The sequence below is a fragment of the Microtus oregoni genome, unplaced genomic scaffold (assembly GCF_018167655.1).
Source record: "Microtus oregoni isolate MIOR12 unplaced genomic scaffold, Mior012 000037F_ref0000500, whole genome shotgun sequence".
Lineage (NCBI taxonomy): Eukaryota > Metazoa > Chordata > Mammalia > Rodentia > Cricetidae > Microtus > Microtus oregoni.
The window spans coordinates 14,346,227-14,922,942 of NW_024543096.1; the positions used below are offsets into that span (position 1 = coordinate 14,346,227).

Genomic DNA, 576,716 nt, shown 5'->3' on the forward strand with positions numbered 1-576,716 from the left:
AAAGAAGCTGGGAAAAGCCCACATTAGTGAATTAACAGAACATTTGGAAAACATTTAGAACAAAAAGAAGCAAACTCACCCAAGAGAACTAGACAGCAGGAAATAATCAAATTGAGAGCTGAAATCAACAAAATAGAAACAAAGAAAACAATATAAAGAATCAATGAGACAAAGAGTTGTTTCTTCAAGAAAATCAACAAAATAGACAAACCTTTATCTAAATTAACCAAAAGGCAGACAGAGAATATCCAAATAAACAAAATCAGAAATGAAAAAAGGGACATGCCCACAGACACGGAGGAAATTCAGAGAATCATCAGGTCATATTTCGAAAACCTGTACTACACAAAATTGGAAAACTTAAAGGAAATGGACAACTTTCTGGATAAATATCACTTACCAAAATTAAATCAAGACCAGATAAGCAAATTAAATAGACCTATAGCTGCTAAAGAAATAGAAACAATCATCAAAAGTCTCCCAACCAAAAAAAGCCCAGGTCCAGATGGTTTCAGATCAGAATTCTACAAGATTTTCAAAGAACTAATACCAATACTCCTCAAATTGCTTCACACAATAGATACAGAAGGAACACTGTCAAATTCTTTTTATGAGGCTACAATTATCCTGATACCCAAACCACACAAAGACTTTACTAAGAAAGAGAATTACAGACCAATCTCACTCATGAACATTGATGCAAAAATACTAAATAAAATACTGGCAAATCAAATCCAAGAACAAACAGAACCATCATCCACCATAATCAAGTTGCCTTCATTCCAGAGATGCAGGGATGGTTCAACATACAAAAATCTGTCAACATAATCCACCATATAAACAAACTGAAAAATTAAAACCACATGATCACCTCATTAGATGATGAAAAAGCTTTCGACAAAATACAACATCCCTTCATAATGAAGGTCTTAGAGAGAGCAAAGCTACAAGGAACATACCTAAACATAATTAAGGCAATATACAGCAAGCCAACAGCCAACATCAAACTAAATGGAGAGAAGCTCCCAGCGATTCCACTGAAATCAGGAACAAGACAAGGTTGTCCACTCTCTCCATACTATTCAATACAGTTCTTGAGGTCCTAGCTAGAACAATAAGACACCAAAGGAGATCAAGGGGATACAAATTGGAAAAAAAGTTAGACTCTCACTATTTGCTGATGATATGATAGTTTACATGAGTGACCCCAAAAATTCTACCAAAAATCTTCTACAGCTCATAAACATGTTCAGTAAAGTAGCAGGAAACAAGATTAATTGAAAAAAAAAAATAGTAGCCTTCCTTTACACAATGATAAATGGCCTGAGAAAGAAATCAGAGAAACATCACCCGTCACAATAGCCACAAAGACATAAAATATCTCAAAGTAACACTAACCAAACTAGTGGAAGACTTGTATGACAAGAACTTTGAATCTTTGAAGAAAGAAATTGAAGAAGACACCAGAAAGTGGAAAGATCTCCCATGCTCTTGGATAGGTAGAATTAACATAGTAAAAATGGAAGAGGGTTGAAGGGGAGGGTAAAAGGAGGGAAGGGAGCAGAGAAAACTGTATAACTCAATAAAAAAAACAATAAAAAATAAATATATATGAAGTGAGTCTCCCTACTTTGAATGATTTAATTAAGAAAAAAAATCTTTTACAGGTATGCCTAGTTATATGGGCTTTAGTTAATTCCAGATGTAGTCAAGTTGGCAACCAAGAATATCCCTCACAGCCCTCAGAACAAAGTCAGTCTTCTTCAACCCTGTGAACTCATGGAGGGCTCCTAGTCTTTGATGTTTTCCAGAATGGAAATTCTGATAACCTAAAGCAGGTAAAGCCTGGGTCCCAACCAGATAACCTAGCTTGAAATGATTGCTTCTGTCAGGCAGTGGTGGCACACACCTTTAATCCCAGCACTTAGAAGGCAGAGGAAGGCAGATCTCTGTGAGTTTGAGGTCAACCTGGTCTACAGAGTTAGTTCTAGGACAGCCACGTCTACACAAAGAATTCCTGTCTCAAAAAGCCAAAGAAAGAAAGAAAGAGAGAGAGAGAGAGAGAGAGAGATAAAAAAATGTTGTTTCCCCAGTTGTCAGGTCTGTTTGATCTGGGACAGGTTATATCTTGTGCCTCTGTTTCCTTCTTACTGAGATGGAGAAGATACTATGTCTTCATAGAGTTGGGATCTTGAACTATAAGTCATATGTAATTTTTTTATAACGTTGATTCTTTGGGAATTTTACATCATGTACCCTAATCCCACTCACCTCCCCATCCCTCAATATCTGCTCCTCACCACTATAGTGTCCCTCACCCAAGAGGGCACCCCAAAAAATAATTAAAAATAAAACAAAGCAAACAAAGAAACAAACAATAAAACCACTTTGCTTCTCAGTCTTTCCCATCTCTCCAACACCTCTCCATTCATCCTAGAGCATTGGGTGCCACGGTGTGTCACACAGTACACCCTTTTGTCCCATCAGCCCCACCCACAGATGGTCATTGCAATGAGTCACTGTCCGGTTCAAGGCCTCTGGCACACTATAATCACTGGACCCTTACCGAAACAACTCTCTGATATCCTGCTGTCGCCCCATGTCATGGAGATCCCACGGCTGTCCCTTCATGCGCTCTAGCAGGTCATAGATGGGTCAGATGTTAGGGTGGGCCAACTCAAGGTCCAGGATATGAGTCTGGATGGTAGCTGAACTGGTCAGTCTGGGCCTCTGGGACCATCCTCCTCAGACAAGGTGTGGAACCATTTGTCCTAGGCCCATGCCATCAGGGCCAGCTCCCTTACACCCATGGTGAGGGATGGGACCATTGTTCCTGAGTCTTGCAGGGCGGTACAACTCTCCTGTTGCAATGTCCAGTCCAGTTTAGAGCAGGCTGATTTCAACATACATGGTTTCTAAGACCCCCTTTGATTAAACAAGTCATAGACATTAACACCGACCCCAGCTATAGCATGACCATGGACCCAAACATGGCCCTTGGCAGCAGTTCAGACCTAGATATCACCATGACCCTAATGGCATCACAGGCCACCCAGATCAGTACTGCCCAGCAGTAGCATAGCCCTTGGAGAGCGACATGGTATCAGGTGGCTGGTCAGACCCTGGGCATTGGTACAACCCTCAGTGGTAACGGGGGCTATGGACATCAGCTCGGACCCTGGATGCTACAAGGCCATAGAGCCAGACATGCCCCTAGGCAGCAGCCCAGACAGGACGTCACCATGGCCCCAGGTAGCAGCACAGGCCTCTCAGATTGACATGCTCCAGTTGGCAGCACAGACACCAGTATGGTCACAGGTTGTAGCCTAGACCCCAGGCATCCATGTGGCCTTTGGTGGCAACTTGGGCCATGAACATCAACACAGACCCTGGCTGTGGTAGGACAATGAACCCAGACATGGTCTTTGGCAGCAGCCTGGGCTAGGATGTCACTATGGTCCCAGGAGGCAGGCCATATGTAATTATTACATTCTACTCTCAGTGTAAAAGTTCTAGTATATATTTCTTCCTATGAATTCTTCTTGATCTTCACCATTATATGTAGGGTTGGTATGTGTGTATTTATTTATTTAGGTTTTTTGAGACAAGGTTTCTGTGTAGCCTGTAGGCTGGCCTCGAACTCACAGAGACTCTGCCTCCCGAGTGCCGGGATTAAAGGCATGCACCACCACCACCACCTGATTGGTTTTTATTTTATTTTTTTTATTTTGGTCCTCTTTTCCTATGTATTTATTGTTCATTAAATATACTGCATGGTAACCATTTGCAAGCAAATATTGAATGGTACCAAGTCAACTGAGTGGTGTCCTGGTGACCATGTCTTAGGACCTGTGACAATTCAAGTCAACTGAGTGGTGTCCTGGTGACAATGTCTTAGGACCTGTGACAATTCAAGTCAACTGAGTGGTGTCCTGGTGACAATGTCTTAGGACCTGTGACAATTCAAGTCAACTGAGTGGTGTCCTGGTGACAATGTCTTAGGACCTGTGACAATTCAAGTCATTCAGCCCTAAACCTAGCACCACTCCAAGGCTGCTTTCTGAAAAGTTCACGAAAAGCTAATCGTGCCCCCTGCTGTACTAATTAGCAAACAAACGCGAGAATCAAGCCAATCAACCTTGTAAGCTCTCGTAAGCTTGTAGACTCTGACCAGACCCTCACATGAAATATTCACTCAACCTAGACACCATGGTATCCTAAAACAGGACCCAGCAAATCAGGGAGCTGCCTCCTGCACAGAGAGGCATGTAACGGACCAAGCAAACACTGAACCCTAGAGTGTGATCCTGGGCTCTCCCCAAAGGGACTCCGCTCCTGGAGAAGCCTATTCAGTAAACAGACCTCAGCACCAAGCATGTCAGTAAACAGCCTCAGCCAACGCCCCTTCTGCTAAATTGTAAATTCTCCAATTACACTCAGACAGGAATAGCTAAAGGAGCGGGAACAGCCGTAGATTCTGGGTTCAAGGTCCCCATTAGAGAGATGAAATGCTAACCGCTCCCTAGTGTGTATATTTCCGTTAGAACACTTCAGATGTTAATTACGAATTCCTGGGGTGAATATCAAAACTGACTTTCCAAGCAGATGCATATATTTTACTGCTCAAGATGAGATATTTAAATTGAGATAATAATTTCTTGATGTTGGTGAAACTCTTCGGTCACAACCTCATATTTTTTTAAAAATATTTTTAGATGGTAGCTTTTCTGTTGACGTTGTTGAAATGGGGACCTCATTAGCCCAAGTTAGCCACAAACCCTGTGTGTAACTGTAGTAGCTTGAATGAGAATGGCCCCCACAGGCTCATATGTCTGAGCACTTGGCCTCCAGTAGGTGAAGATGTTTGGGAAGGATTAGGAGACCACGTCTTGATAAAGGAGGTGTGCCACTGGGGGCAGGCTTGAGGTTTCGTGATACCTCTGCCATTCCCAGCGTGGACTCTGCCTCATCCTTGAGGAATGGGAGGTGAGCTTTCAATTTTCCTGCCACCAGGCCTTAGCCACACCATCATGGATTCTAACCCTCCGAAGCGCTAAGCTAAATGGAACGCTAAAAATAATACAGAAACAGAGGATGACCTTGATGTATCGAGTTCGGGAAATACAGGCAGGCACCGCCACGCCTCGTGCATACAGAGCTTCCCAACTGAGTTACATCTCCAGTCCTTGATGCTAGTTTTTTTTTTTAAGAGACTTATAGGGACTTCATTAAGCATGAATAATTAAAACATCAGCTGATAAATGCTGTTTGCAAGGAGCCTTCACAGCTCTCGATTTTATAATCACTGAAAAAAAAATGTGCTTCCCGATGTGTGGGTGTGTTGGAAGTAATTCCACGTGTGATTCAGGCATGACTAGAGCCCATGAATGTCAGGGGTATCTGCAGGAAGTCGGCCTCCCAGGAGTAGATTTTTGATGAAACAAATGGAATTTCAGAATTGAAATATCAAGGCAGTGACGGGAGCCACTGTCTCCTTTTTTGCTGGTTCTAGAACACACATCTCTGGTTTTGGGGTAGCAAACCCGTGTCGCCAACACGAAAACTGAGATCACAGGCCTGTTTATTGAGGACACACCTCAGTCCTTTGCTTTTGAAATCAACTAAAAGTGGGTCACAGCAGGCACAAAATCAGAAGAAAATATAGATATTTATTTTTAGTGTCCTTGATGGTGCATTGGTTTGGCTCTAGTTAAGTCAGCAGGAGGAGGGGGGCAGGAGGGAGGGAACAGAGGAAGGAGGGCATTTGTTAAAGGGAGCCTGTGTCTAGTTTGAACTACGTGATGCGTCGTTGAAAGTGTGAACCAGAGAATTTTGCCTTTACTTTTTCTTGTGCCATTAAGGAAAAAAAAAAAGACATCTTGTGATTATTAAGGAATAGCAAGTATTGGGATGGTATAACCATGAAATTTCCTGTTCCCTTCTTCCTGTGAAAGTCCTACCTTGCTGAATACTCTTGGTTTTTATTTTAGCTAGTTCTTTATTTAATTTTTGAGGGAACACCTTGCTATTTAGCTCAGAATGGTCTGAAACTGAAGACTACCTCCCTGTTCCTGGGGAGAAAAGGGTTTGTGCCACTAATCTGGGTTATTACAGCCAGTTTTAAACTTCAATTATAAAAACAAAATATCAACGTTAGAAGAGTCAACACGCTCTGCCGCCTCCGTTCCCGTACACTGCGTGTGGGGCACATACCTACTCTTGGATGTCATCTTTCTTCTTTTTCACAGAGGGACGCCCTACTTTGGAGGATGGACTAGGAGAAATGGTTTCTCTACTGGAATCCTCTAGACCAGGAACAGGGCTCGGGCCTGAGCTGATAACCAAGTAACTTCCTTCCGGTCAGTGCCTGCCGATGTGGTTCCTAGCATTGCACACCCTGGCGCAAAGACCCTGGATGTGGCGTCTGCTTGGGCTCTGCTGCTTCCTCCTGTTAGCCCAGGCTGTGATGCACTCGCTCAGTCTGCTGTCTGTCGCCCTTTGGGAGTTGGTTCTAACAGGATAACTTGGGCTCTGCCACCTTGCCTGCTCCCCGTATGGGAAACTCTGTTCTTAGCATGCGCAGGAGCTTCGTTAGGAACGGATCCGAGCACTTTGCAGCGGCAGAGGGGAACAGCGGAGAACAATCTACTGTCATTCATTCAGAGGACGCACTGTTCACGTTCCCAGCATCACCGCAAGCTCATGCTCCAGCCGGAGGGGCTAGAGAAGTGGTTCACAACCGTCCTAATGCTGCGACCTCTTAACACAGTGACCCCCCACCATAAAACTATCTCATTACTACATTATGACTGTAATTTTGCTACTGTTACGAATTATAATATAAATATTCAGGATATCTGATATGCGATGCTGGGCTACAGCAAGGTCTCAATTTCAAATATCAACGGCAATGCCTTATACATAGAGAGTACAGTAGGGGCTTTAACCAATAAGCATCAAGAGGAAACTTGTTTTTGTCCTATAGCCAAAGAACTCCTCACTTGGGGTGGCGCCAGCACCTCCCAGTCCCCTCCACCTCCGTGACTGAGCTGACCTGCTCTGATGCTCCTGTGGAAGCGTCCTTCTCACAGGAAGTAATCAGTTTTCTGAACCTTGAACCGGAAACCTCTTTTGGTTCTTCACACTCGCTAACGGGTGCAGTTCCATCCCCAAACTCTCGTATTTTCCTTGTTCCCTTTGAAAATTAAAGAGCAAGTCTTAGTCCAAGCCAACCATTTTGTAACTTATTATGAAAGCATCCACATATCACCTAAGGCAGAAGATTGATAAACGGGCGCATACCCACCACCCAGCTCTACAGCGGACACTTCGTAGACAGTCTTCTTCCATCTGTGTTCCCACCTAGTCCCCTTCTCCCTGAAGCATGTATTCAAACTATAAAAACGTTATGGTTCCTGCAACATTATCAATATATTAAAAACAAACAAACAAACAAACAAAACTTGAAATTTGAGTTAATAGCAGAGTGCTTGCCTAGCATGCACCAAGGCCCCAGGTTCAGTTCCTAGAACCACACATAGGAAAAAAGTCAAATTAAATGTACAAAACATGCCTAAAAACCAAGAGCGATTTCAATCACCGTCAGTTAGAGTTGGCTTTATCTGTCAGCTTGACGCACCTGAGGAATGGGAACCTCAACTCAAGATTTGCTGCCATCAGATTGACCTGGTCGCATGTCTGTGAGGTATTTTCTTAATTTCTAATTGATGAGGAGAGCCCAGCCTACCGTGGGTGGTGCCATCCCTAGGCAGGTGGGCCTGGGCTGTGTAAGAAAGGTAGTTGAGCAAGCCAAGGGAAGCAAGTCAGTGAGCAGCCTTCCTTCCGCGGTCTCTGCTTCATTTCCTGCCTCACGTTTCGGCCCCGGCTTCCCTAGATGATGGACTATAGCCTATAAGCTAAAATAAACCCTTTCCTCCTCTTAAGTTGCTCTTGGTCAGCGTTTTATCCACAGCAGCAGAGAAGCACGCTAGGACACGACCTAATATCCAGTTCCTCCAATTGTCCCCTAAGCCGGGAGCCTAGTCAGGGTCACGTGTCGAATTTGCAGCATCACTTGTGTGCCTCAGGGTACATTGTGTTATGCTGTGGTGGCAGAAAACCGCGAAAACAGGCCTCCAACAGCCTGGGTTGACTTCCTGCTCACGTGAATTTCCACGGTGAGTCACCTCCGCATCCTCTTCACGCTTGGCCACCACCTAAAGAATCGCTCCCTATTTGGGAGGACCCAGTTCCTGGCAGATGGACGCGAGGAGCGGTTGAAGCACACAATGACTTGGAAAGTTTCTGCTTGGAAGCAACTACCCTCACACCGGCTCTCGTCTTACAGCTCAAAGCAAACCTCATGGCAGAAGCAGAGGCGGGGAAGGGACTGTCCTACAGGAGAGGGTGCGCAATACTTGGGGGAAAGGCGGCTCTATTATACCTAGTAAGTGTCTCTTTATAGTTCCCCCTCTTAGCTTTTCCCCTTCAGTTAATCAGTTGGAGAAACTGGGCCGTTTGAGCTTTAGCGCCTCCTCCAGTCTAGGTTTCATTGATTGCGATTCTATGGTATCTACTTATCTGTGTTCCACGTCTTCCAAGCCTGTAGTTAGGTCTGGAGCCCCAGAATGGATCTACCGGGGCTTTACTATACAGTGCTATTCCACCATTCAGATATCCAGGGAGGAAGGTTTTCTAGGTGAGCATTGTGTTGTTTTGATTGTCAACCCTTGTATAACAAGCCACCCCAAAACGCAGTGACTTAAAACAATATAAACATGCACTCTGGTTTCTATGAGTCAGGAATGGGGTGAAAGGGGGGTAGCTTGTCTCTGTGATTTCCGGGGTTTCTTAGCTGGAAATCTCAAAGACTGGAGAACTGAAGGCTTCCAAATATTTAACTGAGACAAAGATTTGGTACCCAAAGTGGCCTGCTTACTGCTTTCTTTTCCGTGTAGGATGTTCATTAGGATCTGTGAGCATAGTAGCCTACTTTCCTCAGAGGGACTGGGTCAAAAGAGCAATACTGATTCAGGAGTATCTTTATGACCTAGTGTTAGAATTCAGATATTGACACTACTGTAAGTCACAACCCCAGCTTTATCCAATAAAGGAAAACTCTATACAAATACACAAATGCCAGGACGGGGTTCAGAGCCAGATGTGGTAGCACATTCCTGTAATGCTATGGGCCAGCAGGATTCTGCTGCTGGACTCTGTTACCTACATTCCTATACCTCTAACACCGGGAGGAAGAATCAGGGGGGAGAATCCAGCTATATAGCAAGTCTGAGGCCAGCCTGGTGAAGTCTGAGGCTAACAGACCCTGGTGAAAGAAGAGGAAAAAGAGAAAAGAGGAGAAAGGGAGGGAGGGAAGGAGGGAGATTGATTCCTTCGGGGCTAGCCTGGATTAGAGACCAGCTCTTCCAGACACTATATTTTGTCTTTACATAAAAACAGGAGAGAAGGGGCAATCCACAGCACATTCTGTGGATGGCAATTTTCAGCATTTGAGATGTTGTGGTCGGGGACACTTCAGGGGAAAATCAGAAGTTTCTAAATGGAACAACCAGATATTATTTTGCCATATGACAACATACAAAAAGAACAGTTTATCCCTCCCTCCCTCCCTCCCTCACTGCCTCCTCCCCTCTTCTCCTTTCCATCATTTAAGACACAGTCTTGCTATGTAGCTCAGGCTGGCCATAAACTTAGGGCAAATCCTGCTACTTCTGTCTCTCACCTGGGATTACAGATATGTGCCGTCATGCCCAGATTTTTCCATTTTGTTTTTAAAGTGCCTTTTTCAGATAAAAGCATTTTAATCTTAGAATGAAGACTCCACTTTTTATTTGTTTATGTATTGAGTCAGGGTTTTCTCTGCGTAGTTCTGGCTGTCCTGGAACTCAATCTACAGACCAGGCTGGTCTTGAGCTCCAAGTTCCATCTGCTTCTGCCTCCTGCAGGCTAGGTTTAAAGATATGTGCCACCACTGTCTGCCTCATTTATTCTTAAGAGATGGAATCTCACTGTTTTCCCAGGCTGGCCTCAAATTCTTGACCCAAGGAATCCTCCTGCCTTATCTTTCCCAGTAGCTGGGACTATACATTCATACTACCATACCCAGCCATAATATCTTGTCTTAGATATAAAGCAGGAAATCCCCTTGATTTCTCATGGCAATGTATATGTGGAATCCACTTGGAAAACACTCTCTAGACAACTTTTAGATTCTGATACCCAACATCTCCAATCCTGTACCCTAAAAATGTACACACACACACACACACACCATGTGTAAGAATCATGTGCAAGAATGCTAATGATGGCCTTGAACTGAAAACAAAGCCAATGTCCAGCAGCAGCAGCAGCAGCAATAGCAGCAGCCTCTCAGATAAGCTAATGTATATTTGTATTGGGTGCTCCCATTTGTAGAGAGTATTAAAACAAGCAGGAGTATAGTAGTTTAGGATGTATATTTCAGATGAGAAATGCTAAAATAACAAGGTCAAGCAATGGCTACCATTGGAATGAATGATGTTTCTGATCAAAAAGGGACCCAGGTAGAGATTCCCCAGAAAGACAGCCATTTTTTTCCTTATTGACTGTAGTACTAACTACATAGATAGTGGCTTTATAACTAACTCATTAAGTTACATATTTTTAAATGTCTATGTGCTAATATTTTATAATCAAATGTACTTTTTAAAAAGAAAAAAATCATCTTCAGAACAAAAAATGTTAACTTTAGAGAACATCTGAAATTTTTTGTAAAGCCCATCTGTTCCCTCTCAGCTTCATCATCGCTCTCCTACCCCTTGCTGCATACAGAGTGCCAGGCGACCAGCAGGGTCCCTGCTACTTCCCTTGCTGGCAACCTTCACGTTGGAGCCCGTCACATGGCTCCGAATCTGTAGAACAAGATTGATGCACACAGGCCCGGATGGCTCATGAAGAGGTCTGCCTTCATTTCTCTCATAGGTTGAGGAGGAGGAGGAGGAGGAGAAGAAGAAGAAGAAGAAGAAACAGCCCCTGCTTGTGAAAACCGTCACAAGCCCTTGTGTGTGGTGGACAAGAACTCTGCCATAGAGTTCTTGGAGTTTAGGGCACTGGGTTGAAACGCAAGGCCCCAACAAAGTTAAATGCTTACTCTCCCATTGAGTCCCAGCCTGTGATAACTTAAAAATATGTCCACAAGGACTTCAGGACTCCTTTGGGTGTGGCCTAATGTTCCTCTCACTTGAGAGGTCTGTGCAGAGAGTGTGAGCATGACTCCCAGGGTAAGGTGGTTAGATTGTTGGCTTCCTCCTGGTTCTGTCTTTGGGTCACTTCCTCTAGGGGAGCCAGCTTCCATGTCCCCTTGTCAACAATGGCAATCACTTACTAGACATATAGGTCATTTCAGCAGTGGGTCTCCCATCCCTGGTGTCTTAGTTAGAGTTACTATTGCTAGGAAGAGACACGGTGACCATGGCAACTCTTGTAAAGAAAACATTTAATTGGGGAGGCTCACTTTCAGTTTCAGTGGTTCAGTCCATTATCATCATGATAGGGGAGCATGGCAAGAGCAGGCAGATGTGGTGCTAGAGAAGAGTAGTGGCTGAGAGTCCTACATCTTCTAGGCAGCAGGAAGTCAACTGAGACATTTCCTATCCTGAGCATAGGAAACCTCAAAGCCCGTCCACACAGTGACACACTTCCTCCAACACGTTCATACCCTCTCCAACAAAGCCACACCTCCTAACAGCGCCACTCCCTGTGAAGTTATGGGATCCGATTAAGTTTAAACTACCACACTTTTCAAGATGTAGTGACTGTAGGTGACTGCCCCCTGTGAGATACCATCAAGAACCACCAAGAAATCCACAGCAACCATGGGAAATGCATGGGTTTCAGCCACTAAATTTTGGGGTTAATATTTAAGTACAATAATAGATATCTAAAATCAATATAAATGGGAGAAAGATAGCGAAAGAATATTTTATTTTTAAAGTGTGTGTGTGTGTGTGTGTGTGTGTGTGTGTGTGTACAGGAACATGAGCATGCTCACCCAAGGCCTCACATATGCTGAACAAATACTCTACCACTGAGCTATGTTCCCAGTCCAGCATTTGTAATTTTTAAATTAAAAAAAAAAGGTGACATATGCCTTTAATCCCAGCACTTGAGAGGCAGAGACAGGCAGATCTCTCTGTATTGGAGGCCAGCCTGCTCTATAGAGGACATTCTCCAGGACATTCAGGGCTGCACTGAGACTCCCTGTTTTGGAAAACACAAACAAACAAACAAAAACAAACAAGCAGTTAGGTTAAAAGACAGAGTCAGGGGAGACGGCTCAGAGGGTAAAATATTTCCAGTGAAAGCATGAGGGCACAAAGTTTATGTCATTTTCATCCATAAAAACCTGGACATGGTGGTCAGTCTGGAGTCCCTATCTTCTGGAGGCATTGAGTCAGGAATCCCAGTGATCTAGACTAGCTATACCAACCAAGTCTGCACACTTCAAGTTTAGGAAGAGAAAACAATAGAGGAAGATACTGGCCATCAACCTCTGACCTCTCCAAACATGCACTCACACACATTCAAACATGTGCACACACACACACCACACACACATACACATGCTGATAATTAATCTTTGAAAGATAGATAGGCAAACTTTAAGAAAAAGTATCAGTTGATCATTTGCTGAACCCCGAGGAACAACATACAGTTCTTAAAAATTTGTGAGGCCCTCTTGAGCCAGGTGTGGGAGTGCATGCCTGTAACCCCAGTATTCAGAGGTTAGAGGCCGGAGGCCACAAGCCCAGCCTTGGTTGCACAGTGAAATTCAGTCTCAAAAGGATAAAATAAAGCACAGCAGAGTGAGAGGAAGGGAAAGAGGAGTGGAGGGAGTGAGGGAGGAGAAAAAAAGCCACTAGTGTGGAGACTGCTTATGTAGAGAAATAAGCCAAAATTCTATGTCTGTTTCTACCGAAATAAAATGTGATATATTGCCCGTCATCAATCACTATTATGTTTTCCTTGCTGGATATTACTCAGTCAGCCCTGACTCCAGAGGGGGAAACCACAGAAGGGCATTTCTCTCTGCTGCACAAACGTTTGTGTTTATTCACAAAGGACGAAGAACCCCTCTTGGCTGTTTTTCCCCCTTAGAGAAACAGTCATTCAACTTGTGTTTCTGCTCGGCGGTAATGGCACTAGTCACAAGGCTAATTGAAACGTCTTCCTCACGGCTTCCGTAGCCTTCCTCGGGGTTGTACCCCTTAGGACTTTGGTATTTGTCCTCCCTCGCATCCTTTCTTCTATTTAACCAATTGTTTTCTCTCCTCTGTACTCCTTGGGCAAACCCAACAAATAGGGTGTATCGTAAGGATTTCCTAGAAAAATACCATTAGCTTAATGACTTCCCCTACTCCCTGTTACATTTAATTCCTGCTGAACTCATGGTACCAGGGGACCGATGTCTGCATCCTGAAACAAAAATTCCCATCATTTTCCCTGCCCCCACTTCAAAACATTCTTTAGCTCTTACTAAGGCTAAAAGCCCCCAGACTTCTGTGAGTATTGTGTGCACTGTTAGATGGGTTTTATGCACCAGCCAGATTGTGTTTAAAGTAAATATTAATCTTGTCTGGTATATAAATGAAACATCTGCAATTTTCTGTATGTAATGATACCATCAAGGGAGGAAGGAGCATGGTGGGGCTGGGGAGCAGGGAGAAATCGTTAAAGACAGAATATTAGGCTAAGACAAAGGAATCTAGACAGAGACCAGCTGTCTGAAAAGTTGAAGTAATTGTTCTCCTTGAATTACATCACCAGCCCAAGCTGGGGTGCTGGAAGCCATTCCAGTCACGGGCATTCTAGCTAACCACCCAAGTAGTGAACTCATTCGCAGTATTCAGACTTAATTGTGGTCAGACAGGAACCCGACGCCTATTTGATACTTATACAACCTGTTAGTCTAACAGTTCTCCCAATACCATTCTCCCCGCTCCCCTTTGCTATCATAAAAAAGGCACTAGAGTTTTCCCAGAAACCAGCCAAGACCTATTCTGTTTTGACTGCGAAAACCAGGCGTTCAGCTGTGGTCTGCTTCATGGTCCCGTTTGGATTATAGGGGGCAAATGGGGTGAGATAAATCTGGAATAAACTGGTTGGGACAGCGCCGTGCTTGCGTGGATTGATTTGGCCCTTTGACGTCTTTTTTGTTGTTTCTCTGCTGGAATATTTCAAATACGCATTTAAGTCTCCTATAGAAAAAGCTGCTAATGTAAATAAACGGATGCGTGTTTAGAATGGACAGTCACTTTAACCTTCCCAGAGATGCAAAAGCAGGAGAACAAAAAGGGTCAATTGGAATTACTTGTTCAGTTTCTTCTTCTTTTTTTTTTTTTTGTTTTTGTTTTTGTTTGTTTTTTTCGAGACAGGGTTTCTCTGTGGATTTGGAGCCTGTCCTGGAACTAGCTCTTGTAGACTAGGCTGGTCTCGAACTCACAGAGATTCGCCTGCCTCTGCCTACCGAGTGCTGGGATTAAAGGTGTGCGCCACCACCGCCCGGCAGTTACTTCTGTTCAGTACTCAAGGTTGCAGGGTTCAGATCGCCCCTTCCTTCTTCTATTTATTCAGGTGACTTAAATTTTAGTTGTTAAAAGAAGGGGCTGACCCTCAACTCTAGGACATTCCTCTTAAAACTGAGTTTTGGCTTCTGTGTACAAGTGGTTCTTTTAAGTGCATTATTGGAGTCTTTGGTAATCATCTTCAACAGTGATTTTCGTCTTTAAAAATCTATAGGAAGGGCTAGAGAGGTGGCCCAGAGGTTAAGAGCACTAGCTGTTCTTCCAGAGGTCCTGAGTTCAATTCCCAGCAACCATATGGTGGCTCACAACCATTTATGAGACCTGGTACCTTCTTCTGGCCTATAGGCATACATACAGACAGAATCCTGTATACATAATATATAAATCTTTTAAAAAAATCTATAGGAATACAAACGTATATAAACAAATACCTGAACTCATTTAATACGCTCTTCTCAGTACTCAGAGACTCTGAAGGTAGTATGCATGTTCAGGGGAAGAATGCATATCTAGCATGCTTGAGGCTTTCAGTTCAATTTATGCACATGCTTGCACACACACGCACACAAAGTATTATAAAAGAAATAATTGAGAAGCAGTGGAAAAATAATAGTTTATAGCTCACACAGATTTGCTATATCAGACTTAATTGGAGGTGAGCATCGATTGATACAGTCAAATATAATGTTACTGGCATGTAGATGCTCTGACATGTGTGTGTGGTGTAATGATTTCAGTCTCATAAGGCTGATATATACTTCTGGGTTCTAGAGCCATGCACTTGTAGACAAGCCTTCGGGCAGAAGTGCCTGAATGTTAAAGCCCCCCAACCCTGTGACCCACACGCGCTCATGCATGGTTACATCCACTATGACTCAGCTGAGCCCTCGCACACATGCGTAGTTACTTCCACTGTGATTTAGCTAAACCCTTGCACGCACGCATGAGCCCGTCATCTGTGTCATCTCCGTATGACGTAGTCACGCCAACCCCCTGTGCGCATGCGCTAGGCAGCTTTTAAAAAGCTGGACGAGCCATCTTTCTCTCTCTCTCTCTTTCTCTGCATACCAATTCCCCAGGCCTGTACCTGCCCCCTCTAATAAACTCCTAAGTGGGTTTGTTGGTGTCCCGTGTTTCCTTCTCGCTCACCCCAGGTCATTTAATGTGGCACCAATAGTTCTGTAGAAGTCTGTAAGGTGCCCTTTGCATGGAACACTACATTGTATCTTTAGGTATAATTTCCTTTAAAAAATAGCATTTTATTTCCTCAGATTTCTAATTTGTCTTGGAATATGCTTAGAGTTATATCGACATTAGTTATATCAAATCTAGTTAGATCAACATTTCCAGCGTTTGCTGAATACTTACTCTAGCTGCTTGGGCTATGTGGAATAATTGTAGTAAGTCATGGCGGGAAAACCCATTTTATAGACTTAAGGGGTCGTTCTTAAACTGCATCCCTGGCAGGAGCAGGCCAGCGATTCTCAACCATGCTCTGCCAGAGTCTTCTAAAGCGAGCCAGTCTCTGGTGCTTCAAAACACTAGTTCCTTCAGAATCTCCATGCTCAGAGCCCATAGTTAGAAACACACGCACCCCACTTGAACCCCTCAAAACTGCCAACCCTGCAAGGGATGGAAGGTAAAAATCGCATCGCAGCCAAGAGAGCTCTTTCACGCAACTGGCCGCCCTCCTGGCTAATGGGAGACTTCGAAAGTGATCCCTCGAAGGCTTTTGAGGGACAGAAATAGAACAGTGTTGCCTCTCAAACTCATGGCACTGTCTGCCTGACCCACTTGGCACCTCTAGTAGCCCTTTCTCCCAAATCCTGCTTTAGTCATTTTCTTTTCCTTCTGTTCTTGTGATTAGTTTTGGATGCTCGGCCAGAGTAGTTTATTTGATCGCTTCATTGTACTAATGAGGCCATGAAAGAGGGGCCCCTTTGGCCCTAAGAAGAGAAGAATTTATTTATTTTTCTTGTGATACAGGGTCTTGCATAACCCAGGATGGCCTGGAACTCTGTAGTTTGAGGCTTGCCTTGACCTCAGGACCCTCCTGTCTCTCTCTCCCTCCCATATGCTGGGATTACAAACGTGTGTGTGTGTGTGTGTGTGTGTGTGTGCGCGCGCTCTTGGATTTCTTATTTAATAAGCCCTTTCTCCACTTCCCATTCCTTGACTCCCAAGGTTTTGAGGCTGTGGAAGATTGAACAAATTACACTAGGCAACCAGGGGAATCATGGGGAAACGTAAGTATTTTGGAAATCTCAAGAAATTGAAAACAATGTTCATATTAGAGAGAATTCCTTTCAAATTGTTTGGTCTCCTCACCTGGGAAGTGAAAGTAAACGGTGCTAGAATTGGATGAGTGACTGAGGGAATATGGATACTAGAGCCTACGATGGCTCATGATCGTCATTAGGGTCAGTCACCCACTCTCTCTGGCACCCCTCTTCGGCCAAGGGGGAGGATTTCACTTCATGGCTCAGTTGTGGTTGCTGGCACCATGCAGTTGGGTACCGCTAAATATGAAAACAACAGAAGCAACATATACTTAAAGTGCCAAAGCCCTTAAGACCCCGTTTCCCCTTGGTCCTGAGGACAGTCAACACTCCAGATGGAGACGACTCCCTTGGCTTGGGTTTGGTAGTTACCATGAGGCGTGTGTGCCACCTGTCCATCGAGGCACCCGTGGAATGAACAGGAAACAGTGTCATCTCCAACCGCTGCGATGCAGGTGCTGTTCCTCCGTCCACATGACTACCGCCTTTTTGTGTCCTGCTGAAAAGCCAAGTGTAAATAGAGTGAGAAGCAGTTAGCAGCTGTAGGGTGTCTGGTAAGGCCCTCACTCGGGTCTGATGGAGAAGTCACATTTCCCCACTGAAGCTAGACGATGCTTCTCTGGTGAGGGACTGCTTCTAGGGTCATAGACTAACCCTCAGGAAAGCAGAGAGAAACCTCCGATTCCTTGCACTTATGTATGTATGTATGTATGTATGTATGTATTGGTTGATTGTATTTTGGTTTTCTCTTGGGAGAAGTGAGGACATATTCTCCCCCTCCCCATTTCCACTGCCAGGCTTACTTTTTAATGTATTAAAATGTTCCTGAATACCAGAGAAACTAGTTCAGTATGTTTGTAGATAAAGTAAAAAAGCATCTTTTGGAAATGATCATTTCCTGCAAATAAAGTTTCATTTGTGAAATAAAGATCACGTTAGCTAAAATGTTTAAGTGTCTTATTCCCTTCCCCCTTGTAATATCAGCTCTATTTTCTTCCTTGTGTGTGTGGGGGGGAGCAGATAGAAGTAGGGGCTTGTGATGGAATCTCAAGGCTGGTTTTGAACTCACTACGTAGCTGAGGGTAGCCTTGAACTCTTCACCCTCCCATCTCCGATTCCCAAGTGATAGGGTTACAGTAAGTGCCACCACTCATGGCTTTTGCCCAGTTTCTTTTCAATAAATGTTTACAACCCATGTCTGAGAATAAAGAGAATTAACCAGTCCCAGTTTTTAGGAACTTTTTGCAAACTTTACCATAACTAAATTTCAGAACAGTGACTAGGAACCTCTTCTTTGCTTGCTGTAGCAACATATGATGTCAGTACATCATGAAGTCACGAGACTTTCTGGAAAAATAAAATGGCATCTTTTCCAGGTGTTCTTACTGCAGGGACATGCTAAGTATTCGGATCAGGACTGCATTTGGTTGTGAGTGACAGAACCGGAGCTTAGGGTGACAAAGAAAGAAGCCTGTGAGCCGGTGTGGTAGCCATGCCTGTCATCTCAGGACCTAGGAGGGTGAGGCAGAGTGGAGAGTTCTAGGCCACCCTTGGGCTACAGTTAGAGACCTGGCCTTAAAAGCTAACAGATGTCTGGAGGTTGTCAGTTAACTGTGAAGGAGAACAAGGGGCAAGATACATGCTGGCTAAGTGGCCCCTTCTGCTAGTGTCTACTGCTGCCCTGTAAGCCCCTGGCTGTGGAAAGGAAGCCTAGAGGACAAGAAGGAGGACATTTTGTTGTTGTTGTTGCTACTGCTGGTGCTGCTTTTGGGTTTTTGTTTGTTTGTTTTGAGATAAGATTTTATTTTGTAGCCCTAGTGGCCCTGAACTCCTCCAGCCTCTGCCTCCTGAGTGCTGGGATCAAAGCTTTTTGCTGTTGTTAGGCATTAGGGGGCAGTGTTTTTGAGCTGGGCCTTTGACCACTACAAACAAAAGCAAAATGCTATTTCTGTACTGATAAGGAAGGGTAGGCCAGGTAGACAGCAAGCAATGTCTTCCAAGGGATTTTAAGTACCTACTCTTGGATTTTTTTCTCTCTCTTTTTTTTTGGCTATAAAACTGGCAAGTATTTACTGCTATCTTCCCATTGTGTGTTTTAAAAACGGAGGTGCCAAGGGCTTACCTAGGCCAGGGCCACATAAGTGCTAGGTTGTGAAACTGGAATTGGAAGTTGGACCCCCTTTGGACAATAGTCTCAAAAGTCAAAGACAGAAAGCGGGTCAGGTTTGGAGACCGTGTTCCTTTAAGCCTCTGGCTGTCTAATCCATTACACAGAGAGCCAGCCCAAGGTATGGCCAACGTCTCTTGGGCAATCTGCCAGCCGGCCCCCATGGGAGGCGGTTATGCGGTCATTCCTTCCCTGCTGTAACCACACACTCCAGTCGCTCTTAGGCAGCTGTGACATGCATCTGGATTAGCTTGCCAGTGAGGCAGAGTTCATGAGTCCAGGAAGCTGGGCACATCAAAGATCTGGGAATCGTCTTAGCTGGGGCAGGGGTGGGCAGCAGGTAGGTCCCTCCCGGCCTCCTCAGGGTGTGTTGCAGATAGGGTAGGAGGCACTCAAGGCTCCTGAAGAGAGCCAACAGGTGCTGAAGCAATGAGCAAATATCACCAGGCAGGGGAGTCTGTGGTCACCCTGTTATCTTCATTCACTGTTCTGGTTGACTTTAACAGCTCCCCGGCCTGTAGTAAAATACATGAAGTAGAGCATCAAGAAGAAAGGCTTGGCTCAGGGCAGGGAAGCAGAGGCGCTGGGAGCCAGCCATGGTTCTCAGGTTGTAAAGGAAAATCTCTAGACCAATGGGACACAGGCCTGAGGCCATGGCAGTGATTAACGCCAGAGTGGTAAGAAGTGCTATGCAGGAATGGGCAACCAGGTTGACAGTGTGCGTGTTGTGTGTGTGTGTGTGTGTGTGTGTGTGCTTACGCACACATGTTTTCTTTCTCTCTTCAAAGCGGCTTAATAGGAAACGCGCAATTTTCAGTTGTTTTGGCACCAAGAATAAAATTAAAAACTCATTTACTTTTCTCTTCTAATTAAGAACTTAAGCAACTTTCCAGAAGAAAAACACAAGCAACATGACACTCCCAGCTGGTGACATCACTCCGTCGCCCCAACTCTCTCTTAATATACAGTGGTACATTTCACACAGGTGTAATTAGTGTCGCAGACAAACAGTCCTGGCTCCCACCCTCTTCACTTAACCTTATTTTATGTGGACATTTTCAGACTTATTGGAAACATGTGTTGGGGGTTTTTCTTTCAGCTGGATTCTGTTACATTGATCCGCCATGGTCTGCGTCACCGTCTCTTGTTTGTGGGGCATGTGGGTTGCTTTCATGGCTTTGTTGTTATGAACGATGTCACTTCCAGCATTTTTGTTGTTTAAATGCTTTCTCTTTTGCCTCTGGGTTATTTTCTTAAGGATTATGTTCTCGGAAGGGCTACGTCTGTGTCAATATTATAAAGTTACTGACTTCTTACCGTTGGCTTGTTTGGACGTGGTGTCAACAGCACCGGAGAAATAGACTCGCTTTTCAGGATGGCCGGATGTGTCGGGGCCCAGCCTCGCCTCACACAGCTGTGCCGGTTATTTATCCGTCTCTTAGCTCCCTACCGACTGTATGCTACTTCATAATGCTGGTGCTTGCGGCCTGCGAACCATATCCCCCAGGACTCACTTCTGGCAGGCTCGGCATTGAGGGCTGTCAGTAGAAAGTGCCAACAGAAAATTAGAAAGGGAAGGAGGGGTGCCACACTTCCCTTCCTTTTGGCAGTGTCTCCAGAAGTGACATCATTCCTGGATACCCTCTCTCTGGTATTCCCAGCGTCCTTTTAGGCATGCCCAGAGACAAGAGAGAAGTGCTGTTCTATGCTACTGTAGTATTTCCTCCTCCTTCCCAGCCTGCCTCCTGCTTCCTGGCCACCTGCTTCCTGGCTCTCTTCCGTTACTAATGTCAAGGGCAGCTCCCTTTCTCCGTCTGATTTCAGCTGATGTAACACTGTGGTTTTCCATAGCGAATGCTTTCTCTTTGGAAATCCTAGCCTGATACTCTGTCCTTCTTTCCTTCCTTCCTTCATCCCTTTATTTCTTCATCTCCTGCTTTTGTTTGTTTGTTTGTTTGTTTTAAGAGATTCTCACCGTGGCACCCTGGCTGGCCTAGAACTCACTACATAGACAAGCAAGGCTGGTCTCAAACTCACAATCCTCAGGCTTCTGCCTCTTGAGTTCTGAGATTGTAAGCATGTACCACATGCCTGGCTTCCTGCTTACCTTCTGATAATAAAGGAGTTTATTATCAGTTGTTCTGTTCTACTCTGTTCTGTTTGCTGATGGCTCAAAAAATGTTTTAGTTTGACCAACAACAGAATTCCATTGACTTCTTATTGAGCCAAGAGCCTGACAATTATCCTTGTTGATCCCTTTGGTCCCTTTTTATTTTACATCTACCTGTTATCCTTTCTTTTTTCCTTTCTCTTATTTCCTCTTATACAAGTGATTACCAACCTGTTTTTTTGAGAATTGTGATTTAAAAAAAATAATTGTTGGGACTGGAGAGATTGTTCAGTGACTGAGAGCACTGGATGCTCTTCCCAAAGACTGGGGTTCAGTTTCTGGCACTCTGGTGGTGGCACACAATCATGTGTAACTCCAGTTCCCGAGGATCCAACACCCTATTCTTCTCTGCTAAAGCATGCCCATGGAGCACAGACATATGTGCAGTCAAAACACTGTACACATAACATGAAAATAAATAAAACCCTTCTAAAAAGCCTGTCAAAGTTTTGCTTGTATGTTTGGTTAGTTGGCTGTTTTTAGATAGGATCTGTCCATACAGCCCTGACTGTCCTGGAACTTACTATGTAGACCAGGCTGGCCTCAGACTCACAGAGATCCTCCTGCCTCTGCCTCCTAAGTACTGGGATTAAAGGCATATGCTACCATTCCCCACCTGTCTAAGACTTCTTAATTTCCTCTATAGTTTGAAAAACTACTATCTGTAACCCACTTTCCCCAACTATAGATGTTTGTTGGTTTACTCTATCTAATCAGCTATTTCTTGAAGAATTTTCCTTTTTCTGCTGTAGCCAACTTGCCTTAGTGCCAATTAACTAAACCCTACACACCAGGAATAGGCTAGGACTGAACCAGGGCAACCAACATGCTCCACACATACCCCCACTTTGTCCTACACCATTACTGCCTTAGAATTAGACAGGGATGACAGATTGTCCGGGTGAAGTGATTTCAGAGCTTAGATTTGGGGACAGATGTGGTGTTTCCCTATTCTGGTTATACTGGCAGTACCGTCAAATTCACAAGTAAACCAGTGTCAGGATGAAGGACAAAGTTAATGTAATACATAGTTACAGAGGATAAAAGATGACCTTTATCAGATGGATCTAGATGACCTTGCTGAATTGCAGGATCATCTTGTTTGTCTTTTTAAATTGATTTATTTTTATTTTATGTGCATTGGTGTTTTCTTCCTTCCTTTATTTTCTTTTCTTCTTCTTCTTTTTTTGGCACACATGTATATCTGTATGAGTCCCCAGGAACTGGAGCTACAGTTGTGAGTTGCCATGTCGGTGCTGGGAGTTGAACCCGGGTTCTCTGGAAGAGTAGTTGGAGCTCTCAACCACTGAGTTATCTCTTCAGCTCCATGGATTATCTTTTTAAGCTTGCCCTACTTATAGCATTGCCACTTAAGTGAACTAGCACTATTCCGTTACTAGTTAAGCTCAGTAGAACTGAGTTTTCTCAGGTTGTCTTGGGAGACTGGTATATCAAGCAATAAGCAGTCATTTTTATTAAGGTGCATAAAGTTAAACATTCCTTCATAACTGTAATACTTGTCACCATTTATTATCTACTACATTTTAAAATAGTTAAAAATAATTGTCATTCAAAATATTGCAGAGGTTGGAAAAAGGCACTGGGCGGCACTGAAGCAACATGTTACTAGAAGCAAGCTTACTCTAAGCAGTAGGTGCTTTCATTTATAAAATGTCCTTTAGTTCCATCACTGCAGGGAAAGCCTTGGAGTGAAAGATCTTTCTTTTTTAGTCACAGCCTCCTACCATACAGAGCCTTTCCATAGAAGCAAACACAAACCCATCTGTTGGGGACTATTACTTTAATTACGTAAAGGTGTGTTATGTTTGTTTAAGTTGCAGACTTACTTTCGATCTAAAGGTGTGCTACATTTGTTCATCTGCAGACTAACTATGTAGAGATGTGTTACATTTGTTTATGATGCAGACTATTACTTTAACTATGTAGAGGTGTGTTACATTTGTTTATGATGCAGACTATTACTTTAACTATGTAGAGGTGTGTTACATTTGTTTATGATGCAGACTAACTATGTAAAGGTGTGTTACATTTGTTTATAATGCAGACTATTACTTTAACTATGTAGAGGTGTGTTACATTTGTTTATGATGCAGACTATTACTTTAACTATGTAGAGGTGTGTTACATTTGTTTATAATGCAGACTATTACTTTAACTATGTAGAGGTGTGCTACATTTGTTTATCTGCAGACTATTTAACTATGTAGAGGTGTGTTACATTTGTTTATCTGCAGACTAACTATGTAGAGGTGTGTTACATTTGTTTATGCTACAGACTAACTATGTAAAGGTGTGCTACATTTGTTTATGTTGCAAATTTACTTTCTATGCAAAAGTGGGCTACATTTGTTTATGCTGCATTTGTTCAACAACTTGTTTAAAAAAATGTGTTTCTTTGCCTGCCTAAAGCTCCTGATTGGTCTAATAAAAAGCTTAATGGCCAATAGCTAGGTAGAGGAGGGATAGGTGGGGCTGACAGGCTGTGAGACTAAGTAGGAGAAGGATCCTAGGCTGGAAAGAGAAGAGAATGAGAAAGAGAGGGAGGTGCCTGGAGCCAGCCAGGCAGCTGCCAGCCAGCCAAGGAGTAGGACATACAGAATGAAAGAAAGATATAAAGCCCTGAGGCAAAACATAGAAAAAGAGAAACAGGTTAAATTAAGCCGTAAGAGCTAATGGGGCAAGCATAAGATAAGGTCAAGCATTCATAACTAATTATAAGTCTCCGTGTTGTGTCATGATTTGGGAGCTGGGTAGTGTGGTCCAAAAGAAAGCCTGCTACACCTCTCTCCAAAGACTTGGAGAGTTTGGTGTTTGTCTCTAATACTTTGTCACTTAGCTCATACTCATGCCCTACCCTGATAAATGCTTCTCCAGTAAAGACACTTACCTTCCAGAATATCATAATTCACCTCAGGATGCAGGGGGAAAAAGTCACCTTGCCAAAGATTTCGGGTAGGAAAGAGAGAGCTAGACTGTTGCTCAAGCATGTCTGCAAAGTCTCAGGTCTTTTGACACCAGCTCCCAACAACAGCACTGAAGGATGCTGAGTGGTGTCTGAGTTAGATTTGAAAGGGATGTAGCTCTTGCTGTTGTCCTGGGAACGCATTCCAGGAGCCTCCTGCTACCATGTGAGAGGTTTCTTTCTTTTTTTTTTTTTTTAAATATTTATTTATTATGTATACAATATTCTGTCTGTGTGTATGCCTGCTGGCCAGAAGAGGGCACCAGACCTCATTACAGATGGTTGTGAGCCACCATGTGGTTGCTGGGAATTGAACTCAGGACCTTTGGAAGAGCAGGCACTGCTCTTAACCTCTGAGCCATCTCTCCAGCCCTGTGAGAGGTTTCTTATGCTGGGACCACCATGTGGAGAAAGTACAGGACAGCTAGAGATGTCCAGAAGTCCCAGCCCTCTTGCTCCCAGTTGCTTGACTTTTCCCAGCCCCTTCCCCAGCTATGTTCTAAGTACAACCATAGGAAGAAGCCTCAGTGAATACTGCTTGACTGATCCAGTCAAACTCGGCTTTGTGAGCAAAACATTCACTATCCTATGACAATACTGAGTTTGAAGTGGTCATTCGCTGATGATAATTGCCGCTGGCACACAATTTATTAATGTTCCAGTAGAAACGTGTTTACTGAACTTGTAGAACTTTTAGTTTAGTGGGGAAAGTTATCAGACCTCCCCTACAGCTAGTCCTTAAATCTGCCATTTGGTTATTAACACTATATTATGCATAAGCTAGTCTTCTCTTGGACATTGAGATATTACATTTTAATTAGTTAGTTTATTAACTAGTTTATTAATGGTATTTTGAGACTGGGTTTCACTGTGTAGTCCTGGATGACCCGAAATTTGCTGTGCAGATCAGGCTAGTCCCAAACTTGTAGCAATCTCCTACCATTGCCTCATAAGTGCTGGTATTATAAAAATGTACTACCATGGCAGGTTTAGATGTATTTTAATTATCATTTGGATACAGTCTTGGCTTCTTATTAATATATTTGTCATTCTAAATGATGGTGCATAGAACTTAAAAAAAAACTACTGCATTCGTGTGTATGTGTCTAGCTACATTCTTAGTTCAGCCTTTCTTGAAAAATTAAACTTTTTATTTTAAGATTCTTATCAGGCTGATGAGATGGCTCATTGGGTAAAGACACTTGCCTTGCCAGCCTGAGGACCTGGGTTCAATCCCTGGGACCTTGTAAAGGTAGAAGTGGAGAATTGACTCCACAAAGTTATCTTCTGCCCTCCACACAAGAACTGTGGCATCTGTGCAACTCTACCCCCTCCCCCATTTGTCACACACAGAAACTAATAAACCCAAAGAACTTTGAAAAGATAGCAATATACATATAGTTATATAAAAGAGTCATCTACACCATTGATTTACAAATCTTACAAATATATAGTAAACTATTATAAGGATATCGACAGTTCTACAATCCAGATACATTTCTGCCACTGTGAGAACTCTTCTTGTCACATATCAGAATAGTGGTTCTTGTGAGTTGCGACCCCTTTGGGGGGTTGAATGACCCTTTCACAAGGATCACCTAAGACCATTGGAAAACACAGATGTTTACACTATGATTCATAACAGTAGCAAAATTATGAAGTAGTAATGAAAATAATTTTATGGTTGCAGGTCACCACAACACAAGGAACTACATAAAAGGGTCCCAGCCTTAGGAAGGTTGAGAACCACTGTGTTAGAAACGCCCATCCTTCAGCTGTCCTTAGACAGTTCTCGACCACTGATCTGCTGTTCCTTTCTATGAGTCTGCCAGTTCCAGGAGGCTATTTGAATGGATCCTGTAATGTTTTGGATTCACCTGCCTTCCTACCTCCCTCTTCTCTCCCCTTCTGTCTTTGTTGTTTTTCGAGACAAGGTCTCACTAAATAACCCACGCTGATCTCAAGCTCCACTCACCATGGAGCCCATGACACCATGAACACTTCGCCTTCCTGCTTCTACTTCCTAGTCCTAGGAACGAGCCACCACACCCAGCTGGGTTTTTTGTTTTTGTTTTTGTTTTTCATTCAGTGTAATTCTCCAGAGAAAAATACAAGTTGTATGTAACAATAATTCATTCCTTTTTACTGCTGAGTAGTAGTAGTTACGTATTAATTTATTTGCTCATTCATCCTTCAACAGGCACGGATTGTTTCCAGTTGTCATCTATTATGAATAAAGCTGTTGTGTGCATTTTGTGTTTAGGTTTTCCTATGAACGTCAGTCTTCATTTCTCTGGGATAAATGCCCACGAGTTTAATTGCTGGGTTATATGGCAGCTGCATATTTAGTTCGTTTATTTATTTTTAAGGAACTCTCATACTGTGTTTTCAGAGAAGTGATATCATTTCATAGCCCCAGGAGTGATAGATGAGTATTCTAATTTCTATGCATGCCCCCCCCACCCCGATTTAGAACAATATTTTAAACATAGCTTTCCAGATTAGATTTCCCTCAATGGATTCTTTGGTCAACAAGATCTAGGCCTCTAATATCTGGGTACATTCCCAGGGCTAAGATTGGGCATGGAAAATTGAGAAGGAGATGAAGAGGCAGAGGGCATACCATCTAATTCTAACGCTCAGCGATGGCTGTCTTCTTTTGGGTCACTGACATCTTGTTTTAACTGGTTTCAACTGTAACTGTAGCAGTCATCTCTTTCCCTTCAGGTAGTCTTTTCAAAGCCATTGAAAAGCTAGAAGAGGAACAAGCAACAGACTAGCTGTGAACGCAGATGTTGGCATTGGAAGACCTTGAAAATCATTGACAGGAAACAGGATTTTAGCGAAAGCTAAGTAGTCAAACCCACTTTCACCAAGCAGCTGGTTTTCAGGGCACCTAGGGGTGAGGGTGACTCCTTTAATGAAGCCTGGTAGTTTAATCTTTTCTGATATTTATAGAGAATCACATGTACTCGTGTTACGTGTGACATGACACAGACACATGACACCCAGGAAGACAGAAGCAAGGGTTTCAACCGCCTCTGTCTCAGTTCTAAGATGTTTACATCTATTGTTTGTTTTTTTCAAGACAGGGTTTCTCTCTGTTACAGTTCTGGCTGTCCTGGAACTCACTTTGTAGACCAGGCTGGCCTTGAACTCACAGAGATCCACTGGCCTCTGCCTTGGGAGTAGATTAAAGGTTTGTGCCACCACCATCTGACAGATGTTTAGGTCTTTAATAGAACTTCTAAGAGTTAAATTATAAGTGCTAAAATTATCTTATTTCTGATACTATTTCATGTTAATAATTACTAAAATGTGGATACTAGCTCAAAATGGTTTTCTAAGTGTACGAATCCTGTTTTATATACTTTCCTTTCAGCATGAGAGTTACGATTGCCTTTACTACATTGTCTTTTTATAGTCAAAATTTCTTAGTTCTATCAAACTGAATATCTTCACCAATAATACCAGCAGCCTTCATCCGTTTCAAGGTTGGGTTGTGTGACTGTAAAGGTAGAAACAGCAGACTGATCACTGGAGTTTCCAGTTTGGCAGAACACTCTGTATTTACAGCCCCCCACACACCCTCCTTTCCTGCATTTTCCTTTCTTTCCTCCCTTTTGGAGCAATATCTTCCAATCTCAGTTCTCTTGGCTTAACCTCCAGAGTGCTGGCGTAACATGTGCTACTATGCCCAGTTTTGCAAGGCAGTTGAAGTCCCAGACTGGCCTCAAACACGATCACTCTCCTGCCTTAGCCTTTCGAGTGCTGGTATAATGAGTGCCCGGCACCATGTTCAGATGCAAAGTCATTTTCCTTAACAACTGCTCTTAGGAAACTCTTTGTAGAGGTTCAAGTTCATAATCTCACTAGCATTTAGGCTTCCTATTTTGTAGGACCAAAGAGACAGCCATTGATAAGTGGTATAAATAAGACAGTAAAGGCTCTTGCAAAAATTTCTAGCTAGGATTTCTTAAAGGAATAAATCCTTTACATTACTACATTATTTAGTTAAGAATTTCCAAACCAAAGGCCATGTGCCTTTAATCCCAGCAAAGACAGGTCGGTTTCTGAGTTCAAGGCCATCTTGGTCTACATAGTAAGTTCTAGGACAGCCAGAACCACACAGTGAGAGCCTGCCTCAAAAAGAAAATGAACAAACAAAAAGAACGAATTTCCAGACTGGTTGTGATGAAGCTTTTAATCCAACACTTGGGGAGGCGGAGACATTTGTCTCTTTGTGAAGTGGAGGCCAGTCTGTTCTGCATAGGGGGTTCGAGGCCAGCCAGGGCTATAAGATGAGACCCTGTCGCAAAACCAACAACTTGTATGTTGATGTGCATATAGCGAGGTATGTCAGTATAGGGTGTGCTCTATAATTTTTCCTCTTTAACACTAATATGGGAGAAAATCAAATCTTTGTAAATTGTTCCTGTGTGCTACTGTTTGAGACAAGAACTGTCAATTTACCCCCAGATGAGACCCTGAGGACTTAATTGGTGTTATTATCTCCTCCTGATTCATCAGTAAGTCACCCTTTCTCGGTGTGCAGATGTGGGTATTCTGGATTGTTCTGGTTATTCCAAGCATACTGGCCCCTGGTAACAAGAGGTGAAAAACATCTTGTCTGTTAACTCAACATGAACCTTCACTGACTACTTTCCAACTTACTAAGTTTTTACAAATCTCATCTTGTTTATTCTTCTAACAGACCTGTGAGGCAGAGATGCTATAGTCTTCTAATTTTGTAGACGAGGACCACAGGTCAAAAAGATTAGATGGATTGCCCATAATCACAAATAGGACAAAAGCAGAGCAGCAACCTGGATGTTACTACTTTGATTTTAGTGTTTCTTCTTACAAAGCTTGGTGGAAAAAGGGAAGTCATACTTCTAAGAAGGAAACTGTAAAATATACCTTTGATTCTCCAAATCAGCAGGCTACTTTCATGTGATCATCAGTGGATTCAGCAGGTGATGGTTGGATTAGTACCCAATAGCATTACCTCACCTTTTCTGAAAAAAAAAAATTCTGTTTCTGTCTTCAGATCATTTCACAATCAGAAGAGTTGAATAAATCTAGTTTTATATTGGCAGATAATGTGTACTCCCATGACCCCAGCACTGGGTGGCTGAGGCAGGAGGATCTGAAGATGAAGGCCAGTTTAGATACACAGCAGCTGCAGCAACGACAGTAACAACCCAATTATTCACACTGCATGTTACTCTAAGCTAGACTTTTCTAGGACTTCAGCTATTCCCACAGTCTTTAAAAAGTTTTATTACCGGGATAGTCGGTTGCACTGTGATGCTCTGAGACTACTGATAAAGTTAAACTTGAATAAAAAAAAAATTATTTATTTATTTATTTATTTATTTATTTATGCATTTTCAGAGACCAGCCTTGAGGAAGTGGCTCTCTCCTTTACTCTGTTGGTCCCAGGGACCCAGCTCAGGTTACTATGCTTGGTGGCAGATGTCTTTACCAGCCGAGCCATCTTTCCAGCTCTAGTCCCACATCTTATAACGCAATGTGAACCCCTCAATCTATTTCTCCTACTCTAGTCCCTCACTGGGTTTCTTATCCATTTAAATGACTCCCTGTGTTGGATGAGTTCCTACACTACTGGCAGGCCATGCATTTGACCATGACTCCTTTAACCGCCTGGCCAACTGAGGGGAGCAGTAGATTTCTGAACCCCTGGACGAATGTCCGCCATCAGCCTGTATGACCACGGTGTTAGCAAACCCGTGAGACTATGCATCATTGCACATACAGGGACTGTGTGGGGCAGTGAATTTCATTGCTTTTCTCAAATGATGTACAACTATACCCAGTTTATTTTATTATTCCCCAGGTCTTTATTTTTTTTTTTCTTTCTCAAAATTGTTAAAAAGCAGAGGAGGAATGAACAAACCGAAAGAAAAGAATGAATTCTGCAACTCTTGAAAGACCCTCCAAGGAAGGAGAAGTGTGTGCTTAAGTTTGGATTGCTTACCTTATGTTATTAATTTTTAAAGTTTCATCTGGCGTTGAAGTTTAAACTTAAAAACTCTTTACAGTGTGGCCTATACTACACATCCCATAATAAACACTGGCTAGGAACCTAAATTAGACTTGATTTAAAATAGAGCTACTCAGGAATCTGACCAAGGGGGAGAAATACAGCAACACTCACGAGGCACATTCTTTTCTCATGCCTTCCTCAGTCTATTGCCCTGGGCAGTAAACTGTGCGGTAAAATAACCAGTTTCATAGTTGCTCTTTTCTTTCCGTCTGCTGAGAAAAAGCTACATTGTTGGCAGAGTGCCAGAAAAATTTCCACATGCAACCCAGGAGATCACATGTATATATGAGGAATGTGGGAATGTGTGTGGCTCAGAGTATCTGTGCAATCTAGGGTTCCCGCTTCCTCCTTCAGTTGTTAGAAACACACAAGGAATTAGGGAACTTTTATTTGTTTATTTATTTAGTTTTTTTCTTTTTCAAGACAGGGTTTCTCTGTAGCTTTGAAGCCTGTCCTGGAACTAACTCTTGTAGACCAGGCTGGCCTCTAACTCACAGAGGTCTGCCTGGCTCTGCCTCCTGAGTGCTGGGATTAAAGGCAAGTACCACCACCACCTGGCCTAGACAAGGAATTAGGGAACTTTTAAAACTGGCTTAGTGGAGAGCCCCAAGAAAAGCAAGTGGTGATTCGCGAGCCTCTGTTGCCCCAGAAAATACAAAGTTGCCTAATAACCAGCTGAAAGCACCTTTTATTATTATTTAAGGGAAAAGCAGGTAGTTTTCAAAGCATGAAAATTCATTGTTTGAACTTGTGTTCAGCTAATACTTTACATATTAAGAAGACACTTTTAAAAATTTAACTTTTTTATTGAGTCTTTGGAAGTTTCACATCATGCACCCCAATTCTGCTCATCTCCCAGTCTCTCCATATCCCCCCATCTCTGCTGTGCCCCCTTACAAAAGAAAACAAAACAAAGCGAGCAAGAAAACAAAATAAAAAACAACCCCCCTCCAAACAAACCAAAACAACAGAAAAATCTCTTTGCTTCCCCTTCTTTCCTGCCTCTCCAACACCTCTCCATTCATCCTGGTGGCATTGTATATCTCTTTGTCCCGTCAGCTTTATCGGCACATTAGGCACATTCGTAGCAATGATTCACTCACTGGTCTGGTTCAAGGCCTCTGATTCCTGGTGTACCATTCTCACTAGATCCTCACCAGAGCTCCTCTGGGATATCTTGTGGCTGTCCCAAGTCTTGGAGATCTTGTCTATCATTGCTTCAGGAGCTCCAGCGGGTCCTAGACAGGGTAAATGCTAGGGTGGGTTAACCCAAGACCAGGCTGTGGGCCTGTGTGGTAGCCAAGCTGGTCAGTCCCGACCACTGGGACCACACACCTCCGGCAGGAGGAGTCAGCTCCCCCTTATGCATGCCCTCAGGGTTGGTTCACCTTCAAGTGGTGAGGGATGAGAGGGGGGGCATCTCTCCTGAGTGCAGGGGCCAGCTCAAGAAGAGACTTCTTAAGAAGTCTTAGAAGAGATTCTAACATGTATCATTTTCACTCACAGGTTAAGACAGCTTTGATGTTCTCAGTACAACGTTCTGTATATAAGGAAATCGTTTAGAGCAAGAGATCGGGTTGTGCTTAATAACATGTAGTTCGGATTATGTAAACACTACCGGAAGAAGGGGAAACGGGGCCCTTCTGTGTACAAATATCACATTGCTAGCTCCCTGCCTGTGTAGAATGTTAAGCACCCCTAACCAGGCAGTGGTGAGATTTCTTCATGAGTGCCCTTGACTTCTGAAACTATAAAACCAAGCCCTTTTCAACCCGAAATAAAGGTGATGCAAGAAACTAGCATATTTACTTTCTGTGATTGCTCTCCTTGCTACTTGGTCAAGTCTGAGGGGAGTGGGAAAGAAACTTTATCGTCTCCAAGGCTCTTTAAGCAAGTTCATTAAAGTTTGGGAAGAGTCAAGGATAGCCCAAGAGGAAGGCGCAAAACATTATGAATTGTACCCGTCACCTACCCATTTTGTCCACTGCGGACAAGCCCGAGGCAGGAAGCTGTACCTGTTTTTTTCTTCAGGAGTTTCTCATCCATCTTAGGATTTCAGACTGGACTGACTGCTGAGTTGATGTCGTTCTTATTGTTGCCGGCTGCCTTTGTGATCTGTGGTTGAAAGTGGCTACTCTTACTGTATTCCAAGAGAAGTTCATCAAACATCACCCTGGTTTTTATCAACCAGGCACGCCAGCGCGGAGGAAGGCTGTCCAAACTTCTCCTGCTTCCCGAGCTATGCTCTTGCTTGCTTTGAATATTCATGTCCTGCTTTGCTTGAGGAAAGGCTGGGATAGTGTTGCTGCTTAAATATAAATATCGTGATAATCAGGCCTTTGAATGTACAAGTAAAAAATATCCAGCCCATTTTGGTCATCTTTTATTTATTACAGAGAGATGGCGTGGCCTTTTGCTTCCTGCCGCTTTTCACAGGAACTTTAAATATGAACACCATTCCTGCTGTTATCTTTATACTGGGAAGCTCTACGTGAGGTTGAAGTTTTTATAGGGAAAATTGTTTAAAACACAGTTGTCTTTAAAGGCGGGTTTGCTACAGCAAAGGTTAGGGGTTGTCCATAAAGTCATTTATAGCGCCTTCTGTATTCTTCCCTCTGCACACAGATGGGCGGCCTGTGCTCAGTTCCTTTTGGAATTTCGACTTGATCCTTCTGCAAAGAGAGGGGGTCCAAAGGGCTTTGGGAATAGAGTGGGTTGAGACTCCTTCCATGTAAACTGGGTTCCTAGGAGGTTCTGGAGAACCCATCTATCCTATGCCATTCTTGGCCTTCTGTTTGTTGGGAATAACAAAACATTTTGGGAACTAGGGAGTTCAATTTACTGCCACCAGCCTACATAATAATAGCATCTTTGTCTGTTCCCCCTCCAGGACTCGTCCTCCTGACAAGGAAGCTATGCGCTGGCCAGTGGACTTAGCCCAGACCCGCATCGCCAGTCAGATTTGGAGGAGGCGGTGGACTCCCCGACCCTGGGCAATCACTGACCCTGCGAGCACCCCCAATTCACTTTTGCACAGAAAAAGGTGCAGTGGATGAGATTTACTGTCCATCTCTCTTAGCTCATTTTGGAACCAGAAAGTGTGTTTGTTTGCGTATAGTTAAGCGAGGGGGAAGAAAAGCCAACAAAGCCACCCTAAGACATCCGCGGAAACTTCAGCTTGGCTAATTGCTCCCATATGTGTCCTCCTCCGATGCTTTTAAAGAGCAGTGTAGACCGAAGGCCGGGTTACTTTACGGATTTTAAAACGGTTGAAAAAAAAAAAGAGAGAGGGGGGCGACTAATCGCACTTCTGGTCCTGTCCCACAGGCAGACGCCTAGGCGGAGCCCCCAGGGGAGCAAACCTTCCCCAGGGAAGCCAAGCTTCCCGCAAGGAACAGGCTGGGAGAGGAAGAGCGGAGGCGCCCGGCAGAAAGTTCGCGTGCCGCGCCCCAGCGGGTCGCAGAGCCCTGGCAGCTTCAGGCGGGAGGGGCGCGGGAGGAGCAGCCCCAGCGGGCGCGCACAAGGAAGGTGCCTTCCGGAACACGCGCAAGGGCGGGGACTCGCGCTGCCAATGAGGTCCCGGTGTGGGCCGAGCCAGGCGGGGGGACGGGCCCGAGCGCTGCCTCCGCGGTGGCAGCTGCGGGAGCCGGGCTCGGGAGCCGCCGCAGGAGCCGCCGCCGCCACCGCCGAGCGCTCAGCCCGCCGCGCCCTGAGGCCCGGCCCCCCGGGGTGGGAACCGCGTCGGAAGCTGGAAACTTTCCTGGCAGGTAAACTCCAGTCTGCCCGGGCGTCGCTGCGGGCCTCCGGGCGTCCGCAGCCCGGGTCAGTGGCCGGAGCTGGCGGGGAGGAAGGGTCCCGGGGAGGCAGCCCGGGAAATGAGAGCGAGGCTGGTGGGAAAGTTTCGGGACGCCCCTGCCCTCCCCCCCGTCCCTCCGCCGCGCACAACGGGAGCTTTCCGGGAATAGGCGCGGGCAAGCCGGGCGCTCCCGGCCTCGGGCTAAGCGCTGCCGGGGAGTCGGTGCAGGCCGTTTCCTGCGCGCCGGGAGGAACGGGTTGCAGCAGAGCCGGGCCGGGGGGGGACACCGGGATCACGCTGCGCGCAGACTTTCCCAGCGGTCCCTCCTCCGCCTCCTCTGTCCCTTGGCTAGACAGGGCCTGGGCTGCGCAGGGCACCTGGGGTGGGGGTGGGGGTCGTGCGGGCGGGGCGCTTGGCACCTCAGGGTCTCGAGTGCCGGGGTGCGCGGGTCGCGAAGTTGCGGAGCGAACTTCAGCGGGGGGCGAACCGTGTCGTCCTCCGTGGTCTTGAAAGTGAGTGCTTCGCTCCTGCAGGCTGCGACTCGCATATGCACGCGAATTTCTTTCCGTGCTGGTGGCGGTGGTGGGGTGATGATTTGGGATCAGTCCTTGAGGATTTTTCTTTTAGTGCCAGCTAAGTGGAGGGCAGGGTCAAGATTTCGAGTCTTCTTGTCCTTGGGTGATGAATGATTACTTTGGAGGCATTATGAGGATTCAGGTTCTTCCTGGAGGACTTTTGGGTGTGTGTTGGGGGGGCCCCCCGGGCTCGGCTCTGTTCTTTCCGGAACGGCTGGCGGGGAAGGAAGCCCTGGGCATTGTGTAGCGTGTTTGCTGACAGCAAGATCTCTGGACTGGCGTTCCCAAAACTTACTTGACTAATTGTGTAGAGGCTCCGGGAGGAAATGCGGCCGTGGCCAGGTAGAAACGCGGCGCCGCGGCCGAGGGCGGTGGACGCCGGGCTGTGGCTGTGACAGTCTTCTTCAGGCTGCTTGGGAGCCCCAGACCCTTGTGCCTGGAGTAGTGTGGGACTCGTCTCAGTGTTACATTTCTTGCGGAGTGAACTCAGGGAGACGAGGAGGGTACCTTCATCTTGAACTTGACCCCAGAAGTAGCGTCTCAGCGGGTTAAAAGGTAAAGGCAAGCTGAGCCTTAACCTGGAAAGGAGCTCGGACGCCGCTGGCTCCTGGTTCAAAATCTTTTAGGAAGGGCTCAGGGCGGCCGAGGTCGCGAACTCTGGAAATGCCAGACTCATCAGACTGCCTAAGTTAGTGTGCTGGGGGAGGGAAGGAGAAACCTGGTTGGCTGGCACAGGGGGTTGGTTTTTCTTTGTGGTGAAAAAGAAGGGAGCTTGCGTCTCTACTTTCACCAGATCCGCTACTCCCCTTCACCCCACTCCCCCCTTCCTGGGTCATCTTTATCCTGCCAGGCTGGCACTCCTGGGGTGGGGGAGGGAGGAAGAGAAGAAAGCAGTTGTGAAGCTTCTGTGGGCAGCCCGGAGGTATTTCAGATCTGCTACTAGGAAGATTCCTGGATTTTAACAGCTGCTTCTTGATTGCTGGGAATGAAAGAATTTATGAGCGCCTGTGAGGTGCTCATTATGGTGGCAGTTCTGAGTGTTGTGCTCATCTGGGTACTTAAAAGAGCTCACAGGGACTTCCCTACAATCTGCAAAGTTTGTGTCAGCCAGAATGCTTGTGGGTGTCAGTCAGAGAGCATCATAAATAGATCTTGGTGCTTTTACAATGAAAAGTATGCCTCGTAAAGAGTAAAGAGAAGTTTCGTATCTGACTTTACTCGAGACCCTTAACTGGAGATTTCTTCTTACCTGCCAAGTCGATGTGTCCAGGCCTCCCAGCTGCTGTGATTCGACAGCAAGGGATGGGAAATGGTCTCATTGATTTTGATGGAGCCAGGGAAGTCCAGAAATAAGTGTAAGGTCACTTGCATGTTCCTGGTGCCACAAACTTGACTTTTGCTGGAACTCAAAGTATTGGTTTTCCTGCTCTTTTGGTTTAACCACCAGAATGCCTCAATTATCATAATTCATGTTCGTCGTGGAGCTGAAACATCACCGATTCATAGTCAGCCCTTTTCTGCTTTCCATAACAGCCAGAAGGACATTCTGTCTCTTTAACCACATACAGTTTGTTTGTTGCCATAGTAGGGTTTTGATGCTGGGTGATTGAGGGCACAATTTTAGAGACAATGGAATTACTTTGACTACATCATCCATTTTTAGACAACTTCTTTTCTGGGTTGCTGATTAATTCTTTATCTCCCAGAGAACATTAAAAGCCCCGTCCCTCGGCTAGTAGAGCTGTAATCCATATTATAATGAGGCTTGCCAGCATAGCTGGGAGGGAGGGAGGTCTGTTTCCACCAGGCACTTAAAACTCAATAGTAAAGATTTTGTTTCTGTTCGGCCGAGAATTTCCTAGTTAGAAAAACGCGTTTATGTTCTTGTCCAACACACATGAGGCCTTGTTGGGGGAGGGGTGTGGAGCACAAACTTTTATTTTTATTATGGAACTGTTAGTTTACTTACACACATACTCAGACACATATGCTGCGGAATTGTGTTAGTCTCCAGAATGGTCTCTTTCTTAACTTGTTTGTTGTTTATTATTATGTAGTCCTGGCTGTCCTGGAACTCACTATATAGACTAGGCTGCCCTTGGACTCAGCGGAGATCTGCCTGCCTCTGCCTCCCAAGTGCTGAAATGAAAGGTGCGCACCACCAAGCTTGACTCTGAACTGTCTTCTAAACACTTCTAGTTGTAAAACTCCCTCTCCCCAGCTTACAGAAGCGTTTGCTCCCCACGGCTAGTAAGCCTTTCTGGGCTTTGGTTTCCTTAAGGATCGTCCCCCAAAGGGAATCCTGTTACAACTTTGTGACTGCGAGAGTTGGGACAGTCTAGGAATCTTGGAGCCTGTGTTGTAAACCAGGACAGTGTAGCCGCAAGTATAAAGAGCTCCAATCCACATTCTGTCCCTGAACCTCCCAGTTGAGTCACCCAGGGCCCAGGAAGTTAGATTAGGTTGCCGGATATCACCTGTGGTAGCTTTGAACTTGAGCCCCACAGGTCCCTGTTGTGTTGTTCCTCTCCCTGTATCTCACTTCATTCACGTGAATTCACTAGCGCCTGACAAGCAGAGCATGTGGCAGCTTCTCACAGAGTTTCCTTGTGGTTGTTTTGGTTTGAGAACCCCAGGGCCTCTGTCTCTGCTTTGATATGAAGGCTTAAACACCATTCTCTAGTAATGATAACTGATCATTTTCCCTAGGAGAGTTCCAGAAAGTCACGTACCTCTAATCAATCATTTGTTTACTTTCAATTTCTTTTCTTTTTCTTTATCAAGTAGGCTTCAGGGTCTACCGTGATTTATATTCCAGATATGTCTCGGTGATAGCTTTCCTTGCGGAAATCCCTTCTCACATCAATGACCTTTTAAAAACAAGGATGAGCACACCCTTTGCCTTTCATCTGGCTTCTGTCAGACTAAGTCTAAAACCTGGCTGAACATCCCTTTCTTGGAGCTGTGCGTGCTTCCTACTGAGTACATAGATCGATTCTGTAGCATTTTCTATGCTATGTAAGTCTCTTTTCATGGTTAAATGGTGAAGCAGTCGGAGGGTACAGTGACCCATTTTCGCTATTGGCCTACTGGTTCCTGCCTGCCCCTTTAAGGAGTATGAAGTACACCCGGACGGTCAGTCGGGAAGCTGGTCACTGCCCAGCAGAGACCAGATTTTTACTTTACAGCTTTTGATTTATTATTTGATCTGTGTGTGTGCACACATGAGTGTGCATACCATGTTGTGTGTGTGTGTAGGTCAGAAGACAACTTCTGGAGGTAGTTTTCTCCTGCTGTTCTGGGAATTGAACTCAGGTTGTTGGTCTCACCCAGAAGCCCTTTGGCCCACTGAGGCATCTCGGTGGCTCCATGTAAGGAAGGTCTTTTATGATTGAGCAACTTGGCCGTAGAAAGCATTTATTTATGCGTTGCTTTTGACAGAAGGTCTTACTGTGTAGCCCAGTCTGGCTTCAAACTGTGCTCTCCCTGCCCCAGGCTTCTGTGTGCTGAGATTACAGGTATGCGACACAACTTGTGGCTTCATAGTCTGCTTTAAAAACTTACCTTTGGAGGACTGTCTTTGCAGAATATTAAGAAATGGGGTTTAAGCTCAAAGGAAGATATGTCAGCATCTGTTCACTGACTGGTAAATCTGACATTGTTGCCCTGTCCCTGGGGAGTGAAAGCAGAAACACCATGAAGCAGTGTTTCCCAGTAAAGTTGGAAGGCGGTCAGTAAAGGGGACATGAAGAAGGCTCTTAGAAGCATTATCTTGTGGTTAGTGAAAGGCGTTCTGGTCTCGTTTGCTGTGTTGCTGGTCAGTTGTCTCTGTAGAGTGAGTATTGTCTTTAAGGGCTTCTGTGAGTGGGGGTGATCAAGGAGAATGTCCTGGAAAGAGGCCTCCCATAGACAGAAATGTCAAGGGCAAGAAAAAGGTTGCAGTGACAGGACATAGACCATGGATTTCGGCATGGATTTTGCTTTAACATGAGAGAACTTATTAGTCCTGAAGCTTCCCAGCCACTATTCATTGTAGATAGGTGTGAACCCCGACTGTTCAGCCTCTTCACATAGAACCACAGTGACTCAGCGCCTTCCTTGCCTTACTCGGCGTACCTAGGGTCACACACCTGTGGTGGATTTGCTTATTATTATTATTTGCTTATCTGAGGGTTGGAGAGGGTGGCTCCAAAACCTCATAGCATCAAGAAGCCACCTCTTTGCCTTTAGTGCCAACCTGAGAAAAGTGTGAAAGAACCCAGATTGGCCAAAGAAGAGTTCCAGTTGGCCGACCCCATTAAACCCACAAGATGGAACCGTGGGCGACAGTGTCCCACAGAGGAGGTTATTGTGGATGCAAGAGGCGGGGAATAGGAAAACAAAGAGCAGCACAGCATAGATGATTTCTAGAGGTGGTATTGGCTGGGCTTAAAAACATACCCAAATGGCAAAAGCATGTCAACATTCTTAGTGTTTTATGACGTATGCGCCTGTAGTCTGGAAAGTAGAGACTTGTCCACATTCTCCAGGGATTAAGTCTCTGTGCGTACAGCCATTTGTGTAAGGGAGTATTGAATTACTTCTAAGAACTTTGGGCTGGTCATGGCTCCCACACAGTCTCTTATGATCCCCTCTCAACTGCCAGGCTTTGCTCTAAATTCCTTGAGATTCATACCATCAATTATTGATGTTTATTGAGTACTTGATGATGTGGAACTAGATGTGTGAATTTTTAAAAATATCCATGGAAACGAAAGAGTAGTTCTTCTCTCGTTGTCCTGCACACACAGTGACGGTTCTGCATGCAGCAACATTCTGTGTCCCGGCCTCGCTTGCTTCTTGTGAACTAGACCAACCACCACCGTTTATTTATTCGGAATGAGAACTGGCCTCAGTTGGACAGTTATTCTGACGAGGCTTAGGCTCATTCATGATTCGCTGGCTTGGGTGAGGGGCGTGGGGTGGTGGTGGTGGGGTCACTGCATTATTCCCTACCACAATTCTGCCTTTTTGTTTGTTGGTTTTTTTGAGACAGGGTTTCTCTGTGTAGCCCTGGCTGTCCTGGAACTCACTCTGTGAGTTCTAGGCTGGCCTTGAACGCAGAGACCCACCTACCTCTGCCTCCAGAGTGTTGGGATTAAAAACCTGTGCCATCCCTGCCCCACCAATGGTCACAGTTCTGCTTTTGATTACTTTTCAATTGACCACATCTTCATGGGTAAACTGGGTGTGTCTTCTGCCCCATGGAGAGAAGCTTGCTTTTGCATCAAGATAATTTACTATGGCTACACGAGCTGTCAGTGACTGATTAATGCAGGTTTGTGACACCAGGATGACTTGTTTATCTGCAGCCTTGCATGAGGCTTGGAGTGGTCTAGCACCATACAAAGGTTGAAGGGACCGAAAACCACAGTGGCTTTTCAGCTGCCCTAGAGATCCCATGATTTCTAATCTCTCTGAGGAAAATAGTTTTTATTATTGTATAAGACAGTGATTACCAAAGCAGAATGTGCCATACAATCTAGTATGGGAGAGAAGGAAATAGCAGAGCTTTTCCAAGGAGAGAAAAAAAAAACCCAAACCAAAACAGCTTTACTAATATTCATATATGGGTACGCCCTGCGTGTCGATCTGCTCAGCACCTGTCACTTGGCTCGTGTGAGGAGCGTTTTACTCCGAGTGGAGCTGACTGGGGCCCTCATTGCTCTGCTTGCCTCAGATCATTGGTTCTCAACCTTCCTAATGCTGTAACCCTTTAACACAATTCCTCATGTTGTGGTGACCCCCAACCATAACATTATTTCGTTGCTACTTCAAACTGTAATTTTGCTACTGTTATGAATCATAATGTAAATATCGGATATCCGAGATGCAACTCCTGCGAAAGGGTCATTTGACCCCAAAGGGATTGCAGCCCACGGGCTGAGAACCACCGCCTTAGATGAACTCTATCCATTTACATAGATTTATGGTTTATATTATCTATTTTTAATTAAACTGGCTCCCACAGAACAGGAAGCAACTTTAAAAGGTTCTTGCAAAAAAAATAAAATAAAATAAAAAAAGAAAAAGAAAAGAAAAGAAAATGCCAATGGCACACAGAGTATGAAGGATAAGAACTTACTACAGAGTGGTTGGGAAGCTGGCTTTGATAGGTTGGCATGAGATTTGCATATCTCTATTAATAAAATAGATTGATTCTAAGCCTTATTAGATTCTTGGGAGCAGCCATATGTTATACTTTTCTTCATACATGGAATCTAGTAGTCACTCTTACGTGCACGTACATAAACAAATGCACACGTGGATACGGTGTAACGTGTAGAACAGAACACGAAAGGCTAAATACTGGGCGAGGAGGGACAGAACGCAGGTAATAGGCACAGGTTAGGGAAGAGGGTTTAAAGTTAATTGTTTTTCCAGTTCTAACTCTGTCATAGATTGTTTGTTGGTGGTGGTTTAAGTACATAAAAATATTTCCGATAATATAAAGTATACAATTCAGGGTGAGCCCCGAAGCTTCCGTTCTGAATGGCCACTCAAACTGTATGGAAGATCATTCCTCCATGTGTGGTAGGGCACGCTTTTAATCCCAGCATTTGGGAAGCAGAGACAGGTGGATCTCTGTGAGTTTGAGGCCAATCTGGTGTGCAGACTGAGTTCCAGGATAGCCAGAGCTGTGTAGAGAGACCCTGTCTCAAAGACCTGCCCCCTCCTCCCCCCCCAAAAAAAAATTCATTGAGATGTATAGACTTTGGGTCTGGTTAATTCTGGTGTGCGGTGATTTTTTTTTTTTTATTTGCAACTGTTTTTGTTTGTTAAGACAGGGTTTTTCTGTGTTGCCCTGGCTGTCCTGGAACTCTGTAGACCAGGCTGGCCTTGATCTCAGATCCACCTACCTCTGCCTTTAGTAAGACTCTTCCTTTCTCCTCCCCAAACTGAAAATTGCATCACCCTTAAGACACAGCTCAAAGAAAGTGATTCCTCATGAAGATCCCCCTCTCTGTTTTCCACAGAATCTTCCTGTGCATTTCTTAAGATGGTTTTCTCCTTTTGGCTTTTAGGATTAAGTTGTTCACCTGTTTGCCCTGCCCTGATAGGTTGTAAGCTTTTTGACGGAAGGGGTCTTGCCTTGCATGAATCTCTTAAAAAAAATTATTTGCTTCTGCTTTGGAATAAAGAGACAGGTAGAGAATCTATTTTTAATTTTTTTTATATAAAATGTTTGAATAGTTATCTTTAAACTATAGAGTATATATGATTTGGAAAGGAGACTGTTCCAAACAATGATCAAGGAAGAACCATCGATTCTATGCCTTTTCTTTTGTCTGGTCACTCAGGGTCATCAGCTGTGATTGCTGCTGCTCGCCGCCTCACGGTATTTATCCATGTATTCTCCACAGTCCACTTTCCCTTCCACAGATATGTGAGCCCCCTTTTCACACAGTGATAGGCCACATCTCTGAGGCCTGGTCGGAACATTGATATTCTGTGCCTTGTTGTCTGTTGACTGACGTCACCCGTTTGGAATACTTCTGTCCCCTGATCACTGCATTTCAGTTGTTGCCAGAGAAAATATCGTGACTGGGGTTTTTCCTCCACCTGTCTCACGACAGGGTCCTGTCCTACTCGCCCACGTAGCTGAACACGAGTCAGATCATTCAAGAACCAGACTGCTGGCTGCATCAGACTCGTCTTACGAACTGATGAACGACCTGTAACAAAGGTCTTCAAAACACGGCTGCGGTTTTTCTTACAATCTAATCTTTAGACATTTTCTGACGTGCAGCATACCCTGCTCCATCTTTAAGTTAAAAAAAAAATGCATTTATTTTTTCTATTTATGGGTGTTTCACCTGCAAGTATGTATGTATGTGTATCCCTTTCATGTCTGGTGCCTGTGGAGGTCAGAAGAGGGTTTTGGATCCCCTGGAATTGGAGTTACAGATGGTTGTGAGCTACCTTGTGGGAGTGCTGGGAATCGAACTTGGGTCCTCTGCAAGAATAAGAGCTCCTTACTTGTTGGGGCGTCTTCCCAGTTCCATAACCCACAGTTTTTAAATGTCACTGTGCACCAAGTGCTCTGTTCTCCCACTTCCAGAGCTTAGAAACCTCCGGAGACCAGAGAGCTGTGCAGACTCTGCGACAGAGCTGGGAAGGAGCCAGGACGCAAACCGAAATCACTTATGTTCCAAAGCCGTGCGTGCGTGCGTGCGTGCGCGTGTGTGTGTCTGTGTGTGTCTGTGTCTGTGTGTATCTTCTTGGAGCATGCTATTGGTTGTCATATGTATACACCATGTAATTTCCACAGTAAGATGAACACACTCAGTGCCCATACTACCTTGCCTCTGTGAATCTGACATTCTTTGTTTTCCGTGATGCATACAACGCTAGTAAACACTTTTTTTAAAAAATAAAAATAGCCATTCTAATATATATATATATGAAGTGTTTGTCCTATTATGGTATGATTGCTCAAAGGTCTTTAGTCTGCTCTTAAAAGTCCTTAGTTACAACATGTGCTGCCTTCCTGTGGGAATATTGACATGAGCAACAGTGGAAGGCTCCTTGGGATGGTGGAATATAAACATCATTGGGCAATCCTAGGTAGGTACCTAGTGGATTAGAGATGAAGATCTTTTGGTAGTTTTGAAAAATTAAAAATATATTTGGGTGTGTGCGTGTGTGTGTTGCCCACGCCGCTGTACTTGTGTGGAGATCAGAGCACAGTCTATGGGAGTTCGTTCTTTCCTTCCCGTGGGGAAACCAGAATCATGCTCCAGTTGTCAGACTGTGGCAAGCCCCTTTTCACCTTTATCTGCTGAGTGGTCCCATTATTAGCCCGAGTTTTCTTTTTCTTAAATCAAGGTCTCATGCACCCCAAACTGGCCTCAGACTCGATAAATAGCTGCAGCTAGACTTGAACCCCTGATCTCTTCGTCTCCAACTTTTAAGTGACGGGATTACAGGCATGTGCCACCGTGTATAACTGATGCACAGGAAGACCTAACTGCCTGTGACTGGTTAGAAGGCATCTGTAATTACTACCGAGCAGAGTCCTGGGAGACTGTCGTGTGTGCTACTGTGATACTGGCCAGAGCATTCCTGTTGGGACTGACGGCCTCCACACTCCTCAGCTGACATTCCTTGCATAGGAAGGCTAATTGAGGGTTGACAGGCTGTCTGCTTTCAAGCTGAGCTCTACTCGATACTTTGTGCTTCTGTGATGAAAAACAGATTCCTCCAGAGTTTTGAGGGTCAAATGACAGAGTATATACAAAAGTGTTTGGAACATTATAAATGGCCTCCTCGAGGCAGGGGAAGCATAAAATCTGATTCTTGTGGTGTTGACTTGTGTCTCATATTTCTTTGTTAGACATTTCTGTTTTTTCTTTTGAGTATGTTTCCGTACATTTTAAAGGATAGCATATCCTAAGTAGTACGGGGTGTAGCTTCTCTTGAAGAATTATAGATAGTAGTTGATAGTGGCTGTAAAACATTTAGCTGTGGAGTGGGTGGGGATGATGTGTGATCAGGTGATGCTCTGGAAGTTTAGTTAGTCAAGTATTGGAAGGACCTGCTTATAAGTAGGATGCTGCAGCATAAAGGTACGAGTCAGGGCCTTAGGTAAGTGATGGCAAACTCTAAGTGGTACCCGGGAGATGTTTGATTTTACGGGTATCTTAATCTCCTCCCTGGAGAGGTGTTGGAATTCCTTTGAAATATCTCAACATAGATTAAAACTGAAAAGTTAAGTGCAGTTTGATGGTCTGGATGAGTTTGAAATTGTTCCTCTGTGGATTAAAAGGAAATGGATGAGAATAAGTAAAATTTAACTTCATGGAGGGCAAGCTTGCAGTGGATTGTAGTATTGTAGAGATTTACAAATCAAAACATGTCAGGGGGCCGGGCGGTGGTGGTGCACGCCTTTAATCCCAGCACTTGGGAGGCAGAGGCAGGCAAATCTCTGTGAGTTCGAGACCAGCCTGGTCTACAAGAGCTAGTTCCAGGACAGCAACCAAAAAAAAAAAACAAAAAAAACAAAAAAAAACCCCAAAAACCACAGAGAAACCCTGTCTCGAAAAAAACCAAAAAAAAAAAAAAAAAAAACATGTCAGGAATGCAGGAGACACAGAAGCCATAAATAGCCCTCAGATTGTCGACATGCACGCTCGATTGATTTGTGTTGCAGGGGCCAGTTTTGCAGTCCAGGCTAGCCCGAGACTCATTGTCCACTTGTTTCAGGTCCCTCACTGCCCTCATCGCAGCTGGGGCTATTTCTAGCTGCTGTGTCTGATGTTCTTAACTTGAATGTGACTTAAGACAACCTTCCCACAAGGTGATTTGTCTAAACACACAGCAGTTCCCAAAGTGGGTTCCATGAAAAATTAATTTTCAGGGAACCGCAGGGCACCACAGAGGGAAAAGGGTTCTGTAGTTAAGTAAACACAAAAATCTGAATTAAGCAAAGCATACTAAGTTGTGTGTGTGTGTGTGTGTGTGTGTGTGCGCGCGCGCGCGCGCGCCTGTGGTATGTACACACGTGTGTGCGCGTGTGTTCACATGTGTATGGATGTACATGTAAATATGTATAGAGGCCTGAAGCTGATGTCGAGTGTGGAATTAGTTACGTCCTATTGCTATGATGAAGCATGTCCAAGGTGACTTGAAACAGGAAGGCTTTAATTGGGCTCACAGCTCCAGAGTTAGACGCTACGGTGATGAAGCCAAAGCGTGGTGGCAGGAACAGCCGAGCGCTCTCACATCTCAAGCAAGAGAATGCGCTGGAGATCGCGGAGGCTTTTGAAGCCTTTAAGTCTGCCCTTCTGACATGTTCTTCCACCAAGACCACACACACCTCCCAGTTCTTCACCAACAGGTCCACCAGCTTGGGCCCAAGCTGTGAAACACATGAACCTATGGGGGCTGTTCTCACTCCAACCACAGCTGTCTTCTTCCATCACTCTGTTTTAGTTACTTGGGGTCTCTCGCTGAACCTAGAGAGCTTGCCGGTTCAGAGGAGTCCAGCTAGCAAGCTTGCCCCCAGGATCCCCTGTATCTGTCTCCCGAGTAATGGGATTGTAGGAGGCCACCGTGCCTACCAGGTTTCTCGGAACTCCAGTATTCAAGCTCGTGTGTCAAGTTTTGAGCAGTCTTCTCAGCTCCAAACCAGGTCTTTTTAAAAAATGTCACAACTTTTGAACACTCAGGTCTTATTCTCTTTCTAGATCTCTAGAGGGAAAATAGAGAATTCGTTGTTTTGTAAATGCATGGAGCAATAGACAGTTTTTGTAAAGCGTATTTTATCTACAGAACACTGCTGGTTGAGTAGTTTGTTAATATTTTAAAGCAAATACAGCATGCCTTTAATCCCAGCACTTGGGAGGGAGAGGCAGGTAGATCTCTGTGAATTCAAGGCCAGCCTGGTCTACAGAGTGAGTTCCAGGACAGCCAGAGTTGCTACACAGAGAAACCCTCTCTCAAAAAACAAAAAAACCAAAATCAGATATGTAATTTTGCTTCACAAACTTTGGTATACATTTCTAACTAAGGACTAAAAATCACTACTTCATTGTCACATAAAATTAACAATAATCTCTCAGTATTATCTTATTGCCCCCAGATGTCACTTATTAACATTTTTCTTTGTACCAAGAGTGAATCAAGTATTTGCATTTTACACTGTGTTGATCATTTGCTCCTTCAATCTTTTTTAGTACAGGAAAATACTGTTTTCTGCTCCCCTATACCTCTTGATGTGTAGCAGAGAACTTGTAGATTATTCTATATTCTGAAATCATTTTCATGGGGTGGTGTTGATGCTGTTGCTTTGTCCCTATTTCCTGTAAACTGGAAGCTAGTTTTGAAGGTATAATCAGGGTTTGGTGAGATGGCTTACGGGTAAATATATCTGCTGTCAAGTCCAATGACCCATGCGGTGGACAGAGAACTGACTTCTGCAACTGACTGTACTCTTAAGCCACGGCAGTCGCGTGTACACATGCACACAAAATCAATACAAATCTAAGAAAGCCACAGCTAAAATCAGGATAAAAGTTTTTGGGCAAAAAAGAAAAAATAGGTAATAGACTGTGTATTCTTTTCACCCCCATAATTTGGGAACATTTGGGTTTAGTAACTCATAAGCAGTAGCTTCTTAAAAAAAATAGATAATGACAGCATCTGTTTGGAAGTTGATTTTATTATTATTATGTCAAGGAGGTGCAAGTTGAATTGGTCCAAGTGTGATAAAAAGGCGTTCTGTAGAGTCAGCCTGGTTTCCTGGGTGTCATAGTGTGCTGTATCTATGGCTTGTGTCTTTTGAGTAGGGTGTTTTGGGTGTTGAGCATTTTTGGTTTAATTAAAAATGACAAAGTACTTGGGTATTAATGATAAACTTCTGTTGTATGGTGGCTAATTTTCATTTGCACAATAGTTTAGAAATAATGCATGAATTTTAATTTATTATTCTTATTATTCTTATTATTATTACTTTTTGTTTAGTTTGGTTTTTTGAGACAGGGTTTCTCTGTGTAACAGTCCTGGCTGTCCTGGAACTTGCTTTGTAGCCCACACTGGCCTTGAACTCATAGAAATCCACCTACTTCTGCTTTTCAAGTACTGGGATTGAAGGCGTGCACCACAACTTCCCAGCTTCAATTCTGTTTTTACTAGATACAGTTTTTAATAATTACACTTAAGAGCAAAAGTTTAAGGAAATCCCCATGGTAGTTAGTAAATTTATCTGCATGTTATCTTGTAAATGCAGATGTATAAATCAAAGTTTTCATCGTTGCTGACTTTGCTAATTTAATTTGTCATGTAAGTTTTTTCCCCCCCTCTGTAGCCTTTTGAGTGCTTTTATGTCTGGAAAAAAATTAAAGGAATGTGTGTGTTAATGAGGAATAACTTTAACCACATATAAAGTAGCTCTATATGATGAATGGCAACCTTCATAAGCCTTTGCCCGCACATTCTTGTATTTAATCCCTTAGCTGGCAGGAACTCTGCTTTATACATTAAAATCTGCCTTTTGGGAAGGAAAGTGCCTTGGCCACAGTAGGTATTTTTTAAGTATTACACTGCACTGCAAACATACATATATACTCTCCTTTCTCTCTCTTTCCCCCTTCAAGATTATTATCCTGAGTGCAGTGGGTGTGTGCCATTGTGCCCAGCTCCTCTTTTTTCTTTTTTGCCAGTGTGGGGCATCAAACCACAGACCATACGCTTACTACTACTGGGCTCTGCTCCCAACTGTAAGCTTATGACTTTGAAGTCATGTGAACCTTGATTTTGTGTGTAGCGGTAATAGGAGACTTGATCTATTTCCATATTTGTAAAAATGAGGATAGTAACGCCTGTTCCTTGGAGGTTGTGCCAGGATCAAGGGTAAGACCCTATAAACTGCTTACTGCCAGACTTGGCTCATAGGTACCCAGGCATGCAGCTTCTGTCTTCTTATTCCGTATTTTAAATTCAACTTGATGGGTAACTTGTTGGATAAAAAAATTAAATGTTTAGTTATTTTACATCTTACTTAGTGTGAGCGTGTTTGTATATGTGGGGACGCCTGTGTTAGGGTGAGAGTCGGGGTCTGAGGACCACTTGGTTCTCTCTCTCTCTACCGTATGGGCCCCAGGGATTGAACTCAGGTCGTCAGGCTTGGCGGCACCTCTACTAACTGAGCCGTGTGTTTGGAGTGTCTAAGAACTGTTCACTTTAGGGGTTGAGGATGAAGCTCAGCCATAGATGATTCACTATATGGGGTTCAGCCCTCAGCTCAGGGGTGGGAGAGGAAGTATTAATTTTATGTTGTGTGTGTGTGTGTGTGTGTGTGTGTGTTTGTTTTTAATAGAAGTCCACATAAGAACTTGGTTTCGTGCTCCTCTCTAAGGTGTTATCTTTACACAATTAGCTGTCCATACAGAAACTTTTGAACAGACCTGCAGGGTAGTTTTAGGTGGCGATTTATGGGAGGGAAGGTACTATTAGGAATATCCACCGCTAAGTAGCCGTCTGGTTTTTATGAAAACCCATTTCCCTACTGAGGCTGTGAGAACACCAGAGGCTGGTGTTTTGCCCTGTGGTTCAGAACAGTAAATTGTATTTCATTTAGATGGATCATTTCTACATACCACACCCCAGTCGTGCGGATGTGTTTATGGGGCAGTTGTGAGCCAGGAGGGCAGGTTTCCCCGGAGAGCTGCCGTAGGCGGCCGTGGTGGGTGAACAAGCCGCCTTGCAGACAAGGTGTCCGAAAGACCATGTCTAGTGGGATTGGTTCTTCTGCGATTTGTCTCCAGATCCTTCTTTCTTTAAAAAAAAAAATTAATTTCATTTTAATGTGCACTGGTGTGAGGGTGTCAACAGGTCTGAGCCACCATGCTGAGAATTGAACTCAGGTCCTCTGGAAGAACAGCCAGTGTTATTGACCACTGAGCCATCTCTCCAGCCCCTCCAGGTCTTTCTTATGTCACTGACACTGGATCTAGCTCATATAAGGAGAATATGCAGAAAGACAAGGGGCAGCATTGCTTTCTGCCCAGGCGCTCTCCCTTCTCTGAGAGTGAACTCAGATTGCCAGTGGCACCCAAGACCAGCTGCACTTGAGGTCTTTGCCCCTTTTTCCCATTAACAGGTTTGTTAATTTTTTCCCCTTTTAAATATTTCCTTGAAGCCTGAGGGACCTCTTCACAGTCTGGAAGTCAGGCCAGGAGGAGTGAGGCAGCATACTTGCTGTCTCCAACACGGAAAAAGAGATGCCGTTTCTGTAAGGATGGAGACTGAGTTCTGAGCCAGTGGAACTTAGGAAGAGAGTTCACCTTCATAAACGTCATTTGCTTCCTTCATTAACAGCAGCTTCAGGCAGTCTCAAGTACGATGTTGATGCACTTTCAAAGGTCAGAGTCCTTAGGAAGGTGTCATCATGCCATGCCGGTCATTGGTGTGGTTTGTCCTATTTAGGGTTCCCCTTGCTATAACGGAAGATCATGACCCAAAGCAGGCTGTGTTTTGGGGGTGTTATCTGTCTTACACTTCCACATCGTAGTCCATGACTGAAGGAAGTCAGGGCAGGGACCCGGAAGGCAGGAGCTAATGTAGAGGCTGTGGAGGAGTGCTGCTTACTGGCTTGCTCCTCATGGCTTACTCGGCCTGTTTTCATATAGTACCCAAGACCACCAGCCCGGGAGAGGCCTTACCCACAGAGCTTACTCCCAGGGACCACTAATTAAGAAAATGCCCTGCAGTCTTGTCTGCTTACAGCTAGAGGCATTTTCTCAATCCCGGTGACTATAACTTGTGTAAAGTTGTCATAGCCAGTACATGGTTCATATGTGTCATAGCTGGATAAGACTGTTGGTTGCTCCCCTCCTTTGTAAGCTTGCATGATGCCTTCTGGTACCATGAAAGCTGGTCCTCAGGGAGGGGGCATTCAGGTCAGTTCCATCTCAGGGGCCTCTGGGCGCTATGTCTGAAGTGCGTGGTATCATCAGTGATAGGGACTTACTTTTCCACCTCCGGGGGCGGGGCAACCAATGGCAATAGCAATAAAAATAATAGCAATAGCCTATACTATTTTGGTAGTCTCTGGGATAACCCTGACCAACAACTCAATAAAGGGCTTCTCATGCCTGATCTTGGGGTTCCCTGTTAAATGGTCATTGGCTCTTGCAGCCCATGACTAGCTTTTGTGCGCTGTCTTGTCTTTTGAGGACCAGACTTGTGTCTTTGTCTGAGACAGTAGCACACACGGCCCTAGGGGAAGGTGCCGAGGAGCTAGTGCAGCAGGAGAAAGGGAGGAGGAGGTGGAAGAGGAGTGGTTGGTTCTGGACTGGCTTTGGGGAACAGAGGGAGGAGGTGAGGCCTGTGTGGGATTTTGCCAGGTGGGAGGGAGTGCTTTCTGGATGCAGGGAGCACAATGAGCAGAGGCTGGGAGGCATGAAAACAAGTCATGCTCAGGGGGTTTGTTCTAGAACAGACGGTGCCTGGCATTTGGATAGAGGGGCTGGGAGGAGAGAACCAGATTGCAGAGGCCTTGCATGCCAGGCTAAGAAGTGTGGACTTGCTCCCACGTGCAAGCGATAGCTGTCAAAGGCCTTTCAGCTGGGAGGTGATGTAATCAGATCTGCTTTGGAGCAAAGCCTTGGCAGCGGTGGTGTTGGAGGAAAGGAGGCTGGCGTGGAGACAGGTGGGTGGCAGGGCACTCTGTTAGGCTTTTGAAGTAGGTCAGGTGAGAGATGATATTTAAGGCTGGAGGACGAGAACGGTTGGCAGCTGAGTACCTATCAGCTTGTGGAGTGTTCATCAAGGGGCTGGTGGTCACCTGGGCCAGTCAGGATTTAAACAGAGGTTGCTGTCCCATGCTCCTGTCCTCTTAGAACAGGGTGTCCAAGAACACTATTCTGCAAACCGGGTTTCAGGATGCAGCTTGTTTATTTCAGGAGCCCATGGACTGGGCAGTGTGGAGTCCGCAAACAGGAACTCAGCAGAGGAGTCAGCTGGGACATCAACAGGGAAGCAGCTCAGTGCCACAAGAGGACTGGGTAGGGCCAGGCGGAGCCTTTCTTTTGTGTGTCCATGTTTGCTCTAGATGATATGGCTGGCTTTCATTGGTTGCTGTGAGTCTGGATTTTTTTTTTTTAGAAAACTGTCCATTTGGGAATTTGATGAAATACCCCTTTTCTTCTGATTTCTAGGAAGGTCGGACTTGAGGGGAGCACAGTTTATGCTTCTTTCTTGGTTACTTTTCCTTACGCACCACTACCTGGTAAGGAACCTTGAGACAGGGTCCCTCACTGAAATTGGAGCTTCTGGATTTGGCTAGTCTGGGAGCCAGTAAGCTCCCCAGAACTACCTTGGTCTCCTTATTTCCTGACTGACTGAACCATCTCCCCAACTTCTATTTCAGGAACTTTTTGTAGCCCCATATGGTGTTGGTTTTGGTTTTAAGAAAATAATCACCTAGGAAAATGGTTTATTTTTATGATCTTGTGTGCATTTATGTGGAATTTTGCCAAGGTTGCTCTTTCAAAAAAGTTATTTGGATTAACTGTCAAGAGCAGCAAGCCCTCAAAATCAGAATTTGCGTTGCCCTTTCAGGGGACATTCAGCAAGAGATTTCTAGGAAATGAGATTCCTGTTTTTCTTGCTTACAGAAGAGAGGTTGAAGCTGAGTGTTGGTGGCACAGGCCTTGAATTCTAGAACTTGGGAGACAGAGAAGTAGGTAGATCTCTGTGAGTTGGAGGCCAGCCTGGTCTACAGAGTACGTTCCAGGCTGTCCACGGCTACATAGTGAGCCAGTATCTTAGGGGGAAAAGGAGAAAAAGCTGGAGGTTTGGAATCATGGAAAGGAGAGTGAGAATGAGGAGTGTTATATATTCCGGATTATTCGTTTGCCCAGGAATGGCCTAGGTTGTTCCGGACTAAACAGGTAAGACTAAAGAATGCTTGTAGCATGACACAAGGCCCTGAATCTGGTTCCCCCTGACAACAAAAGTCACTGATTTCAGTCTCTTCTTCCCCCAGAGTAACAAACACTCAACTCTTTGAAATCTGAGTTTTAAAGTCAAGCCATCTCTTATTATACATTGGCTTTATAACTAGGGACATCCAGTCCCTGCCCTGCTTGTCATGTGTGACTCTGCCAGACTGAGGCTTTGAAGCCAGGCGACTGTGTAAGGTCCCAACCCAGTGCCTTGGTCCCAGTGACCTGAGCAGATTGCACAGCTTCCTGGAGCTTGCTCTCTGGGGATCTGGGGTGTGACTGCTTCTGAAGTTTGTTTTGGGAATGGAGTGTGGTGGGGGAGGCAGCGGAGGCTAGCTGGGTATCTGTCTCCCTTACTCTGAGAGCCTGCTTGTTCTGCCGGTGGTGAGTATGGGCTGACTGTGTGCTGCTACCTTCTGTGCCTCCTCCACATGCGGGAAGAAGTCTCTGATTTGGGTGCAGCTCTGCTTGCTTGAAGTTGATAGTAGGTCTGTATGTTTTGTTTTTGTCTTTCGCTGGAACCTGGCTGCCCACAGTGATGGTTGCTTCTTTGGTCCTCCTAGGCAGCAAGTTTTCCATTAACTCTTGCAGGTCAGACCAGTTTCTTGTACATTTTTCTCGTGCTGGGGAGGGAGATGAGCCTTCTAACTTTCTGTCTCGATGACAAGGCTTCTCAGCTCCCAGCTCCTTAGTTCCCATTCTAACTGGTAGAGGACAGGTAGAAGCTTTGTGTGGTTGCTCATTCAGTTAGAAGATACTAGTTGAAAATCTACATGGGGCCAAGTGTTTATTCATTTTTGTTGTTGTTGTATTTCAAGACAGTTGTAGCTTTTTTTTTTTTAATTTTATTTTTTGGTAGCTTTGGAGCCTTGTCCTGGAGCTCACTCTATAGACCAGGCTGGCCTTGAACTCAGAGATCTGCCCATCTCTGCCCCCCAAGTGCTGGGATTAAAGACGTGCGCCACCACCACTCGGCTCCAAGTGCTTATTCTTAAAACGTTTAATTTGGCCCTCCCAGGACCTTAGCATTCTCACCCACGGTGCCTGTTTTGTAGGTGACCATGAACCCTGACCCTACCCCCGCCCCTCGTGGCACCAACTTTCCGTTCTTGCTCTGCCCATTTCTGCCGTGTACTCTCCAATAGGTGTTTGCAGGGATTGCCGTGTCTGCTCCAAAGGGGTCCACTTTTAAATCCTTACGGGTTCTGGTTCTGAGGTCCTTCACAGTGAGTGCTATGGGCCTACAGATGCTGTGGAGTTGGGGTGTGGGGAGGAGGAGTTGGAAATGAAGGCCTGTTCACGGGGAGAGCTGACTGGTGGGTTAAGCTGAGCTAACTGCAGCTGCTGAAGATGGCGTGCCCTTTGGGTTTTGAACTGCCCTCTCCACAGCCCTTGTCTGGATATGCTAAAAGCAGGGGTGGGGGCTGGTTACCAAATTTGTTCACAATATGCTTTCTGTTTCCACTGTCGTTTCTAGATGGCTTCAGACTGACATTTGGGGGGGCTTATACTTAGATTTCCTATAATGTGAACTCATCCGTATTTTCAGGACTTTACATTTCAAGCTCCCAAATACACAAGGGAGCGATAAAATGTAAGGAGTGATGATTGTGGCGTTACATAGACTTGGACTCGAGTTTAGCATCGCTTAATGCCCTCGCAGATGTCTCTTAGTATTGGAGCCTCAGTCTTCATCCATAATAGGCCATCACTGTCCTGATGGGAACTATTCATCCGGGACACCTGGAATAGGTTTTGGCACATAGTAGGTAGTGGGAAGTGCCGCACGGCTGAAGACATGGTCTCTTGCTTGGAAGAACCTAACACCTGTGGGCGAGGCAGCACACACGCACATTGGAGGTTAAGTGCCAAGACCCAGGCCGAGTTGGAGCAGAGCACAGGGCCGCTCCTCTAACCAGGGCTTGGCAGATTGTTTGAAACTTACCAAGACAAGTTTGTACTGAAGCCATCTTTGGCTGGACTAAGAGCTGAGTCTGCTTCCCCGCTCCTGTGGTACATAGCATGACCAGAAGCAGCTTGAGGAAGGAAGGGTTTATTTCGTTTTACAGGTTACAGCCACCATGGAGGAAAGCCAGAGCAGGAGCCCAAGGCAGGAGCTTGATGCTGAAGCCCCAGAGGAAGGGTGCTTCTGGTCTGTCCGCAGACTCACGTTCAGCTGCTGTTAAAAACATCTTTTAATGGTGGCAGCATCTTTTATTCATAATAGAGGACACCTTTTCACTCAGAGCCGCAGCCTCACGTTAACACACCTAGTGTGGGAGAGTCTCCGTGGGTGTCAGAGGACAGGGATGAGCCAAACTGGTGATGGTGCTGGCTCAAAGTGCAGGTCATAGTTGCCAGACATCACCATTTTGCTTTCTTTGTCCAGGTTTATGTACACCTTTGGGTGGCCCAGGGCACTACTTCCCCCCCCCCCCCCCAATCACAGGCTACAACTGCCCAGTTGTCTACTTCACTAATAGGCTGCCCTGCTCTCAAATCAATGGCAAACTCTTACTCAGTTCTGTCTGGTGACCTATCAACTTAACTTACCTGCCTAGCAGTGGTACCCTAATGATAGCTTGACCCTTCTACGTCAATCAGCAACCAAAAAAAAAAAAAACCCTGAAGACGTGCTTTCGCAGGCCAATCTGATGAAAGCAAGTCCTAAATGAAGGGTCATTCTTTCCAGGTGTGTTGAATTAAGATTAGCCCTTCCAGGTGGGTTGTCGTAAAACAGCAGCGTGAGCAATGGGCGGGACTATTGAGAGCTCTACTCAGTTTGAGAGGGGTGGGTAGGTTGTTGGAGGAAGGCAGTCTTGGGGCAGGAGCCCTGAGAGCATGGTGTGTGATGTTAACTGGTGGGCCTCATGGACCTTGCCGAAGAACTGAAACATGGCTCTGTAGGTGATGTACTCTCTGAAGGGCTTAAGGGATGGGACTTGTTTAAATTTGTGTTCGTGTAGATTGAAGGTAGGAAGGGGCAAAGATTTAGGAAGCCCAGAAGGGAGGTCTGGAAGCCAGTGAGACTCTTGGTATAATTAAGATAGTAACTTGGTCTTGGCTAGGAGTGGGGCCTGGGGAGTGAAATCGGCTTGATTGATAGGTATACAGGGGGAGGAAGCAGGAGCCGTTTAGAGTACTGTTCAAGGTTTCAGTATAAATAATGGTGAAGGGGAGCGCCACAGTGTGAGAGAAGGATGCAGGCGTAGGATAGACTGCTGGGAGCGTGAGTTTGGGGCATTTAACACTAAGGTACCCGTGGGGGTCTAGGTGGAGTTCATGAGACGCTGGATGTTGGCCATAGGCTTTAGAAGCACAGTGGAAAAAAAGAAGTCAGGACTAGAGATGAGAAACAGCTTAGGGGTTCGGATGCAGTACCACGATGAAATGTTAATAATACCCACGTGTAAACTTCTGGTTAAAACGTAAACGTAGAAGTTTACTATTTAATAAGACAACCCAAAAGTCAAGAGTCTGGGCAGGAGAAAGCCTTGCCTTTACAGGGCCCTTTGTACTATACAGCTGTATTATTTTTGTTTTTTAGACGTTTAGAGAAAATACTGTAAAGAAATGATTAATGGTGTACATTATCAGGTGAGCCGGAAACCAAGAGCAGAACACAAAAATAACCCGCGCTGCAGTCTGTGATGCTATTATGCATAATTCTAGGTTACTTCATGCTCTGACAATAATACCATTCATGGGTTTAGAGTTCCTACCTTTCACATACATTATTTCAGTCAGAACTAATCACGCCTCCATCTGTGCTCGCAGCAATTAAAATATTTTAAGAATTATAAATGTTAAATGATGCTCCGTGAAGTTTGGGAAAGGGGAGAAAAGAATACCATTATGTGTTTAAGGCAGCGGCCATGACTGCCTTCCCTTCTAGCCACCGTGTGTCTTTAGGAACACAGTTGCGGCCAGCTTGCGTGACTTAGGGGTTTTTGTCTCACAGGGCTTCATGGATTTTTCCAGGTGTTTTCAGTGTCTGGGTCCTCACTTGCACCCTACTCCCCCCCCCCCCCCCCGCTTCTATTGTATCCCAGTTGGTTTTGGCTGTGTTGTTCTCTCTCTCTAGGTGCTTGGGGCTGGCATGGCCTCTTTGCCTTCAGAATCAGGGCACAGAGAAAGATCTCAGCAGGCACTCTTGAAAGAATAAATGCTCGTTTTAGGCTTTATAGACACTGTAAGGTGGGAATGGTGGATATTTTGGGCCGTTTCAGCCAAGAGGAGATTCGGAAAAACAGTTACCTGCAAGATGTTGGACTCAAGCATTCTGCTGACCTCTAGCCCAGCAGCCTCCATTGTCCTCGAAACCAGAGGTTTTACTGTGGTTCAGCATGATTCAGCATGGAGGATCATTTTGAGATGCATAAGAGCTGTCTTGTGTTCTGCTGCTGCTGAACTGGGCTCACGCTCCAGCAGTGAGGTTGACCAGCTGTGTTGTGTGACCTTGAGCCTTACTGTCCCAGAGTGGTGTGACAGGTTGCACAGGGGTAATGTATTTGGGGCACCTGTTTGCACAGGACTTTTGTAAGTTTGGATGCTAAGGACCATGGTAGTCACTTTTCTGTTGCTGTGGTCAGGTGCCACAGCCTTGACCAATGCAACCTAAGGAAGAACGATGATATTTTTGCTTGTGATTGCAGAGAGTAAGGGTTGGTGATGGCAGAGAGGAGGCATGGTGGCAGGAGCAGGATTCTGCGAGCCTGCGTCTGTGAGCTGCTAGCTCAGGGCAGAGGGAACAACTGCAAAGGGCTTTAGACTCTCAGAGTCCCCCTCCAGTGACATACTTCCAATAAGGCCATTCTTCCCAAGCCTCCCCAAATAGCATCTCCCAGTAGGGACCAAGTGTTCAGTTACTTGAGCCTATAGCGAATGTCCTTGTTCGAGCCAGTCCTGGAACTGGAGAGGTGGGACCTGGCATCTGAATGGTGCTCACTGAATACTAATGAAAAGAAATCGTTGATTAAAAAGAATCCCCATGTTAGTAGGGGTCCTGGGAACATGAGAGCTGTCTTCCAGTGTTGGGAGGACCAGTGGGGACAGTTCTGCAGGCAGTCTGTCGATACATATTCATGCAAATTGTTGAAACGGAAATCCTGGTTCTGGAATGACATAATTGTACGAGTGCACACAGTTGAATCACGTAGATGGTTACTGCATGATTTAGCACCAAAAAGTTGGGGGAAATGTTCATTTCCAGAGCAGAGTTGGAGGAGAAACATGTCACCCATATGGTTGCAATGCTTGACCGTCATGGTAACTAAAATATTTTACTAGTAGAATTGTTTGTATCAGATCGGTTTGTGGGACGTTTTCTTGATTGCTGGCTGATGTAGGAGCACCTAGCTCTCCCTGGGCAGAAGGGCCGAGCTCTCTAAGAAGGGTAGCTGAAGATGAGCTCGAAGGCTTGTGAGTAAGCTTCGTTCCTCCACCATCCCTGCTCTAGTTCCTGCCTCGAGCTCCCTGCCCAGCATCCCTCAACAATGGACTATGTGCTGGAAGTGGAAGTGAAGTAAAACCCTTTCCCCCTCAAGTTGCTTTTGGTAAGCATTTTATCACCCTGACCGAAAAGCAAGCTAGAACAAGAAGGCGGCTCTGTCCAGGGGGAGAGAATGAGAACAGGGACATAACCTCACCTAGGGATGGTTGAGGGGAAGGTTTTTATTGTAGTCGTGAGGGGAAGGGTCCAGACAAAACTGGGCCATGAGAGTAGGTGGAGTTTGGGGCAGAGTGAGCGTGGAGAAGAGAGGAAGACTTAAGACCCACAGGGCGAAGGGAGCAGGGAGAGGGAGGGAGGGAGGGAACCAAGAGGACAAAAAGAACCAAGAGAATGCACCACCAAAATGGCCGATTTTTATAGGAATAAGAAGCTGGGGGAAAGGGAAGCCAAGGCCTTGGGCTGGAGAGGTTTAGGGTTGGGGCGGGAGAGAGGGCTGAGTGAGAGGAGCCGCCGCAGGTACTGTGTGAGCCTGGTGGCCAGCATGTTTGTTAAATAGGCACCACAGTTGGTCATTTGTCCTGAGTGACAGAGAGGAAGCCCAATGGCTGACAGGGCAGGTGTCTTCTGTGTACTGTTGAGGTAAAAAGCCGCAGCTCCCAGCTTGATCCATGTGGGCGTCCCTCCCATCCGCCATTCTACTTTCTGTGGTTCAGAAGTGCACCATCAAAATGCCTGATATTTACCTTGATTTGTTCAAGAGGGGCAGACACATTTACAAACTTTTATTGTAGTGTTGTAATTGTTTTATTGTTAGTTATGGTTGTTAATCATTTACTGTGACTAATTTATAATAGGGGACTGTGTGTGTGTGTGTGTGTATGTGTATGTGTGTTAGGGGAAACAAAATGGGTAGACTTTGGTGCTGAGGTTGTTTTGTATCTGTTGGGGCTCTTTGGAAGTATCCATTGGAGGAGGGGGGTTATTAAATGACAGCATCACATTTATTTTTTTAAAAGTATGCATTACATATCTTTTTTAAATTGTATTTATTTTTTTGTGCGGGTGAGTGCATGCGTGTGAGCGCCACAGCAGGTGTGTGGAGGCCAAAGGGTGACCTGGCCTGTATCAGAGCCTCTCCTTCTACCATGTGGGTCTTGGGGATCAAACCGGTTGTCAGGCTTAGCAGTAGGTGACTTCACCTGTTGAGTCATCTTACTAGGTCTTGCATTGTGTATCTGTTACACATTTACACTGTGCCAAGATAGTGCCCATTTGAGCACGCCCGCACACACGCAGGTAGAGACAGAGAAAGAATCCGGATGACATTTGGTTGGTATGGTTGAATAGTTTTTCTTTTAAAAAAGCATTTTGTACTGTTCATCATCACTTATACATTCCATAATTCTATATTTTATTTTAATAAGCACAAAACATTTTTTTCCCTCAGTCTTAAAAAGGAATGAACCTAGCCAGGAATAGTGGTGCACACCTTTAGTCCCAGTACCCAGGAGGCCAAGGCAGGTGGTTTTCTGAATTTGAGGCTAGTCTGGGCTACAGAGTGAGACTCTGTTTCAACCAACCAACATTTTTCCTTCCCAAGTTTCACCAGAAAATTGCTTATTTAATTTTAATATTAATTTTCAATGCCCTTTTTAGGATCGTCTTGTTGTCCTGAGTGTGGATAGGACTCGGCTGTGACAGATGGTGTTGCGGTATCTTTGAGTGCCTGAAAATTCAGGGAAGGGAACTTGTCATCTCTTCACCCACCTAGATTCTTGGGCTGGGCTACACATCAAGCTAACACAGGAACAAGTTAGTAGGGGACAGTCACGTTATGTGTATGAGCGTAAGAGTGTCTCACAGCAAGAGAGGAGTGAGGTCATTGATGCTCATGTAGCATAGTTGGCATGGAGGCTTCTAATGGGTGGCGGAAGCTGCCTCAGGGTGGATGGAGACTACCTTCTAACACAGGGAAAGCCTCTGGTGTAAAGATAGCTGTGGGGAGCAGCTTTCTTACTAACGGACCTGTCCTCTTTTGTCCACTCCCTTTCTGAAGGACAGCTTGGGACATGTGAAGAGGTGTCTTATGGTAGTCTTCTGATGCTGTGTTTTGGGGAGGCACCTTCTGAGCCCCACAGCAATATCCTTCTCTGTCATGTAACGAATGTGTAAAAGATGAAGTCATTTTAATGTCAGAAACCTTCCCATTGGCACAGGCAGAGCCTGTACTACACAGATCTAATTTTAGCCAGAGAGATTCTGTCTCAGAACATCAGCAATTATAAACTGGCAGAAGCTGGCCTAACCTTTTTTTATTTTATGGTTTGTAGATCAGGAAAGTTATTTTAATTATTTCTGCAATTAGGTGAGGAGCAGAGTCTTTAGTAGGGTATGGTAGAGGTGGACAGGAAGGCAAGGGAAGGGAGTGGTGTTTGGAGTACAGACTTGGTTAATCCTCCCCGGAGAGGAAGCAAGAGCTCAGTGTCTGCTTCAAGTTGAGATTTTTTTTCTTTGATACAGGGTCTTGTATAGTTCAGTCTGGCCTGGAGCTTGCGCTCCCCCTACCCTTGTCTTTAGTGCTTTGGGAATGGAGAATATTATTTTTGGCTATTTCTTGATATTTTTTTTTGAGATAGGATACATCCATTCTTGAACTCTTCCGTGTAACTCCTGATCCTCCTGTTTCTACCTCTGGAGTGCTGGGATTACAGGTATGTACCGCCGTGCTTAGCTATGCTTCAGATTTTAACCTTGAGATCTTGGTGTTGTGTATAAGTTATTTTTGGGGAAAAAAAAGAATACTTCTGGAGGAAGGAATAGATCTGCTTTCTTTTTAAGCTTTATTTATTTCTACCTGTGTATGTGCCTGCAGGGTTGTTATACATGTACTAAGAGCATTTGAGAACCCTTGGGAGACAGAAGAGGGTGTCTTATCCCTTGGAACTAGAGTTCCTGGCAGTTGTGAGCTGTCATCTGGGTGCTGGGGGGCATTGCACTCAAGGCTTTGTGCATTCTAGGTAAAGACTCTGCCATTGAGCCGTGAGTGGGTGTGTGCTGACTGGGCCTTTCTTTGCTGGTTGTGAGGAGAAAGAGATGTCACGTGTAACACGCACTGCCTCGTCTCACTCAGCGTAAGTGTTTGGCACATACAACTTCTTCCCAAGCCCTCACAACTCCATAGTTTCCCTGTGTTGGTAGCACAGCATGTCTGTATGAGGTTGGCCTGTATTTCTGTCCAGCCTCATGTGATCTGGGACTAGAGGTAGCTGTCTACTGGGCTCAGTGCTGTGCACTGAAAGCGATTGAAAGTGTTAGGCTTGGCTCCCCTTAAGCCTTCGGCAGAATGGAAGGTTCCTGTGTACCGCGGCAGTTTCTGGCACAAAGCACGTTTTGTAGAGGTGGGGTGTAAATTCCGGTGTAAAAAATTTTAATCCCAGTATCAGCCACTTGAGCTTTATTAATTAGCTCCGCTGGGGGGCAGATATCCACAGGTAATCTTTTTCCTCCCAGGGCATGGCCAGGAGACAGGTGAAGGACCCATTGTTGATGTTCCCGCCCAGGAACCTCTTGGGTTCTCATGGAGTGGATAATGAGACATCTTCTACGCCCAGGAATACTTCCCTTCCCTGCCTTCATCTCGATCTTTCCTGTCCTTTAAACTTCGCTTGTCTTTGGATACTCTCCAGATAGCCCCCAGTTCTGCCCTTGCTTTCTCTAGGAAGCAATATTGCACCCCTGCCCTGTTCCTCCTGGTGACAGCGGACCTGAGGGTATGCCCCTTGGACCTTTGCTCTTTGTCCCATGCCTCTGTGTAGCTTTGCTCTGGAGACTGGAGTTCAGGGCACAGCTGCTGATTCTACTTGTCCCCCCCCTCCCTTTTTTTTTTTTTTTTTTTTGAGGCAGGGTCTTTTTATGTAGCCAGACTGGCATGGAACTTGCTGTGTAAACCAGGCTGGTGTCAAAACTCACAGAGATCCACCTGCCTCTGCCTCCTGGGTGCTGGGATTAAAGGTGTGCAACACTGAGCTGGTTTTACTCTTTGTAGAGATCAATACTCCATATCTTAGAAGAATCTCCTGTATGATTTTCCACATAGCAAACAGGCTCCTTAATTTTAATTTAAAGAGAGGGAAAATAAGGAGCATAAAAATAGCTCAGTATGTGTCCAATGTTTTTCTTTCCATAGACATATGCTAAGTGGTATGCCATTCTTTTTTTGTTATTTGGCTATGTATTTTTTTTAATACACAAGTGTGGTATATTTTTATCACATACCAATATATATTCAAATGGTTCCCAACAGTTGTGTGTAATTTGCTTTTTAGTCTGTTAGGAATAGCCTTTAATTTATAACTATTATTCCTGAATTTTAGGTAACATAGTGATGAAAACTGCCCTTCAAATTTTATTGGATATCTTCCAACCATTAAACTGCTCTAAATGAACATAAAATGACTATTTCTTTATATCTTGTTCATCTTTTTAATATCTGCGCAGTCTCTGCGTTCCCGAACTGAGCTAGGTGCCGGGTGATCCGCCCAGGTCTAAGAGTCATAGCATTGAGGGTGTAAAGCTCAACATGTGTGCCCCCAGGAGTGTTTCATGGGCTGTACATAAGCACTTTAGTTAGGTTAGGCACGAGAGAATGTCAGTGTGTTCAGCTCAGACCCTCGACAGTAGCTCTCTGTGAAGGTGGGCTGTGTGTGTTGATGAGCAGACTATGATGGGAGAGTCTGGCTGTGACCCTGAAGATTGGGACACCAGGCATAGGGACCTAGTTCACTTTGAAGAATGGTGTTTTGAGTATAAATCTAAAGGAAAGCACATTGTACTATAGTTGGTGAAGTTATGTGGGGTATGGATTAGCCATTCTGGGGTTCGGTTACACATGCATGGATTATGGGATGTTACAGTAAGCAAGGAAGCAGGCTGGGATGTTCATTGCCTGGTGGGATGAGAGTTGGAGACCTAGGTATGGACTTGGGTTTAGCTCAATACTGATCATTGGGCTGGTACTCACACAGGAATGATGAAGGCCTAGCAGCCATGATATATGATAGCATCAAGCACACCCTACGGGTACCGTTCTCCAGTGACCCGGACTCCTTGGATGTGTAATTATAGACCTGGAGCATGAAACTAAGGAAGTGCTCACAAAACAAAGGATGTGGGCATGTCGAAGGGAGGAAGGAGCCAACCTCAAGGAGCTCTTAGTATCCAGAGCTAACTTTAGCAACAGAATAAATAGTGTGCTTCTGCATAATAAATCCAGAGCATAATATGTGTATTCACATGGCATGAAATTTATGCTAAGGCAGGAAACATCTTTCTTATAGAAGAATTTCAAATAGTTTTGTAGACTTTTCTTTAGGAGCCTAAGGCTGAAGTCCGCACTCCCTGCAGCTCACTGAGGGTACACTGAGGTTGAGTTGGTGACTCTTCTCAGGGGTAGAATATGGGAAGGGAGAAGTGAGCTTACAGCAGCTGTCTCTTAGCCGAGCAGTCAAAGCTAACCTGGTGGTTAGCCATCCTGTGACAGTGTGGGCATACAATGGTTGTGGGACCTTAGCCTGATGTCTCCCCAAATCCACAGCCCAATATAGCCATTAAAAAAAAAAAAAGACAGGCTTGCGTCTTTGCCACCTGCTGAGGAGTTGCCATGAGCTAGGCCCACCCTCCTGAGCTGGAGAAATCATGGACAAGAAGTTAACATTGAAATTAAGTGGTGGCGACATGTACGAGGGATGCTGCAGACCGATGATCCCTCTGTGCATCTCGTGATGGATGCATGTGTGGAGACGGCAGCCAGTGGGCGACAGAACAACACTGGCGTGGTGCTCACACAAGGAAACAGCATCACATTAAAGGCCTTGGAAAGAGTCTATAAACAGTGGCTCTTCAACAGAGGAATCCACATCCCTCCCCAAAGGGCATTGTTGACTCTGGTATAGCATTGGGTCGTCTATATTTTTACATGAAACTTTTTTTTTCCTAAATAACTTTTGTGATTAAAAAAAAAAAAGACAGACAAAACCTACTGAGAAACATTATATAAAATACTTGACCAGAGGCCAGGTGGTGGTGGTCCATGCCTTTAATCCCAGCACTTGGAAAGCAGAGGCGGGAGGTTTTCTGTGAGTTCGAGGCCAGCCTGGTCTAGAGAATGAGTTCTAGGATGGGCTCCAAAGCTACGCAGAGAAACCCTGTCTTGAGAAACCAAATAAATAAATAAATAAATAAATGCCCCAACAACAATAACAAAACAGTTGACCAGGACTCCTCAACACCATTTAGGATGTGGAAAAAACAAACAAACAGGGAAATAAGGAAAACTATAAGATACCAGAGGAAGTCAGGGAGACAGAGGACAAGTAGCTACAAAGTGGGACCCTGGACCAAGAGCCTAGAGCAGAGGGATGTTAGTGGGATGCTGGAGTCACCCAGATGATGTTTTGTTATGAGGACATTCAAATGAGGGAAGCATGAAATGAATAGACAATGATTCCCCATTCCCTACACTCTACATCTGTGATTTTATTCTCTTGACTCGTTATATACCTGCCCATTAATCCATCTTACTTTAGAAAGTACTTTAAGGCTGCAAACATCAGTGCATATGCCTCTCCTCATATAAGTTCATCTTTTAAATGTTTTTATTAGCACATTAATTGTACACAGTAATGGGTTTCATTATGACAGTTCCATGTATGCGATGCAATGTATTCTATCTCATTGAACCCCCATGCTGTCCCCACCCCAATCTGACTAATCCCCTTCACCTCCCCTAGCCTCCCAAGGTGGTTGTCTAGCAGGTACCGGACCCTTCATAGTTGACACCCGTCTGCGGTTGCACACTGTAGAGTGTGGGGGAAGAGGAAAAGTTACAGGGGATGCAGGTGTTGTGGTTGTGTCCTAGAGTGATGACCGGTGTGATTACCTGAGTGTGTTTGCCTGTCATGTACGTGTGCCTGTGGGTACTGGGATGCTCTGGTATCTGTGAGTGTCCGGGAGATAATAGTTATCCTGGTGTCAGAGCAGCTGGAGGCATTGTGTGGGGTGAGAGTCCGGGCTGGGGCAGTAACATACCCCTGAGTTTGGGATGTGTGGAGCTAGAACATTTATCTGGGGAGAGCCTAAAACCTCCCAACATCCTTTTTCCCTTTCCAGGGGTCGCCTGAGGAAAGAGGGTGCCAAGGAGAGCAGCTTTAGCTCTGGAAGGGTAGGAGGATGAGTTGCAGTTATGCAGAAAGGACCGCAGTCACTCCCAAAGCCTACAGAGCTGGGGCTGTGCCCAGCGGATGGCCTTCCAGCTGCGAACAGTAGCCCTATTCAGTTTGGATGCACAATGATTTAAAAACTAATCAGGAGCCAAAGCCCGAGGCTGGAGACAAACACAAATATCTTGTTGACCGCGCAGACATCTCGATTCTGTCAGATAGGAAGTTACTGAGGAAGGTCAGAGTGATGTAATGGCGTGTGCTGAGCTTTCATCCTTAAACAGATGGGCCCCCGAGGTACCATCTGCAGCTCTCTGGGCCCTTTGGAAATCATCTCCTATAAATGAAATTGTCGTAACTTACTATTGAGAAATTGGTGTGGTAACCATACCAGAAGTAGAACTAGAAAAATGAAGGAAATTTCCACTGTAGATAACTGCTTCCTTTTCCTCCCTTTGATTATAAACAGCCCTGAGATTTATTATTTTGCTCAGCTTTCTTGTAGAGCATGGGAAGATTGCTGGCGTCCACCCTGCCCTGTGTCCTCTCAGGCTCGCAGAACTGCCTCCTACCCTACCTAAGCCAGTGTCAGCTGGGCACTCTTTATAAGCTGTTTTGCTATTTTCAGTTTTTGTTGAGGAGGAAGTAATGCTTTTGTTTCTGGTCTTCTCCCCCCGCCCCCCCACGCTCCACCCCAATCAAAGGAATATGTTTGTTCTGGGAAGGCAAGGGCAGGGGATGTTTCCTAATGAATTTAGAGAAAGACAATATACAACATCGTATGTAAAGTGGTGGACTTGTGAGTCTTAATTGAATTTTTAATGAAACATGTCAATAAAGCATATCGGAGCAGAAAGCAGGGTCTGCAGCACTCCTTGGTTTATATATCTGATGGTTATTGGCACACTGTTCCAGGAGTGCCCTGGTAGAGAGACACCATCAGGAGGAATAGTGAAGTGTTCTCGGAGGAGTACAGATGGTTTGATGCAGGAGTCAGGCCAGGCTTCTTAGAGGAGGTAGTTTTTGTATGGTCTCCCAAGGGAGTGTCTAGGTGAGGGTTGGGGCTTTGGCAGAGGGAGACACCCACAGGGAGCTGAGTGGGCCCAGAGGGAGCCCAGGCAGGCATGGGTTGTAAGTGGCTGGTGCACTTGTCTGTGTGGGGATAGGACAGAGTGTGCAGTGGGTGAGACCCAGAAAAGGGGACCCAGGAGAGGTTGGTCTGGAAGCAGAGTGGAGGGCTGGGGCAGGTGCCTGTGGCTGAGTCCTGGTGAGGAACAGAGTGCTAGGGAGGTGGAGGATAGCATATCAAGCCTGCCTGCTTGGTTGCTGGGTGGCGTGGGAGGGAATGATCAAAGTGTGGAGCAGTTGTCGAGGGGCCGCTGAAGGGGCCTTTTTTTAGTCTTGAGGACCTTTCTGAGTCTGAGAATTCCAGGGCTCTGGCACTCTGAGCTACAGCAGGACCTCAGAGAGGTCGTTTTGACTTGGAATGTAGTGGAGAAGCTGAGGCCCACCTTGTGCCCAGCGAAGAGATCACAGAATCAGAGTGATGGCTAAGGCAGAGGTGGATGGTTAGTGATCAACTCTGAGAGGCTGAGTGTGAAGGACAGGACACACTCAAGTTCCACCAAAGGGCCAGGATCTTGGGAGATGGATTCTGTGCTGGCTGCAAGGACTGGAACTGTACAAGCATGGCGTAACACGGGCCACAATGAAGTGTTCCTGGTGAAGCCTAGGTTGGGGACCGGAGGTGGGTGTGATGAATGACAGTTGCTGTCACTGCATGTGCTGGGCACAACTCTAAGGACACCAGCACCATGAATGACTTATCCTCGTCTATAGAGGTAGCATTGAGGTCCCAGAGAGGGGAAGAAATTGCTCCAGGTCACATGGTGAGTCAAAAAATGGAGTTGGGGTCCTAATCCAGATCGTCCCCTGTGCTCTTTTCCCCTTAGGAGAGTGACTGTCGGGCACAAACGTACAGGAAAAGGACGGGAGAGAGAACTGTGACCTAAGGACCACCGTACTACATTCCCTCCGTGAACGAGAAGTTTCCGGAAGTAGGTGGGTGTCTGCTGAGAATTGGGGTAGAGGGTGGTAGGGCCATGCAAGGGGGGCACCAAGGGAGGAGCAGTTTTCACAAGCGACAGAGAGGGGAAACGGGCTGGAGTAGTTCCTTTTGTCCAGAACTGTGTTTGAGCCGGTGTTTCCTTAGCTGAGCAGGCGAGTTCACGTGCAGAGAACAGAGTTCTAATCGGCAGGGGGAAGGCCATGGTGACTAAGAGCCACGTGAGTGTGCGTTCGTGCCTCCGAACTAACTGTAGCCTTGCACACAGGAAAATGTTTCTGTTCTTACCACCGTCTTAGATCCTAACGAGTAAGATAGCGGAGGGAGAAAACAATAGCCGCCGCCAGCTACAAAACTTTCTCCTTTGCAAAGTGGGCGCTTAGCGGGTATGTGAATGAATGCTTGGGGTTTTGCTTTGTGCACTGTTGTCATTTTGTCCCTATTTGGAGGGATGAGGTCAGCTCTGCTGCACAGAGTAGGGTCCCAAGTTTAAACGGATCAGACATCTTGCCCAGGGTTGCACTTTTAGAAAGTGGGGAAGCCGGTGCTTGCTGTCCGCTCCTCCTGCCTCTACTCAGGGGCCTGGAAAGCAGAAAGAAGGTTCTGGAAACTGTGTGAGGAGTGGGAGTTGTTAATAGAAGTAAGAAGAATGCTTGATGAGAGGAGGAAGGTGGGAGGAGGCCTAGTCATGAGACCACACGGATCACGGTGTGATGGGAGAGCCTGGCCTCCAATACTGGGGCTGGGTATAGCAGTGCTAGAACTGTCAGAGGGTACGGGAGGGGACTCCAGATTGTCATGAGTGTGTGTGGCCATCTGTGCTACCTACAGATACCCACTTGCTAGCAGCTTCTTCCCAGGCTGGGACCCGTAGTTGGATGGGATGGATCCGAGGGCAGTGCTAAAAAGCAGCTTAGCCCGCCCCACTTTTCTCATGCTCCTCCCGGGTGTGTCTCCTTCCTGTCCCTTTCTCTGGGGGCAGCTGCTGGACCCACTGAGTCTCCAGTCAGGAATCTGGTACTGCATGGAGATGCTTGGATACAAGGAGGGGAAGGAAGCCACTAACAAAGTCCACATGGGAGGTCAGATCATGGCCAACCTCATTTTGCAGACAGCTGACAAACTGAGCCCTCTGCCCACTCTTTGTTTTTGGCAGAATAGTATGAAGTGAATGTATTAGGAATTGGATGGGACCAGCTCCTTAAGGTTACATTTGTGGGACTGTAACCTAAAATGCCTAAGGCATGTCCAGTTTTCAGTGGCGGCTCAAGCTGTTTGGGATCCCCGTGATATAGGTGCAAGGATGTCTCAGGCCCTTGGATTGGGTGAGGTGTTTATGAGGGAAATTCTCCCCCAGAGTCGCTGTTATCATTTTCCTTCACGTGTTTTCTTTGGACCCAGCAGGAGTCATTTATCCTCCTGGTTGGTGGCTTTTAAATTCTGTGCTGAGAGGTGGGCTGTCTGGGAAGCGCTTTCCTGCAAAAGGATGGTGTCCGTAGCAAACGAGGTCTGTGATTATGTAATCATTTAGAATAAATAAAAGGCTGGTGCATGGCAAGGGCAGCCTGGAAATGAGCGGCGGCGGCGGTGGCATCGTGAGGGATTAAGTTGCACTGCGGCTGAATTTTGCAGCTGTCAGTCTCCACAGTACAGTCAGGTGTAAACAGACCTTCATCAGCATCACTGGAAAGGGCTTTGAGGATCCAGACAGAGCTCTGTGGGATGCTGTCCATCAAGAAGTCATTTACCAGCCTTGTTTCCGACTGTGATGGTTTACCCCCAGCGGCTGGCAGAATCCGCGGAGCTTTTTGCAAGGAGAGGCAGAGGGTATCTGGGCTCACCTGGATCCTGCTTTCAGCAGAAATGCTCTTCCTTTTCGCCAGCGAAGGCACATTTAGAGGCCAGGGGAAACGTGCCTTTAAAATAGGACTAAAGTAACAGTTGCTCAAGTAGTTCTTCCGTAAAATAATTATGACTAATTTGGGGACTAGGATTATAACTCGGTGGTAAAATACTTACCTTGCATGGGGTGAGGCTCTGGGTTTGATTCCAGCCCCTGGGGGTGTGTGTGTGTGTGTGGGGAGACTAATGTTATAATAACTTAATCTTCTGTGCCTTCTTAGAATTACTGAATGAGCTTTTGCAATAAGTTTTTTTTTTTGTTGTTTGTTTTCACCCCTGTATCTCTCGGCCAGGAACACTCCTGGCACGAAGAATGAATTTAATATAGATGAATTACATGGCTCAAGGAAGTTCCATTGCCTGACCTGTTCAAAGCCACAGGGTTAGTAACTGGATGCCTTGAGAATTGATAAACAAAGTACCGGTAGATAATGACTTACTTTAGAACCTCTTCACTAAACACAGTTGGGGGCTGGAGAAATGGCTCTGAGGTTCAGAGCCCCTGCTGACCTTAAAGACCTGTCTTAGGTTCCCCGTGTCTACATGTGACTTAGACACCTGCCTGTAGTTCTAGCCACTGGGGATCTGACACTGTTTTCTGGACTCTGCAGGGTCCTGCACTCATGTGCAAATACCCTCCTCACACCACATACACACATAATCAAAAAAAATAATAAAAATAAATTTAAGAAAGGAAAAGATTCTAAAATGATCAGTGTTGAGTATAGAAGAGTTCTGAGGTTTATAACGTCTAAAAGTTTGATAGAAGTTTTTTTTTTCTGGGGTTGGAGAGACATCTCAGTGGTTAAGAACACTTGCTGGTCTTGCAGAGAGAATGTGTGTAGTAATAGGAGCGCCGGGGCTGCGTCCCCAGCACCCCGGCCGCCTGGCTAGCTTATGCCCCGAAATAACAACACACAAATTGTATTCATTTAAACACTGCTTGGCCCATTAGCTCTAGCCCTTACTGGCTAATTCTGATATCCCGATCAACCCATCTCTAATAAACTTGTGTAGCACCGGTCTTACCGGGAAAGATTCAGCATGTCTGACCTGGCGGCTTGCTTCATCGCGTGCATCTGCCCAGGAGAGGGGAGCATGTCGTCTCTGAGTTCACTTCCTCTTCCTCCCAGTGTTCTGTTCTGTTTACTCCTCCCACCTATGTTTTAACCTATCAGGGCCAAGCAGTTTCTTTATTGCTTAACCAATGAAATCAACAGATTGATATATGACACTCCCACATCAAATGTGCATTTGGGTTCCAGTCCCTATGTCAGGCAGTTCATAACTGCTTGTCACAGTTCTAGAGGGGAAATGCTGTCTCTCCAGCGTCCCAGGTTTACCTGCATGCACATGCTACACACAGGAGAGCGCACATACCTGTAAAATAAGTAAATCTCTAAAGTTTAGTTTTTCTCAGGTACTAAAAGTTCCAATCTTTTATAGAATAAATGAATGCAGCTTTCTGTATTTTAAGTGTCAAAAGCATTAAATGAGAAACAACTTAGAACAAGTCGTATATTTTATAAGTACTACATTAGGACTTTGACAATTTGTCCTTGATTTCACTTATTTTTAAGAGCTGTTTCACTGGTTATTTTAATATATATGCATATATATTATATGTATCTAAAATATTTGTGTATGCCTGTGGCCTGTGTGTTTCCCTGAGTGTATGTGTGTGTATGTGTATATATATATATATATATATATGTATGTATATATATGGTTGCTGTATATGTATATATATACATATATACATATATATGTGTATATATATGTATATATATATGTATATATATATATAATGCAGCAACCATTGGAGGTCAGAGGGGCTTTGGATCCCCTAGACCTAGGGTTAACAGATGGTTGTTAGCCTCTGTGGGTGCTGAGAACAGAACCTGGGTCCTGTGTAAGAGCAATAACTGCTCCTCACTGCTGAGCCTTTTCTCTAGCCATCCCCCGTGTGTGTGTGTGTGTAGATGTCTCTAAGAGCAGACCTGAATAAAAGTAATTTTAACTATATAGTAGGAAAGCCAGGGGTGAAATATGATTTTGGGAATAAGAATGTTACTTTACTATCTAAACTGTATGCATACAAAACATCTTATGACCCCCACCTGTAATACATTGGTTTATTTGGAATTTTCTATAGAGTACTATGGTAATTTGAATAAGAAATGTCCATCATAGGTGCAGGAATTGGAACACTTGGTCCCTGGTAGATGGCCCTGTTTGGGGAGGTAGTGTAGCTTTCCTGTAAGGGGATGTCACTGGGGGTGGTCCTCACTCCATTTCCCCCTCTTTTTACCTCATGTCTGGGGTTATAGATGCCATCTCTTCACTTCCTGCTCTGGTTGCCGTGCCTGCGGCTTGCTGCCGTGCCTCTCCTTATTCCTCTGAAACCGTAAGCCAGAGTAAACTTTCTTCTGTAAGTTGCTGTTGGTCATGGTGTTTTATCTGAGCAACAGAAAAGTAGCTGAGATAGTCACCAAGTAAATTTAGGGACAAAGTGTTACTGTTTGTCCTGTAGCATGTTTTATTTTACTTTATTTATTATTATTGTTGTTGTTTTTTCTTTTCAAGACAGTGTTTCTCTGTGTAGCCCTGACTGTTGTGGAACTCGCTCTATAGTCCAAGCCTCAAACTCAGAGATCCTCCCGCCTCAGCCTCCTGAGTGCTGGGATTCAAGGCGTTCCATCACTGCCCAGCTTTATTTTAGTTTTAAAGAGGCAAGATCTTGCTATTTTGTTTGTCCATGGTAACCTCCAACTCCTGGGTTCAAGTAATTTCTCCTGCATCAGCTTTCCGCATAGCTGTGTCACTTGGTATTTCCATGGTGACTGGCTAGGCTGGTAGTCTTGAAACATTCTCAACATCAGTAAAATCCTTTCTCATATCTGTAGCATTTATATAGGTATGCGTTATAGCCATATGGTAATTTTCTTAGTGATAAGCGGTTTGTATTTAAGATAATATATATAAGTAGAATGATAGATAGAAACAAAAGATATGAGGCAAGTCAACCCAATTAGAAGTTACACTGTTTCCTTTAGGTTCCCCTGGAGATCACCTCATACCCTCTCTCTCTCTCTCTGGAGACATCTGGTTGAGAATGACAGTGGTCCAGCAGAGGAAGCACACAGTACTTCTTGAGGGAGGGTTTGCCAGTTTCTGGAGTGGTGTGGATGAGAAGTTGACAGAGAGCTACACTGTCAAGCAGATTGAGAGTAGGCTGGGTAGAGAGTAAACCAGAAAGCTGGGGGTACAACTCCCTCACCATCTGTCTAAGAACGTTGCTGAGGTATCATGAACCAAACTCCCAAGGATTAATGCAATCCTGTTAGAGTTGTCAGATCCCTTTCTGAGAGCTGGTAATGCTGGAGACTGGACCGCAGACTGTAGTTCATACACAAGGCATGCAGAAGTTATGGGAGGTCTGTCAAGTCTTTGAAAAGAAGAGGTTTGAAGGGAGTGGTAAGGAAACCAAGCCAACCATCGGGAAGTGGAGATAAGATGGAATTAACTGGACTCAGGTCTGGTGAGTTTGGAGTGGACAGAGCTGTGATCTGGGGAGGTAGGCTGCAGGGGTGCTTTCTTAATTCTTGTGGAATATTTGCTGGTCAGCTAGTCCTCGTATTCCCAAGCAAACATTTTTGAGATTGTGTTCCTTAGTTCCTTTTCTACCATGGTGATAAAATACAATGACCAAGACAACTTATAGAAGGAAGGGCTTATTTGGGCTTCCAGTTCCAGTCATTTAGAGTCCACCAGGACAAAGCAAACACATGGTGGCGGACTAGGAAGCTGAGGACTCACATCTTGAACTGCAATCAGGAAGCAGAAAAAACACACTGAGAATGGAGCTTAATGCCAGGACTGTTACCCAGTGAAACCCTGTCTCCAAACAAACAGACAGACAGACAGACAGACAAAAAACCAGAAACCAGACCAAACTAAACCAAAACAAAAACCAAAACCCTCAAAGCCTGCACCCCCAGGAATGCATTTTTTGGCCAGAAAGGCCACACCTCCTAAGTTTATCCAAACAGTGCCACCACCTGGGGACCAAGCATTCAAACACTTGAACCCACCTCAGACCACCATGTGTGTGGTCAGCGTGTGGCCTGATTCACGTCTGCTGATTACCTGTAGTGTGCTGTTAGGGACTGGGTGTAAGTTGCAATAAGGTTGGTGATTTCAGGCAGATTGGGAATCCCGAGTGTTCTTAAAGGGATAAAAGCAGGCAGGGATGATAAATGACAGATTGCCTGAAGCTCTACCTTCATTTGAAAATATTTAGAACAGAGAAATCAGATCTGAAAAAGAGGTGGAATCTGACAGCGTTTCGGTAGCTGTGGGGTGTATAAACTATCTGCAAATAAAATAGTTAAGCAGTATTTCACAGCAATTGAGAAAAGAGCATCTTGAGGAAATGGGGGGGGGGGGTACAGATAACCAGAGGTATTTGTAAATAGACACCTTCCATCCCTTTGGAAACTTCCTGGAGAAATCTTAAATGATGCCTACAGCATCCAGAGGCTCTTCCTGTTCCTATCCTTAATTCTGAATAAGAAAGCTAGCCAGCTTTAATTAAGTATTTGGTGTGTTGGTGGCTTAGATGGGTGAGACCATGTAGTTGAGAAATCATAGAGGTGACCGAGGTAGAAACTGATAAAACTAGGGCTTGGGATTGCTGGGTGTCCTTGAGTGAGGAGACCTGACTGAAAGGTTGAGAGGTTGAGACAGTTTAAGTTGATTTCCCAGTGGGGCAGTGCCAGCTTGCAGCCTCATCCTTTGAAGGGGGAGGCCCTGAGAGCCCAGCAGGGGCCGGACCGCGCCATTGTCTGCACAGGAAAGAAGAACTTCAATTTACAGATTATAATCTGCCAAATCTTATTTCAAGGAAGGGGACGGCATTAAAATTTGTGTGCTTGTAGTAATGAAGGGCTTCAGAAAAGATCTGTGAGCCATGTCTGGCAGGTCGCCTGTTCATACTAGATCTCGGTTCTTTCACCCCCAATGGAAGAAAGGCTTACTGGGTTAATCTCCCAACCCCCTGCTGGTTCTGAATGGCTGTGTGTTCCAGCTGGTGTATGTGTGCCCCTGGCTCTCTGTGATACCAGTGAGGTAGGGATAACCCTGTTCCCATTTTACAAGTACAGACAAGTTCACTAGTAAGTGACTGAATGGGACATATTGAGACGCGTTTGTAAGGTCATAATGAGGGTACCAGTGGTTCCTTGTCAGTATTGATTTAAAAGTCAGTGTTTCAGGGACTAAATTATTCTGTTTAGTTTTTTCCTGCTTTCTCACAGATAGCTTAGAAGTAAAATAAATGTAAAGCCATTTATTTTTATTTATGCTTGCGGTGTTGGTGGTGAAACCTGAGTCCTTCTCATGCTGAGCAAGCATCCTATAGCTGAGATACATTCCCAGACTAAAGTCAAATTTCTGAAGATTTCAAGATCTTGAATTCTATTTTATACTCGTTTTGGTGTGTGTGTGTGTTTGTGTGTGAGTGAGTGAGTGAGTGATATAGGACTAATAAATGCCTCTCTAGTTTTCCCTCTTGAAATTCAGAACCAGTTCTGAGATAAAGGGTGGGGGAGGGGGAAGCATACGGAATTCACATTGTACTTTTAAATTTTTTAAATGGCTAGAAATATGATGATGAAGACTGTGCCTTTTAGTTTAATTATTATTATTATTATTATTATTATTATTATTATTATTATTATTTTAATTGTGTTGCATTGGTTGGTTCTCTTACAATAACAAAATACTCAAGACTGGACAGTTAAGTTCATTTGGCTCATGGTTCAGTCAGGAGCGTGGCTTTAAGCATCTACCTGGCATCAGGCCAGGGGCCCTTTGCAGCAATAGAACACAGTGACAGCTGGGGCTGGGGTGTGGCACGTGGTTGAGAGCCCTTCCTGCTCTTGCAGAGAACCTGGGTTTGGTTCCCAGCACCCACAGTAGGCAGCTCATAACAACCTAGAGCTCACTTCCAGGAGTTCTAATGCTCTCTTCTGGCCTCTGCAGGCCGTGCACACATGTGGTGCACATAAAAACAAGCAGGCTCATGTACGTACATACATACATGTAAATCAGAATAAAAATTTAAAACATCTTTTTTTTAAAAAAAAAAAACGTAGCAAAGAGTATCTCATGCAGGCCTGCCAGTTTGGGTCTCTCTTCTTTTTATGAAGATCTCTCAAATGCGGTCATAAAATCTCTACCATGATAACCTCACCTAATCCTGATTTGGTTTCCAGAAGCTCCTCCTCCAAATGGCATTCATTAGCATAAGGATTTTGGGATTGGGTTTCCAATGCAACATTTGGAGGACACGTGTAAGGTCTGTGTATACCAGCAGTGGGCTTCCCCAGCCAGGTGAATTCCACTATAGGCAGATTTGCCTGGCTGCTCACTGGCCATGTTGGACCATCAGTATACCTCCCTGTGGAGGCCCTTCTCCCATAACCACAAGCTGTACCAGGACATCCAGTGTGTGCTTTAGGAGAGAGCTTGGCAGCCAGGGAGGGACAGGCTTCCTCCTACCTCTCACTGCTTGTTCCCACGCTTCATGAATTAGTAAGTTACTGCGGCTTCTCGAAGTGGGGGCCCCAGAAAGAGACCCAGATGGTGAGCTAGTGGGGCGCTCTCTCTATGAAAGAAACAGGAACCAGACTCACTCAGTTCCCAGTAACAAATCCTCTTCTGTTTCCCAAAGCCAACAGCATTCTGGTTAACTGTTATCTTATACCAGAGACACAAGCTTTGGTAAAAGCGACGATGGATTAAAACAACATAAAACCTTCACCTTATAGCTACTGTCAAGGCTGATGCTGCTTTGGTTTCTATTTAGTATAAGTCAAAGTAGATATTCTGATGTATCTTAGTATTTTTGGAAAGTCCCGGCACTGAGGATGCAGCTGTTAGTGTCATGCTTGTCTAGCATGTGTGAGGCCCTAGATTTGATCTCAAACACGGGGAGAAAGTCATCGTATGTGGTTGTGCTGCTAACAATGTCTCTCTGTACCTGCATGCAGACACATGCTTTGAGGACTTTAACTTACCTTGGTATTTCCCGATGTCATGGTTGTTGATGTCTCCACCATGTCGGACCCAGTTTTCAAGTACCTCCGTCCTTCTTTTTTTTTTTTTCCCTAGTTTGACTGGAAAATATCCAGACTGAAATATATTATGGACAACTGGTTTGTCAATTTTTGAAGCAACATTTTTATTCGACAGCAAGTAAAGCAAGTTTGCCCGACTAAATTATTCATAAGGATTACAAAACTTGTCATTTAGAATGGATGTTGGGATATTCAGGTCATTTAGGAGACTGTGGTTAAAAATAAAATGACCCAAATATATAGCTCTAGTTTTTTTTTTTGAAGGCAAGTTTAAACTTTTAATTTTTATTTGACATTGGTCCTAATTCTGTTTCTTGAGGAATGTCAGTGGCTATTTTACTCTGACGGTGTTTAAATAAAAAATCAATTCTTCTATTGTTGATGGTTCCTCTGTAGCCAGGTTACATGCATGCTGTAGCCACAGTCCACGCATGAGGGTTATGTGAGTGAGTAACAGAAGGTCATGAGCAAAGAAAAACTGGAAATGATGTATTATTTGTTCTGATCTTTAAAGGAAGACGCAGTTGAAACATGAACTTGTCCCAGTCTGCTTTGGGGTGGTAACTGGAGCATAAAAATGATGAAAATCAATTATGTATTTAGGGAGAGGAAACAGGCTGATGTATTGAAGGCATACTTTGTTGTTTGGTGAACACAAAGGCATTACATCATTCTCATGCAGTAAAATGGGTCTCCTGAGAGGGAGAGACAGGATGACCCATCCCAATGGGTCTGGACTCCACAAACTTGCCGTTGATCTGGGAAAATCCTGTCCTAAAAGTGAGCTTAGTTGTTGTTGTTGTTGACTGATAAGCACAGTATTTCGTACTTTTGTTTTAACCCAGAATTTGTCATGGTTTGTAGCAGTGTGTTGAATTGCCAAGCCCTGTTTGTTGCCCATGCTGCTGAGGTGGTAAGATCTTTGCAGCAAAGGGCAGAGAGTTTGAGATGCCTCCTGTGGTTCCACCGTGACTGAACCTGTGCCTACAACCACCCTGAGTGTGTTGATGGATCTGGGATCCCTTGTGGACACTCTCTTAACCTTCCTGTGATAGGGAGGCACTGAGGACTGGGCTGCCTGGGCTCCGTATTAATGCGGTCAGATACTCTTGCCAGCTGCAGCTAAAACCCAGAGCCCACAAGCCTGCAGCTACAGCTAAGTGCACAAACTGTGTGTCCTCACAATAGAAAGTTACTGTCTTAGTTGTGGGAGGCTGAACTCCAAGATCAAGGTGTGGGCAGGGCTGTTTCTCCCTGAGGGCTGCAGGAAAGGAAGGATCCAACCTTTAATCCCAGAGGAAGGAGGATTTCTGTGAGTTTGAGGCCAGCCTGGTCTACAGAGCTAATTCCAGGACAGCAAGGCGGTTATACAGAGAAACCCTGTCTTGAAAACCAAACAACCAAAGAGAAGGATCCATTCCAAGCCTCTGGTTTCTAAGTGTCCACATTGCTTCCTTGCTGTCTGTACTTGTATCCTAATTCCCACTCTTATGAAGATACCAGTCACGTGGGATTAGAACCCACTCTAATGTCCTCCTTGATCACCTCTATATCAGTTCTCTCTAATAAGTTCCTGTGTCTTAGAACTCGGCTTTCATGGTAGGAAGGACCTTTGGCTGTAGTGGGAGGGCTTGAGCTCTCGCCTTCGATCTGTTCTGTGCTTCTCCCTATTGTTTAGTAAACATTTGATAATATTTGCAGTTTGGGCAAGAAGGCCTTTCTTTATTTTCTTCCATGCTGACTTGTAGATGGATGCCAAGTCTTAGGTGGCACTAATTTTGCTTGAGGCTATATTTCAATCAATTTTAACCATTTGCCTTTTTCCCTTTTTTTTGCGGTAGAGTATAAAAAATGTTTGTTTGATGCACACATTGGTTCTAGAGGATGATTTGGGCACTTTGTCTGTGATCATTATCCTTCTATTTTGTTTGCGACTTTTAAATCTTATTTATTCGTGTTCTCTCATTCACAGGGGAAAGCGATTACTGTTTTGGGATTATTTTTCTATAGCATATATATCCCCCGGGATCTCGGTGTCTTCAAACAAGGCAGCCATGGAATGGGGATGCCAGGGACCCTCTCCAAGATGGAGCGGCCTTCACTGTGTATATTTAGGAGGATGATGTGCCTAGTATTTAAAAGATTGTTTATACCCCCAAGACACTGATTTATTTAAGAAATTCCTGTGGGCAGAGAAACTTTTCCTTGGAGTCAGCCCGATTCAAGATTATAAAATCATAGGCAATGATTCTCTTTGTCAATGTTAAGAAATAAATGTTTCACACCAGGCATGGTGGGACCCCCCTTTAATGCCAGCACTCAGGAGGCAGAAGCAGGTAGATCTCTTGAGTTCGATCGAGGTCAGCTTAGTCTACAGACTACAGGACAGCCAGAGAAACAGTAGCTTGAAAAACTAAAAAACAAAAAAACAAAACCAAATGAATGTTTTGAGCCATGTATGGTGGCAAATCACATCAGCATTGAGAGGCAGAGGTATGTAGTCCCTGTCAGTTTAAGACTAGCCTATTCTACCTAGCCAGTTTCAGGCCAGCCAAGACTACATAGTGAGATCTGCTCCCCTCCCCCCCAAAAAAAGATATATACCATGTATACAGGATCTAACTAGTTTATGTGTACTAGTTTTCAAAGTAATTTTAAGTTTGCCTTTTTTTTTTTTAATAGACACCTTAGAAAATGGTGGCATGCAAAGACCTTGGCAATCTGAGCATGGTAGTGTACCCCTGTGCGCTGGCTGGTGGTGTTGTAAAGACCATGGCAGTCTGAGTATGGTAGTGTACCCCTGTGCGCTGGCTGGTGGTGTTGTAAAGACCATGGCAGTCTGAGTATGGTAGTGTACCCCTGTGCGCTGGCTGGTGGTGTTGTAAAGACCATGGCAGTCTGAGCATGGTAGTGTACCCCTGTGTGCTGGCTGGTGTTTTGTGTCCATGTGATACAAGCTAGATTGGTCAGAGAGGAAGGAGCCTCAGTTGAGGAAATGCCTTGATGAGATCCACCTGTGCATTTTCTCAATTAGCGTGAACAGTGGTGGGTGGTGCCATCCCTGGGCTGGGTTGTTGGTCCTGGGTTCTATACAGTGGGCTGAGCAAGCCAGTAAGTAGAACCCTTCCATGGCCTCTTCATCAACTAGGATTTTGCCCTGTTAGAGTTCCTGTCCTAAGTTGATGCCAAATCAACCCTTTCCTCCCCAGCTTGGTCCTGGTGTTTTGTTGCAGCAATCGAAACCCTAACTAAGACCTTTTGTAACCCCAGAATACCCATTTAGGTGATTTGGGACTCTCCTTGCATTTGTTTATAGCTGCCTTTTATTGGATATGTGCCTTTGGAATATTATTCTAGAACAGGCCTGGACCAAAACCGTGTGTCTGGTTTACTCATGTGGTACCTGGCTGGAGGCTATTTTGTGTGTTTGTTGAGAGGACGAGGAATGGGGAATCCCTGACACCTGATGGTGAAGGAGCAGGCAGCCCCGCTGTTGAGGCAGAAACTAAAAGCTGGTCTTGCCTCATCCTGTGTTTGCTGCAGACATTTCTTCCCCATGACAACCCCAGATCCAAAGGAAAGGCTTTTGTTGTGAAACAGCTACTAAAGTACTTAATTCCCCCCGAACATATTATGGGATATGTGGTGTGTGGTTTTTGAGAACATAAATTTATAGTGCACTCAAGTATCTTAGGAATCGGGAATACCTTAATTTCAGCGAATTGCTGCAGATCAAATTATGTAGGCTGGGATAATTTTTTTTAAATTATGCGATATGGTGGCACTCGTCTTTAATCCTAGCACTCAAGAGGCAGAGGCAGGAAAATCTCTGAGTCGAAAGCCAACCTAGTCTACATAGTAAGACTCCCAGGTCAGCCAAGGCTACATAGTAAGACCCACCTCAAAAAAGAAAAAAAAAGAAAAGAAAAACAACAAAAAGCAAACCAAGCTGGGGTGGTAGCGTGTTCCTTTAATCCCAGCACTCTGGAAGCAGGGGCAGGCAGATCCCTATGAGTTCGAGATCAGTCTGGTCTACAGAGTGAGTTCCATGACAGCCAGGGCTACATGGAGAAATCCTGTCTCGAAAAACAAAACAATTACGATAAAATATGTAAGAAATAAGGTTCATTTTCATCATTTCTAAGTTTGTTATTTGGTACCATTAACTGAATTTGTGTTTTTATAAACACCATCATCCATCTCTAGAATTTTCTCATAAGCTCAAAGACAACCTCTGTATCCTTTAAACACTAACTCCTCATTGCTCAGCCCCCCACCCCCCACCCCAACCGCGTCTGTAACTCCCTCTGCTTTCTGGCTGTGTGGATTTGCTGAGTCTAGGTACCTTATAGAGTGGAGTCATGCGTTTGTCCCTTTGTGTCTGGAGCCTCTAGTTATCTTTAAGTTATATCTGTACAACTTTCACCAAAGGCCATTTCTTTTTAAATCATAAACTAATTTGGCAGCTCACTGTGGAATATTAAAGTTCTGAGACAGAAATTTGAAACCGTCGTGCCTCCAGGGGCCAGAAGGTAGTAGCATCTAATATTGATGGAAGAGTTACTGTGTGTCAGACTCTGCTCCAAGCGCTTTGCAGGTAATAACCATTTACCCTCACCCCAGTCCAGTGAGACAGATATAGTCACGAATATCCCAGTTTTGCATGCAGGAAGCTGAAGTTGGAAGGATGAACCATGTCCTTAAGATAATGACCTGGCTTGTATGTGAAAGGTGCGGCTTCTAGCTCCAAAGTCTATGGTGCTAGAAGTTCGCTGTGCTTGAGTGCAGCAGACTAGGCCATGGGAAGCTAGGGAAGCCGGCCCTGGTTGTCTGATCCCATGTCCCGGTACAGGGGTGAAGGGAGCCGTGCAAATAAATACCCTCGATGTTACTAAGAGGAGGTGCAGGGGTGGTACTGCTGGCCCTTGCACATTTTCACCAGAAGCTAGAAACTCTTTCCCACTCTGGCCTCCTAATTGCTAAGCACAGACAGTCTAATTCAACCCAAGACAAAACAAAGCGTGCCGCCAGACAGCGTATCTGGGACCCACTAGTTTGAGGCTTTTGCTCTGGAAGTTTCAGATAACCTTCTCCTTATCCAGCACCCAGGACAGTTGGCACGCCCCGCTGTTGTTCCCTGGAGGGAGAGGCCTGCTACTCTTCCCAGCAGCCCACTGCTCTTTGCTCCCTCAGCTGCAACTTAGATGCAGCGATTTTCAGTAAGTGTGTTGAAGGATGATTCTCCAGAGCAGTCTTGATTTCTTCCCAAGTGCTGCCAAGAGTTCACTGGAAGTCTAATTTAAAACCAAACAAAGCTAGTCCGTTTTGAGAGACCCATATCCTTTCATGTCGGGCTTCATAATTTATTGTTTCACTTTGGGCTTCTTTGATTTAACAGCGCTGATTAAAATAGGGCTTTAAAGTGTTTCCACCCCCGCTTAGAAAAAAGCCTCACCAAAGAAGCTGAAATGTATACAGTGTGCAACACATCCAAGCCTTCCTGTCCTTGTTTCAATGCCAGCTGCTAGCTTTCGTGACATGCTTACTGCATGCCAGCCTCTGTGGTAAGGGTTTTGCATGCCTTCTTTCTTCCATTGTGGAGTACATCAGTTAATAGTGTGTGAATTTATGTTGGATTCTGGAAGGGGGAGGATTTGAGCATGTGTAATTCCATGTATTGATTTTGCATAGGAAACTGTTCAGGTCCAACTGATTTAAGCGACCAGTCGAAGGTCATTGAGATCGTCTAGCGGTCAGAACCTCTTGAATACATACATTGTGTATATAGCCAGGTAGACTCTGTTCAGGTATAGCAATATGTTGTCACTCTACAACTCCTGAGCCTCCGTCATGTTGAGATATTTTAAATGGGTTTTATCTAATCCATTCATGTTACTATACAAAATAATGAAGACTGGGTAATTGTTAAGAATAATTTTTTTTGTTTTGTTTTTTGTTTTTCGAGATAGGATTTCTCTGTAGCTTTGTAGCTTGTCTTGAAACTAGCTCTTATAGACCAGGCTGGTCTCGAACTCACAGAGCTCTGCCTGCCTCTGCCTCCTGAGTGCTGGAATTAAAAGCATGCACCACCACCACATGGCCTTCAGAATAAATTTTAAGAATTTATAGCTTATAGTTCTGAGGCTTAGTTAACCCACGCCCCAGTGCCTGTAGTGGGGGTAATATGGCAGCTTCTTGCTGCATTTTCAGATGTTAGAACATGGAAAGGCCAGGGGTCTTGGGGTACCCTCTTCAGCTCTTTAAAAAGGCCCTAAATTGGAGCCCTTGTGGCTTCATCATTTCTTGCCTTTTACTGTAGTAGCCTCCCTCATCTTCAGGGGGTTCCCAGGTTTTCCAGAGAAACTTATTCCTGTGTAACCTCTCAGTACACTGTGAGGCTCTCGATGGACGTCTGAAGCACTGGAGAATGCTGAGCCCTGTATACTGTGCTTTCTCCTGTGTATGCGTACCGATAATAACACAGTAAGCACAGAAGAGATTAACAGTGACTAGTAAGATAGACAAGTAAATGCTATCCTAGTGGTGTGACAGTTGCTCTGATTATGCAGGCAGCTACCAGAAGACTGGCAGGTAGACCGCGCCTGTAGCCTGGATGTGCTGGACGGACATCATTTACATTATGGAAGGGCGGTAGATGGTTTTACCACACCACTCAGTACCGCAGGCGGCCACGTAGCTCAGTGGGTAGAATGCTCACCTTGTCTGCACAACACCCTAGGTTCAATCTCCAACCCTGTTTTAACTGTCCGTGGTTCCTACCTGTAATCCTAGCTCTCGGCAGGCTGAGGCAGGAAGTTCAAGGTCATCCTTATTTACATAATGAATTTGAGGCCAGCCTAGGCAATAAGAGACCCTGACTCAAAATAATTTTTTTTTAAAAAAAAATATAAAAGCCTATGAAGTAGGATTTTCTATTTAATCCTTTTGGATCATGGTTGACAAAGGATAAATGAAATTGTGGACTAGCGGGGATGCTGGTACTGTTGTATGGTGTATTCCTCCTGTACCGCCATCTTTATCTGAGATGTTTAAACCACTGTACTCTCCCCGTGCTCAACTGAGCTGCTGCTCCGCCTTTCGGCTAAGATCAAGTGGAGTCTTGATGTGGGTTCCAGTTTCACATGGTTCCCTTGCAAGGTGCTTGGGATTTGGGGTTTGGGGTCATTAAGAAGAGCGGTCCAAGCCCTTTCCTTGTTAACACAGGCCCCCAACGATCTTATCGTCTTGCAGGGAATATTTAAAATGAGAACATAAAGATAATGTCTAACTGAAAACAAGCAGCTTTCACAGGAATGGAGTAGTAATTACCACATCCTTCTCAAACTGCGCTTTTGGCCCATCTTTCGGTAGACGTGAGTGGGGTTCAGAGCTCGGCCGAGGAGGGGTGGAGGCAAGGCTTGTACCCTTTCCGTTCAACAGAAAATTATCCACGCTTTTCTTTTTTTAAGATGTCATCTTCCTACAGTTGATTGTGGTAGCCCCTGCCTTTAATCTCAGCTCTTAGGAGCTAGAAACAGGAGAATCAGGGATGTAAGGCCGGCTGCAGCTACATAGTGAGTTCACGGGCAACCTGGATGATGAGCTCCTGTCTCAGAAAACAAAAAGTAGGTGGCGTGAGGACGGGAAGGGTAGCTTAGTGGGAAAAAGTGCTCGCCGCCAAACCCAGTGACCTAAGTTGAATCCCTGGGTCCCACACGGCAGCAGGAGAGAACCGATGATCCCTGCATGTTGTCCTCTGGCTTTCGTACACGGGGTAACATGGACACACACACATTTCTCTCTCTCTCAATAAACAGAAGTTTAAAAAGGTAATTTTCTTGATGACAGGAGCAACCTACCTTTTGTAGATATCTTTAAAAATCATAGAAACGTAGCTTAATTCACCAATTGAACGCAGGCATTTAAAACAAGATCATTTTAAATGAAAAGTTATTGTTATTGTGTGTGTGCATGTGCACAATGCATGTGTGGCTGTGCCTACCATGGTATGCATGGCGGTCAGAAGACAACTTAGTAGCAATTGGTTCTTCCTTTTTTTTTTTTAATGTGGGTTTTCCAGGCTTGCATGGCAAGCACCTCTACCCACTGAGCCTTCCCAATGGCCTAAGATAGTATATCCTATTTAATTTAATTTTGACAGAGTACAACTGAATTTAACGTGGAAGGAATGGCTGAACTTGAGAAAGGGGTTTTTTTTTTTCTTTCACAGATTGCTATGAAGGTTGAGAAAATTTCAAATGCTCGTTAGTTTTTTATGGATCATAACCTGATAAACCTAGGAAGTAGTGAAATATTCTAATTGTATTCATTAGTACACTCGACCCACCAAGCATCTTAGCTTAGTCTTGACTGCCTTTGCAGTGTTGTTTTTGAGACAGCATCTTCACTAGCCTGCTGTACCCTCCCAGGAGTTGGATAGAGACAGCATTTCACTAGCCTGCTGTACCCTCCCAGGAACTGGATAGAGACAGCATCTTCACTAGCCTGCTGTACCCTCCCAGGAGTTGGATAGAGACAGCATTTCACTAGCCTGCTGTACCCTCCCAGGAGTTGGATAGAGACAGCATCTTCACTAGCCTGCTGTACCCTCCCAGGAACTGGATAGAGACAGCGTCTTCACTAGCCTGCTGTACCCTCCCAGGAGCTGGATATCCTGGGATTACTGCCCCGTTACGCTGGCTCCCTCTGCTCCTAACACACTCAGAATACCGCGGATTGGTGGGCTGCATCATCTAACACAAGCCTGTTCTGTAATGAAGTATTGAGTGTCTTTTGAATACACGTAGGTGAGTGTTCAGTAGACACAATGGGATGCAAAAATCTGAAACACAATACCCCGAGACACTGGCACCAGGGTGTGCTCTAGAATGCTTGCTGATCTCAGGAGCATGTGACTGGGAGCTGTGGATCTACGCAGCCCAGCATGGAGAGACCACAGGCTGTGAGCCTGGGAAAAAGTCCAGATTTACTTCCAAGTATGGCTTCTGCTGAACTTGTAGCAAGTTCACAGCATTGTAAAGTGGGAAAATTCCCAAGTCGGATCATCAGAAGCCGGTGACCATGTATATGAGAAAAATTGAAGCACCCCCTCAGGATGCTTTTTGTACAGCCTGAAAGGCCTTACCCACTGGCAGGACAACACTTGTGGTTTGTCATAACTCCAGCTAGCTAGGCCTTGTTTGTGTTTCCAACATTTATCAGGTGACATACTACGTACCACATCCTGGGCAAACGACGCTCCCTTCCTTGTCACAGCCTAGGAAGATAGTTGACTTTATACGCAAACTCAAGATAATGTCACAGACGATTCAGAGTCAGAGGAGTGGGATTTAAGGACACGTGAGGAGTTTGAAGCAAGCCCCATCTTTGTAGCAATCAATCTTTGCAGGGTAGCATTGGCTGTTAGGGAGTGAACAGGAGCTGTCAGGAATGAGTATATTCCAGGTACACTACCAGGATCTGTGAAGTTTAGTGAAGTGGCTAGCATTTGGGTAGCAAACTTAGGTCAAATGGGGTGTTACCACCCAGAGGCTTAAAAGGTCATCGTAGGCATCATCACGAGCCTGGAAGTCGGGAAGCATGTAAGTAAGTCATGTAAACAGTCACTGGGCAGCTTTAGGCACCAGCGTTTTGCTGAGCTTATACGCGGTGTGTGTGTTAATGTTTTGAGTGATTTATTTTTTCTCTGTCAAACATGAGCAGCGTGAGGTTTGAGCTATAGTCACTTTCTTTGTAGCCATGTTTGGTTTATAACCAATTGGCATATATCACGGTGGACCTGCAAGATTATAATGGTACTGAAAAGACGTCCTTTTGCTTAGCGATGCATCGTAGCTAATAAGTCGAACAACACAGCTCATGCCTGTGGTGATGTTAGTGTGGGAATGTAAAAGTTCACGGGGGCCCTGTGCATGTACCGCATGCCATTTTATAGGAGAACCTGGATGTGAAAATGTCTCTTAGTGATCGTGATTTCATTCCTTTTGGGACAATCAGACCTGAAATCCCGAGCCCATTTCTATTTTTTTTTTTTAAATCATAGCAAAACAAACAACAAAAACAAAACCCCAAACAGAAACAAGCTCACCATAAAACTGAAACAAAAACTTATAGCAGAGCCACGGGGTAGCAGATCTCTACTAAAGATCTAAAAGCGAGGGAGCTTTTACGCCCACAGGAAGGCTCTTCGTCCCCTCTCCAGAGCTTCTAGGAGGTTTCTGACTCCATTTGCTTTCTTTCACAGGCTTTATGTTGCACTTGCCCTTTCTCTAACTAGCTTATTGCATTTAGCACAGTGTACTCAGGATTTATTCATGATGTACATGCTTTGCTATATCAGGGTCTCATTTATCCCAGGCTGGCCTCAAACTTCTACTTTTACCTCTTAGTGTGGGGATGTGTTACTGGAGATGGAGCCTAGGGCCTCTTGCATACTAAGCACACAATATTCCAACTGAGCTACTATCCCCAGCCCAGAATTTTCATGCTTTGAAAGGAGGAACAGAACTATGCTGTATAGACACGCTACATTTTTTTTTTTTTTGATCCGTTCTTTGTCAGTGTGGCTTCTTAGCTTGCTTCTGTAGCACGTTTATTGTGAATGCTGCAGCAGTGAGCATGGGCATACAGACATTTCTTTGACATCCTGATTTTGGTTCTTCTGAACTGATACTCAGGAAGAGGATTGCTGAACATTCTGCCTGTCTTCCCCCTCCCTCCCTCTCCCTCCTTCTCTCCCCAGGTTTGAAGTGGCTTCATTGTATCTTTACTCATGGCTTTCCCTTGTGTGTGTGGGGGGGGTCCTCTTCTGCCTAGAGTCACTGAGCAGCCTCGTGGCCAGTAGGCATCCATGTAGTTCGTGTGTGCTGACGTTGCTTTATCCTACGTTGGTTGTTTGTCTTGCTGAGCTCAGGCCTTATTGTTTTTGACCAATAACCTCGGGAGTTATTGGAGAGAGAATCTGACAGTCAAGAAAGCCCTTCTCTTGGCTGGTCTCGGCAGCAGCCGCGTCATTGAGGAAGCGTTGACGTTGCTTTTAAATGACTCTGTAAACTTTCTTCCCAGGAGTGGAAAAATTGCAAGGATGGGTTGTCTGTGCTTTTAACAATGTCAAAGTTATAGAACCAAGCACGGGAAGGTTCAGGTGGAAAGCCAGAAAACCTGAGACTGCACTGGAAATAGAGATCACAAACTCAGCTCTGTCCATTAGTTCTCAAGTGTGAGACAGTGCAGCAGGCTAGTTTTGAATGTCGTAACTTCTGGAATATTGATAAGCATGTACATATGCTTAGCTCTGCACATAGGGTTTGGGTGACAGCTTTATTGCCTAGGAAAGAATCGTCTACTTAGCTTCTTTCCCTTCCTTCCTTCCTTCCTTCCTTTCTTTCTTTCTTTCTTTCTTTCTTTCTTTCTTTCTTTCTTTCTAGAGGGGACACATGGGGAAAGGCACAGTTTGTAACTCAAACATGGCCTCAAAGTTATGGCAATCCTCCTGCTTTAGCTGCCCCAGTGCTGCAATTATAGGTGTATATAATTATGTGGAATGTGTATAAGTTTGATATTGTACCCTAAGTAACATTTGCCTTTTTGTTTGTTTCTTTTTCTTTTTAATAAACAGGTTGTTAATCTCTAGACTGGCCTGAAGCTTGTAGGAATTCTGCTGCCTCAGCCACTTGTGGCCAGTAACTGGTAGCTTTGAAACTGCACATAGGAAGCCCCCTCTGGCCTCCTTAGCCCACACAGCTATAGTTACATCTATGTGTTTACCATAGAGCTAGTGAGCTGGGGTGCAATGGCTTCTGTTCACCCAAGGCCAGCGGGGGCGGGGGGGGGGGGAGGTGTTCTCAGTATTAGGAAGTGGTTTTCTTTCATTTTCTTGCTGGGATTTTATTTTTCAGCTTTTCCTTTCTTCTTTCTTTTCTTTTATTTTCTTTCCTTTTTTTTGAATAGATAGATCCAGATCTCATGACTTACTTGTACCATAGCCCGAGGCCCCCTCAGTACTTTCTGATGAGTCATTTCCTAATCAGTGCCAAGCACTGAGGCTAGAGTGCCCTGCCCAGGGGTGGGGACAGCATCGGGCCTGTCTGCAGCTGGGAGGAAGTCCTCTTTCAAGAAGAGAAGGACAGGGGTCTTCAGGATGAAAGGCCTGGATGGGGTCCCGAGGTCCTGTCTGTGGGAGTGGGTTGACACACCCCGTGTCCCCTGACCTACTCTGTCCGTGTGAATTCAGAGTGACTACCTGTGTCCTACTTAGACAAAAGCTAAGAGCAAGATAGTGCCCCAGCCCCTGGAGGACTCAACAGGTTATCTGGGGAGAGTCCCAGGCTCCTTATCAGTACTGAGGTAAAGGGTGGGTTAGGCCTTTGCGCCTCAGGAAAAGAAGCTTGTTGTCAGGCTAGTGACTGGCCAGGGGCCATTTAAATCTCTAGCGTAGAAATTCCCACTGGGCTGAGCCAGGAAGGGATGGGTGGGATTGTGCGTTAAAGAGGCTTGGCTGTGGAGAGGAAGAGCTGTAGACACTGAAAACAGCAGACCAACCCTGGAAGTCCTGGCTGCCTAGACTTCAGCTGAGGGGTTCTCAGTGTCCTGGGCTGTCATTGTGGCTTGTCTTATATGCAACTGACTGGGGTTTAGAGTGTAAGCATCATAGTTAATAAGTTTGAAGCAATACTAAGAATTATTTTTTCTTTTTTTTTAACTAAACTTTTTTAAAAAAGATTTTATTTATTTATTATGTATACAACATTCTTCCATGTATGCCTGCAGGCCAGAAGAGGGCGCCAGATCTCAATACAGATAGTTGTGAGCCACCATATGGTTGCTGGGAATTGAACTCAGGTCCTCTGAAGAACAGTCAATGCTCTTAACCACTGAGTCATCTTTCAAGCCCTTATTTTTTCAAATGTAGAAGCAGATGAGGATTTTATTTCTCATTTTGAGATAGGATCTTAGTAGCCCAGGCTGACTCAGAGCTCACAATCCTTCTACCTCGGCTTTCCAAGACCCAGGGCTATATGTAGTGTGTACAGTAGTGCCCGACTTGTAAGTATATAGCCTCATCTTACACAACTGCCTGGTTAAGCATATTGCTGTAGTTTCTTCGTTAAATCTAAACAACTCAGTGCTTTTGAGTGCTGATACTCAGTAGCTCTGCTCTGAAGAGATAATGGCCAAGGCTATTCCTTTAGAGCAAGGGTAAGCCCAGCCTTTGGCTTATGCAAAACCGATGAGTTGATTGCTTGACTCTGTATTCTACAATAGGTTCCATACAGGTAGCTGCCACTTCCCTAACCATAGAACCCTAATGTGCCAACCCATTTTATTAACTTCAAAGCAGGGGAACCAGTATCTTTACAGTCTATGGAAGGCTGTCTTAAAGCACACTCATTTAAATGTCGTCTTCCCCAGGGTCCTGAGGCCCTAGGACTTTAGGCTTTAGTGCAATCCAGAAGGCAGAAGGGCATGGCTTCCACCCCAAACTGTGGCCCTGTGCTTAGAGACATCTGTAATCTGGTGAGGAGCTTTTCTTACAAACGCCATGAAAAAGGTGAGGGAGTGATGGATGTGGGTGTCGCCAGAGGGAACCCCACATCCAAATGGCAGTGTTGAGTGGTGTGCCCTGACTTTGAGAAGGGCTGTCAGGGCCTTAGGCGGTCCTGGAGGCTTCAGGAGACAGAACCCTGTAGTTGGCTGCAGACTGTTGTAGACCCCATTTTATTGTTCAGACTACTTGGGCCAAAAAGGACAGAGTTCGGCCAGACCTTTGTTGGTGCCCAGTCCCTGTGTATTTTGTGATGTGTTGTCTTGGTGTCCCTGGGTACTGTGGGGAATTGAAAGGCTGAACTGTAAATTTTTTTCTGTCACTCTTAACTCCTCAGCGCTGTCATTGTGCCATGGTCTGTCCACCCTTTCCATTGCCAGCGGCTTGGGAACCCAAATGCCCCCTCCTGTGAGAGTTGTATCCCAGGGGAGGTGAATTGACTGGAAGATGGGGGTCTGGAAAGAGGTGTAGGGGGGAGGTTGGGGACGCCTCTGCTGGACTCTAGTGAGTTTAGTCCCAGACTGTGGCGAGTCTGAAAACTGTGCTGCCAGGCTCCTGGTGTCTCCTGGATTGGACGGCTTTTCAGCTGTCAGGCTTCCCTCGTGTTTTTTTCTCGCCAACATCCTCTCTCCCATGCTTAATTCAGTTTTATCACAAAAAGGAAAGAAAAATGAACATTCTATTATAGGATGATGAGGCCGGCAGATAGAGAACAACTCAGACCCCAGGCAAAGAAAGGCCTTTTCTCATCTTGTATTCTTGAAATCCGTGGGACTTTTCTGCATGATGACCTGAAGCTTGTCATCCAAAGGAGGTAGAATTCGGAGACCTCAAGCCTGCAGCTAGAAACAGCAGCGTTGTATCCAGGATGCCCGATGGGTAATGGGAGTCAGGAATTTGGAATCGAGAAGACAGGGATCCAAGTGATGTTTGAGTTGGGAGGGCCATGCAGTCTACAGGGAAGACCCAGCAGGGATACCGGAAGACCTGGGAGGGGGAGAAGGAGTTCCTGAAACCGTCACTGGGAACTTGTAGGTATTCTAGCGAGGGGAGATCGCACAAAGGAGGAATGATAAGGGTTTGTGATTGAAATTCAGACCCTGGGATTCAAGCTCTGAGGGCTGGCTGGGTGGTGCCTGAGAATGGCCAGATCTCTGGGTACAAGTGAAAGAAACTAATAAAAGATGGGTAAGGTAGAGGTTTCCCCGGGGAGGAACAGAAATTGGGAAAGAGGCATCCAAGGAGAACAGGAATAGGTTGAGGGGTGGGCAGCTGAAGGAATCCTGCTTGCAAGCTGTTGGCGGTGGCTGGAGCTGGGCTGCAGACCTTCAGTATAATCAATTGTCACCTCTTAAACAGCTTGGGGGAGGGTGTTCTTTCCAGACAGCTTTGAATTGTTACCACTCACCCTTATCTCTCACCTGCCAGAGCAACCAAATTTAGTGACAGTTTTTGCAGGACTTAAGCAATGGCCCCTTCCGTCTTTACTCTGATCTTCCCCTTCAGGCTACACCTCGCACCTACCCTAGTGACCTCCCCCGAAGTCACTCACTCTGCCTTTCTCCACTTCTTTCTCAGGTCTCTTTGTTTCCTCAACTTTTCCGCCTCACCCTCCGAAGGATAAAGTTAGCATTCCAGCCCCGTTGGTCGCACTCCTGACTACTTATGAGAATCAATAGGCCAAGCTAAAGAAGTACATTAGTGTTAAATCTCTAACTAAAGATTCTCTCTTAATTCTTCTGAACATTGGAATCGTGAAAACTTCCCAGGAAATTCGAATAGGTGTTTGGGATGTAACCCTGTAGGGCTAACAGAGAGGTCTAAAATGGAAAATAATGCTCTTTGCAGCTGGGCTTGGTGACGCCTGCCTGTCGTCCTGGGTTCATGGTAGGCTGAGGCAGGAGGATCTGTGCCCAGGAGTTTGAGACCAGTATGGGCAAAACAGTAAGCCTCGTTAAAAAAAAAAAAAAAAAAAGTCTTTTGCCACTTAAGCTCCAAATGCCAGAGGAATTCCCACAAAAGGTCTCCTCCCCATCTTGCTGTTTACTGGGGCTGCTTTCTGTTAAGTGCCATCACTTACAGCACAGCAGGTCTGGGGTACATTTTCCTCTGGTTGGAGTTGAGTGTGATTTGAACCTCTTCGTGAACTCTGGCCTCTGGCCTGTTGTTGAACCTCTCTGCGTCAGTGGCTTTCTAGTCATTGTTATTCAGAGCTGCAGAACCCCCACGTAGCCCTGGGACTACCCCATGGCCCAGTGCTGACGTGCTTTGGTTCGTGAACATATACAGTACCCTTTGTGTTACGTTCGAGGAGGCCAGTTTTAGGATAGTACTTGAGTGAAAAAGAAAAGTAGGTTTTTTTTTTTTTTTTGGATGACTCCTTCTATCGGATAAACAACTTTGAAGTCTATTCAGATTTGAAAGAGAGTGGCGAGCAATAGCTAAGCCCCAGTAATTCTTCTCAAAAGCACTGAGTCTTGCGTACCAGAGCTTGAACCTCACACATGCTAGGCAGGCGCTCTGCCATTGAGTTGTATCCCCAGCCTGTTTTATACTTTTAAAAAGAATAAGTAAATATATCTACTCTTGTGTGGAGGGTTGCGGGTATGCTGCTGTGTGAGCGTGGAGGTCAGAGAAAGCTTATTGGAGTCTGTTCTTCCCATGTGTGGCTTGCAGGAATCAAACTCAGGTTTCTGGATTGTGCAGCAAGCCCCTTTAACCATGGAGCCATCTTTCCAGCCCGCTTTGTACTGATTCTTTGGAGATAGGGTCTTGACATCTTTCCCAGGCAAGCCTTGCGCATACTTTGCACGGTCCAGGCAGGCCTTGAATACATGGTCTTCCTTTCCTCAGCCTCCTCAGTGCTGGGTTCTAAGCATGCACCCCCAGGCCGTCCTTAAGTTAGTTGGAAATCTGGGTGTGGTGGATTGTGGTTGCGATCCAAGCACTTGAGAGACAAAGGGAGGAGACTCGCCCTTTGAGGCTGGTGTGATGGCCTGCTTGCTGCATCGCCAGCCAGCCAGGGAAATAGAGGGACACGGGCCTGAGAAACCTAAGTCAAAACAAACAAAACAAGCAAAAATGGAAACCGTTTGAAATTCAATCTGAAAATGAAGTGTTAGTGAAAGATGGCTGAAGTCCCCAGTCCCTACAGCAGCGGTTCTCAGCCTTCCTAATGCTGCGGCTCTTCAATACAGTTATTTTCATTCCTACTTCGGAACTGTAATTTTGCTACTGTTATGAATCATAATGTGTATATCTCATATGCAAATCCCCATAGGGGTTGTGACTCATAGGTTGAGAACCATGCTCTGTAGACTTGAGTTTCAACTTTCATAAAAATCCCATTAACCCTGATGCATTTTATCAAGCTCTTTACTTTATATAGGAATATTGTATAACTTAATGCTTATTTCTTAAAAACCTTATCAGGTATAAATATTGTTCTGTATACTGAAAATATTTTTGAATGGAGGGGATTTGAGAGAGATTAGCAAAAAGTTTCATGCTTTTTTTTTTTTTGCGAATCTAAAGTTGGTTTTGAGGGACAAAAGTCTCAAGGCGTAGTTTTTGCTTGAGTACAGCAGGCAGTCTGACTATAGTAATAAGTAACTTCTTAAGTACCACTCAGAGTTCCTTCCATCTCGGCGGCCTCTCTTTTTCCTTCCCGTAATTACAGCGGAGATCCTTAAAACCCTTGTCGGACCAGATACAGAATCTGCCCTCTGTGATCGCATCACCGCAAAAACAGGCTGTCAGGGTGGCCCTTCTCCTCGAAGGAAGCTCTTTCCCCTCTGGCCTCTGTAATTTCTCCTGCTGCCTTTGCTGTAGTCTCAAATTCAGAAAGGATGTGTTCCCTGGTCTTGCCGGAAGCAGTGATACGGGCGGGTTGCTCTTGGTGGGGCAGAGGCCAGGGAACAAGTATGCTGTGTACATAACCTGCTGGGGGTCTAATTGGAAGGGCGCACACGTCTGAGGTGAGGTCTCTCCGGCAGAGGGCCTGGTGTGGACCCGAGTGGACATCTTTTGATCCTTGTCTGACCATAGAGGAGGGCATGCACGACATGTGTGCCTTGTCTGAGGAGGTGTGTTATGCAGGACTGACGCAGGGCCTGCGGTGGCTGGGAGACTCAGGTCTGTCTGCTCCTAGGACAGACAGGTGGTAGGGAGGAGCACACACTGGGACACCTAGCTGTAACAAGCTGTTGTTCACCAGGTGGTGCTGTCCTGCAGTGGATGAGACCCTTGTCTGGTGGAGGAGCATCCGGGGTGCCCTGAAGCCCTGACATTTGCTTAGCAAGAGCATGGATGGAGGTGTGCCTTTTGAGGCAGTGTTAAATATTTGGTATGGGAGCGACCACTTGTCCCCTGGGGGGCTTCTCTTCCTGTGTCTGCACCAGTGAGGTCCCAGTTGATACTGAAGTGGGTGGAGGAGACTGGACCTTCCCCAGATCAGTGCCTGGTTTGCTCCCAGAGAAAGGCTGTGGTGCTCTGTTCTCATCTTTGAAGTCCTGGTGGGTATGGGGGCGGGGCATGACTTCTAGCTCCTCATTAAACCAATTTAAAGGGGAGGAAAGGCCTCCACTCAGCCTCTGCATGTACGAACTATTAGTGCTCTGGGCCCTCCCAAGGAGATTTTGTTGGCCCGGTTGTGACGACACACGATCCTGCCCTCATTGGTAGTGAAGCCTGGCATTGCGGCTATGAGGGTACTGACTCGGGCCAGAGCCTGGGTTGTCGCTGTTTGTGAGTATGGAAAGTACCCTTGGGAATAACGCTTTTCCTGGACAGGTGTAGCAACGAGGAAATAGGCTCAGAGCCAGTCACTGGAGCCCTCTAGAATCCAGTGGGGACGCCTGCATTGAGTCTCTGTCTGACAGTTCTTTTCAGAGAAGCAGGAGAGTGGTGGCAGGTCACACTAGCCCCCCAGAAACCAACGGTCCAGGCCGAGTGGCACCCATGCTAACCCAAGACTGATTGGGGATGTGTGTGTGTGGGTGCCTTTGGTACAGAGGAAGCATTGTGGGGGTGGGGCAGGCATGCAGGATGACTAATACACCTAGTGGGGAGAAAGGCCTCTCAGAGCAAGGAAGGGCAGGAGAGCTAAGGTGCCAAGCTGAGCCGTGCGTGCAGGAACGGGAGACTTGGAGAAAGCTGGGATTTATGACTGAGGTAAGAAATGTGGAGAGGAGAAGTCAGAGGGACTCAACCTGAAATGTTTCACTGTGGCCTGGGCCTCCAACCTCTCTGAAGAGAACTTGGTTAGCGGAGGTGAACTGGACACTTCTAGTACCTTGCTGGGGTCTGGAGATCAGGGGCCTTAGTCGTGTCAAAACTGAGGCCTCTTGCTGTTCCCAGGCGGCTCTGGAGTTCCTTAGTGCTGGGTCTCCTCCTCTACCTCCACTGCTTGTGGGTTCTCAGCCAGCCCAGGGCTGTTGTAGGGCGTGTGGGTTGCTTGTCCCTTAGGGTAAGTGTTCTGACAAGCTGGCATTTTTTGGTTCTTTCTTTGCTTAGCCTCTGTGGAGGAACTTTCCAGGTGCCCTCAAGTGAGTGAGACAGTCATTCTCTGTTGCAGGCTAGTGGAGCCTGGGGTGAGGTGGGGAGAGAGAGAGCGGGATGACACACTGATGCAGACACATCCTGAAACTCTTGATGACTTGGGAAATAAAGCGTGTTTTAATGAAAACAAACTTAGTAATTAAAAAAAATCAGTTTCCTACTATTAAAACACTCGGATTAATTTTTTAGAGATTTGGTATATTCTTTCAGCATTTTCTAATTTAATTCATTTATGCTTATTTCGGAGTTCTTTGGGGGGGGGTGTTAGTATATATCTACTGCCTGGTTTTTTTGGTGGTGTTTTTGTTTTGTTTTTCCGAGACAGGGTTTCTTAGTAGCTATGGAGCCAGTCCTGGGACTCGCTCTGTACACCAGGCTGGCCTTGAGCTCAATGGAGATCTATCTGCGTGCTGAGGTCAAAGGTGTGTGCCTCCACCACCCGGCTTTGTGTATATCTAGGACACTACTTTTCTACTGAAAAATTTTAATATATGCTGTATTGGCTTTTGCAGTTTGCACACAGAATATAACCAATTAAAATGTCTCAGATTGCTTATTTATATAGGCTAGGCCTCTCACAGCCCAGGATGACCTTGAACTCCTGATGCTCCTGTCTCTACTTCTGGTGTGATGAGATTCTAGTCACTACACCTGTTTGTGTGGCGCTGGGGATCAAACCTAGGGCTCTGTGCCTAGGCAGGCACTCTACTGAGTTACACCCGGGCCCCTTTGATACGTTTTGAAGAAGTGTCCCCCTTTGTTGTTTCAGCTAGCCTTAGATTCCTGAGCTCAGGTGACCCTGCCCCCAGCTTCCAGAGTAAGAGTAGCAGGGATTACAGGCACACACTCCTGTGTCTGACTTCAATTTTTTTTTTTTAATAAAGTTAGATTGACTGTCTCTTTTTGTCTTGTTGGTCTCCTGCCCCTAGTTCTGCAAGAAAACTGTCAGATTTAATTACAAGCTGCCTTCTGCCTCCCAGGAGATGAATAAGGGAATCTTTACAGCTGTCCTTACCTCCTTAAACACCACTCCTAGGTTGGCTCTTTGGGGTTATCAGTTGGAGCCGGCATGTCTCTTGCCCCATTCTGCAGCCTGCCCATTCACTTCTGGTGGGCACACTGGGTTCCATGGAGGATTTTCTAGGTGTGCGGTTTTAGGAACTTTGAAGAGGGATGCTTAAAAGGAATCCCACACTAGCTCAGAATTGAGACTAATAGAGGGTTATTTATTTTGGGGTAGACTCACAGATCACAATGCTGGAACGGAGAACAATCAAATCCGCAGCCAGAAGAGGCCGGATGCACGCTTTTCATGGGCATAAATAGCGTAAGAGGCCACGCCCAAGTGGGCGGGTAACTTAAGGGCGACTGGCTGTAGGAATTCCTACTGCTGAACTTTAGGGGAAAAAAATTTAAACGTATACTGTGATTTTCCTGTCCAAATACCTACTACATGGCTGAGGACATGGGTCAGTTTGTCGAATGCTTGCCTGCCATGGACAGAGCTCTAGGTTTGGTCCCCAGATCCTGAAATAAACAGACATGCTAGCAAATGCCTTTAATCCCAGCTCTTAGGAGGCAGAGGCAGAGGCAGAGGCAGAGGCAGAGGCAGAGGCAGGTGGATCACTGAGTCAAAGGCCAGCGTAGTTTACATAATGAGTTCCAGGACTATACATAGGAAGACCCTATTTAAACAAAATAAAACAAGCAAAAAACAAAACAAGTCACAGTCATTGTCCACATAGTAGGCAAAATATATTTTTTATTCATTTATTGTATGTGTGCATGTGTGCGTGTGCGTGTGTGTGTGTGGTGTGTGTGCATGCGCGCGCACGCGTGCCCTCACACACTTTACAGCTATCCTTATGTCCTTAAACACTACTCCTAGGTTGGCTCTTTGGGTTTATCAGTTGGAGCCGGCATGTCTCTTGCCCATTCTGGACAGTTTGCAGGAGTTGTCTTTCTTCCATCATGTGGATTCTGGGGTGGGGCTCAGGTCGAAGTCTTGAGCCATCTCACCAGCCCCTCTGCTTTTCTTTCTACTTGTGTTCCTTATCTCTACCGCAAAGCCTGCAGAAGGCCTGGAGCATCCCTGCTGTCCCCTCAAGGAGAGCGGTCTGATTGGTAATAGGTCCCGAGGCTGACGTTGGGTGAGTACAGCTTGGAGGATTCCAGTTAGGCTCAGATGCCCACACAGGCATGGGCAGGCCCCACAGGACGTCCACCAAAGACTGATCTAGATCTCTCTGTGGGGACTGGAGATACTTCTTCAGAGGGGGAGAGACTCAAAGTGAAGGCTTCTTCAAGGCCTGTTCTTCACATGTCCCTGTGATGCTCATTCTGCTGCCTTCCCTGTGGCTCGCCAGGGGATTTCTTTTCCTGCACCTCCCGTTCTGTCACACCCTGTTCATCCATCAAGAACAGTGGCCATGCTGCTCCCCTGATTTCGGGAGTTTTGCCAAAAGGTGGTGGCATGACAGGGGGTACATGTTAGAGTCTCCCATGAAGGTAAAACAGGAGAATCCTGGACTCAGCCCAGGTACGCTGAGGTAGGGTTTGGGTGAGGATGAGACCCTGCTACATTTTGGTTTTTAACGACAGGTGATTGGTGTGTGATTGTCCTAGAGGAGACTGGTGGTCACATTGTCTCAGCTCCTGCTTAGATTCAGCAGTGTCTACAAAGAATACATGGTGTGTTTTAGGGAACATATCTGGGGACTTCCCTCCTCCCTCCCTCCCTTTCTCCCTCCCTTTCTCCCTCCCTCCCTCCCTCCCTCCCTCCCTCCCTCTCTCTCTCCCTCTTCCTTTTTTTGTTTTTCGAGACAGGGTTTCTCTCTGTGTAGACCAGGCTGGCCTCGAACTCACAGCCTCTGCTTCCACAGTGCTGGGATTAAAGGCAGAGGCACCACAACCGCCAGCAACATCTCAGAATTTTCAAATAGTCAAACCCTCCCTTTGCTATATTAATATTTAACATTTTGAAAAATGCTTATATGTATTCACTTGAAAACAGAAAAATGCCTTCTCGCCCTGAGCAGATGTTTGAGGGTATTATTTTGAACCTCACTAACTAGTTTAACCACTTTGTACTGCCAAACCAACATTCCCTTCTGCCATCTATGACTGAACCATTTCACAACCTTAGCCTAAAATTGCACGGGAACAGCGTTTTCTACAATTTTAACCACACATAGTATGAGAAAGTAATGCTGAAGAGTAGCTTGCTAAATTCAGCAAAAGTTTGCCTGGTTTAGAACATCCAGGTGGGAATCTGCTTGGGTGGAATTGAGATTTGCATGTTGAAATGGAGTCTCTCATTGCAATCACACCCTCCTCAGGGTCACATAAATAGTGATGAGGAGCATTGCTCTTAAGAGATTGACTGGGCTGGAGATGTATTTAGTGAATTATCAGGTTTTTTTCTTTTCAGATTTAGTGTGCCAGAGAATTCTGTTTTGTTTTGTTTTTTCTTCTCTGGGATGAGCTTCAGGATGTAGGAACTTGCTAACAGAGAACATGTGTCATTATTTTATTCGTTTGTTTTTAGTTACATTGTGTGTGTGTATGTATGTATGTATGTATGTATGTGTGTCTTGGAGTGCACGCGAGCATACTCATGCTGCAGTACCTGTGGAGATCAGAGGACTATTTGTAAGATTTGGTTCTTTCCTATCATGTGACCAAACCCAGGTTGTCAGGGATGGTGGCCCATGCCTTTTCCTGCTCATATAGCTCCTTGGCCCTATCTTGTATTTTTAACTATGTCTCTCTTTTGCAAATTCCTTTTATATGGAAAAAAAAAGTCTTTGCAACCCATTCATAGTTCAGGTCTTGTTAATGTTTTGGTTTTGGGGAATGGCGAGCTCCAGTTTTGAAGTTAGAGAATTCCATGGCTCAGGAGGGACCTCACAGATGGCCTGTCATCTGCTTGCCATTGCCTCGACAGAAGCTGCTCTTGTTGAGGTCACGTGAGGCTCCTGATAGGAGGCCGCTGTGGTCACTCTGTAGCCCTTGACAGGACTTCTGTGTAGCGCCAGTACCCCTGGAACCTTCTCTGGCTCCGTTTGCACATTCATGACTGCTGTTCTTCCTCCTCTGCCAGCCCTCTGTGTGCCTGTCCCCTAGGTCACTTTCATCCGTGGTGGTTTTCATTTATTCTGCTCAGCCCTTTTTGGGCATCTCAATCATTCCAGGTTTGCCACCACCCACAAGTTCCTCCCTTCACCCCTCTGAGTTCATCCTCATCTCGGTCTCTTGGACCTTTCTTTTCAGATGACTCATGGGTACTTTTAACTGGGGATATCTAAACTTAACTCATTTCCTCCCTAATTATCTCTTGCTTCCTGTCCCACTCCAAAGCCCTCACCCCAGTGCTTCTATCTCTTTTTCCATTTTTGATGCTTGGCTCTACAGTGAGTGTCATGAAAGCCAGAAATTAGTGGTTCTTCCTCCTCCCTTAGCCCCTTGATCTAGTTAGGAATTAATTACTGTCATTTTTAATATTGTAAATAATGAAAAGGGTGATTTTATGTATGTATTTGGGAGGGCAGCATCTTGACCTCTAGCTCTGGGTGGCCTGCTGGTCATTATGGAACTTAGGCTGGCCTCGAACGCTAAAGACTTCTCATGTACCGAGATGACAAGTGTGTACACCACACCACACACCACTGGAAAAGATTTAACCACACTTAGATGCTCCAGACTTTAGAGCATGTACTTAGGTCTGAAGTCTTTTAAGTCGAGAACGTTTCTAGTTGTATTTCATTCTGGACACAATTGACCTAGGCACTTGTCAAACAGTATGCTAGTTTTCATGACTTTGTTGGGGGATTATAAGAGTAATTTCGGGTTCAGAGAGACTCCGTATAGACACAGCATTACAGGGCATGGAAAGTTAGAATTCAAATCTGTGGGTCACCCTCCCTCAAACTCCAAAGCCTAAATCTTTGGCTCTACCCATGATGGCATGCTTTGTTCTCGTAATGCCGGTCGTGTTTTAGACCTCTGTCAGGTAAGTTGAATTTGAGTTGGCCACTAGATCTCACTCAGGTTCTCCTCTGCCAAGTTACATTTTCGTTCCTTTCAGAGTTGGTGTGACTCGGGTGTAGTTTGTCCTCTCCCAAATGGGTGTTGAAACTTGGTTCCCATGTAACAGTGTTGACAGGTGAGAGGAAGTTCAATGACCAGATTGTAAAAAAATGGTCAGTGCAGGGCCTAGAAATGGGCTCTGCTTCTCAAGAATGTGTTATAGATGGAACATGTGTCAGCTTGTCCTTCTGCTGTCTCCCTGGATGCTGCCCCACAATGGCCTCCTTCTGGCTTTCTGAACTTTGGACTCATTTTGTTACAGCAACTCAAACCAGATGGAGATGTGACCTCTGTTGTCTGTGCCTCTTCTGGAGTCCATCCCTGGACTTCTCATAGCTGTGTGGTAACCAGGTGGCCTGAGACAAGGATAGTGGGGCCAGGCTTTCTTTCCTAACAGGGTATTCATGGGAATTGAATGTCTTGAGGAACAGTACCTTGAAGCCCTGGGGCAGTTCGTGGGAGTTGAGAGTTGGCCAACAGGCATGCTTTCTCCTTTATAATGGCTGTGTGGAGATAGGAACCCTCCCAGATTTCTGGTGTTGACGATGATGATTGGAGCAGTCACGTGTGGGCGATAAAGGCAGGAAAGACTTACGTAAAGACCTTATTAATAAAGACAATATACATAGAGCTAGTTTCTGTTATTAGTACTTAGAGTAACCGTCCTTAGAGCAGAATAAGGTATGATCTACAAACCCCGGTTAGTCAAGTCTAGGCAAGTGCGTTTGAGTAAAATGCTCTCACGTTTTCTGTTCTGTTGATCTTGGGACATGTTTTGCAGTGTGCCAGCGTGAACCCTACCTACTTTGTGTACTGTTAGCTTCCACTCCCCCATTATTCTGAGGACATAATCTATTTCCCGCCCCCATCATGTTTTCCCATTACATTTTGGTAAAAATGTTTGGCTCAGAAAAGGGCCCAGGTTGTTACTGTGGTATTTTGACATTACCTTTTAAAGTTCGTGCCTACAAAATTTGTCCTATAAATTTTGGTGTGTGGCTGTTTGGCCGGTAATTTTGCCAGAACGTGCACCTGATGTTCTTGGTAGGCCTGGTAAGAGACAACTTAGTTATTAGAAAGTTAAAATTTCAGGTTTAATAAGAGCCACCCTGCCCCATGATGAAGGGATTGGGGAAGGGAGAGGGAGTGTCTGTGGTAGTGGTCCTCAGAGGACCTGCAAACTCTCAGCATCATTTTCAGATTGGGATCATTAGAATCGGAAACTCAGCTGCTCCCCAGACACAGGAAGCAGACGCTGCCCGGCTGGGTCCCAGCAGTCTGCCTCAGCAATACCTCTAGGTGATTCTGATGCACTCCGGAGCTTAAAGCTAGCAGAATCAGCCTGGGAGCTTTGGGGGGAAAGGGAGGACCTCTAGAGAGAAGTGGGATGAGTGAGGAGAAACTAGGAGCGGTGGTCCTGATTGCTTAGCAGACGCTCGAGGCCATAAAGACATGGAAGATTTGAGTCTGGGGGGACAAAATAGTGTGGAACTCAGAGCGGGAACCTGGGTCTCAGGCATGCTTCTGGAGGTCTGGGAGAGGAAGGGGAGGGCCTAGTGTGAGAGGTGCAGTGTTGGCATCGTCATGGACTGGGGTCGTAGCGCTGGTGGAACAATGGAGTAATAGGTCTGTGCGCTGTCTATACAGAAGTGGCAGTCAGAGTGACTATAGTCAAGATACACAAGGCGAGCATCCAGGGCTGGACGGCTGGAGGCTGTTTGTGGGGTCTGGTGTTCGTGTACACAGGTAAACGTGTTTCAGAGCACGTGGGATGTAGGTTTGCACTGACAGGGTATAGAAACAGCGCCAGGGTTTCCCAAGGATGCTGTCTTTAGCCTTCATGGTAATGCCAGCTATCTTTCAATCTAAGGCCTAGGGGTGCAGGAGTAGTGTTCTAGGAGGTGACTGATCCCCAGAGGGAGAGGAGGGAGCGGGGAAGAGCAAAGGTGTGACCTGGAGCAGGCGGCTGAGCTTGTCTCCACTTCCCTGCTGGTCTCTGGTGAGAACTGATGCTCTGGCTGCAGATGTCTTCACAGCTGCTGTGGACGGCTTTACAGTCCAGCGGGGAGATGGCTACAGGAAGGTCCGTTAGGGTCTAAGTGAGAGATGAGTGTGATTTTACGCTTTTGGGAGAGCTACCAAAACCTCAAAGTGGGAGCTTCCTGATGTCTGTGAGCAGGCAGAAAGGATTTGGTTTGGGAAGTTTTAGTGCACCAAGGGTGGGCTGTTTTTTCCCCGGCTTTGTTGCAGACGCATTTTGCTGTACCAGAGAGATGTTTCGTTGAGACTGAAAACCAAGTTCATCTGTGCAGTGTCTTCCTTATACTTAGAACCACCTCAGATTGGATGTCCCTCATTCAGAGTCACTCAAGAAGCATTGCGTCCTGCTTTCCCCTGGGCTCTAGTTGGGTTTCCTTAAAGGAAGGCATGTGGACCACACACTGGTATTTAGGAAGTCACTTTGGCCTGGTATGTAATGTTCTAATTTTGGAAATTGGCTTCTGGATATCAGGACCTCCACATCCAAAGTGATCTCGTGTGTGTGTGTGTGTGTGTGTGTGTGTGTGTGTGTGTGTGTGCGTGCATGCATGTGCATGCATGCGCATGCATGTGTGTGCTCACTCACAATGCCCGTCTTGTTCCTGAGGGATGGGCTATGTCTCATATATGTTCAAAGAGGTGATGATGGTTTCAGTGCAGACTTACTAATGGCTTGTTGAACCTTCCACTGAGTTTCAAGAAAAGAAAAACAAAACAAAACAAAAAAAACCAAAACCCCAAAACATATGTATGTGGACTAGGACATACCTTTAAATTTAAAGCATGAACTGCACAGATTTATTTTTCTTTTTTATTTTGAGATAGAGTCTCATGTAGCCCAGGCTGGTCTCAAACTCCCTAGATAGCCAACGATAACCTCCAACTTCTGATTCACCCTGTGTCCCTAGTGCTGGGGTCAGGCTCGGGCCACTCCACAGTGTTTGCCCAGCACAGGGGACTGAACCCGGGGCTTTGTGCATGCTTGGCAAGCACTGTACCAGCTCAGCTACAGCCCTGGCCTCTGCACACATAGAAATGATTCTGTGATGGAGATGTTGGGGTGGTTTTCACTCTTGGCTTGAATTTGCTGCCTAGCTCATTCAGTGTCACCACCCAGCATTTTTTGCATAGCTCAAGGCTTGTATCTTTTCTGGAGAGTTTGGCCGCTGCCACAGCAGACATTGGGACCCAGACTTAGGTAATTTTATCAATCTAGGAGAAGCGTGGTGCTCCAGCAGCTGCTACTGTAGTTCAAGTTGCGCAAACAAAAGCCTTCTCAGTTACTGGAGCGCATGAGAAATTGGTGATGCCCAGTGTGAGTCCACGAATTTTAGACTCTGAGTCATGGTTATCTTTCTCCGGGGATCTCCTGATTTAGGGTGTGCAGCTGGGGCACGGCCTGACTGTAGACTAGGCAATAGTGGGCAGGAGAGGCAAGCCTTGGGTTCACACCCTTCCTCCTCAGTGTAGTTGGCTGAAAGACTGTGGTTGCCAGGCCATAAATGCTGTGTCGAATCAGTAAGACAAAGCCCAGGGTGATGGTGTGCTCCTGTAATCTCTGGACTCAGGAGGCTGAGGCAGGAGAATTGCTGCAAAGTCAAGGCCAGTCTGGTCTACAGAGTTCAGACCAGCCACAGTTCTCGCAAGATATCCTTGTCTCCCCAAACAGTACACACAGAAGACAGTAAAGCCAACAGTGCATGTAAAATAACACCCGAGGAAGTACATTTGACCCACATATGAACCTTGGTTTCTAGTTTTGTATGTTGTCTTGCTCTGTGAAGGATGGGTGGTCTTCCTCCTGCATTCCATGCTGGACGAGTACAGATGAGTTAATGATTCGCCAGCGATGGGCATTTTGGTACATTGACGTTTTATAGACGACTGGAAAACTAGCCGTGGGATGTGGCATTTGATTGCTAGCTCTGGTGCAGATAGGCAGCATCCAGCCATTGTGTCTGCCCGTGGCAGAGTACTGTTCTAGTTTCTGGATCTCACTGACTCCGTGAGTGCGGTAAAGCTGAGTTTACTGTTTGTTTTTAAGTACCTGAGCTACTAGCAAAGCCCTTTGGGTCTGCAAACTTTAGAGTCATTATATAGCGAGGGGAAATTGGTTTGAGTGAATGGATCAATGGACATGATTTCACTAATCTTTTGTCATTGCTTCAGTCATAGAAGCCAGCAACACAACTCTGAAGATTTGATCATGTAGAAGTCATAGATCCTTGTACTAGGCTTCAGATATAGAATGTTGTTTTTAATCATCATTGCCTGAAAAGCTGCCATATCAGATTTTCTGCTTTTATCTCAGTATTAAGGGCTACGTCATTGCTTCTGTTGCTTTTTAAATATTTTTGGCAATTGGGTTTCAGTAGGATTAGTTTTCTTTGTAATTGTATTTTCCACTTAAAACCATTTCCATTCAAAACCGTTATTCCAGTAGAAGGTCCAGATTGCTAGAATTCAGCCCATGATCTCCAAAGTCAAAATATCCCCATTGTGGATGACAACTTTGCATCTTTCTCATCTGACTTTGAGACTAGATTTGCTAAATTATTGAATAACTAGATTCCTTGGCATTAAAAAAATAAGTCAACTGGGCGGTGGCAGTTCCTGACTTTAATCCTATCAACATTGGGGAGTTCAAGGCCAGCCTGGTGTACAGAGTGAGTTCTGAGACAGCCAGGGCTACACAGAGGAACCCCGTCTTTAAAAAAACAAAACAAAACAAAACAAAACAGCAAAAACAACAAAAAAGTCAAAAACACAAAAATCAACAAACCAAAAAAAAAACCCAAAAACAAAATGAAAAAAAAAAAAAAACCAAAACAACAACCAAAAACCTAAAATCTAAATCAAACCAAAACCAAGAGACCTTTAGTATGTTTGGCTCCCTCCTCTCCAATCCCCCGGACAGGGTTTCTCTGTGTAGCCCTGGCTGTCTTGGAACTCACTCTGTAGACCAGGCTGACTTTGAACTCACAGAGATCCTCCTACCTCTGTCTCCCAAGTGGAATTAAAGGTGTGTGCCACTATGTCCAGCCCTTGACCTTGTTTCTTGCCATGACTTGGCTTTGACTTTTAATCTTCTGGAGCTCTGTTGTTCCCCATTTGGGGACTAGTGGGGCCACTTAGGAAATGCAGTCATCTTGCATGTCTGTGATCTCTCTGTATGGCTCTAGTGCTGGTGGTCCCCCTTAAAACAGATTTTTTTTTTTGCCTGCATATATGTCTATGCCCCACGAGCATGCCCAGGGTCTTTTGGAGGCCAGAAGAGGAGGTCATATCCCATGGGACTGGCGTTAGAGATAGTGGTGGTGTTGGGAATTGAACCTGGATCCTCTGGAAGAGCAGCCAGGTTCTTAACCATTAAGTCGTCTGTCCAGCACAGGACTACTTTGTATAACCAGATGTTTATGGACATTCTAAGAGACCGCCTTGTCCTCAAGCCAAACTGCCATCACCTTCCTGAGAGAGAGAGCAGTTCTACCCACTTAAAAAAGTCTGTCACAATCTAGCTGAGGGCTGCTGACTTCCCTCCTAGGAGGCCCGGGAGGGCAGGGTCTCTGGGAAGTCACCTAGTATTCAGCTACTCCTCCCAGCCGTCCGTGTGCAGTTCTGCCTCCATTGCTCCAGGTCTCTTCTAGTGGACTGGAGGAGGGGCAGGAGTAGATGGGTTGGGGAAGACTGTGAAGGGGGTTCCATCTCTTTGGCTCGGAAGAAGTCAGATCCATGCAGGGTGGAGATTTTCTAGTCTGCCTTCAGGTCAGCCATACTCTGTAAGTCCAGGACACTCCTTGGTTGGGTCCCCAGGGTGAACTTGGGCTGGATTTGTACTTTGGTTTGTGGTTGGAACCTTAGAGGAAGCGGGAGCATCAGGAGATGTGAACAATACTCAGAGATGGACTTTTAGCAACAGTGGCCAAGAATAGCTCCCCCTATAAATGTGATGAGAGGGGGCAATGCAATATTTTCATTTTATATGCCTTGGTGTTTTGCTTTATATGCTTGCGTGTTCGTGTGAGGGTGTATGCTACCCTGGAACTGAATTTACAGAGAGTTGTGAGCTGCCTTGTGGTGCTGGGAATTCAGCTTCTGAAAGACCAGCCAGTGCTCTTAACTGCTAAGCCTCTCTATAGCTCCTGGATCTTGCTCAAATGTGCCCTGGGGCAGAATTTGATTCAGCTCCACTGTACTTTCCCTCCCTCCCTCCCCCCCTCCCTCCCTCCCCCCTCCCTCCCTCCCTCCCTCCCTCCCCCCTCCCTCCCTCCCTCCCTCCCTCCCTCCCTCTTCCCTCCCCTTTCTCCCCTCTCTCTTTCTTTTCCCTCCCTCCCCTCTTTGGTATCTCAAGACAGGGCTTTTCTGTGTAAGAGCCCCAGTGTCCTGGAACTCGATTTGTAGACCAGGTTGACTGGGAACTCAGAGATCTGCCTCTACCTCCCAAGTGCTGGGACTGAAGTTGTGCGTCACTACTGCTCGGCTTCCCCACTGCGTTTTCAGTGCAGGCACACTCAGACATTAGAGCGGACGTCCAGTGGTGACACCCCGCAATATCATTAGATTGTGTGAACTGCGTAGAGAACATCAGACAGTATCAGGCCATCCCTTGCCACAGGTCCTACGTTTAACACGTGTTAAATGAGAGATATGAATCGCTGCCCATGTGACACAGGTGTCTCTGTCCCCCATGTCCTTCTCCACTGGCAATCTGGCCTGCCTCTCAGTGTTTTCCCTGTGTGTGAGTGACCTCCCAGGCTTCCCACCTTTAGTGCACCTTCTGTTGCACAGTGCCTGTAGCCATAACACTAGTCAGAAGTAACTCTGGGGGGCTGTTGGATGTCTAGAGAATCTGGGGGACAGGACAGTAGGTACCTCAGCGGAGGCAGCTTCTTTTTCAGGATAGACTGAGGTATAGAACGCTGCTTCCTCTCCTTCTCTCACAACCTCCTTGAAAAAATGAAAGTTTTCTTTCATTTTGTCCAACTTTGCCTGGGTTTGACTTGTTCATCAAGGCCTAGAAGAAAGGCATAGAGACTTGCATGGCCAAGGCCTGGAGCTGTGCGAGACAGTCTGTTGCCTGGATGGGCAACAAACGAGGCTGTCACTTGTCCGCTCTGTGACAGGCCTGTTTCCCCAAAGGAGAGTTTCAAGGTGAAATGACTCCATACATGCGAAGTGCCCAGAGCGGAGCCCAGCATGTGTGGTAAGCGTTGCTGTCCGCATATTAGAATCTCCTAGGGAGAGACTGAGGAAAAGAAGATGGGTCTGGGTGTGGTGGCGCACACCTCTACTAAACTGGCACTCATCTTGGTCTACATAGCAAGTTCCAGGATAGCCAGGACTGTGGTAGAGAGACCCTGACTCAGAACGCTGAAAAGCCAAAACAGAAAGAAAGAAAGAGAAACTCAAATACTAAGTGGGCATTAAGAATTGCAGTCCCCAGGATTGGAGAGATGGTTCGCTGGTGAAGAGGACCGACCGCTCTTCCAGAGGACCATGTTCTGTTTCTAGCCCAGGCATGGCAGCTCACAGCCAACTAGACCTTCCTCTGGTCTCCATGGGCACTAGACACACATGCAGGGGAAGCACCCTCAATCATAAACATAAAATAAAATTAAATGAAAACAACGAGACCCCCAGATCTCTCATCCTAATGAAAATTAGGGCATGCGGAGGTTATAACCTCGTTAGTAGTCGTTGCCAGTTTCTAACGAAGGGGAAAAGGGATTTTTGAGGTCTTTTATTCTGGGGCATTAAGTGAAAGACTCATCTGTCAGCTCCATAAGCAAGAGATGTTTCTGTAATGAATGGCCGCCTTTCACGGGCATCTTTGAAGTTGTCTGACCCTTTTCACTTTGAGGCCAGATGCAGTGCAATTTATAAAATTTAATTTCTTTAGATTTCTAATACCAGACTTCATCCAGCTGGCGTTGATTGACTGAGTGCCTTTTAACACTTTTTGGAGAATGTCTTTAAGGTCTCTTCCCTTTTCATACTAAAAGCTTATCACCTGCACCTCAGCCTCCCTCTGAGGCCTTCCTTTTGTGTGGTGAGCGTTTGTCAACCACTGTGATTTATGGTGGGAAAGGGAACAAGAAATAATTTCTTCTTAAAAATTGCAGCATCCACTGGTGGAAGGGACCTGAACTTAACCAGTCCAGGGGCAGGGGCGGGGGCGGGTGGGGTCAGGAACCAGTGATCCCTTTGGCTGAGTGAAAGGGGGAATGACTTTCTCTTACATTGCATATGGGACCTCTTCTTTATTTTAGGGAGTTGATGGCCACATGTCAGCGAGGCAGCTGAGGTTAGTTGGAGATTGTAGCCCTTTTGAATCAAAACCTAACGGGAAGGAAAAAGGCTTTCAGAGATGGTTTCTATGGAGCTAACCCAAGGCGGGTTGGAGCTCCAGGAAAGACTCCTGATCTGGGTGCCATCCTCCACAAAGCTCTGGGAGAGGTGTTGAGACCTCTTCGAGACTGTGGTTCTTAGCCAAGCCCCAGGAGTCTCCATGCTTATCTCCCGCCTCCACAGGGCTAACCTGAGCCTTCATGGACCTTTCTCACTTTCTTTCTTTATGAAGAAAGTAGAGGAGACTTGTTAAGCTTCCAGATATGGCTGTCAACATTGCTGCCTTTCTTTCATAGTGGTTAGTATGCTTGACTTTGTCCCTTATGGTTGGCACAGAGAAGATACTTAGGGATATGTGTAGAGTGAAAACATCACAATTGCTAGTACAAGAGAGAAGCAGAAGTTCTGTGTCGTAAGGTCCTTCAGATTTGTAAGCCCCCAAACCCAGTGAGAACTGTCCATTGTATGCTTAAATGTGAAGATGATCTGTAGAGCTGGGATTGGACAATAGGATCTGATTTACTGGAAGCAGACTTAGGAAGGGCCCCAAGGAGGCCTTTATGTTCGCATCCTCCCTGGGTTCTGTGTGTAGAACTCTTCCTTCCCGGCTTCAGACAGGCGGGACTCTGGGAACATGTATTTTACAGACTTTGAGACTAAGTAGGTTGTAGACTTTGTCTTTGGCCAGCTCCTTCATAGGAAGGTAGGGAGGGTTGTTAGGGGACTATGTCAGACTTTATGGCTCCATTTAAGAAGGAGGGTTTCTAGTTTCTATGACCCACTTTGGGAAGGAGTTCTGACATCATGACTGACTGTGGGGAAGAATGAAAATGGGGGAAGGAAGGCAGGAGGTCAGAGCTTTGCCGTTAGGCTTTTCATTGCCAAATCTAGGCTGTCTGAGCCCCAACACTAGCTCATGTTCCTTCTTCTGTTGGAAAAATCTAGTTGTAACCCCATTTCTGCAACTCACTGACCCCAGAGCCCAGGGCCAGTTCCTTCATTGCTCAGGACTTGCATTTTAATTGAGCATATTCAGTTCGTTAAAGACTTCATAAAAATGATAGTCTTTAAATTTTATTTTATTACTTGTATCTGTGTGTGCATGTGGCTACCTACTAAGACCAAAAGAGGCTGCTGTGTCCCCTGGAACTCAAGTGTAGACAGTTGTGAGATGCCTGATGTATGTGCTAGGTGCCAAACCCAGGTCCTCTACAAGAACACCAAGTGCTCTTAACAGCTGAACTCTCTCTCTAGCCCCTCAAAATGAGTCTTGTCTGTTTGTTTGAGGTGTAAAAATTACAGATGATAGCATGATGCTTCTTCAGAAATGTCTGTTGATGTGGAAATGAGAAAGCGTACTTGGTTGGGGGAGGGAGTCTGATAATGCAGGCTATCCCAGGCTGCTGGGCAAAGCAGGAGTGTCAATAACATAAGGTTAAGGAAAGTGTCTAAGAGAGGGAGATCCTGGGATGGAGTTCGCATTGGCTCACTTTCTCTAACCATCCTCTCTGGTCCTCATTGTCTGCGCAGTAGGAGGAGTGATGGTACCGCTGTTCTAGTCAGGAGTGTCCTGCTGCCTGGGTGAAGGTGACCTTTGCTTAGAGAGGAACCCTTGGGAGCGAGCAGGGTTTTCTGCAGGACAGGGGTTACGCCTTGCAGGAATGCAGCACTTGGTTATTTCTGGAGCTGAACTTGTCCCGGTTTGAGGAAGAATGCATTGGTTTCAGACTTGGGCTTTTCTGTCATTGCCCTGATCTGTTTTGTGTGCATATTTGAAATACCAAAACAAAGTCTCCTTGTAGCCAGTGGAGAACAGATCTGTTTTTCATGTATGAACCAGAGCGCTCTGACCATAAATTTGGCAATTAGTAGCTGGTACCAGAGGAATTTTAAAATAACTAATCAGAACTTTGTGGAAAGACTTACCATCCACTGTGTTTTCCTTCCCCTGATAACCCTCTTAATTATTTGCATGAAAACATTTGCTCTGTGTAAAGAACGTTGAGGTGCTGTGGGGAATTTGTAGAGTTGAGTATTTTTCACCTACAAAAATACGGCAGTAGAAATGGACTGTGCAAACCATTGCTGCCTGGAGACCCCGAGGAGAAGGCATTGTTAAAAGTTGACTAAACTCAGTCAATAGGAAAAGGCTGTTGTACACAGAAGGAAGTAGAAAAGTCACTTTCCCCCCACAAAAAGTGAAGTTTCCTTTTGGCCCAGTAATATCAAGATGAGAGCTCCTCTTTACAAACTGAACAGTCATGTTTAGCAGCCTGAGATATACTTAATATTTAGGCTGACAGTGATGTCATAATAAGGAGTTTCTATTCAATTTGTTAAACATTGGATGCGTGTGAATGCATGTGTGTGCAGGTGTGCATGCTAGAGAAAAATGTTGGGTGTCCTGTGCTGTCACTTTCTGTCCTGTTCCTTTGAAGACAGGATCTCTCATCGAACCCAGAGGTAGGCTCGCAGCTGGCAAGTTCCGGTGATCATCTGTCTCTGTCTGAGTGCTAGCATTAAAGACGTGTAGGACCACACTGTTTTTTTAAATGTAGGTGCAGAGGATTTGAACTCAGGTCCTCAAGTGCACTTGGTCATTGATCCTTCTCTCCAGCCCTCATTTGTTAAACACTTGAGTTTAAATTCATGCCCTGAAACTTTAAGAAACATTTATTGTCTTACATTTATTTTTACCTGTTATGTGAATGAATGTTTGGTCTGCGTGTATTCCTGTGCACTGCATGCATACACCTGCTGTTCAGAGTCCAGAAGAGGTGTTGGATCTTCCTAAAGTGGACTTGCAGCTAGCTATATGACCTGCTGCATAGGTGCTCACAGCCAAGCCCAGGTGCTCTGCAGGAGCAGGGAGTGCTCTCAGCTACTGAGCCGTCCCTCCAGCTCTACTTTATTTGGACCAGAGAGATGAAGTATCTTCAGAGAGTTTTGCTTTGAGCAGATGTGGGTGGAGAGGAGATGCTCCTTGAGCTGAAATGTGTAGAGCATGGGCTGGAGAGATGGCTCAGAGGTTAAGAGTGTTGCCTGCTCTTCCAAAGGTCCTGAGTTCAATTCCCAGGAACCACATGGTGGCTCACAACCATCTGTAATGAGGTCTGGTGCCCTCTTCTGGCCTGCAGGTATGCACACAGACAGAATATTGTATACATAATAAATAAATAAATATTAAAAAAAGAAATGTGTAGAGCATAAGATTTTAGGCGTTTGGGATAACTGGACCACACATGCAGGCTTGTTTAGGTGCTGACATGAGGGGGTCCTAAGAAATGCAGCCTATTCTTAGCAGACTCTCATCCCCTCATGTCCTATGAATTTGACTGAGTTTTGGTGTATTCCTTGCAAGCGAGACTATATAGGAATGTTCTCTTTCCATTTTAAACTGCTATAAATGTTGGTTAATTGCTTTATCTGGGGGAAGTTGCTCATCTATGTTCATGTGAGCCTGGTTAAATCTGTCAACAAATACTGAGAACAGAGTGGGTGCGGAGCCTGTGTTCTGGCTTCTGTTTGTGTCTGTTAGAGAATAAACACAGTCCCTACCCTCTGCTAGGAAATTGTCTCAACCCTGCATAGACGGGCAGCATGCATGCCGCTGCAGAAGCTATTTATTTATTTATTTATTTATTTATTTATTTATTATTTATTAAAGATTTCTGCCTCCTCCCCGTAGAAGCAAGCTCTTTATAGCTAGTATGGCTCCAAGACTTGGAGTGATTGACAGCTGTGAAGGATTTTATCTTCTTTTGAATTTTTCTTGTTGATTTCCTAGGGTGTTCTGTTCTATGTCAGAGTACATGCGGTGCAGAGTTTCTGCTGTCTGACACACGGGTGTTGTGTCTTTCCCCAGAGACTTGTTGAACTAAAGGAGAAATACCGAAAGTGAAACTTTTGATGATTAGTTTAACTTCTAGAGAATTTTGGTGCGTTTTTTCTTTTTGTGTGAGCATATACGTGTATGCGTATATGATGTGCGTGTGTGTGAGTGTGTGTGGTGTCAATTGTCATCTGCCTTGAGATAGGTCTCCTATTTATTACTACAGACAACAGACTAGCTGGCTATGACCTTCCAGAGATCCTCCTCTCCCTGTTCCAGTATAGGAACACGGGGGCTGCAAATGTACTCTGTCTCGTATGACTTTTCTGGCTTTCCGTGGGTTCTAGGGACTGGAGCTCAAGTTTTCATGCTTATATGACAAGTACATTATCCACTGAGCTGAAGTCAGTGTTAGCCTGGTTTGTGATTATGACTTCTTTTTTAATTTTGGGCCAGACAAATTTTGCATGACTCAGCTGGATCTTTGTTGATTTCAGAATTTAATTCCTGGGAAGTCTTTATTTTCCCACCTTTACTGTGGTGTGTGTTTGTGTGCATGCCTGCGCGTGGTGTGTGTGTGTGTGTGTGTGTATGTGTATATACATATGCACATACGCTATGATAGTGAGTAATATAGTTATTTTGTACTCACATATGATTCATTTTTCCATGTCATTGTTTGGACAGCTTTTAGAATACAATTTAAACTTTCCTCCAAGTCAGCTCTTTGTGGAAGAGTGGGGACCCAGGAGAGAAATCTACAGTTGATACCTGATAGCCTGTTACACCTAAGACTGCTGACATAGGTCTGACTATCCTAAAAACAGCTGAGCTCCCGACACAGGCCAGCGGGATGTCTGGAATGGGGTGCCAAAAATCGATGTCACCTAGACCTTACTCTGTAGCATGGTGGGTAGCACGGTAGTTCTGCCGCAGATTAGGAATGACCTGATGGCCAATTAAGGGCAGCTCTGTGGACATACTGTGATCTTTACCTGAGATGGCCAGAGGGTCAGGCACAGGCCCCTCTGAGAGAGCCACCATGGCACGCGTGAGGGGTCTAGGCCAAGCTTATGGAATGGTTCTGCTGGTGTTCGCCTTTCTTAGGTGTGCAGTAGTTTTCACTGAGTTACAAACCCAGACAGTTGATTTGAAGATGAAATGTGTGTGTCTATCAAGCTTCTATTTTTTTTTTTGAAAAAAAAATATTTGCTCTCGCCTCCTTTAAATTGAAAACAAGCAATCAAATCCAAAAACTCTTTAGAGAAAATCTTGCTAACCAGCCCAGGCTGATCTGAAACTGGTGATCCTCCTGCCTCAGCCTCCTGACTACTGGGATTACAGACGTGTGCCACCATGTCTGGCTTTCATGGCCTTTTAAAAGGACCACATCACTTTGCCCTGTCTTGAGCATGACTATCAGGAGAAATTTGTGTTTTCTATGGGGCTCCATATGGGGAGATAGTATGTGACTCAAGAAGCACTTCAGAGGCAGAATTGGGCCTGAGCCATGTTCCTTTTGTGTGTAAAGCCTTGTTTGTAGGAAGGTTCAACCCCAAGAACCGCTCTGGCTTCCTAGATATCCTCCTCCTCAGATAGTTCAGTTTGGTTTGTTTGCCCAAAGCGCTCCCTGATCTGAGCAGAGAGGCCAGCCAGCCACTGGCAGCCTGCTGAGGAGGATGAGCCAGCTAAGGGGAGCAGAGCCCAGCTGCAACTCTGCATATTTGGGGTCAGGCCTTGCTGTTAATTAGCTGAGTGACCCCCCGGTGGACTCAGTCTCCCAGGGTCTGTTTCTTCGTTGGTAAAACAAAGGCTTGGAAAAATAAATACAGGCTCAGACCACGTGATAAGAAAGGTCACTCTGCTTGCTTATGTGGTGGCTCTGGGGATGGTGGTATGTTGAGACCCCTGATCCTTCTCAGTGAGGGCCACAAAACTGCTCTACTCTGAGCATTGAGATGTAGCTTGTTGAGGCCACCTGAAGCTCTCAAGTTAGGCAGGTTTGGGATTCCTTCTCTAGTGGAAGTTGCCTCATGCTCCCCCCACCCCCCTCGCGCCCCATCCTTTTGGGCTTGGCACTGCTTGCGTGCCTTCTGCCTTCTTTTTGGTGCATGGGCTTCATGAGGAAATAATAGCCCCATTGTTTCTTGTTGTAGAGATGGTTTCCAGTTTCATCTTAATCCTGGGCCATTGTGTTGTTTTTACAAACTCAGTTCAATACCCCCACCCCCACCCCCCACCCCACCCCCCATGCAAAATGCAATTCATTCTTTTAAAGGACTCAGCAGCCATCCACAGGCGGATTCTCCTCATCTCCTTCCCAAAGTCATAACTATATATAGTAAAAATGCACGGGAGTGTGCACTGTTTAATTGGGCCACCTGGCATCAGGGTTAAAATGGGTTCCATCTGTATTTGGTTTGCAAATGCTTCCGAGGTATGTTCCTATCCAGTAACCTTCCAGAGTGGTGTCTGTGGTTTAGTGGCACCTGTATAAAAGCATTTCTTTTAACTGTGTAGCTTCTCTCTTATTAATCATATCTTTGTGATTTCGTGTTTCCTTCTTGTTTCCATGAGCTAGGGCCGGCAGGTCTATATCACCTTGCCAAGTACCTTACTACTAGTAATGGGCCCAGTTTAGCCTCATAACCCTGATCAGACGCGGAATGCGGAGAATGCACTGCCTGTGCTGCTTGTCACTTTTCTAACCTGGCTGTGAACTCCTGATGTCTTCATTGAAAGCTCTGTCACATTCCTGGTGTCTCTGCCCCGTAGTTTCCCACCGCATGTTTATTCATAGGGAATTCATATAAATCTCAAGGTGCTGCTTCTAGGTTATCCTAAGGAATCTTTCTCTGAACATGAATTACACATGAGGTAATTTTGCAAACGATAGTCCCAGTGTCTCCTACATTTAACTCCTCCCCTTTTCTCTTCAGAGACAGAAGAGTGTTGACAATGTTGAAGGCTGTGCTGAAGAAGAGCCGAGAGGGAGGAAAGGGAAGCAAAAAGGAAACAGGTATGTGCACCAAGTTGAGTTGAGCTCTTTTGGGGTTATGGCGGGCAGCCCTGGGCAGCCAGATCCCACCACTACAGGCTAGGTAGGTGCATGGCTGTGGAACCAACCCGGAGACACTCAGAACCAAACAGTGTTCTGGAGTGCCTTCTACGCATTCTGCGTCTGATCAGGGTTATGAGGGCTCTGTAGTTCTTAAGTTTCTTGTTTTTTAAATGAGACACAATGTTGGAAATGAGCTTCAATTTTGAACCAGATCCTTTCCTGAAAGATGTTAAAGGTTCATAATTTTAAAAGTGGTTCAGATTCAGAAGCACAGTTAAAGACGTTGAAGGGTAGCAGTTGTGTTTAGGAGTTTGATTTCTAGGAAGCCCTTTTCCTTGTCCCACACGGAGTTGGACTTTATGTCTCACCAACTGTTGCCTGACTGGTTCTTGTGTTTTTGGGTATCAAATTTTATTCCTAACAGGTGTAGCCCTACTTCATGCCAGACTGCTCACTCAGTGGGAGGAGAGTGGTTTAACTTGGCTTGGGTTTCCCTCCTGTCTGTAGTGTTTTGGTGCCTACTTGGCCATTGTGACCCGAGTGGCATCACATTCCATGTGGTCACCTCCTCTAAGGTTGTTCTGGCCACAGTCAGTCTCTTCTTCGTTCCAGTTTCTCTTGATAGAAAGTCTATGCTTTGCGTGTTTGTATTCACAGTTCAAAGGAGCTTCTGGAGCTACCCTGCAATCCTCTCTTTTAGCTCATGTGAAATCTACTCTTGTTGGCAAATGGCTCCTTTGAAAATGACTTAATGTCAAGTAATATTTCAGTTTTCGTTTCTGTGACAGTATCATAGATAAATAAACTTAGCATCATCAATTATAATTAACTTGTAATTCAAAAGGCCTTATATATTGTTGATTTGTCTTCATGCTTTTATAAGGGGCTCTGTAGACCTCTGGATATTTTGGCTATGTGGACCTAGATAAAGTTTCTGCTTATTACTAATTATCCCTTAAACAGAGCCTGCAAAGTGGCAAACTCACCTCAACAGTGGAGCCTTTATTACAAGGTTGCTGTTAGGATTCTATTACACACTTCTCATTACTGCCTGGGTAAACAGATACAGAGAATAGAAGGAAGCAGATTTTAATGATATAAACAGAAGACTGCATAGTTATCTCATAGCCTTAGAAAAATCAACCCCTAGCTTTGAATAATTAATTAGAATTGTTACTGTGGAGAAATTTTAGTTCACATAATTTCTTTCCCAGGGCACATTCATCTTCTGCTGGGTCAGGGCCAAAATGTCTTTCTCATTATTTTTCTGAAAGCAGTTAATTTTTTTTTTCAAAGTTTTGGCTCATCTGATACTAATTCTGGAGACTTTATTTGTTGCCTTCGAGACCTTTGTAATTTTTTAGCATAAATGTAGACAGCTTAGGTCTTGGGATGGCGCTGCCAAGCAAACAGGTACCCACCCCCACTCCCTTCCAGGACCAGGGTCTGCACGCCAAACTCCCTATAGAGTAACAGCATCTCTCAACAAAGACTGTCCTCTTCCACCGTGCCAGGGCCATGGGAAGTAAGTTGAAATGATGTTCGGCACCTGCCCTTTCAGGCAGGCCAGACAGCAAGCATAGTTTGCCTTTGAAAGGTTTCCAGTTTCAAAACATGGGACTTGGGGCTTAGGTCTCCCTTTGGCCTTTTAAGAGGAACTACTGCTTCTTCTGTGAGTCCTGTCTTTATCACAGTTCCCACACTCTGGGTTTTTTACTCAAGCACACCAGCTTGAAAACATAATGGGAACATTTTGTATAAAGCATCTGTATGGTCTGTGTTCCTTGCTGTTAACTGGAACCTGGTTTGTGTCATGTTGGGAACAAAGCAGTTGGGGTTTTACGTCCAGATGAAGTCATGTGAAAAGATTTGGGTAAATACTTGGGTTTTGACAACTTCTATGTTGAGTTCTGTGCCAGCTCATCATCTCAGTGAATCCCAGTTGAGTCTCTGAGTTAAAGCTAGCGGCCTGAGACAGCTGTGAGACTTGGTAACCAACCACTCCTCCTCCAGCATGGGCAGGCTTTGCAGCGCTGTTTCCAATTAAAAGCATTCTTTGCTTATTTTTGTTTTTGTTTTTTCGAGGCAGGGTTTCTCTTTGTAGCCTGGGCTGTCCTGGAACTCATAGACCACGCTGGCCTTAAGCTCACAGAGATCCACCTGCCTCTGTCTCCCAAGTGCTGGGACTAAAGGCGTGTGCCCCCTCTGCCTGATTGTTTTATTTTCGGTGCTGTTTTTGAGGCAAGGTTTCTGGTGAGCAGCCCAGCCTGGCCTTGACGTTATGCTCTTTCTGCCTCTGCCTCCCAGTTGCCGGGATCACAGCTCTGTGCTTGCCACACCAGGTTAAATGTTACTAGTTCTCACTCACAGCCACAGCTAAGAATTCAGCCCAAGGCTGTCAACCCCCTAGTGCATTCTGCAGATGAGCTGTATCCCCAGTATTGAAAAGGCTTTCTTCCAGCTTCTGTCCCTAAAAGAATATATCCGATATATCTACCTTAAGCTGTGTGGAAAAAAATTAGCAAGTGTTGACACTCAAATTATATTTATATATCTCATAAAATGTGAGATTGAATCCCATTGACAGAACTCTAAAATTAGCAAAATTCTTTTTAAAAATGATTATGCATTTCCATCTATGCTGGTAGATGGGCAAAATCTTAGTTTCTGGAAACTGGAGAGGCATGTTGGGGAATGAAATCTCAAAAATTCTGAAGTGTTTTGGGGATGCATGTTCTCTTTGCCCTTGTTGAAGTTCTATCAGTAAAAAATGAGCCACATCTGTCTCTTGGCCTTGAACTAGGCCTGTGGGAGCAAAAATGAATATTAAAGGCTATCAAGATAGCTCACCTGGTAAAGTGCTTGCTTTCTAAGCCTGCAGGATGACTTGCATTTGATCCCCATTTCCACATTCTGGAAAGAGAATTAACTTCTGAAGCTTGTCCTTTAATGTGACTGTGCATATTATATGTAAACACACACACATACATATATATATATATGGTGCACACATAATATATAAATATATATATATTTTAAAAACCAGTATTTAGCCACAGTAGAAGGGTGTGTTAGACAAAGATATCTCCTTTTTTCTTCCCATTTTCATGGCAAAGTCTTGTTTTAAAACCAGCACATGAGGCTCCGTCTTTAATCCAAAGCCCTTCAGAGAGGTTCGCCACCTACTACTGAATTTCTTGATTTCATCTGACCTATCTTACCAGATGGTTTTCATGCAACTCTTATTAAACTGTTATTAAATGGGTTAACTGCTGTTTTCTACGGTCAGGAGTATCTGATGTGAGAGCTGAACCTAACAAGAGTGTCAAGCACATTAAACTAGCAGAGGAAGCCAGCCTCTCTTCTCTAGAGAAAATGAATAACGTTCCATGTTGAAACAGCAGAAGTCTTTAATAATAAATCTGCAAGCTTTATGTGGAAATAAATGATAAAACTTTATTGATGACTCAAGACTGAATAAAAATAAATATTAAATTCTTAGGTGTATACACACACACACACACACACTTATTATTTCAAGCCAAGTAGTTCCCCTAAAATTATCTGTATAGTTCTGTTATTCCCTGATGAAATCCTTCCTTTGTTTGTTGATTCTTGTAGTCCTGGGGATCAAATCCTGGACCTCGAAATATGCTTCGTCACTGATAGAAGCCTGCCCTCAACACAATGGTTTGGTTTCGAGTGTAGCACAAATTCTAATTGGTATTGATGATAAAAACCCAGAGTCAGATACTAGGAGGTGAAAGCTGAGAGACCAGAGAAGCAGTGCAGCCAGCCACTAGAGACCTTGTACTTTTACCGAATCCTCAGACCAAAAGGGCAATCCTGTCCTCAGACTGCGGGGGCAATCCTCAGACTACATCTGTCTCCACCAAACCTCAGACTGCACTGAACTCCTGTCTCCTCCCATCTTATATTCCTCTCTCTACCCAGCCAATATTGCTCCTGTCTCCACCTCCCTCTGGCTGGAATTCAAAGCGCTGGGATCACCTTTAAAAGAGTCCCATTTCTCTTTTAGACAGATTCACTCTTGGGTAGCCCAGGGTGGCCTTGAACTAACAGAGCTCCCTCTGCCTGTGTCCCACAAGTTCTGGGATTAAAGGTGTGTGCCACCACTCCCTGGCCTCTAGTGGCTTAGCTATGTATTCTGATCTTTAGGCAAGTTTTATTTGTTAAAATATAAAATACCAATACATTTGAGGACTTTTTTTTAAAGGTTTTCCAAAGGGATAGTTTTAGGTTCACATAAAAATCCACTAAATGATATGGCAGCTTCCCCCACGTGTATACGGTTTCTCCTATTGAAAACAGCCACACCAGAGTGCTCTGTTTGGTGTATTTGTCACACTGGCAATGATGGTGATACAAAGCTGGTTTACAGTAGGGCCATGGGTAGATGTCTATATCCTGTGGTCTAGAGAGAATATCGTCGTACCATATAGAACATTTCGACCTCATCCTGTGTGTTTCTTTTTTTCTAACACAGCATAAAATTGATATAAAAATTCATCTGGAAGAGAGGGGGCTTGGGACTAGGCAAGGAGAACTGGAAATCATGGCAAGTACTTGTAGAACGGCTAAGGCCAGGTTTACATGCCTGGGTTCTCTCTGCAAAGAAGCTGGAAGAGTGCGTGTAAGTTTTTCGTGTCTGTGGGGCAGGTGCATTTTGCCTCCCATCAGGGAGGGTTCTTAAGTCAGACAATGGGAAGGTGTCTTTCCCCTCCAAACTGACTTGGTGTAGCTCATGATAATAGCCAGCACTTCACAATGAGCAGCCGGCTCCGCTAGAGTTTTGTTGTTTTTGTTCTTGCTGTCAAGAAATGAAACATACTTTTCTCTGATATCTAATACATTTAAAGTTCACAGTGGATAATGGTTTTTTTTTTTTTTTTTTTTTTTTTTGGCCTTCTTTAAGAGGGGACTGAGCATTCTCCCTGTTTGTATCCCTTCTCTAGTCAACTTTACTTGATTATTCTCTCTCTCTCTCTCTCTCTCTCTCTCTCTCTCTCTCTCTCGTGTGTGTGTGTAGGAAATGGTCTTAGTTTGGAGCAATTTATTAAGCTTTGGCCTTTACCTTTTCCATCACTGAAACCCAGGTTGGCTAAACACACTTGTAATGTGTTGATTAAGGCAGTGGATAGTCTCTCAGCCTCTGTGTGTACCCAATTAATTGGTTTGTTTTGCATTTGTTTCTTCACTTTGTATTCGTAGCAAAAGGAAGCCGTTGTCGTCTGCAGAGTTTAAAAGCCATTGATGTGATTGTTAAACTTGGTATTTTAAGCTGTTCCAGGCTGCCTTCTGGCTCTCGGTGGTACCTTCTAAAAATGCCCCAGTATAAACGGCGCTTTGTTTCATCCAGAAAATATGAAGCTGCTTTTGATTATTCTGTGCTCCGTTGCTCGCTTTCTGCGGCTGTGGACCATTATTTAGGAATTTGGTGGAGCGACCGTAGTGCTGAGATGTGGCCATTTGGTATCTCCTGTTAAGAGTACAAACTATTTCTCCAGCAACACAGTAACCATAACAATTCCCTCTCAAGGTAATGCGTTTCTCTTTAGCACAGCATTTGAATAACCGAATAAAGTGTCAGTCTCTGATTTAAGCACAGCGTAGAGCTGTGGTGCAACTTTCCCCAGGGTCTGCTAGGTTTCTGCATCGTGTGTTTGCTTTGTTCTTTTAACAAAGTCTACAAACCAAAAACACGAGAATTTGGAATTAGCAGACGCAAATTCAAATCTCAGCCTGATTACCTCTGGGCTGGTTGAAACTTGCGCAAAACTTTCTTATAGAGATATTGTCGAGGTTTAATTAGAAATTCCTTCATCCGGGCTGCTGGTGGTGGTGACGCACACCTTTGATCCTAGCACTCAGGAGGCAGAGACAGGGAGATCTCTGTGAGTTCAAGGCCAACCTGGTTTTCAGAGTGAGTTCCAGGACAGCCAGAGCTGCTTTACAGAGAAATTCTGTCTCGAAAAACAAACAAAAAACAAAACAAAGAGAAAAGAAATTCTTTCTACCTGGGTTGATACTTAGATTCTGGTAGATATTCATTGCACCTTTTCTTTCTTGAGAAAACTGTGGCAGTTTAAAGAACAGAGGAAATACAGACCCAGGCCACCCTTAAACTTGCTAGATAGGTCAGTTTGCAGCCCTCCTGTCTCTGCCTCTCAGACAGTGGGATACTAAGTGTGCACCTTTACCCTGGCTAGTTCAGCTGACATGGGCTGGAGCCATTTGGAAAGAGGGAACCTCAATTGAGAGAATGCCTTGACCAGACTGGCCTCTGGGCAAGTCCATGGGTGCATTTTCTTGATTGATGATTGGTGTAGGAGAGCCCAAGCTCTGTGGTTGGTATCACCCCTGGGCTGCTGGTCCTGGGTTCTGTAAGAAAGCAGGCTGAACAAGCCATGCAGAACAAGCCTGTAAGAAGCATTCCTCTATGGCTTCTACTTTGGTTCCTGCCTTGAGTTCCTGCCCAGGACCTCCTCTGGGAAGGACTGTTATCTAGAAGTGTAAGGTGAAGATAAACCCTTTCATCCTTGCATCTTTTGGCTGTTTTCATAACGACAAGAAAGAGTCTAAGTAAGATAACCATTAATTATACTGGATGTCAAACAAAAGTCTTGTTTCTCCCCTGGAAGCTAAAGAGAAGTCAGGACTGATCTCAAATAAGAATGATATTCTAGAAGCTTCTTTTGATGACTTCCTATCCCTAAATATGGAGTCTTCTATCTATTTGGGGTGATAAAGGTGCTTCTCCCATCTTTATTCGTTCCTCCATAATCTAACTAGTAAGCTCTGAGTTGTTTATTAGATGGTAGTTATTATTTCGGAAATTCTTTTTCTGTATTTTTCCACCGTTAGCCTTCTTTGTGCAATTAAACTGGAAGGCAACTTCCCTTGCAAAAGTGATTTCAGGAGATGCCAAGCAGATCTGAGGATAGATCTCTAAATACAGTCTATAGACTGTTCTAACACATCCTCATTCACGAAGGTCTTTAGTTTTGAAATACAGACCTTTATTGTCTTCATCCACTGGTTGTTTTCCCATGCTTTACGGAAGCATAAAGAATGAACGCGTTAGAGGAAGGGAACACGCGTGGGGCATTTGTCATGTGCTGGACACCTGCACATGCGGGCCATGATGGCTTCCTCATGAACTTCCTGTTTGCTATGTGGCGCAGACTTGAAGCAAGCTCTGTGCTATAGGGAAAAGGGAAGGCGATCGCCCAGAACCCCCCACTCCATGTGGCCAGTGAGACCCCCAGGAAGATGCTTCCTGCCAGAATCATAAAAGCTGATGCAAAGCTCCGTATGCTTTTCCTTGAGCCCCTGCTGGATGTGTATGCATGCAAAAGTGTAGTAATTAAGGGCGGCGGGGCTGCGTCCCTGGCACCCCAGCCGCCTGGCTAGCTTATGCCCCGAAATAACAACACACAAACTGTATTCATTTAAACACTGCTTGGCCCTTTAGCTCTAGCCCTTACTGGCTAATTCTGATATCCCGATCAACCCATCTCTAATAATCTGTGAGAACCGGTCTTACCGGGAAGATTCTAGCCTAGTCCATCCTGGGTCGGAGCTTCATGGCGTGTGTCTGCCCGGGAGTGGGGCATGACATCTCTCTCTGAGGGGTCTGCTCCCGAGAGGAGAGCTGTGGAGTCTGACCTCACTTCCTCTTCCTCCCAGCGTTCCGCTCTGTCCACTCCTCCCACCTAAATTCTAACCAATAAAATGGGCCAAGGCAGTTCTTTTATTAGCCAATGACCTTCCTCCATCACAAAAGGAAGCTTAACTTCAATAGGGAAATGATAAGTCAGAGACCTAGTTAAGAATATTTTTGTTTATCAAACTGGATTTTATTTCAGTTTTTTCACTCTATGAAAGGTTTTCTGTTTTTTTTTTTTTAAACAAAACCTGCAAAGAGCCTCATCAGTATGTTTCATGTTTCTATAAAATCTCCATATTTTAGTATCTATGTGAGCTGTTTGCATTTTGGGGAGAGAATTTCAAGGTTTTATTTCTATTCTACAAAATTATGGACAGCTGGGCTCACCTCTCTCTACTGGCCGATAGTGTCTGCAGAGGAGACTGTGGTGGCTTAAAACTTTTAGCGGGCTATGATCTGAACTTAGCATTTTTGGCTAAAGTCTTAGGAATAAAAATCAAACAATTATCTCAACAGCTGATCTAATTCTTCACTATTAAGTTTTCAGCCAGGAGTTGCCCATATTTAAGGTGGTATGGGAGTATCCAGGTGATTAGATTTGACCCTGATGCTGTCCCAGTGCAAAGAGGACACAGGGACTGTTTTCTGTCCGAGGAGAATGTACACTGGGTAGCTGTAGTGTAGTGGTTTGGATTCTCGGTTGGGGCCCTTTAAAAAAAGATTTACTTGTATTTGTGGGTGTGTGTGTTTCTGCCTCTCTGCCTGTCTGTGTGCCTGTGGATCCCAGGAGAAGGCGGCACATCCCTTGGAGCTAAAGTTATAGGCAGATATGAGCGTCCTGTCACAGGCTCTGGGGTTATCTGGAGTTATCCTGGGTCGTGGAACTGGCTGATTAGCAAGGCTAGGAGCCTGGCTGTGAACTCTAGGTTAAGGATAGAAGGGGGAGTCTCCTGGGTGGCTTCAGCTTTACTTTCCCGCCCTGAGTAGTTAGATGTCATTGCATCTTCTAGGAGGGCTCTCCAGAAGGACGGGTTTTAGATTGGTGTAGTTTATTTTAGAGAATATTGTTCCAAGTACCAGATGTGAACATTATTTTGATTTTTGATAGTGCATTTCCTTATCTGCTCAAGCTGCCATAACAAAACATCTTTGGTGGGGTGGCTAAAACAACAGGAATTTATGTGTTTCCAGTTCTGGAGGCTGAAAATTTGAGATCAGCGAGCCAGCGTGTCAGGTTATGGTGAGGGTTTTTCCTGGTTGGTGGAAGATGGCCTCCTAGCTGTGCCTGCATGTGGTGGAGAGAGACAGCATGCTCTTGGGGTCCCTTCTTACACGTGTGTTGTGCACTAACAAGGACTATGCACTTACATCACCAACCTGTTGAGCCTGCCTTGTCTGCCTAACGCCTGGAGTCTCATCCGCAAACACCGCCACACCACAGGGTGTTACAGTATCAGCATAAGAGGACACAGTGTGCCATAGTATTTCCTGTCAAAGTGTGATGCTGTAATTCACTGATGAAAAACACACCATTATTTCGTGTACTAGTAAAGAAAAAAAGCGGCTGTCGATTAAATTTTTATAGTACTTTTATTAAGGTTTTGTGTAATCTATCTTGGAGATAGTTTTTTAACACATGTTACTTTAAAGAGTTCTTTTATGTTTGTTTATGTATGACATGCGCCATGGCATGCCAGAGGGCAATTTCTGGAGTTTGTTCTGTCACTGGGATTGAACTCAGGTCCTCAGGCCTCATGCCCACCCTTGCTTTTTTGTTTTTGTAATTATAAAAATAAGACATTGGTTGTGATTAAAAATTCTATTCAGAGTGCAGTGACTGTTTATTTTATTAGCATTTCTTGTCAGGTGTGGAGGCACAGGCTTTCATCCCAGCACTCTGGAGCCTGGAGCAGGAGGCTGGTGGTAGTGCAAGGCCCACCTGGGCTCCGTAGTGAACGCTTTATGGTCTTAACAGCAGACAGCATTTTAAAAAAATGACTTTCTACTAATAAAATTGAGAATAACTATGGATCTTTGAAGCAATGTCCAATTGGGAAAATCAGGTAGGGATGAAGAAAAGAAGACAGGATGCTTTTGCTTTAAACACACACACACACACACACACACACACACACACACACACACCCTCCATCTTCAAAAGCTGCCCAATATTCTACTGTGCCACCATACTATGGTTTGTTTTTTTTCTCCCTCTGGAAGATAAACACCTTTGTATGGGTTGGTTCCAATAGGAGAAGGAAGATTCCCAGACTGCAGTCAAGGGTTAGAAGAGATGTATTTGGTTTGAGCTCGTGGTGCCCTTCGCAAGTTATTTTCCCGAAATTGTGTACTGGTCGTCACGGATGTTAAGTGGCAGGTGTGAGCATGCTCTTGGCTCGATTCTTCTTAGTATTAAGTATGTTGTGAATGTTAATAGTGCCAGTGTTGTAGGTAAACTGTATATCTAATTAAAGCTAGTATTTGAGGCTTCTGTGTATTTTTTGCCCAAGTACGTTACCTTTTCAGTGACCTTTTGTTCTGGCTCACTCTGTTCTGTTGGCCTTGGCGAGGGCCTGATCAGTCCCTCTTCTGCTTTCCTAGCGTGGCCCTGGTTTGTACGTGTGGCATTTCCTTTTCTCCTTTTACATTTTGTTTGTTTTTGTTTCAAGAGATAGGATACTTGCTTTGGTGCCCAGAATGATCCTGAACTTGTGTGATTAGCAGGTCCTCTGGCCTTGGCCTCAGAGTGCTGGGATTTAAAGGCCTGTGCTACCGCATCTGGCGGATATGTTACGATTCGTTTTGATAGTTGAGAGGCTGAAGCCTAGTCCCGGCGCACTTGCCTGTAAATCCAGCACTCAAGTGAGTTTAGAGCCTGGGCTAGCCTACATGATGATTTCCTGCTATCCTGGGCGACGCAAGGAGACTCTGTCTTAAAAGGAAAGTTTTATTGTCCTTCTGGTCATGATTAAGAATTAATTTTGAAATGAATCTCCCTGTATGTACCTGTCTGTGTTTCCATGAGAGGAGGTGTAGTTTTTTTTTTGTTTTTGTTTTTTGTTTTTTGTTTTTTTAGTGGCGCACGCCTTTAATCCCAGCACTCGGGAGGCAGAGGCAGGCAGATCTCTGTGAGTTCGAGACCAGCCTGGTCTACAAGAGCTAGTTCCAGGACAGGCTCCAAAACCACAGAGAAACCCTGTCTCGAAAAAAAAAAACAAAAAAAAATAAAATAAAAAAGGTATGAACTTAGCATCTTGTGTGCTCATTGAAGCCACTCTGTCTGGAACTATACTGTGGCTGTATAGCTTACCAGTTCCATGAACCTGGACTTAACGTGCTCTATGCTCATTGCTCGCTTATGAGGATTGAATTAATATTATAGAAGTGTTTCAGCTGATGTTTGACACTGTATGTGTTGTCTAGCTTTTTGTCAATAATAAAATTTATTTCTTTATCCTGCTTGTTTGCCTCTTTTCTCATTGGGTTTATTAGCTATTTCAATATTTTAATGAGTGTTTAATCATTGAGAGCTTATCAGCTGAAAGTTTTAAGCAAGACAAACATGTCTTATGTTTAATTTTTAATTACAATGCCTAGAAAGCTTTATCTAAGTCATTCTTTATATTTGGTTGGATTAAGTGACGGATTCTGTACTGATACTGTAAGTTCAGTGTTAAGTCACTTTTTGAGGCGATGAACTCTGTGTCCCTCCTTTGTTCCCAAGAGTGATGCTGATGGGATTTTACCTCTTGGACCCACATCCGCAGTGCCAGGTATGGTTCTGAAGATGAGATCCTTTGTAGGGCTTGCTCCTTCATAAGCATTCAGCTCTTAACATGGCTGGCTGGGCTCTCTAAACACGAGACCAGGTACTGTTTGATGTAGGAAGGTTTTGTACTGAAGTGAGTTAAGAGTGCTTTTGTAATGCCTTCAGCCAGGCACTCAGGAGGCTGAAGTAGGATTGCAAGCTGGAGGTCAGTCTGGGCTGTATAGTGAAACTCTGTCTTGGAACACAAACCCAGATAAGGAAACAAAACAAAACAGAACAGTCGTATGAAGTGGCCTCTCAGTTTCAAGTTTGAAGGCCTAATAGCTTTCTTAGAAAAGCTTACTGTATTTCTTTGAACCTTTACCTTTCTTGCCTATGAAATAAAGGTAATTTGTATCAGATAGCAATTATGAGAGTCAAATGCAGTAAATTTTGTTTTAAAATTTCAATATCAGGTGAGATTAGAAGGAACCCCATGTGGCACCTTTGACTGTGAAGAAATGCTCATCAGGCATGAAAATAAAGTGTACACATGCAGATATTTAAATATATCATGGGCTTTGATATGCAGATGGGATTTGTTTTTCTTCAGATATTAAAGAAATGAGGAAGTGAACCACAGTTGACCAGGAAGCAGATTCTCTAGAGAAGACATGATGGTCTGTATGAAAAAGTTATTCTTTACCGCACACTGTTATACAGTGTGCTGAATGCTTATATTTCCCTGTTGTAATGGATAGTTTATAAATGTAGGGTAAGGGCTGGGTTATAACTGAGCATGCCCAAGGCCCTGGTTAGATTCCTAGATCCACAGAAGGAAAAGGAAGGACAGCCACTCTGAATTATGTAAAGATGGCATGGTTAAGTCACAAAGGCAAATAGCCCAGTTTCTCTGTCCCGGAAGTGAGTGATCTGGGTGCTTGGGTTCAGTTCCCAGCATAAGCTGCTGAACCTCACTGTCTTCCCAGTTTTGCTTCTGTGAAATGGGGGAGAATAACCCTGCAGAGTCGATCTGTTGAATATTTAAAGTCAGAACTAAAAACAAATTATCAGGGGAAAAATAAGTATATGAATATTGACCACAAACAGACTTGTATTCCCTAAATAATACAGCACGACACCCAATTTACATAGCATTTCCATTGTATTAGGTATTGTCCAACATCTGGCAATGATTTTAAAGAATATAAGAAGATCTATGTAGGTTTTATGCAAATACTTTGTCATTTTCCATAAGGGATTTGATCCTCCTAAGATTTTAGTATCCATTGGGGATATTGGAACCAATCCCCTGCCAATACCTAGGGGCAAGTATTGATTCTTTGAAGAGAAAATGAGTTAAAATCCATATAACACTGCCTGGACCATAGTGAGCATGTTAGAAACGTTGGCTCTTGTATTTGATGGGAAACCCTTTGCTTTTTTGTCTCTTTCCAGTCTCCGTTAGATGTTAGTAACTGGTGGCATCTTGGATGTGTTGTTTCATTAGCTCACTTATTTGTGTGGCCAGCCCGACCCTGGCCACTCCATGTGGTGCAGATCGGGGAAAGAGCTACTTAATAGGCAGTGCCCTTAGCAGAACGCTGCAGGGTCAATTGCTGTAAACAGTCTGGGAAGACATGTGTTCGCTATGAGATGGAGGAGGGCAGGGGTCCTGGGGCCTAGATGCAAGGATTTGAAACAAGAAGCTTCTGTGTCAGCAAAGATGTGTGCGCATTTGAAGGGCTGTGCCCGAGATTCACCGCTTATTTTGTATAGGAACAGACTCTAGTGTAACTGATGGGCAATCCTACACCTGGCCGTCTCCTCCGCCAGACCTACTCGGTTGTCCCCTTGGAAACGACTGGATGGGGACCACACCTCTGTGCCTTGGTGGGAGTTGTTGAGTGATTGGAGCTGCCCGTGTGCTGCCATTTCTTTCTGTGTCCCCAACTAGTTACGCAACATTTGTGTGTGTGTGTGTGTGACTTTGAAAACTCTTTGGCAAAATATATTCCCCCATTCTACAGCAAAACTGTGTTCTTGGCAGTCCTATAAAGATGAACTTTAAATACAGATACACAAGTACAGAAGTTAAAGGATTCTGTTACAAAAGAACGCGGCACACGGTTTGATCAAAGCAATTTGTTAGTGTATTTCATTTGATCGTGTTTGTGCTGATTCTGTGTCAACATTTGCTCACTCACATACTCACACTTACAAGTTAGATGCACAGGAAGGAGTAGCTAGGGAATAGGATTTTCCTGTGCAGCTTGCATGATGTTAGAGAGCTCCTTTCCCAGAGACATGCTCGAAGAGTGGATGAAGCAAATAACTTGGAATCCATTTCATGTTTTAGAAGTCGTAGTTAGGGTAGAATGTTAATATGGTTAGCTGCCGTGAGACAATGTTGACATTGTTGCTAAGATATGTTATCAGACCTGTCACTGAGGATGCTGTTTTGGAAACTGAGCAGTGATTTGTGTGTGTGTGTGTGTGTGTGTGTGTGTGTGTGTGTGAAAGAGAGAGAGAGAGAGACAGAGAGAGAGAAACAGAGAGAGAGAGACAGAGAGAGAGACAGAGAGATGACAGAGCAGACATGGTATATAGACTACAAAGGACAAAAAAAAAAAAAAACAGTGGTGGCACATACCTTTAATCCCAGCCCTTTGGAAGCAGATGCAGGTAGATTTCTGTGAGTTTGAGGTTAGCCTCATCTACAGAGCAAGTTCTAGGACAGCCAGGGCTACACAATGAAACCCTGTCCCAAGAAACAAAAATCCAAAACCCAGTAAATGCAAAGCCATTTCATTCTCTCCTCTAGTTCCACACCTCAATATGGGCCTAAAAAGGACCTGGTTAAATAAATTAACATGTACATAGTCAATTTATATGGTCTCTGTCTGGAATAGGAACAGAGTTGGTTATGCTGTGCAGTTTTGAGTATGTGTATTTTAGGGTGTGTGTGTGTGTGTGTGTGTGTGCAGAGGCCAAACTCAGGTATTATTTTGTGGGTACCACACAGCTTGGATTCTCTCACAGACTTGGATTCTACTCACTAGGTAGGCCAGGCCAACCAGGTCATGAGCTCAGGGAGCCTCCTGCCTCTGCCTCTCCAGTGTTGGCTGGGATGGCAAGTGTATCACTATACCCATGCAGCAATTTTTTTTTTAATGTGGATTCTGTGGAGGAATCCTCACAATTGAAAAAAACTTTTTGTTATTTTTGAGAATTTCACATTCTACCTAGAAACTGTGAGCTATCCTCTCTCCCCAAATGTTTGTAGATCTCCTTTTCCCTGTGATAAAAATTTCCTTTTAACTGAAACAGGAGAGATCGCAGCTCCCTATATCCTCGCTCTTTGTCTTTAGTGAGGCCTGCTGGCACATGGCTTTGCCGTTGGTACTGGTAGAGTTTGGGACTGAGTAGTGAGTTGAGGGGGTGGCGTACAGGTTATGGTATTGTTCCAGAAGCCTCTCCCTCCACTTATTTTTTTCCACCCCCAAAATGTCACCATGTCCAATGTGACAGAATGTTCCCGATGATTACCATCCAGAGAAACACGACTTGCTAAATGATCTGTGGGTGACAGCATTTCTTAGGCACTGAGCGGTGAGTTCTCCTTGCTCGGTACACACTTGGCTTAGGGCATCTGCCGCTTGGGCCAGCGTGCTAGTGTACCGCCGTGGTAGAGTCATGACTGGAGTCAGGAGCCTGGGTTCTCAGCCGTGGGCAACTCTGTGTGCCCTCATCTGGAACACGTGAGATTTTAAGTGTCTCTTTTAAATGGACTACGATGAATAAATTAATGTATGTAAAATGTTAATGAGGTGTCTGGCACATTGAGTAAGGACTTAATAATGACTACTCGCTTAATCATCCTTACTAGGGGGCTGGCAAGATGGCTTAGCGGTAAAGGTACTTGCTGCCAAGCCTGGTAACCTGAGCTCCATTCCCAGAATCTGCATGACAGAAGGGAGAGAACCGGTACCTGCAAGCTGTCCTCCAGCTGTCCCCCTCCACCCACACACATGCAGTCAGCAAAGGCGGTCATCTTCATTAGTCCAGATACACTCAGTAGACAGAATAGCGTTTATAATTAAGACATAACTGCACATTTCAGCATGTTACTGTGATGCCCCCTTGACGTGAATGTCAGTGAGCTTGGGCTGTATGTAATCTTGGGACTAAGGAATATTAGTGAGATAGAGGGGAGGGTTTAAGATGGATACCCTGTAGGCACTGGCCGTTCCTGGCTATTCTGTTGCTTGGTTTGAGAATACTAATGACATGTGTATGATGTCTGTGACACGGTGAATGAAGAGGGTGAACTTGGGTTTGTGTTTAAGGATATTTGGCATTATGAAAAGAAATCAGTAATTGGTTGAGCTTGGAAGTTGAAGGCAAAGAAATTGAATGAGACAACTGGGCTGTGGTTAATACACGTTAATCCTAGTTGCGGGGGTTGGGGCCAGCCTGGGCTTCATGGGGAGACCCTGTGTCCACATGGGGAAGAAGCCAGTTTAGACCATCACTGTAGAACAATCAGTAGGGAATTGGCCATCCTACGTCAGTAAGTCCTCGATATATGGGTGGGGTGTGTTAGCTTAAGGTTGAACCTGTGGATTGAATTTCATAGTGGTTATGATTGGAAGCTTTTGGATGTAGAAAAAGGAGGCTTCTTGGTAAGTATCCAGTGGGATCGCTTTACTGAGCAACCCCAGAAGTAAAAAGAGAAGTTTCCGTGTGCTAGACAATCAGGTCTACTTTATAAAATATTCGTGTCCTAAACATTGCCAGAATCCATGCCAAACTAGACACAGCCAAGGAAGAGGGAACCCATCCTTGCCTCTAAGCCTGAGGAACAGCCATCATCAATGTGTTACCGTGCTTCTTCTAAGGCTTTGCCTGTGTTACATTTCACTCTTGTCATACAGCATAGCATGTTACATATACATGCTTAGATGCTTATTCCATGTGGTTTTAAAAAAATGGCAAACTGTTTTTCTTTCGTGTAACTTGTTCACTGGCACCAAAACCAGTCTTTGTGCCACTCTGTTGGTGGGGGGCAGCTTTGCCCCTTGTCCTAATCATGTAGCTGCTAGCTGCTGTTAGCAAGTTCTAGCAGGACAGCTAAAGTTATTAAGAGGCCACCCAGATAGGGTAAGAGGTTCCTTTTCCATTATGGAGTGAAGTAAATGGTTCAAAGCTACATTTCCTGAAAGTGAAGGAGGTGGGAAGGGGCAGTTGACCAAAGTGCTGGAAGGCATGGGTCGTGTAGTGCGAACATTATAAAGCCATGGTGTCTCCACTGTCCTGGCTAATTTAGATGCGTCTCTTAAGTAATGTTTTCTTTTTGTCTCCAAAATAACAAATGTACTGTGTGTTTTGAATCTGCGAATATCCCAGAACGCTTTTGATTGCTATGATGTACCATTGAAAACTTTGCTTCAACGCTACGAGACTTGGTCATCCTAGCCCTTCCCTCTCTATATAGCTATTGTTTCAATTTCTGACGTTTGATGATATATCGAGAGGGCTAAGTGTTGTGAATGGAATCGTGGTTCCTGCAAAGATGTGTCGAAGCCCCTCCCCCCCTTTAATATAGCACCTGTGAAAATGACCTCGTTTGGAAATACAGTGTTGACAGATGTGATCAGTTTAAAGGTCTTGATTGGATTACGTAGGTTGGTTGTAATTTCTGATGCCCAGGGTTCCTAAGAGAGACTGTGACATCATTGAGTGTGATGTCCATGCCTGCATTCTCAGGACTTGGGAGGATGAGTCAAGCCTGAGCTACATAGTGAGTTCTAGGCTAGCCTGAACTATGAAGTCAGACCCTGTCTCAAGCAGACTGCCATGGAGAGAGAACACTGTGGATGGATGAAGGCAGGGGTGGGAATGATGAATCTTCAAGCCAAGAAACATCAGAGATGGCTAACGAGAAACAAAGGAAGAAGCATGGACTAGCTTGTCCTGGTGAGAGCGTGACCCTTCCCCCATGCTTTGATGGTGGACTGTTAGGTCCGGGAATGCAAGAAATTAACTATGGGTTGTTTGAACCGCCCCTTTTGTGGTACCTTCTTTCACAGTGTTCTAGGACAGCTCAGCGAACCCAGATGACGCATGGCTGGGTTCCGGTTCTTTGTTGCACCCTCTGTTTCACACACAGACCTTGGTCTGTGACAGTCCTTTCTTAAGCTTGCAGAACAAAGTTTTTACCAGATGACACTAGGGCTGGGTCTTCCCCCTCAGGATGCAGCTTAGGGCCTGATGGGTCCTTTTGTTTGCATTCCTCCTGACAGAACAGGGTTTGGTTTTAATGACTTAGTCGTGTCTAGGTTTCTCCTGAGCAGCAGCTTTTGTTTTCCACATTTGTAATCGTTTCTCACATAATTAATTTTTTTTTTTTTTTGGCCTTGTCTTTCCGTGCCCGGGGAACCCGTCCTGAGCCTTTGCTCTTTGTCAGTGGTTACTATGAAGGGCTGGTGGATCCTAGTCAGTGTTGCAGGTGAAGTCATCGGAAAGCAAGCAGTGTGAAAGGTGGAGCCCAGCCTAGCTGGTCCGTATCCCACCAGGGTGCCTAGCTGTCCTTGACTGTTGTTCTCAGTTTTCTTTTTCCAAGTCTTCAAGGTGGTCACTTTCCTTTCATTGACTAACCGTCTGTTCAGCCCCTCAGCACCGATGGTTTTAGGGGAGGCCTGTTGTATAGGGGGAACCGGTTTAATCAAGGTCCAGGAAGTGTTTGTTCTTGGAGGCTTGGGGTGGAGCAGCCTCGGTAACTAGAGTGCGGTTAAGCTGCTGGTTGTTGCAATGACAAAGTATCCTCCATGGTCTCCGTTGTTGTCTTTTAGATTGCTGGTCTCTCTTGTCTTTTCTAGCCATCTCCTATTTGGGGATACAGTTTCTGCACATGTGAGTTTTTGCCTCTTAGTTTATAGATACTTCACTGGGGTTCTCGGGAGGCTTTGCCTGGTGCAGTTTTACCCCCTTCCATTGCACCTCAACCTGCTCCATCCCCTGGCTTCCCCCTGCCAGTGACAACAAAGATGATCAGGAGGTGGCGCCGAGACAGTCCAGGGTCAGGAAGAAGAAATGCTTACCACTGGTGATGGCATTCTGCTGTTCTTCCTCTCTTGTCTCCTGTCCACCTGCCAGTGACAGTCAGGGTCACCTCTGGGTGATAATCACCCCTCAGGTGTCCCCGAGCACGGTGCCCTGTGGGATGGAACTTCTTTTCTTTCAGCTGCCAAGTTAGATCATAGCAGGTGGCCAGTTTAACCCAAAGACCTTCAAGTGTACACATGGCTCTTTACTTGGGAGCATAAATGTAAATATTTGCGTCAGGCGTGCACACAGAGCGTCAGCCATAGACAAGGATTAACCTCTGTCCATGCTCCCAGTGGTTTACTTCCCATTTCCAGATGCAGGCTTGACTACAGAATGCATATGTCCTTCCAGAGAGCCTCCATCCACAAACAGGTGTGTTTACATGTGTATCACACACATAGGGTTGTAGATAAATACTATATAACATATACAAATGTATGCACATACACCCCCACGAAGCATTCGTTTTTAAATATAGAAAACTTTTGTACATTATCATTTCTTTCCTTTCCCTTCCCTTCCATTTCTCTCTTTTTTTTCTTCTTCCCATATTGGCCTTGACTTCTGGATTCCCAGCACGTGTATCTTAGATGTTGTTCAGCTTCTTGTTCCAGTGGCAAGAGAAATCCCTGCTACGCCTTGCGTTGCGTTACCCTCTCGGGGAGAGTTTGAAAGCCCATGACTTGAGCTGCAGTAGTTGAAACGGCTTCCCAGACAGCTCTAGGCCTCCTCCCTGAACAGACAGAGGAGTTGGGGCTGCACCCTGACCAGCTGTAGGAACACAAGACCTCGAAAGCTTCAGAACCAGAGAGGTGGTGCAGTCCGCGAGGTCAGGAAGCATCTGCGCGCTGCCGAGGAAATGTAGAATAAGGAATTTTGCGAGCATCCCACAGACCTTTTCTGGCTGCTGTGGGTTGCAGCTCTTAGCTGACCCACATCTTCATTCTTCCTCTGGGGCAGACTGGGGTGGGGGTGGGGGTGGGGCTGGACCTGCTCTTCTGTTGTTGCAGGAGCCGCCGGCATACACCGCAAGAGTTAACGAACGTGCGGTACTGGGTGAAAGGAAAGGAACCTATTTCGGGTGCTTGATGACCAAACACCTATGCTTCAGACGTACTTGGTTTGTGTGACAGCAGCGTAAGGTGTGACTGAAAGAAAATTAATGATCAGGAGGCTTGGGCACCTCCCCTGCGGAATGTTCAAGAGTGCTTGGAACTAATTAAGCAGCCGGCACGGAACTGGAAAATAGAGGAGGGAGCAGGCTTTTTCATGGTGGCCTGGGACCACTTGTAGACCTACATACTCTATTTTTGGTGTTCTCTATTAAGTACACCAAGTGACATAATATGGAAAGCATATCTTAGCAGCCTTATGAAATGGGAATGGCACCGGGAAGATGGATTCCATGTTTGATGGCCTGAGTCCAAACTCCCCTTTGACATTTGCTGGTGCCCTCAGGGATATCACTTAGTCCTTTCTGGTCCGCAGTGTCCTCATCTGAGAAAAGAATGGGAAAGCGCGACTGCTTGGTAACCTACCAAGGTTGTGAAGATGGAATGAGGAGACAGCGTGCACATGGTGTCTGTCTGGGCACCTGCTAGCGCCTTTGGAAGCATTTGCTTTAAATTATGCTTGCGTAGGGTGTGAGAATGGAGGTTTTCCTGACGTCATATATTTTTAAAGCATAGTAGCTCCTGCATGGTGACATAGGGTGGAACTGCCAGTCTGTTTACGTACGTTTTGGGATGAGGTGCTTTTGTGCATGCAGTTCTATAGCTTGCAATGTGAGGACATTGCTGGCCTCTGTTTAGAAGGCATTTGTGTAATATCTGAAGACAAAAGGATCCACCTGTCTTATCAGCTGGCACTGTCTGGACCCTGGAGTTAGCTGGTTTCTTGTTTCTCTGCTGTTACTGTGGTACTGTTTGTGGATTAGCTATGATAGTGTGAATATGTTTTGGAAAATTGTTGACATGGATCCCGTTATCCTTTCGTTTTGAAAATGTCCACTGGATGCTCAGTAGCTCTGACCAGAAGCCAGGAGGACACATATGAGACACATGATGCTCTAAACTGCTGCCCACTGCAGAGAAAGCCTTTTACAAGGCTCAGAAACGACACTGCAGAGGAAATTTCTTCCAGCTTGCTGGGTTCCTGTAAATATATGAGTTATGCGATTATAAAAACCTTATGATGGAAAATATGTTTCAAAAACAGTGTGCTTAGAGGCAGGAACCTCTAAGATGCTGTAATACGTTTAATGTCCAAGTTAAACGTATCACCCCAGTCCCATTTTCTGAAGCTGGATATACAGAACATCTTTCTCTTTCTATTTGAAGCGTCCAGCCCTGCTTCCCCAGCTACTTACGTGCACGATAAATGGAAATCTTATTTCCTGCCTCTGTAGACCTATTTACCTGAATGTCTGAGCTCACCCTTGTCTTTCTCAGGGCGACCCTGTCTCAGATTGGCTTACTTTCATCTGCCTTGCCTGCCTGCCTTCCCTGCCCTGGTTTTTTAAAGCCGTCTCTAATCCTACACTCCGTATACTCTAATCTGCAGCGTCGACTTCAGCATTCTGCGTGGCCACCTTTAGACATTCATCTCCTAGATTCACAGTTCTCCTTCCATTGTGTATTTAAATCCTCACTAGGCGTCTTTAAGAATAGGGGGAGGAAAGTTAAAATAAAGAGCCATTATCAAAAGCCATTTCCGCCAATTTACAATGCTTTATTGGATGTCTTTATTCTCTTTGGTGAGTCCATTATCTTCACAAATACAGCTCTCTCTCTCTCTGATACTTCTTCTATGTGGATATTTTAATTTTGATTTATTGTAAGCCCAGAAGACCTTATAAATGTCCATTCATCCTCATGCCCTTCCTGATCTTTTATTTTCAGACTTCAGGAAGTCAGTAATTTTAAAATAGGAAAAGAGGTGAGAGAGAGAGAGAGAGAGAAAATGTCAGAGACTGTGTGTGTGTGTGTGTGTGTGTGTGTGTGTGTGTGTATCTTACAGAGCCCAAGATACTATTAGGCCCTTTACAGAAAAAGTGTGATTGCCCCTTACATATTTGACTGATTTAGAACGTGTTTTCTTTGAGGCTCTCTATTTTTCCCAGCTTTCTTAAACAAGTGGAATAGTGTGTTAGAATCTGAGCTGGCTGGATGGGAGAAGACTCCAGCTGCTCCCTCTTTTCCTCCCAGTTAATGTGGTTCAGTTTCCTGCCCGTGAGAGGTGTGATTGGATCAGGGGCTCTCTGAGAGGAACTCATGCTGGTGTTGAAATGCCAAGTTGGAGGGGAGCCTGGTAACATGGCTTGCACTCACTCCCTGGAGTGGATGCCTTTGTCCTGCCCAGCCTGGCCTTTCTGCAGCAGCGACAGGAACAGTGACTGAAGTGCTTCCTATTACTTAACTGAAGCGAGGAATAAAGTAGGTTGTAGTGAAAACATCATCTACTCAAGGCCCAGCGAAATGTTCCAGTCATGCTGGGTGTTGTAGTGAAACATGTTTAATTCTTCTTTTGCCTCTCTAAGCATCTGCTGAGGAATGTTGAATCAACCAGGGTGTAGCAAGCTTTTCCATTGGGACCACCCGCCCACAAACAGTGACATGGAGACTCCTTATTAATTATGAAACCTCGGCCTTAGCCTAGGCTTGTCCCATCAGCTCATATAACTTAAATTAACCTGCTTTATTAATTTGTCATGTGGCTTTTTACCGTTCATTCTGTATGTCTGACTCCTTCCATGTTTTGTTGGCATTTCCTCTGCCCTTCCATTATCTATCTCCTCCTCCTTCCTCTCTCTGGCTGGAAGTCCCACCTGTACTTCCTGCCTAGTGCTTGGCCATGCAGCTCCTTATTAAACCAATCCCAGCAATATATCTTCACACAGTGTACAAATATTTCACAATACAGTAGATGTCTGATGTCTGCTTGCTTAGAGCATGCCCCAACGCTGATGTGTGTGTCCCGACCAGGGTTCTGCTTTTGGCCTCTGGTGTCCTAGGCTTTCTTTGTCCTAAACCTGCTGCCCTGTGCTGCTAAGGTTGTAGGCGCCAGGATGCTGCCCAGCCTCCAAGCAGCTGGATCTCCCACTTGGTGCTCTGTGCCCCCCTGCACATCCATACAGTTATTCTCTCTGTGCGTGCCTTCCTAATGAAAGGAAGCTGAAAGTTTGTTTCTGAAAAACCAAGCAGAACAGCATGTTTGGGGCAGATACTGTCATGAGATGGCCAAGTCAAGCTGAAATGGAAGCGCCCCTCCCCCAAGCCCCATCTCTAAGTCCCATTTTTATTGCAGCCTACATAAAATCAAAGAGCTGGGGTCCAGCTGTTCCCGAGGCTGAGGGTCCTCCTGGCTGCGGCTTGCTTTGGAAGCTGTTTCTCACAGACTTGCGGTTAATGAAAATATTTGCTTTGCTTGATACAAACAAAGTTTATGGGCAGAATTTGTGATTAGGAAATGCTTTAAATCTTCTGCCCTCCAGTCCCCCAGTCCCTAATTTCTCTTGTTCTGTGTTAGAGAATTCTAAATGTCTGAGTTAAAAACCCTTTTTTGGGGAACAAGTTTAACTTTTAAAGTTTCTGGTGATGGTGTGTGCCTTTCATCGTTTCTCTGTGTTCCCGTCGAAATGAAGGGGTTGGAAGTTCGGGTTTTCATGTGTAGGTCAGAAATCTTTCAGAGTGAGTAGAGAGACTATTGCTTATGGCTTGTCAGGCCCTCTCACTGTTTCCAGTCCAAGTCCGTAACTTGGCTAATACATAGGTACCCATGGCTTCAAACACATGGAAAATCAACATTGCCCGGTGTCCCCGTGCCTCTGTAGGGCTGTAACTTCAGTTTCTTGTATGGTCTTGTCTGTTTTCGATTGTACTTGCCTGGACACCTGACGATCAGGTCTTTGGAGTGTTCTTGTTGGTACTTACAGAACCAAATGGTAGTGGGGACTGGTCATGGAACTCGTTAGGAGACCGGGAAAGTAATTGTCCTGCTCTCACAAGTCCCTCTACAAGCACACAGCCCTGTCGGGAGGTAGTGGTCTGGTTGTCGCTTTGGCTTTTTCATTCATTGGCAATAACAGAGGTGATAATCTGGGTGCCTCATGCACTGGCTTAAGACCTCAAAAGGTGGCATCTTCAAGAATCCAGGCTGCTTCTCCCGTGTGTACGTAACATTGTATGTAAGTCTGACAGGTATGTAATATGGATATGTTTATGAAGGCGTGATAAGCGAGGGTGTGCAGGTCCTCTACCGTTCATGTGGGCAGTAATTAAAGGGCCTTTCCGAACCTATGTTTACCCTCCTCCCTTAGGGCTAGCCTTGTCCTGGTCACCTGCCATGGGTGTTGATGTAATTCCAGTGAGAGCTGTCTAGGAATTGTGCCTTTCTTCCTCTTCTTCAAATGCCTAGTCATTTGGGCAGATAGTGACAAATCATTGTACTGTCCCAAGTCTATTGAGATGCTTCAAGTGTCGCTGGCCAGGTGAGACTGGAGAGACCTTCCCAACTCTGCCAGTCCCCATGGCTTTTCTCCTGACAGCTCTTTGGCTATTGCTTGTGGAAGTGACGCTTGAGCGTCATTCTGTGGCAGGGTTAGCACTCCTTCCCCATGGCTACAGACGTGGAAAACAAGTCCAGCAATGCAACATGGATTGATGATGGGTTTCGGTCACATCCCTTTTTGGGCCTCATGCACAAAGATCTGGAAAAAATGAGTGTCTGCTTGGCTCTACAGCTCTTGGGTTTCGCTCCCCTCCTCCCCCCAAATGTAGTACTTGCATTTTCTTCTTTAGCAGAAGCCATGACAAGGACTAGTTGGAGGGCGTTTGTTAGACAGACTGATTTTGCTTATGGAAAACTTGCATGTCTCCTCCTAATTCTGCTGCTGCCCATAATTTAGAACTCTGAAGATGTTTTATAATCTATGGGGTGATGACTCAGCTGCATCACGGTCTCTACTGAGGGACTGTGACGGGGGGGTGAGGTGGCAGAGTAGGGGGGGACAGGAGCAAAGTGTATCATCCGGGACGTGCAGACTGGCTGCATCTCTTTCTTGGTTTGTCCTTGCCCAGTTCTGCACTCCTCATATTTTCTGTACATTGTGATTGCAGCCTCTGTATTTCTGGAGGATCTGCTCCCTCTAAAAGGTTTTAGTTCATAATGATGTGCTACTTTGTTCCCAGGTTTATTTGGGGGTTAGATACTACGGGAACCTCCTCAGTAGATGAGCCCTGTGATGGTTTGGGGTTGGCGAGGATTCAGAATGGTAGAGTAGACTGGATCGGGAAAGAGAAGTATTTCTAGGGAGCGCCGTGAAGCTGTCCGGGTCTTCCATTGGCAGCCTTGCATTGGAGGAAGCAGACTGCAGGCTCAGAGTCCAGAGAGCTCCTGGCTTTGGAATCTGCTCCACTAATACAAAAGTACAGGACCTCCTGCTCATAACTGCAGCAGCCAAATCAGAGCGTCTTGTGGATCATGACTTTCTATAGCGATTGAGCAGAACACAAAGGGCCTCCTGGCTGGGTTTATTGATGCTTCCGTGGCAAAGCTTTAGTCTCTCCTGTAGGCAACAGATTTCAAGAGTGATAAAGGAAATGATTCAAAAGAAATTCACTATTCTGGTATATGGGAATTGTATTCTAAGAACATAGCTCTTAGGAGTTAAAGTCTCATCAACTTGTCATGGATGGTGTAACCTAGATGCCATTTCTCCACTCCAGGTGGTGACTTTAGTTCAGAGACGCCTGCCTTGTCCTCTGGTCACAGCGGTGACTCTCCTGTGAGCGGTCTTCCTACAGCAGAAGACCCCTATCGTGTGAGCTTGGCCAAAGGGGTTTCGATGTCTCTGCCTTCATCACCTCTGCTGCCTCGACAGTCTCACTTGACACAGTCAAGATCAATCAAGAAATCCCCAGGTAAAGAAAAAAACACCCAGTATCTATATACGTTTTATATTGGCTATTAAATATATTCATTAAATGTAAATTAGGTAAGTGAGTCCCTGTAAGAGCCAGGTATGCAGAGTGTGCCTGTAATCCCAACTGGAGCCGAATTGCTTCAGGCAGGAGTTCAGGTCAGCTTGGTCAACATAGTGAGACCTCATCTTAAAAACACACATCTTTTAGGAGAATTTTTTTTCCTGTGTTCAAATAACTTCTAGAAGAAGGGGATTTAAAAAGAAAGATATATTTTTAATATATTTTATGTGTGTGTGTCTATGTGGGTATATGTGTGTGTGAGTTCAGGTTCCCTCGGACCAGAAATTGTTGGATCTCTTGGAGCTAGAGTTACGGGTGGTTGTGAGCCACCCAACATGGGGAACTGCACTCAGATTCTCTTCAAGAGTAGTAAGTACTCCTAACTGCTGCTGTCCTCGGGAAAAAAATAAAAGTATTTCTATCCACCTTTCTGTATAGTTCCACATCCATACATAATGATAAAAAAAAGTGCCCAGAATAGCCTTTCATAAAGATTCATGATCTTGATGTAAGAACTAACGTTTACCATTGGCTTTCTCAGCTTCTTCCTGGTGAATCGAGGAACACTGTTTCTTACAAGATGTCTCTAATTTTTTTCTTCCTTCCTTTCCTCCCTTTTTCCTTCCTTTCCTCCCTTTTTCCTTCCTTCCCTTCCTTTTTCCTTCCTTTTTCCTTCCCTTCCTTCCCTCTTCCTTCCCTCCCCTCCCCTCCCCTCCCCTCCCCTCCCCTCCCCTCTTCCTTCCTCTTTTTTTGTTTTTGGAGACAAGGTTTCTCTATGCAGCTCTGGCTGTCCTGGAACTCACTTTATGGATCAGGCTATCCTTGAACTCACAGAAATCTACTTCCTCTGCCTCCTGAGCGCTGGCATTAAAGGTGTGCGCCACCACCACCCAGCTAGAGTTCTGGATGCAGGCGAGTGTCCCGGACAGCATTCTGTTCATTACTGCCAAGCCTTGTGTATTGCATCTGTTTGCCGGCTGACATCACGTGCCACTGGACCAGCTCTGAAGGTTAATCTCTAGGCAAGAGTCAGACTTGTAGCAGTGCAGAGGCCCTGGCTCAGGGGCTGCTTGTGTAAGGCTGTTTGACCCCTTTCGTGATTAGCAGCTTCAGACACTTGAGAATAAAAGCAAGCAGGAGCTGGCCGCAAGAGGCTGGGGTTCAGATGTGAGGGAAGCCTTTCCGGTGGTGCTCATCCCTGGGGTCCTCACACTTCTTTGATATTCTTTTAAATTGGATGAATATTTGCTTACAAAAGGCAGGATAATTTGGGTTCCCATTGATCACGTGCCAATGAAAATTCTTCTCAATTACATGGGAACATATTCAGGGTTCATCTAGACTGTGCCCTGGGGCTATGAAATTAATTAGTTTCTGGTTTCTTAAATATTTGTGTTGCTTGGAGTGGCATATGCATTATTTCTGAGTCATTTAGTCGGTGTTTGAGATTTATATATGGTAAAATTAAGAGGGAAAACCCTGAGGCATTCTGTGTTTTGGAATGGTGGCGTGAATTTGGTGATTGTCCAGAATCTTTCATTGTTCCAGAACTTTCTTATTCTGGACAGCATTGTTTACAGTTCATTTGTTAGCTGGAACTTGGGAACTTTTTTTTTTTTTTTTTGGTATGAAGTGATTTCCTGTGCCAAGGAATTTGACCTGTTTATCAGTGTTTAGGGAAATTCCTGGAATGTCCTCTGCTTGCTCCACTGTTGTGTCTCTGGGTCAGATGGCTTTTCTTCCTTCAAGCCGTGTTTCCCACAGCGCCCCTCTGGCTAGGTTACCCTGGTTGGAATGACCAATTTTAGGAGTCCTGCGCGTCTCCTTTTAACAGCCCTGTTGCTTTGTCTTACCACCAGAGGTGAGTGGGTTTCTCAACAGGAACTTTTTGCTTTGCCCGATTTCAGACTCACGAACCTTCTCCCGGGCCTAACTTTTATTATTGTTTCATACAATCCAGATTTAGCCAAGAAACCTGTTATATCAGTTTAACAAGGAAGCCCTGTCCCCACCCCCAGTGCTTGTTTTTCCTCTGCCACCGCCCCCCTAGGTGATAGTGATCATCTTGGCCTGACTTCAGCAGAACCCTGTTAGGTTCGATCAGCCAGAATCCCCCTCCTTATTCCTGATGTGTCCTCTGGCCTTCACCCTGTAGCTTGGCTAAACATCCCCCATTTGGCTGTGCAGCTTTCAGGGTTGAGCCTAGTCTTTCCTTTACTGGAAAATTCTACGGCAGGGGGTCCAACTCCCACTCCTGAACTAGGTGTGCCTTCCTACACTCTCACAAGTATCACTGAATGATGCTTTGTCTTTAACGTTGTGCCCTTCACATAACCGATGCTTTAGGGCAACCAAAATGTCTTAGCCAAGTATAATAATAATAATAATCTAGAGCCTGCGTCTCACTGAAGAACCTCAGTTGAAGGGAATGCCAAGCACAGAGATTTGACATACTGAAACTGTTCTTTCTGCCATGCAGTTGCTCAGACAATGAATTGCCATGGCTTTTGCCCCAGGGCCGGGGACCACTCTAGAGAAGACTGCATTTCACACGTAATTTTATCACTGATGACAATGTCAGTGTCTGTTTGGTGGGACTCTCTGTAGCATTGGCAGGCAAGCCAGGGGCAACGTGACTGTCCTGAAGAGTTTGAAGAGAAGACTCTTCAGATGGGCACAGAAACCCTGGCCACTGTGTCCCTTCTTTTTTGGACAGTATCAGATAGGTTTAGCTTTGAGAAAAATATCCCAAAGTTTTTTCTCTTATAAAAAAATGAAATAAAATTTATTTCTAAGTTCTTTGGTTGGTCGTAGGGACAGAAGGATGCAGCCATCCTCCTGAATATTCAGTCTTTCAACGGATTCAAGAAAAAAAAAGTCTTCTAATTTAGATGCTTTTGTTCTACTGAGCAGATCCATGCTAACAGAACAGGTCTTGTATACTACCCAAATCCATGTAGCAGCTTAATGTCTCACAGTGTTAATCTGGTGATATCATCTTAGTAATTTTAACTCAGAAGATTGAAGGCAAAGCTGGCTGCTTAAGAATGACAGTGGCTTACAAGACATGAAATAATATTTTCATAGTTCCTAACACACACTTCTGCTTAGACCGTATTATTGGAAAAGTATCCTGAGTGCTAATGTCTTACCTACCTGTTTTTTTTTTTCCAATTTTTAAAAAGGTTGACATATGGCAGTGAGCATGCACTGACTTTAAAAATAACCATCTATTTTAGAACTAGCACCACTGCTACTAAGGATACAGTAAATGCAGTGTACCTCAGTTCTGGGAAGATAATGAGCCCCTCCATCCTCAGGTACCCATCTTTTCTCCGCTGTAGCCTGCGCACCCCGACTGTTGTTCAGGCCCAGCTTTCAAATTACCTTGCAGGCTTTTTTTTTTTTAATAACTTATGTTTATGAAGTTGCTTCTAAAAGATGCAAAACCTTGGAATCAAGAGTTTGTGGCCAGCCTGGCTGCACATAGCAAGACCTTGTTTTCACCAACAAAAATCCCCAGGAGCTCCCCTAAGCCACCAGACTGTTTACCTGCTTATATAGAAACACTTCACTGCTTGATGCTAATCAAACTTCAAGCATTCAGTAATACATGGTTGTGCATTTTGCTTGCAAGGAGAAATGGCCAGATGCACAATTCTTTACTGATTCATGCTTACTGTATGTAGCTAATGTATTGGCTGGATGATCAAGAACTTGGAAAGAGCATGATTGGAAAACTGGTGAGAGAGGCATTGGAGGATATGGTGGTTTGAATGAGAAGGGCCCCCACAGGCTCACATGTGAATGCTTGGTCCCCAGTTGTAACTGTTTGGAAAGGATTAGGAGGTGTGGCCTTGTTGGAGGAGGTGTGTCAGTGAGGGTGAGCGCTGAGCTTTCACATGTCCACACCATTCCCACTTTGCTTTCTCTACTTCCTGTTGGTTGCTAAGTACAGGAAGCTCTCAGCTGCTTCTCCAGTGCCTGTTCTCCCTTGCTCCCTGCCATTGTGAGTCCCGAATTTTAAACAGTTTCTTTTGTAAGTTGGCTTAGTCACAATGTTTTGTCACAGCAGTCGAAAAGTAACTGTGGTAAGGAAGATGTGTGTGGCTAGATCTCTGAGTGGGCCAAGGATTCTGTGTCCCATACAAATGCTCATCAAAAAGTAGCTTTAGCAGAGTAGGAAGGAGTTCAGTAATCAAGCAGACAGGATGACTGTGCTGTGGGTCGTCAGACTGTCTTTCTCCTTGGCCATCTCTCCTTGCTCGACATGCCCACGAACAGAGTGGCCGTGGTGGTAGAGATGAAAGCTGTGTGTGGGCTCAACAACATGGACTTTCCTCACGAAGGCTGACCTGGCTACAGCTGCTACAAGCTCTGCTGAGTGCCAGAGACCAACACGGAGCCCCAGATCCGGCACCATTCCCCGGGGTGACCAGCCAGCAGCCTGGTGGTGGGTTGACCATATCGGACCCCTTCCACAGCTGAAAGGATGGTACTTTGTGGACATGCTTTGTCCTTACCAGAAGACATGCTTTAGAGAGACACAGAAGAAACCGTCAGAGACTGGAGCTGTTATTCCATCGTGAGTCAACTGCTGTATCTGTAATTAGACTCCTGGAACAACACAACTTACACCTTCCAGCCTCTCCCCCAAATCTACCTAATGTAAACCTGAGACCCACACGATAGAATTCTTCTCTATTCCTTTCTCCTGCTTTATATCATAAGGTATTTCTAGTTTTCTTTAAGAACTTGATATTTATTGTCAGCTGTTTCAATATTCTATAATTGATTTTAAAACTAGTTTCCACTTAAATGTTTTTATTATTTTTCATTCTAAGAACTGGTAGCCATGTATGGTAGAACATGCCTATGATTCCAGGGCATGAACAGGTGAGACAAAAGGATTACATATAAAACAAATCTTGTAGCATGACTTAAAGTATTTTCTTTTTAAAATATTTATTTATTTATTATGTATACAATATTCTGTCTGTGTGTATGTCTGCAGGCCAGAAGAGGGCACCAGACATCATTACAGATGGTTGTGAGCCACCATGTGGTTGTCGGGAATTGAACTCAGGACCTTTGGAAGAGCAGGCAATGCTCTTAACCACTGAGCCATCTCTCCAGCCCCATGTTTTCTCTTTTTGCTGCTAATTCCTGGTGTGAATTTTCGTCTGTGATGTCATATGTACCATAGGATGTATCATTTCCCATCTTGCCAAGAACAGCCATGGTGCCTGTGAGGTAGGGGTAGCAGAGTCAGATGTTCAAGTCCGCCCTGGGCTACATAAGGCCCTGCCTGTAAGCATATTGTTTAGCAGTAAGTCATTCATAATGATGTGTAACCCATCTCCTGAACTCCTGATACCTTTTTTTTTTTCTGGTAAATTTTATGCACATCTGATGTCTCCTCAAGGTAATTCCCAGAGTGGAATTACTCAACGAGATGGCCTGCACTGGTGAGGAATCTTGCCGCACTCTGGCCAGTTGCTTTTCACAAAGCAATATTGATTTGCTACTCCCTTCAGAGTTCACTGGGAGCTGTTTTTGAAGTTACCGTCTTCTGGAAAACATCTAAATGGTTGGTGCTTGTAGGCATCCTGTCAGTGCCTGCTGAGGCCTTGGAAGAGGTGGAAGGGTTTCTTTCTCTGTGACCCTCCTCTTTCGAACTTCCCATTGGTCTGGGCTTCTTAGACATTTCCATTTCCATTCTTTCCAGGGTACAGTGTTGGGGGCATTATCACAGCTGAATCAGATCAAGTTTGTTTAGAAAAACATTCAGCCGGCGTCCAGTTGCATCTATAAGTGCTTGCTGTCTTTGATGCTTAGAGAGGCTTACAGAGATCATGGGGCTTCTAAAACTAATAGAGTTGGGAGTGCTTTTAGGAACAGCTTCTGGCTCAGAATTCTTTGAAGAAAAGGAGGCAAAGGTTCCCACAATCATTATGGAACATGCCTGAAATTTGTAGAAGTTACTAATCTGTTACTAGTACCATTCTGTGTGTATACTGCAGACTCCTGAGCTGTATAGGAGAGAGTCTGTGTTCTGTTTTCCTGCATGGAGGAGAGCACAGGCTGAAGGCGGTGCATCACATCTGTGAGGCAGGGAACGCACAGTCCCTCTTCCCTGTGCAGAGACAGTTACTTCTTCCTTGGCTTTCCTTCGAGTGCCTAAGAGCAGCCTTCAGGAAAGATCCTGGTGAGGGGCACAGTCTTTGTTTCCTCTGGAAACTGTGTGGTGACCTTCTCCCAGGAGTAGGCAGACAGCTGTCCCTTACTGAGTGAGACTAGGTGTGATTGTGACACACACTTTGTCACCTCCTCCAAATGTGTGCCCATACACAGAGCCACTGTTTGCTCCACTTTGAATTCGAGGGCCTCGAGTCCACTTAGTTCTCTGTTCATGGGTCCTAGTTCACCTGTGTGTCATTTGGCTACACCCAGAAATTGCTCCAGGAGCATCCAAAGAAACTAGTGTTATACAGTCTGCTTAGGATTTAAGGCGTGTGAGGAATAGCTTGAGTTTTGTTTCTTTAGCATTCCAGACTTTGTCTATCTCTCTCTCTCTCTCTATCTTTATATATGTGTGTGTGTGTGTGATATATCACAAGTTATCAACCATTGATGAAGAATATATGATCACTGTGTGTCTTGCTCTTTAATGAGAGCAAGCAAGCATGTATATATTTATATATTTATCATTAATTTTTAATGTTAGAGATAATAGTTGACGAAGAATTATGCGTGCACAGGAGTATGTGAATTGTCAGGCATGGTGATACACATCTGTGGTTTCAGCTACTTAGGAGGTTGAGACAGGAGGATTACTTAAGGCCAGTTCAGGAAATACTGAGACCTTAAAAAGTGTGTGTGTGTGTGTGTGTGTGTGTGTGTAGGGGGGATGTACTAAATATCTAGCCCTTCCGTCCCTCCTAATGGGCAGTTACTTTTGTCTATTGCTTGCTTTTGCCAGGGTCTCCTATGGAGCCCAGGATGACCTCTGACCTCCGGGCTTGCCTCAGCTCCTCCTATGGCATTGCACCGTCGCACCACCACTCCCAGTTCCCTCCCTCCTGTGGTGCACAAACAACAGTCACACGTTCACCCTTTTTCCCTAGTGTTGGACACGCGAGGGGTTAGATGAAGAACAGCGAAAGAACATTCCTGTCCTAACAGCTAAAGGAACGTGAGATTCTTTCATTGGCTAGGCTGTAGAGTGGAACGGCTGGGTTGGGACATACTTCGTTAACGCTGAGGTTGTGGCCGATCCTTCATGGCGGTCTCATCAGTGTTCCTTAGTCACAGTTTTACTGTTTGTTTTAAGCTATCAGTCTTGAATGTTACAAAAAAAAAAAAAAACCCTGTCTGGTCCATTTTCCACTTAATTAGGTTATAGTGTTTTATGGCTCACAGAAGTTTCTAATTTTCTAAAGTTAAATTGATACATTTTCCATTGTAATTTACCCGGCTGTGTTTTTGAAAAGCAGATTTATTGAAATCTGATGGCATACCACGTAATTCAGCTATTTAGAGTATCCAGTGTGGGTTTTAGGGCATTTTCACATGAATGCAAGCATTGCTAACGTCCAGTTTTAGAACTTTTTAAAATCTCACCTAAGAAAGCAAACCCAAACAAACTTACATTCCTTACTAATCATTCTACATTCCTCCTCATCCTTCGCCCCCCCCCCCCCCCCCCCCCCCCCGCTCCTAAGCCCTAAGCAACTGTGACTCCATTTTCTATCTCTATAGATTACCATTGTGGGGGCACTCTGTACAATTAGCGTCGTAAGAGACTGTGATGTTTGGCAAGTGATTTTTGTTGCTGTTTTTGGAACATGCTTTGTACTCGGAATTGACCTCATTCAGTTTTGTTACCAAATAAAATCTTGCAGTATCTATCTACCACACTTTGCCTATCCATTATGGGCAGTTGGTTGTTTCCACTTTGAGTACTGCTGCGTTTTCTTATTTTAACTTGGATGTGCACGTATATTTTTGTTTGTTCTTGCCTATATATGTAGTATTGTTGTCAGTGGGTCTTACCTGTCTCTCTATGTTAAATGCCTCACTATATTGCTAACGTACTTTTTTCAATGACTGCACCACTTGGTGCCCTCACTGGTGGAGCAGAAGTAGACTCAGTTTCCCAGCCAGCCTCTCTCCCTCTGTTTGTCTTCCTGACTCATTGTCCTAGTGCAGATAAACTAGTATCCTGTATTTTATGGCATTTTAATTTTTATTTATTTATTTTTCTTTTATATGCATTGGTGTTTTTCTATGGATGTCCAGTTGCCTGGAACTGAACTGGAATTACAAACAGTTGTGAGCTGTCTATGTGGGTGCTAGGAATTGACCTGGGCCCTCTGGAAGAGCAGTCAGTGTTCTTAACCACTGAACCTTCTTACCGACCCTTTATTGCACTTTTAATAATCTGAATGTAAATTATTTATCAGCTCCATTTGCAAGCATTCTTCCATTCTGTGATTTCTTTTTCACTATCATGATAGTTTTACTTGAAACAGCAAAGGCTTTCTATTGTCCATCTTTTTGTTTGCCTCTGTCCTTTTGATGTCATGGCTTTATGACCATTACCTAATCTAGCATCGTGCTCTTTCTCCTAAGAGTTCTGTCATTTTCACTTCCTAGTACTTGGATCTGTGGTCCATTTGGGGTAACCTATGTATACTGTGAAGTGTAGACTAAATTCACCATTTCCATGTGGACACCACTTGCCCCTGACCTGTTTATTGAAAAGACTCTTCTTTCCTCCTTGGTTGGTCTTTGGTTGACCGACATTGCTTCATCAGACCAGCCCTTGCTGTGCTCCCCGCTCTGCACATGTCGTATGTTATGCCTTAGGTCAGGCTGTCTCGGAGCTGACTTCAGGTGCAGCTTTGATCTCACTCCATGAAGCTTCCCTTTGCCCTATGGGAGGAGTAGCCTCTGAAGGCAACAAACCCCACACACCGTATTTCCTTCTGCCAAGCCTTGCATCTCTCTGCTTTGATAGTGGATGCCTGGATTCCTCCAGGACCAGAAGTGTTTTGTCTCTGGTTCTTGTTTGTGCTGCAGGAGCCCTGAAAACAGTATCTAGTCACGTTCTTAATGCTGGGGTGGGGATGGGACCGAGACATGAGAATTTTGGTATTCTGCTTTGACCAACAATGTGTGATTGGTTGAAAATACTAACGGACACATAAACAATTTAAAAGTGCCTTGCGTCCATAAAGCCTTGAACAGAGCTATTTGCCATGTCGACAGAGACCACATAGTTAAAGTCCAGCTTCCCCTCCAGGCTGGGCTGCGTGTACACTGTGAGCAAAGGCAGTGTGCGTGTGCGTGAGTGCGGGTCTGTTGGCGGCCCCCTTGAGTTCCCGCGCCCTGGTTGCACTCTCGTTTTCTTAGGTTTCTCAAGGCTTGCTGCCTGTTTCCCGGCAGTTAACGACAGCTGGAGGTTTTAGCCGGTCATACATATAGCGGTGTCAGCTGCACCCCGTGGTTGTGTCAGATGGCGTCTGGAACAAGCCCAGAGTCTTGCTCACAAATGAATGCTTTGCCTCAAAGAAAATAGGCGGGGATGGGGACAGTGGGGATCTTGCTGGTTATTGCTGATTCACAGCAAAACCCAGAATTCACAGAGGCCGGTGGAAATGGTCCCATCTCTCTCTCTGACATTAATGAATGTTAGTGTGAGGTAGGGCAAGGCAGAGAGGGCTGGCGCTTCCGCTTGAATCCTCAAAATTGTTGTGAAATGTGGATGTTGGTAGGGGGTAGGAAGGGCTGGCTGTGTTGAAGGCAGAGTAGCCAAAGATGTGCAAAGCCAGGAATTGGGAAAGGAAGGTGACTCAGAATGGGGATTTTTTTTTATTTGTTTTTTAAGGAAATAGACTGTGGAGAAGAGCATGTCTTCTCATTGTCTGCTCATATGGCTCTGGCAAAGCCAGCTCCAGTCTCTTGCCCTTGTTATATAAGGACACATATACTGTCATGGGGTATTGCTTAGCCTTACAAGCCCACGTATTTTTTGTTTTTTGTTTTGTTTTGTTTTGTTTGTTTGTTTTGTTTGAGACATGATTTCTCTGTGTACCCCTGACTGTCCTGGAACTCACTCTGTAAACCAGGCTGGCCTTGATCTCTTAGAGATCCACCTGCCTCTGCCTCCTGAGTGCTGAGATCAAAGGCGTGTTGCACCGCTGCTGGGCCAGGCCCACCTATGTCTAATGATCCTCCCAAAGCCTATTTCCTAATGACCTGGCTTAATATAAACACAGCACGTGTTCGTCCCCACCCCACTTGAACACACACGTACCTGGCAAACACTGCCGCTAAACTACATCCTCTAGTACCACCCAGGGGTTCTTCTTTCCTTTCCCTTGTGCTGAACGTGGAAGCCAGAACATTGAACATGCTAGGTGGGTGCTCTATCTCCCATAACCGCCATTGTTTAGGGCAGTGAGCGCTGAGCCCAGGAGTCTTGCTGAGAGTAGCTGCTGCTTTAGAGTAGTAGGCCCTGTCACTCCTGTGTCCTTTCTTTGTACGAAGATGCCGGGATACAGAACGTAGGACATGCTTCCTCGTGGAAGGTTGAGTTTCTCATTGCTTCCTTCATCCAGAAGCCTTCCTTGCTGATCACTGGTGCCAAGTGCTGGTAAACATGTCACCTTTGGAAAACCCTGGGCGGATAACTCCCCACTGAAAGCTCTGGCTTGGGTTGAGTAGTCTCCCCAACGGAGGTGGGGAAGAACCTCGTGGGTGCAGTTGATCACCAATTGCTCTCGTCACAGGCAGGCCAGACTTGGGTCTTCCAGCAGGGTGTGCTAGAGCAGCCGTCAGGTGTTTCCTCATTAGCAAGGTGGGACTCTGGTACCTTTCACTGCTGTGATCTTGGATGTGTTTCCCTACATGCCCATGTGGAAATACTAAACAACCCTGGTGGCCTGCCATTAGGAAATTGGCCGGGGAGGGTGTGTGTGGCTGATTAAAAATAGGTGGGCTTGCAAGAGCAGAGACCCCACGGCAGTGGTCTATGCCCTTATATGACTAGGAAAAGAGACTAGAGCCGGCTTTGCCACAGCCACGTGAGAACACAGTTTCTAGTTAGTTCTTTGATCTTGGACTTTCTGCTCTGCAAACTATATAAAATAAATAGTTTAAGTTACTCGGTGTGGGATACTTTTATTATAGCAGCCTGAACTGACTATACCATAGGGCAGCCACATTTAACTTAGATGCAGACTGATGTCGTGATTTCCTTGGGAACCATATGCCGTGGAGCCCATCCCCATCTTCCTTCATCTGACTCAGTGGCCACCACTGCGTTCCCACGGGATTGGTCCTCCTGAGCCTTCATCCTCAGCCAGATGCCCGCCAGTGGGATTCCACCCTCAGATGCGTGTTTTCTGGCAAGGCTGTGTCATCTTGATGTGCACCTCTGCCTCCAGCAAGGCTTTGCTCCTTGTGACTAGGGCATGAAAGCAACATAGCCCAGCGGGCTCCAGTTCCAGGTCTACCTCCAGCCGCTGGGGTCACTCATCTCCTCTTGGCTTTGCGCATGACTCATGGGACACAAATAAAATGCTGTGTATGGGTAATTGTCCAGGGAGGGAAGCTAAGCCAGCTTTCCGAACTGGGGATCAGAGTGGAAAGGCCTACAGGAGCAATGGGTCTCGGCAGAAAAGGGAAATGTGGGTAAAGCGGAAAGTACCCGGTGATGTCCTGCCATGGTCATGGATGCCACTCCCCATATGCTCTCAACAGAAAAGAGAGGCCAGTGTTCAAGAAGATCGTGGTGGCTGCATACTCCGCAGAGGTCCCTATCTCCTCGCTAAGCAATGGAGAGTGCAGTCAAGCAGACAGTAGCCTGGCGTTTGGAGCTGAGCATAGGAGAAAGTCATGGTGTTCCTTAATCCAGGCAAGCCATCGGGTCAGCACTTGAGTGGAAACCTTCATGTCCGTTTGAGCATCACTTCACTGCTCATAGAAGCCACTCACAAACATACAGACTCTGGATGTCTACCAGATGGCGTGGAGAGCTCATATGTCATACCAGAAACATGTAGCTTGCACATTAGAATGCTGTCGTGTGTACAGGGCAGTGGGGGCAGAGCCCGACCGTGGGGTCAGCCAGTGAGACTGCCATCGTTGGCCATGTGTCCTCTTTTTCTTTATGGAGAAGGTGCAGTAGGCTGCAGATGAGGTAATCGTGCCCTAGTTATGACTCCACCATGATACTGGAGGGTGTTTGTCTGACAATACAGCAAGTCCTAGGAACAGTGCTATTTTGGGCAGCACAGAGTTTCTGGGGCCTCTAGATAGAACACTTGTTACTGATACAAATGGAAGCTCCCATTTGTGTCAGTCAGAAAATGACTGTGGACCCTAAACCCTTTAGTAAAGATTCAGTAAGGGATTTCTTTTATTAAAAACATTCTGTATAGTTTATATTTTTCCAGTGATAGTTTTTGTTAGAGCCAAATGTATACATTCTGAGACATGAATGAATATGTATACATTAACACTTGCGTGCGCGCCTAAAGAGATACTTGGGATAAATGGATATTTTAAGTTATCTGTGAAATGTGAGTAGGTACAGTCTGTATTAAGTGAACATGAATTTTTATATACTGTCCCCGCTTTTCTCTTGCTGCCTTAATAAAGTATCCCCAGGCTTTGTCCTATCCAGGAGGACAGACTGGGGTTCAGGGCCCAAGTCCTAGTTGCTCGTAGTGCTATGTCTTTGCAGCCTACTAGACTGACCTCTCCCGATACTTGGTCTCTTATATAGAAATGATAATCATCCACCACATATATCTTTGGGAGAGTTATAGAGGCTGTTGATGAAGAGATGTTCCCTAGAACACGCTAGAGAAGAGCTTCTGAGTTCATCAAAGTGGCCCTAACTTCTGAGACCCCAAAATTTGCCTTCTCTGGCCTTTGTTGGTCATCCTTATTTATTTATTTATTTATTTATTTATTTATTTATTTATTTATTTTTAGCTTTGTGTCTCTGATCAGGAGGATGGAGAAAGCAATACTAATGAAATGCAGGGACTTTTAAAACGCAGCTGCTATTTAGATTTTGGTTTGTAAATGTTGATGGGCCTGTTCAGTGTGGATTTGTCCTCAACATTCTGGTCATGGCTTTGGGAGCGAGTTGACGTGTCCAGTAGCTTCTGTAGAAAGGATGCCGCCAGTTACTGAATTGGTTTTCATTTCCGGTAGCATGTGTTGTTCCCAGCCCGGTGCCTTACACTTGTTTATTCTTGTTCCTGTGGCCGCTTTTATGGAACGTGGCGGAGGCGAAGCAGTGGCAACACGAGTCAGCCAGTTTGGAGGAGTGCGTGAGAAGCATTTCATGAGCACCGAGCTCAGGGCGCCTCAGAAGGCTACCTGAGCCCTGGAAGATTCTGTCCAGGAGAAATGATATAGGTGGGCCACATCAAGAAAACCAGTCCAGTTCCTGAGGACTGATATTTATTGGTTTGGGATTTTACAGTGCCCTCTTTTTTTTTGTAAGATTTTTTTTAAAATGTGTATAAGTGCACACAGAAATACATATATGTGTGGGTGCCTGGAGAGACCAGCAGAGGCCATTGGATGCCCTGGAGTTACAGACTCCCCTGAAATGCCTAAACTGGAAACCGGGACCCGAACTCCTGTCTTTGGACAGCAGCAAGCTCTCTTAATTGCTGAGCCATCTCTCTAGGCCCATTTCTTCTTCTCACACTTTGTGGTGTTTTACTAAGCTATTTACTTTTTGAGGAAGGGGAAACAATTCTTACTTGTCTCCTGAAAGCTGTGAGCCACCTTGGATTTTCTGTGACACATAGAAGGTGAACATCAGAGTCCTGTGAATTGGCTCTGAAACGAGGAGGGAACTTGACAGACTGTTACACGTGCTTTTGCATCTTTTTATTATCTTTGTGGCCGGCATCCCTTTTATTTTTTCCCTTTCACCCAGATTATTAGTCACTGTGTCTTTCTTTATATGGAGCGCCCCAAAGATCACTTTCAGCTCCAGCTTTCCCGAAGTCCTTAGCAACTGCTCCAGCGTCCTTTTCCTCACAAGAGGACGCTGTGAGGTGGAGGTGGCTCTGTGGCGGTGGTGTTTGTTTTTCCGAATGGCCTCAGAGGCACTCCGAGTTATTGGAGTCTCTCTTTCACTCTCCGTGAGCTTTCATAAACATTTGTTTCATGTGGGTTTTCTGAATGTTAGCTGTGTGGGCGCTGGGCTAGGGATGAGGGACACACAGAGGGAAATAAACACTTGGCCCTAAGCTCTTGGGAACACCCAGTTTAGTGAGGGAGCCTGGTGATGGTGAAGACACAGAAGTGTCTGTAGTGTTGTGACCTCATGGGAAGGAGGAAGGGTTCTTGGTGGGAGGCAGGGATGGTTCCCTGTGTGTGTGCTGTTGCGAGGGATTCTTAATAGATGAGGTCCATGGCAAACCAGAGCTCCTAAGGGGCATCTAGCTGGCCATGGAATAGCCCCCGTGCTGGTCAGGCGGCATGTGGAAATGTGAGTCCAGGCCAGAGTGGATGTGACCTATGAGAATAGCTGGGTCCTGGAGCCAGGAGGGATTTCGTTTTGTTGTTGTTCTTATTTTGGTTTTGCCAGTAACGTCCTTTGACTGTTTTTATACCGAAAGATGAAAGGAGCTTGTGGTTTAGAGCAGAGCCGGTTTTCTCCTTGCTGCTGGGAGTTGAGACCGGTTGGGACTCCAGCAGAGATTCGCACCAAACGCGGCAGCTTCATTCTCTGCAGGGCCAGGAGAACGCAGCAAGGTGGAGGTTGATCTGAGAGAACATTAGGGAAAAGAAACTCCGCCTTATGGTGATGAATGTGCACTTGAGGGAATAGAATAGGGACAGTGGCTCGCTTGGGACAGGGCCATTTTATCATCACACATGATGTTGACATTGCCCCTGGGATATCAGCGAACCATCATTGAGGGCACTGCCCCTGCCTCTGCCCAGTGGGTTCAGAGCTCAGGGATCTATATCTTGGCAGAACCGTTTGGGAAAGTTGCTAGTGCTCCAGTTTGGTTTTCTAGATTAATTTGGATTTGGAAAAAAAAATTTTTTTGTTGTACCTTTTACCTTTACATTACCCCCCAATACAGTTTTTGTGATATTTCCAAGGTGGGCAGTACTCCTACGTCTTTTAAAAGAACTCCAAGGTGATGGTTGGTCCTAAGGTGCTAAGGGATGCGAGTTCTGTTGGAACCCATGTGTTGTGCTGGTGGAATTCCCCGCCATGTGCACTGATTTGACTTAGCAGGCCAAGGACTTTGGATCTTTATGGAGTCCTGTTTGTGCAGAGCGTAAGGGTGTCAGAGCGAGAACCCAGGTTCAGATCTCTGGTCTTGAGCAGGGAGGTAGTTCGGGATGTTGAAAGTCAAGTGTAACAAACAATGAAAAGTGTCTGTTAGCTTTTGGAAATAGGACTATTGACCAGAATTGGCCAGCTTCTGCCGTGGTCAGACGGGAACTCCATTAGGCTACCGTGGTCTCTGTTGCAGCCACTGGATCTGGCCATCACGGCAAAGCCAACCATAGACAATATGTAGATAGATGGTCATGACTGTAATGTGGCAGGCGCTTATGAACGCACTTGGCGGTCTCCTTCTCATGCCTTCCCTAACCTTTGCCCCTTAGAAATGGAGAGTTAGAATTTATTCAGTGCTAGATACGCGACACATTTGTAATCCTAGATAGAAGTGTCAGCCCATTTTACAGTTGATGGAGTTCCAGGACTGTAGGCGACAGCTCCTGGTGGTTACACACCCAGCTGATAAATGGCTGGGACCTGAATTCTCCTCTGATTTCAAAGCCTGGCTCATTCTTCCTCACTGACCTGTGACCCAGGGCAGTGGCCTGAGCCCTGGTCATTATCAAGAGTTCTAGTTGGCACAGATGACGTGGTACCCCACACTCCCGCCATTGCCCTTCCTGTGACCAGCATGAAGCCAAGCTCTGCTACTTCCCCTGTGCCCTCTACAGTAAGTGTGTGGGATTCCAAGGACACAGGTGCCTCCATCTGAAAGGTGCTCCTGTCAGATACTGTTTGAGCCATGGATGGCCTTTGACTTTATTTTCAAGACCGTTTGGAGTATTTTTAGATTTATGGAGAAGTTGCAAAGAGCAGTATAAAGAAGTTCCATATATCCTAGTGGCCAGTTTCCACGATTGTTAACACAGCATTCTGTGCTACAGTCTGTATAATTATTGAGCCAACATTGATACTTGCTAAAGTCTATACTTGTGGGTTTTCCCCGACTAATGCTCTTTCTCTGATTCACATCGCCATATCACATTCAGATATCATGTCTCCATAGATTTCTTTCTTTTTTTTTTAAAGATTTATTTATGTATTTATTATGTAGACAACATTCTGCCTCCATGTATGCCCGCACGCCAGAAGAGGGCACCAGATCTCATTACAGATGGTTGTGAACCACCATGTGGTTGCTGGGAATTGAACTCAGGCCCTCTGGAAGAGCAGCCAGTGCTCTTAACCACTGAGCCGTCTCTGCAGCCCCCCCCCCCTTTTTTTGTTTGGTTTTCAAGACAGTATCTCTCTGTGTAGCCCTGGCTGTCCTGGAACTTATTTTGTAGACCAGGCTGACCTTAAACTTAAAGATCTGCCTGCCTGTGGCTCCTGAGTGCTGGGATTAAAGGCTTGAGCCTGTCACAGTTTCTCAGACTCTGTTTTGATGACCCTGGTGGTTTGGGTATGGTATTTTGTAGGTTGTCTGTCTATTGGGATGTGTCTGATGTTTTTCTCACCACTGGCCAGAATTTAGGAGTTTCAGGCAGAACTCAGAGGTACTGGGTGGCTTTTTCCGTCTCCCAGAGGTTGAAGGTACATACCAGTGGTGTAATTTACCTCTGTTCATTTGCTCTTGATCATCTGGCCAAGGTTTTGGCTGTCCACTTTCTCCATGGAAGTTACTCTGTCTCCTTCCCTCCCCATTTCCATCAACCACACAAGGAACACACTTTGTGCTCTGCGTGGTCACTGTACACAGCCCGCAAGTAAGGGTGGGCACTAAGCTCCTGACAGTGGAGTTGTCTATGTAAATCTTTGGGGATTATTCTGGATCTTGAGAGTTGTGTCTTCCCTATTCATTTATCCCCGTGTGCAGGGGCTTTCAGATGTCAGGTGTGTAACTGGGATGCTCTGACCTTTGCGCCTGCTTTGGTGCATGGCTGGTGCCCTGTGAGACTGTCTATGGGCATGCATTGTTCAGAATCCGGTCTGTTAGGTTAGGTGTTAGATGGGTCGGAAGTCGTTGCCTCTGAGATTTAATTCCTTAATATAAACTGCTAAGCATACATGTGTCACCTAAAACCTTAAAGAAAAAGCATCTTGGACTTTATACTCCTTAGGTTGGCAATCACCTTTTGCCTTGATGGTGAAGAAACTTCTCTGGCAAGCATGTTATCTCAGGGCCTTTGTCTGAGACTGGCATTGAAGCAGCGCCACCTTGTGGTCAATACTGAATGTTCCAATGACGATTTCTGCTAAGTTCTGCAGCAAGTTTTTTTTTTAAAAGAAAAATAATATTTGTTCTTCAAAGGATTCAAATCTTCTCCTTTGGTTTTACATATTACCAAATTTAGACTTTAAAGTAACCAATTATAGTTGTTCTAAGAAGAAAAAGAAAGCACCTTGGACTGGCGAGATGGCTCAGTGATCAACAGTGCTTTCTGCTCAGTCACGAGCACCTGAGTTTGGATCCCAGCACTCATGTCTGGCAAATGCTTGTTAACCCTGGCTCTAACTCTGAGGGACCCAGTGATCTCTTCTGGCCTCTGAATGTTTTTCAAAAGCATAGATGTTAGGTCAGGTGTTCTCAGCCTGGTTCTGATCTCAGTCAGCTTTCGTAGGAAGGTCAGATCTATTGTAGCAGCTTCCACTAATAAAAATCCCACAGGCACCTGGGCTGTGGCGTGTTCAGCATGGAAATCTTTTTTTCTGTTCTCTCTTGGACCCAGAACATTGGCAGGGTCAGCCCCACTGCCAAGGGCATGGCAGAGGTCTGGGTCACTGCAGGGGATGGCAGGAGGCAGGCTGTTTGGACTCCAGAGTGACGTCTGGCTCAGCCCAGCACAGCACTGCCTGAAGTCGGCAGGCAAGAAAGTGAGTGCTTCCCCAGGACCTCACCATCAAGGGTGCTTGTCTGACACAGCCACCGTCTCCTTTGTTTAAACAACAGCAGCACCACAGGAAGAGGACTAGAGGAGCTTTCAAGGACATGGGCAGTGATGCATGATGGGTAGCCTTGCCACCTGGGTAGAAAGGGAGGACAAGCAGTGACTTAAGAGTCCCTTTCCTTCCACTGATATTTTGAAAGGAAGACTTGACCTTACCAGGTGGAGAGCCCGTTTTAAGAAGACTCTTTAATTTCTGAGAGCAACATCTTATTACATACGACTTATAAAACTATCTTAAATTGCTTTTCAGTATATTCTAGCCTTTAAATTTACCTTTAAGTCTTATTTTATTAATTTAAAAACCTGTTTAGCATGAATTCCATCTACGACTGAGAATCACACAATTCAGGCTGGATCCGCAGGCTACCCAGCTATCCCATTTATTGCATTCCTTTTCGAAGACTAGTAATTCACTACTAAATATATTCTCTTGCTCTGACAGAAGAGACGAGCGCATCCCTGAATACACCACAATCACATTGATTCCTTGAGTTTCTTTTTACTCTTCATTTAATTCTAAACTTGGCTTAGGTTTTGTAAGACAGTCAGTAAGCTCAACCCGAGAAAGGTGAGCGTAGTGCCAAAACAATGTGGGTTCTTGGGATTAAATTTGGAGCAAACACATAGTAGTTGAAGCAAAACATTTATCTACCGCCCTTTCTTGTTAACAGTGCAGACGGCCCAGGGGTACTTTGGTCACTTGAAGTTGTCTCTCATGGGGGAGGTGTGCGGGGAGAGGTTGTGGGCAGAGCAGAGCTCCCACATTGATTCTGAAGAGTGAGTGTGTGTTTCCTGGGGCTATAGTGGTGTGTTATCACCATTTGGTGGTTTCAGTTGTGGATGCTTATCTCTCTGAGTCACAGGCAGAAGTCTGTAGACTTGTCTGGGAGAACTCTTGCTTTCTGGTGATTCTAGATGTTTCTGCCTTGTCCCATATTTCTCCCCCCCTACTTCTGTTTCACCTCATAACCTTTTCTCTGTGTTACTCTTATTGCCCTCCTCCCTCCTACAAGGGCACATGGATTTCAGACCTGTCTGGATAATCTCAGATGTGCCCCTCACGGTCCTTATCCCAGTCACAAATCTCTGCAGACCTCTAGAAATCAAGTAGCTGCACATTCCAGGGAGTGGATGATGCACGTGTCCCCGGGAACCGTTATGTCTGCCATACGCTCCTAGCACAGCATTGCCTGACGGCCTCATGGATGCACACATGTCCACGTCTCTTGCCCAAGGAAACAGAAGAGAAAAATGGGGTGTCTCTCAGCACAGATCCTCAGCTTTAACAAGTGCATAGAAATTGCATAAATGCCACTACAGTCAAGATGCAGACCAGTGCCTTCATCCCAGTCTGTCCATCCCAATATATATTTCTACTGCTCCGTTCTAGTCAGCTGTACCCTGAAGCCCTGGCAACCTGTGGTCTTTCTCCAGACCTAGAACTTGGCCTTTTCAGAATGTGATGTGTGGAATCATTTAGGATACAGTCCTTCTGAGTCCAGCTTCTTGGCTGGGTACACTTGAGATCTATCCATGTTATAGTAGATACCGGTAAACCTCTACTACATGTTTCGGAAGTAGGCCGCTACATGGTTACGTCACTGTCTGTTTGCCAGTTGGAAGACAACTTGGCTAGTCTGCAGTGTGGGGTGATTATAAATCAAGTTGTTATAACTGTGTGCACACCGGCTTTTGTATAAACCTGTTTCCATCTCCTGGGTCAGGACTTAGCAGTGGACTTGGCCAGCTCATACCGTATGTATTCGTTTGTGTGAAAGTCTCAACTATTTTCCAGTGGCCTGAAACATCTTGTCGTCTCCCTGGTGGGATGGGAGCTTGATGCTTTGCAGCCTCAGCAGCTGCTTGTTTTGTGTGGTTGGAAGAGTTAGTGTTGTACAGGGCGTACACGCCCTCTGAGCGGGACTATGCATCTGGTGATCTCGCCGTGATCCAGTTAGGCTTAGAAGGCTTTGTTTGTTAACTATCACCAGCGTCTTTACAAGTTTGAGACAGGATTTTATGCAGCCCAGACAAGGGTGACCTTGAACTCTGGCCTCCTGCCTCTACCTTCCAAGTGTTAGGATTATAGGCTAGGGTCACAGAATCTCTTTTTGTGTGGTGCTGGGCATCGAACCCAAGTCTTTATGTGTGCTGCCCAGGCCCTTTGCCAATTGAGATACACCCCCAGCTTCCAAATTATAACTAAGACCTATAATTAATCTTCTTTCTAATCTAATTACAGCTGAAAATCTTTCCCACTTAACCGTTCTTCATGGATGTTTCTCTCTGAATGTGTTTAGAGTGTGTACATCTCTCAGGCGCTTTCCCTCCCTGGATGTCAGTACCCAGAGGTTAGGCAGAGGAGTTGGGGTGGGTCTGGCTGAATGAGATGCAGAGGATCCTGAGGACCAGGCTGAAGAATAAGATGTGTGTGTCTTGAATGTGGCTGTCTCTCTGTGGTGTAGGATCTGAAGGTTCCCGTAGATGGGGAGAGGCGGTGCAGTATGCGTGCATCCATGCCCATCAAAAATAAAGCCGAGGAGGGTGGGCTAGCCGCCTTATCAATGAGGACTGAGAGAGTGCCAGGATTGTTCTGACCCTTTCCTGGATGCTAGGGAGGAGGGGCAGAGCACCTTCTTGGGGCGGGAGAAGGCAGGGTAGAGGAGTAGGTCTTTTAGGTGGAATGGGACACCGGTTCATGTCTCCTGTCTGACAGAAGGGAGGGAGATGTGCTGTGGCCATTGTACTAAGCCAAAGCTTGAGGGAATATTTGCAAATTTAATCTTTCATGGGAAGGTACTGCTTTTAGTAATTAAGTACAATTCACTTGAAAACAACCCTCATTGGAGTTATATCTATGGAAAGACAAGACCTCCTGCCTTTCCCCCAGAATTCTCCAGAGTGCTACCATCCACCTCACCTTCGGGTGCAGCTCAGCAGGTGCCTCTTCCGCTTCTGATGCCTCTGCTTCCCCTAATGACAGCCCTGTGCCACCACAGCTGTCTGTCTTGTCCTTCAGTTTGAGGTAAGCTTCCTTAGGAAGCGGGCAAGGTCTCAGATAGGCATTCTGGTTAGACTAAACCAGTGGGTTTGAAAGTTTCTGTGGATGGGTACCTCAGAACTGCTCTTGTGGGGCGCAGCCAAGAATGTGTTGTCTGGCAAGTACAGGAGACCATGCTTAGGAATTTAGTTCCCAGAACCCACGTGGAAAGAAGGTTCCAAGGGTCCTGCTTCTAACCTTTTGTGTTCAGCTACTTCAAACAATGGAGCCATCATCTCTTGCTGTGGGAATAAAAGAGCCACCCCCCTCACTGGCTGTTTCCCTGTCTCCTCCAGAAACTGGGAAATGACCTTTCCAGGAAGGAAGCAGCTCGTTGGTCAGGCCCTTCACGAAGCTAATGTTAGTAGCTGTCAAGTTTATTTATAAATGGTTCACACCAGTTGACCACACCTAATCTGAAAAGCCTTGAAGTTGGAAGATTTTAGTGTTTGGAGTATTTATAGTATTTATAGTATTTCATAGGGATGGGATCTAAGCCTAAGCATAAATTTTATATTTATATAAATTATATGAAAATTTATATAAACCATACATACATGACTTGAAAGTAATTCCTCCCCACCCCATCCCTATTCCCCAAGATGGGGTTTCTCTCTGTATCCCTGGCTGTCCTGTAACTCACTCTGTAGTCCAGACTGGTCTAGAACTCAAAGATCCCTCTGCCTCCTGAGTTCTGGGATTAAAGGCATGCGCCACCACTGCCTGGCTTTGAAAGTAACTTCATACAGTATTTTTATGTGCTTGTGTTTAGACTGTGGCTTGTTACATGAATCAGGTGGAAAAATTGCCCATCAAATCTGTCTGCACTCAAAAGACATGTTTTAAAGATCCCCCAACCTGTGTGCGTGTGTGTGTGTGTCTGTGTATTCTTCTCAGAAGCCAGCAGCATTAAATCCCTCAGGAGCTATAGTTGTAGGCAATTGTGACCTGCCCAGTATGGTGGTGGGAACTGAACTTGGGTCCTCTGTAGGAGCAACACATGTTCTTAACTTCTGAGATGTCTCTATAACACCCTTAGCCCCCAACAGATATTTTTTGAAAGTTAGGTATCTTTAATTATTTGGCTTTGCCTTTCCTCAGAATGCGTCCTCCCGAGATGTTGTCTCTGGTTCTTCGGGGCTGTGTCTGTGGACAGCACCACTGCTCTGGCTTAAATGCAGTGGGGAGCCTCAGGTGTGCTTCGAGCCAGATATTGTAAACACACACACAAAGGCATGCATACATACACGCAGGGAGACACAGACATACACATACATAAACACACATGTGCACATGCACACACACACACAGAAAGAGAGAGAGAAAGAAAGAGAGAGAGTTATTTTTAGTTGAAACACTCTGAGATGAGAAGTAACCTCCACCCTCCCCTTTTCACTGCCCGGAGATAAAGCCCAGCTTGGGTTATTTCTATCATCCTCTTTAAAAACATTCCTTATATGGCCATTTCTAAGCAGCAGAATAGCTGTGTGATGAACATGTCAGAAAGAGCAGGAAAGCTGGCCGCTGGGAAAACTGGATTTGGAGACTTAAGCCAAGGCAGAGTACTAGACTGGGGAGAAGGCCGTGCCTTCCAGTGGCGGAATAGAGCGACTGCGGTGGCTTGCACCCATATCTTCCAGTTCCTTCCCTGTGACTACAGAAGATGACAGCAGCTGTGGTGCTCCGGCTGCTTGGTATCTGCAGCTTTATGACCTGTGACTGTAGCCTCTGTCTGACGTGTTTATGTTTGTGCCCTCGGATTTTAAGGGTCCTTTATGACTGAGAGCCCTTTCCCTTATCACATGGTACATATAGAGCTGGGGAAACTGGATTGGAATAGGGAAAGAGAAAGACAGAAGCCTTGCCTGGGAGTGGTGGCCCACACCTTGAATCCTTGCACTCAGGAGGAAGAGGCAGACCCATGTCTGGTCTATAAAGTGAGTTCCAGGACAGCCCTACACAGAGAAGGCCTGTCCTGAAAATACTAAATAAATAACTAAATCCAAAATAAATAAATAAAACCCAAAATAAACAAGCAGCTAGATAAATAAACAGTGAACGGCATACAGAATGAGTTTAATATATGATCAAGGAAAGCCCACTCTCCAGATGTTGTACAGATAACTGTAATCTCAGCACTTGATAGGCACAGGCTAGAGGATTGTGTGCTTGAGGTCAGCCTGGGTAAATTGTGTAGTGTGGGCTAGCCTGAGACAGCTGTGACCCTGTCTTGTGTGTGTGTGTGTGTGTGTGTGTGAGAGAGAGAGAGAGAGAGAGAGAGAGAGAGAGAGAGAGAGAGAGTTTCTTAGTCTGGACCTGGCTAGGATATAGCCATAGGACCTCCACTAACCTACAAGAAGGGGAGGTCACTGGTAGTCTTTATAGGCCTCCCTTTTGCTACTGAAGCATGGTCTGAGATCCTAGCTGATACCTCTGACCACAATGTAGCAAGACCACCCCACTAAAGGTGGGACAGCTACTTGGCCACCAGGGACCAACACTCAGGAGTGTCCAGGACGAGGCATCTGGCCAAGGAAACATTGGCTCACACTCAGAACCGAGTCTTATTTTCAGACCTCTCGCTTTGAAACCCAGAAGTGTCATTCTCTTTGGACAGCTACTTTCCAGTCTTCTGCTCTTCTTTGTATAAGGAGGGAAGTTGTTTTGCTTTCAAGTAGTCAGTGCCTGGGGGATGCGTAGTGTTTTGTTTTAAGCAAAAGTTAGGCAGTAATTTCCCATGAGTGAGGGGGCTTGAGGGATTGGACTTTTCAGTCTTGACCTGAATCCGTAAGTTACGTGACTGCTGTATACAGAGTGACTTTTAGCATGGATGGTGCTGAGGTCATTGTCACTGTGGTTTAGTAGGTGGTCATTCAGGAGGAAGACCAGGAGGGTGATGTCACTGGTGTGGCCTCGGTTGTCCTCCGTTGCAGCTGCAGCCTGCTTGGCTGACGCACCCCAGACTGAATGTTCCTCATCACTGTGCACCCTTGTTGTTGGATGCAATGCTGTTTTTCTCTCGGGGGTGTTCCTCCCGCCTTCCTTAGTTCTTTTATAAATAACACTGTTACAGTCAAGTGGGTAGCCTTTCGTTGATAGGGTCCGTCTGGGGATCCCCGACTCTGTGCATGACTAGAACGTACTGAAGCACTGTTGAAAGTTGTATGGGAGGCCTGGCTGTGCCACAATGTCCTGACCAGCGATTTGCCAGCTGTGGTTCTTGGTAGGTCTGAGCTTCCCCAGAGAGGTCCCCTCTGCATCCTACCCTGCTGTGTGTACAAGTGTGGCTGTCAGTCTTCCCACAGTCGCGTCCCACAGTCGCGTAGAGGGTAGGGAATGTCTGTCTCTTGAGCCTCTCAGTGGACACATAACACCATTAACCCTACTTTTTCATTTTAACCCTCCCGTTCTCAGGGGCTTTGAATCCATCCTTCCTGGAGAAATAAACTCAGGTGCCAGAATCAAGGAGGGAATAGTCCTGGCTTGGGAAGAGGCCTAACTCTTATTCCACCCTGCAGGGTTGCCCTCGCTGGCCCCTGTTCTCTGACTGGACTGACTCTGAGGCTCCGTGACCCTTAGCTGTTCTGCTTGGTCCTCTGCTCCCTGGGAGTCCTCGTCCCTGTTTCAGAAGTTTGCTTTTCCACCTGTGGGTGCCTCCTTTCCCCAGCTCTCCCTGCTTGGTCCCTTTACTGCGACTTTAATGGAGCTGCCGAGGGAGAGGAGGCGAATGAGTCTTCATCTGCTTTGCTTGGTGGAAAGCGTGCGCGAATTCTCTAACGATCCATCGGGGCAGGAATAAAACCTCTCCGCCTATAAATGTATCTTGTTTTACAGCATCCGCGGTTCAGCTGTTCGTGAAAAGCAATTTAAATAAAAGGGTCATGCTGGAGAACAGTTGTTTATATCCACTTTAATATCTCTGCTGCCAGTAAAAGTTAGGGGAGATCAGAGACACGCGGGATGAATAAAAGCTTTGCTACCTGCATGGGTTCATTCCAGTGCTCCGGCCCTGTTGAGAGCTGAAGGCCTAATCTAGAATTCCTCGTGGTGGCTCAATCGCTGGGCTGCGGTACTGTGCACACGGCTCTGTGAATTCCTCTGTTTGGAGCTAACCATTGGGTTTACTGTGCACATGGCTCTGTGAATTCCTGTATGTTTGGAGCTAACCATTGGGTTTACTTGAGCCTCAGTTTCCTGGCCTAAAAGTGGTGACATCGTGCTTTTGTTCCCAGGTTTCTAGGGCTGAATTAGTGAATTCTTGGAAGTGTGCTTAGCTTGGATGACCATGGCGGGAGGTACAGGGTCTCATTTACTTTACTGGATTGGTGTTTATGCCTGAGAACCATGTGGCCCTGGTTTGTGTCCTCATGGATTTTGCCCCCATTGTAAGAGCTTTGCTTGTTTGTCTCTTAACTCTGGGACACACTGAGATCGGAATAAAGGGGAGAACAGGAAGGAGGGGTATAGTGATTGAACCTAGATTTGTACAGTTTTGTTCAAAGAGTCTGCTCTTAACATCCCAACCCCTCCAGGTTGGCAATTGTGAACTTGTAAGAGAGACTTCTAAGGCGGGATTGAACCTAGGGCTGTGTGTGTGGTAGACATTGCTCTCCGAGTCAACTGTTTCCCTGGAGCTCTCGTTACTGTGTGTTCAGACAGTCTCACTCAGTTAACCAGGCTGTCCAGGAAGTTTCTCTGTCACCTGGATTGGCTTTGAACCTGCTACCCGGCTGGCTTAGCTTCTGGAGTAGTTAAGATGTCACAGCTGCTGCTCCAGGCCCCCATTCATTGCAGATGGTTTAGATGGGTGGGCGTGGTTGTCTTCTGGAGGCTGTGTGACACAAGACTCCTTGTTCCTACCATTCACAATCCCTCTTTCTATCCCTGTGAAATAATCCACATCTTACAAAAGCACCAGACTGTTGAGAGGGTGGTTTTGAGGGGATGTTGGGTAAGTACTTTGGAACTAGATCCCTGGATTTGCTGCTGTTAACTCTGAGTTCTGGTGAGAGGGTCAGATGTATCTGGAGCAGTGAGTAAGGCTGAGGCTGTAACAGCTCCACATCGTCAGTTACAATAAAGGGCTTTGCTGCCTCTGTCCATAAACTATTAAGAGACAAGATGCCAGGGCTCTGCTTTGTGGTAGGGAGCTGGGACAATGGAAAGCCTGTGTATTTCTCAGCTTTCATGTTCTGTTTCTTTCTCCTGTTCCAACCACCTTGCTGTCCCTGTTCTTTCTGACAAATACTTAACCTTTCTGTTTTCCCTCTCATGTATTTTACGTATCTTAAATGTGGATGTATAGATGCATTAGATAAAATCTGGGTGCTGTTGTATAGGCCACTGCCCCCACTTAGACTGTGAACGTATTTCCCCATTCCTGTAATGGTTTTTGACATTAAAAAATTCTGACAGTTAAGTAAATTATTAAAACAGCCATGCACTTAAATACTTCATTAGTCATTTGTAATCATGTTTTCTAAAGTTTGAAACAGCATCCTTTTCTGAAAAGAGGCTTCTTTAATAGCACGGCCTGTTTAAGATGCAGTCATTACCACCCGCTGGGAATCGGATTATTTTTTTTCAAGTCACGTAGATGCTTTCACAGTCCAACCTTTAGATGGCAGCATCTCTCACCGTAAGCCATGCTTTGAACACGTTCTTTCGGACATATTAGATGTAGAGACAGGAGGATGTTCACAGTCTGCCTAGATCAACTTGCTTGCTGTGGGGCACAAGCCTGGTCAGGGTAGTGGCTCAGGAGGGTGAGAGGCCAGGTGTTGTAGCCTGTCTGGAACACTGTCCACCCTCTCCCCTCCTGCCTTTCTCTGTGACTGTGTGCCGACTGCAGAAGGTCTAACAGGTGATTCGGGACCAAGATGGAAGGTGATCTTTTGAAGGTATAAAGAGGCATTCTTTTAGCTTCTCAAGTCACTACAGGTCTAGTTCATAGACCAAGCAATTCACCTATCCAAACATGTACAATGCTTTAGTTTTTAGTATGCTCCCAAGGAGTTATGAAGGATTGTGCAAGTCTAATATTAGAAATTTGTTATTCTCCAAAGAATCCTCTACAAGCCCGCCTATCTTCAACCCTGGCAACCATTCAAATCTTTGGTTTCCCCTATACTGGAAGTTACACATTACGACTGGCTTCTGTCGTGTGGCATGGTATCTTTTAAAGTCTATTCTTGTCTGCTCCGTCCCTTCTCTTCTCCCATTTCCTGGGTTTTCCGCTTCCTCGGCTGATGGCCCTTTGGGAATAACACCGTACACTGGTTTCTGTGTGGACACATTAGGGCGGGTGTGGAGGGCTGCTGGACCACGTGGCAGCTCTGCTGACCTCTTTGAGCAGCTGCTGGATTGTTTTCCAACAGTGACTGCACCTTTGTCCCCAGCAGCAGGGAATGAAGGTTCCATTCAGTCTCTTTAAGAGCTTTCTCAGGAGGAAAAAACAAAACAAAAGGAACAAAATGGTAAAATTATAAAGAATCCCAGGGGTATGGTGGTACCTGCCTGTGATCACGGCCAGAGGAAGAGGCCAGAAGGATGGATGTCAGTTCTAGGTCAGCCCGAGTGACATAGCGAAACCCTGACTCAAAAATAAACTGAAAATTCCAGATTTTCCTGATAAGTTGTGGTTGGGGGAGGGAAATAGAACTCTCTGTATCTTGTGTCCCCAAATTCGGGCAGACTGTTGGCCACACCCACCTGAGGGCAGCTGCCGCAGCTGCCAGGGAAGCAGCCATGCAGTTACTGCGCATCGTCAGCCTGATGAGAGGCCTACGTTTGGTGGCTGCTCAGCGTGTTGATACCAGAGGCCAGCTGTTTGTAATTCACCAACTCTTGACTTAGAGATGCCAAGGAACCAGGCCATCCATATCCCAGTGAGAGGAAAATGGTTTCCTACTGCTGTCTAGGTCTGAACATGTCAAAGTCACCTGTGTGACACACAGAAAAAACAGCTGTGGAATTGCAGCCGAGGGGAGCAGCTTTGGTTTCTTTCCGTCAGCGTTTGCGTTCTCCAAGTGGAGCTCACCCTGGCAGATCAGCCTGGACATTCTTGTGTGTGTGTACGTGTGTGTGTGTACGTGTGTGTGTGTGTGTGTGTGTGTGTTCAGGGGAGGGAAGGGTCAGCCTTCCTTTAGGCGTGGTTGCGTCCTGGTAAAGACACAAACTGCATGTTCCGAAGCTCTGTTTGCACCTGGAAAAACTTAGCTATACTCTGGGTCTTTCCCACTGCAGGTCCCGTCAGGAAGCCCAAGTATGTGGAGAGCCCCAGGGTGCCTGGAGATACAGTTATGGTCCCATTCAGAGAAGGGTCCAAGCCCTCAGAGCCCGGTGACAACGGTAAGATGATGTTTTCCATAACCTTTCCCTAAAGACTGCATAGTCACATTCTCCGTTTCTGAGGGAAACCCGAGTTCCCTCGCAAGAACGCTTCACTGAACTAAATGTTTCTGGGAGGTTTTTTTCCCTTTGGGCAGTTGACAGAGATTAGTTTGGCTACTGTGAATTCTTGAGATTGTAGACAAGGGGCAGGAATAGTTGAGTTGGGTGTATTTGCATTGCTTAAGGGTTGGGTCTTGTGTTGTCTGAATTCTGACCTTCCTGTCTTTGGGAGGTGTGAAAAGCCAGCCAGTTGACTTTGGTTTTTATATAAACACATTACCCCTTCAGAATATTCAAGAGCAGGTTTTGGCTGAGAATCTGAGACTTCCATTAGATAGTTTAAGAGCCCGTGGTGACTTTGGGAAGCTTAAAAAGTTAAACATCTGTGATTTTCTTTAGAGGGGGACCAAAAAAAAAAAAAATCCAAACTGATTGAAGCCAGTTTTTTTTTTGCCATAAAGTCATTTGTATCACGTCCCTACAACCACTTATAATTCAAAATGTAAGTATAGCATATGCTATGTGCCTGTAGCTTTTAGTAAATGCATTAATAGTTTGCTTATTTTTAATCAACTCAAGAATTTACGTGTTCTTTCCTGGGATTCCATTTGCCCACAAAACATTCTGAACGTATAGTCCGCTTCCCTGCAGAAGACAGAGAGTAAGACTGAATGGTACAAGCCCGCTTTGTCCTCTGTGAACCGAAGCTTCTCATAGCTTCTAGCACTGGAAGATGCTCACCATGGAGAGGAAGAGCCTCATCCAGATTTCCACTGTGGAGTACCATTTGTGTAGTAGAAGGGGCTCACATTGGTGATTGTGAGGAGGGCAAGGCTGTGTGTGTATAGGTGTGAATTCGTGGTAGTGACCAGGTAGGTTAGAGAGCCGTCAACTGATAAGAGACTGTAAATGAGGGCTCTGTGAAACCACCGAACTGACCTCTTCCTGGGTAGAAAGGTTTATTGGGGAGCAGACTGCCCAGGCTACTATATCTGGGTGGGGAGCAGAGAGAAGAGCAAAATGATAGGCAGATTTTATATCACAGTAGCAGGGTGGGGTCTTTGAGTTGCTACTGGATGTTCAGTTGACTGGGAATTAGAAGCCTTTGCCCCTTTGGGCTAATAAAGGAGGATCTGGTAAGCAGAAACCCTCCTTCAAGCCTCTGTTTACTCAATAAAATCCTTCTGTTTAGGACTTGTCACCAGCACTGCCATTTTTGGGTCCTGCTTTGGACTAAATGGAGTGTGACATATGGTGGGAGCCCCTTTTTTATCCCCTTCATTTTTCTTCTATGTGTCGAAGAGGAAAGAAGAATACTCTTTTGAAGGTGAATACTGGTAATCAAATTTACCAGCTCTCTGCTCCATTCAGATTAATTCCCCCACCCTGATCTCCAGATACCAAAATCCTCATAGTCCTGGCTGGATAACATGGGGATTCATGGCGTTCTGTGCTGGGTTATTCTTATGTGAGACAGGGGCACAGACTTAGGATTATTGTTGGACTAAGAAAAGAGGGGACATGTAATTCTCATTGTCAAGTTTTCTCCTTTGGCTTGAGGCAGATTTGGACATCTTTCCTGGCAAGGGCATACTTGACCATGGGCCAAGCTAAACTCAAGAGTAGCCATTGGTCTTGCTAGAATGGCCAGAAGTTGCACGTGTGCTTATTCCTAAGATCCTAGCTCTCTGATTCAGCTGCATCAGACCACATTAGGACCAACATCACAGCCTGCATAGATTGTAAATGAAGGACCTGAGACATTAATTACAATGGGCTAATTCTAAGAAATAAGATGTGTTCGCTTTTGTAGGTGTGAGATGGGGGTATGGTTCATATTTCTAGGTACCCGGTCATACTTCAGAATAACCATGCTGTGGCATAAGTTCCGGCAGTTACTCTGTTGCCTGGCGATGAGGCAGTTGTATGACAGAATTGAATCTGACAATTAGCAAAGGGTGGTGTGTTTTGTAATCTTTATGGAATCTTTTAAGTTTCAATGGAGTTAATTAAGACAGCCATATCAAAGTGTAAGTGTTATGTCTAGATCATTGAACCTAAAGCTTATGCTAAGTAGAGCCAACTAAGCTGAGTAATAAGCCAAGCTTCTCATGATGGGCAAGCTCTGATTTCCAGAGTTTAGTATCAGCGCCGTGACTCAAGTTCCATTGGAAAGTCTCACGTTCTTGCTCTCATGCTTCCTTTGGGCAGTTGTATTTATGTCCCTGTGACCCTCCAGCTGCAGTCAGTAGTCACATGGCAGTATTCCATAGCCTAAGAGTCTGAGCACAGCGCCTCCTGAGATGCCTTTGAAATTTCTCGTAGACTTGTACAGTGTCCATTTATTCCAAAGGTTTGAGCTAGCCTCTCCTAGGCTGCCTTGTTTTGGTGACCACATAACCCCATTAATTCTTGGTTCTTTGCTCACTTGTTTGGAATGTAAATCAAAATAAAATAGAACCAGTGGGCACATACAATTTGTTTATTAACTTAGTCATCTGGGTAGTAGGTTCAACCAGTTGAACAGTTTTCTTTTTTAATAAGCAAAGAGTTCATTTTTCAAGTTTACACAAACCTGTAAACATCTATAAGAAGACATACTATACTTATTAGTATTTTGAAATATGTTCGAAACATGAATTTTATACACTGGCAAAAACAGACTTAATGAATCAAGAAAACAAAGCAAATTCTCTCTCCCCTTTTCCCTCTGCCAAGCGATCCTCTCAACCTGGGCACCACATAGAACAGGCCCTTCGTAAAAATCAGCATCCTGGCATTAACTTGGTGAATTTCCTCTTAAACAGTGCCTCTACCTTCAGAGAATGGTTAAATTGCAATAAATAACTTTATTTGTTTGAATTGGGAACAACCATGTTTAGGTTTGCCGTACTGTATCATTAGCAAAGCATGCTGGGATAGGGAGGGGTGGGAAACTTCTTGATCTACTGAGTCATTGCTCAGTGAAGATCAATCTCAGCATATGATGAAACTTTTCCTCCCCCTAGCAGGTTGGTTTGCAAGGAAAAGTAATGCACATACTGGATGGTGTGGTTAGGACATGGTTGTGATTTCAGCACTCTGAGGGAGGAGGAGAGGCACATGTTTAAGGCCAGTCTGTTCTACATAGTGAGTTGTAGGCCAGCATGAGCTAAAGAGAAAGACCTTTATTGCAGCAGGCCATTTGTTTTGAAAACTAAGACAAAACAAGAGTAAAATAGCATGCATGAAGCAGCAGCTTCATTAAGCAAAAAAACTACCCTGCTGGGCAGAGGGTATCTTCTTCGACGAACATGAATGGAAATATTTTATTGGCTCCTTTATTTCTTTAATTACTTTTGCATACATTCAAAATGATGTAGAGAAGAAAGGAAATCTAAAGAATAATGGCATGTGTCTATTCCCTACCCAGTTTTAGAAATAAAATGTCACTATTTCCCGTTTGTATTCTCCTGCCTGTTCTGAACGTTAACCCCAAGCCTGCTTTGTCTTTAATTTTCTGTCTTCTCAGATGGCCATGCATCTTCTAATGGCTGGTTGAGATTTTGTTGGCGTGTCGAAGTGGACACGCCTAATACGTGTCCAAAGGAAGGGAGAATGGCCGTTGAGGAGCTCTTCCTTTTGCTTCTTCAGTAAATAAATATTTCATAAGCTGTGAATGCCCCGTGCTAGGTGCTGTTTGAGATGAGTTATCAAGTATGTATGGGGGTCCTCTCTTCACTGAGCTTTAGTGTCTAGTAGGGGATTAAAGACCTGTGTGTGATGCGACTGATTAATTCAGAGTGGGAATGGGGATGAATACAAACCGTGATGAAGGCAGAGATGCTGAGCACGGGAAAGGCTTAATTGATGCACCGTGCATTATGATTCAACTGGTAGTCCAGCTAGGCTGCAGTGTCAAAAATAATACAAACCAGGTAGTTTATAAACAGCAGAAATAGATTGTTTTTCCGTACAGTTTTTTGAGCTCGGGAAGGTAAAAAATAATCAAGGGGGCTTGCAGATGTCTTATCTGAGGAGGGTTGCTTCCTCGCTCTTAGGTAGCCATGTTTTTGCTATGACCTCTTCCTTTCGAAAGAGGTCACAGGATCCTTCTTTCCTGAATGACATGAGTCTCATCATGAGGGCTCTACAGTCCCTGTTCCCTGATCACCTTCCAAAGGCCCCATCGTCTAACACTATCACACTGGGGGTTGGGTTTTCACATAGAAATTGGAAAGGAGACTTAACATTCCAGCCAAAGCACCTGGCAGCGGAGCAGATGGTGGGAGCAGGTAGAGGCTAGTGCTAGGGAGAACGGTGAGAAAATGGTTTCCATAGCGAGGTGAATAAATACAGTCTCTAGAGCAGGGTTGGGAAAGAGGGCCAGAGGAGTTTCAGAGCTCAGGGGCCTGGGAGAAAGAGATGATGACCCTTAACCTGTGAGGTGACCACTGTGGGAGAAGAGACCCAGCCCTTTGATGCGATACGTTTTAGGGAGGCTGTCTCTTGGAGGTGACAGAAAAGCTAATAAGCAGAAGTATCCAGCTGAGAGCTGAAACTCAAGAAAGAGCTCGGGTTAAACCAGGTATTCCTTGTCCTAGAAGCAAAATGAAGCAAGTTAGACCAAGGGGAAGAATGGCTCTGTTCTGAGATGAGACTGCTGAGCAGCTTCAGGAGTTTAAGATGCTGAACCAGGTAGAAGATGCAGCGGAGGGGGGGCGGGGAGCAGGAGAAGGCACGGGTTTTCTTCCTGTGTCTCTCCTGGCAGTTGCCACTTTCTGCCGTACAGGACAGAGTTTGCAAGGTCAATAAAAGAAGAGGTGTATCATCAAAAAGTTCAACATAAATGCAGTTAATGGGGCCATTTGGGGAGAGTAGCAGAGGTGAATGAAGGAAGGAAGTTAAAGGTAATGAAGAAAGAATTGATGAGGATAGTTACCTTTTACTTTCAGGAATTTGAGCAAATGAAGGGGCATGGGGGGGTGGCTGTAGTTTTTTTTTTTTATTTCTAAGTAAAAGGCTTTCCCTGAACATGAACATAATTGTAGACTTCTTCATACAGAGTCTCAAAATGTGGGTTATGGACCTAAGGTGCATCTGTCTGTATGTATTAGGTCAAATTTTTTTTTTTATTTTTAAAGTAGATACTTACTCCTTGACATTTTTACATATGTATATAATAAATTTTTAGTCATTTTCATTTTGCTATCCTTTTTTTTTAGCCCATCTTCTTCTATAAAATCCTTCTTCCTAAGAAGGCTGCCTCTTACTTTCGTGTGTCTCCTGTGTGTGTGTGTGTGTGTGTGTGTGTGTCTGTCTGTCTGTCTTTCCAGCTATCTTTTATTGCCAACTTGACACAGCTTAGAGTCACCAAACAAGTAAGTCTCAATTGAGGAGCTGCCCCGATCCGATTGGCCTGTGGGTCTCGCTGTGGAGAACTGTCTTAATGGTTCACTGATGTAGGAGAGCCTAGCCCACTGTGGGGGGCATCCATCCCTGAGCAGGTAGGCTGGGCTCTGTGTAAGAAAGTTAGATGAGCCTGAGCCTGCACAAGTGAATGAGCAGTGTTGCCCCGTAGTTTATGCTTCATGTTTCTGTCCTGGCTCTCCCCGCCCCCGTGATGGGCTGGAACCTGAAAGACGACATAAACCCTTTGCACCCCTAAGTTGCTTTTGGTCGGAGTGTTGCATCCCAGCAACAGAAAGAAAACTAAAACACTGAGCGACATTGGAAGCTCTTCAGAGCAGGGCAGTGCCTCTCCAGCATCCTGATACCCTGCACTGCTGCACGCTTGCACCAGGACTGAAAATTCACTCAAGCATTCCCCTGATAAGACACTGAAAGTAATTAGTGTTATTAAATCCTGACCCTTGAATGCCTCTCTTTTTAGTATTCTGAGTGGGAAGGTAGGAAGCCTGCCTGACGCCTCTCTCCTGCGTGCTGCTGTCTGATAGAGGTCTTCAGGTAAAGCCTTTTGCTCTGATTTGAATTGCAAGCTAGACCAGCAGCTTTTCAAATGAAACATAACAGTTATTTGAGATGATTATTGGCAAACTGTGATTGTTCACAGTTGAGCATTTATCACGTTTTCTTGCGAAGGGATGAAGCGAGCATGAAACGAGCCTGTCGCTTCAGTTAAACAAACAGAACGACAGAAAGGCACCTCATAGGACTTGTCATCGATGCTAGAACCTGGCCTTTTATTTTTTTTATTTTTTGTTTTTTTTTTTTGTTTTTCGAGACAGGGTTTCTCTGTGGCTTTGGAGCCTGTCCTGGAACTAGCTGTGTAGACCAGGCTGGTCTCGAACTCACAGAGATCCGCCTGCCTCTCCCTCCCGAGTGCTGGGATTAAAGGCGTGCGCCACCATCGCCCGGCGAACCTGGCCTTTTAAAGGAAAGTAAAAGTTACATTTTTGGGAAACTTGAACCTGTCACATTGAGCTTGGTAGCTTCTCGGGATTTTTCCGTTAAGATCTCATGTACTACTGATGATTATGATAGCTTGATATTGTGTAATAAAATGTGCCAACGTTTTTAAGATTTGCAAAACCAGCATTTTCCCAGTTGCCCCAATTCGTGATATTACAAAATCTTACTCGGGTAAATGATCCCTTTAAAGCATGAGCAGACTTTGGGGTAGCTTGCTGGTAGAGTGCCAGCCCATTTAATATGCATAGTGGCCTTGGGTTAATTCTCCAGCACAAAACAGAACAAAACCCATAAAACAGATCATTGGATTTTACAGGACCAGAGTACAGAAAGTTAATTGGTACACATTAAAGTCAGCGCTGGAATTTACCTTTAAGAAATTGCTGTTTGTCAGGCATTGGTGAGGTGTGAGAGAATAGTCACGGTTAACTGAAAAGGGTCCTCTGTTTCTTAGGTTATAGTTCTATGGGTCTACAAGACTACATCCCAGGATGGGGGCTGGGGCTGTAGCTCAGCGGCACAGTTGAGTTTGACATTCTGGGTTCAGTCCCCAGCACTGACAAACCCCAAAACCCCGAAACATGCCTCATCAGACTGAACGTGGGAGTATATGAGTAAAACATAGAGGCTAATGAGTTGAATAGTTTAAAGTTAGCTCGTATGCAGGTGTATTTTAAATGTTACGGCCTAGAAACACCAGCTTGGCAGATGGGCGCCCTGTTTACAACATAGTGGTTTTGGGAAATAAGGAGGGGATTGTGATGGCTCAGGAGAATGAACCAGAAGGAAATTGAAATTGTAACTGGGCATTATGGCACATGCTTTTAGTCCCAGCACTCGGGAGACAGATCTCTTGAGTGTGAGGCCAACCTGGTCTACAGATTGCGTTCCAAGACAGCCAGGGCTGCACAGAGAAACCCTGTCTCAAAACAAACAAGAAGCAAATAGAAACCCATAGCAGTAGTCAGAGAGGACTAGAAGTCCGGATGCAGGCCATGGTAGGAAGTGGCTAAGATTATGAAAAGAGGTGTGATGTCTGCTCCAGGGCCCATCTCTCTCAACACAGTTGTTTAACAAACATCTTGGGAACGTAGTGTCCTTCAGCTGTTTAAGGTCGTTTAGCTAGTGAGTGTTTAAGAGTTGTCCAAGTACCCCGGGTACTGCTGAGGACAAGGAAGACGGGCGGTAGTGGGTGGGGCACACTCCTCTATGGAATGATCACTGAGGACCTTAAAAGATCCCCAAATCAGAAAGGACTTAAATATGTAACTTAATAACGGACCTCAAAAGTTTAGAAAAACAGGAACAAATAAAAAACCCCAGACCAGCATACAGGAAGGAATAATAGGAATCAGGGCCGAAATCAATGCAACAGCAGCCCGAAAGGCAAGTCCAAGACTCACTGAGATGACAGAGGGCTGGTTCTTTTAAAAGACAGAGGAGATTGACAGACCATAGCCGGATTACCCAAAAGAAGAGGGAGAAGATACCATTAGGGATGAAGCCGGCAGACCCTACAACAAGCATCTAACAGCGCCTGGCTTTAAGGAGCAGAGGAGTTGGAGTGGGAAGTGGAGCCGTGCACATGGGCCTGAGTGAGACCCCTTGGCATAAACAGCAAAGGAGAGAGCTTTTCATAGTGAGTCTAGAAGAAGCTACCCGGGCCAGAAAATGATAACCAGTTCATTTTTGGGGGAAGAGAGATGTACGCACGCTTGGAGTTGCATGTGAACGGGTAAAACCGGAGAGCGGAATGTAGTGGAGGAGTGCAGCCTTGGTGTGCAGGCCAGGGGGTGCCAACCAGCTTGTGGTTTAGGAGGCTTTCCTCACGTGTGCTGGTTTTGAGGCTCACGACCTGCAGGATGTGCGTATGGCCACTTCAGTGATCAGGAAATTGAAGTTCTGAGAGAGGTTCATTACCAGAAGAGCTCTCTTTAGCTGTAGCACAGAGGGCTTCGTCTGGCTTCTGAAATGGCAGCAGAGGTGGGAAGAGGGCTGGGAAGGGCACGGTGATTGAAGCGATGGCCGCCACGGCAGCGGATGGACAGCTCTTTGATGTTCGGGCCTCAAACGCAGTGCCCTGCGTGCAGACAGCTAAAAGAGGCAGGTGGGACAAGATCTGTGAACTTCCTTTTAACTTTGTGCACGGGCTAACGTTCCACAGTGTTTCCATACCGAGGATTCCATGGGGGGGATTGTTACTGATTAGAACATCCCTGCCCATTGGTTTAGTGGGTTTACACAAGGCCAGTTGTTCTCTCAGTTCCAGATCCGTACATCATAAATTCTGATATTTAAATCTGTGAGATGTGAGCTGGAATGAGGGTCCCCCCCATCCCAGTCCTTATTCCACAGATATTGATTAAGGTATCCCCATTATTGATGAAGGAATTAATATTAAGTATCAGAAGGAGAGCAGACTATCCTGAGAGGCCCAGTAGAATCCAGTTTGGATCACTTTGGGGCACAAAGCGGCTTCCAGGAGAATCCTAATCTTAGCATCGTGAACTTCTGTCCTAGTACAGCAGCGCTCTGTGGGCTGGCAGACACCTCCTCTCCCAGAAGGACACTGCTGTTCTTCACACAGGAGTCCTTCTGCCAGAGGGAAAGATCAGTTAAATAAGATGTTGTGAACCGGGGAAAGCAAACATAGTGGATATGAAGGAGTTCAGTGGTCACTAAGGTGACATTCAAAGAAAAGATAGCCCCTCTCTCCCCTCAAAAAACAACAGCCTCAGGAGGAAATGCCGTTTTAGCGACTTGATGAATGCAAAATGAAATTAAGAATGTGTGTCTCTTCATCCTCAGTAGGGTTTTAAACTTTGGTACTAGCCACGTCCCGGTTGAGCAGTGCAGGGAACAGCTTATTGTGAGTTGTGGTGTCTCTCTTCAGCTCAGCCATTCAGCTTGGAATCGCCATAGTTTCCCAGCTCATTTGAACATGGAGACTTGAAGGACTAGTTTTGTTAGGAGGTTGGAGTTTCGTTTTTCGTCTTTTGAGACAAATATCTTGTGTACGTTGTCTGTGCTGCACTTACCGTGTAGCCCAGGCCAGTCTCAAACCCACACCAGTTCTTCCTCAGCTTAAGTGCTGGGATTACGGGCATTCATTGCTGTGCCTGTCCTGACTGTTTCCAGCCCCCCCCCCCCACCACCACCACCCCACACACACCCTTTGCGCAAGAACGTGGGGTAGCTATCTGCAGGCTCAGTGTAGAGGTAGCAATGACTGAGCTGTGGAACAGTAATGTCCCTCTTCAGTATACAGGTCCTACCCAGGATCGAGAACTTTCAAACGAGTGAGCCGTAGGCTGTGTATGTCAACAGGGTAAATGTAGCAGTCGAGCCTGCGTGTATGGGTGCTTTGAGCCTCTATACCGGCTGCCAACTGGGCGGAGTTCCTGGCCCTTTGCCTAGAGTGTTTCTGGTTGAACCAGAAGTTAGACTTTCTGGGGCTGGGACATAGTCACAGTGGCGCAGTGGTGTGGTGATTGTTTAAAAAAGAAAGAGGGGTGTGGAGTAGAAAAGCTGCTGAGATCTGCCCCCCTCACCCCTTATTTACCTCCCCATTTTCATCTCGTCCCTTGACCCCTGTCATCTTGCTGCCTGAGGCCTGAAGCACACTGCAGAGGGGAGAGGCTGGTAGATGAAGGCAGGGTCTATAGGACCTGTCCTCCAGATTCCGTTTTTGGGTGTGCCTGGGTCGTGTTGATTTGATGGTTTCCACCTTTCTTTCCCAAGTGCCATCTCCCTTAACAATCTGTCCATGATTTGAAGTCTCTAGTGGGAAGGGACATTTCTAGAGTTGTGTTAGGGGTGTGGTTCACCCGCCCTAGGGTGGTTCCTTTCCCCTGTGTTGGCATGGACCCATGGATGTTATGAGTTTAACCCAAATCATGGAAACATCAGGACTGTAAACATAGAACAGTCTCATCACGGTGGCTCTAGAACAATGTCCTGAATGATGAAGTTTTTGAGAGCAAGCAAGTGGTGGGGGCCTTTTCTTTCATGAAGATGTTGCCAGCTTGGTTTCTCTCACACCTCCTTCTGGCAGCATGGTGTGGACAGACTGCTCTGTGTCTGAGCCTTTCTCATATGATTTTCACCAAAGTTTAGCTCACTTACATTTTGTAGTTGCTTACGAAAGACAAAGTTAGAAGGAAACATGGTGGTAGCAATGTTAGCTCGTAGCGTCCCTCGCTCATTGATTACCTGTCCCTCATTCTTCCTCCACTTACTGTAGATTTCCACGTGTGGTGTGGGGAAAATAGGTACAAAAACATGTATAGATCTAGATGTCTTGACAAGTTAAGAACAGACAAAACAAGGAGTCGTTGTCTTGAGAGTCACATTGCTCTTAAGTTTGTGCTCTGGTGAGCACAGTTAGCTTTTGTATATAATCTCGTCACAGTGGGTGTTTTACAGTGAGAGGTGTTATGGTTATATGGGTATATGGTTGATGTGCATGTTTTGTCAGCCATAATTGACAAAAGCTAAGTGCCCTTGGGCTTTGGGGTTCGAGATTAGTCTCCAGCTTGGCGTTTAAGTAAATTCCCACATGAGCCATCTCTTCAGTACAGAAAGGTACATGACCAGCATTGGAGATGCCATGCTTCCTGGCATTGTGTGCTGAGAACGAGCAGCCATGCATTAGATCCTGACTTTTTTCACTGGTTTTGGCTTCAGTGTGGGTTCTTGTGATGAGAACCTGAATTAGAACCGAGTTTGACTCTCACTGCTATGGGATGTGTATAGCAAGTTTCCCACACAAATCCTCCTGCCCCTGTCTTGTTGAATGAGAGCTTGGATTTTAGTATCCTAGCATCTAAATAGCCTGGTTCTTTGTCGCATGCCACCCGGGTTTTAATGCTGCCTCCTGTGGCACGGGATGTAGTGCCCTTTGAGGATATGATGGAGTAGTCCTTTCTTACCCTAAGAGGTGTCTGAGGGACCATTCTTCAGATGACGCTGGAGTTGGAATTGCTGTCAGATAATGGTGTGGGGAATCTTCTTTTTCAGATCAAATATTTCACCCTTTGCACTTGGTATTTCTCTGTCCCAGTCTTCTCCACCTGTCACGGCCTCTTTATTAGAACGTACTGCTAGAGGACAGGCGCGGTTGTCAAACTCGGTACATTTTGTAAGGATGCACAAAGGCTCCAGACAAGCAGCTGGAGTGTGAGCTCATCCAGATGTGAGGCCCCGACTCCCCAGAGGGGCGTCTTCATTGTCTTCTTTCTTTGTTCCAGAAGCCAAGGCCGATAATGAACCAAGCTGTTCTCCGGCAGCTCAAGAACTGTTGACAAGACTGGGATTTTTACTGGGAGAAGGGATCCCAAGTGCCACACACATAACTATTGAAGACAAAAATGAAGCCATGGTAATGCTGGAAGAAGAGACTGCATTTCCTACCTGCTTAGGGGATGAATGAGTCAATAGTACACACCCTGCCAGTGTGGGGGACAGGGGGCGGATGATGGGAGCTTGTTATTGTTTGGTCAGATGAGTTCTGGGCTGTGTTTTGAAATTTATTACAAAGGTCTGGATCTTTGCAGGGATGGTGGTGGGAGTAGCTAAGGGCAAACAGAAGGGATCAGAGCTCAAGAAAATGTCCATATTACCCTGATAGCCTCTCCCCGGAGACTATGGGCTACGTGATTTAAGGTGGCTGGAAGAGCTTTTGTAATGACGCTGCTTCCATCCTGGGAGCACCATTCCTCTCCGTTGACTGCTTTGGTCTGTGCTTCTCTGCGCTCTCTTAGCTGTTGGGATTGGTATGAGTTAGTGGGGTGATGAAAGGATTTATAGGAGATGAGGTACAGACAAAACGAGAGGGAGTCAAATGGTTCGTCCTCCCAGGGGTACTCTCCATCCAAGAGAGTACAGCCACCAGCCTCCTGCCACCTCTGGGTGTGCCAGTAGCGGTGAGGGCAGGAGCTCCTGCCTCCTCCTGGGGTCTCTGTGAGGAGGCACGGGTTGGGGAGGTGTTGAGACCGCAGAGGTTACCAGTCTCCTTTCCTGAACACAGAGCCTATAAATCTTCAGGAATGAAATCAGGCTGCCCTGCTGTGAAATATTATAGAAACACGGCCCCCAGGTTTCCTGTACAGAGGTCGAATAACCCATTCGTCTTCTGCAGGCTTTAAACGAAAGGAAGTCTGCCCGTTGGCCATCTCTGTTTTACGAATCTGTGTTCCCAATGAAGGATCGCTAAGACTGCCCTTTTAGTAAAAAAAGCCTCAAAGGAGGCAACCAGAACAAAGACCCATCTCTTTTAGCATTTGGAAAACTCTGTCTATCCCTATTTAGCTGTAGTCTTTCTAGAAGTTAAAGCATGCCTCCATTTATCCTGTGTTTCATCGTTTTAGCATCCAGAAAGAAAACGTGTGTCGAAGTGTGCTGTGTGAGCCACGCTAACTCCCCCTTGTTTGCCTTGCAGTGCACAGCCCTGAGCCAAGGTATCAGCCCTTGCTCCACACTGACAAGCAGTACCGCCTCTCCCAGCACTGATAGCCCCTGCTCAACCTTGAATAGCTGTGTCAGCAAGACGGCAGCCAACAAAAGTCCCTGCGAGACCATTAGCAGCCCCAGTTCCACCCTGGAAAGCAAGGACAGTGGAATTATAGGTAAGACGCTCACTGCTCGGTAATGTAATGGCTCGATGCACGTCAGCTGGAGCGCTCACGGGCACCTCAGGAGAGGGGTTCCGTGTGGTCCGTGAAGGTCAGTCTGCAGACCCCGCCCTGCTCTTGTAGACGGCTCGGAGCTGTGTGCAGTCAAGAGAGTGAAGATCAGCTTTTATGCTCCTTGACATTTATTTTATATCACTGGGCTCATGTGGTTAAAAAAATAAAATAAAATAATAAAGCACCTTATCAGGTCTGGCCTGTGAAGTCACAGAAACCCCTCCCACCTCACAGACCAGTTCATTCCGTGGGCATCGGGTCCCCTTAGGCACCACAGCAGGGAGATGGATTCCCTGCCTGTGAAGCAGTTTTCATAGCCCAGTCTCATTACTTTTCTCTCTGATGACCTTAGAGCCTGTGCTCTCTGAAGGTTGCTTATCCTGGGATTTGGTCACTGTTTTGGGGTCAGGGTTTTGTGCGAAGCCTTCCCTGAGTCTCAGATGAGGATGTACGTGGACCTGCTGAAGACGACTAAGTGGCTTGAGCAATTTTGAATTGACTTTGCATGCTTCGTTGTCTAGGAAATCAAGGATTTTGGTTAATGCATTCGTCTATAGGCCTGTGTGATATGAGGATCCAGTGACTCTGAGAGCCCCTGTTTCCATATCCCAGCTTTAACAGATCACTGTGTGATTCTGAGGCAGGCTCAGCACGGTCTGACCGACGTCTCCATCTTGCCGGCTCTCCGACGGCGACAGGTGCAGACAGGTTTGATCCCGAGCCATGACTCGGGCTGCTCTGCGATTGTGCCGATTTCATAGTGGGTCTCTCCTGAACTGTTAACAGCTCCCCCTGTGTGTGTCTTTGAAGGATAGTTGTGTGTTATTGTCGACCGGCTCCACAGCCACATTAACCTGTCCTCGAATAGACCTCTGAGCGCTGTGTGCTGTTCTCCGGTTACCTGCATTGTCATCCAAGTATAATTTAAAAATCCAAATGATGAGTGCATCCGGCTTAGACTTTGAAGATGCCCCCGGGAGAGTACTGGGGCAGGATAGGTAGGATGTGAGCTCGCTGTAGAGCTCGGCACGTCTGGAGTGGGGCTCAGCTTCAGCAGGGATGTGTCTTTTACTAGTTTGGGTGGATTAAGACTCTCATGGATCTGTTGTGCTCATTACAATATCAAAATGTAATTTACATACTGTAATGTTCACTTAAACGAACTTCTAGTGTGTTGGAAGTTCTGTAGAAGCTGTTCTTTGACTGTTGTCACCATCCCCATGAGACACATTGTATCAGTTTGAAATCCCTGTTGCTCCAAGATCTCCAGGCCTAGCCATCTAAGCCACCAACTTTCTGTCCTTTGGACATTTCGCATGAATGGAGGATTTGCCACAAATCCTTTTCGTGTAACTTCAAGGCTTTCCGCTCCCTGGCCCAGCCAGTTGGCACTCTGTCTCCTCTACTCCTGCTGCTATGAATTCCCGTCAGCAAACTATTCCTGCTTCACTGCTTCTCTGGTGCTCTGGTTCTGGGTTCTCTGCCGGAGGTAGACCTTTGTTGTGAGTTCGGTGGTAGCCACGCGACTTCCTTAGCTCGTGAAATGTCATGTCCTTCTGAGAATTTAATCTTCCTTCAAGGTTATGCTACCTTTTTTTTTGAACAGGCTTCTTATTTTTACTGTTAGTTCTAGAATTGGCATTACATGCCTCTTGGTTTTAAATATGCCATGGGGGGAGGTCAAACATTTATAAGCATTTTCAGTTACAGAACCACCCACCCATCATTCATATTCTCTCTCTCTCTCTCTCTCTCTCTCTCTCTCTCTCTCTCTCTCCCTCTCTCTCTCGTACAGTGCTGAAATTTTGAATTTGTTTTACTGTTCTAGGGATCAAACCTAGGCTTTGTATCTTTGAACCAAGTAAAATAGAACCAAGCTGCATCCCTGGTCCCTGTAAGCATTTCTTCAAAAAAGCAAAGGGACTGGCTTCACTGTTTATATTGCCAGTGAAAGGTTAAGCTACCAGGAGGCCCTTAACTAACACTTGATTTTGTATCGTCTTCACCAATCAGACTCCATATGATAGTCTCTGACAGCACCACGGTGATTTCCTTCAGTGTACTTGTTATTTAATTATGACTCCATATGGATGGGGTCTTGTTTTTCCAACTCCGTTCTGGGTTCCTAGCCAAGTGCCCGGAATAAGGAATTAAGAAAAGATTTGCTGCTGCTACCCAGCCGCACACAAGCAGGGAACATCTACTTGGTTCATAAAGAACCATTCAGGATTCCTATTTCAAGATGGTTCGTTAAAACTTTTCATATCACAGTGTCTTAAGCTCTGCTCTGACTGAAAAAGAGAAAGCCGGACTTTTTATGTCATGGATACTGCCTTTTGCTTCTTGGCTCAGGCGAACATGTTCCCTTAACTTGGCTAAACATTGAAGTGTGCAAAGAGCTGAAAGTCCTGACTGAATGAAAGTGGGGACAGTGGGAGACAGGGTGAGCAGTCTTTCATGGGAGATGGGAGACCCTAACTCTTGGGGCCAGGCCTGCGCTTCGTAGTCCAAGACTTTTTTTTTTTTTTTTTTTTTTTTTTTTTTTGGTTTTTTCGAGACAGGGTTTCTCTGTGGTTTTGGAGCCTGTCCTGGAGCTAGCTCTTGTAGACCAGGCTGGTCTCGAACTCACAGAGATCCGCCTGCCTCTGCCTCCCTGAGTGCTGGGATTAAAGACTTAGGTAGATAAGGGACACACTGTGGCAGGTGACAACAGGTCTCTGTTCCCTCCCACCTGCAGCCTGTAGAACTAAAAAGTCCGTCGCCAAGGTGTGCTAGGGTGGAGAAGGAAGAGAAGCAAGAGTTTCCTCCCTGGGCTGACTTGAGCTGCAGGTGTTTGAAGAGGCAGGAGTAGTGAGGCCATAGGGGAAGAGCTTCCTCTGTAATCGGTGCGAGGTACAGGTGCCAAGGCCTCTGAGCTAACAGGTATTGGTGGTGGGTGTACTTGTGGTTTCCAATTGCTGGGGTGGAGTGTGCTTTTTTGCCATCTGAAGAACTTGCTGACTTTATGAGTGGTAGCCTGTGATCACAGCTTTTGGGCTTCATTGATGTTTAAGGGAGTAAAATACTCAAGAATACCCTAATCTTAGTGGTCAGAAATGAAGGTAAAACAGCCTGGTTTCCCACCTCGAAAGGCCTGGCAGCAGCTTTGTCAAATAAATTGATGAGGATCCACGGTCCATACCACGTGAGTCCTTGGGAAAAGAGGAACCAGCCTTCCTTTAACTTCCCACTTTAAGTAGGGTGTGAACCGAGACAGCCAGTGTTGGATGGCAAGGGCCATGCGATAGGGTGGGCCGTGTGAGGCACAGGTTGCCTCGGTATTGCATGCTTGGGGCCACAGCAGGCTCGAGGCAGCTTTCTGAGCATTGGGGAATGCCAACCTGTCCTTGAGCGTTCCTCAGCCTCCTCTTACTATCGGGCTGGTTTCCAGCATGCTGATTGTGTATAACCTAAATCACTCCTCCCAGCATGCCCGGGCAACTTCCTCAGGGCTACCACGGGTGCCCTATTTGCATTGGGTTTCCACAGCAAGGGGCCAGTGACCATTAGAACTTAAGTAGCCCCACTCCCCCTTCCAGTCTTACTCAAGAGACCAAGGCTTAATGGACTCTCCTGCCCCTTTTCAACTTTGTCATGTTATCCGGAAGGGAGCCCCACTTTCTCCTATTTCAAGAGGCTCAGAGTCTCCCATTATTAGTGATCGTGTCATGTGGAAATACTGGCTAAGTAGATGGGATTAGCCGCATTTTTCTATGAGTGTATTTGATTTTTTTTTCTTTTTAAGTAAAGTTCTTCTTGCTTCTGCTGGAACCATTGGCATTACCTGGATGTTAGCGTCTGGTTTCCAAATTTGCATTGTGAAAACCTGCCAGACGTAAACCCCAGCTGTACCCACCTAGTCCCAGTACAACAACTTGTAGTCACTTGCTTTGGAAGGAAGATCACTTATAAAGAAGCCATCTCCGAAGGTGTTCTGTCTGTGCTGTAGAAAACTGTGTTCCTAGGGACACTCCTTAAAGTTGCTTCCCCCTAATAAAATGGAGTTGTAGTCTGTATTAATCCCAGCTCAGGGGAAAAGGCCTGTATGTATTCATTGGAGTAGATGGGAAGGCTAATAACCTGGCCTTTAGAAATTGCTAGAAATACTGTGTTTTAAGGCACGTCCTGAATTGAATATGTTTAATTGTTATGTCCAGATGATGATAAGTATTTTAGTCTGTATATTTATTTCAAGAAAATAGAGCTTTTCCGCTTAGGAAGACAGAGGATAGACTCATTGAGGAGACACACAGACTAACCCTTCTACTAACTCTTCTACCGAGATTTCATTTATATGAGTGTGCGCGTGTGTGTGTGTGCGTGTGTGTGCGTGTGTGTGTGTGTGTGAGAGAGAGAGAGAGAGAGAGAGAGAGAGAGAGACCTGTGGATGTATGTGCTACACCACTCATGGAGGTCAGAAGACAGCCTGATGGAGTCATTTTCCTCCTTCCGTCTTTATGGGGGATCTGGGGAGTGAACTCAGATTGCCAGGTTTGTGTAGCAAGTGAGATGTCCTACTTACCCCCAAGATTTTAAAAAAAAGCACTCAATTTTAAAAATTCTTCCTCTCTATTAACAGAAGATGTACGCAGGATTTCAAGGTAGCAGTTAAAGACACCCCGGCTGAGGATGGGGTCTGTTTGAAGCCTCCCCTTCCACTCATCCTTCTACTTTGCTCTACTTTGGCCTGTCCGGGTTTTTTACTTGCTTAAGTATTTTGCAGCATCCTGCACCTCCTGAAAGTTAGTGTTGGGAAAGCTCCAGGAAGGCTGGAGGGCTCTTCACAGTGGCTCTGTTCCCTTACTCTCCGTGTCTCTCCCAGAACAAGAGTGTCACCTACCTGCCCCCCTCCGCCCCCTTCCCATACTGGACCACTGGAGTCTGCATCCCAGGCCATGTGGATGTGGGTAGTGAATGCTGGACCACAGGAGTCTGCATCCCAGGCCATGTGGATGTGGGTAGTGAATGCTGGACCACAGGAGTCTGCATCCCAGGCCGTGTGGATGTGGGTAGTGAATGCTGGTTTCAGCTCTCTGACTGCTTCCCTCCCTCTGCTCTCCTGGAGTACTGATCTTTATTCCCCTGCTCATTTAGAAGTAGGGAGCAAGTAGAAGCTTTGAGGGGAACATCATCATGGAACCATTTCTCTTGCAAGCGTGGCTCTTATTAAGCGGTGGGGCCCTTGGGCCATACCCTGCTGCCACCTGATGGGGATGCGCTAGCCTTTGCTTTCCTGCACACTTGCTTAGAACATAAAATGTCGTCGTGGGCTGACTTTTATCTTCCGCTGACTCTCTCTGCCTCCTTCCAGGCTTGTGAAATGAAAGAGATTCTGGAGGTAGCCCCGTCTGTTCACTTCCGTGATTTTGTGTCTCCAGGGAGGTGATCAGATGCGGAGGTGTTGGAGGGTAATCTAATTGTGCTTTCATTTTAAACCTGTAAATCCCACCCTTTTGATTTTTATACTAATGTTGCCCTGTTGCCACCTGTTTTGCCCCCCCCCCCCATAATAGAATGCTTTGAAACTGATTTGGTAATAACTACTTAGGATGTTTGAAATCTGGGTTAATATTCATTTTGCTACACTGCCTGCAATTTAAAAATCATCGTTAATTATAGAAGCCTTTTTAAGTCTCTGGTAAAGAAGGAAAGTTTCTCTTAGCATTTATGATTTGGTAACATAGTAAACTGTGGGGAAGAACTCCTTGGTGGTTCAAGTCACAGCATCTGCCCAGACTGTAGTCACTCTGTATGTTTGGCTTCTTCATGCTGTTCTGTTTGTACTGCCAAACATGTATGGACACCTGCTGTGTTCCAGGAACACATTTGTTTAGTACTGAGACAAAAAAAATGAGACATAGTATCTGTTTTCAAAACTGTCTCCCTGTGGGCCTCTGAAAGTATCAGTCCAGCCAGTGGCTGAGAGGAGTGTGGGTGCCTCTCATGGAAGATACTGGCTCTAGGTGCATAATAATACTACAGCCACTGTGGGCCGCGAGCCCTTTTGCAAGGATCCAGAGCTCTGGGGCATCATTTGAGTGTGCCCAAGGCTCCAGTGTGGCTGGCGTCAACGTACAGATTTGCACAGCTTCACCAAAGCACCATGTCACTTGTTAGGAAAAGTCACAGTCAGGTCTTCAGATCTTCTCTGGAGACTTTCATTGCCATGACAGGTCCAGTTGTGGCAGGGTTCTTGTTGAGAGAGGCGGGTCCAGTCTTCCCCTCCCACACTGCCCTGCCCACAGCTGTTCCTTCAGGTATTTCCACAATTGAAGGGCCTGATGAATGTGCCTGGGAACAGCAGCTAGATCCCTGGCCTTGCTGCGTGTTGTGGCAAAGCGCACCTTGCGCAATGCGGGTGAGCGCCGGAGATTCGGTACAGAGATCTGGCTGTCACAATCCAGTGCACAGGGTTCCCAGAACAACACCCAAAGGGGCAGGACTAGCCGGAAGTGCCAAGCTGGCATTCTGGGGCTGTGCAGGAGGAGAAGCCAGGCTGTCCCTGGAGCTGAAGGTTCCCAGGGCCCCATCCGGGCATTTTCTCCGGCAGGAGAGGTAGTGCATTCTTCCCAGGGAACCTTCTCCTTGCTGAGCTAATAGGTATTAGGAGCGGGGAGCAGGTGAGCCAGGGACTGTTGTGTGTGGCGTTTGTTAGTTTGCAGGGTGGTGGGCCTGGGTGGGAGAGCGGAGAGATGTGCAAGCCATGAAGAAATGGTCCGGGAATCTAAAGCACGCCCAGGTATCCTGAGCGTCTGCTAGTGTGAAGTGTGCGTCCAGTGGAGAGGACAGAGACCCTTTGTCCGGCCGAGGACTTGGCAGCGGCAATGCTGCCTTGACTCCGGGCTGATTCTTTCCCCCACATCCTCAGAGTTCCTTTGCTGCACTGAAGTATAACTTCTGAAGTGGCCAGAGTCCTTCCTTTGGTCATGGCACGGAAGACACTCTACAGTGGCTGCAGGTCCCTTTTCAGCCTTTCTTCTCTTCTCTCACCTTCAGAAATAGCCATCATATTCCTTTCCTGTTTGCTTTTTAATTCTTTGCTCTTGTGTTTAACTTTCAAGTGCTTCCTGTCCCCTAGTCGGCTGATTCTGGAAGTTAACCGATATTTCAATGCTGCTTTATCATTATTTTTTTGGGTTGTACAGAAAGGGGAAAGAACTATTGTACTAATAATTTAAGAGGCTCTTGAACTATTGTCTCCTGTTTAAATGTCTCCAAACCCAGGGAAGGCTGGGGTTCTCTTGGAGCTCTTACTTTGAATGTGGACAGTGACTGACAACCTATGGAGTACTTGAAGAAAATTCTAATTTCTGTTTTCCTCTCATTTAAAGATGTATGGTTTTTGGTATGTGTTTTATAGTGAATAAACTACTGCAGTGCATGTAGATAACTTATCAATAGATTCAGGAGTACATGGCCCAGATTTTCTGGAACTAGTGTGGCAATGGTCAGAGCAGCATAATTTAACCCATTTCCATTAATCTGTGTATCACCACGTGGCTGTGGCGAGGCACAGGGACACTTGGTGAGTTGTGGGGCTTTCCTATCTGAGGATGTTACAGGAAGAGAAGCTAGAACAGGGCTTAGAATAGAGCCTGCACACTGTGGGCACTTCTGCTGGCCGCGTCAGCCACTAGAGTGAGCAGGTGTTTCTTCAGGGTCTTGTTACTTGATTGCTCCTGAGGAGTGAACAGTGCCCACTCACCGACATGTGGTGAGCCAGGAGTTCTCTGTAGGGTACACGTCAGTCAGAGGAGAGGAGAGCAGAGCAAAGGTGACGTTAGAAGTTAGGTCATACAGTTGTACTTGCTTCCTAGTAGTGGTCAGAGAATGGTGTTGAGTTCCCCGGTAGCCAGTGGGAAAGAGAAAAACAATTGCATGAAGTTACATCTGTGAGATGGACATGTGTTCCAGTGCCATTTCTCTAATGGGGGAGAGCCCAGGCTGGCCCCGAAGCGTTTGTACGTAAGGGATGTTGTGTCCACACGCTGTGTGCGCACTTCCTCTGCACCTGTCTTCCCTCTGCAGCTCAAGATGGATCCTGCTGCTGTGTGTAGCCAGGCCTGGCCACCATCAGGCTAAACGTGGATTCACCCTGTAATCTCCTTAGCTCTCCTTTTTTTTTTGAGACAAGATTTCTTAGTGTAGCTTTGGCTGTCCTGAAACTAGCTCTGTAGACCTAGTTGGTTTTGAACTCACAGAGATCCACCTGCTGCTGCCTCCTGGGTGCTGGAATTAAAGGTGTAAGCCACCACCACCCGATTCTGTCTCGCTTTCTTAATGCTGTTTTAAATCTACAGTGTGGTTTAGGTCCTAGTGAGCTACTTGGCTCTGGACCTACATTTGTGTTTCTGATTCAATTTTAAGTGAACCTCCAGCACAGAAGCTGAAATAAGGCAGCGATGGTTGAGGGAAAGCTGAGGAGGTAGCAGCTCCTGCCTACCTTTACTTAGCAAGTTATTCGGTGACCGAGTGGATGACAGTTCTTAACAAGGTGACCTCATAACAGCAGACCCTCCTGGAGCCATAGCCACTTATGCCGCCCCCTCCTAGGTCCTGAGCTGGGCAAGCCAAGGAGGCCTCCAGATGCTCTGATCGTGCAGAGCCAGGAGCTTGTGTTGGGTGTGCCACTGGCCCTATTCCGGGTCTGTCTTTGCCTCTGTGGAGTAGGATGAGCTCCTAGCCTGGTCACCGCTTGTCACGAGGACCCTCTTTGTATGTGTACCTTTGTAGCTGAGGAAGGTATTTTGGAAGAATGTGTGAATGAGCAGATGGTTAAATATGCAATTACTACAGAGGAAGATAAACACTATCCTTGGGGGATGCAGGAGTTTGCAAAGTATGCGTTGAGAGAACAGTGTTCGTTGAATTTGTAGCAAGCAGCACCAGGTCCCGTTGATCCCTCGTTGTGCGGCACCGTCTAACCTGCCGTCAAGCTTGATGGAATATTTACAGAGCTGTATGCCTCATGTCCAGGATCCTACACGGTAGAAGAGCGGTTCAGACAAGGTGGGTGACAAGCTTTTGTCAGCCAAGACGGGCATCTACCAGCTGCAGGACTAAAAGCATAGACGGTATTGTGAGTCCTTAGAGGATTGGAGAGTGGGTATTCTTTGGGAGATGTCAGATGGCATTTAGAGAGGGTTTTAAATTTTTATTTTTATATGATTATTATTGGGTTTTTTAGGGTTTTGTTTTGTATTTTGAGACAGGGGTTCTCTGTGTAGCCCTGTCCTGTAACTTGCTCTGTAGACCAGGCTGGCCTTAAACTCAGAGATCCACCAGCCTCTCCCTCCCAAGTGCTGGGATGAAAGGCGCGCACCACCACTGCCCTTCTAAAAAATTACTTTTATTTTAAATTTATATGTATTGTGTTTCTCTGTGTGCATATGGCACATATGTGCCAGTGTCCACAGAGGCCAGGAAGCATCAGATCCTTTGGAAGTGGGAGCTGCCTGATGTGGGTGCCGGCAGTGAAACTCGGGTCCTCTGGAAGAGCAGCAAATGCTCTTTGTCACTACTCTTCCTCGTCCAGCAAGGAATGACGTGACCACCGGAGCTCTTCTCACTGCAGTTTATTCCGGGACTTTATTCACTTTCTCTCTCTCTTCCCCTCTCTCTCCTCCTTCTCTTCCTCTCTCCTTTCTTTCCTCTCTCCCCCTCTCTTCTCCTTTTGACCTCTCTCCCTTTTTGCAAACCTCTCCCAGCCCTTTAGTAGGCATGGGCTGCCAACCCCGAACTGCCAGGTGGGCACTGCCCATAGGTTCACGCATATGCAGGCAGCTGATGATCATTGCGTGATCATAGCATAGGTCAGGCCTTAGCCATCTCAGGAGTTGATTATACATCTCCATCAGGTGTGACACCACGCAGCTCGCTACAGCTCTTAACTCCTGAGCCATCTCCCAGCCCCTCTTGTAGAGACTCTTTAAAAAAATCTTCATCTTTAAAATGTTGTCCTGGTTTTTGTTGTTGTTGTTGTTGTGTGTGTGTACCTGGCTATGTATGCACATACCTACTCCAGAGCGGCTAGGCTAATAACCTAAATAGGGATTTGTGTTGCTGTCAGCCTGGACTCTGCAGTAACATGGTATTTATTATGAGAGTCAGCTTCCTCTCTCTAGGAGACTTGGAGGTGTCCTATGAGGTGAACTTCTTGTGTGCAGAGGAAATGAAGTCAATGGCCTTTCTCTGTCCCAGTGGTTTGCTTCAGGCGCTTAGCTGTAGCTGAGCTGAGCCCAGAGTCCACTGCCTCGGCTCTGTGCAGAAGGGCAATCCCACCAGGCTTCCACCGCCTTTGGCCTCCCCTCTCAGTGGCCAGTGGATCTCAGTCACAAGCTTTCTACTAGCAGTGGGGGTGCTGCTACCCTCTGCTCGTCAGAGTTCCCTGCTAATGAATACTGACCTTTCCTCATCTCTGTTTGAATCAGCTAGTTCAGGGTTAGGGGTGTTGTAACTCAGCAGAGGAGCACTTCCTTAAGATGTGCAAAGTCCTAGATGTGATACCCAGTACCACAAAATAAAAAGCAATGAACATGGCTACTCCATTGGAGAATTCTTTTTCCAGTCACTGCTCCTGTGGCTCAGGGCCACCTCTCATCCACTTTCTTCCTCTCACTGCTAGTACTTGAGCGTTTTCACCTCACATAGATACACTGACCCTCCCTGTGAGAAGTAAGCCTTCAGCCTGTCCTGCCCCCCAAGAAGCCTTAGCTAGGCTCTTTCAGACACTCCCAGCTGCTTCCTGGGACCTAGGGGCTGCAAGTCCACTGTACCGTCGTTTGTAGCAGGGCGTTGGGCTGGTCTTAGTTAGGAATGAGGTCTTTGTCACAAGAGCACAAAACCCAGTGAGGTGCCGAGGGAGAGCAAGTGCAGAAAAGCATCATTTGCCCTGAGATACTCTGCTTTTGAAGAACAGGTGCCACCAATAAAATATCCACAACAGGAAAATCTAACACGTCACTCCATCTTCGTTCTGGACATCACTTAGATGTTGGGACCGCCTTGAGAACTTACTACGAGATGTCTCGGAAAAAGCACTCAGAATTCCAAGTACTGGACTTAAAACAGTTTGTTTTATGAGACTGGCTGTATTTTTATGCTATTAGCAGAGTTACTATTAATAATGAATTCCCATCAATAAACAATAGACTCCTTAATAAGTTAAGCCATTCCTGTAAGGCACTAGTCGCTTCTGGCATATAGCAGACCTCCAGCGCATGTCAGCTGCTGCCGTCAGTACTGCAGCAGCATTTCCAATGGGAAGATCACCAAGCTTGTTGTGCACACCTGTAAACTGTCCAGTTCAAAACACAGTGAAGGCAGGCTTCATTTTAAGAGAGACGGAGGCATGGTTTATTATTGCTAGAACATGCAGGGATATTGGAATAATAATCTTGGTTTCACAGAAGAACCAACCCCACACCACACTAGTTTTCACTTTGGTTAGGTGTGAGGCCATGGTCCTGAGTGGGGAACAGTGAGGTCATTGGGTTATAGTATCTGACTGCAAGAAGAGCTGACATATTACTTGTGCGCTCCTCTCTGTCTCTGTCTCTGTCTGTCTCTGTCTGTCTCTCTCTCTCTCTCTCTCTCTCTCTCTCTCTCTCTCTCTCTCTCCCCTATCTGTCCATTCATTCAATAAGCAAATATTTATTGAGCACGTATCATGCCCAAGTTGCTGCACTGTCCAGAAATAAAGAAGGGCAGCCTGCGGTAGGTACCCTTACAAAGGTTCCCACCTGTAGGAAGGGCTTCTAGGTAGGAAGACACCGGAGAGCGGTATGTTCCAACTGCAGCGGCAAAGGCAGTTGGAGAATCGTGGCAAGGTATCCTGAAGCCCAGCAGTCTTCTAAGCCTTCAAGAGCATTCAAAAGCTAAACTGTTCAGTCCTTTTGGTCCCAGAGAAGTAACTCCCTCTGAACTCATCTACCAGTGGCTGATACAGTGTGCTCTTCATAGTGTGTGGCTTAAAGCTGCTCCCTCCGGGCAGCTGCAGCTAAGTGCACGCTGGCCAGCTAGCTCCTGTTTGCCAGGATCCCGCTCAGAGGCCTGGGCTGCAGGGATCTGAGCAGTGCATTAGTGGGCATGGCTCCCGTCCCCAAGGGCACAAGCCAGCATTAGGTCAACAGTTGAGGCAGCACGGTTGAGTGGCCGGGTGGCCTGTGGTTTCAGGGGACTGTGTACTGCTCAGGCTGTCTGAAAATTAGGAGCATCTGCCTGTAGCAGCTATCTAGGGTGAGTACCAAGTACTGAGCTTCCCTTTCCCATATTCCTCTGAGCTTTTGCCAGGATGTTCTTAAGTTGTTTTTTTCCCCTTCTTCTGCCCCCGCCCCCCCCCTCGCCGTACCCACGTGCTGGTTTGCTTTTGTAGAAGTTAAATTTTAATTCTAAAACCAGATCAGACCTTCCCATACTGGCCCTTTCCCTGCACTGGTCACACAGATTTTTCCATTCTGTGCTGTAAAAGGAATAAGGCAAGTGGATCTCTCTAAGACTTTGCTGAATAGGTAAATGTTAGTTTTTAGTTCTAAGGACGGGGGTTCTCTTCGCTGTAAATCGCATCTTTGTTTCCCTAGCCTGCATCTTTTCTACAGTAGCTGTGGTGCTGCAGTTGTCTCTCCCCCGGCAAGTGTGTGTTTGGATGGGGTATTTAAAGATTCAGAGGAATTTAGTGAGATGGGCGCAGTTCATCTTGGTTACAGGGATGATCCATTATCTCCAGATTATACAGAGTCACTCTTAATTCTCGGATACTTTTAGGGCAGCTTTTCCACTATCTTCCTATCAGTTTTTCCCCTTCCCTGTAGAGAGGTTTCGCAGTTTATTTCCCCTGATAAGCCACATTCTTTTAATTTACCAAAATACATGGTATGAAACATACTTTGATAGAAATCTGTGTCGACCAGAAAACTTTCCATTGGCCCCGGGGAGGGGTATGTGCACGTCTTAACTTTCGGCTGTCCCAGCTGTGCCCAGCCTCCTTCAGAGTTATTTTGATTTCTCATTGCAGCCACAATTACGAGTTCGTCGGAAAACGATGACCGGAGTGGCTCCAGTTTGGAGTGGAATAAAGATGGAAGCCTAAGGGTAGGGGTTCAGAAGGGACTGCTTCATGATCGAAGGGCAGACAACTGCTCCCCCGTGGCAGAAGAAGAGACTACTGGGTCAGTGGAGAGCGAACTGCCCAAGGCGGAGCCCTCAGCTGGAGATGGTCCGATTCCTTATTCCCAGAGCTCCAGCTCGCTAATAATGCCACGGCCCAACTCAGTTGCAGGTAAGGCCACACCTCTCCCCGGGTCCTATCGCCCCAATCCTTAGGGTTCTGGTTTCCATTTATTTACCTCCCAAATTTGTTCAGACACAAGCTAGTCATGTGATCATTTCATAGGCCTCAGTTTACCTATTGCAAACACACAAGTCTTTTTAGTGGTCCCTTTCCTCTGAATCTCTAAATATGTGATCTGTAATGTTGGCTCCTGGTAGGTGAGGTGAAAAGGTTCTGAAGCTCTGTCTTTTATTTAGAGCGAAGCTGATGCCAGCTCAAAAGATTTCTATTCTCATTCAACTTTAAAACTTTGGTTTGTATGGTTGAAGCCCATCATATCTGGGAGGGCAAATGCTTCTGTAAAATTCAGCCATAACGGAGCTCACCGCCGAAAGCATGTGTAGCCTGCAGCTCGAAGCAGAGCCCTGCACACACATGGCGGCCCGCGCTGATAGTTGGGCTGGTCAGTGGTCCATCTTTGAACAAGGACTATGGAAGGTGGGGGCGGAGGCTCCACTCTGTGCTTTCTGAAGGTCTTTACACATCTGAGCTCTTGGGGTGCATTCAGAAGAGGCACTCACACGTCCAGGTGATTCTTTGTTACCAGCCTAGTGCTTGAAAGTGTCCCCCTCACCGGCTCTGTACATCAAAGGATCTTCTGTAATTTATGCCGTTCTTCAGTGTGTGCTAGGTCATTCTGGCTGCTGTTGGATGGTTGGGTTGTTTTTTTTTTTAATGGTGGAACTCTGAAGCAGCTGGTAAATAAATGGCCTTAATGGAAAAGCTGTGAGGTACAACTCTAATTCACTTTCAAAGGAAGCAAAGTGGCCTTGTTCCAAAAGAGGGATTTGGCCCGTCCGCCAGGGAGGTACTAGAGAGCATTATGTGTATTGATTGATGGTTCTTCCAAAAGCTTCCCCTGCCTTCCCCCGCACCACCACTGGCCCACCCCTGGAATATAATACCCGCTACTCAAGATGCTTTAGGCTGTAGTTACCTAGTTCTGATGAATGGGTCACTTGTAGTCTCCCCAGAATTTGACGGCTTTAGTTTCCCCAACAAAATAACACACTTATATTCAGAGTAACCCATCGTTTTTAGAATTAGGAAGCTCATTAATAGAGTAGTTTTAGTGACGTTAACGGTCCTCAGTTGGGGGTGGTCTGTCTTGCCAGAAGCTCTTTGGATGTCTCCGGCCGTGTGAAGTGGCTGTGGGTGTGAGCTGAATGTTTCCAGACTGCCTGGATTAGGGAGCAAAGCTGTCTGGTTTCTGCTGTACTCACCTGGTATCTCCTTTGCACGCCCTGGAGCTAGACCTCCTTAGGAGCCTTGGCTTTTACCTCTCGGTTCAAGGACTCCACAGCCTAGTGGGTTTGCTCATTTTCCTCTTGAACTGTGCTGCAAACCAAATGCAGTCAGAAGAGATGCAGGCAGCTGTCCTTACTTGTGCTTCTGTTAACTAGGGAGGAGTCTAGTAGCTTCTTCACACCACCTTCCTGCCACCAGAACCTCAACCGAGGGAATAGGAGCGCGTGGGAAAGTTGTGTGGACTGGTGTTCAGCTTTGGTTATCCAGTAGATTCAAGGCAGGCTGCAAAGAGGGAGGTTAGGATTGAAACCAAGTGGGGTGGGCCAGGAGGTAAAAGCTTGTGAAAGTGTTTGCGTGTTACCATCCACGTAAACACACAAAGTGCCGCTTGGTAGGAAAGTCGGCCTGTGGGTTAGAGAGAGGCAGCTAATGCCAGGCGTCTGACAGCTGACCACATGGGACCTGGACCTGAAGGGAGTCCCTGAGATCACTGGTCATTCCTGTAATTCAGCCTCCTGAAGAGAGTGTAGAGAACAAGGAGTTCTTTTTTTTTTTTTTTAAATAAAAAAAGTCTTTAAATCAAAGTCTTAAAAATAAATTGGCTAGGATTAGAGATTGCAAAGGTGTTTTTTAGAGTTGGATTAATTTGAAGTGTTATATATCACATCAAAAGGTTATGACGTGTACCTTTTTTTCCTTCATTAAAGCAGGGCTCAAAGACTTTAAAATTGAGTCTTGGCTAGTCTAGAAGTTGGCCAAAATTGGTTTTACTGTTTTGTAATTTTTTTTTGTGTGTGTGTGTACGGATGTTTTGCCTGCACGTTGGTATATGCACCATGTGTGTGCCTAGTGTCCATGGAAGTCATAAAAGGACTTTGGGATCCCCTGAACAGGTGTTACAAACCATTGTGTACTGCCATGTGGGTGCTGGGAATTGAACCTGGATCTTTGGAAGAATAGCCAGTGCTCTTTACTGCTGAGCCATCTCTCCAGCCTGTGGGGTTTGACTACTTATCTAAACTGTTGAAACACTTTCCGAGTGGATCATAGACCACTATGTTTCCAGAAAGCCAGCGGCCGCTATTAACCAACTGAGTTCTGGTTTTCTTGATCAGGACTTACTGGCTTTTGCCTTGACTAGGTTAGTCTACATCTTAGGGCATCAGCACACGTTGCTGTTGGTTTAGCTTAGGAGAAAACTCTCTTCATAGCCGTTCCCTACAGCATGTTGAAATGAACTCCCCACACAGTCTGTGTATGCGCTGCTTGGGTTCCCAGACACCATGTGCACAATTTAATCCAGAGATGTTAGCAGTGGGCTTTCTGTAGCATGAGGTTGTTTGACCTCTGATTTTCCTTGGCCCAGAATGGTGTTTTAGCATTTTAGGTGTTCCTTGTGTAGACTATTGTGGGCCTGGCTCTAGTTGCTACTGTCTGGGAATCTGTGGACAAGGACAGAATAGCATCATCACTCGGAGGGGAGTGCCTGAGCTCATAGCTGCGCAGCTGAGGCCTTGCTGTCCCTGATCTCAGGTGTCCTGGTAGCTTCTAAAACGCCCCAAGAAGTAAAGATCTTTGCAGCTGGCACTTACTGCTGTGCCTAAGCTCTAGCTCAGCTTAGCCATGTTTGTTTATTGTTTGAAACACTTGCCTTGTAGCCCCAGTCCGACAGTATTTTAAGCTCCCTTACCTCAGCTGCATGAGTGCTGGAATTCTTGCATGTGCTCCTTGCCGGCTCTTAGCTGTGGTTGAAGTAGAGAATCAGCCATGCACAGTGGCGTTGCTCAGACTGCTCTGCCGTAAACCTTGGAGCCGACAGACACTGGAAAGCTGAAAACAGACACCTGAAGCCCCCCATCTCCTGTATCCACATCACACATTGCTCTCCTCTCCCCCCATCCCCACCCCCAGTTCTCTGATGCGAATGTCTTTTATAGTCATATTTTTTTAGTCTTTTCAGTTGTCACAAAATTACAAAGTGAATGTCATGCTCTAAGGGATCAGGGAAGGGGAAACAGAAGCCTTTAGAAACTCAATGTGTCTTTGTATTCATGAGGACCAAAGCCCTGGCTGGGAACTGAGTTATGGGCTATGACGGTGATGGGGCCTTGTGCTTGTGCCACAGTGGTTGCTTTCACCACGAGGCATGTTGAGCCAAGGAGCCAGAAAGGAGCCTCAGGCATGAACCAAGGATTAGGTTTCGAGTTTGGTTTCTTTAGGGAGCCTGAAGGGTAGGGGTGGTCTTGTAGCCACAGTAAGAGGTTTCCCTCTCTGTAAGATCATAGAGAAGAAACCTGAGGCCGATAGTGGATGAACCTGCTGAAGGTGGCTGGGAATCCTGCAGAATCCTGCCTAAGGAAATTACTCCTTTTCTTTCCTTGTTTATTTTCTTAAGACAGGGCTCTTGTAGCCCAGACTAGCCTCAGATTGTCTGTGCACCTGACCTGATCCTTGCTGGAACTCCTGACCCTCCAGTCTCTATCACCTAAGGGTTAGGGTCGTAGGCATACATTGCAATACCGATTTGGCTGTATCTTTCAGTTGTGGAAGATGTACATAGTTTCTGACCATGAGCAGAATGTTTCTTTGAATGTGCACAGTGTGTGATTAGGCAGTGGCTGGTAAGATGTAGAAACCGGGGTTTGCTGCGTGGAAAGGCCAGTGGGTAGAACACTTGGTTGGCTGTTCTTGGAGGGTATGCCAAAGGGGACTGGCATCTCTGAGTCAGGCTCTCCACCCTTGGTGCTTGTATAATGAAAGGAGGAAGAGAGATACAGACTACCAAAGAATAAAAAATAAAACAAACAAACAAACAAAAACCCCCAAAAACCAGGAAGGGGAAGGGAACTACGGAAGGCTTAGGATAAGTGGTGCTCCCGGTAGGGAAAGGCTTGAGGTAGATAGTGCTCCAGGTAGCAAAAGGCTTGAGGTAGGTAGTGCTCCAGGTAGAGAAAGACTAAGAGTAGGTGGTGCTCCGGGTAGGGAAAGGGTCGGGGTAGGTAGTGCTCCGCTCAGGATAGGTGGTGTTCTGAGTAGGGAAAGGCTCGGGATTGGTGGTGCTCCGGGTAGCTAGATGCTGGTAACAGCCTATGAGGTAGCAGAGGATTTTTTAGGGTACTGATTGCCCAGTGTGACTTCTTTACCTTTCATCTTGGTTCTGCTAAGCACTTCAAAAGACTTAGCACTTGGACTGTAACTCCTCCTACAATTACTACTTATGCATATGTGTGAATGTCCCTTAATGCTTTTTAACAGTTACCCATCTGTATACTGTGAACCTTTCTGTCTTGGTCAGAAATAAACATGATAGTACATTAAAATATCTAATGCATACACACATACATACATACATACGTACATACACACATATAGTTTGAGTTTTTGGGCTTTTTCGTTTTAGTTTTTGGGGTTGTTTGTTTACTTGTTTGTTTTTTGTGTTTTTTTTTTTTTGTGACAGGCTTCTTTGGAGCCTGTCCTGGAACTTGCTTTGTAGACCAGGCTGCCTCCAACTCACGGAGATTCTCCTGCCTCTTCCTCCTGAGTGCTGAGATTAAAAGCCTGTGTCGCCATACCTGGCTTTTTTTGTTTTGTTTTGTTTTTGTTTTGTTTTGTTTAAGGCAAGGTCTCACTACATCGCCTTGACTAGCTTAAAACTCTCTATGTAGACCAGGCTGGCCTGGAACTCCTAGTGACCCACTTGCCTCTGTCTCCCGAGTGCTGAGATTTTATTGCCAAGAGCTACATTTCCTGTTCATGTGCTGTGGAATTGTGCATGCAGAATCTGCTTATTTAATTAGGAAGGTTGGTGTTCCAAACAGCCCAGAGCTTCCCAGAGCCAGAGAGAATAAATAGTTCATGCCATGTGTTAACAGTGACTTCTCAAGCCTCCTGTGTGACACTGGGTGTCAAGTTTGTTTGTTTTTCATTAAAACATTTTTATAGAGGAGTTGGTTTCTTTCAAGGAATAATGGCGAATTCTGGCGACCAGATCAATGTAAACATTAAGAGTGAGTAGTGCTAAATTGTTTCAGTTTTTCAAGATAACAGTTCTGCTGGAAACATAAGCTGGGGCAGATAATTATCCTGAGATAAATTTCGTTGAAAGTCAGAGCTGGATTGCTTGGTAATTTGTAGCTTACAGTAGTAGTCTAGGTGTGGCCTTAAACTCGGTTTTCCTTTCACATTGCAGCCACAAGTTCTACCAAATTGGAAGACCTGAGTTACTTAGATGGGCAGAGAAATGCTCCTCTCCGGACGTCCATTAGATTGCCCTGGCACAATACGGCTGGAGGTAGGGCACAGGAAGTTAAAGGTATTTATCCTTGCATCCCGTGTCACCATGGCGAGCTTGCCCACTAAACGAGGAACATCTGATAGCCAGCGTTCAGACTGTTGGGCGTGTGATGTGAAATGTGTTTGTACTCTTAAATAGCATCTTGAAAGTCTGCTGGGAGCCAGCTTTAAGAACGCGGGGCTTCTTCCTTAAAGCATGGGATTGAGTTACTTCTGGTGTGGAAAAATGATTCTGTGATAAGATAGTTGCCACTCCCCAAGCCTCAGTGTTGCTTCAGTCCCTTAGACCATATCGACTATATCCAATGGCTGCCTGTAATGCCCAGCTGTGTGGTCAGGGACTCTGTCATATGGGAAAGCACCGTTGTCCCCGGATGAGGGCTGTGCCCTCGATTCTGGGAAACGTTTGCATTTTATCTGAGCAGGGCTGGAAGAAACCAGTCTTCCTCGTGCTTTCAGACAAACCTGCCAGACGTGATTGGAGCCTTTCCTTTGCTTCCTCTGAATGCCTGCAAATAGGGCCAGGAAGTCATTTTAACAGGATACTTTGGGGGACAAACAGGATATAATGAACAGAGTATTATAAACAAGCCTTTAGAACCAAGTTAGACACATCATTTCTTTTTATGTTAAATTGTACTGCACTCTCCATAAAAATGTTTGTTTGTTTGTTTTAAAGCCCGGTTTGCCCCCTACAAGCCACAGGACATCTTGTTGAAGCCCCTGCTGTTTGAGGTGCCAAGCATCACCACTGACTCTGTGTTTGTGGGAAGGGACTGGCTCTTTCACCAGATAGAAGAAAGTTTGAGGAACACAGATCTGGCAGAAAACAGAGGAGCTGTGGTCGTGGGGAATGTGGGATTTGGAAAGACAGCCATCATTTCCAAGTTGGTGGCTCTCAGCTGTCATGGAAGCCGCATGAGGCAGATTGCATCCAGCAGCCCCAGCTCATCACCTAAAAGTATGTCTGTGGTTATTACTTGTCTAGCTTAGTATAATTAATATAAGACAGGTAGATGGTGGGAGCTGCTGTTTGAATGGACAGAAATAACCAGTTTTCCAGAGGTTGTTCTAGCTGTTTCAGGTCTAAGTTCGTAGGTTAAGTGAACTGTCTGAATACGTCCAGCCATTATAGTGTGGTGGTGGTGGAGTTGTTTTAGCTTTCTGCTTGCTTTCTTTTGGTGCTTTTTAAAAAAAAAAAAAAAATGAGTGTGGAGGAAGAGAGAGGGTTTCCCCTTGTTTTCGCGTATATTAGCTACAGTCTGGACTGATGCCAACCTTCTTGTGTCCTTCTAACCTGGAACCCCAGTCTTCTCTTTCCACAAAGGGGGTTTTCATGCATACATCACAAAAGGGGGTTTTGATTGAGTGACCTGGTGAAGTTTTGGTCTTAAAACAAAGTGCTTGTAAGAACAGGCTGATAGAATTTAATGCGGTTTTTCTTTCTTTTTTTGGTGTGTGTATACACACACACACACACACACACACACACACACACACACACTTCCTTTTATCCTATGCAGAATTCTTTTGTATCCTGTTCACCATAGCCCTTTCTTCTGTGCTGCCTTTACCAAAAATAAAAAGACAAACTTAAATGGGAAATAGAATGGCTAATACTTGACTTTTACTTCATGCATACACGAGTGTGTGAACAAGAACTCTTTGCATCCCAGACTACCCCTGACCCTGAGGTCCTCTTACCTCAGCCTCTACCCAAGTGCTGAGATACAGGCACACACCACCATTTTTGGCTTCCCTGTTTCATGTGCAGAACCTATTAACAACAACAAAGTCTTGAAATATGAACAAGAAAAAGAGAGTCTTGTGAGATTTTGTTTATGTTTTTGTTTTAAAACACAGGATTTCTCTGTGTAGCCCTGGTCATTCTGGAAACTCATGCTATAGACAAAGGCTGGCCTCAAACTCAGAGATTTGCCTGCTTCTGCCTTCCAGATGCTGGGATTAAAGGCATGAGCCACCACTGCCCTATAAGGGTTTTTTGTTTGTTTGCTTGTTTAACGAGAAGAAATACGACTAGGAATTCAGCCCTCCAGTGAGGAGATAGGGTGGGAGCTGGTGTGGTCATTCAAGGCCTCTCTTTTCGAGTCATATTTGCTGATTACTGTTCAGATTTGTCTGGGATTAAATCAGGAGTATATTCCACGCTCCTTGTACCACATGCTAATGTTACAATCGGGTCTCTCTCTCTCTCTCTCTCTCTCTCTCTCTCTCTCTCCAGCATCAGATCCCACCCAGGACCTTCCTTTCACTCCATTACTTTCACCAAGTTCTTCCACAAGTGCTCTCAGTGTGGCCAAAACGCCGGCTGGGCCCGGCACTGCTGAGAACCAGAGACCGAGAGAGGACGCAGTGAAATACCTCGCTTCTAAGGTAACGTGCTCTCGTCTCCCAGAGGTTTCCAGATAGAGAGTTGCCTGTTTGCCTTTGAGAAATGAGTTTGAGAAGGAATTGTTAAGACAGAAACAACATCCAGGTGCTGGAGTGTAGTGTAACTTTAGATAAAGTATGACTGAGTACTCCAAATAAAAGGTTTCAATGAAAATAAATCCCAAAGACGACAGCAGTGGCTTTTTTTTTTTTTTTTAAGTTTTTCGAGACAGGGTTTCTCTGTAGCTTTGGAGCCTGTCCTGGAACTAGCTCTTGTAGACCAGGCTGGCCTAGACCTCACAGAGATCCGCCTGCCTCTGCCTCCCAAGTGCTGGGATTAAAGGCGTGCGCCACCACTGCCCTGCAGCAGTGGATTTATATCCATCTGAACCAAGTTCAAAAAGTTCCTCAAGGCAGCAGAAGTCACGTGTACTCCCCACCCCCCAGCCTGACTAGCACACGCCCTTTCCTTTGCGGTGTGAGCGAGAGATGAGACAGTAGCTGTTGACTCGGCCTAGACGGCTTCTGCCTGGACCCTGTTGCCCAGGGCTGTGGGTTTCTGCATCCTTCTGCCAGAGGATTCTGAGGAAGTTGTAAAGGAGCTTTGGCTGATTCCCTAAACACATGATCATCAAGGACTCTCTGAACTCTCCCTTCTGCTCTGGGTCCAACACTGGCTTGTAGGCCACCTTTTCTGCACACAAGCAGTTGTGTTTCTTGCCTTGATGAGCTGCGTCTAGAAAGCACAGTGCACTTTGCACGCGCATGCTGTCCTTTCCACCTTCCTTGCTCACACTCACCCTCTTGTTCTCATCCTCCTTGGCAAAGTGGTAAGGCTTCCATTTCTGTAGAGCTTACCTCTTGTTGCCAGGAGCTCCGGCACAGACCCTTTGTTCGGGTGGAGGTGGGGGAGGTACCTCACAGACAACCTACTGCTCCGTGTCTGTCCTAACAAAGGGACCCCTCAGCCTTGCAGGCTGGAGCAGCTCTTCCCTGTCTCCCCTTGTGCCCTTCATGATAAGCAGATAGCTGGTAATTTCTTGGCTGTCCCTTTTGAACGTCTCCATATCATCCCTTGAAGAAGTGGGGATGTAGGGAGGAGGTGAGAGCCATCCCTGCCAGGAGGGAGAAGCAGCTATGACTTTACAGCTTGGGTTCATAGCCGCCAACTTGATCCTGTGTTTTTTTTTGGATGAGCGGAGGGTCCCCTCGAAGTGCTGATGATCTTGAGAATGGAAACTCTGTGCAGATGGCGGTGTTGGGTACACGGCTTGCTTGGAAGCACTCTAAGCCAGACTAGGCACTGGGTACTATAAATGACTTTTACTAATCCTTATTCAAGGCAGAGTACAGTTGTGCTGATTTCTGTGTTAATCAAGGTGGATCTGTGGCTGCCATGAGGTCTGCTGAGAACTTAGCAAATCACACCAGTGAAGAATGGAATAAATATTAAGCTAGGGGCGAACTCTGCCTTGGGGAGCAGACACACAGTGTCTGATCTCAGGAAATGTCACAGCTGTGTTCTTGTTTGAGTTCCTGGGAGGAGCTGCGGAGAGGGTGGGGTGACACCGATGTCCCTGCTTCTCCACAGGTGGTGGCCTACCATTATTGCCAGGCCGACAACACTTACACCTGCCTGGTGCCTGAGTTTGTCCACAGCATCGCTGCATTGCTCTGCCGGTCCCACCAGCTGGCCGCCTACAGAGACCTTCTGATCAAGGAGCCTCAGCTGCAAAGCATGCTGAGCCTCCGTTCCTGCGTGCAGGACCCCGTGGCCGCTTTCAAGAGGGGTGTGCTGGAGCCGCTCACAAGCCTAAGACACGGTACTTTCTAGAAGCCTCACCGCTGCTTCCCAGTACAGGCTGGTGCCCAAGTGGCCCTCAGAAGGATGCTCAACTGAGTCCTGGGATGGTAGGGAGAGGATATTGAGGAGTCAGTACATATCTGGTACCACCACATCCATCCTCCATGATGAGGTTTCCAATGGCGTGTCACTTCTAAGGAAGCCGTGTAGTGGAGGAAAGAGGAGACTTTCTGCCCTACAAAGGTTTGATACTTGGTCTATGAAATGAGCCCAGAGTAGACAGATAAGGGGCAAAGCCAAGAGAACTTACTAATGCTGGCAGTGCATGGATGAGGATGATAACTGGGAGCAGGGTTTGAACACTCCACCTTCTGAAGGATCTTCAACAAACAAAGAGCAGCCGCTTTCAGGAGTAGTCAGACGACAAAACAGGGAACAGCTTGGGCTCTCAGAGGCAGGAAACTGGGAAGATAAATATACAGGACCGTTGATGCTGGTTACGAGTGGTTTGATACCTTAGGCTTCTCTAGTTCTCCAGCTGCGGGACACTGCAGGCTTCCCTTGTCGTCTCTTGTATCTAAGCTGAAAGGCCAGGCAGGAGCTCCCTGAACTTACTTCGCTGCTTTCACCCTCACAGTCCTTTACGTTGCAAGTAGGCACATTCTGTGTCCCCGTATAACCTCAATCTGTGTAGGTGATGCACACACTGAAGACTAGGTAATACAAACAGGGAAGACTGTGTATACTCCCGGGCAGCAGGGTGACCAGTTGGGAATCTAGCATGTTCTCCCTGCCACCTAGCCCCTGCTTAGGCGAACTGAAATCTAAAGCCATTTCTAAGAGTCTTCTTTTTGTTTTGTTTTGTGTGGCTTGGGGTTTTTTGGTTTTTAAGATAGGGTTTCTCAGTGTAACAGCCCTAGCTGTCCTGGAACTAGCTCTGTTAATGAGGTTGGCCTCGAACTCAGAGATCTGCCTGCCTCTGCCTCCCAAGTGCTGGAATTAAAGGCGTTGTGCCACCACTGCCCAGTGTTTTGTTTTGTTTTTTTTTCTTTCTTTTTTCCACTTGCCCCTGAACAGTCTCCGAGTGGGAGTGCCAATGACATCATTGGTCCTCAAGGTTTCCATTCTCTGCCCCCTCCTTTTTGAGTTACCCATCTACAAAGTGTCTTCTGTTAGAAGATGCTAGATTGGGGGCCTGAGATGGCCATCCTGCTTGCTCTGTGTTCTGATCAGAGAGCTGTCAGTGCTGTGCGAAGGAGCCCTCCCTGGGCATCTGTCAAGCAGTGTTCTTAACCACGGGATGATTCGGGCCAGACAGTCCTTGGTGGTAATGTAGGGAAGGCGGGTCCTCCTTTCCTGGAGTCGGTCCACGGAGGAATTCCAGGGAGGGCCTGGTGTCTCTTCCAGGTTTAGGCTCTCTGTGTGGCTGCAGGCTATTCAGGTGATGGTGGCTTATATAAAGCTAACTGCTATATGTATATGATTGAGATTCTGCTAATGTCTGTAATGCAATATGTTTCTGAAAACTGTTTTATAAGAATTAGTTTTCTTTTGGCTCAGTGCTCTGTTTTTCATTATAAATTTAATAGGAAATATGCTTCTTTGAAAACGTGTCTTCTGCCATATGTAAGCCTTTTTAGGTTGTGCTAACACTCTGAGCCGTGTGTTAAAATACACTGGGTGGTGCCATGTTATAGAAATGCATAATTTCTTAATTTGGAAAAATTATTTCATCTTTAGAGCAGAAAATTCCAGAAGAGGAGTACATCATTTTGATAGATGGCTTGAACGAAGCTGAGTTTCATAAGCCTGATTACGGAGATACGCTGTCTTCGTTTATTACGAAAATTATTCCTAAATTCCCCACCTGGCTGAAGCTGATCGTGACCGTGAGAGCAAATTTTCAGGTGAGGGAAGATGTTTGATGTCTGTCCCCTCTTTCCCGAGTGTGCAGCAGCACTGGTCCTGGCTGAGTCCTAAAGCAAAATTTAAACAGCATGCTTAATTGTCTGCACCTTGAAACATACCTTTTCAGTCATGTTTCCCGCGGTGGCATCATTTGGCAGCTAGGTTAAAACTTGAGCTGGGTCCTTTGCTGGCTGAATGTGGAGGTTCGGCTAACGTCCCTACAGAATGGAAATAACTGTGCCCTACCTCCCTCCTCTAGTTACTGCGTGAAAAAGATGTGTTTCAGAAGTATTAGTGAGAAGTTAAAATGTTTCCTCTCTCTGCTCTTGGGGTTGGGGCTCTGCTAATCTTTGAAATAACAGATCAGGAACATCAGTGACACCATGCAGTCAGGATTCATCAAACAATTCTCTCCGGAGCTGGAGAGAGATGGCTCGGTGATTAAGAGCACGGGCAACTCTTTTCAGAAGACCTAGGTGTGACTCCCAGGACCCAGACGGTGGCTCACAGCCATCACAGCTCTTGTTCCAAAGCATCCAACACCCTTGTTGTAGGTACCAGGCATACACACGCACAGATATGCAGACAAAACACTCGTGTCCATAAAATAATTTTTTGAGAGAACATTTACTTAAAATTCTTTAGGAATGAGAACCTGCTATGATTTTTGCTGTGATTGTCCAGGTACACAGGTAGGTTGGGAAGTCTCCTGTTTCCTGGTGGGGTTACACAACTCTGATATCCGATGCAGAGAAGGTGCCTCTTATCTCGTGTCTGACTGTGCTCTTCCATGTGCCGTGTTGGTTTGTGTTTACCCTTGTTTTAGCTCTAAATCAGGTCACCTGCAGGGTCTTCCTGCCCCGCTGCTGCTCTGTTGACAAGGCCTGGTTGCTGCTGTCTACTTGGCCCCTCCCTCCACTCGTTACGCTTAGAGTCCTCGATGAGGGCTTTAGGAAAGCCTTTGCCGATCCTATCTCGCATCAGGATTTCTTTCACATAAGCCTTTTATCTGCACCTTATCCTATTACACGTTTTAATACAAAACCACGAGGCCCTGTAATCCACGAAAATCCTCCTTGAAAGAGAATGAGCCAACCCGCTTTAAAGGGAGAAGGGAGACTCCGCCAAGTGACACTGTGGGTCTTTGTTTCCTCCCAGGAAATCGTCAGCGCGCTTCCGTTTGTCAAGCTTTCCTTAGACGACTTTCCAGACAACAAAGACATTCACAGCGACCTGCACGCGTATGTCCAGCACAGGGTCCACAGCAGCCAGGACATCCTCAGCAACATCTCCCTGAATGGCAAGGCCGACGCCGCCCTCATCGGCAAAGTCAGCAGCCATCTGGTGCTGCGGAGCCTTGGGTCCTACTTGTACCTCAAGCTCACGCTGGACCTCTTCCAGCGGGGACACCTGGTCATAAAGAGTGCCAGCTACAAGGTGGTGCCCGTGTCTCTGTCTGAGCTCTATTTGCTGCAGTGCAACATGAAGTTCATGACCCAGTCTGCCTTCGACAGAGCCCTTCCCATTTTAAACGTGGCCCTCGCGTCCCTCCACCCCATGACGGATGAGCAGATCTTTCAGGCTATCAACGCCGGCCACATCCAAGGCGAGCAGGGCTGGGAGGACTTTCAGCAAAGGATGGAGGCCCTCTCCTGCTTCCTCATCAAGAGGAGAGACAAGACGCGGATGTTCTGCCACCCGTCCTTCAGGGAGTGGCTGGTGTGGAGAGCCGACGGTGAAAGCACAGCCTTCCTGTGTGAGCCCAGGTACTGGAGGTGCTTCCGTGGGCACTCAGAGGAGTTTGAGTACCAAGTGCCATGCAGTTTTGCTGTTGGTTGTCCCCATTTTGGTCATGAGAGAGTGAAAAGGTTTCCATACATTTCTACAAAAGCTTCCCTCATTTGATGACTGGAACCGCGGGATTTCTAGCGCAAGGGAAGCTGAGAGGAGCCAGGATGGTGTTTCCGAGCTGCTAATTGTTTCACTGATGTGCCTCCTCCCACTGGCATGGCGGGTCATACATGGGAAATGTGTCTCTGCTTTAGGGAATAGTGAGCTTCTGTAGAATGTTTGCCCGCGGCTGGGGTCCATCTTGGATCCTTAACCACCTGCCGCTGTCTGACCACCGTTGGCCATATAGCGCCTGATCCCAGGTAGCACAGGTGTGGGGGGACCAGAGGGAAGCCCTGTAATCCAACTTAGCTGTCTCTTTACAGACACTGCCAGTGCAGGGTGCAGTTCTTACAGCACTCAGACTGCAGGAGGGTGGGGAGATGAGCCTGCCTTGCCTGCTTGCTCGCTTACCAGTTGTACCTAGTACAAAATAGGGTGAGAAGTCAGAAATGGAAGACTCCAAGTGTCTTTGGGCATGGCCGTTCCCAAGCCCTACCTCTGTCTTGCCTACACCTTTGCTCTCTTGAATGGCTGTTCTCTGAGTCAGGATTCCTTGCTACTCTACTCCGGCAGGCTGCTGGGTTGTCTCCTCAGAAATACAGGGTGCTTGGTTGACCGCTTGGGTCTAGAAATGAAGAGATCAGTGAGTACCTGGGAGTCACTCCTGCGCGCGCACACACACACACGCACGCGCGCGCGCACACACGCACGGACAGGTCTAATGCCACTCAGTGCTATGGCTGTTTTCTCAGGTGATGCTGGACTCGGGCTTTATTATATTTCAAACCTGGTTAGGAAAGAAGGTTGGATACTAGAGCCAGATTACCAGTGGCAACCAAGTGTGTGCTGTGACATCGCTCACCAAGTCACAGCTTTTCGGGGAGAGATCACTTTTGAGGACGATCAGCTGCAGGTGACTTTGTAGAGACAAGAAGCCATCAGGAGACTCACGGGGTGTAGACCGCTGGTGTTAGAGGAGGAAGTAGCTGGACTGGGGTCGTTGTTGACCCTGGCTGTATTTCCAACGGTGGCGGCAGTTCAGCACAGGGCAGAGCTGCGTCTGTCAGCTGCTGCAGGAGCAGTGGCACAGACAGACCGTGGTCACCAGGACCTGAGGAGAGCAGCCCCCCCGTCAGAGGTGTGTTTGTAAGCGCTTTACCCATCTGTATGCCGTCTCTAATACACAAGCTTTGTGGTTAAATTGGCATTGCTTGCTTTTTCTTGCTTCCGTTTCCAGTGCTTTTGAAGTCTTCTTCGGGACGGTCCTTGTTTATTCTAATGGCTTGAAGTATTTCCTGTTTTCCTTGTCCATGGTTCTTAGTCGTGCATTTAAGTCTTTATTTTTGAGGTATTTTTAAAGTAGTGAGTGATATGTTCAGTCTTATTCTTCTGCTTAATTGAAAAGAGTTCCTTTTTTGGTGCATGTTAGTATTACTTTTGTTGGAAATCAGTTGGGTGTAAAAATGTGAGTTTACTTCCAGAGGTTCTGTTGTATTTTAGAGGTTCATGTGGTTTTTTGCAATTACCATACTGTTTTGATAACTGTAGCTTTGTAGTACATTTTGAAGTCAAGTACTGTCATGCCTTCTGCTTTGTTCTTTTTGTTCATGTATTTTTCTGTTTTTGTTTCCATTTCGCAAAGATTGTGGTGAACACTTCTCAAAGGAGATAATTCAACTTTAAATCTCTGTGTGATGCTAGACTCCCCCAACCATGCCTGGATTTATCAGCTCGTTAACTTTTCACAAGGACTGATGGACTAGAACAATCTGCTATTTTCTCCATGAAATTAGCTTGAGAAGCAAAAGGATATAGGATACAAATAGGAAGAAGGTGTTCCTGCAGACAGGGAGAGCTTCAGAAACAGCACAGGGGGTGTTCTGGCAGAAATAAATCTAATCTGACTGGAGCTTTTGTTATGGTGTGGAGGACTAGGATGAGCCAGCAGAAGAATATTAACCCATTTCTATTAATCTGTGTATCACCACGAGGTCATGGCTTGCCAGTAGAGGTTCTGGGCATCTTTCTCCTTGGGCAGCTACATGGTGCCTCCTGACTCCGCCTTCTCTCTCTGTCTCTCTCTGTTCTGATTTTCCACCTGGCTTTACTCTGCTAAGCCATTGGCCCAAAGAGCTTTATTCATCAACTAATAAAAGCAACACATATATAGAAGGACATCCCTCATCACTTAGGAGACCCCTTCTGCCGGGTTGTAAGGAGCCAGAAAAGGGGGGGGGGGGAGTGTTGAGTGGTTTGGGTTCAATAATGCAGGAACCTGAAGTCTTGTCAGGAGCATCATCCAGACAGTGTAATCCCCAAGGAAGGGGAACCGGAACTGAGAAGGACAGAACGTTACATTGTCTCATTGGGCCTGCTTCTTGCTTTCTCCCACAGCATCTCTTTGCAGCGGCTTTCTGGCAGAATTGCATTATGGGTACACGTGTCTCCTCCAGTTGCTGAGAACCCCTGAAAGGAGGTGCCCGGTGTTGTTCCCCCTCAAGCCCAAGCTCTTGAGTCTGGTAGACTGCCCACTCTCAGTTACTAGCCATTTGGTCTTGGGCAAATCATCTAACGTGTTGAGGCCACTTCCTCATATAGGCAGAACAGGGCATTATAACACTGCATGATTCACAAGGTCATGTGGGTGAAGGAAATAACGCAGTTTGGTTTCTGGGTCTAAAGAGGGGCATGGACGCACCGGGGAAGACCAGTCATAGGGTCCATGGGGGCTGCACAGACACAGAATGACAGGACTTCAGACAGGCGGGAAGCCACGTGCTTTGCTGAGAGCCCTGAAAACCTTTGGGCCGGACACTGAAGTCTGTACTTGTTGCCCACAGTGGAGCTACCTGTAACCATGTAGTTTACAAGCTTTAGTGTATACTAATTATACAGAGTAATAGTTTCATTGTATGCTTTCATATGTGCAGTTAACATATTTTGATCATATGCAGCCCCTCCCAATACCTAATCTTCCTTCCCTTTACCTCTTCTGCCCTTTCATGCTGTTTTCTGCTAGACTCTGCATATGGCAGAAAACATAATGTACTTGGCCTTCTGAGCCAGACTTATTTCACCTAACACGGTGAACTCCCATTTCCATCACTTTCATTTTCCTACGTGTGGATGTTTCCCCAACATCATTTGCTAAAGAATGCACCTTGTGGGAAATCTGGTGGCTGCAGTCACAAGTGTTTATTTCTAGGCCTATAGTTTGTTCCAGTTGTCCTTGTTTTTATTCCATTGTCCTCCTGGTCTTGTTACTATGGTTCTCTAGTATATTTTACAATCAAATATTGAGCTTCCAGTATTGATCCTTTTACTCGGGATTGCATTGGGATTTTCCAGCTTTTTCTGCTTCCATACGAATGTTAAAAATTACTTTTTCTAGTTGTATCAAGAATGTCATTAGTATTTTTATAGGGATTGCATTAATTGTATGGATCATTTTCAATAATATGACCATTTAGACAATGGTATATTGCCAGTCTATAAACCCAGGAGATGCAGTTTTCTTATATCTTCAGCTTCTTTCTCAGTGACTTTTAATTTTCATTGTGGAGGTCTCTCACCTTTTTACCATGAATGGATTTCTTTTTCAGCAGGTTTTTAGTGTATAGAAACCTACTGATCTTGTAGCCTGTTACAAACTGGGTATGGAAACATGCCTTTAACCCCAGTACTCTGAGAGGCAGAGGCAGGCTGATCTGTGTGAGTTTGAAATGTGTGGGTTCCATCTAGTCTTCTAGGCTCTATTTCTCGGGAGCTATTGCTATGCAGGGTCTGGCTTTTCTTCTCTTCCCCTTATAAGGCCAGGTCTGTCTTGCCAGTTATGCCCCAGAATGGTGACGGGGGAGGGGGTTGCTGAGGGCATGAAGATTATGTACCACCTTCCCTCATATAAGCACATCTTTGTCTATTGACTATTGGGCATCTTGTTAGGCATCATGATTATAGCTGTGACTTAGTCAAGACCCTTTGTCATGAAGTTTGCATTTTTGTGACAGGCTTAAACAAAACTTGGGGTGATGAGGGAGAGATGGTGATGTGCAGGAAGGGGTTTCTGGAGATCCAGGCATGAAGGTGCTTACTCAGCAGAGGTAGGAAACCTCAGGAAAGGCCTGCAAGTGACTGCAGAATAAACATCACTGGCCATCTTTGTAAAGAACCAGGGAGGACTGGTGAGCTCCCTAAACGTTCTGTGTACTCAGCTGATGGCCACAGGTGGCAGTTCAGGGACCTTGTGGTATCCTCATCTGAGAGCCTGTTATGTGGTGGGATGGATGGGATCTTTTGTCATGAGCCTTTGTATTTCTTGTCCTAGGAACGGACACGCTCTACTGGCGTTCATGTTCTCTCGGCAGGAAAGCAAGCTGAACCGCCAGCAGACCATGGAGCTTGGCCACCACATCCTGAAGGCACACATTTTCAAGGTGAGGTGTGCGCGAATTTTGTGGTTTGAAGATTTGAGGCAGGTCTGTGGGCTCTTCACTCGTTCCTAATCAAAGAACTCGGGTTCTATGGCCTGTATGTTTAGTACCACCTGGGTTCTCCAACCCTGCTTGTTTCTCAAGTGAGGTTTGACGCTGCCTCTTCCCCTGGATTTCCTGTCTAGGTAGGTGTGTCTAGAGCCTTTCTCAGGTTTGAGGTTTTGTTTCATTTGCAAAGTACCACGATTACAGTGCTCAGTGGGACTATTCTATATCAGGAGACACAGCACTGAGTTTGCCTCTTATTTGTAATGCTACCAACCTCTACTGGCCACTGCCTAGACCCCTTCCTTCATTAGGAGTTTGTAACATGATGGCCTGTTTGTTTGAGTTTCTGTCCTGCCCAGTTCCCACAGTCTTTAGGTCCCAAAGAAAATTACACAGAGAGTCTACATTAATGTTAAACTGATTGGCCCATTAGCTCAGGCTTCTTATTAGCTCTTATAACTTTTATTAACCCATTATTCTTATCTATGTTAGCCACATGGCTCAGTACCTTTTTCAGCAGGGCAGGTCACATCCTACTTCTTTGGTGTCTGGACAGGACTGGGAAAAAATGGGCTTCTTCCTTCCCAGAATTCTCTTGTTCTTCTTGCCCCGCCTCTACTTCCTGTCTGGTTGTCCCACCTATACTTCCTTCCTGGCTACTGGCCAGTCAGCGTTTATTTAAAACATAATTGACAGAATACAGAATTGTCCCACACCAGGAGTTATAGATCCTTTATCTCTTAACCATCCTCTGACTTCCTTCTGCAGAAGGAAGCTTTCTCCTTATCTCTCTCCCTCAGTTCCCAGGGCCAAGGTCTGTGATTTCCTGACCCTGAGCTGTGCTTACAGGCCGAGGGGTCCTGTGGGTACAGCACACCTCTGTTGGGCAGGCTCACCTTCAAACTGATGCTCAGCTGGGAGGAAGCACTCACAGGCGTCTGTCTTTGGTTGTTTCCAGGGCCTCAGTAAGAAGACTGGAGTCCCCTCGAGCCATCTGCAGGCCTTGTGGATCGGATACAGCACAGAGGGGCTGTCTGCTGCCCTGGCCTCGCTCAGGAACCTCTATACTCCCAATGTGAAGGTGAGTCGCCTTCTGAAGGGGTGTGAGTCGCCTTCTGCAGGGGTGCCAGGCCTATTCCTCCTCTGCCAGTCTAGCCAGCCAAGGCTCCAGGGAGGGCTGGTGAGCTCCTGGTGATGTCTTCCCTGCGTGCTCATCACGCCCTTTCCACTAGGGGGAGATAGGGTAGACAGAGCCACTGTGTTAGCTCACAGTGACCATGGCAGAGAGGATGTGGTCAGCAGGTAATCCACAAAGGGAATCAGAGGTCAGAGAGCTTTGCAGGGAAACAGGATCTTTAGTATCCTGAATTATTATAGCAACCCGGCTCTTCATGGCATAGGAAAGTGAGCGTTGATGACACAAAACAGTGGGTCACAGGAAGCTTCCTGTAGGTTCCAGGGACACACACTCCTGGCAGTGGAGAGACTAGTAGGTTGGCTGCAGGCGGAGCTGAGAGCAGCTCTGCACAGTTCTCGGTGGCTTTCCAGCCGTGCTCTTCTTGCGGTACTTTTGCAGAGAGATTTTCCTTCCCTGTTTGCAGAGTGTATAACACAGTCTTTGACTCAAAATCACACCTTAGACCAGATCTCTGGTTAAAGCCACACAGACGTGTTCAGCCCCGGGTCCTAACATGCCCTGCTACACAAACTCGGTGGTGGACTGGGTCTTCACTCTGAGTCTCTACGAAGTGATAATTGCACCTGCTGCTCCTTCATAGAGTAAAGCTAAAGGAAGCCCAGTGTGCTTGTCAGTGAAAAAGGAAACAAGGCCTGGTTCAGGTTTCAGGTATCTGGCATCCACTTCCCCTCAGGAAAGGGACCGCATGCACCAGAAATGGAGACATGAGAAGCGCTTCTGGACCCTTTGATGCCCCTCCTCCCTGCTTCGCTCACTGTCTCCCCTCAGAATTCGTCCCTTGGCGTGGCTCTGGAGTCTGCACTGTGGAGCTTCCCCTGCCAGTTAGAGCTGCTCTGCCTTCCTCTGTCCCTGTTGAAGAGTGAGGTTATCACATGCCAAGGATTGTGGGTATCAGGGAGGACCTAACGGGGGTGAGTCTAGGTAGGTGACCCAGAACCCTGCTGGCCAGTGTAGGACCTTGGCAAAGAGCAGAGTGTCTGTTGTCTCTAGGTAGATACAGATAGTGTTTACAGTGAGAAAAATGCTGCCTGGATCCCAGTGGCTCCCCGCTCCCCGTTGTGGATCTTCAGCTTGACTCAGCCCCTTATCTGGGGACCTTCACACTGAAGAAGAACCTTGCCGCTAGGGACCCCGGGGACCTCGTGCGTGTTCTGTCCTCCCGGCTCCTAGCCTTCAGTGCTTTCGTCCTGATGGAGCCTTGCATGCAGGTTTTCATAAATGGGTAGGCAGGAAACCATTTCCGTAATGCAGGAGAAGCAGTTCACACTACTGTCCCTTGTCCCAGGAAAAGCTTGCTTTCCAGATGGAGTTTTCCCAGAAGTGGATGGCTCTAAATTTAGATGTCATATAAAGATAGGTGTGTTGTGATTTTTTTTTCCACTTAGATTTTATAAATACTCAAGTTTAGGTTACTATAACATTGGTCATCTTTCTGCCTAAAGCAGTATAACTTCTGGCTTCTTCATAGAACTGATAAAGTATAAAAGAAGAAAAGAAGGGATGAACTGGCAATATCTGTTTACACTACCTTAATGGATTTATGGACATAGATGTTAACTCCTATGGGCTCTAAGTATGTAGAGGAATGGGTGGGAAAAGTTAAACTCCGTGAATGTGGGTTTTCAAGACAGCAGACTACACAGCTTCTCTCTGCAGGATATCAGCTTTCCCCATAACGTACTGGCGAATTTGCATTCTTCAGTTTTACTTTGTCTTATAAAATTCCCATGTTACCTACCTCTGTACCATCCCCAAATTTATGTAACTTGGCTCTTAAGTCCTTCCATTATCTTCTGTTTTGTCTTTGTAAGTCTCTGATGAGGGAGAAAACGGTCTTCACAGAATATTGAACAAATTACAGTAATTTAAAATTATGCATGCAATTAAGGAACTGTTTTTAGAGAATATTAACTGTTGTCATACAGGAATGAATGTCATTTTGAAAATAATTGCAGTTTGCCACTTTGGGCAAATTAAAATGACTTGCTCTAAAATGAGTGCTTGGTAATTTTGGAAGTGTGCTGGCGATTGCTAGCCCTGTGGCCTCTGTTACTGGGCCAGACTCATGCCGGCCTGTCCCGGCATGGCCCACTGGGATCCTGCCCAGCTGGTTGGTTTGCTAGAATGTTGTCGCACGGCTGGTGCCAGCCCCCACATGCATGTAGACTGAGAGCATTGGGCTGCTAATGCTTTGCTCAGCTTAAGGGAGAGACCAGCAAAGAGGCAGGAACTTGTCTGTTGGACTCTGCGTCACAATTTAGCAGGACACATAATGGCCCCACTTCTGTAAGCCTCCAGCATACTGCTTTGCAGCTTGAGCTGGTTGGCGCTTCTCCAGGTTCCTGTTGTCAGCGGGGCTGTACTACCTGTGTGTGTTTTCCTAAGTTGCTAGGTGGCATCGCCACTTTCAAGTGTCAGCCAAAGAGAGCTCCTGTAGATGGGCACGAATGCATGAGCCATCTCATCCCTTCCTGTGGGCCACACAGGATCTGCTACGACCCTGCTCTGCGGCAGCAACTGCTTTGTGTCCTGAGCTACCTTCGCCCTACCCACTCTGAGCACTCGAGTCCTCACTTCTGAAGTGGAGATAACAAAACACCACCTCCCAGCGATCAGAAAACTGGCAGCCAAAGCTCCTGGGAAAGCGCCTGGTGTGTCCTGTGCACCCAGGTGGATTGTTTTCATTGCTGTTCCCGTGGCTCTGGAAACTGTGACGCCACCTGGGCTTCGGGCACCTGGGAACTTTGAGATGGTGGCTGGCTTGCAAGGCCCTCCATCCTGCTGTGTGTACTGTGGATCGTCTCGGGATACACACTGGGCAGTGAGTGGGAGATGGGCCCCCAGAGCTCCAGGGCCCTCACTCTGAAGACCACACAGGGGGATAATGACAGTAGCTGCTGATGTTTATTTGGAACTTTGGAAATACTGAGGGTAGTGCTGAGTCAGCCTCTCTCTCGCTCTCTTTCCTCCTCTCTCCCTACTTCCTTTACCTCCTTACCCCCTTCCCTCTGATTCCTTTCCTCCCTCTCTCCTTGAAGGAACGTATTGTTATTTTTGACATTTAATCTTTACAACCACCTAGGGAATGGGTGCTTTTGTTCCCATTTTTCGACTGGGGAGCGGAGGATGGAAGGACACCTGATTCTCAGTGTGTCGTAGTGTGTCTGCAGCACATCTGTCCCCTTGTGTATGTGTACAGCCCATTCTCTTGGGATCTGGGTTGCCAGAGCCCCAGGCCCAGTAAAGTCAGGGTCTCCAGCTTAGGGTCCAGGCTCTGGAGATTTCGAAGCTCTGGTGACTTCAAGTGTGCCTTGTGTGGTTCAGAACGATGAAGAATGATCTAGGAACCGGCAGGGTTTTAAGTGGTGAAAATACAGTGCAGCGAAAAGGAACTGTTTCACCAAAGCAGATGGCGTGTGAATGGTTGAGAAGGCCTGTGCCCCATAACACGCCCTCCAAGAATCCCGTCAGATCTGCACCACGGGGCCCAGTGCGCTCCTGGACCCAGGTTTGCAGAGATCATGCTGAGCAGAACGGGGTGACACGGCCGTTTCCTAGAGGAGCCTGGAACCCTGAGACACTGAAGAATGGTTTGAGAGTCGCTGAATTCAGATGATGATGAGCCCTCTGATGGGATAAACAGCTGGACAGATGGTCAGGTGATCAGATGGCCTGGCAGGGCTTCCTCGTGGCAAGTGTATGACTTACAATTCCTTGTGGATAAGTACTGGTCTCAGTGATGAGGAAGACCCTGTGCATATGTGATCTTCAAGAATGGAAGAGCGATTTTCTTGCATCTCTTCTCTGTGGACTTGTTTTAGAACCGGTGTCCAAGCGCAGTGAGCTAAGAACACAGGAACATGCTGAGGGATAAAGAGGGCCAGGAGTCTCTGCCGGCGTGGCATGTGCCTAGAGCAGGGCGGGGAGACTGCACTTTGGCATTCTGTTGTTGGAGTAGACATCCCTTGCTGTCTGCAGAACAAGCATTCAAGGCAGAGGGAGCTGAAAGGGGAAAGTCTGTGATGGCAGGGCCTGTTTAGTGTTCCTGGGGCTGGAGGACCCACACTGAGGTCATGGCCCTGGAGAGGATGTAAGAGAAAGCTGGGGACCACTGTCTTGTGGAGTTCAAGCTTCAGCAGCATGGAGACACCTTAACATTTCATATTTTGGGGTTCTAACATGTCGAAGAGATGCCGCCATGGGCCATGGTTTCCCCTCCAGTAGTATTAATCTCCTGTATCTACAGTTTGTAAATATTCTATCAGCTACTCCATGGACACATCACTGAACTACCCAGAATTTTGACATGCCCACCTCCTGTCTATATCTTTTAATAATCCCCACATGTCTCTAGTCAAATAGATGACATGGTCTCTGGGGTTTTCAATCAAATAGTCAGCCCAGAGGACCTGTCAGGGCTTGGCAGGGGAGTGACGGATGCAGGTTGGAGCTGTTTAAAGGGACCAATTGCAGAAATGCATGGGACATCTTAATAGGTGTGAAAAATGCGTCATTTTTTCCCTCATAATCTGGAGATTTGAAGGAGATTCTAGTTAAAGATTTGCATCTGTTTAGTGAATTTAATATGTGTAAATCTGAAACTTGATACCTGGCAGGTGTTGTGTGCAGTCAGCGGGAGCTGACTGATGTCTGTTGGTGTGCAGTGCTCACGATTCGAGGTCACAGGGACATTTCTCTGCTTGCAGGAACATATTCTTGTCAAGAAAAGAGACTATTCGTGTTTTCTTTTGGCTTTATCTCGTTGCAAATGATTCCATCCTTGATTATTATTTTATTGTTAAAATGGTGAATTTTCGCTGTAGTAGCTTGTCAAAGGGTAGCGCCTACACCAATATTATTGTTCACTGGAAAACATTAAAAAGGTGCCTCCCAGGACCTGGAGAGAGGACCCCCAGGCTAAGAACACTTGTTCTTCTGACAAAATACCGTGGCTTGATTTCTAGCACCTATGTGGTGGCTCATAACCATTCATAACTCTGGTTATAGGGGATCTGATGCCATCTTCTGACCTCTGTGGATACCAGGCATGCACAGGATAGCACAGATACAGGCAGGCAAAACATTCATATTCATAAAGTAAAAAAAAATAAATCTTTTGAAGATGTTTTATGTAGGGCATGAGGAAGGAGAAAAGTACAATACGTGTCAAAAAATTATTTTCACTTGCGATGGACTAAAAATCCATAATAGAAAATTTAACATCTGCTGGGCAGTGGTGGTGCATACCTTTAATCCCAGCACTTGGGAGGCAGAGGCAGGGGGATCTCTGTAAGTTCAAGGCCAGCCTGGTTTGCAAAGTGAATTCCAGGACTGTCAGAACTGTTACACAGAGAAACCCTGTGTTTAATTGTAAGTCAGCATAGTCTGTTTAGATTTAATGTTGTAAATCTTTAGAATTTTTCATAAAATAGATCTCTTTAGCCACTAAACACTCCAGTTTCCCCTCTGTCCATGGCCTGGAAGCCATGCTCAGCTTGCATCCGTGTTTGAATACTTTGGGTACATCCTTCACAGTATCATAATAGTATCATCATGTGGCCTTTGTCTTTTTGCTTATTTAGCATATTTTATTGTTAGTCTCTGCTGTAGCATCACCATATTTCCTTTCTGAGCCTGAATCTTTCCACTGTTGGCATGCACATCTATCCATCCTCAGCTGGTGGACCCTGGGGTTGCTTCTGGCTCAGCCTCCATGAATGCTGTTGACGTGAACTTGGGTGTGCATATTTCTTCAGGACTCTGCTTTCAGTCATTGTTTTCTTTTTCTTTTTTTTTTTTTTTTTTTGGTTTTTTCGAGACAGGGTTTCTCTGTGGCTTTGGAGCCTGTCCTGGAACTAGCTCTGTAGACCAGGCTGGTCTCGAACTCACAGAGATCCACCTGCCTCTGCCTCCCGAGTGCTGGGATTAAAGGCGTGCGCCACCACCGCCCGGCTGTGCTTTCAGTCATTGTGGATATATCCCCAGAAGTAGTTCACAGTGCAGTTCTGTTTTCCATTATTTGGATGAACTTGGGCAGTTTCCAACAGTGAAGAGTCACATATACATATATACATACATACACACATATATACATATACATTCATACATACATACATATGTTTATGTGCACGAGTGAGTGCACACACACATTCACGCACATGCACGAGTGTGCAGATACTGGCTGCTGGTACATTTCAACCTTGAGATCTGTTAGAATAAAAAGTTCCAGATACTGCCCTTCTTTGCAGATGCTGTTAAGACTAACATATGTATGATGTTAATCTTGTTGGGGAACGTTGTCCAACAGGTGAGCCGGCTCCTGATTTTGGGAGGCGCCAACGTGAACTACAGGACGGAAGTGTTAAATAATGCCCCCATCCTGTGCGTCCAGTCTCACCTTGGCCATGAGGAGGTTGTGACCCTACTTCTGGAATTTGGCGCCTGCCTGGATGGGATGTCGGAGAATGGTATGAATGCACTCTGCTACGCAGCTGCCGCGGGCCACATGAAGCTGGTGTGTCTGCTGATCAAGAAGGGATCAAGGGTAAGCAGCAGCCTCTTGCCATGGAAGCTGACAGCAGGGTGATGGAGGGGGTGGGAAATATCTTCCTGTCATTACTGGGATTGTCGGCCACTTAGGCCAGGCTTGGAGGATTTCAGCTTTGTCGGGTGAAGTGAGTTAAGAGGTTATAGAATCGGTGTAGAAGGTCAGGGCATCTGGTTGGAGCCCCAGGAAGCGGTAGCCATATGTGCCTAAACTTTTGGTCTGCTTGATGTTGTACCAGGCAGATTCCTGGCCACTGAATCTATTTTAGAATCTAACATGGCACCACAATTGTGTAGATTTTTTCAGATATTTTTTTCGTGTGTGTGTCTGTGCACATGTGTACACACGCGTGCGTGCGTGTGCCCTGGAGAGAGTTGGTTCTCTCCTACTATATGGGTTCTGGGAATTAAACTTGGCAGGAAGTGCCTTTTGCTCTTGAACCATCTTGCCAGCCCTGTTGGAAAGATTTTAAATGTTTACGTCATGCCCGTCCAAGCGCCCCCTCTTGTCCTGTTTCACGATTCTTTTAAGGCAGTCCCACGAGTTCTCTGGTTTAAAAGTCATATGCCTCTGTGGGAACCGTCGAAAATAATTGTCTTTCCCACCTGGAACATTGGGCCTCATCTGTCTGGAATGCCAGGGACAATGCCGTGACACTGGTGCGAGCCGTCAGCCAGCCTTCCGCTGTCACCGTGAGATAACTGCCTGCTACTTGAGGCGTTAGGCTAGAACTCCCAGGCTCCTAGCTGACGTGAGATGGGTGCTGAGCTGGGCATAGCCCCTCTTCAGCTTAAACTATGCATATACACGTTTCACAGGCAAATGAGCCTGTTGAGTAGCAATGGCTAAAGCACTGCTGTCTTTTGCCTGTTAAGTTAGGCTTATAGTAGATACAGAAATGTTTCTTTGTTTTGTTTTATTTGTTTGTTTGCTTTTCTTAAAAGTCCAACATTTGGGACATCTGAACCTCAGCTCCAGTTCTGGGGTGCATACCTAACTGCTGCATGGTACATGCCTCAATTTCTGGATGTCAGCTGTCTCTTAGCTTTCTTCTGAGGCCAGTGGTGTCTCTGCTGTCACATCTGAAAGCTTGCAGGAAGAGGCTCGCTGTCGTGTTGGGGACTCTTGCAGAGTCTCCGAGTGATGAGGCAGCATGGTCCCCAGTTTTGCAAACATGTCCTAGGATGCCCCCATTTAGGTAAGGAATGCTGGGGGTGCAGCACTCAGGTTTCTTCTGGCTAGCTGGCACCTCCCAGCTCTGTGGCTTTCATTTATGAGCTGGTATGTCCCAGGTCATCTCCCTGCCCGTTCTCCCTCTGTCCTCCTGCCTTTAGATCTGTGTTCTCTAGAGCCTTGCCTTTCTGTGTCTCCCTGGTTCAGTGACCGAAGGTCTCAGAGCAGCCTGAAATGACTTCATCTAAGAACCCCATTGAGAAGCACAGGGCTTTGTCTGAGGGTTCCGTCTGTGAGCTCTGTGCGGTTTGCTGAGAAATGTGTGCCTGAGGAGACTGTCTTGTGGTTGCTAGTCCTGTGAAGGGAGCCCAAGGCCTGGCTGAGTGTTCTTACCACAGTGAAGGGAGACAAAGGTTCGGTGCTGTTCAGAAAGACAGGATGGAATGTGAGCCCTTGTTCCTTTGCAAACCAGCCTGAGTTTGCTTCTAGCCTTCAGGGCATTCGCTCTCTCAGCGTATATGGGATGCTCACCTATGCCTTCGCCCTGCCCCTGCTCCCCAGGTAGACCACTTGGATAAGAAGGGTCAGTGTGCACTCGTTCACAGCGCGCTGCGGGGCCACAGTGACATTCTCCAGTACCTCCTGAATTGTGAGTGGTCAGCGGGTCCTCCCCAGCCTGGCACGCTAAGGAAGAGCCAAGCCCTGCAGCAGGCACTGACGGCAGCCGCCAGCATGGGCCACAGCTCGGTGAGTGGGGCTGTAGGGTTGCTCCCTGAGGTATAAGATGCTGTACCCCAACGTCTGTTGTTTGCTCACGACCCTCGAAGTTGAGAGCCACCGCAGCCAAAGGAACCCAGGGTTTCAGGAAGTCGCTGCTGTCCTGAGCCAGAAGAGGGTTTCCAGTGGCTCTGTATCCTCGCTGTGAGTGCGGCCCACGGTCTTGTGGGCATGTGGGCAGAGCACTCTCCTCCCACGCAGAAGCCCTGGTGGGTGCTCACTGTTTCTCTCGGTCTCCCTCTTCTGCATTACCTCCATTTTGCTATCTTTCTGCCCAGCCCCTTTGGCTCCTTCTTTGGTCCTTCAGACCTTTAGAAAGCAATGACATGGAACCTTAGTCTGAAACCATGCTTCAGTGTGTGAAGGGTTTTTAAAGTCAGAGCTTGGGTGCGCTGAGAGCCAGTGAGGGCCCATTGTTTGAATTTCCCACGCCAAAGGGGAGATCAACGCAGCGTCTCTCTCTGATGGATGTCACTAGCTTTATGCTTGAAGGCTGCTTGTCTTCAGCTGGCCTGTCTCTCTGCCTCGGCTGTGTTGACTGTAATGGCATTTGTTCCCACTTTGCCCTGTTTTTCTCACTCTTTGCTATCTTTAAGCAGCTGAAGGTGCCAGTGTTTGGTGATATTCTTTCCCCCAGATGACTAAAATTTGAATGCCAAGCTGGCTGGCTGGTATTTGGCACTTACATACAATGGCAGATACGCAGATAAGCATGCATTGCTGACTGGCTAATATCTGGCATGCATAAGTTGTAGTTAAATACTGTACACATATCTGAAAAATGTAATTTTCTTATTCTGTTTGTCTTGGTTTTTAAAAGCAAGACCTCACACAGCCTAGTCTCTGTAACTACCGCTTCTCCCTCCCCAGTGCAGGAACAACAAGCGTGGGACACCATGTTCTGCCTTCTCCTCCCACTGTCTGAATGAGGGGCTCCAACATGCCACCCCTAGGAGGCCTGTGAGCATGTGCACACCCTCACATGACACACATGCCCCGTGTTTGAAAGTGATCCTTTTCATAACTCAGGTCCACCACATAGAAGTCGTCCTGGAGAACACTGAACAGAAACTACCTCAGCACAACCAATGCTCATTTCAAGCAGAGAAGCAAGATTCCTTAGAAGTCCCAAAGAGGACATTAATTTCCTAATGTCATCACAGCAAATGACCAGACCCTGAACGACTAAAACACAGCACACACTTAATCTTAACATTCTGGGGGCCAGATTTCTAACTTTAAGGTGAGAAGAGCCAGCTTCCCTCAAGGCTCCAGGAGCCAGCCTTTTCCAGGTTTTCTAGCTTCTAGAGGCCACCCCCTTCCCTAGCTCAGACCTGCTTCTTCCATCTTCAGAGTACACAGCCCCCCTTGCCGTCTCTCTTCCTTCTTCCTCTGGCCCACACTTCTCCTGTCCCATCCTTGTGAGTGTTGTGGTTGTACCAGTTTCGTGACAGACTGTACACCCAGACATAATCACTCCATTTCAAGGTCTGTGATTTCCTCCTGCCATTCAAGGAGCACCCACAGCTTCTGGGGATTAGCAGGAGACCCAGTCAGCAGACCGCAAACAATACAGATTGGGAGCCTGGAAAATGGCTTTGTTGCACTCTCCTGTCGTTCAGGAGGATGCTGGCTCCCGTCCAGGGCACAGGTACTTCATCTCTCCCCAAGAGCAAGCAACTTGTAACCTGCTCTGCTCTTCAGTGGGAAGACACCCAGAAGGGAGAGGGACAGAAACTTTTTACTGTAACAAGTCTATATCACCTTGTTTTCCTTCCTTGTAAAGAATGCACTAATGGTAATTTATGCAGAAGCTGCACTTTCTGTGATCTGCTGGGCCCTCTGTTGATTATGCTGGCATATTTGGGTCATGTTGGAATTCATTAGAATTCCAAGTACCTGGTAATCCTGAGCAGAGTTGCCGAAATTCACTGAGATTGTTTTTTGTTTTTTTTTTTAAATTCTCCAAGTGCAAGTGTGACTAGCATACGAATTATGTTTGGAAACGGTTTTCATTCTATTTTCTCTACTTGTGCAGCACAAGATAATAATGGTTAAAAACCGACACTCTCTCCTTTGATAGATGGGCTATAATAAGCACCTATTGCTCCAAGAGCTCATTAAATCACCTTGCCACGTCTGACAGGTAGTCCAGTGTTTGCTGGGAATGGCAGAAGAACATGAAATCGAAGTCAATGGCACCGACACATTGTGGGGAGAAACAGGTAATTATGCTTCCACTGTTTGTAGTGAGGGGCAGCTTGCGTGATGTCTCAGCCCCGCTGTGGCCTGATTGTCTTAGGAATGACTGGCGATGCGTGTAGTCCTGTTTTTATTTTGTCACGAGGCATTTGGCGCCTAAACTTGCCAAATGAGTAATAAAACTTCTGTGGAAGCCATAAAAGGGGACGCATTTTGAGTTAGAGCAGCAATTACCACGCACTTGAGGAAGACCCAGTGGAAATGCCTTAGTGGGGCATTGAGTTTGCACATGTCGCGACCTACCTGATCTTCCTTTGATACCTGCCAGGAGAGCTAGGCTGTGGTCCTTTGTCAAGGGAATCAGAGGTGGCTCAGCAGGGAAGTACGCCCCGCTCCGCCTTGTGGAATGAGGGTAGAAGTCAGGTCTCATTGCCCCATATAAAATACTAAATACAGTCCAAGGTCCCTTTCCATTGGTCAGAGGAGGGGGTCTGCAGGACTTATTGGGAAGAAAGATTAATGTTCAGATTAATGAAGATACTGCTGCTTTGAGATTTCCCATTCAACGGATGTATCCAAGATGCTTAACCCGTGTTTCCTGGATGTGTCCAGGACGCATGCGTTTGCCATTTCTCCTGCACAGATCTGTTCCTAATGCTTCTAAGTTCTTTGCTAGCAAAGCAGATGGTGGTGTGGAGAGTTTATTAGCTAGCTCACACTTGGGAGAAGCCTCAGAGATTTTCCTGGTGGGCATGCAGGCCTGCCCTTCAGAGCCACATGGCTCACTCTGGGAAGCCACTGTCAGCTGGCTTTGTAGCTCTCGCTGTGGACTGCAGGCAGAGCGAGGCATGGCATGGATTGCTGAGAATGTGTAGGACTCCAGATGGTATGGCTCCATCCTGAATGTCTGTCCCCTCCCCGTTGAGATGCTGCCAGTTGGTTGATGTCTAAAGAGATACTTGAGAAATTAAAGACTTCGCACTTAAAAAAAAAACAGTACACATTTATTATGTCACAGTTTGTGAAAGTCGGAAGTCTACGCTCAGCAGGGCTGAGTTCCCTGCTTCAGGCTCTCCCTCGCCATAATCCTAGGTATTGGCTTGAGCTGTGCTCCCGTCAGGGACTCGCCTGCTTCCAAGAGGTTGTTGATAGGATTTGTCTCCTTGCTGCTGTACATGAGTCTGGTGAAAAGCCATAGACTTGTTCAGCCCTTCTCTTACAAGGCCTTATGTGCCGCCTTCAGAATTCGTGACCTAGAAAGCAGTTCTTAGCGTCATTAGTAAGGATTTGGGTGAACTCAGTCAGCCAAGAGGTTTTTGATTTGAGTGCTTCCTTCTGTTTACTTTTTAAGAATTTCATAGAATATCTTGATCATATCCTCCTTCCTTATCCTTTTCCAGAACCCTCTCTCACCCAACTTCATGTTCTTTCTTTCTCTCAAAAACACACACACACACACACACACACACACACAAGCATACACACCCATGGAATCCCTTTTGTGTTGGCCAACTGCTCCTGAGCACGAGTCCTGCCCTGGAGTGTAGGTTGGTATGCTCAGTGTCACCTCATTGAAGAAACTGATTTTCTCTCTACCGGCAGCTATCAATTGCAAATACCTTCCCAGACAGGGAATTTGTGCCCAACACGCTGGCTGTGGGAGTCTCTTAAGTGGTGTTTGGGGTCAGGCTCAGCACGGTTCTTCTCCCAGAGCCCGGTAGTTGGTGGATTGGCTGACGTTCTGATTGGAACTCTGGGCTCAGACTCCGGGTAGTCCCAGATCTTTGAAGTTGGGGTGGTGGGTGGCAGGGAAGAAGTCGGGGAAAGGGGACTGACCTGTTCTTGTTGCTAGACTGCCTTAGACTAGACTACGAAGACCAAATTAGCCTCTAGCTGGCAGCAATCTTACTGCCTCACCCTTCTAAGACTTAGGATTATAGGTGTGCTCCACTGTGCCCAACCGCCAAGAGTTTCATTGAGATACTTTTAAATTTTAACATTCACAGTAAGAAAAAAACATCAGCTGTCTGTCATGCTTAGGGAGCCACTGCGGCTCTCTAGGAACTGTGTGTCGATAAAACCATGGCGGCGCCATTGCTGACACTCCTCCACCCCTGATAACCGCTGTCTGCCCCAAACCTTCCTGCCTTCCACAGCTGTGCAACCTTGTACGGTGTGATTTAGATGAGAGCATCAGCAGATACCTGTGCTGTCTGGAAGCTGAGGTCTGGGCTTTGATTTGGCCAAATGGGGGAATGAGACATGAGTGAGGTAAAAAGCAGCATTCCGACTTAATTTCCTCCTTCGATGACAAGAGCCAACAAGTCACAGCCTTGTCACCAAGCTTCCTCTGTAAGCTGCTGCTCCCGGCTATTCCTCAGCATGTGGGGGGTGCACTCGAGTCTGGCCGTTCCCCAGTGTGTGTGTGTGTGTGTGTGTGTGTGTGTGTGTGTGTGTGTGTGTGTGTTGTGGGGGTGCTCCATATGTTATTTGGTCCTCATCACTGTAGGAATTCTCAGCAGTGAAGTGGTTGCTTGGTCGGTGGTTCATTTGGTCCTCATTCCGGCGTATTCTCAATAGTGCTTTGTGCTCAGAACATCCCTATGTTGGCTACAGCATAGGCCAGGATCCCGGTGTGACTCCGTGTAGGGTGTGGGAAGGTAGAGGAACAACTGGGTGCTTTGTGTGCAGAATACACTCATCATTTCTCCTGGAGCCCGTCTATCTATTACAAGTCTGCTCGGTGTAGATTTAGTTATAAAAACCTTGGCTTTAAGATGTTGGCGGGCTTATAAAAGTGGTTTCCATGTCTGTTTCAGTCTCACCCACCTGTCTGAAGGGTGCACTGTTCTCTATGCAACGTCTCCACCCTCTTAGGTGTGCGGCGTAGGCTGTCACAGTAGGGAGATGCTCAGGCGGGCGCCAGCTCCTCTACAAAGTAGTTCTCCGCTGTCTTATCAGGACAGACTCCTGCAGGCTCGCTGTACCTTCTTCACAGGGTCCAGGTGTGGGCCTCATGGCCCCTAATGGCCCCTACTGGTTGTCTGAAGGGATGACTGCTCTCACCAGGAGAGACCTCACAGGGTGGGGTCGTCGGGAGGAGGCTTGGTTCTGTGCCGTTCACGCTGGAACATCTCACTGCTGATGGCCCACTCACAGCATCATGAAGGAGCTGGGTTAGAAGGGCAGGAACTTCATCACACAGTCTGCCATGCATCTACAGCTGTGTTTAGTCTGGGCCCTGCAGTGAACCAAGAGGTTTTAGAAAACTCTTCAGTGCCTGCTGATCTGGGGAGCAGAGGGCTTCACTTAGGAAAACCTTCCTTTTCATCAGGCCGTGCTTCTTATCTGCCCAGGGTTCAGACTCAAGCCCTTCAAAGTAAGTTGTGTAGTTGAAATAGCTCTGAGCTACGGCCTCCCCTTTCCCTTTCTCCCCTTTCTTCCCCTCCTCCTCTTCCATGGAGAATAAGGTGTGCGGTCTGTTAGCAGAAACTGCACCGCCCTTGAGGCTGCCACTCTGACACCCACAGACTGTTAGGCAGTGAAGTGATGGTCCCACAGTTTCTGGGTAGCCCGAAACATGGCACGAGCCCATCGGATGCCTGGGTTATCTGTCTCAGCATTCCACAGCCGTGACGAGTCATCTCTGGCTCCCACAAAGTCCCGGCTCAAATGAGTTACTGTTTCCATGGTGGTGTTTGATGTGAATCAGCCCAAGCCAAAATGACCAGGGACACTTAAGTGGTGACCTAATGCTGTGCTGTGGGAATCGACACACCATGTTTCCAAACTCCAGGCTTCTGTCCAGTGTGGGTCTGCACCCTGCTTCTGGATGTGGAATAGATAGAAATGGGCCCTGAGATGTTCCCTGAGAGCAGACTGCTTCCCCACAGATCTCACTTATGTCATTTTGCAGCTCCCTCCACGGGACTGTTGAGCCATTCTTTGGGGAGATGCTGTGGTCCACACACCGGGAGCTTCCCAGGGGCTGGCACGCCTGTTTCTTGCTCCTATGTGAACCTGCTCATGGCTGCTGAGCAGAGGAGTGGATGGTGTTGGTCTAATCAAGGGCTCCTTGTGTGGGCTCCAAGTGAGAAGAATAAAAGAAAAGAAAACCTTACCACTTTAAGGCATGGGATATTCATTTTACAGATTTATTTGGGAGGAATACTTGGTGGGTAGGGGCAAGGCAAGGAGCCAGTGATGTGATTTTATTTGGTGGTTGTCCTGTCCTGCCGGCCTTATTGGATTCACCACTGAGTGCTTGTGTGTGTGCACACGTGCACGCTTGCACATCTGCATGCATGTGAGTGTGTTAGGCCTGCCAGCTGCTGAGTATATCACTTCCTGGTGTGTTACGGGCAAGACTCCTGCTCCCCCTCCTCCCCCTTGTATCTCTAATATCTTGTTCTTCTGAGCCCTTAACTGCTCTCCAGGAAGCTGTTGTGTACTGCCTTGGCTGCTTCCTCAGGGGCCCTTCGCCCTGGACTTGGAGAATATGGTATGTTAGCTGCCTCTGCGGGCTGTCCTTCCCTAACTTTGAAATGATTTTGAAAGGGCGTGTCCCAGCATGTCCCATAAGAGTTAGGTCTGGCTAAGATACTTTATGTCAAGTACCAAGTCTTTTGTTTTGAGTCTGTGCTATTTTTATTGGTGAACTCTTACAAAGGAATTTGGTTATTGTAAGAAATTGGCTCCCATTGCCAAGGCTGCTAAAGATGCTTGATTTGCTGTTCCTAAGGTGAGCCAAGTTTTCTCCTCTGTAAGTGGAGTGGGAGATTTGGGCTATGTTGTGTGTGTGCACACATGCACACCACCACTTTTCCAAGTTGGTTGAGGCATACCTAATCCCTTTTCACTGTTGTATATTTTGGGGTGGAACCTGGTTGCCTCTGTCCACACTAGATCATAGAGCTGGGAAAGAGGGTTTCATCCTTTGTGATTTAAGTGTCCCTCTTGTCTCTCTGAACCACTTTCTTTTCTGTGGCTGTTGAGCGTTTATCTTAGGTGTATCAGGCCGTGGAAAAACCTGGGTTTATCCATAGCTGCCTCAGAACACAAAGAACTGAGTGCCTTATTGTATAAGTTTAACAATGACTACTTGTTCATTTGAATTTTAGCTTTGGTTTTTAGGTGGGTTGGGGGCTTTTAGTAAGAATTTATGTTTTAAGCTTGCTGGGTTCAGTTTGATCCTCATGCATACAAGTTCTATGTGTGTATGTGTATGTATGTGTGTATGTATATGTATATGTGTATGTATATGTATACACACATGTATAGATGTCTTCCTTATTTAAAATGCTTGGGGCCATAAATATTTTGGATTCGTGGGTTTTCCACAGTGGGATATTTTCATAATCAGTGATGTTCAAAGATCTAAAATTTGAAGCATTATGCTGGTGTTCTTGAAAGGTTTCGTGTTTTCGATTTAAGGATTTGAGACATTCACCTTTATTCGTTCCCCTTAGAGCACAAGGCCAGTGAGAGACAGGGAGAAAAGCGCTTGTCTAGTACACTCTGGGGTCTCTGGAGAATGTCTGTGACACTGACCCAGAGATGTGTGTGACACATCCTTCTTTTCACTAATACCCGATGTGATGTCCTGCACGTGACCTTGTCCAGCTCAGCCTGTGCTCCACTGTAAGGGACATGTCTTCAATGTCTTCACGCCTTCAGTGTCTTGGCAGGTAGCTGGACCTGTCTGAGGTGTGACCATTCTCAGTGTGCTGCAGGAGTGACAGCTGTTCAAAGCTGTGGTCTTCATACAGATGTTTAGAGGTGCAAAGCGCATGTGAAGTAGGATTAGCATCATCTTTACTTCAGGGAATTGTGTTTAGGTTGAATTTATGTTTTTTGTAACTCACATTATTCCCAAGGCTTATTTGAAATAATATCAGAACAGGGGCCAAAGGGAGGCAGGACTCAGATCCAAGTAAGAACACAGTGGTACTGCTGTGCCCTAAGATGTACTGTTGTTCTAGTCTCAGGAGCCCCAGGCCAGAATGAGAAGGGAACATGGCCATTGCATGCAGACTGTTCTTAATGACATGGGAGGAGGCAGTGCAGCTCTTTTGTTTTGTTTTGAGACAGGGTTTCTCTGTGTAGCTCTGGTGCCTGTCCTGGAACTAGCTCTTATAAACCAGGCTGGCCTCAAACTCACAGAGATCCACCTGCCTCTGCGTCCTGAGTGCTGGAATTAAAGGTGTGCACCACCACCTCCCCGTTGCAGCTCTTAAGAAGCACAGAATCATTTGTTGTTCTGGTCTTTTCCTTCTAAAGACACCTACAAGCAGTTGTTTGATGAGTTCAGTATCTTTAGAGCTGACTTCCTAGAGGCAACAGAGAAGAAGCCAAGAACTCAGCAACCAGCTCCCACTTCTACATGGCTTAAGCAAGCTGGTGAACTTTTCTGGGCCTTTCTTTTCCTTATTTGCAACAGATAAGAGTAGTACTTGCCTCCCAGGAGTTGGCTTATGTATGAAACGGATTCATGGATATGCAAAGCCATGAAGCATTGTATAGAAAGCGCTTCACTCATAGCATAGTGGTCGTTTAAATGGTTAGCAGGTCTGGAGGGATGAAACCTGGCATATTACTCTATATCTTAGTAATTTTAGCTTATCACAACTCCAGCTGCATATAATAGCTCTTGAATATCTGTGAGCTGCTGAGTCTAGGAAAGCACCACAGGTAGGTTCTGTTTAATCTCGATAGGTGCATTTTAAGATTGCTCTTAAGTGCACTTTTGTGAGGCTACAGAAAGTTGTACCTCTTGTCCCAAGCCACAAAATGAATTTGTGGAAAAGCCAGGAATTTAACCTGGTCGGTAGATGAACCTGGGCTCGTGCTCTCAAACAGAACAGAAAGGCCCTGACTCAGGAGGTGGGTAAAGTGCTGGCTGTTTCCGCACAGGACCTGAATTTGGATCTGAAGCTAGGCACAGTGGCATGCACCTGTAATTCCACCCAGGGCTTGCAGATCGGGAGACAGGGCCAGGGGTTGGGGGGTGGGTTCTGGAGACTTACTGGGCAACCATTCTCACTAGAATGGTAAGCTCCAGGCTCACTGAGAGGGCCTGTCTCACAAAAGAGAGCGGTAGAGATCAGTACCTTTGATGTTGACCTCTGACCTTTGCATGCATACACACAGGCAAACACACAGAGACGTGTGTGTGTGTACACATAACGTACACAGGGTGGGGAGGCTATTAAAGTCTAAATCTTCCATGTGCTCAGCAATTAGTCTTGGGACACTGCCTTCCCCTGTGCACGGCCTCACTTCCCTTAGCCTACCAAATAGTTTTCCTTCACCTTAGTTCTTGCCCCATAAATGCTGTGGATGATGGAAGATGGGAAAACTAAAAGTGCAAAACAGACACTAACCTATTTTCTTAAGAATTTGTTTAAGAGTTTACTTTTATCTGTGTGTGTTGTGACCAGGATCAGCCTGTCACCTTAGAAAGCTTTGGGCAGCACCGGCTTCATTCATAAGGACAAGGGCAGAGGCCTCCCTGGAGGGGCCTTCTGGGGCTGGGCTGGGGGCTGGCTTTGCCCCCCAGGGCTGAGAGTTCTGGCTTATGATGCAAGTGCAGGATTTTTTATTTTATTTTAGTCTTTGTTTTTGTTTTATCCCTTAAGTTGGTGAAGGTGAGATCAAATATCAGCCCCAGCTTTGTAGAGGTGAATTTACAGATCTTGCAAAGTCTGTTTTTGTGTCTAGTGGAAACCCTGGCCTCCTTCAAGGATGGGCAAAAATGCCTAACAAAGAAACTAGGAAAGTTGTAGTCCCATTCTGGGACAGTAGCAAAGACATGTTGCCTTGCCTTCGGGGGAAAGTACCACCTCCAGTCAGGTACCTTGGGAATCATCCTTTTTGAAAATTCCAGGGTGGTAGCCCCCACCTAAGTAGCAGGGTATCTCACTGCCCCCCCAGAAAAGGTAATTTCTAGTTTCATTTTACCTTTTAGATTGATACCCAACCTGTGGGTCACAACACTTGGTGGCAAGCGACACTTTCACGGGAGTCTCCTAAGAGCATCAGAAAACACGATATTTACATTACTTTCATAACAGTAGCAAAAATTACAGTTATGAAGTAACAACAGAATAGTTTTATGATGGGGGTCACCACAACATGAGGAACTGTGTTAAAGGGTCACAGCATTAGGAAGGTTGAGGACCGTGCTGTTGACAAAATAGCAGAGAACTCTCCAGCAGCCCCTTACAGTCTTTCCTTGGTTCTGTCCTTCACTGTGCATAGTGTGTGTCTGCTGTGCTCTGGTCAAGGGCCAGGCATCATCGTCCTCGTCACATCTACTGGTTTCTGCCTCGGCCACAACAAGGTGACCTTTCTGAGGACCCTACTGCTGGCTTTTTACCATTGGTAGTCCCATTTTTTTAAAAACTTTTATAAAAATGGGAAAGGCCAGTGTAACCTGGAAATAAATTGCATAAATGGACACACCCATCTAAACAAAACTGAGCTGCTCTGCAGATGGGGACCGAGGAGCTAGAGGAAGTGGGTATAGCAGATGCTGGCCCTTGCTTAAGAGCTTATGGTTGGATTTTCCATTTGAAACTATGAAAGATAGTTGTCTGGTGTGAGGTGTGGTCTCTGTCACCTCTCTCCAAGTCTCCAGGTCAGGTGTAAGAAGCAAATGAGGGGAATGAACGTCCCTGGTTTGATTCTCAAACTGAGCCACCCTGAACCACTACAGTGACACACCCTTGTGTGTTTGGGTGACGGATCTGTTACAACATCTTATGAACAGCCCTACTGATGAAATGACTTTGTTCCCAGCAAGTTGACAGTTAAGTGTTCTCTCTCTCTCTCATCAAATCTTTGCCTGGAGAAGAACTTCAATATGTTAAAAAAAAAAAAATCCACCAAATGAACCATTTTGTCGTGTACAGAAGTGTTTCAGATGGTTACATGTCAGTCAGGTTTGCCTTCAGATGAACATCTCCCATGCCGAGTCCCTCATGCTAGGGTGAGTTATTCAGGGTCGTCAGGGTAGGGTATGTGCCTTTTCCACAATTTAATCACACAGACAATACCTTGTTAAGGGTTTGCCAAGTAAAAGTGCTCGTGTGACTGGCTTCAGTGCTGCATGCTCACACGAAGGGGGGGGGGGCATTCCTTTCATGTGCCTTTGTATTTTGTTGACCAAAGACAATGAATCGATGCCCTCCCCTCCCACCCTGGTCCTGTGTCTTTTACACCCCGCCTCCACCCCTTTTATCTGGTCAAGCCAAGTTCGCTGACCCTCATTAGAGCTGGTGCTGAGGTTGGCTTTCTCAGCAGGATGGTTGGAATTCCTGAGCGTAGTAGCTTGTTCTGAGTTTGTTTGCTATATCCCTCCGCGCTTCCGAATATGGGAATATGGTATCCTGATGTCCTTGTGGCTGCTGAAATTTGAGATGTGTCCTCACTGGGGGAGTTTGTGGGATGAGGCTAAAAATACTCATTCTGGGTGGAAGAGGAGAGCCAGGTCCTTTTGTCTGTCATCAGCAGTGTCTCCTTAGAATTCCTGTGGAGAACCTGATCTGGGCTGAGCCTGAGCAAAGTATACCTGTGCTGACAGGTTCCTAATCCCCTACAGAAGAACCCAAGCAGCAAGCACACAGCAGACCGGCCTGTGGGGAAGAAGGGTGGAGTTGAACCCTGTTGCCAGGCCTGGCAGGGCACGCTTGTCAGCTTGTCAGCTGCTCCAACTTCCGGCTTCTTTGCAAGCTGGCTGGCGAAACACACAGGTTCTATTTTTAGCTCAGGGCTGTCTGATGTGTTCCCGTTGAAAGACATCAGTAGCAGCTGCAACAGAAATCCTGATTTAAAGGTCCCATTTGTCACAGGGATGAAGCTTCCTCACAAAATGAAGGAAGGCAGTGTTCAGAAGGTAGACCACGCTGGTCTCATCCAGCACAAGGCTGGGCTCCTTCTTTTTACGGAGTCCTGTGCCTCTGTGTGCAAATGCATGTCTGCGTCCCTGTGTGCCTTTTGATTCCTTTCTTAGTTAAGGACAGCTGGGGAAGGAGGAGGAAGGTCTCTGAGTGAAGGAAAACCTCAGCGCTGTCAGTGGCAACAGGATGATTCATGACCCACTTGCTGGGATCCTGCTCAGATCAGTTCAGATGATGTAAACTACGGGAGACAAAAACGATACAATGTTTATATCCTTCATAACCCCAAGGGTAGCGACAGACCCCTCTTGACAAAAAACGATACAATGCTTATATCCTTCATAACCCCCAGGGTAGGGACTGACGCCTCTAACAAAAGATGTGGTAACAGGAGCAGAGTGTACCAGAGGTTACACCCTGGGAAGCCCAGGTGTACGAAGGAGAGGGCTCACAGCTCACAGAGGCCATCGAGATGCGGGCTTCTAACTCAGCCTTCTGCACAGGCAACATGGGCAAGGCCGGAAGTGTGAGGCTTGCGTGACTGTTTGTCAAGAGATTCTGTCTGGCTCTCCCTGGACAGAGGGGATGCCTGTCAAGGGAGAATTCCCATAGGGATGTCAGTTTCCCATGCACAAGGGGGCAGCTCATTTGTACGCAGAACTTCTTCGGGTATCTCAAAATAACCAATAGAGCTTCTGCCAGAGGGAGATCTGGGTGTGGCATATTCTGCTCTTCCACAGTGCTAAGTACCCTAGATCCCATCTCTCAGCTGTCATTGTCTCAACTGTCCCACCACCATTATTGTGGCGGGAACAGACTGGATTGGGGGTAAATTTGGATGTCTTTTCCTCCTTAGGGACCTGTCCCCCCACCTACACAGAAGTAGGAAATTCTAAAGAAGCATTCTGTGTAAGATGCCCTTTGGCATTGTCTTAGTCGGTGTTCTGTTGCCGTGAAGAGACACCATGACCACAGCAACTCTTATAAAAAAAGCGTTTTCTCTGAGCTGGTTTGCAGTTTCAGAGATTAGTCCATTGTCATGGTGGTAGGAAGCGTGGCTGCACACAGGCAGATATAGTGAGGTAGCCTAGAGTTTTACATTCAGAGGCACAGGCAGCAGGAGGAGAAGAGAGCTACCAGGTCTAACTTGGGCTTTTGAAAATTTCAAAGCCCACCTCCTGTGGCACACTTCCTGAACAAGGCCACACCCAGTCCTTTCCAATACTGCCCCTCTCTGGTGAAGCATTCGAATCTGAGTCTGCAGGGGCTCTTCAAACAACCACAGGCAGATTTCTCTTGTCTCCCATGTCAGTGAGCTTCAGTGGCTTCAGAGTGTTAAAATCTAGTAATAACAGATGTATGTGGTGTTGGGCACTGTGTTTGTTACTCAGTTTTTCGATAGTTAAGATGTATTTAAACAATGAGATTTGAACTAAACATCTGATGAACTGTAAGGCCCTTGACATAAGTCTGATCTGGACACTTGAGGAAACTTTCTTGGTCAGACACAGAAAATACACTAGGGGGCTGGAGGGATGGCTCAGCAGTTAAGATGCCTGCTCTTGCAAAGGTTCTGAGTTCAATTCCCAGCAACCACATGGTGGCTCACAACCATCTGTAATGAGATCTTGTACCCTCTTCTGGCCTGCAGTCATATACACAGACAGAATATTGTATACATAATAAATAAAAAATTTAAAAAATAAAATAATTTTTAAAAAAGTACACTAGGACAGTGTTCTTTATCTTATCCTGAGGCATTCTGGAGTGTCTCTGCTCCATTCTGAGCCCCTCAGGTCTCCGAGTCCTGGGAGGCTCTGCGTGCTGGTCCTCTACACCTGCTAGAGCATGTAATTCCTGCCTCGGTGTCAGCACGGACTCTTCACAGGGACTGAGGCTAGCTCTACATCACCTCCTTGGAGAGCAGAAAGGGATCTGTCCTCCCTTCTGGAGCAGCATTCTACCACAAAGGCCAAGACAAGCTGTTAGGAGGTGCTGTACCATGTGGAAGAGCACAGTTGCCTCGGGTTTGGACACCTTGACAGCCACCAGATGCTAGCCCAGGAGTGCTTGCGGTCAGGCCCAAAAAGGCCAGTGTCAGCTGCTAATCTGCTACCTCGCCTGATCCCCTCACTCGCTCCTTCTGTGCCGTCTGCTGCAAAAAACAGCCAAGAGACTTGAGGTCAGTCAGAACAGTGCCCCTTGAACACATTTTCCTGGAAAAAAATGTGCTGACCTGCTTCCTGAGAAGGTACCAGGTGTGTGTCACTGAGAGAGGAGGAACTTAACAAGAGTGGTCTGACCGGGCCGGTCCTGTAGTGCTCCCCACCTCCCCAGCTGCTGGGGAAACTGCTGAAGAAGGGCCAGTGCCCTGGCTGTGAGGTCCACTTACCTGTCTCAGGGGCTCATGACCAGAAACAACAGTGAGAGCTGACTTGCCTCCTGGAAGGATGAGGGGCTGTGTTTTCCTCGTGTCTCCCTGTGCTTCAGATGCTAGGCTCCCAGATGAGTTCTTCCTAGTAATCTGCTCCCTCCCGCAGTTCCTGCATGATTCCGTGATTTTGAACCCTACTGGGAGAAGTCAGGTGATGGTGTCAGCTGCAGTCAGGCCCGGCTGTCTGGTCTATAGTGTATGTGTGTGCACGTGTCTGTCTCTTGGTTAACCTTGGTCACCAGAGCCATGTTTAGGGGAATCTGGAGTTTAGAGGACAGAGGCTTAGGAGTCAACCCTGATGGCGTAGTGTGTATGGAGGGCCACAGGAGGAGCAAGCGTCAGCCCATCAGCCAGCCCTGACGGATGTGAGAGGTCTGGAGGGATCAGTGCAGGCAGGCATGTGTTGGAAAGCAGCCTTCCTGAGCACAGACTTCTGAGGTGCTCGTTACCACACACCTGCAGCTCTACTGAGGAGTCAGAGCATGGGGCCCACCCTTTCCAGAAGGAGGGTCTGAGGTTCCCTCTTCAAGACGGCTCTTGCAGTATGGGTTTTTACTGTGTGTTCTTTGCTATTCGTTAAGTGTGTAAGACTGGCCTATTGAGTTGTGTTTAGGCATGGGGCATGCATGTTCCTGGATGTGTAAAGTTATTTACTGGTATTTCCTTCCCACCGTTGATGGCAGTGTGTATAGTGTCTGCCTTGAGGCCATGTGACAAATGCTGCCACACCCGTGCATATTCACCTGGCCTGTTTCCCACCTTATGTGGGATTCCCCTCTGTATGCTGTAAATACTATTGGTTAATAAAGAAACTCTCTTAGGCCTGTGATAGGGTAGAGCAGAGCTGGGGGCGGGGGGGGGGAACTAAACTGAATGCTGGGAGAAGGGAGGAGTCAGAGCTGTGGAGCCGCCACTAGAGACAAACACAGAAACGTTGCTGGTTGGACGAGACCTCGTGGTGATGCACAGATTAACAGAGATGGGTTAAATTAAGATGTAAGAGTTAGCCAATAAAATGTTAGAGCTAATAGGCTAAGTCATGATTTAATTAATGCAGTTTCTGTGTAGCTATTTCGGATCTGAGCTGCTGGGAAATAAACAAGTGGCCTCCGATGTATACCCACCCCTGTCTCCTGCCGTCGTTCCCACCAGTGAAGAACAGGGTCCCTCACCCCACCATTCTCAGTTCCATCAGTGGCTGAGGAGCGTGGGCACTTCTTGTATGCTCACTGGTATTGACTTGCTCTTTTGTGAAGGGTTTCTTCTCTTTCCCCGCCTGTAGCCTGAGAAGCCAGCCTCTTTCACTAGCTCCTCGGAATACTGCTCTTTCCTGGAAGCTAAGAATTGAGGATATGTTTAGAAACAGGGTCTTTTTTTAAATTTTTTTATTTTTTTCATTTATTTATTTATTAAAGATTTCTGCCTCCTCCCCGCCCCCGCCTCCCATTTCCGTCCCCCTCCCTCATCAGCCCGAAGAGCAATCAGGGTTCCCTGACCTGTGGGAAGTCCAAGGACCACCCACCTCCATCCAGGTCTAGTAAGGTGAGCATCCAAACTGCCTAGGCTCCCCCAAAGCCAGTTAAGATACCATCTTACACCTGTCAGAATGGCTAAAATAAAAAACACCAATGATAGCCTTTGCTGGAGAGGTTGTGGAGAAAGGGGTACACTCATCCATTGCTGATGGGAATGCAAACTTGTGCAACCACTCTGGAAAGCAGTGTGGCGGTTTCTCAGGAAATTCGGGATCAACCTACCCCTGAACCCAGCCATACCACTCTTGGGAATATACTACCCAAGAGAGGCCCTATCATACGACAAAAGTATATGCTCAACGATGTTCATACCAGCATTGTCTGTAATAGAAACAGGGTCTTCCAGGAAGGCTTGAGAATGGTGCCGCAGCCGTGCAGCGCTTCTCCTTCCTCCCGACATCAGGCTGCTTCCTCCTGTCTATCTCAGAACCCTTTGTCCCACTGAGAAGCCATTCTCTTGGCCTGGTTTGTCACCAACACCCAGTTGTCCTTTCTTGGACATAGTTCCTGTGACAAAGCCAGGACATAGGTGTCAGCCATGCGAGTGTTCTTTCCCACGGGTGGTGTGCCCCGCCGCCGAATAACACCACCAGTCTGTGATACAGCTGACACTCACCCCAGCACCTTACTTTCTGTTTGATAACATCAAACCCAACTTGTCAACGAGGTGTTTACATTCCAGGAGGGCAGGAGTGATAGGATGGACACTCTTAATTAGCGCAGTAATTCTTTTTATTTATAAAATTTTAGTGTGTGTGTGTGTGTGTGTGTGTGTGTGTATACACCACAGGAATGTATGGGCCCATGGCATGGAGGCCAGGAAAAGGCATTAGTCCTCTGAATCTAGGGTGACGGTGTTTGTAAGCAACTGAACTCGGGTTTCCTGGAAGAGCAGGAAGTGCCCTTTACCGCTGAGCCATCTCTCCAGCCCCTCTGTAATTGTTTCCTTGAATGGACTCTGACTTAAGGCTAAGAGACCAGATTTGAATATAACATTAGTCTGCGATATACTGTGTTCCCATTGTCTCTTTTTGAAGAAAACAAGCACCAAACTTTCTAAATCTGTGGTTAAAGCAAAGCATGCTAGGGCCAACTGAGGTGTCTTTGCCCTCATAGCTCTAGGAGCATAGTTTGACTTGAGCTGGAGACCCACGTGGGACGGCTCACATATGGCTGACCTCAGTGCCCTCCACCGAGGCCCACCTGAGACTGTCCAGTGCATACAGCCTCAGTTTTGTCCCTGTCGATCTCACCCCAGAGCTGCTCAGTCCTCCTCACGTCTTGGCAGCTGGCTTCCAGGAACAAGCACTGAGGGGCAGGCAGCACAACTTGCCCGTTTCCAGAGACCCCGGCCCAGACATTAGCATAGTGCCGCTGTGCTCTGATGATCACAGATACCATACATACATACTGATGATCACAGATACCATACATACATAGACTGCCCAGGTTCGGTGGGAGAGAGCACGTACCCAGGCAGTGGTAAGTTGAGGCCCGCGAGGCCCTGGCTCTGCACCGACTGACAGCTTCCTCCACCCTTCCCCTAGCCCTGACTGCTGCTGCTGGGAGAGGAAAGCTGGAGGCCTGCGAGCTGCTGCTGGAGCATGGAGCTGCTGTGTCTCGGTCCAACAGGAGAGGGGTACCCCCTCTGTTCTGTGCAGCCCGCCAGGGGCATTGGCAGGTGGGTACCTGGGGACCCTGGCTGCTTTAGGTGGGGATTGGGTTGACTGTTGAGAGCACCTGTGGCCCTTGAGGCTCGCTGCGATCCCAGGCTTCTCCCTCTGCCGTCATGACTGTTTCTCAGAGGTAAACATGACGGGTAAGTACAATCAACGAGGCAGACTGGGCAGGAGCCCGGCGCCCATGCCATGCCACAGACCGGTAGTCCCCTTAACTCCAGGAGGGTTACGTTACAGTGGTAGAAGGTTCACTGTGGCTTGTCTGCTGCTGTTGTTTGTTTTTGTATCCTGTACATAAAATGTATTAGAATAATAGCTGCCATCTTTAATGCAAGGGAACAGGGCATCACTGTCCCGTAGCTTCTTCCTTCATTTTGAAGCAGCGACCTCGTCTCTCCCCACACTCACACCATGTTACACCTGCATTTTGCACACCAGCAGCTTCATGACCGCTCATGACACAGCCCCTGTGATTAACCCTCTGCCCAGCTCAGTGTCTCTCAACTGACGAGGGAGGTGGAAGGGTGTGCTGATGCGTGAACCGAGAGCAGTAGGAACATGCCACTCTACCATTCTGTGACGTGCCCGGGTAGCCTGGCTGACCCTGTGGATAAAGTGGCTTCCTCTGCCTTACTAGCATGCATGCTCTAAAGCACACTGCTGATGCAGAGAATTCACTTCAAGGAGCTTTGCTAGAGTTGGCCTCTGAGAAGGACAAGCCACCCCCCCCTAGGGCTACCTCTGAGCAATGCCTGTGACCCAGGGTGCTGAGTTGCTCTCCTGCCTTCGACCTGTCTCTCGCTACTGTAGTTAGCCCCCTCTCAGTTTGTCTACAGATGTTAACCCTGAGGAAGCTCAGGTTCCTTATGATGGCCTGGGTATTTGTATTCAGTCTGCAGAGTGGATGACATGAGGAGGTCGAATCTGTCTAGCGCCGCAGAGCCCCAGATACACAGGCACTGTGCTGCTCCTCAGGACCAGTTTGGAACCTTAATGGCAACTGCTGGCCCCTTCCCTATGCTGAGTTAGCCGTGCCTCCCCCCCAGTGTAGCTGTTTCTCCATCACCCAATTGTGGCTGGCATGCCTCACTACTAATGCTACCTGATATATGTGATTTTGTGCATATAACAACTGGGCACCCTAGAAGAATACATAGAAGGAGATTTGGTTGGAACAAATACAGTAGAAGGCTTGTTTGAGCCCCACATATCACACAGTGGGTGGGAAAGATGGAGAACCTGGCTGGGTATAGAGACTGGCTGAGTATGGAGACGGTGGCTTTCGGTGCAGCAGGGGGCTGATTCTCGGTACTTCTTTCAGATTGTCGGATTGCTGTTGGAACATGGCTGCGACGTGAACCTGAGTGACAAGCAGGGTCGCACGCCTCTTATGGTGGCTGCCTGTGAAGGACACTTGAGCACCGTGGAGTTCCTTCTTTCAAAGGGTATGGTGTGTTGCAGTGCACTGGCTTCTTTTGCAGGAAGAGCTTCAGTAGACCCGCTAGTACTTCCCAATTAGCCTTTCTGTCCTGTGTATTTTCTAAGGCATGGTGCAGCCTGGCTGCTTATCGTTCAGCTTAGGTGAGACCCTCTGGCCATCAAACCCGCTCGGGTCGATATACTCACAGGCTGGCATCCAGATGCTGGGAGCCTCAGGAGCCCGGGTTTATTCGTGTTCTGTGATTGTATTACTGGACTTGGGGATTACAAGCTGTGGCCCAAGTCAGGTCCAGCCACCCCTCTTCAATAAGCCAATTAAAAGAACCAAATTAAAAGTAGAAGGCAGAAAAAGGAAATTTACTCAGTGTGGCCACATTGGGAAGAGGAACAGAGATCCAGTAGCCTCCTCGAGTCTATCTTTGGGGTCCTGAAGTGAAATCAAAATGTAACTTAAGGCCAAGGATATGAACGTCTGTTCTGGTCAAGGTCGTTCCTGCATGCCATTGGCCTGTCATTGTCTGGGCTTTCGTCTTGCCCTGCTGTGCAGTCTAACAGTTGTTAAAACTGGAAAATCTCTTTTTGGAAGACAAGTTCTTTCTCTCTCTGGTGCTTTTTCCTTCTCTCAGCATGAGATTCTTGCGGGGAAAAGCTCATTCTTTGGGATCCGTTTTTCAACAATCAGATAGTGAGATTAGGAAACACAATCTCTTTAGAACCTCTTCATTCCTGCCAACCAGTTACAAATGGAGTCTGCTCTCAGGTGCTGCTCTTTCTTCCCTGGACAAAGAGGGTCTGTCCGCCTTGAGCTGGGCATGTCTGAAGGGTCACAGGGCCGTGGTCCAGTACCTGGTCGAAGAAGGAGCAGAGATAGATCAGACAGACAAAAACGGCCGCACGCCTTTGGACCTGGCTGCCTTCTATGGTGATGCGGAGACGGTGCGTACTAACGGGTGTTCACTTCCGGTGTGCACCTTCCCCCATGTGCAGGATGGGACCGATGGGGAAGGGGTCCTGCTGTGATGCTCGGGCTTCGTGAAGCTGTCTGACAGTGGACTGTGTGTGTGCACACGTGCAAACATGGTGTATGGGGGCTTTTCAGTGGTCCGATCCAGGACTGTCAGCCAAGATTTTAATGCACTCTTTAAAGCCTGAAAGCCCTACCCCTACCAGCTGCACATACCGCAGACATGGAGTTGAACACGTATGCCCCATTCATAGCTCTGTTTTTATCACGTGCTGCATATAAATACAGTTCAGTGCGTAGGCCGTTCAGAAACCATATTTCCGTAAGAAAAACTATTAACTAAGAATCATTAACTTAAAATATACTATTTTAAATTGTTTTCAAACTAATTATTCTAAGTTCTTTTAGCTATAATTTTAGTTTGTACACTGGGAACTGGGAGACGTCTTCCAGGGCAGATGCCGTGCTTTGTTGGGGTGCACATTCCAGACCTCTGCAGGCACTAGAGCCTTGTTGAGCCACTTGGGAATTTGCTCCCGTAGTCCCATACGTCTGATGAGAGGATGAGCCAGAGAGACGTGTCACACTGTGGAGGGGGGTGACCTGTGATCGGGATTTTATTTAGACGTTCATCCATCAGTAGAAATATCACTGGACAAATGGCTCTTAAAAGACCCCACTCTCGATTATTATGGCTGTGTGCTCAGAAACGCAGTTGCCAGACCAAAGGGCAATCCTTTGGTTTGTAAAGGTAAGCTCTCACACAGCCCTGCCTGGCCTCACGCTCCCTAGCATAGCCAGTGTTGGCCTTGCACTTCTGATCTTCCCCTCTATACATCCCAAATCTGATGAAGGTGTGCACCATTATACCTGGCCGTAATTCTGTTTTTTACTTTCTAAGGACACCCATTACCACAGAACCCATCTTCCACACCGAATGGGAGCTTGCATTTCCATGCCGGGGGCTCCAATGTCTTCACATCACCATTGACCCTCTACACACTCTTTTAGAATATAATTAGAGTCCCTTGAGTGTGGGTTGATATCTTACCCTGGCTTTGATTTCCATTTCTTTTTTTTTTTTAAAGATATATTTATTTATTTTGTATACAGCATTTTGTCTGCATGTATGCCTGCAGGCCAGAAGAGGGCACCAGATTTCATTACAGATGGTTGTGAGCCACCATATCGTTGCTAGGAATTGAACTCAGGACCTCTGGAAGAACAGTCATTGTTCTTAATCTCTGAGCCATCTCTCCAGCCCCCTGATTTCCATTTCTTTAACAACTAGTGACTTAGAGCTATTTTACATACTTGCTGTGTCTCCTCTATGGAGAAATACCTGTTTGAATCCCTTACCCACTTAACGGTTTGATTTTATGATTATTATAGCTCTTTTTATATTCTAGACAGTAACCTCTCTAGTATTATCTTGAATACCCAGTGGATTGGTAGGAAACGTGTTCTGTTGCATACACACAACCAAGTTGGATATAAGTTTCTTTTCTAGTAAGTGGAAACTTTGGAGTGGCCAAAGTAGTTCTTTTTCTTAGCATCTCCCGTGCTGTGCACACACAACTATTTCGTCACACCTAGCCTTTATACCGTGACCTCAGACACGCCATCTTCTTAGTCCTAATAGAGTCATCTCTTCCTTAAATCCGAAAATGAATGATGCTGGCCCATCTGGTTCCTGGTTGCTCATGTCTGCAGCTTGTCCTCCCATGCGGGGTAAATCTGTGTCTGGAGCGTGTCGGGGCTCACTGCAGAAGCCTCCCTGCTAGCTGCAGCTGGAAAGGTGACCGTGAGTCCTGCCTGTGGCCTTGGAAGTGGGGTCAGACACAGGCTGTGTACTTGGTCTCACACCTGTCTGTACCTGTGTCTCCCCTTCCTCATCACTGGCAGAGATTCTAGCCGTGGGCTGTGGTGTCACGTCAATTTTATTTCTGGTCCCACAACGGCCAGAGGCCCCCGTGCCGCTCTGGCCCTGAACTGCTCCTCAGGCTTGTGCTGTCCCTGCTGCTGTAGGTGCTGTATCTGGTGGAGAAGGGAGCTGTGATTGAGCATGTGGACCACAGCGGGATGCGCCCCCTGGACAGAGCCATCGGTTGTCGGAACACCGCTGTGGTGGTTACCCTGCTTAGAAAAGGAGCCAAACTAGGTCGGTGAACCTCACTTCCATTCAGCAGGGCCAGAGGGTCAGCTTCCAGAACCTTCTTTGAAAGGACTAAAGATGTTATACCTGCTAGGGGACTGGCATCATGTGCATATTCTCTCTCTCTCTCTCTCTTTCTCTCTCTCTCTCTCTCTCTCTGTCTCTCTCCCTCCCTCCCTCTTTTTCTCTCTTTCTCCCTCTCTTTCTTTCTCTCCCTCCCTCTCTTTCTCCTCCCCCTCTCTCTTTCCTCTCTCTTCCTTTTGCTCTTTCTCTCCACCGCCTGCTCTGCCCTGTCTCATGTCTCGTTTAATCCCAGTCATCCAGAAAACTGAAGAAGCTTTTGATAATTCTTTTTTTAAAAAAAATGACATTTTATTTGTGTGCATGAATCCAAGCTGCACACAGAGGTCAGAGGACAGCCGGTGGGAGTCAAGTTCTTTCTGCTATGGGGTCCCAGCAATTAAACTCAGGTCCGCAGCCTTGGATGCAAATGCCTTCAACCATTGAGCCATCTTCTGGCCATTAGCTTCTAATACTACAGGTAGACAGAGAGCCGAGGCTAAGGGAAAGGGACGCTCACACCAGGAAGTATTAGCATCTTGCTTTTTTTATTGCTGTGATGAGACCCTGGCCAAGGCAACTTACAGAAGAAAGGGTCAGTTGGGGAGTTAGAGTTGAAGGGTAAGTCCGTGACCATCGTGGTGGGGAGTGTGGCAGTGGCAGGCATGGGGCTAGAATAGTAGCTGAGAGCTTACATCTCATCCAAAAGCTTGAGGCAGGGAAATAACTGGGAATGGCATTGGCTCTTGAAGCCTCAAAGCCCACACACATGGCAGATACACTCCCAGAAGACCACACCTCCTAATCCCACACAAACAGTTCTACCAACTGGGACCAACCATGCAATTATATGGAGGCCATCGTCATCCAAACCCCTGCAGTTAGGTTCTGCTTTAACTGGAGATGGGCTGAGCATCCGCAGCTCAGAAAGCCCTGGATGGTTCCGTAGAACAGCTGCTGTTCTACGGTTCTCAGTGCCGGCTTGACAGAAAGCCATGACCCCAGCGTACACAGTTTCTGTGAAGGAGACGTTGAGCAGAGAGTGGGCATTAGCTAAAGGGTGTGGGGAAGCTCACCTGGGTGGTTGGTAGAACATCACATAAATCCAGCATGTATGCAGGGGAGAACCACAGCGCCCCTGATTTGATTTGCTGTCCAGGTCCTTTGACCATGAGCAGTTTGGGGCACAGGGACCTGCGTGGAAAATTGTTTGTCCCAGTATTTTAGCAGTTTCCCTTTTTCCCTTGATCCTGTAGTGACCACGCCTTCTTTATACTTGAAAAAGAAGCACAAAATGCAGAGGGAGCTCAGTGGCCTCCCAAGGTCATAGTGAGTGGCAGATCTGGAGGCGTGTGACTAGCAGTGTCCCAAGGCCAGGCTAAGTGCTAGAGAGAAGGCTGTAGCCAGTCTAGACCAAAAGAGAAGCTGAACAGGGATGGAACAGGGGACCCAAATTTGGACCTCAGAGCTGACTAAAGTCAGAGTGCAGGGGCCTTAGAGACAGCAACCTCCCACCCCTAACATACTGGGTGCTACAGGAGGAAGATTTGCCTGTGAGGGCTTCATTGCTTTTTCCTGACTCCTCTCAGGGGAAGGCGAGCACTTAGTTCCCATTGTTAGGAGAGCAATAAGGAGAGCTTTTGTGGGCACTGATGAGTCCCCAGCAGGGGCTGCCTCTGCATAAAATAGATGACAAGCATAAACCAGCTTGCTAGTTTCCTGCTGCCAGGAGCACCTAGGCACAGCCCTGAGTTCCTGCAGCTGGTGCAGCCGAGGAAGCCCCCCTGACAGCATGTTTGTTTTGCAGGAAATGCCGCTTGGGCGATGGCCACGTCCAAACCTGATATTTTGATTATACTTTTACAGAAATTGATGGAGGAAGGGAATGTGATGTACAAGGTAAGTGCCTTTGTCTCTCTCTGTGCTGCTGTGGTTGGCGTGGGACCACCTCTCAGTCTGGTATTGGATGCTGCGGCCACGCTCCTGTGCGGAGCTGTAACTTAGCAGGAATGCAGTTCCAAAAACGTTCCCACCTGACCCCTTGCTCAGGAGCCTGCTAATCTCCAAACAGCAGAATCTTAATGGGAAAGCAATTTTCTTTGTGTCTGAGAACAATTGTCAGGAATCCTCCTGGCTGTGGCTGTGACTTCCTGAAGGAGAGTCACTGCTAGGTCAGCTGGCACAGCCCACAGGAAGGTCCCTTGGCTTCCCTACCTTCCAGAAGTCCAAGCATGGCACTGGACCTAGTCATGAGGTACACAGCAGAAGACACCGGGGAGCACTTTGAGAAGGAAAGAACATTTAAGGGGAGAGGAGGATGGTGCAGTGGCTCACGTTGGCCGCCACGCCCGGCTGCCTGACTCTGAATCCTAGACCCCACTGGTAGGAAGGAGAGAACCGAGTCATACAGGTTGTCCTCTGCCCTCCACGTGTGTTCTGTAGCGTGTGTGTGCCAACACAATACAAATACATGCCAAATGAATAAATATATCTGAAAAGAAAATTAAAAAGAGCCATCCCGTGCCCCGCTGCGGCCTTTCACTATTATGTTCTTAAGTATAAATTTGGGGATTTTAAGTGTTTTTAGTGATACTTTTATTGAATGTGGCCAAGTAATATGTTCACAGTTTCTCAAGAGATAGTTATTTTTTTTCCTCCCAATTGCCCTCAGAAAAAGAAAGAAAACCTACAGGCTCAAAAATTTGATCCTAAATTTTCCCAAATGAGCTATTAGTTCAGATCCATGGTGGGTAGCCCTAGTAATTGCTTGCAGCTTTGCAGACTGTGCAGCCCAGCCAGCTACTGCTGGTACAGAGGTAGGCACGGGCCATAGACACACAGGCCCGGGGGCGTGGCTAAGCCCAGGAAAGTGGTAAATAGGTGTCCGTGGCCACTGCCTGGTTTAGGTAGGTGTGTAGGCATATGCATATATACTACTCTTTTCAGACCTGTAATTAGGTAGAATTAAGATTGGGGGGGGCACCCAAGATGGTGATGACTTTGATCCTTTTCCCTACTAGACAGCCTCATCTGCTAGGTTGTTCATTTATTCCCCGTTTGTTGTTTCTTTCATAGTAACAAATAACGAGGCATAGAGCATGAGCCAGCAGGGTTCCCAGCTTGGAGGCGGTTGGAAATTGAGTTCAGGGTGTATATTGTTGTGGCTTTGAAGTGGTTTTAATATGGATTCTGCAAGGTAATTATGTCAGAAATAGCCAGCCATTTCCAACAGGCGGCAGCTCCTGCTGAGCAGTGAGGCCGACTGAGCAAATGGATTTCTTTAGCCTTGAGAGGGATGCGCAGTGGCTCTGATTTCCAAAGCCTGTTCTTCGGTGCTTCTCGGAGAAAAATTATTATTCGACAGCAAGCTGCAGGTTTAGCCACGAGTCACTGTCTGCTGTAGGAACGACAGCATTTTTTTCATCAGCGTTGCCTCTTTGTTGGCTTTCTATTCTACTTGAAATTAAAATGTATCTCAGTGAAACACGGTTCTTGAAATAACACTGAAGTTACATGTGAGAAGATAATTTGCTGTGTGAAGGTGGAGAGTTGGTGGTTTTGCAGCTTTACACTTTTTTTGTTAAGCCGTCTATGTCCTTGCGGTGTGAAGTCGGTGCAGCCTGGGCACGTTCACACTAGTCAGTGTCCCCGTTCCTAAGATGCCTACCTGTCCGGATCCTTCTCACGTGCTGTGATGCTTTTACATGAGGGAGGGTCTTCAACACGGTGGCTCATCTTAGGGCCCCTGGGAAAGGATAACTTAAATGTGATTTTTGAATCCTAGAAAGGGAAGATGAAGGAGGCGGCCCAGAGGTACCAGTACGCTTTAAGGAAGTTTCCTCGGGAAGGATTCGGGGAAGACATGAGGCCCTTCAATGAGCTCAGAGTCTCCCTCTATCTCAATCTGTCTCGATGCCGGAGGAAAACAAACGTAAGCCAGCGTTGTTATCCTTGCCCAGTTCTTTAGTAGCAGGTGACGGGAGGCTCAATCTTGGGACACCCTTCTGTCTGGGGTGCTGCGAGGTCAAGGTCATAGCCACTGTCCACCTCCCAAAATGCTGGTGGAAGAAAGCACTTAGGTTGATGGAATGCGCTTGGGTTGATTTGCCTTTGCTTCAGCGAAAGCAGCAAATACAAGCTGCGCCCCCTCCCCCAGCTGTGATGCTCCCAGCATTGTCCACAATCAAAGGCCTTCCCTGCCCACATTCTAGAAAAGTCCAGCACAAATGGCCGTGACAGTCAGCCTGCCTTGTGGCCCTTGGGTTTGTTCAGGGGGCCTGCTTAGTGAATACTCAGTTTCTCACCCACAGTGGTTAGCTTGTACTTTGTTACTACTGGATGTCTAGAGTTCTTCCGACTGATGTTTGGAACTTCACCCCACCCCCACCCCCACCCAGTGTGGCTCACCTGCTCTGGGGCCCACACTCCTGCCCTGCTGAGAGAGCCGAAGGATGGATGCGTGCACACAGACATACACACAGACTGCTCTCGTGTTGGACTCTGTCCTGTTACCTTTGCCTTCTGGGCCCGGTTGCCACTGCTCTCTCCTGAGTCATAATTGCTGCTTCTGTAATGGATCTGAAGAACAGTCCTCAGCTCTGGTTATCCAGCTTGAAGCCAGCAGAAGGGGAACTATGCCTTGCGCTACCCCCCAGGTCCCAGTTCCCCCCTGCCCTTAGAGCAGAGCTCCTGGGAGACAGTCCCTGTTCTTGACACTACTTCTGACTCATGTGTTTAATTGTTGGCCCCAGGACTTTGGCTTGGCAGAAGAATTTGCTTCAAAGGCTCTGGAACTGAAACCCAAGTCCTATGAAGCCTTTTATGCCCGGGCAAGAGCCAAAAGGAATAGCAGGTACTCTCTGGGGTCACGTGACTATGGGAGCCTTTTCGTTCTGGGAGGTAGAGCCTGCTAGATGAATTTGCGGGTGTTTTCCTTCATCAGGGTTGTTACTCAGACAGCTCTCATCCTTTTTATAGAGACCAGTAGCTTCCAAGAGGCATGGTAGCAGCTGTTACTATAGTGGTCAGCTTTTGACTTTCTTGACATTCCCTTCCATACCCCAGCACAGAACACCTGCCGAGTTCTTGCTTCAGTGAGACTGGCAAATAGGGGTGGCAGGGGAGCAGCAGAGGGTTATGTCTGATCTCTGAGTTAGAAGGGGGCATGATAAGGGCCAAAGAAGATACTGTGAGCCTGACTTTGGCACCCTCTTTCTGTGGATCTTTATGGATTGACCAGGGTCACCGAGTCACAATGCTCTGATGGATAGACCAGGGTCATTGAGTCACAGTGCCATGCTGCACCATACTTAGCCTGGCAACTCTGGGAAAACCAGGACCTAAGCACCTCAGCAAGTGCTTGAACCTCACTCTTCCCGCTTCGAGGACAGCTAGGTTACATTCAGAGCATGCTCATACGTGGCTTCTAATCACATCTTCTGCTTTCATGTAAAGACAGTTCCTGGCAGCTCTGGCTGACTTGCAGGAGGCTGTGAAACTCTGTCCGGCCAACCAGGAAATCAAGAGGCTTTTGGCCCGGGTGGAAGAAGAGTGCAAGCAACTCCAGAGGAACCAGCAGCAAAAACAGCAGGGTCCCCTGCCAGCCCCCTCCAATGACTCGGACAATGAAGAAGACGCACCAGCCTCGAGTTTAAAGGACCCCTTCCCCATCGAGGAGGCGGAAGAGGAAGAATCCTCGTCACCGGAAGAATCCATTTCCCCAACTCCCAGATCCCAGCCCCCATCATCTGTCCCTTCCCCATATATCCGAAACCTTCAAGAGGGATTACAGTCCAAAGGCAGACCAGTGTCACTGCAGAGCCGGGCAGGAACCAGCAAGTCCCTGAGAGAGACTGTAGCCCAGCCAGGCTTGGTTATGCAGCCTACCAAACAGGCACAGATAGTGAAGACCAACCAACATCTGGGTTCTGGGCAGTCTAGCGTGAGAAACAGTAGCGCAAAACTACAGGCGTCTTCCCAGAACCCTCCCCCAAGTCCGATGCCTGGTAGAATATCTGTAGCCCCTGCCGCCAGCAGAAACCAGCATTTAGAGGGACCGAGTCCCTTCCCTGCAGGAACTGGGTGTGGCCACTTTGGGGATCGACTGGGCCCCAGCCAGAATCTCCAGCTGCAGCGCAGCAGCGATAGCGGTGGCGCCGCTTATCCTCTACCAAGCAAAGTCAAAGCTGCCGAGCGGCTCCTGGCTCACGCCTCCATGACAGTGGACGTGGCTCCTCCAAGCCAGGGCGGGCCAATGAGTGGCAGCGAGGCACGGCACCCGGCTTCCCTCACTAGCTCGGGCTCTTCTGGCTCCCCATCCAGCAGCATAAAGATGTCAAGTTCAACCAGTAGTTTGACCTCCAGCAGTAGTTTCTCAGACGGGTTCAAGGTCCAGGGACTAGACTCGCGAATCAAAGACAAAGGTACCAGTCAGGCGCAGGGCGGCACCACTGAACACAGGCCCCGCAATACCCCGTTCATGGGCATCATGGACAAGACTGCCAGGTTTCAGCAGCAGAGCAATCCTCCCAGTCGCTCCTGGCACTCCCAGGTGCCAGAGGGGCTACTGACAAACACAGCCACTGCAGCTGGCCTGCAGTCTAGCTCAGAAAAGCCCGCTCTCAAGCCAGGCGGGTATTGTAGCCAAGCCAAACCCTGTTCGGTTTCCCCGCTGAGCACGAGCATCCACAACGGGGCACAGGTGAAGGAGCTGGAGGAGAGCAAGTGTCAAATTCCAGCCCTCTGTCAAGAGAGCAGGAAAACTAAGGGTGTCCCTCATCTGTATCAGGAAAACATCTCGAAGCAGCCGCCGCCCCACGTCAGTACGGAAGCCCACAGGAGCCACCTCACTTCTGCGAAACCAAAGCGATCATTCATAGAGTCAAATGTGTGAGCCTTAAGCAACCCCTGTGTAGTATTCGGAGTGCAGTCTGTTGGCTCGTGGTAGCGAATAATGCCTTTTTTTTTCATAATAAAAATTACATTTTAGCCATATTTTCCACCTCTTGGGTGGATCTGATGCCATTGACATATTAAAAATGTAGAATAAAACTATAGCAAGTAGCTAGAAATCACCTGCAAACAGAATACTAAACAGAATTGAAAACTACAGTCAGCTTCTGTCAAATTTAAAGGCTGCCAAGAAGACATCAACTAATGCTGTTCTCTTAGGAGATGATTTGGTTTGCTATGTATAAAAGCACATCTACTTAGAGAAGGAAAAAAAATCCATTGGTAAAAGATTGTAATTCCTGATGTACTATCTGGAAGTGTATCCTGGAGAAGACTGGGGAATGTTTAAGTTCCAGGCCCCTTAGTCACCCCAGTTCTTACGTACGTATAAAAACTGCAACCCGTGTGGCTTCTGGCTGGATAGAATGGTGACTGTAAACAGCAGGGTTTTGTCTGTCAGGGAAATATGAGCACACCCAGGTGTCGTTCCCGTCATGGCGTTACTCAGAAGGGATCAAATGCGTATTTCCATGTTACAGTGTTTTTGCAGAGTATTTTTGTAGCCCCCTTTTAGGAACTATGCTCACGCCGCACGGTGTCACCGATAGAAGGGAAAAAGCTGTCTAGGACTTTGGTGAGCAGGTCGGATACTTTGTGCAAAAGTACAAAGACAAGCTCTCTTGGTAGTGCCTACAAACCAGCTCTAGCTGGTTCCAAAAGTGCTCTGGACAGTGACGAGAGTCCCTGCATCGAGCCTCTGGTGTCCTCTGAGGACAGTGTTTAAACAGGGTCCGTGAGGTCTGGCGGCTGTTTTGCTTTCATTACTCAGTTATTATCTTGTGGTCACATGTTGTATATATAAATAGCTAGCCCAGTTTTATCCAGACTTGTAAATATGACTCAAAAGAAGTTAATCTACAGACAAACAGCAAAACCCCGCCATCTATATGCATGTCCTCTGTAAGCTTCATCCGTGCTGGGGTTCGCACTGGACGACGCGATCTCACGGCATGTTAACCGTATACCCGTAACGGCACTTTATCTCATCGTCTGAGCACCTCGGAGGTGCTAACGTCCGCGCTGGTGTAGTGTTCATCTGTAAAGATAAAGGTACAGGGATGAGCCATGTTTTAAGGTATTTTTATATGAAAATGGTGTTATTGGAGGATGTCCAAATGCTGGTTTGAGAGAGGTGGGGGAAGTATTTTATACATTGAGATGTGAAATGTATTTTCCAGAACTGGGGAGAAGGAAGTTCTATATTTGCAGGATGTTTTAAAAAATGAGTAGCCCTAATGTTTCCTGTGAGCATCACTAAGGTTTTGTACAAGTAAGGGACCTTGTGGTGTCATTTGGCATTTGTCCCTGTGTGTGTAGCGTGCTGTGTACAAAGAGCTAGGCCGTTTGTATGAGCTTCCTCTGAGTTCCGCTCTAATTACTCTGGCTATTTATTGTTTTCTTTAATATTTGTGAATGTCTTTCCTTTTGTTATGTAGTTTCGTTTCTGCACAACTACTGTACTTTTCCATATGGAATAAAAAAACCATTACTACAGTGGCTTGGCATTCATTCATGGGGGTGAGTAGACAGTAATATCCCTCCGACAGCTATCCGCCTCATGTTAATGTTACCCTGAAGAGTGGAAGATGCTTTCTATATGCCAACAATCTCATGTTTCGTTTTCGTTTCAGAATAAAGTGAAAGCTTCTGGAAATTCCAGAGGATGCTAGTATCCTAACTGGTGATTTTTCCTTAAATAGGAAAGAAGCATGAGGAGAAGCCGTTTGTGCTGATGGGCTCGCCGGCAGCGGGTTAGCCGTAACCCTGTAGCTGGCGGTGCACTGAGCGGTTAGAGAACAGAGCTCGGGGAACGGCTGGCTCTTCGGGCACATTGGCGTTATCTTTCAGTTAAATGCGTCCGTTTGTCTTTATGCCCACAGGTGGTTTCAAAGCAGTCAAGAATGATGCAGTTTTTGTTGCATCGTGATACAATACTTACTTGAAATGTTTTTGTTTATGTATTTTATAACTTCAAGTTTTTGGAGACTTTCCCATGTGCATACTATATTCCTCTTTGCAGCTCTCTGTCTTCCATCCTCCCTCATCACCCCCATGCCCTCTCAAATTCATGGCCCTTCAGTTACTGTTACATACACACGTGCACACACTCACACACCCCTCCCTAATCTGCAGAGTCCAGCTATTGTTGCTTGTATGTGCATGCATTTAGAACTGGATAGCCTACTGGGGGGCTTGCCTCTTGAGAAGATGAGTTTTTCTTCTCTCAGCAGCCGTTAATTGCCTGTAGCTCTTCATCTAGTGGTGGGGACCGTGAGATTTCCCTCATCCTTGTTGCCATATGTCTATGCTTTTTTCATAATATGAGATTTTTATTTTTTACATCCCAGCCACAGTTTCTCCTCTTTCCTCTCTTCTCAGTCCCTCCCCCTTCAATTCCTCATCCATTTCTGTTCAGAAAAGGGCAGGCCTTCCTCCCATAGATATCAACCAAATATGGCACAAAAAGTTGGAGTAGGACTAGGCATCTACCCCCATGGTGCTGAACAACCTAGTGTGAGGGGTAAGGGTCCCAAAGTCAGCAAGGGTCAGAGTCAGCCCCTGCTCCCACTGTTAGGGGTCCCACAAGAAAGCCAAGCTACACAACTGCCACAAATATAGATGAGCCCAGTTCAGGCCCATGTAGGCTCTCTGGTTGTCAGTTCGGTCTCCATGAGCACCTATGGGCCCAGGTTAGTTGATTCTGTGGGTTTTCTTGTGGTGTCCTTGACCCCTCTGGCTCCCACAATCCTTTCTCCCTCTCTTCAGCACGATTCCCTGAACTGTTTAAGGTCTGCCTGTGGGTCTCCATCTGTTTCCAGCGGCTGCTGGATGAGGCTTCTCTGATGACAGCTGGGCTAGGTGCCAGTCCATGAGTGTACTAGCTAAGATTGCAAATGGAGGACACACAGCCTGAACTGGATCTCCTATAACCAGACAAGACCTCAGTGCAGGGATTGGGGCAGCAACCCAGCTATAAAAACATTTGATCTACAATTCGTCCTGCCTGCAAGAAGTGTAAAGGTGTCTGCAAGAGGGGTTGCGATAAAGGTGGCCCAGAAACCATGGGCGTGGCCAGCCAATGACTGGTTGGTCCAGCTTTCCATCTATTCCATGAGGAAGCGCTCACCCCTGACACTGTCTGGATGGCCCAGAGACCTAGGATAGAGCCGCACATGGGGTAGGAGTGGGGGAGTTGACGCAATGATTCCTAATGCTACTGTGCTCTACTCGAGTCCTTTTTAGAAAGCATTTTCCTGAGAATTTCATACATGCATACAATGAAATATGACCATACCCCCAGTTTCCCTTCTCCAGCTCCCCTGTATCCCAATCCGCATGTACTGTCCCAACTCCACGGTTGTTTTTACGAACCCATTAAATTCAGTTAGTCTGTGCATTATATGCATGGGGTCGGGCTCACTGGAGCAAGGGGACATCCCTGTGGGGACACCTTCCAAAAAAGACTGACTTTCCCCTGGCAGCTGTCTCCTTCCAGGAAGAGAGTAACTTGGGAACCGAAGCTTAATAACTAGGTTACTGTCTCGTTCTTGTTGCTGGAGCCTTTCAGTGCTTCTAGGCTTCAACACTGTGTCAGGTTAAAAGAGAAGAATGGGCCAGGAGGGCCCAAGTAGTCCTGAACTCTGAAGGCATAGCTCTTGTCCTGGCTATACTAGACAGCAGCAGTGTGTGAGGACTGCCATGACGTTGCTGTTCGGATTTAGTCGTGGTAAAGACAGGACATGCTTATTGTCCAGGCAAGAAGTGAAGTCTCACGAAGCTCCAGTCAGAGGGCGCTGGACCCCTAAACCAGCCCCTGGGCCCACAGTGTCCATCAGGGGGGCTGAGGGTCTTGGTTGGAGTTGGTTTTTGCTTACCTTGTCCTGAAGATGGAGTTGTTTGGCATCGTCTGCTTATATAGAAAATGTTCAATTTGGAAAACCAGCAGTTTTCAGGTATTTTGCTTTATAAGAAACCTTAATCCATCTATTTTACTTTATGTGCATGGTATTTTGTCTGCTTATATGTGTGTGCACGCCATGTGCATGCCTGGTGCCATGGGTCCCCTGGAAGTGGAGTTACAGACAGTCGTGAGCCACCACATGGGTGCTGAGAATTGAACCTGGGTCCTCTAGAGGAACAAACTCCCAGTGCTCCTAACCATTGAGCCGCTTCTCCAGCCCCAACACATCTAAAAATTTTTCAACCACCCTTTCTGTCAGTGACTTTCACTGATTGTTAACTTTTCTGTGAAAAGCTGCCCACTTCCAGCAGGTCTACCACTTTATAAAAACAGATATTTGGTCTAACGGTGGCTCTTCCCTAAATTAAAGGACACCTAGAGATAACAGTATAATTTCGTAGATTTTGGGTTAAAGCACCACTTAGTAGAACTCACTGTCACTGTTTTGCCCACAGTGAAACTGTAAATCATGTAGGATAAATATATCCCCTCTGCAATCATGGATGAAGGGGTCTGCCAATGAAACAAAAGAAATGCAGTCAGGCATCTGTCCTAAAACTCCCAAAACAGGGGTTACAAAGAAAGGACAACTAGATTGGGCAGCTTTCTGTAAAGGAACTTATTCACTGCCTATGAAATAGGAGAGTAAAGGGTGTGTTTACATTGTTTCTCCGTCTTGTTTTGTTTTGAGACAGGTTTCTCTGTATAGCCCTGACTGGCCCGGAACTCACTCTGTCGACCAAGCTATAGCTCCACCTGCCTCTGCCCCCCAAGAGCTGGGATTGAAGGCGTGCCCCACCACTGCCAGGCATTTTTAAAGATTTATGAGCAGTATTTTACTTATGCACAGCAGACTGGGACAGTCTTGTGATTAAACATCCACAGCGCTTTTTGTTTACAAAATACTTATTTATATTAACCTTTTTTTTTTTTTTCTGAATTAGTTCTGCTTGCGGTTCTGTTTGCCATGTGTATTTCTGGTGCTTCTGGAGGCCAGAAGAGGGCAGTGGATTTGTAGGACCTAGAGTGACAGAGGGTTGTGAGCCACTATGGGGGAAGGGCTAGAGAGCTGAGGAGAGAGGGCAGGGTCTGCCAGCCCTGCCATGTAACAGGTAGGGACTGAGGGTTGCAGAAGAGCCTGCAGACAAGGTCCACTTTGATAAGTAGGCACCTCAGCCTTTGGTCCCGGGTTTGAAACTTAACAGTCTCCAGTTCCTGGGGTTCCCATTTCTTCTTCTGACTTCCTAAAGTACCAGGCACTCATGGGGTGAAAATACACACGTGTAAGCAAAATACTAAACACGTGAAATAAAACTGTTTTTTTGTTGTTGTTGTTGTTGTTGTTGTTTTTTTTTTTTTTTTTTTTTTTTTTTTAGATTAAAGGTTATCCCTATGTAACCCTGTCTATCCTAGAATGCACTATGAAGACCTGCCAGCCTCCAGCTCATAGATTTACCTTCTTCTGCTGGGACAAAGGCCAGTGCCACCACACCCAGATAAAGCAAAACCTTAAAAATGATCTTAAAAAAGCTAGAAATTCTAATCTAAAGTGAGCTGTGGGGAGTGGACGGGGACGGGGAACGACACAATGGGAATTTGATTAGGTCAGCCAGAGATGTCAGTAACTAGGGGACTGGGGCAGGGTTGGATGGCAGCTTTCTGTCTTCTCAGCATTCAGGAGACAGAAGCAGGATGATTACAGATTTCAGCCAACCCGGGCCACTTGGCCATTGCAGGGCAATCTAGGCAACAGAGCAAAATCTGTCTTGGAAAACAAAACCAAAAATTGGCAAAAAAAAAAAAAAAAACCCTTAGAGAATACAATCAGTTTCTATGATGATGAACATTGTGTTTAAAAGTTTAAGAGAATTATAAAACAAAAATGCCTCTAACCTGTAAGACCCACTTGCCCAATGCAGGTAACTTCCGGAATGCTGGGGGCTATTCTTATAATTGCCTGGTCTTCACAAACCCTGCGCTTTCCCTTCTGTGAACAAGCTTGCTTGCCCCGGAGTGCATGTAAGCAGGAAGTATGTGCCTTGTGACCTTTGTCCTTACACAACCTTGACTAACGTAATTCGGTGCCGCATTTTGAAAGAGCTCTCTGATGTGGTCCTGCTGCCAGTATTTTTATGGTCTGGGCTTGTTCAGAGATTCGCCATTCTGACCAAGAATAAATGTTAGTTAATAAGAGGCTTTGTCGAACACTGACCCGGTATGTACCCCGGATTCCCAGAGTAAGGCTTTAATTCTTAATTCTGTTGTTCTTGGATACTTTGTGATTGGGGGCCTGAGTGAACGGGATAAAGGCTAAAGACAGTTCTGCTCCCTGCCCTGGCAGTTTGGTTGCAGTGAACCTCTCACTGATGGCCCCACTCCTGGGAACTACTTCAGCAGGCATTTGAGAGGCCAGTACAGACCGCCACCATGAACGTCAGGTCCTGTGTGGCAGATGCAGATCCGGTGCTGGTGGTGTAGCAGGTACCGGGCAGGCTGACTGGACATAAGTTCTCCCATATTGGGAATGCCTAAGAGTTCCAAGTTTTGAAGGGAAGGTGGTTTGTCACTTGATGTATTTCAGCGAAGTTAATGACTATCTGACCTAGTTTACATCCAAGGTTGAATAATGGAGAAAAATCCTTCCACTATACAAATTTAAAACCGAACAAAATTGCTATTCAACATGCCTGGAGTGATTTTTTTTCTGATTTATTGAACAATTTACAATTATATTGTGAAAATTCTATTATAAAACTATTAAATGGCTGTTATCCAAGATGGGAACAGCCATAGAATCTAGGCTGCAGCCTACATCAATCAGAATACATTTAGGCACTGCAATTCAAAGTCACAGTAAAGTTTTATTTCTATACACTTTCCTGTTAGTGCAAAAAATATTTTCACTTTGATAGAAACAGCATTGACTTTAGATGTGTAATTCTATGTTTTAAGGATAATAATCGACATGTTTTTTTTAAGTAACTGAATTTAATATGTTTTTTTCTTCTATTTTGCTTTTGTAATGCCCAGTTAGCATTGAATGACATCACTGAGAAAATGTATCCGATACCATATATGATGCAGTTCATTTCTGATGAGTCTCCAGCCATCGGTTGATGGCCATTTTTAGAGTCCTATTTGGTGTCAGTACCAGTGAAGGAAGAACCAAGTTTGTCATGGGGCTTGTGCGTTTCTTTTTGTGGATCCAATTTTCCATTGCTTCTCTCTCATAGGAATAGCCATCTGGAAAAAAAAAATTATTTGAAAAAAAGATCGGTAAACAAATCATCTTCTTACTTTGCCTGTAACATGTCTAAAATACCTCTTCCACAACAGATGGCTCGTCCCCCGGAAGGTGTACTAAGGCTGGGCTGTTCTGTCGGAACACAACAGCTGACGTCAGAGCTGTGTTTAAATTCAGAAACTGCTCGAATAAAGGGTAGAGTGGTATGAAGATAAATTTTGGTAAGGTAGAGGGAAGAAAAGAGCCTTAGGGATAACCCAGTGAAACTCTTCCAGGTAATGAACAGCACTGAGCTAGAGATGACAGAATATGACCAGAACAGATGGCAAGGAGGAAAGTAATCCCTGCCATCTTTATGCCCCGTCTGCGCTAAGTGCTTTGCTTTCTTTGACATGTGTGGTGAACAATGGGACGCAAACTTGTGGGCCCCCAGGAGGGGAGACGAGTGTGAGCTTGGAGTTCCTGCTCCACTACTTCCACCGCTGAGCTTGTGCTGTTTTCCCCCAGGCTGAGATGCTTGCTTCTCTCCCTATGCTAAAATCTATGAAACCTGCAATTGTTGAAAACAGAGCCCTCAATGGCCATCCTCCTGCCTCCCCATGGGAACATGACAGCCTTGCATTCATGGGGCTTCAGCCGTGATTACATTTTTGTTGACACTTCAGCTTTGTATGGCTAATAACTGGGTAGCTGTACATTGTATGTATCCCTTCTGTTGAAAGAAGCAAATCTGAACAGTTTCTATTTTGTGGGTATTCTCAACACTGCTGTCTGTGCCCAGCTTCTCCCGTGAACCTGGACACGCACACCTGGGAGTTATAACATAGGTATAAGTTTTGGGAAACTGCCGAGTTTGTCTCAACAATAGCCAGAGCATTTTAAATTTTCACCAATGACATAAGACTCTATTTTCTGTCCATTCTGCCAACACTTATTTTCCCCAACGCTTTGAGACTAAGCCATCAGCTAACATGGCTGCAGTGTGGCCGAGTTGTGAGTTGTATTCCACTGATGACCATAATGACACTGAGCATACTGCCCAGTTGTAAGATGGTTTATTCAAACTATCTGCCTTTTTCTTTTAGACATGATCCCACTATGTAGCCCAGGCTAACCTCAAGCTTGCAGCCATCCTCCTACCTCCCCACCACTGGAATGACAGGCATGTACCACCATACCCTGGTTATTTGCCCACTGCTAATGACCAAATGTTGAGTTATAACAAGAGTTTAAGAAAAACTCCATTCTGTTGTGTTGTGAAAGCTGAACTTGCCTCGTTAACACCCCGTTCACTGATTAGCAGTAAGGTTTGTGCAGTTTGGTGTCTCTACTCAGTACCGCTGACAGATCCATGACTAATTCCTGTGCCAATAGGCCAGAGAAATGTGCTAGATGTGTTTTAGCTTAGGTAAAGGACCCTTTAAAATCTCCTGTCATCTGCTGCTGTAACAGAACGCTTTGTGTTGGCTCTCGTGTACACAATTAGCATCTATGGAGGCTTTGCATTCAGACAGAAGCTAAACTTTCTGTTTTGAAGTTTTGAGTCCGCTCTTGTGGCTGTTCTGGTCAGGGGTGTGAACATTCTGTCACTGCGTTCTCCTCCCACGGCCGGGAGCTGCTGCGCTTTGAGCTACTGCTGGCAACTACGCTGGCCCTGCTCACCAAGAGGTGAACTCCACGGTGTTAGGCAGCGTTCTTGTCTTCTGTTTTCTTGGGATCTGGATTCTGGCTCTTCAGACCCCTTCACTTAGCGGCAACTGTCTTGTTTCAGACTACAGGTAGATTACGCCGAACTTAGCTCAACTTTATTTCTATGGTCACAGGTTCTTTCACTATGGAAACTGCTTTAGGAATTTATTGCTTCTTCCTCCTTCTCCTTCCTTTTTTCCTAGACATGGTTTCTCTGTGTAACAGTCCTGGCTGTCCTGGAGTTCAGTGTAGACGAGGCTGACCTCAAACTCGGAGATCCACCTGCCTCTGCCTCCTGAGTGCTGGGATTAAAGGTGTACACCACTGCTAGGCAGCAATTTCTTTTGACCTGCTGGTTACATTTTTTTCTGTTTGTTTGTTTTTCTCTGTATAACATTCCTGGCTGTCCTGGAACTCCTTTTGTAGACCAGGCTGGCCTGGAACTTACTAAAATCTACTTCCCTCTGCCTTCCAAATGCTAGGATTAAAGGTGAGCACCACCACCGCCTGACCACTTTTTTCTTTAAAAGGAATAAAGACATTATAAGACAGTGTCCATTTGGTTCCTATTTATGATATAAATAAGCCATAAACTAGCTAATAATCTCCTCTCTCCTACACCCATATTTAATAAGTCTTCTTTAATAAGTAAGATTTTCATGTTCTCTCCTCCGGAGAGAGAGCCTGCCTCAGACTGAGAGGTTGAGGAAAACGTCATCTTCATATGTATTCAGATGTCAGCATGTACACACACATATTCACACAGCCATCTTCATATGTAGTCACAGATGTCAGCATGCACACACACATACACACACAGGTTTCAAGCTGTCCTACCGGAGTTCATCCCAAAGCAGAACCCCAAGGGTCACCACCAGAGCGTTCACACAGACCACACTGCCTCCCAGAAAACCTCAAGTCCCTGAAGAAAGACTGCTAAAAACAGGTACGGCTGATGATTTTTCAGTTAAATTTACATAAAATGTGAAATACAATATGTAATTGAGCTCAAACATGTCACCGGGGAAAACTTCTTGTTTATTTTCACTACATGTTGAAGTTTCATCTTTCATGTGTGTACAGGTTTGAGGGACATACCCAGCAGGCCTGATACAAGCGAGGCAAGTGTTGCCATGGAGCTACATCCCCAGCCTTGACCTAAGACTCTAAGCTTTCCACAGAATGAAGACCTGGGGGGATGGTTCAGTGCTAACGTACTTGAAGACCCCAGTTTGGATCCCAAGAACCATGTAAAGCCAGGTGTACTCAGGCACAGCCACGCTCCTATGGTGAGATAGGTGGAAACAGGAGAAGCCACAGAAGCTTGGTGGACACAGCTGAGGAAGAAGAAAGGTAGGGACCAAAGGTCAGAGGCTGTCCTCTGACCTTTCCTGTATTCACATGTACGACACGCACCCACACAGAAGTGCGTGGCTATTTAAATGGGCACGCTCCCATCTATCTACTTCAGTTACTGATTTGTGTAAGTGTGTGTGTGGAGGCTGGAGGACAGCTTGCAGGAGCTGACCTTGTCTCTCACCAAGTGGGTCCTAGAGGTCAAACTCAGGTCATCAGGCTTGGCCAGCCATATCCCAATTTTCTATTTTGTATGTCCCCATTGCTAGACATTATTCCTTGAATGAAGGTACTTCTAAGAGGGAAGGCTGACATGCATGCAGGCTTAACACTGAAAAGTTAAAACCTATGTTTTTCTAATGATTCCATGAAGAACTATGGAAAATATTTAATACTCAATATGCAGCTGATAGCACTTCATTATGAAGGAACTGTGTGTGGCGTATATATTCACCCTGTACAACAGGCTGACTTTCCATAGTATGCAGGTATAGATAACAGTACTGGAATGTAAACCCAGGCAGCCTGGCTCCAGGTCTATAATGATATTCTACATGCTACGTGCAACTTCTGGGAATGACCCAGTAACTGAAGTTTTTTTTTTTTTTAAAGATTTATTTATTTATTATGTATACAACTTTCTGCCTCCATGTATACCCACACGCCAGAGGAGGACACCAGATCTCATTACAGATGGTTGTGAGCCACCATGTGGTTGCTGGGAATTGAACTCAGGACTTCTGGAAGAGCAGACAGTGCTCTTAACCACTGAGCCATCTCTCCAGCCCAGTAACTGAAGTTTTGAGCATAGTCTGAATTAGTTCCTGTGTATTGCTTTAAGGCATGTCTTTGGCATGCAATTATTCTCTTGAGTGGCGTTTTTATGGGAAACCGTCAGGTGTCTTGGTCCCTTCCACCTTTCCAGGCGACCTTCAGCAACTGTTCTGCTGCCACTGTTCTCTGCCCACTGAGTGTACATGAACTCAACTGGAGTATGATTCCCCAACGCAGATGCTCTGGACAACAAGCAAAGTGGCCAGACCTGGGATAGCAGATTCTTAGTATCATGAATTCTGTGTATGAAATTAACTTTTTAGAAAACTCAGTGTCAGTAAATTATGAATGAAGCAGGCCCAAAAGGAAAGGGACCCAGCAGAGGGTACCTGACCAGTGCCAAGTTACCAGTTTTACATTCACCCCAATCTTTCACAATTTCACAATCCCCTTGATTGGGGGAGGGGGGAGGGAAATGGGAGGCGGTGGTAGGGAGGAGGCAGAAATCCTTAATAAATAAATTTTTAAAAAAAATTTCACAATCCTAGATACAATATCAGCCTTTATCACATAAGAAAAGGGATCCAAGACTTAGTAGAGGGCAAAAATGAACAAGCTATATTAAAACTGAACAAAAAGGCAAATGATTGAAAAACTTATATTTAAGTAAAGTAGTGATGCTTATCAGGACTTTAAAAAAACAAACCAGTGTTTTAATTCCCAAACTAAGAATGGAAGGAACTTCCTTCACTTGAAGGAAGGCAGCAAACACTGACCGAGGGCTGAAAGTCAGGATGCTCTTCCTCTCGGGGAAGCTCATGGTAAATATGTCTGTTCTTGTCTCTGTAACTTTATTGTTGGCTTGTGTGACCAGAAAGAAAGAAGCTGCAAGTGAGAAAGGAGGAAAAGGCAGCTTTCTCCTGGCACAGATGCAATCCAAGTTAGATGCGAAGCAAACCTACTCCTGCGCCTGTTATGAAGCTGTTACCAATAGATGTAGCAGTCACAGGACATAATGCCAATATACCAAGCCCAGTCCTATTCCCCCATACAACTGCAATAAAAAGTGTAAAACCACAGTAGTAGAAAATACCAAGTAATTTTAACAAAAGAAAAACTGCAAAATCTATACAGCAAAACGCGTTACTAGGAGAGAAAAAGGCCCACGAAGCTGGCAAGCAATCTCCCCAGTTCCTCTCCGCATGAAACACCATCCTAGTGAAAACGCCAACAAGCCGCTGCCGTGAAGAAAGCCGTGTATGTAGAAACCAAGTCTGCAGACTCATTGACCAGACTTGAGACCCACTATAAAGCAACAGCAGCTGAGGCAGCGACCTCCACAGGAACAGGTACAAGGGAGCAACCCCTGAGGGAACAGGCCCGAGCCAGAAACCTCTGTGGATCAAGGTGCAAGTCAGGGACCTCTGAGGTAGCAGCCCTGAGCCAGTGACCTCTGCCAGAGCAGGCCCAAGGCAGCAACCTCAGTGGAAGCAGCCCCAAGCAAGCAACCTTCATGGGAGCAGGCCCGAACAACCCCTGGGAGAGGTAAGCAACCTCCAGGAACACAGAGTGACTAACAGGGTGACTGGAACTGTGGCCCTGACTGCACCATAAAGAGCAACCATCTGAGTCTTGGATCCACTGGCACCTGGAAGACTGATCACCAGAGACACAGACAGCCCCAGCTATACCAATCAGAGGAAAAGATGGGTAGACAAGGTAAGAACATGTGCAACACCACAAAGAGCAACAATATGCCAATAAAAACAGTAGCCCTACAACAGCAAGTCTTGAACAACCAAATATAGATGCAGCAAAAGAAAATGACCTAAAAATTAACTTTAGGAGAATGTTTAAAGCCTTTAAAGAGGAAAATGAAAAATTCCCTCAAAGAAATGGAGAAAAATACAAAAAAAAAAAATTGGAAGAAATCAACAAATCCCTAAAAAAGAAAAAACAAAAAACAATCAAACATATGAAAGAAACTATTAAAGACTTGAAAGCTGAAATGGGAGACAATAAAAAACAGGGAATTATAGAAATTATGAAAAATAACCAGGAAGTACAAATACAAACAACAGAATATAAGAAGAGATGGAAGAGAATCTCAAGCGCAGAAGATACAATAGAGGAAATAGATTTGATGTTTTCTTTTACCAGTGATACTAACAAAAGGTTAACACAAAATATTCAGAAAATATGTAACACCATAAAAAGGCCAAACCTAATAATAGGTATAGAAGAAGTCCGACTCAAAAGCACAGAAAATATATTTAACAAAATCATAGAAGAAAACTTTCCCAACCTAAATAAAGATATGCCTATGAAACTACAAGAAGCTTACAGAACACCAAATAGACTGGATCAAAGAAAAAAGTCCCCTTGCCACATAATAATCAATACAATAACATACAAAATAAAGAATTTTAAGAGCTGCAAAGAAAAAGGCCAAGTAACATATAAAGACAGACCTATCAGAATTACACCTGATGTCTCAGTGGAAACAATAAAAGCCAGAAGGTCGTGGTCAAGCATTATGCAGACATTAAGAGATGCCAGCCCAGACAACTATACCCAGTAAAACTTTGAATCACCGTAAAACAAAACAAGACCAGATTTAACCAGTGCCTAGCCACAAACCCAGCCCTACACAAAGTGCTAGAAGGAAAACTCCAACCCAAGGAAGTTGGCTACATCCACAAAAACACAAACAATAGATAATCTTACAGCAGCAAATCCCAAAGAAGGGAAAAACACACAATACCATCACCAACAACAAAAACTAAAATAACAGGAGCTGGCAATCACTGGCCATTAATATCCCTTAATATAAATGGACTCAACTCTCTTATAAAAAGACACAGGCTAGGGGCTGGAGAGATGGCTCAGTGGTTAAGAGCACTGCTTACTCTTCCAGAGGTCCTGAGCTCAATTCCCAGCAACCACATGGTCACTCAAAACCATCTGTAATAATATTTGGCACTCTCTCCTGACCAGCAGGCATACATTTAGACAGAACACTATATACATAATATTTTTTTTAAAAGACACAGGCTAGCTTACTGTATACTAAACAGAATCATCCTTCTGCTGCATACAAGACAGATATCCCCTCAGAGTAAAGGGTTGGGAAAAATTTTTCTAATCAATTCGACCTAAGAACTAACCATAAGGCAAAGAGAAAGAAAATAAACAAAATCAGAAATAAAACAGGGATATAACAACAGACACGGAGGCAATCCAGAGAATCATTAGGTCACCCGTACTCCACAAAATTGGAAAACTTGAAATAGACAACTTTCTGGATAAATATCACTTATCAAAATTAAATCAAGACCAGATAAACAAATTAAATAGACCTATAACTTCTAAAGAAATAGAAACATTCATCAAAAATCTCCCAACCAAAAGAATCCTCGGGCCAGATGATTTCAGCTCAGAATTGTACAAGATTTTCAAAGAAGAACTAATATCAATACTCCTCATATTGTTCCACACAATAGAAACAGAAGGAACAATGCCAAACTCTTCTTTATGAGGCTACAATTACCCTGATACCCAAACCACATAAAGACATTACTAAGAAAGAGAATGACAGACGGATTTCACTCATGAACATTGATGCAAAAATACTCAATAAAACCTTGGCAAACCAAATCCAAGAACACATCCGAAAAATCATCTACCATGACCAAGTCAGCATCATCCCAGAGATGTAGGGATGGTTCAACATACAAAAATCTATCACACACACAAAAATCTGTCAATGTAATCCACCATATAAACAATCTGAAAAAAATACATGATCATCTCATTAGATGATGAAAAAGCCTTTGACAAAATACAACAATGCATTCATGATAAAGGTCTTGGAAAGAGCAGAGATACAAGAAACATACCTAAACATAGTAAAGGCAATATACAACAAGCCAATAGCCAACATCAAACTAAATAGAAACTCCCAGCAATTCCACGGAAATCAGGAACAAGACAAGGTTGTCCACTCTCTCCATATCTATTCAATATAGTTCTTGAGGTCCTAGCTAGAACAATAAGACACCAAAGGAGATCAAGGGGATACAAATTGGAAAAAAAGTTAGACTCTCACTATTTGCTGATGATATGATGATATGACATGAGTGACCCCAAAAATTCTACCAAGGAACTTCTACAACTCATAAACACTTTCAGTAATATAGCAGGATACATACTTAACTCAAAAAAATCAGTAGCCCTCCTGTACACAGATGATAAATGGGCTGAGAAAGAAATCAGAAACATCATCCTTCACAATAGCCACAAATAGCATAAAATATCTCAGAGTAACTCTAACCAAACAAGTGGAAGACTTGTATGACAAGAACGAAATTGAAGAAAACACCAGAAGTGGAAAGATCTCCCATGCTCTTGGGTAGGCAGAATTAAAATAGTAAAAATGGCAGTCTTACTAAAAGCAATCTACAGATTCAATGCAATGCCCAGCAAAATTCTTCACAGACCTCAAAAGAACAATACTCAATTTCATATGGAAAAGCAAAAAACCCAGGATAGCCAAAACAATCCTGTAAAATAAAGGAACTTCTGGAGGCATCACAATCCCTGACTTCAAACTCTAATACAGAAGAGCTACAATGATGAAAACAGTCTGGTATTGGCATAAAAAGAGACAGGAGGATCAATGGAACCAAATCAAAGACCCAGATATCAATCCACACACCTACTAACACCCTATTTTTGGCAGAGAGGCAAAAAGTATAAAATGGAAAAAGAAATATTCAACAAATGGTGCTGGCATAACTGAATATCAACATGTGATGGAGGAAGGTCATTGGCTAATAAAGGAACTGCCTTGGCCCATTTTATTGGTTAGAAGATAGGTGGGAGGAGTAAACAGAACAGAATGCTGGGAGGAAGAGGAAGTGAGCTCAGACTCCACAGCTCTCCTCTCAGGAGCAGACGCCTGAGAGAGACGCCATGCCCCGCTCCCGGGCAGACACACGCCATGAAGCTCCGACTCAGGATGGACTAGGCTAGAATCTTCCCAGTAAGACCGGTTCTCACAGATTATTAGAGATGGGTTGATCGGGATATCAGAATTAGCCAGTAAGGGCTAGAGCTAAAGGGCCAAGCAGTATCTAAAAGAATACAGTTTGTGTGTTGTTATTTCGGGGCATAAGCTAGCCGAGCAGGCGGCCGGGGTGCTGGGGACGCAGCCCCGCTGCCCCTATTACTACAAATATGTATTCTATATCTATCACCATGCACAAAACTCAAGTCCAAATGGATCAAAGATCTCAACATAAAGCCAACCACACTAAATCTCATAGAACAGAAAGTGGGAAGTACGCCTGAATACACTGGCACAGGAGACCATTTCCTAAATAGAACCCCAGTAGCACAGACACTGAGAGAAACAAAAATGGCCTTCTGAAACTTAAAAGCTTCGGTAAAGTAAAGGACACAGTCAACAAGACAAAACAGCAGCCTACACAATGGGAAAAGATCTTCACTAACCCCACATCAGACAGAGGGCTGATCTCCAAAATATACAAAGAACTAAAATTGGTCATCAAAAGAACAAATAATCCAATAAAAAAATGGGGTACAGACCTAAACAGAGAACTCTCAACAGAGGAATCTAAAATGGTTGGAAGACACTTAAGGAAATGTACAACATCCTTAGTCATCAGAGAAATGCAAATCAAAACAACTCTGAGATACCATCTTATACCTGTAAGAACAACCAAGATCAAAAAACACTGATGACAACTTAATGCTGGAGAGGTTGTGGGGTAAAAGGAACACTCCTCCATTGCTGGTGGGAGTGCAAGCTGATAGAGCCCCTTTGGATATCAGTAAGGTGATTTTTCAGAAAATCTGGAAACAACCTTCCTCGATACCCAGTAATAACACTCTTGGGTATATATCCGAAGGCTCAACTGTGCCAACATGTACTCAACTATGTTCAGAGCAGCATTGTTTGTCATAGCCAGAGCCTGGAAACAACCTACATACCCCTTAGCTGAAGAATGGATAGGGAAAATGTGGTACATTTACACAATGGAGTACTACACAGCAGAAAGAAATAACATCTTGAAATTTGCAGGCAAATGGATGGATCTAGAAAACAACATATTGAGTGAGGTAACCCAGATCCAGAAAGACAAATATCATATGTACTCACTCATAAGTAGCTTTTAGACATAAAGCAAAGAAAAACCAGCCTACAATTCACAATCCCAGAGAACCTATACAATAATGTGTACCCTAAGAGAGACTTACATAGATCTAATCTACATGGGAAGTAGAAAAAGATTAGATCTCCTGAGTAAATTGGGAGTATGGGTACCATGGGAGAGGGTAGGAGGGGAGGGGAGCAGAGAAAAATATATAGCTCAATAAAAACAATTTTTAAAAAAGCAGTAGTGGTCCAGGACTAACTGACACAAGATCGGACATAAGGATAACACTGAGCCCGGGAGTGGGCCTCCGATGGATGGTCATTCACTTTAGCGAGGAAAGACCAAGAACAGGGAAGACATTTTCATTTCTTACCACATGCAAAAATTAACTCAAAATAAACCATAGACCTAGAAACTATAATGTGTCTGGAGTAAAACATGGGAAGTCCTGCAACCTTGGACAGGCAGCCCTCTTAGGATTAAAAAATGATGAATCAACATGAAAATGGTTCTGTGGATTCCATCAAAATTGAACATGTTTTTCAAAGATGCCATAGAGAAAATGTATATAATGCATTGCCTTACAAAAGACACACTTAGAAAACAAACTAATAATTCAATACAAAATGAGGAAAGGGCAAGAGGCTATATATTATGAAAGAGATAGTAGGTAAGAAGCATATCGAAAGACGCTTCATTGTGGGGAGGGTTAAAAGTCCAATGAGATGCCACTTTATACCTGTTATGCAGGATTAGAACAACTAGCAATACCACATGTTTGCAGATACAGGCAGAAACTGGAGTCTCAGTTATAAACTCAAAATAGGGCATCCACCTTGAGAAACATTTCAGGAGTTTTAACATGCACTTAGTAAAACAATCCAGAAATTCCACTCCTAAATCTTTTATGACGAGACATGAGTCCTTCCCAGACAAAGATCTGTGCATGGAATGTCATGACAGCTTCAGACATGCTAGCCCATTGCCAGTTAATAGACACATGTATTATGGTATATCTAGTGCAATGCCACACTATACAGCAATGAAAAGGAATGAATTATTGGTGTGTGCAACAAGGAAAATCAAAAACATTCTGCTGAGCACATCTGTATACTGATGAGAGATTGATATCAAATGTCCTAACTTCATAATCTTCACATTCTTGTCTCTGAATCATTAAAGTACATGACAGACACAACAAAAGTCACCTTAAATCTTGAGGGCTGGGAGATGGCTCATCAGGTAAGGGAGCTTCCTGTGCAGCCGTGAACATGAGGACTCACACCCACACCACCCGTACCCATATGAAAGCCTGGTACGGCTATGCATGCCTTGACTCCAACCTCAGCATGAGACAGGTGGAGCCTGGGAGTTCACTGGCCAGCCTAGCCTAATCTGCAAGGTTCAAGCTTCCAGTGGGAGAGTGTGTCTTAAGGGAGTAAGGCAGACAGTGACAGAGAAAGACACCCAGTGGTCCCCTCTGCGTGCGCATGCACACACACATTCACACAGTCTTTTCATCTGGTATTCACATCAATTTAGGTGAAATTTCAAAACTTAATCCTTTGGTCTCAATTCCAAATGTACTGTGTCCAGTTTATTACAAAATATACAATGTACGATTGTTTACTTTGGATCTAATGACTTTTTTTAAAAGGAAAAAAAACCTACTCATGAGAAAAATAGGATTTTGAGCTCAGCCCAAGTGTCAATGAGTTTGTTCAGAGAGCCCCACCAGCATGCATCCTGAACCTGGCAGTCGCCACTCATACCTGACGCGATGACGGGGTCCTTCATAAGCTCTCTGGTTATTGGACAGATAAACTCATCGGGGATTCCAGAAGAAAGGGAGTCCATCTTGGCCCTGAGCTCTTCAATGCTCCTCATCACTTTGCTGCGCAGCCCCAGGGATTCTAAAAGGAAATCTGAAGTGTCACTGGGAAGTGAAATAAACTTTCATAAGGGTGTAAAGACGGGTGAAGCATAAAGCTAGAAAAGAAATTTGAATTATTTTTCAGCAATGTGTTAATATCAGCTTTCTCTTACTGGACACAATACTCGAGCTGACCGAAAGGTGGAAGGGTTGAACCCAGGTCGGTTTTCGTCCACGGATGAGTTGCCTCCCCTGCATTTTGACAGGAGAATGTCATGGGAACACTCAGTGATGAAGCCGCTTGCTTCCTGGTGGTCTAGTGCCTTCTTCAGGGGATATGACAATGAGCTAACTTGATCCCACTAAGTCTCAGCTCTTACAGCTCTGTCGCTGTCCTCTCCCTGCAATATCACAGGCTGGCCCTCGAACTTAACAGGTGGATGTTGAGGCGCACACCTCCAAACCCTAGCAACCTGGGAAAATATTTAAAAAAAAAAAGGCCTCATGGGCTTTTATTAGTTCACAGAAAGGAAAGACCAAACTTTGAAACCTCTGTGGAAAAAAAAACAAAAACAAAAACGCTTTCATTCCTATTTATAACTGTATGATAAATTATTTCAATACGTGAGTTCTGACCTACAGTAGTTTCTTTGCACTTGCCGTTCTAAACTCTACCAGCTCATCACTTCCAAGTTCTAAGATCTCCAGCACAGCACAGCGTCCCGAGGGCCTGGCTATGTGCCGAGGCCGGTGCACACACAGCTCTAGCGACTGCACTCGGGGCTCTTCTAATACTGTCCCAATGTTGGTTTTCTTGCTCTTTATCATGCACACTATAATAAAGATAGGTCAACAGTGTTCACAAATGCACAGCTTCACAAATGCCCCAGAACATCTCAACATCAGGACAGAGGTTACTCCTTATGAGACTGTATGACATAAGGAGTTACTTCTTAGGGAAGCCCTGACTCTGATCTCTGGCGAGCTGGGAGACAGACAGAGGTGCAGAGCTGGAGGGCGCACCCACAGTGGCTCACTGTTTTCACACCCTTCTCAAGTACCTGTGCTTTCCAGATAGGATCTTACTATGAGGTTTTTCATTAGCAACCTAGAAAATGGTTTAAACACATTGGTGAAAACACTAGATTGAGAGACTCAAAAATGTCTAAAAGCCCTTTATCCTGTTGCTGAGAGGCTTGGCATTGCTCAGTCTCTTAGCTACTGTGTCAAACACGGTGGACACTGCTTTGGCCTGCAACAGCCCAACATACTTTACAGTGCACGACTACTTCTATGCGCTGAATTCGGATTTTATGCTGGCATCAGAAACCATGAAATCAAACTACGACAAAAAATGCACACAAGACATTTCTGCGTGCAAAAAGCACACGTCAGCATGTATGTCACCAGTTTGCCTTTCCTATTTTCATTTTCTCTTTTCCCGATTCTAATTCTGTCTCAGCCCAACTTAGTGTTCTATGGAAAGAGTGCCTGCCGGTAATCTTTAAGAGGTGGGGGCAGGAGGATCACAGGACATGGCCGCACAGTAGACCCTGACATAAGGCTAAAATATCAGATATTTCAGAATTGATGTGGAGAACCAGATGCTCCAGTGAACAGGTTTTCTAATTCTGCTCCTAAATTATTGAATCTGCCGATTTTCCAAACTGTGAAGAAGAATATTCATGTTGAAACCATTGATTCCCAGCCTTAGGCCAAGAGCAAGCACAAAACCTAGTTACAAGTAACACAGTGGTGACAGAGGCGCTTTGGACAAACAGGATCAGAACCCCTAAAAATGAGCCCCCAGAGAGTGACCTCATCCATTCCACTAAGGGAAGTACTGTCAGTAAGCCAGAAGCTACTCCTGACTAGACACCAAACCGCCAGTACCTTGATCTTGGACTTGGCAGAATGAAGAAATCAATTTCTTATTTATTAGCTACCTATTTTACAGGATGTTGCCCTAGCAACCCAAATGCATTAAACCAACAACCTAAGTCATCAAGGAAATGCAAATAAAAGCCTAAAGGAGAAACCACAACTACTGGATGGTGCTAATAACAAAAGCAAACAAGTGTTGGAGCTTTCTCACTTGCTGGGTGGGTGTAGAGAAGCTCCCCCCCCCCGCCAGCTGGGGGAAGCTATGGAGAAGTCCTCCTACATGCTGGGGGCTACGAAGAAGCCCTCCTCCATGCTGGGGGGGCTATGGAGAAGCCCTCCCCCATGCTGGGGGGGCTATAGAGAAGCCCTCCCCATGCTGACAGGACTGTATAATAGCAGGGCTGCTTTGGAAAGCAGCCTGACAACTCTCCAGTGTCGTGCAGAGGATTTCTCTATGACCCACCAATTCTACTTTGAATAGACACACAAGAAAGCTGAAGATGCTTGCGTAAAAGTTAGTATATGATCAGAGAAGTATTATTCATTACCCCCGCCCGGCCCTTACCAATTTTCAAATCACCAGCCAGACTTTCTTTTGTGAGATGAAGCAGTTCTTTTCCATCGATGTTGTTCATCTGGAAAATACCAACGAGGTCCTCCAAGCCCTGAGCGCGAAGCCACGTTGAGACATCCTCCTCTGACCAGTCTTCAACCAACTGCTTCAGCTGATCGTTCATGCCTCCTGCTTTAAAGTGCACAGGCAAGTGAATGGCAGACCAAACGTTTCTTCTCTACACATTCCTGCTCTGAGTCTGCCTGACTGTCTAACTTCCTCTTAAGAAGCTTAGTGGATAGCACCAACAGGAGTGACCTAATGCTGCAGGAAATGCTATCCTTTAGGAGTTTTTTGTTTTTGTGGTGCTGAGGATCAAACCTTGGCCTTGTGCATGCTGGCCACACACTCTACCACTGACCCACACCTCTAGTCCAGATTTTCCTAACTCTGTAATACCCCCACCGTGAAGGGATTCTCTGCTCGCTGTCACCTGGACACCAGCACTGCCATGCAGTTATTGCTGACAATGATAAAAGGAAAACTAAGTTGCACACCTGTGCTGCTTGCTGAAGCCAAAAGGAAAGCCAACAAGATAAAGCTAAGATTCCTATTCTGTCCTCAGGCTATGTGAACCTGAAAAACCAGAACCAAACACAAAGGATGGAAAAACTCCTGGGCCTTGACATTCAAGAATGTGCATACAAGCCTTTGCCAAAACGTAACTGCAGACAACTCACACTGGATTCTCTAGAAGTAGTTTTAAGGTGTATTAAATTTGAGTCTGTATGGTGTATTGAGGAAGGCAATATGAATAGCACACTAAAGGATTAACTAAAGTTTAGGCTTGGGGGTAGCTCTGAAGTAGAGCACTTGCCTAGCATACACAAGGTCTTGTGTTCAATCCCCGAGACTACAAAAAAGACACACCCAAATTTCTGATCAGTGTTCAGATGGTTAAGAATGTTCATTGCTTGGGCTGGGGCTGGATCCTACAGAGAGCACTTACCCACATCACAAGGGTGGGGTCATCTTACTAACCTTGGTAAGGTGTTTCCAGGTCAAACTGCCAAATGTTCACAGTCTTGTCCATTGAACCAGTAGCCAGTAAAAGGGTGTTGGGTGCAAAGGCACACGTTGTGACATACCTAGTTAACAAACACAGCCATTACATACTGTCTGGCTAGTATTTTAATCGTATTAGAGCAGTGAAATTAACCCAGACCTGGTATGTTGAGTCAATGTGTGAAGCACACTCTGAGTAGCCTGGAAAATAAGAGAATAACTACATTAGTCAGGCAAGAGATGAGGCAGTGATGAAGCGTCACTTACACGGTCTACATGCTGGTCACCAACCTGCTAGACTTAGTGACAACAGAAGGAAGGCTGACATCATAACTAAATATTAGAGCTTGTTCTGCTTCCTCGGTCATCAGCACGGCGGCCTCTGACTGCCTTCTTAGGAGGTTTTTATGCTGTGACCCCTGACATTTGCCAGTTTGACCAAGACTGTTACTAGAAGCCCAGTTGCATAACAAAGGAAGTAGGGTGCATTCTTGCAGTGGTATCTGATTGTACAACTGCAGCATCAGTGAATGGAAGGCGCTACTACTGGGCACACTTAGGGGGTCAATGCACAGATACTATCCCAGTTAGGGTTCCTACCAATGTGATAAAACACCACGTCCAAGAGCAACCTGGGGCAGGAATGGTTTATCCCACTTAAACTTCCAGATCACAGTCTGTCACTGAGGGACGCCAGCTGGCGGGGCCCGTGGCAGAAAAGGCCATGGAGGATTCTGCTGCTGGCCAGCTCTCCATGGCTTGCTCTGCCTGCTTCCTTCCACCCAACATCATGGCTTCAGGAGTGGTCTTTTAACATCCATCATTAAGAAAAAATGCCTGACAGAACTGCCTACAGGCCATATAACAAAGGTATTTTCTCAACTGAGGTGGCTCTTCCCAGATTAACTAGTCAGGACAACTATTCCCTGCTATATACTAGCAGGGAACTAGTACGTGGTTTAGAGACAACAGTCAGTGTTACACCCATTTGTGAATATAAACATCCCATAACAAGCTGGTAGGAGAGACCGCAGCTCTTTCTCACCCGGCTTGAGTGACCACTGACTTTAACTCCTGTGTGGGTAACTAATCACTTGTTTGACATCACACTCTTATGACTTACGCCTCTGCTGGATGGTCATCATGGCTGATGCCTGAACCCAGTCATGCGGCGCCACACAACACTGACTTTCTCTAAAGGTCACTCCCATCAACTTTATCTTTGTGAAATATAAATGTTCATCTTTATTTATACTCATGCCATTCGGCATTTCCTCATATAAATCTGCCCCAAACTCATATTTTTCCAAGGCTGTGGTAACTTACTCTTATGTTGGTCCCTGAATCCACCCTGTGCTCTAAGAACTATGGGTAGGCAACATTCAACCACAGCCTGCTGCCTTGGAAGCTGGGCAGAATGAATTTTTGAACACTGGTTCTAATTCTGTGTTTCCTGTGATTAGATTTAAAATCATAAAGATAGCATGGAAATATTTAAGGTTTTTCTAAGTATCTTACTATTTCAGCATTGTGTGAAATAGTATTATATTCTTGGGCACAATAAATAGATATATTAAAAATAAACATATTTTAGCTGGGTGGTGGTACACACCTTTAATCTCAGCACTCAGGAGGCAGAAGCAGGTGGATATCCATGAGTTTGAAGCCAGCCTGGTCTGCACTGGGGGCGGGGAGGAGACAAAACAACAACAAAAATGTATTTTTATATAACTAAATTGGAGGTTCAATTAAACTATGTAAATAAGCAATTTACATAGTTCACACACAAGATCTGATATACTTACAATATCATATATGATGACAGACTTATCCACTGACCTTAAAAAAAAAGCAAACAATAGGTGAAAAGTTCTCTAACAAGCAAAGTATACTCTTCTGGAAAGGCTAGGAGACTGACAGGTGAGCTGGAGTGGAGTGGACATCTGGGCGGGCTCTTCTTGTAGGAAAAAGAGTCGTAATACAGAGAGAGCTAGGACACTGTAGCAAAGCACATGGCTTACACAATAGGTTAAAACATGCTTGTTTCTGATTTTCCACACTTGGAAATCTTCCTGCCAGCATGATACACACTGCGAGGTCAGCAAGACCCGTGCTAACACTGTCTATGTAACACTACTATCTGTGTTCATCATCATGAGAATGTACTGGGCTATAGTCAAAGGAGTCCCTTGTTCAGTAGGCAACCCAATACTAGCCTCAGAATCTCTGTCATAGAGTCAAAATAAGAATTATGCATATGCTAGACATAATATATAAGTGCTCTCATTTAGTCATGAATTCTGTAAATTACTAAAATTCTCATGGAAAATTCCATTTCTTTTAACATCCTGGAAAAAGAAGACTAAGAAGTGACATTAGCAACATGGTGGGTGGAACTTCCCAGTTCCGTAGCATATCAGTGTGGACAACAACTATCCAAGAAGAAACAAGAGCAACACAGGGGCTTAGAACTCACGATGCCCTGTTCAGCAGCATGGATGAACATCAGTACTACATTAAACCTTAAAGATGTCATGAAAGACGTGAAAAATTCATCAGTTGAAATACATACACATGCATGCACACATGCATGTAAACACACACATGTCCATTTAAGCTTCTGTGGGAAGGACAGCTAGTACCATCTCCTTCTGATGAGAGCCCATTCATCTTAAGTTTATATTGAAAACAATCCTCCCACCTGGTTGTCATGATACTATGTCTCAAATAGATACATTCTTTAAATGTCAGGCTGACAACAATAAATTCCAGTCTTAGAAACCACCATCAGACACAATGTCAAGTGCGAAGCAGAATCAGTGACTTGTTTGAGCACTGGATTGGGACAACTGTCAAGAAGGTGTAATGAGAATAAAGGGAGGACAGGAACTGGGTTTTGGAAAATGCAGTCTTAAGTCGCCTTCTGCTAGTCATTATAGAGTAAGAGGGACTGGCTGATTCATTTGAGAGCCTGGCATCTATATACAAAATAAAAGGTGCCGGGCGGTGGTGGCGCACGCCTTTAATCCCAGCACTCGGGAGGCAGAGGTGGGCGGATCTCTGTGAGTTCGAGACCAGCCTGGTCTACAAGAGCTAGTTCCAGGACAGGCTCCAAAACCACAGAGAAACCCTGTCTCGAAAAACCAAAAAAAAATAAAAAAATAAAAAAATAAAAGGCAAACCAGTGCCTTGGTAGGGAGAAAAGGAGCACTGCTTTTCCTTTAATTTCTTAAAATGTATTTTATTATTTGTGTGTATTTGTTTGTATATAAGTGAACAGGTGCCTATGGAGACAAGGAGAAGCAGTGAGACCTCCTGGGGCTACAATTAAGGTTGGGAGCCTCCTGACATGGTGCAGGATGGAACTCAGGTCCTCTGGAAGATGGGCAGGATCTCTTCACTGCTAAGCCCCACATGCTCTTCTTCCTAAAGATGCCAGGCCTCCGGTACTGTACTGCAGTGTGGTGGAACAGACTAACATGTTACGTTCTAACCTAGAGGAAATTTCTAGGAAATAAGGTTTCTGACTTTATATCCCCATCGGCATCTCCAATTCTACTGTTTTCCCCATGTCACCCCTACCTCTGCGTACGTCTTCCGACCTCGGGTCTCACTTGTTTCTGTCATTTTCCTTTCAAGTCACTGACGTCTGTATACTTCAGCTTGTGTTGCTCACTGTCTGCCTGTCTCGAGTGTGCAGTCGTCTCACGGTGACGGAGGACATGTGAAATCTCCCTCTCATATCAGCCCACTGGTTCATTCTTGCCCCACCCCCAGCAGCCTGCTTTAAGAACTAAATGCTTATATTTCACCAGGTTATAACTTCAACTCACTCACTTGCCTCTCTATCCAAATGAACTAAAAATATCCAGAAAACAGTCGAATGTTACCTATAGCAACAACACCTAAAACATTCAAAGTTCTAACCTTATACTAATACGCCAGCCACCTAATAGTGACAAGACAAAGGCTGACAGGAAACTAGAATTCTGGGAAAGGGACTGAAAGCAACACACAGCACTTCCCTCACGATTTGGAAGGAGGGGGGCTACCAGGACCCCAGTGTTATTAGATAATCACCAGGAACTCAACTACGAGAGTTGCAACTTGGAATCGCCCGTGTCCTGTTCTTCTGCAAGACAGCCTAAGCTGGGCGGTGGTGGCGCACGCCTTTAATCCCAGCACTTGGGAGGCAGAGGCAGGCGGATCTCTGTGAGACCAGCCTGGTCTACAAGAGCTAGTTCCAGGACAGGCTCCAAAACCACAGAGAAACCCTGTCTCGAAAAAAAAAAAAAAAAAAAAAAAAAAAAAAAAGACAGCTTGACATACTTGTTCAATTTTCAACTCTGTCCATTAGCCTATTCCTAGACAAGAGAAGAAAACTCAGTTCTAAGCTCTCCTGGGTCAAAAGAGAATTTGCTTTGTTTGTTTTTTTGAGCAAGTCTTAGTCTATGATCCCAGGCTGGTTTTGAACTCACAATCCTCCTATTACAGCTTTCTCAGGGATAGAATTACATCACGGTCCCACGGCACCCAGCTTTATTATTTTGATGATGAGCAATATTCACCTTTTGATAGGAACAAGACACACCTAAATAGTGGCAAACACGACGATTTAGCTGACTGCTGGGCAAGAACTGCAAGATCTGGGGAAAAGAATCAGCAGATGTGGGCCAGATGTTTTCAGCAGCGGTTAGAAGCACAAGTATCTTGGCTTTAGTCTCAGTGATGAGCTTTGTATGTGTGGTAGAGATGTTTCGGACGACATATGATGACAGAGCTAGGAACATAGATAAACAGCTCCATGGTGGAGAATGTGTTTAGTATGTGTGAGCCCTAAGTTCAGTTCCCAGCATCGCAAAAAAAAAAAAAAAAAAAAATCCAGCGGTGGTATGTGTCATATATTAAAATTGTATCAAAAAGGAGAAGATCTGGTCACAGTGGCAAAAGCAAACTAGAGAAAGAGCGTTAATCTTTTTTATACATTACAAACTTTCCAGAGGACTTTTACCTACAGAATCACTATGTGTGGAATCTATTCTTACAACATATGGTACTGCTTCCATTCCACTGGAATGTTGTTTCTCTAATACACTGTCTGTAGCCCGATCTGTGCCTTTTTGCTGCTTACAACACAAGCAAATATTCTTATTTATTTGGAAATACACACATAAACACATAAACATACACAGTATATTTTCAAAAGGGTATTTTTACTGCTGAAAGCTTTCGGCTATTATATTTCTTTAGTTCATAAACTCCTGAGCCTGAAATGTATCATTCTTATGTCATTAGCGTGGACTGACCTCAGCCCCATCCTGTGTGCTGGCAAGAGAGCCAACCTGCCACTTCAGCAATGCCCATGACCTCCCTAGGTCCGCAGAGGCTGAAGACTCTAGCATAACCTGAGCTCCCTCAAAATCAGAACTTATTATTCTTTATTGTGTTCATCTTATTTCAGAAGGATCTCCTACTCTACACTAGGTGGGCCTTAAACTACAGGCAATCCTCCTGCTGCTGTCTCTCAAGTGCTGGGTCTGTAGGTGTGAATGATGATGCCCAGCTAAGGCCGCTGCTGTCTTCCTTGGTTTCCCCGCAGGAGCCATGCTGAGAGGGACGGCGCTTGGGCTCCTGCTTCCTACTCCTGGAAGGTGTATCAAGAACCCAGCTTTTAAAACCTCTCTGCCAGCTTAAGGCACTTAGGCCCCAGCTAATTATCTGTGTGTTTCCTATCCTTCGTCCCATCTTTTCCGTAACCCGTCACACTGCTGCGGGGGAGGCAGAGACAGAGAACTCTCCCCAGCTTTTGGCCCACACTGTAAATACATCCATTTTTCCACTTAATGTATTTCAACTTGGAGGAAGAAGGGTTTACTGGTTTAAGCTGCTGTTGCCTGCACAACACAATGTGGCAGGAGATGGAGGCTGCTCTTCATTCCTCAGTGGACAGAGCTGAGAGAATGGACTATAGGAAGAGGCCGGGGCGAGGTATGACCCCAGGGAGAGCATGACCCCCAAGAACTTGCCCCCTGTGACTTGACTTATTCTAACTAGGCCCCACCGCTCCCTTTTACCACTTCCCAGAAATACTGTCATAGTATAAATCCACCACATATAAAACCACCACTGTTAGGTCAGAGCCCTGTGTCTGCCTCTGAAGACTAGGCACCATCCCCACACACTTGGAGGTATGGGTTACTAACCCTGTGAGGGCTTGGCTTTGCTTTCCTGCCTACTACTGCTCTAGGTTGTTTGTTCTTTTCATTTAGAGACACCCAATTCCTTATATGTACATGTCCATGTCCGTGTGTGCACCACATGTGTGCACCCAAATATCTGGATCAGCCACACACTCTTGGGACAGGAAAGAAAGCAATGAAGGCAATAACCGGGTTTCACAATTATGGGAACTGACTCCTGTAAAGTCATGGTATGGGCAATATCAAGCATAGAGCATAGAGAATCATATGCCATTTCATTTCAAGACAAATATTATAATCAAAGGCAAATGGATGAATAGAAAATTCTGAGAAACGGAAGACTTTTCTGGCAGTCGTGCATACTTAAGTTCAGGAATGGTTAGGCAAAAAAGCAAGGCTTCTCCCACTCCAAAACAACAATGTAAGTAATGGTGTATATATAGCTCAGTGGTAGAGACTTGTCAAGCATGGACAGAGTTCTGAAGTTTGATCACTAGCATTGCCGAGAAACCGCGCATGCGCAGACCCTCATACAGCCGCTCGCGCGGACCCTCATACAGCCACGCTCATACATAGAAACAAAAATAATAACTTGTAGTTAATGTCAAAGGAGTATGGAACTGGTCTTACTGAAGTATCAGAAACTTTTAAAAATCTAAACAACAAAGAAATCATATCTCTTTTTTTGTTTGAAAAGAGGCTAGGTTGTCAAACTGTAATATAAATTTTATGAAAAATATTATAAAGTAATTGAATCAATCATGTGTGTTCAAATCAAGCTTCATGAGGTAAAGTTTTGAAAATAAATGTTCCAAATGAGAACAAGAAATCACATAATTTGTCAAAGGGTCTTAAAAAATAGCCAACTAAAAACTACAGAACCACAGATTAAGTAAGATTAAAAGTCAGAAGACTAAATGTAGCACAGTAGTGGCTGCAGAAACGGCTCAGCAGTTAAGAACATTGGCTGTTCTTGCAGAGGACCTGGATTGGATTCCCAGCTCCTACAGGGTGACTCCCAACCAGTTGTACCTCCAGTCCCAGGGGATCTGAAGCCCCTTCTAGCTTCCTTGGGCACTAGGCACACCTAATGCATAGACACTCATACACATAAAATATACAAAAAAAATTTAGAAGACAGAAGAAACAATAAAAACATAAGAGGCTGAAAGATCTAATGTTTACAGTCAGAAGATACAACTCACACTTGACTGGCACCGTGCAGGGAGTCAGAAAGGAACAAGGGCAAGAGAAGAGATAAGAATTTTCAAAAATTGACGGAACATTTTTCCACAGATTAAATCTGTGGAACTAAAAGGAGTCAGGTGGTAGTGGTGCATGCCTTTAATCCCAGTACTCAGGAGACAGAGGCAGGCGGATCTCTGTAAGTTCAAAGCCAGCCTGGTCTAAAAAGTAAGTTCCAGGATAGCCAGGACTGTTACACAGAGAAACTCTTGTCTTTAAAACACCGCCGCCCACCAAAAAAAAGGGGAGGAGAAGGAGGGGGAGAGGGAGGGAGAGGAAGAAGAGGAGGGGGGAGAAAAAGAGGAGGAGGAGGAAGAAGGAAGTTGCCAAGCCTGAGGATACAGTGGGATATTTGAGCACACTGTGTGAAAGACACCTTCTGATTGGTTTAGTAAAGAGCTGAGTAGCAAATTGCTAGGCAGGAGAGAATAGGCAGGACTTCTAGGCAGAGACAGGAATTCCAGGGAGAAAAGAGGCAGATTTCGTCAGCGAGTTGCAGAAGGAGTCAGATATCCAGTATGGAAGAAAGGTAATGAGCCACGTGGAAGAACGCAGATTAATGTAAACAGATTAACTACTGAGAGCTAGTTGGGAATGAGCTAAGGCTAAGCTTTCATACTTGGTAAGTCTCCATGTCATCATTTGGGAGCTGGTGATTCAAAGACAGTCTGACAGCATGAGCAGCTAAATCCCTGGTACCCCTGTCGTAAAAGGAGAGAAGCCACCTCTGGTTCTCACACAGAGCGCATGCCTCCCGGCCCTCCCCCTAATTTGTTTTCTAAAACTTCCTAGCAGCCTAAATTGAGCCCCTGTGTAGATATACTTAAGTGAATGTACAGGAAGCTACACATTAAAAGTTTTATGAACATCTAGAAGGAAAAACAATATGAAATTACATCCAAAATGGTGAGATTGAAAAGTAACTTTCTCTACAGCAATATACCATATAAAGCAAAGTCTCCTGCAACATAGCAAAGTTTAAGTTAGAAATGAGTGGAATTCACCTGAGATCATCCTGAGATGCAGGGGAAATATATCTGATGCTAAAATAGATCTCAATGAAGTTCTGACCTCACTGGTTAAAACTTAGAAGATAGGAAAGGAGAGAAAAACCACTGGGCTGGCAGAATGACTCAGCAGGTAACGATGACTGGCACCAAGCCTGCTGACCTGAGTTCAAGCCCTGGAACCCACACTGTGGAAGGGGAGAACCAGCTCCTGCAACTTGTGCTTCGGACCTCCGCACACATACCGGGCATACATGTGGCGCACGCATGCCCACAGGATAAACAGCTGAATGTCACCCAGGCAACAACGACGAGGGGCTGCCTCAGGAGCATCGGCGGTTTAGTCAGAGATCACTTACCCTGACACAAGCATCTGTCCATCGTGGGAGAAAGCACAAGCCAGAATAGGGGCACAGTGCCCACGTAGCGTACTTTTATATTTTAATTCAAAGCCTGTAAATTAACAAGGAGAGAAAATTAGTAAGTTGATAATGCTTACCATTTATTTTAAGTCAAAGCTTTTTATTCCTATTCTTTAAGAATGTGGGTAACAAAAAGACTAAGTCATTAAAATCTTCATGCAGCTTGGGTATCCATACAGATATCAGGTAATTGTAATGAAGGTTTGAGATGGTTTCAAACTCAGTAATAATTGGGGATGTAGCCCTGAGTCTACTCTCTAGTACACACACACACACACACACACACACACACATTCAACAGTAGATTTTTTTCATATAATCCATTAAATCCAATTAGTGCTGCCAATGACAGACTTTTTAAAAACAATGTGCTCTGCAAAGACTAGCTAGAGCAATTTTATAATCACTAAAAATTTTAAAGATGTGAAGTATGCATAATTTTAGCACCTGGGAAGATCAAAACAAGTGCTTGCACTTTGTAAAATCTGACATTACCAACACATTTTGTCTTTCTGTACATAAATTAATGGTATTTATACATTCTACAACTCTACAGTATCTACAGCTCTCTTAGAAAGTCCAACCGTAGCCAGATATGGTGGCGCACACCTTTAATCCCAGCACTCAGGAGGCAGAGGCAGGTGGATCTCTGTGAGTTTGAAGTCAGCCTGGTCTACAGAGTGGGTTCCAGGACAGCCAGGCAGGGCTGTCACACAGAGAAACCCTGTCTCAAAAGCAAAGGGGAAAAAAGTACAACCATAAAATCTTTAGAATTACTAAAAATAAACACAACTCTCTTAAAAGTAAACAGAATTCAGGGTGTTCTGATGTCAACTTGTAAAAGTAAGCACAAGAAGTTATGGAGTGGTGAGATCGTAAGATCTCTGCTGAAGTGTCAGACATCAGACATTTAACCAGCCACGGGTTCTACAGAAGAGCTGCAAAGGCTTCACACTCAAAGCGGGACAGACACACACGTTTTCCTGGGAGAGCAGAGAGCATCCAGACAGCGACAAATCCCAGAACACAAGGTGAACTTTTCAAGCTTTCATCCCCACAGTCAAACAGAGCGGAAGTCAGCTACTCAGGGCAGGTGACTGCAGAACCCACGCATGAGTGTGGTTCCTCAGGGAGCCCAGGCCCCAGCCTGCCTGGGCCCCACAATAGTATCAAGCCGAGGAAAGTGCCGACGGTGACAGCGACAGATGCTGTCTAAAGAGGCTTTCCCCACACACAAGAGGTCATCCATGTTTCTCAGAGCCGTGTGAAGATAGTTTACGGGGTACTACTGCAGGTTTCCCTTTTGAACGATTTCAAGCTAACTGTATTGAGGATGCCCACACACGTGACTGTATTTGTATTTCTTACTAGGACAGACTTGAGAAGGCAGAAGTCCGGCCTCCCCACCGTGTTATAAATGAAAAGGTTTTACAGGGAAACTGACAAGAGCAGAGTCTCGTTTCCTCGCAACCTCTCCCCTACATTCTAGTACAATTCATGACAAAATTGTGGTGTTCTAGCTGATGCTTATTAGGTAACAAGTGACACCCCATTTTGAGGCATGCGGATCAAAAAATTATAAGACCACAAAGCTTCAGAATCCTTAAATGACAATGCATGATTCATCAAGATATGAATGCATTCACAAGTGCCTGAGGAGGAGGCATCCGCAGGACACTGAACCCAATTGTGGAAGGTCAGAAAACAGGTCAACGGACAAGCAGCTCAGAGATGACAGCCCAGAGTTCAGTGCAGGAGGCTAAAGGTGAAGAGGAAATATTCAGTCCCAGGAAAAGCTTTCAGATAGGACCATCGACAGCCAGGGAACAAGGTCAGAAACAATTACCTCAGAGTCTAAACAGGAAACACTCGCTGTCCATCTCAATCCCTCCCAGCCCCGCCCAACAGTATGCTGCACAGGCAGGCGACGGCCCCAGGAGAAACCTATCTAAGGAAAATGGTGGTCGAAGACAAGCTCCACCTGCCCTCCACTCCCTCCCCCAAAGGCAAACACACCCCTTCATCCTACAGACTTGTGGGCTGGGAGTTCCCGACAGAGCTCAGATCTCAGATAGTGTCACTGGACGTCTGGAGAAGGGAACGGTGCGGATGAGAAAGATCCAGGCAAGCAAAGGCAAATCCCAGAGGTTATGAGAACACAAGGGCATTCGGGAAATTCTTCCTTCTCTCGTTCATTAAAGCAAGAGCAGCAAACCAGCTATAACAGGGAAGGAAACAGAAGGCCAATGAGATGGCTCGGGGTAGAGGTGCTTGCCACAGAAGCCGGATGAGTGGAGTTCGGTGTCTAGACCCATGTGGAGGCGGCAGAAAACCAACTTCAAACCACAGTGGTGTCCACACACACACCATGTATGCCCCACCCTCATACACACACACACACACACACACACACACACACATATTGGTTTTAGTGACAGGGTTTCTCTGTAGCTTTGGAGCCTGTTTTGGAACTCGGCTGGCCTCAAACTCACAGAGATCCGCCTCTACCCCTCCCCCCCCCCCCCCCCCCCCGTGCTGGGATTAAAGACAGTGCCGCCACCATCACCCAGCCATATTTAATTATTATACATACATGAACATCTGTGAGCACAGGTGCCCACAGGAGAACCTGTCAGCATCCTACACAGGTGTTAGAAATTGAACTCAGGCTCTCTTCAAGAACAGTAAGCACACCTGACCACTGGGCAATCTCTCCAGCCCCAATACATAACCTTTGAAAAAAAAATGAAATGACATAAAGATGAACTTTTAGAAACTGACGAGATCGATTCAAAAGATTAAAAGTAAAGGATTTCCTCAAAGAGTGAAAAAAAAAATAAGATACAGACTCAACAGCGGGAAAGGTGAATGTGTGTGTGGCTGGGAGGGGAGAATCAACTCAAGGGGTCCCACATTCAACTGATCGAGGTTCAGAGAGAGCACAGGAGAGGAAGAATCATATATACACACTATAAAGGAACACCGGGGCCAAGTGGACCACCACGTATGTCCTGAATGAAAGGCCACCCAGGACAATGAGACCGAGCAGGAGGAAGAGTCCCACATCAACAAACAGCAGCCACAATAAATAAACGTAAAGGTCATATGGATAGCATTTCCCAAGAGTAGGGAAAACCCTGAAAGAGTCAACGCGAAGTCAAGTGCAGGATGGATTCTAAGGTGTGCAGGGAAGGAGGGGAAAGAAGCAAGGTGTGGTCAGAGACAGCCGTGGACGGCAGGTGTTTACGTCCAGTCAAAGTTGCTCTTTGCTTTTGAGGCTGGGTCTGGGACAGCTCGGGCTGGCCTTGTCCATGTTACATAGCTGAGCCTGCTACCAAAGTACTTACCTTCCTGCCTCCGTCTTCTAAACACTCAGATTTAAAGTGTGTGCCACAACAGCCTACTCAGTAAGTTTCTTAGAGCAAAATTTTACCATCATTTAAAATATCCAGAGTATCTTAAGTTTAAAAAAAAAAAAAGATGAAAGTCTTCCTTAGGTCACAAACAGTTTTAGACAGTGGAACCATACCTAAGGCACGGGTAAAGGAGACAAGCCAGAGTTTGATTTCACAGTCCTGACCACATGATGCCAATCGGTAAAACTGAAAGCCTTGTTCTCCACCTAAAAACGGCAAGGTAGAGAAACAAACACAAAGAATTGGTAAAACATTTAAGCCAGAAAGTTCTGATTCTGCTGAAATCTGCTAATGGGACTCATCTACGCCAGGCAAACAATGACCATTGAGACAATGAAACTACTACTAAAATGGCTACAGAATTTCTTCTAAATAGGTATTGCTTAGTATTTGCTGTTTAAAAAAAAAAAAGTCCTTTTAGCCAGGCATGGTGGTGCACACCTTTAATCCCAGCACTCAGGAGGCAGAGGCCAAAGCAGGCGGATCTCAGGCAGATCTCTGTGAGTTCCAGGACAGCCTGGTCTACAGAGCTAGTTCCAGTACAGCCAAAGATACACAGGGAAACCTTGTCTCAAAAACCAAAAAAAAATAAAAGAAAAAGAAAAATTTCCAACTTTTATCCCAATTCAATTTTTTTAAAAAAAGACATTAAAGGCAACAGTTAAGTCTGTGAAAAAAAAATCCATATTCAAAGAATTTGTAACAAACAGAATTGTCTTATACAGACAAAAAAAAAAAAGACTCCCCCCCTCCCCCCCGTATAATAGCTCTTCACGGTTCATATTCTGATTTAAAGAGAGAAAAAGGATGATCCTGTAATAGAATGGGCAGACTCTTCATCCTAACGACAGAATGAAGCCTCAAAGGACCAAGTCAGAGGAGTTACACACAGGGATCTAGTGCTGACGAGGGTGGGCTAACCAACCAGAAAGGGGCTGTGGGGCGAAGTCACAGCAGGTAATTCCGAGGTCATGAGCTTTCTCGCTGTGCAGACACCTCATGCGGTCATCCCACACTGTTAAGTCTCCACCTGAGGAGCCCGTGACAAGGAGGCTTCCGTCAGGAGAGAACGCGCAGGCCACCAGGGAGCCATCCTTGACACTACCACACCTGAAAGCCAAGCAGGAGAAGGTGAGGTCCTTTATGGTACAGTCCCGTTTGAAAGGAGCCAGACGGGGCGACTGTCTACAAAATAAAGCATCAATGCTGTACCCCGACATTCTCGATGGAGTCCCGGGGGCACCGAAACATCAGCTGAAACCACCTCACGAGGATCTGAGTTGCTACAATCCTCATGTCTCTAGCCGGTCAACAGGAGCACGTTAAGACCCCAAAACGTAAAAAAGCAAAAAAACAACCAAGAGTAAAAATGGCCATATTTAAAACAGACAGGATGCTTTTTGCTAGAAAGACAAGCTATTATAATAAAAAGTTCAACTTCTCTCTGTATTAAAATCTTTCAGATAATAAGGCCCTGTGCCTCATCTTCAAACCAACTCATGGAAAAAAAAAAAAAAACACAACAAAACAAATGTGGTGAACAGGAATTCTCCTGGGAAGAGAGGGCAAAGGCGCTGTCCTGGCAACACGGTTCCTCAGGTAGGAAAACAAGACAGCAAGGACTGCAATTAGTGCAGAAGTAGTCACGTGCAGGAAGGAAGCTGCGCCACAGAGGTGGAAATCACGAACCTGGTTAGCTAACCGCAGGAACCCATTTCTAGAAATCAGAGAGCCCGCATTCATCTGAGCTGCCTGGGTTAAACCCGGGTAACCCTCCCCCACCACTTAAAAGCATCAGCTTCTTCAGCTGAGACCACAAAGGCGCCATCTTCTTTGGCCACCTGGCCCTCCTGCTCCGCAGTCACCAAGCAGGAAGAATATTAGATGTCTTTCATTGTTAACATAAAGGCCATGATTTCTAGGGCACTTAACAGTTTCAACTAACATGGTCAACTCTAAGTCCATTTTACCACAATAAAAAATAAAATTTAATTTTAACAGGGGTCAAGCGGGGTTGAAACAGTCATACCTATATAACTTGTATGACTGTGCATTCCACAAAACAACAGATCCGTCAGCGGCCCCCGATGCCAAGTATGCGGAGTCTGGGGAGAAGCAGCAAATGCGCACAGGGCTGCCACCGGGCTGCTCCATCACTGCCAGGGACTGTCCACTGTGCGCACCCCACAGCACCGTGGTACCGTCTGTGGAACATGATGCCAAAACGTGTCCCGAGGGTGAGAAACAGCAGCAGTGGACAGCGTAGGTGTGAAACTTCAGCGGGGAGTGTGGCAGCTCCGCGAAGTCACTTAGGGAGTACAGGCGGATGGTCTTGTCCAAAGAGCAGGTGGCCAAGAGGGAAGGCGAGAAGGCGCAGCAACTGACGTCATCACCGTGATCTGCCAGTGTGCGAATCAGCTTCACCATGGTCCTCACGCATCGAACAGCCTGCGTGTTTTTAAACAGGGCAAAGTTACCTGCCATCCCGGGAACTGGAAATCCAAGTCCGTGCAACCTACCCAATGAAAGCGCCTCCGTTCCCATTTCGGGGACTATAGTACCTGGGATAATTTGGAGGAGATGACGAAACAGAAAGCACAGGAGTATCTCCTCTGCCAATCACAGTCACCCCAGCCATCCCAACAGACTCACTTCACCTTCCAAGCCTAAATCCCGCCGCCTCACTTCAAACCCGTTCCTCTCACTCAAACATTTCCAGCTTGAACTCTGTCAGCTGCTCCCTCCGCAGGAGAGCCAAGGTTGTTTGCTTGCAACAGGACTTATTGACAGGGGTAAACCCCCCAAGGTCTCACTCAAAATGTGTCTGTATCGAAAGCTGTCTTGTCGCGGTTTGCGTGAAAACACAAAAGATCCGAGGCGAGGAAACCAAAATTCCAAGAAAACAGAGCTGGCCCGACCATATGCTATCCGAAAACAAAATGTAAAGACTGAAAATCTAAATACCCCTTTATAGCTCATAAAAACGTACGGTGATTCCTTTTTTTATTTCAGCAATATTTATTTACAAATCTTTGGTGTTCCTGTTGTTTATTCCAAGGTAATTTTTAGATTTGCTTATTAGAACTAGCACTCAGTCACGGCTTCATCATGGCATTTCCTTTCAGTTTGTCTAGCTGAATCTCCCCACTCTCCTCCCCGATCTCTGACCCCCTTCCCTCTGGAAATAACCCCCTTCTGCCTTCGTGTCATGTGTAATATATGTGCATCTATGTATAGTGCATATGTGTGTGTCTATAGTATATATTTGTGTGGTGTGTGTATAAATATACATGTATATATGTGTGTATGTAGTGCATATGTGTCTATAGTATATATTTGTGTGGTGTGTGTATAAATATACATGTATATATGTGTGTATGTAGTGCATATGTGTGTCTATAGTATATATTTGTGTGATTTGTGTATAAATATATATGTGTGTGTGTGCATATAGTGCCTATGTGTGGTCTATAGTATATATTTGTGTGGTGTGTGTATAAATATATATATATGTGTATATGTGTGTGTGTGTAGTATATGAATGTTTTGCCTGCATGCATATTTGTGCACTACACACACGCAGTGCCTGCAAAGACCCAAAGAGGGCCCTAGATTTGGAGTTATAGACAGGTATGAGCTGTTCTATGGGTGTCAGGAATCAAACCCAGGTCCTCTGGAAGAGCAGCCAGTGTTCTTAAGCACTGAACCATCTCTCCAGCTTCATGTCACACATATTCTATCACTTTCTTCCCTTATCTTGGTCTCCTTCCTAATCTCATGACCCCCATATCCCCACCCCCCAGCACAGATGTAAGAATTCAGATCCAGAATCCCAGTTTCAGCACCTCAGTTTTGGGCATATAACTTGGAATATCGGTGGAAGCCAGGAAGCCGGAAAGGGGACACTGGGATTAGGGAGACGTTAAGGGAGGAGAGAGTTTCATGGGCTACTCAACATATAGAAGAGACAAAGGAATACTGGGCCAGAAAGGTTTAAGCTAGGATAGTGGGGTAGATGAGGGAAGGGGAGTGTCAACCAAAGGGTGTTTCAAAGCCATATGGAAGCCCAACTGAAAAATATCAAAGTTTCAAAGGTTTGCAAGACTTGCTAATGCTGCCCTAGAGGCAATAAATTATCGAGGAAAAATCTCAGTGCCAGGTGTGGGGCACCTCCTATCTTGGTTACTTTTCCATGTTGTGAAAAAGACACCATGACTAAGAAAACTTATAATATGAAAGACTTTACTGCGGTTCTAGAGGGTAGAATCCATGACAATCAAGGTGGGGGGTATGGCAGTAAGCGAGTAGGCATAGCACTGGAACAGTAGCTGAGAGCTTATATCCGATCCACAGGCAGAAAGAGAGCTAGCTGGGAATGGCACGAGCTTTTGAAACCTCCTCAAAGCCCATCCCCAGTGACACCTCTTCTCCCACACGGCCACACTCCCTAATCCTTCCCAAGCAGTCTTATCAACTGGGGACCCAACATCCACGTATACGAACCAGTCAGGGCCATTTTCATTCAAACCACACTCCCATAGGAATTGCTGGCCAGAGAAGCCCCAGAGGCCCCCAAAGCAGCACAGGCTCTTGCCATTTCTTGGTTGCCCACCAGAATTAAATGATAAGATTCTACTGCTGAAGGTTCCATGCCTCTTGGTTCCAAGATACAAAGACATCAAGTTGGACCTGACCCAGAAACGTCCTCCCTGCTGGCTAGCTTTTAGTGCCAGATGGTGCCATGAAGGCTGCTGGAGGGAAGAGACAAGACTTACCTAAATGAAACTCCATGAACTCTAACCAAAACCTGCCAGGCAAAGGGTACCCACCAGTGTAATATTGGCACTACTGTTATAGAGATAACCAATCTCTCTGTGTTTGGATTTATGGACAGTTCCACGGAGGAAATCCATGCCCAGTACTGAAAAACCTGTCCAAAATCCATGCCTCGAGAGGTCTTTGGAGGGAAACTGTGGTATGGGACAACTGTCTGTATTCTGTCAATTATATTTTAAATAAACACTGATTGGCCAGTGGCCAGGCAGGAAATATAGGAGGGACAACCAGACAGGAAGAAAAGGCAGGTCAATGAGAATAGGAGATTTCTGGGAAGAGAATGTAGTCCTGATCCAGCCACAGAAGAAGCAAGATATGACTGCCTTGCTGAATAAGGTACCGAGCAACATGGTTAACATAGACAAGAATAATGGGCTAATATAAGTTATAAGAGTTAAAGCCGGGCGGTGGTGGCGCACGCCTTTAATCCCAGCACTCGGGAGGCAGAGGCAGGCGGATCTCTGTGAGTTCGAGACCAGCCTGGTCTACAAGAGCTAGTTCCAAAACAGGCTCCAAAACCACAGAGAAACCCTGTCTCGAAAAAGCAAAAAAAAAAAAAAAAAAAAGAGTTAATAAGAAGCCTGAGCTAGTGGGCCAATCCGTTTAACATTAATGTAGACCTCTGTGTGATTTCTTTGGGACTTAACAACTGAGGGAACCGGGCAGGACAGAAACCCCAACAACAAAACTAACCACTGTTGTTTAGCTTAACTGACAAAATGTCAAGTTGCCCTTCTAAATATCTATGTTCATAATTATAGACAAATGGTACTCTCAGACCTAGAGAATCTCTGTTTGCTGTGAGTAGTGGTGAATGTAGTCTCACAGCCACTCAAGACTGCTGAGGATAAGGAGAGCTGCGGAATCAGCCCTAAATAAGATGCTGATACCATCCCTTCTGCGGCTTAAGGAACAACTGTAGGACAGGGAACAAAGAGAATTCAAAAGGCAGCAGGCAGAGGGAGGTGTTCTGAAATTCCACCCTGGCAGCTGATGACCTGCAATGGACCTGCACAAGACGGGTCCTGTCAAACCAAGGGTCAGGGAGCAGCTCACAGCCTGGGCTCCTTACTTCTGAACTATTGGCCAATGGTAGATTCTGGGAGACGGGGGCACCACTGAGCCACTAGGCTCAAATGACTCCTTCTAAATCTATGGCAACATAGAAGTTCCTGGTAAAACTCCCAGAGGACATAAAACAAAAAGACAGGAAGGTGGGAGTTTTGCAGGGAAGAGGGGGTTGCCAGTGGGCTGGGGTGTCAAGAAAGAGTAAGGGACAAGAGCAGTCAGAATGCATTGTGTAGATGTATAAAATTGTCAAAGAACAATTTAATTAATTTAAATTTGTTAACTAATTAAATTCACATGAGAGAAACCCAGCATTTGTCTGAGTTTGGTTTATTTCACTTAGCGGGGTCATTCCTAGTTCTATCCACTTTCCTACAAATGTCATGTACTTTATGGCAAAGTACAATTCTATTGTATACATGTACCAACTTTTAAAATCCAACAGTCTGATGACAGACATCTAGGATGGCTCCATTTCTTATATAATGCAGCAGTATGCACAGATGTGCATGCGTCACTGTGGTGGGGGCTTAGACCTTTGGGTATTGAAGTTGTATAGCTAGGTAGTATGTTACGTCTTTTGAGAATCCTTCATACTCATTTCTACTGCAGCACAGCACCCATGTGCAGTCCCAGTGCCGGTGACCAAGAGTCCCTCTTACCCCACAAAGAAGTAGGCACCGCGTCCACACCGCTCTTTTCTAACCAAAGCACCCACGACAGTGCCAAGTACATAATGTGTTCAAATAAAACATCGTTTAATATTTATTTTCCAAAAACAAGAAAGTTTGCCTTTAAATATTTTATATGAGATCTAGCGTGAAATGACTTAGAAAATAAAGCTTCCCAAACAAAAATCTAGCATAGGAAAAACGGAACAATTCAAAAATAATAATAATACTAGGCCTGGTGACGCTAGCCTGTACCAACAGCAGTAGGGAGGCAGAGCGTTCAACATCACCCTAAACGAGGGGAGCCCTGCCTAACCAGTCTCAAAAAACCCAAAAACCAATAATAATAGTGGCTCTGATATTCCTAAGGGACAGATGTGGCCTCGACTTGTAAAATGCACAATCTCCTTTCTTCACCTAATGTACGGTCATCTCTACAACTAAAATCCTAAAAGTTCTCAACTTCATCTTCTTCCCAAAGTTGAACTCCCCTCCACCCCCCAGAGCCCTATATACACACGCGCGAACTTGGCAGCAGGAGCTGGGAAAACAAGCTCAGGTGGCGCTTTCTGGAGCCATTCCAAATCCCCAGAGTGCAAGTGCAGCGGGAGGCTTTCCGAACCGACCCGGGCTCTCGGCGAACCTGCGGGCCAGCAGGGTGTGCGTGGCCGCAGCCCGCCGGCGACCCGGTCCCGACCCCGCCCCGCCCCGGCCCAGCGCGCCGCTGCCCGCACTCACTTCCCTCGCACCCGGACTGAGCGTCCCGCCGCGGGGCGGCTCCTCCCCGCACGCCTCGTCACTGCGGGGGTCACGCTAGCCCGGCGTGCGCACCGGGGGCTCCGGGTCACCGAGCCTGCACCGCAGGAGCCTGGAGGCTTGGCCTCCGGACTGGGCAGCGCAGTGGGCACAGCCGGGCTCGCTGGATCACGTGTCAGTGACTTGAGGTGGGCGTGGCTTCGGCGCCAGGAGAGCCACCCAAGACCCCGCCCCAACTCGCGCATGCGCTTCCTCGCGCCCGGCCAGCCCCGTGGCTATGACTCCCTAGGGGATATAGTGCTGGGAACTTACCTGGAAGGTTTTTTTTTCTGCTTAATGGTCCACCTGGAACTATAATATAATTTCTTGAACATTTCCCTACAGCTGAATGGTACTTCAACATTTTTGATCACAGAAAAAAAAAAAGCTAGATTAAGCTTCTTCATACGTATATCTTTATCCACATTTACAAACTTCAAATATACCTAAATAGAAATGGAACTTCTGGGTATATGAGCCTAAAATTCTTCAAAAGTACATTACATGCGAAGTACCCAATGGCTCTCCAGAGAGGCATGGTTTTACTCTCGGTAGAATGGGTAGCGGTGCCTATCGCTCCACATTCTTGCCAGACTTGAGTGTTATCTTTTCATATCTCTGTAGTGAGTGAATGAAGCCTTGAGTGGATGTGTGTGTATGATATGGGCACAGCCATATTAAGGAGCCCAATACCTTAGATCCACCATGGGAGTGGGAAAACCATTCCTCGTCTCTCAAGATCCAATGACAAGGTGCAGAAAGTGTCCAGTGGAGCTGTGTCCTCCTGGATATTTACGGCCTGAAGACTGCTCCCCTATAGACTGCTCCTGCTACGATTAGCTAAGCCAGTGTCCTTGCTCAGCTGTGTACTACAAACCGTCCCTCCCCATTCAGCTGAATACAATAAACCCACTTCCCTGTTTAACTGTGTACAATAAACACGCTGAGCTTCCAGCTTCCAGAGTTCTGCAGTCTTTTCCATGAGAGAGCCCAGACCATGTGATCCCAGCTTCTGCGAACGTATCTGTCATTTCTTCATTCCTTCAAGGGTCCAGTCAGGTCAACCGCTGGAACCGTGTGCAAGGATGTAGCATATCTCCATTAATTTGATTGGCTGCAATCACCTATAAAAGAAATCTGCATGATGGTTAATCTTGTTAACACATCCAGGTCTATAATAATAACTATGGGAACAAACCCCAAGTTGTGATGCCCATGTTCCCCCACACGATGCTCTTTATCTCCTGGAACTGTGAGTCTTCCTTACGTTGCTCTTGGCATGTGTTTTATTACAGCAACAAGACAAACAGCTAATGGATGCTGCCTAGAGACACCAGATGTTTGTAGTACATTCACCCCCAAGGCCATCAGGACAAGTAGACTGGAAGAGGCAAACTAGTAGCTGGCCTCTTGACTAAAACCTTGAAATTTGGAAAATTTTCTAAAATTATCTTGCCAAATAGGAATGGCTTATAAAGAGAAAAATTATAGTTAGGTTCTCTGTACCTCCCTGTAGACTGAAGTTTCTGTCCTGCCGGGTCCTACAGTCGTTAAGTCCCAAAGAAAATCACAGTGGCTTATATTAATTATAAACTGTTTGGTCTGTTAGCTTAGGCTTATTACTAACTAGCTCTTACAACTTAAATTAATCTATAATTCTTGTCTATGTTTAGCCATGTGGCTTGGTACTTTTTCTCAGTGAGGCCATTTTTGTCTTGCTTCCTCTGCATCTGGCTGATGACTGCCTTTCCTCTTCCCAGAATTCTTAGCCTGGTTGCCCTACCTATACTTCCTGCCTGGCTACTGGCCAATAAGTGTTTTATTAAACTAATATGAGTGACAATCTTTACAGTATACACTAGCATTATCCTACAGCATTTCCCTTTTCCTTTTCAAAATAAGAACTCTGAATCTAATCTTCGTTTAGCTTTTTTCCTGATCATTATCCATAACACCTTGCAACTAACACTTTAAACTAACCCCAGCCCTCTGCAAGTGCTCTTAACCACCAAACCATCTCTGCAGCCCCAAGTTCTTGGCCCTCTTAAGAGAAGGAGCTAGCCTTGGACTATAGTGATATTTTATGTTTTAATAAATAAAGCTTGCCTAAAGATCAGAAGGTAAAACTAAGCCACTAGAGACTAGACAGTAGTGTCATACACCTTTAATCCCAGGATTTGGGAGACAGAAGAAGATGGATTTCTGTGAGTTCAAGGCTACCCTGGGCTACACAAAATCAATGCAGAAACAGATCCAGGTGGTAGTGGCTCATAATTTTTCTTTTTCTCATTTTTTATTGATATTTATTGAGCTCTACATTTTGTACAATAGGTGTTAAGTTTCACATTGTGAGGAACGCTTAAACTGCTTTCCAAAATGGTTGTGTTAGTTCACAAGGCCACCAGAAGTTCATGAGAATCCCTGACAGTTGTTCTTGTGTGGCTTGGTTGTGGCCATCCTCAGTTCTGAAGACAGACCTCAGAAAGTGCAATACGTCTTCCTTCTCCATTCTTCACCCATCAAAATAGCCGGTCTCAAAATGATCGTGTGTGACTGTCCAACTCCATGAGAGTAGGCTCTCCTTCCTTCCTTCCCTCCCTCCCTCTCTCCCTCCCTCCCTCAAGATTTGGCTCTTCTTTGTCTCTAATATTTCACTGTGAATTTTAAATGCTATCTGACATCTTGATATATAGACAAACTTCAGGACCTATTGTCATAACACCAAGTCTTTATTATTTATTTATTTATATTTCGAGACAGGGATTCTTTGTGTATCTCTGGCTGTCCTGGAACTCACTCTGTAGTCCAGGATGACCTCAAATTCACAGAAATCTGCCCACCTCTGCCTCCCTGAATGATGGGATTAAACGTGTGCACCACCACCCCCCAGTTCAACATCAAGTCTTTCAATCAGTGAAAATGATATTTCCATCAACTAAGATTTTCTTTCCACAGTGCTGTATAGTTTTAACAGCTCATGATAGGCTCTTTTGTTCCTGTCCTTCTCTCTCCGTCCCTCCCTCCGTCCCTCCGTCCCTCCCTCCCTCCCTCCCTCTTTCCTCCTTTGTCCTGTCTCTCCTGTGGATTAACCTTATGGATTCCCATGAATGCTAAGCAAGGGCTCTGGGCTCATTCTCCTCTCCATTTGATTTGAGACAGGGTCTCACTAAGTTGCCAAGACTGACATTAAATTTGGAATCCTCCTGCCCCAGTCTTCCAAGCAGCAGAGATTAAAGGCATGTGCTACCAGCCCTGGCTGTTGGTACATTTATTTTAAAATATTTTATTCTTTTTGCTATTATCAACGGAACTGTTTTATTTTTACTCAGATTTTCTTATTGTTAGAACAGAGAGGACAGTGAAGGGTGGAGAAGGCTCAGTGAGTAAACTGCCTGTTGTTCAAGCTGAAGGCCCCGAGTTTGGATCCCCAGAACCCACATAAAGCTGGATGTATATTTCCTACACTCCTGTGGCAAGATGAGAAATGGAGACAGAATCCCAAAGCTCGAGAGTCAGGTAGCCTGCTGCACACAGCAGCAAGCAGCAAGGGACCCTGGGTCAAGCAAGGAGAGATGAAAGGACCAATATCTAATGTTATCCTCTGGCTTAAATGTATGCCACAGCTCAAACACATCAGCACACACATGCACACATACACAATTTTTATGTTGACTCCATCCCTTTTTCTTTACGTGTACGAGATTCTTTTGTTTAGTATTTTCTGTATTATAAGATCTTCATCTGAAAGTTTTTTTTTTTTTTTACTTCTTTTTCCTAGACTCCATGCTTTTCATGTGCTTTCCTTTTGCTATCCCTCCTACCCCTCTGTACAATGTTGGCTGGGCGGCTTCCTTTCTTGTGACATTCTGGGATTAGCAGAGCCTCCCACGGTTAAATTTGACAATAATGTGAGCATATTATTAGTTATAGTCAGACAAACTTACAAAGGCCCAAAAGTTCCTTGGGTCAAAAGTTGCTTCCCTCCACCTTTTCTTGGTATTTCTGTATATTTAATTATGACATTTCGGAGTTTTTGCTTTCACGATAGATTTCTGCTATGTCACCTACTAGCTTCTACTAGAATTGTAAATGGTCAATTTACATTCAATTGTAAATTCTACTTCTTTTTAGGAGTCATTCAATGAGGTTTTTTTTTTTTTTGTTTTTTTTTGTTTTTGTTTTTGTTTTTTTTGAGACAGGCTCTTGTTATATATCCTTGTCTTACCTCAAACTCAAGGCTATCCTCAGCCTCAGTGCTGAGATCCTAGGTGTGAGCTAACCGGTGGAATCAGAGGAACAGGATGCGAGGCCCTACCAATACTATTCTGTTTCCTTCTCATCCAGGGGCTTGCTAGCCAGTCTGTTGGTATCCCCTAGGCTTAGAGGTTCTTAACCTTAGTGGTGACCCTAACCACATTGCTAATTCATAAGTGTAATTTTGCTACTATTATGAATTGTGTTGCAAATATCTACATTTTCTGATGGTCTTAGTCTTTTGACCAACAAAGGGGTCACAGTTAAAGCTATCTCTACAAAGCACAGCTAAGCTTTTTGGTCAGGTGCGGAGGCTCACACCTATAAGCCCAGCACTAGGGAAACTGAACCGGGACTGATAGAAGTTATATAGTTAGCAGGGCACCTTAGGAAACAGAGACCTGTCTCCAAAAAAATAAAACCAGACTTTTGCAAGTGTTCTAAAAAGCCAAACATTTGCCTCAACAAGGTCAAATCTAAGTGCTATGTAGAACCTCAGTGTTGGTACTGCTGTCAGGATGCACTCAAAGGCAGAGCACCACCTCCTCGATGGGAAGGCCTAGGTACCTTCATTGGCATCTTTAATATATCAAATGCTATATTAATGATGGGTCTAAAGTTATGTATCCCAATCTCCTGAGGAACAGTGAAAGCAGCAGCAGTCCCTTTGGCTGTGGAGAACGTGTAGCCTCACTGCACTGCCCATAGACATTTTGAAAAGTCAATTAAAGCCGGACGATGGTGGCGCACGCCTTTAATCCCAGCACTCAGGAGGCAGAAGCAGGTGGATCTCTGTGAGTTCGAGACCAGCCAGCCTGGTCTACAGAGCTAGTTCCAGGACAGGCTCCAAAGCCACAGAGAAACCCTGTCTCAAAAGAACCCCCCCCCCCCAAAAAAAAAGAAAAGTCAACACCAATGCTAGCACGAACATGTACGCCCAGAGCATGTCAGTAATGTATGACTCATGGCAAGCTCCGGATGATCCATTTGTACTCAGATGGCCGGAAAGGATTTTAAGAGGCAGAATTAGAAAATGTAATCAAGAAAGCTGAGGTATTTCAGTTCCTCGGTAACAGCTCCATGGAAGCAAACAATTGCTTGGAGGGCAGAATGGGCTGCTAAATATGCCTTGTGCAGGAGGGGCCCAGTTTCGGAAAGATTTCATTGCGGTTGGCTACGTTATGGCGAAGGGTCGGTTCACCCTCCCTTGTCGGTCTCACTACACCCGCTTCAGCTGACTTGGGTGCATGGGTCCTTTTTCAGGTGATCCATCCTCTTCCCGGGCATCATGACATGTGAAACCTGGCCACGGTTCCCTAATCAATGGAGAGGAATCCCTCCTGTTGTCATCCAGCTGACAGTCTCTTTCATGGTTTTCTTAATGGGGTAGCGATCGTGTGTCTCACTGACTCTTAAGCCTTGATAGAATCATTTCCAGGCACACAAGACAGCAGGCGAGTCTGCAAGGCTATGCAGCCACCTGTCTTTCTCCGTGGCTTCACAGTTCAGTAATGGTTGTATTCCCTGGGAGCTGGCCGACTGTATAAATGAACACAATCCTTAGCTCAATGCTGTATCCATGCTAACACTTTCTCCACGTAACTTCAACAGATGAGCTAACTGTGAGCAAAGATGCAAAGGCACTATACTCTCAGTTTTCAGTATATGATCATTTGGCCTTGAACTTGAATCTTCAGCTTTTCTCTAGGCGTTCAGTAAGGAGAACAATCTACATGGAGAACAGAAGCTCAAAGGATAGCAGCTCTCCATTCTGTAACCGGCTCCCCTAGGTTTAAATACTACCGGGCAGAATTCTCTCCCAGAAGTGGTGCTTTAACCGGATGTGCTGACACCAGCACCCTTCTGGATGCTACTTTCATTATTGTAACTTCACTCTTAACACCTCTAGCACCTTCTCCGTCCTTACCGTGAGCCTGTGCACGGATCCTTGTGCACGTTCTTAGCAATGCCAGCCTCATCACCTAACTGGAACTCACCTTGTCACCAGAACGCACGCTGAGCACGGCTGGACGAACACACATCAGATGCAATTTTCACAGTTCCAAAACCAGCTGCGGTTAGATTTGTTTGCTATATTGGACAGAAGCTGTGAGAACAAGCCAATATTGGAGCTGCTCAGATGATTGTAGAAAACCAGCCTCATTTCAAAATTCAAAATCTGTGAGAGTTTATTTGTGAAAATTATCCAAATATTAAGGATTTGTTCCAAGGCAAGACTGCCATTCTCTTCCATGGCTGGGAGGAGAGCACAGTGGGTGAGCATCACCAACAGGGAGGCGTGGTGAGGCCATGGGAAGCATGCACACACAACCCTCCCATAGGAACCAGTTCCAGAGGAATTTTTGCCACAGTATTATTTATTGCAACATAATGACTTAAAGGTGAATTACAAACATTAGGAGCTTCTCAGTCGTCCCTTATATACTGCTCTAGGCCCGACCTGGACGGGACATCCTGCACTCTGGGCACAGCATGTGTGGCTCTCATGCCTTGTCAGAGAAGCTTCTGTCGGCAGCAACAGGAGACCATTGCAGAGATCCGCTACCAGTCAAAACACAGAGAACTGGCTGGGGGGTGCCCAGCCCAAATTGATAAAAGTAAACCATAACTGGCCCAAGCTTAAAGGAACATCATAGAAGAAGGGCCAGGAAGATTTATAAGACCCAGAGGACTAAGAAGTCCGTTGTGAGAATGTGCCTTCCACATTCTTCCAGCTGTAACAGGAAAGCTAGGCCCACGGAATCTCAACAACACAGCCGCCTCTACACAAGACCGAGACAGTGCAACAGTTGGTACCCCAGCAGAGAGGCGGGGAACATCACAGAACTACAATTAACTTCTGCCGAGAGAGGAAGAACCATTCTTCCCCAGGGATGAGTCTCCTGATCAGTCAGCCATAAAAACATATATTACAAACAGACCATATTTATTCTGATCCATTTACATGTCTATGCAACGACGGTGGGAAGAGTCGGTCAGTTTGAAAGTGGGGGTTAGACATGGAGGGGAAAAAGGGAGGAGAAATGATCTTTAAAAATAACAAACAATACAAAAGGTAAGGGTATAAGGAATCATGTAAGTATTTATTAATACGGAATTCCATGCACTGAGAGGGAGTCCAATGTTTAACATTTAATCTTCACAGAACTTGGAGACATCCTAAAAGAACAGATTTGTAGGCTGGATATAGATTAACTTCATCTGCCATCCTGGTAGTGCTTCAAATATTTGACTAAAAATATTCTGAGTGGTTTTTTTTAAGAGTTTCTGATGTGATTAACATCTAGGTCACTATATAGAATAAACAGATTTTCAAAATGTGGGTGAAAGTCACCAAACCAACTGATGCCTGAACAGAACAAAGAGATGGCCTCCTCTCTAGTGAGACAGAATCTCCTGCCTCAAAGCCATCCAACAGGCACATTAGCTCCTGTTTCTATGACAAACTGCCAGCCTTAGGACGTAATAACTGAGAACAATGAACCTGGTTTTAGTGAGATTGAGCAGCGTTGAGTGTCCTGAAACACTTACAAAAGAAGCACACACCTAAAGATACCCCTGGTAGCAATCCTTCTGGGATACCACCCACTGCCCACTTCAGTGGTCACCTCTGCCTACTTACAATGAAGACACCAGTCCAAGGCAGCCAATATTTGTCAACCTCTCCCTTTTCCAGGGAGAGGAATACTCGTCGTATTTCGCTGCTTGTTCATTTGAGTCTCAGAATGCAGCCAAGGCTGGCCTCCAAGCCACTGAATACTAGGATTACAGGTGTGCCTCCACGTTTGGAGGTTCTGTTTTTAAAAGAAAATGTTTGCTTTTAGAAAATTGCTCTGTGTATTACAGATTTAACTATTTTCTCATTTATTAAAGCAGCCCTGGACAATGGAGGTGATGTCATCTCATACAGATGAGATGCAGACCTGCAGCAGAGCCCCCCCCTGCCCCCAAGACTCCCCAGACAGCCCCTCCAGCCCAGCACCTCATTTTCTTTCCACATGGATATTTTTGACCAAGCTTCCCGAGGGCAGTGTTGCAATAACCAGAAACAGACATATTTATACGACAGCTGATGTTCATAGAGAGCTCTACAAACAATTTAGAGGTTCTAGAAAGTGCTTATAGCTCAAAGTCTTTTTAATCAAGCATTATTTTCTTGGGAGATTGTAATGTTTCCTTCAATATGAAAAGCTGTGGGCCTGAACACAGCTCAGCAGTAAAACACCTTTAGTGCCAGCACTTAGGAGACAGAGGCAGGCCTCAGTGGGGTCAAGGCCAGCCTTGTCTACAAAACAAGTTCCAGGATAGTTAGGACTGTCCCACACAGAGAAACCCTGTCTTGAAAAACAAAACAAAAACAAAAAAACCCACTGCCTACTATGAACAAAGCATTGGGTTCAATTTCCATCATGGCTCCATCCCTGCACCCCTTGTCTGCAAATAGGGATGTGGTCTGCCTTTTTTCTCTCCTCTCACTCCCTTCTGCCTCCAGTCTGTGTACCAGGCTAGTTTCTCTCTCTCTCTCTCTCTCTCTGTCATCTCTTTTCCTTTCTCCCTCCCTTTCCCACTCAGTGCCTCTGTTCTGTGTCTCACTAAACACATCAGGCTGGCCTCAGACTCACAGACAGCCATCTTGCTTCTCCCTCCTGAGTGCTGACATTAAAGGTATGTACTACAACACCCAGCCTTTTATTACTTATTCCGTGTGTGGCAGGGTAAGCATGTGTGTCTGTGGGTGTGCCTGCTCATTCCACCCGGTCGGAGGATGGTGTCTTAGGTTGGTGTGAAGCCTTTTTCTTACCAAAGTCTTCTGTCTTACTCTGGAGTCTCTTAAGCCCCTGGGATCCCTCTGACACCCCCTTGAGTTAGGGTTAAGCACTCGCCTGGCTTTCATGTGGAGGCTGGGGATCTGAACACAGCTTCTCAGGCTTGAGCAACTTTACCACCGAGTCTCCTCCCCAATCCTGCCTATCTCTTGTTCACCAGTGGCTTTCCAATGTCCAGCTTTGGCCCACCAAAACTTACAACTATGAATCTCATGGCTTAATTTACACGCTTTATGACCAATAACCACGCTTTATGAGCACTGGATTATGCATCTATAAACAGATACCTCTCATATCAGGGCAAAGTATCCTAATGCTTTCATATTGAAAATGTGAAACAAAATGAGGTCGAGAGAAATTTACACTCCATGAAGCTCAGAGAACTGACCTTAACCCAGGCTTTGCGCTTGGCATACTGCGCTCCGAGTCACCACACACACCACTAGGACTCTGCAAAACTAAAGTTTAAAGTCACTGCCTTCTGAACGAATGCACGTTAAGATACACTAAGGAAAACAACAACAAAAAAAGAGTTTACCTGTTTTGTAAACTCTTTATTTCATCCGCACCACACATAGCAGTAAAAAATAACACCCCCCCTTAAAAAAAAAAAAGAATGCTACCTTTTCCACAGCATTTTATTTTAAATAAAACTTCAAGTACTTTTACATAGGTACAAAAAAACTCTGATCTATTTGCCTCCAACAGGCCACAACACACAGTAGATAAACACAGTGGTTACAAACGTCTTTTAAATTTATTTCTGAGGCAAGGCAGATGGGAAGGAAGTGTCTCTATGAAAAAATACTGTGTGTGTAGGAAATTGTCACGATTTTATTCCACATGGATACAAATGATTATACTTTAATTTAGGCCCTGGTGGCTTAAAATTATATAACAAAATAGAAAAATGGAAAACTACTATCCCCTACACCCTGTTTCAAAGGCAGGCACTACCAAGATTCGGGAGACGCCACAGTGTTGGTAGAGGATAATTGCTGTACAGGCTGGAGAGCTGTAATTACCTTCAGATAAATGCTACAGTCCTTCTAAGGCATAAACAATAATGTCTCCAAACAATATATACACATAATACATATTAAAACAAGACTCAATATAAACAATAATGAACAATATATACACATCAATTTCCACTGGCTTGAAATACACTTTACCTACACAAGTGATGCGCAACATATATATATATATGTATATATAAATGTAATTGGAACTCTACAGTAAAGTTTATTTTTGGTGCTTTCAGAGCACATCAGTGTAAACAGTTTAACTTGGCTTTGTTTTATATTTTAAAACATTCCTTGTTGTATTTTCAAGATTTAAAGCAATTTTCTAGTTCTTCCTTTTCACAGAAAACGAAGATTCTGGATGTGGTTTAATCATAAATAATTCATAAAATTAAATACATTCACTAAAAAATAAACTACAAAGTAAAAAAATGAAAAATAGATATTTATTGAGAGGGAAAGGAGAACCATTCCCCACGTTAGAGCTCTGGTGTTGGCTATTCAGTGCGATCTGATAGTTTAATTGCTATTGCACTATACCACCCTTTTCTTTGAACATTCTTTGGGTGTGCTTCCCTGTTCTACCTAAGTTAGCTGATAAATCACATAAACCAGTGACCAACGGTCTTGGCTGGAGGAGTGAAGCCTCTAAAAATGGTGTCATTCTTCTCACCTTTTTAAATATATATATATTTATATATATATACTCATTTCAAGGAAAAAAGTTAGTACGCATGTGCCTTGCACATTTGTGTAAATGCAGTTCACATTGCTGGTCTTGTTTGTCCTTGTTGAAAAGAAAAAGGAGAAAAAGGAGATTACAACTTCAGCTCACTTTGAAGGTATCTGTCCACTTTTTTTCAAAGTACTTCCTCATCCTGTGGCCAGCTCGGCCTATGTCGGAGTCATCTTCATTAAATGTCTCACAGTTGTCAAACACAAGCCTGACATCTAGAGCAAAGGTCTCAAAGCTGGCGTACCTGAAAGAAAACACACCGTTACAGGCTGCTGACACTTCTCAGGACTACAAACCAACCACAGGAAGCGGAGTTAAAGAGGAAGTAGAAGGAAATCCGGAGAACAGGATGACCGCACTGAACATGTCTAAGTCCATGCATGCATGAAACATTCACTGTGGTCTGCAAGGCTGGGTCTCCAGGACAGGCATGGCACCACACCCGGCAATCCTACCACCCGGCTGGCGGAGACAGGAGGATTGCAAGTTCGAGGTCAGCCTCAGCTACAAGACCTTATCCTGAAGCGAAAACAGAAGTTTTCCATAATCCCATTTACTATCTGACTTCTTACCGTTCTGCCAGAGAACTTCCCAACTCCACCGCATCACAAATCCTCCAGCCACCCTGTGACCCCCACTGACAAGAGCTGCACTGGTAAAGAGAAGAAACATTTCCTACGTCCCATAAAAATGAGCTTTCGTAGCTTCTACAGATGCCATGACAGCCACCGTGTTAATCCTTCATTCTCAATACTCACTACTGTGCTGAACAGAAATGATGTACTTACTGTCCATTGTTTAGCTTTTCTCTGATTGTAGAAAAATCCATAGGCTTCTTGATGACTTTCTTGTACCCAGGTACAAGCTTCAAGTTTACCGGGAGTAGAAAAGGCCAGGCATCCTCATGAGTTTCCATTTCATTCAGGATCACACTACAGAAAATAATGTTTGAAATTGGTACCTGCAGTTGGCATTCCGCAAACTAAATTTAAAAACTGAAGAGAAGAAAAGATACCTGCAAAGAGCCAGGTCCTTGGCGTCATCTCTTTTGGGTTTCTTAACAGAAGGAGCACTTTCTACTTTAGATAAGCTGACGGAAGGGCTCTCCTCCATTTTCCTCTTTTTGAAATCTCTGCTTCCTCTTCTCAGGGAGCTGCTTGTGGAAGCAGAGTCTTCATCCTCAGTGTCCCCAGCAACCGTCCCTTTCTTGTTTTTCCTGGACTCATTTGTCTTCTTTCCTTTGACATGAAGTTTTTTTATTTTTACAGTCTGACCACTTGCCTTTAATTAAAAAAAAATAAGCAGATGGGGTATAAGAAAATAATCGTTTATCGACTTTCTATTATTTTAAACCATAAATGTTTGCTAAGATCCACAAGATGCACCAACTATGCTTTAGAAGGTTGGTAATTCTATTCTTCTATAGAGATCTGGGAATTTCTTCTCCCTATGAGTGACACCCAATAAAGCATGGGGAAAAATCTATTTTAAAAATTCTTGAACGTGGAGCTAGCTGCAGATCCAGCATTGTAGAGCGGATTGTCAATGTTCCTGCCCTCTAGTCTGCTAACCAAGTGAGGTGCACAGGGCTCTTTTTCAGAGCAAAACACAGCTAGGAGCAGGCAGGTCTGTAAACCAAGCCATGGGGGTTATTAATAGGAAAGCTGGAAAGGGAATAGAAAGCTAGAACAAATAGGAAAATAAGTTCCAGAAGCAGCAGGTGGAAAATCAGATTTTCTTTTTTTGTTTTGTTTTTTTCGGTTTTCGAGACAGGGTTTCTCTGTAGCTTTGGAGCTTGTCCTGGAACTAGCTCTTGTAGACCAGGCTGGCCTCGAACTCACAGAGATCCCCCTTCCTCTGCCTCCTGAGTGCTGGGATTAAAGATGTGGCTGACATGGTCTCTCATCATTTGCTTCACAGGTTTCTACTTTAAATGTGACTGGAAAATGACAGAAAATACAGGTGTTCATTATCATTTGACTTAAACATTCTCTTCTGTTGTGGAGTATTATTTTAAGATGTGTTACATTTGTTTATGCTGTGGAACATTTTGTTTAATGATGCAAAGATGTGTTGCATTCCTTTATGTTGCATTTGTTTAACTCTGTGAAGCTGTCTAAAACACCTGATGGGTCTAATAAGGAGTTGAACAGCCAATAGCCAGGGAGGAGAAAGGATAAGTGGGGCTGTCAGGCAGGGAGAATAAAGAGAAAGAACGAGAAAAGGAGGAGAGGAGGAATCCAGAGGCCAGCCACCCAGTCATGCAGCCAGACACAGAATAAGAAGAAAAGAAAGGATATACAGCAACAGAGAAAGGTAAAAGCCAAGACGGAAAAGACAGAGGAGAAAAGTTAAGAAAAGCTGGCAAGAAACAAGACAAGCTAAGGCTTTCATAAGTAACAAGAAGCCTTTGTAGGCAGGAAGTGGTGGCACTTTAATCCCAGCACTTGGGAGGCAGAGGCAGGCAGAACTCTGTAAATTGGAGGCCAGCATGGTCTACAAGAGCTAGTTTCAGGACAAAATCCAAAGTGACACAGAGAAATTCTGTCTTGATAAACCAAAAAGAATAAGCCTCTGTGTGTATTTACTGGGGAACTGGGTGGCAGGCCCCCACAAAAACAAAAAGTTAAGAGAGTAAGAAAACAACCAACTTGGATACTTCCAAGTCACATTTCCAAGAGAACCAAATACAGTTCTTATAAAAACTGGTCCATGCACGATTAGATAATCATTCACAGTATCTGGAAGGTAGAAACAATGCAAATGTTTATCAACTCATGACTGAATAAGCAAATGTAGTAAGTCTATAGAGTATTATTCGACGATAAATAATACTGAACTGTGCTAGAACATGAACTTTCAAAGCATTTTGGGTGAGAAAAAGTAGGCAGACACAGACATACTGCATGTCTATAAAAAGGCTTATGAAGACGTTCTGGAATTAGGTAGTGGAGATGCTGTGCAGGTCTGTGAATGCATTAAAAATTAATGGACTGTTAAAAGATGAATTTTATAAACTGTGGTGATTTAAATCTTTTTTTTTGTTTTTTTTTTTTTGAGACAGGGTTTCTCTGTGGTTTTGGAGCCTGTCCTAGAACTAGCTCTTGTAAACCAGGCTGGTCTCAAACTCACAGAGATCCGCCTGCCTCTGCCTCCCGAGTGCTGGGATTAAAGGCATGTGCCACCACTGCCCGGCGGTGATTTAAATCTTTAAACAAAACAAATCACAAAACTCTGGTAATTTAAAGCTTAGTCTCCTACCATTCTTACCTTAGCGATGCAGGCTGGACAAAACCAGTCCCCGTCTGGAATGGTCGTAATCTTGGGCCTATGGCAGTAGGTATGGCAGCCTTTGTCACAGCCGTCACAGAGTAGCAGCAGCTCCTCATTGTCTCCCTTCCGACAGATTTGGCAGTACTACAAATACATAAAAACCACTTAACATCAGTCCTCTGCTATGAGTACTTGCTGTTGAGATGTTAAACAAACCATAATTCCTATTTGTACTGATAATGAACATTCCGCTTGCTAACAAATATATAGTAGCCACACACATCTATGTATCTCTCATTACACAGATATGGACCACATGACGGGCGAGCAATTCTTTTGGGGCAAATGCACATTTCAGATACACTGCATAGAACAGAGCTAGAGGTTGAATGCCTTCACACACTTCAGAAGCATGTACACGTCAACGTATGAAGTCATCAACATGACATCAGAGCACACAAAGCAATGAATAGCTTTAATACATGGGACTTGTAATGTTTCAGCTTTTGCTTATCTTATTGTCCTTATGATATTCTGAGAAAGAAATAAGAGAATAGTCTTTAATATCAAGATTTAGAAACTCATCTTAGTGTAATTATTAATTATATATTAATAAGAAGATATTCCTAAATTGTATATTATTCATACATGATTTATGGCTGACTTAAAAATGTGTCTAAAATAGGAAACACTGAAAACTAAACCAAGTCAAATTTCGGCCACAAATAGAGAAAACGCATCTTAAAAATTATCTCCAAGGAAGAAAACGATAAAGAATTTACAGTCATGATTTATTTTCTACAACTAAAAATATTTCTTCTTTACTGAAAAATGTATAGCACCATTAATGACTTCAAGCATGAAGGGAGAAAGTATCCCCTGTGTAGACATAGTTTGTATAACAGAACTTGGAAAGAGAAAGAGGGAAAGGCGCAGAGCCTGCAGGGCGGCTGTTAGAGCAGAGTGCACCTACATTGTCTGATTTCAGGGCACAGTGCTGCCACGGTGGAAGGCACCCTGCAGTCAGTACTGCAAAGGTGACTATACTTACATGGGAATTCATTTATATTAAAGTTAGGTGTTTGCAATCTTAAAGAAAAAATGGTTCAACAATTCAAAATTGCTTCATTTAACTTCAATACATTATATGCTAGCCTAGGAAACCTTAATCTTACATAACTTAATATATATATATATATGTATTTGTATGTATATATACACAAAGGTAGTTTAAAAATGTAATCAAAATAGGAGCTACATACTATTCAAAGGAACAGATATGAAAACTGTCTATTAAATACATCAGATATATGCAATACTAAAATTGTCAAGTATGTAAACGCGAAAACAGTAGAGTTTAATAACCCCCAAATAAGTTTCTATTAGATGGACTTTCTGAATCCCACACCACTGAGTAACTTAATGGTATTTCACCAAATCCACACTCCACCTTTATGAACTCTATTGTAAAACACTTATTCAGAAACAATAAGGACAAGGTATATCCAGTTTATAAATAAATGTTTTCTTATCTTTTCAGAGAAGGTGACAAATATCAACTTTCTAGCACTTTTGAAAAGCTCCCAGCAATAGCTCATAATTATTAAGTGAGAACATGTACGTTGATATTTGCTTTTAACTCCTTTGCTACAAAAGCAAAAAAATACTTATGCAGAGAATTACCTGGAAGCAAAGTGGCAGTTTCCTCTGTTCTAGTAAGTTTGGTATCTGGCTAAGGATATATTTTCTTTTTCTTTCTTTTTTTTTAGTTTTTTGAGACAGAGTTTCACTGTGTGACAGCCCTAGCTGTCCTGGAACTCACTCTGTAGACAAGCTGGCCTTCAACTCACAGAGATCTGCCTGCCTCTGCCTCCCGAGTGCTGGGATTAAAGGTGTGTGCCACAACCATCCAGCTAAGACAGTAGTTTTTAAAAGTACTGAGCACTTTAACATTTTGTCTGGATGTATTAGGAGGATCATTATGGTCACAGATATCTATCTAATCAAAGGCTATGAAGTACTTCTTAATCTATCAATAGCAAACCATGTGATCACCACCATCGTTATTTGTGGTCCTGACAGAGGAACCCAGAGCACTGTGCATGCCAGGCAAGCCTTCCCCTGCTGAACTAGATGCTACAATAATATGCTGGTGAACATTTTTAAAGAGACTGCTGCCATGATGTTAAATGATGATGCAAACACGTCAGTAACATGGGAAAGGCTAATTTCAAACCCCAAAGGAACTGAGAATGCAAAAGGGGTCAGGTGTGGTGGGGCCTGGCTTGTCTCCATTCCTGGGAAACACAGGCAGGAGCACAGGAGCCTAGGCTGCACAGAGACCCTGCGAACTCACAGAGACCCCGTCTCTGCCTCTGGAGTGCTGGGATTAAAGGAGTACGCTACCACTTTTCAGCCAGCTTGGAGGTTTCTTTTTGTTTAGGTTTATAACAAAATTGACCATTTTTATGACTTCAGAGGATGATAAGAAAAAATAACTATACAGTTAATATAAAACGCCAGTGCTTTTATTCACTGTAATCTAGTCTTCAACAAATATATTTGCCTAAAGAGATTATTAAACTTACTTAAATAGTTTTTATTAATTTTAAGAAAATATATTTTTATTGTTAAATATTTTTATGATTAAGAAAATGTTCTCAAAGCACTTTCAGGCTTATAGTAAATTAACGCAACTGAACAGAGCTAAATCTGAACAAACTGTAAAAGCTGCAGATTCCGATTCCAGACATCTTTAGAAAGAAATGAAAACGGGAAGACAAAGTTTATTTGTGTACACTGCACACAAGGCCATGAGTATGGGAACACCAAGAGGAAACGGAGGAAAGGAACACTGAATTACTAGGAGTTCTTCATTTCTTGGGGGAATGATTATTATAAGGAATGTAATTTTCAACTTTAGCTACTCATGAAAACAAGTCTCAAATACTAGAATTTTGAAGCTGGTCTTTAATTCAAAAACAAATATTAAAGCAGTTCATAAAGGTCTCTATGTAACAGGTACTTCCATACCTGCTACATTAATAAGTAATAGGGCACTATGTACATGATTTAAAACAACTGTCTCTTTGAATGTATGTCAACTATAGCTGTTATTTTGACATTTGATGCCAGAATGCATGCTTGCTATCCAATAACTACTTGGGTTTCCAAAGATGAAAAGTCAGTTTTAATTATCAGGAGAAAAACAAAAAGTTCTAGTCTTTATGCCAACCTTATCTGATACAAACACACAAGTCAAAGTTCTCTGTTTTGTATTTAGTGTTCTTATTAGTGATAGAAAAGTAAAACAATTAAGGCTAATGGAGCGGATAATGCTAGTATGTTGAGTGCGCACAGGGTGAGCAGCCTTTAAAATGTTTCCATTAACAACCTTATGCTGATATAGTTCAGGAGGCAAACTGTTAGCATTACAGACAAGTATTCAAAGGAAACAAAGCCAAAATTTGAGCAAGAGGAAGACAATATATTTGGCAGGTTGCAACAAAAAGTTCAAGATAAGAAAAAGAATAAATTATATAGTATTTAAGTATATACAAGTATATAAGTATTTAAGACATACTCCCAAGTACAGTATATATTATTGTAACAATATGGTAATATGTAGTTAAGAAAGATCTGGAGGTTGGGAAAAAACAGAACAGAGAAAATCAGTCATAGTATTTCTTAAATAAAAACACTTACAACTTTCATAATTGATTTTTCCCATGCTATTGATCTCTGTAACTGCTGGATGCACAGGGCTACCTGTGCAGCACTGCGAGCTTCTGCTAACGCCCTCCTCCAGACCCTGAGCCCTGGAGCAATATCCTCTTCAATTCTGCATTGAGATATAGAGAAATTGAGTAGGTCATGGCCACATTTATGGTCACTGAATGTGAAACAATCATCACACTGAAAGCCAAGCAATGACAAAAACATGTACAGCCAATAAGAATAAAGTTTAAGCAACTAAATTTGATGTAGTGCACAGACTGTGGCTACGTGCCTTGAAGCTTAGTCACAACCAGATAAATGTAAGATCACTTTGCAGGATTATCAATGCACATAACAAAAAAAAAAAAAAGGTTTTACAAAGCACCATGCAAATAGCATGATCCACAAGGATCACAGACAAACAAGAAGATACATAGATAACAGGCAATAGAAAATAGGCTCCAATTAGCAAAGAAGCACAATAATTTGTCAAGTTAATCTCAATAACCTACCCGTCACCATCACCACTAACGGATGGTGCAGGAGCAGGGACAGTAACTGTGCCCACATTATCCAGTTTGATCTGAATGGTGGTACTTAAGGGGCTCTTCAGATACCTTCTCTCAATGTTCCGCTCCAAATCAGCCAGCCTGGTTACAGCTATATCTAGGGGGTTGTCACTCTTCCGGGCCAGTGCATGTGCACTGTTTTCTTCGTCACCAGGAAGGTCTCCATCATGCTCCTTGTACAACTTAGTAAATGACTTATGTTCAAAATATACCAAGTCCTCCCTTTCTGATGCAGGCTCTGGACACATCCAACCCTATACATCAAGAGAATAATGTCATTACGGTTTCTTCTGAAACTGTTAGACCGGTGAGTTACCTTTACGTAAAATTCAGCAGCGACCACCAGCAGATCTCAAGGATCTTTACTAAAAGGTTTTACCTTGCATTTCCTAATTCTAGGTTAAAACAAGAGCAAAAAAGGAAAAACAGTTGGTAAGAAAGTATGTGAAAAATAACATTGATTACATAAGCAGTAAAATTCAGCAGACAATTGCAAAGGTTTAGACTACCATGTTCATTAATGCGATACATGTAACAAAGGAAATGTCTTGGTGGCCTTGAACTTTTCTCTTGATTCTGCCCTCGTGCCTTCCACTGTTCCCCCACGCGTGTCCTCATACCCACTACTTTCCGTTTGTCTGTAAAGCTCAGCATAGCTATTCCCCTTGCCCATATTGTGCTTTCCTGTCTTCCCACCATGAAGCACGCCCTGAAGGGGTTAAGTCCTCCTGCTGTAGGCTTTCCTAGGATCCGAAAATGTTCCCTAGCCTTGCCATACTGTACCTCTAGAATAGCACGATGGTTTCATCAACATCCTTTTTCCATCACAAGGGTGGGGCCATGCTGGCCTTTACTCATTTCTTTCCAGCATAGTGAAGGTAAACTAACGCGCACTCGGTATATACATAGTGATTGAATAAATGAACAATTCCATGACATTGTTTGTTCACACAATCCTTTGTCCCCAAACCAAAGATTGCCCAGCTTTTAACATGCTCTCAATCACCGACATTCAAGTGCCTCAATTTTCCGTCATTCTCACCTTCCATTCACGTATCTACGCTGCATTCAGACTCCACGACCTGCTCCTCTCTAACATGGTAAATTTTCAGTCCCTGGTCATCTGCTCATTCTTTTACTTCTTAGTTAATATTTGCTTGGTTCCTGTCTGTCAAAATCCCACTCATTTTCCTACAATAGAACATGTCTCCACTCTACATAGTTTGGACTGAGCTCTCCCAGATACCCAGCGGAAACCAGTACACTCTTTAAAATTCACACACTAAACTACAGTTCTTTATGGTTAGTTACTAGATTCCTCACCCAAGTGCCACATCTTACCTTCCTGTTATAAGGCAAGCTTTTTGGGAATTAGAAGCACATTTTGTCCAATTTTGTAGTGTCTACTGTCTGATTTTTTAAAAAAAACAGCTACTGAGTAAAAGTATATCAAATAAAATACTCAGAAGGAATTCTCTGCAAATTAAATTAAGAAATTACTATTTTATTCTCTGTATCAAGACCAAATCTCCTCCTTTATCTCAATGGAATGTTTCTATCTGGAAAGGAAGCCCAGGGAACCTGACACAGGAGGTGGGTATGAGTCTGGGGGCTCCTGGCAAGCACGAGGACCTGGGGAAGGCACAAATACTTAGGGGTCACATACAGGCCAAGGGATAACTTATATCAAAGAAACCTTCCCACATTCTACAAGGGAAGCAAAATAGCTGAACAACAGAAACCTTGTAAATATGATACTTCAACTTCTGCAAAGTAAACCAGAATTAGGAAATCAAAAGCCAGATGGCTGTGCTCTGTCCAAAAGTGTCAGTGACCAAAGTCTCTTCATTTTATTTGCTATAAATCTGTAATATTTAAAACTAGGAAGAAAACTTAATGTTTTTGGGTAACACTATGATAAAGGTAGCTCTGTATGCTGAAAAGCACACTCAAATAAAGCTAACAGTAATATAACAAAGATAAATGTAAATTGTAGCCTTGACATTTCAGTGATGGCTCATAGTGAGTAAAGTCATGGGATGGTGCGCGAGTTAAAGACGCCCCAGTTCAGACAGTGGCAATGGACATTTACGGTCAGATTAAGGACAGTAAAATCAAATGGAAACCTGTGGTCATCTTTGTGTCACACACAATTACAGAGTCAGTATTTGAAAGAGCCTGTAGACCCCCATGCTTTTCAGAAAACAACAGGAACTTAGAAGCCATTTCATAGGGCTTACGGCTGAAGGGGTTAGTCAGCTCACAAAAGATGCAAGCCAGATGGAGGTGGTGCACACCTTTAATCCCAGCACTCCGGAGGCAGAGGCAGGTGGATGTCTGTGAGTTTGAGGTCAGCCTGGTCTACAGAGTTTCAGGACAGGCTCCAAAGCTACATAGAGAAACCCTACCTCAAAAAACAAAATGCAAATGAATATATCTAATAGATCAACAGCACAATTTTAATGTGCTTTCATTATGGCAAGCTTCTCAGGGTAAAAGTATTTTCTTTTTAAGAAAAAATATGGTTAGTCTTCTATAGATAGTAAGACATAACTATTTTAGTACTTTTTCATCAGTTAAAGACAATACAAGTTATTATTCAGTTCTCAGAATAATACAACAGCACAATTCACAAGCAGCTTAATAATACAATGCCAAGACACTCTACTCAAAAGCAAATTCTACTTATTTCAGCTGCTGAGAAAATGAGCAAGGGCACGGAAGGCAGCACTGTGGGGGGTTCAAGGCATCCAAGTGTGACGGTTTCAGGCCACAGTCTGATCTATAAACACTTGACGTGCTTTCCCAACTGGAGGTCAGTTAGCACTGGAAAATTAGATGGAATACGTTGAAGGAAAATTAAAACCGCGTAAACCAACACCAACAAGTAGTTAACAAGTGATCACGAGAGAGGGCAACATCAGAGCATGGAAGGCAGAAGCAGCGTGTGAGAAAGCAAGCCAACTAGTCAGTAAACCCTTCCACATTTCCTAGGCCTATAGCCTGATCTCGTTGGTCTTCATGCTAAAGATATTGTGTCACCAAGACAATGTAAATTACATTCATTATTCTCAATTTAAGGAGGCAGTGAAATGCATAAACCAAGAAATCCAACAAACATCTTAAAAAAATCATAGCACTAAATGGAATAATTTTCATTTCTCCAGAAAATTAACTCGTGTGGAGGAGTTTCCTTTGTTGACGATGCCAGAGAAATGAGGCGTGCGGACAGTTCACAGGCTAGGGGAGAAACACACAGTTTCATAGCACAATAGTTTTAGGAAGTAATAAATTTTGTTTTCTAATGTTAGCAATTATGTTTGTGGCAAAAAGGGATATTATACTAGCTCTAGAAAATGATGGGTTTTTTGAGACCTCCAAAACTAATTATGAAGCAAAATTTAAATTATTGAGAAGGATACAATTATGTAGTACATTTTCCTCTGAATAAAACATAACTATCAAGTGAATCGACATGAGAGACTCTAGTTTTCTAAAGCTCTGCAGGTTTCTCTGCTTAGTCAGCACACGGATATCTATCTACTTATCGGCACAACCATACTACTGCCCTCTTCCTAAGCCTGAGCATCTTGTGTAAGCCTCTTCTGTCTCTCCAGCAGAACTCAGCTCTGACCGTTGCCTGTGACATCACACCCATCAGATAGAGACATGTGCTTCACATATGGTGTGTCTGCTTATTGATAGAACATGGGTCCTAATGTCTGTCTTGTCCTTCCAGTTTAGACTATACATAGAAAAAGTCTGATACACAACAGTTAAACATAAAGGAGTCCTTGATCTTCCATGAACACTGCTGACATTTGTGAGAAAACTGTACTTATCATGGTAAAAACAAAATGATTTCTGTGAATACAAAATGTAAAAAACCACACGTGCTACACAGTCCAACAGGCTTGGCTTGCACACACTCTTTGCCACTCAAATGATGACTGAGCCCGTTTCCTTACCTGTATGACAGGAGAGGTTAACTCAGGACTGTTTAGAATTAAATGAAATCGTGTGAAAACATTTAGTACAATAACTACATTATACAAGTTATATAATAACAATTACCTTCCATCACCCTAAAGACAGATTATATGCCAAGCCGGCTTTACCTTCACTTGCAAACTTGCGGACGCCACCCTCCTTTCCAAGTCCTCTACTTGCTGGAGGATGTTCAGGTCCAGTTCCATCGCTTGCTCCTCTACGGACCAGTTTTCCACAATATCTCGAGTTACCTGATTTTCTTCATTTTCATTTAATTCAATAATAGCAACTACATTTGAGAAGAAAGTAGTTTTGAAGTCCACTTGATTTCTAACTGCCCTCCCATAGTGATTTCCCCCCCTAAATGAGTAAAATGCTACACACACTACTTCTATAAACTCCACAGAGACAAATGTACAATGCACATGCAGACAGTTTGTTGCTGAACAAGAAATTAACTGAGACACACAAAGCAATATGTGTATAGGTGCTAAAAATGATAGAAAGTAACACAATTTGAGAAAAGCAATTGGTTACTGTTAAGCAAAATCTAAAATAATTAAGTCTGTGGAAAGATGGCTCAGTTGCTAAAAGCATGTACTGTTCATCCAGAGGATGCAAGTTTGACTCCCAGCACACATAACATGGCTTACTACAACCTATAACGGAAGCTCCAGGGGGATCCAATAGCTCTGGCCTATGCATACACATACATAATTAAAAATAATAAGAATAATTTGAAGATAAATAAAAGTAATAAAGAATTAACATATAGTAAAAGGTTTTAGGGTAAAATAATGAACTTTTGGAGCTAGAGAAATGGGTCAGTGGTTAAGAGCACTGGTTGGTCTTTCAGGGGACCCAGGATTCAATTCCCAGAACCCATACGACAGGTACTGCTGTACATAACTCTAGTTCCAGGGGATCTGACACCTTCATACAGACAAATGTGCCCGTAAAAGAAAACAAAACAAAAAAGTAAATAAAAATCTTTTTTTTAAAAAAAAAAACAAAAACCCTGAATTTTCTTAATCAGATAAAAGAGCAGAAATCTTTTGGGCATTTACCATCCTTGTTCTTGATACAGGCTTGAGTAATATAATCCAAGTGCTTCTGTACTTGCTTCTGTAGTGCCTTTTCCCTTATTCCTCTGAGATGCAGCACTTTGAGCAATGTTTTCAGGTCCTCTGGGTCAATAATTCTCCACCAACCAAACTGCATTTCTAAGTTAAGACAAATTATGCCCATAGTTTACATTATTTTGACTAGGAAATAATGGCAGAGCAAACCTCAAGATTTGTTAGCCACAAGGAAATTCATCAGAGATATATTTACAAAAGAGAAATAAACTATCAGCATGAGAATCAAGACACAACGAGGGGCTGCAAGCCACCGCTCACACCTACCTTCTGGGATAGGCTTTGGACTAGGGAAATCTACAGGCTTTGCTACTTCAACAGCTGCTGGCTGAGCTGTGGTGGTCTTTTCCGGTGGAGGAACTGGAGACTCACTTTTACTTGAAGCAACACTGGAGGTCAAGAATGAACTACCATTTCCTTCTGGCATTCCCAAGCCTGACCCCAGACCAGGCAAAGTTGATGTAAACGGGACATTGGAAGTGAGTACCCCAGCAGGCCACCCACAGAACTGAAGGCCCATCATAGACATGCCACTTTTCACCTGTAAAACAAAACATCTTAAACTTAGATTGTGGTTCCTGAGTTCAGTCCCTGGCACTCACACGATGGAAGGAAAGAGCCATCTCCTGCAAGCTGTCCTCCGACCTCCATATACTTAATGTAATAACAACATTCACAAAACAGAAACAAAGTACTCATTAATCTAAGGAGTTGGGGGAATGTTTGGAAACTTAAATTATTTTTTTCAAATTGTATCTTTCAAAAACAATATCCACTTATCAGAGGAAAACTACACACATTAGCAACAATATTAATTTTCATGTTATTTGTCCCCAAGAGTAATTAATTACATGTTAGTTATACTGCAACTGCAGCCAACTGAAGAGTTAGTCAACTTAAGAAGGCGAGATAGCAGGAGAGCTAATGAGGCCGGTGACAGACGTTCTGACTGCTTTGGTTTTTCAGACTGTCTCAGGATGGTTGAAGATCACCAAAGGTCAAAGTACGGCCACAACCTGTTTTGTTAGCAGCACTAACCTGAAGAGGCGGTAAAGTAAATGGGTTCAGTCCAGCAGGGCTCTGAGAAGACGGCCCAAGAAGCGGAGGTGGAGCAGGTGATGGTGACTTTGATGGTGGCTGAGACTGCGGAGTCGCTAAAGCAGCTGGCATGTCAGCATGGGTCAAGGAAGTGTCGTCACAAGGTGTTCTCGGCAGAAGGCTAAACCACTGTCTGTTCTTCTCAGTCAGTGTTTTTAGCAGTTGGTCGTTGGGGAGAGGGCCGTACAACTTCGCACAGCTACCCGAGGCAGAGCTAAACAGACCAGGATCTGTCTTTTCCAAGCCGCTCTGCGCTGCTGCCGAGGGAAGGCTCCCCAGGGAATGCTTCCCCCCATTCTGATGGGACAATGTACATCCGTTCGTACTAGCAGTCGCTTTTGGGGGTGTCATAATATCTGACTCAGGAGGCATTTTAGCTACTTCCAAAAGCTTGCTTAACTTGGAAAAAGAGCCAGGTTTCTGAAGAAAGAGGTTTGTGTTATCTTTTTCTTTAAGGTCTTCCTTCTGCTCACAGTGATCGGGAATGGAACAATTTAAAGATTCTGTAGGAGTCTCAAATACTTCCTCTTCTTTCATCTGGAGACTTTCTGCCTTTTTAAGCTTTTCTTTTTCTTTTGCAATTTCTTCTAGGCCTATTCAAGCAAAAGATGCCATTAAATTAAGTTATTACTACACATCAAACCATTACTATAGCTAAGTTTTATTATTCACCAAATTATATAAAAATACATCAAACTTTCACATCTTATAGTCTTCATTTTCTTATGGATATTTTTTCAGTCACTAGCATAAAAAATTAAATGTACGGCTGTGGAGATGACTCAGTGGGTAAGAATGCTGGCTGGGCAAGTACGAGAACTCGAGTTTGAATCCCCAGAACGCGCACAGCAGGCATATGAGGCCATCGTGCCTGGAACTCAAGTGTTGAAGGGGAATCTGCAGGCCAGCAGAAACAGTGACTTTCTCCTGCAGCCAGGGGCCCTGTCTCAAGGCGATAAAGAGTGGTAAGGATGAGTTCGAGACCAGCCTGGTCTACAAGAGCTAGTTCCAGGACAGGCCCCAAAACCGCAGAGAAACCCTGTCTCGAAAAGGCAAAAAAAAAAAAAAAAAGTGGTAAGGAAAGACATCCTATGCTCTCCTCCGGTCTCTCCATGCATGGCACAGACACACATACAACACAACACACAAGCGTGCCCCCCATACATACACACACACACTCTCTCTTCAACAACATTTATGAATGTACAGTTATTAAAAACAAAACCTACACAGTAAGAACTAGTAGATCTGTACCTCTCAGCCTGTGTAATCTGAAAAGGGGAATCCAGTCCAGCCTACCTGTTTCAATAATTTGTGACTATGTATGAAACATCAATAAATATATAAATAACTATGTCATATAGATAGATACATTTAGTATCTATATGATACTGAATGGATGATATCATGACTACTCTGCTCAAAGATAGCAGTAGAGTAAAATTATCTACTATTAACAATACATGATATGCCTTTTAATTTTTATATTTTTTACATAACAATAAATGCTATTTTTCATTTGTGCATTTAAAAAATCTATTTCCTTGGGCAAATTCCTTAAAATAATCAACTTAACATATATACTTTTTAAGAATTCTTGAAGTATACTGTCAAACTGTCCTCTAGAAAGTTTGGGTCAAACTCAGGACCAAACACACTCACCCCAGAAGCACATAAGGATAACTGTTTTTTTTCGAGATCCTTGACAAAATTAGATACTATCAATATTTTTTTTGTCTTTGTCAATGCCTAGGAGGCAAAACACTAAATTGGATCATGTTGGATCATTAGTGCACTAAATATCCTTTTGTGGGCCACCATTTCTCCTACTAATGCCAAAGGATTCAAAGATGAATTTTATTAAAATGAATCTACTTTATTCTATCTGAAAACCAGCTGACTTTCAGGCTAACATAATCAATCAGTCATGAAGGGTACAGAGTCTGTCCATCCTGCCTATTCCTCCATCTTTACTGCTGCTCAAGACTAACATGCTTAATCAGATCTATATAGGTGTAACTTCCTCCAAGGAGTTACACACACACACACACACACACACACACACACACACACACATCCTACCTAGCTTGTGGTATTCACCATTTTCAAGTTATTTATTTCCCACTTGAATAGTTTCTTTGGAGCTCTATCTGTTCACACTCTTTGTTCCTGTTTTATGGTGTGTATGTAACTTATGGTTTGGAGTACTGCATAAATAGAATCCTGTACACTCTTCTGCAAAATGGGATAAAATCCCAAATCCTTACTAAGGCCTCAGCACTCCACAATATCTGACAAAACCCCTATAATCTCTGCACCATTGGCCCTGGAAAATCTTGTTGTTCCCATCTCCTCTCTTTCTGCTTCTCAAATACGCAAGGGCTTTTCTTCAAGGTCTCTGTGCTTGCTGTTCTCATGCAGGACAGTGTTCTGCTCAACAGTTCTTGGCCCTCAAGGCTCAGGTTAAATACCCTTTTCTCAAGAGTGCTCCCTGATCACCCTGAGTGCACTAGGTGTCTCCCACTCCTCTTGGAATGTCATTCTATGTCGCTTCCGTTACAGAGTTCTGAACATAGCAATCTATTTTTACTCTTCTCCCTTCTGTGGTAATGGAATTCCAGTCAATAAGCTCTCCTTAACAAGGGGGCTGCTGTAAAATAAAGGGTGCAGCTAGAGCTGGAGATAGTCAGGGACCCAGATGGGCATGTGGGGCATGCACAAGGCCCACCAGTACAGTGGTGGAAGGGATGGATGCATTCCAATTTCCCTGAAGCTCTACTGTGAGAGCTTCCCATGGCAAAACACTGCACTGAACCTCATTTTGACCACATACACAATACGCTGAGTAGTATATCATGTCTAGCCAGTCCTCTATTAATGTTTGAAAGCTCTCAGTCCCTTCTCTTGAATTAGCTTCTAATTAGAATTAATACTATATCATATTAATTAATTCTCCTGAGCAGCAGTAGGGACTAATTCGCCTGAGTTTGCTGGTTCTTGAGATCACAGGGTCTAGCAGACACAAGAGTCACCCCCCTCTCACTAGAGAGAAAATGTGTCTGGAAAAACACGAGTTTGTCCAGGGACACTGATCACAATTCTATTTTTGTTTTCTCTCTTCCTCTCTCTTTCTGTTTTTAAGATGCTGAGAGTTCACATAAAGATTTTAAGAATGGTGTTTCTAAGCAGGGCGGTGGTGGTACACACCTTTAATCCCAGCACTTGGGAGGAAGAGGCAGGCAGATCTCAGCAAGTTTGAGGCCAGCCTGGTCTATAAAGTGAGTACTAGGACAGTTAGAGCTGTTACACAAACACTATCTTGGGGGGAAGGGGAGAAAGAAAAGAAAGAAAAAAAAAAGAATGGTTGTTCTATTACTAAAACAAATGCTTTGTTACATTTCTACCTTCTATATGATTAACCAAGTCTCTCCCCACACTGCAGTAGTCAGTTTTCTGTAGGAAAACCAACCTCCTTCCTTCCTAAAAAGATCTTGCTATGATATAGCCTAAGGTGGTCTCAAACCCTTTGCCTCTCATGAGACGGAATTACAGAAATGAGTCTAGGGCCTGGCTATAGATTGTTCTTCATAGAAATTTGTACCTCCTATAGAATCTATACATTAAGAAGACACGTGTTGAAAGAAGTTGTGTATATACCACCAATATACTACCAAGGGTTGAGAGCCACACCCTGGGACTCAAAAGTGCTGACACAACCCTACCATCCAATCAGATTCTGACATCTAGTAACACTCAGTAATGGAGTTCTGAAAAGCTGAGCTCAACAAGCCTTATTTAACACAGAAGGTTGGCTCTATCATCCAGTTTACTGAACACAGGTTAGCTCTATCATCCAGTTTACTGAGCACAGAAGGTTGGCTCTCTCATCCGGTTCACTGAGCCAGAAAGTTAGCTCTATCATTCAGCCTACTAAGCACAGAAGGTTACCGCTATCATCCACTTCACTGAACACAGAAGGTTAACTCTATAGTACAGTTTGTAATGGGATATTTAAAGATGAAATATTAAAAATCAGTGGTGACAAGAAAAGAAGTTAAAGGGGTTTAGGTGCTCATAAATTTTAAGATGAACAAGATTCTAAACTGAAATGAAGATTTAGGAAGGGATCTCAGAGCCAATCTTCTGCAGTTCTGTCAGGACAGTGCTTCCTGTGAAAGGGACAGCCTAGGCCAAGTCTCAGAGTCTGACAGTGGGAGAAGAAACACCTGCAGCAGAGTCACAGGGGGACAGTGAGGACACTGCATGGGGTGCAGCAGAGTCACAGGGGGACAGTGAGGACACTGCATGGGGTGCAGCAGAGTCACAGGGGGACAGTGAGGACACTGCACACGGTGCAGCAGAGTCACAGGGGGACAGTGAGGACACTGCACGGGGTGCAGCAGTCACAGGGGGACAGTGAGGACACTGCACGGGGTGCAGCAGAGTCACAGGGGGACAGTGAGGACACTGCACACGGTGCAGCAGTCACAGGGGGACAGTGAGGACACTGCACGGGGTGCAGCAGAGTCACAGGGGGACAGTGAGGACACTGCACACGGTGCAGCAGAGTCACAGGGGGACAGTGAGGACACTGCACACGGTGCAGCAGAGTCACAGGGGGACAGTGAGGACACTGCACACGGTGCAGCAGAGTCACAGGGGGACAGTGAGGACACTGCACACGGTGCAGCAGAGTCACAGGGGGACAGTGAGGACACTGCACACGGTGCAGCAGAGTCACAGGGGGACAGTGAGGACACTGCACGGGGTGCAGCAGTCACAGGGGGACAGTGAGGACATTGCACGCAGTGCAGCAGCATCACACGAGACTGGCAGCAGAAGAAAAGCCAAGGGCACGAACCCTCAGCATAAGAGGCTTCGATGGAATGAGAACTGAGCACTCACTATGCCCAGTAACAAAGCACACTTGATTATGAAAGGACACAAGACAGGGCAGTAGCAACAAGCTTTCTAAAAATGCAATATCCTAGAGGGCAGTGGTGGCGCACGCCTTTAATCCCAGCACTCAGGAGACAGAGGCAGGCGGTCTCTGTTTGAGGCGAGGGCAGTGGAGACAATATCCCATTTAGGAGACTGCAGTTCTTACCTTCACCACTCTCCATGCCTTCTACAAAAATCCCTCCGCACTGAGGAAGAATCCAGTATCTGCGTCGGTAACGGTCCTGACCGAACATCATTGAGCGCAACGAGTGGGAAGCATCAAAGAGCTTTCGCCTGTACTGGCTCTGTTGCTGTTAAAAAATCATCCATATAATTATATCACAGACACTGCGTGACGTAAAAGTCAGCAAAGGTACTCTTATGTTTACTGCGTCGTCATACTGTCCAGTACATAAAAACATGATGGTACATGTCATCAAATACGTCACTAAGCCAGAACAAATCACATGATTTCAGTACTTTGCCAATACTTCTCCATACAATTAAGCATGCCTACATCTGTTTAGCTTTGTACACATGTTCTCTGCCTTTTCAACACATGCTTAAATTTTGACATACAGCCATGGAATGAACATTGAGACAATAATGTACAGGCATCTCACAGTACTTAACAACTAATTTTTGGGGTTGGGGATTTAGCTCAACAGAAGAATGCTTGCTTAGCAAGCACAACGCCCTGGGTTCAGGCTTCAGCTCTGAAAAAAAAAAAACCCAAAAAACCAACCAACCAAACAAATAAAAAACCCAACCAACTAATTTTCCTGCCATGAACGTGAAGGAGAGTAGGGAGGGGCCTAAGGGAGAACTTGGAGGGAGGAAAGGAAAGGAAGAAATGTAATTACAGTATAATCTAAAAACAAAAAAAACCCCTTAATGTTTCTTAAAAAAGACTCATCTTAAATTTTATTATGATACTGAAAACAGAACATAAATTTTAATGATAAATACTGAAGTATAAACAGTTCATAAGTCTAATTTAAGTCTAATAAATAAATGTGCAAGTGTAAAATGAAATAGAAATATTAAAATTCCTATGAAACTCAGAAATTTTTTGAGTAATTACTTCAAAGACAATATATCTTACTGATGCATTAATTTAAAGGTCCAATTGAGGAGTCTAGAACTCTTTCTTCACAGATTTGGTTAAGCATAATGCTTTCAGAGGCTTCTAACCCCAGCGTTCAGCCAGTCTAGTTTAACTGTGAGGATGTTTCTGGAATCCTTCTGTTTAATTACTTATGGAAAGCTTGCTGTTACTTAGCACTCAGAAAAACGAATCCCAGATTTCAGAACACTGTACGCAGATGTGAAAGCACATCTGAGCATGCTTACTTTGCTCAGTTTTTCAATCTGTTTTTCCAGCTCCTCAACACTTGCTGTCTGGTCACCTTCATCCTAAACAATAAAACACAGAATTATTTATCTGCTTCAGAGTTTCATTCTGTCCTCATCAAATCCTGCGTGAATGCATCACACACACATTCATAGCTACATACAAAGTATAGAAGTAGTAAAGGAGGAATTTTAACACTGAGCGGAGCGCTCAGAGCACTTTTTAAGGGTACTGCTTAAAGAGAAAGGCTTGTGCATGACACATGAACATTCAAACATTTACATCCTTAGCCCTTCAATTAATTTTTGATATTTCCTCTGGGCATTTTTTCTGACATTCCCGTCCAAAAAGAAGCATTTTTTCAAAAGTCACCACCACTTGTTCATACACATCAGAAAAGAGATGTACACCTAGTAAACAGAGGCGAAGGAGGAGAGGTGTTCACAGTTTCATAATCACCTATTATCTATGCACTTCTTATCCAAAGTCAGAGGACAAGAGTTACTTTGGCTTTTACATAGACTGTGCTAAAAGTAACATGAATTCTAACTGGGATAAAAAGATAACAAGCCTCCAAATCCTCAAATCCTGACTCTCAACTAGGTACTTAAATATTGATATAAAGTGATCTTTTCATAAGCAGGACCAACGTTTTGAGAATTTACTAAAGCAAGAATTACATTCCAGCAACAGATAACTGGAATACGGTAACAGAGTAGTAATGCACCAACCAAGTCAACCAAACGCAGCCTCTCCACTTGTCTAGTGGTGTGGGATTGTCCTACGGCCTGGCGAAAACAAGGCCAGTATCCTACAACTGTGGTCCAAATAACCTACAAACTATAATTTTTAATACTTCTCTCAGGATGAGAAAGGAATGATAGTCTACTAAGTTTTAATTAAAGGAGTTTTGGTTAATTATAATTTTAGTTGGGTGGTGGCTGTACACGTCTTTAATCTTTTGGGATACAGAAGCAGGTGGATCTTTGTGAGTTTGAGGCCAGCCTGGTCTACAGAACAAGTTCCAGGACAGTCAGGACTACACCGAGAAAACCATGTCTTGAAAAACCCCAAAACAAAAAAACAAAACAAACAAAACCCATAATTTTAGGAAACATAAAAGAACTTAGAAGATCAGAGGTATGTGACAACAGAAAGAACATACATAATTATCAAAACTGAAGACAGAAATTATCTTCACCATGGTTCTCCACTGCTTCTTAATCAAAAATGCCTTTGTGCTAATCATTTAATGTTAAATACAACCTCATGTACATTGCCTAATGAGGACACAGCCCAGCAGAGTCTCAACACAAGTCCAACAATTAGGAAGGTTATGTGTAAAAGGAGTAAGCATGGGAACAGAAGGGAATTGACTGAGACAAAGGGTGTGAACTTAGTTGAAGGCAGCATCTTCTAACTGAGCCTTAATGAAAAACCTCCCAGTAATTAATCCTTCAAGAACTATAACTATTGTACTGACACACGAACTAGAGTTAAGCAAGAAGCCAAGGTTGCTCTTGGATATCATCAGTACTTTATTAACTAGCCAATATTTAATGCATGTCTACCAGGCCTTTATTATTATGAAGACTCCTTCCAATCATTTCAAGGGGAAAAAAGCTCTTCTTTTCTTAAAAAAAGATTATTTAATATGTACACAAGTATATGACAATGGAGAAAAGAGGTCATAAATATGGAAATCTCTGGAGGGAAAAGATGATATAAGATAAAAAATAGAAAAAAATAAAAATGATGCAGAAAAAAACCAAACTAACTATTTAAGACGAGGTTTAAACTGCAGCCTTGGCTGCCCTGGAACTCTCCTGGCAGCCGAAGCAGGCCCTGATCTCACAGATACGCTCTGCATCTTGTCCTCTAGGGTACATGTGCCAGCCACTCCCACAGCAACTGTTTTTAAATAAGGCCATGGTATGTAGCTGGGACTAGCTTGGGACTCCTTGTTCTCCTTTTCTTAGTCTCCTAAGTGCAGTAGTATAGGCACGTGTCATTCTATCTAGCTAAAGAAAACATAAATTGGTTTTTTAAGACCCTAAATATTTATTATTTTAAAAGTTTTATACCATTTCCTCATGTTAATAGTAGGATATATAATGGTAATAAACCCTATATTTAACGATGATTACTCACACTACAGCTATGTTAAAATGACATGTTCTATGTATAAATAATAAAATCTATGGCTAACAATTATGTAATTAAAAAGGAAGTCAGAGACTGGGTAGTGTGATACACAGCTATAATCTTTAATCTTTTGAAGATTTACGTGTTTTTTAATCTTTCAAGCTTTGCACACATACAAAGCTGAGACCAGAAGGGTCATGAACCAAGGGAAGTCAGGGTTTGCAGACTGTCTTCCCTTTCCCCACCAGAAGCAAGGTGAAACAAACAATTTCTACCCATCAACCCACTTTAGTGACATCACTCAGCAGAACACACTGAAATCCCAAAGCAGGGCTAGAAATTTGTGCCAACATTTAAACCAATTTATAATATTAAATATCTAAAAAAGCCACCAAGCCTGGAAAGGCTTAGCTCCTGTTATGGAAACGGCTCCACTTTCCAAATGAAACAGATTACTGATGAATGGGTCTGTGATTCTCAAATTAGATACTTTTTACATATCTGCGACAAAATGAATGTTTAAGTACATTATATCAGGGCACAGGGCCAGGCACGTGCAGCTGCAGCCCCACGCTAGTCAGAAGTCTCAGCAAGAGGCCCTGGCCTCTTGGGCTCGAGTTTGAAGCCAGTAATGGTAACATGAAAGTCTGGAGGAGGTCCGGCACTATGGAACAGTTTCTTCCTGCAACAAATCTCAATGTCATCTTTGCAGGGCTCTGACACCAAAAGAAAGTTCAACAGTGGGACCACGTCAGATAAAAAAAAATCCCTGCATAGCAAAGGAAAGGACAGGTGGAAAAACAACCCACTGCATTTCATAAAAAATAATGCCCAAACAATTAAGAAACGCAGCATCGTAGCAGCTGCCAGACACTGTTCTCTGCATTCCCCATGCGAACATCCACCCTGAGATGTAGTTCTCAGTGAATGGCTGCAGAAAGTACTTGTGAGAGTTTGTTCCTCCAAATGCCTAATGTCCTTCACAGGCATGTGATCTACATTGCAAATATCTTTCCATTATGCCAATTAACATTCTATCTTAAAAAAAAAAGAAACAACAAAACTTTACTGACAGTGGTGAGGGTGCTCAGTGCTGCATTCATCTTCGGTTAAAGCTGTGAAAGCTAGAGTTTGCACTAAACCTGACCAAACCTTTGAGGCATGAGCGGTAAGCAAGTGTAACGCAATGTGTCAGTGGTACCAGAGAGAATATCTGAGGATCTGAATCGACAGCACTCTAGAGACAATTCCTAAGATGCTGATGGTCATGTTTCAACTAACAACAGGGATACATACATTCAGAGCAATACAATATTAGTGCTTTTATTACTTGAACATCACAGAGAACACTGAAACAAAGCAAGATGGTAACAATGTCAGCAGGTGATACGAGCTTAGGGGACCATTGTGACACACCTGTTGAGTAAAGCATCTGCACACACAAAGCAAATCTAACTTCCAAGTTTCTTTCCATGCGCAACCATGGAACCATAATTAAGTGCTTCCTTAATTATCACAAAACACATCAAGAGACAAATACAACACTCTTCAGGCTGGGAGCACAGCACAGGCAAGCCTGGCAGGGGAAGAGGAAGACGGAGGAGGAGGAGGAGGAGGAGGAGGAGGAGGAGGAGGAGGAGGAGGAGGAAGAGGAGGAGGAAATAATTTTCAGATGAAGAAACTGGGACAAGTAAATGCCCCAAGCTGAATTCAATGGCTTTAAATGTCATGTTGGTTTTTGGCAGGTTGCATAGCTCTTGCTAAATCTTAAACATGAACCTGACTGGATTACCTCATCTTCACAAATATCAGTCTTTTTTCCTTTTTTGTCATCTTTATCTTCTTCATCTTCATCATCCTCGTCTGCTTGATCATCACTGTCATCATCATCATCATCATCATAATCACTGTCTCCTCCCTTCCTTCTCCGCTTGCGTCCTGGAGTGGGGGTGCCCAGGGGATGCTGCTCTTCTCCGAGATCAATGCCTCCTGCAGTGTCTCTTTTGCCTGTTTTCTTAGCATGAATTATCCTGAGCCTTTAAACATTAAAAGAAAGACACAGAATCAAAATCTACTGTTGTCACCACTAAAGTTGTAATTTTTATGAGCACAATGCCAAACTTTCTTTTTCCCCTCTTTAGGTCAGTGCTGAGGATTCAATACAGTGTTTCCTAGGCAAACATCATTTTCTCACTCAGTACTTGGCACATGAAGCTAGGTCTCATTTTGTAGCTCAGGTGGCCTTAGAAATTTGTTATCCTCCTGCCTTTGCCTCCTATGTGCTGGGATTCCAGGTGTGAACCACCGCATCCAGATCATAATGTGAGTCTTGAGCTCATGTAATAAACAATATATATCAATAGCAGTAAAAATTCAACTAGGGAAATTTAAGACATATGTTTCCATATTTGACAAAAACCGCCCATGAAAGCTGAGATGAATGATTCTGACAATGTTCGAATGGTACTTCCGGATTTCTGCACTATGTGCCTGACTACATTTCAATTCAAATTACTACTGCAAAGAAACTAATCTTTTAACATTTTTAATTTATTTTATGTGTTACCATGTATGTATGCACACCATGTGAGTGCCTGGTGCCACAGAGGTCAGAAGAGGGCATCAAGTCTCTTGAAAGTGGGATCTATAAATGGTTGTGCACCATCATGTAAGTGCTGGGAATTGAACCCAGGTCCTCTGCAAGTACAATAAGCACTCCCAAGCACTGAGCCATTTCTCTGGGCCAGAAAATGTTCTTCTAGTCTATTTATTTATTTAAATTTGGGGAAAGTGTTTCACTATGTAACTCTGTGGTCTTAAACCCTAGATCTTCCTGCCTCAGCATGCCAAATGCTGAGATTACATGCGTGGGTCATATACCCTTTTAACACAGCAGATGAATTTATTTCCTGGAAGGAAGATAATTAAATTTTAATATTGAATAATTTTTATTATATTTTGTAGAAGCAAACTTTAATTAAAAAAGAATCATTAAGAGAAAAGATAGTCCCAGATATCAACTAAGACAAACGCAATCCATTAGCAGCAACAACGAAAACATGGTTGCTTGACTTTGCTGAAAGAAAAAAGAAAAATGTCTCTCTTAAGTTTGAAACATGAGTTCAATGAATCTATTTTCCTTGTCTGCTTTTAGATTCCATCACTTATTTCAGACTCCAGATGAAATAGTATCTTTCTCGTACAAAAAGTAAAGTTTAAACTCCATCCTTCCAGCCCACATGCCTTACTGGAGACTTGAACTAAATAAAGGAAGACAGCACACTAAATTAATAAAATAGAACTTACTTGCGGAGTTTACCTTCCACTACCCATTTATCTCTCCTCAAGTTTGACATATACTCAATGTTCTTGTCAATCTCACTGCCAAAACAAAGATATATTAAAAGATATAATCCACAATGAGTCCATTTAGCATGCAATATCATACATTTTCATAGGTAAAATGATACAATCACATTTCATATATACATGGGTTTATACAACATCACTGACTTTAAAAAACAATCATTTCTTCATTAGATACAATGTTACTATTAGGAAAGTTACTTTGGTAACAGGGCTGTAATACACTCTCACAATTCCTTATAAAAATAGTATTTTGATGGGTTTGGTATATATTTAGGAAATGACCATTTCCACATTCAACTGGAAATTAGGACATAGATGTGCATTTACGTAAGTATATATACTTACTTATGTACAGATAACATCTCTGTGTATGTCTACATGTCAACATGGAAAATATGGATGTTATGGTATTCGCTGGTGGTAACAGAATGGTTGTGCCTTTATTCTTCCAAAACAGAAAATATCAATGTTCTCTGTACAATGAATTTATATGCGTATATATATATTTTAAAGAGCAACTCAGCATTACTATTTGTCATCATGCTTATGCATAATGAAATAATTTCATAAACAAAATATTAATACACTCTTGGAGATATTTGAAAAGGACACAAAAAATAAATGATAACAGTCACATTAATATATCATAGCTAAGACAGGTACAGAAGGTTTAATTTGTCTACCAATGGTAAAAATAAATTCACAAATCCTTTTTCCTAAAAAGGTAAAAGACTAAAAGTAAGACAAGTAAATTTTTAAACAAATTAAGAATAAGCAAAGGATGAACAGTGAACCTGACGTGCTCGAACACTAGCTAACACCTTTGTGCATAGTAACAGAGTGCCAGATGGACTTGAAATCTTAAAGTATAAACTACTTCACTGGCAAACTGGAAATCTAAGGTTAGACTAGGACACAAAGAAATAAGCAACGGGATCACTTTATGAATTTAAGGAAAATCAGGTCTTCAAAGATGTCAAGGAAAAAAGTTCTGGATTCCTAGAATGGTTCTGGATTCTAGCACTGTAGCAAATAATAAAGATATCCAATACATGAAGAATTAGCAAAATGATTAAACAATACATGTAACAAAGAATACAGATTACATATATGCAGAAAGATCATTATGTTCACATAGAACACAGAACACATAGAAACTAACTGAGATAGTATTGCTGGCTATCTTCTAATGGTGATTTACGATTTTGATTTTCTTCTTGGTACTAGTCAATAACTTCCAAATTTTCTAGAAGCAGTTTGCGTCCCCCATGACTGGACACATTGGAACCAGGAAACGCCTGGCTTACCTCACCACACTCTTGCTGCACGCCAGTTCATTAATGAGGAAGGCGAGGACGGAGGCTTTCTGGGCTGGGGTGTGAGCCTGGAAAGCTTTAGTCTTGAGGCTCTCTGTCAGCTCCGTCTCTCCACAGTGGGCTTCCATGAAAATCTGCAAAACCTCCGACACATTGTCTCGATTCACACCCACATTCAGCAAGTGCTCTCCAAGAGCGGTTTTGGCCTAGAAAGTTTGGCATTTTTATCAATGTTTATCATCTTCATTCATTCAAAAATAGGAATAAAATATTGGCTTATATGCTCTAGATATTACTAATAAGGACTTTATCACAGAACTGGAATGGAGATAAAACAGCATGATAGACAGATATTCACATGTCTATTGTATTCTGTCCCCTTATTAAACCCTTCCTGGACTGAGGGAAGGAGAAGAATCTGAATATTGATAGGAGACAGATTTAAGTAGTCATCAAGTATTCTCTGTAAAGACATTTTGGAACGAATGGTAAAGTACTGATGATCAAAATCACTGTGATTATTTTCTACCTTTATTACGTCAAGTGATAGGCACATCGAGAAAAACACCATTGACCCTGGAAGCATTCTACAGTATTGTTTAGAGAAAAGATACCTTGAATGTGTATCTGATAAGACAGACAGATGTGCACGAATGGAGTACTTACTGACCAACACAGAGTCAACACTGTGACCTATATGGCATTCAATAGCCTGCTGTTTACAACAATTGACAAAGGAGAACTTCAGAATCAGCATGCAAGTTCTAAATCCTTTAGCAATTATGAATTCTGCTTTTGACAGATACCACTGGCATATTTCCATAAATGCCTACAACTAGAGCAGTAAAGAGTAACCAGGAGGCTGGTCTACATTCCTCCATCTACCAAGATTCTTCTACATTTGCCCCAACCTAATATAAATCTACATTTAACTCCAAAAGATAAACGTGATCAATGAAATTAAGAACATCTATATAATCTTCTGCTATCATGGAAAAGTTAACCAGCAATACAAGGAGAGTACAGACTTAAAGCAATGGGTTAGATTCGGGTGTTTTTACCTTGTATCCTGTAATTAGACCTGGATCACACACAGCAGCTGAGAGGAGTCTCACAAGCAAGTCTTGGACTTCACCCATGCTGTCCCCTACATTTAGCAATCCCTCTTGAAGAACACTGAGGTTTGGAACATCAATATTCACATCAAAGCCCAAAACTTTACCAAAGTTTCGTAAGAACTGCACCACCATGAGACAGTCTGAAAATGTGGTTCCAGAGAGGACAAGTCCTGGGATGCGAGGCCACTCTGGCAAGGGCTGCAAACAAAACACAAGAAAAATTAACACAGCTTTTAAAAAATTAAGTCTAGATTTTGTTTGTACATACAAGGTTACGTACAGATATGTTGACACTGATTCCCCCCTCAATTGCTGATTAAACATCTCTCTCTCTCTCTACTTCTCTATCTATGTGTTTGTGTTGTATGCACGCTGGAGGGTATGGACGGGCGTGCAACAGTAATGCCTATGGAGGTCAGGAAACAACCAGCAGGAGTAGGCTTTCTCCTGTCATATGGGTTCTGGAGAATATCAAATTCAAGTTGTCAGGTTTGATGGCAAATACTTTACTCATCTAGCAAAGATAACTAGCCATTCCTCCCATACCTATTAAGTACTTTATTTTTAAAAGCAGAATCTCCAACTAAACACCTCGGGGCTCATTAATTTGGCTGGCCAGGTTGGCCAGGGAATTTCTCGCCACTCTGTTCTGGGTTGATGACACCTGGCCCTGCCTGTGCCCAGTATCTATGTGGCTGTTGGGCAGGCACACGCTGGTGCTGGTGCTTGTGGGGCAGGCCCTTCACCGACTGAGTCATCGCTCCAGTTCTCCAAAGCATGACTTTTTTTTTGTTTTGTTTTGTTTTGTTTTTCAAGACAGGGTTTCTCTGTGGCTTTGGAGCCTGTCCTGGAACTAGCTCTTGTAGACCAGGCTGGTCTCAAACTCACAGAGATCCGCCTGCCTCTGCCTCTGCCTCCCGAGTGCTGGGATTAAAGGCGTGCGCCACCATCACCCGGCAAAGCATGGCTTTTCTATCATCTGAAGAAACTTAAGCTGCTGTATTTCTTTATCCTGTATAGGAGGATAGAGTTCCTATGAGCATCACTGCAGCTCCCAAGGCACTAATATGTAAATGGTTTTGAAAGCAAGCAATCACCTGCAAATCTGGGTTGAGCTAGATATGAATTCAAATTTGACAGCAGAAAGAAGAACTGAAAATTTCTTATGTTGATAAAATAAGGTTATATAACAGCATGAGCCACACCAAACCAATCACGCGACCAAAACCAAGCAACAAACTAAGCAAATCAAAATAATAAACATTTCAAAAGTACCGTACCACTACGTAATTATTCACTGAGCTCTTCGTGTTTAATGGTGGCTCAAAACTGCTATGAGTTTGCATCATGGACACTCTGGTTGGAAACAGTGAGCCCATCAGCAGCTAACGGCTGCAGTAAGTTATTGGGTCCACATTACCAGAACTCATGAGTCTAGTTACAATCCAACTCTAGGGCTGTAGGTCCCTGTGTTTAGTAAAGCATCAATATGAGCTCTAGTGTTAAAATTAGAGAGAAATCTCTTTGCCACTTCTGTACACACACACATGGCAGCACTCTAATAATTAAGCTACATTAAGTTTATTATAGACATTAAAAATTCACTCAATAGGTAATCTAAATTAGGCATATTTTGCCCATGTATGTAATTTAAATTTTATATGAAAAAAGTAACTTATAAATATTATCTGAATCGGCCCTTTGCTCTGCACTTACTCAGGTAACTCACTGAAGAATTTCTTTTAATATTGTTTGCAAACACTGAATTATGAGTAATAGCCAATGCTCTACTTGAAAGCCAGTTCATTTTGCCTTTGTTTTTCCCATTCTGCTTAGGAAAATATAAATATCCAAACAAAAAAAAACTGACAAGTATATATTGATTTTTATCTTAAAGCAGTTATGCTAAGTAGAATAAATTGAATGTTAATTTAATGCAAGCCCTACTAGGTATGAAATAATTGTGTAATCACACTACTGGAGGGGATCATACAAACCAGGGTAATAATACCTAACAGGTGGGTACGGCAGAAGCTGTTATAGACCAGGCACAGTGACAGATTACAGGGTGGTCAGAGAAATTTTAAACATTATTGATATCATTTTCTATAAGCACCATTTTCTTAGCTATATTCAAAATTAAGCTTATTTCTCCACCAAAATATAGCACAGCATCTTGTTTCCAAGGTTACTCTGATATTTCCAAATAGCTACAGTCATGTACACTAGCAACACTGCATTTGCCTGTGAGACTGGAAGAGAAAACCCGAGCTTCCGGTTCCATGGCTGGGCACACCTTCTTGGATGTCAAGATGATAAGGAGCATGGCCTCTAACAGCAAACAGTGTGATCAAGGGCAAGGTTCCTCTTTGTCTCCGGTTTTTCATCAACAAATTGAGACAAATAAATACCAGTGACATGGGACTTTACTGAAGACTAGACCAAAACATGTCCTTCAAGGAATTCGTATAGGCACTCAGCATGCAGTGGACACATTCAATGAAGTAGCTGAGCAACTGGAGGAACTCAGATAAATCTAAGTGTCTGTGGGGGTAAAGAGATATCAAGCTTTTCTGTGCTCAGTTACTGGATAGAACAAGAGAGCCACAGAGACACATCTGCTTCTCTGCCTTGTCCTTGTGATTTCTGGGGTCCATCTACGAGGACTGAAAGGTCTGTAGTGATGCAATGACCAGCAAAAGGACAGCTGACAATCCAGGCAGAGCTGACCACGCTTGGAAACTCGTGCTACTTCTGGAAAAGGAAACTGACAAGAAAACTGGAGAAATGGGATTTGCAAGTGAAATGGCTCACGCATAATAACCACCTTTTGGTCTGCTAAGCACATGTCTTCGTTAGGCTTCTTCAGTTCCTTTGCCATTTCTAATTCCAGTCTCCGCTGCTCTAGTTTGCGCTCCTTATTCAACCTTTTCTCATCGCGTTTCTCTTGTTTCAATCGTTCTTTCTCCTGAAAGAGAAAATCATGCACAAGAAATCTTAATCCTGACAACTGTTTGAAAACACTCTAATGATGTTCCCAAAGTGATCAAATTATTATTATTTCAATGAAGAAAATCATCTCTAAGAAGCCTAGGAATAAGCTGAGAATTGCCTAGAAACAAGGACTTTGTCTTTAAGTATTTTGACATTTGAATATTTTTACTATTTTATTCATTTTTTAAAATTTTATGTTCATATTTGTCTGTGTAAGAATGTCAGACCCTGTGGAATTGGGAGTTACAAAAAATTGTGAGCTGTCATGTGGGTGCTGGGAATTGAAATTGGACGCCCAAGCTGTGCACCTGTTCCTTAACATAACTGCATCTTCAGGAGGATAAGGTACCTGGTAGGTAGCTCAAGAAAGCCTTCACGATTTTTCTGAATCCCAGCCACTACCATCCAGCTTTTTTTTCTAACAATTTTTTAGCCTAAACACTGCTATTATTTTTTACTCTTATCATGTAATTCTAACGCATATAGTGTGACATAACACCTACCCTAACTTGAGCATGTGATTAATTTGCTAAATGGTTAGTTCTTCAAAAGCCTTAAAAGTGACAATGGAAAAACATCTGAGTCGGTAATTAAATATATTCTTTAAGCAATTCCCTTATGTTTCCTTCTATAGACAAGGATAATTTGATGTCTCTAGTCTTCAGTTTCTTTTTATCATTCTAATTATAAGGCTTCCATCACAAATTTCACTAAACTCTTGAGAAGCCACTTAAAATTTTGCTTGAAGGTTGCAAATAAATGTAAACTCGGAGATTATCTTAAACAGAACTGGGGTGAAAATTTAAAATTGGTTCTTATTTAGAAGATGCTAAAAAATGTTAATACAATTTCAGATACTCTATAGTACAATACTAAATTAACCATTTATTTACGTAAAGAAAAAACATAGAAAGGAGATTTCTAAAGCAGAAACCCAATAGTAAGTTGAGATTCTTTTTGAAAGTAAGATCAGTGTACTGTACACAATGAACCATAAACACTATCTGTGCCACTTTCTTTCTTTTGTTTTTTGTTTGTTTTTTTTGGTTTTTCGAGACAGGGTTTCTCTGTGGTTTTGGAGCCTGTCCTGGAACTAGCTCTTGTAGACCAGGCTGGTCTCGAACTCACAGAGATCCGCCTGCCTCTGCCTCCCAAGTGCTGTCTGTGCCACTTTCTTAGACAGAAGGCCCTGCAACGTTATGTGAGCACCATGGTTAAAGGTGGATATCAAACAACAGAAAAAGTACGGAAACTGAGTAACTCATTAATGAAAAATTGGTCAAAGCAGAAATTAAGAAGGAAATTCAAAACCTTTTGAATTTAATGAAAATTAAAACACAATATATCCAAGCTATGGGATACAATGAAGGTGTATCTCTAAGAAGTAAAAATGGAAAAAATCTCATTTTAGTAAGTAACTTAATGAAATACTTAAAGAAAACAAAAAATAAAAGCCAAAATGAGTAAATAGCAAGAAATTGTCAAACTTAGGAAAGAAGTCAATGAAACAGAAACAAACAATAACAAAAACAATACAAAGAATCGATAAAACAAAGAATAGTTCTTTGAGCAAATCAACAAAGTTGACAAACCATTATCTAAATTAATCCAAAGATACACAAATTGATAAAATTTGAGATGAAAAGGGAGAAATTATAATTCACTGAGGAAATTCTGAAAATCATAAGAACATACTTTAAAAATCTGTATTTCACCCAACTAGAAAGCCTAAAGTAGATGAATTTCTTGATATGTACAACCTATCAAAATTAAATCAAGATGAAATAAAAATAATGTAAATTGACCCAAGCACCTTAGTAAAATAGAAGCCGTAGTTAAAACCTTCCTAACAAATAAGAAGCCAGGACAAGATGGATTGAGCACAGAATTCTACCACAGCTTCAAAAAACTGAAGTCATTATGCCTCAAATTATTCCACAAAATAGAAACTGAAAGAACATATACAAATACTTTTTTATGAAGCTACTCATAATTCATACCAAAACCACATAAGGATACTACAAAAAAAGAGAAAATTACAGAAAAATATCCCTTATGAATATTTAAAAATTCTCAAGAAAATACTTGGAAACTGAATTCAGGAACATATCAAAAAGATTATTTACCATGATCAACTTGGCTTTATCCCAGAGATGCAGGGATAGTTCTATATCTAATACATAAACAGACTGAAAGACAAAAACCCACATGATCATCTCATTAGATTCAGAAAATGCCCTACAGCAGAAGAAAACACTAACTTATGCCATTGAGCACAGAGACGTTGAGCTGGTACACAACCAGAAGCCTCACCCCTAGAAACTCAGCACAGTACAACTACCAAAGGAGTAAAATAATCAGTATCACACAGCTACAAATACTGAGACAGCTACTTTCCTGCAGGATACACTGGTAATAGTGGCATAAATGTTATGGGAATAACCAATCATTTAAAAAAAATGGATTTAAGGGCCAGTCCATGACTGGGAACCCAATCCTTACCCTGCTGAAGTTGTCACAAACCTGACATTAGAAGGATAAGGGGTTAGGGGAGAATGTACTGCTATTATCCCAGGAAACTAATATAGCAGCGAAATGACTCCTAATGGCCTATCACCATACCCACAGGTCACTGCCTCACTCAGGTCATTAGAGAAACTTCGTGCAATTAATAAAGAGACCGACAACTGGACAATGTGTAGAGGATGCGAACATCAGAGAAGTGAGTCCCAAGTGGAAGGCTGTCATAGAACCAAGGGTCACCAAGGGTCATGGATCATGTGAAGAAGTAGCAAAAAGATTTTAAGAGCCACAGATGATGGATGAGTCCAAGGAAACAGTGTCTTCTACACATAACCAGGACTGATGCACATATGAACTCACAGAGTCTATGGCAGCATGCACAGGGCCAGCACAGGCTCTAACCACACAAAATCCCAGCACTGAAAGGTTAAGTAGACAAAAGTCCCACACCTGACCAAGATGCTATATTTTCAATTGATACCTGCTGGGAAAGGGAAAATCAGTTTTCTCAGACAGAGTGACAATGAGTATATTAATTATAGTTCAGGGCAGGCCCAATGCCCAGGAACAGTTAGTTGGCCAATACAAAACAAATGCTGACCTTTTGTGGATGTGTGTATGGAGAGAGGGGAGATTTATCTCATTTCTTTGGCATCTTCCTTTTGTCTTAATGGCATTTTGTTTATTTCAGCTATTTTTTGAGAGCAAACGAGTAAGCAGATGACACTGTGAGCAAGCATTAAGTTAGGCGGGTAACAACGAATTGGGAAGAGTTTGGGGAAGGAAAAAAAAATGATCGAAATATATTCCATGAAAAGAATTTTTTTTAAAAAAAGAAATAACAGAAAAGAATTACAGATTTGGTTAAGGCTAGAGAGATGGTTCATCAGATGAGAGTCGTGGCTGCTCTCCCAGAGGACCTGGCTCGATCCTCAGAACACACACAGCAAGTCTAGCTGTGACGGCAAAAGTTGTGGATGGTGTGATGAGGATCTAAATCAAAGTGCCTGGAGCCTCTACACATGCTACAAGGTTAGTTTTGTGACATCCTGGTTATAGTAATAAGGAGCCACAGTTAGTTCATCAATGTCATCAACACAATAAAAATCACGGCAAACCTATATACTCTGAAAAAAACTACAATAGCTACTGCTTCAGGAAAAGCAATCTTTCCATCCTAAGGTAATAGTCCTCCAGGAACGCACTTACTTCTGCTTTTTTACGCGCTTCCATAGCTTTCATGAGCATCATATGCTGTCGCCTTCGCTCCCGTTCCTGCAAGGCCAGATAAAATTAGGAGAACAACTCAACCACAGTTAACTGTTGGGTCTTCAAATGGAAAAACAACAACAACAACAAAAACAACAACAACAACAACAAAAACTCAATATAGCATGTTTAGCATTTATAGACAAGTCATGGTAAATACTAAATATAAGACAAGAATGGCCATTCTGTGCATGTTTTAGTTCAGGTTTAGAAAGCAAATACAAGAGCAATCAACAGCAAAAAGGTGAAGCAATGAGCATGGAGACAGTGTAAACAGAGCATACAAGGTTTACTTATGGTCAGCTGTGATGCTCCTTCAAAAGCTGCCAGAACAAAAAGCATAATGGTTGGCTGGAACAGGTCAGTTACCTTACATCTGCTATTAGAAAAACCACAAAATACTAGAGCCAATTTTACAAGGTTACATTGTTCTTAAAATTTAAGATCAGGCAAAAATTAATCCATAATCACTTTCACATTGTGGTTTTAGAATTGATTAAGTTAATTTCAAGTACAAAATTCTTTTAAAATCCAATAGTACACCAATAAATTAGGAAAAAAATTTAAAAGCGTTTATACCAATTAAAAGTTAAACTCTTCATGGTTCATACACATATACCAATGAAATGTGATATTCCTATTTACTGATGTCTGATGCTTGATGCACCATTTAAAGGCATAAAGCTGTACCATGGGCAAACAATAGTAATCTAAAATGCCCACTATAGAAGTAAGGTAAGCACTACCTTAATTTGGTAACTAATTTTAATGCAAAAATTGCATATCATTGTTATTTAATCAATATTTTGGCTATGATATATTTGGTCCCCCAAAGGGGTATTTCCAAATTTTGACTATAAAACCAGAATACATTTCATATTCTCTCATCAAGCAAATTCAAAATTCCCATTGTTCGTAATGGCAGTTTTGCATCTACAAGGATGGGAGAACATGGGTCATAACTGTATCTGAATGTGTAATGAGTCAACTTTTCCTGTGACATCAGTAATGCACGTTTTTAGAGAGGAGTTTTATGCAATCCAATGAAAACTCTTTGAGACGTATCACACTTCTCATAGACAGACAAGCAGATGTATGCAATGCACTGTGCTGTAAAGCCATGCAGCAGTATGTAATATGACAGCAGCCAGTGCTACACTTTATGCATTGCTATGACAACCATATCACAACCAAATCACAATGCGGTGTTAGATGTACGAAAATAAACATACCCATACCATATCTAGTCTATGCCTCTCCAACTCCTGGTAGAAAGAGTTGGCACAACATTATGAAACAGAAATCACAGAGTCATAAAACCAATTTTAACCCCCCAAAGACACCAATACCAAAGCAAGGCATTAAATTGTAAGACAAAGGGAAAACCGCAGCAGGAATTAACGAGAAGTTTTAAAGAAAGTATTTTGAAGTTTCCCACCCCCCAAACAGTTAAGCAAATGACAAAGTACTTTCCACGGTTGTGCTTTGTGTATACAGACCTGGTGCTTCAGAAGGACAGCCTGCTGTCTTCTCAGCTCTTTTTCCTTAAAAATAAGAAACTCTTGATGTATGGTTTTTAGGAGAGATTTAGAGCACATTAAATAATAAAAATTTCATTTCAGATAAATTTCCAGCCTTCAATAGCTTTGACTACAGAAGATGTTCACTATTCCATCTTTCTTACATTGATACAGCTCTACCTAATGGCTAGCTAACACAAATTGCATGGCACAATCAGTAGCAAGGATGTTTGCCTAGTAATCATTTCACTTAAAATTTAATAAATAACCAAAAAGCATACTTCAATGGCAAATTCACTAAACTGACTGAATAGATTGTCAAACATAGGATATAAAAACTGTATATATATTTTAACAATTACTCAATAATTTATGATTCAATTCTTAAAACTAGCTTACTAAAGCCTTTCTCACTCTAAACATAAGGTCCCAAATACACTCTGTGTATGCCTGGGCGCATGTGTGTCCACCCCAAGGGGATTGGACACAATGCAAAACAATTACATAAGTCTGTTACCTACTGATTATTGTTGAACAAGGTAAAATCTCAGTGAAATGAATATTGAGAGTAAATAAATATAAAGGAGAATAGAAGAATTAAGACTACTCTTTATTCTAGAGAACGAAGTATGGGAGTATATGTTGAAAAGACTGCAAACCAGACTTAGGGCAGAGCTTAGAAGCAGAGCTTTGCCAAGCACAACTATATGGTGCCCCAAACAGAACTGAGCAAATAGCAAAGCATTGCTGCGGCTCTATAGAGTAGAGCTGTGCTGGCAACCGAAGCACTAGCAGGTTCATTCAGCTGCGCCATTCAGAATTCAGAGGAAGGGAAGAGCTAGGCAGGGAAGGAAGAGAATGAATAGAGCGTCTCTCTATGCTTCATGCCAGGGAATTATAATCAAAACTTCTCCACAATTTTGGGATAGAATATAACGGACTGATCTTATTACTATGTAATGACAGCTAACAGTGTTTATAGACGGGGTCTTGCTTTGTCACTGGACTTGCCATCCATATCACCTAAGTCCGCTTCCTGACTGCAGGCAAGACAGGTATGCATCACCACAGCTAGATTATGCATTTTGTTTCTAAAAACTAAAACACTTACTGGACACTAACAAAGAGAGAGTTATGAGGGGCAGTCAGGTTTGCAGCATGGGTTGAAGCATAAACATAAAGGACACATAAACTAGTTTGGGTGATCATTCTTATCAAGCAAACTTAAATCCAGATGCCATGCAATAATTTGCATTTCTAACTTGATGTCTTCCATTGATACATCAAAACAGCACATACCTACATTAAGAAATAAAAAAAACATACAACAATATACATACAAATAAAAGCACACATTTACACACATTTTTTCAATAGTAGCTTTAAGAAAAACTATTTTTTCATGATTGGTATTACACAAATGAAGTTTTTATTTTTGAAAATAAAAACTCTTGACTCTCGGCTAAACTAACCTTTGTTCGTTTCTCGGCCTCCAATAATTTGGCATTTGCCGCTTCTTCCTTCTTTTTCTTTTTAGCCTGTGCATGCGAAACAGGTCTCAAGTCATGCAACAGCACCGCTAAGACTCGCAGCTACATGCCTCACAAGGTACACAGCGATCATGTAACACATATGCAGACAGTTACAAACATCCCCGCCTCGCAGTATTTCCAAAGGAAGATCAGGGCTAAAACACATCTGTAGCACCCTTAACAATCACAAGACATCTTTTCTTCTATAAACAGATAAACATTTGAAATAACATTATTTTATCTTAAGAAAAACGACTATCATGTTTTGCATTTTTGAGGATTTTAAAAGAAAATTTACTCACTGAAAAAAAATTCAGAAAGAATTAATATTGATGGATAAAAAGAACCTCAAGCACAGCTACTTTTGGAACTTCCTTTTCTCCTTGATATTTTAGATCCATTATTTGGTTGTAAACATTAAATGAAATTTAGTAAATCTGATTTTCACTACCTCTGTATACAGGGTCTTGATTCAGCGTTTATTGTTTAACAAGACAGAGCCTGCACTCTGACAGCCAGCCTCACACTATACCACCTGAAGTCACTCACCATCTGCAAGGTCCTAATTACCTCTAAGTTATTGCTTATTTGTTTCCAAAAAGAAGTGTTCTGAATTTGGGAGTCATAAAAAGTAACCTAAACAGGGTGAGGGAATGTCTGCATTTCTAGGAGAAAGCACTACAACACAAAAAACGCCCCAAGTCTCTGCAGACCTCAGGGCATAGTGTTCTACAAAGCAGCCATTCATCAACAGCTGAGAGGAAAAAGAATTGCAGTTATCAAAAGTTTATTTTTCCTGGATGGTGGTGCACGCCTTTAATCCCATCAATTTGGGAGGGAGAGGCAGGCGGATCTCTCTGAATTTGAGGTCTACAGAGTTGGTTCTAGCACAGTCAGGGCTACACAGAGAAACCTTCTCTTAAACAACCAAATATGATAGGAAATTTATAAATCTTTTTTTCTTTTTTTTTTTTTTTTTTTGGTTTTTCGAGACAGGGTTTCTCTGTGGCATTGGAGCCTGTCCTGGAACTAGCTCTGTAGACCAGGCTGGTCTCGAACTCACAGAGATCCACCTGCCTCTGCCTCCCGAGTGCTGGGATTAAAGGCGTGCTCCACCATCGCCCGGCCGGAAATTTATAAATCTTATAAATGATATTAGTCTTCATGTTAGTGATAGATATCTGTAATATATCTATTTGGCTGTTAAGGTAAAACTTAAACTGAATATTTTTAACTCCAGATGACTTTTGGGGTTACCAAAACAAATACCAAAACAAAAAAGTTTATTTTCACTATATTTTTAGGAAACAACTTCAAGATATATACTATTTTTGATACAGGATATGAAACATATTTGCCTTTGTCTTGATGAGGCACCTGTTTCTGGTAGGGTATTGTCTCACAATGTGACAGTGACACTGTACACCAAAGCTGCCTGAAAATGCCGTTCAGATAAACAGTTTCAAACTCGGGCAGGACTTGCCTGAGTCCTGGATGTGCTAAGTCCACTTTCAGTATTTCTTCCTGCTGATTTCTAGCTACTAATTTTGATGCTAACACATCCTGTATACCTAATTCTAGTCCTCTTGCAGAGGGGAGGTATACTAGGAACCCTGCTAGCGATAGCATTTTCTCTCATGGAAGAGCTTCTAAATGAAAAAAAAAAAATGTCTAACTAGATGCCCTAGGCTTTCCTGAGGGTAAACACAATGAACTCCATGACAACTATACTGGCTTCTCAAGTCTTCTCTCTTTTGTTGGTTGCTGTTTGTTTTATTTTACTTTCTGGCATTTAGGGCTAGGATGGATGAACTCACTAACAAGGGTCAAAGAAGGCCTCCATGTACACATTTCTGAATAGACTTTCCAGTGGACGCATTCATCTGAACGAATGCAGTAATAACTGAGCATCGGAAATGACCCTGCACTTTATGAGTTATTATCTTAGTTATGTTAAATTAAGAATTCTACCTCAAGAATCTGCTGAGCTCGGAGTTCTTTTTCCATTCTGATTTGCTGGATTCTCTTAATTTTTTCCTGTGGGAAACATTATGAAAATTTGAGAAATAAATATTTAGGTAAAAAGGTTTAATTGGAGTCAAAATATTTAAGACATGAATACTAAATTATCAAACGCTTTCCGTGCTGGATCAGAAATTCAGCTACCTGTTGTAAGGAGATTCATAGGAGTTTAGACATTTTCTCATAATGGTAAACTATAAATGCTAAACAAACATACAAAGAGATTGCAAAGCTGATTAACGTAATATATCCAGACAATATTTTCAACGAACTGCAAGAACAGATAAAACAGAAAACAGAAATACATATAGCAACAGATAGATTTCTACTACTTACTGAATGAACTGGAACGAAGAACATTATTTCTATAAAACTATTTACATGCATAGCTTTGTCATAAATTTAAAGAATGCTTTAAAATCGCAGCTATATAGTCATTACAAGGCTTTAAGGTAATTATTAAAAATAATCTCTGATCCTAAAATTTATTTCACATGTTGACAACATGATGTGAACAATGCTTTCAACCACAAGGATAAACCCACAAGATTTTAGAAGGAATTAGTTTGATTTTATGATCCATGAAATTACTTACATCAGATAACTGGCATGTAAAATATTTTAATTTGGTTATATTTTATAATTTATCAATCATATACGCTTTGATAAGAATTTACATGTTGATTTTTAAAATTACCCTTCTATGCTACAGTCACAGTCAGAACTTCCATTTTAAATGTTCTTTCAGAAAGTTCCCGACTGGCCTGGATAGGAATGAATACATAACAACAGCAATGACAAACCTTGACATTTCTGACTTGGATCTGTTCTAAATTCCTATAGCAAACACATTTCATCTATATCAAACACCGCTATGTTCCTCTCTCAGTTTCCAGATATGTCTGACTGTGCTTTCCTGTGGATTTTCCATCATTCTGTGTTATTATTGAGTCTCTACAGAGGTGTATAACACAATCATGATATTTGAGAAATCAACAATCTAATTCAGAAGACTTATCACATTCTATGACTTTGCTGCTGGTGTTCCTTTCTTGACACTGAATATTAGCTGCAGCTTACCAAAAACAAAAACCCAAGTATGTATTTTTATGTTATTTCTAGATAACAGACTGAAGAACCAAGTTTTGAATTATTTACTTATGTTAGAAGTTCCAGGACAGGCTCCAAAGCTACAGAGAAGCCCGGTCTCAAAAACACACACACACATACACACACACACACACACACACACACACACACACACAAAAAAAAACAAGTTGAGACCTGAGAGAAACATATTCTTGATGAAATCTTTTTTTGTTTTTGTCAATCATAAGACTTTTAAAGGGGTATGACCTTCACTCAGCGAAAGCATTACAGCCTTCTCTCATGTGAGGATATAGAGATTCTTAGACCAAAAGTCATCTGGGGTTAAATATATTCAGTTTAAGTTTTACCTTAACAGCCAAATAGATATATTACAGATATCTATCACTAGCATGAAGACTAATATCATTTATAAGATTTATAAATTTCCTATCATATTATGTACCCATTTATTAAGAGGATACTGAGTTCTAACACAGCAAATATTTTGCTCTAATGCTAACACTTAGAACTCAAGAGTTCCACTCAACTCAGATGACAGTGTCTGTGCTCACCCTACTTCATCATGATGCTTCCAGAATCTTGCAAAATTGCTTTAAGGGATTCTTGTTGTATATGGGGACACATAGCTCCCACAGTGGTCAAGGCCTTATGAAGCATATGGAAAGTCCTGACAGGGACGGAGTGGGGTTGGGAGTGTGCAGGTGCGGGCTTCTGAACACGGCCCAGTCAGTGCAGTGATGACCTCACAGGAGTTGTGACTACCTCTATTGTGCCTATACAAGACAGCACAGGTCAGCAAGCAGCTGTGAATCAGGGAAGGGACCCTTGCTACTGGACTGCTGGCTGCTGTGGATTCTGGGAAAGATGCAGTTATTGTTGTCCGCTGTGTAACCACTAAGGAATCCACCAGGTTCTAACAGATAGTTCCAAACCCACAGTCACACAGATGATCCTAGTTAAGGAACTCAAAACAAAATCAAAAACACAATAAAAACAAGACATGAATGAGAGAAAAATGACTTACAGGGAAGACAGTTGGGTAATAGGGGTAGGAGGAAAACTAGAAAGAGTGGGGGTACTTTCAGATACGGTGCATGTATGAAATTGACAAAGAAAAATTTCAATACATATTACACATAAAAAAAACAACATGAGCTTAGGAAGTGGTGGCATGTACCTTTAATCCCAGCACCCGGGAAGCAGAGGCAGGGGGATCTCTAAGTTCGATGCCAGCCTGCTCTACAGAGCTAGTATCAGGACAAGATACAAAGTTACAGAGAAACCTAGTCTTGAAAACACCAAAAATAACTAACTAAATTGCCACATTTTCTTACTAAACTTGGATGTTCAAGCAATACCCTCTATCCACTGATACATGAATTTTAACACTGAAAACAGTCTCGGGTACCAACTTAAATTCAATGTCTACAAAAATATTAAGGTACTTACAAATATTACATATAAAATGCCATATATAAAATTTTGCTTCTTAAAAACTTTAAGAAAAAGGACATGATTTAAAAGTGAAGGAAGTTCATTTAGGTTTTCCTCTAGGGCCTGTGATCCTTCCATTAACGAATTCAAAGCTAGGTTTGTAGTACTAGACTTGAGCTGCCTCTTGGCAAATGGGTACAAGTCCAATCAGATAGATATTAGTTCCACTGCTACAGCCCTGGGCACCCCTTGTCATTCTGCCCATGCCTCACTTTGATATGCTATGTAAACGTCTTCAAAAGACTCATCTTTAATAAGTAAGTGCAGCTCACACCCTCAAAAATAAGCTTCTGTTTGTCTCAGATGGAGACTGTCAAAGAACCACAACTGGTTTAACTGCAGAAAAAAGAAACTGTAGAGCTCTGACCCTCATCAGTCAGACATTGACTCCACTCAAGTCTCTGAGACATCATGTAAGAGCGGTCAGGGAAACGGTAGGAGCCAGAGAGCTAGGGGACTGCTGCAAAACAGTGTTTTGGAAATGACAGGAATGTTGCAAACATGGATTCAAAATGTTTGCCTGCAAGACCATATGGGTTATCATCCCACCACGGGTACAGGAAGAGCTCACAAGGCCTTAACTTCAGGGATAGGGCCTCCATACATGTTGCCCAGACCCCAGCCCTTCATCTATATACATATGAACAAAACTAGCTGGACTCAGGAGAGCAGAAATCAAAACACACATACTTACACACACATAGACACACACATTCAGTTAGTAGTGTTTATCTTACAAATACGAGAACCTCAGTTCCAATATCAGAACCCATATTTAAACAAAAAAAAAAAAAAAAAGAAAGAAAAGAAAAAGCCACGTCTGGAAAGATGACTCCACAGTGAAGAATACTGGCGAGGACTTCAGTTTGTTCCCAGCACGTACATGGTAGCTCTTAGCCATCTGTAACAAAGTTCTGGAGGATCCAACGCTTTCTTCTGGCCTCCATGGGTACCAGACAAAGATGTAGTACAAATACATACATGGAGGCAAACACTCATTCATATAAAACAACAAGAATAAATATCTCTTGAAATATTAAAAAAAATTAAAAGGAGTAAAACTTTTAGGACGGCAACTTTCTAAACAGACAGAGACATTCCACATAACAGTGGCTGTGCAGGCATCCAGGCGGGAACCGTGTGCGCACAGACGCAGATGCACGGGAAGGCGGACTAGAAGTCCGCTGCAGCACATGGACATACCTGCTGCTTCAGAATCTTCATCTGTTCTTTCTGCTTCCGCTTCTCTTCAGCAGCCATTATTGCTGTTAAGAGAAACCAAAGCACGTCTGTCATCACAGAAACTCAGGATTGGAAGGCAGACTAAGAATTACCAGATCCCACCTTTCGATGCATGTAAGTCTCCTACCCTGCTGTTTTTTGGCTTCTTTGGCAACCCGTGCCTGTTCTTGCTTTTGAAGTTTTCTCAGAAGCTTAATTTGTGCTGCTTGTCTGGCTATTTCTGAAAAACACAAATTTCGCAGGGTAATTAACAACATTATATTGAAGAGTAATGTGGAACTGTGCTGTGTCACCACGAACGATGCGCACTTCAGAACACTGTCTAGGGGAGATGCAGACCAGGCAGGAAAGCAGTTTGGTGGAGAATGACATGTTCATTCCCCCTACAAATGGCCAGATTAGGAGACTGTGGTAGCTCCGGCAATGGAGCAGTTTCATGCAATCATGAAGTTTAAAGCCCCCAAAAGTTAGAAAAGAACTGCCAAATTATTTAATCAACTCTGAAGAAAAGAATAACTGTATAAATGTGATCCCCGTCATCCTTCTTTTGAGTTAAGGACCTGCTGAGATGTAAGAATATCAGCTAGCTTCATCTTAACACACACACACACACACACACACACACATTTTCACATACCTGTAAAGGCAAAGACCTCTAGCCAAACTTGTGTGCCAGTGATTAAATCCTTGAATCTAGTGATACTTTCATTTACACGACAGAAGAATTAAAACTCTTAAAATAAAAAGGAGAGACTACTGGCCAGACAGACATCTTAACGAGCACATGGCTGTGGAAGTCTGCCGACTGAGTCTCATTCTCAGAACCCCTGCTGGGGAGAAAACAAACTAATCTTGAAAATTGTTCTCTGATCTCCAACTATGCAACATGGCACGAACGTATTTCATTCATACGCACATCATTATGCACGTACACGAATATTATTAAAAACATTTCAATGAATGAAGATCTTGTAACTTTCAATGACAGATAGAAGCATCCGGGGCAAAAACACTTTGGAGTCCCTCTCATTAGGAGATGGAATAAACTCTGCCCCGAGATTCTGAATTCGGCCAGTGGTGTCCCATGGTCAAAAGGATGTTAGCTAAAACGACAGAGGGCGTTCAAGGGAAGACATGTTCTCTATTGCCAACCAAGGACATGTTTTAGATCGGCTGCTGGATATTGAATACATGGAGACAACTGAGCCCACACATGTGAACAATCCCAGCCAAGACCGATAAAGCTGCTCCCACTGATTCCATCTGGAAAAATGATTAGCTCTTAGTGCCCCGAGTCGTTGAGATTTAGTGGTTGGTTGTTAGTGTAGACACGGGCAATGGATAAAGAAACCATACAATGTTATTATTCTCCTCAATGGCAAGTGTAATCTGCATGCTCTTAACTCTGAAAGGGATGGAGCATATTACCTGAAACATATTTTAGAAAGTTCTACTTTACAACACAGAACAACAGTTCTAAATTTTGTAGCTGAAAAAGATGTTATATAAACTATATTAACTGACAATGATTATGTATTTCTACCTTTTATTGAATGTGGCTAAAGCAAAAAATTTATATGATTTTATTTAATATTTATAGCTATTTTATAACAAATAATATTACACAGAGAATATAAATAAAATGACTAAGGTGCACAGAAGTACAGTGCAGTGGAAGCAGAAGCCCGTTTCCATCTCACTATGAGGAAAACCCTTGAAGCAGCATTTGAATGCTTTCAGAGTTCTAGTAAGTTAGCCATATAGTCTATGAAATGATGATCACTAATTTTCTACCATAGCAATTCTGTCTTAAGTAGAAAAGCCAATGCGATGCGATTTAGAAAACAATTTCCTAAAAAGTTACTTAAGCTAAATTCTTGCTCTAATACAAGCATGGATTTCATAAATCCTAAAAATGTCATAATGAAAACAAATAATTTGCCAAAAAAGTAGATGCTAAAATTTCTTTTAAAAAATGTCTGCCTTAATTTCAAAGATAAGCATTTAGTCTCAAATAAACTCCTAGCACATAGAATTAGTGTGACCGTTTATTTATTTATTTATTTATTTATTTTGGTTTTCCGAGACAGGGTTTCTCTGTGGCTTTGGAGCCTGTCCTGGAACTAGCTCTTGTAGACCAGGCTGGTCTCGAACTCACAGAGATCTGCCTGCCTCTGCCTCCCGAGTGCTGGGATTAAAGGCGTGCGCCACCACCACCCGGCAGTGTGACCGTTTAGACACACGTCCTTTCTTTGCAGCATGACTAGACCTGATGGTGCCAGGCAGCTGTCAGCACGCCTTCGTAAGAGTCAATGAAGAAAGCACTGTTACGACGACATCTCCAACTCTGTGACACCCAGTGTCAGCTGCTATTTTCTGCTGCACACAACTTGAGGTATTAGTGTGGGTCAATTAACACACAGGTTTTATTTACACACACGTAGAGCCACTATTATATCCAAACAGTGTCAGATTTTAAACTATTCGCTGTTGCTTAATCTCTACAAAAGGAGTACACAATAAATTCATATACTTGTAAATGTAAAATGACTATTTACATATATATTATTGTGTGCAAGTGTACGTGGGTGCATGGGCCATGGCAGGAATGTAGAGGTTAGAGGACACGTTGATGGAACCATTTTACACCTCCTACCTTGATGTGCTGGTCCCAGGGACAAAATTCAGATCACAAGGCCTGGGCAGGAAGTAACTTTACCCATTGAGTTATCTTGCTAGCCCAAATAAAGTAACCATTTATTGTTAAATATTGAATGCTGTGGTAAGGGAGATGCTCAGGGCATAAGGACTGTTACCACCAAGCTGGTGACCTGAATTTGATCCCAAGAAACCTCATGGTGAAAGGAAAGAACCATTACCTTCAATTTGTCCTATGACCTCCACAAGGTATGGTGACACAAATGTATCCTATTCTTAGTAAATTAATAAATGTAAATAGGAAAACTAAGTGATTGCTTCATGCAGAGAATACACACACAAAATCGCATGCACACACGCACGCCCACACACACGCAAACAATAAGCACAATAAGGAATGAAGCCTATTACAACCAAAGACAAATATGTCATGGACTAAAATCAATTTGAAATCTAGATGAATAAAATTCTGAGTAAAATAAGGACAATTAATTTCTTTGTTCCAACAGACCTAACATTTCAAATGTATTTATTTATTCATTCATTCGTTTTAAATATCAAATATTCATTTATTGTTTATTATGTATACAGTGTTTTGCTTGCACCTAAGTATGCACACCAGAAGAGGGCACCAGATCTCATTACGGATGGTTGTGAGCCACCATGTGGTTGCTGGGAATTGAACTTGGGACATCTGGAAGAGCATCCAGTTCTCTTAAACTCTAAGCCCCCAGCCTGGTCTACAGAACTAGTTTCAGGACAGGCTCCAAAGCTACAGAGAAACCCTGTTTCGAAAAACAATAACAAAACAAAACAAAAAAACAAAACTCTAAGCCCCTAATTTTTCAAATTTAAATGTTCTATTTTAGATAGTACATAAGGGTAAATGTATAAATAATGAAAACAAACAGAAAAAAAAGATATTTTGGCTACCAGTTCACTTCAAACACTCATTTTTAAATATAATGCAGCTACCTTTACACAAGTCTCATAAGAGTCATGGCTTTATAGATAACAATTTTTAAAACTCAGGGCCAGCAAGATGGCTCAGGAGTGAAGGAACTTCCTGTCAAGACTGACAACCTGTGTCTACCCCAGGTCCCACACGGTGGAAGGAAAGGACTCAGGCAAGCTCTCTTCTCATCGCTACACATGTGCTGTCATATATGTCCCCATACACACATGTCCACACACATCAGAAAGACACTATTTAAAATGCAATTTAAAAAACTTTAAACTAAAGCCAGGCGTGATGGTACATACCCAACATTCAGGAGGCAGGGGCAGGGGCAGGCAGAACTCTCTGAGATTGAGACCAGCCTGGTCTACAGAGTTAATTCCAGGACAGCCAGAGCTACACAAAAAATTCCTATCTTGAAAAACCAACAAAAAACAAATACCGCCTCAAAACATAAAAACAACATTAAACTAATTTTTAAAATTCATCTGCTCTTAATGAACTGGTGTTATCTACATGAAATAAATACTTATAAATGTTTAACAAATATTTATTATTATTGTTTGTGATGGTAAAGCTTCATTAAAAGAGAGTGACGTTCTAATGAGAATGGTAAAGAAACACATGGCATCCCTGACTGCTGAACCACGGGAAGGCTGGCTCCTAGTTGCAGAAAGATGACCAAGATCAAGCTGACAACATTTAAACTGAATGAGGTATACATGGGAACCTGCTTTAGAAATTAACAAACATGTGTAGGTGAAGCTTGAATTTGGAAATGTGTACAAATTTCTAGAGAGAGTAACAGAAACTTGTTATGACTCCACGGATGAGGGAGAATGTGAAATTCTCAATAATAAGTACATTTTGAATGAATATGAGTACTGTGAACTTAATAAATCTGCTTTCTGGTGCCCTTGTCATGCCTTCTAAAACACACCGACTATTTCAGCATCCTGGAATTGCATACCCAGACTTCAGGAGATTGCAAACTAAAGCACTTGGGTTAGTTACGAGTAAGTGGAGTTCTCCAGCTGAAAATTTACCTACAGGTGCACAGATTTTGAAGTTATTCTCAGGTACACTTCAAAAACTTAGGAGCTATAACAAGGAGAATCCCAGGCTGGGACAACTTTAGAGCACGTGTCAAAGGCTAGCTGCTCCAATTCTGTGCAAGCCTCTTTAACGGTAGCACACAGCACAACTATTGAGGAATGGCTACAGATTCAAAGAACTCCTTATTTAAAAGCAGTGTCAACCACTTCCAAGTCACAAGTATAAGAAGGATGACTGTTAGGTTTTCGTGTGATTCCTAGTGACAGGTGCTTCTTTCTCACCTTGAGCCTGCAGTTTCCTTAATAATTTCGCGTCCGTGCTATCTAAGAACTCTGCACTGCCAACATTGGGAGGGCGACCCTTCCGGCGTTTCATCCTCGACTCCTCTCTTGCTCTTGGTCTATCGGGATTGGGTGGTCTTCCTCTTCGGCCTTCCATTGCCCTGATACGAGGAATGACATCCTCTTCTTTCAAAAGACACCACTGCATTCCCTGTTAATCAATAAATTGCAGAAATAAATGTCACAAATATATTAAAAATAAGGAGTCAACATAACAGAAAATTCTAGTTAAAGCCAGAGGCTTATTTTAAATTTATAAAGCTGGTATAAAATTTAACTTTTAAAAATTAAATTTAGTAATTTTTCTATGGTAAATCTTTAATATTCTTAGTCAAATTTATTTCTTCCTTAAGTACACAGACAGTTCTGTATCTGTGGGTTTTTTTTTTTTTTTTTTTTTTTTTTTGGTTTTTCGAGACAGGGTTTCTCTGTGGCTTTGGAGCCTGGCCTGGCACTAGCTCTTGTAGACCAGGCTGGTCTCGAACTCACAGAGATCCGCCTGCCTCTGCCTCCCGAGTGCTGGGATTAAAGGCGTGCGCCACCACCGCCCGGCTGTATCTGTGTTTATACTCATACAGAGAGACCTAACATAATCATCACTCCCGAATACAACTGTGACAACGGTGGCAGACATGTGAAAGGACCAGCTGTGTGGGAACCCTAGGGGTTGTTCGTGAGTGCTGAGAGTTCACCAAATGCATTAGGTCATCTAGATACCAGATAAACCTCTTTCGGAAATGAATATTATAGCTAATGAAGTAGAGTTGCCTGTGAATGGTTGCATTTCATCAGAAATGAGACAAGCAGACCAACACCAGCTTCTTAATGGAGGCTCACATCACCTCTGATCTTATTCCTACCCCAAGGTAATCCTGGACTTGATCAAAATCCAGCATTTATTCCATAAATTTTAAAGGCAAGACTGAACAAGACCTATCTCTTAAAAATACATGTAAAACCCAGTCTGAAGGAAATCAAGAAATGATTTGGCCTCTTCAACAAATAAATTATGACAAGCTTAACCAACAATACAGGAAAATTAAGTAGACATTAAAAGGTGTATCAATCTGAATTCATCAGCCTTATTTGGCAATTGATCTAAAAAAAAAAACTACTGAGAAAATTTAACAACTGGAAATTGTAACAAACACTGACATTTGAAAGCACAAGAAAAAAAAGCAAGCCATGGGGCTGGAGAGATGGCTCAGCGGTTAAGAGCATTGCCTGCTCTTCCAAAGGTCCTGAGTTCAATTCCCAGCAGCCACATGGTGACCCACAACCATCTGTAATGAGGTCTGGTGCCCTCTTCTGGATAACTGTATACATAATAAATAAAAAAAAAGCAAGCCAGGCGATGTGGCGCACGCCTTTAATCCCAGCACTCAGGAGGCAGAGGCAGGCAGATCTCTGTGCGTTCGAGACCAGCCTGGTCTATAGAGCTAGTTCCAGGACAGGCTCCAGAAACCCTGTCTTGAAAAAAAAGAAAAAAAAAAGCAGCCTTGTGAATGCAATGATGAGAGCTCTGAATTACAAATCTGCTTGCTAAAGGACAGAGGGTAGCGAAGAACCCATAGTAGAAACCCTATCGTGCTCAGGCACTCCGAATTCACACAGTTTGATCTTCATAACACTTCTAAGTCATCTGGTAGTGGGTTTTAGAGGTACTGAGAAAGCAAAGAAGAAAACTATGATTCAACTTGAAAAGAACTGTCACACTTTTAGGTTAAGATGTTCTTACAGCTTTTGATATGTAAGTAAGTATATATAAGCTAATGTGCGACTGATCACAACTTTTAGGACTGTATCAAGCCAAACTTGTGATTAAAAAATTAGTGCATGCCGGACAGTGGTGGTGGCATATGCTTTTAGTCTCAGCACTTGTGAGAAACAGGGAAGCGGATCTCTGTGAGTTCAAAGCCAGCCTGGTCTACAGAGCGAATTTCGGACTAGCTCCATAGCTACTGGGAAACCCTGTCTTGGAAAAAAAAAAAATTAGTGCATGTATTGCATATCTGCTTGCTAACAGTAAAAATCTAATATTAGCTTGTCAGTGATTTGTATGCTAAAATAACTTTTATATTGATTTTGAAAAAAAAATTGCTTTCTCTAAAGATTAAGATACCAAGGCCAGCTGGACTGGGACTGAAAAAGCATGGGATCAAACCAGACTCTCTGAATGTGGTGGACGATGAGAACTGATGAGAAGCCAAGGACAATGGCACTGGGTTTTGATCCTACTGCATGTACTGGCTTTGTGGGAGCCTAGTCTGCTTGGATGCTCACCTTCCCAGACCTGGATGAAGGGGGGAGGACCTTGGACTTCCCACATGGCAGGGAACCACGACTGCTCTTTAGACTCGAGAGGGAGGAAAGGGGAGGGGGGGAAATAGGGGGTGGGGAGGAGGCGGAAATTTTTAATAAAAAAAAAAGATACAGTCAATAGAATCAAGAGTTGCACTGAGTACATATCTGGGTCACACATGACCTCAGAAGAAAACTGTCAGCACAGACAGGATGGAGCACACTGTGCTCACTGTCAAGGAAAGTTTTATTAGTTTTTCCCTTTTTTTTTTTTTTTATGATTTTAGACACCAAATCAGCACATATCACACATGCTGATTTAAAAAAAGTGACATTTGTGACTGAGTGACAAGAGCACACAGGAGTATGTAAACAAATCAGCACAATGCTTCATGCCACTATTGAGGGTCTTGTACGAGTACCTTTTCATATTAAATGTGATTATTATATAGTACTTCTATATTCACATAGGAAAATTTCCTGCTGGTGCTAGAAACTTACCAGACAGTAGTGACTTTATAATCTACATTTGTGTCCATGGCATTTAGAAAACTAGTATTTGTAGAAGGGACTGCATATATTGGATTAGACGTAATGTCACCTAACTCTTTGATTTCAGAAAACAAGAATAAAATGCGTAGGAAATGTCAGGCTTATACTACAGCTTTAATCCCTTGAGTAGCCAAATTATTTGCAGGTAGGGACATATGGTCTAGCTCTAGCTAGACATAATTAATAATACTTGACTAACTCTTGTGAGTCAGAAATTATATGACAAAAAGTAAATTTGAAAACCTGGCTTGGGTTCCCCAGCATTAGGAGAAAAATTTTCTTTTTTCTTTCTTTCTTTCTTTTTTTTTTTTTTTGAGATAAGATTTCTCTAGGTTAGCCCCGGCTGTTCTGAAACTCGCAATGTAGACCAGACTGGCCTTAAACTCACAGAGGTCTGCCTGCCCCTGCCTCCACGTCTGACTGTTTATTTTTTATTAAGGTTTAACACACAAAAATGTTTCCTAGAAATAATGTCCCATGACTAAAATTTAAAAGACACATATAAAAAGAAGCATTATGAAGATGATCAAAGATTATCTTTATTATTTTATACTTCTTTTTGAAGGGTTACTAATTTATATTTTTTTACATTTTATTTAAGAAGACTGAACAAATTTGGTAACATAAAAACGGAAATATGAGATAAGTGAAACTATACTGTAACATCGCAATATATCACTTTTTTAAAAGTTAGAGTCTCTATGTGTTATTTGGAACAGGTGATCTAGAATTGCTTCTCTAAAAGAAAAGATAGAGAATTTTTAAACTTTTAAATTTTTATTACTTATAAATGTGTCTGTGTGTGGTAATCGGAAACAACTTTGTGGAACCCTGTTCCTTTCAACCACCCTTCAACTGGGTTCCTCAGTTCCTGCCCCCACTAAGTCATCTCTCCAGTCCAGAAGAAAGCCATCAAAGAATATTTTTAGGAGCTGGAGAGATGACTCAGCAGTTAAGAGCACTATTCAATTCCCAGCACCCACACAGCAGCACACAACTGTTTGCAACTCCAGTTCCAGGGGGCCTGGCACCCTCACACATAAAACAAAACAAAACAAAAAAAGTTTTAAAAGAGATTTTTTAAAATATGTACGTACAGGTGTTTTGTCTGAATGTATGCATGTGCACCATATATGGCATTTGCAAAGTCCAGAAAGAGCACTGGATCCCTGGAACTCAGCAGTGGTTATGGCCACCACGGGTATCTGCCAGAGCAGTTGCTGCTCCTTCTGTGGAGCCATCCCCAGCTCCAAAGCAACAGTGTTTGTAACGATGAACCTAAGGCTCAGGCTACTCCAGTGTGGGTGACTCGGGGCCACATCACCAAGAGTGATGAACTGAAAGCTTTAGCAGTCAGGGCAGGAAACTGTCTCAGTGAATCATGCACACATTATGAGACCCTAGAACTGGGAAGGGGACTAGAACCAGAGAGAACGGCAAATGCTTAAGTCTTACAGGAGAAAGAACAAAAGCTGAAGACTACCTGGATATGAAAGAGAAGCCTGAAGCCAACCAGAAAAATGAGCAGGAATCACCACACTTACATAGTCATGGCCGCGCTCTTACATCTCAACCAAGCTTCGATAGTGTGCTAACAGTAAATGTGTATAGGCGGCTGAGCAACCTAAGTGGATCGCTTTTTTCAGTGTGTCACGAGGGTGCTGGGAGCTACAATTCCATTCCTCTAATGGCTGATTTTCCAAGTTACCACTTGAAAGGCCAGCACTTTGAAATGAATAAGAGATACTTCTTTTGTTCTCTTTTCTTTTTTTGTAATTTAAGACAGGTTCTTACTATGTAGTCTTGCTTTGGCCTAGAATGTGGGATGGGATCTTTCTCTAACATCCCTGTCTCTTGGAAGTAAAATAACTGGTTGACATTGAAGTAGATTAATGTATTTGTTGTAACAATTTTAGATCTCTTAGTCTTAGATTATTCACCAAACAGATTTTCACAAAATATTTTCTAGTAAAATTAAGTCTAAAAATAAAGTTGCGATTAAAAAAAACAGTAACAAAACTAAAGCCAACATCCTTCTGATTTGCGTCTTACTATCTAAGAGCTCACATGAACCGTTTTAGAATGTCACACCCAAAAAGGACAATGAATCATTAAAAAAATTTTACTTATTTTTATTTCATGTTTATAAATGTTTTGCCTGTCCCTATGTAAGTGAACTGTGTACATGCCTGGTGCTCAGAGGCTGAAGAAAGTGCTGATCCCTTGGAACTTGGGTAAACCAAGTTGTGAGGATCCTCTGGACCGTGAGTCATCTATGGCTGGGAGCTGAACCCAGTTTCTCTGCTAGCACTCTGCATTGCTGAACCGTATCTCTAACTCAGAAGAGCAGGGATATGAAAGACCCAGTGATTGCAGGCTCCTTCCAGGTAAGAAAATTAAATAAGCCTTAGAGCTCCCAAGTGACATAGGATGCTGACTTACAAGGATTAGAAGTCTTAAAAAAAAATCATAGGGCATGAACAAAGCATATGTATCAAACACTTTTACAAATATTTGAACATCCTACAACTTAATACAAATGTTAAAATTAACATGAAGAAAAGTGGGATTCTGTTGGTTTTCCTAGGCCTGGGCCTACTTCACATTGCCTTCTACCTCCAGAGCTTGCTGTACTTTACACAAGGACACTGGGCAGTCCGTCTCTCCAGCTACACAGCTCATTAGAGCCACACACTATTTTCAGTAGTATTTAAAATATAAAAGACCAAGAATAACTTTCCCTGGGAACAGGAGTGTCACTCATGAAACACAGTGGAGAGAGGTGTGGTTTGATAATTATCTCCACAATGTTGATTATATTGTCCAACTGATCCAATAGGTGATCTCTAAGATCACATCTTTAGAGAACTAAGCAACTTCTGTGCTTAGTTCAGAAAACAAAGGATTTGACAAAAAGCAGGGACTCAGACCTTCAGTGGCTCCACACTTGGGCTTACATTGTAGGTTGTCTGGTACAGGGCTCACTTAGCCACTAAAATCCTACCTGGTAAATGAAAAGACATGAACTTCCAGGCTCGTCCCCTGTCCGTGCTGACCGTTCATGTTCCCAGAGTCCATACGTGCCAGAGCTAGGTTGCACAGGTATGGCAGTTAACAGCAGAGCTGGCGTAGAACTCTGGTTGTTGACTCCCAACCTTTGACTCTTTACCTAATTTAAAATAATCACCAGAACTACAACCATGCAGAGTCCATATGCTGCCAAATTATTATGATTGCTCCATTTATTCTTCACCAGAAAAGTCCTTCCATTATAGCTGGACAGCAACAGATCGACAGGAAATTCGCCAAATAAAACAGTTCTTTGTAACTCTTACAGTAATGTACTATCTGGGTTCTACATTCATATTAGTTTTTCTTCAAATTTAGACTTTCAACTTCATTTCTAAAGTAAGAGGCATGTTCACATACTTCCTTTGTGAGCAAAAAAAAAAATGTCTTTGGGAATAATCTGGTAACATTATTTGTCAAAAATATTTACAAAGTGACTTTAAAAAGGTTATTTTATTGGCCGGGCGGTGGTGGCGCACGCCTTTAATCCCAGCACTCGGGAGGCAGAGGCAGGCGGATCTCTGTGAGTTCGAGGCCAGCCTGATCTACAAGAGTTAGTTCCAGGACAGGAACCAAAAGCTATGGAGAAACCCTGTCTCGAAAAAAAGTTATTTTATGAAAGAAGCATTTTACTTTTCTTATGGCACAATGCCACTAAACATAATCCTTAAAAAAAAAAAAACCAAACTCAGAAAATTTCTGAATGGTATTTAAGTCCTCCTTTGTCTATCTTTCCTTCCTTTCTCCTCCTCTTTAGGGATCTCCTTGAACTTACTTGGTGAAAAATACGAAATGATTTTTAAAAGTTAATTAACTAGTTTCCCCATTAGAAGTCACGTAAGGCTTATCAGACACTTCAAAACAACCTCGGCCATCAATGACTACTCACTGGAGCGCCTTCCTGTGTTCCTATGTGGATAAAAGAAACAACAGTTCTCTCAAACTTACCAAAATCAAGACAGCACAGACATTTTTTTCCTATTACGTTTGTAACCAAAGCAGTGAAATAAAATAAAAATGATGACAAACATCAGGATCAACAAGTTTTTTTTATGATGCAATGGAACAGAACTCTGAAAAGACAAATCTATCTGAATCCTTTCCACGGGGCTGCAAAGAGGCCACAGGGGCAGAGATCGGGCTGGAGACAGGCGGCTGACAGAGCACGGCCTGCAGAGAACTGACAGATGAGGGATTTACAGAAACTATGAGAGCATTTGAAATCAAGCTAGCAGCAATGATGACCATTCACTGATCCTACAAAGCTCTTACCATGTCTGTGAATTCAAACAAACAAAACTCTTTGAATACAGGTTTGGTTGGCCTCCTTCCTTCTAGAGCCTCTGTTCTTAAATTAAGGGTGTCTGCTTTAGTTATTAAAGATAATCCTTCACCTAAACTTTTGACACCCGTGAACTGGTTCTCACTTTTCATCTTGTAATATACACAAACACTAATTTCAACCAATGTTTGCTATCACCAAATACATACATAGTTACTATCATAAGCTCCTAAATACTGAATAAAAATGGATAATTTTTAGAAAATGTTGTTTTTATCACTTCAAACATTACCTTCTGGCAGAAATTACCTCCTAAATTTTATCTGATAAGATTTTTGGAATATTTTTATTATTTTTCTGCTTTCAGTAAAATTAGAATGAAGAATTGATGTTCCCCTAGCATATCATAAAAGGAAGAATAAAGATGTGATGTAGAAACTATATTCCCAAGTAAAGCTATCAATTTGAGTTAAAAATGACAATACATTTGTGTAAAGCATTTTTCCCTTTTAAACTCAAATACATGTATTATATACAGAGCACCTGAAATCTTTATGTTCAATTTTCCTACATTTGAAAAATAAAAAATTTCTTAGTTTCATTGCATTACAAAGTAGAGAGGTATTATTTTAAAAAACAAAACAAAACAATAGTCTTCCACATTATGCACTTGTAGGGCAAAAGGGTCAGCCAAAGAAACCAACCAATCCCTGAGCATGAACTCTAACACCCTGACCCTCAACCCAAAGCCAGTGAATAAACACTTTAGCCCTGAACCAAGAACCTAAGAAACATACACTTTGGCCGGGGAACCAGAACCAGTGAAAGAAATATGCCCTGGCCCCAAAACTAAGGCCAAGAAACACAATTTGGCCCTGATACCAGAGCCAACTCTGCTCCTAATAAACGAAACTAACCAATCTTGGAGCAGAAAATCTTCTCCTTGGGAAAACTTCACCCCTAAGAAGCCCTACATAAGTTTCCCTGCCAATTCAGGTACAAGTTGTCCTTTTCCACACAGGCAGAGGTAGTACCTCTCCTGGACTCTTCCTTCCAAAATAAATCTCTTTCTTAAAAGAGTTTTGGATGAGTGTCAAAAAAAAAAAAAAAAAGAGTTTTGGGTAAAGCTCATCTTTGGCTGTTCCCTTAGAAGGGCTGAGCATAAAACTAACTTTTCACCTCCAGAAGGAGGCAATTGCTACATTTCTGCAAGGGCTTCCTCTTTAGCAAAGTGAAGGAGAAAAAGAAACACCTTGGGCCACAGCAGAAGAAGTGGGTGTTCACTGCCAGGATGTTCACTTAGGGGAAACAGAACAGAGCTCAGCAGTAAAGGCTCTCCTAAAAGAGGAGAAGGATTACTACATCCTGAGAGGAGACCATCCCCCATGCACCAAGCTTCAGGTATAGCCTGACTTCTCAGTAAGTCAGGACCCAGCTTGCAGAGCTATTGCAGCTCTAGGTATAGCCTGAGTTCCAAACAAGTCAAGACACCTTCCCCTCCAGAGCTGTAACACGTACAGTACTTGATTCAAGTAAATTTTAGAACATAGAAAAAACACAAAAGAGAATAATGAAACAATCTACTCTACCATGACCAATTAAAGCCATTATCAAGTTTGATATACTGTTTTTCCTCCTTTTGGATTTTTGTTGTTGTTATATTTTAAAACACAGACCCAACATGCAGACCAGGATGGTCTCAACTTGGCAATCTTCCCTCCTTTTCCATCCACTGCTGGTATTGCAGACAGGCAACACCATAGCAGCTAGGCAGCTTTTGGTGTATGAAGTTTTGTTTTTAATATATGCTTAGACATCAAACTTTTATACAATTTGTATAAAGTTAGAAATATTTTATACACAGAGAAAACTTTATTGTGTGACAATAATGCTTTTGTGCCAAACGGTATTTTATAACCTGGAGACATTCAGCTAATCAAATGTCCTTTCTGTTTGTGCTTGCCTGGCTGCTGTTGAATTGGAAAAGTTGGGGAAATGTGGAAAGCGTGGTTTGTCCTGGCTGGATGTTCCTTCAGTGTAAAGCCTTCATCATGGTGATCGCACCTCAGACCTTACCCATGATATGCCATAGTGGATGGAATTAACAACAATCCCAAAAGGTGACCACCATGGACAAGAAGAAAATCACCAAAAGGTCAAAGATCAAGTCCTTTGTGAAAGTTTACAACTATATAGCATGAAGCCAACAAGGAACTCCAGATGGGCAGACTAGGTCAAGCCTAAGCAGGGGTACAGACAGCTTCTGACTTAGATTGTTGTTCGTTTGTTTGCAACACTAAAAGCAAAAAATTCTATGCCAGTTACTCTAATAAAAGGATAACCTGTTAATTTTCACAGAATATTCTTATATAATTATATAAATTTTTGATTAAAACTATGCTCAAACATATAAATGATACATATGAAAATATGTGACTTTGTACCTATAAGAATTCTGAAAGCATGAATATTTCTAATATGTTAAGTAAAACATTTTCTTTGGTACTTCTAATCATAGCTCAACTTACGAATTTTTCTGAGCTAAAAAGTGGTGTCAGGGGGCTGGAGAGGTGGCTCAGCGGTTAAGAGCACTGGCTGCTCTTCCAGAGGTCCTGAGTTCAATTCCCAGCAACCACATGGTGGCTCACAACCATCTGTAATGAGATCTGGTGCCCTCTTCTGGCCTGCAGGCATACATGCAGACAGAATATTGTATACATAATAGATAAATATAAAAAAAATAAAGTGGTGTCAGCGTTCATGTTATCTTGACTGTGCATTCTGAAATGTTAGTTGCTCGACATGTTGCAGCTCTAAGAACTCATCTAAGTTCCTAGCTGGAATTGATTATAACAAGACACTACGCAGTTGCAAGAACACTGACTGTGTTTAATGAAAAGTGAATGAATGTCAAAGAACACTCTGCTCCATGTAATGAGGCTTTATAGATTAAGTCTAATTATTATTGATACAATACAAAAATACTTAATGTATTGAATAGCAATTAATTTTACTCTCAGAACAAAAGTCTATTGAATTAAAAAAACATGAAAATGATTTTGTAATAAAGACCTGAAAACATGAACCAAAGATTAAAAATGAGAATTTCTAATAATTTTTGCCTTCCAAAATGTTTGTGACTAAAAATTTGAACTAGTGTATAAGGAATTTGTTTAAAACACTTAACTAGTATGTAAGGGGTTTATCTAAAACACCCAGGCTAACTACAATTTTAAAAAAAAGTCTGGTAACAAACTGAGTTGAAATAAAAAAAATTACCTTTAAAAATTAATTGAAAACCATATATCTCTATGCAGAAATTTAAAAACCTCACATTTTTGGTATTTTAAAGCCAACAGTGAAAAAGTCATAGCGAAATTTGTGCCATTTCACAAAGAAATTGTTAATTCGGGGGGGGGGGACACAAAAATCAAAACATTTCTGTGCCAAGAAGCTCAATCATTTGAACCTATTTGAAACATTTTCTTTGATGTTATCTCATTTTAACTTAGCCATAATCTTATAAGGCAACAATGTTGTAACTCTTGTCCTTATATGACAGATGAAGAAACTGAAGGAAAACGGACATTATTCTATTGTTTGGAATGACAAGACTGTGCATGGGGACCAAGAATCTCCATTTCATCACTCCCTAAACTAGAAATGTTTTCAACAGTCAAGATACCAGGAATCTAATAAGCATTTACAAAAAAATGTATGGGTCAAAGGATGATCTCCAAGGAAATATCAGAGAAGTTGTGAAGTTGTTTTGGGGAGGGAGTGTAAGGTAATATATATTTAATTCACAAGTAAAAAGGCAACTGTGGTGATATTAATTAAAAGCCCAATTCCTGCAAAGCACTATAATTTCCACCTAATATAATTCTCTACTTCCCAAATTAAAAACACGTGTAAACAGACACAATGTGCTGTGATCAGATGACAAGACCCTGTCCCCAAGCCACGTGATGTTCACAGATGTTCCAAACTCTTTGTAGGGTAAACTTCACATGAACAATGTAGATATTTTCATACATATATAAAGTACAATAAAGTATAAAATACAATTAATAAGTCAGTAAGAGCTGATCCAAATATGAAAAGCATCTATCTCTTACATCAAAGTCCTCTGCTGCTGGAACAGTGAGCGAGGGTCTTAGGAGTGATTCTCAGAATTGTGTGTGTAAGTGCAGGAGTGAGCTAACAAAGGTAACCATCTAGAATCAGTGAGATTTAAGATCTACTTCATTTAGGTTACAGTACTCCTTTCTGGCTCAAAGACTGCTTTAAAGGGTAGATCCAATGGTCCACTCAGAGGCTTCATAGATGCCACCCAGTCAGTTTTGCACTGAAGCTGAAATTGCCCTCTAGTCCACTTTTGCTGAGACAGTGAAATAAAAATCACGTTTTTCCACTTCAGGTTTTAATAATCACAATCCATCTTTGATGCGCAGTTAGCTTTCAAGACATAAATTTCTTGCATATTTCATAAAGAAGCTATATTTAGGTGAGCAATGTAGGTTAAGCACGGAAGACCCATACAAGAGAATGTTTTGAACCAAGAAAAGTGCATTTTCCTCTGCATTAGAATGCAGTATCACAACCAAATGTATGGGACATAGAGAAAAGCATTTACCTTGATCACTTCAGGGTACTGCCTAAGCTTCTTTCCACACGGAGCGTAATACGCCACTTCTCCTTGAAGGCGCCCACCAAAGCTTCTTACTCTTGTCTCTCTCTGCCAGCTACATATAACAGAAGTAAGCATTACAGGACACTTGACTTTATTAAGAAAACTTAAAAAGTTGGAAAAAGTACACATGCTCTTCCGAAAAGATAAAAAAATAAAAAATAAACATGTAATCATATAGTCCAAATATACTTATTACTAAAATGATTTAGATTTTTAGCTAACTGATTCATAGAAAATTAAAGATTTGGGAACATTAAAGTATCAAGTTTTACAGAAATCATAGCTGGAATTACATTGAGGGCTTACATGATGAGTAACTCATCAATGCACATGGTTATTTCTTGCAATGGCAGAAAGCCCCACATGAAGAACACACAAATGCCTCTCTATGTCTGGGGCCCGGAAACCCAGTCTGAACTGGTACCTATAACTGGAATCAGTTAAATCAATCTCTCCTTGAGTACTCTGGCCTTAACCCACGACATCTTCCACTGTCCTTTGCTTCTGTCTTGGCAAAGCCTTCTGACAGTATTGTTCCGGCTCCTTGACATGTGACTGGCTGTTGGTTCATTCCAGTAACATGAGCCCATCAAACACTGCGACACCTTCCTTCCCTTCGTGTGAAATTAGGTGCACTTTCAGTTTTCTGCTGAATCAACATATTGCCCCTTGTTACGGCTTTTCTGTTCTAACCACTAATTTTGTAGAGAGGAGAGAATAGGAACTCAAGCACACATGAAACATGCATGAACACGGAGGAGGGCCTTGTGTGGCATACCCGTATTCCAGAGGCACACGCAGCTCGCGTTCATCGGTCACTCTTCTTCTCTTGGATGGACCTTAAAGAGAAGCCAACCAGGACATGACATATAAAAATGTACACATGAGAGTTTCCTGATAGTTCAGAAATTTTTCTTTGAAAATAATTACATGACAGATTATTAGTATATTTATGAAAACTGCATTATTTCTAATTTTTTAAACAAAGCATATTACATAAGACAGAAGTGTTTCACACTTGTGACCAATTGACAGACAGTAGGCTTTTCTCTTGAACAGAACAGCGCATAGCTTTGCTCCTGTCATGAGTAGAAGCAACAATCAGGAAGGAAAGAGCTGAAAGGGTTCAAAAACCAATTCATTCTCTGCTTTGAAAGTCTAGGTTTTTAGATAGATGCTACAAATTCTAACGTTTGGCTCAAATACTGAAAGAGAATTTAATTTCTGTGTGCATATGGATATCCATAGCCCAAAACAGTACTAGGCCTTTAATTAATCATAACTCCACAAAAGAGGACTGTGCTCATATGTATATTTTTAAGACAACTACACATAAATATAAAATTAGTCGGACACCATGCTTATTTGTTGAAATAAAAATTTAGAAAGTGCCAATGAAAGTAAACTAATTAAAACAACAGCCAAATATTGTACTATATAAACCCATATTTTCTTAGTTATTGAATGAGAATAGTAGCTTTGGATTGTTAAATGGAGGATCTTTTAAAATGAAAATGCCTAGACATTTATAAAAATACATAAAAATATAGCATGATATGGACTAATAATGCTACTCATTCAAAAAAAAAAAAACAAAAAGAAAAAAACAGAAACAAAACCAAAAAGGATTCAAAAGTAAGAGGGATCATCAATTAAAAACCACAGGGGAAAAAATTAAAGTATCAGGCAATAGATTAAGTCTTTTTAAAATACATGTTTCTTACTTAGGCAATCTAAAACCTACATGCAATACTTGATTACGAGATCATCTCCTGAAAACTGTGGAACTAGCAATCCTTGCTGCAGTCTGACTTGACTTTACATCGATAAAAATAAACTGTAGGTACCAGAGTGTGGACTTGAAGTGAGTGTGGAAGAAGAAGTGCCAAGAAAAGCAGGAGACTGGGACTCAGAGCACAGGGCGGCAGGAGCGGAGCCTGGGGCACCTCCTGTGTGGAGGCTGTGAGGTGTGGAGTGAGCTGTGAGATTGATGGGAGGGCTTTTGGCAGAGGAGCTTGTCTGGTTCAGGTTCGTGGCAGTTTTCTCTCCTTCAGTGTCACTATCTGATTCCTCCTGGTCTTTCTCATCGTCGTCTTCTGAGCCTTCTGTATCTGATTCTGAATTACTATCTGATTCTGGGAAGTAAAGAAGCACTTGGATATTATAACTAAGTCACAACCAATCACTTGCAGCTTGCACCTAAAGGGAGTAGTTCAGAACCGGTATTTGCAACTGAGAATTCGAGGAAGCAATTTCCCAAGATTAAGAGCAAATGTTAAAATTAGCATCTTATAAGCTATTTGAATCAAGTGTATGAAGACGATGGTTCTGCAAACTTCTCTTAAAAGGATCAAGTTTTACTTGCTATCTGAATCACCAAATAGTTCCCACTTGACACTATTCACATTGCAGTTCAGCTTAATGCTTTCAACATTAATTTCAACAGCGAATCTTAGGTAAAATAAAGAGATATTGTTGAGCAAACAAACTGACAGGTGCCAGTGTCTGCAGATTCCCCTGTGCTAAACCTAGGAACAAGCATCAGTCTGGCATTTGCGATTTGGCACAAAAGAACACAATTTTGGGGGAGGGGTTTTGGTTTGATGTTCTGCTTTTATAGCTGTAGTTCAAGTTATATAAAAACACCACCGGGCTTCTCACGATTCACAAACTATGCTCACAGAAAGAACTGGCTGGAGTGAAGTCCAATGTTAATACATGTTAGTAATACTCCTCTAGACATGTAACATCCAAGAATGGATTAAACTCCAGATAAACACAGAACGATACATAAAGATGCGCACACAGGACAGCATCCAGATGGCCATCCTAGCAATGTTCTTCTACCTGCACTGGAGTTCCATAAAACCTAGTTTTTGAAAGCTCAGACTACAGACAGTCAGCACTTTCAGGATTAATATTATTAGGACATTAAATCGTACAATGACTGTTTTCCTATTCACACGGGTTACTGAAAAATTTCTGGCTGAGCAGTAACAAATCCACATAGAAACATATATACAAATATATTTATGTAATCTCCATTTAAATGTTCAGTTGTTTTGCATTTTATGTGTTTAAAAGAACTCTTAGAGGAAGAAACAAAGAAAGAAAATATTACAGAGTAAATGCAGATTTATTTAATCAAGGCTTAACTTAATGACCACGTATTACCTAGTAAATTCTGGTATCAAAAATTACTTAATGTTTTGGTTCTTTTTGAATGACCATGGTAATATCCAGTAATGTTTTTAATACTTTGCAGGAGAGAATAAAATACATTAAAGAATATTTGGACAGCAAAACTTGGCCTTGATATGGATAAAAGACAACTTTTTAGTTGGGGAGAAGGGAAGGGGTATAATGAGGGAAGAGAAAGGGACAGGATGACTATATTCAAAGCATACTGAATGAAATTCTCAAGGAACGAATGGTCTTCCCTCCCCAAGACAGGGTTCCTCTATATAGCAGTGGCTGTCTTTGAACTTGCTCTATAGACCAGGCTTGCCTCAAATGCAAAGAGCCACCTGCCTTTGCCCTGTTCCTCTGGCAGTGCTGGGATGAAAGTCATACACTACTATGTCTGGCTCAAGATTATTATTACTGTTGTTGTTGTTGTTATTATTATTATGGTTTTTAAAAGAGTTTCTCTGTGTTGAACTCAAGAGATCTGTCTGCTTCTATATCCCATGGTGTTAAAGGCATATGCCACCACCACCTGGCCAAAACTGATTTTTAAAGCAAAAAACAATTGTACGTGGATAAGTGGTTCTGAATGAAATGCAGATTTAGCAAACTGATAAAACTGTTTGATTCATGCATCATCATACCCACTTTAAAATTAGTCATTTCAATCCAGGTGAATGACAAGCCAAGATTTAACTTAGAATTCCAATATCAATCACTTTCATATTTTATCAACTATAAGAAACAGTGAATGACAATGATTTCAGGGTTATAAATTAACATTTTTTCAAATGTTTTGGCATATACTCAGAAATAAACTTTAAATTTTAAAATGGAAAATAACCTGATTGACTGTCATCAGACTCATCATCATCATCATCATCCTCTTCATCTTCTTCCTCATCATCTTCCTCCTCGTCTTCATTTGAATCTTCAGAGTCTTTACTACTGGGAATGTCGGAATCTGCACCTCTAAACTGTTCCACCAAAGACTTTGCGGGATGAGGGTGATGCTGTGTTTTCAATGGTGTGACATTATTGCTCACCACTTTCTCCTTCCCGTGACTGTGCACGATGGGAGAGGCAGAGGGCAGGACAGGAGTCTGATTGCCAGGTCTTCTCCCACCTGTGCTCAGGTTGACAGGCGAGGAAAATGGGCTGCTACTGGCGACGTTTTCGTTAATCTTACTCTGCATTTTAGTTTTGGTAGTAAGTGCTAAAGGAGCTTCTTGAATGACACTTTGAATGACCCCATTTGGTTGGTGACTACCTAAAAGTGCATTTGTCAGAAATGGATTAGGGTGGTTGTTTTCTACTGGTTGTTTTGGATGTGCTGGTGAACTAGAGGTTGCTTTTGTATTTGACAAAGCTGCAATAACCTTCTTCAGGCTCTTTGACGACTCCTGTTTCTTTACTTGTGATGGGAATGTCTGCTTATATTGTTCCTAATGAAACACAAGTTAAAAAAAAAAAAGAGAGACAAAAAAAAAAAAACCCAGTGAGATAGACTAAAAAACAAAGACTGCTTCTGTTTGTCAATATCAGAATATGAGTTCATTGAGAAACTCAAAGAATGACATACAAGGGGCTGGGGAAGGAGTGTCAGCAAGGACAACTGGCTGTTGAATCTTGGCTAAACATGATATGGTAACACTTATTTGTTTAAACACTCAAAAGGCACTGTCCTTTCTCTTTACTGTGACTCCCATTTTCATAATAATCCAATCCTGAAGTCCTAAAAATACCCCCAAACTAGTCTATTACCATGTGTTTTAGGTTCATTCATTAAAAAATGCTAAATCTTGGGCCACGCTGTTATTTCCTCCTTCCCAACTGCCAGCAAATGTTTTTATAAGAACACAAACTTCATGTTACATGAGTTTTCTTTTCTTTGATTCTGGGACCATTGTCAATCTTATGTATCCAGGTAACATGCAAATCACTTCATAATTCGTCCAGAGCCTACCTTTCTAGCTGAAGCAGACTGCTAAGTGTGACAGTACCGTGTCACACTTTTCCTCCTCCCTCAGTTGGCTAAAATCACTTGTCTACATGAACTGTTTCTGACAGGTGAACCACTGCTCACATTTCTCTGTCTAACTCAGCAGGTTTCCACATGTGTTTCAGTCCTAGAACTCCTTCCTCCACCCTGGAGTCATCCACCCGGCTGACAGCCAACAACATTCTAGCTGGGTTTTTTGTTTTTCCTTTTTTTTTTTTTTTTTTAAAGAGTACCTACCATTCGAACAGCTAGGCTGGCAATGAACTCCTGATCTTTCTGCCTCTAATTCCATTAGATTACAGCATGCAGAACAAACATGTGATACTCTAATTTTGTTTGATTATACAGGTCTGTATGTAGAATGCTTTAAGTTTCCATTTCCAAAAATTTCTGTAGCAGAAACTGTCATGTATGGTCTTCCTAACACATCACCTACCCTGTAGTTGAACTCATCGGAGACTAATACTAGATTACCAAGTGACTTCTCAAGGAAGAAAGTCTTCTGGTTGTTTACTTCTTGTCTTTTTAGATAGAATCTCATTCAATGGTCCAGATAACCCTGGGACTCATTGCTACCCAAAGGCCCTCCAGTTCACTGTGATTCTCTTGTTTCAGTCTCAGCTGGCATTACAGGCACAAGTCATCATATCCAGATAGAAAAGATTTTCAAAGAAAAATTTTAAGATATAGGGAGACCAATGGGGAGCTGGGTGTTAGGGTTAGCAACTGTGTACTTACAGAAGGCCATGGGTTCAATACCCAGCATGAGAGGAAAACAAACTTTCAGACAAATAGAAGTAATCATATAATAAACCTTCTACTAAGTAATATATGTTTTCTTCTAATAATGGAGCGAATGGTTCCATTAAAATATAAGTTTTCACTGCACATTGGTATTAATTATGAGCAACTACCCCTGTCTTTAACTCTAAGAATTTCATACCATACATTTATACTCACACTTGCATTTTATTGCATTTTTATTTCATGGCAAGACAGGTAATCCTAAGTCTACACAAACTATCTATTTTGATGTTAGGGAAAGTGTCTAAATATAGTGTTTACAAGTGGAAAAATCTATTGCTGTTTTACAGCATCAACTACCCATGCGCCAGTGGGTGGGAATCTCAATGTATTTTCACTTATCTCATTTTCTACAAATGCAAGAATATACTCCAGATTTGATGTGACTGACATAGATCTATGAAATTCTACTCCTGGAATATATATATATATATATATCAATCATACCTACTAACTTAAATTATAAGTTCACGGTGTAAACACTGAAGGAATCAATGATAACATAAATCAGAAATTCATAAGCTAAGGACAAGACCAGTGGATTAATAGCAGGTAGTGTAGAGCAAAAGAGATTGTCTTAAAGACAAAATTCAATATGCCAGAGTACTCTACAGAAAATTATTTAAAGAGAAGTACTCATTAAATAGTCTATAATATTAAATAAGGCATATAGATAATATCATTTAGAATTGAGTCTAATACAAATGTATATTCACAGGCCTGGAGACATAGTTAAGAGATGGCTCAGTGGTCCTCTTCCAGAAAACCCAGGTACGGTTCCCAGCATCCACATGCAGCGTGCAATCATCTGTAATGCCAGTTCCAGATGACTGGATGCCACTGTAAGCACCAGGCGCACGCGCGCGCACACACACACACACACACACGCACACATGCACACATGCACGCATATACATTAAAGAAATGTCTGTTCACATAAAATACTTACAATTCTTATCATTTCAATAACTTACTCATAGAATGATCTCTAGACAGTAAGAACATTAAAACTTTTCATTAGAATGCACACATACTCTAAAGACATATAAAATTAAAAATGAAAAACCAACAAAATAATGGTTGTTTTGGGCTTTAGAGCAGACAGAAATATAGGCATATGCTGCTACTGTGCTCAAAACAGATTTTTTTCATAAAAGACTTCTACACTTAAATTCTAAGAGTAAAGGTAAATTACATAAAAGTTAATTTCATCAACAGGTAAATAATAATATTAAAATAAATCATTATTTTAAAAAAGTAATTATAAAACTTATCTTATTCAACTATAATATACTCTTACTGCCAAAGCAGTAGAGGAGGGGTGGAAGGGGATGGTATACACAATAGTTTTGTCAGAAAATATGAAACTGGAGAGTCTATGACTATAAAATCAGAAAACACATTTTTGGGGGATGCTGGGAACTGTACCAGATCTTACTCTAACTCTGGGCTACACAGAATAAATTTTTTTTTTCCTCTCCTGGAGTTTAGAATCAAACCCAGTGCTATGCTCTATATTTGAGAAGGCGGTACAAATTAAGCTATTTCTTAGCCCCATTTGTAACAAAACCTTAGCAGTAAGATTCCTGTGTACATAATATTTAACTTACCCGTTTGGATCGCAACTCACTGGTCAAAGAACTAGATTCTTCAGAGGTATTTTTAGTCCCTGCTTTAAGTACATCAGGAGAAGGAACTATGAGTTTCCTGTAAGGTTCCTTTTTGGTTTGATTTACCAAAGACAAAGGTTTCACATTGGCCACCAATCCTGTAGACTGTATTACACTGGTGTGTTTGTTCACAGATTCCTCCTTTGCCTGAGAGCTTTGGAAAATAAATGGAAGCTGCTGTGACAAAACCTGAGGCTGCTTCTGCTGGGATTGGAATGATGAGTGAGTCTGGGATTCAGACACAAGAGGTAATGGCTGGTGTATTCTTTTTTCCTGGGCTTTTTCAGTTACTTTCTGTCCATCTGCTTTTGGGTCTGAAATACCATGTAATAGCACCTGGAAACACAATGTGAAAGGCAGTTATCTTGGCATCCATTAAAAGCAGCAAGTGGGATAACTTGGAGAAAGAGAGTATTTTACAAGGCACTGTTGATCCCTTAGAGACACAGCACAGGGCTCCCTGAAACAGATCCAGGCTCACGGAAACAGTACCTGGGTGTCGCTGTGGTGTTGTGCTTCAGTCTCGGAGTCCGAGTCCTCCTCTTCACTCTCCTCGATACTCTGACCTTCTTCTTCTTCCTCTTCCAGATCGTCTGAGTCGCTACTACTAATGCCTTCACTTGAGGTGTCTGACGATGTGCCCGAATCACTATCACTGTTGCTAGAACTTTCCATAGCTTTCTTCCTAGGTTTCTGGAGACAGAGGCATTATTTGGTTAACTATCCTCTGAAGGAATCCAGGATTCAGTAAAGTCACACTCTTTTAATTTTCAAGTGGTATCTTCAACTTCAAAACACCATTTTAGGAAAAAGAAATAATTTATCATAAGTGTTATTATTAACAAATTTATGTAGCAGGAAGTCATCAATAGAAATTCTAAGATCTGACATGGTTATCACTTAATGCATTTCCCATTAAACTGTTTAGAAAAAAATGATCTAAAATATTATTATGTGATGGGGACAGCTTTTGTAATATTAAAAATTCCTATATTCTTCTATTTAAAATGATTACAAATAATTCTATTACGTTGCTTGATGTGTAAATTGTATTCCTTTGCATAGAGCATAAAATGACAGTTCCATGTAAAACAGTTAAAATACAAATATTGCACATATGTAGATTCATCTACATCACAATGCTTCAAATAGTGCAAAATTAAAAATTGAATCAAAAATTCAAAAATAATTAAACAGATTTAGAGTGTCTTTATCTATACAGTTTTTATTGTTTAAACATTTCCCTAAGATGCTCCAAACAGCCTTTGAGGGACCTAGGAGAACCGTGTGCCACAGTGAATTGTTGCCCAAGAAACTCCAGATTAAGTAATGGTGGAGAGGAGAGAACATATTGTAAATACAAAAAGCAGTTATATCCAATATTGAATGACACATTGAAGGCACAGTAGACAGCAAGAGATTTATGGAGCTATGTCAAAAAAAGTAATCCTGGCAGGACGTGGGGGAGCATGACTTTAATCACAACATATGGAAGACAGAGGCAGGTAGATCTATGAGTTTGAGGCTAGCCTGGTCTATAAAGCTAGTTTCAGGATAGCCAAAGATATACAGAGAAACCCTGTCTGGAAAAATAACAAACAAGCCCCCCCTCCAAAAAAAGGGGGGGGAGAGAGAAAAGAAAAAAAATGTAATCCTTTACAAGAATATTTTACATAAACCCAAGCCGGGAGGTAGAGGCAGGCGTATCTCTATCGGTTTCAGACTGCCCTGGTCTACATAGTGAATCCTGGCCAGCCGGGGATACAGAGTGATACCTTGCTTTTAACAAAATTATAAATTAATCACTCAATCACACAGGAGAAAAAAAAACAATTTTAGAATATTTAAGACTTTTTGGAAAAATATTGAATAACATTAAAAGCTGACAGAAAGGGACAATAGTTCATATTTTACAAGCAGTCTTATGTTTAAGAAACAGCCAGAACGCTTGGAAGCCTGTGGTGAAGGATACTTTTCAAGACATGAAGGTGTAGTGGCACACACAATTCAAAGAGGTTTTGAGAAGACCTGAAGAGGAACAACCAACCAAAATCCCAGAGATGAAGGGCCTCTAAAGACCAACCCATACCTGAGAAGAAACTGGCAATTGATGGCCATTGGGAAAGAGAAAATTACTTATCTTACAAATACAGGCAGTGAGGAGTTACTCATTCTCCAACAGATGGTTCTACACCCATGTACATACAGGCAAAAATAAAATCTACTTAGCGGGTAATGAGAGGGAGAGGGACAAAAGAGCACATACAAAGTAGAGTACACATCAGCAAGAACAAGAAGTTGGGAGGAAGGGGAATGTAGGAGAAAGTGGAGGAGGAAGGAATGAAGAAGATAGATTGTATATAAGCCCATTATAGGAATGTATGAATATGAGATAAACTATAAAACTCATTGTCAGTTTAATAGAATAGAATAGGCTGGAACAGACTGGACAGAATTGATCAAAGGGATTTTAGAGCCTGGTCCACAATTACAATAGAGTACCTGATTCAGAGAAGAGGATAATGTGGCCCTTAAAGGTAAGGTCAGTTCCACTGGAGGAATGGATCCAACATACAATAAATATTGAATCTCATGATGATACTTAGATAGGAGAAGTGATTTCCAGAGGTTTGAAGAAAATTCAACGGTGGCAACCAAAGATAGGAGAGGTGATTTCCAGAGGTTTGAAGAAAATTCAACGGTGGCAACCAAGCTCAACTTAAAAGGGATTTTAAACAGTGTATTCCTAGAAACAATGTTTTTTTCTAAGAATAATCCATTCAGAACACCCCTCCCTTCAGGATTATGCAGAAGGTGGGGCAAAGACAGGCATTAGACTAATGAATGTAAGTCAACCAGGAATATTCAAGGTAATTCTTTGCCATTGGGGAACTCCACGAGGGTCTCCTTGCAAGCCCTTTGTCAAATCAAGTTCAGTCATTTCCTGCAATCACAGAGGAAACTCCTTCCAAGAGCAATTGAAGAAGCTAATGCATATTTTAAGAGATCATACGCTTTGAGTAATAAGAACAGTGACAGAGGGAGAAAAAAATTCAGAATGTTGAAAGAAGTGAAGAAAAGTTGCCTGAAAAATTACAAAGAGGAGCCTCTACTAATTATTTAGGTTATAAAATAGGTTTACAAAAAATTAGATCCAGGGTGGTGGTGGCGCACACCTTTAATCCCAGCACTTGGGAGGCAGAGGCAGGTGGATCTCTGTGAGTTCAAGACCAGCCTGGTCTACAAGAGTTCCAGGACAGGCTCCAAAACCACAGAGAAACCCTGTCTCAAAAAAACCAAAAAAAAAAAAAAAAAAAAAAAAAAAGGCCTGTACTAAAAAATTAGATCCCAAAAGGGGCAAATCAGGAAAGACTGACGACAGACTCTTGAGGATTTGCAAAGATTGCTGGGAAACATTTCACATATACTGTGCAATATTGAGATAAAACATGAAGACCTGATTAATTTAAACTAAACACGAGATGGTGACAAGAACTTAAATAGTCCCAGGGAATTAACAGCTGAAGCGGAGAATTGGCTTTGATTGAAGAGAAATTAGAGAAGGCACATGTGGATCATGTGGATCGAAATCTTACCTGCATTCTGGTCATATTACCCTCCAAATATTTCCTTATAGGAATTTTAATGCAGAAGGAAGATATTATCTTAGAATGGATCTTTTTACCATATTAAAAACTTATAAGAAAAGGTTCTCTGAGATAATTCAAAAAGAAAAATTGAGACTTTGTCAATTAGCAGGAATAGACTCAGCAGAAATTATAGTACCTTTTAATAATGATGAAACTGACAAATTTGGAAAGAAAGCGAACCATGGCAAAGAGTCTTATATTCCTCCCTAGTTAAGCATTTTTAAGTACACAGGTCAGTACGATTACACACATTCACAGTGACACATAGTTATCAGAATACATCTTCAGAACACTTTTATCTTGAGACACAGAAATACTAAACACATTAAACACCAACTCCTGGGCTAGTGAGATGGTCAGGGGCTGACCTGAGCCTGACAACACACATTGAGGAAAGCAGGAAATGACTCTCCAAGTTATGCTCTGACATCCACATGTGTGCTATGAAATGGGAACTAGCAGACATGTGCATGCACACAAATCTCTCTTAGAAGAATCGTACCATTTCTCTAGCTAGAAAGAATGAGTAAACAAGAGTTCATATAGTGAGACTCCACATTCAAATCTTTCAAGTACATACTGACAAATGGAATGACTGGATCATATTATAATTCTCTTATTAATACTTTAAACTTAAGGGTTCACTGCATACTTTGTCCAGGGAAACTCTCATTCCATATTCCTTAAAATTTTCTTCAAACCATAAATAAGTAAAAAAGCAAATAAATAATTTATTTTTAAAGATGGCATTGGCTACATGTAATATGTATATAAAATTACAAGAGCAGAATACTTTCAACCTTCAGTAGTTTTACTTTCCAAACAGGCTATATGTCTATCTATATACTCTAGTCTGAACTATTATCTAAGCGATACATAAGGAGATGTACTTATCAGTGATTCTAATGAGGAGGCCTGAGACCACTACTCCACCTCTGAGGAAGGACATATAAATTATCTGGAAAAATTTATTTCAAACTATTCAGGAAAGCACTAATGAGGCAATTTTTACAAAGCTTTTAGCCTTGAAAAATAAAGAGTAAAAATACAGGATTGTATGTTCATTTTATTTAAGCAATCTATAACCATAACACATGTTGGCATATGTATGACTCAAAATGTTTAAGATGATATGAAATTATAATTTTACATTATGATTAAATTCTAATTTAAGATTAAAATTCTGCTTAAGAGCCAGAGTCTGTAGACTATTACTTGTATTGAGTGTTGGCATGCACAAATGCGGTACTGTATCTGCCCGTACAGTTGACGAAAGAGGAATGTCTATAGCTAAGTTTTAATGTGGCTCCTGGGGAAAGGACGTAGTGAGGAGTGCTAATTCTGCTTGAGAATATCAGTGGAGGTTCCTCAATAAAAACATATGGAGGGCTGTTTGACGTTCACACCTTTATGTGCACTGTGTTGAACCTGTGGAACACTTTTGGTTGTACATTTCACTAGATATTTATCACTACTTCCATGAGGTAGGATGACAAAGTTTGAAAGAACAGACACATGGTTTTTAGAAATACAATACAGACACATATCCGATGACAATGCATGAGGGTAGCTTCATAAAGAGCAGGTGGTGTGTCACACACAGGGGAGCTAGCAGAAGCTTACACTGATGGGACTCCCTTGGAAACACATCCTAAGGGAGACCAGAGAGCAGCTGGAGAGCAGAAGGGGGAAAGCAGACCTAACACTGATCGCTGGGAGGAAAGAGCTAAGGATCTTTCATCACTCATGCTCAGTGGTGTTTGAAGCAGAAAGAAAATGTGTGGGGGCCTTGTACTGGACTGTTGAGACATTCAATAAGCTTCTTAGAGACACCAGGTAACTTCCCCCAACCTGTCTCTTCTATGGGTGTACTATATTTTGGGAAATATCTATTTTCTGCTGAGAAAAACAGAGATCAAGAAAAAATAGATAAAATGCATCTGCAGGTGTCTTGGATAAAGGAAACCTGGACTTAATGATGGTCACATTTTATGAAGTTGGGTTGTCAGGGTTTCTATTGTATCACATGAAAAAGAGAAGCCAAAAGCTTGAAAAGACTAGAATCTGGAGTGAATTTGCCATATAGTGCATACCCCTACATCTAGAACCGGTTCTTAAAAGATCTAGTCAGCAGGCAGAGCCTATATTAGCAGTCTGAACAAGAAAGGGTAACATTGAATTATCAAGTAGCTAGGATTGCTGATATACACCAGTAACTTCAACCTGAAGGCAATGAGGCAGGAGGAGCTTATGTTTCACACCAGCCTGGCCTAAAAGGTGGACCTTGTCTCAAAACAAAACCACCCTTTAAGAACTATTAGCTAGTAGAAGATACCTGCTAAAAATAATGAACAGCCCTCTCTAAATAATAAAGAAATCACAGATATAGCCATTCCAATTCTTTCTGGAGGATGAAGGAAGAGGGCTTCTTTCTTATGATTCCCATTCACCTAAGGCTAAGCTAGAGATTTTATTGAAGAGAAGTGACTCTTGCCCACTGTATGGCAGAACTGTGGAATAAGGTACCATACAGTCCAAGGTCCTAGCACACGGGGAACACTGCCAGTTGGGGTACCAGGAAAATTATCTAGCAAGGTACCCATTACTATTTCAGCAACTTGCTAAGATATACGATCACACTGTGAACTCCGAGTTTGCACTTGTACAACCATGGTCAGGAGGTAGAGCCAGCAACTAGTTGATAGAAAGTTCATAGGGAATCAGAGGGAGTCCAGAAAACAGAGAGATGGACAGGAAGCAGGAGAGAGAGACTTTGAGTGTAGTGTGGTCCTTTTTGGTTTGTACCCAAAGAGAGACACTCTCTTTCTGAGACTCTGGCAATGAGAAAAGGTGAGTTAGTTGCTTTTAAACATCTATGAACTAGGTTTCCATGTTCCAGCCTCTGACTCCCATGTCTTTATTGATAAATAGAATGATAAAAAATTTAGTAAAAAACTACATTTGGTACTTTGGTAGTGGGGCAAGAGATAGACCAGGCAAAATGTGAAGGTCCTAGAAGTACACTGCCTGAGAAGTGGGCAAGGACTGCAGAGCAGCAGGTACTGGCTGTGCCAGCTGAAGAAAAACAATAAAACCATTGTGATGCCAATGCAGTTGACTAGAGAATGTGCAGCATTTGAGTCCTGTATACAACTGCGTATATCTGGACTAGTACCAGCCAAGCAGCCATCAGCTGACAGGGAAGTATCACACTGACTGCACAGACTAAAACAAACACTAAAACCCCCATAGTCAAGAGCAACGGGGACTTGAACCAGATGAAACACTAAATTTGGCTCCGTAATCAAGAGCAGAGGACTTGAACCTGAGGAACAGAACCTAATTCCCAGTACCTACAAGGCAACTCACAACTGTCTGTAACTCCAGCCCTGGAGGATCCTACTCCCTCTTCTGGCCTCCATAGGCACAGCATACACGTGGCGCATAAACATAAATGGAGGGGGAAACACCTACACACAGAGAATTCAATGAGACAGAAACAGATAAAGAGAAAGAAATACTAAACCAGCAGCAAAAATTCCTACTCTTATAGAACACTGTCTACAGTCTCTTGGGTTTTATAGCTCTAGTTTTGACAGGGTCTCTCTTCTAACAGCCTGAAAATCTGTATGGAGATCAGGCTGGCCTAGAACTCAGTCCACCTCGGCTAGGATTCAAGGTGTGGGCCACCACGCCTAGCCTAGGATCCTATCTTATGAAAGCCTATCTCATGCCAAAAGACAAAAAAAAAAAAAAAAAAAAACAACAAAGAATGTATTTAGTCTTCAGAGACAATAAATTGATAACTTACACACAGAGATGGAACTGGCTCAATGTGGTCAACTGTTTGATTGCAAATGGGTGCGCAGAAGTGATGGAGGAAGGTCATTGGCTAATAAAGGAACTGCCCTGGCCCATTTTATTGGTTAGGACATAGGTAGGTGGAGTAAACAGAACAAAACGCTGGGAGGAAGAGGAAGTGAGGTCAGACTCCACAGCTCTGCTCTCCTCCTGGGAGCAGACGCCTGAGAGAGACGCCATGCTCCCGGCTCCTGGGCAGACACACGCCATGAAGCAAGCCGCCAGGTTAGACATGCTGAACCTTTCCCGGTAAGACCGGTGCTCACCGATTATTAGAGATGGGTTGATCGGGATAACAGAATTAGCCAGTAAGGGCTAGGGCTAAAGGGCCAAGCAGTGTTTAAAAGAATACAGTGTCCGTGTAATTATTTCGGGGCATAAGCTAGCTGGGCAGGCGGCCGGGGTGTTGGGGACGCAGCCCCGCCGCCGCCCTTATTACTACACAGAAGTAATTGGACTATTGTGATTATCTAAATTATCCCCATAATAATACATTTCTCAGTTAAACTAGACTCTGGAGTTAACATTTTTGGTTTCAAATTCTGACTCAGCCACTTACTAGGCAATTATTTTGATGTTATTTTCCAATTTGTACTAACAACCACCAAACACAGGGCAAAGGGTAATTTGAAATCGAAATGTAAAGCAATTAGAATAGAGCTAGCATCTAATATGTATGTTTCCATCAGTGGTACAGTGCAGGCTTAGTTTGTGGAAATCCCTGGGTTCAATTCCCACCACTGAAGAACTAAAAGAAACAAAAGCTCAATTCATAATTATCACTACCAAGTATATTATTTGTACAGGTACTATGAGTTTTAACTGTCCAAGATATCTAAACTAATAACAGCATTATGCTATAAAGATCTGCAAAAAAGGATTTGGAAATAAGAAATTAATCCACACGTTTTGGTGACATGACTTTTAAAATATTTCCTTTATATATTGATTTATGATGTACTTATTCTTAAAGAAACAGCTTACCTTATCTTTGATTTTGTCAGCTCTGGCATCCAAAGGCTGACTTTTGCTTTGTTCCTGATGACATTTAAGGTTTCCTCCACCTGAGCTTGTGCTTTGATTCTGTCCCATGGAACTTGAAGCGGGAGTGGATAGTACAGACGTACTGACACCAAGGACAGAGGATGATGCACTGTTGCCATTAACTGACCCATTTATACCTTGGAAAGAAGCATATTTATATAATGGAACACTATTTGACCAGAACAAGGAATGAAGAGCTTGTGCATGTGTAATGTAGATGAAGACCACAAACACGGCACATAAAAAAGAAAGGTGCTAAAAGACACATGACTCTACATAAAAGATTCATAATACATACTATAGAGACAAGGTAAAACAACAGTTGCGATGGGTTAGAGAGGAGTGATTACTTAAAGGGCATAGTATTATTGAAGATTAAAAATTTTAGAGTATCATAGTGAGTGACTATCATGCAACATTATGAGCATATTAAATTCAACTGAATTATTTACTAGCATTAAACTGTGTGACTATCACTCAAACAAACATGTTTAGAAAATAAGTTACATATAAGTATTGTTCTTTCAGAAACACTCAAAAGAGCAATGGGCAGGGCTAGAGAGATGTCTCAACGTTTAAAAACACAGGCAGCACTTCCAGAGGAGCTGGGTTACATTCCAAGACCCACACAGCAGCTCACAACTGTAACTCCAGTCCCTGAATACTAAACACTCTCATACAGACACACATGCAGGTAAAACACCAATGCACATTTAAGAAAGAAAAGCAGTGGACTACCTAAAACATTGTAACTTCTAAACACTATCATAATAACACTTAGAAACTATATAACGCATTTAAAAGAGTAACACAGACGCAGGGTACTAGCTTGGACTATATCTGAGTTAAGAAAAAGCGGCATTCTATCGAGTTCAGTGTAAGGAGATAAGGACATACAGAGGGAAGGAGTAGAGTTGGGTTTAGATCCTGGCTAAATCACATCGTGTATAAGCAATACTTCCTAGCACAACTATTATCCTTGGCTGAAACTCAGGAGATGTGTACTCTGAAAACCTAATTCTTGTTTTTTTGGTTTTTCGAAACAGGGTTTCTCTGTGGCTTTGGAGCCTGTCCTGGAACTAGCTCTTGTAGACCTGGCTGGCCTCGAACTCCCAGAGATCCACCTGCCTCTGCCTCCCGAGTGCTGGGATTAAAGGCGTGCACCACCACCGCCCGGCTGAAAACCTAATTCTAAGGGATGATGATATAGGAACATCTAGCACAAGACTGTAAAAATGTTTTTAGAAGCAAATTCTGCAGCAAAGAGGCACCAGGCAGAGGTTTCTGGTCCCTTACTCGTGCTGAAATGAGTACCTTTCTCAGGACCATTTCGATTACTCTTTCCAGAAGTCCTCGAATGGAATGAAGAGTCGTGATTCTGGGCTGGAGGAGCAAACAATGGTGGAATTCCCAGTAGCGGTGGAAAGAAGGGCGCTCCTGCACGAGTGTGAATGTCTGTGGCTCGCCACCATTCTGCACCTCAAAAACAAAAGGAAACTGAATTAACTTTCAAAACCATGCATGGACCATTTTCTACATTTTATTGAGAAACAACGTTCCTGTGATAGAACTACTCAAGGCACATAGTTTTGATCATTTTTTCACTGTAAACAGGTAATTTGAACTTATATAATCCTCTCTTATTATTAGGTCATTATTCAAGAATATTCCATAAACAGTTTTCTAGATTCAAGCTAAAAAAGAATTCACTGTTCATAATTTAAAAACTGCTAAAACTTACAATTTAAAAAGAACCATTTGGCTTGATAATCTATACCATCTAATTACTAAGCCAAAAAGAAAAAGAATGAAGTCAATATTAATCTATTTCAAGACTTTAAATTTGAAGCTCACGCCTGCAGCCTCTTAAGATTTTTCACCAATTATATACAATATGAATCTGGCTTGGACAAATCTGGTGGGTCAGATGAAAATCTCAAATGCATTCATGGATTAAGTAAATCTGTAGACAATCCCCCCAAAAGAAAACATATTAGCGTTTTTGGTTTTATAATAACAAATAATTAGTTCTCAAACAAAATTTACAAAACAATTTTTCATTAAAAAATGTTATGCATAAGCAAAGTAGTGGTGGTGCATATCTTTAACTCCAGCACTCAGGAGGCAGAAGCAGATATATCTCGGAGTTTGAGGCCAGCCTGATCTACAAAGTGAGTTCCAGGACAGCCAAGGCTACACAAAGAAACATTTTCTCAAAAACAAACAAACAAAGGCTTATAAAACTTCTACTTTTAAAATTTATAAGGAAATGAGTTTTCCTTTACACTGTTCATAAATTATAGATGACAGTCATTTTTAAAATTCATATCAAACAACTAATTTGAGAAAATCATGGAATGCGATTCAGATATTCAAGCAGAAGTTCTTCATTAAATCTCTTGGGGGGAAAACCAATTTTTATGAAATATGTTTTATTCAAGAAGAGTAAAGATGCCGGGCGGTGGTGGCGCACGCCTTTAATCACAGCACTCGGGAGGCAGAGGCAGGCGGATCTCTATGAGTTCGAGGCCAGCCTGGTCTACAAGAGCTAGTTCCAGGACAGGAACCAAAAGCTATGGAGAAACCCTGTCTCGAAAAATCAAAAAAAAAAAAAAAAAAAAAGGAAGAGTAAAGATTAAAAAGAGCTTTGGAAATTATCCTAAGAACGGTCTTCGATTGCCCCCGTCACATCCTAGAAACAATCTCCAACTGGATAATCCACTAAACTTCACAGTCTCCTAAACAATGGCATTATTTCTTTGATTGAAATGAACACTGTGTGTGTGTGTGTGTGTGTGTGTGTGTGTGTGTGTGTGTGTGATGAACGGCACAGGTAAAATACTGCAAAGGCCATTGCTGAAACTGGAAAATGGAGTAGCTAGCAAATGGTACCCTGAATCCTGGTACGCTGAACCAGATAAATTCCAGTTAATCAATCAGGTACTCAACCACTGTCTAAACCACATTTAGATGGATAAAAGGAGGAATATATTTTTGGGGAGAGGGCGATCTTATTGGCAGGGGCCCATTCCTACTGGCAGGTTTGTAACTTAGTTTCCACTTAGTTGACAAAAACAGAACGCAATTTCACAGCAATAATTGTTTCATTTAACTTCAGACCAAAGTCTAAAAGTTGGATATAAAGATTCATAAATAACTAAGAAGTCAATAAAGTAGTCAAAGTAGAAGGTTTTTAAATGTGATAGATATAATCAAACAACATTAAAACATACCTCAAAATGTTAATAGCAATCAAGGATACAGTAGGTATTAGAGAAAAATAATAGGACAAATGTATGCATCCCAGAGACAAACATACAAGATCAATTAGATACAATAAAGAAAATGGCCTTTTCTGAAGATAAATCTCTGATATTATTTAACAAGAAATTATTTTCTAATGGAAAGTTTATGTAGTTTTCAAATTGAGGAAACTATACAAATTTAGTCACTAGCTAACTCACTTATCAAACGGAAGATAGAAAACAAAAATAACATAAGTAGAAGGCACAGGATGAAAGTCTAGGCGACACTACAGTGGCCACAACGGTTATTTCCAGGTGTGATGCTAACATTTTAGAGTATACACTGAATCGCGACATGATCCTGCAGTATAATTCTCTGTAGGTTTCTTGTTATTTGTTTTTTGGCACCAGGATTTACTGTTTAGCTCAGGCTGGCATAAAACTTGTGGTCTTCCTGCCTTTCAAGATCTATAATTATAGTCGCATGTGTGCATGCCTGGCTGTGATGTAAAATTTAAAAATCACTCATATATAAAAAATCCCAAAACTTCATAGAATTATAGCATTAAAATGTAAACACAAAGAATTTTAAATATTTTTAAATGAATTTCAAAAACACTACTTTAGTATAAAATGAAATTTTGATTAATATCCATATGTTTACACTTGCTGTTTGAAATAAAAAGTGGTACATGTAAATAATCTCTAAAAAATTATACTTTACTTAACACTGCTAACTTCTCCTTGTGATTTCTTTGTGTCTATGGGAAACATCTTTCCTAACGTGGCCATTTAGTCACCCTTCTGAGCTATAGAGAATTTATATATTTAACTTATTGCACCAAAGTGTAATTTAAACAAAAGTGGTTTCTCTATCATCAGCTGTAATCTCTATCCATTTGGCTAAGAAATACATACACATATGGACGTTTTATCGTTAGTGTTTCTGCCCTACACGTATCTGTCTCTAGGAAGCCACCGATTATCCCTGGTGTGTCCCGGCATAAGCAGTCTCATGCAGAGAACAACGCCGGTGAAATGGGGGAATGCCTTTTGAGGGTTCAGGAATCACACTGCTTGTTTAGGTTCTTTAATATTTTTTATTTATTTGTTGTGTGTGTTTGCATGTTTATATACATGTATGTGTAGGAATGTCACAGTAGATGTCAGAGGGGAACTAGAGGGAATAGGTTCCCTCCTTGCATCATGTGGATCCCATATATTAAACTCAGGTCCTCAGGCTTGGCAGCAAGCACCTTTTACCACCGAACTGTCTCATTGGTCTTGGGCTAGTTTTATATACTAAAGATAACATCATTATTAAAGTACAAATAAGTTTTCGTTTGACTGTTTGTTTGTTTTTCCTGCTTTTTTTTGGGGGGGGGGTGTCGAGACAGGGTTTCTCTATAGCTTTGGAACCTGTCCTGAAATTAGCTATTGTAGACAAGGCTGGCCTCGAACTCACAGAGATCCCCCTGCCTCTGCCTCCCAAGTGCTGGGATTAAAGGAGTGTGCCATTAACGCCCAGCAAAACAAATGAGTTATTTTTTAATATTCATTGACCACCTAAAATAAATTACCACAAAAATAAATGTACTGAAGATATAAATCAGTAACTACTTACATTGCCATTAACTATTTGGATTTTGAATCGGAAAATTTTTATTTCAGGAGACAGCTATTGATGTCTGGTACTAAACAACCATGTTAAAAGCAGAACGAAGCAGGCAGGATATTGCTCAAAAGGCAGAGGTAGGTAGATCTCAGCATGCTTGAGGGCAGTCTGATCTACACAGAGAAGTTTCAGGCAAGCTAGGGCTACGTGGTGATGCATGCCTAAAACATACTTTTAAAAAAAGATTTAGAAATACACACATGTCTAAAGTCTCTGTTAATATAGTAAAACAAATATTCAAACTTGGTCAACACTGACTGTTCACAAAGTTTTCCCACCGTTCCCTCTCCAAGACAATCAAATTAAGGAAAGAACATGAGTCAACAAATAGTACTTGAGAGATACCTGAAATCTTTTCTGTTCTCTGGGTTTCAAAAGATACTTGGTTGTTTTTAAAGAACCAATAAATACTTTGTCTGCCATTAAAGCAGACAGGAAAAAAATGGCAATAGCTCTTCTGGACTAACTCCACATGTCCTTTGGACAGCAAACTAGACATGCTTGTCTACTGGAATCTTCAAACAGCCCTAGAAAGCAGGAATGTTACAGTTTTCAGTTTACAGGTTTGAAAATCCAGGGATGAGAAGGAGGACAGTGATTTGTCCAAGGGGAGATTTATATTCAGATAGATTTCCAGCTAGAACTCACCTCTGCTGTTAAACCAAGCCTCCTTACTAAAACTAAACCATGCTATGTAGTGATTAATGTGAAGTTTGGACTTTAAATAACATTTACGCGAATTCAGCTGCTGTGTGACCACAGTCAACAGAATTCCATGTTACATTGGCCCTTACCAGGCACATAAGACAACTGCCTAACTGCTGGGGAAACATGTATTCCAAACATGCTTTGGAAAGTTTTCAAAAAGGAAAAAGTATAGATATTTAAGAGTCTGCCTCAACTTCCCAACAAAGTAGAGAAAAATAAAAAGGTAAAATAGTTGTCAGAAAAGCGAGACTCTACCTTCAGGTTCTAGGATAATTTTTCCCAGTGCTGGGTATCTCACCCAGGGTCTCATTTATGGAAGACAAGTGCTCTGTCACAGCACACATTTCAAGTCAGGTTAAATACTTGATTTAAATATTGTCGGTAAAGCACTTGCCACAAGAGCATGAAGAACAGACAGCAATCCTATGTAGCAAGTGTAAAAAGCCAAGCACACATCTGGAAACAGAAACCTGGAGCTGGCTGGTTTGCCAGCCTAGCAAATCCGAGAGCTCCAAGTGTAGTGAAACAGCCCAGTCTCAAAAATTAAGGAGTAGAGTGATTGAGGAGGACCCCTGACTTCAACCTCTGGAATTTTACACATATATTCCCGCATGTACACACACACACACACACACACACACACACACACACACAGCCCTTCCCCCCCAAAAAACCAAAGCTGTAAAGAATTAGAACTGTACACTCACATTTTTATACATACAATACTTTGGTAAAATACACCAGAAACACTTGACTTAAATATTCTGTGTTTGTTATGTAGGCAAACACCTAAATACCAAATTAACTGCGGCATCCCAACACACATAGTGACTGTATTTTGCTATATAGAATAAAACTGAGCCAACTCTTGCCCATGAATCTAACACACTATGCTTTGCTGTTCAGTTTAATAACAAATGCCTGTCTGAGCATTTGCAGGCCTTGCTCCTTTCCTTTGACACGACAGCAGATGTTTACCTGGAAAAGATGTTAGTTGGGGATGTGCGGCTAAGGCTGTGGGTGTACCAAGTGTCCCCAAACCACCAAATTCTGAATGCCCTGAGCTGGCTGAATGTAGACCAAAGACTGGGTGGCTGACCATTGGGAAGGCACTCGACACTGTGGACAGGTTAAACGGCTGATCCCCAGCTGGTCTGAATAAATGTCCTGGGAGGGGAAAAAAACACACTTAAAGTTGTTTAGATAAAACAGATGAGATTTACCTGATTTCAGCACTCATGATGCTTACAACATAATTTATCTATTAAATTTAATTTTCTAATTTCTTTAATAACACAAAAGCATTGTGAAATTAATTGTGAATTTCAGATCAGGTCTCACATCTGACCTGAGGAAATGAAACTGAGCTTTTGTCAAAACATGTGCATTGGGTAAATATCACATTCTTTCATTATTGAGAAAAATAAAACATCCCATGATTCTAACCCTGAAAACAATGAAGCAAATCCCGACTCTATTCAACATTCAATGATCATACTCAATGCAAAGAGACGTGGTATTCATGTGCACAGTCAAAGCTCCGTTCCCTGTCTAACATTTTGTTGAGAAAAGCATCCTGATTCCCAAAAGGCAGCTTATGCCACTGAAGTCAAATACTGCCAAAGACAGCACAATTAATACACTTACTATGGCATTTCTAGATGGATTCTCAAATACATCTGTAGTCAGCTGCAGAACAAGAAGAAAAATCTTTCTGTACTTACAACAAATAATTAGGACAATTTGGCTGCCTACTATGAAAAGAGAATATTATTCTAGTCTGAAATATTAAGAAAATAGCTCAGTATTCTAGTCTGTTTAAAGAATTTACTTTTAATGGCAGGGCAGGCTTTTAATGCCAGTACTTAGGAGGCAGAGGTAGGAAGATCTCCATGAGTGGAGGTCTGTGAGGGAGTTCCAGGTCAGCCGGGAAGACACAATGAGACCTACTTCATCTACAAATGGAGTGGTTTGCAACTGTAACCCAGAACCCAGAAGGTTCTAGGCCAGTCTGGGCTGCATAAGGTCAAGTGCAGCCTGGGCTAATTAGTGAAACTGACGTAAAAACAAATGAACAAGGACTGGGGATGTAGATACTGTTTAACAGTAAGCAAGGGCCTGCCCTAGGTACTTCTGAGGGGGAAAGGTGCGCGACTCTGTAAATACACCTGTAATCCAATGTTTAAGCAGAGAAGGAGTCATGTGGTATCTCTGGTCTAGGTCAACTATGACTATGGGTGACAGTTTCATTAGTTTTACTCAATAGGTCTGAAGTAAATGAAAAAGTAAGTTGTAAATGAGAATACCTTTGCTTTTCACTTAGCTGTCTATCAAATGTTAACTGTTTGTCTGGTCCTAAAGAAAACAAGACCTATAGCCCTCCATAGACTGATAAAAACCTTATGCTTTTAAATGAAATAATGTGAATATTTTCATTAAAATGAGTTGTATCAAGTATATCTTCCTTGTGTGTACATTCTCATCAATCAATCTGGTTTTGTTCTTTAAAGCCAGAACAGAAAATTAATGAATTTTTAAAATCTGAATGTACTTTTGAATTATTACAGATTCTAGATATTACCCTTGAAGCTGAGCTAAAACAGGGAGAAATACAGTTATCACCATCACTGGTTCTCATCAAATAAACCAACTTCTCGATTCAGTTGTATTTGACAACATACAATTGCTATATTTCCTTCTCTGCATGTTGCTAACAAATGAGGCAAACTAGTAGTCATTTTTTATTTGCACATGAATAAATACACACCATGTGTGCATTTGTCCATGTATATGTGTGTCTGAGTGTGTGTGTGTGAGCACGCGGATGCTGGAGGACACCTTGGTGTTGATCTCAGGTACTGTCCACCTTTTCCTTTGAGAGAGTATCTCTCACTGGTCTACCTACCACTCATTGAATGGACAGACTGGCTGGCCAGCAAGCCTCAGGGACCCACTTGTCTCCATTTCCCAGGAGTGGGATTATACATATAAACAAACATACCAAGTTGCTGGTTTGAAACTTTTCCTTTTCTACTTGAGTTCAGAAGCTGAAATTTGTGTCCTGTGCTGATAGCACTTTACTCACAGAGCTATCTCCCAAGCTCCACTTCATTCATACTTTTAAAAAGAAGTACTATTCAATTGTACTTGCCAACTATATGAATGTAGTCATGGCTTAATGAAAAAAAAATATGAGCCGGCAGTGGTGGCGCACACCTGTAATCCCAGCACTCGGGAGGCAGAGGCAGGTGAATCTCTGTGAGTTTGAGGCCGGCCTGACTACAAGAGCTAGTTCCAGGACAGGCTCCAAAGCTACAGAGAACCCTGTTGGGGGGTGGGGGTGGGGGGGAATAAAATAAAAAAAAAACCTACACAAAATATTACAAAAATTGGAAAGCACTAAAACTAGTGATGGTTGAAACAATTCAATGAGAACTAATGAGTTAGCAGTAAAAAACATTCAGAAATACATAATTAAACATGAAGAAACAAGAGTTAAATCTGAAGAGTCTCTATGGGCAGAAAATGTAAAATACCTGAGTGCTTATTACTCCTGTAGCAACAATTAAAAATCAGCAAGATATCTGATCACAATAAAGATTTTTGAACCATAAAACAGTGATGTCTAAGAAGAACTTGAAGGTGTGATATTTCAGTGGGTTTTTTTCTTCCTACAGATACACGCCTTCTTAAGGATCTGACAAAGCTCATTTCCCTTCCCTGCCTCTACTCTACCACGGCTGTAACATCTCAGTGCATGTGGTTTTTATGCCAGGGCCTGGGTTCCATGACAACAGAAACTGAATCTCCCTGTACTAGGAACCTACATTCCCGGATAATCCAAACACAACAGGAAGTTGTTGTATATTTGTGTCACACTCTTCATACTGTGAGGAGGACACAAAATTATGAAAGAAAAGTCTGTCTTAAATACCCACTGTAGGAAACATCAAAAGGATTTTCATCCTTTTGCCTTTTAAAAGGCTAAAATAATCGAGTCATTCTTTAAACAACTAAAAATATAACACCTTTTAAACCCCTCATCCTATAAATGTTTACCACCTTTTTCTCTGCTCTAATTGCAAAAGAAATCACTAAACTTCAATTAATCATTATAGAAGCTAATTCAATAATACCTGTATTATAGTTTTAGTCTTTTTACACAGTAAAAATACTGTTAGGGTACACCCTTGTTCCCATGGAACTATCTACTGTCTTAAAATGTGAAGTTACTGCTCACAGGGAATTATTTTTCTCATTTGTGTGTTGCTGTAGAGAGTGTGTGTGTGTGTGTTGTATGCACACATGTGTACGGCTGGGTACACATGCATGTGTATACTCAACATTGAGTGTTTTTCTATATCACTTTCCAACATAATTTTTGAGACAAGTTCTCTCATTGAACCGAGAACTCTACGATTTGCCCTGGCCTGGTGGTCAATGAACTCTTGCACTCCCCGCACGAGGACTGTGTTACCACGTCTATTTTTGTTAAATGGGGGACAGCGAGAACAACTAAGGTTCTCACACTCCTCAAACATCTCCCCAGGCCTACATGGAAATTTTAAATTAATCGTAGACTAGGGATGGCATGATGGCTGCTATTATCATCAATAAGCAATTAAAACAGTAAATCACATTTAAAATAAAGCTTGTTCTGTATTATCCAGAGAGCAAGCTTAAAACAAAACCTAAATCCAATAGGATCTATTAGTTTCAAAATATAAAACAAGATTATTTGAATATTACAAAGTTCTACTTTTGGAACAGCAAATTCTTCTTACATTAATATACCTAATGTCAACATATGCTCCCAAATAAAACTATCTTGATTAAAAATAAGTTTTCTCAAAGAAAATATCTGTAAACTTAGATAACTAAGGCAATATTGTTTCCTTTAACTGGAAGATGTTCAGTCTCCATTATGAATGCAAACTTTACTTCAGCTTCTGCTTTAACTGATGATGGGAAACCACGGATAACCGAGATAATGAACATTTGTCTGCAATGGCAAGGTTAAGATTCTCAAATGACAGGCTTGAAACTTTTTCAAGTCTACTTGGGAGGCAAAAGCCACTGTGTCAGTCATGAGGAATGGGAATTATGAGCACCTCTGTCAATCTCAATGAAAACTATCCCCCGTGAATGAAGCAAATAACAATTCACATAAAGAACTGAAGCCCTGGAACTGAAACAGGAACAAACCAAACCAAAGCTGATTTTCTTTCTTTCTTTCTTTTTTTTTTTTTTTTTTTTTTTTTTTTTGGTTTTTCGAGACAGGGTTTCTCTGTGGTTTTTGGAGCCTGTCCTGGAACTAGCTCTTGTAGACCAGGCTGGTCTCGAACTCACAGAGATCCGCCTGCCTCTGCCTCCCAAGTGCTGGGATTAAAGGCGTGCGCCACCACGGCCCGGCCTATAAGCTGATTTTCTGTGTGCCAGAAATGTTCTAAACTTCAATGCTACACAAATTTGCTGCACCAAATCTTCAGTGCTTTAAAACTGCCAACATGATTTTATATCACTGCAAATCTAGTCTCTGGTTTGTAAAATGTACAGTATGGCTATCATAAAAAAAAAAGGCAGTCCATTTGAATACAGATATTAAATAACAATGGAGTGTGTTATAAACTGAGTAATTATCAGTTAACACGTGAAATTCCTAACATATCAGTGTTTAATATTTTGAAACTCAAATGAGCAATGTATAAAACTGAACTTTAATTAGCAAAAAGAATGCTATAGTTAATGTGGGTAGAATATTTCTCCTCAAACAATCTTCATTTTATTCCTGTATCTTCTTATTTAGAGCCATTTAAGCTTTATGTTTAATATTTAGAAAAATATATGGAATGCAAACAAATTTAGTCATTTATTTGTTTTTCAGCATTTACAGGGTCTTTCTGTATAGCCATGGCTGTCCTGGAAATCATTCTGTAGACCAGGCTGGCCTCAAACTCAGAGATCTACCTGCCTCTGCCTCCCTGATACATACAGGCTAGCCTCAAGTTCAATATATGGCTTACATTGGCATTGGACTTGATGACTTTCTGTTTCTGTGTCTCAATGCTACGATTGCAGGCATGCACAAGTAACCTATCTTATTTTTATATTTCAAGTAATTGAGATTATATTTACAAACATTGCAAAAGTAACAGCAAGTTCTTTTTTGTTGTTGTTGCTGTTGTTTTTAGCAAGTTCTTATACATGCTTCTCTAGTCTAGTCCCACTAATGCTAACATCGTACAAGTCCACAGACTTCAAAGCCAAGAAATTACCCTTAATTAGGCAAAAAAAATTATTAGCCTAAATCAAATTTCTCACTAACACGATTCTTTGTCCCAAGATTCCAAATCCCATATTACATTAAATTTTGTGCTTTAACTTTCTTCAGTCTGCTACAATTTCTATTTTTTGTTTGATGATGGATAAAATCAACGAGATCTGAGTGTGTCTAATGTGAGTTGGGCTCCAACACATCTTTTTTTCTTTGTAACAGGAAGATACAATCTAACCTCTATCACTTGGCTAGTTATCAAAATTACTTAATTGACTTACTACTAAAGTTTCAAACTAAAAGTACAAAGTTCTACTAGAAAAATTAAAATAATATTTCAAAAATACTTAGGTCCTTGAGTTCAACCTCCCATTAAATACACCTCAGTTAAGAAGAGCTAGACAGGGGCAGAGATGGCTCGGTTAGTAAACGTGCTTGCTGGGCAAGCCTGATGAGCTACGTTGGATACTAGAATCAATGAGAAAGACAGATACAAGAGGAGCACATCTGGAACTCTGCAGCCTGGAGTGTCCTGCAGTGTAACAGAAACAGTAGAAGGGGAGAACTGATCCCCAAGATGCCCTCAGACTTCCACAAGAACATGTGTGTGCATGCACACAACTAAGGAATGAGTAAAATTCAAAGAGAAAGAGAGAAAAAGATAGTTGGACAATGGAAAGCCTTCATCGAAGATTTGCAGAAACCTGTAAACTTTTAACAAAGAAACTGCAGAGAAAAATAGCAATATAAAATTCTCAGCATGGTGTAAATCCTGAAGTTGGCTTTATCTATTAAATACCTAGAAGACTTCTCACATCCCCTAGTGATCCTCTATTGGCTGTAAACCTAAAACCTGGATGCTTTTCAAACACGCCTCAGAGTTGGGTTTTAAGCCTTGCCTCTTCAGCACATTCAATTGATTCTTTAATTAGTTGAAAAAGAGCACTTTATTCACATGTATTAAATTTGCCAAACTAGACAAATACATTCCTTTCTACTTGGATATAGTCACAGATTTCGACAACACTGGAAGCACAAGGTGTGGGCTCTTTAGGATACAGCTGTTTATGGGAGGCCAGGCCATACCTGATGCACTGAGGTACTGCTGATACACTGATGCACTGCACCAGAACGCTGACACATTCGGAAACAGACAACACCTGATGCTGTCATTTCAGTTCTGTCTTCCCTTTACTGTCAAGTGAAATATATGCATAATCAATAGGCTCTGACTTACGTCAGCTGCTTAGCTGGCCCCTGAGATTAAATCTTGCAAACACACAGTCCTGCCTAATTGACTAAGGGTCAAGTGAAACAGGACACAGGCATTCTAAATAAATATATTAATGGACATACATTTACTTTTAGGTAAAGCTGCTATTATAAGTACTTCTAATACACTTAAATATATATTCTCAATATAAATAATGTTAAATATTAATTTAAATTTAAATGACTTTAAAATTCAAATAATGTTGGCAGGGTGCTGAATTTTGATGCTCTTTGACCCTAAATCAGCACTGATCCCTCTATTGCTTCCTTGGAACAGGACCTGGCGACAGATTGCTCATTACCTTGATGAGGTCACTGATCAATTTGCACCAGACATGCAGGTTATTTACTGGAATTTGATCCAGCTTCATGAAGCCATTCAGTTTGACAGTGCTGTTCATGAACATAACAGGCAGGACTCCCTGGTGCTATTCATGCTCTTTGATATCCTCCAGTTGAATTTCAAGTGTCAAAGAATTCAAAGTAGATAATCTGACTCTGATTTTTTTTTTCATTTCCTCTCTAGTTCTTAAAATATCTGAGATAAGAGGTCCTCTTTCTTCTACACCTGGGATACTTCCATCAAAATATCTCTTTAGATTTTCTATTTATTTGAAGAATATGGCCTGGCAGAAACAGAAGAACCCAACTGATGCAGACCTGCAAAGGCAAGCACAGCTTGTACAAGTGAAAATGCTGCAGTCAACAGAAGGCCCAAGAGACTCAGCTGACTTTGCTAGCAGTCCACCAGGACCCAAGTGCTGTGCCGCAGTAAGGATTTCACGCGGATGTTTTATCAGGTAGGAGGGGATGGTGGCTGGCGTCTTGTGTGACATTCTGCTTTTGCAGCTAGTGATCTTCTTAGCCCCTTGGACCCACTGTCCCCACACATGCCACTCCTGTCGGAGCCTCTGAAAGCACTTTACACCATGCAGGAGTTAGGAGTACTCCTGGATCTTCCCTTTCGCCTTGGTAAAATTTCCCTCCCTCTTCCATAGAGCAAGAACACTTCTGATTGAGAACAAATGAGAAAGGAAATTCTAGAGTACATTGAGCCTTTATAAATAAGAAAACACACATAAAACTTCTCTTGCCAGTGACAGAAAGTTAGAAATGAATGTTTTTTTTAATGAATTGTATGTGGCTGGTTAACTGATTTTCCCACAGTCCCTTACACTGTCATTGTTGATGCTCAGTCTCCAGCTGAAATTTCTGCATAGTCAACTGAAACTTTCTTAGATCGTCTGCACTGCACATCAATTTTGGTCAGTCACTCCAAGTTTACCCTGCCTGTGGGATTAACTACGACACTGACAGTTCTGTAATCCTTCATGATTCCAGTTACCAATGTAACAAGTTCTATATTTCTGGATGTGAGCCTAGCCTTTAACAGCTGAGCCATATCTTCAGACCTAGCAATATAACAAGACTGATCCTCACAGAAGCCTGGGGACAGGTGTGAAGAAGACCTAATAGGCACCTGGCACTACCGATGCTTGAAGACATCAGTCAGGACATCCAGTGCATCACCATGTTAGAGAGATGGTGAAAGAACCAGAAAACTCTCAATAATCTAACTTTATAATAAGTCCTAGTTCAGCCCTCCTTCTCTTTTCCATAATGGATTCTTATGTATTCTGTGCAAAAAATTAAAGGACACATACTGTAGAAGAAAACAGATATAGTCCTTGCCCTTTAGACCCAGGGAAAGGACGAATAAAACAACATCAAATGTATAATTACATATTGTGAAGGATTCTATGGAGGAAATTAATAGGTACAGGGGTAGATAATGGTAGAGCAATTACCTAGACACTATGATCAGTGGGAGTCATCTATAATTAAGGTCAGAATTAGTCAAGATTCTTCAGAGACGTGGAACCAGGAGGAACCAATGATTTATTATGACGAAGCAGCAAATAAAATTATGTTGGCCCACAAGGAAAGCTGGAGCTACAGAGCTGATGGAGTTTAAGTCTGAGTCGTGGGAGAAGGTTGACATCTCAGATCAAGCAGCCAAACAGAAAAAACAATTTTTCTCTTCTATTTTTACATTTTCTCCAGGCCTTGAGGAATTGAATGCCGCTCATCAATACTAGGGAAGGCACTTTTCTCTACTCAGTCCACAGCTTCAAATGCCAGTCTCATTAAAGCATACCTTGCAGACACATTGTAATTCAGGCGTCCTGCATCTCCAGCCAAGTAGTCACAGAATTAGCATCAGTTATTCAGACAATGGTCTCTGGATAACTGAGACAAAGCGTGAGAAATGAACAGCCACAGGAAGATTCCTCAGACTAGATGGGGCAAACTTCCAACACTGGTCCAGAAAAGAGAGCTTTCTATATGAAGAAGTGAATGTCAGGAGGCTGAAACACAATGGCTCAGAATGAGAAGGACACCAGACAGATGTGATGAGCAGGGAAGGTCAGGTGAGGGACAGTGGACAACCTTGTGTATTACTCAGGATGAAATACACAAAACATCTTATTCAGGCTATGTGAAAAGGTTAATTTGATGACTCTCATACCTCAAAAGCTCTTGGGAAAGATTCGCTCCGGATGAAGAAGCTCTATTTACAGAATGACTAACATGCAGCTTCCTTCCATCCTTTGGCTCCACTCTTTCTGAGGGGTCCTTCCTTCCAACATCTTAGTGCCCAGAAAAATACCCATTGAGATCTCTCTAGCATCGAATAGTCTGGTTTGTATCGTGTACTCATTACATAAGTGAGAACATTTTTACCTGATAAATATGATGCCTACATTGCCTATATCACACAGAGTTTCTGGAATCTAGAATCCTCAGATAAAAAAAATTGAAAAAGTACTTTAGAGGTAATAACTTCTAATACTAGAAGAGGATTGAGGCAGCACAATAACCATACGTAAGGTGGTAATTGTTTCTAACGAGATTCTAACTCAATTTATAAAAGGAAAAGATTAGGTGGGGTCTGGTAGTGCACACTTCTAATTACAGCACTTGGAAGATAGAGGCAGGAAGATCCTGAGTTCAAGGTCAACGTCTACTGCACAGCAGGTTTCATGGCCAGCCTGAACTGTGTGTAAACCTACTTCAAAGAAACAACATAGGGCTGGGGATGTAGCTCGGTCAGCAAAGTGCTTTTATGAACCTGATTCCTAGCACCTATGGAAAAGGCTAGCTGTAGTGCTGTGTGCCTGAAAAGAAAGAAGGAGTCCAGCAGGCTGGCAGATCAGGTCCCAATGAGATACTGATGGAGGAAGGTCATTGGCTAATAAAGGAACTGCCTTGGCCCATTTTATTGGTTAGAAGATAGGTGGGAGGAGTAAACAGAACAGAATGCTGGGAGGAAGAGGAAGTGAGCTCAGACTCCACAGATGCCTGAGAGAGACGCCATGCCCCGCTCCTGGGCAGACACAAGCCATGAAGCTCCGACCCAGAATGGACTAGGCTAGAATCTTCCCAGTAAGACTGGTTCTCACAGATTATTAGAGATGGGTTGATCGGGATGTGAGAATTAGCCTGTAAGTGCTAGAGCTAAAGGGCCAAGCAGTGTTTAAATGAATACAGTTTGTATGTTGTTATTTCGGAGCATAAGCCGAGCAGGCGGCCGGGGTGCTGGGAATGCAGCCCCGCTGCTCATATTACTACAAGATACCCTGCCTCAAAAGACAAAGTAGACAGCTCCTGAGGAATGTCACTTGAAGGGACCTCCAGCTTTCCCTTGTAAGCTTCATGCCTGCACACTTGTATGTGCATGGGTGCACACATACACAATCTAAAGATACTACAAAGTTTCCAAAGTAGGGAAAAGCCAAAGGAAGAGTCTGTGAAAAATGGTAACAAAGGGAGTAAGAAGCATACACTGGTGGCTCCCATTCAGTCATGCTGCATCATAGACCAGCTGTGCAGAAAAGAGAAGAACAAGACTAGCTACATGAGGTGCAGACGTCAGAATTCAGAACTACAGAAACATCTGGAAATCTGGAGGCATAAAATACTAGTGAGTAACTACCAGAAGAACAAAAACCCAAGCAAACTGAGAATATAAAGTACCCAAACACCTAGCTGTCTGCGAGTATTCTACATGAATGGCACAGAAGCTGACACTCCTGAAAGGCAAAGCCGTGGTCAGCAGATCTGCTGAGGTGGATAATGCCCTGATGCACAGTCTTTGGAGCCTGGCTCAGGAAGTGGAGTCTAACACGTCATACTAGAGTCCGAAGCAGGCAGAGGAGCTGAGTGAGGGGTAAACGTAGCAGCAAGGAAACTGCAATACAGCAGACTTGTTTCTGCTAAAAACACTTTGCTGACCCAAGTATTTTCAAATGTACAGAGACAAACAGGGAACTTCTCTAAAAATATCATCAGAACACAGTAAGCAGAGAATATGATAGCATAAACAAATTTTCCAATCACAATAAAACCAAAGTACGTAACAATTTTTAAAATGTGCATACTAAGTTGCTCACTTCTATAAAATCTGTTAGTCAAAGAGGGATAATCAAAGGAAAATAAGTATTTTTAATGGAATAAGACAATCAATAATCAAAAATGCACAAGTTGTAGCTATGGTCATACTATAAAAGGAAATGCATAGTAATAAATGCATATATAAAGGACAAAGGTTTCAAATAAATGATCAATTTTTTACTTTAAAAGACAGAGAATAGTCAGCTGGTGGTGATACAGGCCATTAATCCCAGAACTTGGAAGGCAGAAGCAGGGGCATCTCTGAATTGGAGGCTAGCCTGGTCTATAAAGCTCCAGGACAGCCAGGGCTACAGAGAGAAACCATGTCACAGGATGGATAGATAGATAGATAGATAGATAGATAGATAGACAGATAGATGGATGATAGATAGAGAATGAAATGAAAAACAGGAAAAAGAAAAAAATCATACTAATAAAAAAGACAAATAATATAGATAAGGTGTAAATCACTGAAACATAAAACAAAAGATTAAGAAAATTCAGACACTCGATTCTTTAAAAAGATCAATGAAATCAGTATATGTTTACAAAATGAGAAAAGGCACATAGTATGAATATCAACAATGAAAAAGAAAGTACTACAATTTGGACTCATAAATTCAACAACAGATAAATCCCTTCAAAGACCAAATCTCACTTAAGTATAAAGATAATCTGAAGTGTTGACATATCTATTACTAAGCATTAAAACTAGGACAACTTGAACATAGGAAAGACACCAACCAATGAACTCATCCACCCCCAGCTGTACCTGTTCATCAAAGATAAAGCTATGGCTTAATATCTTACAATAATAAAAGTTTACACACAAGGAGACACACAGATAGACAAGACAGACAGACACACACACACACCCCCAAACAATCTCAATGCTTAGATGACCTCACAGCTTAACTTTGTCAAATATTTAGAAAAGTAAAAACAATTATATACTCTCCCAGAACACAGTAGGACTGGGAACTGTCCCAAATAATTTCCAACAGAGAATGACAGGAAAGAAAAATGGAGCAATAATCCTGATGAGTACTCATGTAGGCTGCCTAACAGAAATTCAACAAATCACATCAACAATGTTTTAAAAGACCAATACAGCATGATTAATTGGAATTAGATCCCTGGCTGCAAAAATGGTTTAACATATAAAAAAAATTAGTCAATTACTTCACCTTATTAGCAAGTTAAAAATCAAGGCTGTGTCAGCATCTCACTAGATACAATCATATGACAAAATCAATACTAAATTAAATAAAAAATACTCAAAAGTTAATGATGTCTGTCATCATCAGTTCTATTCGATATCTTACCAAACAGTAAAAGTTTATGAAGCAAAGAAAGAAACAAAAATTACACAGGTTGGAAAGAAAGACAGCCTCTAGCATGAATGAGCGAAGTATCTGGATAAATCCATTAAGGGGAAAGTATACGAATGACAAATGAGTGCATGCAGGTCTCCATTGATCTTCAGAGAAACCACACTAAAAACAACACCAAGTAGCTCTGAAATCACACAGACAAGGAACATTAATGGACTGAGCAGTCTATTTACATATATTTAGGAATATGTATGTAGCAATTAAAAAATAGAGACCATGAATTTGAGAGGGAGCAAGGTATAGGGTGATGCACTGGAAGGGTTGGTAGGAAGAAAGGGAAAGAGAAAAATGTACTCATATTTAATTCAAAAAACTAAAAACCAAACCAAATCTAGACAGATGCTATAATATATCAACTGTGTTGGTTTAAAATGTTCTTTAATGACACACTAAGCCATAGGCACTACTTAGTGTTGCTTTTAGAGAATAAAATAAATGGTACAGACACTTTAGAAAAACACTTGCCAAATTTCAAACTAAGCATATACTTAGAATACTCTCTAGCAATCCCAACGCTCATATTTACCCAAGAGAAATAAAATCATGTGTAAACACAAGGGCTTGTAACTTGAACACTCATAATTGCCTCAAGCCAAAACACTGCAATGTCTATCATCAGGTGAATGATTACACAAATTCTGGCACAGTTATAAAACAAAATATAATTAGTAAGATAAAAGAATGAGCTACTATATAAACAATAATACAACTATTTAAAAAGAATTATGAAAGACACAAGCCACAAAAGCACACATGACTTAATTTAAATAAAAGTCCAGAAACAGCCCAAAGTGGCAGAAAGCAGGGCAGTGGCTGCCAGGGGGGAAACAAAGATGGAATCCCGAAGGGGTGGATAACATGGAGCTACATGGGCACACACAGGCTTTCTTCTATGCATACTCACATTTTCACCATGAACTGCAGGGGTTAAACTAAGTTTGTCTGTTATCATATTCCAGTGTTAATAGACTGCATGGCCTCAGAATTCTGGAGGTTTTTTTTTTTTTAAAACTATGTTGGGTAAACTTTCATATAGAGCCAAAGTTTACTTTCCCAAATGCCCAGATCAACTCAAAAGTGCCTAAAGTCTCTGTAAGGTTTTTAAAAAATTCTATAAAGTTTTGAACAATGTGTTTTGGTTATATTAACTTCCCTTCCATCAGTTTTTCCCAGATTCACCCACAATTCCCTACCCATCATAGTTAAAACAGACAACTGTAAGCAAATGTGGAAATTATTGTTGTACATAAATTATAACCAAGGAAAAACCCAAATGTGGGAAGTTTTCATTATTTCCTTTACTGCTTTATAAGAGGAACGAATTAAAGGTGACAAAGCAAGGAAGTGGAGAGAGCACTCGGTGAACTACAGTGACACCGGAGGAAGGTTCTGGTACACCTACTGAAGTGACAGCAGGCCGGAAGGAAGGTACCAGCTACAACTTAAATTGAAAGCAGGATTGTTGAGATCATTCTGTGAGAGTGAAAAGAATGACTGAAGCCACTGGACCTCTGCAACAGTGCCGAATATTTGAATGAATGAGGATGAGTGTAGGAGAAACTGATTTTAGCAGAAAATGAAAACTTCTGATTTGTGTTTGTTCATTTGTTACGGTTGAGGTGTCTATAAGACATATATATATATATATATATATATATATATATATATATATGTAATGTGTACAATTAGGATCTGAGAAAGTTCACAGTTTTCATTCAGGTCCATTTAAACAGCAAAGAGATAAAAATCCTCAGGACCAAGACATAGGCAAGTTCACCTTTATGAGTACAGCAATCAGCAAATCCCAAGTCAAATAAAACAAACCAACCGAGGAAATGAATAAAGATCTAAGAAGCTGGAGCTAGAGAGAGAACAGAAAAGCTAAGAGCTATATCCCAGAAGTTAGAAGGCAAGATTGGTCAGCTGTCAGCTGCGAAGTGACAGGGCTGAGGAAGGGAGGCCCTGCTGTGAGCCAGAATATGCACAGAAGGCAAAGAAACAGAAGCACATGGTGTGGTCTTGGAGAAAGCATGATTGTAAAAACTTCAGTAGAAAACAGAGCAAGCATCAGAAGAGTTTTGGGGTAAAGGAAGGCTTTAGGAATGTCCTCCTTATTTAGGACAGAGGACATAGGAGCACCTTCTCATATCCCCAAACATGATCTGGTACATAAAATAATGATACTATATAAAAAGAATGAAGTACTTGAAAAGACCTTAATAATCTTTATAAAGGGAACAATCAATATTTGCATTTCCTGTAAGAGTTAAAAGCTGTATTTCTGTGAGCACTTATTACACTTAATTATTTGATTGCACAAAAAGTATAGAAGAGAAATTAGTAAGCACATATATAGACAGAGTTGACTTCTCTCTGCCTTCTACTAATTTTGCCTTCCCTCCTTCTTACCTTTTCTGATTTCTTCAACACTGGGATTGAACTCAAAAATTTCTAGGCATGCCTCTAGCCATTAAATACATTATTAGCCCTTTTTAATTTTGACAGTTGCCAAGTTGTCCGAGCTGTCTTACTTCTGTCTCAAGCCCTAGATCATTTATTTGTTTGTTTGTTTTTTTAATTTGTTTATTTCTTTAGGAAGGGGCTGGAGGGGGTTGAAGTCTACTAGATTGCAGGTAAAGTAGTAAAACCATGAAGTCAGCAGTTGGGAGAGTGGCTTGAATTAAACCAGAGGTAACTTCCTTAACAGCTCAGTTAGGCAGCAATATTCTGAAGTCAGTCATGGGAACCAGGAGCCAGTTATTCTATAGTTTCTTAAGTACTCAATTAGTTTAATTAAATTTCATTCTACTTAAAATACTTTTAGTGGTATATGTTATCTCTAGCTGACTTGATACATATTATAACCAAAATCCAACAGGTAAGAATTTCAAAACTCAAAGGCTAAATTTAGCCTGTCACAACGGTCAGATACCTAACTATCAGGTACTTTCCTATATGGTAGAAATGGGAATGTTGGTGTTCCCTCAAAATTTGTATGTAAGAACTGCAAAGAGACAGTATTGGTGAGGTAGGGCCTTCGGGAAAGAAACTGGGAAAGATGTTCTCCTTACCAACACACTAGTGCTCTTAGAAGAGATGTTAAAAAACTATGTTCTGTACCTATTGCCTCCCAACTCATGGGACTTAAAAAGCAAAGGAAATTTATAGGGCTCCAATGTCTCCTGAAACTTACAAAATTCATAAAACTCCTCTGGAAGATAATAAAAGCAGTAACGATTGTTTGGGAGAATGGCCTCTCCAACATGCAGAGCTACCCATAACTTATGCACAGAGCTTCAGGGATACAGCTTTCGAGAATGATCATCCATGCTAGCATGGAACTTTGATGATGCAGCTGCTATTGAGTCATCCATGCTCCTGTAATAAACACTTCGCCCACATTCCTACAAGTAAACCAAATGCGACCCATTGGGCTAGATTTGGGTGAACTGTTTCTTTGGACAGCTGTTGCTTCCCTGCTTGGAGTAAACAGATGTTTGCTTATTTCCCCCCAGGAAAAGTCACTCACAACCATCTTCCTACCTTTCCACTTTTGCAGTGATTTCTTGAGGCTGTGAACCTTACTCCACTGAAAAAGCTAGACAAATTGTTTTGCTCCCTTTTCTACCATGTGAGAAAAGACACAACAAGAAGGTGAAATCTCTAAGGAAAAAGGCTTTCAGTACTGTGGATTGGATACGGTTTGTCCCCTAGGTCTGTCCCCTAAAGTGTTGGACATTCATACCTCAGCATGTTAAAAGATGAAGCCTTAAAGTTAGAAGATGATTTGGTCCCAGGGTACCATCAGAAGTGATTCCTGTAGTTCTCAGAACAGCTTAGTTCTCATGGACACCAGATGGTTATAAAGCAATGCCACCCTGTGCTTGGTCCCTTCTCCAAACAACTATTTCTCTTTCTACTTCCCTGCCATGTCTGTTGTGAGTCAGGGATCATTCACCAGATATTACCCATAATGTTTAAATTTTTTACCATCAGAATAAAATGCCATGTAAGTGTCTTTTCATATTAAGAACTTAGTAAGTACCGAGCCAGGATTCTGCAACACTAAAAGAAAACAATTGTGAGACACTTACCAGACACTGAGTCGGGTGGTACCTTCATCTTGGATTTCCCAGCTTCCAGAACTGTGAATAATAAATTTTTAATACTTATAAATTATCAGCTATGTGGTAATTTGTAATAGTAGCCATATTAGAATAAGCCAAAAGGTTAGTAAAATATAAATGCTTAACTTCAGATGCAAAGCAGGATCTCTTCAGTAAGAAACAAAAGCAACCAGAAATAAAATCTCTGAAAATGGATCCATCAAAGTTAGGAGTTTCATTATCAAAATATACAACAAACAAATAAATATACACATCAAATTGTGAAAAATTGATTCCATACATATAATTGTAAAAGATCTCATAAATAAGACCATTCATAAATACTTAGGGAAAAATAGTGACACAGAACCATGAACTAAAGCCCTAAAGAGGGATTAAAAAAAGAGAAGCCCTGAAAGCTAAAAACCTTACAAAAAGCTACAAAGACACCTCAATGAAGCACTACATCACTGACCAAAAACCCCTCACAGTCTGACAGTGCTAGTTGTTGCCTAGATTGGGATTATTAAAAGTATCTGGTAGAAAAGGGGATACAATGGGTACCAGTATTCACTTACATATATCAGTATCTATATATATAATGATGCCCTTAATGGCAGTATTTAGAATTGATAAAAACTGTAAATATTTAAAACTTCTACCAGTAGTAACACAGATAAAAGTATGCATACAACTTGTGTATAACAAGTAGAAAGATAACCCAGTCCTGTATGCTTACAAATATATTCCCTCTACATTTCTCATTACGTCACACTTCAGTAAGCACACCACCAAGTCATGCCAAGTCTTCTCTTTCAATATATGCCTCCTTCTACAAATGCAGTCTTCGTATCCCAAAGAATCTATTATTAAATATCTCCAGAGCCTTGTTTCTTACCACATTTCCAATAAACCTTTTCTGGGCCTTCATCATTTTTTCATATGAATAAATGTAAGCAGCTAATGATAAATATGAATATAAATTTAGGGCCTCTCGTTATATTCTTCTTACAAACTGAAGCTAAACACACTGGTAGAAATGATACCTGAGAGCACTGTCTCTAAACCAAACCATTCTTATTAGATAGAGTATAAGAAAAGACGATGGTTACAATTTACTCTGCACCAGTTACACGACAGTACTTCGTTTATCATAATATTAAAAGCAGCTGTTACTTCTGCCTTACAAATAAGGCAACTGAACCTTAAGAAAAGGTAACTCATAGAGCTAATAGGTAGACAAGACAAGGTTTGATCTCATGGTTATATTGATTTTAATCACTATATTATTCTGCATAAATTCTTATGAATGTCAAATTTGGTTCTAAATGTTCTGTCATGGCCTACTCCCCAGCTTGGGCTTCTTCTTTTCTCTCTCCTCTACAACACTGCAGCACATATAATTCAACCAAGCCAGCTTTCCTTCCTTCTTAACAGAAGCCCCATGATGATGATGATGATGATGATGATGATGATGATGATGATGATGATGATGATTATTCAAGGCTGTAATATGGTCTGTTAAACCCATACATCCTGTCCTTCCTTCAAGTTGAGACTATCACTCACACAGTTCTGAGGAAAGAGATTCAGTGGAAATCTCTAGGTGGGGCATCTGGGAAAACCTTTCATTCTATTGGCATGCAACCCTGGCTTAGCTCATTCCCCTGGCCTGATCTGAAGAGGTATTCTAGATGGAACACCCCTCATGAAGCTGTGAGGTACGCATGTGAGAATCAAAGTCTCACATTTCAGGAGACAGATTTAAAACCCAGAGCCTCTGGATCTGAGGACACCCCGGTGCCCATCTGTGAGCGGCATGTCTCCCATGCTTTCCTGGCGTAGTTAATCACTGCAAAACCTAACATACATCCTAACAGCACTGAGACATTAATCACAGTGCAATTTCCTCAGTGTATGCTGACCTGGCACACATTTGCGGAGAAGAGCGATAATGATATAAATGCTAATTTAAAGATAAGCATGCCGACTGTAGCTATAACCAGAGCAGTCTTAGTTTACCAGTTTTACAGATTCTGCCTGTGATTTAGCATTTGTTTGAAGGAAATCTACTTCCAAAATGGACACCACCCTGGGGGAAAGAAAGCAGCGGACTATGGTACAAATGAACTACTATTTAAATTTCTTAAAGCTCTATCTCTGTATTAGGCCAAACAGCCAAAATCTCAAACAAATGCACTCTGTGAGGTTGGTTTATTTAATTATGTTAAATGTCATTCTCTGAGCTTTTAGTTGGAGCCAAGATGTAGGGAGGCACCTGATATTGACTAAGGTATGCATCAACTGCTGTTCTATGGAAAGGCTCCAAGGAGATGGACAAGCCCTCGTTGGGGCAAAGAAAAGGTAGTTTGGCTTTGTTTTCCTGATGAACAAAAATATCCTTACAGGCACTAGGATGAGTGGGCCAACCACTCCTGCTGGCTTGGCGCTTATTCGTTACAGGTTTTGTTCTGTGTCCACAGCCTGTTAGATGTGATTATCACTCTTTTCATAAAACCAATAAAACCCATACATGTTGAGAGTTCTATCTGTTCTTACTGCAATGATACTGGTTTTTTTTTTTAACCTTAAGTATGGCAATAAAACTAAAGGTATATTCTGGAGATCAATGTTTCATGGGTCCTAAACATCCCTGAATGGTTTTGCTGTGAATGCCAAGAATAAAGAGGCATGGACACTCTTTAAATGAGCAACTTTCGGTGATTCAAAAAAGCAAAATAGCAAAACCACATATTCTTAAAGAGTGGACCTATTTTTTTTTTAATGATAAAGTGTGTTATTCCTGCACTGTCTCACAAACTCACTGCATTGTCAATCCACAATGTTGAGGGGGACTTAGGACAGAGAGAGCCTGTGCCAAGGACATCTGTATTTCTTCCCCCTTTCATGTGCCTGTAACTCTACATTTACTAACGAATTAGTTATGTGGGTATTAAGAAATAACAGAAAAAAAATGTATAGCTAAATAAAAACAATAAAAAAGAAATTAAACTAAATTCTCAGAGAAGAGTTACAAGTATGGAAAACCAGGAGAAATTAGTGCTTTCCCAGAGTAAAATCCAGACAAAACCAAAAACACATTTAACACAGACATTATCCAAGGTCAAGAGAACAACATGCTATTCAGAGTGCAGTGTTACAAACACAGAACCATGGAAAGAATTGCGCTCTAAAATCAAGTATAAAAGGATATTCACCACATGCGTTGACTGTAGAGCTAAGTGAAGCAGGTCCCGAGGAAAGGCCGCTTTTGGAAACCACTGAAGCCACAGCAGGAGCTGATGCCGTTGGTGTAGCGGAGGAGGCTGGGGAGGGTGGCAGTCGTTCTCCAGACTCCATGTCTACAACAGAAGGAAATGCTCTATCAGGCAGGATCACTCAAAGAATTAGACATGTCTGTGCATTTTGCTCACTTTTTAAAAGGCATAAGGTGAAATGTGGACAAAATAACCTTATGGCTTAGAGTACCCCTTCCCAAACTCATGTTAAGGCTTCCTTTCTCAAGGGACTGGGCAGGAGTAAGCAGACTTTCACTCCCATGAAACACATCTGTGTTTTGTGAAGTGGGTAGCAGTGTAGGGAGTGAACCCTTACATGAATAGCGGCTGGGAGTTTCCGCCTCTCAGACTTTAGAACTCTCTCCTTCATAAATCATTCAGTACTAGATATTGCTATAGCAACAGAAAGTGAAATAAGATGAACATTTATGAAGCAAGTTTAATTTTATTTTATTTTTGAAACAGGGCTGTGCCTAAACTCATATTCTCCTACCTAAGTCCCACAGCTAGGACTACAGGTGTGTGTGTCCCTGCAACTCAGCTTGAAACAAACTAAACATTAGGTACACCACACATTTTCTTATCTGTCTTTGTCCCTTCTCCCTTAGTTCCAGACATGTTGCTAGGCCCAGCATTTAAGTGGTCCTAAGAACTCTGCCAACTGAGCTTCCTTCCTGCATGGCCCCACATTGCCTTTTTTGCTATTTTCAAATGCACACTGTGCTAAATTACAGGTTCTATAATTTAAATCTTTTACAAGTTTACTCTTGAGACCTCAAGAGACCTAAACATGAAAAAATAATCCAAGAGCAAGCAAAGCACTGGTTTTCATACTGCTCAATAAATAATCTATTTGGGGAATATTCTTTTCTATCCAAAAGATTAAGTATTCCTTTGAAATGAAATATTTGTAGGGAAGGTTATTCTAGAAATACAAAATAGATATATGGGAATATTAACAGAGGATTTGAACAAGACTTAATGTCTGCAGATCAACTAAACCATGGGAATAATCTATGGCTTTAAATATCAACTAAGCTTAGAGATTTCTAAAAAGGATACAAAGATTTGAAAGATATAGACCAACAATGTCTGATTAAATAACCCAACTCAAGATATTCAAAGGACAAACAGGAGACAGGAAGCTTTGCTTGGCGCAGAAAGACAGTTAACATTCTAACAGAAACAGTGAGGGCTGCTGTGGGAAACAGCGGCAACCATGGTAGGGAACCAAAGAAGTAACATGCCAAAGTCCTTCTGTCCCATATAAAACGTGTAAGCGGTCTAAGAAATGCGCTGAGGAAGAGTCAGTCCATATGTAACAGAGGGAAAAACAAAGGTTCTAAAGAATAAATGATTACAAATAAAGAACAGCATACTTAAAATTCTGCCTTTGTCCAGGTCACGCTAATATCAGGTTTGTATTTCTAATATTACAATTTCCTGGCTAAGAAGTTCTCAAAGACACACTAAAATGTTCTTACAGAAATGAATAACATAGAAAGGATACTCGTTAGCATGTTACAATTGCAAACGAGTAACAATATATGTCCATCAATAAGTTTGAACTCACAGCTTTTTTAAAAGAATAAGGTGGATCTGTGTTAACCGGTTAAGTGAAAAGGACAAGGTCTAGTCAGTCTAGTCTCATTTGTGCTCAGGATAAGGGGGTGAAGGTATTCTACTGTGTACATATTGACAATGTTTCTAGAAAAAAAATACGAGAAATTGTTAACTGTAGGAAAAAGGAGCAGGTACGTGGAGTCTTCACTGAAAGAATTAGCTTTTACTGTCCATCTTTTCATACCATTTTCATGTTTAACCAGGTTCTTGTATTGATGACAGTTAAATCAATAAAAGGAGAATGGTTTGTTATTGCTGGAAATTACCCATTAAATAACCCATAGTTGGTCCAGTCTAGCGGTCTCCATTTACTTCTGTAATGTGTCACCGTGAGACTTTAATAGGAAATCACATTAAGTAGTGAAATGAAAATTAAGCAAAGTCTGGTCAAACGAAGCTATGGTTCTGCCAGGATGAGTACAGAATTCAACCAGGAGACCAAAATAAAACAACAAACAAACAAACAAAAATCCACAAAGCTGTTGGTACAAGTTGCTACAAATCTCAATTGGGACTATGGCAGTTTGAAGATACAAATCTGATGAAAATTTTTGTGCAATGGTGTCATCAATTATGAAACTGATCCACATATGAGCTAAGACTCTGGTGCTCTATTCTATAGAGGGTTGACATGAATATGTCCCTTCTTCTGCCCTATCAGATCCAATTCATCTCAATTTTACTTGTACTGTGAATTTGAAATTGATCCAGTTTTCTCCATCACTATAGCTATCATTCTTATCTATGCCACTAAGAACAAAGATCCAGCAAAGAAGAGTATATAAGCAGAGTCTGGGTGTTTTTGTTTTGTTTAGTTTGGTTTGGTCAATAAGCAGAGATCAATTTCCTTTTACTAGTGGTGATGACGTCTCCATAGCCAAAAATAGTTGTGACAAACTATGAGATCCATCAAGCTTGGAATATCATCTGACCCTGATGAGAATGTTAGTCAATCCCTCCTCTTCTCTGGCTTCTGGGAAAACTCCTAATTCTATTTACAAATGTACCTACATCTTCCTTACTAAGAAACTGTTCTTCATAAAGCAATTATTGATAAAAATATATACATAAGGGGCTGGAGAGATGGCTCAGTGGTTAAGAGCATTGCCTGCTCTTCCAAAGGTCATGAGTTCAACTCCCGGCAACCACATGGTGGCTCACAACCATCTGTAACGAGGTCTGCTGTCCTCTTCTGGTCTGCAAACACACACAGATTGAATATTGTATACATAATAAATAAATATTTAAAAATATATATATACATAAATAATCAATGAACTTATAACACAGCAGTTACATATAAGACGAAAATATAAAATCACTGACAAGACCCACAAAGCTTCTCCATTTGCATCATAAGAGACAGACAGACAGACAGACAGACAGACAGATGAGGCTGTTTGATTAATTCAGCATTCTTGGCCAACCAAGTCTGGGTATAACATGTAATTGAGCTACAGACACACTTGTCATGGTAAAGGTATGGTTAAACAATCTTACCAATAATCTTTAAAAACAACTAAATGAAAATTCTATTTTATTTTGCAGTTTGGAGCATAGAACCCAGGGTCTCATGCATAGCAGGCCAGCACTCTACCCCAGACCTTATTTCTTTAGAAATTTTAGTCCTTTAGTTTGCAGGCTAAAATGAGAAAGCTGTGAGTTTATTTTTTACCCTTTGAATTTTTCATTTATACATATTTTTTTAAAATATTTATTTATTAATTATGTATACAATGTTCTGTCTGTGTGTCTGCAGGCCAGAAGAGAGCACCAGACCCCATTACAGATGGTTGTGAGCCACCATGTGGTTGCTGGGAATTGAACTCAGGACCTTTGGAAGAGCAGGCAGTGCTCTTAACCTCTGAGCCATCTCTCCAGCCCTATACATATTTTTAATAAACTGAAAAGAATTAAAATGAACTCACCATTATTTTAGGTGAAAGTTTGGGAATAAAATGAACAATTATGAGTTTAAAACACAGTTCAAAAACAAAGCAAGTTGTTATAAACAGAACTAAAAATAAGACAAATAGAAGATGGAAAATCATCAAAAAGAAGTAGGAATCAGGGGCTGGAGAGATGGCTCAACGGTTAAGAGCACTAGTTGTTCTTCCAGAGGTCCTGAGTTCAATTCCCAGCAACCACAAGGTGGCTCACAACCATCTAAAGTGGTATGTCATGCCGTCTTAAGGCATAAAGCCAATAGAGCACTCTTAAACATAAAATAAGTAAATAAATAAATGTTAAAGAAAGAATTATCCATAGTACATCTGCACTAACTCATGGGGCAGCGAAAGGTGAACACAAATATAACATCACTGAGGAAAGGACTCCTACTGCATTGAAACACAACCCTGTTAGCACTGCCAGTACCAACAACACTGTTTAAATCTTACCACTTACAGTACCACAATGTTATTTATTCAATGTTTTGTACCAGCACTATGCAAAGTAATTTCATTTCATTATTTTAATTAAGGCAAATGAACTCCAAGTGTAATTATTATCTTCAAACTGTTAATTTTCACAAATAAGAAAACATAGGCACAAAAAGGTTAATAACTTGCCATCCACAAAATAGGTTAAGTGTCAAAGACAGAGTTTGTCCATGACTGGGGTGGCACACACTTACAAGGCTGGTCTGACACAGCAAAACCATGTCAACAACTAGAGGGGAAGGGCCCGGCTCCGCAGCACAGTGTGAAGAACCGCCCACCAGTACCCTCTTTCACAGAGAGCCATTTTGATTTCATTGTGCTAGAACACAATTAGAATGCCACATTCATTCTGGACACTGTTTTTTTAAAAAAAAAAAAATATATATATATATATATATACACATACATACATACATATAAAAAGAAGCTGTGGATCAGTCACTATAAATATTAATATGTGGCAGAAAGACAGTTGAATGAAAAGATAAGTGAGGTGTGGGAGGGTGGGTCAGTCATAGAGGTTAGCTTAGCTTGTGCAAAACTCTAGGTTCATTTCCAAGCACCTAAATAAATAAGGAAAATCTAAGAGTATGTAAGTCTCTGATACAGCCTTTGTTTTTCTTTGGTTTTTTTTGTTTTTTTTGTTTTGCTAAACTACTTATAATGGTCCATTTAAAACCAAAAGCTTAACCATGAAAAAAGAAGCTGCTGGGCATTGGGGTGGGCACCTTTGATGACTTGGTCTACAGGATGAATTTTAGGACAGTCAGGACTACACACACACACACACAAAAAACCCTATCTAAAAAAACAAACAAACAAACAAAAAAACAAAACAAAAAACTGGAGGAGAAGCAGCAGCAGCAGCTAACTAATTATGAAAATATTAAGAAAATTTCTATAAGCAATAAAGCTGAAAACGTAAATGCTTAAAACTGCTAGCAATCTTATTTTCTAGTGATGAAATGGAAAAGGAACATAACTAACAATTAGAATGAATTAGTTTTAAAAAGTAAATACATTAGCTGGGCGGTGGTGGCGCACGCCTTTGATCCCAGCACTTGGATCTCTGTGAGCTCAGGGTCAGCCTGGTCTTCAAAGCTAGCTCCAAGACAGCCAGGACCACAAAGAGAAATCCTGTCTCAAAATACTAAATAAATAAATAAAAATAATTTATTCAATAACCACTAGTCTATGTCACAATATGCAACCAACAGTTTCAGAATGATAATAGCATAACTAATACAATAAATACAGTCTTTTGGAGTCTCAGAATATATTGTACTGGGACATAAAATCAAACTATAATATCCAGAAATTATTTAAAATAATCCTCACTGTGGACTCCATGTAAAAATAGGCCCCCCTCATTACAATTTACTGCAGTATTTAAGGACAGAATTCAACTATAGACAGCAGGAATTTTTTTGTTTTTAACACAAATCAGTGTGCCAAGAACAACATACAACGCTGGCAGTGCGGCTTAGTATTGCCTAGCACACAAAGATTCTGGATTCGACCTCCTCAACATCTCAACAGCTGTGAGACTGACACAATCCCAGCTCTTTCAAGGTAGAGGCAAGAGGATCCGAAGTTTAAAATGACTTTCAGTATACAGTAAGTGCAAGGCCAGTCTGTGTAGCACAACACTCCACCTTCTTAGGCAACAAAACAACACAATACAACAACAACAACATAAACCAAGCAGTACGTACTTGGTTTATTACGTGTGTGGTGGCTCACACACGTAATCTCAATACTTAGGAGGCTAAGGCTGAAAAATTGCCATAAATCTGAGGCCTGCCTAGGCTACAAAGGAAAACTCTTCCTCAAATAACAAAATACATCAAATTAAAACAAAAATAACTCAAAAACATCCTATTATCCAAAAGGATTATTATCAATCACATGCATAAATTTAAGATTAAAACTGAGTAACTCTGAGACGCATCCGTAACATGTCAAGAGTTTACTGACAATCACATCCTCACTGGAAATACCACTGTAGAGCACACTGGCCTAAATGACTGACATCCTGCTTAGCGAGGAAGTCTGCTATATATTAAAGAGACTGGTAAGGCTGTCAAAGAGTTAATGGTAGTTTGGGGTGGGTACTACCTTATTCAAGTTTTCCTGAGAAACATTGATGCAGGAAACGATCTGAATCAGCAGTCATCAGCAGTTACCTCTATGACAAACCTGCAACAATCACCATGCTCTCTGCTTCCTGTGATGAGAGCATTTGGCCATTATCAAGAGGTAGGAAAGTCACTCAGAAAGTACTATCAAGGAACCTAATTACATATTCCATCATTTCTCAAATGCTTTCATCAAGACATCCCTAGTAAAAACCACACACACAAAAAAAGTCTGTGCTTTGTGCAACAATGTTATATCACTACAGGCTGGAAATTCTCAAAAGGTGGCAACAGAGGAAAGATCCAGAAGCAGCTAGCTCACACTTTAGAACTGTCTGTTCACAAAGCCTTTCCATATCAGATCGTACATCAGAATTCCAGGAGAATATCCTTTTTAGGAATATTTTTTTATTTTTTGAGATTATGATATAATTACATAATTTCTCCCTTCCATTTTCTCCTCCATACTTCCCATATACTCTAGTTCTCTTTCAAATTCATGGCTTTTTCTTTAATTGCTATTACATATACATGTGTGTGTATTGCTAAATACATAAATACAATGTGCTCAGCCCATATACGGTTATATATATATTGGTCAAGGTAAGTATGTACAAAATACTGGCTATTAGTCTGAGCACTGGTTACCAACCTTAGAATTTAAGACCGAGAAAGCCATTGACTGAACAGTCACAGGCATAATAATGGGTTAAAATTTTTGAGTTAAGCATCACCCCTTAGAAATCATGAAATCTACATAGTGGGATCTTTTTTTTTTTAAAGCACCAATATATTCTGGGTCATTGCTAAAGACCACTGGAAACTATTGATCTGTCTAGATTCTCAGTAATTTGTGTTTTTATAGGGAAGAGGAAAATATCTTTTACTTTCTGATTTTGCTTGTTTGTTGTTCTGAACGAACAAGCAAACACATCAAGGCTGTGAACTGGAGATAAAAGTTAAACAAGAGTGATGAGCTATTGCTGAACTTGAGGCCCATGCCATTAACGGGAGCCTGTATCCTACACTGCCTAGATGGCCAGGAACCCAAGACTAAAAAGCCTTGAAACCCAGGGAAGAACCAACCACAACAGGTAGATAGGGAAGAACCAACCACAACAGGTAGATAGGCAGGCAGGCAGATTAGATAGATAGACATATAGATAGACAGACAGACAGACAGACAGACAGATTAGCAAGAGTGGACAGGCAACCAGGATAAGGCAGTTAAGCAGGGTTACTTCATGGTTTCTGCCTCCAGGTTCCTTCCCCAGAATCCCTTGATTATGGGCTGTAAGCCGAAATAAACTGATTCTTCTCCAAACTGCTTTTGGTTAAATGTCTTTCCCCACAATGTATCAGTTTTAATCATATGCATACCCAATTATGCATAAGAGATAAACAAAGGATGTTCCCTAAATGCTTACTTGAAGACACAAGTTGATCCTAATTCACATTCATCCCAAACAATTCAGGTGGGCTTGGGTTTCTTTCATACTCAGATAGATTGGGAATATTTCTGAGAAACTCTCTTACTACGATGATTGTTAGGGGAGGAGATCCTTACCCCATCGTCCAGAGAAGAATATGTATTCATATATGTGAAAGCAAGGAGCTGGGCAGCTAAGAAGATTATCAGAAGTATGGACTGAGTAACTGAAACCAAGTATTGTCAAGTCACTAAATTATTGTCTCTGCTTCCCTGCGTCAGAACCTACCCAGCTTTCAGTCTCTATGAATTTATCTATTCTAGATAATTTACATAAAAAGAATTACACAGTGATCATTTCTGAGACCTAAAACCATATTTCAAAGTTATTTCATATTATAGCATGTATAATACATTATTCCTTTCTATTGGTGAATAATATTTCATTTTGTACCCTACAACATTCACCTACCACTTAATAATCATTGGGATTACTTTTAGATTTTACAAACAGTGAATATTAACATAAGCATACAGTGTCTATGTAGATAAAGAAACAGACTGGCATGTAAGAACAGAATTGCCGGGTCACATGGTCTCTCTTATGCTTAGTCTTCTAAGGAGCCTAAGAATAAAACATCCTTTCAAGGTGCGAGGCAGAACCTTCTGTGAGCACTTAAAGTACCAGTTATTTTGAAGTCATAGTAGGTGTGCTGTCCGGCTAAGTTACTAGATCACATTAACTTTAATAATTTCTTAATAATTTTATTAAATTTAACAATTTAATACAGTATTTCTAAAGGATACCTTCAGAACCTTCTCAAGTGTTACACAGCTCACTTTTAGAATTGTTTACTGCTGGTTAGTACTTGTCTTACTTTACTGAAATATCATAGTTATATACCCATTATATCCCTGTGTTTTTCTGTCAAAGGATGGCCCATATATTCAATGCAGGTCTTATTATAATGGATTTGAGGTGTGCATATGAAGTGTGTGTGTCATTTTGTTTTTGATACGCAGGATTGAACTCAAGGCATTAGGCGTGCTAGGTAAATACCACATCCCTATTAGGACCTCACATTAAAATTCATCTCTGAGCACAGTAACATAAGGTCTTAAAGCTTTCAAATACAATCTAATGGAATTCTAATACGTGGGGATATCAGTCAGGGGCAAATGTACGAAATGCAGAAAATAATAAAAAGAGAAAGAAGATATTTCAAAGGGTAAGTTAAAATATATTAAAATTGATAGTTTGTGTGAAAATAATCAATGTCCAAAAGGAAACAATCAAACTCCTCTCTTGAACCCCATAAAAGGAAGCTCCAAACAAGAGGAGTTAAGAACCTTTACTCACGTGACCCACTGTCAATCTTGACACTGTATCCCTTCCTAATCTGCACTACCTCTTTCCTTTGAATAAAGTTCTCTTGCCAGTTCTGCCCATCTGTGTGAGCCCTTATTTTCAGTTCCGTGGAAAAAAAGGTCAAGAACCTACAAACACCCAATCCCAATCCAGACCACAGTAGCAGTTCCTTAGAGCTGTGTGTAGGTTGGGAGAAAATGAGGAACTGGGCAACTCTGGGTGATGATAAAATATTTAAGTAATTGAATTGATAGATGCACTAATCTGTGAATACACTAAAAAATGAATGATATTTGAGATGGTAACGCGTATGATACATAAATAAGATTTCCATAAAGCTGTTGAAACAAACATTTTGGCTCTCTCTCTGAGAGTGTATCATTTGACTTTATTGATTCTGGACTCTGTTCAAGACTGGATGTAGAGTGCCTATAACTTTTCATGTGTGGCACACGGAAGTCACTCTCAGGTACTCATCTCTTTAATTCATCTTCCATCATCATGTTGTAAGCATTCAAATAACAAAACAAAAGCCACCTTGCTAAAGCTACATGAGCCTAGTTTAGGGACTAACTAATTTGAAGTCTGGCACCCGCTAGACCTGTTTCACAACCTCATTCCAACAGTCATGTGACTGGCCATGCTGCTATAAAGGGAGCTGCAAGCTTCAGATACTAAGGATGCTCCAGGGTGTCTTTGTCTATAGCATCACTCAGTATTTATTGTAAACACTTCAATCACTTTTGGGAATTTCCACTAACCCCCACATCTCCTTTTTTTTTTTTTTTTGCTTATATATTTTTTCTTTTTTTTTTTATTGCGAAAAGAAGAAAAAAAACATAAACAAAAAACAAGTTTCCACCTCCTCCCAGCCTCCCATTTCCCTTCCCCTCCTCCCACCCTTCTCCCCCTCCTCCCACCATTCTCCCCCTCCCCCTCCCCCCACTCCTCTCCCCCTCCCTCTCCAGTCCACAGAGCAGTCCGGGTTCCCTGCCCTGTGTTAAATCCTAGGTCCTCCCCCCTCCGTCCATATCTGGGAAGGTGAACATCCAAACTGGCTAAGGGAAGTAGACCAAATTTCCGGGGAGAAAATGGGATCTTGGGGGTGGGGTGGGATGGGGGTAAGGGGAGATGGGGAGAGAAAAGGTAGAAGGGAAGGAGGGGGGACCTGGGAAAACAGGAGAATTGGGATAAAGGAAAGGTGGATAGGGGAGCACGGAACCACAATTCTTAGTTAAGGGAGCCACTTTAGGGTAGGCAAGAGACTTGACCCTAGAGGGGCTCCCTAGTACCCAAGATGAGGTTCCCAGTTAGTTCCTTGGGCAGCTGAGGATTGGGAACCTGAAATGACCCTATCCTAGAGCAATACTGACGAATATCTTGCATATCATCATAGAATCTTCATCTGGTGATGGATAGAGATAGAGACAGAGACCCACACAGGAGCACTGGACTGAGCTCCCAAGGTCCCAATGAGGAGCAGAAGGAGGGAGAACATGAGCAAAGAATTCGGGACCACGAGGCGTGCATCCACCCACTGAGACAGTGGAGCTGATCTACGGGGAGCTCACCAAGGCCAGCTGGACTGTGACTGAAAAAGCATGGGATAAAACCGGTCTCTCTGAACATGGCGAACAATGAGGGCTGATGAGACACCAAGGACAATGGCAGGGGGTTTTGATCCTACTTAATGTGCTGGCTTTGTGGGAGCCTAGCCAGTTTTTTTTTTTTTTTTTTTTCGAGACAGGGTTTCTCTGTGGTTTTGGAGCCTGTCCTGGAATTAGCTCCTGTAGACCAGGCTGGTCTCGAACTCACAGAGATCCACCTGCCTCTGCCTCCCAAGTGCCACATCTCCTTTTCTAAGTCTTTCTTACAGCCAGTAGTGATCCTGACTTTTTTTAAAAGCAGTAACCTTTGATAGAACACTGATTCTGCCACCCTCTTATTTACACTCTTTCAATGTTTCTGTACTCTCTGCAACACAATTAAAAATTCCAAGTTGCTGTAAAAATAGAAAGCTCTCTCGCTCTCACTCTGATACTAGAAGACAAAATTTCTTCCTATCCCCCCTAATCCACACCAGACACTCACAGGCTTGCAAAGTCCTTCCATTCCTTGTTGAATGGACCTGTCCTCACATTCCAGGCCTTCAAGAACTGGAGAAGCATTCTGACTCACAGGAAATCTGGTTCCTCATCTTACTCTTGCATATTTCTAATTAAGTCACGTGGTGTTCAGGTGTGTGGCTTTCTACCAGCTGAGACCTTGAGAAGTAGAAACTATTGTCTTCCTTAGAGCCTTGAGCTTATAAAATTTCAGTTAAAGGCTTGAATGAAAATATATGACAATGACTAAAATTGCAATTTGTAAAGTATACACATATTCTCATTTTACCTAACAACAAATCTAGAGATAGGTAGATCAGGTATTTTTTTTTCCAGTTTTCAGATGAGCAATTATTGCTGGTAACAGTAAGCACTTATTCTGAAGCAGGTCCGTGGTCTATATTCCTGAAACTGGACATAGAGCTCACATCATTTGCAGATTTGTTCAATCAAAAGAGATGGATGACTGCTACCTGGGGAAGAAACTGGGAAGTGATTATAAATTACTATTGTTGTTGATCTCACTATGTAGCCCCAGCTGGCTTCAAGTTTCTTGCGATCGCCTTGGTTCAGGTTCTTGAGTGCTGGGATTACAGGTATAAACCAGTAGGCCTAGTAGTGACTATAAATTTCTGAAATCTGGGATGATAATATTGGTGACAAGGTACCCAGCGTGTATACAGCTCCTCTGACAAGCCTCCTCTGAGTTGTTTTGCTGTTTGATATGAAAGAGAAGTCGCTGTGCCTGTTGTGTTGGATTTGGCTATTCTGTTAGCAACATCTGCACAGAAAGCAAGTACTTATGCTTTTAAAAAATAAAAACACTATATATGTGTAGGTGTATATATACACATATGAATGTTATAGGATTTGGCAAAGCCATGTAAATAGATATTCTACCATCAAGGCTTAGTAGGTTCTTTGATATAAAAGGGACAAGAAAGATGGCTTTGATTCGTAAAGCAATTGCCTTGCAGGTATAAGGACTGAGATTGGAGTGGTTGTTTATAATCTCAGTGCTAGGAAAATGGAAACAGGAGGATGTACGGGGCTCACTGCCCTGCCAGTGTAACCTAATTGGTCAGCTCCAGATCAATGAGAGGCTGTCTTGAAAAGAGATGGATGGTCTTAGTGATAATGATGCCCAAGGTTGTCCTCTAACTCGTGTGTGTGTGTTTGAGAGAGAAAGCGCGCGCGTGTGCGCACACACACACACTTTATATATACACATACATACATACATACATACATACTTGTGTGACTCTTGTGCTATTGCCCTCTTTAAATTTTCTATTTTTAAAAAGAGAGAAAAATAGACAGATGGACAGACGGATTTATAGAAACTTTTTAATTTTTCTGATTCTTTTAAAGACTTGCTTGATTTTGATTTATGTGCATATACATGTGTCTGTGTATATACCATTTATGTGCAGGTGTCCATAAAGGCCAGAAGAGGGTGGAAATAGTTATAGGAAGTTATGAATTGACTAACCTGGGTGTTGGGAACCAAGTCTGGGTACCCTGAAGAGCAACAACAGTTCTTAACCAATGAGTTATCTCTCTAGTCCCCAAATCCTTATTTTCTTGCATGATCAACAATCTCTCAGTAAAAATATATAAACATTTTTACTTAAATATGTATTCTGTAGGTTATTAAAAGTACTTAGTCTAATACAATTCTTTACTCAATAGAGTACTTGTGTTCTATCTATCTATCTATCTATCTAGAAAAGAACTACATTGGTTACAAGAATTACCTATAGAAATATCAACACAGCTGGGCAGTGGTGGTGCATACCTTTCATACTTTTAACCCCAGCACTCAGAAGGTAGAGACAGGCCAATCTCTACGGGTTCAAGGCCAGCCTGCTCTACAGAGTTAGTTCTAGAACAGGCTCCAAAGCTATAGAGAAACACTGTCTCAAAAAACAAAACAATGCATATTCTTACATAAAGAGTTCCTAGGGGGATGAGTAGTCCAGACTCAGTAATCACTGTCTGTAAAATACTTCACCCAGATTAGGATCGTGTACAACCAGAATGCTTCATTTTTGATAGCATCACTGGAAGCATTAGCCCTTTGACAGCATCACTGGAAGCATTAGCCCTTTGTCCCCGTACACATTCTCACACATTTAGCAGATGCAGCTGCTTTTCTTTTTCTCTTTTTCCAAAGATATCTAAAACAACAATTCTGCCTGGTATTTTTCATAATTTGTATTTTAAATTTTACTTATTAATGCTTACATATCTGTGCATGCTATGTGGGTGCCCAGGGAGACCAAAGTGGAGTGTCAGATGGCCCTGGAGTTGGTTGAACCCTGATCTGGGTGCTGAGGATGGAACAATAGTCCCTTGCAAGAATAGCAAGCACTTTTCTGGGGGGCCATGGCTCCACACCCTCCATGCTTTCTATATAATACTGGGTTCATAAGGTGAGAGTTTTTTCAACTGAAGCATGGCAATTCTCAAAAGGCTAAACATAGTATTACCACAAGAACTAAAAGTGAATACATGAAAAGATACTATCCATTGACAGATAAATGAATGATATACAGGTATAGATCATGCTTCTCTTATTTACATAATTGAGTCATATAAAGCAATGAGGTTCTGAATATTCTATGAGAGGGATAATCTTTGAAAACTTTGTGCTAACTAAAATAAACCTGCCCAATAAATCCATAAATACTGTAGGAATGAGAGATTTATAAGGACAAAAGACAGATTACAGATAGTAGGACTGAGATGTTACCGCTTGATGATTTCAAATTTTTTTGGGGGGGCGAGAGAACATTTTGGAAATAATATGAATACCTGCACAATCCTGAATATGACCAATGCTACTGAATCACATATATTAGATGGTCAAGGAGCCAGGCGTAGTGGCACAGCCTTTAACTGAAGCACCTGGGAAGTAAAGAAACACAGATCTCTGTTCTATGGTAGCATGGTTTACAAAGCAAATTCCAGGTCAGTCAGGGCACTATAGTGAGACTCTGTCTCCAAAAAACAGGGGGGAAATGTTCAAAGTTGGTAGTAGGAGATATACGCCTCAGTGGTAGAGCACTTGCCTAGAACACCAACAAGCAAGAAAAACAAAAACAAACAAACAACCCCCTCCCCCCAAAAAAACAGTCCAAATGGCAGGCTTTATGATAAATATTGTTTTTCTAAAATGACATAAAATCAAACTATTGCACTGTGTACTGTCGGGTGATCTACTAGACAGTTAATTCCATCTCAGGGAATTTATTTCTTAAACTAGTGCTGGAAGCTTTTTTTAGAGCTCAGAAAGCTCACTTTGGTTCGTTTAATGAAAGCGCCTCCTCTGGCAATCTATTTACCACATTTCCCTTACTGCCAAAGTGTTTTATTTATATAGCTCACTCCTTTAGCAATTAATCTTGGACCCTTTTTGAGATGCCTGATGTTTTAAAATTATTGTAACACATTATTATTTGATTATACATTGCTTATAACACCAAGCAACTTGCTTAAGTTATCAAATCAATACTCATACTTAGTATTTGTTTGGATTTTATTTGCCAAAATATGTTCGTAGTAGCTCAGGCTGTCAAAACAGGATCTAATAACACACTACATGCAAAGCAACACAAAATTCAGTCCTACACTTCTACAAACACATTAAGTGAAAATTTCAATAACAAATGGTAAGGGAAAGCATTCCAGAAAAATTCATACTATTTTGATTGCCCTATTTTAAAAAATAAATAAATAGAGTATCCTACTGTATCTCAAATTGGCCTTAAATAAATTGCATCCTCGACTGGCCTCAGGTCCTAACGCAATTCTCCCCCGCACCCAAAGACATGATTTCTCTGTGTTGCTTTGGAACCTGTCCTGGAACTGGCTCTTGTACACCAGGCTGGCCTCAGACACACACAGATCTGCCTGCCTCTGCCTCCCAAGTGTGGGGATTAAAGGCGTGCACCACAACCACCCAGAGGCAATCCTTCTAAATGAACCTCAGTGCTAGAATTTTAGGCATAAGCAACCACTTGGCTCTCATTTTCCCTGACTGAATAAAAAACAAGATGCTGTCAAAATAAGTATTTTTAAAATGAGCAATACATTGACATTTAATGTGTTCACTGACATTCTCTATGCCTACAAAAAAACAATCAGCATATATTACTCTAATTCTTTAAGGGTTATTAAAAAACCTGAAAATTACACATAGTTTAAATACAATTATTTTAAAGATATTTTGGAGGACAACCAAATAATTTAAATAGCTTATTTAATGGTTATGAAGACATTAAAATAAATTATAGTTATAAAACGTGTTAGAGTATGACAATAAAAGAAGGCTTTAAAGAAAGGTGTTAAAAAGTTTGTTTGTTTAGTTTAGTTTAGTTTTTTGAGACAAGGTTTCACTGTTTATCTCTGACTCTCCTGGAACTTGCTTTGAAGACCAGACTGGCCTCAAACTCACAAAAATCCACCTGCCTCTGCCTCCCACGGGCTGGAATTACAGGTGTCTGCCACTGACACACGGCAAATGAACTGCTTCTATTTCTTTGAAAAATCTGCTTACAATGTTAAAGTTAAAGGCACGTACTTATAAAATAGTCTCCAAAGCGAGCCCATTTCAACAGCAGCTCCAATACCAGCCTGTACTGAAACTCAACAAGGGCAGCTCCCGTCTCCATCGAGAACACCCACAGCATCCTGACTCGTTTTCAGTCAGTCAAGCACCAGCCACACCACCAGAGGCCAAAAGCAGGGAGGCAAACAAAGCTGAGGTGTAAGCTGACAAAACACAAGTTCAAACATTCTTTATTGTTTACGAAGTCCTTACACCCTTAATCTCTGAGGTCTTATCATTCTCAATGACAGAATTATGATTTCTAAGGTCACAGTGTATTAGGAAAAGAAATGAAGAGACGATGATGACAGCTGAAGTTTGTCAAACATCTACTCTGTTGAGCACTAGAAAGGGGACTGTGGGCAGGAGAGGAGGGACATCTGGGACAGGGAAACCATGGGAATTCCTAAAGACCAACAAACGGCTTGACTCCATGACCATGACCGAGAACCCACAAGCTTGTCCTAAAGAGAGTCCCTGCATGACAATACACGATGGAAACTAAAGTCCAAAAACTTTCTTGGTTCTCAAAGAAAAAATTTGGGGTTTTGTTTTAATTACCCTCAAGAGTATACATTTTAAAATAGAGAGTATGATTAAGGTTCTAACTAATCATGAAGGGCTCACAGTTAATAGTCTCTCCTCACTTTCTCCCCATGTAAAATGAGAACACTATCTACCTTGCAGCACTATGTTGACAACCAACAGCTAAGGCACTCAGGTACAGCTCATGACAGGTCACTGAAATAATACAAAAACCTAACTACCCAGTATATTTAGTTCTGTGACATAAACAGTTTTATTACATTTAAAATAATAATAATTGAGGTTGGAAAGATGGTTCCCAAGTTGGGAGTACTGGTTGTTCTTCCATAGGACCTGGGTTCAATTCTCACCAACCAAGCCCATAACTGTCTATGACTCTGGTTCCAGGGAATCTGACTCCCTCACATAGACATACATGCAAGAAAAACACTAATGCACATAAAATAATTTTTAAATAATCATCATCATAATGATAATACTTTGGGGGTGACTGGAGGCCACTCTAGCTATGTAAAGAATACAAAGCCAAGGTGTACTAAGATTTTACAGGGAACACCTGTGAGTTTTAGCAGACAACATCTGTTATGCTGAGATAAGTCAAATTCATTCTTCAGTATCAATTTAGGCTGTTATCATCTAGATGAAGCCTTCCTACATCTCTCTTTGCACTTCTAGGTACCTCAAATGTACCCCACGGAAAAGTCCTGGTTCCTTATCCCTATCCAGTCAAGCTCACCTGGAAAACCTCTCTATCTCACAGCTGGTGGACCCCATCATCCTTCTAGACATCTTTTCTCCCTCTCATCTGTGAACATCACCAAGAAATTTTTTCAGCTTCTTTACCTTTCAAAACATCCCAAGTTTAAACTCTACCAAGCCACTCCCTTCTGTTAGATGAAGAACTCTGTACCAATGTTCCATGACTACAGTCTATTCTCAACACAGTCAACAGAATGGTCCTTATAAAACACAAACTACATCTGTGCAAAAGCCTGGATCCATCAAGTCCTACCTGGGGTCTGAAAAGTCTCCTGTCAACAGCCTCTCCTTCCTTCCTACTCTCCCCTCTTCCTCACTCTTACCTCCAATCAGATAGCCTCAATTTACTTCCTAAGGTCATAAGGCTGCCTGGAAAGGTATGCGCATAAGATTACCTTGTCAATGGCCAATCACCACCTTGATTGAGTCCCTCTAGACTCCAGAACAGCCATAAAAATTATCCTGCTCCCTCTTCTTTAGATTTCTTTCTTAGTAACATTTACAGTCTAACATGCTACATAGTTTACAAATTATTCATTATAGTTTATCTCCACCTGAACTATATGATTCATAAAAGTAAACTTTTGGAAGGTTTTAAATTTACTGTTATTTCCCAGGTATCTGGAATGGTCCAAAAGACATGGAAATTCAATGTATAACTGAAGTAGGCTGGAATAGCTCGGTGGTAGAGTACCTGCCTAACGTTTTCTAAGGTCCTATCATCAAAATGTCAAGACAGTACTAACAACAACACTAATCTTCAATGAAAACAACACACTGACTATGACTTTATCCAGCACACAGCACCATGTGTGTTTACCTGTACTTATCGCTTACCACACTGCGCTATCACAGCCTAAGTGTTTCCTGCTTCTACTAAAACTGTAAACTGCGGAGACAGGGCTTTTGTTTGGCTTCCTACTATAAGTAATTTTACTTCTTTCAATGTCTGACACCTTGGAGGTCCTTTACAAAATTTGATAAATAAATCCATCTAAATCGACAGTGTGCACACCTTTATAATGAACAAAATATAAAAGTGCCTGCTTTTTTAAATCCTCTGTATGTCTCTGGAGTTCTGGATTTTGGGTTCTGTTGGTGTTTCTCACAAGACTCTGACACTGGCAAAAGGACCTTATTCACATTATTTAAATTCTCTACAATTATTTCTTCGGCAATGAAAATGGAAGCAATGATACCATGCCTAATGTGATTAATATGACTATAAAATGATAAATTAGCTCGGCAGTTCCGATGTAACAATAAGTGGTATCTATTACTTATCATTACAAAATTAAAGGGGCACTGCTGTAAATTTTATTTTGATAACGATATTAAACATCATATTTAAAACCTTCTGAGATACAGGAAAAACTTATATTAAAAATTACGGAGTGAATTTGAACTTGATAACCATTTTGAAAAGAAGGTACTTAAATTCTTTCAACACAAGCTAAATTATTTATATTCCCCCAGAATACTTTTAAGTGTTTGCCTAGTTTTACATTCTATAATCTTCTTCAGAAACTACATTTAATTTTTAATATCTCTTACATAAACAAAAACCTATGACTAAAGATTAAATATCAAGATGATAATATTTAAATAACCTACACTTCCCTAGCATATAATATACACATTCTTCTCTATTCTATGAACAAGCTCGTCCTTAGAAATGTCAGAAGCATGCTTGGAACTTGACTGTTAATTATTGGTTTTCTACTTCGTATTTTATTCATGTATCCAACAATATTCCTAATTCTTGCATGAGGATGGTTTAAGAAAAACAGAGTTCTGTTTAAATGTGATGATCATTTATTTCATTGTAAAGCCACGAATCTCCCACTCTTCTATACACTAATAATACTAACACTCCTGGTGGCAGTTAGTTCTCTATCTTATAAAACACATCTAAAATGTGCTTCCTTTATATTTTGTACTGTAATAAATAAATGAACACATTTTACTTAATCACCTGGGTAGGAGATGAGAAAACGAGGTAAGCAGTTTAAACAACTGTCCCAAGGCCACAGATGGGGTGGCTGCCAGCTCAAGGATTAAAGCTAAGCGGTTCTTTATTCCTTCTTATGCTTTGAGTACTTAACATTCCTTTTATATCTCAGGGTCCTCGTAATTAATGTACAAAAACAATTTAGTAAGAATTAAAACATTTATCAATACATTATGTTAATATGTAGATAGAAATTCTTATATTAAAAAATACATTAGAATCTATTCCAGAATCTAAAAACAATATGATTTACTACATGTTATTTCAGGATTTTGCTAAGAGCACTTTTGCAAGTGGCAGCTTACTATAACTTACCATGCTAATGGTTTTCTTAAGCTTGTTTCTGTAACCAAAATATACAGTTGGTATATGACATGGTTGTTTTTAAGATATAAAACAGAAATACTTTCAATTTAAAAAAAAAAATCCTCCAAACTTAAAACAGTAGTTTCTACTCAAAATATAAGTTCAAGCTCAGGAAATACTTCTAAAAGCCTCATCAATGAAAATACAGTGCAGTGATACACAATACAGAAAACAGCGAAGGCTCTCGTTAGCAGGAGAAAGACATTCAGCACAACACTGGCAGCTTACTGTGGAGAGGGTTTAATCAGGAAGTAGCCATTATCCTTTCGATTCGGAGCAGAGGCAGCACTCCACAACATGCCACGATATTTTCAGTCGAAAGGCTTGAAAGAATACTTACTATTGTATCCTAGCTCTGCTGACCCCAAAGGTCACAATATGTCTTTTATTAAGCACTATAATGAAACCACAATTCGTTAGCATTTGCAACGCTCTGTTTGTTGAAACACCTAAAATCTACCTAACACAGCCTCTCTCTCACAAAACATGGCTGTCTTATTCAGAGATTAGCAATTATTGTAATGAGATACTGTCGGAGAGGGTCAAATAGTACTTCCTGCAGTTTACACATCTTGATTTCCTGGTAAACAAACTGAGAGGCAGGTGGAGCACTTAGCTCCCGGGTAACCAGAAAGCTCACGTGACAAAACTAAGTCAGGTAATTGTTCTTTTCTTAATTCTGTTGAGGTCAAACCTTATAATGGAGAGAAGAATCTTGTCCTTCCCCACTTTGGAAGGATTTGTTTCTGCCACGTATGAACTCAACTTACAATAAAAAATGCTCACAGCCTTAAGCGGGTTTCAAACACTGGTTTGAAACATTGGCTTGGCTAACAAATTGTAAAAATAAAGCAATGCTAACAAGATTTTTAAATAAAAAAAAATTGTTCAAAAACGTGCTAAACAATCACCTTTTAATTTCAACTGCTTTAAAAAGTCGGTACAAGAAATTTCTGAGTTAGAGTAAAAGATTAACATTCAATTTTTATCAAAAGATGAGTCTATTTGTATCAGGGCAATCAGACTACTATATAAATATACAGCAATCTTGAAAAATATGGTAACAATCAGAAGTTTACATGGGGTAAAATGATTCCCTACATTTTAAGCTCCTTTTTCAAAAATACAATAAATTTATAATAGTCACCTGAGCACTTAAAAAACAAGAATCCAATTGTTAATCTGAAAACTGCATTTCTTTGTTCTCAGTTTTTCCAACCCAATTTGCCTTTTGCCCTATCCCCTGAAATTGTATGGAAGTTGATTTAAATTATCACTACAAAATCTAAAATCCTTAGCTTCCTCAAAATAAAAACAAGTTACTACTTTCAAAGTATCTAGGTGATTTTTAAAATCTGCAAAACTTGTACTCATCTTAAAAATCTTCTATTTATGGGTTGGAGGCATGACTCAGTCATTAAAGGCTAGGCTCACAACCAAAATTATAAAAAAAATCTTCTATTTACTAAAAATGTAATGTTATACTAATATTATACTTCTACTCACGAATACAACATTTAATAATTTAATGCAAAGTACTTAAGACCATTTTACAATATAAGCATATCAAATATTTAAGTCATTTGATTAATTTAAGCTTATATTAACTCATTTGCAAAATCTAATGTACTGAAAGAGGAAAAACAACAAAAATCAATACAAAAAAATTCCAAATCCACCCGAACAGAAGACTATGGACCAGATGGACAGAATCTCAGAAATCTGCTCATAAATACCAACTGTGTTGCTTCAAAAAGAGTATTGAATCACATTAACATAGTTGTTAACACCATTAATGCTTTTACCACAATGAAACTGTCAATTTTCAAAACACTGTAACTAAGCAGTTAAGAGTTCCAGCTAAAATTTGTAGTCAAATTCAGTAACACATATATCCTATTTTCACCAGCATGCAAACACGGTCCTTAGTCCATCAGAGAAATTATAAATGCAATTCCAACCAAACATGCAGTTTCTGGCTATATATTCATATGCCGAGACAAAACAGTTAAGTTGCAAGATTACTATTTCAACTATTTCAAAGGTCCATGACTGTGTCAGGTCCCATGACAGCTCACTTTTGGAAACAGTAAAGAAAACTGTGAAGAGGAAGAGAAAGTAAGTGTGATACTTTAGTCATTCAAAGTTGCTCCTGCAGCCACAGTCAGTGAGCTTTCCCATGAAGAGTTTATACTTCTGGGCTCAAGGGATGGGCCAGAGAGCGAGTGTGCTTGCTGACAACACAGAGGACCTGAATTTGACCCCGGGACCAACATGGTGGAAGGAGAGAACTAATTCCCACTGGCTGTTCTGGGTCTCTCCACAACAAAACACACAACAGAGAGAGAGAGAGACAGAGACAGAGAGAATTGAGTGCATTCTGAAGAGATCTTATAGTTGAGACAAAAGGGACAGTGGCTGTACACAGCAGCATGTGACTTAGATGACAAAAGGCTCTTTTCCCTTCCTCAGGTACATTTCATCCCATCTTCTCACTCGGATACTTGCAAAGGATACATTTAACATAGCTAACTGGAATTATGGGGGCTACAAAGACAAAAGACTCCAAAAGAGCCCCCCTCCCTGGCAAATCTAACCATACTAAAAGAGATCTAACAGCTGGATGAAAGGGCTAATGGGATGGCTCAGTGAATAAAAGAGGTTGCCACCCTGAAAGAACGGTCACAGTTTGATCCCTGAAACTCAGGAAAGAAGACCAGATTCCTCAAGTTTGCCCTCTCACCTTCACACGTGCACAGTGGCAGGCCAGTGCCCCCGTAAGCACACACCCACATCATACTCACCCAGACTTACAATCACACATAGGAGCAAATAAAACCGTTCTACAATAAACACTACTTATGTCCCATCTTATGGCAGAAGAACATGACATGGCTCACAACCAGTAGGAAAGAGAGTCTTTCCATGTAATTATAGATAAATAAGAAAACCAATGGCCAGAGGTGGAAGTACACCTGCAGTCCTAACACTCAGAAAGCTACAAGAAGATACAGGTACTGTCTCAAAGTACAATGCGAGAAAAGTACAATGCAAGGTAAAGCTGAATATAGAAATGCTGTCGCTAGGTTCATACACGTCATGATACGAGGCTTATACCTCTAGTTAGCCAGCAAGAGAAGCAGACAATTTCCAAAATCCTTGCTCTCATCCGTAAGATGCCAATTCACAAACCCAAAGAATTACCTAGTTCCCACAATGAAGACAAATTTGATATCTGATATTTCAATAAAACTTTTCTCAGCAATTTTCAGAACTTACTTAGTTAGAAAAATGGATTTCCTATGTCATCGTCCTTTATAATTTCCTCAGCAAGAGCCATAGCCATAACATAATAAAAGACAATTAACTTAATAAGTCATGTGGCCAAAAAAAATCTAATTTATCTCATTTAAATCCTTATATATTTTTATTAAATTCACAGTTGTTTTTTGTTTTTCTTTTTGATTTTTGAAACAGGGTCTCTCAGTAGCTACGGAACCTGTCCTGGAACTCACTCTATAGACCAGGTTGGTCTTAAACTCACAGAGATCCACCTGCCTCTGCCTCCCGAGTGCTGGGATTAAAGGCATGCTCCACCAATGCGCAGCTAAATTCAGTTTCATGTTCCAAATTTAGTCTCTCCTACAGGCTGAGTACATTAGTATTCAGGGAAAGGTGTAGCTTCAGAAAGGCAGGAAGAAGACTTTAGGATGTAAACGCAAGTACTTCACAGAGAACTCCAGCCCCTCTTTCATCTATGGCCTTTCATGGGCTTGTTCCACTTGTCTGGCTGTGAGCGAAGCTATGATAAATTTTATTCCTATTCAGTCTGGCATTCCTAATTCTGGGAGACAAATCCATCTCCACATGGAGCCTGAACACAATAACGTTTGTTTTTGCACATGCAGAGCTTACTTTGTTAGGTTACTAATCTGGGGAAAGACAACAAAACGAAGAATACAGAAACACCTAATTACATCATCAAAAAAAGAGAAAACCTGAAATATTACTCCCTGTCAACTGCTACATACCTGGATTAAATACAATTAAAATTCATCACAGCTACACTCTGATTTTCATGAAAAATAAATATGTAATAGCAAATCAAACAGTCACAGTGGAGTGAGTCTCTGTGTCTCGTAAAGATGCTAACTTTATGTCCTATGACTGCCCAGAGTATTTTTTTGCTTCCCATCGCTTCTCTCTCTCTCATCATCTCTCTCTCTCTCTCATTTGAGCCCACAAACCTTTCCTTCACCAAGTTTAATAATAAGTTCTAATAGTTTAGAACATTGCTCAAAATGAATAGAACTCAATATGAAGCAAACACCCTCAGTACAAATTAACTCAAAATGCTGCATTAATAACCTGTTGTACATATTGTAACATCCTGTTTCGTCAGTGTAGCCAAGATATTGTTAGGATTGCATTAAGTGAACCAAAAGGTCAGTTATTACCACACATATTTTTTGCATGTGACAAAACTAATTCGTACTTACACAAACCCAGATTCTCATGTGGGGACAATTTTTGAGAACATTACCCCAAACCAAGGGACTTAGTAAAGTACTATCAAACTGCAAAATGCCTAAATGCCAGCTGTGTCCACTCCAGTTTGATCCATGCCTGTATTCACTGGCTGAAGGCACTCGGCCTGTCTGCATTGCTGTCTACTGTTCACCTCAAATGTAAAACAGATTTCAGATCTATTTTATGAAAACTCAAGTTGTGACGCTCTCTATATACAATTTTGGCTATTGCAAAAGGTAGCAGCGTTCAGATCTTATCATATTTTGTTGCAATAAAAAAATCATTCCCAATATTCAAAAAGGTTAAACATATGCTTACATACCTAATAAAAAATTGAGTTTGTTATTCAATTAAAAATTATGATTACAAACCACAATCTAAGAGAACTTAGACAACAATGCGGGCACTAAGAGAGACTTACATAGATATAATCTACATGGGAAGTATAAAGTAGAAAAAGACAAAATCTCCTGAGTAAATTTGGAGCATGGGGAACTTGGGGGAGAATTGAAGGGGGAAGAGGAGAGGCAGGGAGGGGAGCAGAGAAAAATGTAGAACTCAATAAATATAAAAAAACTTTTAATTAACATGTTTGCATTACTAGCCATCTTATAACTGCTTACACTAGAGAATAGAAAACATTCATAATACAAATCTAAACATGTTTTAAAAACAAATTTACCAACAAAAGAATGTAATTCAATTTTCCTTCTTTTCCTTAACAAAATGGTAAAAGTGAACCAAAGAAAGATATCCTTTCCAGCACCTAAGAGAAGATACATACTCAGGGCCTGTGAGTACAAGATCCATTTTGCTGCAGAGGAACAGACGTTGCATAACAATGAGATCTGCTAATGAAAGCAACTATCAACCTGAAATACATGTGTATTAAACAGGGACCTCAGTGTCATTTTCTTTTTGCATCATTTGTTCCCTCTTTGGCCTTTTTTTCCCCCCTGACTGCTTCAGTATTTTTGCCCTTTAGATTGAAGAATTTACTGGGAAAGGAAAACCGAGACTCTAATATTATACAGCATTGCTTTTTATTCCCCACATTTATTTTTAATGCACTGCTTCATCAGCACTATTAAGGTACCTTTAAAAAGAAAATCAATGGCTGCAACCAGAGAAAACATAAAAGGGTTACTTCTAAAGACAAGTTAGATCTGGTGGGAAAATTTGACCAACGTTTAATGTAAATTCCATATGCACACTTTCAGTACAATGTGAATGATGAGTAAGAATTAAGAAATATTAATTAAATTTTTACTTTTAATAAGTCCTCTAGAACTTTCTACTACTGATAATTATTACATGTAATAATATAGGGCTGTATATTAACTATCAGCATGAAAATTAGTTTACTATTTCTAAATAAAAACCACATTTCTCCCAAAAGGTTTTACTTTGGGGTCTACATATGTTGATTACTAATTGCATTTGTCAAAAATGAAATAATTCTGAAACTTTACTCAACGATTTATGATTTATTTGGCATTACTAAACTTGAAGTGTGAACACCCAGTCCATTTTCACCCTTTGAAGTACCATCTAGTTAAGCACAGACCATCCATCCCATTGGCTGTCCACTCAGAGGCACTGGTCTCCACTCACCTCCAGTGCAGACAAGGCTGGCTGTGGGCACCAGCTCTCGCCTTTCAGGGGTGGAAAGGACAGTGCCTAGAGCGACAAATGGCCAAAGTTAAACTAGAAGTTGTTTCCTATTGCCATGTTAGTAGCACACTTATGTCTAAATTAGAAGAATATCCTAAAAATAACAAAGAGCAATTATGAATTCTAGTTCTACCAGAAAAATGAATGAAATACTGCTTGTGAAGCTCAACTTTCTGGGAGCTGCCTGTGACTGGCTCACAGCTGTTGAGGCCACTATAAACTCTGGGGGTTGAGGGGGTCATTCAGCAGGGAAGCACACTGATGGAGCACACCCCAAGTCCTCAGTTAACCTGCACTGCTCAAGCATCATGATGGTTTTAAACAGATGTTAGAACCTCAGTGCAATAACTAACCCATAATCAATACTTACTGAAATGCGCAAATCTCCATTGATGAGCAAAATATCAATGAAACTGGACAGAAGGCCGGGCGTTGGTGGCGCACGCCTTTAATCCCAGCACTTGGGAGGCAGAAGCAGGCGGATCTCTGTGAGTTCGAGACCAGCCTGGTCTACAGAGCTAGTTCCAGGACAGGCTCCAAAATCACAGAGAAACCCTGTCTCGAAAAAAAAAAAAAAGAAAGAAAGAAAGAAAGAAAGAAAGAAAGAAACTGTACAGAAATAAACAAAAACGAAGTCTATATCAATGTGAAAACATTACTTTTATTTGGGGCGAAGGGAGCAACTCTACGGGGGACCACTCAGTTTATCAGGCTCTTAGCTAATCAAACACAGGGGACAGCCAAAGTTACCAACCAGAATCTTCTGTGCATTAAAGATTAAGATTATGATTTGGCAATGGGGAACATACTTTTAATCCCAGCATTTGGGAGGCAGGCACAGGTGGATTTCTGAGTTAAAGACCAATCTGTGTATAGAGCAAGTTCCAAGACAGCCAGGGTTAGCTACACAGAAAAACCCTGTCTTGGAAAATCAAAAGGAAGTGAAGGAGGCAGGGAGGGAGGGAGGCAGGGAGGGAGGGAGGGAGGGAGGGAGGGAGGGAGGGAGGGAGGGAGGATGAAAAAGAAAAGAAAAAATTGCCAGGCAGTGGTGACGTACACATTTAATCCCAGCACATGGGAGGCAAAGGCAGGCAGATCTCTATGAGTTCAAGACCAGCCTGGTCTACAGGTCTACAGATTTGAGTTCCAGGACAGGCTCTATAGCTACAGAGAAACCATGTCTCGAAAACAGAAAGAAAAGAAAGAAAGAGGGAGGGAGGGAGGGAGGGAGGGGGAGGGGGGGGGGAGAGAGAGAGAGAACAAAGTACATTAATGTACTCATTCCAGTCATTTTGATACTACAACATCTCCTCATGAGTCCATGAAACACTGAACCATTCATAGCTAATGTGGTACCCAAATCTACTGACTACCTCCTGCTTAATTATTTAAAGCCTCATTCATATGGATTTTTTTCTTTGGAAATTTGCAGTCATGCAAGAAGTAAGGGAAGGACTAATAATCCTTCTATAATACACTGGGAAATGTTAAATAGCTAAAGGGAACAATTTTAATGGTTTAAGGAGGAGTCCTTTCTTTAAATAAAATGCCATGAAGACCAATACAGAAGGGGAGAGAAAAATAAAAATCAAAGCGCCTCAAAAGTACAAGTATGGTTTTTGAGGCTGTGGTTTGCTTTTAGAATAAGAATTGGATAAAGGATCTAAAAACAAGGACCAGACAAATGGTCAGTGGGTAAAGGTGTGGCTGCCAAACAATCTGTTCGACGCCAGAACCCACACAGAGGAAGGAGAGGGCCAACTCGTCCTCTGATTCTGCACACTGGCTGTGGCATATGCACACCCACATATGCTCAACAAAGATACAGACCTAATGGTTTTAATAGGACAAACTGGAACAGGAATGAATTTCCTTTTTTCTTTTCTTTTTATTGTTTATATTTTATTTTATTTTTCAAGACAGGGTCTCTCTGTAGCTTTGGAGGCTATCCTGGAACTCGCTCTGTAGACCAGGCTGGACTCAAACTCACAAAGATCCTCCTGCCTGTGCCTCAAGAGCTGGGAACGTGCAGCCACCGCCTGGCATCTTTCTGATTCTCAAGACAGGGTTTCTCTGTATAGCAGTCATAACTGTCCTGGAATGCCCTCTGTAGACCAGGCTGGCGTGGCGCTCACAGGCATCCACATACTTTTGGCTACCAAGTGCTGGCATTAAGGCATGCGCCACCACCACTAGGCCAGCAATGACTTTCTGAGAAGGATATTGTGGATTTTTGACTACTGAGCTTGTTTAAGAAAGAATAGGATTCTGTAATTAGAGTCTTGAAAAAAAGAAACAAACAAACAGATGAATAGGAAAGCTACAAAAATAATGCATTTTAATATGTTGACTAGTCAGAGTAGAGGAAATTACATATGTGCAGATTTATAAAAAGAGAAAATACATACTATATCATTTATAGATTATATATAACATATATACGTAAATATACATTATAGCGGTAAAACCTCTCATCCAACACTAAGCAAACAAGACTCTGCTTATCTTCTAATATCAGACAACACTAGGAAAGTTCAGTCAGATGGCCATAGAAACCTGCATGGTAAAATCTGTTAGACTTTATAACAGGTTCTAGATAGGTACTAGCAAAGGAAGAACTAAGCAAATACTTAACATGCAGAACCAGAAAACATTTGACACAGGTGGTGTAAATTGGTATAATAAATATAGGAAGCTATCAGACAATACAAAGCTAGTAGGTATGTTATAAAGTAAAAACTGCATGAAACTTATAACATGGTAATTCCACTTACAGATATCTAACCAAGAAAAGCTCTGAAATTGTGGGCATAAAGAATCAAACTAAGGGGGCTGGAGAGATGGCTCAGTGGTTAAGAGTACTAGCTGCTCTTCCAGAGGTCCTGAGTTCAATTCCCAGCAATTACATGGTGGCTCACAACCATCTGTAGTGATATCAGGTGCCCTCCTCTGGCGTTTGGGCATACATGGAGGCACAATGTTATATACATAATAAATAAATCTTTTAAAAAAAAAGAATCATACTAACAAACTAAATTGCAGGCTGAAGGTAGAATGAAAAGGCTGGAAATGTGAAATAAAGAAAAGATTATAACATGTTTTTTTCTTTTCTTTTTTTTTAAGGCAGGGTTTCTCTGTAGCTTTGGAGCCTGTCCTGGAACTAGCTCTTGTAGACCAGGCTGGACTTGAACTCACAGAGATCCACCTGTCTCTGCCTCCCAAGTTCTGGGATTAAAGGCGTGCGCCCCCACCGCCCCCCCCCCCTTTTTAATACTTTATTTATTATGTTCTGTCTGCATGCCAGAAGAGGGCACCAGACTGCATTACGGGCACCAGACCGCATTACAGATGGTGGTGAGCTGGGAATTGAACTCATGACCTCTGGAAGAAAAGCCAGTGAGTGTTCTTAACCTCTGAGCCATCTCTCCAGACCCTATAACGTGTTTCTATTATGAAATAGCACACAGCAGTTAAAAAGAATGAGATTGATAATTTTTCTATGCCAACTCGACTCAAGAGATGTCACAGATGGAATAACCTTTATGCTTCTGTTTATCATCTTAGTTAGGATGAGGCAAGTCTACAGCTGACAATGAAGAAAAATACACATGAGGGAAACAGTGGATATGTGCTACGTATATCAGTGAAGAAAATCTCTGGAGGAGGTAGAAAGCTACACAAATTGTAAAGTATGGATAAAGTCTTGTCTTGAATGAGGAAGTGAATACTTTTACTCTCAGAAGTGAACAGAAAGCAGGAAGAACTGACCCAGTCTGGTAGCAAAGGTCAGTAACAACAGCTATTCTAAGGCTGGGACAGGAAAGTTCCAAGTTCAAGGGCTACCTGGCAATTTAGTGAGACTCTTACCAAACAAAAAGTTTTTAAAAAAGCTGGAAGATAACTCTGTGGTAGACTGCTTGCCTAATATGTACAAGGCTCCCTCGGTTCAATTCACAGTACAGCAATTTTTAAAAGCATTTTCTTTTGAAATAACTGCATTTGTAGGAAACGACAAGATGATACAATGAAGTCCCACATATCAGTCACGCATCAGTCACTGTTCCCTAGTGACTATACTTAGTATACGGTGTTTGCACTTCAAAACCAAGAGCTAGCTATAAACACCTTTGCATGCTGCCATGCAGCCAAAACTACCAAAAAGGCCTCTAGCTGTACTCTTAAGTTACACCCAAGCCCTTCTCCTCTACATCTCTAAGCCCTAATAGCCACAGAATTTTTTTCTGGCTTATATATTGCTATCATATATGCTCTTTTGAGACAGGACAGAAATAAACTCATACAATCGCCTTTTATGTTTGGCTCATTTCCTTTATTCAAATATACTGGACGTGGAAGCAAGTTGTTGGATGTATCAGCAGCTAATGGCTGTCTATTGCTTAGTAGTGTTCCATGTAGGAATGTACAATATATTTTTCATGTGTTGTTAGTCTTTTTGGTTGTTTCTAGTTTGGGTGTATTATAAATAAAGTTACTATGGACATATTCAAGTTCCTATGTATACATAAGCTTTTTTATTTTGTGAGATAAATAAATGGTCAGAAATGTGACTTCTAGATATATAACAGTGTGTCTTTGTGTGTGAGAGAGACAAAGACAGGAAGATAGGGACAGAAAAAGAGAGATAAACTGCTAAATCTGTTTTTCAGAATAGCTGTACCATTTTACTATTCCACCAGTAATGTACTTGGAAAGCAACTTTTCAACATTCTTGTCAGGATGTGTTATTATCACTACACTAAACATTTTTTGATTTGTGTGTGTGGTATACATGTACAGTGTACGTGTATCCTGGAAGCTGTGTATGCGGAGGCCGAGGAGGATGTATAGTGTCCTCTACAAGTTCCAGCAAGCCCCAGGTATTCCTTTGCTTTCCACACTCCCCAGTATTGGGGTTGCAGCCTATGCATGAGCACACATGACTTTAAACACGATCTGAAGGATCTGCACAAGTCCTCACACTTACACAGCAAATGCTCCTACTCACTGAGCCATTTTCCCAGTTCCTAAATTTTATTTTAACTGTTCTCGTTGGTGAGGAATGGAAAGTCATTTTGGGGTTTTCCTGGTGTCCGGGGAAATTAATCATTTCTTCATAGGCTCAGAAAGTATCTACACAGTAAAAGCTGTTGTCTGGTCCATGTTTAACGGTACAGTTAACATTCTCAGGATTGATTTGTGACACACAATCTTATGCTCTAGAAATTCTCAGATATGTAGCTTTCAAATATCTCCTCATAGTATCCGTTTATCGTCTTTAAAAACTATATAGCTATTTCTTAACACACCAAGTCTATCTGGTCATGTCCTTATCTGCAAACTAGAAGCATCATGAATTGGGGGCAGGAAGGCTTGAAGTGGCCACAAACAAAACAGACCCTTCTTCCCTCAGCCAAGATCAACTGTGGGTGGGGACTTGGGAGCCCCACTCCACTCCATGGTGGACCCTTTTATTATCTTGACAGGGTCTTTTGAAAAGTAAATTTCTTTTAAGTTTGATGATTCCCGATTGACTGTTTCCCTTTAGAGATAACATTTTGTCTATGTGTGCCACGTAGAGAATTTATTCCCAAGTCTGGGCTCATAATTTTCCAGTTTTCTTTTTAAAACTTTACAGCTGTGTATTTTAATCTATAATCCATCAGTTTTATGAGGAGAGAAAGAGAACTTGAGAGGTCTTTCCATACTTAGCTAATCTCAGCTCTTATCGTATCTGCTCATGTGATTAGCTTTTAACACAATTATAAAATACAGTGCACGGAGTGGGGAGGGCAGACTGAATTTTTATTTCATCACACTTAGTGTTCTGATGTAATTTATGCATGAGTACCTGGTTTACCCAGGAAGATCTTAAAAGTTCTTATAGACGACATGCACTTTAAACTTTTAAAAATAAAAAATTAGTCTGGCGAGATGATGCATATTTTTAATTACAAGCACTCAAAGGCAGAGGCAGCTGGATCTCTGTGAGTTTGAAGCCGGTCTAGTCTACATAGAGAGTTCCAAGAAAGCCAGAGCTACAGAGTGAGACCCTGTCTCAAAAACAAAACAAAACAAAACCATAACAAAACCCAAGCAGGGAGGGTTTGGCTCCCTGCAGAAGCATGTGTCACACAGCTCTGAAGAAAGGGAGGCTCCACACACAGCACCTTCTTTAATACAGTTAAATGGTTTTAAATGTAGGGAGCAGTAAGTAGTACAAGAGGCTGAGAGGTACGACTTCAGATACAAGGGGCAGTTCATGTATGATTTCATGAGACTTGTGAGTGACATGAACTCTATTGTGCAAGTCAGTGCAGGATCTGGGTAGGTGAATGACCTAATTAGATCAGTGGTATCAACTAAATCATCACTAAGACAAGGATGAACAAATGGGACACAGCATGAGCACCAGTTACTCAGCTTATCGCTACAGGCCAAACAACACATCATGCAAACCTACATGAACACTTGGGCATCCAGCTGGAACCCTGCACTTGAGAGACTGAGACAGGAGGATTTCCATAAACTTGAGGCCAGTCTGGGATACAGAATAGGCACTGTCACAACACACACGAGGAGATTTAGCAGAGATTTATCATAAACAGATAAGAAAGAATTTATTTGAGATATATTGAGAAAAGAAAAGAAAGGATCAAACACAGGAAAAGAGACAGGAGGGATTGCCATGGGAACTAGAGACTGTGCAACAAGCCAGCTTGGAGAACACTTCACTGCCCTGCAGTCAGCCTCAAGTACTGCCTAGCATGCACATACCACGGCATGAAGGATGCAGTTTCCTAAGACAGTGTTTGAAGGGTCAAATATGTTGTATTTTCATAAACACATTAGTACTGTAAAAGATGCCCAGAAAGAGCTGCCAAATAACACAAAGCCTGTTTAACAATTTATTTTCCCCTTCTCTCCCCACCACTCTTCTCTCCATCTATCCCTTCTTTGAGACAGGATCTTAGCCTTGAACTCACAATCTTCCTGTTTAAGCTTTCCAAACTGCCATTACCAGAATGCAAAATAGGTACTGAATACATCAGCCTAAGTCACTTGGTCTCTTCATCTGTAAACTGAACGTGTCAGGCTAAGATTTTCTAATACCTTCAAACTGTAATATTCTTTTATCCTAAAATAAAGATTTTGAAACTATACTAGGTGCTTTTAATCTTGCAAATTGACTGAGAAACACAGGCTTTCTGATGACAAGAAATGCAAATTTTCTTAAAAGCCTACTTCCTTAAAGAGTAGACAATAAAACATGTTTATGTTTCTTCATAATCAAACGCCTCAATTTGGACTCAGATGTAATGACTACTATTTATCTACTTTTGGGGAATAAAAGCCGAGGACAATTTATTAGTGCTACAAGAGCCTGGGAATCTGAGAAGGTCACAGCCTGTGTGCTGAGGTGCTAGCAAACCATCTCCGCACCAGAAAGCTGCCATTTTTCTTCCTTGACAAAGTCTACATCTGCCACTGAGCCATTTACAGCCTCCAAGTTAGAATATCAATGATTTCCAACCATTCTGCAGGCCTGCTTTCACCTTGGTGTCACCTCTGCATACAGCTCAGCAGATGATGAATCCTTAGCCACAGGCGTGGAGCCCAGGCTTTACTCACCAAGAGGTGCTGAACTTGCTCTCTAACGCCCCGATTTCACTCATGCTGCGTTGCAAAGGCATTATAGAGGCATGTATGTCCTATGGTTCTAGCTGCTTTACTTACATATCTTAAAACGGACACATTCAAAAAATGTTACAACCCAAGACTTCACAAAGGCAGTTCTCAGTAATGCCTGATGAACCGAAACAACAGGATGCTATCATATTTATCTGCTGCTGAGATCACTCAGTGGGCAAAGGTTCTTGCCACCAAGCATCTGAGCTTGAGCCTCTGAACTCACATGGTGCAAGGAGAAGACCAATTCATACAAATTGTTCTCTGACCTCCACACATAATATGACATGTACATGCTCACATATAAACATAAACATACAAAATACTAAATAATCTAAAGAATTATGTCACATCTCTAATAAATATGAAATCATAATAAAATCTGCTACATGGGGGGTGGTGCTATATAGATCAAGTACCTTCCTTGCTCACACACACACCATATATATACATATATATGTATATATACATATATATGTATATATATATACACACACACTTTCTTGCAATAAAACCTTATCCACTAAAAACAATAAATCCTTATCCACTAAAAAATTTTTTTAAAAAATTAGCTCATCTCCTCAGAAATTTACATTATAAGAACTATGTAATGTCTACTTTTGTACTTAAATTAGTCTTGTTAACACTGCAAACAAGCCAAATCCAAAACAGAATGAATTCTTTTCAATTACATTTTGTTGTTTCTCACTATTCTGTGTTCAATAAAGCTTTAGGAATAAATGGTTACTATCAATGCTATTAAAAATACCTCTGGGGCAGGGCATGTAGCCCGCTTGGTAAAGTGCAGGGCATGTAGCCCGCTTGGTAAAGTGCTTGTCCAACATATAAAAACGGTCTAGGTTTGACCCAAAACACCACATAAAAGGTGAGGCAATATAAGCCAATAATCCCACTGGAGATAAAAAAACAAAACAAAAAACAGGAAGATCAGGAGTTCAAGGCTACCCTCAGTTAGTTCAAAGCCAGCTTGAAATATATGAGACTCTAACTTTAAAAAAAAAAACAAAAAACATACATACACAAGTTAACACCGCATCTCTTTTAAACAAATACATCATGATATTTGGTCATTAATATCTTTACAAATGGGCATATATTTTGATTTAAAATTTTAGTCTATTTTATGTATTTATTTTGAGACATGGTTCACTAAATAACCTGGGCTGGCTTTGAAGTCAGAGGCCTGGGTTCCCAAGCACTGAGATGACAAGTATATATAACCATGGCAGACTTACATCATTGTTCTTATCTGCAAAGTAAGAAGTCGCTACAACAGAAAGGACTGACAAGCAAACTATTGACATGTAAACTATTATGAGGAATACTAAAGAGTTTAAAGCAAGGTTCTTGGTCCCAAGTTAAGCAAATAACGAATTCTCTTTTCTAAAATGAGCTTTCCAGTGAGGGGAAATGAAATACAGAAGAGAGTATTCCGGCATTGAGAATAGAAGAGCTGCATCTGTTTAGAGCTCTGTCCAGAAGTCAAGTGAGTGGAAGAGTCTACAGCTTTCCTGCTCTGGCATTCCATGATAAGACAACACCAAGAGTCCAAGCGTCATAAAGAAGCCACTTGACTACAGATTTTGAAATTCACACTCCCTTTCAGCCAGAACCCAGAAAGAAATGAAATCGGAGTTGGGTATTCTAGGATGTGCTGCATTTGACTACACATAGAAGTGGGAAAGGATTTTTCCACAAAATGGGAACAGTGTAAATAAATGTGAGAAAAAAAATAATGACTTCAGATATATTAATGTGGCAATGTTACCCACAGTCTGAGAAGAGGAGACAAGGTCCTGGAAACAGAAAGGGCTAAGTGAACAGCAGAGCTGTCTCAGCCTGAGCTGGAGTTGGCAGTGGTGGAAATTAAGTGACATTGGGGCGAGGTCATTTGGCCTTTTAGGGTCTGACTACCTGGAGTCAGAAGACAGTAATCTAGAGATGCCAGAACTTCCTATCTAATGTGGAAATTGGTGACTTTAATCACAAAACCAGACAGGAATTTTTTAACACAATATAAGAAAGAGAAAACACCAATAGGAAAAAAGTCACATTACTCAGAAAAGAATACTAAATACAGAATTAAGGCACTAATGTGACAATCTGTGCCACAAGACTGTCACACAGAGCCACTCCTAGGACAGGGAGTGGACTTACAATGAGACCATCCTTCCCTAAAGATGACAAGTTTCGGAGGTTGTACTTCTTTTAAATATCTTAATCTTCGCACTACAGCAAAATAAAACAAAGGAAAACTAAGAGTGACTTTTCTCCAACAGGTACACGCATTACAGAACTGCCCAAATACTAAAGGCCAAGTCAGAACCCTTGGTAGGAAAAAGGGAAAGCCAGGAGAGAGATACTGTCTTCTTGTTTAAACATAACACGACTGGAGAGATGATTTTAAAAAGAAGAAGAAGAAGAAGAAGAAGAAGAAGAAGAAGAAGAAGAAGAAGAGACGGCAGCATGTAAAATAATAAAAATTGCTTTTTTTAAATGTATTGCAATGCCAAGGAAACCATTACTTAATATCACTTCCAAGGAGATATTGCATCTGAGCTGCAATCGGGAAGGTAGTCATATGAAAACTCGTCAATGAAAAATATCAGTAGAGGCGACTGTTAAATGAAAATTGTACTGATATTTTTTATATTGTTAATGTGCACAATGATTTCTCATAATTTCAAATAAAAAGTTCTTATTTGGGGTGCTGAAGAGTTGGCTCAGTGGTTAAAAGCACTTTTTCTTGCAGAGAACCTGGGTTTACTTTCCAGCACCCATATAGTGACTCACAACCATCTCTAACTCTAGTGTCAGGGGATCCAACACTCTCCTCTGATCTCAGCAGGTACCAGACATGCACATGGTACAGTGATATATATAAAAAGCATAAAATACATACACATAAAGTAAAAACCTAAAAAAAAAAACTTCATTTGTTCCCATGATACAAGACTTATCCTGGACAGAAGTATAAAGCAAGTGAAGTAAATAATTTTTATTACAAGTGAAATTAAGATTTAAGTAATATTCTAAAATGATTTTACTCCAAACATGTTTTTAAAATTAGTGATATTAATTTTTAGAGAAATTCAATTCATTTTAAGAAACAAAAGAGAGGTTAACTTCAAGTAGATTGCTGTATTTCTTCCATTTAAAGAGTATGATAATAAATAGTTAAAATCATATTCCAGAGTTTTTTTAATTCCTCAATACTTATTTGCCATTAACACTATACTCAACCAGAAAAATAATTAAATTGGCAACTGTTACACTCTTTCAAGCATGATAAATATTCTTTGGGGGAAAAGCATGTTCCTCTACTTAAGGTCTTTGACCTCCCGAATCATTTCTGACTGAAATACTGTTCTACTTCACTGGGAAAATAGGATGACTAATATTAAGGTTTGAATGTAAAGTTCCCCCACAAGTTTCTGAGGTGAGTGTTTGCTCAGAGTCGGCTGGCAGTATGGTGCGGATGGGCTGTGCACCAGTGGACAGAGTCTGCAGGTTAGAAGTGCCCTGATTCTGCTCTAGCTCTCAGCTCTGTGCTGGCGTCTATTAAGGAGTCTATCCTAAGCTCCTGCTGTCACCAACTCCACCATGCCTTTTTGTCCCTTGTGTTGTTTCTGTTGGGTGCTTTGACCAATGCAAAAGTACTCCAAAACAGCTAAAAACCTCATTTTACCGAATAAGTCAATATTCCACTTGTAAATGATCACAACGCAGTAGTTGAGACAAAATGGCTAAGACTACAGAGGGTTAGCTATCAAAATGCAAGGATGGCTCCAGATGACAGCTCCAGCATTCTCGTCACATTGACTTTCATCACCAAGTGGGAGGGCCAGGTAGTGACGGAGCAAGCCTTTAATCCCAGCACTCAGGAGGCAGAGACAGGTCTCTGTGTGAGAGGCCAGCCGCAGCTGTGACACAGACAAACCCTGTCTTGAAAAATGGAAGAAGGAGAACAACAAGGAGGAGAAGAGGGAGGAGATGAAGAACAAGGAGGAGAAGAAGGAGGAGGAGGAGGAGGAGGAGTCGTCTAGAGCTCCTGTAACTGTTTAGAATTCTTTGGCAGGGGTTCAATGTATGGCAAGGACGTAAGTGACTCATTGTGTATGGTACTTTATTTTTAGTCCCTAAGTCTAAAATTATTAGTATCTTATTTCTAATATCTTTAGAAAACAGAAAATAACTGAGTAACAGTATTGTAAAATTATGCTGGATAAATATTTGTTGAACACAGAAGCAATGCCTACAAAAATACATTTTAAAAGTCAGTCAATTGAGTAACTTTGCAGACAAGATTGAGGGCTTCAATCCCAACATCAGGAACAGGCATGGAGGGGGAGACAGTTTTGTCCTAAAGGAGCTCACAACCCATGATACACATCTTTTCTTTTTTTCTTTTTTAAGATTTATTTTTTACTTTTAATTATGAGGGGGTTAGGGCTGGAGAGAGGGCTCAGTGGTTAAAGGCATTGCCTGCTCTTCCAAAGGACCTGAGTTCAATTCCCAGCAACCACATGGTGGCTCACAAATATCTGTAAAGAGGTATGGCGCCCTCTTCTGGCCTTCAGGCACATACACAGACAGAATATTGTATACATAATAAATAAATAAATATTTTTAAAAAATATGAGGGGGTTAAAAGTGGGGGGTGCGTTTGTGTGTATATGCCCGCAGGGCCAGAGTCATCAGACCCCTGGGGCTGGACTTACAGACACATCTACCATAGCTATTGTAAACCCTAAACTCGGGTCTTCTGACACCAAGTCATCTCTCAGATATTCATAAATTATTTTGAAATGTTTATATTTTTGAATGAGATAATAGTGTTAAATAGTAAATGACAGAATATCTACCATGAATACACATCATGTGTAGTAGTAAATGGCAATCAGATTCCAATGATCAATCAGATTCAAATGTCTCATCGCTTGGTTGAACACTGACTGATATGGGTGACATGATGACTTGATATTTCTAAAATTTCAAAATGTTAATTAGAATCCAAGCATGAATGAATGAATCTCAATGCTGAGAGTCTAAGGATACCACCTTCACTGTCTTCTTCATGTGGGACCCTATTCAATACTATTGGTTGTAAGATAGCACCAAGCTGTCTCCTTGGCCCTCTGCTTCCATTTTATTTTATTTTATTTTTTACAATAGATTAAGTACAATGCTTCCCTTTTAATAACCATAATCACTATTTTCAAAGAACACATTGGCTACATTAACTTAAAAACCTCCTCTCCATGAGCAATTCTTTTACAGTATTGTTTACATTGTTTGCTGTGCTTTGTGCTTCACAGGGACCAATCCCGCAGCCCCACCATCCAATTCTAATAGCTACCTCCTTCCCTGCTCATGTAAACCTTACGTATGGAGAATGAAAGGTGAAAGAGATCAGACAGCGGAAAGGCAAATATGAAGTCAGCATCCCCTGCAGTTACTCCCGGAGTACGTTGACAATATGCTAAATAAAGATACGCTTACTAGAAGGGAGGAGAGATGCAGGGAGGGGAGCAGAGAAAAATGTAGAGCCCAATAAAAATCAATTAAAAATGACAAAAAAAAGGATACACTTCTGTATGTAAGCTACAGAATATCAGTTTCACAATGAGTACACTTTAGGGTAGAGGTGCTGACCTATGCACTTATGGCTGATGAGCTGGGCGTGCTGTCCTTGCCCTGCATTAAAAGAATATCACCTGGTGAGGGAGAGATCACAATTCAAAATGGAAAGTACTGTTTCCACTGAATGCATGCTACTTTTGCAATACCTTGAAAAACTATGATGGAACCATGCTCAGTCCAGGACTGTCTAACAGCGACACATGTTTTTCTACCATTAGCGTAGAAAAACAATTCAATTTCTGAATATATATAAAGTTGTAATATATATGCGTGGAAATTACAAAACTTAGAAATCATAAGCTCTTTCAAAAGACATTTTACAACATCAGGATCCTTGGTTTAAATGATGTTAACTCTTGTTACTGTTTCAAAAAGCACACAGATGTGTGCATATATATGGAGACCCAAGACAGATATTGGTAATTATCCTTGGTCATTCTTGCATCTTACTAGTTGAGGCAGGGTCATCCATCAACAGAAACCAAAGCCCCTTGATTTGGCTGGCTTTGTTAGCCAGCTTGCTCTCAGAACCCAGGGTGGAACTAGAAGCACTCAACCACACCCACCTGCCATTCACATGGCATTCTGGGGATCTGCACTCTAGTTCTCATGCCTAGCACATCAACTCATGCCCTCGCCCATCTTTAAATGCTCAGAAAACACAGATACTTTTCTCGTGGCTTACAATAAACCTGTAACATTCATTTTATGTGTCTCTTTTTCCACTAGGCTATAAACTTTGAAAGAATAGAACAGTGTATTTTCTACTTTTATAAATTTAGCAAGCTAAGCCAGGCAGTGGTGGCGCACACCTTTAATCCCAGCACTCAGGAGGCAGAGGCAGGTGGATCTCTGTGAGTTCAAGGCCAGCCTGGTCTACGGGAGCTAGTTCCAAAGCTACAGAAAAACCCTGTCTCGAAAAACAAAGGAAAAAAACATAGTAAAATACAAACAAGTTTAGCAAGCTAAAAAGAATACAGTATTTATTAAATCAAGACAATCAAACATTCTTAAGTAAGTACAAGCTAGGGATAAAATCATAAAATGCTGACAAAATATAAATTGATACAAAGCCTGAAGACTTATAATAATGACTTAATGTCACTAGTGAATCAAACATAGTTGCATCCTTTAAAATATCAAGTTTAAAGAATGTTAACTATAAAACAAGCTCATTAAACATTCACCAGGGAGGCAAGTACAAATCTAATAAAAGGAAACCTTCAAGTGGCTTTACTTCACATTGGAAGGATGTGGCATTAGAGAATGAACCTAAGTAAGACTTCAAACTGCCAGGCAAATGCCCCCTTCCCCCCGACATGCATTCACACAGTCCTGTGACTACCTCTGACAGACCGGTGTAGTGATAGGAGCAGCGGGCCGCTTCCCGCCACCTGGCTAGTTTTACCCGAAATAATTACACGGAAACTGTATTCTTTTAAACACTGCTTGGCCCATTAGCTCTAGCCTCTTACTGGCTAATTCTCACATCTTGATTAACCCATTTCTAACAATGTGTGTAGCACCATGAGGTAGTGGCTTACCGAGAAGGATCTTACCCTGCGTCCATCTTGGAGAGGAGAGCTATAGCGTCTGCTCCACTGCCTTCTTCCTCCCAGCATTCTGTTCTGTCTTCTCCGCCTACCTATGTTCTGACCTATCAGGCCAAGCAGTTTTCTTTATTAATTAACCAATGAAAGCAACAGATAGACAGATGACCCTCCTCCATCAGACAGGTCTGCCTGTGTTCTCTCTACTTACTGTATCCCTGCCCTATTGCTGCTGCTGCTGCCCCGTTCCCTCGAGTCTTCACTTTACCAAGGGGGCCACTCCTAACTTTTAGGTGTATACTGCCCTAAGTTCAACTCCACCCCCCATAAGGACCACTTTCTCCTTCCCTAATCATTGAAGTACTTATTAATATTTGAGAATATCTGTTTTTCCTCTTCTCCCATACTCCAGGGTGAACCTAATGATGAAAGAACTTTATCCTTGACCACAGCATCCCCAGTACATGGAGAAGGAAAACACAGATCAACAATGAATATATGCACGAATGAGTGAGGGAATGTGAGTACATGGAGAGTACTGATTGAGTTAATGAAGACTCTTAATTCTTACCTAGGGACTATTTGAGAGCAAGCAATTTTCCATTTGGCATCTAACTTATATCTTTTTTATTAGTGTCTATAGTATAACTGAACTCCACAAAAATCACAGGTAAATAAAACAGAATCATAGACTATAAACTGGTTTATTTACGTCACTCAAAATTACCTTAGGATCCACACTATGTCTTTATCTGTTTCTTCTGATCAACATAACAAGTCAATAACTGAGTGACCTGAGCGCATTTGGTTCAGGGTTCTGGAAGCTACAACTACTAGAAGCTTCCTTCTGTCCTGCTTTTTGTTTCAACATAACATAGAAGAATGTTATATGAGACAGAGTTAAGTGTGTATGGGGAGGGAAAAGATCAAAATTTCCCCACCTACTGTTATTAAATTATCATGGTAAAGGCCTTAATTCAAGAAGGTGGTGCTCTATAACCTAATCTCCTCTCCTCTTAAAGTCTGTACATTTTAACAGTGTCAAAATGGCAATTAATCTATAAGATAACTTTTGGAGAAGACAGTTAAACCATAACACCTTAGCTTATCTATAGTTTTTCTTCTATAATACTGTTTGACAATTAAACATCTATTTACTGAGTGCTATGCATTTTCTAATACATATACTAACGCCTTATTTAACACAAATTAGTTTTACATTGAGTGCATTATAGTAGAAACATCATTGTCTCTGATTAAAAACTATGAATATAAGTCTTAGCTATAATAATCCTTTTGAAGTGTGTCAAATTGGAATTGTTACTTTATACTAATAACAAAATAACACATGGAAACTGCCTGACACATAATTCATCATCATAATTTACCCTCACAGCACAAAAATTGAAAGGTAGAAGAAACAATAGGGGAAAATCAAATATGTCTTTGTTATAATAGATGTTGAGAACAAGGAGTTCCTATGTTTACATAGGAGCAACAGATCCAAACAGGCTTTAAAAAAATAAATGTAAGGGCAACGGCACTGGCAAAGAACAAGATGTTATCCCACAAGCAGAGTAGAAATTTAGTGATTATTGTTGAAATAATAAGGCACTGGACAATTTCATGCTTTCAGAAACTTCAAATTTTTAATTTGTTTAGAGGCTTTGTTGTTGTTGTTTAGAAGCAGGGTCTCAATAGCTGCCCAGAGCAGCCACAAGCCATGCTCGTCCTACCTCAGCCTCCTGCGTATCTGGGATCACGGTATGTGCCACCACTCACAATTTCTCACACATTTCCTAGATTGTATGAGGAATAAGGGGACACAGGAACTACCCTCACATTCAGCAATTGTGACACTTGTTCTGTCATCTAAACATCATACAATCTGAGCACTTACTTATCCTCGCTGTGCTGGCTAGTTTAATGTCAACTGACACAAGCTGGAGTCATAAGAGAGGAGGGACCCTCAACTGAGAAAATGCCTCCATGAGATCCAGCTGTATGTAGGCAAGCCTGTAGGGCACTTTCTTAATTAGTGATAGATGTAGAAGGGTCCATTAAGGAGAGGACATCATATGTTGGTATATTGGTGGTCCTGGGTTCTATAAGAAACAGGCTTGCCGGCTGGTGGTACAGACCCCAGAGTTTGAAACTGGCCTAATCTTTAGAGTCCCAGGACAGCAAAGTATACAAAGGGAAACCCTGTCTTGAAAAACCAAAATGAAAGGAAAAAAAGAAGGAAGGAGGGAGAGAGGGAGAAAGGGAGGAAGGAGGGAGGGAGGGAGGGAGGGGACTAAGCAAGTTAAGTGGAGCAAGCCAGTAAGCAGCACTCCTCCACTGCCTCCCAGCTCCTCTTCTATTTGAGGTCCTATTCTGCTTTCCTTCAGTGATGAACAGTGATCTGGAAGTACAAAGCAAATCAACCCTTTCTTCCCCAAGTTGTTTCTGGTCATAGTGTTTTCTCACAGCAATAGAAACCCTAACCAAGGTTATTGGGGCTACAGAGAGTCCATATGGGATCAATCTCTAGCACCAAGTCTACAGTGTGAGATTCTGACAACTTCAACATGCTTCAAACAAAACAGCAGGGTCTTAGCTTTCCTCCAGTATCACCTCACCTCTGGTTAATCGATGCAATCCTTGCTCTCTGGATTACAGCTACATAGGATTCTATTCTTCAAACTCCACTCTTTCCTGTCTATATATTTATCTTCAAGCTAAATTAGCCAAAGATTTTTTTTTTCTTAAGATGTCTTCACAGGGCGGTGGTGGTGCACACCTTTAATGCCAGCACTCAGGAGGCAGAGGCAGGTGGATCCCAAAATTCCAGGCCAGCCCGGTCTCATTAGCATTGCTTTAGGATTGGTCTACTAGAAGCAGATTACATTTCTAAAGCATGCTTGGAGACCTAAAGGAAATCAAAGACCACAAAGAGAAGTCAAGAGGGGAAAAAAAAAATGCATAAGATAACATCAGTAAAGAAACAAAACCCAGAAAATTTAGAGCTAAGATAATAGTAAGTGTGAGAGTAACTAGGTGAAAACTCACGGTGCAAATTAAAGAGAGGGCAACAACAAAGGCCTGCGAATGAGAAGACTGCCTTCGGGGATGATGGTCCCAGAGGCAACATCATCAACTGAACCAATGGATCAATTATGAGTATGCAAAAATGAGACAAGAGGAAGGAGCAGATATTTGAAATCTTTCCTAATTTGAGGAAAGATATAAATCTACAGATGCAACAAAATCAACAAACTCCATCTGGAAAGTGGATCCCCACCCACACATGCTGGGATTTGCTGGGGGAAGAGGCAATGATAGAGAGGAAATCCTGGTTCTAATAAACTCCAGGCAAATGCAAAAACACCCATATCTCCTGCCAACAAATGCTCTCAAATGCAAAGAAGCAATTTAAGAAGGATGAATCCACAATGAGATTAACAGCTAATGTCTCACCCCATAACACAGGGACTAGATGGCGATGAAGAACATATTTAAAGAGTGTTAGGGAGCTAGGCCCAACAGCACACACCTTTAATCCGAGCACTTGGGAGGCAGAGGTAGGTGATTCTCTGTTCATTTAAGGCCAGTTTAGTCTAAATAGTGAATTCCAAGCCAGCCAGTTACATGGTCTCAGAAAACAAACAAACAGAACAGTGCTAGGAAAGAAACTACAATAACTGAAACAAACTAATACTGCCAAATCTAAATATTTTAAACTACAGCTCAGAGTCCATCATGAAGGGAAGTCAAGGCAAGAAGAACTTAAGGCAGAAACATGGAGGCAGGAACTGGAACAGAGGCCATGAAGGAACACTGCCTGCTACTGGCTTGCTTTCCATGGCTTAGACAGCTTTTTTTTAAAGAAACATTCATTCATTCATTCATTCATTCATTCATTATGTATACAATATTCTGTCTGTGTGTATGCCTGCAGGCCGGAAGAGGGCACAAGACCCTATTACAGATGGTTGTTAGCCACCATGTGGTTGCTGGGAGTTGAATTCAGGACCCCTGGAAGAACAGGCAATGCTCTTAACCTCTGAGCCATCTCTCCAGCCCCCTTAGACAGCTTTCTAATGCAGCTCGGGACCACTGCCCAAGGTGATGAAGAGCCCTAGCAGACCCAAGCATTGCAAAAATGGCACCAGCAGTTTTTGCCTTACCCTTCACCCGCCGCCCCCCCTACACACACACACACACACACACACACACACACACACGCACGCACGCACGCACGCGCGCGCGCCCACTCTCTATACATTGTTAAAACATTAGATTACATTCTTGCTGGGCGGCATTTAATCCCAGCACTCTGGGAGCCAGAGGCAGGCGGATCTCTATAAATTCGAGATCACCCTGGTCTACAAGAGCTAGTTGGAGAACAGGCTCAAAAGCAACATAAAAACTCTGTCTAGGGAAAACAAAAACAAAGCAAAGCAAAACATGAGATTACATTCCTAAAGCTAGTACCAAAGTCTATTCCCTTATTTGACCACTTCATCCTCCTGAGGTTGATTATCAAGGGCCACAAAGTACTGAGAAGTCCAGCAATCAAAAGTCCCCTTTTGGCTACACTAATTAACAACAGCAACAAAAAAATCATCCTAACCTGGGGGTCCTTTACAGACTGTCATTTGCCTATGGACCATGCCTCCTCTCTATCCTGAGGTAGTCCTTCCTCCAAGGCAAACATCCCTTCCTCTTTACCCTTGTATCTATCTCCTGTCTGTTATTCCCTGTCCTTTGACCCTCTGGGGCAAATGTCTCCTTTGTGCTGAGAACTTGGTCTTGGGGTGTGTCCTATCAGGTGAGGTTGCTACAGTACAGAGCCCTCCCACATCAACCATTCATCAGGAGAACACCCCCACAGACTTCCCTACTGACCAATGGAAGGAGGCTTTTCCTTAACTAAGTTTTCTTCTTCCTGATACTTTAACTTGTGTCAAGATGAAAAAAAAAAAAAAAAACCAGTTTAGCTAGCCACAAAAACAGCCTTCCATGAGAAGTTCCCCAAGATCTTTATAACATCAGAAGAGAGGTTAATGCGTAGGGTCAGCCTAAAAGTGCAGGCCAGCTCTCTTATTGCAGGTCAATCTACCTAGTTAGAGTCAATGCTATTTACCAGTCTGACAGCCCTAGAGCCCTAAGAATCACCAAGTCACTTTTGCCTATGAAAAGGTCTGGATGACAACATATCTATCTATTTGCAAGATTTAGTGAACAAGGCCGTTGCTAAGACCTACTGTTCACAGACAGTGATTCCTTCAAAAATATTACTACTGGGGTGTGGAAAATAACTCTGGGTAAAGTATGTGTGCAAACCTAAGGGTCTGCGCTCAGGTCCCAGCACATACATAAAAAACAGCCACAGCAACTCGCATCTATAACCCCAATATTGGAGGGTGGGGCAGAAACAGGTGGACCTCAGTGCAGACTTGTCCATCTCACTGACCAGCAAGTCTAACCAGATGTGATCACTAGGTTCACATTTCATTCTTTCTCAAGAAATAAAGTGGAGGATGATAGAAAGACACCTGATGCCAACTTCTGGACCAGCATGCACATTTTCACACACATGCATGTACCAAGAATATATATAGCAAGAATATTATTGCTCACTGATACTAGTTTCCCAGTGAAATACAAAATAAGGTCAGCATCACTTTCATGCCTGCCAATACTATGACAGAGCAGTGATTTTAACTTTCAGGCATCAATAAGGAAGAAATACATTTAGCGGAGCTAAACCTACCATAGATAATGACTCCTATAATTAGTTTCTAAATCATTTTATTTTAAGGCCGGGCGGTGATGGCACACACCTTTAATCCTTGGGAGGCAGAGGCAGGCAGATCTCTGTGAGTTCGAGGCCAACCTGGTCTAAGAGAGCTAGTTCCAGGACAGGTTCCAAAGCTACAGAGAAACCCTGTCTGGAAAAAAACAAAACAAAACAAAAACTATTCTTTTATGTGTATGCTGTCTTGTCTTCTTGCCTGCATATGTATGGACCACGTGCCTTCCTTGTGCCTGAAGTATCCAGGAAAAAGTATTCTATCCCCTGGATCTTGAGTTACAGATGGTTGTGGGCAGTCATGCGGAGGATGGGAATGAACCCAGGTCCTCTGGAAGAGCAGCCATGCTCTTAACTGCTGAACCATCCCTCCAGTCAGTCCTAGACAATGAATTGTAGGGAGAGCAAATTGAAAACCAAAAAGAGCAGGGCATGGCAACACATGATTATAATCCCAGCATGCAGAGGCTGAAAAAAAAAGATCACAAGTTTGGGGCCATCCTGGGCTATGTCTCAAAGAAAGGAAAATATCTTGAAAGATTCCCCCATTTTATTTATCACTAAGAACATCTATGATTCATGGGAAGAATTAAAATATCAGCAATTCCAAGAGTTTGGAAGAAGTTGATTACAGCCGTCCAGGGTGACTTTAGAGATTTCAATGAAGGCAGCAAGCACAGGTCCCTGGGGGAACTGGCAAAGGGGTTTTAAGTAGAACATGGAAACGTGACTCAAATGCTACAACACTGTCATAAAATGTGATGAGCCGTTTCTTCTGCATGAGTAAATAATAGAAAGTGAGACTGAACCCCTCCTGGTAAAGATACTCCTGACAGTGCTACAATGTCAAGCAAGATACGGAAGAGATGACATAAACTTAATGATAAAACAGTACAGGGTTTAGACAACTATAATTTTCAAAGTTCTGTTATATGTAAAATGCTATCAAACAGCACCAGATGCTACAGAAGTCTGTTTCAAATTCATTATCTTAGTTGAAGAAGCTGCCACCGACTGCTACCATAGCCAGTCAGCACCCATTAGATTTTTGTCAGCATGAGACCCTCTAACACAAGAAAGATAAGATGCCCCGAAGGCTTACGTGATGGCATTTTTTAGGGCATGAAGTGCTAGCTGGGTGGTGGTGGCACATACCTTTAATCCCCACACTCGGGGAAAGTATAGGCAGGTGGATCTCTGAGTTCTGGGTCAGCCTGGTCTACAGAAACAAGTTCCAGGAGAGCCAGGGCTACAAAGAAACCTTGTCCAAAAAACAAAACAAAACAAAACCTTACATCACCGCCTGGAACAATTCTAACATTTCAAAAGCCCCAAGTCTCTTAACTGTGAACTGCTCTAAAATAAAAACAAGTTACAAATGTTCAGCACTTAGGAATACAAAGTAAACATGCCTATCTCAAAATGGAAGAACCAGGGTATAACATGCAACAATAACGTCAAAGCAAAACAAAAATCCAACAGGTCACAAGCCAAATACTGCAGTTCGATGCCTGGCACCTGGGGCTAATAACCTCGAATTCCAGGCTCCAAATGGCTCTGATAATCCCACTACTCTAGCTCTGCTGCAGCATACAGCAGTTTTGCTCCTAGGCTGGCTTCACAACTCCCCTTGGTGGGCACCCCATGGTCCTGGCATCGCCAATGACCTGATGTGTATTATGAATAATAAAAACCCAGCGACAGAAATTGGGATTCAACCTGAAAACCAGAAAAGCAAGGCAGCTGGGCCACTAGGTAAGTCTTACCTCTACCGAGACTGAGAAATCCGCAGACTAACAGCCTACAGCTCTCTCTGCTCTCATTTTAAAGGCATGTGACTCCCTAGGACTGGGATTAAAAGTGAAGGCCACCACCACCTGGATTTGTTTCTGTGTTGACCTTGTGTAGCCCAGGGTAGCCTTGAATTCAGAGATCCTTCTGCCTCTATCTCCCAAATCCTGGAATCAAAGGTGTGTGCCACCATTACCTGACCTCTAGCTTTGCCTCTGGTCTTCAGGCAAGTATTATTTACTAAAATACAAATAATATACTGCTATACTGGTGTTTCCATGGCAACTGAGGCTTCACATTCACAGGTTCACACAGTAGGCTCAGAGACTCTCTAAGAACTCTGACCCTATCACACAGTGCCTAGCCTCAGCTCAGCTGTTTTCCACGACCCCTCATCTTTCATTTGCTGTGCCTTCAAAACCACTAATAAATGGACAATGCTGCCAGGTTTTTTCAGCTCAAGGTGTAGGTTGCCCACCTTAGACTACTGGTCAACCAGCTTCTGTCTGCTGGTCCTGGGCACTTTTCTAGGCAACTGCTTTCAAAGAGCGGACAACCCCCTTAGTTTAGGCTTTCTTCCGCTAGACGAAATCTGGATCTCCATAAAATGAAGCCTTGGATAGGTGAGGCTTTGCTATCGTGACAGCTCCACTGTCCGGGCACGTAACAGCTGATTGCTCATCACCAGCCTGAATGCTCTCCAGTCCTGAAATTTCCTCTACCAAACGGCTCATCATCTCACAATTTAACATCACTTCAGGTTGGCAGGACCTTGGCTAAATAAAGCCAGATTATTGGCCAAAATATCACCCAAAAATGGTCTGTACCCCAGTTCCTGATGGACTAGTTGCTTTTTTCTGAAGACTTATCCCAGGCTCAAGCTGTCTCCATTCCCCTCAGTATTCCTATCTCCTAAGACAACACAAGAATGGCCCATTAAACCAGGCATTGGCCACAGAGGAAGGTAGATCTCCATGTCTGAGGCCAGCCTTGTCTACATAGCAAGTTCCAGGACAGCCAGAGCTACATAGAGAGACCATGTCTTAAACAGAGATGGTCTGTTACCTTCTGATTCCAGCAAACATTGGCTTTTCTAGCACAACGTTCTTTCACAATCCAAAGTCCTAACCATTACACAGTCATGCAGTAGCCCTCCCTTCCTATACCAATTTCTGCCCTAGTTTTCTTATAGCTATGACACAGACAAAGCAATTTAAGGAAGAGAAGGTTCTATTTCGCACACAGTTCCAGGGTACGGTCCTTACATTCACAATCAGCAGTTAATGGATGTATGTAAGTTCTCAGTTCACTTTTTCCACTTATGCATCCACAATTAAGATGGATCATCCAAAATCAATTACCATAATAAAACAATCTCTCAGGCATTTGCAGAAGTCCAGCTCCTAGATAAGCCTAGATACTATCAAGCTGACAACACTAATCATGACACTTTCTAATTACGCTGGAGTTTTCATACTTGTACTGTGGTTATGTCTAAATGAGTGCCACCATTTCTTGCTACAAACTACATTTTGATTTAGCTTACTATGCTATCAACAAGTCTTCAATAGCACAAGTAAATAATTTTCCTATAAATTTTATTTTGAGAGTAGAATTTGATTAGACTAATATTATAGTCATAGCCCTGAATACATTTGGCAGATATTCATTCTAGAATGGACATCTTAGACGATCTAAGTATGTATTTACATTAATATTGAAAACTTTTAGACTTTCTCACATATGCATATATAAGCAAATATATACACATGTCTGTCTGTGTATATGTATGTTGTATGTATATTACATATAATATACACCTATGTGTAAACACATACATATATATTAGTGAAAAAAACACACACTTTATTTTAATAGAATTATTCTATTATGTGTTGTATAGATGTTATGCAGAGTCTTTTACTCAAGAGGTAATCATAAAACAGTAATACAAATTATAGCAGAACAAGACAAAACTAGATAATCAATGTCTTAGGCAAGATAATGAGTATTAGAGTTAAAAGAAGTTAGCGTGCGCTGTCTTCTGTGCTAAGTGCTTGGTGAACATTATTCTTCTAATAATCAACACTCCTGAGATCTAAGTCCTATTCCTAGAGAATGAAACTTGGATCTCCTAAGTAATTAGCACAGACTATAACCACCAAATAAACCATAGAAGGAAAATATAACCATTTTCTGACCCAAGTTCACATTCCTAAATAGAGTACACACTACCATCCCTTAAACTCTATCCATATTTACAATATCCAGTCTAAACTGTCTGAAGTTCATTCTGGCCTTTAAGAGGTTAGCATTCCAGCCTTATCACAAATAAAAGGATATTATATCAGTAGCTGTAATTGAATGCCTCTTTGCTAGAAATTAAAGATTTTGGAAGATTGAGATGTATGTGATTGTGATAAACATACATGTATCAGAAAGTAAAATCTGGAGGTTGGGGAGATAAAACTAGCTGGAAAAGAGCTAGCCAATCGTGCATGATGACCTGGGTTCGATCCCCTTAATCCATGTAAAAGGTGAGTGTGACAGCCACACCTGTAACCCAGTGCTGAGGAAGAGGGACTCACAGACTGGCCAGTCTAACCTAATCCAAGAAGAGCCTCAGCAGGTCCCAGGGACAGACCCTGCCTCAAAACAGAAGGTGAATGGCTCCTGAAGGTCGGTTTAAGGCTTCTACACATGTACCTGAACATATATGTGTACAAACACACACAAGAACATGCACAAACACACACAGAGAAGGTAGAAATCTATGGAAACATACATGATAGGCTTACAATGAATATCATAAATTTCGATATTCAGGAGGTTTTTAGAGTTGATTTCATGCCTCTTAGCAATCTATAAAGGAGCAAGCTGCAGTTAACACAAGTAACAGGCAAGAAAGATAAGACATTCTATTTAAGATGGGCGTGGTGGTGCACGCTTTTAGTCCTAGCACTCCGGAGGCAAAGGCAGGTGGATCTTTGTGAGGCCAGCCTGGTCTACAAGAGCTAGTTTCAGGACAGGCTCCAAAGCCACTGAGAAACCCTGTCTCGAAAAACTAAAAGACACTCTATTTAATTAGTCCAATCCTTTCAAACAGACACAATGCATCACTTCATGTACCAAGGTATACAGTTGCAAAATAGCACACGGTGACCTCTAAAACCCATCCTCCTAATTCACCCTGTACCTTAATGTTCAATTACATATGCTAAATTCCCTATTTTCATTATAATATGAGAAACTTAAGATATTAGGTAAATTAGTACTTTCAGTATGTTTATGACTACCAACAAACACTTGCTGAGTGCAATAGGAAGGTTTATGTACACTTGTCAATCCAAAATACAAGAGTCAATGATCAGTAACAAAGAACTAATAAAAATTAAGTGTTAGCAAACTATTAGAGAGAATCGCTTTCAATTAGGATGGTTAGAGAATACCTCAGAGAGATGACTAAATATAGACAGGGCATTAGAAGGGAGAGCTGTTTTCATCAAAATAATATATGTAAATTTGAAAAGACAAAAAGATATCCTATGTAAAATTAATGATATAAGAATGGCATAAAAATTTAATGTAACATGTAGTTTAGATTGGGTACAATGTGAGGTTGCTATTCTTGATTATTTAATGCATACAGGAATCAAGTAGGACATCAGATTAGAGTACGGGTCTGAACTAGTGAAAAACAGGAAGTCACCAAGTATCTTCTGACTTAACTGAGACTCATGTACAAATTTTGATGGAACTGACAATGCTCAATCCCTCAGAAGCTCATTGAAATAGTTTTGCTATCTGTGTGGGTTGTACTATAGAGAGAAAGAATTGTAACTGTAATTGTCCTTTTTTCTAAAAATTGCTAAAATGTTTTAAGGAAAAAAAATACATATATACACACATACATATATATATATACACACACACACATATATATATATATTATAGAATGTAGTAATGCCGTCTGTCTCTTTAGGTTTGAGATAGCTAAAGTTTACAACTTTATCACTATGTCATGTTGTGATGGATCTCCGAATAGGCCCTTGGCTTCCCACTGTCTTGGAAGAAATCAGTCTTTTCCTAACAGTGCCGAATCTCAGGCCAGGCTTGGCAATTGTGGTAGTTAGAATGTAATTTGCCCTCAGAATCTCATAGGGAGTGGTACTATTTAGGAGGTGTGGCTTTTCTGAAGAGGGTACAGCCTCCTTAAATGAAGTATGTCACTGTGGAGGTAGGATTTGAGGTTTCCTATGCTCAGGATACTGCCCAGTGTCTCAGTTGACTTCCTGTTGCCTACAAGATATAGGACGGACTCTCAGCTACTACTCCAGCACCACGTCTGCCTGTACAGCCATCATGCTCCTTGCCCTGAGGATAAAGGACTAAACCTCTGAACTGTACACCACCAATTTAATGAAACTTTGTAAGAGTTGCCATGATCATGGAGTCCCTTCACAGCAATAGAAACTCTAAAACAGAAGTGAACTACCCTTTCAGTAGCACTCACTGTGAATCAGTGTTGAAATCACTCTCCTCTCATGACTACAGGGACTGAAGAAAGGCTTACAACCATCATCACAAAGTAGTTTCTAACTGCAAAGGAACACTTCTTGTCTTTACTTCATAGCTAACAACACTGAACAAGGCCTCTTCCTGAAATGCTTGGATTAAGAACTGCAATAGCTACTTAATAATTTAACTTGGTTATAAAGAAGGGCATGCTACACAGAATGCTTTAGCATGTTATAGTGAAAGAGCCTATTACATCAATGAAGTTCTGATTATAAAAGAAGACATAACTCAAGGATATTGGACTTGCCTTATATGTGAGGCCAGGATGCCATCCCTACCACAACAAAGAATGAAAACCAAAGAGAAAAGTAAAGGAAGAGAGAGGAGAAGGGAGTGAAAGGGGAGGGGGACGTTCAAGAGAAAGCTAAACTGTTTCCATAAGCCACAGTGAAACAAAATAATCATAAAACCTTTAGAGATACAATAAAAATTCTGTAGTCAGTAGAAAACAGCAAATTTAAAACAATTTCCAAAAGAAATTCTGAACATGACTACAAAGATCATATGGGCTTTGCCTTCCATATAACTGTAATACCTCCTAACTACTGTTCCTATGCTTAGTTAACAGATAAAGCATGTGTAAAGTAGGTTCAGTAAAAAATTTACTCAAAGTCCATTCTTTGTTACTTATGAAGATACTTTTTTAATGCTGGAAAAATTCATTACTACAATGTAGCCTTTCCTACTTAAGAATCCTTGGAATAAAAAAAAAAAAGAAAGAAAAAAAAGCCGGGCGGTGGTGGCGCACGCCTTTAATCCCAGCACTCTGGAGGCAGAGGCAGGCGGATCTCTGTGAGTTCGAGACCAGCCTGGTCTACAAGAGCTAGTTCCAGGACAGGCTCCAAAAACCACAGAGAAACCCTGTCTCAAAAAACCAAAAAGAAAAAAAAAGAAAAAAAAAAGAATCCTTGGGGCTGGAGAGATGGCTCAGCGGTTAAGAGCATTGCCTGCTCTTCCAAAGGTCCTGAGTTCAATTCCTGGCAACCACATGGTGGCTCACAACCATCTGTAATGAGGTCTGGTGCTCTCTTCTGGCCTGACGACATACACACATATAGAATATTTAAAAGAATCCTGAAAAAAAGAAAGAAAAAGAAAAGAAAAGAAAAGGAAAGGAAAGGAAAGAAAGGAAAAGAATCCTGTACCAGGCCTGGGACATGTCTTAGAATTCATGCTTCCTATGTATAAGACCAGGGTTCAATCTCAGCACCACCATCAATCCAAAAATCAACACTGTAGATCTAGGGGTTGTTAAGGGCGTACTGATAGGTAACACATTTCCTTGACATGCAACAGAAATGAATATTGTAAACAAAGCTAAACAGAAGAAGCATTTTCTTCAAACACGGCCATTTGGGAGGCTGTATAAGAGTATCTGGGTATCGATAAAACTTTAAGGAATAAGCCTGAGAATTCTCTCAAGTTGCGATGCTTTCGTAGCCAGACTTTAATAATCCATAACTATCTCAAGTAATTTTATTTTTTCCAGTTTTTCCCGAATATGGAATAATCTTAAATCTTTGCCACATTTTGGTAAAAACAAAATGGAAAAGGATGACAGCATGATTCACAGTGAAATATGTATATAATAATTTTAGCTATAAATTAAAATTTCAATTTAAAGCCCTTTAAGGCATTTTACAAGTATTAAGTAACTTAAAATATGAAATATGAGTCACTGAATATCTAAACATTCAACTGGCTGGTGGGAGAAATTACAATAGTTTTATGCTATGAATATCTCCTAATTCAATTCCTATTCTCAGAGAAAACAACTCGTCCTTTGAAGCTGAACAATCATTTTGGTCTTACTGTGATCAATGTGGTCAATCTTGTGACATCACTGTTGAGAAACCTGCAACAGGAAGAAAACAGAATTAGCAACCAGCTGAACCTCACTTGAGTCAGTAACTTCAGAACCAGTTTCTTTAGGACTTTGTCTCTGTTCTCCCCACAGTAACTTAAAGTGAAGGAAGCACAAAACTGGCAAGGCAGAAATACACACAAAATGTCTGACACTTATAAGTATGCCAGGGTGGGCGTGTTCATAGTCAGCAACACTTTATGCTTAAAAATAAATTATAGGGCATTTGGGTTACAGGTCTTGTTTATTTCCAGATATTTAAGAAGAAAAGAATCACTGTGTCTTAACTATATCACAATGGGGGACTGATTGTAAATACTTTATGATTAGCAGCCTTACCTACTGTCAAAATGTCATTTACTGAAAACGGGAAATTGCTACACACCTAATCCTTATCATAGATTAAGGGTATCTTTGGGACAGATCCAGTGTTAAGCCATGAACCCAAGGGAACCTGTATACTAAGTCACTTCCTAAGCTATTAATGACTTACACTTATCCAAGAAATCTGACCTTCTAGAAACTCCTTCATTACCAAGGCTTTATTTAAGACATCTCTTAAATACTTTAGTATTTAAAAAAAACAACACACTGTCAGTGTTCTAAGGTTAATAGCTTTCATGTGTTGTTTTAACAAATCCTCATAATAATCCCTTCAAAGAAGCAAAAGATGTGTTATCTTCATTACACACTCATGGAGGAGCTTGCAGCAGTTACGTGAACTGGCTCAGCAGAAGGGAGTGGCCTTTGTCCTTACACTTTCACACAATTCATCCTGTTCCTTTTCCTCATTGTCTTTAACACAAAACCTATCATTGCTATCCTACTAGTTCAAGGGACTGCTCAATGGCTCACGAGTAAAGATGCTGTTACCAAGCCCGAGACCTCAGTTCAATACCCAGTTGGCAGGAGAAGACTCTGACCTCAAACCCATACCATGACACAACAAAGCACACTTGTGCTTCCCACCCCTATATATACACACAGATCCATAAAACATTGCTTATCTATATTATCATATATATATGCAGTCTTGTTGTCTCCTATTACTGCCCCACTGAGAATTGAACAGTTACTTTCTTTTTGTTTGGTAGATTTTGTTGTGAGTTGTGTGGGATCTAACCCAGTGCCTCGTTCATGATCGCGAAAGTGCTCTACCACTGAACTAGCTACACCCTCAGTCTTTCCAACCACGCTATAACTCTACCATTGCTAGGAGAATTCTCACAATACTTCTCGGGCTTATGAGGTGTTCGGCCAGTTCGAGCTTCACTATGTCTCTCTGCTGTCTACAAGACCTAGTTCCAGGACAGCCAGGGCTGTTACACAGAGAAACACTGTCTTGAAAAACCAAACTTGGTATGTATATGCATGATGTGTGGATGAATGTGTTTGTGTGTTCATGTGTGTGAGTCTACAATGATAGTAAAGATCAGAGCACCTCAGGTATCAATCACATCAAGTATCAGGACTTGCTTCCCACCTGCTTGAGGCAGGATTCCGTCTTTGCTATTTGCTGCTATGGACAACACAATTTTCAAGGGGTTCTCCTATTTCCACTTCCCACCTCACTGTAGGTGCTCTGGGATTGTGGATGAATACCACAGCACCCGGCTTTATGTGGAGTCTGTGGACCAGACACTGCAATAGCGTCATCCACTGAGCCATCTCCCTAGTGCAGGATATGGGAGGAATTAATGCTAAATTAATAATAACAGCAAAGACCATTCAAAATTCTAAGTTCCACAATCAAACAAACACACAGGGGGAGAGCATGGTGACCTTTGCTTTGAACAGCCCATAAGGTCGTGTGACTATTATTTATTCAAGTGGAGATGATTCCACAAGCAGGTAATTTTTTTGTTTGTTTTTCGAGACAGGGTTTCTCTGTGTAGTTTTTGGAACCTGACCTGGAACTAGTTCTTGTAGACCAGGCTGGCCTCAAACTCACAAAGATCTGCCTGCCTCTGCCTCCCGAGTGCTGAGATTTAAGGCATGCGCCACCACCGCCCAGCTCCAAAGCAGGGAAATTTTAAAATAACACACGATACTGAAGTGGAAAACTTAGATGTTTTATAGCTTCCATTTCAGTATGAAAGTTCATTAAAAGCCGGGCGGTGGCGGAGCACGCCTTTAATCCCAGCACTCGGGAGGCAGAGGCAGGCGGATCTCTGTGAGTTCGAGACCAGCCTGGTCTACAGAGCTAGTTCCAGGACAGGCTCCAAAGCCACAGAGAAACACTGTCTCGAAAAGCCAAAAGAAAAAAAAGAGAGAGAAAGAGAAAGTGCATTAAGTTCCCTAGATTTTGAGTCTGGTTAATTTGGGTATGTGGTATTTTTATTTCCTTGTAAGTCTTTTTTTTTTTTTTTTTTTTTTTTTTTGGTTTTTCGAGACAGGGTTTCTCTGTGGCTTTGGAGCCTGTCCTGGAACTAGCTCTGTAGACCAGGCTGGTCTCGAACTCACAGAGATCCGCCTACCTCTGCCTCCTTGTAAGTCTTTTTTTACAATAAATTTATTTAAAAATTTTCCCTTCCCACATTCATTTTAATCATGATATTTTATCACAGCAAGAGAAGGCAAATGAAAACATTTCATTTAACAGTCAGAAGTGAGTGCTGAGCACACCAAGGCTTCATGGCTATGTCAAAGAAAGTAAGAAAGTAAGAAAGTAAGAAAGAAAGAAAGAAAGAAAGAAAGAAAGAGGGAGGGAGGGGAAGACATAAAGAAAAAAGGGAAGGAAGAAGTAAAAGAAAAAGAAATCGATGTAGCTCTGCTTAAGGCTCTGTGGAGACCCTGGTAAATGCACAGAGCTCAGGTCACCTCAATCCCACGGAGTGACCTTCACTGGCCTTAGGCTCCTCTGTAGATTAGAGAAATTAGTTAGAATCTGAGACCCTCCCTCTTAGGGCTTGGTTCCCACACTTCAGGCTACTTTCTTTCTGGACTTGGTTTTCTTTCTTTTTTTTTAATATTTTTTTAAAGATTTATTTATTAGGGGCTGGAGAGATGGCTCAGTGGTTAAGAGCATTGCCTGCTCTTCCAAAGGTCCTGAGTTCAATTCCCAGCAACCACATGGTGGCTCACAGCCATCTCTAATGAGGTCTGGTGCCCTCTTATGGCCTGCAGACATACACACAGACAGAATATTGTATACATAATAAATAAATAAATATTAGGAAAAAAAAGATTTATTTATTATATATAGTCTTCTGCCTGCATGAATGCCTGCAGGCCAGAAGAGGGCAGTAGATCTCATTATAGATGGTTGTGAGCCACCAGGTAGTTGATAGGAATTGAACTCTGGATCTCTGGGATAGCACTCAGTGCTATTAAACTCTGAGACATTTCTCCAACCCTTATTTCAAGTTTTTAAAAAATAAAACAACCCAATATTTGGAAATAAGTCATATAAAATTATAGCTCAAATCTAAAGGCAGACGTGTTCACTCAGGTGAATGGAGAAAGGACAGAATGTGAAGTGGAACTTGAGGGATTCAAATGCGGCTCATGAGAAAACAAAGCAGCCGCATCATAAGGCAGAAAACCGGAGAAGACTGCAAAGCCGAGGGAAGAAAGAGCCATCTCTGATGAGGAGAGTGTACTGCACAGCCTCAAAATTATGTGGGCAGGAGTCAGGAAGACTGCAAACACTTCCCTCTAAACCACTCTACCAAAGCAGATCAGGAGAGGCTCATAGATGGAGCCCATCACAGAGCTCTGGGTACCCAAAGGGCTGCCTTCAGGGACACCATGCCTTTCAAACAGAACAAGTGACTGCAACTTGGAAGGAACTTCAGGTGTAAACATGTGTTTCCATGCTGAACTAGGGTGATGAACAGAAGTAGCAGATAGTCGTCATTTCTGTCAGTCCTTCCAGGGAATTTAGGTAGGCACAGAGAATGTTCCTCTGTACCCATGGAAACAATATGCTCTCCTTAAATCACTACAATACATGGTAAGAGTCAGTTCAAGAATAACTACACTTTCTACAAAACTCTGTAATTTTGAAGAGGTATTACAATTTGTGTAAATAAATTGGAAGATTTTTTTTTGGGGGGGGGGCGGTTTCGAGACAGGGTTTCTCTGTAACTTTGGAGCCTGTCCTGGAACTAGCTCTTGTAGACCAAGCTGGCCTCGAACTCACAGAGATCCGCCTGCCTCTGACTCACAAGTGTTGGGATTAAAGGAGTGCGCCACCACCATCAGGCTAAAAGAATATTCATAACTAGATAAAAAGATAAGGTAAATGCTCAATTTTATTTTTAAAAAATTATGAATATTAAAATATATATACTTAAAATATGCAGTTAAAATAAATATACTTTACTAAAACGCTAAGCTCACAGTACTAAAAGTAAGTTTAGCCAGCCCTCCTTTGTCATAGCATTTTTTACACATGATTTAGCAGGTACTTTGCATGAGGGGGAAAACTGTGCAGAACTGAATTGACTCCAGAGAAGAAAGCCAGGCAAATATTAAGATTTCTCATAAAATTCAAGAGGCTTTTATAAACAATAGATAACTCTTTAAAATTGTGTTAAAACTAGGAAATACAATCAAATTACACATATAAAAAGTAATGCTTTATTTTATAAAAATGATTCAACTAATATATTGGTTATGTGCCACTGGTGTACAAGTCCTATTCTAGTACACACAGCAATCCTTCAACTATACTTAGCCTCAGAAAATATATACCAATGTTTCCACCTACAGATGTGAGAAAACAATTTTTAGTCATAACATAATGAGCATGTTTTTCAAGAAATTAGTAGGTACTACCTTAATTTTTACTCTTGCTCTGTCCCAAATCAGGACTTCAAGTTTACATCATCATAATCATTATTGTGTATGTGTGTTTGTGTGTGTGTGTGTGTGTGTTTGGAGACTGGGTTTCTCTGTGTAACGGCACTAGCTATCCTGGAAATAGTTCTTGCAGACCAGGCTGGCCTTGAACTCACAGAGATCTGCCTACCTTTGCCTCCCGGTGCTGGGATTGAAGGTATGTGCCACTACCACCCGGCCATTATTATTATTATTACTATTATTAGAGTGAGTGAGTGTGATTGTGTGTGTTTGTGTGTGTATTTTCATATGCACCACAAGTCAGTTCTCTCCTAGTACTATTCGGGATGTGGGGACTGAATTTAGGTTATTAGCTTAAGCAGTAGCATGCTTACCCACTGCCCAGGCCTTTTTACATAATCAATTTTAGTATGCTATCTTAACCTGAATTTGACAGTGTTCTGTAACTTCCCATAACTACAAAGTTAGGATATTTATGTCTACTGAAAGGACTGAAAGAAATATTCCTACTTATTTTATTTAACAAACAAATCAACATGTAATTAAACACTGATCACACCTAGAGTCATTAAAAACAATAGTTACTGTTTATTTTTTTCCTGTGTTGTACACTATTTTAAGAGGTAGTTATATAATAATGGGTAGTTATATAATAACGGGGGTTGGAGAGATGACTAGGTGGTTAAGAGCACTGCCTGCTCTTCCAAAGGTCCTGTGTTCAATTCCCAGCAACCACATGGTGGCTCATAACCATCTGTAATGAGGTCTGGTGCCCTCTTCTGGCCTGCAGACCTACACACAGAATATTGTATACATAATAAATAAATAAACATTAAAAAAGAAAGAAAGAAAGAAAGAAAACCGGGGTTGGAGATGGCTGTGGGGTTGGAAAAGTGGCTCTGGTTAAGAGCACTTCCAGAGGACCTGAGTTCAATTCTCGGCACCCACAGGGCAGCTCACAACTGTCTGTAGTTCCAGTTCTGGGGGACCTGACACCCTCACACAGACATACACGCAGGCAAAACACCAATGCACATAAGACAAAATTAGACAAAATAAATTAAGAAAACCATGGCTGAAGATATCTTTGGGGAATCTTCATACACGTTTGCCTGACACGTATATATGATCCAAATCTAAATAGCAGAACTGATCCAAATAATCCCTTATTTCAGAATAATAGTAATAATGCATCGCTGAATCTATTAATACCATACAAGTACCAAATTAAAATGATGCTCTTAAATATTTGCAGTTTTAGTTCTTTTTAGAGAGTGAAAGCAAGTTTATTGAGTATATGCTCAATAAATACAAGGCACTGAGCTCAAGCTCCAGAAGAACAGAGAGGAGCACCTCCAGTTCTGTGGGGCTTTTTGAAGACTATTTACTTCAGTAAAATAGTCCCAAATCTGGAGAAAAGGAATTATCTTTTTAATTTTCATTTATTTTTATTTTATATGTATATGTGTTATGCCCAAATCTGTGGGGTCCCCACAAAAGCCAACAAAGGAGACTGAGTCCTGTATGTAAAAGCAAAGAGCCTTTATTTTAATCAAGCTTGTAAACTCGATCTCTCGGCACGTTCAACATATTGGAATAACTGGAAGGCCCTGAGCTCAATTAGACTTGGGTTTTTATAGCAGTAAAGGTGGGGGGTGAGGAGTTTCTGAGGTTCAGGACCTCTGATTGGTTGACATCTGTCTAGGGGTGTCCTGTTGACTGTGTTCTGGCAGGTGATCCTATCTACAGTAGTTGGAATGCCAGACATTTCCTTTGAATGGTCTGCTCTTGGGTGGAGGTCAGGCAATCTCAGTCTGTGGTTCCTCTTGCACCCAGGCATTGTCTCAGGGTAAACTATCGAGATTCCAGACTCCATTTAAATTCATCGATGGCCAGAGTCCCAGGTGATAATAGTTGGAAGTAAAATACTTCCTTTGGGTGACCTGCCCAGACTTAGATCATCATGGCTGGCCCCCACAAGTGTAAGTACCTGCATGTATGGAGGTATGTGTACCATGCGCATGCCTGATACCCACTGAGGACAGAAAGGGACTCTGGGGCAGTCCTGAACCACCACGTTGGGTGCTGGGAACTGAACCCAGGTCCTCTGCAAGAGCTGCAAGTAAGCTTAAAACCTGAGCCAACTCCCCAGGTCCCCTTGGCCCAAATAACTATCTTATCTTCAAACAATTACCAAGTTTAACTCTAGGGGAAAAAATAAAACATTTATTTTGTCAAGGAACCCATAATGTTTATAATGTTTATCCATGGTATTTATAAAGAGAAATATTCTCTGTTTGAGAGAACTGGGGCTTTTTGTTGCTATTGGTTTTAATTTCAAGGACGGTAACTAACAAGTTGCCAAGTTAGTGAGGCCTGGCCTCAAGTGACCTCCCTGAGTATTTGGAATTACAGAAGTATGCCACCACACCCAGGTGAAGTGTGTTTCAGAATTTTTCAGATTGCAACACTGTTACATTTCAATCTGCTTTGCTGTATTCAGCTAGGTGAACTTGCTGCAATTCCTTTGCCTCTATAAGCAATGCTAAGGACTAAAATCTCCACAGAACAAAGAAAGCAATAAGGCGATCTTATTAACACTTGGAATAGTTTTGGCCATTGGGAACGTCACATGCTAAAAACTTCCTGTTTCCTGTAGTATATCAGAAAAAAAGAAAGCAGCTTCAACAGCAAAGTTGGAGCTTTGTTGTTGGTTTTGTGATTTTTGAATGTTAGAAACAGATTACCCTATATAACACAGGCATGTCTTGAACGCATCTTCTTACCTCACCCTTCCAAGAGCCTGGATCACAGCTTTCTACCACACACATTTAAGGCAGAGTTTTATTTTTTTAATTAATTAATTAATTTATTTATTTATTAAAGATTTCTGCCTCCTCCCCGCCAGCGCCTCCCATTTCCCTCCCCATCCCCCCGATCAAGTCCCCCTCCCTCATCAGCTCAAAGAGTAATCAGGGTTCCCTGCCCTGTGGGAAGTCCAAGGACCACCCACCTCCATCCAGGTCTCCTAAGGTGAGCATCCAAACTGCCTAGGCTCCCACAAAGCCAGTACCTGCAGTAGGATCAAAAACCCATTGCCATTGTTCTTGAGTTCTCAGTAGTCCTCATTGTCCACTATGCTCAGCAAGTCCGGTTTTATCCCAGGCTTTTTCAGACCCAGGCCAGCTCGCCTTGGTGAGTTCCCAACAGAACATCCCCATTGTCTCAGTGTGTGGGTGCACCCCTCGCGGTCCTGAGTTCCTTGCTCGTGCTCTCTCTGCTTCTGCTCCTGATTTGGACCTTGAGATTTCAGGAATCTCTTGGGAATATACCCAAGAGAGGCCCTATCATACAACAAAAGTATATGCTCAACTATGTTCCTAGCAGCATTGTTTGTAATAGCCAGAACCTGGAAACCTAGATGCCCTTCAATGGAAGAATGAATGAAGAAAAGTATGGAATATATACAAATTAGAGTACTACTCAGCAGTAAAAAACAAAGACTTCTTGAATTTTGCATACAAATGGATGGAAATAGAAAACACTATCCTGAGTGAGGTAAGCCAGACCCAAAAAGAGGAACATGGGATGTACTCACTCATATTTGGTTTCTAGCCATAAATAAAGGACATTGAGCCTATAATTCGCAATCTTAGAGAAGCTAAATAAGAAGGTGAACCCAAAGAAAAACATATAAGCATCCTCTGAATATTAACCTTCATAAGGCAGAGTTTTAACTAAGAGATTAGCATGTGTGTAAGAAGTCTGCCCTCTCAGTTTAAAACAAGCATAAAATAGAAACTACTGCTACAGTGTCAGTGGAAGTCAGCGGTATGCTTACTAATGAGATAGAGTTAAGTATACATTCAATTCAATTCCAGCACCAAACAAATAAAGACCATTTTGTAAAGCATTAATAGAAGTCATATGAACAGTGTAACAGTAAGTTTTGCTGTGTTAAATAGGACCAATTTTTTAAAAAATACATGTAATGCAGCAAGCAAATAGTAGATTGCTTTCTGACTGGTGCAGACACCTTGCTGGAACCAGGCAGAGAAAACTTTAAGAAAGGGGTGTCAAGTTGGGAGCTTAGTGGGCCCTCCCCCTCTGGACTCCAAATCCCAGCAGGCCAGATCCTGACCCCTTTCTGGGGATGGGGTCTGAACAACTCCCCAGGGTACTTAAGTGACCTCCCAAAAGAGGAACACGTGGTCCCCCTTTCTTCCTCCCAGGGGTCACATTCCAGCAGCTTCCCGGTTCCCCCTCAGGGCCAGACCTTCCATTAAACCTGGATTTTTTTTTTTTTTTTGGTTTTTCGAGACAGGGTTTCTCTGTGGTTTTGGAGCCTGTCCTGGAACTAGCTCTTGTAGACCAGGCTGGTCTCGAACTCACAGAGATCCGCCTGCCTCTGCCTCCCGAGTGCTGGGATTAAAGGCATGCGCCACCACCGCCCGGCTTAAACCTGGATATTTCTTAATCCGGCTTGTTTTGATTTGCCTTGATTGGGAATTTCTGCGTAGTCAGGGAGCTCGCAATAGGAAATATTCCTAACAAGGGAAAGGAACGCCTTTAATTCCTCCTCTTGGGAGGCAGAGGCAGGAGAATCTCAGTGAGTTCCTAGGCCAGCCTGGTCTACAGAGGGAGCTCCAGGACAGCCAGAATAGCCAGGAATGTTACACAGAGAAACCCCAACTCAAAAAACCAAAAAGAAAGAAGAACACCTAACTTCAGCCACAATAAATCGCTTACCTGAACAAAGAATTCCTGAGGCAAGGGGCACTGGAATCAGAGGTTCTGATGGCTCTGAGGCAGCCACAGGACCCCAGACAGAAGCCAAAGAAGAATGCATATACTTGATTGGATGAACTGGTCCAGGGTTAGAAATCTAACTGGAAAGCTTCTAGTTTCAGATATCTACTTTTTAATATTGAGCATCTGCTGGTGGGGGATGGAGGCTTATTTAAAGTGCTGGAGCTGCCTTCCTAATTTACAAAACAAACAGGCCATTAACACATCCAAAATAGAAAAAGAAGGGAAATAGCCAGATTGCATGAGAATGATTCCAATTCCAAGCCCGCCCCAAGTACAAGAATATACTAGGTGATACCTGACTAAAGTCGGAACTGCAGGTCAAGGAAGGGCAAAAATTAAAATGTGCTTTCTTAAATTTCAAAGGGGCTAGAAAAGCAAAAGTTCCAAATATTCCTGTTGTTGCAAAATGAGTACCTGCTAAGCTACAATGAAATCAATAAAAGAATATAGTCTTAAAGCTCGGAATAACTGAATCTGTGGATTAAAACATCCATTCACTGTAGCAATGGAAGGAACTGAGTTTTACAGGCTTGTCAATACAAAGCAACCATTTTTTAAAAATATATACGTGTATTTTGCCTGCCTGTGCACCACATGTATTCCTGGTGCCCATGGAGACCAAAAGAGGGTGTCAGAACCCCAGAAACTGGAGTTATGGATGGTTGTGAGCCATCATGTGTATGCTAGGAACAGAACCCAGGTCTTCGGCAAGAGCAGCCAGTGCTCCTAACTACTAAGCATCTCTCCAGCTCTAAACCTCCATTTCTAGTCTGTCAGTTGGCAATTCCTTATCAACCAAAGCGAGAACATCAATATCATAGCTCTATTTGTTGGGTATTCTATGGCTTTGGTGACCTCAGTAGGCTTTAATAACAGTAAAAGCATCTGTTCCTGGGAAATCATTAGAAGTTTGCTACTTGAAACCAGTTGGCCTTGGAGCATGCCTTTAATCCCAGCATTCAGGAGGCAGAGGCAGGCAGATCTGTGAGTTTGAGGCCAGTCTGCTTCTCTACAAGAGTGGGTTTCAGGACAGGCTCCAAAGCTACAGAGAAACCCTGTCTCAAAAACCAAAAACAAAACAAAACAAAGAAGCCTGCTATTTGAGCCTGGTGGTGGTGGCTCCTAACTTTAATCCCAGCAACCAAGAGGCAGAGAGGTGGGGGATCTTAGTAGTTCAAGGTCAGCCTGGTCTACACAGTGAGTTCCTGGACAGCCAGGAATACACAGGGAAAACACTATGGTGTGTGTGTGTGTGTGTGTGTGCGTTACTATTTGGAGCTGCTCAAAACCTGTCTTCCCATAAAAAGTCTAGGCATAAATCAAACGATCATTTTATTTAATCCCCTCCCAGATTGTCAAATCATAACCTAAAAGACAGTTATGTTCTAAGAATATTTATTCATAAGAAAACTTCCTTCAGTAGTAAACAAAACCAGCGGTGGAAAAACAAAGAACAAATACAATCTCTTTAAAACTGTAAAAAAAATCCATTATCAAGATTCCGACTCTCACTGATAAAATGAAAAATTCAATTGCTATTCATCTCCATCCGTTAAAAATCTCAAAATTCTTAAAATTTCTAGTCTTTTCTTGTTCATGACAAGTCTGTTAATCATACTTGAGTTTGTGCTAATTAAGGGGGCAGGGCAGAACACAGGAGAGCCTCAGAATGGGCCAATCTCCAGAAAAGCCAAAAAACAGGAGTCTGAACTTTAGCTCACCCACTAATCCCAGGGAATGGGATGTGCGTACTTGAGATTAACTGCTACAAGGATTACTAAACATGATTTGATACACTTCTAAGTACGTCACCAGGAAGGTAGCTCCATGGAAAAACAGATATTTTAGAAATACACAAGACACTGTCCTATGTTCCTCTTCATTTGGCTGTCTATCTGCATCCCTTAAAATAATCTTTATAAAAACTGGAAAACATAAACTGGCAGGATGGCTTAGTGGTTAAGGTTAAGAGTGCTGACTGCTCTTACAGAGTTCTATTCCCAGCATCCACATAAGGTGGCTCACAGCCACCTCTAATTCCAGGTCCAGGGAACCCGGTACTCTCTTCTGACCCCTGCAGGCATCCTCCCTCCCCAAACATACACATATACACATGCACATACACAGAGATGCATGTACATACACAGAAATATTTTTCTAAAAAAACTGGTAAATGTAAGTAAAATATTTCTGAGTTCTGTGAACCCTTCCATCAAGTTACTGAACTCCAGGAGAACCCAAATTCACAGATTATTGATGAGAATATGAAGAGGGTGTGCTCTTGTGGGATCTGAGGCCAGCTCTAAACTGTATCCAACAGAGCTGATAGAGTTAAAGAATGGCTTGCCTAGCGTGGGAACACATCTGGTTCCACAAGTATACAGCAACAGAGGTGCTTTACCTCGGCTGCTTCTTCAAACTAAGCAACTTGTTTCAAGTAGAACTATAGGTCTTTATATTGGCTTTTTCCTCAGATTGCTAAATTGTATCAAATAATCTATCTCACTATCCTTTCCGGAAATACATACATACTGTGCTCTCTCAAAATGTATCAGAATCTTCAAATATCTGTCTTTACCTACCACTATGTGACTAAAACTGCTCTAGAATATGGTTCGCCCAATACTTGTGGCTAGAACCCAAATGACAGCTTCGTTCTGTTGTTCATAAAACCATACAAAGCAAAACTAACCGGTGAACCAGGTAACCTTTTTAAAAAGTACTGCCTGTCCTCCCACAGTTTACCACTCCGTTCTTTCAACACAGCTAGCACTCCAGCTCACTTGTTCACAGTTCCACTTCTGAGCCACAGGCTGACATCCGTTAGAGGAAGGAGGGGTAACACCGCCAAGCGGTGCTGAAACACTAGAGGTTACATCCAAATGTGAGCCAATCACTTGGATGAAGCAATGGCTGTTTCACTTGAGGATGAGTACATGCTGTTTCAGATACACTTTTATATAACAACGGGTTCTTCAGGGAATTTCAATTGTAGCAACACAGTCCAAGAATGACTTTAAATTAAATCACATCTGAATATGAAAAATCAGCATATATATATTAAGCCTGTCGTAGTCCCATCAACAGTCCCATCAGGCCTACAGGTTATTTCCAATCTGAAGATCCCCAGCTGGAGAGCTAGCTCGGAACAGAGTGCGTGACTCCCATGAACAAGGCCCTCGGAACTCAAACACCTTAAGCAATAACAGTAACAATACACCCTAATCTGAACAAGCCAGAAACAAGTCAAGCATATGTTCACAGTTAATACAGAGCTTTTCCACGCCATAGCTAAGAAAATAAAATGATGCTATTCCACTGAAACAAAAAAATCACTTCAAAGGGTGGCTAGGAAGACTAGTGCGGCAATTATGCAACATAACAATACATAGGCCAAAGGAATATATACTTAGACCAGGCAGTGGTGGTGCACGCCTTTAATTCTAGCACTTGGGTGGGAGACAGAGACAGGCAGATCTTTGAGAACTAGAGAACAGCCTGGTCTACAGAGTGAGTTCTAGGACAGGCTCCAAAGCTACAGAGAAGCCCTGTCTCGAAAAAAGAAAACAAAAAAAAATATACATATATATACTCACACAATTAAAACTAAGCTGAACTAGATTGCAGGAAATTTAGACATTCTTCTACTAAAATAATTTTGTTATAACTAATTAGGAATATTAAACAATTATTACATTGGCAGGCTTGGGTTTCTTTCTTCCCCACTTAGGACTTTTAGAATGATACTATGCTATATAAGAAATCAGATTTAATGCTTTCTGGTTAACAAGAACTATGTAACTCTGGTCCTTACTATCTGACCACACGTTCACAATGTACTTAGGTGATCTTTCAGTACTATACCATAATGATAAGCTTCACAGGGAAATTGTGAAACTTTATAAAATATAAAATTGTGAAATTATAAAATATTTTTAGGTACACAGATAAAAGAGAAAGATTTAAGACATACATGCAATTAATTGCTAAGTATTTGAGGAAACATGCTACTAAAAAACAACCAACGACAGCCGGGCAGTAGTTCCAGGACAGGCTCCAAAGCGACTGAGAAACCCAGTCTCACAAAACAAAAACAACAACAACAACAAAAATATAAGTGAACCTTAATGGCGCTTATGATGAGTAGAATATGCCAGTCACAAAAGACAAATGTACTAAGAAAGTCAAATTCATGGATATGGGAATCAACAGCTGGGTGTGTTTAATGGGTACAGGATTTCAGCTGGGAACAGGAAAAACATCCAGGAAAGAAACAAGGGTGACTGACAGTTGTGCAGCTACAGGAATATGCTTAAAGCCACTAATGGCTTTACATGGCTAAAATAATAAATTTAATGTATGCTACAACAAAATTTTAAAGTGAGAAAATCAAGATACAAATCATAAACCAATCTTAAATCCATTATGCTGCCTAGTGTTTTGTCAACATTACACAAACTAGAATCAAAGAGGGAACATCAGCCAGGGAACTGGTGAGACAAGTCTGTGCGGCATGTTCTTGATTAACGACGAATGTAGGTAGACCAAGCCCATTGTAGGCAGTGCCACTTGAGGGCAGGCAGTCTTCAGTTGTATAAGAAAGCAAATTGAGTGAGCCAAGGAAAGCAAGCCAGTAAGCCCCAGTGGTTCTGCTTCAGTTCCTGCCTCAGTTCCTGCGCTGACTTCCCTCAGTGATGAACTGTTACCTGTAACTGAACAGGAAATAAACTCTTCCCCTCCAATGTACCAATGGATACATTGGTCCATGCAATGTATCACAACAATGAAAAGCAAACTAGGGCAGACATTAGTACCAGGACTGTGGTATCCTGTAACAAACCTGACTATATTATGGAAGTGTTTGAAGCTTTGAGCTGAAAAGCCATTGAATGCTCCACTAATGAGCTATTCTGTGGAAGCTTAAAAGATAAAAGTGTTGAAAGAAATACAGATGAGGGAAGCTTGTTAAGTTTTAGAGGGAACTGGACTCTATCGGGGATCTATGTAATACATTTAATTTAAGAATCTATAGTTTGCTGGGCGGTGGTGGCATGCGCCTTTAATCTTAGCACTCAGGAGGCAGAAGCAGGTAGACCTCAGTCAGTTCGAGGTCAGCCTGGTCTATGGAACGAGTTCCAGGACAGTTAGGACTACACAGAAAAACCCATCTCACAAAACAAAAACAAAACAAACAAAAGCCTGTATTTATGGTTAATTGGTACTGAAGAATCAGCTGTGGTTAGCAGGTGCCCAACAGCATGGAAGTGAAACCTTTGCTTTCCTGTGACCACAGAAGATGCTTAGCAGGAGCTGAAATGCCAGCTGTGATCACTAAGAGGCAGGATTATAGAGGCAAAGTCTTCTGGGAAGTATTTCCTCAATATCAGTACACAGAAACAGGGAGGGGAATGGAGGGACAGGGGAGGGCATGGCTGAATCTCAAGCTAGAAGCCAAGCTTGGTAATGTGTATGAGTCTTCCACATTTTACTGGATTTGAAGGCATCATGGAGAGTAGTTGGGGCTTGGCACAATGAGACAGGGCTGGAGTCCCAGAACAGGCCCAAAAAGGCAATGGGTGACTTCATGCACAGATAGCAGAGACTTCAGCATATTGGGAGATGCCAGGACTGTGGGATGACCACCTAGGACAACACCAGACATGAAGTGCAGCCTGAGCCTACCAGATAAGTGGCATGAGCTACAGATGTCAGACATGGAGAGATAGGATAATATCTTGGGGTCAAGCAAGTATAAAAAGGTTATGTTTAATAGTGATGTATTTGTGCATAAGAGAACCAAGGAATCAACTACTGGGTAATTTTTTGTCAACCTGACACAAACTAGTTATCAAAGAAGAAAGAGCATCAGCTGAGGAACGGACTCAAGTCTGCTGGGAACATTTTCTTGGTTAACGATAGATGTGGGAGGGACTTGCCTCCCTTGCCACCTCTGGGCAGCTGGTTCTGGGTAACAAAAGAAAGCACACAGAGTCAGCCAGGGAAAGCAAGGCAGGAGGCAACGCTCCTCCACGATTCTGCTTTGGTTAATGCCTCCAGCCTGCTGCTGCCCCTCTGTCCTTCAGTAATGAACTGGAATTGTAACACAAAAAACAAACCCTTCCCTCCTCACATGCCTTTTCGTCTTGGTGTTTATTACAGCAACTGAAAGCAAACTAAGACAACCTTCTAATTTATTCATTTGCTTCTTGAAACAATCAAATCATTCTCTTTATTTGATGTAGTTCATATTTCTTGGGTATTTCATTTTGTTTGGAGACAAAGATCTACAATGTAAAGGTTGAAACACAATCCTTCCAGGCGCTGAGATTACAGACGTACACCACCACGGCTGACTTTATCTAGTGCTTTCTATGGCACACTGTGCTAGATCGGAACTGTAGCAGGGTACAGGACACGCCTCTGCCTTAACAGAATTCATACTTAGAACACTGAAGAGCAAGGTCAGAGAGGAACGGCAATAATGGCAAACCTTGACACTGGAATGAAACCAGAAGGAATACTCCAGATGAGGAAAGTACAAGTGTCAAGACTTTAAAGTGGGAAGTCTTGGTGTTTAAAAACAAACAAACAAAACCATCAGAAGGCCCAGGGCTGGTATAGTGTAAGTGTAACCATGGGTAGGAGAAGTAAGCAGATATCACAGAAGGTCTGGACAGCAACAATAAATAGTTTGGATAGAATCCGGCAGATACTGAAAGACACATAGTAGCTTGAACTAAGAGTGGTGAGGTTTGGGCTCCTTTTTTCTTTCAGGATCACTAACCACAGTTAGGAATAACCTTGGAGTTGGGGCTGGGAGAGGAAAATTAAAACACAGACTCAGGGAAATGTCTCTCACAGAATCATCACTGGTGTTGACAAATGGTTGGGCTCATAATCAAGAACGAATTAAGCACACATGATGCTAAGGATCGGTGGTCAGTACTGGAGGAAGGGGCGAGAACTGAGTGAACTGCACTGCCCAGCAATGAGACGCAGAATCCTGGAGTAGTGACGCTCCTGGGACAGCAGGAAGAAATCAAGAGTTTAGTTTTCACTAGTTGCAGGAAAGGCAGCTTGATAAACTTGTTGTTTTTCTTCCTTTCTTTTTCTTCCTCCCTTTTTCCTTTTTCTTTTTTCCTCTTCCCTTTCCTTTCCTTTCCTTCCTGCTGGGAAAACACTTGAGGGCTGAATTTAGCCAGGTAAATTTACTGGTACCCATGACCATAATGTTTTTCCTGGAATCATGAGAACCAAGGCAGGGGGGAGGTAAACAAAGCAGAAAAGATAGGGATTTCCCCATGAAGGGTGCACAGGTGGACTGTAACCCGCAGAGGAAAAGGTCTCAAGCGCCTGCATTTAGCAGACCAGGACAGCACATCTGTCAACTGATCAGCTCATCTAGGGGAAGTGATGATGCAAGAGCTACAGAAGCATGATTATTTAAAAAACACCTAATAAATGTACAAAATTGTCCCAGCTACTGGAAAATAAATGAACAGAAGCTGTGACTAGCTAAAGGTTATTTGAGAACTATTGAGAATCTGGGGAGAATATACCACATATAGATAACTAAATTAAAATTTCTTTAGAAACATTATTTTATAATAGAGGCTGTCATGTTGGAAATATTGTGTAATGATGTATCTCATGATATGACAACAATGCCTTCCTAAACGACATGCATGCAGCTGTGAAGAATAAAAATAATGCCATGCACAGCTTTTATTTGATTACATACAGTGGGATTTAAATAGGATCAACATTAGACAAAGAGTGATGGCAGCAATTAAGAATGAAAAGCGTCTCCATGATCCCTCTCTTTGTCCTCCTCTTATTGACCCATTTCCACTTTTCCACTTTCCCCCTCCCCTTACACTCTAAATCAGCAGGCACTCAAGCAGCAAGCCGTTCTTCCATCATTCGCACAAGTCTCCATCATCTTCCAAGCTCCCTTTCCTCCACCCATGATTCCCACCATGTGCTCTTGCCTCTAAAAAACAGCTAAATTATAAAAACTATCAGCTAATTACATATTTGTACAGAATTAACTTAGGGACATTACTAAAATTCACATGTGAATACGTTTTCCTTATAATTATAAGGTTATTTTGCTTTTGGTATATCTTTATACTTTGCCCTGGTCTATCAGATGAAAGGCAACATACAAAGGTACATAATATACACAATAAAAAGAGAACTAGGTAAGTTGAAAGAAAATAAAATGAAGCCAAAATAATTTGGGAATCCAAGACAATGCTACAGTAACGGATGACTTGCCTTTCCATTCACTGTAATCAGTGCAAAGGAGAAAGGACTGTCGGCGCAGTTCTCATTTTAATGCTATTTACATGTTCAGGAGGGGAAATCATCTTAAAAACACAAGAGACAACCATGCAATCTGTGGACAATTTTACTTCTGTCAGCAAGTCAAGGGCTTGAGCACTTTAGCAGCTAGAATGATGCCCATCACTGCAAATCAAGGATAAGATCTGAAATATCCAGTAAGCTATGTGCTTCAATTTTTAAAGTAACAAAGCTTTTTACTGAGATAAAAATCCAACTTTATCATTTCAAAGTGTGATTCAGTAGTGTTGTAACACACATTGATGTGTTAATTCCAGAATGCTCTCTCACTACTCCCCACAAAACAAAACAAAACAAAACAAAACCATCATTAAGGCAGTCAGTCCCCTACTCTTTGTGTAGCCCTGGTGAATTCTCTCCTCACAAGGAAGATCTATTACCCTGTTGATCACATGGTATTTACAGAAAGGCACATTATTTAGAACTCAACAGAAATTTACAGCTGTCAGAAAGAAAAGGTTAGGTATTAAGACAGTCTGCATCACATGAGAAACTATCCAAATCAACACATTACAGATGGAGAAACAATAGCACATCATTTATTCATCCTTACTTAATGAAGGTAGACAACAGAAACTGAAAAACTAAATACTGAAAAGAATTGTTTATATAAAACTGACTATAAGCTAGCTAAACAAATTAAGCTCTCGTGTATGACACAGGGTTCTCCATGCAAACTGATAAGTTTAAAAGTTCTTACTTTGATTTCTGAGTTTCCTAAATGATTCTAAGAGTAGAATTTAAAATTATATGATGTGATTTGATGACAGAAGAAAACAGATAATGACAGGTTGACACTTTTAGATGAATATCTAAACATTACTGGATATCATTTTAAATTCACTTGTTACAGTAAATAAGCAAGTGAGTTTCCTTGTCCCACTTAGAATGTATGTTCAAATGCGCGTTTCTACCATGTCCCCATATTAATTGCGTCTAGTATACAGATATTTTGTTTGTAATCTAACAAAGTTTGCCTGAAAATCAGAGCTAAGGCCAGGCAGTGGTGGCATACACCTTTAATCCCAGAACCAGAAGGATCTCTGTGAGCTCAAGGTCACCCTGGACAACAAGACTGAATCTATCTAAAAGAGAAGCAGAGCTCACACAAAGGAGATCCCAGCACTTGGATCACGCAGCTTTTAATCCCAGCACTAGGGAGGTGAAGACAGGAGTGATATGGCTGGGGTAAGAGAGGAATATAAGGCGGGAGGAGACAGGAGCTCAGAGGCAGTCTGAGGATTCAGTCTGAGCACGCAGTTTGAGATTTCCTAGAGGCAGCATGCAGTCTAAGAATTTGTTGCACTTTCAGTCTGAGCATTGGTAGAGGTAAGAACTCTCTAGTGACTAGCTGCTCTGCTGCTCTGATCTTTCAGCATTAACTCCTATATCTGACTCCAGGTTTTTAATTATTGAGATCAACTAGAATTTATGCTACAGGCTTGTCTACCAATAGATGCATAAGCAGCATTTACTCAGTAACACACCAATGTCACCTTCTCCTTAACAAACTAATCTCTTATTGCTGAGACAGAGTCTTGCTATGCAGTTCAGGGTGGTCTCAACCTCCTTTCTACCTCTGCCTCCCAAGTGCTGAGATTAAAGACATGCACCACCACCGCCTGGCTTTATTTCCTTTTCTTAAAGGTTTATTTTTATTTATGGGTTTGTGTCTTGTGACTGATGTCTTACTGATGTGTAGGTGCCCAAGGGTGTCAGAAGAAAGCATTAGATCTCTTGAAGCTGGAATTATAGGCAGTCGTAAGCACTTAATATGAGTGCTGTGATCCAAACACTGGTCCTCATAATTGAGCAGGAAGTCCTCTTAACGCTCTCAGCCACTGAGCCATCTCTCCACCCACCCCCATTATGTCCTGACCTGAATTTTACCATGTATTTATTATAGCATTCATGATATAGAAGCATTATGTACTCAGACTCCTCACTTCCAATCTAACATACGGGAGATGTGATAACTGGAAGGAGGATGACTATTGTCTTCAACTGATGCTAAATGAACATTCTTCAAAAAACATGGCTACCTTCAGTTTCTAACTAATTGAGAAAGAACTTATTAAAAATTAATATGTTGCCGGCCTGTGGTGGCACACACCTTTAATCACAGCACTTACTTGGGAGACAGAGGCAGGCCAATCTCTGTGAGTTCAAGGCCAGCCTCGTCCACAAATCAAGTTCCTGGACAGCCAAAACTATTACACAGAAAAACCCTGTCTCAAAACACAAAGCTAAATAAATAAATAAACAAATATTAAAGATGAGAGTGGTTGTTTCTGAAGAGTTCAGGGAACATCAGCACACTGTCACATGTACAGAATGGGTTCTGCTTTCCTACTGTACACCAAGACACAAAAAGAATCTACACTAGTAAGGCTTAACTGCTTTTTTTTTTTTTTTTTTTTTTTGGTTTTTGGGACAGGGTTTCTCTGTGGCTTTGGAGCCTGTCCTGGAACTAGCTCTGTAGACCAGGCTGGTCTCGAACTCACAGAGATCCGCCTGCCTCTGCCTCCCGAGTGCTGGGATTAAAGGCGCGGGCCACCATCGCCCGGCTTAACTTCTTTTATAATTATTGGTTATATAATTTTATAATTATCCAGCTTACCAACCAGCAAATTCTCTACCACAAATTCACTAAACAGAAACAGCACAAAAAGATGTAAATGTAGTATTTGCTGTTTTACTTTCTTTTTCCTTTGGAAGACAAAGTCCACTATGGAGTGCGAATAGTCTCTAATCACTCTCTATGTACTCGAGCCTGTCTCAAAACTCGTGATCCTCCTGCCTCAGCACCCCAATGCTATGAATGTCAGCTATGCCACTACATCAAATATGCTTACTAATTTAAGAAACTGAAAGAGTTGAGAATTTTTGAAAGAATATAAAAATAAAAAATACATTTATAAAAATGCATTTCTTAGTTTTATATTCTTAAAAGTACTTAACTTTTCCAGCTGCCTTATTGTCATACTGTTTTTTAAATGTATATCAATAAAAAGTGACCATTATTAAAAGTCAATCCACTTACGAGATTAACACAAACAGAAGCTCTGTGGAAGAAGCCTGTGTATGTGTCTAACATCCAGGATGTTGTCAACAGCCCCTTTGGGGTGTGATATGAGTGTGGAGAAATGGACTTTTATCCTAGGTGTAAATAAAACTTAGAATCAGCCGGTGGTGGTGGTGCACACCTTTAATCACAGCACTCGGAAGGCAGAGGCAGGCAGATCTCTGTGAGTTTGAGACCAGCCTGGTCTACAAGAGCTAGTTCCAGGAGAGGCTACAAAGCTACAGAAAAACCCTGTCTCAAGAAAAATCAATCAATCAATAAATAAATCTTAGGAGCGATACTCTTACTTAAAAATCAACTTCACTCTTCAAAACTGACAGGTTCACTCCAGTACTTTTAAAGAAATTCCACTACATAGAAAATGTTAAGAGATGGAAAATAGGTGTGTTCAATTTGAAAATCTACCATATATATACATCTCTGAGAGAGAGTGACTCCCCTACCTTTACTGACCTGCTCTCTAGAGCCCAGAACATTCTATTCCTTCTCCCTATTCCCCATCCCACCTCTTCCACCCTCTGTGAGAAGCAGCATCTTCCAGAAAACCTTCTTAACCGCCCCCACCGCCTTGCACTCTTGGACGTCAGCTACACTTGGCTGCATCTCCTGTGTCCTGACTGAACAACACCACCATTGAATCACTAATTTAATGTTAACAGAACTTTTTCTACTAGTTTCTTTTTTTCATTAGTGAGATAGGGTCTTATCGTGTAGAAATGACTTGATTCAAACACATAATCTTCCTGCCTCCAACCATTAAATGTCAGGATTATTACTAAATGTAAGGATTTATCACCAAGACCATCTAGAATGTTCCTTTTATCAATGTGGTTCTGTTTGTTTGTTTGTTTTTGTTTTTCCCTTTAAGTGGTGGGAATATAGCTCAGTATGGTGCTTGTCTTCTATGCCCAAGGCTTGGGTCCCATGCCTAGCATCAAAGCAAGCAAAAACAAACCCACTAATAGTGAAGCTGGTTTGTTCCCTCTCATTAGACTCTCTGGTTCCTTAGTGGTAAGAATTATGTTGATGTGGACAGAGTTCAGAGCCTGCTATAAAACAAGGAACCCTGGCACACTCCGCGCTTTAATCTGGAGGAATCTGGAAAGACGGGATGCACAGGAAATTTACCCACAAAAGTCTTTGGCTTCTGTTTTGTACCTGACCCGTACATCCTAAAATCTATCATCTTTGGCAATCTTGAGATGACTTAGTCTTTTAAAGGGTGGAAATGCTAGACAGCATCACAATGTTGTTAGACCAACAGGAGGAGATGGAAGGGGAATGGAATGGGAGTTCATAATTTAACCAATTATGCTTATGTAATGAAACACACTTAAAAACTAATGGAAGAAAGCTGCGGAGCTTCTCCATTTGTAAAAGATCCAGTATTGAGAGGGTGGCACACCTCCATAGAGACGGAGGCCCCTATGATCTGGACCCTTTTGGGTAGTGCTCTAACTACCTCTTCATCTAGGTCTTCATTTAGACCTGTTCAAAAAAATGACAATAATAACTACAGTACTTTCAAAAATCCAATGAGTCAATGTACCAAATAATGGAATACGAGGAGGTTTTGGGAACCTGCGATGGTAGTCATCCAGGTTAAGATGCAAATGGGACAGGAAGCCCATTTGTGCCTGACATCTGGATGGGACACTGTTGGAAATGGTTTACATTGCTGGACACATAGCATTATAGAACTAGATAATTCGTTTTGGGAAGAAAAACTCAAACAATACTGACAATAACTATTTTGTATAAGGTAATAAAAGAGTGGAAAGTAAACAGATACACATACAAGGTGTTTATTCTGTTAATGTGCACAGCCGTGCTAGTATCACTTTTCTGAGCTGGGAACTGAATCCAGAGCCTTGAGCACACACGCAAAGCTCTGCCAGAGTTGGTCATATCTCCAACTCTAGCCTATTTAGTGGTTATTCATTTAATGCAGATTTTAAATGCTAAAATAATTCTGCTTACTTATATATTTCTTGGAAATTATCCATTTTAGGTCAGATGTTTTATTATTAGTGTCTATCTTCTATTGTAATATTCTAATATCTACTTAGTCTGATATCTACTTAGTCTGAAATTAACAGAGCCACTCCAGTTTCCAGTTACTAATATTTGTAGAGCATTTTGCTTTCAGTCTACTTATATTTTAATGGGGTTCTCTTTTGACAGCACAAAGTAGTATTATATTTCAAGATCGCAATCAATTTCCTCTTAGCTGGTAAATACTGGACATTTATATTCTATTTAACTGCTGATACAGATGGATTTAATTTACCATCTTATCTTTTTAAAAAAGTTTATTTTTATTATGTGTGTTTATTGCTGTTTTGCCATGGGTGTCAAGCCCTCTGGAACTGGAGTTATAGACAGTCTTGGGCTGTTATGTGGATGCTGGGAACTGAACCCAGGTCCTCTAGAAGAGGAGCCAGTGCTCTTAACCACTGAGCCATCTTTCCAGCACCAAACTTACCACCTTTCTAGTTATTTTTTGTTATACATGCTCTTTATTCCTTCTTTTCTCTTTCATTCTTTCAGAATTATTTCTTTGAAAAGAGAGAAGGCAAAGGCAAGACAATGTATAACGCTAAGACAACTTCAAAGCAAAATCAATTTCAATTATAAAAGCCAACTGTTTTGGTAGGTCAAGTCCATCCAAACACAAAAAAATCTTATGATTGGGTAAGTTCAATTGGAAGAATTCAAGGGCAAGTTTATTTTTAAATTACTATAAACACTGATCACATTAATGAATGAAAATGAAAAAATTATATTATCCTTTCAAAAATGGAAAAATTCAAGTCATGATTAAAAATTCTTATAGAATTTAGGATGATAGAAAGGGGGTAAGCAGGGGACTCAATATGACAACGTATTAGCAGGCATGAACGATGAATTTAAGGCACTTCCCTATTATGGGTAAGAAAACAACACATGTTTATTACCGTCAATTCTATTCAGCATGGCCTTTGAACTTGCTACTTAATGGAGACAAGCATGTAGGATTTCTGGCTAGAAGCCCAGCTAAAGTCTAATCACGACCAGTGTCAACCACATGACACAGCTGTCACCCCCATCTGAGCTCTGCAAAACAGACACAAAGCAGCCTTGCAAGATCAGCTCTAAATTCCTAACACACAGAAACCATGACATATAATAAAATCATTGTTTCAAGCCATTAAGGTTTTGGCTACACATAATCATAGTAAAACCTTTTGACTTTGACTAAATGAATAGTTTTATTTTTTTAAGAGAGGGGAGAGAGAGAGAGAGAGAGAGAGAGAGAGAGAGAGAGAGAGAGAGAGAGAGAGTGAGACAGAGAGAGAGAGAGAGAGAGAGAGAGAGAGAGAGAGAGAGAGAGGTGAGTTTGGGCCCGTATTGGAGGTCAGAGAAAACTATCAGGAATCAATTCTCCCTTTCTACCTTCCATCAGTACTAGAAATCAAACTCAAGTGATCAGGATTTCATAGCCAGTGATTTTAGCCACTAAGTCATCTCACTGGTCCTAAAAGAATAATATCAAAACTAATGTATAACAAAAACACTTTAATCATGTGAAAGAACAAGTTATGAGAAGACAATCCCAGCGAATATTCTATAATACATAGGAAACAAACCAGTTTTTTAAAAAAATAAATGGATCAACAGCATGTGAGCAACAGTTGTCAAATTTAAATTAGCAACAATATGAAAGACACTCAACCAGATAATGAAAAGTAATAATTAGCTACCAGTTAAATCAGTCAAATTAAAATTGTAAATCTGATAATATTGAGTCACATAGGACTCTTTAAGAAATTAAAACTTGATGCCGGGCAATGGTGGCACACACCTTTAAATGCCAACACTCAGGAGACAGAGGCAGGCGGGTTCTGTGTAGTTCTGTGTAGGCGGGTTGTCCTGGAACTTGGTCTGCAGACCTGGCTTGACTAGAACTCACAGAGATCCACATGCCTCTGCCTCCTGAGTGCTGGGATTAAAGACGTGTACCACCACCACCACTACTGCCCAACTTTTTTACTTGTTTTGATTGTGTGTGTGTGTGTGTGTGTGTGTGTGTGTGTGAGAGAGAGAGAGAGAGGGGGGGGAGAACTGGGGGGGTCTGACTTTTTTTTTAAGATGAAGGTAAAAAAAAATTGGTGGGGAGGATCTGGAATGAGTTGGGAGAAGGAAACACATGATCAACATATATTGTATGAATTTTTAAAAAAATAATATCCCTTTCACCATGTGGTGATTTGAAAAATAACCCCCGATAGAATCATACACATCTACCAGGGAGTGAAACTATTTGAAAGGATTAGAAGGACTAGGAGATATGGCCTTGTAGAAGTATGGTTTCACTGAGTGCAGGCTTTGAGGTTTCAAAAGCCCATGCTAAGCCCAGTCTCCACTCCTCACCTTTCCTCTCCCTCCCCACCACCACCTTATTGATTACAGATCAGGATGTAGCTCTGGTTTCTTCTACCAGCTTCCTGCCATGCTTTCTGTCATGATGATAATGGACTAAGCCTCTGAAAAATAAGCAAGTCCCTAATTAAATGTTTCCTTTGTAAGAGTTGCCTTGGTCATACTGTCTGTTCACACACATAAAACAGTGGATATGACACACCATAATATTGTAAAATCATAAGCTATAAACTACATAAACATGAAAAACAAAGACTATGAAAAAAGGTGAAACAGTGTAGACAATAAAATGCTAAACAGATTTAACATCCCCTGATCTGAAAATCCAGAATCTGAAAAGCTTCCAATTCCAAAACATTTGAGCATCAGTGTGAACCCATGAACTGTGAATCCCACTCCTGACTGACTTCACCTAACATGAACTGTGAATCCCACACCTGACTGACTTCACCTAACAGGCTGGAGTCAAAATACAGACGTTTGGAAAAAACCTAAACCAACTATATACAATACTATCTTCAGGTTACGTGATTCAGGTATAGCAGAGACATAAATGCATTCCATGCTTAGAACTGGGTCCTGAACCTAAGACACCTCATTGTATATAACCAGATGCATTAAAATTTTAAAATAAAAGAAACCTGAAATTTTTGTAGTCTCAAGTGTTTTGTATAAGAGATACTCACCAAGCAGTGGTGGTGCACGCCTTTAATCCCAGCACTTGGGAGGCAGAGACAGGCGGATCTCTGTGAGTGCAAGACCAGCCTGGTGTACAAGAGCTAGTTCCAGGCCAGGCACCAAAGCTACAGAGAAACCCTGTCTCGAAAAACCGAGAGAGAGAGAGAGAGAGAGAGAGAGAGAGAGAGAGAGAGACTCAACTTGCAGTTCTACCATATGCCAAGCAGTCCTGCAGATGGTATGTAGTACAAAGATGCAGAAATACTTACATAGAAGCAACTAATGGACATCTCAGGAGACTGAGAGGTGATATCTATGGTCAAGCCTATCTGTTATTTGTTTTTTTTAAAAAGATAAAATGGGTCTGGAGAGACATTACTCAGTGGTCCAGTGTATTTGCTGCTCTTAGAAAGGACCCAGTTTCAGTTCATAGTACCCACATTGCAGCTCATAACTATTTGGGTTTTTATTTTTTTTTTCGAGACAGGGTTTCGCTGTGGCTTTGGAGCCTGTCCTGGAACTAGCTCTGTAGACCAGGCTGGTCTCGAACTCACAGAGATCCGCCTGCCTCTGCCTCCCGAGTGCTGGGATTAAAGGCGTGCGCGACTATCGTCCGGCGCTCATAACTATTTGTCCTCAAGTTCCAGGGAATCCAATTTCCTCTAAAGGCACAAACATACACGCAATCAAAATATCCATACACATAAAATAAAATAAAAATAAATTTAAAAATAAGAGAAAACGTATGTGTATGTACATTTATGTTCACAGTATTATTCACACATATCTATTGCAATGTCTTTGAAGTTTTAAAAAATGTTCTGAGAAGCCAGGCGGTAGTGGCGCATGCCTTTAATTCCAGCACTTGGGAGGCAGAGGCAGAGGTAGGCAGATCTTTGTTGAGTTCGAGGCCAACCTGGGATACAAAGCGAGTTCCAGAACAGCCAGGACTGTTACACAGAGAATCCCTGTCTCAATAAAACAAAGTAAAAGAATTATCTAGCAAAATTCCATGACTCTCTCTGAGATTATAGCGTCCTACCTCAAATCCATATACATATTTTGTAATTTATGAATAATTATACTTTTATATTAGTTTGTGATTTATCAGTGAAATACAAAGAAAGAGCTAAGATCATTGCAGATGAGGAAACTGATTTCAGAGAGATTAGATGACCTAAAAGGGCCCAGACGACCCAGTGAGAACATGCCATAAAGCGACACAACTGGAATGACTTTGGTCACGTGACATCAACCAAAAAATATGGTGGAATGATTATGCAAAAGTGAAACCAGCACTCTGTGTATGCCAGGCAGTGGTGGCGTACACCTTTAATCCCAGCACTCAGGAAGTAGAGGCAGATGAATCTCAGTGAGTCCGAGACCAGCTTGCTCTACAGAGTGAGTTCCAGGACAGCCAGGGCTACACAGCGAAACACTGTCTTAAAAATCCAAAAACAAAAAAAGGGGGGAGGGACCAGAATCCCAGCGCTGTGACTATCCTGTAAGATCTAAATCAATAAAGCTACTTCCGCAGTGCTGCCTAGCCACCTCATGGTACCACAGATGCTGTGACACTGCGTTTTGTACCATTCTCAAGAAAAACATGTAAAACTGTTCTGTGTAAGAAGATTCTGATGTAAAACACAAACATGCTATTTGGGAAAGCATACATGAAAATCATACAGGAAGACAAGTAGTAAGTATTGCCTAATACCCATCAGCTCTGTCTGCTAGGGAAAGCTCTTCACTGCGAAGTTTTAGCCTGCATCTTTATGATCGTAAAGAAGCCAAGAAAGACGGGCCAGCCAGTCTCTCCCTTGTCATGGATCCAAAACTGTCACTGTTGCAGAAACTTGGTGGAAGAAAATAAACCTAGCAGCTTCTTAACATTTATCTCTAACTTTATTCTGATTAGTGGTTACAGTTTATTCTTAATGCTCCTCTTGCAGAGGGCCCAGGTCCAGTTTTCAGCACCCACATGGTTGTTATAGCTTATAACCATTTATAACTCCAGCTTCAAGGGATCTGTCCTTTTCTGGCCCCTGAGGGCACCTTGTGTGTGCATACACAAACACAGGTCAGCACATAACTTTAAAATGCAAAATAAATCTAAAAAACTAAAATTAAAAAAATACTTAAGAAATACAAATAGATGTCAGATTTTTCACGACTATAGAATTTTATCAACAAGGACTGCAGATAAACAGTGGGAGAGAGCTGTAAAGAATTCACAAGCATATCCTTAGGTCTCTTACTACTTTAATATTTTTTTAATTTATGTGCATTGGTATTTTGTCTACATGTATGTCTGTGTGAGGGTGTCAGAGCCCCTAGAACTGGAGTTACAGACAATTGGGAGCCACCATTTGGGTGCTGGAAACTGAACCCAGGTCCTCTGGAAGAGAAGCCAGTGCTCTTAACCACTGAGCCATCTCTCCACATCTCTCTAGCCCTGTTATTACTTTTCTATTGCTGTGACAAAACACCATGATCAAGGCATTTTGTTTTGTTTTGGGGGTTGTAGCGGCGTAAATGAACGGCAGACGGAAATTATAATAAAATATTTAGCTTTAATTAGGGAAAGACTCACAGAACAGAAGTTCCAGGAAAGCCGAAGGGAAGGCAGGGAGCACCCCCCCCCCAATCTTTATAAGTAAAAAATATCCTCGGGGGACCCCGCCCTACAAGCAAGATGATTGGCTGGGTCTCCCCTACAGGGGGTTTTCAAGATCAGGTTTCCCAGTGTAGCCTTGGCTGTCCTGGAATTTGCTCAGTAGACCAGGCTGGCCTTGAACTCAGAGGTGTCTGCCTGCTTCAGCCTCCTTCCAGTGCTAGAATTAAGCCCCCGCCTTCCAAGTGCTAGGGAATTTATTAAAAGAAACATTTAATTGGGCCTACAGTTTCAAGTCCAAGGTGGCAGGGCAAAGGTGTGGTAGCAGGAACAGTTAAGGACTTACATCTCAAACCACAAGGAGGCAGAGAGCACATTGGGGTTGTATGAGGCTTACTTCTGAAGCCTCAAAGTCCACCTTGGTGACATGCATCCTCCAACAAGGCCATACCTCTTACTCCTTCACCAACTGGGGACCAAACATAAGTGCCTATTAGGGGCCATTGTTGTTCACAATATTGCATGACCTACATAAGTATACTCTTATATGCAGGTGAGTTAACCTTCCCACACTCACATGAAAAAAAGGAAGCTGAACAAAAATTCTGTCATTAAAAGGTATGACAAAGCTGGGCAGTGGTGGTGCACACCTTCAATCCCAGCAGAGGCAGAGGCAGGCGGATCTCTGTGAGTTCGAGGCCAGCCTGGTCTACAAGAGCTAGTTCCAGGACAGGAACCAAAGAGCTACGGAGAAACCCTGTCTTTAAAAAATCCAAACAAAAAAAAAAAAAAGAAGAAGAAGAAGCAGCCATTTAGAAAGCACCATGAAGTGCCTGTGAATCCGCCTCTCCTGAAAAGGTGCGATTCTCAGACTGGGAATGGCAACTCCAGCGAGTCCTTCCCTGGATGCACAAGGCCTATGACCAGTGTATGACCAGTCAACAACTCACAAACAAGCAAATACAAAGTAAAGAAAATGTACAGATAGTTTCATTTTTGTCTTTAACAGTTCTAGAGATGTGAAATCCACTCTACTACTTAGCTATACGCCAACTCCCATAACAGTGTCAAAGTGAGGGGAAGGAGCCATTTCCTTTATAAACAGAAACACAAAGGGAGCACATCACTATGCCAATTTCTACAAAGAAAGCACACGAATATTGAAAAATAATTTCTCACAATTAGCCATAAGAAATCGTCAGTGACTTTCCCAAAGAACTGTCTAGCAGCGCAAGGATGTACAAGACGAGCTGCAGTGGAGTGCTCTCAGCCTGCAGCCCCATCCTTCAGCCTGCCTGAGCCACAAACTAGATAACAATGAACATAATTTCAAGGTCAGACTCCCACCTTAATAACTGCCCAGTTTAAGCCTACAAATCCTCCTCATCTGTCACTAACAGAGTTCCCACAGTAGTTTGAACGTCTATATCATTATTATGGGAATCATTTCTATTTTTCTCAATTTAATACATTCCTAGTATTGCTCCTTTTGCTTTTGTGTTAAATCATGTGCATATTTGAGAGTGTATATATGTAAATCTATGTGTACATGCATATGTATACACGTGCATCTGGAAACCAAAGGACCACCTTAGGTATCATCCACCTCCTTTGAGGACAAAGTCTCTCATTGTCGTGGAGCTCAATTAGTCATCAACTCCCTGGTAGCTTCCCATCACATCCTCCTTAGTGCTGGGACTGCAGGCGCACATACCACATTTGGCATTTTTACATGGCTTTTAGGGGTAGAACCTGACTCCTCTTGCTTACAAGGCAAGTCTGCTGATAGCTATCTCTCTAGCCCATGTTGCTAGTATTTCTATAATCCATTAAGAGTATTTCAGTATATTGATTATTCTTAGAAGCTTAATCAATAGCATGCATGAATTGGCAATGAAATTAAAAAATTAACCACAAACTGACATATGCACCCCATTTACTCTTGATCATTAAGAATAAACAAACTACTGAAAAGCATGTAATTTGATTTTATTAAGTTTTACTCCAGTATTGTGTAAAGTATCCAAACCATCAGTATAGATCTTTATAGAATGTACAAACGGTGTTATTATATTTCTAAGGAAAAATTACAAATATCTTTGCTTCTTTTAGCTGAACTAAACTACTGAGATTCTCAAAAAAAATTCCTGCAGAAATAAGCTATATAGTTACTGGATTAACATTAAAACATTTGTATCTTGTACTATTCTATGAAAACTTTAAATTAAGTGAGCATCTTAGTTCATATCCTAAAATTCTATATGCTTATGATTTGATTCAACTCCTTTTAATCTTACCCGCATTTAGAGTTCATTATGAATTCTGGAAGGCACTGGACTCAAAGAGTACTCTTCTCTATACATCTGGCTATTAGTTAGAACTGAAGACCAACTATTAAGACTTAAAGAAATACAGCAATGCAAAAAAAAAAAAATGAAGAAGGTGCGAATGGGCAAGCAAGTGGCTCAAGCCTTTAATCTAAACATTCAGGAGGTGTGGCTCTGACTTGAGGGTCTCAAATTCAAGGCCTCCTGGCTATTTAGCAAGACCTTGCCTCAGACCTCAAATATTCTCTCTCTCTGAAACAAAGCAAAAATGAGAATTCAAAGCAAGTTCAAATAGAAATAGGAAAAACAAGTTAATTTAATCCACAGACATTACCCAACTGCTTATTCTAGACAGATTTGTGCACTAAAACAAGAGTACACAGATTAGACAGTTCGTAGAGTTGAGAAGGGTAAGCAGTCTGCCTCACCAACTGACAAACACCATGAAGCCCAAAATGAAATATGTAAAATTACTACTTAAAGTTAGAAAAGAGTTGTCACTAATTAATCACTGAACTTCTATGTCTAAAGATCTAAACTATAAAATGAGAACTATGAACTCTAGATCTCTTATAAACAAGATAAAACAAACAAAAACAGCATGAACAGACTAAAAATTGGAATAGACCAACACCAACAAAAAGAGCATTTGGGTTCTATGTTTAAGTACTTTACTACCCCAGCATGCAAACTGATGTTTAGCATCTGATCCTGGCACTCAAACTTCTGACGCCATACATGGCGCATGCGCCTAAACCTACACTGACACTCTCACACTGCCTCTTTGTCTCTCTCTACAAACAAGCAAATCGATGTGATAAAGTTTTAAAAAGAATGGCACACAGAGAAGTGCCAGCATGCCAGGACTACAGCTCTGATTTTCCTTTAACTTGGTCTTAGTTCCCATCTAAGTAAGATTATTGCTGAGATGCATTGATTATGAAAGATTATTGTAAAGATACATTAATTAAACTGAACATGGTGGCATACACCCTTAATTCCAACACTCATGAGACAGAGGCAGGCATCTTTGGGAGTTTGAGGCCCGCCTGGTCTACAGAGTGATTTCAGGACAGCAAGGGCTACACAGATAATCCCAGTCTGGCGGCATAGGGATGCATGTCAATGGTGTGATCTGCTCTTTGTAAAAATTACACAGTTCTATGGTGAAATATGATCAGATAATTGTACATACCATTTAACCTCTTTGGAGATCCAGAAGACACAAAAAAAGAAAATATTTAACTCTGCATTAGCCTCTCTACAAAGGAACGCTTTAAAAAATGTTTATGTGCTACTGTGTACTTTTTATGAGAAAACTGCTTAATACATTGACAATTTGTAACACAAGTAGAAAATATAAACTACAAATTAATACATATACTAGCCAGATTTTTAAAATACGTATTATAAAGTGTACAAGGACCTAGAACAGTTTGCTGTGTGTGCACACACCCATGAAGACATGTGTGGGCCAGGGGTCAATCTCATGTATCTCCCTCCATCCTTCTCACCTCATTAGTTGAGACAAGATCTTTAATGAACCTGGAGCTCACACTCTGGCTGGACCGGAGGGCAAATGAACCCAAACGGTCCTCACACCCCACCTCCCAGCTCTGGAACTCCGGCCAGGGACAGCCACCAACACACGCCATGTATGACACAGGAGCTGAGGATCCACACTCACACCCCTGTGCAGCAAGCACATTAGTCATGACTTCCCCAGCCTAGCAAAGTAGGACAAGCAATTCCAGAAGAGCAGCTGACAAGAGCAAAGGTAACCAGCTCACTACCTAAGTGGACGTATGAGTATTTCCAATAAAAATTTAACTTTTGAAATAAAAACAAGGAGTGAAGAAAATGTAGATATATCCAAAACACTGACCTTTTTTTCCTCACTGAAGTCCTGGAGATGAAGTCCAAGCCTGTTCCGGCTAGGTGGCTGGAGCTCTACCACTGAGCTACAACCCAGGCTATTATACACATAGTCTCCAATATGCATTCCTTATGAGTGTATCTGTGACAGACTGGAACAAAACCTCCTAAGACACCATTAATCCCTATTTGTGAAAAGAAAGAGTAGCAAAATGTACACATTCATAATTAATAGTCAACTTCAATTCAAGAGAAATTCTCAATGTTATCTGATCTCCTTATGAACTACCTATGTCATTTGTAAATTCAAAAAATATTAAGTACAATTATACAGAATATATAGCAACAATATCAAAAATACTTACACACAAAAGAAAAAATTCTGACAAGTTATTTTGCTATGACTGGTCTGCATGTATAAAACAAAAAGCATATTCTTTTGTAAACTACATATGAACAATGCAAACCAGGTGTGCTAAACACTGAATGAACAGACCCCCACACACACAAGATAAAAGAAAAGATCGCAGCCTGTGTCATATAAGAATGTTAGCATTGCTGGGCAGGGTGGCACATGCTCGTAATGACAGCACTGAAGAGGCTGGGACTGGGAGATAATGAGTTACAGGCCAGCCTATGCTACATAGTTAGACAGTGTCTAATAGAGGAGGAAAAGGTTCCCCAGCTTAGTATCAAGTAGAATAAATATAATAAAAGCTTTTACTGGTTAGGCTTGGTGGCCCATACCTTTAATCCCGACATTCAGGAGACAGAGGCTGGCAGATCTTAGAGTTAAGAGGCCAGCCTGGTCTACATACTGAGTTCCAAGATAGCCAGGGTTATATATAGAAACCTTGTTTCAAAAAACGAGAAATAAAAATTTGACTCATTTATTCCATAAAAAATGTACTACACCTATTATGACAGTTGCTGTCTAAGCGCTATTGACAGTAAACAAAAACCTTGCCTTCTTTATGGAAACAGACAGGCAGAGTATCTGGGAAAAAGGCACGGAGGCAAGATGGAGAAAGCCACACTGAAGGATAGATTTGAACAAGGGTTCAAAAGCAACGAAAGAACAGGGAATGCAAATGTCTGAGATCTGACCCAAGAAACCAGGAACCTAGTCTAGCCGGCCCAGTCACCCAGAAGCATCAGGAAAGCGTGTCAAGTTGGACAGGTAACTCTTGCCTTTAATCCTAGCACAAAGGAGGCTGAGGTGGAAAAACAGCAGTTTGAGGTCACCCAGGAATACTTAGCAAGATCTTCTCGATAATCAAACAGTGAGGTAACAAAGAGTGAAAGGGGCCAGCCACATCCAGCCTTCCCATCACTAAAGAAGCACACAGGGTGGGCTGAGCACACAGGCACCATCTGATTTTGATTGGAAAACAATCACTTGGCCTGCTGTGTTTCAAAGGCCAGTGGGATTCCATGAACCTTGTAGTGGTTTGTGAATGGTCCCCAAAGGAGTGCACTGTGAGGAGGCGTGGCCTTGTTGGAAGAAGTACGTCTCTGTGGGGTGGGCTCTGAGGTCTCTTTCTCAGGCTTCACTCAGTGTGACCAGCAAGGTCACTGTTACTGACTTGATATAAACTCAGTTTTTATTTTAAATATGAGTAAGTCAGATATAATACTCAGAACTAGAATCCCTTCTTCCCTCTGCTTCTTCCTTCTGTTTTTCTACTTGTAGGATTTAATTTAAATAAAACTCATTTTCTAAAAACATTGCATTTCTTTAAAAACAGCATCTACTTATTGTTGGCTTTAAATAGGATAAGATTTAATTTTATGTATATAAGTGTTTTCCCTGAAAATATTTAAGTACTATGTCTGGTGCTAAAAGAATGGGGGTTACAGACAGTTTGAAGCCACCATGCGGCTGCTGGGAACTGAACCCAGGTCCTCTGCAAGAGCAGAAGTCTCTCCATTCCCTCCTTTCTGTTTTGTAAGACAGACAGACACACTGTAACTCAGGCTGCTTGAAACTTACTATGCAGATAGTCTAGGATGGTGTCAAACTCACGGCAATTCTCCTGATTCAGCATCCTAAGTGCTGGGATTCCAGGTGTAAGCCGCTATATCTGATGGAACTCAAAGTTTTTAATAAATCATTTTACTTATGTTAAAGATACACAGTATTTATTGTCTTTACAATAATTATCTGTTTCTATAATAGTATTAAATCTTCATATTAAACTTAAAAGCCTACATTTAACTATTAACTTATTAATTATCTATACTTTAATAGTATTTTATATCCAACACACTAAAAGGGAACTCAAAAGGATTCTCAAAACTAAAAGGTTTTACACTTAAGCCTTACAGTATGTAATTTCATGTGGGCTGAGGACATGTCAGTGGTGGAGCACATGTATGAAGTCTCTGGTTCAATCTTCATGAAAACACAAAAAGCGCTCTGATTTTCTAACACAAACAGTTCTACATAGCCCGGAATGGAGCATGACAAAGGTTTATTTATTAGGGGATAAACTCATAGTAAAGCTAGCAATCTGCAGTCCTCTGCGCGTGCTGGGAACTGAACCGAATCCAGAAGCAAAAAGGGTCGCACATGTTTGGCTGTTAATGCTGAGTCAGGAAGCCTTCTCTTAAAAGAATTGTGCCTCTGCTTGCCTCTAGCAAACAGAGACCACCCAAGAAAATGCTGCTACCAAGAAGCTGTGCTTAACTCTGTTCTTTTGGGTCTAAAATTCCTTCCCAAGCTCTCTCAGAAGAACATGGGAACCTTACCAGTGGGCTGTGCCCTCATGGCAATACATGGATTAATAGAAATGGGTTAATTTAGGATGTAAGAGTTAGTTAATAGGAAGTCTGAGCCAATAGGCCAAACACTGTTGTAATTAATATAGTTTTCTATGATTATTCAGGTCTGGGAGGCCAGAAATGAAAAACCAGTCTCCATTAACAAAACAGTTTGCTTGTTTTGTTGTATTTATTATCTGCTTGATAGAAATAATTAAATTAGCTAGTCCCATATACAAACAAATTGCTACCAAAATTATTACCCACTTATCTTTGCTGGAAACAATTTATCAACTTCAGGCATATTTGTTTTACTGAAAAACATTTAAGTAAAGATGTCAATACTGTGCTGTATTTGAACATCATACTGCTGTAAGAGGTCATTTTGAACATCTATAAAACTGAAGAATTATTAAAACCATTTCAAAACCCAAATGTGGTGACTCATGCCTTTAATCCTTCCTAATACTCAGAAGGCAAAGGTAAGTAGGTCTTTAATATGCGTAGAATATGCTTAGCTTTACATCTAAAAAAAAATTTATAAATGTGGGTTTAGCTTTTCCATGTGTGCATTCGGATGTGGTGTCCCTGAGTGTGCATGCTCGCCGTAGAGAACGTGGCTCCTCTCACAAGCTCTACTTTACTCTGTTCTGGCAGGTCACTCCCTGAGCCTGGAAGTGCCTGACCAACAGCTCCCAGATCCTCCACGTCCATACACCCACAGCATTAGGGTTAACAGGCACACTGTGGTCATGCCTGACGTTTTAGTGGGCTCTGGAGATCTGAACTCAGGTCCTCCCTCACACGTTCACAGCAAGTGCTTATCAACTGCCAACGCTCTGCTAAAACCTTACATGTCTGGAGTTTGCTACCAAGAAACGGTATTTCTGAGAAACACACTAACAGCAAAACAATAAAGTTTGGTTGAAGTAGTAGAATCTAGAAAAATGTTCTTGAGAGCGAGAGTCTACATGCAGACTACAGTACTGAACAAAAGCATTTCTTCAACAGTGAAATATTGGACCTGGTGAGATGGCTCAGAAGATCTCCGAGCCCAACGACCTGAGTTCCACTGTTGAAATGGAAGGAGACAAATCAACTTCCAAAAGTTGTTCTTTGGCCTCCACACGTGCACTGTAGAGTACACCAAGCTCACAGTCAAACACTTGCATCATACACACATAAAACCAAGAAAATTTTATAAAATTAGAATAGTAAAGGCAGTTTTTAGTCTAAGATGAAATTATGGAGGCCAACTTCCATCACGATTTAGAGAAAATTTTGCTATTAATATATGACGTATGGACTGAGACTATGACTACTACAGAGTTGAATGTTAGGTTATGCTTTATATAGATAAAAAAAACTATTGATGAAAAAAGCATGGATTTCATACTACAGAAGAACATCCACAGAGGTGTTCTTACTTATGTGGTCAGCGTCTTGCACACAATCAAAATATATAAGGTACATTTTTAAGTTAAATTAACTACTTCAAATCAACTTTCATTTAAAAAAACAAAGAAAAGGACTTTAAAGGTTATGGGGAGGGGCAAAAATTAAAAATACTTCTGGTTGCTGGGTGTGGTGACGCACACCTTTAATCCCAGCACTTGTGAGGCAGAGGCAGGTAGATCTCTGAGTCCAAGGCCAGCCTGGTCTTCTAAGTGAGTTCCAGGGCAGCCAAGGCTACACAAAGAAACCCTGTCCAAAAGCCAAAATAAAATAAGCCTTCACCATCAGCAAACTATCTTCCTATCTTAGAGGATCCAGAGCGTTATTCACATCAATACATCCTACCCTGTCTTACACTTGTGGCGACACTGTGTGTGCAGTGTAGCCACAAATCAATTACGGGAATGATTAGTAAGCTTACACAACTTATAAACAAATATACCTATGTTGATGACCCATACTCCAAAGCATCTCTCTAACAAGTAAGCATAATCTAGCCCAAATATGAGACTATTTTAAAAGACTTGATTCTGAAAATATTGTAAGGCAAGGATGTAGCCTAGCCCAACAACATGTGAACATGTCCAAAGGTCTAGGTTCAATCTCAGTGCACACACACAAATCAATTCCATAAATAATTTCTGAGATTTTATAAGGAATTTTTAGTGTGCATGTGCTCTAAACCACTGCGCCATTTTTCCAATCCCACATTTCTAAAATTTTACAGTGATTCAGATTTAAAAAAAACAGCACCGCAAAAGAGAAATTTAGTGTAATCATCTACTCAAAAAAATATCAAGGCCAGTTCATCAAAAACAGACTAATGGGGAGAGCACCATGACTCTTTGCAGGTAAGGACGTTTGTTTCAAAGCCCAGAGGCCACGGGCGGTGGTGGCGCACGCCTTTAATCCCAGCACTCAGGAGGCAGAGGAAGTCGGATCTCTGGGAGTTCGAGGCCAGCCTGGTCTACAACAGCTAGTTCCGGGACAGGCACCAAAGCTACAGAGAAACCCTGTCTCGAAAAACCAAAAAAAAAAAAACAAAGCCCAGAGGCCTAAGCTCAGCCCCTGGAGCCCACTCAGAGGAAGAACTGTCCTCTGCCCTCCATGCGCACCTTGGCATGTGCACCACCACACAGACACAACTCCATACACATCCGCCAAAGAAAAAAAATTACAAAATTACACTTAAAAAGGTGAGTCATTGGTTTATAATCCAGTGATATAAAGCTGGTTCAGCATATACTAATCATAAACATACAAGAACACAAACAGAATTAGGGACAAAAAACACACAATCATCTTATAAATACAGAAAAGGGCTTCAAAAAATTCCACAGCTTTTAATGATTAAAAAAAATCCCTGAAGAATATAGGAATAAAATCATACATCAACATCATAAAAGCCACATACACCAAACCTAGAGCCAGTTTTATTTTTTTGAGACAGGGTTTCTCTGTGTGTAGCCCTGACTGTCCATGAACTCACTCTGTGGAGCAGGCTGGCCTCAAACTCACAGAGATCCACCTGCCTCTGCCTCCTGAGTGCTGGGCTTATAGGCGGGTGCCGCCACTGCCCAGATAGAAAGCTCTTCAATTTCAGAAATAACTTTTAGGAAAATAACAGAATACAAAGTCAACATACAAAAAGCAAGACCTTTTCTATATACCAATACCAAGCATGCTAAAAAAAGAATTCAGAAAAACAATCCTATTTACAGTAGCATCAAAAAAACTAGAAACAAATATAACCAAGCAGATAAGAGACACTGATGATGAAAGTTTTAGACACTGAAAGAAAATGAAGAAGTCACTACAGGATGGAAGGACCTAACAATCATGTGTTGACAGAATTAATATTGCAAAAATGCCATATTATCAAAGGCGAACTACAGAAACAATACAATTCCCATCAAAACACTAATGACATCTCTTATAGAAATAGGAAAAAGTCATAATAATCATATAGAAATACAAAAGGTTCCAATAGCCAAAGTAACCGTGATCATAAAGAATCATGCTGCAGGTATCACAAGGCCTGATTTCACAGTGCGCTACCTGCATAGCAATAACAGCATAGCAAATACAGGCACAAAAACAGAAGCACAGGCCCAGCCAAACACAACAGAGGACTAAGAAATCACTCATACAGGTGCAGTCATTTTCTTCACAACAGTGTTAGAAACAGAGAACTTTAACAAATGGTGCTGGAAGCTGGGCAGTGGTGGCCACGCCTTTAATCCCAGCTCTCAGAGGCAGGTGGCCAGCCTCGACTACAGGGCCACACCCAGAAATCCTGTCTCAGGGCAAAGGGGAACTTAGAAAAGATTGATAATCCACAAGTAAACAACTGAAATCAGGTTCCTACCACCCTGCCTGCGCAAAAATCAATTCAAAACACAGCAACCTTAACATAAGGCCTGGAGCTTTGAAGCTACTGGAGGAAAACAACCACTTTATGAATGACTGCAATAGTTCTGGAAATAATAAGAATTAGAAAGAATATAGAGGTCATCAAATTAAAAACACTTCTACACAGTAAAGAAACCAATCAATAGAATAGTCAGAGACACAAAATGTAAAAAATTACTCACCTGACAGGGAATTAGTAACCACAATTCATAAGGAATATAAGGAAGCCCACTGCATGATACAGAACCCATACCCGACACCATTAAACAGGCTAAACCCCATGGTGTCAGACTCTAGGGGAGACCCTAGTACTACTATCCTGATAAATGGGCACAGCAATAAACTGTCCCTAAGTTCTTTTGACCCCACAGATTGGTGCATCTCTCAACTCTCATCAGAGAAGCTGCTTTTTGCAGTAGATGGAGATTTATACAGAGTAAAAACCGGTCAGTGTGAAGAGAATGAGAGACTGTGGGCTACTCAGCTACAAACAGAAGTCTATATCCCACACTATGCCCACAAGGTTCAGGGGTCTTCTTGGAAAAGGGGACAAAATGATGCAGGAGGAAGAGAGTGGATGTCCTGGAGAAACGGTTGTGCAGGACTTGACAGCATGACGGCACACATGAACACAGAGACGGGCTGCAGGAACCAGACCTACACAACAAGGTTCAAGCCAGCCAAAATCCCAGCATGGTTGGAGGGCGGGCTTATCAAGTCGTCCCCTCCTTCAGGCTGAGGGGCCACTGGCAGGAAATGCCTACTTAGTTAATGGGAAGGGGAGTTGCTTTTTCTGGATGATACAATCCCTAAGAGCCTACCCATGCCTGTATGAATAATCCAACACCTATATACATATATAGACTCAGTTGGCATTAATTTTAAAAGAGAGAGACAGAGAGAGACCACATCAAGTTTGGAGCTGGGGAGTTGGGGAACATAAAAGAGGAACTGGAGTAGAGGGGATGCAGAATGAATATATATATACATTACTCATTTATATACATTAGAATATTGAACATTTAATAAAAAAGAAGAAAGAATTACACAGAAAAAGGATAGTATATTAACAGACAAACAGGAGTTGGGGAGATAGTTCAGATGGTAAAATACTGGCCCTACAAGCATAAGGACCTAAGCTCAACCCCCAAAACTAACACAGAAGAGCTGGGTATGGCAGTGTGTGCCTGGGACACAACACTGGAGAGGTGCAAGCAGGCAGATCCCTGGGACTCACTGGCTAGCCAGCCCAGTCTACTTGTCGAGCCACAAGTCCCAGAGAAAGACCTTTTCTCATCAAATAAGGTAGACAATGCTTGAGGAATGGCATCTGTAGCTGTCCTGTTCTCCACCCCATACATGCACAAAAATGTATTATTTAGTTGTAAAGAACAAAATCTGTCACAGGAAAGTGGAAAGAACTGAAAGCACAGTAAGTGATGAAACAAGACATGAGACACAGTTGTGAGTGAGGCACACACACCTGCAGCCCCAGCACACGGAAGTCAGAGGTGCGAGGGCATGAACCTGAGGAGAGCATGGCCTTCCACAGCGACTTCCAGGCCCTTAAATGAGCCATGGAAGCAGAAGGAGGGCTGTGTGTCAGAGGGAATGGGTCAGTGGGAGAGGTCGGAGGATGCGGGTAGCACATGCAGTGAGATGATCAAACTGTGTCATACACATGTATGAAGGTATCATTAAACTCATCTGTTTATACAACTTACATTAATAAAAATTTTAAGGGAAAAATCTGCTAATTCTGATCCAGATCTTTCTAGGGCCGGGCGGTGGTGGCGCACGCCTGTAATCCCAGCACTCGGGAGGCAGAGGCAGGCGGATCTCTGTGAGTTCGAGACCAGCCTGGTCTACAGAGCTAGTTCCAGGACAGGATCCAAAGCCACAGAGAAACCTTGTCTCGAAAAAACCAAAAAAAAAAAAAAAAAAAAAAAAAAACCAGATCTTTCTATTTTTATTTTTTATTTTTTTGTGGTTTTTCGAGACAGGGTTTCTCTGTGGTTTTGGAGCCTGTCCTGGAACTAGCTCTTGTAGACCAGGCTGGTCTCGAACTCACAGAGATCCGCCTGCCTCTGCCTCCCGAGTGCTGGGATTAAAGGCGTGCGCCACCACCTAATAGGTACATGCCACCCCGTCAGTTCCATGTGTGTCTGAGTGGGAATTTCCTCAGTGGACGCACTGAGTACCTAGGATTAAGTCTGCCTACCCAGCAGCATGGCTACAGTAGTCTCTTCTCCACGTTCATTCTTTCCCAAGCTGCTCTATACTCCAAAGTTTCTGCTTCCTCCCCCACAGCACTCTGTGGTCCTAGCACTCCCGTGGCCACCTGAGAGGCGGGGACAGCTGAATCCCTCAAGTCTGGAGAAGGCCAGCATATGCAGCAGCAAACAAGATATGTCACTCAAGAGGCCATGTCAGTCAAGACATGACAAGCACGTGTGGTCGTTCTCTGCCCTCCCAAATACTCCCAAATACACAAACACACGAACATACACATTCCTTTCAATTATTTCACAAAGGTTTCTCAGATTAAAATGAAAACTCAAACTCAAGGTACTAGAGTCATTAAGCACTTCATCTAAAAAAAGTAAATCTCTATACTCATGAGGCTGAGGGAGAAGACTGCTAAGTTTTAGACCAGCCTGAACTACCAGAAAAAAAAACCTGACATTCTAGTCATTCTATTTAGCCTTTTCTCCTACCTCCCATTTCACATAATATATAGAAACATCTGCATACACTCCCAAACACTCCCGCAGTTTCCTGGTTTTGGCAAGTATACCTCCTGAGAGGCCTTTTGGAAGGGCCAGTAAGGAGAGCTGTTGCCCCACAAGCCCGAGCTCCATCTTCCTTTTCATACCTCTGTGTCTGAGAATTTGATTACTCCTCTGTTCTCAATGCTAGCTTTTAATTTTTTATTATGTTACCCATTTTATTTTGTATGCGTGTATGTATATGTACACATGTACATAGACAGAGAACAAAGGGACAACTTTAGATTCAGTTCTGGGGATAAAATGCAAGTCATCAGGTTTGGTGACAGGCACCTTCTCCCTGGCCCTTATGTTCTCTACTTGTAATGAGATTCTGTTTTTATTGAGACCCCATGTAGATGTTACTGAAAGTAAGGACTATATTTTATCACCTTTTGTCCTTATAGGTAGCTATGATGGGATGCTCAGCTGGTCTGCCTAAAAGAAAAAGAAATGGCCAGGAGGTGGTAGCACACTCCTTTAATCCCCGCACTCAGGAGGCAGAGGCAGGCAGATCTCTTTGAGTTCAAGGCCAGCCTGATCTACTGAGTGAGTTCTAGGACAGCCAAGCCTACAGAGAAACCCCATCTCAAAAAGCCAAAAATAAAATAAAATAAAATAAAATGAGAGAGAGAGAGAGAGAGAGAGAGAGAGAGAAGTTTTTCAAGTTAGTGCTATCAAACTCCCTTGGGATGTCAGCCTGTCACCAAGGAAGAAAAGGTCTTGAGTCGCCGTTCTTCACTATGCTCACTGTTGAACAGGTATGAACAGCAGAGGAAAAAGGAAAAAAGAAAAAAACTCACAAAAGCAGAGAACAGAAGAAAAGGGAGGAACTCTGTTAATCATAAAAAAGCCAGAAAGCCTCTGGCAAGAAAAGGCTACAGCCATTCAGTGGCTTTTAACCTGGCCTGCAAGTCCAGCCTATGGCTGAAGAGCCTGACTCATTAACCCACTTTCTTCAGAGAAAGTCAGTCAACTTTGAAAGCGATGGAGGAAGGGAAAGACCCGGTGATATCATCTTTCTGGTGGAAAGGTTTAAGTTGAGATGAACTCCAAATAAGTTACAGAACTATGCCCAGGTTCCCAGCAGGATAGCTTTAATGGGCTTACTTAACAGAGGCTCAGTCCCTACTGTCTTCCTTTGGTTGGATCCTTTCATTGATTTTTCTTGACTAATTCAATGCTACCTAACCAAAGAGACTTTTAAAATTATCCAAGCCAGAAGCCATCTCTCTCCTATTCTTATTTTTCAAAGATTTACTGTGTGTAAGCAATGGTGCTGTACCCCTCTAACCCCAGCACTCGGGGGAGGCAGAGGCAGGTGGATCTCTGAGTTTGAGGACAACCTGGTTTACATAGTGAGTTCTAGGACCAAAAGGGCTACACAGAGAACCCTTATTTTCAAAACCACAAAACCGAACATCAAAAAAAAAATTATTGTGTGTATGAATACAGACAATGGGTGTCACTGCATCTATGTGATGTCAGAAAGCAACGTGGAGGAGGTGGTTTGGTGGTCCCCTCCTTCTACCTTGCTTCTGAGGCTGTTTTTGTCACTGAGCTATGTGGGCAATGCTCTAGTCTCCCTGTCCTGTCTTGCTGTAGGGTACTGGATTACATGCCCGCTGTATCGTTCTTTCTACATGGTACAAATCAGAACTGGGTCCCCCGCTCAGATGGCCAGACACACACAGCAAGCACTTTCACTCTCTTAGACACCTCCCTGGCTTCTACTTCAAATTTACAGTATGCTTTTATCCATAGCTCTCTCCAAATGCATGTTTAGTCAAAGTGTGCAAAATAAACTCGGGGAATTAAAGCCATTGGCTCTTTCCTCTATTATTACTATAGCAATAAAAGTGTATCTAAAATTTCTCTTGTGGTTGATGTTGAGTTCAATCATTTTTCAAACAAATGCTAAATTTTATGTTTTACTGATTTACTTCATGCTTCTTCCTCTTCTCTTCATACAACACTGCTGTGATAAAAACTGGAGGACAAAATTCCAATCCTTCAATTTCACTGAAAACCTCAGGATAACTATCCATCTTAATCTCTTTTGGTTGCTGTTGCTGTTTTGTTTTTCAACACAGGTTTCTCTGTGTGGCCCTGGCTGTCCTGGAACTCACTCTGTAGACCAGGCTGGCCTGAGAGTCAAAGAGCCTGCCTCTGTTTCATTAACGGGATTAGAGGCCCTGTCACCACTCCCAGACTCTCACGCTCTCCATTTATCTTAAGAAATAGGGAAACCAGGTTTACTGAGCCTTTACTTCACCTGTGGCCCTGGCTTTAATCCTCAGGGCGAAACAAAACAACAACAAAATCATTTTATTTCCTTTGTTTATTCACTGATGAAACTCTATAAAGCAGAGATATATCTGAAAGGACAACTGTCCAAAAGGAAAGAAAGGACATAGAATAATTCACAAAATGAGTAATCTAAATAATGGCAATTTAACTGCATTGTGATCCTATGCAACTCACAACTAAAAATAACACTTTGTCTTTTAATAACCTTGGAATATATTACTTAGAAGAAAGGACACCCTGCTATCACTAGATTAAACCTGGCCATATATTCTGTTACATTACCAACATAACCAGTCACTTGAGCAGCTAAGAGAGTCAAATGCACTGTTAGGACTGTTTCTCAACCTTGATGTGTGAGAGCTATCTCATCATTCCAGCACGGGGCAAACACGTGCACAAGTGTACACCATGTTGTGTGGGAAGATCAGATACCAGCATCATCATGAATCTCTCATGTATGCACTTACTTCAACATAGACAAAGCAATGCGCTCCTCCCCGTCATCCATAAAAGGATATATAAAACAGCATTTCACAGTTTTCTCCAATTCTTATTGGAAGCTCGGAATATTGAGGTTGGTTTCTTTTCTATGCTTATAGATGCGACTGACAACATGCAGGAAGCTATTACAGTTGGATTAACAGGTACCGTTTAAAATTTGTAAGTGACCCTCATAGCAGAAGAGACTACTTATTTGAGTCCTTCCTGGAATACTGGAGTAGCTATATAGCTTTCACAGTATTCTAACCCAGGTGCAAAATCCTGTCAACTGTCTAGCTAGATTTTACACTACCCATAACTAAAAGTACTACTTCTTTTCTACATAAGACATTATTTTTCAAATTAATTAATGTATTGTTTCTCAAACTATATGTAACTGGTAAAATGAGTAATGAAATTTTCAAATAAAATCAACTCAGTTATTTATCTAGACAAAATTATAAAAATCTTACTGTCCAAAAATTATAATAGTTGTAAAATTTAGGTTTTGATAGGTGGCTGGTTGGGTTCAAGTTAAGATTAAATATTTTGCCTATAAGATACAACCTTTTATACTTGTTTCATTCTAAAATGGGCAGCCATTCTGTTTTATTCAAAAATCCAACTTAAGTAGATTATTTAAAATTGAAGCTGTTCTGTGTTGCAAACACAGCTAAAATGAAGTGCTTCAATAGCAGCAGTGACTAGATTTTAAATGCAGGTAGATCAATAAAAAAAAAAAAACACCAAGCACAGGCTCCATGTGAGTGGAATGGTATATAATAGCTTGCAAATGACTATGTGCTTGCTGTAACCAGCTGTTCTTAAATTATGAATATGCAACCAAGTCATGTTAAAGCCAAATCCCAGCACTGTTTCTACAGAGAAATCCCAGTGGTTTTGCTTGTTCTCCATGTTAGCTCTGTTAAGGATACAAATAGCGGTAAGCTTCCGAACAAATAGAACCAAACTATTGGCATTTCATGCACTAGGTCCATTATCACAGCAGGGAATGTCAATCATTGGTACATTCCTATAACAGCTCACGCAATATGACAAAGATCTTGCAGGGGAAAAAAATCAAAATCTCTGCAGCATACTCCAAAGTCCTCTGACAACCTAGTGCTTTCTCGCTACAGCCAATCAGACAGGCCGACCTGATCCTCTAGAAGACTTGCACTAAGCTTGAAACATTTAAAAACATCAATCATAAAAACAAAGACAGGACATTGAATTATACAGTATTAACCTCCAGGGTTTGCATACAAAGACCTTAGATTTATTTATGTCCCAGTGAGTTAAGAGCTTCAGTACACCGTTCTTTACACCAAGCTGACTGCCAATTTGATGAACCTCTCTGCCCTCAGCAGGAGTGCACGGTCTTTGATTAATGAGTGCATGTTTGTAGAAAAGTGTTAAGAGGAAAACACAGAAAAGGGAAAAAAATACACAATTATGTAGACATATAGGTAGGTACAGGGCAGAAACTATCTTCAAACCATATGTATCTCTTTCTTACATTATAAACAGTTACACAAACAAAATTAGTAAGGGTTCATATCGACACATTACCTTCATTGTCATTATCACTGCCCAGGCAATTTTTATTTGAATGAAAATCATTCAGAAACCAAATTACATGCCATATTTTATATAAGAACTATTTTTAAAACTTTATTTCCAAAACTATATAATAAAAACAAAATATGTGCAAAAACCTATTTGACCTCATGCTCTCATAAAAGCATATTAATTTTAAAAACTGGCTGCTTAACTGACCACCGAAAATTCAACAATGAATAGCATGTTATAAGTTTAAGTTATCTGGACCATTAAGTATTTTACATTCAAACTCTGAGTTGTCACAAATCAAACAACACTCAGGGCAGATTTAAAAATCATATAAATTCATTTAATTTCCTTACTTTCAGCAGATGTTTCTAATATTTTATAACTCTCTGTTTTTGTAAATGAAATAAATATATTTATTAACCATTGTTTTTTAGTTCTTTATTTTGGTTTTTCAAAACAGGGTTTCTCTGTGTAGCCCTGGTTTTTGGCTGTGTTGGACTCGCTCTGCCTGCAGAGTGCTGGGATGAAAATGTGCAGCAGCACACTCAGGTAGCATGGGCAACGGACTGGTCCAGCCCCATCCTCCCTTAACAACGTTATGCTCAACACTCTAATGATAGCAGAGTACCTGCTAGAACTACAATATTACCTCTATCATTGAGCTTAACTTTTATGTTTCTTTAAAATGAATAGTTTGTTTTTAATAAACAACTAGATTTCCCGTAATTTGGCTTGTGAGACTATCTGCGTTGACACAAATACATGCATGTTAAGTAATTATGTTCCCCCAAAGGCAAGCCACAGAGCTGCAGACATGTCTCAGCAATTCAGAGTCCTGATGTCAGTTTCTAGCACCCATGTAAGGTGGCTCACAAAAGCCTCCGGCTCCAGGACATTTACTCCTCCAGCTTCTGGGGGCATCTGTCCTCATCTGCACAAAATCTGCCCATCACACACACACACACACACACACACACACACACACACACACACACACTTTAAAATAATACACACAAATCTTTTTTAAAATAAGTCCCACACAGTCTAAGGCAGTGGAATGATTCTCTTTTTAAGGAACTTTATGGCTACACAAAAGGCTCAAATGTCACATTGCCTCAACTCTAGTTTTAGTGACTTTCTGAAAACCAAAGACTCCATCAACTTACGATTTCAGGAAATAATCCCAGAATCACTCAGGTATATAATACAAGTTGAAAGTTTGCTCATACTAATTATATAGGAAGTCACACTGGGCGGTGGAAGCACCTGCCTTTAATCTCAGCAGAAGCAGGCAGATCTCTGTGAGTTCAAAGCCAGCCTGGTTTACACAGCGAGTTCCAGGACAGGCTCCAAAGCAACACAGAGAAACCCTGTCTTGAAAAACAAAACAAAACAAAAAAACAAAACAAAAAAAAAAAACTAACTAACAAAAAAATTATACAGGAAGACTTTTCAACAGGATTTACTTCAGCAAATTATATATTCCAATGACCAGTTTTACATTTATGTGTCTATTTTTTAAGTAAGCTATGTTCTTTTAAGAGTTATTAATTTTGTATTCTACTTTAAGATCTAAAACTTTGAAAAAATAAATAAATGTTGAGACTAAAAAATTTTTGACAAAATAATAAAATATACTGCATTCTGGCACCATATACCATCCTAAAATTTTGTTTTGCTTCCAGTTTTCTTACAGTATACTTCTGTCTACGGAGACCAGTAGTCTTACTTCTTATTTCCCCTCCTACCAACAAAACAACGTAAATAATTAGAGAAAGTACAAAGCTCAGGCACCAGCAGGACAGTGATGTGGCTGGAACCCTAAGCTAGTGAGAACTGAAGCTACAGGCAGAAATGACACCAGCCTGGCAAGAGCTACAGGCAGGACTTCACCTCTTGAAACAAACAATGCTCTTTCTACAATAAAAACATGATTTTAGTTTAAGAAAATCATTAAATAGCTACTAGGAGAATAATTTAGAACAGTCTTATGAATTTTTAAACAGTATTTTGGCCTCAGAAAATGACAAGCAAAGTGGTATATCTGCCAATAATTATTTCTTTTCTGATCATTTCCCACAGTAAAAGCTTAAAGAAACATTAAGCCAAATGAGCCAATATTTACTAAATAGACCACAATATTTTAAGACTTTATTACTCAAAATATTTAATTTTATGTAATTAAAAAACCTCCTAAAATACTTACTAGAGAATTTGATGAATCCCTCAGGAAATGAAGTATACTTAAAAAAAAAAAAAATCACTGAACCCTGATTACATAATTCTTTACAGAGGTCAACACACCCTATGATTTTGTTTGCACTATGCCATGTTTCTGGTTTTAGTAGTTTTCTAAGGAAGACTAGCTCAAACACTAAGAAATCCTTTCTCTTGTGCAAACTTTAAACCTGAGTAAGGAAGGTCTAATGCACTACCCTCCACTAATTCTAGGAGATAAGACAGGAACCTTGAACCTCAGTGCAACTATGGTATCCCACATCTTGTATAGTAACACAAAGTAGCAACAAAGACATTAACAATCACAGTTCAAGCTGGGACTGACTCTTCTGTTTCAATTCAATGACACCACTAATGGCTTCTTAGCAGCTCCATGAAATCAACCAGCTGTCAAGTTGATGCATCAGAAGGAGCAGCTATGCACTCCCATAAGAAAAAGCAACACATCAGGATGTTTGGCAAAACATCTGCTCCTTTACACTGCAATTCTATAATAAACATGCAAACAAAGAAATGGGAGAAAGGGCAGCAGACTCCGAACCCCAAGCTTCCCATTACAGTTGATATGCATTTTAAGCAAGTGGTTTATATAAACTAAAAACAAATTTCTGCAAAGTCCAATACTTTTTAAGATAGTCTATTTTTTGAAAAAGCAAATACACTTACATTCTTCCAGAAAGACCAGAATTACACAAAATATTTACATTTATAAATTAACAGTAAACTATATCATAGTAAACTGACTATATTCAAGTCAGTATCACGGTGTTATGTACAAAATTCAAATATTAAAACTAAAATATATTCTTTCACTCCATACTATCTAGTAAATGAGGCCAAATAGTATTGTAGTCAATGCATTTCCCAAGACTGAGCAGCTAAAATCCCATTCTCACAGACATAGAGTGAGTGCACAGGTTAACATAGTCAATGTACTAGTTTAACCAACCCAAAACAGTACAGATACATTATCTACATTTAAAAATATGTACCCACTCCTATTTCTCTGAAAACCATTCTATGAACATATTAAGTTCTTATATCCTGTTTTAAAGCATACAATCTGATATCTCTTAAAAAAATTCTATCACCATAACTTAAAAAAATTTACATTCAAGATTTGCTTTAAATATTTGTAAAATCTTACTCTTCTACTGGAACTACAAATGCAATAATGTCACCTAAATTATTGATTGTGCAGCAGTGTTTACAATAGGTGTGAGACAGCAATGTACTTAACTACCATTTTCTTAAACTGCTTATCCTCTGTTGCTTCCATTTGTAATCTGCCAAATCTTCAGTCCTTTGTTGCATGTATAATTTAGAACCATCTGTCCTGTGTGCTTTTAACTATTTCAACATTTCCACCTACCAACAATTCACTAAATAGCAGACGTTCAATTCAGTCAAGATTTCTATGTAGCATTTTATATACAGGAAATTCCTGAATAAATAGCAGAAAACAGTAAAGAATATTGCTACAGAAATTTAAAACAAACCATTTACAATGTAAGTTTTCATACACTAGAAAATCCTCTTAATGTATTTAGAATTTTTTCTATTAGCTTTTTAAAAGTTTATTGTCGTCAATGTTTTTCTCCAACCCAGAAGACAAAGGGAATGCAGAGAGTTTCTCGTCCTTGTTAGAAGAGATGTAAATATGCTGACTGAAAACGACTACTGGAGACAGAATTACACTTTCCCATTCAATTTGCTGTGCCTATTTATATACTCGGCAGTGAGTTTATCATTAAGTATGGTCATGTGATCAGTTCAACTTTTCTTGTAAGGTGAAAACAATGATAGACAAATTTTAATTGTACTTTTTTTATCATTATTCTTATGATAGTTGATAAAGTTTAAACAAAAGATTATAAATTATCTTCTTTTAAGGTTAATTCTGCCTTTCATATATTAAACCTTTTTTGCCAAACTTTTGACTTTAATATTTAATACTAAAATGTAAAAGTATCAAGAATCTCTTGATATTCTGAATAGCTTTTTTAAATATAAAAAAACACAAAAAGACTAGACCACAATCACAAAAGGGAAGGTACATAACCCAAGTGATGTAAATATTAACTGAGCTAAATTTGCCAGATCTATGAAACCACATAAATAAGGAAATATACTGTTACAAATATATTTGAAAATTTAAAAAATAAAAACTGCATGGACAAAACTAGGTGAATACTAAGTGATACAATGAAAGTTTCGATCATTTTTTAAAAAATAATCTTCCACTTGCTACCAAACATTAAGTGTGCGTGTTTTGGGGTTTGTTCTGAATGCAAAAGAAAAAAAATAAACCCACAACTTATCAGTAGGCTCTAACTTAAACGATTTTATAAAACGTGAAAATTTGGGGGGGGGGGAACAAAACATACACACACTTTGGGAAAATTTTCTTGATAAAAGTTTATATGACGTCACATGGCCCCCCGAACCGTTCCTAAACTTTGAGCCTTATCTAGACACACTTTTTGCATTTCTATGGCTTTTTTCTCTTCCTTAAAATTAAAAGAGAGACACTTAGACTTGGGAATAAAAATTGCCCAAGATGGCGAAACGCTTGTTGTTTAGAGGGCAGGGGGAAAAATGGAGGATATTGTAATATACACAAAGGGATAAATTTCAACAACTCAGCCACGGACTGCAGCTGCTTCTCTCTTTACAAGGAAACAACACACAAAAGATAAATACTGAGGAGAGGGGCAGAGGAACCAGCCCCCACCCGCAGGGCCGGCTCCCAGTCTCCGCACACTTCCTAGCCTTTCCAGTTCTGGGGTTCGCGGAACTACTTTAGGGGAGGGGAGCGGGGCGTCGCGGGGGAGGGCGCGGAGACTGAGGGCAAGGAGCCCAGCCCGCCGCGGCGGGACCTGCTGGCCAGGCCGCCGGGGACCCGGGAACGGGAGCCCGCTCGACCCCCGTGCCAGATCCCCGCCGCCCGGGGCCGCAGCCCCACCCCCACCTGGCTCCGGAGACCAGGCGGCCTGGCGCGGGTCGGCGGCGCGGGCGCGAGGCAGCGGGCCGGGGGCGGAGGCGGGCAGGCCGGGGCCTCGCCAACTGCCCCGCGGGGCGCCGCAGCGGGCCGAGCAGGAGGACGCCTCGAGGCCGCCGGCGAGGGCGGCCGGCACAATGGAGGGACAGGCCCGGCCGCCCGGTCCCGCGCCCGCACTCCCTGCAAAGTTTCCGTTCCGCCGAGCCCGCACCCCCACCCCGCCCGGGACCAGGTCCCTGCGCCCTCCGCCCAGAACTCTACTCGGGACCCCAGAGCCACCGCGGCGTCGCAGCCCGCACAACAAAGAGACACACTGGGCGGCGCGGGTAAACAGTGGCGGGCGCCTCGGGAGGGCTCCAGCCCGCAGCCGCCGCTCTCCGCCCGGATCCCACCTCTCCCGCACCCCCGCACCCCGGCTCCCAAACTCACCTTCACTTTCGAACGGAGTTGCGCGGTGGAAGGGATTTTCGCCCTTCTCGGGTGCAGGTTAAGCTTTTCGGAATCCCCACCGACTCCTTATTTCTCTTATAATTTCTGCGAGAAAGTCTAGGGAGTTGGAGTGGAGGTGAGATCCGTGATCGCGAAAGCCCCGGCTCCCTCCGGCCCCGTCTTCCGCCGCTCTCTCTCTGATTAGTTCCTATCCAGCAGCAGATTGAAGCAGGAGATGATTCTTCTCAAGGTTTGTTCAGCAGCTTCACTTCTAGGCGAAGGCTTCATGAACCAAGTGACGTCAACCAACAAGGCTTCTCTCTCTCTCCTCTCTCTAACAATGAAAGTTGCTGTTAACAAGGGAAAAAAGAGCGAGAGAATTGTTTATACCATTTCAGTTCCAATAATAAATGACCTATCAGCTCTAAAAGGAGCCAAGGGAGGGGGCTGCCTCTTCATTCCAAGAATACTGTATCTTTGAGTTTGTACCGCTCCTCGTCCCAGGAAAAAGTTAGAAACTTAAATGTTTTGTTTTGCTTTTTAAAGGGGAGGAAACAACTGAATATTTAATTTCTTAAAAACGTAAACGGACTATTAGGGAACATAGATTAGCCATCTCCACCAACTTTTTACGTTTGTAAACTAGAAATTGCGTTGGAGTCTACAAGCTAAATTAATGTGCCAAGAATTTGTGCATGCTAGGACTCAAAGAACAGGGCGCAAGGCGATCTCAAGGTAAACTATTACTGCTTTTCCTTGGACGAGCTAAACTGGTTACAATGTTCATGGTTTGAGTCAAAATAATATTAAATTAAAGTTGTGTAAACAGTAAGTCTTTTGAAGTTATTGGTATAAATTGTAAGCCGTAATCTCAATTTTTTTCTAGTTTCGGTTAGAAAAAAAAACGAGTTTAAGTGTAAAGGCTAAACACTTGAAAAGACCGGTTGCCCTAAATTACCAACTAACCAGGCTGTGTACTATCTGATCCCCAGAATGTCAGCCAGCTGACTCAGTTTTTAGCCTTCCACTCCCCAAGTCCCTTCCACCAATCAAGTTAAACTAAAGGTAAAGTGCAGTCTGTTCCCTTCAACAGTGTATGGCAGCCTCCTAAAAGCGATTTTAAAAGAGAAAAACCCATAACCATGGTACATTTTATTATCCAGGAGGAGAAGTAATTTTTAAAAAATATTTAAGGTGTTTTTCCCCCTTAAGAACACAATAAAATCTTGAAGTTTATAAAATAACAAATTGGGTGAATTGGTTTTCAGGATAAAGACCAAGTAAAAATTTAGTTATTGGAGAATAATTTGACCATATATTATTTTATGCATACATATGTGGCTAGATGTATCTTAAAAGACGCTATTGTTTTATGTTTCCTCCTCAACCACTGGCTGTGATTTTAATTGTGCTGGAGGATCTTCATTAGTATTAACACATGGGGAGATTTCACAAAGCTGCTTCATTAGGAAGAAAAAAAAGCTGGCAGACTAGGTCTTTCTGCACGCACTGAGAATGTCAGCCTTACCTCGGTCATTTGTAACATAATAAGCGCAAGTACAATGATTGCAGGCAGGAGCCTGGGGGAGGGGCAGAGATACTGCCTGTCTAATAGGGGCATCTGAAAAGACGCTGCTCATTACATAGTAATGTATGCTAAAAATTAGTGAAGATGATGTCTCAGGAGACTGATGCTAAATAAATTAATGTGCTGATATGTTTTTAATTATTATTTTTGTAGTAGTTTATTTCAATCTGAGGATCACATTGAGCAGCAAAGCTGTGCTAGCACTTATTGATTTTTTCCCTGCCACATTCCCGGAATACAGATTTTAATCATTTCACTACACCACACTCAGTAATTTCATTAAAAACTGGAATCTTCCATCCCCAGAAAAGCATTTAATTTCAGTGACATACAATTTCTCTTTTAGCAGAAAACTGTCTCTATAGGAAAAGCTGGCCTACAGTTCAAATGCATAATTTAATCCTGAGTTTTCCATGCTCTGCATTCCTTTCAAACTATAATTTTAGTAACTACCTAATAACTGTAATAAAGACAATAATTTCCGTACAATATATTATTAACTCATATTTAATTAACTCAGATGCCAAGCGTTATACATGTATGACTAGGTCAACAATCCCACCATCTCAAAATTTACTTATAATGTGCATAGGAGGAATAGATTAAAATATAAATATGAATGTTAGCAAGTAGATTATGATCCTAAATCACATTCAAAAAAAGTTCTTGTATTATTCTATAATGGTGGTCATTACTTAAATGGAATTTAGTGATATTTCTATACATAAAGTTCAATATTTCTATTTTAGTATATGTTACTGACACTTTGCCTGGTTAATATTAGCTTAGGAGAATAAGGGGCTGATTGCAGGTTGTCTTGATTTTCTGAGCTGTCTTGAGATGCAGTTCGCCTTAAATTAAGACGAGTGGTGCACCATAACTTGTGCAACCCAGAATGCTATTTTGCTTAAAGTGAAGTTTGGTCTATAGATGCTAAGTTGGTCCCTATATAATGAGTTTCATAAGGATATGCAGTTTACATTGTTTGACTTTTGGGGAGGAAAAACATGTGGAGGAAAATGATAATAACGTATAATAAATTTTGGGAACATACTTAATAAAGAAAATATATATATAAAATAATTGGTTACTACAAAAAGTATCATTCCTTTGAATGATTATAGAACCAGAGTTCAAATTGTCTTAAGAGTATGTTCATGCAATTGAAGTTGAAGTCACCAACTAGTCTCTGGTTGTGACTTACAGCAAAATGAGCCTGACCGTCCTAAGAAGGATTGAACACAAGAAGAAAGTGGTTACAGTGAAGAATTTTATTTCACTGTCATTTCAGAACATTTGGGGTGGCGGTGGCCCACGCCTTTAATCCCAGCACTCAGGAGGAGAAGCAGGAGGATCTCTGTGAGTTCTAGGCCAGCCTGGTCTACAAGAGCTAGCTAGTTCTAGGACAGGCACTAAAACTACAGAGAAACTCGGTTTCAAAATACCAAAAAAAAAAAATAAATTTTGAAAATTTATCAAGAGTTTCTTGTCTAATCTGGAAAATACTTTTGTGGCATTCTCAAAGACAAATCAATAGTTGACACCTAAATTTATAAATTAATTTCATTATTTTTATATCAGTAATAAAACATTTTTATATTAAAATACAGCTTATTTTTGGTCACTGAAATGAAATTAGCTATCCCATATAACCTATGTATATATTTTTTGTTTTGTTTAGAGACCAGGCTGCCCTGGAACTCACAGAAATCCACCTGCCTCTGAACAATTTAGCCTCTATTTTTTTTTATTTTTTTTTAAATTTATTTAGCCTCTATTTTTTTTTAATATTTATTTATTTAATATTCTGTCTGTGTGTATGTCTGCAGGCCAGAAGAGGGCACCAGACCTCATTACAGATGGTTGTGAGCCACCATGTGGTTGCCGGGAATTGAACTCAGGACCTTTGGAAGAGCAGGCAATGCTCTTAACCACTGAGCCATCTCTCCAGCCCATAGCCTCTATTTTTAAACTGATATCTTAGTAATGATGTATTAGTAATCACCCCCCCGCCAAGCAGGGTTTCTCAGTAGCTATGGAGCCAGTTCTGGAACTCACTCTCTGTAGACAAGGCTGTCTTGGAAATCACGGAGATCAGCCTGCCTCTGCCTACCTTTGCCTCCCAAGTGCTGGGATTTAAGGTGTGCGCCACCACTGCCCAGCTGTATTAAGACCTCTCACTCCGTGTACTTGACACCTTCCTACAAAGCTGTGCATCGAGTCTTTTTAAAATCATGCTGTTCCTTTCTCATGTTTACACATTTGACCATAGAGTTGAGAAAAATCAGATAAACTACAACTCAGCTCTTAGAGCACTTTGTCTTCCACTCAAGATCACTTAATTCAGCACTAAACCGTGGTGGACACAGTTGTGAAAGGACTTAACAATGGAGCAATCTCTTCTAATCTTATGATAATTCTGAACTTCTGGATACAATCGGCCTGCCCACCGTGAACTAACGGATGGTCCTTGTTTCCAGAAAGTAGCTTCTGATTTTAGGGTCAAGATAGACAGAGATGCAGAGAGATCCAATTTACTACTGGGAAAACTGCCAGTGGTTCCAAAAGAATTCTGTTTGAACAAAGAAAAACTCTACAGCAGTGCTTCCCAACCTGTGGGTCATGAGCGCTTGGGGGCTGAATATCTGATATTTACATTACTATTCATAAGAGTAGCAAAATTACCAGGCAGAGGTTATACACGCCTTTTATCCCAGCACTCGGGAGGCAGAGGCAGGTGGATCTCTGTGAGTTCATGGCCAGCCTGGTCTACAGAACAAGTTCCTGGACAGGCTACAAAGCTAAACCTTGTCTCAAAAAACCAAAAATAAATTAAATTTAAAAAGATTTAAAGAGTAGCAAAATTACAGTTATGAAGTAGCAACAGAATACTTTTATGATCAGGGGTCACCACAACATGAGGAACTGTATTAAAGGAGTATACTGAGGTGTCCAAAGTCATATCTTATTTCTGTTTCAATCACTAATGAAGCTTTCTTTGCTTTTACTCATTGACCAAACATTCGAGTGCTTGCTATATGCTATGCACTGTGCTAAAAGCTGCAAAAATATTAAGAACTCACTTTCTGTTTGATGTTGGAAACATGAAATTCCTGAGAGTCAAACCGTTTTTGTTTTTATCTATTTGTTTGTTTGTTTATGGTTTTTTCAAGACAAGATTTTTCTGTAGCTTTGGAGCCTGTCCTGGAAGTCATGGTAGATGAGGCTGGCCTCAAACTCACAGAGATCCACCTGACTCTGCTACTAAATGCTGGGATTCCTAAAGCGTGTGCCACCACCACCTGGCTAACAAACAATTTTATAAAGACACAAATAAATGCAAAGTTTTGTGAGAATAAAAATGGGGTCACTAATTTTGACTAGGAGGCTTTCAAAAACATTAGCAAAGACTGCATTTGACACTGGTCTCTTACCTGACCAAAAGAAGCTAGAGAGCGAGCCGGGCGTTGGTGGCGCACGCCTTTAATCCCAGCACTCGGGAGGCAGAGGCAGGCGGATCTCTGTGAGTTCGAGACCAGCCTGGTCTACAGAGCTAGTTCCAGGACAGGCTCTAGAGCCGCAGAGAAACCCTGTCTCGAAAAACCAAAAAAAAAAAAAAAAAAAGAAGCTAGAGAGCGGAAAGAAGTAGTCTTAAAAATCCACCTTTGAGCCGGGTAGTGGTGGCGCACGCCTTTAATCCCAGCACTCGGGAGGCAGAGGCAGGCAGATCTCTGTGAGTTCGAGGCCAGCCTGGTCTACATGAGCTAGTTCCAGGACAGGCTCTAAAACTATAGTGAAACCCTATCTTGAAAAAAAAAAACAAAACAAAACAAAAAAAAAAAACATAAGAATCCATGTTTGGCCAGGTGGTGGTGGCGCTCGCCTTTAATCCCAGCACTATGGAGGCAGAGGCAGGTGGATCTCTGTGAGTTCGAGGCCAGCCTGGTCTACATGAGCTAGTTCCAGGACAGGCTCTAAAACTATAGTGAAACCCTATCTTGAAAAAAAAAACAAAAAAAAAAAAAAAAAAAAACATAAGAATCCATGTTTGGCCAGGTGGTGGTGGCGCTCGCCTTTAATCCCAGCACTATGGAGGATCCCAGCACTATGGAGGCAGAGGCAGGTGGATCTCTGTGAGTGCAAGACCAGCCTGGTCTACTAAGTGAATTCTAGGACAACCAAGATTACATAAAGAAACCCTGACTTGAAAAAACACGGTAATAATGATAAAATTAAATTAAATGCAGTTAACATAGGAGACATATGAAGACGGAAGAGGAGGAGTTTGGGGATGCAAGGGGAGGGGAGGGGAGGAACTGGGGGAGACGCTGTGGCCAAGATAAATATAATAAATAGATGAATGAAAATAAAAAAAAATAAAAAAAGAAATGCAGTTAAATAGGAACATTCAGTGTGAGGGATGAAGAAATGACAGAGATGGCATGATGGGGATGAAGCCAGAAGAGGCGCCTGGGATCTAATACCGAGAGGCCTAAGGTTATATGGTAAGGTGGGGGAATTTATCCTGAGAACCAACAAATGTTAGTAAAGGATTAACACGGTTGACCTTGGTTTAAAGGAATAATAACTGCACGGGCAGTGCAAATGATAAGCTTCCATAGGAAGAGACTGTTCAGTTTAGGACAGTGATGCAGGCATCAGCCCAGCAGCTGGAAGGCTGAGGGAGGAGCCCCACAGCCTGTGGCCAGCATGGCTTACACAGCAAGACTCTATATTAACATAAATCCAGTGAAATAAGCAATTCACAAGAGACTTTGTAGAAGGCAGTGGCAACCGAGATGTAACTCAGATAATTTGGGGCAATTTTTCAGTTTAAGTAGAGGACATCAGACTTAAGGGGAAGGATGAAAAAAGAAAGGGTTAGAGGGATTTCTGGCCTAGTGAACTGGGCAGATGCTGGAGTCATTAACTACAGTCCAGAATGTACAAGAAAATCTACCTTGTAAGAGTCTGAAATCAGAATTTAACACTGTGTTCTACAGGGTTTTTTTTTTAAATAGTATTCACCAAAAACAAGTATAAAACTTTCTCAAAATGCATATACCCACCTTTAGAACAAAGAGACTGCATGAGCTGTATATTATGTCCGCCCATCCAATTTGCCCCTCCCCTTTTCTTCTTCCTTTCCCTCCTGGAACCTTTGCTTTCCTCCTCTACTTCCTCTCCAAAAGTGTTTGTGGTAAATACCACCATAAACCGATAGCAACTCACGGAAAATAAAGTCTTAAAGAAGAGTGGGGCAAAATATCAGATATTGAATTGTAAAATATTTATAATTTAACTGTTGATAATTACCAAGAATGAGAAACTGTCTCAAGTGACAAAAACATTAGCAGAGATAAAAGGTCTCAAAGCAGTGAGGAACAGTTTGACTTTTAACTAAGTGTTTTAATAACTGAGTTTCCATATAGAGAAAGATGAGCTTCAATATTTCCAAGAATAATTTTCAAAGAAACCAGATGTTGACATATAAAATGAACATCCTTAGATGTACTCCTTAGAGATGGGGAAAAGCTTCCTAGCCATGTCAGAATCATGCACAGTCAAGTGAAAGACTGCTGAGTGTCACCACATCAAATAGACCCCTCACAAGCAAAGTACAAACATAAGTGATCGAGTGTGAAAGCCACTTTCCCCATATACAAACAACTAATAACCTGACACAGAGTATTTTATGTGAAAAAATACAAATACTTCTTCCGTAAAAGCACTCACATCCTTCCTATAAGAAGGAGTGCAAATTAAATCACTCAGATATCTATTTCTCATCCATTAGTTTGGCAAAAATCTTAAGTTTCACAGCACAGCCTTATAGTATGGCTCTTGTGAGAAATGGGGTGGCTCACACCCTATTTTTACATTTTAGCTTACTGAAGTACAAAATAGAAAAAAAAATCCCAATATAGGAGAAGCTGACAGCTTCTAACAGTTACATACGTAATCTCACATTCAAAAATCTGACTCAAAATGATGAAAATCAATATATAGGAAATATTCAGTGAAGCATTCTCATTGTAGAAACAGCTTAGAAATGAACAGTGTCTGCTGTAGGATAATGGAGGAATGACTCATGGCACACCCACACAGCAGAATACTATGCAAAGCTTTAGGAATGACAATGACCGTGAAAGGGAGTACTTAACATTACTTTGTGATTTTAGGAAAATACAGCACTAAAAAAGGCAGGGTAGAGGAAAAACTCACATGTTTTCTAACATCTTATTTCACTTAGGTTTCTGTCGAGTGAAATGATACATTAAGACAACAGAAGACGTCTAGCTACGAGAGAATGACAAGAGCAGGGTGGTGAAAGAAACGGGACTAGTTTGTGAATCTCTCACTAAAAAACTGTTCAGTAGACATGATGGGAGAACTACATAAAATAACTATCAGAAAACAGATCTGAGTACCTAAAACATCTCCATGAAATATGAACTTGTATTTGGTGGCACAACTGTACAGAGAAGAATAGCTGTGTCCTTCTTAAGCACAATGAGGACTGGGGGTGTGGCTTGACATGGAACACATGCTTAACATGTGTGAGAGCCTACATTCAGTGCACACCTGGATCATTCTCTAACGAGACACTCCTCCTCCTGTACCCTAAGAAAACGAATTTCAAGGTAACAACAAAAACAACTTGGTATCACAAACAATATTCTTGTGCTATGCCGGAGGTTTACTGGAATACTCTTCAAGCCTAGTCTAAGAGGGAGTAAACAAATTAATTGGTGTTTGGGGAATATTAACTTTTGGTGTGGTACAAAAGAGAAACATGAAAAACTGTCATGCTTTAAAGTGAACTCAGTCTATAGTTTATATTTAAAACTGCCTGTTTCTTAGCGTGTAAATCTCTAGAAGCAGGGAGTAGTGTGATTTGAACCAGCCCACACCCATGGTACTCAGGTTACACTCTCTAAACACCATCTGCCTGGGAGAATTCCCAAAAGCAAGAGCTAATTCCAAGTCTGGGGCAGAAATACTTAGGATGAATTTGGAATATCCTGCCATACTAAGTATGGAAACAATTAACAATTGTTGACACCTTGTCAAAAGAACTTGAGAGCCAATTTGAGGGGACTAATATGAACATTTCCCAATGGCCACAGGAGACAATATATGTCGTTAAAAGTAACTAAGGGGAAAAAAAAGGAACTGTAAGAGAACAAATCCTAACAAGTATTTTTAAAAACTCACATATTTATCTAGGGACCAGTCTCTGGTTGCACTGGCCAAATTCGTGACAAGAGGCAACTTCAAGGCTAAGTGCACTCTGGGAGTTCCAGGGAATAGAGCCTATCACGGCAGGGAATGCACAAGAAAATCAACAGAACAGAAAGCAAGGAAAGGACAGGCAGTGGAGCCAGTATATAAAGATCAGGACCTGCCACCAAGAGATCTACTTCTTCCAAGCCGGTCCTACCTCCCATGGGCACTGCTGCTAGCTGGAGAACAAAGTTCGAACACTGAGCCTATGGGGGACATTTTCTATCCCACATAGAACAGGAACCATTGATTATTCCTTAGGGTTTTGATGCTGCTGTTCTTTCTTTGATCTGTTTGCTTCTGTTACGTGTATGGGTATTTTGCCTGTATGTCTGTGCAACACAGGTGTGCCTGGTGCCAGAGGAAGACAGAAGAGAGTGTCAAGTCCCCTGGGGCTGCAGTTACAGACAGTTGTGAGCTGTTGTGTGGGTGTTGGGAGTTGAACCCAAGACTTTTGGAAGAGCAGCCCATTGACCTTCTTTGGCAGTGCTAGGGATGGAATCCCCAGCATTTACAGAGGATGCATAATAAGGAACTGCTTTTCTACTAAATAGTGCAGACCCTGCAGGGTGGGCGGTGGTGGCACACGCCTTTAATCCCAGTTACTCAGAGGTAGATCTCTGTGAGTTGGAGGTGACCTTGGTCTTCAAAGTGAGATCCAGAACAGCTAAGGTTGTTAAACTGAGAAACCCTGTCTCGGGAGAAAAAAGAAAAAAAGAGCCCAGTCCCAACTCATTACTTTAAAACTGGGTAAATAAAAAAATAATTTCCTATTAGATGTTGACAAAAAGCCAACTTTGAAATTGTGCAAATATACATGCATTTGTGTGTTCATCTATACATATATGTCAGATTACAAAACAGATTTGATTTTCAAAGAAGTTTAAAAATATCACAGAAAAATTAAAAATATCATTGGCCTAAACTAACAACAGTTCCAAGGTAGTGTGCCACACAGTGTATCTATGAGTTTCAAGGTGGACAACACAAAGGCATTATAATTCCATCCTCTTTATCTGGTAGACATGAAAACCTTACTGGTTCATTACAATAAACTTTGAAAATACAAATAACATTAAAAAATTTTTTGAAGCAATATTATAGTACATGCATAGATGCTTTGTTTTCTAAAGCAATCCTCTTCGGAAACCAAAGCAAGAAATTGAAATGCTAAAATTTTCAGGATCTTTGTAAGATGGTTACTAAGTTTATTACTAAAAAAAAAAAAGAATTAGTATTTGGGGGGTTATAGAGTTTATTTAGTGGGTTATGGAGGGGGAAGGGAAGGAAAGAGGGGAGAAGAGAGAGAGGCAGAAGCTGCCTCTCTAGAAGGGCTGACAGAAAGAATGAAAGAAAGAGAGGGAGAGAGAGAATTAGTATCTTCAAACTTAAAAGTCAATATATTAAAAACAAAATCCAGCCTGGCGGTGGTGGCGCACACCTTTAATCCCAGCACTCAGGAGACAGAGGCAGGTGGATCTCTGTGAGTTTGAGGCCAGCCTGATCTACAGAGTGAGTTCCATAACAGGCTCCAAGGCTACACAGAGAAACCCTGTCTTGAAAAACAAAACAAAACAAAACAAAAACCTCCAGAACTCATAACTGCTTACTCCTCTACTGTCCCTATACTTGAGGTCTATTTGTGCCTACTGTTGCTAACAAAATAAATTCCTTAGACACTGTTCTATTGCTGTGAAGAGAGAACATGACCAAGGCAACTCTTACCAAGAAGGCACTGAATCTGGGCCTTGCTTACAGTTCCGAGGTTTAGTCTATTACCATCCTGGTGGGAAGCAGGGCAGCATTCAGGAAGGCACTGGGTCAGTAGCTGAGAGCTAAGTAAAGATCCTCAGAAAGAATGACTCTGAGCTTGGCATGGATGGGCTTTTGAAACTTCAAAACCTACTGCTCCCCCTATACTCCTCCCACTCCCACCCCTTGACACCTTCTCCTCAACAAGGCCACACCTCCTAATCATTCTAATCCTTTCACACAGTGCCACTCCCTGGAGACTAAGCATTCAAACAGATGAGCCTATGGGGGCCATTCTTTTTTTTTTTAATTTGAATATTTTCTTTATTTTAATTTTGTTGAAAATAGATTCTTCTCTCATACAATATGTCCCAATATGGGGGCCATTCTTATTCAAGTCACCACACCCACACAGTGAGGCACTTTACAGGGTTCCTCCCAACTCTATTTAGTGAGGTCACATTGGTAGCTTAAAGTGAACTGTGTTGGGACTATTCATACCATGGAAATGTTTATAAAATGAATCTCCTCATAATCTAATGTTTTGTTAGTCTAGACCAGCATCTCTCATCCCAAGGGAACAACCCTTTTACAGGGGTTGCCTATCAGACATCTTACATATCTGATATTTACATTATGATTCATAACAGTAGCAAAATTACAGGTAGAAAGTTGGAACTAAAATAAGTTTATGGTTGGGGGTCACAACATGAGGAACTGTATTGAAGGGCTGCAGCATTAGGAAGATTGAAAACCACTGGTGCAAACAAGTACAGGCTGGGAACCAGGGATGGTGGCACACACTTTAATCCCAACACTCAGGGGCCATGCAGGTGGACATCTGAGCATGAGGGCAGCCAAGGCTACAGAGTGAAACCCTGACTCAAAAGGGAGACGGTGAATATGTACATAATGTGAATAAAATTTGAAGTGTTGCACTGAAATAACCAAAAATGAGGAAATAATCTAATATTTAAAAGTTATGAACAATGTCAGCAAGTTGGTGACACTGATAGTTTCAAGGCATATCTTTTATCGATTTATTTTTCATTTTCTTTTGTTTGTTGTCCCTAAACATTTTTTTGTTTAGTTTAGTTTTGTGGTTTTTTGAGACAGGGTCTCTCTTTGCAGTCCTGGAACTCACTCTGTAAACCGGGCTGACCTCCAACTCCGAGCTCCTCCACCCTCTGCCTTCTGAGTGCTGGATTACAAGACTATACCACTACACCAGGCACCATTACTAGCTCACTTTCATCTTATTCATTTAATTAAACAAAACAGTAATAAGCATTCATGTTAGTATATTTACTCAAAAACTACAATAGATAGCTACAGTTAATGACACAGAAGAACATGAGTTTGGTGAAGAGTGTAGCTCAACGCCGGCCTAGAAAGCACAAGGATCTAAGCTGAATCCCCAGTACCACAAAACCAGAACCAGGATCCAAAAGTCAAGCAATAAAAAGAGTATATTGAAAACCAACTAAAGCACTATGACAATCAACTGACCATATGAATTGTACGATACCCAATGCATATTTTGTTATTTATAGTATATTACAGTTCTTTTATATCATGGAAATTTACAGTTTATATTTGTGCATATATGTTTTTAAGGTCAGAAATTACATATCTGTGGGGAGGGGAGTACAAATAATAGCCCTTGAGGAATACATAGTCCAACTGACTAGTATTAGCACACACTCAAAATCTGGGAAATGTGACTACTACTTCACTAAAGATATGAAAAGCAAATGGATGCATATCAGAAGAGACTACTTTTTTTCTGGAGATGATGAGGTAAGGGATACGGCTGGGGTTTGTTATAGAATGCATCTCATTGCTATTAAATGTACTTTAGCTCCTAATTTGTACACACACACACACAGTAGGAGGTGTGCAGAAACACTGTGGCAAAACAAGATTGGAAGTTAAACCACATAGAAGTTCCTCAAAACATCCAAGTTAGGGAAGAGCGGAGCTTAGAACCAGATGGTAGTTGCTATGGTCTTGAGGGTCAAGCCTCCCAAATTCATATGGTGACATTCCAATTCCCAAAATAATGGTATTAAGAACTGGAGCCTTTGGAAGGTGACTAAGTCATGAGGGCAGAATGATCATTAATAGGTGTTGTGTCTTTATAAAATAGACCCAAGAGGGGAGGGGCACCGGGAGGAGGAGAAGAGGGAGAGAAAACTACAGTCGGGATGTAAATAAATAAATAATAAAGACAGCAACAACAAAACATACCAAAAGAAACTCATCTGCCCTCCCTCCTTATGACCAAAGAATGAAAAGGCACTATTTCTGAACCAGAAGACAGGCCCTCACCAGACAGCACATTTGGCTGGGTGCCTTTGATCTTGTACTTCCCAGCGTTCACAACTGTGAAAAAGACATGCCTACTGTGTGTGAACCACATGGTTCACAGTGTTTTGTTACAACAGCTCAATGATTAAGAAAACAATGAGGGAGGTACTAGAAAGGGCTCAGATTCAGAAATTTTCTTCGAACTAGGGCTGAAAGATCTGTTGATGGGTTGCCTAGATAATAATAAGAAAGAACAGACTGAATGATGGGCTCGGTAGAATTTTGTCTTCAGGAAACAGAGGACTGAAGATTTATTTACTTAGGCAGACTGCAAAAACAGACACGCAGAGCCGGGTGGTGGTGGCACATGCCTTTAATTCCAGCACTCGGGAGGCAGAGGCAGGCGGATCTCTGTGAGTTCGAGACCAGCCTGGTCTACAAGAGCTCCAAAACCACAGAGAAACCCTGTCTCAAAAAACAAAAAAACAAAACAAAACAAAACAAAAAAAAAACCAGACACGCAGGATGATGAAATCAGGCTCTGGTATAGGTCAGTAGATTGTTTTAGACATATTAAGTCATGGATAAGAGTAAGATAAGCATCTGTGTGAAGATGTTAAGCATAAATATAGATAAATTATACAAACTGGACTTCATGAAAAAAATTCAGGCAGGAAGTAGAAATTTAGAAGGTTTTTTTTTGTTTTTTGTTGTTTTTAGTATTTAAAGCCACAAAATGGTTGAAATCACCAAAGAGTACTGACAGACAAAACTCCTTAGTGTTCTGATATCTAGAAGTTGTGGAAAACTAGAAAAGGAAATTGAGGAAGAGTGGCCTGTGAGGTCATTGCAAACTCTAGAATAATATTCTAGAAATTAAATTTAAAATATGGAATTTGGAGAAGTAACTCAGTTGGAAACTACTTAGTTTCCTAGCATACAAAACACCTGAATTTGATCCCCAGCACCACAGAAAGTGAGGATGAAAACACACATATTTAGTTGCAGAACTTGGGAGGGAAACAGGAGGACTGGACTTCAAGGTTGTGGAGAGGAGAGGAAGCCCTGAGTGTGTGGAAGCCTGAGTGGGTATGTGCTGTTGACATGGGCAGAGCAAAGTCAAGGACCATAGTCTCAAACCCAGGGGAAATGGCAAAGGCCCTGCCTTGGGGAGGTGGGGCTCAGAAGGGTGGCAAAGCCTTCCTCTGGTTCCTGTACAGATGTTGACAGTGTCTGCAGAAAATGCCCACCATAGTTTATGTCTCCTGGATATTTATGTCCTAAAGACTGTTTCCATAGAGACTGTTCTTACAGAGATTAGTGACGCCCGTCTCCTTGTTCAACTGTATGTAATAGCCTCTCCTCCTCGTGGAGCTCTAAACTAGAATCCTGCCCCCCGTTCAATTCTATATAATAATCACCCTGAGCTTCTGGGGTACTGTAGTTTCTTTAGCAGCAGACAGCCCAGTCTACCCAATCCCAACCTCTTACGTATGCACATACACACATCTGTGTGTATATTTGTCTTGTCTTTATTCCCTTGCTGCCCCAGTCAGGTCAAGTCCCTGGAGGAAGGGGTGCAAGGACAGGCACTCATCCTTGCTTACAGTGTGAATTTATCAGAAGGAGAAGGGGAAGCAGGAGGAAAGAGACAGAGATGGAGACATCACGACCATGAAGCATATTTACTTGTATTCTTTCAAATGGCAATGACAAGCTGGGTAAAATGACTAAAATTTGACAGCTGAACTTGGTAGTATAGTTGGCACAGAAGTTTTATGAAGTTTCAAAAAGAAGAAAAAACAAAAACCTTCAAGTCCAACATAGCACAGTGGTACCCATTTACAATTCTACTAATAGCTGTTCGGGAGGCTGGTACAGGAGCATCAGTTAAGGCAAGGAATTCAAGACTAGTTTGGTAAATGTAGTGAGATCCTGTCTTAAAAAGGAAAAAAAGCTTTTAATTATGAAGTATGTCTTAATTTTCATTTTGTTTTGTTGTTTTGATTTTTGTTTTTGTTTTCTGAGACAGGGTTTCACTGTGTAACAGTCTTAGTGGTCCTGGAACTAGTTCTTATAGACCATGCTGGCCTTGAACTCACAGAGACTCGCCTGCCTCTGCCTCCCAAGTGCTAAGTTTAAAGGCTTGTGCCATCACTGCTTGGCTCATGAAGTATGTCTTAATAAAGTATTTTCCACATGTGTTTAAAGGTAGTTTTGTTTGTTTGTTTGTTTGTTTGTTTTGAGACAGGGTTTCTCTGTAGCTTTGGAGCCAGTCCTAGAACTTGCTCTGTAGACCAGGCTAGCTTCATACTCACAGAGATCTGCCTGTCTCTGCCTCCCAAGTGCTGGGATTAAAGCCATGCACCATTGCCTGGACAGGAAAGGGAATAACTGACAGAAGAAAAAAATCCCCCAATAACAACATGGCAGATAAATTCTTTCCCTCTAACAGGCAACACAAGAGCCAATAAAATTGAGTGTTATCCAATGAAAAGGCCACAAAAAGAGATACTAATAGTATTAAGAGAAGTGATTTTATAGACAGGCAGCAGGAAAACTCTACAGAAAACCACCTTATGGAAAGAACCACAGATGGCTTTACCATCCCAGGAAAATAAGATAGAACACAGATGAATTTATTCCCATGAATAAATAGACCCTGTAACGGTCTGTTCTGTCCCTTTAAAAGAAAAGCCCTGCCCACTTCCTCCCACCCTTCATCATCCCCACCCCCCTCTACAGCTGAGGCAGACTGATCCTGCAGCGGGAGTCCTTCCTTTTCTGTCTCTCTCTCTCTCCTGTCTCTCTCTCTGCCTCTCTCTGCTCTTCTCCCCTTCCCCCACTTTCCCTTTCCCCTCCATAACCCACTAAATAAATACCCACTTCCTCTGCATGGAGTGTCTATCTGTCTTGGTATCTCACCAGCCACGTGGATCCCTGCCTACCCTGCCTGCTGCCACTCGGGGACCTTCGGCGTTGTCTCATTGCCCTCTGCCCACTGCCACCACTCAGTGACAGTGCAGCATTTTTTATTTAAACCATAACAGACCCTAGATAAGAAAACTACTGCTTCAGCACCTGCCAGTGGGAGAAAATAATGTCTGTGAGTCTTCCCCTGGAAGGCTCTGAATTGACAGACATTATCAGAAGAGGTCTTTCACAAACTGGAAGGGACACGATTAAGAGTTTATGCAATTTGTGGCCTTAATTATTCTGGAGGAGAGCTAAAGTTGGATTTCCACTCATCCCAAAGGAGGCGTACCTACTTAGGTTGGGATGAAGCAGAACATCTTCATCACTAGTTGCAAGACTCTCAACAGTTACAGTTCACTGGCACCTTCACCAGGGGGGCTGAGGAAAAGGTACACGAAGTTTCTAAAGCCATTACTAAAAGGGATCATTCCTACAGAGTGTTGAGCAATCATCCTTCCCAGCAAAAACAAGACAACCCCACTGCACTTGGCATCATTTATCATCTTCACATAGCATGGAAAAACCAGTCCCTTAGAAAGACTGGAAAGGCTAATCATACCCTTAAAGATCTTGTCCGTAAATTTCTAGTCTTGGCTAAAATTACTACCCACAGTCCTTCCCAAAAGAAGAAGAGTTTCTAAAGATAACTTACAATTTAGCTTTTTTTGATATGCTATACAGGCCTTTCCTGAGTAAATGTTTTCTTTCTGACTCAAGTGCTGGGATCACAGGTGTGTGCCACTTAGTTACTGTGCTTGGTGGCACACACCTGTAATCCCAGCATTTAGGGGTCTGAAACAAGAAGATAGTACCCAGGCCAAGAATGGGTACACTGAGTGCCAGGCCAACCAGGGTTACATGGTAAAACCTTGTCTCACAAAAAAGAAAAGAAAGAGGAAGGAAGGAAAGAAAGGAAGAGAAAGAAAACAAACATTAGGGCAGTGGTGGCTCATGCCATTAATCACTCGGGAGGCAGAGGCAGATGGATGCCAGCCTAGTCTACAGAGGGAATTCCAGGACAGCCAGACAGAGAAATCCTGTCTTCAAAAACAAAAAACAAAAATGAGGGAGAGGACACACACATACACACACAAAAAAAAAAAAAAAAACCCAAAAAACAAAACAAAACAAAACAAAAAAACCAATAAATAACCAACAAACCTGGTAAGGCTCTTCACATTAGCATTGTGAGAGGGTGTGACTTCCCTGTTGGATAATCTAAATCAGAAAGGTTCCTGGTGTGGGGCTCTTTATGCCCTTGCAATAAGTGATCCAAGTGAAGTCTGTTTCTCACTTCTCATTGAAGCAGGTATATCTTCTCTGGACTAAATGAAAAATCAATAGCTGTTAAGACTTCTTTTTTCTCCCTCCCTCTGTTCCTTTTCCTCCTCCCCTCCCTTCTTCCTCCTCTCTCTCTCTTCCTTCTGTTTTGGATCTCTCTCTCTCTCTCTCTCTCTCTCTCTCTCTCTCTCTCTCTCTCTCTTTTTCCAGACAGGTTTTCTCTGTGTAGCCCTGGCTGCCCTGGAACTTGTAGCATCAAACTCAGAGATTTGCGTGCCTCTGCCTCCCGAACGCTGAGATGAAAGGCATGTGCCACACTGCCTGGCCACACCAGGTTCTTTTAAATACACTCTGCTGTCAAGCTAAATGGAAGAGCATCTGGATTCACCTTTCTAAAATAAAACCTATTTATTTTGGGTTCTCAGGGAACAGAAAACAACTCTGACAGGACATAAACCTTAGAGATCTAAGCCTTCTATTCATGAGAGACCATAAAAGTAAACATTTAGGATTTAGATAATGTTATTAACAGCTTCTAGCTGGAAGTCACTCTTGAATCATCACTGCTGATAATTTGACTTATTTTTGTAAACTCTGTGCACTTCCAGGGTGCTTTAACTGATTTTTCCATTACCCACCGTATTCAGTCTACGCTCATGACCAATTACATTCAGGTGTCTTAATATTTTTCCCATCTATGTTACCCCGGTTCTCCCAAACACAAAGGCAAATGAGTAATGTCTATGTCCTCCTTGTCCAAGCTATACTTAAGGGCCAAAATAAGACCACTTTTTTGAGACTGGAAAAAACAACACCATCATTAACATAAAAGAAGACAATTGTCAGAGAAAAGCCTGGAAACTTTCCCCCACCTGGCCTACACACAACAAAGAGCACACTTTAGAAAGGCCTGCAAAATACAAACACAGGTAGGAATGTGGATGACCTAGAAGGGGCTGGGGCGTTTTGAGCACCTTTTCCTTCAGCTCAACAGCCCACTCCCACTTCTCAGGCATGTGTTCCTTTCTGACAAACTTGTCTCTATTTCTCCTACTCATGTGTCTCTGGTGCAATTCTTTGTCGTTAGACACAGGAGCCTGGAAACTCCAGTGGGTGTCTAGGGACTAGAATCCACACCTATAACACAATCAACAACCACAACAAAGAATCGGGCTATCTGTCCTTGGAACCCTTGCAACCCATAAAAGATGTATTCCTGGACAGTAGCCAAACAAACTTTATTCATGCTAATGATACAGTACCCCTTACACCAACAAAGCGGATGACGATTCCTTTTGTTTCCAAGTCACTTTATCTCAGATACTAATGTTGGAGCTGACTTCAGGATCACCAGAGACCCATTAATGTAGCAGAGCTCATGTTACACAGATGACCCCTGGAGACCCTAAACCTTCTCATATATCTACGGCCAAGATCTTATTTGCTACTTTTACCAGTCCTCAGCAATCACATAATTCTCAGATGTGTTACGTATTTCGTCCCTTCGCAGTGCCCCAGGTATTTGTAATAAAGCTTCCCATTAAACTGTCCTGTATCACAACATATTTACTAGAACTCCGCTGAAAGACATGTGAGAGGAGACCAACTGGACCAAAACCACAGCCCCCTCATGAGGGCATACTCTCAGCAGTCCGTTTCCGGGTTCCATGACTCATTGCCCTTCTTCTCTTCTCTCAAAAACCCACCTAATCTCCAAATGAAACTTGGTTCTAGATGGTGGCTTCCTCTTCTTCAAGTGACCTTGACGTTTCTTAATCAGTTCCAGGGAGGGTAAAGTTGGGGTATTAAAGCGTAGATGGGGAATCAAGTGGCGCTTAACGGAGACCATAATTATTTATAAGCCCTCATTCCCACTACTGCTCTCCTACCTTCTTGCAATAATCACAGAGTTGTAATACACACCAATGCATTGGAGTGGGTTAGTTGGAGGAACAGCAAAGGATGCTGGTAGTCACAGACTGTCACAGGTTCGTAATTATATAAAGCTTCAAGTAATGACTTCAAAGCACTGCAGGTCATGGCTCATGCTGACTTTGGACAAAAACTTTGCCCCATTCCCTGCTAACTAAGCAAAGCAGATTCTGTGTCCTTGTTTAGACTTCCTGCTGTGTGTTCATTAACATTACAGTCAGATACAGGAAGGGTACAAACGCCACACAAAGAGGCTCAATTGCTCCATTAGAATAAAAAAAGCCAATAGATTGTTCAATTTGAGCCACACTTAAGAAGTCAGCCTTCTCTTTCCTTACTGGTCGGTAAGGACTGTTCCACACCCGTACTTGATCCTTTTGTTTGTTTTGTTTTTCCAGAAGTTTCTTGGCAGCTTTTGGTTCCTGTCCTGGAACTTGCTCTGTAGACCAGGCTGGCTTTGAACTCACAGAGATCTGCCTGTCTCTGCCTCCTGAGTGCTGGGATAAAAGGTGTGTGCCACCACTGCTGGACTGATCCTTTTATTTTTGACTTGTCTGTAAAACGTATAGCTTCTATACTCCAAAAGTCCAATACTAAAATGATGGTCATGCACATTTTCATTAGTCCAACTTAAGAGACACTCACAGTGCATCTGGCTTTCATACATCAAACACTTAAGAGTTCCACTCCCAAGGAAAGAAAGATTTCAGAACTGACTTCTAACTTTCTTCACTTGTTAAGAATAAGGGATGGGGGCTGGGGGGATGGCTCAGTGGTTAAGAGCATTGCCTGCTCTTCCAAAGGTCCTGAGTTCAATTCCCGGCAACCACATGGTGGCTCACAACCATCTGGAATGAGGTCTGGTGCTCTCTTCTGGACTGCAGACATACACACAGACAGAATATTGTATACATAATAAATAAATAAATATTAAAAAAAAAGAATAAGGGATGAAAATTCCTGTTGTTAACCATGGCCATGATATCTTGTAATGCTCCTCCATTTTGTTCTGATGGTAACAATTACAAAACCTAAAGCAATTTGGTTCCTAAAAATAATTTGTTTTCTGAATTCTTGTCTTCTCCATGCTATCAATTCCCAGTAATGGTATGTAGGCCAGGAGAGATGTCTATAATTACCCAAGGATCTTTAACTTAACATGCCCTGATTACCCCAGCAATGGCCAACCTCAGGCTCCAAAAAAGAAACTTTATAATGTCCTTCCTACCTGCCTCTTTCTCCCCTTTAAGAACACCAGTTAGTAAGCAGACAGCAAGCTCCCCTTTGCACCAGAGACCCCCTCTGAAAGTGCTCATTCCCTTTTCTCTGTTTCCTTCTTGCTGACACTTCCCCACAAAAGACTCAGTTTGCCCAGAAGATTAAATTTCCCAAGCTTGGTGGAAGTCCCTTGCCCTGAGCATGCCTGTGATCACCACTGAGCACAACTTTCCCTTATAATAAAGACCTTCTTTCAATTCTTTGTCCAATCTTTCTATTCTCTCCTGACTATGACAAGACCTTACAGGCTCTCCCTAACTTTCAGTGAAGGAAACAATCCTAGAAGCTTCTGGGTAGAATGCCATCCTGGATACCTGAGTGAGTATTGGAAGGGAGGTCATCCTCCTTCTGAAGGGCTCTTCCCTGGGGTAGAAACTTTGCCCTCTACTCTGGACGGCCTGTACAAGTGCAGATGAATTGCCTGGGAGTCCTACAAGGCAGATACTGCTTACAGCTCTAGGCATCTGAAATGGCAGAAGCTTGGCAGGGCAGACAACAGAAAAGGATTTAAGGAATTCAATTCTTAAACAGATTCTTGAAGTGACACACCCTAACTGTCCTTCTTGCTCCAAGGGCAATGGAAAACAGGACAAGCAGCTGGCTCCAGCTAGTAGGGAGGATTTTGTTTTGTTTTGTTTTCTGAGACAGGGTTTCTCTGTAGCTTAGGAGCCTGTCCTGGAACTTAGGGAGGAAATTTAACTCTGGGTCCCATTAACACAGACCATACAGAGGGGCAGAATGGCCAGCTCTCTCCTTATACTTAAAAAAAAAAAAAAAAAAAAAAAAACCTCATCACTTAGCCACTTACTACTCTGCCAATGGGGATCCCAAGTTTTACGCTGGGGCCTTCCACTATATAATGGCCTAACTTGTACTAGATTAAGGGAGGATAGGTTTCTCTGCTATACGAGCGGTTTCTGTGAATAGCTCTTTTTTTTTTCTTACACCTGCTATTCATGTTTGTCCCTCTTCAACTCTAGAAGCTGACTTTACCATCTGGATACCGCTTTGGCCAAACGCCCCTCCCTGCTAGCAGTAACCCTGAAGAACCTCCTGCAGAGATCCTTATTACTGGCCCAGGACATTTTAAAGGATACTTTCATCTAGATATAATTAGAAATCTGAGCATAAGGCCCAAGCCTTCTGACCTCCATCAGAACAAGGCCAGCAGCGGTACCAAGCCTCATAAGGTCCCTAAAGACAAAGGAAAGGGCCCTCTTGTGGTTAAAAAGAAGGGAAGTGAAGGGATGTTCTGAATGCAACCAATAGGAAGGGAGTCAGGGATGTGTTTCCTCTTTTGCTAATCTACTGCGTCTGCCTTTGTTGGGTACCCTTGAGAATACTTCCTTTTGACCCGACATACCCCCACCCCCGGATGGTTTTTTGCCATCAAGTTTGGCCTGAATATCAGTTGGAAGATGGAAAAAAGTAGCCCTCAAAGGGAAGCATTAAATATCATATTATAATTAGATTTGTGTTGCAGGGAGAAGGGGAAAAGATCTGAGGTTTTCTACCTACAAGCTTTCTTTGCTTTGAGAGAAAAACCCGTTTTATGTTAAAAATGCCACATAGATTCACAAACCCAAGCTATGCTTACAGTTTACTCCAGAAATGGTAATTACACTTCCTAGGCAGGGAAATTGTCCAAAAGATGAGGAGAAGCCCCTGTCTAGGAAGGAAATACTTTCACTATCTCCTTGCTGTCTACCCTATGCAGGGGAACCCAACCCAAAACTCCTATATGTCTTTACCAGAGAGAAGCCGACCTAGGGCTTGAAGGAAGACCCAATAGGCTCCATACTCCCTTTTTCCTCCAAGATTTAAGATGAATAAAAACTAACCTGGGTATATTCTTAGAAAACCTTAATAAGTACATAGAAGTTTTCTAGAGACTAATCCAATCTTTCAAATTGACACAAAAAGATATCTTGTTAACTTTTTTTAAATCATACTTTAAAATTTTTTTCTATATTTTCATGTTTCTCTCTCTCCCTCTCTCTCTCTCTCTCTCTCTCTCTCTCTCTCTATATATATATATATATATATATATATATATATATCAAATGAGAGAGTGGAAAAGAGCTCACACTTGTGTGCAGGAGTCTGCTCTGCTCCTCTCCTGTGGGTTAGTTATGTGGATTGAACTCAGGTCATCATGTCACACAGGCAGAAAGCACCTGCAGCAGCTGAGATATCTTGCAGGTCCTCATGTTAATTCTTTTTTTGTGGGGGAGGGTTCTTTTTTGTTTATTTGTTTTTTGAGACATGGTTTTTACTGTAGTTTTATTTTACAGCCTGTCCTGGAACTAGCTTTTGTAGACCAGGCTGGCCTCAAACTCACAGAGATTTGCCTGCCTCTGCCTCCTGAGTGCTGGGATTAAAGGCATGCGGCGCAACCACCCGGCTCCTCATGCTAAACTAAACCTTAACAGCCACAGAAAAGACTGCAGACTTATAGGCTGCAGGACTGTACTGGGAAGAAATGTGTAAGATGAATCTAGAGGTAGATTGCTGACAGAACACTGGTGGGCAGGCAGTCCCCATAAATAGCTATGAATAATATTATAACTGCCCCCCAGGGTGATGGAAACAAAAGCATTTCTTTCTGTGTATCTTAGAAGGTTTAAAAAGAATCTCTAGGGCTGGAGAGATGGCTCAGTGGTTAAGAGCATTGCCTGCTCTTCCAAAGGTCCTGAGTTCAATTCCCAGCAACCACATGGTGGCTCACAACCATCTGTAAAGAGGTCTGGCGCCCTCTTCTGGCCTTCAGGCATACAGACAGAATATTGTATACATAATAAATAAATAAATATTTAAAAAAAAAAAAAAAAAAAAAAAAAAAAAAAAAGAATCTCTAATAAACCCTTAAATTAACCCAAGTTTTTTTCAAGTAATCCAGGGAGCAAAAGAAATGTCTGTCACCTTGCTAGAGAGATTTGAAAGTCCCTATCAGACAGACTAACATAGATCATGAGTCAACAGAGATACCAGATCTTTACTTTTTATCACCTTTATTCTTGATTTTATGTATACGTATTTGTAGGTGCATGTGCTATGGTGTGTATGTATAGCCCGGAGGAGAATTTTCAAGAGTTGGTTCTTTCCTTTCATCACGTGGGTCCCAGGGATAGAACTAAAAACCAAACTTTTAGCACGAATAATAAAAATGCAGAGACAGATATTGGGGTTCAACCTGAAGATCCAAAAAGCAAAGCAGCCAATAACTAGAGAGACCTTTTACCTCTACAAATTATCAGACTGAAAGGGCAAGATCCTGTCTCCAAAACTCCTCAGACTCCACATTCCCATGAGTTCCTGTCTCTTGCCCTTTTTATTCTTCTCTCCACCCAGCCACATCACTAGTCTCCACCTCCCTACTGCTGGGGTTAAAGACTTGGGATCCCAAGCGCTGGGATCACCTTTCTGTGAGACCTGTTTCTCTTTTAGACAGATTCAATCCTGTGTAGCCTAGGGTGGCCTTGAACTCGCAGAGATCTGTCTGCCTCTCTCTCTCTCCTGGGATTAAAGGAGTGTTCCACCATTCTTTGACCTGTATAGCTGACTAGGGTGGCTGCTTTGCCCTCTGATCTTCAGGCCAGCTTTATTTATTAAAACAGCAATAATATACCACTCTATTTCCTCATTTTGTCTAAAATAAAAGCTAAAGTTCAGACTTCTTAGATGTATACATTTATTCTCCAAAAAAGACAGAAACAAAACTCTTCCCAACCCCTAATTTTAGGGAGATTCTCTTTTGGAAAGTTATATCTTATCGAATGAAAAGCATTTGTTAGTTTTATACGTTAGATTAAAAAGCCATGCTGTTTGATGAACTATCATCTCTTCAGATTAAGAGGTGTTTCTTGTTCAGATTGAATCTTTATCAATTTTGATTGTACCTACATCTTTTCTTCCCCTGTGGAAACAAAAGCAAAACCCCTTCCCCAAGATAACACATGTTCAGGTTTCCATTCTGAAGTCAGTACTTCTTTAAAGGCTATCAGCTGATTTAATTCTGTAATTTTTCTACTATCCAATGTCTCTCTGCAGCTGTTCTTTTCTCATTAGCATTTAAAAATTTAAAGTTAATAAAGCATTATGAACTCCCTGTTTATTTAACATATTCTTTAGAGTGTGATTTGATCTTTCTATAACTGCCTGGCCTATAGGATTATGTGGTATACCTGTAATATGCTTTATATTATAAAAAGCAAAAAAAAAAACCTGTTTTATTTTGTTAGAGACATATGCTGGAGCATTGTCTGTCTTTATTGGTACAGGTATATCCATGATGGCCATAACTTCTAGCAAATGTGTAATTATCGAATCATCCTTTTCTGAACTCAAAGCTGTTGCCCATTGAAAACCTAAATATGTACCAATAGTGTGGTGTACACATTTCAGTTTTCCAAATTCTACAAAATGGAAAACATCCATCTTCCAGATTTCATTTCTTTGAGTACTTTGGGTTACTTCCTGCAGGCAGTGAGTGGTGTTTGGTTATATAAAGAACAAATAGGACATTTCTTTATAATTTCCTTGGGTTGCTGCCACATGATGGAAAAGTCTTTTTTTTTTTAACCTTTGCTATTGGAATGATGTTCTTTATGAAATGCTGAGGCTTTCAGCACATTTCTAATCAATAGTTGATTTCTGTATTACTTTGTGCTAGAGGACCTGGCAGACATGTATGGGACTGGATGTGTGTTATGTATATGGGATGATCCCTATTCCTGATTTTATCTTGTAACTAGAGAAATAATAAAGTCAATTCTATATCATCTAATATAAATTCACTAGTTTCAATATGCAAAACAACCTTTTTTGCATATTGTGAATCGGTAACTATGTTGAGCAGTTCTTTAAAAATCCCTTAGTACCATGAGACTTTTGGACAGAATCATAAGGGCTTTAATCCACTTTAAATTTTCTGATTTTTAACCTGCCTTTTCTGATTTATTTGCATCTGTATAGAATGTAGGGGCTCCAGTTACTGAAGCAACAAAACAAAACAAAAAGACATATTCCATATTGCTCCAAACAATAAGGAAAGATTTAGTTAGTTCTCTTTATGAGTTAAATTCTCTTGCTTTGGGGATAGTTGTTGTTAGCTCTCCCAAAGAATTACTACAAGCTCTTTGGTAGAAAAGCTCACTTTCTTCATGTAACCTGTCAGTTTTATCATTAATAAAAGAAACTATAATTTCTGCTGAGTCTATTCCTGACTCAATTTTCCTTTTAGAATTAATTCAGAGACCTTTTACACATAAGGTTTTAATTTTTTATTTGGTTTTATTTTTTATTTATGTGGCAAAAAGATCCATTCTAATATAGTATCTTCCCTCTGCATTAAAATTCCTATAGGGGAATATCTGGAATGTAATATGATGCAATAATATGTAATAATATGCAGTTAAGGTTTGGCTCCATATGATCCACATGTGCCTTCTGAAATTTCTCTTCAACCAAAGCCAATTGTTTTGAAATTTTTGTCAAAGCTGTTAATATATAATTCTTCAGTTTAGCTTCCAGAAGATATTTTTGGAAAAGGGCAGAAAGCAGCCACACTCTTTTTTTTTTTAATATTTATTTATTTATTATGTATACAATGTTCTGTCTGTGTGTATGCCTGAAGGCCAGAAGAGGGCACCAGAACTCATTACAGATGGTTGTGAGCCACCATGTGGTTGCTGGGGAATTGAACTCAGGACCTCTGGAAGAGCAGGCAATGCTCTCAACCACTGAGCCACCTCTCCAGCCCTCTTTTTTTTTTTTTTAAGATTTATTTATTTATACAACTTTCTGCCTCCATGTATATCCACACGCCAGAGGAGGGCGCCAGATCTCATTACAGATGATTTGGAGCCACTATGTGGTTGCTGGGAATTGAACTCAGGACCTCTGGAAGAGCAGATAGTGCTCTTAACCACTGAGCCATCTTTCCAGCCCCAGCAGCCACATTCTTTACCAAAGTCTCACAAGAATGGTTTCGAGACCACATACTAATGTCATTCTCCTGTGAAACGCCTTGAGTCGGGCCCTCCTGTTCAAGCTACCCTCAGAACTACTGCCCTTCTAAGATATAAGATAGCCCGTCAATCCCACTTAAGATATTCAACTGCTTTTCTTTCTTTCATTCCTTCTTTTTAAAATTCATTTAACTTTATTTCCATGCAATGTTGTGAAGGTCTCAGGCCCCCTGGAACTGAAGTCACAGACAGTCGTGAGCACACGGGTCCTCGGGAAGAGCAGCTTGTGCTCTTAATGGCTCTCTCCAGTTCCTCAACCACTTTTCTGGTCCAAAGTTCCAGTATGTTCCATATTGCCGGGTGGTGGTGGTGCACTCCTTTAATCCCAGTACTTGGAAGGCAGAGGCAGGTGTACCTCTCTGATTTTGAGGCCAACCTGGTCTACAAGAGCAAGTTTCAGGACAGGCTCCAAAGCTACAGAGAAACCTTGTCTCGAAAAACAAAACAAAACAAAAGGACATATTCCATATTGCTCCAAACAAAAGCTTGGTCCAGCATTATTAACCCATTCCAGGTATCAACTTCTGTCTTAGTCAGGGTATCTATTGCTGTGAAGAGATATATTGACAGCTCTTATAAAGAAAAACATTTAACTGTGTCTGGCTTATAGTCCAGTATTGTCATGGTGGGAAGCATAGTGGCATGTAGACAGACATGGTGCTGGTGAGGTAGCTGAGAGTTCTACATCAGGAAGCAGGCAGCAGGAAGAGAGAGTCACTGTGCCTGGCTTGAGAATTTGAAACCTCAAAGCCCACCCCCCAGTAACACACTTCTTCCAACAAGGCCGTAACTACTCTAACAAGGCCATATCTCCTAATGGTGTCACTCTCAATGAGCCCATGGGGGACATTTGGATTCAAATCAGCAGACATACTTCTTTGAGATTCTAAAATAAATCATAGACATACTGAGGTATCCAGACTCATGGACTAAACAACTACAGGATTCTTGACCTTTCTGTCAGGAAACAGCCATTATTGTAATAGCCAGACCCAGAGCCTGTAAGATGCTCGAATTCCTTATCTATATATCTATATATACACAAACATACATATATATTCAAAAATGTAATGTACTTATTTCATCATTGCTCTTATGAACATAGAAAAATCGTCAATGGGTTGTTATAGAATAACAGCTAACTAAAAAGGGAATAATGGGATATCTGGGAAACTTTCTGCATAATACAACACTCATCATGCAACCAACAAGCTGTTCTCCAAAGTTATTTTAAAATTTTATATTCCTGTCAGCAGCAAACAGGTATTCTAGTTACTCTTCAAGGGCAACAAGATACAACACAGAATTGGGCTTTTAAATTTTATCTAGTTCACTTGTTGTGCAAAGATGTGTCCTTGTGAGCTTGTCTCTGTATTATAATGTGGGAATTTATGCAATATAAAACTATCCAAGACAGATTCAACACAATGGCCATCAAAATCCCAGCAATTCTTCAAGGTCCTCAAAAGAATGATACTCAACTTGATATGGAAAAGCAAAAGATCCAGGATAGCCAAAACAATCCTGTACAATAAAAGAACTTCTGGGGGCTGGAGAGATGGCTCAGCGGTTAGGAGCATTGCCTGCTCTTCCAAAGGTCCTGAGTTCAATTCCCAGCAACCACATGGTGGCTCACAACCATCTGTAATGGGGTCTGGTGCCCTCTCCTGGCCTGCAGGAACACACACAGACAGAATATTGTATACTTAATAAATAAATAAATAAATATTAAAAAAAAAAAAAAAAAAAAGAGTATCGCCTGCTCTTCCAAAGGTCCTGAGTTCAATTCCCAGCAACCACATGGTGGCTCACAACCATCTGTAAAGAGGTCTGGCACCCTCTTCTGGCCTTCAGGCATACAGACAGAACATTGTATACATAATAAATAAATAAATATTTTTAAAAAATAAAAAATAAAAGAACTTCTGGAGGCATCACAATCCCTGACTTCAAACTCTACTACAGACCTACAGTACTGAAAACAGCCTGGTAATGGCATAAGAACAGACAGGAGGACCAAGGGAACCGAATAGAAGACCTGGATATTAATCCACACACCTACGAACATCTGATTTTTGACAAGAAAGCAAAAATTATCAAATGGAAAAAAGAAAGCATATTTAACAACTGGTGCTGGCATAACTGGATATCAACATGGAGAAAAATGAAAATAGACCCATATCTATTACCATGCACAAAACTCAAGTCCAAATGGATCAAAGACCTCAACATAAAGCTAGCCACACTGAACCTTATAGAAGAGAAAGTGGGAAGTACACTTGAATGCATTGGCACAGGGAACCACTTCCTCAATATAACCCAGTAGCACAGACACTGAGAGAAACAATTAATAAATGGAATCTCCTGAAACTGAAAAGCTTCTGTAAAGCAAAGGACACAGCCAGCAAGACAAAACGACAGCCTATAGAATGGGAAAAGATCTTCACTAACCCTACATCAGACAGAGGTCTGATCTCCAAAATATACAAAGAACTCAAGAAATTGGACACCAAAAGAATACATAATCCAATAAAAAAAAATGGAGTACAGCCCGAAACAGAGAACTCTCAACAAAGGAATCTAAAATGGCTGAAAGACACTTAAGGAAATGTTCAACATCCTTAGTAAGCATCAGAGAAATGCAAGTCAAAACAACTCTGAGATTCCATCTTACATCTGTAAGAATGGCCAAGATCAAAACACTGATGACAACTTATGCTGGAGAGTTTCTGTGGAAAGGGGAACACTTCTGCATTGCTGGTGGGAATACAAGCTGGTACAACCCCTTTGGATGTCAGTGCCGTAATTTCTCAGAAAATTAGGAAACAACCTTCCTCAAGACCCAGTAATACCACTTTTGGGTATATATCCAAAGGATGCTCAGTCGTGCCACAAGGACATGTGCTTAGCTATGTTCATAGCAGCATTGTTTCTCTTAGCCAGAACCTGGGAACAACCTAAATGTCCCTCAATCGAAGAATGGATAAGAAAAATGTGGTACTTACACAATAGAGTACTATACAGCAGAAGAAAATAACGATAGCTTGAATTTTGCAGAAAAATGGATGGAGTTAGAAAACATTTTTTTTTTTTTTTGGTTTTTCGAGACAGGGTTTCTCTGTGGTTTTGGAGCCTGTCCTGGAACTAGCTCTTGTAGACCAGGCTGGTCTCGAACTCACAGAGATCCACCTGCCTCTGCCTCCCGAGTGCTGGGATTAAAGGCGTGCGCCACCACCGCCCGGCTTAGAAAACATTTTGAGTGAGGTAACCCAGACACAGAAAGACAATTATCACATGTACTCACTCATAGGTGGTTTTTAAACATAAAGCAAAGAAAGCCAGCCCAAAAACTTGCCCAGAGAACTTAGGCAACAATGAAGACACTAAAAAAGACTTACATGGATCTAATCTACATGGGAAGTAGAAAGTATAAAAAGACAAGATCTCCTGAGTAAATTGGGAGCATGGGGACCTTGGGGGAGGGTTGAAGGGGGGAGGGGAGAGGCAGGGAGGGGAGCAGAGAAAAAAAAAGGAAAAAAAAAGTTCCTGTCACTACTGCCCAGATGATTTAAAAAAATTTTTTAAGTCAATATACTTTTTTAATGTTTTATCTTTTATTCTAATAAAAAATCACTTTTCCATCTCAATATTGCAAAGTTTTTAGGGTTTTGTCCCCTGCCCCCTTTAGTTTTTCAAGACAGGGTTTCTCTGTGTGGTCCTGGCTGTCCTGGAACTCACTTTGTAGATCAAGTTGGCTTTGAACACATAAGACATGCACTTGCCTCTGCCTCCTGAGTGCTGGAATTAAAGGTATGTGTCGCCACTGCATGGCTTATATTAATTTTTATAGCTGATATGGTTTGATGTTCTTCATATGTTCTCAATTTCCCAAAAATTGAGGTATTTAGTATTTAATATTTAAAGTAAATATTTTGTTCAGTTTCATCATTTCATTGCATTTTTAAAATCTTCGTTGTAATTATTCTTTCTCCTCTTATTCGATTTAAAAAAATAATTAAAATATTTTGAGTATTGCATTTTAACTGTTTTTTTTTTTTCTTGGTTTTTCAAGGCAGGGTTTCTCTGTGTAACTGCCCTGGTTGTCCTGGAACTCACTCTGTAGACCAGGTTGGCCTTGAACTCACAGAGATCCGCCTCCCTCTGCTTGACTGAGTGCTGAAATTTAAGGTGTGCACACCAAGCCCAGCTCATTTTTATTGCTTCATTAACTATATTTATTTGAATTTAGTACTTTCTTTAAGATTTTATTTATTTATTTATTTATTATTTTTTTGGTTTTTTGAGACATGGTTTCTCTGTGGCTTTGGAGCCTGTCCTGGAACTAGCTCTGTAGACCAGGCTGGTCTCGAACTCACAGAGATCCGCCTGCCTCTGCCTCCCAAGTGCTGGGATTAAAGGCGTGTGCCACCATTGCCCGGCTAAGATTTTAATATATAACTCAGTATTTTAAAATTTTTTGACTCATTTATTAATTTTGTGTGTATTATGTGGTACACATACATACACACATGCATGACTGTGCACATCCATACTGGTCAGAAGAGGGCATCAGATTTTCTGGAACTGGAGTTACCAATGACTGTGAGCAACCATGTGGGTGCTGGGAACTGAACCTGTGTCCTTTAGAAGAATAGCAAGTGCTCTTAACCACGGAGTCATCTCTCCAGCCCCTACACCTCATTCTTTCAGAGTTCAACTAGAATACTATTCTTTTAATATAAGATGTAGTTAGTATCGTGAAAATACATAGATTTCTCTTCTTACTTCCTCCCATATAGCATATTTTCTTGTGATTTTATAGCAGTTTTTAGTCGATGTTATTAATTGTTTTGGAGGGGTATTTGTTTTATTTTGAGACAGGGTCTAAGTAGTACTAGATCCCAATATATAGAATGTGCCAGCCTCAAACATCCAGAGAGCCTCCTGCCTCTGTCTCTTCAGTTCTGGATTAGAGGTGTGCTGCATCACACCCAGTTTTTTTTTTTTTTTTTTTTTTTGGTTTTTCGAGACAGGGTTTTCTGACACCCAGCTTTTTAAAGCAGTTTTATATATTAGCTTTATTATATATTTAATAATAACTACAGTGAAAACTCTGGAGCACTATCATGCTATAAACTATGCACACATCTTTAAAGACCTTAGAAAGATAAAGTAGTCTTGTATGTTGGCCACATATTTACCATGTCTGCTGTCCTTCGTGTGCTCCTGAGGATCCAAGCCTTCCTTCTGTTAATATCCTCTCCTTTTCGCATGAGGAACTTCCATTATCCTTTCTGGTAGCACAGGTCTGCTGAAGACAAAAGTCTCTTAGTTTTCCATTTATAAAATTGTCTTAATTCTGTCATTACTCCTGAAGGCCACTTCCACTGGGCACGGAAACCAGGGCTAACTTATCTACTATGGCAGCTTTTTTTTTTTTTTTTTTTTTTTTTTTGGTTTTTCGAGACAGGGTTTCTTGAAAACCCTGTGGCTTTGGAGCCTGTTCTGGAACTAGCTCTTGTAGACTAGGCTGTCCTCAAACTCACAGAATCCTCCTACCTCTGCCTCCGGAGTGCTGAGATTAAAGACATGCGTCACCACCGCCCAGTTTGTGGCAGCTTTTACGATGATATTCTATTCTCTACTGGCATCTACATTTTTCTGTTGGGACTTTTATATGAAAAGCATCTCACAGACTGGTTTCCAGCTTTTCTTTGTGAGGTTTCACCTCTAATGTGCCTAGGCTTCCTTTCCCAAGAATAGCCCTCATCTTTCCACAGTGTCATGCATAATAGGCAAGTCCTCTAAATGTGGCCCCATTGTTGTCTAATACTGACAAGTTAACTTTTATAATTTACTTGGGTCACTGAAGCTTAGCAATATATCAGTACTTCACCCCCACAGTGTGCTTCCCAGGCCTGCTAAACTCTCATTGGATGGGACTATAAATCTTGTTGCTAAGAAGTACACAGTATCTACTTATCTACTGTCTGTTGGAAACCTGTATTCCACAACTGTCTCATTATGACTTTCACTTCAAAGTTTATTTTCAGTATATTCATTTTCGGGGAGGTTATGTGGAGGTCAGAGGACAGTCAGGGTTTGGGGATGGAAATGTCATCAGGCTTGGTGGTGAATGCCCTTAACCATGGAGCATCTCTCAGGCCACCAAAAAAAGCTTCTACTGAAACAATTACTCCAAGTTCTTTGTTTTTTAAGATTTTTTTTGGTTATTGTTTTCTGAGACAGGGTGTCTATGTATACCCCTGGCTGTCCTGGAACTAGCTCTAGCGACCAGTCTAGTTTCAAACTCAGAGATCCTCCTGCCTCTGCCTCCCGAGAGCTGGGATGATTAAGTGTGCCACTATCATCTGGATCAAAGGATTTTAAAGTTTTGTTTGTTTGTTTGTTGTTTTGGTTTTTTCAACACCAGGCTGGCCTTGAACTCCCTGAGATCTGCCGGCCTCTGCCTCCTAAATGCTGGGATTAGCCGGGCGGTGGTGGCGCACGCCTTTAATCCCATCACTTGGGAGGCAGAGGCCGGCGGATCTCTGTGAGTTCGAGACCAGCCTGATCTACAAGAGCTAGTTCCAGGACAGGCTCCAAAACCACAGAGAAACCCTGTCTCGAAAAACCTAAATAAATAAATAAATAAATAAATAAATAAAAATGCTGGGATTAAAGGTGCCCACCTTTAATCTTTTATTTTATGTGTATGGGTGTTTTACCTGCAGCTATATATATGAACACATGAGTGCACTGCCCATAGAGACCAGAAGAGGGCAATGGATCATCTGGAACTGAAGTTACAAATCGTTGTGAGCCACTATGTGGGTGCCGGGAAATGAACCATGTCCTTTAGAAGAGCAGCTTTTAAACAATGAACCATCCCGTACGCTTTTTACTGAAACAATTACTCCTACTTTTGTAATTATGTGTATGCACATATTCTGTGTGTATATGTGTGCATGTGCCCATACAGGCATCAGATACCTCTGGAGCTGGAGTTAGGGGAGTTCGTGAGATGCCCAACATGGGTGCTGAGAAGGAATGTGGGTCCTCTGCAAGTACTCTTAACATTGAGCAGTCTTTCCAGCCCTTACTGATAAACCATAATCCTGTATCACTAATGTTTAGTATCAGTTGTAGGCAACAAAAATTTCTCTAGGTTTTTTTTGGTTTTTCGAGACAGGGTTTCTCTGTGGTTTTTTGGAGCCTGTCCTGGAACTAGCTCTGTAGACCAGGCTGGTCTCGAACTCACAGAGATCCGCCTGCCTCTGCCTCCTGAGTGCTGGGATTAAAGGCGTGCGCCACCACCGTCCGGCTAAAATTTCTCTAGTTTAAGTAGAAAACATTTGGTTGATTTTTAAACTTTTAAGTATTATTAGATAAATCTTGAAGGACAATGAAAAACAGAAATGGTAGCATAACGACCCAACATATCCTTTCAAAACAGTTTTGGATACTAGGAAAATACATTTCTTTTATTTATCACTTGCCTAACAACATTATCTGAAGACTCACACACACCATCATTTAACTTCTGCTAGGAATCATGCTCAGACTTCATGAATAGAGGCTACGGATTCTATGAATTGCCATAATCCCTAGAACCATAATTTTTTTTTTTTAAGGGCTGGAGAGATGGCCTCAGCAGTTAGGAGCACTGGCTGCTCTTCCAGAGGTCCTAAGTTCAATTCCTGGCAACCACATGGTGGCTCACAATCATCTACAATACATCCTGGTGCCCTCTTCTGACCTGCTTTATACAGGCAGGACACTGTATACACAACAAATAAATCTTAAAAACTTTTAAAAAATGGCATAATCACTGTACAAGTTGACATGTTAAAATAACAGTAATTTCCAATAGCATTAATGTTGGGAGCATGAAGGTTTTTACATGCACAGATCACTAGGGAAACCAGGAATGTTAATCACACAAGGGTGTCTCCTCAAAGGAGGAAATACCTGTTCTTCCATCCAGCAGGCTGGGAACTGGAGGTGATTAACAGCCCGGCAATCTCTGTCATCTGATGGGCCAGGCCATATCAGGCTTCCACAACCATGACTGGAGGTGGCTAGTCTTCTAAGTGACCCTTACATCATCTGTATAACTAGGGACTCCTCTAAGCTCCCACAGCCAGGATGGAAGGTGGCTAATAGACTGAATTCCCTCTCTACAACCAAGACCAGGGCAGATCGTTCCTTAGGCCCTTAAGCTAGTACAGGCAGCCTATCTCCAGAACCCATCTTCTTGGAAGTAATGACATGTACCCTGAGTTGAGTTTCTATGTAATTATGCTTCCTTATGTACCTGTGATTGTACTACACTAGGAAACTTTTTTCCAAATTATACTGTATTTAAATGTGATGGCAATAAACTGCCTGGCAATAAACAGACTCCCAAAGTTTGATCCAGCCTGGAGACTTAGTTGGGCTGAACCAAGTTTGCATTCTCACCTCATCAAGGTTCATGTCCCTGCCTTCTGCAACATCTGCGGGGAGCCCCTCACATTAATATTCAGACATTACTTATTCAACTTTGTTGTATGACTGTCTTATTGTCTCATTGCTATGTTTTCTAATTCTGAGACGACAAAGCAAAAACAGCATCTACCTATTAGTTTATTTGATACATTTTAAAGTCTTTTAGAGGAAAGTTAACTTTATCTAATATGCTTTCTGTTCACTAGTCCAAGGGATCAAACCAACAGCTTTGCACATGATAGAAAGGTTTTGAATTTAACTACATCCCCAATCCTTCAAAAGTATTTAAACCAAAGTATAATCAACAGAAGAACACACAGCAAGTATAGTGAAAAGTGTTGAAGATACATAACATGGGACTGGAGATAAGACATAGCAGCTAAGGGTGTTTGATGATCTTGTAGAGCACCAGATTTCAATTCCCAGCAACCATGTCCAGTGACTCACAACTGCCTGTAACTACAGCTTCAGGAGAATTAAAGACCTCTGGCTTGTATGGGTACATGCACTCATGTGTCCATACCCACATGTATACACATAATCAAAAATAATAGAAATAAATGTTTAAGTTTTTAATGAAAAACTAAAAATTTTAGAACATTAAAGTAGAAATTTTAGCTGGGTGGTGGTGGCATACGCCTTTAATCCTAGCACTCAGGAGGCAGAGGTAGGTGGATCCCTGTGAGTTTGAGGCCAGCTTGGTGCTAGTGCCAGGCTGCAACACTACAGAGAAACCCTTTCTCAAAAAACCAAAACATAAAAAAAATAAAAATACAAAATTTAAATTAAAAAAATAAAAAATAAGGAACAGAACATACCTGTATATTAGAAGACTTTGTAACATATCCCTATCTCAATTTCCACAACACATTTAAAAAATAATGTTATGAATTCAGACACCAGTTTCAAAATAATACCATTATAGTATGTAGCATTATTTTACACCTAGTTTTATTGATTAAAGATTATACTTATAGGACTCATCTATGTTGTTGCATATAGTCATAGTTTTATGCGTTATTTGTTGTTTCATCGTATTTCACCATGTGTATACCAGTATGATGGTTTGAATGAAAATGGCCCCAATAGGCTCCTAGGAAGTGGCACTATTAGGAGGTGTGGTCTTATTAGAGGAAGTGTGTAACTAGGGTACGGTTGGAGGTTTCAGCTGCTCAAGCCAGACCCACGGTTGCTGTCTCTTCCTGCTGTCTAATGATCCAGATGTAGAAATCTTGGCTCCTCCAGCATCATACCTGCTTTTGTGCCAGCATGCTTCCCACCATGATGAAAAGGGACTGACACTCTGACACTGTAAACCAGTTCCAATTAAATGTTTTTCTTATTAACGGTTGCCATGGTCATGGTGTCCCTTCATTGCAAAAGAAACCCTAAGTAAGACAGCCAACAACAACAAAATTTAAAGATGGTTCTCATTGCATTTCCCAGACACAGTGGCCATTGCAGTCATGATCCTACTAATAACTGCACTCTCAGCATAGTGAACTGCCTAGACTCTTGATCCTCCTGCTTCCCTCCCAAATGCTTTCCAAAGACATGTGCTACAATATGTAGTTACATATGGTAATACAGGAATAATACATATTATGCATAGGCATTTGAATTATCATTTTGACTAATGTTACTGTGATTCTTTTACATATGTTTAGTGCACATATTTTAATTGGGTATACCTAGAGATAGAAATGAAAGGTACAGGATATACAAGGAGTATCCAAAGTAGGGCTGTCCATTAACAATGCCTGACAGTTACAGTTACCCTAATTGAATCACACACAGCTGACGTTGCCCTGGTCTAGTCTTCGGTCTCTCACAGCTGAGATCACAGGCACACACCACCACGCGGTCTCAGTCTCAGTTCTGCACTGTAACTGTCAGCTTTTGGTGTCAACACCATCTAGTTTCATTATGAGTTGGCAAGTTTTACTTGTATTCTATTTTCTAAAAGAAGTTTTGAAGATCTTGTTCCTTCTTCCTAAGTAGTACGGACATTATCAGAATTCAGAGACTGTTTAATAATTGTTAGTATAAAGAGATAAAATAGGGCTGGAGAGATGGCTCAGCGGTTAAGAGCATTGCCTGCTCTTCCAAAGGTCCTGAGTTCAGTTCCCAGCAACCACATGGTGGCTCACAACCATCTGTAATGAGATCTGGTGCCCTCTTCTGGCCTGTAGACAGAATACTGAGAATACTGTATACATAATAAATAAATAAATGAATAAATAAATAAATAAATCTTTAAAAAAAAGAGATAAAATAGCTATCTGTAGGCTGAATTCATTCAGGAATTCTTCCATTTCAGCTAAATTTACAAACACATTAGCATATGTTGCTATAAATACTCTTGTCATTTTAATGTATTGAGATTTGTAAAGGTGTCTCTTTCCCTTTGGATAGCAGTCTGATAAAGACATGACTATGTTACTTCATTTTAAAAATACATAATGTTTAAAATGTTTCAGGCCAGCCTGGAACTCATGGGATTAAAGGTGTGTGCCCCTATGCCATGTCCTAATTCTTTTACTTTAATGATTTTCATCTCCTATTTTCCACGAATGTATCTTGCAATTGCTTTCTCACATCTTTAATTGGTTTTTAGATCACTAGCTGATGTACGATGTCCTTCCATATGCTGTGAATATGTGTCTCTCTCATTGGTTGATAAAGAAAGCTGTTTCAGTCAATGGCCAGGCAGAATAGAGCCTGGCAGGAAATCTAAACAAAGATATGGAGAGAAAGAAGGCAGAGTCAGGGAGACACCATGTAGCTGCTGAAGGAGTAACATGCCAGGGCATGACTGGTAAGGCATGGCCATGTGGCCATATACAGATTAGTAGAAATGGGTTAATTTAATTGTGAGAGCTAGTCATTGGAGAAACAATTACAATTAATTATCCTGTAAGCAGCTGCGGGGACCATAAGTGGAGAGAAACTGGATCAGTGGAACTGGGAGAGACAGAGATAAGTCTCCATGTACAACTAGCTTTGGGGGGGGGAAGGGTTGGGGCTTTCTTCTTTTAGAAAATACATACATAAGTCTCTTAATTTGACTCTAAGCAATGTATCCCAGAAATGTATTTGTTTACTTTGGTGCTGAGAATTGAATTCAGGACCATGACTATAATAAATATGTGCTCTACTTTGAACTATACCCACAGTTTCACAAATTTTTATATATGCAATTATACATATATACAGGGTTTTATTTGCTTTAAAATAATTTATAATTTCTACTGTGCTTAATGCTTTGACCTAAGCATACTTTTAAAGTACACAGACATTATCTCTATGTTTTTCTTACAGTTTATATGATGAATGAAACTCTTTACACTTCTTTCACCCTCATTTCTTCCATTAGTATGGTTCTATCCTTCTGAACTATTCCCAATATGAAACAGAGAAGCTACATAGCTTTCTGACCCTCAGTTTAAATTTTTTATTCCATTCATTTATTGATGGAAGGGGTAAGATGTACCACAGTCAATGTGTGGAGGCCAGAGGAGAACTTCCTCCCTCTACCGTGTGAAGACTGACCTTCAGGCTTGGTGATTGGTACCTTTTCCTGTTGGGCCCCTGAACCTAGAAACCAGGCCAGTAATTTACAGTGATATTTCCCCTTCATTTGATAGCCTGGTGTTGAACAGATGTGGTGATATACAATAGTTTAGTGAATCATTACCTTCTGGTAGATATGTGGTTTGTCCTCACATCCTTATGCACAGTGATTATATTTTAAATTATTTTTATATTCTTTGTAAGACAGAAGCATTGGATCTCCTGGAGGTGGAATTACAGAGAGTGTGGAGCCACTCAATGTTGTGGAACCAAACCCAGATTCTCTACAAGAACAGCAAGTATTTTAAACCACTCAGATGTCTCTCTAGCCTCTAATTTTTTTATACTCTTAAAAACTGAACTGTTGATCTCTGTAACAGTCTCCATCTTTTTTGGGGGGGGGAGTTTCGAGACAGGGTTTCTCTGTGGTTTTGGAGCCTGTCCTGGAACTAGCTCTTGTAGACCAGGCTGGTCTCGAACTCACAGAGATCCGCCTGCCTCTGCCTCCCAAGTGCTGGGATTAAAGGCGAGCGCCACCACCGCCCGGCTAACAGTCTCCATCTTTGCAAAAAGCAGCTTGACTAGGGCTGAAAGCTGTACTTACCTGTGGTCAAAGGGATACATATGTAGATTCCAGTTAGAAATTATATTGGCGGGGATACAGAGGAAGGACTCACTGGTTAAGGCATTGCTGACAAGCCTGACAACCTGTAGTGATATTTTATGTGTATTTTAATAAATAAAGCTTGTCTGGAGACCAGAATGCAAAACAACCCCACTAGCCAGTCATACAGGTCAGACAGTGGTGGCATACACACCTTTAATTTCAGCAGCCACATTAGTTAGTCATAGAGGCTGGGTGGTTGGGGTGCACGCCTTTAATCCCAGCACTAGAAAGGAATATAAGGTGCGATGAGACAGGAGCTGGCTCTCTTTCAGTCTGAAGATTTCATAGACGTAAGAGCTCTCTAGTGGCTTGGCTGCTTTGCTTTTCTGATCTTCAGGTTGAACCCCAATATTTGTCACTGGATTTTTATTATTCATGCTACACAACCTGACTCAATCCCTGAAACCCACATGTTAGAAGGAGAGAACCAACTCTTCAAGTCACCCTCTAACCTTTGCTTGTATACCAAGGCACCCTGCCCACCTCTAATTAAATACATGTTAAAAAAAAAAAAAAAGGAAAAAAAAGAAAGAAATCCTACTGGCAGTAGTATGTGTTCTCCTCTAGGGTCTAGGACTTCATCAGCCATGGGAAGTTCTTTATGTTTGTAGTACCAAGCATGATTTCCCTCCTACCTAGCAGGTCTTATGTCCAATTAGTCAGTTGTTGGTTGCCCATGGATAAAAGTGCCACTATTCCACCATATGAGGATATCTTGACAGACCAGTTATTGTTATGGTTTATAGGCTTTACAGCTGGTAGTACTGATTGTTTTTTTTTCTTAGTACTTTAAATAGCACCTTCTGAAACTATGAGAGGTGGTCCTCAGAGAAAACATTTCCAAGATTCTGTGGGGTGCTCATCCTAAATTGGTGCACCTACCACGTAACCCCTATAACTAAGGCTCAGGAAACATCACTCAAGATGGGGTAAAACTATTCTAAAACCCAGAGAACCATGACACATATGAGTCTGTGTCTTTTAGACCTGAAAGAGAGGTTGCACCCATTAAATCTCAACACTGTTAACTATCTAAGCAAGACCTTAGTAATGACAACACCAGTTGATATGCCAATGTGGATAAGAGAAATTTCACAAAGCCCCACTCCAGATGAAGAGCTATAAGCAATCAATGATTGTTTAGAGAGGGAGAATCAGTTTTTTCCAAGGACAAATTTCCTGATGGTTATCTAATACAAGTGTCATCCCTAAAAACCTGTACATATGAGTAACACAAAATATACTCAATAGATCAATAGGTTGTGTGTGTAAAACAATAATTAAGGAATAAGAGTGTAGCATGATTAATAAAAATCCCGAGACAGAAATTGGAGTTCAACCTGAAGGTCAGAAAGCAAAACAACCAGCCACTGGCTCTCACCTCCACCTCAGTCTGAAATGGTGATCCTGCCTCCAGGAATCTCAGAATGAAACTGTCTGAGAGTTGTGTACTCTCATTTTATGCTCTTCTCTAGGGCTGGGATTAAAGGTATGCACCACTACCACCTGGTTTCTATGGTAAACTAGTGTGGCTCCTGGAATAAAGGTGTGTGTCACCACTGCCTAGTTTGTAAGGCTGACCAGTGATGCTGTTTTACTCTCTGATCTTCAGGCAACCATTATTGATTAAAATACAAATGAAATATCACTACAGAAGAGATCATAAATTTGAGAGGTGATGAAGGGATACGGTAGGCATTGGAAGGGGTGTAGAAGAGCTAGAAATAATGTAAGCCGAGTACTCACATATACAATTCTCAAAAAAAAAATACCTTTAGATAAAAAGATAGAATTGTAGCTTGAGCCGGGTGGTGGTGGCGCACGCCTTTAATCCCAACACTCGGGAGGCAGAGGCAGGTGGATCTCTGTGAGTTCGAGGCCAGCCTGGTCTATAAGAGCTAGTTCCAGGACAGGCTCCAAAACCACAGAGAAACCCTGTCTCGAAAAATCCCCCCCCCCCAAAAAAAAGAATTGTAGCTTTAAAGTGTGAACACATATTGTATTATATCCACTTCTATGGGATGATAGCAATTTCTACTGCTGTGTATAAGAATGTCTGTTTCTATATGGACTCACCAACACATTAAACATGCAAAATTTTCTCTAAATTTGCCAAGCATAGTGGAGCACGACTTTAATCCTAGTATTTGAGAAGTAGAATTCTGTATGTGAATGTCTGTGAGTTTCAGGCTATCCAGAACTACATAGTGAGATCCTGTCTCAAACAAACAAAACCAAAAAAAAAAAAAAAAAACACCTCAAGTTTCTCTAAATTTGGTAAGAAATATATATTAAAGCATTTCCCTTCAAATATTAGAACTCTCATTGTGCAAAATGATGTGTCTCACTAGGAAATTTCTTTTCTCTCTTTTTTTTAATGAGGTTGCCTTTTTTTAAAAGATTTTATTTATTTAACTAAGTATACAGTGTTCTACCTGCATGTATACCTTCATGCCAGAAGAGGACACCAGACTCCATTATAGATGGTTGTGAACCACCATGTGGTTGCTGGGAATTGAACTCAGGACCTCTGGAAGTGCAGCCAGTGCTTTTAACCTCTGAACCATCTTCCCACTCCTGCCCAATCAGGATTCAAACCCCCATTTGAATCTAGAATTACCTTACCTCCCAGCCCTCATCCTTTACTCCTTAAAATTCCTGCCTCAACTGAGCTCGAGACTCTCCCTGATCTAAACGCTGTGTTGGAACAGACAGAGTGCCCAAGCTCAAACTTACAATAAAGGCTTTTTGCTTTTGCATATGAACTCAGACTCCTGGTGGTCTCTGGGGGGCTCGTGATGCGGGTAGAACATCTGGGAGCATGTCCGGGATCCTCCAGACCCACTAGGACTCGCAACCTGGGGAACCTGAGACCAGCCAGTGAAAATCAATCTGTGTCTGCTGTCTGTCTCATTTAGTTTCACTTTGTCTCTGTCTCCTGCTGTTCTGTGACCGGGCCCACTTCTGAGTTGCCTGCAAAGATCTGGGATATGCTGGAGGACCACAGGTCAGGGAACTGGGAGGACGTCCCAGGACCCTTCTGTACAGGATTGGATCTTGGATCCTCTGGTTTCTATGAACAGACGAGGTAGGGTCACACCCCATTGATGGATTGGTGACAAGTTGGCCTCCAGCTGACCAGGAGGAATCTGCATTGTTTTGTTGCTTTTGAACTGTTTGTTTTGTGTCTGACACTAGAGACTGACATTATGGGACAGAAGCCAAGTACTCCCACTTCCTTGACTCTGATTCTCAACCATTTTTAGGAGTTTAAGACTAGCACACAAAAAGATGGATTTGAAACTAAAAAGGAAAAATTAACCACATTCTGTCAGCTAGAATGGACTTGCTTTGATATAGGCTGGCCAGGTGAAGGAATTTCAACTCTTACCTGATGGTCTCTGGGGGGTGGGGCTCATGACACGGGCATGACAACAATAAATAGTTGGAAATTATTTTTATTACTTAGTTGTATATGTGTATGCCTGAGTGTACATATTTATACCACAGCAGATGTCTTGAGAGGTCAGAAAAGGTACTGGATCCCCTGGAATGGAAGTTACAGACAGTAACTACCATGTGGGTGCTTTGAACCAAACTCAGGTCCTCAGCAAGAACAGTGAAGAGCTCTTAGTCACTGAGTCATTCTCTCCAGCCCCTCAGAATTATTTTTGCAAATCAAATCAGCTAGTCTGCATCTTTTAATTGAGAGTTAAAACCATTTTATGGGGCTGGAGAGATGACTCGGTGGTTAAGAACCCTGACTGCTCTTTCAAAAAGACCCAGGTTCAATCCCCAGCAACCACATGGCAGCTTACAATTGTCTGTTACTTCAGTTCTAAGGGCTCTGATACCCTCACACCAATGCACATAAAATAAAGTTAAATAAAAGTTTTAAAAAAGACCATTTTATGTCACGTTAATATTGAGAAGTATTTGTTGATTCCTGTAATGTTGTTGATAATTTTCCTAACTGGTTTGAATACTATTCATTTTTTTTATTTCTTTTCACTCATCCTAGGGGTTCACTGCTATACTGAAATAGACATGCTAACATTTTCCCAGTGGTTTCTCTTCTCTCATGAAATTAATTCTTTCCTGAGCTGATAAGTGACTTTCTTCCTCTTCAATAAATGACCCACTTTTTTCTTTTTCTTTTCCCTCCTTCCCACGCCCCACAAGTCTTTTCTTTCCTTCTCTCCCTCTTCCCTTCCCTTTCCCTTCTTCCCCTTCCCTTTCTTCTCTTTCCCTCTTCTCTCCCCTTTTCCTCCCCTCTCCTCCCTCCCTCCCTCCCTTCCTTCCTTTCAGGGTCTCACATATCCTTGGTTGGCTGGAACTCTATTTGCAGAAGATGACCCTGGATTTCTGATCCTCCTACTTTTACCTCTTGAGTACTGAGATCACAGGCATGTACTACCTTGCCTAGTTTTTTTTTTTTTTTTTTTTTTGATTTTCGAGACAGGGTTTCTCTGTGGCTTTGGAGCCTGTCCTGGAACTAGCTCTGTAGACCAGGCTGGTCTCGAACTCACAGAGATCCGCCTGCCTCTGCCTCCCGAGTGCTGGGATTAAAGGCGTGCGCCACTACCGCCCAGCACCTTGCCTAGTTTTATTTATGGTGCTGTGGATCCTGGGACTTAGTGCTTAACAGGCAAACACTTTATCAACTGAGCCCATGCCTTAGCCCGTGTGTAACATTTCTTCAGTATATATTGGCAATGCTAGAGTATTGTTTGTGAATTAGTTTGTGCTTATATTGGAATGCCATTTATCCAATGATCCTGAAATACAAGTTTGAGGCATGTGGTATTGGTCACCAATTATTTAATTTTTGTGACTGAAATGTATCATTACATGTTTTCCTTATAAATTTCCTTATAAATAAACTGTCACTTTTTACTTGAAACTTACATCTAATTGATATCCATATCTTTTCCTAAATTCAAGGATTTTTCCTGCTCTGATTTAGTTGCACACACTGTCAATGACTTTAGTATACATATTAGGTCATTCATTTACTTCCTTGTTTCTTAGGCTTTGTCTCTTAAGAATAGTCATTCCTTTTCCTCTAATGATGTCTGAATGTAGAATTTCCTTGACTGTCTTCAATGCCTGAGAGTCTATCTTCTGATTGATCTAGTCTTTTAGTGAATTTGCTTTGTCACTTTTCATTTTCAATATTTCTGAGTTTATATTTCAAAGTCTCAATTTCCTTCCTGGTTTTCTTATCCATGTTGCCAAATTTCTTGCCCAGTTTCTTTCATTCTTCATTCACTTGGTTGTTTGAATTCTCTTTGAGGTCATTGATCATTCTTAAAAAGAGACTTCTGAATACTTTCTCCAGAATGATAACCTTTTCAGTATCTCAGATTTGGTGCTTAGGGGTTGTGGTATATTGCTAGAGTCATGTTGCCCTGCCTTTTCATGTTTTTGGGTTCCTAAATTGTGATCTGCAACATGTATTGGGATGGTCATCCCTTCTGGCTTTATCTGGAGATCGTCTCAGTGAGTAGTCTTCTTTTGAAAGATTAATTCTGTGTACTACTCAAAGAGAACAAACCATTTTCACAGCAATAATGATAAACCAAACCAGACACTGAAAAAATCAAAATCAATTAAAGTTAATTGCACACCAGCAATAACTATAAAAAACAATACAGCAAAAGATAATGCTAAGCATAAGTTATGAAGTAAAAAGTTATGCTAAGAACATAATAAATGTGGAAAGTACAGAAGATTAACCAAAAGGAAGTAAAATATGAGTAAGAGAAGAGTAAGAGATAAAATTTGACCACACACTAAAAATTGGGAACAAATTTAAAGATAATAAAAAAATCAAAGAATTTAGAAATAGCTGGGCGGTGGTGGCGCACGCCTTTAATCCCAGCACTTGGGAAGCAGAGGCAGGCGGATCTCTGTGAGTTCGAGACCAGCCTGGTCTACAAGAACTAGTTCCAGGACAGCCTCCAAAACCACAGAGAAACCCTGTCTCCAAAAAGAAAAAAAAAAAGAATTTAGAAATAAAGTTCAAAAATACTTTAAACATGTTAACACCAATTGTTACCAAATAAGAAAGAATTGGAGTGACTTCCTCCTGGATCTTCTTATAACTTGCATCTGCCGGGTACATGTGTGTAGGGGGTCAGTGTTGAAGCTGGAGTCCTTCATCCCATCCATTCAGGCTAGTTCTTTGCCCAGGCTCAAGGCATCCATTCTATCAGTACTGAAAATATTCTAAAGACACACAGGTGCTTCCCATCATACTACTGAAAAAAATGGTTTCCCCCAAAAGTGGAATTTTCCAGGGACTTTTACACTGTGAAAAGAAAAGACTGGGAGGCTGTGGCCAACAACAGGATGGGTCGGTCTCACAGAAAGGTATTTATGTCACACGGTTCTCACAACTTACTGAAGCCAAGCAATGATGCACATGACCACACCTTGGCCACCTTAGTCATACCTTGTCTTCTATTTAAATCTAAGCCTGAGCTGGCAAGCTGGCTAAGTCAGTGAAGTGGTTGCCATCCAAATATGAGGACCAAAGTTCAGTTCCTCCAGACCCATGTGAAACCAAACAAAGACCTAGGTGTGTGGCATATTCCTAGAACTGAAATGCTAAGTAAGTGGAGACAGGAACATTCCTGAAACTAGTTGAATAGCCAAGCTAGACAATTTAGGGAGCTTCAGCTTCAGTTAAAAAACCCGCTCCCCCAAAATAATGTGGAGAGTCACTGAGAAAGATTCTTGATGCCAAGTATCTTCTGGACTCCAAATGCACACTGGACAAGTGTATACCCACACCTACATACACATATACAACACACACACATACACACACACACACACACACACACACACACAAAACAAAAACTTAAGTCAAGAAGCTGAAGAAGGATTTGTGGGGAGGGGGAGTCATTATAACTTTGTTCCTCTTCTCATATGTATATGGCTACATAGAATAAATTTCCTTTTTCTCTTTTTCACTATGCTGTGTCTTGATGTAGGAGTCCCCTCTGTGTGCTGTGATTACCATTAATGAATAAAGAAACTGTTTTGGACCTATAGCAGGGCAGAACTTAGGTAGGAGGGGAAGACAGAACTGAATGCTGGGAGGAAGAAGGGAGAGTCAAAGAGATACCATGCTGCTACCAGAGTCAGACATGCCGAATCTTTGCTGGTAAGCCACTGCCACGTGGTAATATACAGATTAATAGAAATGGGTTAAATTAATATAAGAATTAGCCAATAAGAAGCTAGAGCTAATGGGACAAGTGGTGTTTTAGTTAATATAGTTTCTGTGTGATTATTTCAGGGCTAAGCAAGCCGGGCGGCCAGTCAGAACAAGCAGCTCCTTTCTCCAACAGTGTCTGACTGTTTTCATTGGCTCCAACAGTGTCTGACTGTTTTCATTGGCCTTTAGGGTGGGTGGCTGAACTAAGGTGGATCTAAGTTCTGACCCTAACAACTCTGCTAAGAAGACTGGTCAAGAATCATGTGTCCATCACACTGAATTCACTTTAGATGCTTCCCTTCATGACATGGTTGTTGCTAGTCAAACTTAGCTTTGTGATCTGTGGATCCAGTAGGTTCTAACTTCCCCTAGACACAACCGAGTTTTGCAGCCTGGGTTGTGTCTTCTGTCTTCTGAAGTGTATCAGAAAGGAAAAGCAGAGTTATGCACTAAGAGAAAGAACTAGGGAAACAGACCTCTATCTGCCAGAGTGACAGTTTTCCTGTCCCTGTGTAAGGAACGAGACTGAAGTGACTATCACACTGAAGCAAAATAGTCAGAGAAAATTACAGAGACATCGGAAGGAGAGGAACACCTTACTCAGAAGTCATGTTGAGGCCTCTTTCCCTCAGAGATACAGAATTGTAGCACAATCAACAACTGCTTAGATCCTTTCTCCCTTCATAGCTGCAAACCTGCAATTTTCTAGGAATCTCACCTGAAATTCCTTTGTAGGAAAAGATCATGTCCTAAACCCCTTGTGTAACCCTAGTGGCTTTAGAATTTACTTTATGAGATTGTAACTCCATACAAGTTATCTCTGAAGTCACCCTATAATCTCACTTACCTAAAGAGAGAAAAAAGAAAAACAACAAAACAAACAAAAAGGTTTCTTTGTAACTTCTAAGATGTAATTTGAGAACCACTAAAATGGTAGATATGGCTCCTGCTAAGACAATTGCAGGGCTTCCTTAAGCTCATACCTGCATTTAGCAGCTCTCTCAACCCCACATTCATGTTCTCTTCTGTGTTTTTCTAAGCACTTTTTCTCCTAACCTTCATGTTGAAAGTCTATATTAAAATATATTTGATAAAGTCGGGCAGTGGTGGCTCACGTCTTTAATTCCAGCGCTTGGGAGGAGAGGTTGGAGGACCTCTGAGTTTGAGACCAGTCTAGTCTACAGAGTGAGTTCAAGGACAGCCGGGGCTACACAGAGAAACCCTGTTTTGAAAAACAAAATGTACGCAGAGACTGCTCGTTTGTTTCTTGCTGCCCAGACCCAAATAATCACACAGAAACTATATTGATTACAACATTGTTTGGCTGATGACTCAGGCATATTTCTAGCTATCTCTTATATCTTAAATTAAGCCATTTTTATTATTTTATGTATCGCTACAAGGCTATGATTTACCGGAAACGTTCTGGCAGCATCCTTCTCCGTCCGTAGCTACATGGAGTCTCTTTGGCTCCACCTACACTACATATATACACACATACACACACACACATATATATGTATATATATGTTTGGCTTTCATGTCTGGCTTTCCTCTGCTAAACCATTGGTCGAAACAGCTTTATTCATTAACCAATAAAAACAACACATATACAGAAGGACAGCCAACATCAACAAAAAATAAGAAACCAAACTAAAACTAAAACTAACCAACCAACAACAACAAAAACAAGAAATCTCCAAGTCTGCTTCATTCTAGATAGTAATGAAATTCTTTTCTACGTCAAAACCACAAATTGGCCTGAGTTGAGGTCACTAAAAGATTAATGGAACTCCTTGGCTGCTGAGGTTGGCATAGCAGAACTGCCCAAGCACCTGTTGCCCAAACTTCTCAGTGTATACACATTCAGTTGAGGCCAGCAAACACAGGATAGCTTAATAACCTGGGACCCTGCTTAGATTGAATTATTTACAACCTTCTTTTCTAATAATGGTCTTGGAAGACCAGCTCCTTTATCTGTATATCCCCAAACAATGTACCTAGCAACCTCCAACCCCCCCTATATTAGGTTGCACATTCATCCCTCTCTTGACAATGATGTTTCTCTTCCCCTAACAACAATCAAGCACAGACACTTTCTTTTCAAATATATTCCCAATGTAGAGTAAATGAGAAGACCAATCCAGCCTGAACTGGTTTTGGCTGTTTATGCATTAAAGAAAAACTGTGTCCTCAAGAGAACTTTTAGGGAGGAACCCTATTTACCATCTTATGTCTACACATGATTGAGTGTGCTTAAGATTAAAATCTGATGCATTATGGGGACAAGCACAGTAGAAAAAATGACTATGTGATCCAATCTATCAACCAAAATAGAGAACACTAGGAATCACTTGAACCCCATAAAAGAAAGGCCCAAACAATAATCAGGGCTCTTGAGTACCCTCTCTCATGAGACCCACTGTCACTCTTGACATGTATTCTTTTCTAATCTGCACTGAAGTTATCTACAACTCATGTAAATCTGGGTGAGTTTCCATTTTTAATTCTTTGGGTAAAAGGCCTAGCACCTGGAAACAAAAAAAAAAAACAAACCTTGGTGAGCTCAACCACTGTAAAACTTTGGCCCCTTCCTCCAGGGCTACTTGTAGTCATCTCCAACTCACCTTCCCAGATTCTACTGTTCCCTGTTTTCTGGTCTTCAAGAGCATCTGACCATTTTAACATGGCACCTAGCTACAGATCTTCAAGGTATATGGAGCAACAAAATGGTTTTCTTACCCAATGCTGGCCTATCCTTCAGGAGGAGTCATGATTATACCAAGTTCCTCCAATGGAGTTAAAGCTTGTGGTAAGTGGGAAGTCCTGCAGGAAGGACTGCCAGTCATGTCTTTTAAAAACAAAACAAAACAAAACAAAAAAAAAAAAAACCAAAAAACCAGGGCTGTCTCATTTATCTCCTGGATTCAGCTTTCCTTCCCTACAGGAAGTCACAGCTGGAGCCTTGGTGTGTTTCTCCCTTTTCCTGGATTAACCTTTCTGTATATGCTTTTCAGTGCTTCTATTACCTATGAAGGGAAAAATATTAGTAAGAGGCTAGGAAATAAGACTGGTCTACTTAGTAATTTAGACAAGAATTTCAAGCTGTTGGCCGAAGAACGTTGCACCCTGACAGCGCAGCACTGAAGCCCTGAGCCTTGTGACTCAAACCTTTGTCCATGACCACTATTTGCATGGCAGACATTGTACAAAATGGGAAGAACCTGCAGAAAGGCTCATATTAGCCTCCCACAACTGTACACCAGCCAGTCTGGACCGACCCTCTTTATAAATGATACCCCAGGAAACCACATACAAAGAAGCTCACCCTAACTGTCATTGTGTGTGTGTGTGTGTGTGTGTGTATCAATGTGAAGGACAGAAAAGCATAGCAGATCCCCTGGAGCTGGAGTTAAAACAATCAAATGTGAGCTATGTGACCCGCATGCCTGGAACCAAAATCAGGTTCTCCACAAGAACAATAGGTACTCTTAACCACTGAGCAATCTCTCCAGCCCCTAAAGACTTATTTTTAAGGTTTTCTTTTTTGGTTTTTTTTTTTTTTGTTTTTATCTTAAGTTTTTTTCTTACCTCTGATTTTTTTGTCTATACAGTTATATGTTTAAATATCTTTTCAGCAATTCTGAACAAATTATGGGGGGGGGCTTACTTACAGGGTATGCATTACAAATGTCTTCCTAATTGTCATTAGTTATATTTACTTTGCTTACTGTATATTTGTGATAAAAAATCTTTTCATTTTCATATAAATCAAAAAGCAAACAATTCTAAGATATAACAGAAGTTGAATGTGATGGAAGAAGAGGGAAAGGCTGAACATTTGAACCTGCCTGGGCTACATGGTGAGTTCCAGGCTAGCCTGTTAGTGAAACACTGTCTCAGAAAACCAAGGGGTGAAGAAACATTAAATTGTATAGCACTTGATGGGGTGCATAATACCGCAAGCTTGAGTGCATGCATGCCTGCATGTGTGCGAGTGTTTTAAGAGAAAAAAATCAAAAAACTAAGATAAGGCTATGAAAATAGCACAGTGCTAGTGTCTGCCTAGTGTGTGTATGATTTTCTGGATTCTAGCCTCAAACAACAAGAGAAATTACCTAGATAAAATAAAAATAAACTAAGATTCTTTATGAGGAAAACCTGAAAACATTAAGAATATAATTTTTAAAAGAATGTAAAAACATACCACAATGTTCATCAACAGAATAATTCAGCATTAGAAAGACATAAATTCCAGTAAAATTAATTTTTTTTTTGGTTTTTCAAGACAGGGTTTCTCTGTAGCTTTGGAGCCTGTCCTGGAACTCCCTTTGTAGATCAGGCTGGCCTCGAACTCACAGAGATCCGCCTGCCTCTGCCGAGTGCTGGGATTAAAGGTGTGCGCCACCACCGCCCGGCTTAAAATTAATTTATAAACAGTATTGTCAGTACTAGGCACATACCCACTGCATGCTTGCATGCATACATATATACAAGCAAAATAATCACATGCATAAAATAAAAACAAACATTATTTTTAAAAGAAAAAAATGATATTTCAGTCTTTAAAACATAGTAGAAAGCTATCATAGTTATATTACTGTGGCATTGACATTCAGATAGAGAGGAGACTATAAGGGACAAGAATATGTGCAGAAATTTATATAAACATAAAATTAGAAATTTAGTATGCATTAAAGGTACCATCCAGTAGGGCAATGGTCTCATATGTCTTTAATCCCAGCACTCGGAAGGCAAAGGCAGGCAGATCTCTCTGAGTTCGAGGAAGCCTGGTCTACAAGAGCTAGTTTTAGGACAGCTAGGATTGTTACAGAAAGAAACTCTGTCTCAAAAAACAATAGATAGATAGATAGATAGATAGATAGATAGATAGATAGATGTGCTACCCATGAAAAATAGGAGAAAAGTAGACTTCTAATAAAGAATACTGTGTTGTTGAATATTTAACTATGAAATATGTGTTACATTTGTTTCTTCTATAGACTGTTACTTTAACTGTGTAACGGTGTGTTGCATTTATTTAGACTACATTTGTTTAATTATGTAAAGATGTATTGCTACTTCACCTTGCCTTCCTAAGTGCCTGATTGGTCTAATAAAATGTTGAATGGCCAATAGCTAGGCAGGAGAGGGATAGGTAAGGCTGGTGGGCAGAGAGGATAAGTAGGAGGGGAAATCTAGGCTTGGGAGAAACAGAAAAGAGGAGGGGAGGGGAGGAGAGGAAAGAGGAGGGGAGGGGAGGGAACAAGGGAGATGCTGCAAAGGAACCAGGCAGCTTCAGCCAGCCAAACATGGAAGAAGCAGAAAAAGAAGCACATATAGGAAAAAAGGCACAAAACCCTGGGGCATAAGGTCGATAAAAGAGAAACAGGTTAAGTTAAAAGAGCTAGCTAAAAACAAACCTACAATAAACTGAGCATTCATAACTAATAAGAAATTTTTGTGTTGTGATTTGGGAACTGGTTGGTGACCCAAAAGAAAAACTTGCTGTATTACTGGGAAATGTTCATAGCCACTTGGGAAAAGATACATTCGGATTTGTATATACAAGCAAAGACCCCCAAATGGACCAGAGGACTAAATGTAAAAATATGAAATGATGTAGAAAATAAAAGAAAGAGCATGTTGCTATTCTGGCCATTCTCTTCTCTTTCTTCCTTTTAATTTCTATTTTCTTCCCTCTCACTTTCTAAGATGGGTGGTGGTGGTGCACGCCTTTAATCCCAGCACTTGGGAGGCAGAGGCAGGTGGATCTCTGTGAGTTCGAGGCCAGCCTGGTCTACAAGAACAAGTTCCAGCACAGGCTTCAAAGCTACAGAGAAACCCTGTATTAAAAAACAAAAAAACCAAACAAACAAAAAAACCCATACAATACATTTTGATTATTTTTCCCTCCCCTAAATCCACTTTAAAAGAGACAGGAGAGATATGGCTGGGTGGAGAGAATATAAAGCAGGAGGAGACAGGAGCTCACTGCATTATGAGGGTGCAGTCTGAAGCCGTCAGTCAGAGGACCCAGTCTGAGGAGGCAGTCTGAGGACAGGATCGTCCTTTTGGTCTGAGGATTCAGTAGAGGTAAAAGGTCTCTCTAGTGGCTGGCTGCACTGTTTCTCCAATCTCTCAGCTTTCACTCCATAATATCTAACTCCAAGTTTTTTTATTAAGAACAATTAGAATTTGTGCTACAGAAAGTAAATATTTTATACCATTTATTGTCTGCTCCTGTTTATAACATCCAACTAAAGTATCTTATATTTGACCTGCAACATTTAAAAAATGTGAAAGGATCTTAAAATGAAAGATGCTTTATAAACCCTACCAACTCATGCATATTTTCTGTTTCTTATTTTATATACTTATGTATATGTGAACCTTTGGTATATTCTGACCTTTGTTCTAAGATCAAGCATATTCCAGTTGTAAAGAATTGTTAGTTCTCTTTTTCCTGTAAAAATAACTTAAAATTAAGTAACTGTAAAAGTAAGCAACACACACAGTAAACTTAACTTATTATAGTGCTTTTTTTTGTATATTTTTTTGAGAGATTTCACTATATAGCTCTGGAATTCTCTTTATAGACCAGACTGGTCTTGAACTCACAGTGAGCTTTCTGTAACTGCCTTGCTAGTAAATACTGGGATTAAAAGGTGTGTGTACTTTTTTTTTAATGCTTAATATTTTTTTGCAGATACCACTTAGTATTATTATATTACATTTCTAAGTGGAAAATTTTATAATTTTATCATATTCAATCCTTATGTCCAAGGGAAAAAGTAAGAAAAAACATATTAAATTGATAATAATAATATTATACAATTGAGTCAATCAAGACAAATTTACAGGAACAGAAAAGTGTACCAGATGCCAGAGACAATAGGGAGGTATCATTCAGCCATCACCAGGTTTCAGTTTATGATAACAGCAGCCTGTTGGACAATGTATATGGATAGAATCCATGCTAATTCAATGGTCATTTTTGTTGTTTTGGTTTTTGGTTTTTCGAGACTGTTTCTCTGTGTAACAGCCCTGGCTGTCCTGAAACTTCATTTTCAGATCAGGCTGGCCAAAAACTCATAGAGATCTGCCTACCTCTGTCTCCTGAGTGCTGGGATTAAAGGTGTGCGCCACCATCGCCTGGCATAGCCAGTGTTTTTAACTGCTCCAGCTATCAAATTGAATCATTTCAGCTGGGCACTGTGGCATACACCTATCACTCCAGCTACTTGGGAGGCTGAGGCAGGAAGATACTGTTGAGTAACACAGTGGGACATCCTCTTTCTTTCTCTCTCTCTCTCTCTCTCTCTCACACACACACACACACACACACACACACAACATCATTTAGTTATAAGAAGTACTCTCTTGAGAGATGTAACACTTAATCAAGATGCTTTAAATGTATCATAGTCTCAGAAAATCATTTCTGAGCTAGATTTTTCCAAAGAATTTCAAAGCTATGTAATAATTAATCATTTATCCTCCATTTATATTAGAAACTGACAAGATTTCCTTTATTGAATAAGTCATTTTAATTATAATAATATGCTAAAATATTTCCATTTAAACTGAAACAAATATTAAGGCACCTAGATTTAATTAAAAACCTAAGAGAGATGACTGAAAGAAAAACAAAAGTGAACTAGCTCTTACTGACTACATGTGGAGTCATCCATGCTGAAAAAAAATTAATAGCAGACCAGCCTGGTCTACAGAGCTAGTTCCAGGACAGGCTCCAAAGCCACAGAGAAACCCTGTCTCGAAAAACAAAACAAAAAAAAAATTAATAGCAGTAATGATGTTTAATTACCAAAGCAAATGTAACTAGCTATCAATAACTAGATGCAGCTTGAATCTAGTAGAGCTATTCAAGAAAGAAACTTCCCAAGAAAACAACTCAATATACACAACTCTTCTCATTTTAGAGATAGAAACCAATCAATGAACAGCAACAACAAAATATTTTTTTTAGTTTTTTTTTTTTTAATTTTTATTATGTATACAATATTCTGTCTGTGTGTATGCCTGAAGGCCAGAAGAGGGCACCAGACCTCATTACAGATGGTTGTGAGCCACCGTGTGGTTGCTGGGAATTGAACTCAGGACCTTTGGAAGAGCAGGCAGTACTCTTAACCGCTGAGCCATCTCTCCAGCCCCCGCAACAACAAAATATTAAAGCCCTGGTCTATCTATAACAAGTTTTTTCTAGAAGTGTTGTTATATAACTCAGGCTTACCTCTAATCAGCAATTCTGTGGTTTGGCCTTTGGAATGATGTGATTATAGATAGGCATAATCAATGTAGACTCCTAATAATTAAAAGGAAACACTTAACAAAAACAAAAACAAAACAAGACTGTAAAGGGACTGTAGAGACCGCTCAGCACTTAAGAGCACTTGCCACTCTTCCAAAGGACCAGAATTTACTACCCATATTTCCCATATGTCAGATAGTTTAAAACTGCCTGTAACTCCAGCTCAAGGGGATCTATACCTCTTCTGTCCTCTGCAGACTACTGAAGAGTGTGAGAATGTGCAGACACACAGACAGATATAGACACCGACACACAAAAATTAGAAAAGAATGTACAATACGGTGGTGTTTTGTCTATGAAGATACACTTTCTTTTCTGTTGCTCTTTGCTTGTTCGTTTGAGACAGGGTCTCTCTATGTAGTACGGGCTAGCCAGGAATTTGGTGTGTAGAAGAGGATAGCTTTCTGAACTCACAGGTACCCTTCCAGTGCTGGGATTATAAAGGCATGTGTTACCATGCCCAGCTATGTTTTCAGGGTTTTTGTTTGGTTGTTTGTTTGGTTGTTGTTGTTTTTTTTTTTTTTTCGAGACAGGGTTTCTATGTGGTTTTGGAGCCTGTCCTGGAACTAGCTCTTGTAGACCAGGCTGGTCTCGAACTCACAGAGATCCGCCTGCCTCTGCCTCTCAAGTGCTGGGATTAAAGGCGTGAGCCACCACCGCCAGGCTGTTTGTTTTTTGAGACAGGGTTTCTCTGTGTAGCCTTTACTGTCCTGGACTCACTCTGTAGACCAAGCTGGCCTCAAGCTCAGAGAGTTTCGCCTGCCTCTGCCTCCCAAGAAGAAAATAAAGGTGTGCGCCACCACCACGCTGCCCTATGTAATTTTTACAATAAACTAGTAGAAGATTTAAAAAGATTAATAAAGCCATAAAACTAGCTTACTTTTTATAAACTATTGAAAGAGGCAAACATTATCTTCAAGTTTTAGAGTATCAAAAAGTGTGTATGTTGGAGGGAGAGGGACTGAAGAGATGGTTCAAAGGTTAAGAGTACCAGCTGCTCTCCCAGAGGACTGGGTTTTCAGCACCCACATGGCAGTTCACAAACTGTCTGTAATTCTAGTCTGTGGGATCTGATGCCCTCTTCTGCTCTCTGCAGGCACCAGCACACTTATGGTGCACAGAACTGCAGACAAAACAATCCTACACATAAAATACATTGTGTGTCTGTGTGTCATGTGGTTGTGTGGTGTGGTGTGCTGAATGTGTATGCCATATATGTGCAGATACCCTTGGAAGTAAGAAGCAGGCATTGTGTGTCATGAGCCTGGAGCTCCAGAATGCTGTGAGCTGCCTGCCATGTTTTCTGGGAACAGAACTCAGTTCCTCTGTAAGAATAGGAAGTGTTCTTAACCCACTTGGCCATCTCTACAACCCAACCTCAATCTTTTCAATCTTAAATATTTCTGATTTAATATCGTTAAACATGTATCAAGAAGAACCCACAAGACAGCAACAGATCTAACAAATTCAAAACTGCAGTCACTCAACTCATGTTGTGGTTTCACAATATGCTAGTTCATAGTTTCTTTCTTTTTCTTTTTTAAGTTTTTCCGAGACAGGGTTTCTCTGTAGCTTTGTAGTGTAGTCCTGGCACTAGCTCTTGTAGACCAGGCTGGTCTCGAACTCACAGAGATCCACCTGCCTCTGCCTCCCGAGTGCTGGGATTAAAGGCGTGCGCCACCACCGCCAGGCTAATTCATAGTCAGAAGCTGAATTTTTCTAAATCCAGGTTGTCATAAGAACATAAACCAAGTGTTTATATACATGTGTCTTTGCTTTATTCTCTCTTCTCTGGGAACTATAGGGAAGGCGGTATAAAATTACTTTAGAGCAAATTATACGAGAAACAAGTGCTATATTGTTTACACTCACACCTAGTGGTTTGCAAAGTATTTAAAATAAACATTTAAAAATGAAGAAAACATACACACAAATAACATTATACAGACTGAGTAGGTTGTATGTAGGAATATATATGTATATACATATACACATATATACATGTAGACCCATATATATGTATGCATGTAACAATTACTGAAAAAAATGTCATGACTTTGAAATAAAGCAAGGAGGGTTCATAGAAAGGGAAAGAAAGGGGGAAATGATGAAATTATAGTCTCAAAAAGAAAAGAACACACCTTTCATCTCAGTACAGAGGAGGCAGAAGCATACCAGATCTCTCTGAGTTCAAGACCGGCCTGGTCTACATAATGAGTTCCAGGATAGTCAGAGATATGTAGAAAGACCCTGATTTAATTACCACCACCACTCCCCTGCACCCCCCCCCGAAAAAAAACCCCAAAATCTCAAGGAGTTCTCTGGCAATAAAATAATACAGATTAGACTTTCATAGACAAGATGGGAGTGATTGCAACTTCTCTTCAATTACAGCTAGAGGATGTATGCCAAGGACTATGCGACATCACCAGCAGAATTATGGAGTATCTTCCTAGAGCTTTGCTGTGACTTAATGCCAAGTAATTAAAACATTTCTACACTAAAGCAAACTTCATTGGAGTAAAGTGCCTATTGGAAGCATTTTACTTTGAGAAACATAGGTTCCAATCTTCTCAACTACAGAAAAATAAGATGATGTCCTGGGCAGTTAATTTTCTTGATCAAGTTCCATCAACAAGACAGTAATATTCAAAGATAAAGACCATTTTACAACCATCCTAATACAAAATGCACATCAAAGTCACATACTAACCCTAAATTTCAGTTTGTTATCTCCTTGCATATAGCTTCTCAGATACTTTATCCCAATCCCCAGAAAGTTTCTTTCATTATTTAAGCAAAGCATGCTTACAACTTGAAACCGAAAGTACCATTTTATGTTATTTTAAAAGTCCAATTAAAATCCCATAACCAAATTAGCTGTAGATAGTTTTATGAATTCAAAGTCATGTGTTGTTCTGGAATGTACCTTAAATGGTGAAGGCTTACCTTACATGTTCAAGGCCCAAGGTTTGACACCCAGCAATGCAAACTGTAGCGACAGTAAACAAAACATACAAACAGCAATATGTATGAAGTTATAACTGATACCACAATCAAAATACAGACATCTCTGAGCCTCTGCCAAATCCTTTTCACTGTGCTTTTAGAATCAAGCAATCCATAACAGCTACCAACTATGGATTTGCTAACATATGTCAAGAACAGCTTATAAACGTAATCATATGGATTATATTGTTGAGAGACTAGCTTCTATCCCCTACGCCTTTCACGTTCATTCTTGTTTAATGTACTAGCAGTTCATTCCTCTTATTGCTGAGCATTATTCTATAGTTCATTACACACTACGTAGCACAGTATGTAATGTGTGAAGTGTAAAGACATAGTTTGTTTATATATTCAGTCACTGAAGAACATTTGGAGTGTTTCAAGTTCATGACAATTATAAAAGCATTTATATTTAGGCCCCTTTCTAATTTTTAAATATAGGTGATTTATTATTATATATCTTTCCTGGTTCTGATGTTTATACAGAATGTTCCTAGAAAATGAAACTTTCAGAAGAACAATGATTTAAATATAAATACTCTTTTTTTTTAACATAGTACTGAGAGTTTAATTAAATCCAGGGCCTGATACATGTGAGGCAAACATTTTACCACTAATCTATCCCTGAAGTCCTAATAAATATTTAAATGCCTAAATTACTTCGTGATTATTCAGAAATTAGCATTAAGAAGACAATTATTCGTACTTGTATGGAAAAAGTGAAATGATTGAATAATCATAGTTCCTTTAAACACAGACATATGTCATAACTTACTTAAGAGGAAAATGACAATGTGTCACCATCCCTACTTCCTCCACACACAGTACACAACCTAATTATTTAAGGCCTCAAATGTGGCCTCAGAAGGTTCAAAGCAGAAATCAACTACATAATAAGGGTTAAGATTTCTGCTTGAGCCAATTTTCATCTCTGGTTTAAGAAAAAAATATTTGTAATAATCATTTCAATAAAATTACTCTCATAATGCTCAGTACTATTCTTAAATCTTGGGCCTATTGTTAAGCTATTTGTATGCACATAAAGATAGCACCAAGTGGACTCTGTGAGTTCAAAAAAGTAGAGCCCATTAGGTTTGAAAGAGAAAAGTATATGGTTTAAGGGAGAAATTGTAAAGGCAAGAATGGGGGTGGTAGATTTAACAAAACATTATATGCATGTCTAGAATTCCTAAACAATAAAAAGGAGAAAAACACAGAAAAGACCCAGGCAGTGGTGGTGGCACATGACTTTAATCCCAGCACGCAGGAGGCAGAGGCAAGCGGGATTTCTGTGAGTTTGAGGCCAGCCTGGTCTACAGAGTGAGTTCCAGGACAGTCAAGGCTGTTACATGGAGAAACCCTGTCTCAAAAAACAAAACAAGCAAACAAACAAAAACCAGAAAGGTGAGAGGTAAAACTAGAGACAGGAGACACATTCAGAACAAAAATAAATATAGCTGTGTACCAAAACACTGAAGAGAAATACAAATAAGCGGGCTGATTTTGACTGTACTCTAGTCATCAATCCAACCCAAGCAGTTAATAGGTGGAAACAGAATTTCTCTAATTACTAAAATATATGCTGCATGTCATAAGAAGGAATGAGACCAGTTCACCTTTTGCAAGTAGAGACAGGTGCACTATGATAAAGATATACCACTTGTTACTCCCACTCCAAAAGAATGCTATGGAATATGTTATCAATAGACAGCCCCAGGCTTCAGTTCTATAGAAATGTCTGGACTCAAGAAGACAAAAACATAGTCTTGTGACTATGTATTTGTATCAGGATCAGCAATGTCCTTCAATAATATTGCAGTAGAACCACCCAGACATGACTTTATAGAACCTGTTCCTAGACTGAGGCATAAAGGTAGCTTGAAAATTGCTAGCGAGGGATAGGAGAGCATAGGAAGAAGAAAAAGGTGAGAACAGCACATCTCCTACTTAAAATGAGGCTACTAATCAAAGTAATAACTTATGAGAAAATCTTATGCTGAAAGTCACCTACTGAAATTAACTAGAACGCTAATTTACTTTGATTAAATTTATTTGTTTTAATTATTAATACTTATTTGTTCTTTTGAAACAGGAAGAATTATGAAGTCCAGGCTGACCTCATACTTGCAGCCATCCTCCTGCCCAATTTCCTGCCTAATTCATGTCATTGCTTCTTTTCAGCACTTATGTATGTAAGCACTCTTTCAAGATTGAGGCATACTAAGAGGAAAATGAGAATCAAATTATATGATTAAGAGTGTTAAGAACTCACCAAGACTTCTGACAACATACATTTCTTAAGAGTTACGGCAGACATCCCACTACCATGCTGTGTCTTCACAATGGCACTTTCTCTCCTATGAATACATTTGCCCTTCCTGAGAACCCCTATGACTACATTCAGGGCTCACCCAGGTAAGCTAAGATAGCTACCTCATCTTTAATCACACAAAATCTCTTTGACATGTAAGATAATAATCTCACATTCTAGAAATTAAGATATGGCCGGGCGGTAGT

At 42.6% G+C, this 576,716-nt stretch overlaps 3 protein-coding genes and 1 pseudogene across 21 annotated transcripts; 1 reads left to right on the plus strand and 3 right to left on the minus strand.

The window, feature by feature from the left end:
- The first annotated feature begins 33,890 nt into the window (after window positions 1-33,890).
- Window positions 33,891-254,624, plus strand: Tanc1 (tetratricopeptide repeat, ankyrin repeat and coiled-coil containing 1). Of its 3 annotated transcripts, none has more exons than XM_041631414.1 (27): window positions 33,891-34,018; window positions 66,733-66,841; window positions 115,260-115,339; window positions 140,655-140,849; window positions 169,429-169,533; window positions 181,236-181,366; window positions 182,426-182,612; window positions 195,724-195,987; window positions 201,476-201,598; window positions 202,259-202,540; window positions 203,822-203,973; window positions 205,562-205,793; window positions 207,515-207,681; window positions 208,841-209,448; window positions 213,900-214,008; window positions 215,012-215,134; window positions 221,559-221,795; window positions 223,533-223,718; window positions 225,895-225,973; window positions 241,366-241,499; window positions 242,819-242,942; window positions 243,698-243,873; window positions 245,930-246,062; window positions 247,924-248,015; window positions 249,901-250,047; window positions 250,868-250,968; window positions 251,571-254,624. In XM_041631414.1, the coding sequence occupies exons 3-27, from the start codon at window positions 115,279-115,281 to the stop codon at window positions 253,006-253,008; spliced, it is 5,586 nt and encodes a 1,861-aa protein (XP_041487348.1). In that variant the 5' UTR covers window positions 33,891-34,018; window positions 66,733-66,841; window positions 115,260-115,278; the 3' UTR covers window positions 253,009-254,624. The 3 variants fall into 3 exon arrangements, with proteins under 3 accessions (XP_041487348.1, XP_041487350.1, XP_041487349.1); XM_041631416.1 differs by having other exon boundaries at window positions 201,476-201,577; XM_041631415.1 differs by lacking the exons at window positions 33,891-34,018; window positions 66,733-66,841 and adding an exon at window positions 97,143-97,162.
- Window positions 41,933-48,891, minus strand: LOC121433158 (annotated as a pseudogene).
- Window positions 254,625-259,789: 5,165 nt separating the features above from the next.
- Window positions 259,790-295,487, minus strand: Wdsub1 (WD repeat, sterile alpha motif and U-box domain containing 1). Of its 3 annotated transcripts, none has more exons than XM_041631550.1 (11): window positions 295,323-295,487; window positions 290,028-290,446; window positions 288,924-289,108; window positions 288,112-288,204; window positions 284,520-284,613; window positions 277,514-277,547; window positions 275,869-275,909; window positions 275,685-275,791; window positions 274,656-274,835; window positions 272,106-272,246; window positions 259,790-260,331 (listed from the first exon to the last, which is right to left on the minus strand). In XM_041631550.1, the coding sequence occupies exons 2-11, from the start codon at window positions 290,423-290,425 to the stop codon at window positions 260,174-260,176; spliced, it is 1,431 nt and encodes a 476-aa protein (XP_041487484.1). In that variant the 5' UTR covers window positions 290,426-290,446; window positions 295,323-295,487; the 3' UTR covers window positions 259,790-260,173. The 3 variants fall into 3 exon arrangements, with proteins under 3 accessions (XP_041487484.1, XP_041487485.1, XP_041487483.1); XM_041631551.1 differs by having other exon boundaries at window positions 274,656-274,832; window positions 295,312-295,487; XM_041631549.1 differs by having other exon boundaries at window positions 295,312-295,487.
- Window positions 295,488-305,210: 9,723 nt separating this feature from the next.
- Window positions 305,211-516,598, minus strand: Baz2b (bromodomain adjacent to zinc finger domain 2B). 15 transcript variants are annotated; one of them, XM_041631507.1, is made up of 38 exons: window positions 516,468-516,598; window positions 464,002-464,044; window positions 409,440-409,583; window positions 406,210-406,260; window positions 389,699-389,887; window positions 384,407-384,565; window positions 383,033-383,229; window positions 375,030-375,230; window positions 374,478-374,873; window positions 370,906-371,506; window positions 368,723-369,010; window positions 367,654-367,714; window positions 366,819-366,927; window positions 354,919-355,129; window positions 350,093-350,185; window positions 349,927-349,988; window positions 346,069-346,134; window positions 344,038-344,103; window positions 342,545-342,589; window positions 342,284-342,310; window positions 340,986-341,051; window positions 337,087-337,227; window positions 334,203-334,457; window positions 333,133-333,347; window positions 331,763-331,837; window positions 330,249-330,492; window positions 326,311-326,373; window positions 325,124-325,268; window positions 319,957-320,609; window positions 319,186-319,459; window positions 318,847-319,002; window positions 317,908-318,068; window positions 313,838-314,043; window positions 313,209-313,344; window positions 309,501-309,647; window positions 307,246-307,511; window positions 307,019-307,162; window positions 305,211-306,474 (listed from the first exon to the last, which is right to left on the minus strand). In XM_041631507.1, exons 3-38 carry the CDS (start codon window positions 409,579-409,581, stop codon window positions 306,321-306,323), a joined length of 6,465 nt encoding a protein of 2,154 aa, XP_041487441.1. In that variant the 5' UTR covers window positions 409,582-409,583; window positions 464,002-464,044; window positions 516,468-516,598; the 3' UTR covers window positions 305,211-306,320. The 15 variants fall into 15 exon arrangements, with proteins under 15 accessions (XP_041487441.1, XP_041487435.1, XP_041487440.1 ...); XM_041631501.1 differs by having other exon boundaries at window positions 313,733-314,043; window positions 342,278-342,310; XM_041631506.1 differs by having other exon boundaries at window positions 384,407-384,571.
- Between the last annotated feature and the right edge of the window lie 60,118 nt (window positions 516,599-576,716).

Coding starts and splice junctions, on each gene's coding strand:
- Wdsub1 (XM_041631550.1), bottom strand. CDS start 290,425: ATGGTGAAGCTGATTCGCACACTGGCAGATCACGGTGATGACGTCAGT. Junction 274,836..275,684: donor CCTGGAAACACCTTACCAAG/GTTAGTAAGATG, acceptor TGCACTTTAAAG/CAGGAGGCATGAACGATCAG. Junction 272,247..274,655: donor GGCTGGTGATTTGAAAATTG/GTAAGGGCCGGG, acceptor ATTTCCTTTTAG/AATCCCTGGGGCTGCGCAGC.
- Tanc1 (XM_041631414.1), top strand. CDS start 115,279: ATGTTGAAGGCTGTGCTGAAGAAGAGCCGAGAGGGAGGAAAGGGAAGC. Junction 169,534..181,235: donor CTCAGAGCCCGGTGACAACG/GTAAGATGATGT, acceptor TCTTTGTTCCAG/AAGCCAAGGCCGATAATGAA. Junction 250,969..251,570: donor AGAGCCAAAAGGAATAGCAG/GTACTCTCTGGG, acceptor TTTCATGTAAAG/ACAGTTCCTGGCAGCTCTGG.
- Baz2b (XM_041631499.1), bottom strand. CDS start 409,581: ATGGAGTCTGGAGAACGACTGCCACCCTCCCCAGCCTCCTCCGCTACA. Junction 383,230..384,406: donor TCGAAATGGTCCTGAGAAAG/GTACTCATTTCA, acceptor CTTCTTTCCAAG/GTATAAATGGGTCAGTTAAT. Junction 307,512..309,500: donor GTCCAGCCTGCATCGCTAAG/GTAAGAATGGTA, acceptor TTTTAATTAAAG/GCAAGTGGTCAGACTGTAAA.